Source organism: Lycorma delicatula, chromosome 6, assembly GCF_047948215.1.
Source record: "Lycorma delicatula isolate Av1 chromosome 6, ASM4794821v1, whole genome shotgun sequence".
In the NCBI taxonomy this organism is placed as follows: Eukaryota; Metazoa; Arthropoda; class Insecta; order Hemiptera; family Fulgoridae; genus Lycorma; species Lycorma delicatula.
In genome coordinates this window covers 51,705,151-52,281,866 of record NC_134460.1, presented here as the reverse complement: position 1 = coordinate 52,281,866, position 576,716 = coordinate 51,705,151, and the positions used below count along the sequence as shown (strand labels likewise).

Here is a 576,716-nt window from a genome sequence, read left to right as displayed (position 1 = left end):
CAATTTTATCAATCCCATACAAAATACACTATCTGAAGCTCTATTAATCAGAATTCAACCCATAATTGAGAAATAAAATAAGGTGAATATCAAGGTGGATATAGACAATAAAAAAAAGCTGCGTGAAACAAATATTTAACCGAAAAGTAGTTTTACAAAATCCAAAAACCAAGATTCAGAACTGATAACAATTTTGTAATTTAAAAAAATATATATAATTCAATATACATAGAATCCTTTTTTAAAAATATTAGAATTTAAAGTTTTCAATAAAACATTAAATATTATTATTAAGTTTCAAAAGTTACATTTTTTAGAGGAAATATTAAAACTTTTCAAAATTAAAACAGGTGTAAGAAAGGAGATGATCTATCAACAATACTTTTTAATTGTGCCTTAAAAAACGTTATTAGAAAACGGAATAAATAATTTAAAAAGATTTAATAAAAATGTAATAATTTAATAAGAATTGATGTAAACATCAAAATAGGAAGGGAAACTTAATATTCTGCATGTAAACATATTACTTTCGCAGAGTATTTAGTTACCCTAGCTAAAGATACAGATGAAACGAAAATCACAATCAAAATATATATATATATATATATATATATATATATATATATACAGATTGTTTCCAAAATGGTGGGCTGGCTATACTTTTTCGGATTCTACTTGTAAAACTAAACAAAAAATACACTTAGGAAAAATTGCGATTTTTCCTTCGTTCTCCCGCTGTCCGCCATTTTGTTATTTTTATATAAAAATTTATATCTCAAGTTTGGATAGACGAATCAGATTAATATTTGGTAAGCGTCTTGGCAATAAAGTTTTAAAATTATAAAAAAAAATCAGGACTTAATATCTTTGCAAATTACAAAATGGCGGCCATGTTTATTTTTGAATCCATTATATCTATGGATTTTCATTGTATAACGATTAATATAGCTCGAAGCCCAATTCTGATTAAATCTAACAGAATTAGTTGGCAAAGGTAACGTTAAAAATAGAAACACTAATCAATTATTCAGCCTAAACTCCCGGTAATAATTCCTTAATCTTCCACATTCATTTTCTTAGATTTTATCAAGACTCCATCTGGTTGCTCGCCTTTTGTGTTTCTTATAAACAACTTTTGATTATACGAAAATTTTTTGTAGGCTTACCCATGTTTTAAAATAAAATATGCTTAAAAAGAAACTTCAAAAACGCACTAAAAAGTAAAAAAAAAAAAACTCGAAACCAAATTAAGGATGGTTAATTAATTCGTAGTTTTCTTTTTTATTCAGCTTTACTACAAAAACTGGATATTCAGAATTGAATGTAACTATTTTTTCTTGTTTTTGGGTTTTTTTAAGTATATTTTATTTATTCTTTTTAAATTTCGTTACTTTCAGAACAGCACATTTAATTTTTTTTTAATATTAATTTAAAAAGATCGTTAAACAGCGATTCTTGACAGATTAGTTCATTCTAATTCTATGAAGCAAATTTCAATTCTGATGCTACATCTAATCTGGCCGATGAAGTAATTAGTACAATTGTTGCACTAAAATGAAGTTTAGTTTGAATACTTCTGGTGATTGTGTTTGTCAAAGCGTGTTTAGTGAACTATTCGATCTGACATTGTGCATTTTGTTTCTTGTTTTGAAAACGATAAGAAAAAAACTTTCTTTCGTAAATTAGTGTAAAATTAAATAAAATTAATACAAATCGCTCAATAAACACGTCACTTACCGAGCGCTATGACATGGTGATTCTCGCTCTTAGAATGTGAACAGTTCCTCGCTACAAGTTTTTGTTTTTCTTTTCATGAACAACCTTTTTTTTTTGTTTGTTTAACCTCCGGGTCCGCAGTCAACCAATTGTTTCCGCAGAGGATGAGATAAGTGTGTTATAGCGTGTGTGAAAAATGCCATGCCTGACCGGGACTCGAACCCAGGATCTCCGGGTGAAAGGGCGAGTGGCTACCACTCGCGCCACGGAGCCCGACAATTGAACAACCTGGTTAAAAAATTGTGTCAATTTTAAGGAAAATGTGTGAAAAAAATGTGTACGATTCAGTTCCATATTTAAAATAGATTAGGGTTTTACAGTATAACGTCGAAAATTTTTAATTAATTTATTCACATTTCTTATTTGTAAAAATATTTAATTATATCAGCTTTAATTTAACCTCAATTACACTTTTATACTTAATTTTTAAGTAATTTAAAAAATGTTTTTTAAAAATTAAAAAAAAAAAATAGAAAAATGGATGGCATTTTTATTTACACTTTTTAATAGTTTTTTAGGTTAAAAAAATGATACTAAAAATTACCAAGATGTATTTGTTGTATTAAAGTTTAAAGTATGTCGAAACACGTTTTTTACATATAGTTATTTATGGTCGCATCTACAATTAAAGTCATTAGCGACTCATCAATATCTGTGTGAATACACCGGTAAACGTAAGTCTTGAACACACACAGACCGACCAATCCTGAAACGTGTGGTTAATTGAAACCCAACAACTAAAGAACGCCGATATTCACGATCTAGTATTCTAAAATAGATTTTTCTTCAATATTATTATTTTCCACTAACATATCCGGCAAAGCTTTCTATTGCTAGATTTGAGTATATATATAAAGTTCATTAAAAAGCTGTTATTTTCTTGATATGTAGAGGAAAGTTTACTTTTTTACTCAATATATTATTGATAAATAATATATTGTTTTCTTAAGATCATAAAATATAACCTTCTACTTAAGTTTTTATTTTATTATTGGACGATAAACGTAACTGAAAGGTAATCTTTTATTGCGTCAAGTTTTGTATAGAAAATGAAGGTTTATTTTTTTAAATTTGCTATGAAAATATTGTTCATACGAATTATTTATTAAAATGATTCAAAGAAGTTTTAAGTTCAATACGTAAGCTTTTAAATTGTTACAAATAGCTTAATTATTAAACTGAAACAATCAGTCTTCAAAATAATTATTTGAATTAGTCTATATTATATATATATATATATATATATTTATAAAATGAATGTTTGCTTGCTTGTCCCGTATGCGTTCCTATACGATTAATCCGACTGCGATGAAACTTTGGTGAGTATGCGAACCCCGCGAAGGTTTCTGAATTAGTTTGGACCCGATAGGTGGCGCTGGGGTCGATATATTTCGAAAATTCGTATTTATGGTCCCCAATTTGGTTCATATTCAGAATATGTGTACTTACATGGAAAGAAATACTTCTGCAAAAAATGAACCCGCTGGGTGGCGCTGGGGTTGAGTTATTTAGAAAATTTTATTTATGGACCGATTTGGATCATGTTCAGAATATATATTAGTTACGTGAAAAAGAAAGTTTTTGCAAAACTATACCCACTAGGTGGCGCCGGTATCGACATATTTACGAAACAAACAAACAAATATATAAACAGACTTTCTTCTTCTATATATATATATATATATATACAAAAGGCAATGTTCGTATGTGTGTCCGCTATAGATTAAAAAACTACTGAACTTACGCGCGGGTTTTTGCGGGTTTTGGTAAAGTGAAAGATTAAATTTTGTGAAGTTCCGTAATGTTCAGTTTTCTAATGTTTTATCAAACTTTCAATTGTTTTCATTTAATCTATATGTATATATATAGAGCCAGATTTTTAATGCAACTTTTTAGATTCGGACCTCGAAGTCAACTGAGTTGCTGTTTTTGTAATATTAATTATATGCTTGTAGCTTGTTTCATCTGTGGATTGCCACGCCTTCTTTTTTCCTGTTTAGCCTCCGGTAACTACCGTTCAGATAATACTTCAGAGGATGATATGTACGAGTGTAAATGAAGTTCGACCATTCCTGAGATGTGTGGTTAATTGAAACCCAACCACCAAAGAACGGGAACTGGCGAAAAAGATTCGTTTGCCAGGGGGCGAATTGTGGACACGTGCAGGACCAGGGAGGCAGCCTCTTTGCTGAGGGCGTTCGGGTTCAGCAGATGGCACGATCAGGACGTTCTGATGACGCATTGAGGACTGTCGAGGTTTGTGATGTGGGCGCGCGATTCAGGGGGGTTGTGCGTGGGGTGCATACCCGGACCCAGACTAGGTGATAGGGATGGGAAGGGTAGCCCCCTTGGGGAGTCACCATGGGAACCGGGAGGGATGTCGTGATGTCTTAATGATCCAAGAGGGACCCCTACGGGAGATAAGCTTCAAGCTGCACTAAGGGGGGGGGGCTAGTCTTCAGTTACGTCACTTGGGACGGACCGAAGTAACGTCTTCTAAGCGGTTACCGTTTGCTTATAAAAAAAAAAATATTTTTTTAAAAATCCACCAAAGAACACCGGTATCCACGCTCTAGTATTCAAATCCGTATAAAATAACTTTGCTAGGACTTGAACGCTGGAACTCTCAACTTCCAAATAAGCTGATTTAGAAAGACGCGTTCACCACTGTACTAAACCAGTAGGTTGGATCTCCACACCTGGATGTCTTATTAATTAGAATCGAAAAACAGAAGTATAGGTGAAGAAAGTATCTAGAAGACAGTATTTTTTTAGTGTTAAAAAATATCTTATTCGGACGTATATTACGAATGTATTACTAATCTCCAACACGGCAGGATAGCGCTTTAAGCCTCTGGGTAATGTATCCAAAAGTAATACTTTAAATATCATTTAAAATTAAAATTTATTTTTAGTATTACAATATTTACGTAAAAAATTAAACAGTATAATATAAGGTAAAGTAAATACGAAAAAATGTTCTTTTCTTTTTTCAAATAAATATGTTTGAAGGCATTATAATAATAATAATTAATAATAATAAAATTAAAAAAAGAACAATCAATCATATTAATGCACTAATAATAATCTGTCTTAAACCCATAGATAAATGAATAGAAATTACATAGAACATCACGAATTTTCATATATAATACCAATGGATGATTGTCATACGTGTATCTCTGTACAGATAGGGGTTTAAGGACTTGTCATCATTTTGACCTAATAAGCGACACAAATATAATGGCTCTGTTGATATTTATCTCGTAGGGATGTGGTTGTAAGCAATGAACGTTGAACATTATCATGTCATCATGTCATTAAATTATTATTGTTATTATTATCAGTGTCGTTACTATAACATATTTAAATTTACCTATTCATATCACTTTAGTAATTGGATAATCATCGCAACAAAATAGACAATATTATCATAATTCATGTCAAATAATATAATTTCAGTTAATAAAACAGTGTAAATTAAATAATATTTAAAACATTATTTGTTTTTAATTGAACGTTTCCTATTATAAGAGTTATTATCAGCAATAACATTTCAATGCAATGAAAACTCACATATCAAATTTCCCATTCCATAATTTTATTTAAATTATGTTTTTAATTTTATCAATTATTTTGAAGTGAATTTGCTATTTTCACAATTATTCGTCTACGAGGGTCGTTCGGAAAGTTTTCGGCCTGACAATGAAAACACAAGCTTTTGCAGAAATTTTTTTTTATTTTTCATTATAACGATATTTCAATTCGGCACAATTAAACCGACGACTTTCTAAATTTTAAATACCTTCAGTATAATACAATTTGTCCAACTCTGCAAAATAATCTATTGTCTCCGGTTTGAATGTTTATTGTATTTGATTTACTATTTATCTGTTTGGCTGTTGATCATTTGAAGTTTATCTTCGTTCAGCGAGCTATTTCTTCAATCTTCGGAAACGTAAGTAATTTCTGAGAGCCAAATCAGGCGAATATAGCACATGTGGAAGCACTTCAATCAGGGAGTTTTGCAGCAACAACCCGAGACGTGCTTGCAGACGGATATTAGAAGCGAAATGCGTTTCCTTATCAGCCAGATGTGGACGTTTATCCTGAATGGCACACTTCAATTGATCCAGTAGTGATGCGTAATTTTTTCCCGGTGATGGTCTTGCCTTTTTCCAGGTAGTCTATAAGAATTACACCACGAAAATCCCCCAAAAAACTGTCGCCATGACTTTTCCGGTAGGTGGAACCGTTTTCGCTTTCTTTAATGCACTATCCATATTTCCTTCCAATTTCCTTCCAGAGATCGACTGACGTTCGATCTCTGACGTGTAATGGTAAATCCGATTTTTATATACTGTCATAAAACGTCGAAAACCTCATTGGGATTGCTTTAAATAACTATAAACAACCTTGATAAGTGTTCAGTTGATCGATTGCTAAGAAAAGCATCATTCATCGAGCGCGAAACATTTTAATTGCAAAAAATTCATGTAAAATATAATGGACACTGTTTATCGAGATGTTTCGGATGTCAATTATATATAACGACATTACAACAAAATTACAAAAAATTCAATATATTCTGAAAGAAAACTGTTTGCCATTTATTTTTGCATACCTTTATTAATTTTTAAAAATTATGTCGTTCATATGCCGACCTTACTATCTACACAGGTCTTAACCTCTCCCTGAAATTCCGCATTACTTTTGTTCTTTTTTCAAATCGTATTGCAGTGATTTGTTGATGGATAGCAGCTTTTCAACGATCAAGGATCCTTGGCTTCTGTTTTCAAAGATTTCAGCCTTTAGATATCCCCAGAGAAAAAAAATCACGTGCTGTAAGATCGGGTGACCGTACAGGCCATGGAATGTCTCCTCGCTGTGAAATAAGACACCCGGGAAACATTTCTCTGAGGAAATTCATCGATTGTCTTGCTGCGTGAGCAGTGGCCCAGTCTTCTTGAAACAATAAATTTTCATCTTGATTTCCGAGTTCATTAAGTCTTGCTAACAAGAAGTTGCCTAAGATTTTTATATAACACGCGGAAGTTACTATAACTGACTGCCTATTTTCCTCAAACATTTATGGCCCTATTATTCCAAATTCAGAAACCGCGTACCAAACTGTACTACGCTCAAAGTTCATAGAGGGCGCTCATGAAGTTGTAAGGGATTATTTTTTGGGCAGGATCGAAAGTTTTGTTTGTTAACTCAACCGGTAAATGAAAATGGGCTTTTTCACTTGACAGCACAATCGCGTTCTCTGGAAAGTTTACCAGAAACGTCTGGCAAGAACCAGTACGGCTAATCCAGTCACGTTAATTTAGCTGCTGCACGACCATCTTTTTGTAAGGATGAAACTGTAAAGTAGGCGTGTAGAACTGTCCTCACAGTCCGATTACAGATCTGTAATGCAGCAGCGCGATTAAGAGCTGAGCGACGTGGAGATTGTGTAACTACTTGTCTCACTAATTCAATATTTTCGGGTATTCGAACGCTTCGTGGACTATCTGGTTGTTTCTTCTTCAAAGCTAAACCGGTAACTCCAAAATTGGACACCCATAACTAAATTTTCTTATTGGGTATCACGGCGTGTCAACCTAGCCGAAAGTGTGAACGAACTAATCCCTGGATGTTGATAACAAAATCACCATTTTAAAAATACGTTTCATTAACGAAAACGCGATGATCACCAATCCACGTCATGTGGTAACTGCATGGCAAGACATCCCGCTACAAAATGGTGTGGCGATACCACGCCCTGTACTATTAGCACTCCACCAGCAGTGGTGGGAAATTGGGGAGTTATTTCTGCCCTACTGTATAATTTGAACTGGTTAATTGATTAAAAAAAACTTATATGGACGGTAGGAGGAAACGATCGAAGTAATTTTTGAACCAAAAATAATCGACTGCAAAGTAATACCGTAATTCTATCTTCGTTAATATTATCTAACAAAATATCTTTTTTTCTGAATAATAACTCATTAGGAATAATGTTCCTACCTGCTGCCTGATTTAACGACAAAAATATTATAAAACAATTAAGGCCTGCATATAATGTAAATTGATTTTAAAATATTATTATTATTTATTATTTTTTTAATATACTGTAACAGGACCTACCAATTTATTGTTTTTACATCCATTATAATAATTGTTTTAATACCACAAAGGGTGCCGCCCTCTATTAATTTTTTTTTGTTTTTTATTTATTTTTTTTTTTTTTAATTTAAGATGCTAAAGTTGGTATAAAACAAAAATAAATCTATAATAAAAAATTAAAATTAGGCTACTTTATTCATTTTGTTAAGACAAAAGGCTGATATTATGTAGCTACGTAGCTCAAATAATCAGTTTCGTATAATTGAACAAGCGGCGTCGACTGCGCCAACTTTCTCGCTCTCTTATAATCTTTCTTTATCTTTTACTCCTCTCATTTTCCTTTCATCACCATCTTCTTTTATGTATCCCTCCTGAACTATCCATCTCTATAGAACTTTCTTACTCTGCACATTAAAATAACACAGGTCGTTTCTCGGAAAGCCTTCTTTATAAACTATTATATTGCAACACTTAATTAACATTATAGACTATAGTAACTTTTAGATAAGCATCGTGATTAATAAATTGTTTTCATAATTACAATTTACATTCAATAGCCGATATGTAACTTATTTAGCGGGTAGCCTGAATAATTTTAATTTGGCAGAAGTTTTCATGTTAATAAACATTAATATAAATAAATATATTAATTTGGTTTTTTTTGTTGCTGTAGTTAAAAAGCTTCACTGAATAAAACATGTAATTAATTATGTACAACTATTTTTCATCAAGATGATTACAACCATTATATATTTTTCTATTTTCCAAAAATCTTGATGATAAATTAAATTTTATAAATAAACTAGCCGGGCCGTCTAGCCAGAATCTGGATCCTCGGGGCTCAGGTTAGCCTAGGAAAATCCCGCAGCCAACTCAGGGGCTCCTGGGGTCCTCCCGGGGCCAAGGAGTCGTCTACTCCAAGGCCGAAGAGCTCGCTTCTCCAGGGAGACCGGCGCCTGAACATCAGAACAGCTTCGGCCGCCATTCCCATCTATCCAAAGGGCTCCAACCCCTGAACCTCCGCACTGTACGTTATCCTCATGGTTGTGAGAATAACATTGATAAATAATAATTACAATATTCAGGTTTTATAGAAAACTGAAAAAGAAATTAAATTACAAAAGATAGAATAATAGTAACTATGATTACGTAAGTACACACATCTTTGACGACGAAAAGTTTATAACTTATTTCTTTGCCATGATGGTAGAAATATAAGAATGAAGTAAAAGGATTAATCTATTTTTTCCTCAATGAATATCTTTAACTCATAAATTCATCCTTCTTTGGGGACGAATAAATAATGAATATTTTTAATATCTTAATCTTTAAGGAATCTAGAACCTTGGTCGACGGCTTAAAACCTTCCCTGGGATAACACAAATGTATTCTGCAAATTTTAAAGTAACGGTGGATCGGTTTTCGCATGATGCGATAAAAAACTAACAGAGAAACTGTATAAATTAAGTTTCCAGTTACCAACAATTTATCAGTATAACAAAAATTTTATCACTAATAAAATCGATTTAGATATTTATAGAAAGCCAACAAAACAGAATACTATAATACGTTATAAATCTTTCCATTCTTGGCATTCAAAAAATGGCAACCTTTAATTCATTAATTTATAGCGAGTTGAAATACTTAAAATATGATAACATATAATTGAATAATGAAATAAATAATGTTAAATATATAGCTTTAAATAATGGATATGATACTAAATTAATAAATAAATTATACATCAGAATAAAAAATAAAATACACATAAAAGACAAAATAAATCTAACGAACAGTAATATAATAAATGAATACGCTAAAATTGAATATAATACAAATTATAATAAATTTAATAAAATATTTAAAACTTTTAAATTAAAAACAGCGTATACATCAAGTAATAAAATATATAAACAATGAAGACCCTTCTAAAGAAAAAAAAAATCGTTGTAGGTCTAAACTTAATTTATACAATTGTATTAATACCAACGGTGACAAATGTGCTTAGTAAATTAAATCTAAACAGAGAAACTTTAAATATAATCACATTTCCGAATAACCATGATCTGTTACATCGAGAGTGCACCTCATGCATGCAAAAGTTAGCTTTCAACAAATACCCTTTTGTATTTTGAAAATTGGACGCTTGTTTGCAGAGATATTGTAACAGCACCCCATTGCACTTACCAAAACAGCGCCCCAGAGGTATCCCGTTTATTACCGGTTGATGGTGACGATTGGTCTAGCCTCCTACAAGGTTCTCGCATACCTACCGCTCCAGCCTTACACGCAGTCCCGACAGGAAAGCCCATTATTGTTAAACAGAATTTAAAAAAAAAAATTATTTATTATTATTTTATTTAACGTAAATTTAATTCTACTATTTCTGTAATATTATTCATTCGATTGATTCGAATTATTCAGTTCAAACCCAGCTCACACAGTGATAGAGACTCACAGTTCACAGTTCATTAATTCATGTCATTAAAGTTTATGCTTTAACAGGCAAATCTACTACTACATATATATTTTTTTTTTCGAGATGAATTGTATCTGAAAACCTTCTTAGTTATCCCAGGAAACATCGGTAAAAATTTAGTTGCGATTGATCGAGTACTTTTTCTGTTTATCCCGAACAAGAAACCTCTTCTCCTTTATGTAATAGTATAGATCCATGTAATTTTATGGTGATTATTTTATTTATTATATGATGATTTAGTTGCAATTACTCTAATTAGTACCACGTTTTTTGATAGTTTCTAATAGATTAATTGAAAACAAAATTTATTCATTGATGAGATATGAACCCATTAGCTTTACCTAGCTTATTTTTTGTGATGAAAATTGTATGATACATAAAGAATTATGATTAAGTTTCAGTTTAAATCTGAACTTCACAACAGCAGAATGAAATTTTAATTTTTAATTTTTTTACTACATCAAAGTAATCTGTTAATCAGATCGGCCATCTCACTTAAATAATATTTTTTTTTTTTTTTTGTATTACCTTCCAGTGCTTGATTGATTGATTAAAAAATGATGATTATGTATTTCGTCTTTGTTTTTAAAATTGAAAATGATATTAACTGAAAGTTTATTTTTTTTTTATTAAAGCTAAAAAGGGCTTAATGAATTCCTAATTTAAAACATCAATCAGATAAAATTAAAGTAAAAAATGAACTTTAATGATATCATAAATAATTGAAATTAAATGTTTATTAAATCAGTTATTAATTTGCTGATTAATCAACAAGATTGTCTAACAAGTAAAGTTTAATTTTTTTTAATATATATAATAAATTTATTAATTATAATTTATGATTTTTTTTATCGGCGAACGATGATTCCGAGAAGACGTCGTTCGCCGATGATCCCCTGGGGACGTCGCTCTGACCATTCTAATTCGGGGACAACAGCGCCCGGGTGATTGCGCAGGGGCTGTGTACATACCATGTGGATTAGGTCTGGCCCCTGTGTGACTAGAGGGGAAGGTTTTTTAGCGGGTGATAGCCCCGCACTTGTCATCAGAATGTGTCTGGCGGCGGCTGGCAGAGCTTTTTCCTCACCAACGGAAAAAAAAGGTTTAAATTAGAAGTCCTATTTAGCTGTAATAATTGAACGAATATTCAGTTGGATTGAGATAAATAGATATTATAAAAATCAAATTTCAAATTTAAACCCAATCTTCATGGCGGAGTGGTAGCGTCTCGGTCTTTCATCCGGAGATCCCAGGTACGAATCCAGCTGGAATTTTTTATACGCGCTATAAATTTCCATCTCATATTTCTGTGTACAAGCTTTGAGCTTATGTGGTGAATAATCGTAAAAAAAAAATCTAACAGCAAATAAAAATACATATTTTCTAATCTAAAATAAAATTAAATAAGAAAGTCATTGGGATTAAAGACTGTTTAAATAACAAGAAAATTATTGTTACACGACAATAAAAGTGTTAGTATTTGTAATAATAATAATTTGCAAAATTATAATGATTTTTAATCCAATCTCTGATGTAGAAAAAATGTTTCAGTATATAAAATTTTACGCTTTGTAATATTACAAAGATTATAATCTATATATCTCTCTTTCTCTTTCCCACACAATAGATAAATAAATATGTTATAGCAATTCTATTTGCAGCTTTACGTTACATAATCATTATAAAAGATTGCTATCATAATACTGTCATAATATCATAATCATATTTATGTATCGCTATTTGCAAATGCATATAAAATAGAATTACGCTTATAGTATTATGTACTACAACCACAATTTACATATTTTTAAAGTGCAGTACAATAAAATTATTATATCACAGAAATAAGAAAAGAGCTACGCTATCGATTCATGAAACAGATTGTAAAAATAAGAGTACGCTCAAGAAATGTTTTACAAAAGGTTTTTACTTAAATCTAAAATTACGAGTACATACTGTGTTTTTGTTTGAAAACGCAACCCAAGAAAAATACTTTAAAGAAAAGTTAATACAATAATTTCGGATGAAGATGTTGGCAGTACTGCCTATTGTTGTTTTGTAATCAGATTATATAATCTTCTGTTTCTTTTTGCGTTAGTTATTTTTGGTAACCTGTATTTTTTTACGAATATTAAGAAGAAATGGTTTTAAACACGGAAGAAAAAAATTTTATTGTGGAAAATTACTTAACAACTGAATCTTTTGTTTTGTGCCAAGAAGCTTTTCAATTGCAGTTCCCGGGTAATAATGTATCAAATAAATTTTCGATTCATCGTTTGACAAAGAAATATATAGAAGTTTGATAAATAAATATACTGATTCTGTTTGCGATCAGATACTTCGCCGGAAACATTCGGTACTTAATGACGAAACACTGGAAGATGTTATGGTTAGCTTTTTAAACTCGCCTAAAAAATCATTACCAAAACTTGCTCAACAAAGAGGAATATCCCTGTAAAATAAAAGGAATGTCTCTGCCTATAAAGCTACCCGGCTACTTAACATAAAGCCATTCCGAATTCATATACCAGATGAATTACATCCGGTTGACTATGCTGCTAGGCTCAACTACTATCAATAGTTTAATCAGTTCGAGAGTGCATTAAGGTGTTGGATAATGTGTTTTTTACAGATGAGGCCTGGTTTCATTTGAGTGGTTACGTTAATAGTCGGAATGATCGCTACAGTAGCTCCAAAAATCTTCACACCCACAGAAAATTTGTTTGTGGTGTGCAATTTCCAGGCAAAGAATTGGCCCCATATTCTTTGAAAACGCTCTGTTAATGTACATCTCTACCAAGATACTGCAAAGAAATTTATTGAAAATTTAAAATTAAATAAGAAAGATTCGTGTTTTTAACAAGACGAGGCCGGATGCGACACGGTAAAAGCAACAATGGACCTTTCAAGAAATTATTTGGTGAAAGACTAATATCGACTGGCTTATGACCAGCTAGGTCACCTGATCTTTCTCATGCAGATTTTTTTTTTCCTGAAGATATCTAAACGGTTGGTATTCAAAAATAATCCACACACACACACACACACACACAGACACAACTGAAGAACTGAAAGCCGAATAGTACAAGCGAAATGAGCTTTCAGTCAGAAATATAATTTGTTTACATCAAAAATTAATTTAAACGTCATGAAAATATTTTTGAAAGTATATGTTTGGAGCGTAGCTTTATATGGAAGTGAAACTTGGACGATAGGAGTATCTGAGAAGAAAAGATTAGAAGCTTTTGAAATGTGGCGCTATAGGAGAATGTTAAAAATCAGATGGGTGGATAAAGTGAAAAATGAAGAGGTGTTGCGGCAAATCGATGAAGAAAGAAGCATTTGGAAAAGTATAGTTAAAAGAAGAGACAGACTTATAGGCCACATATTAAAGCATCTTGGAATAGTCGCTTTAATATTAGAGGGTCAGGTAGAAGGAAAAAATTGTGTAGGCAGGCAACGTTTGGAATAAGTAAAACAAATTGTTAGGGATGTAGGATGTAGGGGGTATACCGAAATGAAACGACTAGCACTAGATAGGGAATCTTGGAATCAAACCAGTCATATGACTGACAACAAAAGAAAACAATTTTTCTTTAAATTGGGTTGCTTTTCTTTGGTTGCGGTTTAAAACAAACATCCTGAATATAAAAGATTGATTAGTTAATTTTTTTTTTTTAATTAAGAAACATAAATAATAATTTTAGCATAAACAATATTTAACGAAACATTATTACACGAATATCTGTGACAGTGTTTATAAATGTAAACTATACGAATAACCTTTAGATCATCCCAATCGAAAGAGTAAATTTTGTTTAGAAACACCTTTTTTTCCCTGTCAGCTTCCGGGAATCACCGTCTAAATCACTGAAACCTATAACTCAGATTGCTCACCACAACCTAATACTCGCAACTTTAATGTAAAATCAATAAGATGTTTAATCTCAAGAAAGAAAGAAGAGGTAGCATAAACCTTTAAACAAATTAAAAGACATTCTCTTCCACGAGTAAAGATTTTGAGTAAAGACTTTCAGCAACAGTCTGTTTTGCGATTTCTGTTTTTCCAAATTTATATACATCAGGATTAAAATTTACAAAATTATTTTATTAATTTAATTCATTAGATTTTTTTTGAAAATGATTTTAAAACCCTTTTTGAAATGTTGTCAATAAAGAATAAATTTAGAAATAATTTAAATTAGGAATTTATCTAAAATAACTTCCATGTTTTACAAGAAATAACAGAAAGAATTAAATAAAAAATAAAAAAATAATACTAATAAAACAGTAAGGACGGATTATATAAAATCTTTCATACTAACTTAAAATAATAGTTTTTTATATAATATAATCTGACATTGTTTAAAAACTTTTCTGTTAGGTTTTTCTAATAAAATTAAGAACTAGGTAACTAAAGCGGTAAGTCTGGCAGTATTATTATTATTATGATTATTATTATTATTTGGTTAAATCCAATTGTATAGAATTTTTAATAATGACAATTAAATCAGATTGTCGAAAATGTAGAATCCCGACTGTACGAACAGATGAAGTTCTGCACTGATTCTTAAATAATTAAAATCATAAGTTGATGTTTTATTTGAAAATACTTTTGTATGTAGAAATTGAATCTTTAATATATTTTAAATTAATTATTTATATATTATTAAATGTTTATTACAATTGAATTATAAACCGGAACTGTTACTGATTGAGATTGTACAAGAATAATGCGATTACCATTTGTAGGCGACTGGCTGGAACTAAAACTAAAAAAGAGTGACGACTGAAGAATGAATAATGAATGACGACAAGAATGACGTTGGACTTACTTAAATAATGTTGCTGGAACCGCTGCTTCGTCAGAAGTCGAGTGTATCCGAAAGACGTCGTGTGAACTCTCAACCCCGTAGGGGAAGACACCCGCCTACTGATGTTCCGGTCGCCACCTCAACCCCCACCCGTTCATAGCACTGTTGGGCTTTAACGGGAGTCGTCTATCGCCCTCTAACCTTTTTACATCTCTTAGTAATAAGCCTGGTCTCGTTGGAATGCCACCGATGTAAATGCCTCGGTAGACATTTGCATCGATGATTTATTAATCCGGCTTTTTCCTTCGCTGTAGGCCTCGTCCGGACATCTTGAATGTCCTACATCGTATCCCTCTGAACTAGCTAACCGATTTTGCGGAAGCACGAAACCCGCGCCTAGTTCTACTTATATTGAGCCAATTTCGTGAATGTCTCGATTTTCGAGGTAAATTAAACACAACATACCAGCAAAAATGTTGATCGCAACAGCGTAGAAACATGGCTGAAAACACAGGCGGCTTCGTTCTATGACGAGAGTATTGGAACGTTGGTACCACGGTAACACAAATGTCTAAATCAAAGTGGCGACTATGTAGAGAAATAGCGTAACTATGTAACTACTTGTACAAATAAAAAATTTTTATTTTCATTGTAGTTTTAATTTTGTGACCAATCGAACCTTGAAAAAAATAACCCTCTTTCCCTCACCTTATGATGGTTAAAAAACAAAGAATACGATTGGGTGGAATTTTGTGTCGGATAATGATAAGAATTACTCACACCTTATGATTGGGTAAAACACAAAGAATACGATTGGTTGGAATTTTTTGTCCGATAATGATAAGAATTACTTCCACCTTATGATTAGTTAAAAAACAAATAATACGATTGGGTTGAATTTTGTGTCTGATAATGATAAGAATTACTCTCCCCTTATGATTGGGTAAAACACAAAGAATACGATTGGTTGGAATTTTTTGTCCGATAATGATAAGAATTACTTCCACCTTATGATTAGTTAAAAAACAAATAATACGATTGGGTTGAATTTTGTGTCTGATAATGATAAGAATTACTCTCCCCTTATGATTGGGTAAAAAACAATGAATATGATTGGTAGGAATTTTGTTCGCGATAAGAATTACTCTCACCTTATGATTGGGTAAAAACAAAGAATACAATTGGTTGGAATTTTGGGACCGATAATGATAAGAATTACTCACTCTTTATGATTAGTTAAATAACAAATAATATGATTGGCTTAAATTTTGTGTCTGATAATGATAATAATTACTCTAATCTTACGATTGTTTAAAAAACAAAGAATACGATTGGGTGGAATTTTGTGTCGGATAATGATAAGAATTACTCACACCTTATGACTGTATAAAATACAACGAATACGATTGGTTGGAATTTTGTGTCTGATAATGATAAGAATTACTCACACCTTATGACTGGTTAAAAAACAAAGAATACGATTGGCTGGAATTTTGTGTCTGATAATGATAAGAATTACTCACACCTTATGATTGGGTAAAAAACAATGAATACCATTATCAGACACAAAATTCCACCCAATCGTATTATAAGAATTACTCACACCTTATGATTGGTTAAAAAACAAGGAATACGATTGGTTGGAATTTTGTGCCCAATTGCGGGCTGTATGGTGGGTGAATAAGAATAAGTGGAGAGGAATGTTTTGATCAGGCATTGTCTTTCTCCATGACAATCGTCGGCTGCACACTGCAGCTGTTACAAAGAAGCTTTTGCAGCGTTTTCGTTGATAACTGTTTGATCACCCACCATACAGCCCGGAGTTGGCTTCCAACCAAATTGGTTGGAATTTCAAATTGGTTGGAATTTTGTGCCCGATAATGATAACAATGTTATCATTATGTTTGTTATAATTATCATATTGTTATCATTATCAGGCACAAAATTCCAACCAATCGTATTCTTTGTTTTTTACCCAATCATAAGGTGAGAGTAATTCTTATCATTATCGGGCACAAAATTCCACCCAATCGTATTCTTTTTTTTTTTAACCAATCATAAGGTGAGAGTACGTAATTATCTGAGGATGATCGACGAGTGGTTGCTTCCAGAATTAAATATAAAAGGGATCGCTGACATCATTACATTTCATAAGGATAGTGCTCCAGCGCATTTGCTTTGAATGTCCGCAGACGCCTCAATGAAAATTTTCCAAAACGCTGGATCGGACGTGGATCAGAAGAGTTACTGGCTTTATGACCACCAAGAAGCCGTGACCTCACCACACCTAACAATGCACTCTGGGGTTTTGCAAAAGAAGAGTCCCGAAAACGTAGCTACTTCAACAATAAGCAACTCAAGACGCTGTTTGGTTAGCATTTGAAATGATCACCTGTGGTATGCTGTTGCGGATGAACACCGGTCATGGAGACGCATACGGCTGTGCTATGAACATGGTGGAACTCACAAAGACGTTTTAGATTTTAAGTTGCATCTAACCTAATAATCTTATAAGTGCCGTAAACAGACTTTCCGCCCATTCCATCCATAATGTTCTCATCTCATTGGGCCGTGGGTGGGGGTTGCTCATTGTTCAGTGGTTGAACAAAATGCAACGTATACATTAGGAAAAAAATAATTATGTAAAATACAATTAAACGATTTTTCTTTGACCGAAAGTATATTACTGTAGATGGATTTTTAAATAAAAAAATGAAAAAGAACATAATTTATCTGCATTCCGTTCAATGTTTACATAAATATATGCTCAAAATAATTTTCAATAGTGGCTGCTATGTTGTGAATCATTTTACAGCAATTTTTTATGTTTAAAATATTACTTTCCCGTCTACATAGCAGCTACTGCGAAGCTATAGCTACATAGAAGGTAAAGTATGGTGATCGGACAAAATTGGGCATACTGAATCTTGGGTTTTCACCGAATCTTGAGAACTGACCCCTAAGAACCCCAGAAAACCGAAAAACGGCATCAAAATTTCCGCGACAAAATGTGCGTACATATGTATATATGTAAGCTGGCGTATAAATCACCTTATATCTCCACAACTACTAGATTGATTTTCACCAAACTTAGCTATATTTTTATACGAGGGACATTAATGATATTAAATTTTCAGTTAAAAAGGTGAGAGGATGGGAGATACAGGGGGGGAAAACGAAATCGTCTCCAGATTTTGAATAATTAGGGTTATATATATATATATATATATATTTGTATAATTTTGTGAATATAAATAAACAACCTGTGTAAAAAAAATGTTTTTGCTAATTTCACCCGGACCACTAAAAATGGTTTTCGGTTTTGGTCTATAAATCACCTTATATCTCCAGAACTACTTGACCGATTTTGACCAAACTTGATCATATTACTTCTATATATGGTATATTGATGCTACTAAATCTTCAATTTAAATGATCAGTGGGTGGGGGTTACAGGGAAAAACGAAATCGTTTCCAGATTTTGCATAATTAAGGTTACATATATATATATATATATATATATATATATATATATATATATTATAATTTTGTGAAATTAATAGAGTAAACAATTTTTTTGGAAAAAGGTTTTTGTTAAATTTCACCCTCATTCCTAAAAATGGTTTTAATTTTGAAGAGTTATAAAAGGCAGTACAAGGGATGATTTTTGTTGTATTTTTTAAAAATATTTTTGTAAACAATTATTAAAAAATACATCTTTTGTGTAAAAAAATTTTGCTAAATTGCACCCCCATTCTGAAAAATAGTAATAATTTCGAAACGTTGTAGACGACAGTTCAGTAGATCTTTTTCGTTGCATTTTTTCTGTAGCATCTCGTTGAATCCAAACATTTGTTCCCCATTAAAGTGGAGTCTTAACCTAGCCACCCCCCCCCCCTTACAAACCCCAGATTCCACTTAAGCGGGTCGAACTATTGTTGTAGCCGCCTGCTATGTTGTGACGTCACAAGTGAACGGTAGAATTAAATAAACGAATAGTATTTAATGTCTAAAAATTTATTTAAAGTGGCCGCTAGTACCGCCACACCCGCAGGAATGAAATACGGTATACGCGCGCGCTTTAATTAGAATCACTGAATTGACAACAAAAAATATTGTATTTAAATAAAATGATAAATATTAAGTAGTGTGTGTAAGCCGTGCATCAGAAAAAAGCCGCGTGATGGGAAAGTCCTACAACTGTGTTGTCAGGTTTTTCACCTTAACATTAAATGTAATTTTATTTAAATAAATAATATGAATTTTAAACACCTCTTTTTTACCTTATAATTTGTTTTTACATTTGTAATTTAACTTATATTGACGTAATCTATATAATATTTATTATGTACCGACAGAATAAGTTTATTATTTCTTCACTGATTATATATTTTGTAAATGCTTCATTAATTTAAAGAACCACCACTACGAAATTGCAGCTAAAGCAAATAATTTAATTAAATAAAGGCAGGAAAAGATCTTGTTAAAATTTAATATGTCAATTTAAATTAAAAAAATAAAAATCAATTATGGTCATTGTCTCGTAATGAGTAAATCGATATTTTTACAGTATGAACACAAAATATCTTAGCATTTCACCGATGACGTTCGTTGGGCTCCATTAATCCACGCATAAATTCAAAAAGTCAGACTACCTAATAATAACAATGCACGCAAGATAATATTGGCGGATAGTATATCATTTTTACCTTTTTTACTATGTTGGTATAGGATGAAGGAATTTTTTCTACGTTACCCAGTAGTACACAGAGTGATTCAAAAATTTAAAAGAGTATAAAAATTTATTTACATAACTTACAGATTCAGCTGAGCCCACATTTCATTAAAAAAACATATCATATTTTTACTCACGTAGTTCATTAGTACCGAATTCGGCCACCAGCGCTATCACTAGTGTCCCCTTAAGAATAGATTCATTATCTGGTGCTCGCTGTGTGTTTTGTTTCACGATTTGCAGTCAGCAAATGCAGTTCAACGTAATTTTCCTAGAGAGTCCGGAAGGGAGCCTGTTAATAGGCATACAATTTACTCTTGGCACCAAACCTTTGTAGAGACAGGTTGTCCTGTTAAACATTCAAACTCACGAGGACTTGAAACACCTGTGGCACATCTCAGAAGAAACATGCTCGTAGTCCAAAGAAATCAACTGGACGTGCATCACGTCAGACTGGAATTCCACAAACGTAAAAGATTGCACTTGAAGCCGTACAAACCAACCGTGATTCAACACATTACAGATGACCACAAAGTTGCTAGGCTGCAGTTTCGGATGGGAATGATGGAATTGCAGACATCGATACATTTTCAGACAATGTAATTATTAGTGATAAGTCAACATTTTACATCAGCGGCAAGGTGAACACCCTTAACTGCCGAATATGGGGTAGCGAAAACCCTTATGAAACTTTGAAGCGTATTCGTGATACCCTTAGAGTCAATGTTTTTTGTGCACTAAGCAAAAAAAACTATTCTTCTTCCAGGATTCAACCGTAAATGGTATCGTTAACTGGATACGCTTCAAAATTTTCTAATTCCTCAGTTAGATGATGGTGATCAAAATGGACGCCATTACTATCATCAGCAAAGACGGTGCACCACCACCTCACTACCGTCTATGTCCGAGGTTTATTTGATACTCGATTCCCAGGTCGATGGATCGGTCGTGAAGGTCCAATTGCATGACCACCTCGCTCCCCAAATTTGACCCCGGTAAATTTTTTTCTTGTGGGTTTTCATTAAAGTTCGGGTTTATGGCCTTTGCCTGCTAAGGCCGTGTTGAGCTAAGACATCGAATTAACGCCGCACCTGCAGAGGTAACGCCCGACATGCTGGCTACAGTCTGGAATGAAATCAACTTCAGGTAGGATGTATGTCACATTACAAATGGAAGCCAGATCTAACCAAAGTGAATGTTGAGTGACAATTTGACGTGTTTTTCTATGAATTGAGATCTCAACCGAATCTGTAAGTTATTTCTCAATAAATTTTTATATGCTTTTAAATTTGTAAAGTCCTTTTTGAATCGCTCTGTATTTAAATAAATACATTCGTATTTTTACGACGATATTTACGTTTGTATTATATTTGTATGTTTACGCCGATACAAATGATCGAAAAATAAGATTAAATAATTTAATGAAGAAAGAAGAATTTGTATACATTTTTCAAAAGTTAAATATTAAACAACTTTTAACGTTTTATTAAAATTCCAAAAACCTTAATAACAAATTTACATAAAAAGAAAAAACAATAAATTAAAAAAAAATAATAAATTCTTATCATTTTTTTGCTGATGTTACGAGAGATTATATTTTTACCGAACGTTAGTAATCTGTATCACGTTACCTGGAATTCCAAATATATATAGCGCAGACATAATAGAAATATTTTTTAACATTACCGAAAGCAAACCACTTTAACAATATTCATAGAAACATTATATAAAAATATATATTTATATTCAAATAGATATTAAAATAATCATAATAAAATATATCTTAGACTACGTATATGTAATTTTACCAAAACATCTAAAAGATATACAGAACTTCTTTAAAATGAAGATTATAACTGTTCTGCATAATACGACGTAACTTAAGGTAAACTTCAATAAGAACGCAAAATATGAATATTATTCCAGTACTTAAGTTGTTTGAATTAATTCTATGAAATTTAAAACCAGAAAATACAACAACAAAAAAATAATAAAACGATAAAACCAAGGGGAAATGTTAAACAGAATATACATTTAGTAAGATTTCAATAGTTTAGATGGTATTTGTAAAGTACAGTATCTTAGATTAATAAAAGGACATAAATAACAATAAAAAAACTCATTTACATTTACTGTTTTTCAACATGTTCAGTCCATTTAATGAGACCAGTATTGCAGTAACTTAAAATGTACTAAAAATACTAAATACAATACAAATATTTTCGGAATAAGCGAGTTAATATATAAAAACCAAGATTAAAAAAATACACACACATACTGTATTTACACATCTCATCAACCTACGCCTGTAACTCTTCATGTTTCTTAAGAGTGGGTGTACTTGATACAGACGGTCATTTGTAATGTAATTTTTTTAACTTTTTTAAGTTTTAGTTTTTTTTGACGGTACATAATTGGTCGACCAATTAAATTGCTAACAAACGTCGAAGAAAAATAAATGTTGGCTAATTTAACTGATCTTCATATTATTTTATTCAATTAAAACCGTTTTATTGAAAATAAATAAATGATAATACTGTACATGATAATACCGTAATAGTCGTTATAATTTATATGTAATCAAATGCTGTTTATAACTCTAGTGTTTTGCAGTAAAAGAATCCGGTCTATACAACACCCGACGGAAAATAACTTGATAACAGATCTAAGGAGATAGATCCACAGTGAAGCCAACGAATCTACTTCACCTAGGTCAGTTCAAATTTCTGTAAACATTTATAAAAATACTGGCAGAAGTACCTGTTCTTTAAAAAGATAAATGCTGAATTTTTAAGATCTTTTTTTTTGTTTGTTTTGGTCCTTTTGATCTCATGAAAAGACTTGCACTTGCAAATCAGTATGAATTTTATAGTAAAGTCGGTTTTAAATTCCAACTGCAAATGTAATGAATGAAATATAAACTGATGTCAATATTTTGTTCTTTACGTGATATTTTTCGTTAATTTCTTCATTACTTTTAGAGTATAAACTGGAAATATTGGAAATGGATTTTGGAATGTTAACAAAACTGCTTTTGGATTCGGAGCAGGAAAATGAAAAATAAGAGTAAATTGTTTACCTTTAGCAGATGATTTGGCTTTACTGCGAATTCAGAAAAATTGGCAATTTCTCAAGTTGAGGATTTCAAAACAATTGCCGAAAAAACTGGTTTACTAATCTCCTTTTCTAAAACAGAAATAATGACAAATTCTATAGAAACCAAATAACTAGGCGAAACCTCAAATTGTTCGGGTAAGAAAGCGTTTGAAAGCAGAAAAATAATATTTTTTTAAATTGATATTTTTAACTAAAAATATGTGCAACAAGAAAAATTTATCCGTATAACCGAAATTGAGACACTAGAATACAGTATAGAAACCAGTAACCCTCTATGGGACAGAAACCTTCAGTATAATAAATCTAGAATCACTTTTAGAAACTAAAAGGAAACTTTTAAGTACAGTCCATGCCCCAAGAAAAACGAAAGACGGAATCAGAATGAAGTCAAATAAAGAAGTTTATAAAATTAAAGGAAAAAAATAATAAAAAAATGGTAAAACTTTTAAAAATTTAGAAACCACATTCCAAAAAAGAAGACTAAATTTTGTGGGACATATGATTCGTGAATGGATTCAGATAGACTGGAGAAAAAACTTTTCGATAAATTTTGGGAATATAAAATTCCGCCTCTATACATAAAACAAACAAAGGAAGACCTAAAATGTAAAATTAAAAGATTGTCAAGATTGAAAAAAATTTTTTAAAAAATCCGCAGAATAGTGGTTCTTGTGAATGCAAAAAAGATGCGCATGTGCTGAACAGAACAACGGAAAACACAGCATAGTGACGAAATGAAGGAATTGTGGAGGAGAAAGAGGGAAAATAGAATAGAAGGAATCGAAATATTTGCGTGGTCTTCTGCAGGTCTGTTCGGGGATAAAACTGGAAATATTAAACTTTTTATCCGGTTTTGTAAGATTTAAAGGGAAATCACAAATAAGTTTTCACAGAATTTCATCGTTAAGATTCTATGCAAAATAAATGAATTTATAATAAATGATTTTTTCTCATAAAATAATTTCCCTTATTATTTATTTGCAAAGTTGTAGGCTAATTTCGCGACCCTGTGGGCGTTTCGACTCCTACGATGAGAAACGCTATAATAGAAGATCTGGAAGTTATGGTGGAAGGAAAGAAAGAAAGAGGAAGGAGAATGTTTCAAATAATAATTGATAACATCATGGTGTAAAATAAGTTCAAGAAGACAAAAAGGTCGGCGTACATTTACGATACATAAGGTGGCTAATCCACAAAAAAACAACTTAAGAGTGTTAGACCAAATACTAATTGAAATCGGTAGAATTTTGCAAGACAATCTTAAGCGATGGCAACGTTTCATAAATAAGGAGTAAGCATACTTGAGCAGTGGTCTTAATTAAAACAATTATATAACTGTTGGACAGACACCAGAGTGATACAATAAGATTTAATTGATGCGCGATGCAGATCAACTTAAGAATGTATCTATCAGGCTTGTTAGATGGTTAAAATTTTCAACCAAATTGTATCTTCAGTGCACAAATCCCTAGAAATTAAAATTTACAAATACATTTTTTTTCTCTTTTAAAAAAGCTTCAAAATAGAATTAAATAATAAACTAAAAACATTTTTTTTTCTAAGTCTTTGAATTAAGATGTTTTATATCCATGCATTAAATTATATACACTCAATCTCAGGGAAAAAAAAAGACATTAACGAGTATCTTTTATTTATTTATTAAAATGAAAAAAAGATAAACTTTTCAATTTATTAAATTATAATTTTATAAAAAAAGCTATAATGACAACAGTTTCTAGTAGTACTAATTTATTGCTAAGTATGTAATTACAAACGTGGTCAGTAAATTCCACAAAACTCAAAATGGGACATTTTTATCATAATACACTCATCTTAATTACAAAATACTATAAAGATTTTTTTCTATAAATTGACATTAACTAGTATTACTATAAATATTTCGTGATTAATGTTAGTAATTCGATTAAAACTCATGTGTTATTGCATTAAATTTACTATTTAAATAAACTTAGTAACAAAGATGAAAAATGAGCGCGGTTAACTGTTAACAACTCTACACATCTAACCCTTGATCTTTGACATCTCAATTCTTGGCTTTCTCTAATTAGGTCGACTAATCGTGGAATAGAAATGAAGGAGGTATCATCACTGTGAGAATATCAGAATTGTACCGCCGGTATGTAATAAACGATCATTTGAGTCTGATTCTATCACATTTAAAAACATTTGCCTGTTATAAGATTTTTCCTGAATCAAGATGATACTTCGTGTATAAAATAATATAAAAACTCGGTTTGAACTAGTTTATGAATCGTATTCCATTCCGCTTAGTAAACGACCTAGCAGGTAATACAGCTATCAGCAGAATGGATTTTCCATAAAACAACAATCTCGTTAGAATAACACAATTATTCTAATGCCTCCTGGTAGTAACATATTTAAAATAATATTCTAGAAAACCCGAAACTTCTAATAAAGGGATCGATCAGAATAATTTTTTTTTTAAGGTTGGATCGGGTTTAACCGATAGGCTTTATTTATTCTGTCGATTAGCCACTCCCAAGATAGCATTGATTCCATAAATACACACAAGTAGGTGAAGATCCTCAAATGCCACAGGAAGAATTACAGAATCCAAACAGAGAAAAAAGGATCAAGAGTAAGGAAAAATGGTAAGTATATAAAAAAAAAATTCTACTAACAAAATAATGGCGAAACAATATTATCCTAACAGTTACAACAAAACTGTCCTTCCAAATAGTGAGTGTCCTCCAACTTATTATTATTATTATTCCCTTTCACAATATTATTACTTCATACACGCACGATAAATATAATCATTACTACTGATTGAAGTGCTATAGCAGATAAAAATATTATGAAGATTATTATATCTTATTCCAAGTAGTGTACTGTCTAGAAATTTAAGAAAGGACTGAGGCAAAATAATTAACTGTCCTAACTAAACTGTTCTAAATTAACTCTCTCTCTCTCTCTCTCTCTCTCTCTCTCTCTCTCTCTTTTTCCTGTTTAGCCTCCGGTAACTACCGTTTAGATAATACTTCAGAGGATGTATGAGGATGATGTGTATGAGTATAAATGAGTGCAGTCTTGTACATTCTCAGTTCGACCATTTCTGAGATGTGTGGTTAATTGAAACCCAACCACCAAAGAACACCGGTATCCACGATCTAGAATTCAAATCCGTGTAAAAATAACTGGCTTTACTATGTCCTAAATTAACTATCCTAAAATTAACTGGTCCTAACTGTTTTTAAATTTATACAAAAAAAAATTAAGAGTATATTAAACATACACAGACAGATGAAATAAATATATTGGAATTCCCTGATGACACTATTCTGCAGGCAAAAAGAAGAAATGAGTTAAAATGATTAAAATGAGATAAAATTCATTACTTAGAGAGAAATCGAGTTTGAAAATGAAATGTAGTAAAATATGACAGAAAAGAGAATAATGAGGAATGAAATATTACGATAGGGATAAAATATTACATCGGATGTTATAAGATTTTGCTTAGAGAATAAAATAACGAAGGACGGATAAAGTAAAGTAGAAATCAAGGAAAAGGGTACAAGCAAAAACCTGGTACAAGCAAAAGGGCCTTCATGCAAAAAAAGGAATTATGCTATTATCAAATATAAATATAAATCTTGGAAGGAAACTTTATCAAAAATTTTCTTCAATTTTTAAGAACTTTGGCGGTTTAAGGAACTTCAAATTAACTTTAGGAAAAAAGAAAAAGGAATAGGAGATCTCTGAAGTACGGAGTTAGAAGATGTTCGAAGTATGCTTGATGAAATGTGAAAAAAAGAAACCTTAAGAAGAGGGAAAAAGTAGCGTTATATTCTTGTTAAGAGGTGATTTGTCGTGTATTATAGGCTTGTTTAAAATAGCAGTTAACAAAAAGAAGAATTTACTGTATTCTAATATTGCCGGTATGGAAATACAGAAGCAGTTACTTAAAACATATGTCTGGAACAAAGCTCTGTACGGGAGTGAAATTGGGACGGTTGGAACCCACGAAAGTAAGAACCTAGATCCGTTTGAAATGCGATATTTCAGGCGATTGTTAAAAATAAGATGGACAGACGAAGCAATTAATGAGGAGGTGTTTGAACGAATAAACGAAAATGGATCCCTATGAGAATCATTTAAGAAGAAACGATGTATTAATTTGAGATCTTCTGAGACTCGAGGGGATCCTGAAGACCGTTATTGAGGGTACGATTGAGGGAAGAAACCATCGAGGAAGAAGATACAAATACCAGGATACAGATACATATATCAGGTAGATCATGAATGACATGAACTGTCAAAGCTCAAACAACTCAAGAGGAAGGCACAGGACAGAAAACTTTGGGAAGCTAGCTGCAAACCAATCTACGGATTGATGACAACGGAGAGAGAATTTGGTAATACAGAAATGTTTAAGGTAAAAAATATTGAGTAAGTCAAAGATTGGGGTATATATAACTTCATCCTCAACGACGAAGTTAAAATGTTAGTCTAAAATGCAAAGTAATGAAAAGGGTCAAACAATTCAGGCATGATGACTTAAAAAAACCTGTTGATCGAATAAATACTATAATAATACCACCAATAGCCAGCACTGGTTCTAATATCTCTTTACTGCTGTAAAGGTTAATTACTTTTTCTCACAAGAGATACTTTTAAAAAACGGCAAAGTTGCTATTAAATTCTATTATAAAACATAATGATCGAACAAATAAAACATCCATACGAAATTTTTTATATGCAGTAGTCATAAAGTGACAAAACCTCGGTAGGCGTCGTTAATAAAATTATCAGTTTCTAAAAAAAGTAATCATATAGCAGTTTTAAATAATTCCAACTTTATCAACCAGTACTAAATGTAATATGACTATATTTCTACTCCATTTCAGCGAATGTTTACTAAATGTTATCCATATATATTAGATACCAAATGACAAAATCTCGGTAGACATACTTATAAAAAAAAACCTCTTGAATGAAAGTAAAAATGCAAAATTTATCAAAGTAGCATCATAAATAATCTCAATTTTATCAATTAAATTATAAAAAGTGATTAAGTTATGAGTTATGACCCAATATGAATAAATAAAATCAGAAGCTAGTGTTGTATAATAAACACTTACCTGAACAGACAGAAGTAGGCGTGGTTTGTAAAAAAAAAAAAACTAAGTGTTTCTGTAAAAACATGAAAGTTTAAAAAAAAATAATGATAAAAGTAAACTTTTAGTATTATTGGAATTAATAAAATCGATAGAAAATTTTTTAGTTACGGTAGATATCACATGACCAAACCTTCGTTGGCGTGGTTTATATTTTCTTATAAATAAGCTCATATTTGTGTAAAACTGGAATAACTAAAAATGTAGCACTATGAATAACCTAAAATTCATCATTTATTAATTAAAATATAAAATTTTGGGGTATTCAAATATTATTTGCCTTTCAACTTAATCTTATTATGTTAAATACGATAAGTGACAAACTCTCGATAGGTGTAATTATTATAAATTCTCGTACTACCTTAAAAAATTATAAATCAACAATAATAGATGCAAAAAATACAAGGATGTTCTCTAACTTCAAAGGTTAAATTAAATTTAACATTTTATTTTAAGCGTGCAAAGATAAAACTACAATAAGAGAGAGAGAGTGTGTGTGTGTGAGGGTGATTTGGAGTGGGGAAATCGGCTTCCATCATTTCCTTAGATCCACCAGTGCCTTTGCTGAAGGGGTTGTCCTGTCGACGAAGAATAACGACCTACATTTAAATGTTTCCAACACAATTTATTCTACACATTCGTTAAAGAATCATTGTTATAAATTAAATAAAAGAAGGGATCGTTTCTTTCGATTATCTCTTACTAAATACGTTTAACGTTGAAATATTTAACTGCATCGATCTTTGGCAGCACAGGCTGTTAAATTTTGCTGCCAGATGGCGATGCGATAAAGGAATACTTTAATTTGTTTTAAATCTTCCTCTTAAAAATGAAAAAAAAAAAAAATTATTTAGGTTAATAAAAATAGATAGGTAAGCAGTTTTTTAAGCTCACTCCCACAAAACGTTAATATATTAATCTCCCTGCTATATCATAACCGCAATTGTCATACGCGATATGAAATACGACAAACTATAGCGTAACCGTTTCTCTAGATCTAGAATAATATTAGGCATACGAGCGCGCAATTTAAGGAGTGAAGTGATTTATCATCTCTTCATTGACCTAATATATTACAGCACATTAGAACGTCAAGTTCAATGAAATGCAGCTAATATTCAGCCTTACAAATTATATCTTAAAATCTGTTCACGACAAGGATTGTGGTGGAGATTATATAATGAATCATAAATCTCAGAGAAATGATTGCTCGTGCACTGTTGATGGATCGTATGCATGAGTAATTAGAGACTGGGACATATTAATAACAGCAAATTAATACAACCCTTTTTCATGGAATAGTGCCTTACAAAATGATAATTAAATATATATGTGTTTGTGTGTGTGTGTGTATATATATATATATATACACATATTACATTATTATTACACACACACATACATATATATATATATATATATATATATATATATATATATATATGCTAAATTAAATCTAATGTTTTATTTTAAGCGTGCCAAGACAAAACTACAATACTCTCTCTCTCTGTATGTGTATGTCCGTGTGTGCGTGTGCGTGCGTGTGTGTGTGTGTGTTTGTGTGTGTGCGCGCGCGTATAAACAAAGAGCAAATAAACTGATAACTCAATATCCCTCTCAAAACACTATAAAACGATTATTTTTTGCTAGGATTTTAGGATAATAATAACAAATAAATATAAAAAATAGAAATAAGATTTGTCATTCTAGGCAATCCCAACAGAAAGCATAAATTTAGTTTAAAAATATCTAAACCTTTAATCCAGACTGCCCACCAAGAATTAGCTCACGCCTTTTTTATAAGTTGATAAGATAGAACTAATCTAGGTAAAGATAAAAACAACAATAAACCTTTAACCAATCAAAGTGATATCTTCGGCCATGAGCAAAATTTTAAGGGTAGGTTTAACAGTTTAATTTTGTTGTGACTTTCACAAAAGGATCTTTAACAAAATCAAAAAAGCTACTGGATATCGGTGTCCTTTCATTATTCAACTTTGGCGTTTTCACTTTACTAAAGTAAGTTTTCCAACTATTTGAGCCGTTCAGAAAGTTCTCGACCCGACGAAGAAAATATAAGATTTTTCAGAATTTTTTTTAATTTGTCAACGTAGTTACCTTGTGATTCGTTACATTCAGACTAACGACCTTCCAACTTTTATAAACTCTTCTTTCTTTTCCTGTTTAGCTTCCGGTAACTACCGTTTTTAGATAATTCTTCAGAGGATGATATATGTATGAGTGTAAATGAAGTGTAGTCTTGTACATTCTCAGTTCGACCATTCCTGAGATGTGGGGTTAATAAACTCTATAATTCGATTTGTTCACGCTACAAAATAAGCGTGGACAAATGACTTCTTCATTTGAAGTGAATCTTCGTCTATTGAGCCATTTCTTTATATTTGGAAAGAAAAAGTAATTTTTGGAAATCAAATGACGCTTGCGGAAGCACTTCGAATGTAGGTCATGGAGAATTGGAGCAACAACCAGAAACTTGTAAGCAGACACATTTTCGTAGTGAAAGACGCTTTCTTTTTTGCCAGATGTAAATGTTTAACCTAAATAGAACTCTTCAATCGGTCCACTAGTGAAACGAAATACTCTACGGCAGTGATTTCCAAACTTTTCCGAGTCGCGGCGCCCTTTTTCAATTAAAATTTTCCATGGCGTCTTACTCTAAGTAAAAGTCTGACTACTCGTAAGCAAGAGAAAAAAATAAACAAAATTCGTGTATCATCATTATTTTTTTACTTTATTAACATTAAATTAATAATTATAAATGTCTTGGTTCTATTAATTATGAAGCTTTTACAATATTTCGCGGCGCCCCTGTGAAGAAGCCGCTCCCGGAGTTGCTGCAGCGCACAGTTTGGGAATCACTGCTCTACGGTGATGATCCTGCCTTTTCCAGATAGTCTATGGGTACCGCACCAAGAAAATCCTAAAAGACCGAATTCACTGCAGATAAGCGACCTTTCCTGCAGATGAAACCGCTTTACCTTTCTTTGGTGTATTTTCACCTACTCCCAGCCACTGTTTGGTTTCTACGTTGTAATAGTGAATCCATGTTCCATCAAATATTATAAAACGTCACAGGAACTCATCAGATGCATTACAATAAGTCTAAATATCCTTGAAAAGTATTCAGTTGAATATGTTTTTGATAGTGTTAACTTCTGAACGGAAAGTTTTTTCATACCAAAACATAGTCTAAAATGTAGTAGACTATCAAGATGTTTGCGATGTCAGCAAGTTCGCGTACCTTCAGTCAGTGATCACTGAATACGACATTCTGGATTTTTGTGAAAATTTCTTTTGAAGTAGCGGTTTTTGGATGTCTCGAGCGTTCATCATTTTGAATGGACATACGACCACATTTAAATTCAGAAGCCCACTTTTTTGCCGTCAAAAACAAAGGAAAAGAAACTTTTAAAGTGGAATATAACTCTTTTTTATGCCCGTCGGCGATAAACCTTTTAAAACAAAGAATTTTATAAATACTCGAATTAAAATTTTCATCAATTTTTCAAAAACTTGCACTTTACTCGTTTGCCAAACAAGCAGCTAAACTTATGCGTCTGAAAATCGAATTATACCATCTAAAGGTAGGAGAGAAGATCCGATAAGTGTGACCCATCATTGGACGGGCCGTACTTATCGGATTTTTTTATTACATGTAAAATGTTTCAATAAGCCTGCGCTCACGAATCCGCATCGTATCTAACTGAGGTCGGCAATGCGGATGGGTATTTCTGAGGGGTATTCAATCCGATTATGCCGAACAGAGCGTATGACGTCTTCGGCGTTTCCCAAAAGATGTGCGCACTCACCTCTCAAGCCATCAGTAGTTAGTTCGCCTTTATCGAGTTGCTAGGTCGTTCGTGATGGAAACAGAGAAATTGATTAGCATCCTGCAGTAATGCGAAGAATTATTCGATTTTAGTTGGGTTTTTTTTTTTTTTTTTTTTTTTTTTTTTTTTTTTTTTTTTTTTTTTTGATTTTTTTGTTTCTATTAATACAAATTAATTTTACTAAACGGGTTACACTCTTAACTGAGTCATAAATACCGATGGTCAAAAAAAGGGGTATCTTCCTTGTCGAATTTGGTGATTGCCGAACTACGTGAATACGTATTGTAAGACGTTAAAAAATTTAGATGAGCTATAAAAACATAAACGACGTGGGATGCTATACTGCGGGTTTTGATTTTGCATGATAAGACAAATCCGCACAAGACAAATTACACAATGAGGCGATCGGAAAATTTTTGTAAAAAAATCTGGATTATCCATCCTATAACTCTGTCTTAGCTCCCAGTGGTTTTTTCCTTCACCTTAAACAACGGCTTGTATCACAAAGGTTTGACGATGAATTGAATAATGGAGTACTGCGTGGTTTAAGTCCTTTTCAGCGGAATTTCTTGAAGAGAGAATGAAGAAGCTAAAAAAAACGCTAAGAAAAATGTGTTGAAATTGAAGGCAGTTATCCAGAAAAGTAGTAAATAATTGTAATTTATATTAGGAAGTAGTAAAGTTTGTTCGTATTCTATTTATTTTGTTTTTATCTCAAAATGGACCTTACTCTAAAAGAACGCTTCGTAAACGATTACAGAAATCGGCTGAAGCCCAGCATTAATGGGTGAAAATTTATAAGTAAAATATTTTTGTAATCATTTTTTGCAGTTTAATCTTGTTTTCTAATTTACGAGTATTAAAACAATTAAGATATTCTCCACACATCTATCTAATCCAACAGCAAATATAAGCTGACTGGGGCTCGTTGCCAAAACGCTATCTTGGCGAAGTAAGCACCCAGGCGGGTCCCTAGCCAACCAGGACGCTATTCTTTCTATACATTTATAACAGCATCAGACTCCCTCAGCCATCCTCCGCAAAGCTAAGAATCTAAGGAAGCCAGCAACTATGTTCCGTTCCCTTTCGTTTTTCCAATTAACTTGTAGAACAAAACCACAATTGATCCTCGCAAGCTCTCTGGCTGCTTTGAGAATCTGTTTCTCTATTTTTAAGCAAATCAAGAAGACATTGAGTAAATTGAATTGTAGAAAAAAATTGTGTTGTTACGATCAACAGTTATTTTGTTGGTACGAGGATAGTATTTCTGGTGTTTAAAGACTTAATCTAGTAATGATTTGAGTGCATACTCTAATCGAAGTTAGATGTAGGAAGAGGTTTTGTTTGAAATCTTCGATGTTAGAGGAAGGCGCAGGAATCGCGTTTCCCCGAATCAGTTAATTTGATAGTTGAGGGTTGTACGTTATGGAAAGTGTTCGTGATTGGAAGGCCATACGAAGGCAGTAGTAGGTTGTGTAAATACACTGATGGAAATGTCTGCCGAGTTACTTGCATGCATGGCATTCTAACAGAGGCCAAAGAGATGATTGTGTTGTGTTATCAAGTTTAGAGGGTCTAAAAGACGACCTTTACTAAAGGAGGGGATGGTGTGGCGACCGGAATCGTTACAAGCCGGTTGTCTTCCTGTACGGAAGATATACGGTCAGGATGTAGGATGTGAACATTATTATTTCTGCATAAGATTCATTTAAATGAATGATGCTGCTATTGTTACGGTCACAAAATATAAATATATAACTTTTTATTGTAATACACATGTAGTACCATGAATTTTTGTGAATACATTAAATATTTTTACCAGAAATTTCTTATTTTACACAGAATGTATTGAAGATTGTAGATTCGGAGGGGCCTGCTGGCTTTTAATAACGCTACTCGTATTTCGACAAGTTCTAGTAGGATGACTATCAACTTCATTTCGGTGAGCTTAGTTCAGTATAATTCGCCTCAGGAGTGAAGATAACCGAAAACAGCTTTAACTCATTTTCAATATTAGCATGAGATTTTTTTTATTCTTCAGAATGGATAAGCCATTTTTCACCAGAAACGATCACGATTTTGTCAGTCAATAAACAAAACGTCGTCAAAATTAATATACTATCTAAATGTGCAAGTCAGAAAACCCATCAAGCATGGATTTCTTCTTCTAACAAATTTCTTCTTCTAAAAAAAAAATTTATTTTATTTTGGAGAATATATATATTATATTCTGATTAACCTTCAACTTGTTTCTAAAATATAACTTAAACGACAGTAATGATATGCAATATTAACCATATTAAATTTAATATGGCCTTCATTGCACCGCAATAAAATTGCATAACATGTAGGCTATAACGTGGTTTAATGTTGTTTATACAATTATAAACCTCTATGTTATTTTATAATGTATAAAATTATCTTAGAAAATGTTGTTTTTAACACTCAAATAAATTATTATCGATATAATTCAATTAAATAACATTGTAGGTCAATAATAATACTTAATGATTACGATTTTCCTATCTTTAAAAATAACTTTTTTAGCTATTTCAATTTTTTATTAATAAGATGTGAGATAATTTAATGCAATTCTCGTGTAAGTAATTAAATCTAATATATATTTCATATTCTGATTTTATAATGGATATTACTGCCATGTGTTTGCTTAATTAAAATAATAATACAATAAATTTAACCAACTGCTTCATACGCAACTAAATAAAAATAAATAAAACATATATAAGCAACATAAATGTAAAATATCTATTCATTCATCACTGTACTTCCAAACCCGGTTTCCTATGAAATTAAAATATTGTACGGTAGTCCATTAATATCTTATAAAGCTACCACGAAATCTAATTAAAAAATGTAAAACCTGAAAGCTAAAAGTAGGGGTTGATTTATCTAATAATGTTAATTATGCAGTTTCTTAGATAAGAAGAGAATAAAATGATTTTGATTCATTTACATGTATTGTTAAAAATTTTGATTTATTAACTAGTTATTTGAAAGATAGAATCTTTTTAATGATTATCTTTAGGTGAGACGAGAGGATTCTAACGAAACGGTTTGTATTTAAACAAATACTTGTAGCCCATTCCTGGAATCTCAACCAGTCCTGGAATGGATGAAATATTCCTTTTAGAAATCCTTTACTTATACTCAGCTTTTTAATTGTTTAAGATAAAGCAATCATTATTGCAGCATATAATTAATTTGGTCGATACAAAATCAATTGATTAGAACGTGCTGTTCCCATAAAAATTCCCTGACTCCCGAAGAATTATGGATGAGATGGATGTAGGATATCTGGAAGGGATTTTTTTCGTGGGTAGATAAGTATTTTCTCAACTTCAACTCGTATTACGTATTATCTGTTGTTTCTCATTTTGGATTGTGTGGGTGTAGATTCTGGTAGGACCTTGTTTAGGATTTCCGGGAAACGTAGAGGCAGTGTACCGGTAGGAAGGAATTGCCCGCCTGTAAACCTATCAGTGACTCTCTTTGTTTGCCTCACTACTTCCGGCTTTCGAATGTTATTTCCATATACTGCTCACTAAACATGAACGAACATTTTGGGCTACATTCCCACAGCTTTTTATCATTGAGACTCAGACTTTCCTCTAATGTAGTGATTCTCAACCATTTTAGCTCCACCCCCCCCCCCACAACTGTAACCCAATAAAATTTAGTTGAAACTATTTAATTGCGACTGTTTGCTAAACTATGCAATGAAATGAGCGAAAAGAAAAACATTTCTTTTTTACGTACAGAAATTAGATGGTTATAGCGGGGGAAAATGTTATAACCCGGGCGATTTGAAATGATTCAAATGTTTTGCGATTCTCAATGTTTTTACAGAATAATGAGTATATGTAGCTGTTGGCTTGCTTAGCTGATTTTCGCATTTAAACGACTTAAATGTCAATTTACAAGGCCCGGTCAATTATGACGGGCTCCGTGACGTAATAAAAACATTTTATTAATGACAAACAATGCTTTCATTAAGTTCAAGCTCTAATTAAGAAGCTTGATATCTGGATTATTCGCCTTCAAAGCAAAACTTTTGATATGTTTCCACTCACTTCCGATTATAATGAGAAAATTTTGGATAAAGAAAACACTATTATTTACCACAGTTTGGATAACATGAAGATGCATTTGAGTGAACCAAAAATTCAGTTTGAGGAGTGTTTTCCGAAAGATAAAAGATGATTTCTCGAAGAGACTTGTACTGAATCCATTTAGTGAAAATGTTGTTGCAGCTGCTAAGTTACCAATTGAGACTCACGACCAGCTCATCGAAATGCCTGCCGATAAAACGTTACAACTTACAATTCACATCTGAAGATTTAGATACGGTTTGCTCGTCGAAGTGAATATGGAAATTTAGTCAAAGAAGAACTGAAAATATTAATCCCTTTCGCCATCTTGCCTTTGTGAAAAGGATTTTTCTACTATGATTGCGCTAAAAACTAAATATAGGAATTTCTTTAATCACTTAAACAATTTTCTTTTGTGTGTTTCTAACGTAGATCCAAGTATGAAGAAACTTTTAAATGAAAAACACAAGCAATCATCTCATTAATTTACTTACTTTACGTGTGAACTTATAAATTTAAGTAAAATGTTTATAATATTTTTTTTTTATCGTAAAATGTTTCATTACTGTTTACGTGTAAAGTTATAGACTAATTTCGCGACCCCTCTTTCATATCACCCCGACCCCCAAGTTGAGAAACGCTACTCTAATGTTTTAATTTGTTATTCTGATCCTTCTTATCTCCTACATTTTTATCGTTCTTCTCTGTATTTTTCTAATCGAGCATGTATGAAAACCATGTCAGCCTGGCTACAGCTTTGTACAATCTTCTTTTCACTTTTTCAACTTGTTTAAAAGAAAATATTTTTCTTTCCTTTTCTTTATACAGAAAAACGAAGCGATAAATACTTTCGTATCACACAAAACGCTTATCTTCCTTCTACTAATTCTATCCACATTAAGTTCAATCGGAAAAACCGATTCAAATTATATATTTATAGAATTTTAGCACATAATTAGCCCTAAATCGGTAAAACTTGATTTAGAGGCTGAAGACTGATCCCTGATAGAACTTGACTTACATGAAAACTCTCTATCATAACTACGTTACTTTTGATCTTAGTTATCCTCCCGATATACAGAAAAAAAATCCCTTTCGGCACTCCTGAAGACAGAGATAGATTTCACCGGTGCTAAGTAGGAGATAAAAAAGATTTCCATCTTAAAGTTAAGAAAAACTTCAAATTTACTCAATACGACAATAGTTGCATATGAAAACAGTTTCACACGTTTAGTATACGACAAGCCTCATCTTCTTACAATTCTAGCAACATTTTGGTCATCCCTTGCCGTAAGGGTTGATCAAAATTGTTTCAGAAAAATGTTTTAGGTAATGTTTAGAGAACTAACGACCACTTTAAACTGATTTGATACTGTGCCTATTAAGGGAGGTATGAATTTTTTGTCTTCAAAATCCCATTTTTTCAACCCGGGCCAATGGTTGGGTGATATAAAAAAATTTACTTATATAAGTTTTAGGTCCTTATCCAAAGAATAGTAGGAACTTTAACGAATTCGATATGTCACTTAAGAAGTTATAGCGAAATTTTGTTTTTTTTTCAAAAAGCCCCCCATTTCCACCCCCATGATCTGATTTTTGCCGTTTACGAACCTTATCGAGATTTTGGGTCGAGTTTTTTTAGGAAAAAATTTGAAAGTGATTAGCACAAAATTACGGCAGTTACCTGAAGAAAAAAATAAATGTGTATATAAACTTTTGAGCTGACGGTGGTTTTGTGGTCTGGAGGATTTGAAACCGCGAGGATATGTCGAAATTTCCCGAAAGTCTAATCATGGTACTCATTACAATAGGTAGCTTTCTTATGAAATCTGCACAAAAGTGAAAAGACTTTTAGATTGCCAATAGACTAAACAGTCATATGGTTACAAGTACAAACGGGTTGGAAGCGTCTATTACAGCCGTTCATTTATTGTGTATTAAGCAATGATATTTTACTTTATTGTTACTAGTAAATATAACAAATTATTATTATTATTATTTTACAATTTTTATTCTGTAAGGATATTAATATTTAATTCTGCATTATTTATTAACTGAATTTTCAGCTAACATTAAATTTAGTCTTCTAGTTATTTTGTTATTTCATCGTCTACCTCATTATCTTTTTGGTTATTTATTTTGCAATGGTAAAACAAGTAAAAGTCCGCAAATGTAAGAAACCAGTGTATTCATAGCAAAAGTATGAATATGATTAGCTATATTATTAAATTCTTCTGTGAAGAAAAAAAATAGATATATTATTTCATCTACTTCAATTGTAAGCTGTTAGTTCACATTTTTCTCGCATGTAAAATTAACCTAAATCGGTTGCGCTATAGATTGGTGTTGATCACAGTCCTGTACCGATTTAATGTTAATTTGGTCGTGCGGTATAGTCCCTGCATAATACCTTATGTATATCCTTTAATATAAATCTCTACACCACTTGCCTTACCATTCTTTATCATATGATTTCTCAAGGTACATTTCTGAATCTATTTAAGTATTAATAGTTCAGCATTTAATATTAAGGATCTACATTTAAAAAAAAAATACGGTTCATTTACGTCAACTAAATACAATAACTGTAATAATGTGTAGTAAATGTGTTTATGCGCAACATAGAGGAAATTAAGTTTATTAACGTAGGAAATGCATAATATTCAGGAAAAGTTTAACATTAAAATATAAAATATCAAAAAAAATTTTTTAATGACATTTAAAACAACATATTTAAATATAACTTATTTAAACCGGCAAATAAATTTAAATAAAATAAAGAGAAAATATTTAATAGAGATGTGAGAATTAAGCAAGGATGCGTGAAGTACGCGTCCGTAACAGAAGGTTGTAATAATTTAAATGTTCTTCCTGTATAATCTCGAGAGGGACATCTTTCATTCTGGTATAATTAATCCCAGTTCAGTACTAGTAAATTCTCTGCAGTATGCTTATGTACTGCAGGATTTATTCGTCTACCGATAACGTACAGTTTTTGCGATGATTTTTTTTACACTAAAATGTTAATAAATATGTTTTTTAATCAAAAATAATTTTTTTAAATTTCTTTCACAAAGTATATAATTCGCTGACATTAATTAAATTATACAAATTATTCCCCACATTTATCTTTGAACATAATACTAAAATTAAAATTTGGATCAGAATATTATTTTACAAATAATTAATAATCTCCTTACATTAACGTAGCATATAAGGTTTTAATTTTATTGGATAACTCGATTTTTTCAAATTTTTCATTATTCCTACTATTACATTTTGATAAACTACATTACATATTAGCAATCAAAATTTTAAATCATTACTTTTTTTGTGTACATTGAAATTTTACATATGCTGTAATTCGGTTTAGCAAATAAATAATCTCTCGTTTGGTATCCAATTCGAAAGAACAGTAGTAGCTCGTAGTTCTAAATCCATTATTATCCGACATAGACCTCACTTTCTTATTGGGTACCAAGAGGTCTAACTACAATTAATATCTCTGAAATTTTAAAACCGTAAAAATGTTAAATTAATACATCTGTTATTTTTTTACCTCTGGGAACACCGTTACGTATTGCTTTAGGGGATAAGATGAATGATTTGTAGCGTATGAGAATGCCATGCCTGACCGGGATTCAAACCCGAGACCCGTATCCATTAAAATACGTTTTCTTTTCCCACGCGCACAACGAAGTATCGTCATCAGCGCCCGGACATGATATTTATATTGTAAACATATAAAATAAACAATTAAAAACTAAACAACAATAATACAGAAACACAGCATAGGTGGAAAAAGCCCATGACGTACGTTAAAAAAGAAATAAAATCACAGTGAATACAACATTAAAGAATCTCACGTGGACACCAAATGACTTCCTTGTACGCCTATTAAATTGCACGTACACATTTTTTAAAATGGAAAGTACATAAAATTTTCTTTTGTTAATAACTTCTCATATTTTTTCATATTGTTCTTTTTATTTTTACGAGTATTATTGAATTATTATTTATTGTAAAAATTTTGTTACAATCAGAAGTTAATAATTATTAATAAATCAATATATTTAAATTAAAAAAAGAAGGAAAATGAAGACGAATTCGAACCGATGTGCCTTCCCCTTGTATGAACCAAATATTTCATTAATTAAAGTGTTTTTTGGCTATAACTCTGGAACCAATGAAAATAACTACCACTTAAAATATATCGTTGAAGCGCTCTCAATGAAGACTTATTACTGCAGTTAAGAAAAAATCAAAAATCCAAATTTTTGAATTCTGGACTTTTTTGTACGCTTTTAGTTCAGTCGATTGCAATCAAAAGGGGAGGTAAGTAAGGGAGGCAGAATGTTACAACAGTCCTACGTCAAAAATTTAAATATCCTACGGCTAATCGTTTTTGAATTATGCGAGATAAATAAATACAGACGTTACGCCAAAACTAGTCAAAATAGATTCAGGGATGGTCTCAAAATGGATATTTCCATTGAAACCTGAAAACCAAAATTTTTTCGCGATCACAATAGTTCCTTTACTTCGTACAAGGAAGTAAAAAGTAACTTAAAGGAACAAAATTAACATCCGACATACGCCAAATGGTATACGCAGACGATAAGGACCGTATGAATAATCAAAATTTTGAATCAAGATGCACGGCCTTTATAAATCAGAAGACATTCGATTGTTCTCCAACATATTTCGTATGTCAGTCTCTAGTTTAAACTTGCGACGCAGTGCCGCATAAGATTCAATCTACAAGGGTGTAGTGAACAGTTGACAGTCGCACTAAGCAAAACGGGTGCATCCGTTTGAATCATCAGGTATCCATGAGTGAGCCTAGTGTGCCCTACTTGCAAACGGAAAATAATAACCTCCTCACAACGGTTATTCCTGTAAGAAGAGCTCCAGGGTGACATGGTGCCCTTAACTGGACAAAGTTTATTATTGATGGTAGCATTCCATTCACTTTACCATTCATCACAAACCCTACTCTTCGGAAAACAGACAAGATCATTCGAAGCAACGCGATTAGTGAGAGGAAGCAGCAAACAAGCTCCTTTTGTCGTAGGGTCAGCGCGCTCATGCTTGAAATTCCAATATGGCTGGGGATCCAGCAGACGCTCATACTTGTATTACGTTGAGTCATTTCACAAATGATAAACTGTATATCACCGACAACAGGGTATTTGAGGTATATATCATTAATAACTTGCAAAGCACTCATGGAATTTGAAAACAAGTACGTGACGAAATGTTGGGCTAAGTATATTTAAGACCTGGTTAATCTCAAACAGCTCCGCGACGAAAATACTGGTGATTTCGGGAAGGCCAAACATGAATGTTTTACTGCCAATCACAAAAGCACAAGCAACAGAATTATCGTGTCTACAGCCGTCTATATAGACTACAGCATCTGGATTCAAGCTATTTAAATCTGTTTTCTCCATACATTATCGTGCGGAACTTCTCATCAGATTTAGCCTATAATTTTGAAAAACATCTACAAAATTTATTTTAAATAAAGCTTCTTTTATTTTGCCGATATAAAAAGTAATATACAGTTTCGAAATATAATAGAAAAGGCCCATATGTCTGTTAACCAAATTAACAAATGTAATTATAGTACGAGGGATATCTCTAAAGTAAAGACCGCTGATAAATTTCTCTCCTTATGGTTGGCGAACCTGTGTTGTTCACGCCACACTAGTAATGTGCACATTGCATTGTTGTCTGCAAGTTGCCGCGTAGTAGTATCTTTGATTACGTGTGAGTTATTACGTTATAAAATGCATAGGAAAATCGATGTTTCCGCCCACTGTGAAATACGTGGAGTCATGCGTTTTTTAAACCATCAAAACTTTAAGCCGGCTGAAATTCATAGGCAGTTGGTTGCACTGTACGGAGATAATGTAATGAATGAAAGAAAGTTCAAAATTGGTGTGAAAGGTTTAGAAATAACAGACTTAATGTGCACAATGAAAAATGTTCGGGGAGGCCCTCGATAATCACCGAGGACTTGTTGAAAGGCGTCGATGATGAAATCAGAAAAGATCGTCGCTCAGCGATTTCTAACTTGGCCCTTATTTTTCCTGATGTTTCAAAAGCTGTTATTGGTCACTATATGACCATTTAGGCGTCAGTAAGGTTTGTGCACATCGGATGCCACACGACTTAACGGAACGTCACATAAAAATCCCAATGAGATCTGTTTAAAATTTTTGATGCGCTACACAGAAAAAGGTGATGAGTTCCTTAATTCAATTGTTACCGGCGATGAAACATGGATTTCGTATTACACGTCAGAGAGAAAGCGGCAGTGAAGTGAATAGCGTCATCCTCAATCACCAACCAGATCGATAAAGGTCAAGCCATAGACATTTGGATGCAAACTGATGGCTGCAGTTTTTTTGAATCGGTTTGGCATACTGTTGTTAGATTTCATGCCATGGAACAACTTTAGAAGCCTACTGAGAAACTCTACGTAAGTTACGGTGTGCCATTCAAAATCGACGGCGTGGACAGCTGACCGACGGCGTCGTCCTGGTGCACGATAATGCACTCCACATGTTGCGGGTCCGACACGTGATTTACAGAGAAAATTTGGATGGGAAATTTACGATCACCCACCATATAGTCCGGATTTAGCTCCTTCTGATTACCTCTTGTTTGGAAAATTGAAAGAATTTTTGAACGGTAAGCAATTCGCGAGTGGCGATGAACTTAAAAATGCTGTTAATCAGTGGCTACATGGACTGGCGGCAGAAGAATATGACAAGGGTATATTGAAGCTGGTTTATCGCTACGATAAAACTCTTAATTCATGTGGCGATTATATAGAGAAGTATTATAAGGTATCTATGTACTTTAATAGAAATAAAAATTATTTATAAAGTTTTAAAAATAAATTTTTTTTGCAATGAAACGGTGTTTACTTTAGAGATAATCTCTCGTACATGTAGACGTTGCAAAATAACCAACCTTCCAAATATTCAGTGTAAATATAATTATTAATGCTTAATATTCTCATAAAATTCATTGGTACGTAGAATAATGAAATTCCATCATGCTAAGCGAATACAAAATCTGCTGCCTTTGACATAATCGCCATAATCAATACTACATTCTAATGTGTTAGTAGAAGAGATTCAGAATTAAATATTTATTTCTAACTAGCAGACCCGGTAATGCTTCGCTATTGTTAGATTTTAGTATATATATATATATATAAAATGAACACAATTGAAGGTTTGATAAAACATTAACAAAATGAACATTGCGGAACTTCACAAAATTAAACCTTTCACTTTTACCCTTTCTCCCTTTTCCTTTTCTTTTCCTCCTTTTTCTTCTTCTCATTTCCCCTTTTCTTTTTTCATTTTCATTTTTACCATATTCACTTCCCCCGTTTTCCCTTTTCCTACCCCTTTCCCTTTACTTCCCCTATTTTTCTTTCCCTTATTCTCATTCCCGCCTTCCTATTTCCTTCTTTCTACTTTTCGTTTTATCCTCCCCCCTTTATTTTTCCTTTTCCCTGTTTTCCCCTTTTTACCATTTCCCCTTCTTCCCTTTTTCTCTTTTCCCCGCGCGTAAATCGGTCCAGTAGTTTTTTAGACTATAGCGAACACACATATCGGGTACACTGAAATGGAATCGTAAAATATTTAGTATAGCGTGTGTTGCTTTTACGTCCAACAGATAACGCTGTTTTTCAAACAAAAGCATGTTTTTATCTGTCAGGTGTGACATCTTAGGTATATAAAAACACGCACGTATTCAGATGCAACGTTGTGTCTAAATTTCAAAGCAATCGGTGAAGAACTTTCGGAGATTTAAGATTTTGAACAAATGAACATTTACATTTTTATTTATATAGATAAATACTTCTCCGTTTTTAACCGTAATTTTACCGTGAAATTATTTATTTTACTTTAATTCATTATTCGAAAGAAACCTTCTATCTGCTAAATGAATGTAGAAGTTGGTAAACGACATCCTAAATCTCAAGTTATAAAGTTGTCCAACTACCCAGGAATTTCCCTGAAAATAATAAATTTTATACTTCAAATACATAACAACAAACCAACACTTTAATCTTTAAAATTTGTATTTAAAACTATTAAATGATACTGAACTTAGCACAGTTAGCTTTTAACCGACTCTAATAAACGTTTAAATGGAAACTAATCCAGACACAACCTTCCACTTATACAACTTTATGAGTAAACATATGAAAAAAAAATTCAAATAGAAAATATCCAGTGAATTTACTTTATATTCAGACTTAATTAATTTATAATCTGTTGTATATCTGATATCTCTGTATAATCTGCAGAATGAACTATCAAGTCAGTTCATCTTTTGTAGATCGAATATTTCATAAAACTTATCTAAATAGATAATTAAGTACCATTACGAACCCCGAACCCAAAAATATTCGATTATCAAGTATCATCGATCAAGGGATTTACAGTACGAGCGAATCGTATTTCGTGTTTGTAGTTATAGATTTGTGGACGAATCCTTTTTAAGTACTTAAGGATCGCTAAAAACAAACTACATAAGTAGAAACTCTAAGTACCTCTGATAAAACCTACCTTTTAGCATTAAACAAATTAAAATGTTAGAAGTTTGTAAATTTTTATGTAGAGGGATTCAATACATTTTAAATTCCTAAAATCCACATCATTAAACAATTTTCCAAAATAACTGAAATAAATAAAATCCATAAATCATTGAGGGAATGGATTGTCTGATAAAATTTTATTTATCCTTTCACGCTTTCATAACCGAATTTTCCCTTTCATAACAGTATTTTTTTAAAATGATTTATCAGCGGGTGACTTCGATCTAAGTTTAGCCGGTCAGAAATGTTTGTTTCCCAGAAAAACGAGTTATTCCGATAAATGAGTAAGTGATACTTCTGTTTTATAAATATATTGTACATAAAATTAAATTATTTACTTATAAGATAATTTTTTTCATCCCTAATACCTTTAAGCGATCTGTTTTCATCTCTCTCTTTTTCTGTTTAGCCTCCTGAACCACCGTAAGGTATTACTTCAGAGGATGATATGTATGAATGTAAAACAAGTGTAGTCTTGTACAGTCTCAGGTCGACCGTTCCTGAGATGTGTAGTTAATTGAAACCCAACCACCTAAGAACACCGGTACTCACGATATAGTATTCAAATCTGTATAAAAATGACTGCCTTTACTAGGATTTGAACCTTAGAACTCTCGACTTCGAAATTATTTTATCTGCGATGATGAGTTAACCAATACATCAGCCCGGTGGGCTGAAACAAAGTTTTCATCTGAATCACAGCGTCTAAACCCTAGTAACAACGTACATTCATACATCGAACATAATTGTATTATTTTTAATGGGAACTGAACCAAGCCAATCAAAGAAATTTTATCCGACTCATGAAATTCTGATAAAAAAATTCTGGTTGACAAAATTATATCCACTTATTTCAGTGGGTAATTCTCGTAACTGATAAGTTCTGTCCTCTTTAGTTCATTATAAACTTAATTAAAAAAATAGATTAACTGAAAATTATTAAACATAAATTCTATGCATTAAACTAATTTGCATAATTAAAAAAAAACTTTTTGAACTAGTTTAAGTGGCGAAAGTATCAATATTTTTCATATGATTTGATCATAGGTCACACACACACATACACACACACATACACACACACACACACACACACACACACACACACACACACACACACACACACACATATATATATATATATATATATATATATATATATATATATATACACAAACCTATATAAAATCAAGAGAGAAACAGAAAGATAAGGAAGGAAAGAACCGAACTCCGTAGAAAAGGAATAGGTCCGCATGATATTTAAGCTGTCTTTAGTTGCAGACACTCGGACAAACATAAGGGACATATAGACAGAGAGACAGACAGACAAGTCAGTCAGTCAGTAAAGCATATAGTTTTGATGTTTATTTGGTTGTAAAAGGGAATGAGTAAAGATGCGTGGTTGATGTTACCGTGGTATGTGTATATATCGTATATATATATATATTATGGTAGTAGCAGACGGCGCATTATACAAACAAACTAAGGTTGTCATATTCGACGCCGTGTTTATTCTAACGCTACTGCTGCTATATACTCGTAACTCTCTTCCCATACAGAATTCAAGTCGATCCTCTTTACTCCACAAACCTACGAGTAATCCTCTGCTAAAATCTTTCCCCAAAATTCATCATCTATCGGTATTTATTGAAACGTTTGCTTTATTTTCATAATATGTTTATTAAATATATCATTTATAAAAAAAAAAATTTAATTATTTTGTTTTAATGGATAAAGCCAAAATTTTGTCTGTTTGTTTGTTATTGCACTACGCGAGGTTCTAGCCTCCTACGCAAGGGTGAAGTTGTGAATTAAAGATATTCATTAAAAAAAAAAGATTTAACTTCATTATTATATTTTTATCATACCGTGGCAACAGAAATAAGTTATGAATTTTTTTTCGTCAAAGGTGCGTGTACTTTAGTTACGATTATTCTGTATTTTGTAATTTAATTTCTTTTTCAGTTTTCTATAAAGCCTGAATACTTTAACTGTTACTTATCAATGTTATTCTCGCAACCACAAGAGTAACTAATACTTCGGGGGTCCAGAGGGCGAAGCACTCTGATTAGACATGAATGGCGAGCACTGCGGTCCTGGGGTAGGCTCCGGAGTTCGCTAGGGCCGACTTAGGCCCCTAGTTAGACGGTCCGGCGAGCAAAGCTAGCCTCAACCAGCTATTATTTATATAATATTGTACTATACTTTATTAATACATACGTTTATTAAAAATTATAATTTTTATAAAACCCTAGAAGGAAAAAAAACAAACATATCAATTACCAGATGGTTTTTTCTTTCTAAAAATTAGAAATGGAAAATTTACCGATTAGTAAAAAGATTATATAAGGCAGAATATAATGAATAATATGTCTTGAACAGTCATGTTATTTAAAAATAAATAAGGATAAAAAACACTAGCCGTGAAATGTGAAAAAAGATACGGATGTAAATTCAGAATAAGGGAAGGAAATCTAAATAATTTTCCTAACGAGGCAAAAAAATTACAAATGATAGACGGAATTGCCTGAGGAAGATATTAAAGCACATTATCACAAACAAACAAAACTTTTTATGAAAAAAAAGAAATATAAAGTACTTCTTTAGAAGTAAAAAATTAGTATTAAATTTAGGAATCAGAATGACAATTTTTAAATATTCTTTTCAAGAATCCCTTACATTAATGAAATTTTGGCTATAGGAAATATACAAAAATTGATATCGTTTGTCATTTGTACGATGCTGATGCAGAATAATTTTTAAAATAAGAGGGTCAATAAAAATTAAACAATTTTTAAGGTTAACCGGAAAAAATAACCGTTTGAGAAAGTTTTATTAGATAAGGAAGAATTAAAGTGGATTGACCCTCCGACCCATTACCGATACATTACAGAAAATTCCGAGACCATATCATTTTTTGCCCTCCTCCCTTAAGATATTAAAATGGCTTTTTGAGATCGCGATCTCAATTTGAAAAACAATAACCGGAGACCGACCAGAAAAAAATATCCTAATTCTCTCGTCAATCATTAAAGCATCTAGGTTTGATAAAAAAAAGTCACGGGTTCAATTCCACGCAAAGAAATAATAATTTTTATGATATTTTTTTCGTTGTTATTTATAAAAATATAAAAATCAATTATTAAAACAAAAAATTTGAGGCAGTAGAGTTTGTCCTATACCATTTTATTCGGAAGAAGCCTCTTAAAATTAATTAAGAGGTACATTTAACATTATCTATGGCGTTACACAGGCCTCCTGACCCATATAATGCATTCAAGAACTGTCAAAATAAATAGAATTTAATGAAATATCCTCACGTTTTCTCCCTCGACTTCAATGTATGTGTATTTGTGTTAAGTGATATAGAATAGCAAATATATAGTCAGAGCGTGTGCATCTTAAAAGCTATGACAGATGCATCTTGCTCACGACCTCATTTTATCCATAGTCTAGAAAGGGGGCTTTGATGCACGAGGGTAGAAGGTTCGTTGCACAAACATTAAAACATCAGCACGCGTCAGACGACGCGCCAGTCCAAAGTAAACATTGAAATGATGACGTCATATGTCGTTTTTACATGAAGGAAAAACTTTTATATAATAGTAGGCTAAACCCGCTTTTCAACAGAGAGGAGAAGTCTTCTTCGCACATTTCATTAAATTCACATTTTAAATAACTTTTACATATTTTAAAGGATTGATATTAAAATATAATCCGTTCGATCGGGACAATAGCATTGAATAAATAAAATTTGACTAACGGAACATCACATCGACGATGACATAAACTTATTCTCTTATTAAACTGATTAAATGAAATTTTTTAATGACAAATAGATATATAAAATAAAGAAAAAATAAACCCGAATAAACATTGACCAATTATTTATTAATATTTGTGATTACAACTATAAAAATAACCTAGTAGGTTGTTTTACCAGTATCAAATTCAACAAATCTCGATAAAAGTTTTTCTGATTAACGAATATCACAAAAAGCAATAAGTAGAATATGTTTTTAAATAATTTTACAAAAAGGTTAGGTTGTTCTGTTTTAAAAAAAGTTTAATATAATTTATATCACGGAGTTCGTTAGAACTTCGTCGGTAAGAGGCGATGAATTCAACGAACTACGTTTACAATTCTAAACATGACCTAACCTAACAAAGAAATGAAAATGGGGAAAAAATAAACGTGAAAACATTACATTCAGTTCAATTAAATTTGTAATAAAGAATACTTTCAAAAAAATACCTCGAATTTTGTTAGACAACGTTTTTTTATTTCCGTTTGATGAACCGCGGGACTCGAATACGTAATTTTAATGTACCTTTACGATTCGCGCCGTTAGATAGCAGTACTTGATAGTACTAGGTAGCGCACAAAAACTTGATAATGTACTTGAAATAATAAAATTTAAAATAAAATATACTACAGGTTGTATTAATAGTAAATGCTCATATGTAAATGAAACTACTGAAGATGAAACAATTTTTTTTTAATTCCCATCACGTCTTTAAAAAAATGATTAGTTTACATGAGATTATACTAGTTTTATTAAAAAACGAATAAATAAATCAGAAATAAATTCGATTGGTAAAATCGAATTTAACAATAAAAATAAAGAGTTACACTTACAAAGTAATAAGTGCAATATTATATTACGGATTTTCGATTCGTGCAAGTCATTATACTAGTTTTATTAAAAAAGGAAAAATATGGTATGAATTTCACGGCCAAAAAAAATGGTCCGTGAAATTCAATTTGTTTGTTCTAAAGCAATAAATTTTAATAGTAAATCCATAAGATCGTAATTCATAAAAAAAAGTAAAAGAATAATGTAACAAAATGCAGTGATATCAAACAAATTACAATGAGATTGTAAACCGTATGGTAAGAGTATCGCAGATATCATACTTTCCGCAAAAAAAAAAAAACAAAAGTTTCTGTAATATACATTAATAAAACTGTTTTTTAAAAACTATACCGATATAAAAGAATGTAAGACACCACATTTCTATTATCAAATTCTGTTATAAATTTAGAATTTTCTTTAAAAAAATACATATTAAATATACGTAATAGACAGTAGATATGCAATAATAATAGATAATAAACAATGTTTAAGCGTTCCATATAATAACCAAAAAAAAGAAAATTTGTTACAAAACTCTTACCGGCTCAATTTCATTTAGATGTAATACATATAATATTTACAGAAATAATACAATTCTTATGATTATTCGTTGTTTAATAAATGAAATCGGGCCAGTAAGAATTTTGTAACAAATTTTTATTTTTTTCTTATTATATGGAACGCTTAAACATTTTTTATTATCTATTATTGTATATCTATTGTCTATTACATATATTTAACATGTAATTTTTTTTTAAGAAAATTCTAAATTCATAACAGATTTTGATAATAGAAATGTAGTGTCCTACCTTTTCCGATACCAGTATCGTTTTGTTGAAAACAGCTTCATTTATATTACACAAATTTTTGTTTTTTGAGCGGAAGAAATGATATCTGGGAGACTCTTACCGTACGATTTACAATTTCATTGTAATATTTTTGGATTACAACTATTACAATATTTGTTATTATAAGGAATATTGAAAAGAATAGACAATAAACTTGGTAAAACTATTCTGGAAAAAAAAATTTTTAATTATTTAAAAAAAAATCGAAATGAAAAGCAAAAATATAAATAACGTATACCATTTATTTACTCTTTAACGAAATAAAATATCTGTCGCAAAAATGTTGATTAATTTTCCTGCCATTTTCATAGAGCTTACAATAAAACTTCTCCTAATGACAAAACGCTAAAATATTATTATTCCACTAAAACTAAAAATAATAAAAAACATTTTATAAATTTCTGTTAAATCGCTAAAATTTCGTAAAGCCATCAATAGATTAATAAATCCATAAACCGTAAAAAATTCACAGCATAAACCACAGTTAATACTTCAAATGTTTGAGATATAAAAAAAAACATTTCCTGATATGTCCTATATCTCTGTATCTTTATCTAATTTTATAGATTAAAATTTTTTCCGAGTACATCTCATTTAAAAAAAAAAAAATATTTAAAAAAGATTACAATCTCTTACGGACTGAAAAATTAAAAGTTAGAAAAAGCTATCAAAAATAATTTTTTTTTTGGAGTCGGAAAATTTTATGAAATATTTTTTCAAAAACTTTTCAGCGGTTTATTTTTATCAATAGTTCTGCTATTATTTTTAAATAAACTAAAATATAGTTTAAGTGCAAATAAAACTTTTAGCTAGTCCAACTAACCCCCTTTCATTTATAGCATTATCTTCATTCGATTAATTTAAAAAATTAGAAAAATGTATCTTCTTCATACATAAGCTATCTTACAAAATTATAAAATTTCAAGTACCTTTCCTGAGACATTAAACCATACCAGATCATAATACATGCACACAAATACATTTTTACGCAGCATCTTTTAACTTACATTTTATAGTATAGTAAATGAAAGGATTCTCAGTTACAGATTCGCATAAATAAAAATCCTTATTTTAACATTATGTTAAATATACATTTTTCACACTATTTTTTTTCGAAGTAATTGAGATTTGAAATTAAAGATATAAAAAGTAAACGTGTTTACTCCGATTCTTTGCAAATTTAAATAACGCGTTTCTTTTTTTTTAAAGAAAAACAGTTCTGCACAAAATAATGTAAAATAGTATAGGCTTTCATTTAATACGTAATGTTTTTTTTTCTGTTTCTTTGAAAGTTATAGGCGCCTCTATTTTTAGTCAAACTTTTTGAACTCGAGAACCTCCATATATGAGTAATTCATAAATATAGAAGAAGCCATATTACTGGTGAAGTAATATCTGATAGATATAAGATTTTTTTTGACCCACCGGGTTGGTCTAGTAGTGAACGTGTCTTCGTAAATCAGCTGATTTCGAAGTCGAGAATTTCAACATTCAAATCCTAGTTAAGGCACTTTTATACGGATTTGAAAAACTAGATCGTGGATACCGGTGTTCTTTGGTGGTTGGGTTTCAATTAACCACACATCTCAGAAACGGTCGTATGTACACTCATACATACCATCCTCTGTAGTAACACCTGACGGTGATTCCCGGAGGCTAAACAGGGAAAAAATAGAAAAAGTATAAGAATTTTACTAAATAAAATTTTTCTATAAATGATTTATTCACCGTAAAATTGATTTGTAAAATAATTGATTTTGGTTTTTATTGAACGAATTCGCAATTATATGTGCCAATTAAAAATTAATTGAAGATTAAAAAAGATAACATTTAAGTAAAATAAACAATAAAAAAAATTATTCATTTTTTTTTTACTGCGGATGTAAAAATAAAACAATACAGGACATATTGGCGCCGAGAATATTGAAAAAATAAGATAATGTTGTGTATGAAAAAACTACCGCTGATAAGAAATGGCCAATCATTTTTCTTTAAAATTCGAGAACGGAATCATTCATTTTGTAGTAACGACAGATCGTTCGAGCGTATAGAAAAATGATACAACCATACCAACCAAACAACATTAAAATATTCTAAAAAAAAAAAAAATAAATAAAAAGATAATGGAAACAAATATTTCTAATGGAAGAGCTAGTGAATTAATCAAACTTAAAACGGAATAAAGAAACCAAAATTTATAAAACCTAATCTTAATTTTTATTACTAAAAAATATCTTTATTTTTGAGAATAATAAACATTATTTTTTAAGAAAAACATAATTTTTCATACAATAACGTTCAACAACCAAAGGAGATTTATCAGATTTTACCTTATCTAGTTGTACTCATCTATAGTCTCTTGCCTTCTCATAGACCAGTAAATATTTCATAAAAACTGGACGTAAAAACATACTTTTGTTTATTAATAACAAAAATGAAATAACAATAAATCAGGGTGAAAATTTAATTTTAAAATAGTTTTAAAAATTATAAATACTGTTGCGTGTTTGCGATTAGACAAGGACATTGAGAGGGAGTACAGCAAAGATGTCTTATAAATACAATTTATTACTCTTAGATAATTTACAGGATACAAAATAGGTCAATTATAAATAGCAAAATACAATTTCGATTTATTAAAAAAATTATAATAAACTAATAATGAATTAAGAGTAAGATAACAACAGAAAAATCTACAAATTCATACAATACGCTGTTTATGTAATTATTATCCATTTTTACATTTTCTTTTTTTTAATTAATAAACTGAACTAAAAAAATCGTAGTAAATCGAACTAAAAAAAAAAAGAAAACAAAGTATGGAAATAAAGGACTAATCATCGTCATGCAGTATTAATTAAATAAAATAATGGGTGACCGATCAGATTCCAGACAATTTTATTTGTTTAAATGTATTTTTAACACTAGAATTAACAGGCATTTCAGGTTGTCTAATGGTTAAGTCCCCACAAGGTCTTACATCGATAAGAAAACTCTGTCCTTCAACGAAAAAGTTTAAATGCAGTCGGAGGGATATGAATAGTAATTATTCTATATTCAAGAGACTCCCCGACTACATTTAAACATTTTCGTTGAAGGACAAAATTTTCTTATCGATGTAACACTTTGTGAGAACTTAATCATTAGACCGGGCCGAGAACTCGCCGGGCCAAGGTAGTCTCGGCATTGCGTAGGCCCTCGTTTTTTTCTGAGTTTATCAGTTAATTTTGTGCCGGTTTGGTTCCACTGTGATTTTGTACTATATTGACAAATACCCTGTTTGAATTTTGAAAATCGGACGATTTTTTGTGAAGATATAATAAGATCACCCCATTGTACCTCCAAAAACAACGCCCCAGGAGCAACCTGTTTGTTACCAGTTGATGGTGATAATTGGTCTAGCCTCGCACGAGGTGCTCGCATCACCTCACCGTTCTAGTCTCACACGCAGTCCCCTACGGGAAACCCATTATCATTAAACATAACCTTTATTAAAAAGAAACTTTTTTAAAATTTATTTAATATTATTTTATTTTATTTCATTCAAATTTAATTCTATTATTTTTATAACATTATTCATTCGACTGATTTGAATCATTCAGTTCAAACGGAGATAACACAGTGATAGATGCTTACAGTTCATAGTTCAAACTTTAATGAACTGTTCATTAAAGTTTGTACTTCAACCGGCAAATCTCCATTACTACATATAATTTGTATATGTATATATATATACATATACACCCTATGAGACTCCCGGTAACACTCCCAAAACATACATACCCCCTATGTACATTACACTCCTTTTTTGGCCAAATCCTCTCCCACACTTGATCGCATTTATCTCAAATAGTTTTCGTGTTTATCGCACACTGAACTCGTCTTCTAGAACGGAAAGTACTTAGTTTCCGTATAGTGGGAGGTCTAAATCCCACTACTCATCACAGAACCTGGACAGTAGTCCCTTGCCATTGGGTCGTCTTTCTTATCGGGTGGTATTTGTTAAGTTGATGTCGCTGGGTGTCCCACGAAGAAATTTTCAAAATATGTTCTGATGAAATAATGAAAAAACTTTATATAAACAAAGATCTGGAAACGCTTTATTTGCGAGTTACGGCTATCGAAAGATTTCACCCGGATTTCAGATCTTCTAATAATGAAGCAAGCCCTACTGTAACTTTTTTGGATCCATTTAAGGAGCAAAGTTGGTAGGTTCTTATGTAATTTGAGCTGAGAAATAGAAAAACAGGTCCCAGAACTGTATTTCAGTCATTTTCAAGACATCCGACGTAAAACACAAAATTCTATGTTGAAAAACAAGTTTTTCTAGGTTTATAGTATAATAGATTTCTTAAATGACTAATAAATGCAGGAGATTTAGTAAAAAAAAAATGTATGGATTTTAATTCTGAGAAAATTAATGTAAATACAGTCAATAAAAAGTCAATAAAGACTTTTAAAATTTGATTTTTTATTCAAACAAAACAGACGAAAAATAGACAGAAAATCTTTTACCAACTTAGAGATCAAAAAAAACATTCATCATTCAGATGTATAATCTGAATGCTGCATGATAAATGTTTTGATTTTTTTTTTTTATTTACATGAGTTTTTTTTTGAAAATACAAATCTGTATAAATTACTCGCTTCCTAAATTTGTTATATTGAAATATCTTTCCCAGAGATCGTTAGGGCCATGTTTTCAACTATGCCTTTGTTAGTGGTGTTGCGGAAGGCAATGTTACTGACAAAATCCATGTAGAAGAGTTTTTAAAAAATTTCTGTTGTTTTTGCACACAGTAATCACAGTACCATAAATTACATTTTACCAAAATGAGCAAAAATTATTAACAATAAAATCATTTATGAAAGCTGTAGAGTTTCAGGTTTCATTTAATCCAAAACCTAAGAAGGATTCACTGAATATTAAAGAATAACTGTATGGTTTTACAATAACCACCAAAGGTAGAATAAAGACGATTCCATACATTCTGCTGAACGTGACAAGTTTTTCATTTAGACAGATTGTATAAATTCTCAATAAATTCTCATAAATGAGGTAAACAATTTTAAATCAGTTCTCAGTGATGCCGTTAAAACTATAGTAAATAAAAAATTAATATCATTATTTCCAGTAATTTGGCTTATTTGCATATCTAAAACATGTAATGAAAGAACCTGAATTCAACAGGTTTTGTTTGAAGGTTAAATGAAATCTTATCTGAATAGGTAAATGGTGGAAAATAGTGGTTACACATGTTATTGTTGTACACATATGTTATTACATGTTAAATTGGTTAATAAATTTAATTTTGAATTACCACCTAGTTTATTTTCCTATCATCCTTTTTTTTCTTTTTTCCTGTTTAGCCTCTGGGAATTACCGTTCAGGTATTACTTCAGAGGATGATATGTATGAGTATAAATGAAGAGTAATCTTGTACAGTCTCAGTTTGTACAGTCTCAAAGAACACTGGTCTACACAATCTAGTATTCAAATCCGTATAAAAGTAACTGCCTTTACTAGGATTTGAACGCTGGAACTCTCGACTTACAAATCAGTTGATTTGGGAAGACGTGTTCACCAGTAGACCAACCCGGTGGGTTAAATATGTCTAACCTGCTCAAATAAATTTTCACTTCAAGACAGTTTTCTTTAATGAATTCTAGAAAGCAAAAGAGCCTATCCCAAAAAAAATTAGACCTACGTAATGGCTAGCAAACCCACTGGGATCTATAACTACGTATAATTTTCTGTATAATATATTATACAGAAAAAAGAGAGAAATTATAAAAAATGAAGAGGGATGTTTAGGAACAATAAAAATGAAGGGTGTTCTGTTAAAAACGATTACAAAATAGATTCCACAAAAGAAGAACAAGAGGAAAGCATAGTCAACGTTTGGGGGAATGCCCAAAAGTTTTTTGGTTAATTATCACCTGATATTCTTTCACCTCAATTTCTTCAACATTAACTGGATCAAAAATAAACCTTGTAAAAGTGATAAATATGAAGTGGTAGCAGTAGTAGTAATACTTTTATATAGAAAGCATTAGAATTAATATTTTTAAAACCTGTTATTTTAATACAATTCACTAACACTTCATGTTAACTTTTTAAACACTGGTAATCTGAATAGTTCCAAATCCATCACACCTAGTTGCATGTGCAGGCTAGTTCCCTAACTACTTCATATTTACCATCAAATTTAGTTGTAATCTGTTAACCTCAATTAAGGTTTTTAATTTATAACTTTTTTTTAAGTGTTTGAAAATTTTCAAAATCATATTTTAATTATTGTAGCTACATTAAGCATGTTCAACAATTTAAGATTGTAAAGTTCTATCTGCATAAAATCCAAGTTTACTGAATGTTAATAGTTTCTGTTACCATTCACATCAACAAAATAAAATAAAAAATTCTTATAAAAACATATTTTGAAATGTTATAAATTTTTATAACGTAAATGAACATTTTTGTGGTTGTTTAAACAACTTTTTTTCTTTTTTTTTGTTTGAACCAGATTTAAATTAAAAAAGCAAATTAAGCATTCTTTAATCAGAATTAACTTTTAATAAATTTAATAAAAACACAATTAATATAAGTATTTTATATATTTTTAATCATTAGGTATAATTAAACAACAGCTTTTGCAGAAATTATGTTAATGGATATGCAAACCTTCCTTTGCTTAGAACAGAAACTGTCCTAAGACCAGCTTGTATACCATCTATAATGAACTACATACACCATATGTACTTAGTTCTATGTAGAGCTAATAATTTCATTGTCTCTCTGCAATACAATACTATCATTGTCTCTTCCAATCATACACTTCAGAGTGCATTACCTCAGAGTTCTCTCAGAGTTTACTTATTTATCTTAATTGATTTCATTAAAATCTTGTACTATTGATTCTGTCTTCAAGTTCATTGTCATTTAACATACAATATTCAGTTTCCTAAATCATTACATAGTCATAAATTTTATCGTGATTTTTTTTTACAGTTATAAATCAATTCTATAATATATTGTCTCCATTTGTATGTATTATTTAAAATTGTCATGATTATTACTGGAATGTCTGTATCAATAATTGTCTTGTAAAAATATTAGGTACTTATGTATTAATGCCACCGCAGCTACAGCTTTATTTAAAAACAAAGTAGTCAATCGGATTTCAGTGCAAAATGGGCCGATATATTGTTTAACATAGATTCAAAACAGTCTCTTCATTAATTTTAATAAATGGGTTATTCATATTTATTTATTTTATAAATAAATATGAATAAATAAATATTATAAATATTTATAAATAAATATTTTAACCAAACTTAACCTATGCTCGCTTCGCTCACTAACCTTGACTAATTAACAGGAGTGTTTTGATTATTTAAATAATAAATAATTGTAATAATTACTGAATTTATTAAATAAATACTCAAAAAATTACGGTGTTAATTAGTCAAGGTTAGCGAGCGAAGCGAGCGTAGGTTAAGTTTGGTTAAATTATATTTATAAAATAGATAAATATAAATAACCATTTATTAAAATTAATAAAGAGACTGTTCATTTTCCACTGAAATCCAATTGACTACTTTGTTTTTAAATAAAGCTGTAGCTGCAGTGGCGTTAATACGTAAGTACCAAATATTATATTGCTGTTGCTAGGGTTGAGACAATTTCAAACACTAAGTATACTACTTAATTGCATAAAGATTTCTAAAATATAATTAAGTGACCTGAACTGAAAATATATTGCAGATAATGATAGTCCAAGTAAGGTTGTAACATTTGTTGAACAGCATAATGAAAAATTATACTACAAAATTACCAAAAAATAAAAAAACAACTTGCTTTTTAATAAATGGAAATTATTCTTCCAAAGAGCCTTTTGGACCTAACAACAATTCAACACAGTTAAGTGGTACGTCTTAAATAAGTTAAGAAACACATTTGTTACATTTATTATATGTTTAAAATACTAAATAAACAAAGCATACATCAAATGCAATGTTTGATTATGTATTGCAGAGATTTCCTAATCTTTTTAAAACCTTTGTCTTAAAAATCATTATCTTTTTAAGATACTTGTCTTGTAATTTCTTTTATTAATAAAAGATATTTGCTTATAGTTCTAATACAATTTTACAGCAAAATAACTGCTTCAATTTTTAAAGTCAACGATTAAAATAACTTAATTAATGGAAATTGTATTTCCATTAATTAATTGTATTTTCAAACAATGGTTTTCAGCAAATTAGCAGCATTTTCTTCTATGAAATTACTAGTAACTACTAATTACTGGTAACATTAGAAAAATGTTCCTTTAAAACATCACTTTAAAGTCTCCAAACAGCATTTGTAGAATAATTTCTATTACTCAGATTGAGTAAAAATATAATTTTTAACTTAAAAAACTGAAGTAGTTATTTTATTATAAAATTAAATTAGTACTATTGCAAAATTAATTTGCATTAATAAAACTCCAATAATTTTTCACACAGGTGAAGAAGAAATTGATTGTATTTCCTATATGAAAAAAAACAATATAGCCACCATGCTCATGAATTACTGCCGATTTAAAAAATATAACATAAGTAAACTTAACTGTACTTTATTTAATATACTACATTAATAAAAATCTAATTCATAATAATACATATATTCCATCAGCTAAATTACAAGGGTGTTTTTATATGAAATAAATTTTTATATAAGAGGGGAAAAAACAATGATTGGTTTTTGATGGCAGCATCTACCTTTATCAAATGTCTTGTGGTTTTAAACAAAATGTCAGAACATACTCAAAAGATCACCATACTTAAATACCTTACTAGTAATGATACTGCTGTTTCTTTTTTTATTTTTGTTATTATTACTATTTTTATCTATATCTTGACTTAAATCTAAAATATTTCAATAATGAAAACTACCCGATTTAATATTTGAAGATTTTAAATATATTAGAAAATATTATATAAAAAATAAGAGATTATTATTTTTTTTGAAAAAAAAAAATCTTCAATAGCTAAAATATTCTAGATTTCAAATTCAATAGTTCAATGATTTAGTTAGATTTAAATCATTTAATTATTAATTAGACGAAAATTCCATATCCATTTTATTAATGAAAAAGATTATACAAAAACACTTCTACTGTAAATGATACAAGTAGACTGACTAGTTGGTGAGGGCTAACAAATTCATGCAAAAGTAAAAATGTCTGCAGCAAGACATTACTTGTGTGTGTCAGTTAAAACTTCGGCACCCATCTGGTACACAATTTTTTAATTAACTTCATAAATCAAAGATCCTGAAATATCAAAGACGATTGTTACACGATGAAGCGTCTGATTTCTCGAATTTTTTTGGACAACTTTTCAGTTATATAATCGGTTATCACCGACGGCCGGCGGCCACTACCTTCATCGTGATTGTTCGAACGCCCTTCTCGAAATGAACGGCACCACCGTCTGTCTTAATTTGGCGTCACTCATAACATTACGCTCGTAAAGTTACAAAATTTGCCTGTAAAATTCACCCTCTGAATTGCTTTTTGCCATCAAAAATCGGATTACTCCTAGTACTTCACACTTGGCGGGATCACGAATTGTAGCCCTCACTTTAAATGGATGAGTATAAACTGATAACAAAATGACCTCCAACTATTATTGCTAACAGCTGACTATTGATTGAAATAATTAAGCTACGCAAGCGCCATCTGTTTATATCGCGTATATAAGCGGCAAATTCAAAACTGACTTTATTTTAAAAACACGCCTAGTGAAATAGAATACTATATATATATTAATTGACATTACTCATGACAACTTATAAAAGTAAAAAAAAATATATATATATATATATAAATATAATTATAATATATATAATTTATATAAATAATTAGAAATAAATATGAAATGTAATATTAACAAAAATAATTTAATAAATCAATAAATATGTAAATTATTAATGAATAATTTAAGGTTAAACTGAATCACTGGGCAGTTCAAAATCGGTAATCGCCTATTATCCTAACCATGTGAAAATTATAAATGACAAAACAAAACTAAAACTGAACACATAACTATTTTCATTGTATTCTTAGGATAAATATGTAATTTGTTTGAAGAATAAAATTAGTTTGTTATTTTTTTTAATTTTTATTAATTTTTTCTTTGACTGCGACAAACATTTAACTTAATTCGTTTAACAGCATTAAAAAATATACAATTATACTTGATTCACCTTCAAATTACATGTTAAAAATTTCTTCCATAAAATTTGTTTTCCCTGGACACACAACGAAGTGTCGTTATCAGCGCCCAGAAACAATATCTATTCCGTATTCTGAAAGCAACATAAATGATATAAGTAGCTTAAACATACTATAGTAAAAATCAAATATTTGAATATAAACGTACGGCTCTAAAAAATCGTAAAAAATTCGATAATGTCTTCTTATTGTTTCCTGACATATTTCGGAAGTTAAACCCTAGTTTAAACTTCCGACGCAATGCCGCATAGCAGACACAATTCACAACAAGGATGTGGTGTACAGTTAATTGGCAGTCGCAGCGAATACAAACGGGTGCATATCCATGAATTAGCCTAGTGTGCACTATACGCAGACGGCAAATAAAGACTTCCTCTCGACAGTTATTCCTGCACGAGAAGCTCCACGGTAATACAGTATTCTTGACAGGATGAAGTTTATTGTTGGTGGTAGCATTCCAATCAGCGCGCTCATAGCCCGAAATTCCAATATGGCTGTGGATCCAACAGAAGCTCATAGTTCTGTTACACTGAGTCATTTCAGAGGTAACAGACTATATGTCACAGACGACAGGGTGTCTGATGTAAATGCCTCTAATCGCCTGTAAGGCACCATAAATCTGAAACTAGAAAGCATTTAATCTGAACAAACAAGTACGTGTCGAAACAGGCAAATTATATTTAAGGCCTTATTAATACCATACAGCTGACAAAACACTGACAATACTGGGAAAGCCAAACATGGTATATTCTCTTCCCAACCACAAAAGTACAACAGAATAACGTTTTTAGAGCCGTCCGTATAAACTATAGCATCAGGATTCACGCTATTTATATTATAAATTTTTTCTCGTAATATAACTGAATTTGTGTTCTTCTTATGATACCGACAAAGACTAAAGCAGTAATTAACGACAGAGGGAGATAATTACATGGCGCAACAGTAAGAACTGGAGGTAATTGTATATTTAGAGCTAAATATACAAAAGGTGCTGAGCTCTGATGCCTAGCGGAACAGTAGATCTCGGCTTTTCCTGGTATCGATTTAGATGAACACCGGTTTAAAGCAGATCATTTGGTTTCGTCTATTCCCAAGGTATGACTTACCCACTTTCCACCAGTAGACTTGCCACAGAGCTTGAACGAAATGCCCCTGTAGCAAGACGTATAAATGAATGATGAACTGCCTTGAGCGTTCTAAGAGCAGTGGACCGAACAGACGCAGGCCGAAGTCACATAGCCATAGTCTAAGTGGGAACGGACCAGAGCTCGGTAGAAGCGCAACATGCATACTCGATCAGCTTCTCAAAGAGTATAAGATAAAATTATCAGCATATTTAACAGTTTTAAACAATTTACCTTTACCTCCTTTTAATGTGTTACCCACGTTAGTTGTTGTTTAAACCGCATTCCTAAAAATCTAATTCGTGTGCACGGTTCAACTAGTTCACCGTGTAAAAACAGTTGAGGATCAACATCTTCCCTCAAGCGTGAAAAGCAGATGCATTTTGTTTTCTCCGGATAAAATAAGAATCCAGTCGTTTTATATCGAATTCTAAACAGGTTATTATATTTTAGAGCAGCCTCTCACTAGTAGCAAAAGTTTTAGGTGCTACGTAAATTGAAAAATCATCAACAAATGAAGAATACATTACAGGTTTTTGCACGCATTTTGTTATACTATTTATGGCTATAGCAAATAAGGTTACACTTTGAACACTTCCCTTTGATATTCCGTTTTCTAGTTTGATACTTTCGGATATCGTAATTCCAACTAGTACTAGAACTCGAAAGGACCGACTACTGAGAAATCCACTGATAAATGCAAGGATATTTCCTTGTATTCCCATTCATGCAGTGTATTTAGGGCTCCTCTGCTCCAAGACGTGTCATACAACTTTTGCATATCAAAAAATAAAGCAACCAGTCGTTGGCGAAGTAGGAAGGCATTTTGAATAACAGATTCCAGAGCAACTACATTATTGATAGCCTACAAGTTGAAAAAATTATTAAATCAATCGATGGCCCTGAATGTGTGATTTGTACTGATAAGGATGGGTATACTGTTCATCCGGTTGCTGAACCTGAACCTACTGTTGATCTTGAAATTAATAGGATAATCGAGGGAGATAGAAGTCAAAATATTATATTATTTATTCGTGGGAAGGTTATGTATGGTGCTCCAATTATTATTGGAAAAATGTTTCCGGCTACCTTGGCGGAAACCGCATTGTTCGAGAGAAATTAGGGTGTTTCTCTCAAGGTACCACACTAGATGAGAGTTTATCATTCATTCCAACTACTTGCACAGGGTGCTGGTCAAGGATATATACAGGTTGATTCAGGAGGATAAGGCAATACTTTGACATCTCATTCTAGAGGCTAAAAATAAGAAAAACGTTCATATAAACATAGGTCCGAAAACGCTTCGTTAGCGGGTTATACAGAGTAAAAGATTTCGCCCGAGTTTCAGTTCCTCCGGGTAAATTAAGGCTTTCTGAAATTCTGGGAAGGTCAATTAAGGAGAAAATTTAATTGTTTCTTATGGTTTTTGAGCTGGAAATCGAAAAAAAATAGGTCCCATAACTGTATCTCTCTTAGTTTCTAAGTTATCCCATGTAAAACGCCAAAAATAGGGTCAGAAAACATATTTTTTTTACGTTTGACGTACAATAACGTTGTTAAATTGGCAATAAATCATACGTTTTTTAAACATAAATTGTTTATAATAATCTGTTGACACTATTTACATCAATCTTCTTATAATTAAATTCTCTACAATTTATGTTTAAAAAACGTATGATTTATTGCCAATTTAACAACGTTATTGTACGTCAAACGTAAAAAAAATATGTTTTCTGACCCTATTTTTGACGTTTTACATGGGATAACTTAGAAACTAAGAGAGATACAGTTATGGGACCTATTTTTTTCGATTTCCAGCTCAAAAACCATAAGAAACAATTGAATTTTCTCCTTAATTGACCTTCCCAGAATTTCAGAAAGCCTTAATTTACCCGGAGGAACTGAAACTCGGGCGAAATCTTTCACTCTGTATAACTCGCTAACGAAGCGTTTTCGGACCTATGTTTATATGAACTTTTTTCTTATTTTTAGCCTCTAGAATAAGTTGTCAAAGTATTGCACTGAATCACCCTATATATAGGATGATAATTTGTGGAGCATGATTTATCTTTACCATATTTATGTGGCAAATTCGGACCGAAGGTCCAAGATTTCTTGTTGGCAACTCCTGAAAAGGACTGTTGGGTATATCTAGCGACATGGCCTGCAGTTTGTAATATTGTAGGCTTGTGTCTGCGTGGTCAGGATAACCTATCTTCTTGGTTTGTCTGACTGCCAGTATCTGCTACACATTTAGCGTTACCCAGGGTGCACCACGTGGAGGTGAACTAGCTTTACACCCCATATATTAGTTTGTTAAATCTTTGTTTGTAATTTTGACTGTAATTGGTGTTGTGTTTTGGTGGCGTACGCTGAATAAATAAATATTTTTACCAGGTTTCGGTACGGGAACCATCAATGCTTCTGACCAAGAATCTGGAAATACCAGGTCAGAGAATATTTTAGAGTCAATAGACAAGAGATGTCATAATGCAGTATCCGGGAGGTGAGATAACATATTGAACATGATATTATCATTTCCAGAGGATATGTCACGGGAATTATTCGAGGCTACCTTAGTTCATCAAAAGAAAAAGGATACGTTTCGCGAATCTTCGATAATAAAAGGTACACTTTCTATCTGCAACTTATAACTCATAAACTGAGGACAGTAGGATGATTTAAGTGAAACCGATCTAAAAGAGTAACCAAACGTGTTCGCCGCATCAATTGGCATAGTAACGAGGATGCCATTGCTTTCTAGTCCAATCGGCGGTGGTGATTTTCCTGATCCTCATATGGGCCGTACTTTTCTCGAAATAATCGATGATGGAGTTGTCCGAGAAAAGATATTGACATAGTTTGGCCATGATTTTCGCCTAGCACATCTTGACCCTGAAGGGATACATCCACCATGTGACGAATCCAATCGTCACCCCCACCACCTCCGTACCGAGCCCTTAGGAGCTTTACCGGAGGTCATCTTCAAAGCCTCAAGACATATTGCAGTCAAGATGCCACCGATAACAATCTCCTGTAAACGCCTAATGGATCCTATAATACCAAACCCTAAAAAAATATAACCTTAAACAAGACTACATCGATCGAGCTGAAATCATCACGGACTAACCCTAAAGGTTTAACCCAACTCACAACACCAACGGAAATGGAACTAAATATAAAGAAGAACTAAAAAAAACATAACAATAGCATTAATAAAAAACAAACAACAAAATGGCCAAGATAACAACAAAATTAAATTTTTTTAGCCTCGGGTTTAGAGGATGAGGTGAAATAACTTTGTAGCTTGAGAAAATGGCATGCCTCACCGGGATTTAATCTCTAGTGTACAAGATAGTATTTGCTATGTGGATATACTTCATACTGTTAACTTATTTATACTTGGGTCATTTTTTTAACTAATTTTTATTAAATAACATCAATTTTAAAATGTACATTTATTTTATATACGGATTTAGTCCTTTAAATCATACCCAAGAAAGCATTAAATTCATCCAAAATAAGTTAAATACACTCTTGATGTAATTGGAATAATCATTCTTGTACGTTTTTCGGATTATAGTGATTCTTTGGTATTTTAAAAAACTATTACATTTAATTAGCTACTAGCTTAATCTGTAAAATTATTTGTTTACCTTGCGTTTATTTTAGGTAGTCCGACTCTTGTTCCATTTTTTACGACAGGCAATTTTCCCTGAACATGCTTAATTCAGCAAATTAAACTATTTTCTTGAAAACTAACCCCTAACTTTACATGTAAAATTAGTTCAGTTAATAACCTTCAAAATTTCCCTCCATAATATCTAAGTGTTATGTATGTACATAATATGTAGCAGTTAAAGATGCGACTATAAAACTAGAAAATGAGTAAATTTTTTTACTCATAAAAATTAATTATTGTGATTTAATTAAAATATTAGCTGAAATTGTAAAAGATATTCAGCATTACTGAGTTTCACAACTAACCATTAGTATGTTGGTATTACTGTTAGCTGTCATTAATGTCAGCTGGAAACTGAAAGATGACTAAAAGAAAATTGATGTTGCAAAGTTAGGTTAAAATCGAAAGGTTATGTCTTAGAAAGGTTATGTTTTAAATCTCTAAAAACTATATAATGTCCTGAATAAATGAAAGATTCAGTTTACTCGTATATTTTTTAAAAATAATTAATACTGCCGTTTTATATTTTAGACAATTTAGTTCTACCTCTCAAGGTTGTTTACTTTATTCCCCGTTAGTCGTAGTATAACTGTGAAATGCTGAGAGCAGTTCCACGACTCGTTAACCGACCAACTGCAGTAGAAATGGCAGTCAGCAATTTTTCAACGTCTGGAGTACGAAAAACTCGAAAACTAGAAGGAAAAGTAGCAGTGGTAACTGCTTCTACAGATGGGTGAGTAAATAACCGCTTACATGAAGTTTTATATTTTTTAATATTAATTTTTCGTGTCAGGATTTATAATTTTACTCTGCAACAGTAAAAAAGGTTGAAATGTTAATAGGTAAATGCACTATTTTTTGTAGTAAAGTATTTTGTTTGCTTTAAAAGAGTACACTTTTAAAAAATCTTGGATTTTTTGTTTTAATAGGTTATTAAGTTCTAATTTTTTTAATGTTATTAAACTACATTTAAAATTTTAGAACAAATACCAGCACTTGTGTATTTTAGAATTGTGTGCAAGAAAGGTACAGAAAACAGAAAAAAAAAATATATATATATATATATCCCTATTCCTTTTGAAAAACAGTTACATGTGTTTTTTTTTATATAGGAATGTACAATAAAACGCATCTTATTGTTTAAAATATTATTACCTTAACAGCTTTCTGTTGTTTCTTACTCACAGTCCTAAAATTAAAATGCTGGTATTTATTCTAAGCTTTTATATAAAGTGTAAGTAATAGCAGTTTGTGATGAAAGTCTGGTAAATTCATTTAATACCTTTTTTCATAAAAATCCTGTTTTTCTTAAAAATGTAAAAAAAAATACTATGTTTTTGCACAGAATTATTTATCTTTTATTACGGTTTGAGTAGCACATTATCATTATCTCTAGCATGTTATCAGTATTATAATGTATATAATAATAATCTATGTAATGTAGTATCTACCATATTACATGTATTTTTAAATATTTCCTAAATACTGTAATATTTTTTGATTAGATAATACAAATAATTTAATATGATTTTTTTAGAATTGGACTGGCAATAGCAGAAAGACTTGGGGCTGATGGAGCTAGTGTAATGATCAGTAGCCGAAAAGAAAAGAACGTATTAGAAGCTGTGAAAAAATTACAAAGTCAGGGTTATAAAGTTGCTGGAACTGTTTGCCATGTATCTAAAGCATCAGACAGAGAACAAATGTTGAAAGAGGTTGTTTATCATTTTATACTATTTTTATAAAATTGTTTCATTTCTTAACATCTTTGATTATTATTACTACTGTATTTTATATTGTTTTTGTTTCTGTAGGCAGTCAACAAATTTGGCGGCATTGATATTCTTGTCTCCAATGCAGCAGTAAATCCTGCAGTTGGATCAGTGTTTGATGTAAGTTAAAATTATTTTTGTTGAAAATATCTTAAGAAATAGTTCTCTCTTGCATATTAAAAATACTATATATAATTGTAAATTATAATTAATTGTGATAGTAGTAATTCTATATTTTATTTTAACTCCTTTTAATTTGAATTTAAAACAATATTTTAATATGCGAGATGTATACGACTACTTACAACTTGACTGATTGCTCAGTTTTTGGCAAAATTTTATTGAAACTTTTTCTTGTGTGTTTGCTTGGACATCATGTATTTTAATTTTTTAAACAGAAAAGTGAGCTATAAGGTGTTGATAAAAAAATTATACTTGTGTAACTACACAAAAAATACAGTGTAGGAAGATAAAAAAAAGTACTGTATAGGAAGAACATTACTGTAAGTACTGGTAACTGATAACAATATCTGTTGTTATAAATATTTATGTATTATAATAATCTAATAATATCCAATCACCTTAAATTCTACTTTAAAAAATATTAGGTAACTACCAAATGAGAACAGCATTTACATTTATCCAAGAAAAGATTACTTGCAAATATAAAGTAAAATTTATTTTTAATTATATAAATACATGTCTAAATAAAAACAAATTTATTATATAACCAAATCACAATTTTGTAATACCAAAAAATCATGATGAGAAACTCAACATGCAGTAAAACTTAAAAAAAATTGATTTTTTTTTCTTCAGATTGGAATGACTATTTCATTAAGTAACTATGAAATAAAATTATCTTTTCTGTTACATCGACAACTGCTAATTTCTGCACATTAGTGTTGTGATTATTTTTATACAGTTGGTTGCCCTCTTCTTCACCTTTCAAATTATTTTGTAATTTTCCTGAACCAAATAAAATAACAGCCTGCTTGTTCTTTTTGAACAAAATTTCATTCATAGTACCTTCCCTTTAATACTTTCTAACAGCTTTAAAATACAGTATATTTTTCAAAATGTTTCATAAAAATGTATACTGTAAACAGGATTGCATTGATTTTGGAAAACAAATCAAAACATATCATATATTGCATAAGGTACCAGTTAAATTATGCTACTATCAGTAGTTCATTTTTTGAATTTAAGCTGATTTTTGGATTCACAAAAAAAAATAGTTGAGCCATGAAGGCTTCATCATGGGATGAGAATAAAAATTGTCAGTAATATTATTGAAATAGTAGTGTAAAATCTGTTCCAATTGATGAATATTTTAATGTGTAGGTTATTAAGGCCTGGATTAAAGCATATATAATATGTGAATAATAATCAGCACTTATTGTCCTAAGATGGTAAAATTATTGGCAAAAGTACAACTTTTATTTTTCATTTGTAAATAAATTATAATTACAGATCACCGTGGAGGTCAGTTAACCTCCATAGAATGATAATAGGAAAGGAAAGGGGTGCCTTTAATATGAAAGGATTGAGGTTTGAAACAGGCCTGGCATTTTTTCACACCATATAAAACTTCTGTCTCATACATCCATGACAAGCTTCCAATCATTTATACAAAAAAGTAAACAAATAAATAAAAAGTATTGCTTAATATTTTATCATATTATGACAATTTATAACAGCTATAGTGGCAGTAAGGAATATAGCTTATTCAGTTTGTAATCAGTCGTAGACCTCCCAAACTGATTCATTATTCAACCTCTTTACATGATCTTACTAAAATCAAGTGTAGCAATGGAATTCTATAAAAGTTATTTTATTTTTATTTTGGTATATTTATTTTTACATTTATAAACATTTTAATGAAATATTTAGTCATTTATTACTAAACATAAAGTCAGTAGAATTTCTCATTTTGAAATATATAAATACAAGAATATTTTGTAAACATGCAGTGTACATTAAGCAGGAGTCTGTTTAAAAAATAATAGCTGTCAGAGTGAAGTTGTGGGATCAACAACCATACATTTTACCAGTTGTTAAATTTATAAGTTATTAAGCATATACATTTTTTGTTTTAAGCAGCAAAATTAGACTGTTATTTGGTGTAAATAAATGTTGCATAGACTTTCAGAAATCATATTTTTTAGATTAAAATCAGTAGTAAAGTTATGTGTAGTAAAAGTTTTTTTATGGATATAAAATAGTAAAGCAGTGCAAACATTTATATATACTTTATTTAATATAATGTAAACCTGATTGATTCAAAAGACTACACATCCAGGGTAATTTATATAATTGTAATTAATTATAAATTAATATAATAATGAAATAATTTATATAATGAATTTTTTTTTCTTTCAGTGTCCTGAAGACGCTTGGGATAAAATATTTGAAGTAAATGTTAAAGCCGCTTTTCTTTTATCAAAAGAAGTTTTACCATACATTAGAAAGAGAGGTGGTGGTTCTATAGTTTATATATCTTCTATTTCTGGATATCAGCCTATTAATGCAAGTTTTTTTTTTATTATTAAATGAACTAATTTATAATAATTGTATGTAAACAAAGCAGTATAGTTTTTGAACCTGTTTAGAGTAAATTGATAGTCTTGGTACCTAGTTTAAAAAAACGAATAACCATATACTGCAGTTTAGTAATGTTTTGTTTTATGTAAATTTCTGTAAGGTTATATTTTTTTCAGAACAAATTCTGAAGTTGTAATTCCTCACTCTATCTTCAGTTAAATGTATAGTTTGAATCTTTGTAAAGCTGTTCAGTTATATTTTGCTGCAAAGATTCCCTACTTTGTCAAAAACTGTAGATATTGTTTATTTTTATAAATTTTTGTTTGTTAGAAAAGTTTCTAAGTATATTTGCTATGAGAGTTTTTCTGTTTGTTTAAGCCATCACCCTAGAGAAGTCAAAGTAAGAGATAGATAAATTTTTATTAAAAATAAAAACTTACAAAATAATTTTAGAAAAAAAATGGAAAACCATAAATCAACTTTTATATAAATAAGTCTGAAAAATAAATATAAAATATTCTCAAAATGTATGAAATTAAAAAAAAAAAAATAAACTAAAAATCCTGTAGAAAAAACATTTGCAAAATTTAAAGTAGACATTTGTACATTGTAATTAGGACTCTTTAAGGCAATAAACAAGAATGTACCCAGCAAATTCCCTTAGCCACTATTTGAACCAAATGTCTGCATATCGCACAAATTTTTATAATCTGGCTCAAAAACTAATATTGCTGTCATGTGGATCTGGAAGAACCTTTAATGAATATTTATTAAATATTTTTTATTACATTGCCTCACGACAACAAACATAATATAACATGGCATGTAAAAATGATGATTATGAATAACTAGAAGTTAACAGGATAATGACCATTGTATCAAATTCACATCATATGATCTCAGGTTCTATCAATGAATAGCAAAACAATTCTTTCATGCCTTCATGAAGCAATAAAGTTAATCAGTTGTTTTGTAAGTATTAGAAAGGTAATAGATTTAAAAATTTAATTAAATTGTAAAGCATTTAATTTTTTTTTTTTTTTTCAGTTGCTTGGAGCTTATTCTGTTAGTAAAACTGCTCTTTTTGGATTAACAAAAGCAGGTGCTAATGCTCTTGTAACTGAGAACATCAGAGTAAATTGTGTAGCTCCTGGTCTTATTAAAACAAAGTTTTCTGGTGCGGTAAGTATTTAAATTTTTTGTTTATAATATTTATTAATGAAATATTCTATTTAATTTTTCAAAAAATTTAAACCTTTTACCTGATCATCACATTTTATAAGTATCTTAGAAATATGATTAAACCTTTTAAGAATATTTAAAAGTAAACTAGTTTTTTGGAATACTTTATGGATATATTCTTCATATCCATAAAGATTCAGTCAGATTAAAACTGGACCTATAATTAAACTTCTCTAAATGAAGATGAGTGGGCTGACACAGAGGGATATTGATAATAGAGATGTGGGGAGGGGGATGGACACTCCAGCTGACTTAGTATTTATGAGTCTGGTTAATAGCATAATGTTAGACAAGAGGTTTCATTGTCAGTTCCATAAAATATTTTTGTGCAGTTTGTGTATATGCCACTGTCATGTATCCAACTTTATAATTGGGTCAGCAAATTCAAAGAAAGACATGAAACTGTAGAAAATGAGTCACAATAGGTGTTCAAGGACAAATGTGACCTTGTTGAAGGTGATAGGCATCGTACAGTTGATAAAATTGCTCCGGGTATTATAAGTGGGTATCAGTTGTGGAAGTGCCCATTACTTTATCTCATACCATCTTGGGTTCTGCAAAAATCTGTGCAAAGTGGGTTCCAAGACTTTTGGGCAAAATCTGAAACAGGAAATTTTTCTAAGGTTTCTGAATTAATTTTGATATGAAGGTAATGATTTTTGCATCAGATAGTGATGAGACATGGACGTATCACAACACCCCTAGTTGAAATGAGTACTCACTCATTTCATACTCACTGCATACTCATGCAGTACTCACTGCATACTCATGCAGTGGCATGTCCATCAGCTGGAAAAATCCTGGCAACCATATTTTGGGACTGAAAAAGTGTATTCCTCGTTAATTTTTTCCACATTGTGAATGCTGTGAACTACTCCCAGCTCTTATACAGTGAAAGCTGCCTACAGTAACAAACAATATGTTGCATTACAAATTGCTTTTATATTATACAGCCAGTTACTTTTATATTGGCCATCTGCAGAATGTGATTCTACTTCACAACACCAGGTCTAACAAAGCTGTTAGCATTTGGGATAATTTAAAGGAAAAACCTAAAACATCCCCTACATAGCCCAGATTTTTTTCAGAAATTTCTGTTTCTTGAGCACTGATAGGTCATCAGTTCCAGAGCATTCCAACTCCGTAAGGGAAGACACTTTGTGAGGTTACTGGTCGCCACACAACCCCTCCATTCCAAGCTCTGAGGGGCTTTACTGGAGGTTGTCTTTACCCTGTAACTGATTACATCTCACAGTCATCAGCTAGGCCCCAATCGGGATGCCACCAATGTAAATGCCTCGGCAGACATTTGCACCTGTAAAATACAAATCAAATTTTGCCTTCACGTAGGCTTCAAATGGACATCTTCATATCCAATCAAACGTGATTCCCTCAAACTAACTAACCGAAACCGCAGAAGCACATGCCTAGTCTAAATTTGACAGCACCGTTCATGACTGCAAATGCCTCAGAAAACGAACGAGTTGTAAGTTAAAATCAGTGCTACATTCAGACCAATCAGAATTATGTTTTATGCAACATAGAAATTCAGACCTATACTCAATAAGTCAACCAAATTAGGTCACCTAACAAGTGAAACGTAACCTCACTCTGGTCTGCACAGGAGCCAGGAACAAACCCCACACTCCCATCCAGTTCCATCATGGAGTCCCGTGCTGCATTACCAAGTCACAGTCAGGGACTGCCACTGGTGACATGAAGCCATGCCTCCAGTTGCACAGGCTACCATACCCTGGCAGCATGGCCACCCCCAAAACGAATCACGCACGATATCAATATAACCGTGGCATGATGCCAATGCGCATACTTCCAACCAATCCAATGCCTAGGCTGGAACCCTAGCCAGCCACGATCAGATACCTCGATTAAACTCTATCTGCAGATCTACATACCACAAGGGCATGAAGAAAACCAAACCACTGTGACCACTCCTCTTGGATCATCCAGTTAATATGGAGATCCAGAAAGGAATGTATTCTCTCAAGTTCCGCAATGTTCGACCTCATATTGGGGACCTTATAGAGGACAGGGTCCACTATGTTCGTCTGACAATCTGGATATTGACTTAACTCGCCTGAAAGGCACCATGCTCAGAGAGAAACTGTGTTATATACTGATTGGGAGAAACCCATCTAATCGCACCTAAATCAGACACTATAGGAAATATACCATGCATGTAGCAACCTGTGGGGGGTTTGTTTGTCCCCACCTGACCTGCCAAGACACAAGGCCCCGGTCTTCAATCTCCTGCTTTTGTTCTGATGTCAATAGGTTATTTACCTTGGAAATGTAGCATTGCTTATGCTCATTAGCCAAGATATCTATTGGTTTGACTCCGGCTATAATACAGACTGCCTCTTGCAAGACTGTTCTATGATCGTCTATAACAACCAGCAAGAGGAGTCGCTGGGCACGCAGCAAAATCTCCCCGTAATACCTAAAAGCCAAGCAGTGAGCTCAGACAGGTGCAGCATATAGCCTCACTGACACCTTTCTAAAGGATACGCATGGTATGGTAATTCAACCCCCAATCAGGATGAATGACTACGGATTCCATAAAAAATATCAGTGCTTGTGTTTTACCAATTTCAAGCTGAGTATTTTGCAGATTTTAACAGTTACCTTTTTTTGGCCTTTTTTGCCACATACTGTAGAAGTTCCTTTAACCAAACATTCTCATCAAGGATAACACCAGGTACTTTTGAGCTGCAGTGTAATGAATGGGGAGACCAGCCATCCGCACCCAGATTTGTCAGGAAGCAGCTAATCGGCACTTAAGCAACATCATTGTGGTTTTCTTTGGGTTGAAAGTCATTTTATGTTGGAGACTCCACAGCCGAGTGTCCCACAAGCATGAGCAGCTCGGAACTCTACTTTATTACGCAAATCCCCTTCAATCAGCAGCAGTGCGTCATCAGCATAAGCAATGACATGACAACCTCAAACAGGCAGCATGGAATCGAATTCTGTAATCCAAAGAAGGGGACTCAGAATACTGCCCTGAGGGCATCCGTTAGTTAGGGTCTTATGAACCTCCGAGCTGCTATCACACAGGGAAACAGTCCAGTGGCTGAAATAACTTGAGAACACTTATAATTCATTTCATGTATATTTATATTTCTGCATTTGAAACAGGGTAGAGGCCCACCATAAGTTATTAAATGCCCCGGATACGTCCAGAAAACTCCCCAATACATACTTGCATGAACTAGAAGCTTTAGTGTGGCATCCTCAGTGCTTTTGCCTGGTCGGAAACCATACTGGTTGACCATTTGCAAATGATCAGTGAGCAAACTAACATTAATACGCAAATATAGGACCTTCTCAAAAGCCTTACCAATCACAGGCAAGAGCATTAGTGGACGGTAAGAAGAACTAACATAAGGATCTTTGTCACCACCTTTGAACAACAATATCAAGTCACCGGGCTTCCAACACGCCAGAAAGTGGCTGGCGAAGAGCAACGTATTATAAATTCTATTTAGAGGACCAAGAAGTACTGGAAGCATTCAGACGGGGAGCTCCACTGCGATACAATCATATCTGGGGGCCTCGTGCCATAGCATACTGCATATCACTTGACACACCTCTGCCTCAGTGATCTCAGAAGATTGTATCTTGAAAGCCATAACTTCCCGTCTGACATGCCGGTGTTATGATACCTCACCCATCATAGAGTTATCCGGGAGCAAATCATTCAGCAAAATATTAAGGACATGGTCCTTATCAATTACCACACCCTCACGGGTCAACAAAGCTGAGAAGAGAACATCTTTGCTGCCCTTATACCCAAGGGCTCTATATACAACGTCCCAATGATCTCTATTCACTTGTTCCTGAACAAAGGAAGCAAGGAATTGTGCATCAGTTCCAGAGCATCCCAATCCCATAGGGGAAAACACTCACTTTATGACGCATCTGGTCACCACATCCCAACCCCTTAGGAAGACACCTGCCTAGTGACGTTTTGGTCGTCACAACCCCCCCCCCCCTGCCTATCTTAGTCCTGTTGGGCTTTAATGGGAAATTCGGTCATCACACCACTCTCCCCTCATTCCTAGCCCTGATGGGCTTTAATAGGAGTTGCCTTTCGCCCACTAATGTTTTACATCTCATTGTAATAAGCCAAGTTGGGATGCCACTGATGTGTATGTCTCGGTAGACATTTACATCAGTGTTTTATAAACTCAGCTTTTGCCTTCACTGCAGGCCTCATCCAAACATCTTGAATGTCCTACATCGTTGCCTTCTGAATTAGCTAACCGAGTTCGCAGAAGCACAAATTCCGCACCTAGTTCTAAATTTTATACAGCCATTCATGTGTAAATGTCTCATAAAATTTGAGGCTAAGAATAACAACATACCACCAAAAATGTTGTTCACAACAACAAAATTTGTTCCTAATTCCCTTAGGTAACTAAAGTTCAGTCATACCCCTGATTTTGTCAAGTTTCAGAGCAACAGTGCAGTAGAAGAGGAGTTAGTGTATAATTTTCTCATGATGTTCCAAAAATTTCCCGTTTTCAGCAGTGTAGTTAATGCACAGCCGACTGAGTGAGCCCAATCAGTTTGGTGATACCTGAAAGTGCCTAACCATAACAACACTACTTCATTAATTACATGAGTTAAATTAACTTCATGTGTTTCAATTATTTCTACCTTATTATTAATACATACTAAACCATTCACATGACATGTCCTAATACCTTTTATGAACGGATCCGCTAGCCTCTCCGTTGGGAAAAATGTGTAGAACTTAAGTAGAAATAAATGTTTTGTATTTTCATTCTGTACAAGTAAATGTAAAAAAAAAAATGTCCAGAGTCTCTTAATTGAACAAAAACATAACTATTTATTTATTTAAGTAATTTTCAAATATTATATAGCCTAACAATACCTCTACTCCTACTATTAGATTTTCTGAAGATCAGGTGTTGTAAACAATTTTATACCTTTATGTTGTTTGAATTAAAAGGGTGTTGTCCCAAAAAATTAATCAAATCAATTTTAATTAATTAATGTAATGAAGTTAGTTTTTATCAAATTTTTTATTAGTTTAATCTTTTTTTTAAATTATTTCCAGTTCTTATTAAGTAAAATGTAAATATGATAACTTTTTTATAAGTTAATGAATTTTAATTCACCTGAGTAAATTTTAATCTAAATCCATTGAAATATTACCTTCTGTATTTTTTTTTAACAATGGAGCACTCAGTAATTAATCTTTTCTAAATTTAAACTTGTTTAAATATTTTTGGTAATTGGTTTTTCAGTGCTTCCATAAAAGTGTGTACGTTTTTTAGTATTTACCATCTAAAGTAGTAAAAATTTTAAAACTATTTTTTTTATGTATAGAAATCATATATAGAATTTTTTTTAGAACAGAAAAATCTTCAGTTTCTGTTGGCTCGAAATGATCCACCACATAATTAAGCTCTTATGTAGACATTCTTCACTAAATGAAGTTAACTGAATATTCTTGACTCTCTTAATTAATGGACTTAATTAAATACTCTAGACTCAAGCTTAATTAAAAATCAATCACTAAAAAAAGATCAATTAATGCTAGCATAAGTTTCATAGAATTAAACAAGAAATTATTCGTAACAAAGTAATAAACTTAATGACACATAAATATCATAAAACCTACTTACATAGGTCTGTTCAAAAAATATTGTAAATATCATGAATCCAGATGCGACATAATAATTCAATTGGTTGTGCTTTTGTGGTTACTAATAGAACATACATATTTGGCCTTCCCAGCATCGCCAGTGTTTTTGTTGCAGAGTTGTATATTATTAACAAGGTCTTAAAATATACTTAGCCCAACATTTCTACATGTACTTGTCTGTTCAGATTCCATGAGTGCTTCAGTCTGTTATCTCTGAAATGATTAAGCATAACACAACTGTGAACTTTAGCTGGATCCCTAGTCATATTGGAATTTCAGGCAATGAGCGAGCTGATTGTGCGGCAAAAGAGCCCTGTTTGCAGCCTTCTTTCACTAATTGTGTTGTTCTGAACGATCTTATTTGTTTTCTGAAGAGGGTGGTTCATGATCAGTGGCAAAGTGAATGGAATGCTACCGTTAACAATAAACTTTTTCCAGTTAAGAACACTGTGTCATTGTGGAGCTCTTCAAGTAGGAATAACCGCAGTTTGCAAATTGGGCACACTGAGCTCACTCATAGATATCTAATGACTCAGACACCCATTTGTATTTGCTGTGACTGCCAACGGTGCATCATATCCTTGTGGACTGTGTCTGTGATGCGGCATTTCATCGGAAGTTTAAACTTACAAAATATCTTATGCAAGAATGTATCGATGTTGTCTAATATCATGTTTCTGTCTTTTGGCGTTCAACAATTTCATTGTTTTGTGTTAGATTTTTAATATCGTTTTTATTTTGAATTTAGCAGTCATATAAGTGTTTAAAATGATGTAAAACATCTTTTTTTTTTTGACATAAATTTTCATTGTTAATTTTTAATTGTTTACTATTTATCAAAGTCTTAAACAAGTTAGGATCACAGATTGCACACTCTAGCATCCAAAATAATCTATCGATCCCAAACGAATATATCAATGTGAGCCCACCAGTTTTCCATTATCAAGTGCACACATTATTAATGATGTTGGATTTCTGTTTATTCGTGGCCTACTGTATGTTGTCACTCCTCATTGAAGTTATCTTTGGTCCCAAAAGTCTGCTTAATCTTAAGTTATTTTTAGTTGTCACCAAGCTTTTGGCAGAACTTGATATGGTGGACACATTTTGTCATGCATAAAATAAAAATGTGACAAGCACCTGTTAACTAACTAATACACACAAAAACTACTGGACAACTGATATATTCTATGGGACTACAAAAATTATATGCACATTAAGTGCTAGTGCTGTGCTCTACCAAGATTCATCACTCGCATTCAAATATTTCAGGAAAAAATATGGTTGAATACTTTTTGAACAGATCTTGTATGACAACCTTTCAGGCATACTAACTCACATATGGTAATTACCTCCTAGTTTGTACATATACCAAACTAGCAGGACATGTTTCATGTTCTGAATAGAAAATAGAAACTTGGCAAATGTCTGACGACCTGTTATAATATGAATGTACAATCTAACTTTCAGATGACAAAACACACAATTTATTTCTACAAAGACTTGGAACAGTTACAATACCATTCATTCATTCACATTATTACTAAAACATAATTCCAACTAAACATGTTACTACTATTACTACTCCATGCAAATACTGCAATCATTAGTAACTGCAAATTACATTATTGTTTATGATGCAAACTGCATGAGATAAAAAGGGAAAATGTGTTGTACAATCCAAGGAATTAACTCGTTAACTGCTAAAAAAAATTCATTTTACTGTGCTGTTGGATCCAAATTTTATATATCAATTTCTTCATGTTAAAATGAATTGATAAAAAAAATATATACAGAGTGCTCCACTGTGTCCAAGAAAAGCTGTAATGTTATTTATTAACAATTTTTTTTTGTAATAGGTCTCATCTGTTATTGAACATGGTCTTCTCTACTGGTCACCATTGATGGACACCATAGATACTGATTTGGCAGTACATAATGTAATTTGAATATTAAACTCGTTTAAAATGTGAATGAATAATTATTGAAATAGACAGCGTTGAATAAACTAAAGGCAGTAAATTTAAAGAGAAATTAAAATTAATGTAACTTTGTACTGTAGAAATATAAACTCTGTAACATGAAGACTATCAAGAATTACAGAAATTAATTACATGATTTCAAATAAAAAAATACTATGCTTACAAACTTGAAAAAGTCTGGTGAAAATGCTTAAGAGATGGTAAAAATAGGTAATTATCATGCATGAAAATGTGGCGTAAAAAAATTGTTTTTTTAAAGACAAGTGTAAATAAAAGGATTTATTGCACATTTAAAAGAAAAATTTTCAGATATAAATGATAAATCGAGAGTAATTTACAGAAATTATGTACATTAGTTGTTTTATTTCATTCAGTTTCTCCTAGATTAGTATAGATATTGGAATATTTTATAACCAGCTGTTCTTTATAATTCATTTAATATATTCTTGATCTATTGTTCAAAGAACAGATAAAATAGCAAGAGATGAATTAATTGTTCTTCATAGGATGCAAGTTGTCATACATGTTTATTATACAATAAAAATTATTTCTGATATTGGTTTTAACTTCAGCAATCTGTGGTAAATCTTTAATAATCTGTGATTATGCTGTTTGAGATGTTTTAGTTTAAACATTTAGAATTTGTTGGCGATACAAGTGCGTGCACTGGGAATAGAAAACTTATCATTTAAGCATTAACATGACTGAACCTATTACATTAAAGATATACCTAATTTTCAATTATATTAATTTCTTAATGTCATTCTATCAGTTTATATTCCAATTGTTGTAATATAACATTTTATACAACCAGCTGTCAATAATTCTAAAACTGCATTTTGTATTTTATTGTCTTATATGATAAATTTAATCATGTATATATATATATATATAAAATATATTTTTTTTTTTATTTTTTTTTTTTAGTTACATGAAACAGAAGTGGCTCGAGAAGCTTCACTGAGTTTGATTCCAATGAAAAGGTCTAGTAAATCAGTAATTTAAGGGTTTTTAATTTAAGTTATAAGTTCTTATTAGGTAAAGTATAATGGTTTGGAATTTTTAATATCTTTATGAAAGCTGTTTCATTACATAACTTACAAATTTAATTGAGTTATTTATCACCCACCTTATGGTAAACTGTTATATAGTACCCAGTTAAGTGACAAATATTGTTCGTAGAAAACAAATAAAATAGAGATACAAATATGACCAAATATAATTTTTATGACTTTTATTATTTGAAAATAATAAATGGGGACTACCCCCTTGCACAAAAAAAAAAAATTCAAATAGTACTCTAACATATAATGAACCAATTTCAACAGGCAACATAGCTCTAACACTCAATTCCATAAAGTGTTTATTGGCTCCCAAGAAACAAAAAAGCCCTTGAAAATATTTTTTGCTTTTAAATTAAGGTAGGCTTAAGATCCAACTGGAGTGCAGCGAAGGGATGAGTGCATGTATTATTCTGGAAACACTGATAAATTGAATAAATATGAAGTTGCTATCACGGTTGATAAGAATGTAGACAGGTGTATATCCAAATTTGTTCCTTACTCAGATAGATTCATGTTGATACAGATGCTCTTTCATAAAAGGAATATCAAATTTACACACCTGCAACGGATAAGCCCGATAGAGAAATTGAACAGTTCTACTAAGACTTATGCATTGTTCTGGAAGGCACCAAGGAGTAGGATATTACTATAATCATGAGAGATTTTAATGCGAAAGTGGGGGAGGGTAAAGTGGATGATACTGTTGGAGGCTGTGGACTGGGGGAAGAGGAATTATAAAGGCAACAAGCTTGTAGAATTCTGTCAGACAGGGAGATTCATAGTTGCTAATAAGTACTATAAATTACCCAAGAGAATAATATGGACGTGGAGATCCTCTCAAGACACTGAAGATAGTATAATAAAGAACCGGATTGATTACCTACTTATCAAGAGATGATTCAGACAGAAATAGCATAACATTAGTAAAAACTTACCCAGGAGCTGACATCAGATCAGACCATAACTCTGTAGTTGCTAAAGTACATACCAAGTTTAAAAAGTTAAAATATAAAAGTAAGGAAAATATGATAGCGACTGAGAAACTAAGGGACAAAGGCATCAGAGAGCAAGTGCAGAGAGAGTTAAATATTAAAATTGATTCGGTACAGTACGGGTGATGAATTTGGACACGGAGCATAAATAGAATAACATAAGGGCGGCATTGATTGATGGAAGCAGGGACAGATTGACACCGAATAAGAGGAGGCTGAAACAGAAATGAATGACCCTGAGATAATGCTTCTTATGGAAGAAAGAAGTAAGAACAATGCAAATAAATATAAAGAATTACAAGTGAAGATAGCAAGCAAAGATTAGGGAAGCAAAGGAGAGATGGATTTTGGAAAAGTATGAACACATAGAGGAGCTACAAATGAAATATGACAACCACAATTTGCAAAAGGAAATTAAAGAGCTAACGGTAACAACCAGAAAAAGACAACCCGCTGTTATTAAAGATAAAAGAGGCAAAATCTTGATTGAACCAGCGCAGAAAATTCTACAGTAGAAGGAAAAAACTATTTCAAGATATGAGAATACATGAAAACACCATAAAGGGGCCAAACATCATGAAATAAGTTCTTTGTGTTATAAAAACATTGACAAGCAGTCGGGCCAGATGAAATTCTATGTAAACTCCTGAAACTTATAGATAAAGAACAGCTCGACGTTTTTGTAAACCTTTTTAATGAGGTGTACAGAACTGGAATAATAGCAATGGATAAAATCAACTTTTATAATGTTACCAAAGAAACCAATTGCGAGATAATGCAGTGAATACCGAACTGTTAGCTTGATGAGTCATATACTAAAGGCATTCTTGAAAGTCATCCACAAAAGAATATACAATAAACTGAAGAAGATATTAGTAACACCCAGTTTGGATTTAGGAATGGTTTCGGTACGAGAGAAGCACTATTTGGTTTTATTGTATTAGCTCAGAGGTGCCTAGGTGTGAACCAGGATATGCATATCTGTTTCATAGATTATGAGAAGACTTTTGATAAAGTTCGTCATGATACTCTAATAAGCTTACTTAGACAGCAGAACATCGACTCGTGAGATACAGATTATTGAATTGTTATCCTGGTATCAAATAACTACTATTCAAATAGATAATGATGTTAGAGGAAATACCGATACAAAGAGGAATAAGGCAAGGATGCATTTTGTCTCCCATGCTATTTAATCTCTATTCCAAAGCGATATTCAACGGTCGGCCATTGTCGTCATAACTCAGACATTGAGTGATCTACAGAGAGCAGTTCAAAAGATTTAAGGTGTTAGTATACAGTACAGCCTTAGAATGAACCATAAGATGAAGTACATGGTGATAACTAGATCAGAAATGCCAGGCCCATCTTGGTACTTGGATAACCAACAACATGGACCAAACACTGGAAATTGAAACCCGGATAGAAATAGCCAGAAGCGCATTTCTCAAAATGCATGCTTTCTTGTGTGATGGGCAGGTCAGATTATGTCTGTGGACTAGAATGGTAAAATGTTATGTTTCCTATGCTGCTATATGCTATGGAGGCTAATGTGGTGCTATAGACGCATGCTAAGGATAAGGTGCCAAACATCAAGGTACTAGAGAGTGAGAATAAACAACTTGAGATTACGTCTACAGTACAAGCAGGGAAATTACAGTATGTAGGTCACATAAAAAGGGGAGAGAAGTTCAAGTTGCTCAAGTTCATCATGCTGGGGAAGATAGTGGACAGATTGGGGGGAAGATAGTGGACATTGGGGGGCGTATAATTTAATGGTTGTGTAAAGAAAAATGGTTGCGTTGAGAGAAACATTTGTTAATTCTCTTGTCTATGTGATTTTAAATTTTTTATAAAGTAATTATGCAGATATTAATTATGGTGATGTTAATGCCTGGGAAATATCATTAATATCAATAGAAGTGTTAAATAAAAAAGAAGAAAATCAAAGTTACAAAATACTAGAGAATTTTTTTTCTCATTGCAATAAAGAACCGTGAAAGTGTGTCACAGTTAGTAGTTATTTCCCACAAACAATTGAATATAATAGATGTTTTAAATATAATACTCATAATGAAATGTGAATGCTTCCTTTTTCCCACTGAAATAAAGGTTGCTGTATGGTTAGGAATTATTTTCCGCTAATAAGTAGATTTAATAATGTTGAACATTGGATTGACAAACAAAAATTTTTTTAATTTAATATTCATGTACATTAATTTGAGGTTTTGCCAAGCAAAGATGATTAAATAAAAATGTTTTTCATTTTTGTCATAATTGTCTGTATTTTTGCAGTAAAACATTTACTTCAAGAAAAAAATTAAGCGTGATAAACAATAAACAGTTATCCTAACAAGTGACAGTTTTAAGATTTCAGAGCAGTTCTGTAGATTTAAGAATTAAAATATTTATTCAGTTAAACATGTCATTACATTGGAGAAAGTACAGTGATGAAAAGAATTTTAAATATATGGGACTGACAATCCTTTTCATCAACCCAATATTTGATTAATGAAAATTCAATTAAAAGTTTCTATGAAACTTCATAATGTATTCAGCGAGACAGATCTATAAACATGGAGTCAAAGACATTGAGAGAAACATTAAATATTGAATCTGTACAAATTTGTAAAATATATAAAAGTTCTTCAATAGTATATATATTTTTATATTAATCAAATGACTAGTGGTTAAAAATTTAGCTGTGATTTTATTATACAGGCAATATATATGTATATATATTGGTAATTACTATATTACCAATATAAGTATATTGGCAATACAAATAGTATAGCACTATATTACAATAAAATAGTCTGATTGAGAGTATTAAATATAAATAATTTACACATTCTGTTTTTCAGGTTTGGTGAGCCTAAAGAAATAGCTAGTGTTGTATCTTTTCTTGTATCGGATGATGCATCATATGTAACAGGTGAAACAATAGTTGCTGCTGGTTGTATGCCTTCCAGATTATAAAAATGAACGAATATGTATATTGTAAAAAATTTCTTTGTAGGGCCATTTTTTATTGATTATATTTTTATATGGTACTGGTATATTAATTTTTAGATTCAAATAAATAAGATCTATTATGGTTTTTTTATATATGTAAAGGCCGTTCGGGTTAATTTTTTTCTCATTTTCCTGCTCATATTTTTTTATTTATGGTACAACAAATTTATTTAAAAAGAGTATAGTGGTCCAACAAATTTAATTTTAAGATATGATCTTAAGAAGTACCTTCTTGTAGACCCAACCTCCAAAAAATCAAACAAAATTATTTTTATCTAAAAAAAATATAGCATTACTTTTATATTCCACGTAAGTCATGCACTTCATGAAAAGTGATATCTGTATAAACAGAGAGTCAAGAGAACATATTGTATAAATCTGAAAAATTACCGTACATATAAATATACACAAAAAAGCACTGAATAAAAATTGAACTGGTTTGGCAAAGTTGTACAAGCGAAGCCTAGTGAATAACATTCAGTTTTTAAAAAGTGGAATTATGTGCAAAAATAAAAAGTGCAAAGAAACATCTAAAATAATAAAACAAGCACATGGTGATAAAGCTGTCTTGTTCAAGTGGTTTATTCATCATTATCCAACTTTTGGAGACGATAGATGAAGAAAAAATTAGGTTCTCAGAGAGAGAGACAGACACCATTAACCAGCTGTGTGCCAAGATTGGACTGAATTTATTGCATGCAACTGCCTTTTATAAAGCCAAGAATTGTTTCCTGCTTCACAAAAATCAACCAGCCCGCACAGTGAGATCCATGTATGGCAGCAGCTTTTGGCCAAACAATAGGTGACTGCTGAACCATCCTCCATACTTGCTAGATTAATCCCAATGAAGAGGATAATAAAATTATAACCAAATGTGTAGTAGGTTAAATACAAATAAATGTTTGTGATTTTTTTTTAATATTCTTCGTCCTGTAACTTTGTTTAGACTGTGAGTCCAGAAATGCTTATATTACGATTATTTGCCATTTTGTATACTATTAGGGTACCTAAAGGTTTACTTTTATAAAAATAATGAACATGATCTGTCAGTCCCATTTCAAAATGGCAGCCATGTAAACTTTTTAATTGTTAATATTTTTGCAATCGTTGGTTTATTTATACATTATGTTATTACAAACACAATGGTTAAATGTTTTATGACAAAGAAAATAATACCTTATTTATTCAAATCTTCCCAAATAAAATTAATTACCAATGTAAATTGGAATAATTTTATTAATGTTATTACATAATTAGTGATATTGGAAAAATAATTTGCATTACACGGTTTTTTTTTTTAATGAACAGACCCTGGTTATTAAATAAACTATTTTTTTTTTCAATTATAATTTATTTAACAACAATAAATAAAACATTGGCCTCATATGCAAAAAGTAAACATGACTGTGATCGGGAGACCTTGCAGGCCATGCTACTGGGTGGGCCTCCTCAACAATTCCATTTGCTTGGGTTGCTTTTTTTTGGTAATCTCAAACTTGTAATCTTAACATTCAGCATGAATCAAATTTTGTTGCATGCACTTAGTGAAGTGGAATATCAGCTGTCCAGAAATGTAAAACACCTTTCACAATTGACAGCTTCTGGAAAAATAGAAAAGTGTTCACCCAAAATAAAACTCATATGTTTACAGAAAACTGATATTGGTGACAGTTCTCTGAAATGGCAAGAGGGTTTTCAGTTGACAGCATGTGTGTGTATACCTGATATAATTTTCTTGCCTTAAATACGATTCACACTACCTACCTACCATAGTGAATAAGAGAATGATAAAAAACCTAACTCGCAGCGCAGATCAATGTATTCACTTTGTATTCAATGTGTTCACTTGGTCATAGCAAAAGACAAACTGGGTATTATTTTTTGTCACAAATGCAATTATTTTTCAATACTTATAATATTTTCAAGATTATAACTTATTACAGGATAGCATTAATAAAATTATTCTAATTGAGACTGTGTATTTATTCAGGAGGAAATGAAAACTGGTTTTTTATCTAGTGACTTCAAGAATTTTTGACTTTGTTATTATTTATGAATGGATTTTAATAAATAAATTAAATTAAATTTTTTGTAATACTATATTTTCAACAGACCAGCGGTTGCAAAGATATTAACAAGTTTACATGGCTGCCATTTTGAAATGGAGTGAGATTACATTCATTATTTTTATACAAGTCAACCTCTAGGTACCCTAGCAGCATACAAAATTTCAGTTCAATATAATTAATCATTCCTGAGAAATAAATTTTTATGTTAAAAATGCAAAATGGCAGATATCTAGATAAAGTTTTTTCTTCATTTCAATAAAAAACGAAACATTAATTCAGGGGATTGGGGACCCATCACCTTGTACATATTATATATATATATATTAAAAATACTAATATAAAACATCCACTTGAAGTATGTTTTTTACATTATTCTAACAAACAAGTATGAAAAAGTACTTTCATGATAAAATTGAGATACGGTTGTCTTATCAATATTTTGTACTAGGTGGTTTATATTAATAGAATTTAAATAATTTAACAGTATTATATGCTATGTATCAAACTATAAAACGTAATAAAAAAAAATAATTTAAAAAACTACTATTTATTTATTTAAATAATTAAATACAGTTTTTTTAAGCAACATTATGATCTGTAAATAAAATTACAATTAAAGTCAATCATATATATAACATAAATAATTCTGTTATAATCCGCAATGGACTTCGAAGAGCTGTTCTTACCCATAAAATACAAGATTAAACAGCACGAACACATGTGATGAATACATTTATATGAATATACGTATGCATAACCTTTTTCTTTAAATTAACTGAATGAACAGAAAAACTATAAATATAAAACTTTAATAAGTGTCATCAATATAAACAGAGATAACTTTTCAATACCTCACAATTAAAAAAAATTCATTAATATTTACACCATAAATAAAAGTAGGCAAGCACATGTGGCTTAATATATTTTAAAACATCATGAAAACATTTTAATACGGTTTATTTTAAGTTGTTTATTACATGATAAATGTAAAACCGTTAACAATAAAATTGTTTATTAAAAGCATAACATATATATATTATAAATGTAATCAAAACAAGATAGGTTTCTGAAATATAATGGAACAATAATTTATCAAAAATTTCAGTGCATATTGTTGCTTCATATAAATATATAATAAACAATCAATCAATTAATTAGTAAATATTCCCAATTAAGGAAAGTGCTTCCATAAATACTCTACTTCATTAGTCTTTAACTGTCAGTTAATCATGGAGTACAGAACTGCACACGGGCAAAATGATATACAAATGCAGCCTTTAACCCGTTCCCAGTTTTTGTTGTAATATTAAATGGTCATGATGTTCACTTTATTTAACCATTATTAGTGCTAGCATTCACTTTCAAAAACTAGTCTTAGCTTCATAGCAACAAGGATACGAATAGTTTTGTTTACCTTTGTATGATATAGCACGTGAATAGTTTTACCGTAGTGTTTGTTTTCAATCTAGTGATTATTTTTTAATTTTATTGTTTGATATTTTTATTAGTGTATGTGAATTATTTTATTATTGGTAAATGATGACTTACAGTTATATTTTATCCATTTTGATTTTAGTAAAATCTTTAAAAAATTTTTTTTTTTAGCTAACCTAAAATTTGTTCATCTGTCAAAATAACAAAGAATAACACTTCATCAATTAGTAATAGTGGAATAATGAATTTCTAAATTCTTACTAATTGTTTTACTAATAATTTTCTAGTGAAACTATTTATTCTGAATTCGATTGTAATTGTATGAAAGATTTTATTATTGTGAAGAGTAGATTGGTGAGTGTGCGATTGTGTTTCATTTATAAAAATTCTTACAATAATGTCTGCAACAGCTGAGAACAATATAAATAGTGTTTGAGGATTTACACAGTACGAGAGTGAATACAATGATAGAGATATTTTTGATGATCATTTTCATTTACTTCTATCTAAGGAAGAGGTGAAGACCACAGTGTAAATGCTGGTGATGGTGTATGTGTACCTAATGCTAGCAGTATTGAGTGGGTAAGTTACCCTGCTCCCTCTTGAGACCTTGCCAATGGTGAGGGGGCATAAGTGCTCAGTGATACAGAGTAGCTGGACCGAAGATGCAACCATGTCGGAGAGATATCTGTTGAGCGCCAGACTAATGAATGATTTCTGAAAGAGGGCAGCAGCTCTTTCAGTAGTTGTTAAGGGCGTAGGTCAGGACGACTTAAACAGCCATATCAACATCTCTCAATCCTCTTGAGTACTGCATAGCTGAAAGCAATGGAAAACTACAGCTGCTTTTTTTCCAAAAAAATGTAGCTCTCTGCATTTTCATATAAGATGAGGTACCTTTCTTGGTAAAATATTCTGGAGGTAAAGTAGTCACCCTGTTTAATCTCCGGGTGGGGACTACTAAGAAGGGGTCACCAGAAAATTAAAAACGAGTTGGAACATGGAATGTTAGAAGTCTAAAAAAGGTTGGTAGGTTAGAAAATTTAGAGGGAAATGGATAGGATAAATGTAGATGTAGTAGGAATTAGCGAGGTTCAGTGAGGAAATTACTTTTGGTTAGGTGATTTTAGAATAATTAAAACAAATTGTTAGGGATGTAAGATATAGAGGGTATATAGAAATGAAACAACTAGCACTAGATAGGGAATCTTGGAGAGCTGCATCAACCAGTCAAATGATTGAAGACAAAAAAAAAGTTACCCTGAGTCCAACATCAATTATAAACCCAGTAATTTTACTGGACATACCCCAGGTGTGAATATTGCAATTTTCAAATTATTTATAACTGATTGATGAAACTGTTCAACAAACTAATGTGTATACTGAAAAATTTCTGTCCAATAAATACCTAAAGCAGTTTTCAAGGTTTCTTAGTAGGAAACCTATTGACAAAAGTGAAATGTTTTTTGATTGCTGTTTACATTATTACGCATGGGATGATTTGGGAACCTGAAATTGAGAGGTACTTTATAAGTAAACCTCTTTTCTCTACACCTGATTTCTCCAGTATCATGCCCCATGAACACCTAAAGTTGTATAAAGTTTTTTATATTTTACTAATAATGAAAATATACCAAAAATAACAAAGAAAACTCCATAAAATAAAATTCATTTTAGATTATGTAAATAATAGATTTCGCACTGTTTACACCCCAGATAGAGAAGTGGGTGTTCCTAAAGGAAAGGGGGTTAAAAAGGAAAACACATCAAGATGTGCTGTCTGCTTCTAAAATAAATTATGCAGGGTTCAAGATTTCAGTGCACAGAGTGTGACGTACATCTTTCTGCAGCAGCACCTTTCAAAATTTTTCACACTAAAAAACGTTAATTTTGAGTAAATAAAAATAAAACTGTAAATAAATGTAAGATTAAAATATTTATTACTTCAAGCAAAGATTGGTGAACTAAAAGAGTGAAAAGACTAATTTTATTTTAATATTGTGTAAAAAGGTAAGTTAGGTTTATTTTTTAAATTACAATGTGTTTTTCATGCATATTTGTGTTTTTTACAATTATTTGGCCATAACAATTCAAAATATTAATATTCAAGGTAAAAAAAAATCCAAATAACATCAAAACATGTAAAAAAATAAAACCAGCAAGGGTTTAATAGACTTTTCTTCATCTCCCTTTGAAACACTTGAAAAGTTACTGGGTGAATCATGTTAGCTGGCACCTTCTATTGGAATAACTCATCTACCAATTATGGGACTCAAGACTTTACTTTCTGAAGGTTCAACAAAAAAGCTGAGTTGCTAAATTGTCAATCAAGCAAATCTAAATCCATTTACACCAACCAAAATTTGTTCCTACAAGGCAAAATATTTACAAATTTTAAATGGTATCTCGTTGATTAATTATATTTAACTGAATGGATTACTGTAAATCACTGACTCTAATACAAATCACTCTAAAGGTGAATGTTGTTAGTATGCATTTCATACCAGTTTTTTGTCATTATTTTAAATAAATACATTTTCTGCTCTAACAGGAAGATAAGAGCATTATAGACTACATACAATTCTATTTGTAAAATTGAACTTTTTCTTAATTTTGTGATGTTGAACAGCAATATTTAACAATGTTCGAGTTAAAAATACATAATTGTATAGTATAATAGTACAGACCTGTACTAGGGACACAAACCAAGGCTCCTACTGTATTCATATCTATTCAGATTAAATTGAGAACATTGTTTAACTGGCTATGAATACAATTGAGAAAAACTGACTGTGGATTAAAAAAATAATTTCAGTTACATGCATGTATGTTTTATTTTATATGAAATTATTTTTCTTTCTGATAAATTGTTTCATTCTTATCACAAATAAGAATATATAAACAGAATATATTTTTACAACATATATTGTATTCGACTACATAATAATAACATATATATTCCTATATTCAAAAAGGTTAACATACTCTATTCAAACATAGGTTTCTCTTTTACAAAGACAAACGTGCCCCGTAACAGATGGATTTAAAAAAATATATCTTTGTTACTAGAAAAGAACAATTTAATTTTACACATACAGATAGTAATTACTTAATCTTATTATAAGGCAATTACTTTATTTAAAATATACTTAAGAATATAAATAAACTGTAATAACAATATAACGGTACTTACATACTTAAAAATTAAAAATATAAATTACACAACAAAAACATAAGCATAGATATATGACTTACAGAGATGGCCAAATTATTAAACTAGTCACAAAATTAATAATTTATAAAATAACCATTATCTATGTTCATTTTATTATACACCTTATTTAACATTAAACAAATTTATTAACTCTTTACAACAGCTGTGTTTCTGTTTTCATGCTGTTTGTATTGAAAATAATATGCGTTAATGTTTCATCGATTAGTGTATCAATTATTAATAATTTCATTTAAGTTTACACAATGTAGTGAATATTTTTTACTTACAATTCAGTATTTTTTTTTGTCTCAAATGATTAAAATTTTTTCTTCCCCATAAACTCAAAGTTGTTCAATAGCAACTTATTGCCAATAAAAATTGGTATTGTTAAGGCTCTGTTAGAAGAGAAATGTACTCAGGCAGATATTGCTAAAAAAATGAATATATTTCATAAAAAATTATGAGTACGATTAAACAAAGTATTGATTTGTAAACCTAAATAAACAAAATTGTGTCTAAATGTGAAAGAAGAAAATTTTCTGACAAAATCTAAGAAATTGAAAAATGTGGTTTTAAACAATAGAAAATCAACAGCAAGGATTTGGGCATAAAAAGACATGGATAAGTTATGTAACTACTAGCAGTCTCTGTAGGGCACTTTTCAATGATCTCAGAGCTTGTTGGTCACTGAAGATAGCCAAGGTCACACCATCAACGGCAAAAAAACGATTGGAGTGGGCAAAGTCTCAGACGCTGGACTGCATTGGCAAAAGGAAAATATCAATTTGAACATTCTAATTACACAAACTTTTTTCCCTCAATATTGCAGTTCTTAATCAATTAAATCTACAGATAAGGTGTTAATTGTTATGACAAATTTGAAGATAGTGTTTTAAGACAAATATATTTTCACAGTTTGCAAAGAAACCTCCCAATATGTACGATGAAGAATAGGAGAATTCTTCTATTCAGAGATGCTTCACTGTTAGCAAGTAAGCAGTGAAGCATCATACAGGGAGTCATGTCATGCATAGTCCAATCATTTTATTTAGTTGAGGGTACCCTAGGGCAAGATCAGTATATACATATCTTGAAATATGAACTTTTGCCTCAGACAAACAAGTGGTTTGGAGATAGGGACTTTGTTTTCATGCATGATGGGTTCCATACCACAAAGCAGAGTCAAAGAATTTTTGAGAGAAAATGACATTAGTACTTCCCTGGCCAGGTAATATAGCCCGTGAATCCTAGTGAAAGCTTATGGGCCATACTGAAAAAGGGATATGACAAAAGAAGGTTACTGCTGATATGGCAACTGATTGAAGTGTGGTATAAGGATGTGCATTAAATCTAGTACAAAATATGCCAGAGAGACTAAAAATGTTAATTAATAAAAAGGGAATGCACATAAAGTTTTAAAATATGAATAATATATTTCTGTATTAAATAAATTAAATTTAGAGGAAAAATATCACTTTCTATTAACTTGGCCACCTCTGTAATTAAACAAACAGCACAAAGCTGATAGCTGTTTGCAGAAACTACTTCGCTGGCAAACAGAAAGTCCAATAATACCTTAAACAGACTTAAAAAAAATTTGAATATTAAGAAATAAACAAACCTAAAATTAATTATACATCACAAAACAGTATTATATTCAGAGCTATAGTTTAAGATATCAGTAATACCGCCCAGATTGTAATCAATACATTCCTAAAAAATTGGTAGGACACAAACAAGTATAACATTATGAAATTTGAATAATCTGTTTACCAAATTAATTGATACATTATACAGAAAAGGAATCACCAAAGGAAAGGAACATATATAAAAACTAAGTAAAAGTATTTTGGTGTGAAAATATATCATGATGCCTTCTAAATTTGCTGGTCTCTAGTTCCATTCCTGGCAAGGAACAGATTAAACACCAGAGTTGAATAATTAATAATAAATTATTTCTACAGCCAAAGAGTTGAATCAGAACCAGTTTAAGACTTTGCAAATCTTATTAACTTCAAAGTACGAAAGACACATTTTTCCAATGAGACATGGTTTTAATTTTAATTTTTTCAAGACGAAAAGAAAAAATCTATATACATAATTTTACAAGAAAGATCTACATTTTTCTCAAGTATAACTGATGTAGCGTGATACAAATCCCTTTGATGTATAAACCAGTGACCCACTTTTGTTTTTGTTTACTATTTGTACTATTTTTTTTGTTTTTTTATACTATTGTGTGTTTAATGTTAACTAGTATATAATTTTTTTTTTAAATTAATGTTTCTCATGCAAATGAAACAATGAAATTAAAAAAACAAACTTTTTGCTTTTATGGTGATCTGATACACTTTCGTGAATAAATAAATATTTATTCACTGTATTTATTCAAATAGCAAATAGCTTGACAGAAAGTAACAATAAGACATCCCTCTTAAATAACTAATCAATCTCCATTTCCATGTTCAAATAATGTACTATATAACTAAAACTTAACAATTATACATTCAACAAATTAATAACTACTGCTGTGGCTTTTTTTTAATAACTTGAAACTGTACAATTACAAAGTCTGATGTACAGATAATAAACATTTACTAAAATGTTTGTAAAAGACAAGTTACAGATGTAATTAAGGAATAAAAACTAAAAGCAAACAAAATATAATAAATAATATTTGATCATGAAGAATGAATATTTTTACTGCATTTTCCTCCTGTGATTCTTAACAGTGGAATATACCAGCTGTCAAGTAAGTTCAACTAGACTTCATGAACAAAAAACAAAATAAATCTGTATTTAAAGTTATAAACTAAAATAAAAAATTACAAAATGTTTTTTTTTAAACGAATAAGAATTTCTTTGGCTAGAGATATTTTCATCCAAGTTAAAAACAAAAGGTTTACTGATCTGCCAATATTCTGATAAATGTTTGTCTATTAAAAAAAAAAAAAATACTTTAAAGTTATATAGTTTTTTAAAAACAGAATTGTGCAGTAAGGAACTAAAATATGAAAAAAAGAAAATTAATTGTACATATCTGTAAAATAGTATACATGATATTAATAAATTAAAAATTTATTAGCTGCCTTTCATCAGATAACCTATGTTTATTATATTGATTATATTGCTGATAAATATATTTAGTTATTTTTAAGTTGACATCCATTAACTTATTTAAAATCTTGACTATTGAGAAGAAAGGCAAACGCTTCATAATATTTTATTTTAATGGAAAATTATTGCACATCATTAAATGGCAAGATACAAACAACTAGAAATAAAGTTAATTAATTTAGAAAATAAATTTAAATTACAAAAATGTTTTATCTATATTGAAAAAATAAAATTACTTAAAAATATTAAATCTTACCATCAAAGAAGAGTAAAATCTCTCATTCACATAAACATTATGTGTAACAGTAAATAGAAATATATTAAAACAACAGTATTATTATGTAAAAAGAAAAGTACTGCAATGTAAAACTTCAACACACTATAACAACAGTATTGTATAAAAAGAGAAGTACTGCACTGTAAAACTTCAAATTATTGCTGTATTTATAAAATAATAGCTACAACACAATGTGGCATTCAAAATAAGAAAATTAATTTTAATCTAGTAATACTTAAAATAAATAATAAAAATGTACAGTCTTGTTTTAAAAACTGTAGACCATATTTGCTATCAAGAGTATAAAAAGATATTACTCAAGTGATAATTAAATTGCATACAAATTAATTCAAAAATATATAAAATGATAATTTACTACAACTGATACTGATCAATAGTTCTAAACTGATTACAATCTTCTCCTATACATGTGAAACCTGGAAAACAAAGATAAAGATAATTAACAAACAGTACATTTAACATATCATTAAGAATTTGTGAAATCAGATTTAAACTAAAAAAAGTTTTTACAAGGAATAAATTTCTACATAATAACTATTGTTTTCATATGGAAAATAATTTTTTTTTAATTCCAGATATTTTTTTGTAAAGAGTTAAAGAGATAATCACTGAATTAAATCAGTATTAATAGCAGATGTGGTTCATCAAGATAGTAAAATTCTGCATCCTTACAACTGACGTTTCTGAAACAAATGTAGAAGTAAAATTTGGAAATTCAAAGATTTGATTGACATGATAAGAGTCTTTCATGATATTCAGATGTCTTCATTTATCTTTAGAGTGTTACACTAAAGATAAATGAAAACATCTGAATATCATGTCAATCAAATCTTTGATTGACATCAAAAATTTACACTCTGCTTTGATTTAGCACTCCTGATACACAGACTGCAAGCAGTAATGTCCCTTTTTCATGTACTTGTTACATCTTTGGTTCACTTTTTTGATTAAAAGTGAACATTAAAATATAAAAAATTATTACTATTTTTTATATTTTAATGTTTGCACCTTGTTTGGTGCAAACAAATGTAAAAACTATTATTAATTTTAAACATATATGTCATGAAGAATACCAAAATTCAAACTAATTAAATGGAACTAGCCCGGCTGGGCCATGTTGTCTACCTACTGTATGGGAAGGCTACTGCTGCTAATCTTTTGCACCACTCTTGATATACAATTTGATGAGTATGAAAGTAAGGAGGAAATGTCAACAGGAAAAGTCACATTTAATAAACTGGTTTCCAATGAGCATTAAAAGTGGTCTTACAGCAGTTACCAATCACACCTTTCAAAAAGAATAAATGTACCGTTGTATAATTTCACAGTGAAATAACTGAACAAGACAAGTGCAAAAATCATTTCAGCACATGATAAAGGTTATAATTTTTTTTCTTTATATTACACTTTTTTTGTTTAACTTCCAGGACCACCATTAGGTATTGCTTCAAAGGATGAGATGAATGACAAGAGCGTGAAAAAATGATATGCCTGACCTGGGTTCAAGCCCGGGACCTCCAAATGAAAGGCCGAGATACTACCACCTGCACCACAGAAGCTGGCTCAAACAACAGCTATTTAGTATTTGCATGCTTATGTAAAGTAACTGAATACTCTACATTCTTTCCTAACAGTTGCTGTAAGTTCCTACCATTCAAATGGAAATCCTTCTGTCCTACACAACCATTTATAATCATCCCATTGTTAAATGATGTTATAAAATTAAATAAGGTCATCATTCGGTGTCAAATCAGCAAGTTGGATAGCCAATCACAACCTGACCTCAACTGGAATTTTCTTGAAATTTGATATGAATTAACTATTGGTAGTTATGAGAAAATACTGAATTTCTGATCTCTATCATAAACAGTTTTGTTTTTAGAGCCCTTCAAATTTTCTGGAAAATGGCAAATTTTGTCATGCGGCAATAGTGTTAGGTTAACATAACTTTGTTATTTATTAAGATAGAACGCTAAACATAGACTTATTTTAAAGCTTACATTATGCTCTCTCATATAATATACAACAAGCATATGTTTATATAAATCTTTATTTCAAGCTTGTGGCTTTAGAACTTAAATTTTAGAAAAAACTGCATTGGGATCAAGAGAAAAAAAACAAAATGTGTATAGATGTTTTAAGAAAAAAATCTTTTTTGTGGGATTTTGAGGTGGTAAATACTTAATAAAATGCAGGCAAAAATTAACTAAAAATAATGAGGTAATATGATGCTCATTTGTTTTGTCTAGTAATAAGAAATAGTATATCTCAACTCAATCAAATGACCAATGATGATATAATGCGTTGACTCAGTGTAATTAACACAAATTGAAAGACAAAATGCATTGAAGCTATAAAGCATGAGCACTGTATAAATTAAATATGATTGCTAAGTATTATTCATTATTGAATGCTAAGTGTTGGTGTAGTTACTTACAGTTTTTTTTTTAAAGTTACTATCTTTTTGAAGTATGGCAACTTTATACAATAACAAATGTTGTAATCCATTTCAAGAAGTGGATCATAATAATGTTATTAAGAATTTAAGAAAAATGTTACCACGGATGACAAAAAAATGCAAGTTTAGAAAGTGATTGGAAGATTTGTGATAAGCGTCAGAAAAACATGCCTCAATTAGTAATAAGCTTCAGAAGAAGAAGAAACAGATAATGGTGAAGAAGCCCTTAATGATGAAACAAATTATGCATTAGACATTTTAGATTCAATAATTGTTGAAAATTCTGTGGACAAAATAACTTTTAAGCAATAGATATCAACTGACTGTTCAAGTTTAGAAACAGTAGAGCAGAACACAGAAGATTTTATTGACACGTTTACTGAAAAATTACCAATTCTTATTCGCCATTCATTTGTTGCTTCTCAGTAGTCAAACTTCTAAAAAAAATTTAAAATCTGTAATTAAACCCAGAATCTATCACATTATGTGACTTTGCTGAAAATTATTCATTTGTGCTACAAGATGAAGCCCAAAGGGTTTCACTGGAACAATCAACAGACTTCTTATCCTTTCACTATTTATTTTAAAACACGAATTTGCAGACACTTTAAACAATAATTTAGTAATGTCTGACTGCTTAAGCATGACACAATATCAGTTTACCTTTTTCAGAAAAAACTAATTCAATCTTTAAAAGATAAGTATTGGAATAAACTAATTTACTTCTCAGATGGCTCAGCAGCACAATATAAAAATCGTAAAAAGTTTGTGAATTTAACATATCGAAAGGATAACTTTGGTGCCGAGACAGAATGGCACTTCTTTGTCAAATCACATGGCAGAATGCATGCGATTGTCTTGGTGGCACTCTTTAAAGATTAACATCAAAAGCAAGTTTACAACACCCATACCAAGATCAAATAACAACAGTCACTCAGCTTTATGACTGAGCTCTGTCAAATATTAAAAATATGAATTTCATATTTGTTTCAAATGAAGAATATCAGAAAGAAGAAAAGTATTTAGCACCTTGTTCAGCAAAATCAATGGCAATCCCAGGTTCTCAAAAGTTGTATGTTTTTTTACTAGTCAGGAAAAGATATCTAAAAAACAAAAATTATTTCTGAAAATGAAGAAGTTACATTAAGTTTTGCACGATACAGAAGTCAGTTTTCCTGAAATTTCTGATATAAAAGGTTTTATCACGTGCATTTATAAAAGTGCTTTGTGGTTGGCTTGTGTATTATCTAAAATGAATTGATACAAGTGGATGTAAGTTTTCTTTACCCTCGGGGTCCATTTCCTTCTTATGTTTTTCCAGCATGCAGTGCTATTCTAATATTACCTCAACAGGAAGTACTAACAAAATTTAATCCAAAACCTGCTACTGGACGTAAATATACATTATTTGAAAAGGAAACTACTCAGACAAATGGAAAACTGACAGTGAAACAATCAGGTATTTCAAATAAACACTATTTTAAAATTTAACTTATGTTATTGGTGTAATTTTTAAGGAGCAGTAATTGAAAGCCAATGAAAATATCAGATTACATTCGTTAAAAATCATTATTAAAACAATTATTTTTATTAAGAAACATTACTTTGAAAAATTAATCAGTAAATTAGCATTATTAATCAATACTTAAGTACTATTGCTGTATTTTATTAACTGTTATTAAAATTAATACAAATTAAAATATTTATTTAAAATAACAACTATTGAAATTAAACAGTTAATTTAAAAATATATAAAACATTAATTTGAAATTTTTATTGATTTGCCTTACTTTTTGTGTATTGGGTAAGATTTTAAGGCTGTCAAAATGTCCAAATAATAAACTCTATAACTGTAATTATTTAAAGACATGCATACTATATTTTAATTATTAGACGTACAACTATTATTAATATTCTTGTAGCTTCTTGTTTAAGGGGAAGTGAATCTTGAGAATTATATTTTATACATAATTATGTTTTACACTTCAGTTTTTTTTAGAACGTTTAAAAATGTATGATATTTATTGTTTTAAAATTATTAACTTAAATCCACTTTTACGCATAAAGTGTAATGATTTTCATTTTGACTTCATATGCATTGCAATCTTGTTAAAAAACTAATTACAAACTTTTAAAAAAGTAAATTTTGCTAAAACATTGCTACACATTTTATTTTTTATCTCCTGATCTCAAAGCAGTCCCAATTTCAAACTTTCTCAACTACTTGAGTATAATGATGAATAATACATATTTTTTATTAAAAAATTGAAGACCTGTTTTTTCTAAAATTCAAGTTCAAATGTGGAAACCTTAAAATCAACATTTATGTAAATATAGGCTTGTATATTATATGAAGGAGCATCAAACAAACTAAAATGAGACCAATTTTATCATTCTACCTTAATAAATAACAAAGTTATGTTGACCTAAATACTACTGCCACAAGTCAAAATTTACCATTTTCCAACAAATTTGAAGGGCTCTAAAAACAAAACAGTTTTTGACAGACTTGAAATTCAGTATTTTCTCATAACTGTATTAACAGTTAACTTATACCAAATTTCATGAAAATCCCAGATTGGTCAGGTTGTGGGTTATTTTTTAAATAGCCACCATATTGAAACTGACAATCAGTAAATTTTCAAAGAATATTTTAATAGATAAGTTTTGTACTCAAATATACTTAAAACGCTCATTTTTCACACAACATATCAATAAAATTATGGAACACCTACAATACACTACCACCAAATCAAGATATAAAAAATAAGGCATATTTTACATTAATTCCTACAGGTTATCTTCAAATTTATACTGTATTAATAAGAAATTATCATGAATAATATAGAAGAGTATTGTTTAATGCAGTGTAAAACCCGATCTTTTTAAACTACTTACATACAAACTTTTCTTTTATGATATATAGTTTTTTTTATACATTCCCTATTATTATTAAAAAATTACGGTTCGCAGATGTTATTTCTTAAAATCCAAACTCTAGACCATTTTTGTGCAGAATAATAATAACAGAGGCCTAAGGAGATAGCAGTTACAACCAATACATTTAAAAAACGTTTAACACCTACAAAACTAACATGTACTTAGAAGATCTGTAACTTGGTTCTATTTATATTAAAGAAAATTAAGTAACAAACAATTAATTCTACTATTGATTTTATCTAAAATATAATCTTGAATTACTTTGAAATATCATTTTACCTTTCATAACATCGTTCATTTTCTAACCAATCTTGATATTTATACCACCACTCTTCCCATTTAATATAATCTTGTAAAGTTAAATCACGAAGATAACCTCTTTCCTTATAATAAGTGTAACGAACACGAACATCATCCCAAGAGCCATCCGGAAGTGACGAAAGGCTTCTGAAATGTAAAAATAAATTCAAAATATAGAATATTTAATGAAATACGATGTTCGTAATATACCTCTAAATTATATTACGAAATTTAAGTTTCTCGTTTAAAATCATACTTTTTCTAATTTTGAAAAAAATAGCTTCTTTATACGAGGGTTATTTTTTTTCAAGGTCTGATCAGTCGCGAAATAAACACCCGCGCAAAAATTGGATGAATCTTTGCGCATGTGTTGCGCAGCATCTCTAGTATGGCCTTCAATCACACCGCGTCACTTCATTTAGTTCTGAACACGCAGCTAACACGTAAACATGTCTACAACAGTAGCATCTCCCGCCAAGTGTGAAGTGCGTGTGGTAATTCGATTTCTTCAGGCTGAGGGGTGTAATGCAGCTGAAATTCATCAACGAATAAGTAATGTGTACGGTGAAACTTCAATGAGAGACAGCAAAGTGCGACAATAGTGCAGGAACTTTAAAGCAGGACGTACAGAGATGTTCATGATGCAGGTGGTCAGGGAAGGAAGCGAGTGTCAACCGATGATCTCATTGAGCGAGTGGATGAGGCAATTTAAGAAAATTGTCAGTTCATAATTTCTGTATTGAGTGATTCGTTTCCTGAAATTTGACGGTCAGCTCTCTATACCATTGTGAGTGAGAGACTTCATTACTGCAAACTGTGTGCGAGATAGGTTCCCAAGATGCTGTCATCATCACCATCATCGTCACCATCATAAAACAATGAGAATGGACGCCTCCCTAACATTTCTCTAGTGCTTGTACCACAATGAAGAAGATTTTGTGATCAAAATTGGAACAGGGGATGAGACATGGGTCAATTTCGAAACTGAAGAAACAAAAGAACAATCCAAACAGTGGATGCATTCTCATTCTCTCAGTAAACCAAAGAAGTTCAAGCGGACCGTCTCCAACAGAAAGTGTATGGCTACTGTCTTCTGAAAGTGGAATGGAGTTCTTTTGGTGTAATTCATGGAACGTGGCACAACCACCACTGCAGCCTCATACTGCATGACTCTTCAACGTCTACGAAAGGTAATTAAGAATAAGCGAAGAGGAATGTTGTCATCAGGCATTGTTTTTCTCCATGACAATGCTCGGCCGCACACTGCAGCTGTAACGAAGAAACTCCTGCAGCGTTTTCGTTGGGAAGTGTTTGATCACCCACCATACAGCCCGGACTTCAATCCATCTGATTTTCACCTCTTTGCTCACATGATATGCTGGCTACGAGAACAACATTTTGGCACAGAAATCGAGCTGCAGACCAGTGTAGAAACATGGCTGAAAACACAAGCGGCTCCATTCTATGATGAGGGTATTGGGAAGTTGGTACCACGCTACAACAAAGTCTAAATCAGAGAGGCGACTATGTAGAGAAATGGCGTAACTATGTAAGTACTTGTTACACAAATAATAAAATTTTTATTTTCACTGTGGTTTTAATTTCGTGACCGATCAGGCCTTGAAAAAAAAATAACCCGCGTAATCAATCATATATTAACATCTTAAAAAAAAAAAAAAAAAAAATATTTTAGAAATTTAGATTCGGAGTAACAGTACAAGGTGAGAAGATAAAGATGCTACGATTTGCTGATGATATAGTAATTCTAGCTGAGAGTAAAACAGATTTAGAAGAAACAATGAATGGCATGGAGGAAGTCCTACGCAAGAAATATAGCATGAAAATAAACAAAAGTAATGAAATGTAGTAGAAATAACAAAGATGGACCACTGAATGTGAAAATAGGAGGAGAAAAGATTATGGAGGTAGAAGAATTTTGTTATTTGGGAAGTAGAATTACTAAAGATGGACAAAACAGGAGCGATATAAAATGCCAAATAGCACAGGCAAAACGAGCCTTCAGTCAGAAATATTTATTTGTTTACATCAAAAATTAATTTAAATGTCAGGAAAAGATTTTTGAAAGTATATGTTTGGAGTGTCGCTTTATACGGATGTGAAACTTGGACGATCGAAGTATCTGAGAAGAAAAGATTAGAAGCTTTTGAAATGCGGTGCTATAGGAGAATGTTAAAAATCAGATGGGTGGATAAAGTGCCAAATGAAGAGGTGTTGCGGCAAATAGATGAAGAAAAAAGCATTTAGAAAAATATAGCTAAACGAAGAGACAGACTTATAGGCCACATATTAAGGCATCCTGGAATAGTCGCTTTAATATTGGAAGGACAGGTAGAAGGAAAAAATTGTGTAGGCAGGCCACATTTGCAATATGTAAAACAAATTGTTAGGAATGTAGGATGCAAGGGGTATACCGAAATGAAACGACTAGCACTAGATAGGGAATCTTGGAGAGCTGCATCAAACCAGTCAAATGACTGACAAAAAAAAGAAACTAAGAAAGTGATCCATAGTTGTGGTAGCTTTGTCAGGAATGTAATACAGTACTTAGTAGGATAATAAAGTTTTGGAGGATAATTACCTGAAGGGTGAATAAATAGGATAGGGTACATATAGATAAATAAGTGAACAAATATGTAATATATATATATATATTGTGTTTGTGTGCGTGCATATGCTCATATATTCTTGAGTAAAGTTTTGTGATATGGGATCCACAGTGATCGTATCTTCTCATCCCCTTGACCGATTGTAATTAAAATTATATGGCTTCAATGAAACATTATAAATCACAAAAAAATTTTATAAAAATCAACTGATCCAATCTGAAGACATTAAACAAAATGACAACTGATAAAAAAAAGTGAAATAAAATTCCCCAAATACATTACTAGAATGACATAATGTATTAATGCAACTCTAACTAGTACAAGAATGTGACTGACAAAAGAGAAACACGGATTTTTTATCCCCCCCTCTTGTAGATGTTTGAATAAGATCAAGCACCATTAAAAATTATCTTTGCTACCTAAGAGGAATATAATATAATGAAAAGAATTATATAAACCACAACTAAAATTTTGAGATACTGAACCCGTAAGGTCTGTGTCTCCATGCTTCCTTAAGCAATTCTGATCAAAATTGGAAAGTGTAAACCCCCATATACAGAAATCATCATGCCAAATTTCATCTTAATCAGTCCATCTAGTCTGGAAACAAAAAGCAAAAACAAAGGCAAAAAAACAAAAATATATATGTACAACCTCCCAAAATTTTAATCCTAAAATTGTTTTAGGGTTAGTGATCATGAAACATAAAGATCTGTAAAAATAAATCCTATATGCAAAATATGACCCGATCAGAATACTTCTCCCTTCTATAGTAACATAACACAACCAGAAAAATAAAAAGATAATATTAATTATCAGACAACCAATGATTAATAATAAAACAATAATCACTCTTTTTGTATAGTATTAGGTGTGTTAGTCATTAGCTACTAACAAATACAGACAGAGTTTCATAGAAACAGCATATACTGCTGTTTAACTATGGTGATCAATCAAAAGCAGTCTCTTACAAACTATATCAAGGCATTTTATCATTAATTCAGACCCTTCAATTCCAGGACAATACTGCCAAAGACATTACATGTTTTAAAACCATGCAGATTGCAAGGATGCAGTTTACAGTCTTATTAAGGACCATACCATATTTTTAATCACATCTTCACATCTAATTATAAATAAGAATTTAATATGCTAGTTAAAAAAGTGAAAGGATTATAAAATAATAATTTTTAGTTATTATAAAAAAGCAACACTAACCCAGCATAAGGCGGAGATGGAGGGCTATCCATTTCAACAGTAAGCTGATCTCCAGTGGTAATTCTCAAATTCCTATGATGTTCCAAATCTCTATCAACAGACCATTGTGCCATCTTTCCAAATCTTTCTGATAATGTTAAACGTGGTCCAGGAGATGGAGAACTTGAACGCTCCGATTCAGATTCAACTTTAATAACAGGACGTCTTCTGCGAGATGTCTATAAAAATTATAATAAAAAAAAATATTATAATTAAATAATAAATTTCTAACTATCTTAAAATTAGTAATTTCAGAACTACCAATTATAAGTTAGTACAAAACTTAATTTTACATTTAATTTCCAAAATCATTTTATTTCAAAATGTATAAATAAAGGGACATTAATAATCTATGGGCATTTTAAAAAGCCCATAGATTATTAAACACTATAACATGAAAATTTTCATAAATAAAAAAAAGTAAGGCTTTTTAGATAAAGATCTAGTTTAATTGAAAATACTTTTGAAAGTTAGATATAAGAAAAGTTTCACATTTAAATATTTGGGTTGTGATATCACATATGAGGAAGAAGTAGATATTACAAGAGGGGTGAGTAAATTGGATAGTGAAAGGGAGAGAGAGAGGAAGAGAAAGGGAGGAAGGGAGAGAGTGATGGAGGGAGTGGTGAGAGAAGGAGGGAGGGGGAGAGAGGGAGGGAGGGGGAGAGATAGAGGGAGGGGGAGGGGGAGTGTGTGTGTGTGTGTGCACGCATGTGTGTGGAAGATTTTGACAGTATGCCTTATTAGGACCTTTAAGAAAAGGATAAAGAAAGTTACACAGCTCTGAATATATAACACCAATACACTTACTACTATATGAAGGTGAGTTATAGGTACTACGGAAATCACAATTAAAGAAACACTGGAAATGAAATTTTTAAGGTTTATTGCACTTGAAGAGATCAAATTTTAAGTAATGACATCCAAAATAAGCAAGGAAAAAGAATATTCTTCAAAAAATGTATATATACAGATATATAAAGATTTATATATAAAGATGGGTTCAACATGTCGAGAGAATGTTAGGAGACAGGATTCCTTTAAATAATTAACATCACTAAGCAGGTTAGAGGAGTTTTGGGAAGCCTAGTAAGGGATAATGTGAAACTAGAATAGGCATGATGTCTGTTCAATCAATAAACTATTGATGAGAGAGAATACACTTCTGAAGTCATAATCAAACATAAAATGTATTTTAAAATTTGGTTATCAACAAAGAGGTTTTATAAACCTGTATTTGTTGAGTGACAAAAATTACGATTACTCCAAAAATGCTTAAATGTTGCTGGTGAGACATATAGAACAAAAACAATTTTTTGGCATTTTGCTACCATGATAAATAAAAAAGAAATTATTCTGATGCTGTGGTTGCCGCTCCATAGACTAATGGAATATTTAATAATATATTTCTAGCTTATAGTAAAAATAAGTAGGTTAATGTAAGGAATACATTACATATTAGCACTACAACAGTCCAAAATTATTCATGAGTAGTTGAAGTTAAATAATGTAATCAACTAGTATGAGTACAAACACACATTATGAATAAAATGTCACATAGATAATAATGACCACAAAAAATTCACAGTATAACAATATGATTTAAATTTCTACAACACCAGGTAATTTACATGAAAAAGCAATGATATAACCGTATTGTGAATTTTTTTTTTTAAATAAGAGTCAATTACAGTGCAGCACAGCAGGTGGTTGAATTTTACTATTAATTAATTGGGAGCAAGCAATTGATAGAACAGTTTTCTAGCCAGTACAGTCAGATTTACCTTACAGCCAAACAATATAGTCAGTTTCATAAAGATGCATTGTTCACTGCAACACGTACTGGTTCTTGGTGGAATACCACCAAGTAGCAGGATGGCATAATGTTTGTTAACATTAAACAATGTTAGTGAAGGATTAAACAATGTTAGTGAAATAAAACAACTTTCACAATAAACCCATAGAACCAATTCTAGGTAATCAGTTGCAGATAGAGATAAAGAGAAGAATTTACATCATTATGATAAGAGAATTGCTTATCCTTTCCATTCGAGACATTTAATCTTTAGACAGCACTACTATATTGATAAAAGAGATAAATAAGGTACTTAAAAAAAATAATCAGTGGCGTTGGCATTCGATAAAAGTACCTTTATATTAATAAAGTCTCTGTAAATAACAAAAAATAAATAAAATACATATAAATAACAATTAAATTAATAATGATTAAAGATATTGAAGTATATTAAGGTTTTACCATATCAGTACATGCGAAGCATTATATACATTAAATCCTGATCATATAGACTCATAAATGAACTTAATATTGCAGCTGGCATCGATGTATAAAATTAACTAGAATCTACTAACTTTATTAAAAAGCAAGCTAACTTATGTAGCTGTTAACCAATTAAATTATCTATTTAAACATAAGGCACAATGCTATTTTAACAAACTACTTTAAGAACTTTTTAATTAACAATATATTATCTAAATAATCTCAATGTGGCTTATGTCTGTGTATAGAAATGGGTTCCACTAATAACACGACTTATTAAGATGTTTACAATATATTTGAGATATTAAACAAAAAGAAAATATAATTTTGTTAGAAACAAAAAGAAGCAAGGAACATAAAAACACTATACTAATAAATAAGCTTCTGTACAACTAATAAAAGAAGACAACATAGTGCACAAAACCTTTTCATTTTCACTAATTCCTAAGAACATATTAATGTCATTAAATCCTCTCCTGAACCTTTACATGTCCAAAAATCAAACATTCTTTGCAAGTTTACAGTACACGCCTATTCTTAGAACTCCTTTTTGTCTAATTTTGATTAAGTACTGGTAGCATATTCATCATGTAAAAGTACAATTTTTTTATACACGTTCACTCTTAAGAACCTGTATCCCTACATTTTTGGTATACCTTGAAGAGTACCTATGTTCAATTATCTTGGAATAAATTTCTATCAGTATTATCTACCTGCTCACACAGTCAAGCTTACCTAACGGTCAATGTAACTGTTCAAACCTATAAAATCTGCCTGAAAAACTATGGAACAAAAAACCATTAGTCTTTGTATGAAAGCAGAAATTACAAGCCTTCACAAGTAAGCCGCGTTTTCGAAAAAAAATTATTGGAAGCATTTGCTGTTTCAACAAGTGTTAACATAAAACTAAACTTTCTTCACTGCTACTTTTAATTCATTACTAATTTTTGTCTTATTAACCTCACCTTAGAGGACTTTTCTTTATCACGTTTACGTTTTGTCTTCCTTCTAGGTTTCTCTATAGTTGCTGGTTTTGATCTTGGCACAGAAAAGGATCGTGATCTAAAAAAAAAATCTTAATTTAAAAAATTGAAATAACTGATCCAACTACCTTAAATTCCTAGTGTAAACAGAGAAACAACTGTATCATTGATTAATTAAAACACAATTTAAAAATTTAATTAATATATCAAATAAAAAATACATATTAATAATAAATTGCATTTTGAACACTAACAGTGTTAAATTTGAAAAAATAACATTTTCATTGATTTTATTGAATTAAAGATAACAGGGAGGCAGACTGGATTATAAGCTACTTTTTTTTTGAAGATATAGACTGAAAGAATAAAACTGATAAAAGAACAGGCGATACAAAAAGTTACAAAGTTTAGGACAACAGGATACAAAAATAAACAAGAGATGAGCATCGGAAAGGGTTGTTGAGTGCAAAAAATTAACATTAAAGGTTTAAAAAGTACAAGATATGGTGTTGCGAAAACTGAAAAAAAAACCACTACAAATCATAAAATAAAGTATTCCATGCCCAGAATGAATTGGGAATTAAAGATCATTAAAAATAACTGAGGTGTGATTGAGAGTTTAAATGAAAGAATACAATGTTAACATAAATGAAGGAAAGTAGTATGCTTCTTAGTCAATTAAAACAGTAAAGAAGTTATTGCAAACAAGGGTATTCCATTTTAATTCAACAACTGATCAGTGAATCTATTTTTGATTTTGATGATAGTTGGTATATGATAACTACCCACCTTGTAGTAGCCAAAAAAATATTTTTTTAACAATTTTTTTCTTGTGTAATAGACTATCTTCTAACTCTCCTAAAAGTAAAAATCGCCATTTTTGTCACTTTTTCCAAGAGCTGTAGCATTTTTAATTTACATCATACAGAGGTCAAAATGGGCTTTTTTTGTACTTCTTAGTGTACTCAAAATTCATTTTGTTACATAACCAAATCTTGTAATGTTTATTCAAATTACATTTACAAATAGTTTTTTTTTTTTAATTTTGGGCCCAAAATAAATAATGAAGGGCTCAGGGTAACATACCTGCTTTTTACCTTTTAACTCTTAGGTACTAGTAGTACTTATAAAAAAAAATTGGAATGTTACCTAGTATCCTTCATTAAAAAAAAAAAGGCTGCCAAATCGTAAGATTTTAAAATTGTCTCATTTTTGCAGTCCAAAAACCACATGTAGGACAAGTGGCAAAAATCTGAAATTTTTACAGCAGTAAGTACTTTTAAACCATATAAAATTTATTTTGTTACTCCAAAGGGGTTGACAAGTAATGAAGCCATCAAAACCACCAGAGGAGCCATCAGAAAAATAAAAAACATTGTTTAACTTGTAAGAGTTTATACTTTATTTATAACTTGCTTTTGGAAGAAGAAGGACGATGTAGTATTGTGCTTCAAGTACTCACTAATCACACAGTAGCTTTGATTTTGTAATTTTCCTTCTTTTTTAATATATGAGAAATGGATGTACTGTGGCATAAGTTTTTGACTAGTGATATAACTGTACTTCATCCTGTATCACAAAAGGAGAATTTTGTGAGATGTCCATTACAATACATTCACCCTCCAGCAAGTTTTCCTTTTTAATGTTGAGGAAATTATTTTCCTTTTGAAACTTGTGATTAATTTTTAATTCCGCTAAAGGTGCTACCAATGACTAGTACGGTAGTTCAGTGATGGAGCTGCCTTCTTAAAGCCTCTGAACTTGCTGTGAGATTAAAATTCGGAGTCCCACCTCCTAGGCTTTTCAACCTTCCCCACAGTTGGGAATTTCTCCCCAACCACTATCAAAGCCGTTGATCATTGGAAACCTATTTCAAAAGAGTAAGAAGGAAGATTGGAAAAAGATGTAGGAAACCTGTTCACCACACAAGTGTGGTGGGAGTACTACCCAGGTTGATGGGTGGGAACGCCCATCTACTCCCTTAAAATCTACCCAGGGTAGGACTGTCCCAGGCAGGGGCAGTTTTTGTTTCATGATGACTATTTTATTTCGCCAGTAACCAAATAGCATCCCTGAGCCAGTGAGCATCCCTGATTCCCACAGGATGTGCCTGATAGAGGTAACTGCCAACTTTCTGCACGGAGAGTTGGCAGTTTATTGATAATATAGTCATATAAAGACATATATATATAACATATAGCACTGATTATGTCATCGCCAATAAGAAATAAAATAGCTCCACAGGTATGTGACACTAGGGTGGATGTATAGAGGAAGTGATATTAATAGTGATCATTACCTGGTTGTTTCTGAGATAGAACTATTTGGCAAGGTGGAGGAGAAAATTAGCAGCGAGAAGAACTATGCCAGAGGAGATCTTGAAGTGTATTTGCTACAGGAAGAAAGTATTTGTTTTGTGTATTAGCAAAAGTTGACACAACTGTTGCAGAAATCCCAACATTGGATGAATGTTGCCTATGAAACAGTATGGAAAACCAAAAAATATAGACGTAGGAAGAGTGTGAAGTTGTGGGACGACAAGATACAAGAGGCAATAGGAGATAAAAGGAAGGCATATAAAGCTATGACACAGAATCCTTCAGACAGCACACAAGAACAGTATAGAATTAAAAGGAATTATGCTAAAATCATAGTGAGAAGAGCTCATCAGAAATCGTAGGACAGGTTTACATCTATGGTGGAGAAGGATGTACATGGAAGACAAAACAATTGGCTATAAATTCATGAAACATCCAAATAGCTCAGAGAAAGATACAGCGACACTGGATACTGTAAGTAAGGAAGAATGGATAAAACATTACAAAGACTTGTGGTACGAGGGATCTATAATAGAAAACTCAGAACCTACTGAAAAAAGATTTGATATTGATTTGATAGAACTTTCAAATGCTTTGAAAACAACAAAAAAAGGAGAAAGGCAATAGGAGTAGATGGTATTAACTCTGAGCTCTTGAAGTGTGGAGGCACATTATTTAAGTTGCACCTCTTACACTTACTTAATATGTGATGTATCAATTCAAAAATCTCTAAGAAGTGGAAGATAGACAAAGTGATATCCCTTTTTAAGAGAGGGGATAGAAGTTTGGTGAAGAATTACAGAGGCATAAGTTTGTTATGCACCTGCTTTAATTTATATAGCAGTATTGTTAATCGTAGACTGCAAAGTATTTTGGAGGTAGTTGTAATGGAGGGCCAGGTGGGTTTTCAGAGAGGTCGATCATGCATGGATGGTGTTTATCTCTTCAACAGATCATTGCAAAAAGAGTAGAGTTTAATTTAGACACATCTCTGTTTTGTAGACCATGAGAAGGCCTTCGATAGGGTACTCAGAGGGAAATTATGGTACAGCATGATGAAAAGAGGATTCCACATTTAATAAATGTGATTAAAAGTATGTATGCAAAGACATAAATAGTAATTGTCTGTGATGGGAGGATGACTGAGGAGGTTGTGATAAATAGAGGTGTATAGCAGGGTTGTCCTCTTTCTCCCTCTCTGTTTAATATATATATATATATAGATGAAATGTATAGGGAATGGAAGAGTACAATAAGCCAAAGGATAAAAAATAAGCCCTGATGTATCCTCAACAACATCTTATTTGCGGATGATCAGGTAATCCTTCAAAGAACGGAAAATGATTTGCAGAGGACTGTGTTTATCTGAATGGTTTAAGCTCACCATATAACATATAATATGAAGATATCCCTGACAAAGACAAAAGTCATGGCATTTCTGGGAAAGTTTCCTGTTAGATAAAAATCATTCTAGGAGCTAAGATTCTTGAACAGGCATCTCATTTTAATTACCTAGGCTGTGGTGTTTCTTACGAGAACAACAGAGACTGCGATAAGAAAATCTCTAAATTTCTAGCCTTTGTGGAACAGTAAGGACAACACTGCACAGGAAGGTGCTGAATGAGGCTCAAATGAAGTTTTACAAAGTGATGACTGTTCCCATTCTGTTGTATGGCTCTGAGGGTTGGGTCTTATCAGTCAGCTCAGTAAAATTCAAGCACGAAAATGAGATTCCTTCATTTGGTAAAGGAGTCACTAGATAAGATCATTTTAGGAATTAGGATATTAGAAGTGTTCTAGCCTTGTGCAACACAATAGTAGTGAACAGGGAGAGATGGAAGGACCCCCAACGAAATAATATGCTGTTGACTGAAGGGCAAAAGAAGTATGGGACGGCCAAGCCAAGAAAGCGCTGGTAATCCTTTGAAACTGGAACAGGTAAATCGCCTATACCGTGATGGAAGATGTTGAGGAAATTAGCTTGTTACTTTGCAACAAAAATGTTCCCTTTTTAGATTATTTAAATTTTCAGTAAGTTTATCTACGTTCTCTTGAAATGGAAGAATTTGAGTAGTTAGTTCACAACAGTCAACAGAAACCACTGTTTGAAGATAATTTCAGAATCAAAATCACCCAGCTCTCTTGCAGTAATCTAAGCATTTCATCAGTGCCAGGATATTTTTCACACAGACAGCATGCACATTTCATTTTCTTTATCACATACCATGGTTGAAAGAAGTATCTTATATTCAAATTTCATTTTTAGAGCAGATAACAAGAGTTTTACATTTTGGTGGGTGACACCCACACAAACAGTGAGTACCTGACCCACCAGCCAGAACACAAAATTCAGGTCTAAATCAGCAGATTTTGAAAAACCAATTTTTAAATTATGTTTTTCTTTGAAGGCTGTGTACAATTATTTTAAGTTACATAGGATAAGTCTTTGTTGAACATTAATTTTCTTCCCATCAGTTTGTCTTACAGACACAATTTGTCTTGCCTGGCATCATTCTGGTAAAAATCTTGGACACATTTAATAAAATTTTGATCAATTATGTGATTGTTTCTTTCTGCCGATTTATGGCAAAATTCCACTTATTTTAAATAATTATTTGGATTGATTGGCTAAATACTGACTAACACTAAACTCATTTTGGATTTTTTTAATGCTCCTTTGGTAATAAAATTAAAACATTAATTTTTTCCTGGGTTGATGTAACTGTTTTCATTTTATCCTTTAATTTAATGATTAATTCTTCATATTCCCTACCTAAATCAGCATAATTTTGTGGTATTAAACTGGTTTCTTCTGTAGGCTATTTTATAAACTGGCTATTTTTATAACTTAATTTTTGAACCTTAATGGGGGAAATGCCAAGTGTTGAACAAGCTTTATTCACAGACTCGACTATAACACATTGAGGCTCAAATATATCTTGACATTCCAGTTCACTTTCTCCATCATCTTGTGGTTTTTGTATTTCTTTTAAGCATTTTGTACAGTGCTCTGCCAGGAATTAATTTTAAATTTGGATTGCTTGTTGAAAGTGTCAAAGATATTTCTTGAAGAGATTTCTTAACCAGTTCAGTGTGACAGCAAAATGTGTCAGAACAACTTTTCCCATTAATATGAAAATATTTATCTAAATATTCGGTTTTATTAAAAGTAGAGATATTTTTTTTGTTTCAGTACATTAACTTCTTAAAGATATCAATGTTATTTTCTGTTCAGTAAACTCTAAAATATTGTGCAATACTGAAGATCTATTGTAAGTCAATTTGTGACATACTGTTTCAATGTGAGTGACAATTGAACACTCCATAATATGTTTTTATAAAATGCAAGGGTTCTTACAATAACAATACAGTTAGCATAAAACTACCAATTGCAATTCACTTTGTCTTATTCCAGTTTATCTACAGCAAAAATAAAGATTTCAATAATTAATAAAATTAAAAATAAAAGATATCACATAAAAGAGAAGTTCACTGCTAATAAAATTACTTTATAAATAAGTTTACATTGCACAGTATTAACACTAGCAACAATATAACATACCACATTGAAATCAAAAGAGTAACTAAGCCTTCTACAATGTTTACATTCAGGTTTACGTAAAACATTCATGTCCATGCAAGTCTATTCACTTCCATGTTTAAACACGAGTTTGTGTGTAAGAGTCATACTTTAAGTAACAAACTATCTAGAATATAAAACCATCTAATTATAGACATATCTAAATATTTTGTATAGTAAGCCTACATTATTATCTGAAAAAATACATGCTGTGAATTTTTTGGATATATTGTTCCCAGTTAGAAGGAACAGTGTTTTTAGCGGTTTTGATAGCTTCATTACTCATCAACTCCTTTGAGTAACAAAATAAATTTTATATGGTTTTAAAATATATAAAAATTACTTACTGCTGTAAAAATTTAAGATTTTTGCCACCTGTGGTTTTTGGGCCTCAAAAATAAGACAATTTTAAAATCTTATGATTTGGCGGCCATTTTTTTTTAATGAAGGACACTCAGTAACAGTCTACTTTTTTTTTATAAATACTACTAACACCTAAGAGTTAAAAAAGTAAAATACAGACCTGTTACCTTAAGGTCTTCATTATTTATTTTGGACCCAAAATTAAAAAAAAAAAAACAATTTGTAAATGTAATTTTTGTAAACATTACAAGATTTGGTTATATAACAAAATTAATTTTGAGTACACTAAGATGAAGATCCACCTTTTACTCTTTTCAAAAAGCACTTTTTGACCTCTGTATGATGTAAAATAAGAATGCTACAGAGTTCTTGGAAAAGTGACAAAAATGGCTGTTTTTACCTGTTGGCGAGTTAAAAAATATTCATTACTCAAGAAAAACCTTTTTTAAAAATATAAAAAAATATTTTTTGGCTACTACAAGATGGGTTATTATATACCAATCATGTAAATAAAAAAATAGTGGTACAATAAAATGCTTGAAAATCTTTTGACAAAATTGAATACTCCTACAGAAAATTCAGTATGAACCTACAAATAAAGCAAAGTATTTTCCCATAAAACTTAATCAACATCTTGACATTTTAGTTCCTGTTATAAATAAAAAAAAAGGTTAAATTTGTTTATTCTTATAGTTGTATTATTTTCATTTCTATACAGTTTAATTTTTTTATTATGATTTAAATATTAAAAAAAAGAATTTTGATCATTTTTTATTTTAAATTTGTTGAATTCTTTCTTTTCCTAATTAAAATGATTAAATTAACACTTTTTATTTGGCTTAGGCTTTTTTTTTGGGGGGGGGGGTGGAATGTAATAAATACATCAAGTGTGCCAAATATTCTCTTGCATTGAGGTTCTAAGCAAGGTAATGCTGTAAAATGAAAATTTCAGCGAAAAATTCCTTCACTCCACAAGTGATTTATATAAGATAGTACCAACAACAAATAACATACTTATATACCAAAAGTGTAATAAATATTGTATAGAAAATAATTACAATATTGTATGTAATAAATGATCTAATACATTACATCATTAAAATTAATTAAAATCATTACCATCAAAGGGACCTATGTTAGTATGAATTTTCAATTAGATGTCTTAATTTTTAAACATGAACTATTAAAATAACAGAATAGAACATTACAAGTGCTTGTGGAAAATAAATAAATTACTGCTACTTAGTTGAAGTGTATACACAACACATTATTTCATTACAGGAGGTACATCAGTGTTGCTCTACACCAGTGTCCCAGTCATTCTTAAGGCTGTGACGTACGTAAGCTGCACGATACAAGAGATACCAGTTAAGAGTTGCTTTCTCTGAAAATAACAATGTTCATTACATACCCAGTCCCTATGGTAAACAGAATGAAGGTAACACTAAACATTACATTACCTGAACTTTGGTTGGATTGGCATGTTTAGCGTATTGAAGAATAAAATGGTAAACCACTCATCCTGAGCGACTTGTAACTCAGGCTCAAGTATGTACAACCATACATCTACAACCTTAGATTACGACACTTAATATATGCACATAGAGCAGTATGTTGGATATACTTATGTATTTTTATTATATAGGAAAACCTTGCAACTTAGCATTATAACTTGAATATAATTAATTTGTACAAAAATATTTAACACTCGTACTGTACAGTAAGCCTTTTAATGAAAAGCTATTTAAATACAGTAGGGCCTCCCCCTTAACCAAGATTTCTCTTAACCGTGATTACTGGCCACTGTAGTAGAGTAGCGTCTCGGCCTTTCCACTGGTTGTCGGTTTGAATCCTACTCAGACATGACACCTTTTCATTACTGCTACAAATCATTTATTAAATCCATAATTAGCCTCAGTTACAAAAAGTATGAAGTACAGTAAAGTCTGTAGCAAGTAAAAATTAACTGAAATGTAGTTTACTCCATGTATGAATTTTATTATAGCCTATTACTGAAGATTACTCACTGTACATAATTACTAATGTGTATTTACAGTACATGGCAGTAAAGCAGAACAATAAATTCTCTATAATTTCTATAATCTGTATATGTAAAGATCAGTCTATATTTTGTAAGTATGTATCTGTTGTACTATAATACAATGCAGTGGCTGTAGTGTGTTGTGTTGTTTACTTGTATATACTGAATTGTGGTTATTGTTATAATGGCTAATTGTAGCACAGATATTACTAATACAAAACGTAAATAGGTGGTAATGTAAATGGATAAAAAATTAGAAGCAATTAAAAGATTAAATGCCAGAGAATTGATTAAAAAAATTCCTTATGAGTTAGGTGTCAGAATCTGAACAAAAAATAAATTAAAGATTATGTTCAAAAGTTTTTAAAAAACTGATTTACACTAAAAGGCCTCTCCAGGATACTTTAGATGATGCCACTTCCTTGTGGTTTAGGCAACAGAGAACTTTTGCGGTACCAGTATTTGGCCCTACTTTGCAAGAAAAGGCTATTCAACTTAACAAAAAATTGAATTGTCCAGATATATTTTCTGCCAGTATTCAGAAATAGTAGAATTTAGAAACTGTCATGGCATAAGGCAATTAGCCATCTTAAGAGGGAAAATTATCTGCCAATACCAACAATGCTGCTAAATTTTACCGTAATCAGTCAGAATATCTGCAGCCAGAACAAGTATATAACACAGTTGAGAAAGGATTAGATTTTAGAATGCTGCCATCAAAAAAATTAGCATCAAAGGAAGAATCTTCTGCACTCTGCTTTAAAATTAGTAAAGAGAAAAACTGTTCCTGTCTGCAGCAATGTTAATGGTGACGACAAAGTAAAAAATGGTGACGACAAAGTTTGTGGGATCAGAAAGCTGCTAAACCTAGGGAATTAAAAGATTTAAAATTAGATTCACTGCCTATTACGTATGCTAACCAAAAATCGGCGTGAATCAGTGCAAACATATTTGAGAATTGATTTAACCACAATTTTGTCCTGAATGTGAAAAACTATCTACAAATAAAGAGATTACTGGAAAGAGCAGTTCTGTTGTTGGACAATGCGCCCTGTTCATCTCTCTTAAAATGTTCTAATTTCAGGGAACATAAGACAATATTTTTTCTATCAAATGCGACACCCATTTGTCAACCTATAGATCAGGATATCATGCAACAATAAAAATACACTATAAGTGAAAAATGTCACCTCATATTCTAGCATCAGTGCTTCAAGTTACGCCTACATCAAAGACATTCAACCATGAAACATGCAATTAACATGTTGGCAGAATCATGGAATTCAATAGATCAAACAACAATCAATAAATCACTTACAAAAATATACCCAGAAATTCGACAAATTCAAACATTTTGTATATTATGCCATAGAATGAAGAGTTTTATGCTTTATTACAAAATATACTAGGATGTGAAAATGTAAAAAAAAAATGAAGAACAAGACTGGTTACAATCGTATTCAAGGAAACCAACATTTGTGATGATGACGAGATTGTGAAAGTTGTGGCAGAAGAGGTTAATAAAATATCCAGCGACAGATGAACCAATTGATGAAAATAAAAATATTAGCCACTATGAAGGGACTGTGTATTTCTCCAAAAAACACTCCAATATTTAGAACAAATGAAACAATGTTCCTTTCTTTAACTTAATGGCAGTATGAAACTGGTATGATCATGCTGCTATGGACAATGTTACTCAGTTAAGACAAAAGAAGGTGACAGACTTTTACATTAAAAAATCAAACTTACTTTATGTGAGTCAATGCGAGAGTGATTAGTGACTTGATTTTATTATAATAAATGCAGTAAAATAAAATAATATTGTTTTTTTCTAATTCGTGTCTTATTCTGCTAACAATTTGATATAATATGGTTTGTAGCCCAAATTCAAGATCGAAACTTAAGGTCTCTCTCTTAACCAAGAATTCCATTATTCAAGCTTTAAACGCCATATTTTAACATATTATGCTGTGATATCTCTTACTTCTTTAAGCTTTTTTTTTTAAATGAATTGTATATTAGATGTAGTTCAAATTGATGCTCATATCAAATTAGCAAAATTTCTAATGTTGTGACCTTCAATATAAGTATGCCCACAGTCAATTAACCCAAGTTTGTTTTTCAGATTAAATTTTATGCTCCTTTACAAGCAGGAATAAATTAATTCGTAGTAAATTAATTACACAATACAGCTCAACATTGATAGAAGAATCTTGATAATTTAAAAAAAAAAAACAAAAAAAAACACTAATCTGAAGTCAACCATTTTTTTCCAGATTACTGGGTCTGGAGTGCATATATAAAAGAAAAACTCTGTAATGTAAATAATTTACATAATACACTACCTAGAACGAAACGCATGCCTTGGTGATTCAATAACCTTAGGTCGTTCTCGTTCTTTCTCTTTTGGTGGAGGAGGTGGTCGTCTTTTAGTTTTTGGTGAACAAACTGAACACGATTCATCCGAACAGCTGCTAACAGAACCTGAAGTGAGACTCTCTGAACGAGCCTGCAAATATATGAAAAATAATGTGATGGTTATTACAACCAACAATAAAAAAAATATACAACTTTTTAACAATTGTTGTTAATCACAGTAACAACAGAGAAAATACCAGATTGATAATACAAAGTAAATATTTCAAGATTAAAAAAAAATACCATGAACCTATTACCAGAACCGAAAAAAATTATCTCAGAATTAGCACAATCCAAAATAAAAAAGTTCCATTTGAAAAATTAAGTAGGTAACAAATATAATTAATTTTCATTGTTTACTTGATAGTACGAGGGTCATTCAAACATAAACCATAATTTTGCCACACAAACTGAGGAAGAGTAGTGAATGTGGGGGGCACTGTGAGTAGCTAGTTGGATATGTATGAAGGGAAGCAATCGGTCAGCCAAACCCACAGGTTATGATACCATGTCAGTAGCAGAGGCTTTTTGGACCGTACTGTGACCTGCATCAAAAACAGAGATCCATCACTACACCCCAGAAAGCAAGTGAACAAGTATGGAATGGGGAAAAGTGAAGAGTGGGCACCAATTAAGGACAAGAAACGGTTATCAAATAGAAAAGTTCTGGCAACTGTGTTTTGGAACTCAAAAGGTGTGCTGCTGATTAATTTCCTGCACGAACAAAGGACGGCAAATGTGACATACTACTCCCAGTTGTTGGATGATGTCATGACTGCTTATTGCAACAAACGACACTGACAACTGATTTGCAAGATCCTCCTTCACAATGCGTAGCTGCATACAACAGCTCAGATTCACAATAAACTCGCTAAAATTCTTTGGACACCTCTTGAACTCCCAACATACAGTCCAGACTTGTCACAGTGTGATTTGTGTATGTTAGGTTTGCTAAAACAAGCTTTAGGAGAGGAAAGATTTGAAGACAATGCCACAGTTGAGCATTATGCATACAATTGGTTGTTGGGGCAGTCATCTTATTTTAATTGATGAGAGAAAGGACCTATTCTGGTGGTATACCTATCTGGTGGAGAAAATGTATTTCTGTTGAAGGAAACTGTATAGAAATATAAGATGATCTATTTATAATTTTATCCAATAAGAAATTTCAGTTTATACTTGAATGATCCTCATAATTCAATTTAAACTAAATTGTATAATTAATTACATAATAAAATAGAGATAAATAATTAAAAAAATATATATATAAAATTGAAAATCTAATAAAAATCACATTAACATATCCTTCTTATAATTAAATCAATAGTGACCTGAATATATGTTGTATCCATTACATAAAAGCATCTTTTAGTGATTGTGATGTGGAAAATTTGAAATCATGCTTATTTACATGATCACCAATTCCAATATCTTTTTATTGGTTATTTCAATTAGTTCTTAACACTAGCATTTTTTTAATGAATTTCAAATTGATCGGATAATAGATAACACAAAAAAAAAATTGAATGATGTATCCACCAGTTACTAAAATCTAGTTTCAACAGGTCATAGTACACTTCTTTACAGCATCTATTATATAGCAATCTGATTTGGTAGATCAGTTCTAAATAGGTTAGAAAACTCTTCTAATTATGAAATTTAGCATACAACTCCATTATTATACCAAGTCAATTTTACCTTTTACATTATGAAGTGACTAGCTGCTAAAAAAATTAATTTAAAAAAAATCCTATCAATGAAATTTAGTTTAAAAACAGTAAACCTAAATGTCACAATAAATATTTCAATTTGTTTTAAAATTTCAATAGCTTACATTTAAAATTCACACATAGTCATACTGATTAAGTTTGAATTATAATAATGGTAAATGACTCCATTTTTGTTACTCGTGTTTGCCACTGAAATTTCATACGAGTCTTTGAATAACCATTAAACTAATAGAAATTAAAAATGTTAAAAAGGCAGTTTTTGAAAAGGTTAAATCATTACAGTTTCAGAAGAAAAGCTATATTTCACTAGGGACAGTTATAGAACCAATTTTTTTTTCAACAAATTTTTTTCACATTGTGGAATTTGTTGAAACTATGAACACCAATCTACGTTAACTCATAACAACCAGGAGTACAAAAAAAAAACTAGGGTTTTAATTTGTTGTAATATCTCTTGGATCAGATTTACAATAATGATTTAAGGGTAGAATCAAAGAGCAAAAAGACATGTAATTGCATGCATAACTGTAGATAGATTCCTTATCTTTTTGCTTGAAAGTGCCATTACCAAAGATGGTAACTTCTGAACAGAAAGCAGCCTTTTGTGTTTTGCAGTTTGCTAAATTTGAATCTGTAGTTTTAGTTCAATGTCCATTCTGTAGAAAGTTTTACTGTAATCATCTGAGTGACAATAACCTTCTTTAATGGTAAAATCAGTTTGAAAAGATTGGATACCTATGTAACGGAAGGATGTCTGAAGAAAATGTTGAATGTGTCAAGGAATCCTTCCTACACACACTCCCAAATCTGTTAGACTGGCTGCGAACTAATAATGCCAATGATGAAAGTGTGAAATAAGTTAGCATGGAACCGATAACAGAGCTTGTTTGTGGTAGCCTCTCAAGTCCCCCCCCCCCCCCCCCCGAACTGAACTGATCAGATCTGATGTGCCCCTGATTTGATTTTTTTCTTTTGGGGTTTTATAAAGGATTTTATGTATGTGCCTCTGCTATCTACAGATCTACCCGATTTGAGGCAGGATTGAAGCAGCTGTTGCTTCCATTACTCTAGACATGCTGGTTATAGTATAGGACAAACTCTCCTCTCAATTGGATGTGGTGCCAATGACAAAAAGGTGCTCACATTGAAAAATTGTGAAATCATTTTCATTTTATTTATCATTTATTAATAAGTAAAATTTAAGAGATACTAAATATCTTAAAACCCTTTTTTTTTCTTTTTTTTTGGCTTGTCTTACCAAAAGTTGACTTGTCTTTTTTGGTCACCCATCCTGACTTGTTTGATGCACTTCTCTGTTCCCTCAGTTCTGAACTGATCTCTTAATTTTAAACAAATTGTTACATGTTACAGTTTCAGTTACTTTGCTTTATTGCAATTTTTATTTTACTGCACTATTTTATAAGTTAAAAACATTTTTTAAATGTATTACACATTTATAATATAATGTTAATTTTAGATGTATGATATACAATGTTTATCAATTGTATTTAATACATCTCTTACTTTCTTTGTCACATTCTATTGCTTTTATTATTATATTTAAAAATGTATATACTCTCAGATTTGTTTCTAGAGTTTCTAGAAGAAAATAAATTTTTGTAGTAGAATATATTTAATTTGGTCAAGGCAAAGCATTGATTTGTGCTGTTCCTTACCTGAGTAAAAAGGCTCTGTTTCCAAATACTGTAGGTGAAATGAGCTGTATGAACTGAAAGGGACTCAATGAGCCTTTCCTTGATCTATTTCCAAATACAGATTCTTGAGGTACAGTGATCACAGTTTACTATATCCATGCTAACAATGATAGCTCCTCCAGAGCCTAGAGACAATGCATTTTTAGTATGATTTAGAAGAGTGAACTTATTCAGTGATACGATTGTCTATCTGGCAAATACATAAAGAGCTGAATGGCTTTAATGCCTTTTAAATCAAGTCTTAGATAAGTCAAGATAATGGAAGTGTGTAACTAATGTGAGTGGAGTCAAATATAATATCCAAAGTTAATTAAATATAGTGTTTTATAATTCAAAAATTATTTTTTATATAAAACAAAAAAAAAAAATTCAAGATAAGTTTCAATACTCACTTTTGTAACCGGAGTTGTGGGTCGACGGGATTTACCAGTACCTTTTGATCTAGGTGGTGGTGACTTTGGCCGCGATCTAGGAGATTTAGGTGACCGTGGTCGAGAAGATTTTGTCTTTCTGTTGGGTGAAGGAGGCCTAGGAGGAGGGGATTTAGGGCGAGGTGGAGGTGACCGAGGTCTCAAACTACGTGAACGATCCCTGGATCTGCTTCTGGTGCGACTACGACTACGGGTACGACTGCGGCTGTTGCTATTACTATTTTTGCGTTCGGAACCACCTCCGTATAATTCTTTAAAACCACTATGCCTCCATCTGCAATAATTTTTAAAAAGTAAGAAATAATTCTATGACATTCTGTAAATTAAACAGTAATTCTCAACTTCATATAGAATATATATTTCCAAGACTGGTTGAATTTTATTAAACATGTGTGATCTACTTACGCTACAAGTTGAAGCACTGTACATTATATATTATTTGATAATAACAAAGGTTACATTAATTTATTTTCCCATGCCCTTCTTTTGGAAGAGATGCATGAAAAGGACCTGAGATATCAAGAGGTACCAAATAAGAACTAATTTCTCTGAGAATAATAATGTTCACTGCACATCCAGTCTCTGGTCTCTCTGGGGATGAATATTACCCTTACAGTCGTGAATATCACTTGCATTTCAACTGTCTTGGCACACTGGCATGTGACCATATATTTCAGGTCAGTGAAGAAAGCAATGAGAAACCAATTCCCTAGTAAGTCAGGCATGGGATGCTGGTTATTCATGTTACCAGTATGCCTAGATTCTTCTTGGGAGTGACTTGCAGCAAGTACATATTTGGTATAGAAGATTATTACATCTTTTTGATGTAGATAAATAAAAAAAGGCTTATAAAAAATTTTAGATGTTCTCCTGTTCCTATGACAAATGCTACTTTAATTCTTACCTTATAAAAATAAATTTATATTTAATTAACTTTTCATGGTACACTACTTGTAATACAGAATATATATGGACTCTATTCTGTACGTGCACTTATATACAAATACACCTAAACAAAAACACTAGTAAGGAAATTATAATGAAATTATGATTAAATAGTATTTTAAGAATGAGATGCAGAATGCTGTACCTTCCACAGCGCTTCCATTATGTACAACATACAAAAATTACAATTTTTATTATATATAATTTATAAATTTTTCACAACTTCAATCATGTTAATTTGGTTTTAAAAAATTAGTTATGGTTTCAGAAAATTCATCAATAAGTGATTTACCTGTTAGGATCTCTTTCTTCAACTTCCAGTAATTTTTTATTCCAGTAACTACTCTTATCAGGACCTTCTTTCCGTGCTTTCTTCATAACGTTATCCAATTCACGTCGTCGAGGTGGAGAGATAGCTATATAAGAAAAATATGCATAAAATTAATTATCAGCACTTCGGATAAAACCGTTAATTATATTACACATCACTTAAGCACACATTATATTACTGGACTGAACCTTAGGCATTACATATTTCTTTTATTAAACTGCTGGACACAAAAACAATGTTTTTATCAAACATGATAATTTTACACCTAATTAAAAGTAAATTATACAGTGTAAATATAACATAATTAAACATAATATAAACATACAAATCAATTATCAAACTAAACTTAACTGTATATTGTGGAATGTAGTAACAAATAGATAAAACGGCAGTAAATTAATTTTGCAGAAGTTGTCTTCTCTTTCAGATACTTCACACCATTCATCTTTGCAAAGACTCCACTGATTCTTCCTCCACTAAATCTTTATACTATACATCTCAAGATTCCCTTTATCTTCCTTAATTTGGTAATTCTATCTGTCCTGCATTTTTCATAACGGTCAGTTTATTGGCTCCAGTAAAACAGTAGTCTATTTAACCCTGTTATAACCCTAACCATTTAATTTCTCACACTTACCTACTTTTCAAAATCCTGCAATCTTGTATCTTTCCCTCTTACATTACTCATTCAAACAATCTGTCCTCATTTACCCAATATAATGTACAGAAGCTACATCTCTGTAGCCTCTTGCATTATATACGTTCTTCTTTGTACAGATACTCAAACTCAATTGGAAATCCAGTGAATTATGCATTTCTAAATAAACTTTCATTGTATTTTTCTTTAATATCTTCCTATTTCTTATCATAGCACTAACAAATCAATAGAATTTTTTATTAGATAATTGATGGGTGAAGTCTTTACTTTGTGAAAATCCATAATAACAAATTGGAAAATGGCAAAATATGTTTTTTTGATTTTCACATAAAAATGACATTTGTTTCGATACACTGTACCTTCCTCAGGTGTTACTTAAAGCATACTAAAGCTTAAAAGTTAGATACAAAGAACAAAAGTAAATACATAAAACTGGTAAAGATAAAAAGTATATAAAGAGCAAAGAGAGTACACATATATCAGCAATATATAAATTTATCAGTAAATGCAGTGGTCAAGTCAGAAAATTAGCAGTATTTAAAAATAGATATGAAACTTATCTACACATTTATAAGCGCAATAACACATATAAGCACACATATCACATTTATAAGTGCAGTAACTTTTAAAGTAAACATTTACAAGTATTTAATCAGTAAAATTTTATTTACTAAAAAATGTACTTACAGTTTTATGTATTTAACTTGTTGTTCTTTGTATCTAACTTTTAAGCTTTAGTATTCTGTATGTAACATCTGAGGAATAAGATGTTATTGCCATTGAAACAGCTATCATTTTTAAATAAATCTTGTGAAAATCGGAAAAAGGTTTTTTCATTTTCCAATTTGAAATTTTTTATTCTTTCATTTATTTTAAAGTCATCTTTTTTTCAGATTTTACTGATTAAAAGTTAGGCTGACTATTTTTCCTCATTTCTTATCGGGCAAGCAAAAAAGGAGAGTAGGCAAGTGTAAATTGAAAGAGGCTTGTAGATATCAGACGGAGAATAAAAACCAAATGTAATTTTTTTTTAAATTTACAATTTTTAATAATTTTTTTAAATAATGTAATTTTTAAATAATTTTTTCTCAAATTAGTTTCCCATTTTTTCGTACATTCCCCTATCCACAAACAGATTTTATAACAGTATTTTCCACGATATGTCTTACCATTTTCCATTTTAATAGAACAGAACTTATTTTAATAATTTTTTGCAATAGACTACAGAAAAAATTTTATTTTGGAAGCTTGTAGCTAAGTATAATTCACTAATATGTGAGAAGATGAAGTAGGTTAGAAAACACTTTTTTTCCATTAAATCTTATTTAAATAAGCTAAATAAAAATTCTATTAATATGATAAGAGATTCTATAATTTAATTTTGATTCATAATCTCTTTCTTGAAATAACTACCAAAGAATTGGTACATGCACTAATCAACTACCAAAATTCCTTTGTGAAACAAAACTGCTTTCTTATGGTAATTTGCTCATGATTTACATTAAAAAAAAAACTAAATAGCTATAAAATTATAAATAGCTATAAAAATTTTAATTCATTTTGATTGTTAGCAAAAAAAATTCAGTTATCAAATGATTTTACATGCTATCTTTACTAGTATAAATTCTTATTAAAATAAGCCACACAAACATTATAATTTTTTTTAATGATTCAATGTTTTATTACATTTTATTAATTTTTACTTTTTTTTTTCAGTATTCCGATAAAATGGGGCAAAAACAAGACTAAAAATACAAATTAAATTTGAGGGCTCATAATCAAAACGTTGTTAGTTCTGCTGAAAACAAACAATCAAAATTAAAATCCTCTTATAAAATTCAACACTAAATAAAGTTTCCTATTAATCAGCTATTTCCAAAACTATTTTAAAAATAAACATTTCAAAATAAAATATATGAAATAAAATTACTTACGCCTAGATCTTCCCCATGATCTTCCAGAGGATGAGTAGCTATCCATTCGTAAACGCGATTTTTCAGCACTATGTCTACGCAATGAAGATGACATGATTCTGTAAATATATATTTTTTATATCAAAACTTTAATTATTCTTAACTGTTTTGTTCACTGAATAAGACTACATTACAAATTAGTATACTACAATAAAATTCACAAAATATTGAAAAATGAAATATTAAAATTGTAATTTAATTAAAATATTTAAAAAAATATCTAAGATACATCTTTGAATAAAACAGTTTTTAAAAGTTTATATTTAAGTTGAATTTTTACAATAAAGTTTTTAAACAATTTTTGGTAAATTTTAGATTTTATTAATAAAATATTATAATTTTAAATTACAAATATAAAAAAGAAAGTTTAAACCGATTAAAAATCCTACACCTTCTTTTAAAAGTCCAGCACATATTTTAAAACTAACTTTACATATAAATAAATTAAAAATTAACATAACTTTACAATGATATAACATAAAATAAAATAAACAATTATAAAAAACATTACTTATATGTTTGGAAGTAGTAAAAATTTACTTTGTTAAAAATAATACAGTTCTTTCTATTTTTACTTTTATACATGTATACTCTATCAAACAAGTAATAGGTACAGTATAGAAGAAACATTAAAGTATGTCTTTGCTCTAAAAGCTTTAAACATTAAAGTTATTTATTAACAGTTCCAGTGGAAATTTTCCTACAGGAAAGGTGCTGTGCATAGATTGAACAAAGCATCCTATCACATGACCAACCAACGCTAATGAACATTAACTTTTTTTTTGTGAAACGTATGTCACACTTGGAATACCAACATAGCAAATAAAATATACTATCCATTAAATAAATTGAAGAACTAACTAAATGGAAGAACTAATAAACTAATAAATGGAAGATTATCAACATACTAAACTAACTAAATATTTTTATCATAAACGGAATTGTAGTTCATTTTATGAAATTAGTTGTTATAGTCTTTAGCCATAAGTGCCAACTACCCATCCAAAGGAAAACTAGACTGACATTTTTAATTTTTTGAAATATCATCAATAACATTTTATTAATAACATTTAAACTAAATGGACTCAAAACTGTTTACAGAAACACTACTGAAAAGAATGATAATTAGAAATTGTGATCCAAATAGTTCAAAACAATCACCATTATACAGAGAGGATTATCATTTTTTAGGGATCTACAGACTCAATGACAGCAATTCTATAATGAAAATGTTATGTAGGTCCATCAAATGTACTAGAAAAAATTAACTGGATAAGCACTCCCTCACCACAACCAAGTTGCCTCATAACTGGGTCTGTAATAGCAAAAGATGAATAAATAAGCAATAATCAAATGTTATTGTGTAAAAGAAATTTAGAAATCTACTTTTATGCCATCTGATTTTTCACCATTTTCTGCAATTCATAAATTAACAAAAACACCTATTCAGTTGAAGAAATGTTAAAAAGTTAATGGAAATTATTTAGACAAAATAACACTACGTTTTTAGAGAAATATTACAAATAAATAAATAAAATCTTACTTTATTTTGGTATTTATTTAAAAATTACTAAAATTCAGTTGTGTGGGGTTAATTTTCCTATCCTTCTCCTTCTTGGCTCCATGCATTGCAGCACAATGACATTTTGTAATAGTCATCAAAGCATCTGGTCCTTTATTGGACTCGGGTCGGCTGGCAAAACTTCAGGAAAGGCTTGCACCAAAAAATCAAAATAATGGTGAAGATTGGGAAGCCAGGTTTTATATTCCTACCCACCGGCTTGGTTTAGTGGTGAATGCGTCTTCCCAAATCAGCTGATTTGGAAGTTGAGAGTTCCAGTGCTCAAGTTCTAGTAAAGTCAGTTATTTTACATGGATCTAAATACTAGATCGTGAATACCGGTGTTCTTTGGTGGTTGGGTTTTAATTAACCAAACATCTCAAGAATGGTCGAACTGTAACCACTCACGTCTGGAATGGTCAAACTGAGACTGTAAAAGCCTAAACTTCATTTACACTCATACATATCATCTTCATTCATCCTCTGAAGTATTATCTCAAATGTAATTACTGGAGGCTAAACAGAAAAAAGAAGTTTCCTATTCCTCAATAGATCTAATTATAATCTAGCAAATGTAGCAAAGAACAATTATGTGTTGACTGGATTCATGTCAATGAGGAAATGATTACAAGTCTAATTAATCAGAAAGAGACAGCACAAAAGATTCGTTGCAGTAGAAATCAAGAGCAGGGCACAATAATAATTCAACAAAATAAAATAATCCCAAGCAATTTTGCTAACCTAAAAAAGTATAATAAAAGATTTAAAATCTTACACCAAAATATTATAAATCTGGATATGGTCCTATACTAAAAAATTAATGGCAGTGATGGAGAAGAGTGGAGGGCTTATTGAATACTGACAACACATACTGACCAACTGATACATGTAAACTTAAATCAATTTTTTAAATTTTCAAAAATATTGTATAGTTTTGTAGCCCTCTAGAAGATCTATATTTTTCATCTTGTATGTAACCAAATCTAGACAAAACTCATATCAGTAAATCCTCCTCTACATATCATCAGGAGGTGTTCAAAGGAAAAAAGAATTTCAGTTCAGCAAAACCAGGATAGACTTATAAAAAATGGAAGATAATCTGTGATATGAATTACAGCAATCTAATTTTATATGTTCTTATTTTTCCAAGATAAATCCAAATGCTATCGTCCAAATTCCATACTTCAAAGGGATTTTCAAAGTTGCTAATGATAATGAACAGCACCTCCATAAATGATTTGTGATAATTTACGCATTTTCTTTTTTTCTATGTAATTTTATATGATGAAAATGTTTTTATATGACTAAAATGACAATATGTTACATTAAAAATTACAATAAAAATTATAAATATGCTGTTTACTTTTACAAAATTACATATGATAAAATGTTTAATAATCAGTTCAAACAAAAAATCCCCACCTAAATAATCTATTTTTCTTCCAGTATTAAATCCCAAATAATAATTAGGATGAAGCTAATCATTATATACCTAATGATTTTTTTTTTATAATTAAAAAAACAAAACTTCTGATGTCCAATATTTTTTCTGACGAAATAATTTATACATCTATATAAAACAATAATCATAATTAAATTATTAAAAAGAAAACATAATAAACAAAAAATAAAATTAGACATAAAACAGACAGACAAATATTAAACAATACAATTTGTTAGAATGTGTTTTTTTATTATTTCCTCACCTTTTTATTTGTTTTTGATTGAAATATGTTACTTATTTACTAAACTATTGAAGTAGAAAAACTATATAAAATGTTGAAAAGTAAAATAATATTTTTACGCATGTTATTGTTCTCTTTTGGTACAATAATGTAGGATGTCTTGAACTTTAATTGTATGTCATTATCTAATTTTATGAGTAACAAATAAAAAGCTATATTTTAAGCATACAGTCAAACCATCCTAAATTGGAAAATGACTATGTACTGATCACTTCACAATGTATGTAGGCCCTTAATAAAGTTTTTTTTTTTTTTTAATGTTTACCTTTCTTGGAGTAGAAATGAAAGAAAATATTTTACCATATTTAATTACACTGGTTTCAATGAAGAAAATATATTTGTTATACTGACAGGAGGATAAAACAATAATTCGAGCTTATGTGGTGTGCTGTCTTGAGAGGAAATATTTAGGTAGAATTCTTTAAAAACCCAAGATAAATGATATTGCACCTGATTAAATAATAATGTTCATCTTGAGCTGTACTGTTAGTAATACAGTTTTGAGTTACTCTGACTAAAAAATGAATGCTATTTGTTACTTTATTATACTATACTTTACTACTTACTCAAATATCTGACTCCTTGCAATCTGTAAGTTGATAAATTTATTGGCATCCACAAAAAACTAAAATTTACTTTTTTTCTCTTAAAATAATTTTTCTGATTTAGTTTTATTTTTGGGTTTTGTTTTCTATAAAATCATATTTGACTTAAAAATTTAATTTTAGTAAAAAAAAGGCACAATGTAATAAAAATTAAGATGCAGTAACTAAATGACTGTACAGTAAAACAGGGCTAAGTAAAAGAGCAATTTTCAATAATGATGAAGTTAAGTTCATTTGGGAGTGACAAAAATTTATCTATGTTAGGTCTAACAAACAAAATTCAAGCTTTGCAATTAGCAAAGACGTTGGGGAAAATTAATTTAAAGCATTAAACAGCAGGTTGGGTGCTTCAAAAAACTGCACATAACATTGAATCAAATTTGCAGTGTGAAGCTATTGATTTTAATAGAATTGATGGGTAAACTATTATCATCCATCAAAGATAATATACAAAGAATGTACACAATAGCAATCAAACTGGCTTATTTTTCATTACTGCCATCAAAATCTTTGACTGAACAGTCAAATAAATATAAATAATATAAACATAAATATATTGGATAATTTGTTACAAATGTTAATAACAGATTATCCAACAATAAAATTTATATTATGCTTAAAATAACAATAATTATATTTAGATAACAAAGGTGTTGTTTATTTATCAATTTCAATCTGCAGGGCAAACAATCAACTGCCTACATAGGAATAATCAGGTGAATCTGTGAAAATGGGAGAAAAAAAGACCTGAAATTTGTCATGACAACTTCTAGTCCTTTCATCATGACAATGCACCAGCCCACACATCTCTGCTAATTTACTATTTATTTTAAAATTAGCTCATTATCATCCCTCACCCATGGTACTTAACCAAAGTCAAGACTTCTATTATTTCCCAAATTAAAATAATCATTAAAAGTACTATACAGAGCTGCTTCTCTAAGTGGAAGACATTGGGAAAACTATACATAATAAGAGAGAAAGAATTTTGAAGGAGATTTAATCATATACTGCAGTAAATACTCAATCACTTCTTTTTTTTTAGTAAAACCATTTTTTAATATACTTGTTTTATGATAAAACTGAAGAAATCTTTACCCAATATTTAATTCAAAGAAACAATCCAAAAAGATGTCCACAGCTAATTCAGAGTCTGCAATTAATAAATTAAACTGGTAAGATACAAGAATAGAGATTCAATATTATTTGATGGATTGAGCAATAGGCATGTGTAAAATAGCAATCTAGAAAAAATATATGAAAAATGTAAAAATTTACATATTGTGCACACAATATAATCAGTCAAATACAGTATCAATAATAGAATTATGTCCTATATTAAACAATAAGCAACAGTGACACTATCTGTTGGGCATGATGAAGGTAATGGGAAAAGAATGATTAAGTCATAGAGTTAATAATATTGCTGTTGGCAGTATTCTAAGTGTTTTGTATCATGCTGTACGTACTTAAAAATAGTGTCAACAACACTTTTTTATTATTAAACATCAACTTTTATGAAAGGTAACAACAAAATTTGTGCATAAGTTAACACAACAGTTAATTTATGTACAATCATTAGCACAGAAATTGTTGCCTTCGATCACCAAATCTGACACTACCAAATTAATTTCTGTGGGGTACAGCAAAGCAAACAAGATTATGCACGATTGAGAACAGAAAATCTCACAAAATTAACTGGTAAAATGTTTCAGAACTAAAACATATTTAATACTGCACAAACATGAAAAGTCTTTTATAAGCTTTTGAAGGGAAATTGTACTCTCTAATTTGTAATAAATCTAGTAATTTTTTAACATATCTATTACCTGCAAATGTAAGGATGTTACTTTCAATTCTTAACAAGGTTATAATATAATTTTATAATGTATATTCTGAGCAGTTTATGACTAATATAAGAAATGTTTAACATACTTTACGAACATGTTATGACACTTACAAATAAGAAATGCTTTAAGTGTGAAGAAAATAAAAACTGAATGATTGCACTACTTCATATTACTTTCTCTACTTTTCTAACAATTTCTATGGTACTTTTTATAGTTTAGAATTTATAAAATATAATATTTCAATTCAAAAACAGTAGCAATAAGAAAATGAGAAGTAATTCAAAACACAGTACAACTCAAATAAAAAAAATATATAATTCAAGATTTTTTAACTTATTTTGATTAAAAAGTAAATAGACAAGCATTGTGACATAAGGAAAAGAAAAATTTACCTATTAACAATGCACAATACATCACATGGTGGAACAGGAGAATATACATATCACAAGATAAAAAACCCGTATTGTACCATAAAGACCACTTTTAAAAAGTTAGTTTAATAAGGTATAAAGTCAATCCATTTGAATTGTCCCAAAAAAAACATAAGCCGATTGCTTGACCAATTCAAAAAAAAATTGAAACTTATCCACTTGTTTCTTACATGTTTCAGAACCATAAAACCACTTTTTTAAATTTTATTTAAGCAGTTTATTTGTGGCAGCCACTTTTGTTATGGTGCACACACCTGTTTTTCGGAAAGGGTTTACAGTAAAAATCATAACTAAAAAACTATTGGCTCTGGAAGGATGAAACAGAAAGCAATTTAATCATAAGTTCTCAAGGTAAAAGTGGTTTATTTACCTATCTCCCTTTTTTTTCTATGAGAAAATTACCAATAAAGTTAAACATGAAAAACTATGAAATTTCACTTTCGGTAATTTTTTTCAAGAGTCAGGAATGTCATGTCATGCAGTTTCAATTTTTTTTTATATATAGGTATATATTAGTAGTTTTACCATAAATAATATTCATGAAGATATACTTACCCTTAAATTTTTATGAATTTTTGAAAACTAATGTTTTTTTTTAATTTTTTATTTTAGCTTGAAGTAATTCTGATGGGGCCGGTGATAAAAATCTCAAATTTGCACAACTTACAGTGTTTTTGTAGATGTTTATGGCAAATAAAAAAGTTTCTTGTGTACAGTACTAACAAAAAAGTTATAACCTCTTAAAAACCATGAAAAGTTGTTAAAAGTGATACCATTTTGACTCGCTAAATAAGTGCTCCAAAGGAGTTTCTTGTTTTCTTTGCACTTTATATTTTTATTTAGCCCCTGTGTTGTTGAAGCTGACGTTTTCAGTATTTTTAAAATAACCTTTTTTAAATTATTAATGATAGATCAAAATTTAATGATAACTTAGCCAATGCTAGTAACCTAATACAATTTTGATTCAAAAATGCTTGTAAAACTTACCCAAACTGAGATTTCAATGAGCAACCTACATCTTTTTTCAAGAATTCATTTTTATTTTTATAAACACTATCGATGAAAAAATAAATTGTAGCTAAATTTTAATTATTCTTCAATGAAATACCCTATTTTTATAGCAATGAAAGTTTTAGTATGGTTAACCAACAACTGTGATATCTCTTCTGATAATTCTCTTGAAATTGTGTGAGAACGACCAGTCACTGCAGTTAGCTTAAGTGATATGAACTTTCTCAGGACTTTGCAGATCGGTACCCACACTTTTGTCTTGTTGAAATTTTTGAAATGATGAATAAAAATGAATATATTTCATCAATGTTTAGTATCTGAATGTTTAATGGCCTTTGCAATCTCTTGTTTTGTTGTTCCTCCCACACCATTACAAGCGTTTTCCCATGGGATGATCCAAAGAAGTTCCATTCGGCTTCAAGGTCAAAGTATTTTTTGCGACTGCACAAATTAGCAAAATCCTTTTTATTTTTATACTGATGAAGCACCATCAGTAAAATAGATGAGTAAAATGTTCTGATGTACTTCCTTAATATGGTCTGTTAAAAGTTTTTTGAAGGTTTTCATCAGTAAATTCACAAATTTTAATGAGTTCTTTTGGCACTGTACCATACACTGTTTTATGACGACACTCTTCATTCACATAAATCCATATGGAACATTGTTCTTCCATTGTTTTATGTGAAATTACTTGAAAATAATGTAAAAATTTAACTGATTTTAAAATGTGCTAATATAATATTATTACGTAAAACTTATTTATTTAAAAAACACTTCCAAGCACAGAATTTTGGGCACTTGTAAAGATGTGAACAGGTCACTGACTAATGTCAGACTGACCAGTCTGTAACTGCAAAGCTAAATTATGCAACAGGCGTTAATGAGAATGTTACAACATGAATTTTCCTGACGACTGGAAATGAGTTCCAAGTGCCTGTTATAATACAAACACTGCAGCTGAATGGTTCAAACAAGTCTATTTCAACTACAGTAATAAGTATAAAAATATTAAAGGGCCAAGAAGACAAGCAAACCCCTTAAGACATTTATACAGAGTTAAAATGGTATTGCTTTGAACAGGTTTGTCATGATTTTTTAGAGGTTATAACTTTTTTATTAGTACAATACACAAGAAAATTTTTTATTTGCCATAACATCTACAAAAACACTGTAAGTTGTGCAAATTTGAGATTTTTATCACCAGCCCCATCACAATTATTTTAAGCTAAAATTTGAAATTTAAAAAACTAGTTTTCAAAAATTCATAAAAATTTAGGGGTAAATATATAGCCATTAATATTATTTATGGTAAAACTACTAACATATACCTACATATAAAAAAATAATTCAAACTGTGTATGCCATCCCTGCCTCTTGAAAAAAATTACCAAAAGTGAAATTTCACAGTTTTTCATGTTCAACTTTACTGGTAATCTTCTCACAGAAAGAAAAGAGAAATAGGAAAATACATCACTGGACCAATATTTTACCTTAAGAACATCTGATTTAACTGCTTTCTCTTTCATCATTCCAGAGCCAATATTTTTTAGTTATGATTTTTTCTGTAATCCCTTAGACAGAAAAATTGGTGTGCACACCATAACAAAAATGGCTGCCACAGGTAAATTGCTTAAATAAAAAATTTAAAAAGTGGTTTTATGATCCTGAAACATGTAGGAAACAAGTGGGCAAGTTTCAATATTTTTTTGATTTGATCAAGCAATCACCCGTGGATCACTTCAAATGGATTGACCATATTAAGTAATTGAATAAAAGTAAAAAATTTCTGAAATAATTTAAAACATAATGGACAAAATAAAACATTCACATTATTTCCTGTAATAACAAAATAACAATAGAAGTAACTTTTATAATCATACTTTTAAATTATGCTTGGCAGACTAATATAATGACTTTAAATACTGTTTTAAACAGCTTTTCAAATTGCTGTTAAAAAATAGAAACAAAATATTATGCCCTTACAATACTATTAAATTAACTTATATTAAAATTGATCCAATTCACACATGAAATTATTTAATCTATACATTAAATAATGTTCATGTTACATTAAATAATACAAAATACACTACTACAACTGTACAAAATAATTAGCATGCCAAACATTACAAAATTACATTAGTCATAGAATTATACTTGTATTCTTTTACATCACTATAAAAAAAATTTATGTTACTGCCTTACCATTACCTCATAGAAGTGTCCAAACACGTGAAACGAAATGAACGAACATACGAAACATGCAGCGAATTTCGATTTAAAAACGACACGGGTAACGCAAAGCGGACAACGTTACAACGCAATCAGAGAAGAATTAAACGAAGTAACATACAAAACGAATATAACGATGTTATCACGACAGAAAAAAAAACGGCTACTACTGACGAATAATCGACCAATACGACATAGCATTCAAGAACGACGCCAGCGACCAAATTAAAGCGGCGGCAACGACAACGGTAAGATTCGATGACGAACAGTTCGAAATAGAACGTACATACCGGCATGAAGCACATAGTCCATTCGAAAGAGAAATCCAATCTGCACTAGTTCTACTCATTAATTAGAAAAAAAATTTGCCAGTTTTTCAAACTGCTGATCTGTTGGAAATTTTGTCTCCATTTGTAGATATTCATGAATCTTCTTATTTAATTATTCACAAATAGAATCAGCCATGTTTTTATCTCACATTATTCTCATAACTTCAAAAAATAAGCGTTACAGATGATCAAATCCAAAACACCATTCATTAAAAGATGGTTTTCATTCATTAACACCTTTTAAAGGTCTAATAACTCAAAGAAAGATAGTTATGTTTTGGATAAAAATTCCAATAAATATATATAGTGTAATTCTAAAAATTCATTCATCCAATCCAAGTACTTCTTCAGCTTGTACTTCACGTTATGGATTATCATCTTGTAAAAAGTATTTATAAAAAATAATAAAGGCTGAGGGCACTTTTCTTCAAGATGTAAATAAATACAAAAATGTTCATGGCAAATGTGGAACACAAAAGCACCATCTAAAATATTAACACACTGTAATACATTCTTACTATTTTATAATTATTATCTTAACTACAGATAAATCAAGCCAACCATAATAAATTAGTAATTATTAAAACTGAACGTGTTTTATGCAACTCTTGGTCAACTATATGTACTGAATATAATCTTTGAGTATTGTTAAAAATGCTTTAACTTGTCAGATAATTATACAGTCGACTTCTATCATATTATGAAATTTTTACTTATATAATTAGAGATTAAAATGCTTAAATATAGATACAGATTAAAATCTCTACAAAGAGTAAAATGGATAAATAAATATTTTCCTAATATATAAACTTCAGAAAAACCAATAACTAATTACATAACCTCCTTCTTCATCTTCTATTAAATAAATATTCTAATATTTAAAATCATAAAATCCCATACATTAAATATTAAAAAAGAAATATAACTTTCTTCCTTGAATGGATGGAAACTTTATCCATTAACTAATTCTAAAAAGTAATTCTTAATTTTGTTTAAATACATTTTTGGCTGTCAGTTTTGACATTAAAATATAAACTTCCAAATTCTACTTTGTTTAACGTGTAGTTATCTTTCTCTTTGCTGTAATTAATTCATTAATTTTCATACAGAAATGCTTAAAGATTTGATTTTTTGATGAAATATCACAGAATAGAAATTTATATCACTGATTACTTATAATTTTTACCATAATTTATAAAAAAACAAAATGAAGACACAACCATTGTTTGTGAGAAAAATGTTATTCAAAGGATTAAGTAAGGTATTGCAAAATTTTTTGCAGCAATCTGTTATGTAAACTGAAAAGACTAATGAAACATTATGATCAACAGAAATGAAATAGTAAGTTATCAACTTGAACAAGATCAATCTAATTTTAAATAACTAATTACAACTTTGGTTCTACAAACCACACTACACACAAAAACACCTCCAAAACAGAAAGTTGACTGTAAAAAGTCGACTGTAAATTTTAATGAATACAAAATCTTATGAAACTAGTTATATACAATGACAATTGAATGGTTAAAAACTTATGTTATAGCTACAAGCTAATAATTAAATAGGATATAGAAAAAACCAAAATGAATAAGTTTAACACCTAAAACAGTATGAAATATATTATGTTCATCTAAACATAAAATATACCTCACTCAAAGGAAACCCACTTTTTATTATGCCCTGATATTTTAAATAAATTATCTTAATTCTATTTCAGTTCTGACAAACTGAATTCCAATTAGAATTTTTATTTGTAGTTTTCAAATTAAAATTCCAAATATAATTTTTTTTTTAAATACACAAAGGCCTATATGTTAGACATAGCCTAACTGAAGGCTCTCACAAAATATTAGCAGGTAAAAAATGGGTCATAAAAAGTGCTGAATGCACAGATAAAAATAGCCACCCAGTAGCCTAAGTAAACGTTAAGTAAAAAGAATTCTTTTCCCGTTAATGGCATTATGTACTAGTTATGAAATTAGAAACATACTCAAGATGAGCTACTAAACTTTTAATTTAATTATTACAAGATGATACCAAAATAATAAATAAGATCTAGGCCATTTATCAAATTACTTTCTGGTAAATCGTTTAAAGGTCATCAACCTATTGGAACAGAATTCATTATTAAAATAAAATACGACCAGTATTAGCAGAAATAAATCCCACTATCAAGCAAAATACTTCATACAAACTCACATATTTATATATATATTTTTTTAATTATGATAATATATATTAGCTTAATATTATAAAAACAATAAAGAACTGAAAAGTTAAACTGAAGAATTCACTATTGACAAATTAACGACTACGCTAAACATCATCGATATCGGCAACCTACAAATTTTCACGGCGACACAGTTTTCTCGAACTCTCGCAATCTCCAAATGATCACTGTTATGACAATTTCAAACTATTTAACAGTTAAAAAGCTACAAATCGCCAGCATTAACAGAAATCAATAATTCCATACGGCAGACATATTACACTTGCAACGTAACCAATCCAACTCGAATGGCGCTTGGAATTCTTAGACGTAAATTAGATTTTATTAATTTAAATTCATAAAAAATATTTTAATAAATCGCATAGAAAAATTATATGATGAATCTTAGGGTTATATTACATATATTATAGCCGCATAAAAAGATAGAGATCAACATTGACGTAGGTTTTAAGTATCATGGTTTGTTCTACGTGTATGTTGGTACTACGTAAGGATTTAAAAGCGCGCAACTTGATGTCAACTTTATTCTTATTCAACTTCTTACAGAATATCACCAACTTTATAAAATAAATCTGATACGGACATCACGTGACTTCCTTGTACGCCTATTAAATTACATATACACATTTTTTGCTGCACTTCATTTAAACTTATTTCATTTGAAAGTGAGATATGACCCTCCAATTCTTTAATAAAGTGGACAGTTACACAATTGCTGAAACTAGGGATTGTGTACAAAAATTAAGATCAGAAGAATTATATCAAACCAAAGAGTTCGATCATTTAATAGCTCTTTGGAAGGCAATAAAAACAAATAAACGAAATGATGAACAATTCTGACTTAGGGAGAACATTGTCCTACAATATCAGAGGACTAATGAACTAAAATACAAGAATTTTTTGTAATTTATTAAAGATCTGATATGAATGCCTCAGTATATACGTTGTTCTTGTGAGGGTCTACTTTTCAGTCACTCTGTAGTTAACTTTAATGTTGATAAAATTAAACAGAAATCCCAAAATAATTAAATAAAATTAAAGAGAAACTAAACCAGAAAATCCAAAAATAATATGATTCTAAATTATAATTTTCATTTAATATTAGATAATCAGACATTTCACCAAATCTATTACATATACACATATATAATAATGCCTGTTAAATTACATATACACATTTTTAAAAGTACATAAAATTTTATTTCACTAGTAACTTCTGATTTTTTCATATTTTTTTTTCATTATTGATTAATTATTTATTGTAATTTTTTTTTATAATCACAAGGTAATAATTATTAATAAATCAATATATTTACTTTAAAAAAAAATGTTAAAAAAAATAAAAAAGATGACATCCAATTCAGACCGATGTACCTTTCCCTTATAGATCCAAATATTTCACTAATTAAATTTCATTTGACTATAACTCTGGAACCAATGAAAATAAGTTCAACTTATGATAAATTGTTGAAAAGCTCTCAATGAGAGCTTATTATTGATGTTAAAAAAGTCCAAAATCAAAATCTTTTTGGATTTTGGACTTTTTTGGTTATCAATTGCAATCAAAAGGAGGGGAGGTCCACAACTAGATATTATAGCAGTCCTAAATCCAAAATTTAACATTCTATGGCTAATCATTTTTGACTAATAAGAGATACATACATTCAGATGTCATACCGAAACTAGTCAAAATGGATTCAGGGATGGTCAAAATGGATATTTTCATTGAAATCTGAAAACCTAAATTTTTCGTGATCACAATACTTCCTTTACTTCATACAAGGAAGTAAAAATTACACTATTCTCATTAAGAAAGGCTTGTGCAGTTAGTGTAGTATTTGACTATTATGTTAATAATAATACATACTGTAAGTAATGCGAGTATAATGCATATTGATACTATGTATTATATTCTTTATTAGAATCATATTTAACATCACAAAACTAAATATTGTATTTACAGAATAATACTGTAAATATTGATCCCAAATTTACAGATCCCTTACTTAAACAGAAAATAAATGATTGATAGATTACATGAAAAAGGGATATTTATTGTTGAGTGTCCTTGTAAAACGTGCCATTTTAGTCAAATATTTCAGTTGCCAAACACTTTGATGTTGTGTTGCATAGTTGCAGTTATTATTTTTTTGTTTTTGTTGCTTTATACTGATTATAAATATTAATTTTCCTATAATAATTTACTGGTATGATTAGCATAAATAATAAATCTTAATTTATTATTATAAATAAAGGCATACAACTTTTTATTAATACAGATTAACAAAAAAAAATCAATGACTTCTTACAAAAATTCAGTGAATGTTATTACGTGGGAAAAAATACAAAATTTGAAAACAGGGAATCAGGTGTGAAAGTTAAATAAAGTACCTAAACTGTAAATTATCATACTTACCTAAAAATAAGATTATAAAACACAAGAACAAATAATCTAAATTTAGTAAGCAGTGCTACACTGATGCTAAAGAAAAAAAATAATTTGTGAAATTCTCTTAGAAAATTTTTTTTCAGAACTATCGCCACATGTAATCAGCTCAAACATCACTTAATCAATCAGACAATTATTTCTGCAAAGCATCCCAATATTACAAATATTAAAGCAGTAATGACATGACACTGAATCATTAAAAGGTGGTCTGATAAATTTAGATGAATTGGATTAATAAACATTAAAGTATTACATGAAGCTACAAGCACGATGTTTCATCTTTACTTGTTAGCTAAGTAGAGGAAGAAAGTAAATATATATAAAAGTTGTTTGATGTTCAATGTTTATGAAGTAGGTCTTTATTCAAAATATATTTCTCAATTGTATAAATCAAAGTAAAAGGCAGCAAGTTTTAAGACGGTGACAAATCCCATGATTGTGTTTTTACACAACATATATTAATACAGAATCAGATTGTTTGATATGTTGTGCAAAAATAAATGAGACAATTTTTCATGAAAAAATCTTTTTATTTTTCAAAATAATCTCCTTTCAAATCCATACACATAGTCTAATGACACTCAAGTTTATTAATCTTATCCTTATAGAATGATCTATCCAAATTTTTAAAATAGACAAACGTTTCGGCAATGACTTCCATCATTTGCATAAATTTACCTTCAGCAAGCCACTTCTTCAAATTTGTAGAAAAATATAATAGTCCATAGGTGCTAAGTCTGGTGAGTAGAGGATCAGAAGAATTTCATAGCATAATTTGAACAATTTTGCTGTTGCAATCACAGAAGAGTGAGCTGGTATGTTGCCTTGGCAAAAAAGAGAGTTCTTCTTCATCAAATTTAGTCTTTTTATTTATTTCTTCAATTAGCTGATCCAGTAAAGATGAATAATATTGCCCAATTATTGTTTTACCCTTCTCCAGAAATTAAAGATTTGCCACAAGCATCCCAATAGATCACTTTTCTCAGAATGGAATGGTTTTCACCTTCTTTGGAACAAGTTTCTAGACTGCAACCCATTGTTTTGGCTATTACTAGGTTTCAGGTTATTAGTGATGTATTCAAGTCTCATCAACTGTTATGAAACAGCACAAACATTTCTCTCAGTTACATAAAAACAGCTGTATTTAGAAATATTTACTCGTTCATGCTTTTAATCAATTGTAAACAAATCAAGCACCCACCTTATGGGCAGTTTTTACATATTTTACAACATTTTTTTCATATTCATATTTACATATAATTATATTATTTTCCTATTATTTAATTATTCGCATAATTATTTACAAATAATGTAGATGTTGATTTGAGATGCATTTTCTTAGTAATCTCACAACTTTCAATCTTCTATCCTTCACATCACTATATCATGAATTTTTTTCAATATTCTCTACAGTTGTAATCTCAATAGGTTGTCCATAATATCTAGCATTGGTTTATATGACCACTCTGAAAATAACCAAACTGTTTGTAAACTATTCTAATTAATGGAGCTGACTCATCATAAAATTTATCCAGTTTGCCTTTAGGATCAATTTCAATCATTACACAAAATCACAAATTTCATACATTTCTCACAAATTAGAATACTTGATTGATTCAAATGACTGCCAGCATAAAAGTTATGAATGTATCTGACTGAAACTTGGTCTATTCTCTAGCAGAGATGCAGGAAGCTAAGAATAATCTCAAAATTGTACAATTAACACTACTTCTTTATTCTACACAGACTTATCAAACATCCTAGTTCTGTAACTTAATTTTACAAAAAATAGACAGCAAATAAACCTGTAACAAGTGAAGCTAAGGACTCTACTAAAAACCACTAACCAGGAACCAATTAGATCATTATAGCAAGATCAAATAGTGTATACATAATCTAGTTGTCACAATATTTAAATACGCATCATATCAACATTATCAAACAATTTTTATGAAAGCATTACTTTTGTTCATTAATTCTCTAATAGATGTTAGTGTACATATAATCAAATGAGTATTGGGGTTAATATTTCATCATTAGGAAATATTTTATAAGATATTCATAAAACATAAATTTTATGAAGTTAATAATTTTGTACTGCATTACATGCTGTACTGCTTTTTTCCATTGAAGGAGTGGGAAGCTCTTCCAGCTGCTGCCTGTCCACACAAATGGTAGTGTAGGGCTCTCACTGACTACAATCCCTCCCACTGGTACAATGTGCTTTAATACCTGCCTTTTGATATTACTCAAGGGCATGCAGTACTTACTGCAAGGCTTCAATGAGTGGTTCAGAGTCCTGGCACCTCAATAGTAGTGGCAATCCTTAGGAGCTCCCGGCTACCTACTCGCTCAAGCTCTCTCATCCTCACCCAATCCAGTAGCAATCATTGTTGACCGCTAGCTCTCTTCTGCTATTTTTACTTGAAGAATGCCCCAGCTCATGGTAGAAATTACACTCCAATAGATTTCACCACCAAGAAGTTTCCAGGAGGATTGCAGGACAAAGCCTTCCAGTGCATTGTAATCTTTCTTCGGATCAACTGGAGCACTCACTCAAAGGTGAGGCCAACTGAGTCATTTAGTCCACAGTAGGCACACCCTGCATTCTTTCTTCTCCTGTTAGGAGAAGGTAGGCGTTGAATGCACAATGACCAGTCAGGAGTTGGATTAGCCAAAAATTAACCTCCCTGTGGCTCAGAAAGATCACTTTTCCACACTAGAGATGACCTTGTGCATCTAATTAACGGCAGCATCCCATCTCTCTTGCCACTTCTCTACTAGTGAGGTCTAAGTCTGTTCGTTCGTTTTTCTCACTCGCCTAACAACGCATATATTAATCTTGAGGTCCAGATACATCCCAGATACCACAGACACTGCCTCAGTTGAGATACTCCCACATGCAGAAGTGATTCTGAGCGGATTCCTACATCTCTCATATTGCAAGGCTCTGACCAATCTGGCTATGAAGTGACAGACCCCACAACTATGGCCAACAGCCTCCTTATGGATGCTCGTGGACCTCCTGTATTCCTCAAATGTATGGAGAGCACTATTGCCACTTTTTCCACCTTGGCCATTTTGTAGACAAGCATTGAGGACTTCATATTTCTGTCCAGCCGTACACCCAAATATTTTACAGATGTAACTGGGTGTATAACTGACTCCTCACTTGGATAGTTATTTGGGGGAGAATAAGGACTTTCATCTTGTCCGTGGTCAGCCTTAACCCTTTATCCTCCAGCGATATCCTTACAATTTCAACGCTTGGTTGGCCTTAATCATGAAGCATTAGGTTTCTTATCTACTACCAGGGCTAAATTGTCAGTGAACCCAACCAGGTCGATGCCCTCCAGCCAATTCCTCCTAAGGAGTCCATCAAAGATAATGTTCCATGGCAGAAATCCCATCAGTGATCCTTGTGGCATTCCCCACTCCATATGCTACGTTTAGTTTAATAAACATGGCTTCAGCCACTTTATCTTTCACCATCTTTAAGTTCCAGAATACTACTTCCAGGGAAATTCTGGTTATTGAGGAACTATCAGATTATAATACTTGCAGTTTATTACTCTAATTACGACCTATAATATGTATTGTTCTCACTAAATGTTATTTTACAAAGTGACTTAATGCATGTTGAAACACATTTAATAGGAAGTAGATAATAAATTATTTTTTTAGATGAAGGGACAAAATGACAATTTTTTTCAGCTAGAAAAGTAAAAAGATTCTCAGAAGTATGACATTTGGCTATCTGAAAAGAATCTGGAAACACTTACTGTACAAAATCTTATCATGTAATAATAAATATTAAAAATTCTAATAAAAAATTTATTCATCATTACTTCACTTTAAATTTACGATACTGAATTACTAAAAATAGCTCAAAGCCAATGCAACATTACATATATCTATAATTGGTAGTTGCATACATAAAAAAAATTTACAAAGTATCAAGTAGTAACTCAAGATTAGCAGATCTATTTAAAATAGCATGACAAATGATGTTTCAATATTTGAAACAGTCTAGTTATGGATTTTATGAAATAATCACCCTAAGTAAGGCCTTTTAGAGGTCTAAAAAAGACTCCTTTTGGATTCACCTACATTAAACTTTTTCAAGAATTTCAGAAAAATTATTAGATACAATCAACAAGTAGTAAACTCAACAAAGTATATAAGTGTATATTTGAAGAAAATCAGTCTATTCAAAGATCTTCGCCCTTAAACTTGATCCCACTTAATATGTAATTAAAAAAAATTCATAATTAGAGAGAAAATAAATTCTTTAAAAATTTTTTAATTTTTTGGGGATATTAATAATTACACTTTTTTTAATATAAAAAATATGTATCAATAATTTTACTAACTATTGCAACATGACATTAACATTGAAGTTATACATTAAATGAATATAAGAACTCATTGTATGGAACTATTTGAACTGACTTCCAGCTTGATTTTTAAAAAAATCTATATTACTTCATATATTTGACTGCCAGCTGCTGGTTAAAAAAAGATTCTACATTACTATGCGTATTTGTCAATCATATGCAGCTGCTTATTTATTACACCAGAAAACAATTTTTTTTTGTCTAATTAAAGAACTTCATTGGCAACTTATCCAGCCAAAGCACATCAACTTGCTGAAAAGATGGTAATAACTTAATGGAAAATCCAGGCTGCAGAAGGATGATTAAAAATTTCCCACTTAAACAACACAAGTAAAACCTTTGTTATAACCTTTACAAGGGTTTATAAATTGTCAAGAAAAAGAGTAACACTCTTTGATTTAGACATCTCCAAAGCTTCTTTAGTTTCTATCAAAACCTTCCTGGTGTTAATGTGGTTCCAAGTTGCAAAAGCTTGTCATCAAAATTTCCTTGTAATCTCAGAATATTAATAATTTTTTTGAGTTGTAACACAAACAAGCATGCACTGTTTCCTGGAAATCAACACATTATTACTTGTGGCTCCTGGTGGCCCTGTGTCTTTCCATTTATAAACACATAATCACACCAACCTCCTCACAGTTAATCTGAGAGATGATAATGACTGGAATCTAACTTTGGAAAAGTTCACATATTAATATTACAACAATAATTAATAATAAAGCAACAGTGGCATGAATTACCACCAAATATTTATTAGAACAAACTAGTCGTAAACTACATCACATAGTCATAGTTTTGGGTATTGTTTTAAACAGAAAGAAATACAGATTCAGCTTTAAAAAGTTAAAACCTGCATACCTTGATTATGACAACAGTGTAAAATGAAATTGGGATCCTAGAATAACAGTAAACTACCCTGGTAGGCGACTATCTTATTTCATTACCCAGTCCTTGATTTCATTTTATCCTACATCAGTTCTGTAGGTGCAGGTTTGATGAATGTGATAGATTATCCATGCTGAGATCTGAAGATCCAGCACCTCTCTGATATTTGGTGGCTTGCCTACAGACCAACTCAGGGAATCTGTTTTCTGACAGTAACTGTGCATTAAGCATAATGATGAGTGATCATCAGGTAAAGTGAGATTTTTTCTGAAATACAAAATCTAAATCTAACCACTAACATTAAAGCCTAATCATTCAGGCTTATCTGTTAGGCACCTCGGCTACTAGTCTGATCTTTATACAATCCTTATATAGAAAACCAACTTGAGAGACACAGAGTTGGCATTTATTTGAACCTCAATAAAATGTCTACCTTCCTGGCTATCATGTGCCAGCACTGTTTACACTTCATCAAGGAGAGTTGCCAACACAATTCCTAATGATGCATACCCCAAGACAGAAAAAATTAAGAATATTAAAGAGAAGAAACATCAATAAACCTAAAATAGCCTAAAAATCGAACTGTCTCTGACTAAGAGTTTATCATCTTGGTCGCTATGAAATTCAATACTAATACTAGTTTAATAACAACAATTATTAATAATAAAAAGTATATATTTAACCATAATTACAAGCAAATTATATATTACTATTTATAAACTGAACAAACAGTTGAGCAATTTTATCAGAAGATGAATTTGCAGGAGGAGGGTTCAGTTTTGTATACTGTAAAAATTGACGTCGCATTCTAGCAAGTTGTGCTGGTGTTTGATGGGACTGAAAGTGGTCTAATGTAATGTCACTAAAACCAGATAATTTTACTCCATCACCTTCAAAACCAAGTTTCCTTGCTGCAAAAACACTCTGAAACAAAAAATTAAAAAAAATATGTAACTTATTACTTCATACTTCAGTCTTTCTTTCTAATTACAAACCTTACTTACATACACATGTGAATGCATTTGAAAATATTTCTAGGCTGACAGCAGGGTTAGGTAAGGAAATTATTGTAATGCTGTTGGTAAAATTGAATATTTTTTTAGTAAAACAGAACACCAAACTATTATTTTACGAGATATTTGCTATTTAGCTAAATAGAAATGTAAAATGAGTTTTACACTAATTTTAGAAAATAAATCAACAAAAGAAGTATTAGTAGGCATACAATAAAAAAAAAAAAATACCTTGAAACACTGAAAGAAATAAACTGGTATTTGAGTGTGTCATTTCACAAAAGAAAATTACTGGTCAAACTTTTTCAACAATAATTTAAATAAAGTTAATCAATATTACAACTTATTTTATTCCTTTTGGAGAAATTAAATATATTATACTCACAAATCAAATATACTCAAGGTGATAAAACAGCATGTACAAGAGGGCAGTAACACTATTAATTTTTTGATGAATGCATAATTTCAGAAGCAATATGGCCTCCTGGTCTCTTGCAATCATATCACCTCTGATTTTGTTTCTCCAAGAAGTTTTGAAAAATATTGTATAATTCCCATTACAATGAAGAACTAAAAATTAATGTAAAAAATTAAATTAAAAAAATTTCTGGAGCTTCATTATGAAAGTTATTCATAATTATAAATAAAATAGTGAAAGGTTGTGTACAGCTAGGTATTGGACATTTTCATCAATTATTACAGAACTGTAATCAAAGAATTAAAAACAATCTTTAAAAAATTACACATATGTACAGGATAAGACAGGGGAACCTGATGATTTTTAAAGCAAAATAAGTTGGCAACTCTGATGTGTAGGCAGGGAACGAAATTGCTGTGACCTTGCATACCAGATGCCATTTCAGTAACAATGGAACAATGAACTGCTGTAAACCATGAACAAAACCCTAATTGTTTAATCCCCTAATTGCAATTAGACCCAAATCTCATCATCTGAATCCTAGATCCTTCCACCTCCTATTCCTGGTTTTTGTCTAATCCCTTAATTGGTTTCTTTTTGTTCATAATAGAAACATATTTTTAAAATAGTAATTCGGTTGTGATTACACAGCAACTGTTCTGTCGATATTTCAATACTCCACTTCAGGGTGCTGTTTCTAGCTGGAATATGATAAAGTTGTGGATAATAAATTTCCAAATGGCTACTTTTGCAACATAAAACAAGTCCTGTGCTCTCTGTGAGAATTCCTCCAATCACTGACAAAGTAATTGATTGTACACTAACATGATGACTGTACCCATTTAGTCTGTACATTAACATACACTATGTTTTGAAACTACTCTCAAATTTCTATAAAAATATTAATTTTATTATAAAATAAAATCCAGCATACTACAAGAAAGCAGCATTAGATAAATATGAAAACTAACAAATCGTTTATTTAACATTTTGCACTTCCGAACTATAGGTGAGAATAACTTAGAAGCAACAGAATAGTGATGGAAGGTGTACTAGATACACAACCCCGTTTTTTAAAGAAAAGCTTGGTTCATGAGAAGTAATTTTACAACTAGAATAATTTTAAGACATAGACTGAAGAAAAGTGAAGAAATCTACAAGGATTCATAGCACTTGGAAAAGCAAATTGATAATATAGAATAGAATAAGTTGTTAAAAATTTAAGAAAAGTAGGATTGAAATAAGGAAAACAGAAGAGTTATTTTTATACAGTTAATATAAGAATCAGATAAGAATCTATAAGTGGCAGACATGAGAACCAATCTCTAATCAGAAAAGGACACAATCCAGACAGTTCTATTACTTTTCAACTTGTGTACAGAAGATGAAGTGCAGACATGTCTCTTATGTCTGAGAATAAAATGAAATTCTACAGAATTTGTTAATGATTTTATTTTAAATGATACTAGGAATAAAACAGAAACAATGGTTGGATTTAATGCTGGGGGAGAAATCAAATTATAAAGAAAGAGTAAAACAAAGGTTAATAATATGGTAGAAAGAGGTAAAAATATATGTAATTTGTTAAATGAAATTCTGAAATTAAGAAGCATGAATAAGAGGATTTTAATGAATGGATGTGATCTAAGATTTCAATGTTTGAAGAAGTGAACCAGGAGCAAGCAGTAACTCAAATTAAGATAATGAAGCATTGTAATAAATGGAAGAAAACAGTGACTGAAGTACTCCAATCCCTTCAATTGGTAATATAGTGGGAGAATTAAAAAAGACTTCAAACTAGTTTAGCAGATTAATTTATGTATAAATGAAGGTAGGAATAATTCATAAAATGTCTATCACAGAGAATAAATCCTGTCTTGTAGTATAAAATGAAACATGGTAGCCCTACTAGATTCTACTGGAAACTATGCTTAATTCAAGCTGAATTTCGGCTTGATTTTTCTAACTTCAGACTTCAGAACTGCTAAAAGATGTTATACTGATAATGGTAAAAAATATTTAAAAAATTTAACTCACCGAAATTAAATCTTTTGTTACTTTATCAAGATCGTAAACAAAAGTAGTACTAGAAGCAGGCAACTGAAAAAAAAAAAAAAAAATCAAAATTGTCAAGGAACACTTAGCATAATTTCCTCATTATAACACATTACACAGCAACCTCACTCAACATATTAACAAAAACAATGTGACTAAACTCAAATCTGATCCTATACTGAAATAGTTAACTAAAATAAAACATATAATTGACAGCGGAAACATACGAAATCTCAAATAATCTTATCACTTACACTAAAAACACAATTCATGATCTAAAAGCAATACTTACCTTAGAATCCATCATTACCTGCACTCCTAAACACAAATTAGTGACAAATATTATACTGATAAAGGTAACAAATATCAACTAAAAATTACAGAAAATTACCAACATTTAAGGAAAGTTACATCTTTTATGATTTTACAATCAACACCACAAAAAATATACATCATACAACCAACAAATCACACACTGACAAATACATCTACAATATAAATTACACTGCAATGACTACATGAATGCTACATTTGCAGTCTAGACATACTCATCAACACATACAAAAAACATGTAGAAACACCACAAACAACAAAAAATCTGACACACTATTGTCAATGATTGTGGAACATATAACCCCAGGATCCACAATAATGTCTGAGAAGTGAGTGGCTTACAATGGTGTATGTAAACAAAAGTTACGTCATAGTGCATTCAATCATTCTCAAAATTTCATTGATTCTCTACCAGGAGCAAATACACAAACAGTCGAAAGAATGTGGGGATTAGCGAAGAACAAAATGAAGTGTCAATGTGGTACAACTAAGAAGTTTACATGACGGCAACTTCTGTGAATTCATGTGGTGGTAATAGATCCACGAAGATGATAAAGATTAATTTCAAGCAATACTGGAAGACATTGCTGCTTTTTGGCCACTGTAATAAGTTATAGTTTTATTTAGTTTCACTGTAATATTTTGTTAGTTTTCAACAGGCAACTATATAAGGTAACATAAATATAGTTTGCATTTTCCTTCCATACTTCCAGTAATTTTATTTAATCTAATCAAACCAGTCTGCAATACATCATATATCACATTAAAATGTTGGTGTAAGTTTAATAAATCAAAATTACAAGCTACATTGGTGGTGGGGGGGGGGCAATAATAGAAATGAGAAGGTTGGGGGGGAAGATATCAGAAAAGAACGCATAAGATTAGTCCTAAAAAAATTTCATGGCAGAAGAAGAATAATCTACATACAATTTAAAGGGACTCGCAAGAATTTGTTTAATATGTTTAAATGTATTTACATTTATCATACAAATAAATAAACTTTTGTAACAATTAATTATGGATTTAAAAAACAGAAAAAGTTAGAACTGTTTAACATATAATGAAAATAATGCAAGAGTATAAGTTTTCCTATACAATTTTAAATTAGACTAGCCAGTCAGGGCTCATTTTGCTCACCTGACCATCTAGCCAGAAAACTCTGGACCCTCGACACATTTGTATCCTCATGTTTGTGAGAATATTAAGTATTTTACTGAAATATTTTAAGAAAATAAATATTAGTATTTTGCTGCGATGAACTTATTGTAATGACGTTTTAGCTATCTATCCATCTAGCTGCTCAGCCTGGCTTCACAGCCACGCATCGTTTGCTCTGCACTTTGAGACGTAAAAGGAGATTCAGTTTTTGAAAACTGATTTATTTATCGTAATCATGTAAAAATACATAATTTTAACTTTATTTATAAAAGCCACTAAAATTTTTACAAAATAATTATAAATGTTTTCAACACAACCCATGACGTACAGCCAAATGTGCATTTTTTTATAGTCTTGATGTTTTTCAAGACACAATTCATTTTTCATGTCTCGCATTAACTGCGAATTACGAAAAATTATTGTAATTAAAAGATTTTTACTATTTGTTGTTCCGGTACTTTGATTATTCATTTTGATTTCTTATTTCTATTTCATAATTTTAACGTTAGCCCTTGCACTGCTAGAAAATACGCTGTTTGAATTTTTAAAATTGGTTGTACTGTTCTAGAGATTTAACTGAATTTCAGAATAAGAACATGACTGGATAACTGGACAATTGGATAATCAAGAGTATAAAAAAAAAACCATAAAAACCACCCTTGCAATAAATAAAGACATTTTGCCGAATTAGATTTTTGTTGTATACTCATGGATCCTTAATCTTGCATTTCAAGGAAATCAACTCCTTTTTTATATGTATATATATGTTACTAGTTTCTTAAAAACGTTAAACCATATTATTTTGTAAAATGTAAATTTACAAATAACAAAAAATACAGATTTTAATGTCACAATTTACAATTATTTTGGTACACTATATTTTTTTTTTGTCTTCAGTCATTTGACTGGTTTGATGCAGCTCTCCAAGATTCCCTATCTAGTGCTAGTCGTTTCATTTCAGTATACCCTCTACATCCTACATCCCCCACAATTTGTTTTACATACTCCAAACGTGGCCTGCCTACACAATTTTTCCCTTCTATCTGTCCTTCCAATATTAAAGCGACTATTCCAGGATGCCTTAATATGTGGCCTATAAGTCTGTCTCTTCTTTTAACTATATTTTTCCAAATGCTACTTTCTTCATCTATTTGCCGCAATACCTCTTCATTTGTCACTTTATCCACCCATCTGATTTTTAACATTCTCCTATAGCACCACATTTCAAAAGCTTCTAATCTTTTCTTCTCAGATACTCCGATTGTCCAAGTTTCACTTCCATATAAAGCGACACTCCAAACATACACCTTCAAAAATCTTTTCCTGACATTTAAATTCATTTTTGATGTAAACAAATTATATTTCTTACTGAAGGCTCGTTTAGCTTGTGCTATTCGGCATTTTATATCGCTCCTGCTTCGTCCATCTTTAGTAATTTTACATCCCAAATAACAAAATTCTTCTACCTCCATAATCTTTTCTCCTCCTATTTTCACATTCAGTGGTCCATCTTTGTTATTTCTACTACATTTCATTACTTTTGTTTTGTTCTTGTTTATTTTCATGCGATAGTTTTTGCGTAGGACTTCATCTATGCCGTTCATTGTTTCTTCTAAATCCTTTTTACTCTCGGCTAGAATCACTATATCATCAGCAAATCGTAGCATCTTTATCTTTTCACCTTGTACTGTTACTCCGAATCTAAATTGTTCTTTAACATCATTAACTGCTAGTTCCATGTAAAGATTAAAAAGTAACGGCGATAGGGAACATCCTTGTCGGACTCCCTTTCTTATTAGGGCTTCTTTCTTATGTTCTTCAATTGTTATTGTTGCTGTTTGGTTCCTGTACATGTTAGCAATTGTTCTTCTATCTCTGTATTTGAACCCTAATTTTTTTAAAATGCTGATCATTTTATTCCAGTCTACGTTATCGAAATTCTTTTCTAGGTCTATAAACGCCAAGTATGTTGGTTTGTTTTTCTTTAATCTTCCTTCTACTATTAATCTGAGGCCTAAAATTGCTTCCCTTGTCCCTATACTTTTCCTGAAACCAAATTGGTCTTCTCCTAACACTTCTTCCACTCTCCTCTCAATTCTTCTGTATAAAATTCTAGTTAAGATTTTTGATGCATGACTAGTTAAACTAATTGTTCTGTATTCTTCACATTTATCTGCTCCTGCTTTCTTTGGTATCATAACTATAACACTTTTTTTGAAGTCTGATGGAAATTCCCCATTTTCATAAATATTACACACCAGTTTGTATAATCTATCAATCGCTTCCTCACCTGCACTGCGCAGTAATTCTACAGGTATTCCGTCTATTCCAGGAGCCTTTCTGCCATTTAAATCTTTTAATGCTCTCTTAAATTCAGATCTCAGTATTGTTTCTCCCATTTCATCCTCCTCAACTTCCTCTTCTTCCTCTATAACACCATTTTCTAATTCATTTCCTCTGTATAACTCTTCAATATATTCCACCCATCTATCGACTTTACCTTTGGTATTATATATTGGTGTACCATCTTTGTTTAACACATTATTAGATTTTAATTTATGTACCCCAAAATTTTCCTTAACTTTCCTGTATGCTCCGTCTATTTTACCAATGTTCATTTCTCTTTCCACTTCTGAACACTTTTCTTTAATCCACTCTTCTTTCGCCAGTTTGCACTTCCTGTTTATAGCATTTCTTAATTGCCGATAGTTCCTTTTACTTTCTTCATCACTAGCATTCTTATATTTTCTACGTTCATCCATCAGCTGCAATATATCGTCTGAAACCCAAGGTTTTCTACCAGTTCTCTTTATTCCGCCTAAGTTTGCTTCTGCTGATTTAAGAATTTCCTTTTTAACATTCTCCCATTCTTCTTCTACATTTTCTACCTTATCTTTTTTACTCAGACCTCTTGCAATGTCCTCCTCAAAAATCTTCTTTACCTCCTCTTCCTCAAGCTTCTCTAAATTCTCTAAATTTTACACTATATTGAGTACATGAATTGCCATGTCATTATGTCATAGATATGTGAAAATATTAGAACTTGAACACATAGTTACACTTTTCTTTTTGGAAAAAAGCAAAGTAAAATAAAATAAAATGAGTTTTGACAGGTCCATAAACTTCAAAAGACTTCAAATCAGCTGCAAAAATTAGATTAAAAATATTAAACATATATATTGTTTACATTGTTATATTACTCATATAACAAGGGGCAGCTGAAATATGTAATGCACACTGGAACACAACAGGAAAACAAAATGACATATAAAGCAACAGGTGCTGCCAACTTGTAATTTAATTCCTTTACTTCTAACATTTCAAAACTCACTGACCGATTTTTGACCCCCTGCCATTTTCTGTCAGTTACCACCATTCATTATTAAGGAGTTATATTAAGGAGTCTGCTATGTCAATGAATAAAAACAATGTACATAACTGAATTTTTAAGCAGAGAAAATTAATTCTAGTGATATTCATTGTCATCTATAAGCTCTTTCAGTGGTGAAAAATGCACAGCATGAAATACCAGCATTGTGGATTGGCACAATCAAAACAAAACCCTCTGCAAAAAAATTCTCTTGACAATATTCTGGAATTCTAAACACATGTACGTGACTGACTACCAGGAAGCTGGGTTAATTAAAAATTCTGTGATACAGAAGTTAAAACATCTTAGGAGATGTATGTGTCATGATCGACAATCCACAGAGCCGATATTTCTGCAACACAATAATGCTCAACCAACTTATTGTGGGCAACTGCTGAGGCTTTTTTGAAGTTGAAATTTGAACCTGTTCCAAACCCTTCATACTCATCAGATTTGGCATCCTGCAACTTTCATTTCTTTTTGCACTAAAGAGAGATATTAAGGGTATTTACTTCACCACTGATAATGAACGGAAGGATACAGTGAGATCGAGGGGCAAAGACGGACCTCATTGCCAGCAGTCTTCATTGGTATAACAAATCTGGTTCTCACTATTGGGAAAAATGTGTACATATAATTGGCAAATACGTGGAAAAATTAATGTAAGTTTTTATAAAAGATGAAATGTTCTTTTATATTTATTCCATTTGACTAGGTTCCATTTTCATTTGCAAGTTATGAAACAATATATTTCAGCTGCCCTTCTGTATCATGGAATTTTAATAGTAAAATTGGGCCCTGAATCAAAAAAGCTGTAAGATATCTAGAGTCTTCAAGAATATCATACAAATCAATCAAAAGTTAAGGTCAGGAAGAAATCTCTAGAACAAATGGGCAGATATCTTTAGATATATACATGGAATGAATAAAATAATTCACAAAATTTTAAAAAAGGTTCTTTTCCATATAATTTAATAGTGCAAGCAATTGTAGAACTGTGACAATGAAGAAAAAATTACAGAACAAAGTAGAATCCTGAAAGGCATTCACTTTAAACTGAAGTGACTAAGATAAAACTAAGTAACTAAAATAAAAATAAAAGGGACACCTTCACACATAATACAGATTAATAACACTATATAATCAAAATTATAAACCACAATTTTGATATTTACAGGAATGAAACTACTACTAAATACAATAATTGCCAAAGAATGAAAACAATTACACTTGATAATAAATCACTATTCTGTCTAAAATAACTTAATAAAAAATAAAATTCAAAAGAAATTACAAACACTTACACTTTGAGTTGACATATTTGGAGGCGGGGGTTTTCTTTCATATAATAATGTACTGATTTTTTCAACAGGACAGACATCAGTTGGCAATAACGTGACTAATGGGAAATCCCATCGGTTTTGACTGTTAGGTGTTTCATATCTCATCACCAATGCATCAAATATTTCTTTTGAATAACAGTCTTCTTCACTTCTTGTTTCATTCCATGACCACGCTTCATTTTCATTAATACAACATTCTACTGTCACTTGAGTTGTTTGTATTCCTTTGGTAGCACAATATAATTCATATCTGTAACCTGAAAATGTATTGGTCTTTGTAACAGAGATAAAATAACAAATAAAGATAAAACATCAATAATTTACTACAAATCTAGCCAGTAAAATTTTTCTTTTCATATAACTGGGAAACCCCCAAACCAAATTATAGCCAGTTTAAAAATGAAACCAAACAGCACTAGCAACAAAAAAAAACTGGGTTAAAATATTTGAAAAAATAATAAACTCTATATTATTATTTCGGCTTAATAAAAACTCGATTAAACCAGCCAAGAAAAACAGGTATAAAACATGTTATGTATATTTGTTCTTATTCTACAAAAAGAAGGTATTATTTTTGCCTAATTTGTTAAAAATTAAATCTTTATATACTTATATATAGAGAATTGGAAAAGTATGAAATATATTTTTTACATTAGCTTCCAACTGTTATAGGAAGATGTTTGAGATGCTGCAATAAAGCTCTTTGCTATAGCTATACTTAGGTATGCTAAAAATGCACTACAAACATAGAATGTTCTGCAAATTAACAAAATGCATCATTATTTATTCTTTTTAAAATTGTAAATATACCACATTATTTTTTTTATTCAAATAGGATAACAATAATGTTTTTGAATATAATAATTATTTTTATTTTTATTTTAATTATAAACTGTCTTATTAGGAGTTTTTTAATTAATGATGTAATTGAATCATTTTGTCTCATCAAACAAACTTATATAATTATAGTCAGTCAGAAAATTTTATAAACTCTAAATTTGAAAAAAAAATTGTTAATTGGGTACAAGCTTATATAACCATTAAAAGAATATAAATAAAATAATCAATTTAACAAACATTAAGAAAATATTTAAAAATTCACTACAAACGTATAATTGAGTGAATTTCAAAATAGAGTTTTACGGAAATAAAGCTTAATTGTCTCTAATAACAATATCAAACACAACTTACTGGGCAGTTTACAGTCAAATAAAATGTGGGGTAGAAGATGACAACCAGTCTGGTTTCAGAAAAAAAGCAGGAGTACAAGGGAGGGAGGTCATTCTGTCCTTCTGATTAATTTCAGAAAGCATGCTTAAAAAGAGAATAAACCAATCAGATTTTACTTGAAGATCTAGAGAAAGTATTTGGTGATGCAGAATGTAAAAAAGATTTCACGAAAATTTGGACTTGCCGCATTTACTCACATAATTCACACACTTTTTTGACCATTCTTTACCGAAAAGTAGGTGCATGGTTTATGAGAGGAAATAATTTTATATACATTAATAATGAAACTAAAATGTGACAATCAGTGAGAAAATGATATTTATTTGACTGAATATTTTATTTTTGAATAAAAAAAAATATTGTTTAAAACTTTAATGCTTGAATTATGTGAATAAATGTGGAAAATATAGGAAAGAATTATCTATAGTTGGTATAAGATTCATTTGGGCTAAAGAGCAGAAAATGAAGAAAAGCTAGCACTGATTTAGAAAGAGTGAGAATCAAGGTTGTCTCCCTATGTTGTTTTTCAATTTGCATACCGAATTAGCAATATGGGGAGTAAAGGAAAAATTTGAGAGAGAAGTAACTACTCTTGGAGGAAAAATAAAGATGTTCACACATGGTGATGCCATTCTGGCAGAGACAAAAAATAAATTAAAAAAATATTGAATGTTATGAATCTATTAAGAGGGAAATTTGCTCTGAAAATTAATAAGACTAAAACACAGATAAGAAATTATGCAAGTAAGGATGATATTGAGGAATTAAATATTAATATAGGGGAACAGAAGAGGCAGAATTTGTTATCTAGGAAGTAAAATTCTGCACGATGGTTGAAGTAATAGAAATGTAAGAACCAGACTGACGCAAGCAAATAGAACTTTCTTGGAATAAAAATGTCTACTATTAACAAGTAAAATGCTAAGAATTAAAAAGAAATTATTGAAATTATTTTTATAGATAATGTTTTGATAGTAAACACAGACAATAGAAAAAGCATGAAGAAGAATACAGCTTTGAAATGTAGGGATACGGGAGGATGTTGAAAATTAGATAGGTCGTTAAAAATATGAAATGAAGTCTTAAGACAACCAGAAGAGGAGAGAAATTTGTGCTACAATCTTATAAAAAATTAACTAGGTTGGTGAACCATGAATTGAGGCATCTAGATTTAGCTAATAAAATAATATAGGGATGCAGAGATAAAACCGGATGAGATACAGAGAAGAAATTAATGGAGAATTTCATCAGATCAGTTAGTTGACCGATGATATACAAAAAAAGAAATTACTAGAGAAGATCCAGTCCAGAGGCTATTTCTCAAAGCACAAAAAAATACGAGCATGTTGTAATAACTAATTCCTCTCCAAGCAGTAAACAATCACACAAAACAACATACCCCTATGTTTTTACTTTCAGTAAATGTGATAATCATAACAGTAGTTAAAAAATCTGATAGGTAATTAGCCTAATATAATGTAGGGCATGGAGAGGGAGATGGACTTTGCATTAAAAAACCTTGCATTATAGAACCTTGAAGATGGCAGGGATGGGGTGGCACTGAAAGAGAGGGGGAGTGAAAGAGAAAAGGAGAGACATGGCTATTTCATTGATTAATTGAATTAGTTTTACTTAAAAATTTATTTATGACAATATTTTTCTTAAATTAAATTTTTTTTAATTTTATCTTAAACACATCAGTGAGGAGACCCTTTAGATAGATCAGTAATTCATTAAAAATGGCAAACACAAGCATAAGCAAATGGAAAACATACAAAAAAGGATGAAATGCATACAGGCTCTGCTTTTCCGGTTAACATTTAAATCTCAAATAGACCAAATATAACCTAGCTGCCTTACTACCTCTAATCATCTAAACATACCTCTAATTGTCATTATACCAAAGACAGACACATAAAACATGAAAGGTATCATATAATATGCCACACCATGGATTCTTTTGTTTAATAATGCACCGGCACATCAATCCTTGCTTGTCAAATAATATCAGACACAACACAATGTAATAACTCTGGAACATCTACCATACATACTCTTCCGACTCATCACCAGCTGATTTTTAACTTTGTTTCTTCACTTAAAAAACTCTAAAGGAAAAAGATACAAAAATTCCGAAGTTCTGATGGTTAATGCAATAAAACAATTGAGAATAATATCTCAAAATAGTTCCAGAAAATTTTCCAACAACTTCATAGATATTGACAAAAGTGTACAGCTGGTAAAGTAAATGTATTGTAAAACATTTTCATATAAGCAGTTTTTGAAAAATAAACCAATTCTGGAAAATTTTTTAACTATACATCTTTAATTTTTTTAAAAATAAATAAATGCAGCGCACAAGGCACACTGTAATATTAAACAAAATGACATTTATTTTTATACTAAAATATACAAGTTTAAATGAATAAACATAATTGATTTACATTTATAAGAATAAATAAAATAACTAAAATATAAGGTCTAGTAATAATATATTAATACACATTCAAACTAAAAAGATACATCTAATCTATTAAAGTTTTAAAAGTAATATTAATTTACTGCAAACCTTTAATATAATTTCCAGCATCAAGAATCACAGTGCTTCCTGAGCCAAGCAACCTTGATAAAAAAAATAAAAATGGGCAAGATTAATAAATAATTAAGTGGTAAACAATGTAAGCTTTTAAAATTAATACAAAATAAGTGATGTTTCAAACACTAAAAAAATTTTAAGTTTTTGATATTCAGTTGTTTTTTATTTATTTATTCCTTCTACAGTACATACAGAGACGGATTATAAACCAATTATGGCTCTAGTTTGCCTTTGTTTTAATAACAACAAATAAATACTACACAGATTGAAAACATGTTAAGTCTGACTGGGATTCAAACCTAAAACCTTTTAAATAAAAGACAAAAGATGCTACAACTCCACCATGGAGGTCAGCAGTACTGCTCTGGTAAGAGCAATTTCAGTGTTCTACACCAGTGAATGTCAATACCAGTTCAAAACATGTCAGTTCATCATCTCACAGTTGACATTAAATTTTTTTTATTAATTTTGGTAATAAACTTTACAAATAAAAAGGTATCACAAAACATAGATCTCTAGTTCTGATGTAAAAAAACATTATAGCACGACAAACAAGCTGGCAGGCAAATAAACATTTTTAATATAAAGTTAACCATCTCTATAGAAGATGTAAAATGGAACCTATAAACATGTAAAAAATCTCAATGCACAGAAAAAAAAATGTTTCATTCTATCAAAAAGAGGTAAATTCTTAAATTTAAAAGTAAGGTAATTCTGAACAATTACCCAATCAACTTCAATCTTGTTTGTACTTTAATATACCTTAACAGATATATTTAGGATCAGAAAAACACAGAATCTAATTTTTGGAAAATAGGTTAAGACAGCAGGTGACCTGGAAAAGCCCAAAATCAGCGTCGCGTTATCAGTACTGTAGTCAATTAGCAATCAGTTTTGTGAATTATGGCATTCTGTTCAAATGCTAATCTGTTCAAGAGTCAGATGTTGAAGATGACTGATGATGCTCTTTGTAAGGTGATTATTCGTCATACACATGATTACTACAGAGAGAGATTACTCTCTCTCTGTCTATATTTTGTTTAAACATAAATTAAACTAAGTTTTCTATGAGATGGCATTAAGTACTGTCATATGTTGATAATTTATACCAGACCTCTCCACAAAATAACTAACCACAACCCTAACTTCTCTCCACAGAATGGATCAGCATCTGAACATGTTTTAATAACTCACAAAACTGATAGCTAATTGACTAGAGTACTGATAACGCAGTGCGGGCTTTGCATGGCTCATCCGTGTCCAAAGCTGCTTTCCAACATTTAGATCGTGTTTTTTCTGATCCTAAGCATATCTATTACAGTATATTAAAGTATGAAAAAAATTCAAGTTGATCAAGTAATTACCAAAAATATGATAATCTGAAAATTTGCCACTATGAAACACAAAACTAAAAGAGAAAATTTATTTATTAATTAATGCAACTGAATTCATCTTAACTCTCTCATTGGAGACTAAATAGTAGTACTAAGAAAGGCAACTTGTAAAGTGATATAAACATACAAAAAACATACACAGTTTACATAAAAGACTATAATAGCTAATTTATATTGTTTAACTACATAATAGTTTTCAACTCTTTCAACATTTTTCTTATAGACAGTTTTAAAAATCTTAAAGATAATTTAATATGTTTACTTACTTATTTTAAAAAATAAATAAATAAATACAATAAATTACGGATTCAAAACTCAAAGATACCAAAAATAAGATAATCTTAACATTTTCCACATCAAACACAAAACTAAAAATTCCTGCTCAACCTACATGTTAACATATTGGAACTCAAATTCACCATGTATTATAAAATTCATATCATCTAATTTACCTTAACGCCTCGGATTTAAGTATTCCTCGAATTTCTTTTTCTTTCTGGGAATCTGAAAAATATAACCATAGATAATACGATACGACTACATTATTATTTATTAAGAATTTTATCATTATTAATTTTATTAATTAAAGATCTACGTTAAACACTGATTGAAATAAAATAACAGTTAAAAATTACTTACTGGAATATATAATGTTCTTATGAACCCCAGAAGATTTTATTACTTCATTTTCGGAAACGATATGTACTTCTGTTTCATTGTCTTTTTTTAAACCCAAACGGAGCTCTTCTGCTCTTTTCGATTTTCCACTGCAAGGAATACCAGTTATTATAATAAATGGCATATTTAAAATAAGTAAATATAACCTTAAAATAATCTCGAGGAGAGACAAAAAATTATACCAAAAACTAGAATGGGATGAGTCGTGAACGAGTCGAATGAAAAAATCGAGAATCGGTTTGCAGGAGATACCGATGTTTTTTTACGATTCTTAACAATGAATTGGATATGCGACAAGAAACCAAATCTTTCTCGATTTCGATTCGATTCATAGCAATCTTTCTAATGCTTAGCTTGTGGTGGGGGATCCTCCTACCATACCAAATTCTAGCCTGCGTTTGTTTTCTTTACACCCACACGTGACGCATAACTTATATCACCATCACTTTATTCTTTTTTCCTGTTTAGCCTCCGGGAAAAACTGTCAGGTGTTACTTCAGAGGATAAATGAGTCAGTGTCAATGTAAGTGAAGTGTAGTCTTGTACAGTCTCAGTTCGACCATTCCTGAGATGTGTGGTTAGTTGAAACCCAACCACCAAAGAACACCGGTATTAACGATCTAGTATTCAAATCTGTATAAAAATAACAGACTTTACTAGGACTTGAACGCTGGAACTCTCGACTTCCAAATCAGCTGATTTAGGAAGACGCGTTTACCATTATACCAACCCGGTAGATCAACATCACCATCATTAATGTCATTGAACATTCGACATATTACTTCTGATAAAAAAATATTTCCATTAACTGTGCTATTTAACTGAGTTAATCTTAAACAATTCAATTTTATCTGTAAGCCCCATAACATATTTTTTATGTTTTATCACCAACTACAGCGCAATGAGAGACATTTTTTTTTAAATTTCAACTCATTAAAAGTATTTATAACTTTTTTCCGTTTAACCTCCGGAAGCATGGTCAAGAATTACTTGAGAGAGTGAATAAGGGTGGTATGTGTGAGTGTAAATGAAGTGTAGTCTTGTACAGTCTCAGGTAGATCAGTTCTGAGATGTGTGGTTAATTGAAACCCAACCACCAAAGAACACCGGTATCCACGATCTAGTATTGAAATCCGTATAAAAGTAACTGCCTTTACTAGGACTTGAACCTTAGAACTCTCAACTTCCAAATCAGCTGATTTGCGAAAACGCGTTCACCACTAGACCAACCCGGTCTAGAGAACCGGGGTAAAAGTATTTATAACTAGAAAATTTATTAACTAATTTCTCTACAGTTATAAATAACAACATGAATAATTATTATATACGACATAAATAATTAAGCTGACATCAGTGTCAAATTGTAGAGGACAAAATCAATAATTTAAAATAATATATCTTGTACCGTACGTTATTTTTGAGCGAGCCATTCATTCCGTCTTTGTTTTCTTTTGTCACATCGATGTTATGATTTATATTTACTTTGATGTTTTTACTAATACGCGCACAATTACTTACACAGACACACACAAACATTTTGTTTTTTTTTTAATTTTTGGTTCTAATATCACAAAAAAATAATGAAAGTAATAATAAAAATTAAGCAAAATAAATAATTAGTTTATACTTTTCAAATAAACTTTACAGTATTTTTCATATTTACATGTAGAAATATAATTGTTTCGAAATTCTTTGATGTAAATCTATTTCTCCTTTCAGTTATTAATTATCGCAGTTTTGAAAAAATTCGTTCACAGGGAAAAGAGTTTACAGGAATGCAAAGTCTAGTTTGCATTATTTCGAAAAATCTTGGATAAAGATTTCGTGTTCTTCAGATGAGCGGTTCATTTATATATATTTTTTTTTCCTGTTCGGCCTCCGGTAACTACCGTTTAGATAATTCTTCAGAGGATATATGTATGAGTGAATGAAGTGTAGTAAATCTTGTACATTCTCAGTTCGACCATTCCTGAGATGTGTGGTTAATTGAAACCCAACCACCAAAGAACACCGGTGGTATCTACGATCTAGTATTCAAATCCGTGTAAAAATAACTGGCTTTACTAGGACTTGAACGCTGTAACTCTCGACTTTCCAAATCAGCTGATTTGGGAAGACGCGTTAACCACTAGACCAACCCGGTGGGTTCTCATTTATATATTTATCTAGCTCTAAAATTCCTGCTACTGTTGGATTTGAATTGGTTAAAACTGGCGTTACTTTTTTATCAAAATCTTCCCATGCAGTTGAAATGCAAGGTTCAATAATTTCTTGTTTGGTTTCAAATCTATCGCCTTGTTCGATCTGAATACTTCGAACTTTCTGTAAAAATTTTATGTAAGCATTTTGGTTAGATGTTTCATCTTTAAAGCGAGCATGTAATAACATGCTTTCAAGCAAAATATTATTTGCAACATCCTTAAATCTATGTTGCAGTTGGTTTAACATCTTGTTACATACTTTAACGATTTCAGAATTTTAAGTAGAAGATTTAATCTTATGTACATGTCTTGTCATCGCTCGCGCCAGTAAACAGATTTTTGAAATAGTGACAGTTTTTTGAGAATTTACTTTAATAGTTATCTCTTCAAACATTTTCAATATTTGCACATTTCAGCTATAACTGTCCACTCATCAAATGTAACATTAACAGGAGTGATTCCATAGCGTAGGCACTTCCTGTTTTAATTTTAATTATTTAAAATTCATTTGTCGCTGCATGTTTTGTAGTTTGGAGACAGCATGAGAACTTTGTTTAAAAAATTTGACAATTGCCTTCGATTTCACCACAACTGTTTTTATTTCTGACACTGCTACTTGGACAATTAAATTAATTGTATGCACTAAGCAAGGAATATGGCGTAGCTGACAATTGCGAATAGCAGCTTTTAAATTTGCTGCATTGTCACTAACAACTGCTCCTGTTTTGTCAGTAATAGTCCATTTATTGAATTTACCTTGAAATTCAATGGCAATGTTTTCAGCCGTATTTTGACTACAGATTTCCATACAAGTAAGTAATTGGTTTTTAAAATACAATCATGATCAATGTTATGGATAGTTATGACCATATAATTATTATTTGAAACTGATGTCCAACTGTCAGTGGTTATTGCGCATGCTTCAATATTATATAATGACTTACGAATCTCACAAGAAATTCTATCATATAATTGTGGAATTAAAGTAGTTGTAATTGTTTTCCGACAAGGAAGCGAATATCCAGGTTTTAACATGTGAACAAACTTCTTGAATTCTTAATCATCAACGAGTGAAATCGATTTATATTCTTTAGTTATTAACCTAATTAATTGAATATCTAATGCTCGGCTTTTACTTTGAGGGACAGGTTTTGTAACAAAGGAAGTAAGGGACAACTGTTGTGTTGTTTTTTTAGGACAAAGATGTTATTGGATCCACAGAAGAAGGATTAGACGAATCAACAAGGATTGTTAATTTAAGGGGTAATTGCTGTGATTCATTTGGTTCAATCGCAATAGACGTAGTAGGATTTAAATTTCAATGCATTTCTGAAACATGATAATCAGGACAAGGAATTTTTGTCTCGAAATATCATCTCCTGAGTGTTTAACTTGAATATGACGAGATAGATTACTAGTCGTCCAACCAGCATAGGATACTGAACTACGGTAAAGATAACACAAGGCTTTTCCAGGGCTTGCTTCAAAAAAGCAAGTCCAAATGCGACTTCTTTTTCTGGAGCTCAGGTTTGTAATTTTAAAAACAAATTATTTATAGAAGTGCTTATAAAATATCTACTTATGTAAAAACTAATGATTTAAAAAAATGATACCAATAAACATTTAGAAAAAAATCGTCTTCTGATTATGTCAAGTAAAAAATCTTACGAAATTGTGTAGGCCCAAACAAAAAAAAAACATAACTATAAATAGAACACGCAAAGATTATGCACCATGAAAACGGAATCGACTATCGTCTTTTATCCGTCTACTAAGAATAATTGTACAATATATCTTGAACATGACAGCATGTACTAACAGAACAACAGTAATTAATATTGTGCAACATAGCTTCCCGCCCGAATGAATTTAAAAGAAAAAAGAATAATGATGTCATATAGATTGTGTACGTAACTGTTTAAATTTTCCCTTCTCTGTTTAGTGATGAGGTTTGTTGATATAAGCTTGTTTCGTTAATGAATCTAATAAGAGATGAAATAAGAAGAATGGTTGGGTAGATGAAGGGAATAGAGCATGCGTATTTGAGTGATAGGCTACTAAGTTTCCTAAAAATCGTATTCAACCGAAAAAGAATCAGATGTTTACTTAAGGAGTCGAATAAGAGTTGAAAAGAGAAGAATCGAAGACATTCAGATATATGCATAAACTGATTCGAACAGAAGTATGAAGAGATGAACCACTAAACTTGGCTGAAGAAGAGAAAGAAAGCATAAGCATTAGAGTTTACAGTACTGGTAGTGGAGGGAAGGAAAAAAATCATTGACTCGGATGAACTTTTTTTTTTTTACCAATCTTTTCTGAGAATCGATTCCTGAAAAAGAATCGTTATCCCACCACTACCTAAATCATCAACTTACTATCACTAGTAATTATATCTCGAACAGGCATGGCATTTTTACACGATATAAAATTATCATTTCATCTCATCTTCTGAAGCAATACCTAACGGTGGTCCTTGAGGCTAAAAAAAAGTTATTTATAACCAAATCTAATGATTAGTGTACATAAAAAAGGTAGAATTATTAAAAACCAATAATAATAAACGATTCATGGTCTATATAGTTTAATTTTTTTTCTGGGCGGAAAACGCTTCGACGTTATTATCGCACGAATACAATATATGAGTAAAAAAAAAATTAAATGTTAAAAATTAATTAAAAATAAAAGATCTTCAAAAACAATTAAAATACATCTTAAAATTAAAACACTTGTAGTGTATGTTAAGATCAAAATAAAACCACAAAGATATATCATACTACATATCTGATAAAATAATAAATTACCATCTGCTTTACGGCAAATGGTATAAATAACTGAAACATGGTAATTCAAGTATTTGAATATAAACGGATGGCCTTAAGAAATCGTAAAACATAAGATAACTTTGTTTCATTATCCCCTAGAATAGCTCGCATGTTAGTCCCTAGTTTAAATTTTAGACGCAATGCCACATAACAGATACAATCCACAAGGATGTAGTGCATTGTTAGTTGGCAGTCACAGTGAGCACAAACTGGTGCATCTGTCCGAGTCATCAGATATCCATGAGTGAGCCTAATGTACCCCATTCAAAAATGGTAGATAATAATCTCCTCTCAACAGTTATTTCTGCATGAGTAGCTCCATGATGAAGCATTGTTCTTAATTGGGTGAAGTTTATTGTTCATAATAGCATCCCACACACTTTGCCACTCATCATAAACTACCCTCTTCAAGAAACAGACAAGATTGTTAGAAGTAATGCAACTGGTAAAAGGTGGTTAAAAACAAGCGTCTTTTGCTGCACTGCATGCTCATTGCCTAAAATTCCTGCATGGCTGGAGATTCAGCAGAAGCTCACCGTTGTATTACATCTAGTCATTTGAGAAATGACACTCTGAACCTCACAAATAACACTATGTCTGGAATATATATCAGTAATTGCCTGTAAGGCACTCATGGAATCTGAGCAAACAAAAACATGTCGAAATTTTGGGCTACCAAATGTAAGGCCTTATTAATGGCATACAGTTCCACAATGAAAATGTTGGTAGTACTGAGAAGGCCAAATATGTATGTTCTGTTGCCAAACACATAACCACAACCAACAGAATTAATATTTCTAGAGCCATCTGTATAAAATATAATATCAGGATTCATGTTATTTATAATACCATAAAATTTGTTTTGCATGATAACTGGATTTGTGTTTTTTTTATTGTACTGACAAAGATCAAAGAAGTAATTAACAAGAAAAGGCTGCCAAGGAAGGTAATAATATGAAACAACTGTAAGGACTGGAAGTAATTATATATTTAGAGCTGAGAAAAGGCGTTGAGCTCTGATGCCTAGCGTAGCAGTAGATCACGGCTGTCCCTGGTTTGAGAATACCACATTAAAGTTTGGACAAGTTGGTTGTGCTTTAATGCAAACCATGTAGGAGCATATCATTTTCTTCCATCTATTACAAATAGATGGCTCACCACTGTCCACCAGCAACTTACCATGGGGCTAGAGCGAAAAGCACCCAATCCCATAGAGGGAAGACACCCACCTTGTGAAAAGCACCTGTGGCAAGACAGATGAATGAATGAATGATGGACTGCATCAAGCATTTTTAGTGTGGTGGCCCACATCAATGAATAAGCCATGCTGTCTTAGTATAATCGGAAATGAACTAGAGCTCAGTAGAAGTGCAACATGCATAGACGATCAGCTCCCCAACAGGTATTGATAGAACCCTCAGCATATCTAAGTTTTAGACATTTTACCTTTAGCTCCTTCAAATATGTTACCCATGTTAGTTGTTGATCTAACTTCATTCCTTAACTGGTTCACCATGTAAATGCAGTTGAGGGTCAATCTGTCCTCTCCGGAAAAAACAAATGCACTTCGTTTTTCGGGGAAAACATGAATACAGTAGATTTACACCACGATTCTAAGTGGGTTATTGTTTTGAAGCAGCCTCTTACCAGTAGCTAACATTCTACAGTCTACGTAAATAGAAAAATCATCTACAAATAAAGAACACAGATCTGCTTTTTGCACGCACTTTTTTATACTATTTCTGGCTAACAAAGTAACATTTGGAACACTTCCATGAGGTACTCAGTTTTCTGGTGAAATTTTCCGACAGTTTGCCCTGGTGGAAACCTGATTGTTCTGAGGTAATCAGGGAATTTCTCTCAAAGTACTACACTAGACAATGGTTCACCATTCGTTCAATCACCTTGTACAGGGTACTGATCAAGGAGATAGGACGATAACTTGTCAGGCATGATTTATCCTTACCAGGTTTCAGTATGGGGATAGCCAGTGCCTCTGACCAAGAATCTGGAAACACCTGGTCAGAGAAAATTTTGTTATATATAGACAAAAGATCTGGGAGGTGTGATAACACACTGAATCTGATATCATTTCCAGAGGAAGTGTCACGAGAATTATTCAGGGTATACCTTATTTCATTATAAGAAAAGTGTGTGAGTTACTCATGTTGTGAGTCTCCAGTCACCAACAAGATATTTTCTACCTGCAAATCTCACAAACTCAGGGCAGTACGATAATGTAAATGAAACTCCCCTAAATGACCTTCCAACCAAAATGACCTAAACGATCTTTTGTGATTGCTATATCAACTGGCAGTAACAAGGTTATCATCACTTTGCAATCCAACCGCAGTGGTGACTCTGTACTGATCCACACATGGGTCGAACCATTCTCCATACAAATGATGGTGTTGTTTGAGAAGTTGATTTGACGTAATTCAACCAAGAATTCCATTCAGCACACCTAAACACTTCATCCCACGCTCAGTCTGCTCTCTGAACTACCCATCTACATGGCAGACTTTGAGGCAAATCACAATTAACGACTTGGCAACTAAGATTACAATCGGTCTCTGATCGCTTCTAAATAAGTTTTTGGAAATGCACCAGGTAAGACGTGCGAGTAACGTTGCTGAACATAAGGAAGATCAATGCATTGAAAATGTACCTGATGAAGATCACATAACTGTGAATGATCCATTGTTCAACAAGCAGAGGTTTAAGTTCTGCTTCAATTGATCAACTATATTGCCTCGGTAAGAACGAGATGATGAGCACCAAGAATAGTGATGGCATTGAAATTGCCAGTTATTAGGCAGGGTGTAAGAATTTGGGAAAACAGACTGGATACATCATCTTCACTGATATCTGAATTTGGAGGAAGATATAAGTTGCAGATATTCATTTGGAATTGCGCCAATATTTTTGCTGATTCCAGGGAGGTTTGTCACAAGTGGGTTATGGGTAGCTGTAAAGATTTACCTCAGGAAAACAACCATACATTCTCATCCTCTGCCCTCACTCTGATAATTGTATCTTTCACAAATGTATTCACAAACAGACACATCATTTTGGGGACAGAAGTAAGTTTCCTGCAGACAAATACTAAAGGATTTTGTTAGCTCTTAATGGTTTCAAGCAAGGCCACCTGATAAATCTTTTTCAATTTACTGCAGGATCCACACTGTGTATTACCAGCATTTGTATGGGTTTCCTTTGATGTAGCGGCTGCAAAAGTTTTTACCAGGTTCCAGGAGGTTTCCAGCTGCTCAGAAAGAGCAGCTGGAAAAGAAAGCTTTTGCTCACTACAAGTTTTTAGTATTGACCTTTCTTCTTTAAAAGTTTGATCATGAAGTTGTAGAATGACCATACCTTTGACACTGTAAACATCGTCTAGGGTTGGGAATGAGTGGTCGCACTCTAATAAACATGTAACCTATTCTTATTTTCTCTGGTGGTACGGGAAGGGTATGTAAATACAACTGGGTTTGCTCAGTTGCCCAGAGAACATCGTTTGAGACTCACTACATAGAGCCATCCACTCATTAATTATTATCATGATAGTTTCTACCTTGGGTTGTGGTTGCATTTCATAAGGTGTTGCAATACCACAAAGTGCAAGTGAAAGAAGAGTGTTGGATGTTGTTGTGTAGTGGTATAAGGGTATATGTTTTAAATTGTGTAGTGTTCTTGGTGTAGTGTATGTGTATATTATTAAGTGTTCTGCAGCTCAGTGTGTAGTGGAAAGAAAAGCTGCAGAGGCTAGACCCATAGGTACGCCAACCCCCAAAATCTTAAAGAATAACTTTCCATCAGGTACCCTACTTCTTCCACAAAGCATTTTCAGTTGGCTAGTTGTAAATCCACAAATTTATTTAATAAATCAATGAACTCAATGTCATTTCTTTGTCTTGTGTTTATTGTTAGCTCGCAAAATGAAAAGTGATGCCACAAATTTATTGCTGCTTTAGTTTCACACTAAGGAGATTGAACAAAATACCAATGGCATTCAACTGGAAAGAGCTGCATTATATCACCAAAAAGGGGCACATCATCTCCACCAAATTACTTATTGTTATTAATCAGACACAGAAAGTTATGAAATAGTTGTTAAAAAAAAATTAAAACATCATATACATGTGATATGTAATAATGATTATACAGATACTAATATGCTATACCATTTCTTAACTACTCTCATCTTAACAAGATACATAAAGTGATAAATCCAAGATATGGAATGATCTGCATTTCTCTATTTATTTTGAGTGTCATTATTTTTGAAATCTATTTTTATAGAATGCCGGTCTTAATGTCAGATAATTTATTTTTCATGATTGAAATGTTTCATAAATTGTGAAATCAGTAGTAGCAGATAATGAATTCTTTGTACCCAAGGTCTGATATTCATGACCACATTTTCAATTAATCCTAATGCAATCCATAATTGAAATAAATTCATAATGCAGATTCAGAAAGTAAAGCTTCTAGAGATGTTATTTGTATTAAATTATAGGTAGAATCAATCATTTTTTCTCACCTACTCAAGATAGTTTTTAATAATGAATGCAAAACTCCTTTTAATAAAAATTGCCAAAATAGTGAAGTGCTTTTTTTGTTTCTTAAGGGCAATTTTCCCTGAATTTTTTTTTTAAAAAGTATTAGGCAGGATTGATGAACAATTTTTTTTCAACCATTTGTTCTTGCTTATGCCAACCTGCTTCATGAATCCATTCCTGGCCTAATTATATTAGGCTAGACACAAAAACATTTACAAAACAATAAGAATACAAATAAGCTTTAATTACAACTTATTACAAAAATAATGCTACAAATTAATTTGAGGTATAATTTACCAAATGCCGTTCTAATATGTTGACAGCGAGGCTACCAACTTTCTTATGTTTAAGTTTTGACTAATAACGATGTTATGCGTTTATAATGAAAGCTATTTTTTTAATAAAATTAAAAAGTTAATGTAAATTGTTAGATATTAAATTAATTTTACTTCTACCTACATTATAGATGAGATAACGGTAACCGCCCATTGTTCTTATTATGTTAATACCGGGTTGTGAGAATACAAGAAACCGGTGTTTACATTTTCGGTTGAGGTTATGTTAGGTGTTAGTGGTGGCTGTTAGTAAGCTGTTGTTTTTCACTTTCAGGAAATGGATGAAGTGTTAAGTTACAGTTATTCGTCTACCCGTAATGTTTTTAAAAATAATCCCGTGAATATGAAACAAATGATTAATAAAGAAGTGGAAGTGAAGTATGATTCTAAAAAGATTGTAGGAACAGTTTATACGATAGATCCAGTTTCTAATATGTAAGTTTTGGTAAAGTTAAATGACATCTTAGAAAAGTGATTTGTTGATCAAAAGATGAAGTATGGTTAATTGGAAAAAATACCCACTTTCATAAACGTGTGTTGTAACATCGTTAAGGTGTATATGTTTGAAACGTACGATTCCCTCCATTGAAAGTAAAAGCAACCTCAAAACCATCTCAAAAGTCAATGGGATGTTAAATCAATTTTTGTGCACATCGTTTAGTTCTTCATAAGCTAAATTATTATGTTTGTAGTATGTTTTGTTTTAGTTGTGATTGTTTTGATTTTGTATAATACTATGTTAAACTATTATTACAGATGGTATATTGTTAAGCAGTTTGTCTTTTTAAACATTTAATTACATTCAATCGGCCCTTTCATAAAATTTTGAAGGTAGCCCTTTACATTACCACCTTCATTTTTCATTAATATAAATGAATTTATTGTTTTATATATTTTATGACTACTTCTTAATAAATCTTATGTTTATCATTTATGAATATTTTACATCCATCTGTTTGAATTTATTCTGTGTATGGAAGGTCCCTGGTAACTACATTTTTTTTTGTTTACATTTTTTCATTATTATGTTGCTGCTTTAAAAATTCTTTGTTAGTGTGATTAGATGTCTTATTTCCCAAAATTACTTAAATTTTAATTATGCAATTGGCAGCCTTGCTTCTTTTTTTTCTTGAATGATAACCTCATAGGTTGTTTATCAATAAAAATTTTATTTTATTTTGCTTGATTGCATCCATTTATTGATATTTACTGTGAAAGTGCATAGGTATGAAATCTTTGAAGAAAATAATGTAATTATGATTATTATTAATGTAATAAATAATGATCATGAGGCATATTAATAGTTGTGCCGAGAAACAGCAGCAGTAAATACCATATTAGGAATGGATAGATCGTTATAAAAAATTGTGCTATGGAGATACTTTCCTAGAGGAAATTCTCAGACAGAAGCGAGAAGTTGATTTTATAGGTATTGAAGAACTGGGTAATGTTCTCTTAAGAATCAAAAAGTACATAGAATTGGTGGAATTAATGCAAACGTTTTTAAGTTTTTGACTCATATTTATCATGTGCTTTTTTTTTATTAGCCATAGAATTTTTTTTATTTGCCATAAAAACATTTACAAAAACTCTGCAAGTTCTGCAAATTTGAGATTTTTATCAACAGCCCCATCAGAGTTATTTGAAGCCGAAATTTGAATTTTTAGAAAAAAATAAGTTTTCAAAAATTCATAAAAATGTAGGGGTAAGTATATATCCATTAATATTATTTATAGTAAAACTGCTAATCCATACCTACATATAAAAAGAATAATTCAAACTGTGCAAGTCATTTCTACCTTTAAAAAAAAAATGACCAAAAGTGAAATTTCAGAATTTTTCATGTTGAACTTTATTGGTAATTTTCTCACAGAAAGAAGAGAGATAGGTAAATAAACTACTGGACCAATTTTTTACCTTGAGAAAATTTGAATAAATTCCTTTTTGTTTCAAAAAGCAATTTATTTCCTTATTTTTTTCCTTCTAGGACCAATAGTTTTTTAGTTATGATTTTTTCCATAAACCCTTACAATCACAAAAATAGTGTGTGCACTATAGTAGAATGGCTGCCACATGTAAAGTGCTTAAATAAGAAATTAAAAAAAAAAAATTTTAAGGCCCTGAAACATGCAGGAAACTAGTGTGCGAGTTTCAATTTTTTTTAACTAGTCAAGCAACCAGCTTATATTTTTTTGCGCTTCAAGTTGATTGAGCCAGATATATTTGCCTTTGAAAGATTTATTTAAATTAAGAGTTAGATTATGAAGATGCCCAGATATCTTTTTTGTGGAACATTTTATTAGAAACAGAACAATGATGTTGCAAGGTAGATTTAAAACATTGAGGTATTTATACTAGTATATTTTTTAAAACTGAAATTTCAGCTGTTTGGTAAATGCAAGAGTTAGTCATACAAAGGACACCAGCAAAGTTTTGTAATATGACTATATTTTATAGTTTTTGAAAATAACCTCCACCACACATATACATCGTTTTTTGAAACCAGTTTTCAAAGAAACCGTGCTATGTTTTGTTGAAGATCTGGGCACACTCATCATGCCAAGATCTTAGGAGGACATAATCAGTTGTAAAATGCCACCCTTTTAATCTGTTTTTCTCCTGGGAGAACAGTGAGAAGTCACATGAATTGAGATCAGAGCTGTAGTGAGGGTGATCTAATAGTTTCATTCCAGTGCTGGCCAAATACTAGGAGCAAACTTTGAAGCATTAACATGGTGAAGAAACTATCCATCTTTGAGTTTGGGTGAAGCTTTGACAACTTTTGACAGGAATTCCTTTGTATACCACTTTCCTATAATTATTTTCTGAGTTTCCAACCCAATCGCTGTAAAACTCTTCTCCCACTAAAAAATATGGCCACCATTTTCTTCTTCACTGATCTGGATTTTCGAACAACCATGGGGATTTCCTAATCTTCACACCACAATCTTAAGCCCACACTTTGTTCTGACCTTGGTTGGGACATCATAATTGTACAGCCAAGTTTCATCACCTGTCACAGTACTTTTCACATGGGAGATTTCCCATTTTCAGCATTTCACGGCACCCAAAGGATACCAAGCTTTTTGACTTGAAGGAGATCTCGCAAAATAGCACAAACTGCTGTTGGTGCATTAATGCCCAAGTGGTGGCAGGTCACACTTTTCATACTGCAGCAGTGAGTAGTATGAAGAAAGTCTCTCTGACCTTGGAGCATTCTGAAGGCTAAAAATTCCTCTTTCAAACTCTTAATACCACTTAAACATTGTTGTATGATGAGGACAATCCTCTCCAAGCACTGTAGTAATTTCCTCTAAATACCTATTGACACTTAACCCACATGCAAAGTTGAAGCTCAAAATTGCCCGATCTTCAGTTTTTGATCATGACGACATCCCTATCGCTTTTCTCTAACATTTAAAATGCAAATGACAGAGACAGTGAGTGACTAGAGCAGCTACAGTGTAGGTTGGTACCAATCTAAACATAAGCTAACTTGTAACCACCTGGGATCTATTCCATCATACTACAAAACTTTCCTCATGCCCTTTGTAATTGTGCCAGGAAAGATTTTCTCATTTGTATGAATTAACTGTGGCTGATATTTTTACAGGGTTGCATTGATGATTAAGAATAAAAATAATAACATAGATATGCATTTAATACTGGGACCACATATTGAATCATTGAAGTTGATTGGACCATCAGAATTTATAATGGAAGATATATTTAAAGATAAAAATGTGATTGAATTAGCAGATGAAGAAAAATCATGTCGTCGTAAAAAATTAAAATTGTGGTTACAGTCAAATATGATTCCAATTATTGAAGAAGGTGATATTTTAAAATTGAAAGATGTTTTAACTATACAGCCACCATATGGTTTTAATGACTGTGTTAGTGAAAATGAAATAATCTTAGAAAAAATTCAGAACTTAATTGTGGCTATGAATAAACAAAAATGATTTGTGATTATTTTTATACTGCATTAATTGTTTTATTTAATGTAAAAAAATATATTTTTATTTCTGTATATAAGTTCTTATTATTCAATTTTTGTTTTACTGATAGTGAAATTTGAGAAGAAAATTCTATTGGAATTTGTTGAGATAAACATTTGATTTGTTGACCTCACTATTGCTGAGTGAGGGGAATCACTCAGTGATGGTGATGTAAGTGATGAGAAAAAACAAATTCCTTATTATTCCATTACCCTTGTATTTCCATTACCTGATTCTGTGTGAATTATTTTTTATCCTTTTAACCAAAAACTAATATTTTTCCTGTCTTGCCTCGCTAATTCCAATTACATGTAACTTGAAAACCTACCCGTTCCTTGTTTTAAAAGTATCATGCATAAAATTCTTTTATAAACTTTTGATATTCCACACTTCAATCCAAGAATTTCACAGTTTATATATATTTTTATGGCCTTTTGATTAGTCCTTAGCTGGAGATCTAATTGAGGGAATTTTTAAATTCTGGAATGTTTAATCCAAGAGGACACCAACTTTATTAAAAAAAGGAAGAGGAAATAAGAAAATAGAGGTCTGTTTTTAGAAAATCCTTTTTAATTATTTTAGATCATTTTTAATTACATGTCAACGGAGATATTTAGTGACGTGCAGTTGGCAGTATTGCATTCCACATAACCTCCTCTTTAACCACATGTTATTTGATTGTTGATATCTCAGTTAGTTTTTGTGTTATTGTTATTTGGGTGTTTAAGTGTTAGTAGTAATTTTTAAATTGCGATTTTCAGGAGTAACGATACAATGTACAATTTTGCATGAAACTGGGGAAAACTTTCACAGAAACGTTTCAACTTTTGAAACAAGCTTACAGAGATAATGCTGCGTGTTGTACACAATGTTACAAAGGGTTTTTGTGATTTAAAAGTGGTCATCAGTCAATTGAAGGTGACCCTCGACCAGGAAGACTTTCAACTTCAATTGATGACCTCATATTCAGAGAATCAATGATCTGGTGCATGCAAATTGCCATTTGACTGTCGGAGAACTTTCAGAAGAGGTTAGCATCTCAGTTGGATCATGCCATAATATTTTGACTGAAAAGTTGAACATGCATTGAGTTGCAATAAAGTTTGTTCTCGTTTGATGACCAAACAGTAGAAAGAAAATTGAGTGAACATTAGTTGGCGCCAATGATGATGAAAAATTCTTTTAAAGGATCATAATGGCAGAGGAAAACCGGGTTTACTGCTATGACATCGAGACAAAAGTTCAATTATTACAATGGATCGGCAAAAGATCTCCTCGCTTCAAGAAAGCATGTGTCTCGATCTAATGTCGAGACCAGAATTGTGGTGAGACAACTCATGGTTCCTATGAAAATGCGCCCACACACTCAGCCTAGTCAATTCATCAGTTTTGTGCCAAAAATAAGATGACTGAATTAAAATCACTGATGAAAGGATGCCGTTTTGAGACTGTTGATGATATTAAAGCAAATTCGTCATGAAGCTTCGTCATTTCAAATGAAGCTATGGACTCCTTTGTTAAGTGGAAATACCACTGGAAAAAGTGTGTGAATAGAGGATAGGAGTACTTTGAAGGGGACAAGGACCAATAATCTTTAAAATTAATAATAAAGATTAAAAAAATAAAGTTAAGTTATTTTCTGTACAGACCTTATACTGTATTTGGGAAGGTTGCTTTCAACCACATAATTTTCAAAGCCTGGTAAGCTTTACAATTTTTTTCTAGGTTGTACTCAAGAACATTTACGTGTAAAGGAAAAATTATTTTGGCAGTCTCAAAACTACTGAAAGAGTCCTGCTTCATTTCTAGAATTCTGAAAGGGATATCCCGTCTGTCCTAACACTTTCAGATACCTACTTTTTGATAGAGTATGCATTTAATAGCCATAAGTAAAGTGTTCATTGTATGGAAATCTTCATACAATACATGTTTATTAAGATAAGAGTACTGTGATAGTTATTACTAATATAATTTGTGATGTTGCCATTTGATTTTCAGCTGGTTTTTTGGGAAAAGTTTTTTTTGCAGTTAATGAATGCCCTTATTTGAGATGGTTGTTACCCTCAACGTAGAATGTACCCTCCAATCACATTTATTATATTATTCCTACATGAAGTAAATTATAAAAATAATGAATGCCAAAATAAAAAATTCATCAGACTGATTTAAATAGAACATTTAAAAAACCAGCTTACAATAAAGAAGTTATTGTTATCTTTAGAGAAATTAACAAAATAAACTGTCCCATAAGAAATGAAATTGTTAAACAAAATTTAGTGGTCATAGAGTAATTAAATTATGTAAAATTCAACATTGTGTATACAAATTATTGCTACGGATAGGTAAATTGAACACATAGAAGGATAGTAACATAGAGTTGTCGTTCACCAACCCCCTCATAGAAATATAAAACATTAACACAGTAATATTAGCAATGTGATAATATTGCTAATATTATTGTAATAATAGATAGATATTCTGTAGTATGAATTACCATATACCTCCTGGTTGATAAATGATCAATCATCAGTGATCAGCTTTCATTAAAACTGTTCGTTCAGTGATGGAACCTGACTGAAGTTTATTCAAAGGTATACTTTTAACTGGATTTGAATACTGGATTAAGGGGTATTTTGTGTGTCATTTGAGTTAAATTAATGCAGCTCTCATTTTTTGTAATCAACCTAACGTTGAATGAAGAACTGAAATTCTTAGTAGAAAAATAATAAAATTACACAAACACATGATCTACAGAAGTATAGATAAAGTACAAATTGATAAAAAATTTCATAATATGTTACTTTCTAAGCCTACAAAACTATTAGCAATAACATTAGTGTAATATGTGGTTATCTAATGAAACATTGATCTAAAAGAGCTGGTATTTTGTTTCTTGAAACTCATATTTTGTAAATGAAGTAAACTGGATAAACTTTGCTTGATTTCTTATATTATAACGAAATATAGATATAAAAGACATTTTTTGTATAGCTATACAGTATACTATGTAAGCAAAAGTATCTAATCAGGACAAATTTTGCATGTCTGGGGTTTTTGCAAATTAAAATGTTTCATGACCTTTTAAACAAATACATATTTTTAGCTTTGAAAGATTCTGGAAATGTACATCTGTTTTTTTATATACGTAGGTCAAAATAGATTTGGATAAAATTTGGCACAATGATTTCTGTAAATGGGGCATTGATGCCATTTAATTTTGTTTACAATCAGAAGGGGGCAGTGAGATATAGACCTATAAGTCCCATATCTCAAAATTTTATTCAAAGTACAGGTTAATTTTTTCATATAGTTTATCATCCTCTAGGTAGCTAAGATACTTTCCTGATGGTATTTAGTTTAAGTCAAACCTCCATAAAAGAGTGGGCAATCTTTTTTACTTTTTGTTATTTTTGAAATCAGTGGCATTCCTTTTTAACTAGATGATTCCAAAATACATTAATATGTCACTTTGGTTATTTATCTGGGTAATTCCATTTAGTAGTGAGACATAGTAAGCCTAACTTTTTGCTTTTTTGTCAGTTATTGTTTTGCTTGTTATTTTAAAACTGGATTAACTGAATTTTACAAAATTTTATATGATGACGTTTGACTTCTGAATATGGGTCATTGATTTGGTCAAATTGGGTTCACCACAAACCTCAAAATTTTACTCTGAGAATAAAATAATTTTTCTATATAACTCTTTACTTGAGTACTTACATACTTTAAAGATTCTAATTAATTTTTCTTCTAAACAGTAGTCTATCAAGGCTGAAGCAATCGGCTTTTTTTAAAGGTTTATTTTTTCTGTACAGTTTTAATAGGATATATGAGGATTAAGATTCAGAAAATTTTGTATGACATTTTAGTATATTGTTTTCCACAAACTACATACAAATGAAAACCCAAGAATATCAACTGATCGTGAAACTGAAGTTATATAGAGCGAGTATAATATATTTTATTAAATTAGGAAAAATGCGATCCCCAATTATTATTACCCACGTCAATTATGGAAGTTATAAAACTTATACTCATCGATTTATCAAGTGATGAACTGTCAGAGGAAAACAAAACAATAATGATTATTATACTAAAACTATGTATGTGAGTTTGAAGAAATTAAAAAATAGGTGTAAGTGAAACAGTTATCACTTTTAATGAAGATGCAACAGATAAAGGCAAAATACTACATGAAATGAGGGTATCACTGCAATATTATGCTATTAAAGGGTTAAAAAAATATTGATGATATATAAATAAAAGAAGCTGATAAAGGAATTTTACTTTCTACAAAAGTGTAAAAAATAAAAAAGGGATAATTGAAAAAGATCAAAGAGATATCCTAATATGTTGCAGCAGGATTTTAAATACTGCAAGGTACTTTTTTCAAACTTCAAATACAATTATCCAGACATTGTCTTTTATTATATTTAGGTAGATTTTTCTTAGCATCTTAATAATATATGATTAAAAAATGTTCTCCTTGTTCAGTGTAATGTCCTTGACTATTGAACTAGATTGCAGATACACATACACATGCCATACAAAAATTAAATTTGTCATAATTTTGGTTCTTGGGAAGTAAAAAGATTAAAAAAAGGGTAATTTTAGATGGTTAGTTAAACATACATTCATTAGAAAAGGATACCTGAAGTGAAGCTATCTTTACATGTGATACAAAGAGTTTTGGCAGAGAAGTTCCCTTAAAACATTAAAAAAAATTGAATGTATATGATGCTCTCTTTATTTTAGCTAAAATGAATGGTGTCTATGTTGACAACTGCAGGAAGAAATATTGACAACAGGCATACTGCCATTTATTCAGCACTTCCTCCCCTTCAACTATAGAAATATTGTCATTAATTTAACCTCAACAGCCCATACATATAAGATGTTCAGATACAGTTAAAATTAACTTTACTCTGTAAGTAATGAAAGGAATAATGCAGTAATCTTAAAAATTATTGTTTTCTATGAACAATTTTAATATTTTTCAGACAGTATTTTATTTCTTATGGTTATAACAATTTTCTGAAAATAACAACATTAAATTTCAATTGAATAGATTTCCTTAAATTATTTCATAATACAGATTAGTTAACAAGTTCATAGAAATATGACAAATAGATTTTTTCTTCTAGACATTATTTTACATTACTGACTAAATTTATGTACTTAATTATAAGAACAAAATATGTATAAATTTATTTAGCAAAAATATTTATTAATCTATTCTCTTTGGATTATGTAGAAGAGAATTTATTTTTATTTAAAGAACACATATTTCAGTCCAACGAGTTTTACTGATGAATTTATTTCAACAATAAGTAATTAGCTTTATTTTATGGAAATTCATTCTATTTTTAATACATAATTTAAGTAATTTATACATAATTTAAGTTTTCAAGTAACAATTTTTTTTCAATTAGATTAAGTTTTATCATGTTTCGTTAGTTTATTATGTGTAAAATAAAGATCATTATGAAAAGGGCATTAGTAAAAGCATAAATATGTTTTATATATATAAAACTGATGAATAATTTTGAACTTAAAAATTCTAAACCTTTTATAAAGTAAATTTTTGCTTTACCATATTTAATTTTTTTGAAGGTACCTGATTAATACTTCCAAATTCTATTTGACCAAAAATATATAATTAATTGACCAACAATATTCAATAATTATTGATTTATTATTATAAATTTATATATTTTCTAGAGTAAATAGATTGTTTTTTGTTCATTATTTGGGCAACATTCTTTATTTTTATTAATTGAAAGTTCTAGTTTTATTTTCACTTGCATTGCACGTATTTTATTCTAAAAGTCACATACAAGGGTTACAAAAGTTATAGAAATATAACTTTTGTTATATTAACTGAATTTTTTCATACAGGTGGAGTGTTCAAATTCATTGGTATATGCAAAGGTATATATAATTTGTTATGTAATAAAAAGAATTAGCTAAATATTACAAACAGCAGCAATGAGCTGAATCCAAACCAAGCTGTTGTCACCAGTACCTCATCTTTAGATAAAATCTTTATTACGAATATTTCATGCAAAGAATCATTTGTTTACTCTTTTGATAGGTATATAATTTAAGACTAATTTTAATTTGTATAAACAATATATTTCCACTTACCAACAATTTTTTTTAATGTATTACGGAAGCGCTTTCAGAGTCATTTCTCCATCATCAAGGATTATTTAAAACTATGAACTTGTAACTGTTCATGAACTGCACCTCCAGGAACCGTGTTCATGCTTAATTGGGGGTCTGGTTCTGGGAGGCAGGGAAAAAAATAACCAGTTAGGTAGTATCGGAACAGCTGCATTACTAGAATTAATATGAGTACAGAGTAACTGCTATGAGTCATACCAAAAGTGTGTTACAAGGTAATTTACAAGCTGTTGATGATTGTTACACACAGTTAAGACACAGGCTGTCAATTATGACATCTGAAATGAACAAATTATCAAACAAAAAATTATGTAATAATGAAACTAAATGTATATTTTCATTATTATCTTAATAAATGGCATTATTTCCTTTTGCTATAATTACTTTTAAAACATATTAAGTTGAAATTGATACAACATTAAATTAATAATACATTTTCATAAAAAAAATAATAAAATATACTAATATAACATTACACTAAAGTAAGAAAGTTACCAATTTAGAGAGTTCTTAACAAATGTTATAAAATATCTGCACCATTTTACAAAGCAGTAGCAAAATTATATTTCACTTTTTTCCTTGCTTTATTTCTTTTTCCATCATAAGCTTCATAATCATTGCTTCAAGTTCTGTGATCTCAGACTGTTGTTGTACAATCTCGTTATCTTTATCACAGACATATTTTTCCAGATCTTTAATGAGAGCTTCTTGTTTTAGTTTCTTTTCTCTGTTTTGAATGACCTATAATAAAGAGCAAAGCCTTGAAGCATCTCAGTCTGCTGTTACCAGCTTACAACAGAATCTCGTTTCAGTGGAATCATTATTACAAGCCACGTAGAACAAATATTTCCAGGTAACTGACGATTTAAAAGTTGGTAAAAATGTTGTTGAAGAACTGTTAAAAGTACTTAATAACATTAAACAGAATCTTAGAGGATCATAACAGCAGCATGTACAATTAAAGGAATGATACAAGAAATTGGAAATAATCATCAACTTGACTTGAAAAGTAAGAAGAACTGAAGCGGATCATTTTAAATGTGAAAAAGGGATTACAGGCTAATGAAGAAATTATGAGACAGGTGTAAAAAATTGAAAGATATGGTTTGGTTATTCAAAACAGCACGTTTTAAGGCGAACCTCTTGTTGATTGTTTAGATTATGTAGGGGACACCACAAGCAGGTGATCAACTTTACCCATGAATGTAAACACTCCCGGGGTCAAACAAAGAAATTCAAATCTTTTTGAACTTCAAGGCTTACTGATCTCAAAAAATATGAGACTAAAGCTGCCATAACGCAGAAAGAACCAAGGCCAGTGAAGACTACAACCCTCAGAAGAGACTAAATAAGACGACAGAAAGAAATAATAAGTGCCAAGCATTCTGCTTTTAGGAGCTTCATATCCACACTAGACTATCCACAAGAGACAGAATAAAATGCATCAGTATATGTCATGTATAAATAATGATAATATTCTGACAGTACAACAACCATTACAATGTAGCATGAAATCCAACAGCGATCCCAGAGATGCTGCTAATGCTTTATGTAAGCATTACACAAATATTAGCATATGCCTATTCAAATGGATTAAGTCTTTTCTTTGCCAAAAATTAATCTCAGTGTGCTACAACCACAGTACTTCCAGATTCCACATTCAAAAGGAAGGCCTAGCACAGGGTGATGTTCTGAGTTGTACTATTCAACATTGTGAACAATGATATCTTAAATACAATTAAAGAAGTACAAGGAGTTGAAGCCCTCCTGGTACAGGACTTACTACTGGTATAGGAGCCGTGTACTACTGCTGTCACTTCCAGAGGCATCTTGCAGTTGGTGCTCCACAAAGTAATTATGACAGAGAGATTGCTGCAATTCAAGCAGCCGTCATCCAACTTGAAATCCTTTCCACATGGAAGGCAGTTTTCTTTGTCATTTCGCAAGTAGCCATCTGGAACTAGTCATGTAACACTATAATTGACTGCACAAGAACTTTGGAGTGCAGGAAGACCTTAAACGAACTGGCAGTTGAAATTCCAACGGGTTCCCAACCATGTTAACATGTATGGTAATGAAATGGTTGACAAATTGGCAAAAGCTGGGAGGGAACCTCTTTGCCTCAGCCATCCAGCACTTCTCTTGATCAGCCAAAGCACAAATAAAATCTGCAGTCAATAAATGGATTGGCAGAAACCGCAAATAATCAACGGCAGGCAAGAAGTGGGAGAGCCTTTTTACACATGGCCCTATAAACTAAAGCCTCCCTCAAGCAATCAGCGTTGTTGCATTTAGATTAAAAACCAGTGATGACTATCTGGACTCGCATCTATATTGCATACAAGTTATGACTTCTCCAGCATGCCAAATCTGTAGCCACAAAACTATTGATACATATAATCTGAGAACCTCCAGAATTCTGAATCATTCGCAGAAGGATAATGAAGGACCCGTTTACACAGAAGCCCATCTACACTGGTCAGCGCGTCACAGAATGGCTCAACAGCCAAGAGTGAGCGTTGGCTAGTAAGTAAGTCATTCAAAACGAAGAAAAGAAAACAGAACTACACGAAACTCTCATTAAAGGTCTGGAAAAATCTGTCTGTGATAAAGATAACAAGATTGTACAATAACAGGCTGAGATCGCAGAACTTTAAGCAATGAGAGATGTTATTATGAAGCTAACAATGGAAAAAGAAAAAAGCAAGGAAAGAAAAAGTGAAATATGATATTGCTACTAATTTGTGAAATGTTTCAGGTTATTTTATAACATTTGTTAAGAACTTGCAAAATTAGTAAATTTTTTACTTTAGTATAATGTTACATTAGTCATATTAGCATATTAAGTTGAATTTATTTTCATTTATTACTAAATTGCATTGATTGATGTGGTGAATAACTCATTGTATATCTACAAGGGGCATTCAGATCAATCTGAAACTGTTAATTTTTAACAAATGTAGAACACACATAAGATAGTAAAAAATATTTTTATTTCTCGATGTAAAACTACTGCTAAATTTATTCCAGCGTTTCACTAGTGCCTGGATACGTGCAATGTAGAAAGATTTATTGCTATGTTGAAACCAAGGTAGGACTGACTGTTGTGCAGTGGACTGTGTGTGGATGTGTCCTGCAAAAACAGAACAACTTTAGTGTTTGCACCAAGCATTGTACACATCTTAAAGAATTTTGCAGTAGTACTCTCTGTTAATATTGACTCCATGGGGTAGAAAGTAAATGTGAATGATGCCATTCTTATCCCAAAAAAGTTAGGCCATCACTTTGGTGCCTCCAAACTACCTTGACTAGGATCATCACTCACCGATGTATTGCCTTCTTTAAAACGTTTGCACCTCTCAAATGTTTTACTGCAACTAAGTCTCATCACCATACTATGCAAGGAATCGTAAATAAATTCATGGTTTTATGCCTTCATTCATGAGAAATTTCATTATAATGTGCCAGTCCACATATCCATTCACCACACTGGACGCCATGTTCTTTACAACTGACTCTTGTTGTTGTTTAATGTTCTTCATGCCAGTACACCCTGCGGTAATAGCTGACACTTGTAGCTTATGTGTACAACTAACAGAATGCACAGGAATCTACATTTACACTCTAACAAAGGTCCTGGATTGACGTGAATGTCCCTCACATAAAAGATTCTATACCTATGCATATATATTAACAATGGTTTGTTTCAGTGTTATAACATCTGCAAAGAATAGTACTGACATTTTTTAATAACTGATTTATGTAAAAAATAGATCTGATGATGTTGTATTGATAGTACTCAAGTTAATTTCGAACAAATTGGAACTCATAATTTTTTTTTACTATTTTATCGACTATACATTGTTTTTGCCTATTTATAACATTTGATTTAAATTAAGTCATTGACTAGACCTGTATACTGTTCTAATTTTATTCCCAAAATAGGATTGTAAAAATAATTCTCATTTATATTGCATTTATATATCTGATTATCCATATGTATTACCCATATAATGAACAGACATAAAAATATATATTTTAAATTACCATAATCTTATGTTTAATAGCTGGTGAGAATCTTTCTACAGTAGTGTGAATGAGCTGATGTAATCAAACTAACATTAAGCACATACATGTAATGTTTGTTTCATATGCATTCTGAGTTAAGTTATTGGTTGCACCATAAGCCAGTGATGGAGATCAATTAGCATGATTTATAACAAAAAGATTTTGATTTTGATTTGAATGATTTTCATATCATTCAAGGAGAAATAATCTACATAGAAGTGCCATTGTTTACTTCACTGATATGAAGTAGCCATATAATTAATTCCAATAAAAAAAGTACAATTTTCTAAATTTATTTTAAAAATGTTTTCCATATATAAAAAGAGTTAACATTAAAAAAAATTCATTAACACTATTGTAAACACTTAGATACCATACACGAGTTGCACATAGAACCAGTATAAACAAATTGTTTATACTGGTTTATGTTAAAAATGTAATTATGTTAAAAATATATTTTTTGTAATTTTTTTAATAGTTTAATAAAAGCAACACATCTAAAGCACCATTCAAAACATAATGGTATAATCAATCACTACAAATTATAACCATGAGAAAAAATACAAAACCTTATTTATAAATCAAACAAAAAGAAATTGACTATTTGTCAAAAATAAATATTTTATGACTATTAAATATATAAGCAACAATTACACCGTATTGTTCAAAATCTACAAATGCAGCATTCAATAATAAATATACTATCTAATAGAACTGCAGATTTAAATCGTGCACTGATGAAATGAGCTACTTATGTCAGTATTTATACCGCCATAAGAGTAGTATTTAGTATAGGTTTTTTTATATTTAATTAGTTTGACGCTATTCTACATTCTTTTATGCGTTTTTAAATTTATTTAACATAGGGCTATTATCCTTTAAAAGCTATCTAGTAATCATACAACTATAAACTGTTAGAACACCAGACGATGCTGAAATAACTGTACGTTACGACTATGTAATTAATAATATACATGAAACATTACCGAGAGTTCACACATTTTGAAACTGAGATAATTATAATAAAGTAGATAGTATAATAATCGTACATCTGAAAAAAAAAATTTAATTGTCTACAACAAAAAAAAAAAAATTACATTAATTAAACTATATGAGTATCATCCAATAAAATCTAATAATCATATAATAAGTATAATGTATTAGAATATATGATGGTGATGAAAAAACTGTACGTTACCACATTGTAATCACTACTGTACATGATTCAACAAGTGCATCAAAAAATGAGTTACACCTTGGCTGTCTTTTAAACTGAAAGGAATACATTAATGTGTTCTGATGCAGCACTGAATTTGTTTTTGTTTTCACCGTCTCCTAGCAGCAGTTCTGTACATCATTCAGTATATATGCATTATCGTGTTCAACATGGCGTTTCCTCTAGAGGTTTCGTCGATTACAGAACTGCGTTCGGTAGTCCGATTTTTGTAAGCAAATAATTACTCTTGCTGTGAAATTCCTCAGCAAATTTTTGAGTTATACGATGAGAATGAATATCATACCCCCACGATCATAAAACCTGCAAAATGTTCAGAAACTGGACAAGAAATGTGAGTGACGAGCTGGTTGATAGGCGTACATAAATTTTTTTTTTTTTAATGATTGCCTCCTCTCACCCCTCATATCCATTCCAAACTTCCATGAATATTTTTAGCATCCACAAGGAGAGTGTTCTTTGTGTTTTAGGATGACACTGTCACCTTGAAGTGCTATGAATAAAGTCTTTGCCCACCCTTTCTTGCTCCTATCTAAGGAGCTTATCCGTCTGGATCCCACCCGCTAAATTGAAAAACGCCGACCTCCTTTTCCACACTACCAGCGTGTTAATCTGATGAAGGTTTAACCTTCCCGGGGACACCCTATAACATCCAGACTCGCTTAGCACGTGTCCTTCCCGCACTCCCCACAGGTTCATGTAATGTCATGGGGGACAACTGCCATTATCAGGAAACCCTGATTCCCCACTGATGCGTGTGGGTGGAGAGAACAAAATATCCATAGGGTGAACCCCCTACGACTTACATTGTGCCAACTTTTATCCCAAGCTCACTTTTTTTAGGATCAGTTAACCGAAAACATGATGGGTTAATCGGAAACCGCGAATGAAATGATAATGAGTAACCGGCGCAGTAAAATTGGAGAAATTGCAAGTGAAGATGACGTCTGTGAAAGTATTGTGTATGCGATTTCATTCACGATCAGCTTGGTTACCCCAACATTTCTGCACAAATTGTGCCACATCTGTTGACCAACAACTACGAACGTCAACTTTTTGCAACAGCTCTTTTATTTTCATCAACATTATTCCATGACTGGTCCACATGTTTTGAAAAATCCACATACCGCTACATTAGACTATTTTAACTGAAAGAGCAACACACAAATGGAGACACAAAAATACAGGCAGTCAAAAAATATATATGAACTTGTCTTATCTTTGTTTCAGAGACTGGGTGTAACTTACTTTCTGATCGTCCGTCGTATTTTACTCACTGTCAAGCAGTCTTGAAAGCATCCATTTTTAAAATGAGTAGGGTGTTAAATGATATCAATTACATCTGAAACAACAAAAAAAATAATAATTTTCAAAGTATTTTAATATTCTTAAACAAAAATGTATGATTTTATTATTAATCTATGTGCTAATTATCCAATAAAATCTAATAATCGTATAATAAGTAAAAACTGTTAGTTAATATGAAAATGCTAACAAAACTGTACATTACCTCTATTTAAATTATACTGAGCAGGATATATTAATCAGCTCAAAAGTCTTGAAAGTGGCATAATTTTAAAATAAGTACAGTACTTAAATGACAACTCCTACATCTGAAACAGTAATAAACATTTTTTAAATCTCAAACAATAATCAATTATAATATTAATTAACTACATGGATGTTTTCCAATAAAATCTTTAAATTATATATCAAAATGTATAAACCAACTAAAAATATAGCACTAAGTTACTGAGAAAAATGTTTACTAATGTTACGGAATTAATACTGAACATCATATATTAGTCACACCGTTCAGATCTTTGAAATAGGATAAATTTCACATTAAGCAAAAATTTTTATATATAACACATACCTGAAAACAAAAAAAAAAATCATTCGTCAAAAAAATAATCTTGATGATATTAATGAAACAATAGTTATATTGTCTAATAATAATCATAAAAAAATTATTATTACCTGTTAGGAAATATTGTGATGGTTTTGAATAATTATCACAAACATTTTCTTGAATTTTAGGATCTGCATTAGAATCAGGCTGTACTTTTGAAGAGCTGATCATATATTTGTATCCTAGCAACGTTCTTTTTACAACGCACACTTTTCTAGGCATTTCAACTAAACACACACAGAACATGCCCAATACATATGTAAAAAACAAACAACTCCACAACTCACTCTACTAAAAACAACAAAACCAAGGCAATACAGTAAGATAAACATTTATTAATGAATAGTTCTACAAGCAGTTAAAAATAGCAAATATGATATTACAAAAATATCAGAATTTAAGAAAATCCCCCTAAAACTTATTTAATGCGAGAAGTAAATTGTATGATCCGGAATTGAAATTTTTCTAAAAACATGCATAAAAAATTTTTTATCATCACTTCTTTTCAAGATATAGTAATGTTTTACATACCTTTTGTACAGCTAACCCTACAATATAATAATCAATAAAAAAATTAAAATCCAGTTTCTAATAACTTTTACCAAATTGTACTGCATGGAATACGAATACGACTTCAAACTATAAAACAAAATCGAAGGATTTAAATGCATACAAAACCTGAAAAAACACACATGTATAAAAAGCTATAAATAAAAAATAAACACAACATACTGATGGACTTACATGGGCGACACGATATTTTTCTTAAAATACCATGCATATATTATTATCCAAATATTCACATATTTACAAAAGAAATATAAACAAGTTTGTTGATGAAACAGTAAAATAATTAGTTTAACATACTGGAAAATGACCACCTGCTACAAAATAAATATTCCTCCTTCCAGTCGTTAGTATTACATTAAGAAAGATAAATATTTAAGTAAAGTTAAAGCTGTTCAAATAATCCACAGTCTTTAACCTATGAAATAAATTACCTGTATCGTACCTGTAACAATAGAACAAAAGAATTATGTTAAAAAAATATTTTTTGTAATTGTTTTAATAGTTAAATAAAAACAACACATCTAAAGCACCATTCAAAACATAATGGTATATTTAATCACTACAAATTATAACCTAGGGAAAAAATACAAAACCTTATTTATTAATCAAATAAAAAGAAATTGACTATTTGTCAAAAATAAATATTTTATAACTATTAAATATATATAAGCAACAATTACACCGTATTGTTCAAAATCTACAAATGCAGCATTCAATTATAAATATACTATCTAATAGAACTGCAGATTTAAATCGTGCACTGATGAAATGAGCTACTTATGTCAGTATTTATACCGCCATAAGAGAAGTATTTAGTATAGGTTTTTTTATATTTAATTAGTTTGACGCTATTCTACATTCTTTTATGCGTTTTTAAATTTACTTAACATAGGGTTATTATCCTTTAAAATCTATCTAGTAATCATACAACTATACTCTGTTAGAATACCAGACGATGCTGAAATAATTGTACGTTACGACTATGAAATTAATAATATACATGAAACATTACCAAGAGTTCACACATTTTGAAACTGAGATAATTATACAAAAGTAGATAGTATAAATGATAACTCGTACATCTGAAAAAAAAAAATTATAATTGTCTAGAACAAAAAATAATAAATTACATTAATTAAACTATATGGGTATCATCCAATAAAATCTAATAATCATATAATAAGTATAATGTGTTAGAATATATGATGATGCTGAAAAAACTGTACGTTACCACATTGTAATCACTACTGTACATGATTCAACAAGTGCATCAAAAAATGAGTTACCCCTTGGCTGTCTTTTAAACTGAAAGGAATACATTAATGTGTTCTGATGCAGCACTGACTTTGTTTTTGTTTTCACCGACCCCCAGCAGCAGTTCTGTACATCATTCAGTATACATGCATTATCGTGTTCAACATGGCGTTTCTTCTAGAGGTTTCGTCGATTACAGAACTGCGTTCGGTAGTCCGATTTTTGTATGCAAATAATTACTGTTGCTGTGAAATTCCTCAGCAAATTTTTGAGTTATACGATGAGAATGAATATCATACCCCACGATAATAAAACCTGCAAAATGTTCGGAAACTGGAGAACAAATGTGAGTGACGAGCTGGTTGATAGGCATACATAATTTTTTTTTAATGATGGCCTCCTCTCACCCCTTATAGCCATTCCCAACCTCCATGAATATTTTTACCATCCACAAGGAGAGTGTTCTTTGTGTTTTAGGATAACACTGTCCCCTTGAAGTGCTATGAATAAAGTCTTTGCCCACCTATTCTTGCTCCAATCTAAGGAGCTTATCCGTCTGGATCCCACCCGCTACATTGAAAAACGCCGACCTCCTTTTCCACACTACCAGCGTGTTAATCTGATGAAGGTTTAACCTTCCCGGGGACACCCTATAACATCCAGACTCGCTTAGCACGTGTCCTTCCCGCACTCCCCACAGGTTCATGTAATGTCATGGGGGACCACTGCCATTATCAGGAAGCCCTGATTCCCCACTGATGCGTGTGGGTGGAGAGAACAAAATATCCATAAGATGAACCCCCCACGACTTTCATTGTGCCAACTTTTATCCCAAGCTCACTTTTTTTAGGAACCCTTAACTGAAAACACGATGGGTTAATCGGAAACCGTGAATGAAATGATAATGAGTAACCGGCGCAGTAAAATTGGAGAAATTGTAAGTGAAGATGACGTCTGTGAAAGTATTGTGTATCCGATTTCATTCACGATCAGCTTGGTTACCCCAACATTTCTGCACAAATTGTGCCACATCTGTTGACCAACAACTACGAACGTCAACTTTTTGCAACAGCTCTTTTATTTTCATCAACATTATTCCATGACTGGTCCACATGTTTTGAAAAATCCACATACCGCTACATTAGACTATTTTAACTGAAAGAGCAACACACAAATGGAGACACAAAAATACAGGCAGTCAAAAAATATATATGAACTTGTCTTATCTTTGTTTCAGAGACTGGGTGTAACTTACTTTCTGATCGTCCCTCGTATTTTACTCACTGTCAAGCAGTCTTAAAAGCATCCATTATTAAGATGAGTAGGGTGTTAAATGATAACAATTACATCTGAAACAACAAAAAAAATAATAATTTTCAAAGTATTTTAATATTCTTAAACAAAAATGTATGATTTTATTATTAATCTATGTGCCTATTATCCAATAAAATCTAATAATCGTATAATAAGTAAAAACTGTTAGTTAATATGAAAATGCTAACAAAACTGTACATTACCTCTATTTAAATTATACTGAACAGGATATATTAATCAGCTCAAAAGTCTTGAAAGTGGCATAATTTTAAAATAAGTATAGTACTTAAATGACAACTCCTACCTCTGAAACACTAATAAACATTTTTTAAATCTCAAACAATAATCAATTATAATATTAATTAACTACATGGATGTTTTCCAATAAAATCTTTAAGTTATATATCAAAATCTATAAACCAACTAAAAATATAGCACTAAGTTACTGAGAAAAATGTTTACTAATGTTAAGGAATTAATACTGAAAATCATATATTAGTCACACCGTTCAGATCTTTGAAATAGGATAAATTTCACATTAAGCAAACATTTTTATATATAACACATATACCTGAAAACAAAAAAAAAATCATTCGTCAAAAAAATAATCATGATGATATTAATGAAACAATAGTTATATTATCTAATAATAATCATAAAATTAATGAACATGCATTTATATTTAATCTAGACATAATAAAAATATTAAAATATATAATAAAATTAATGTTACTTCTGTAGAATGGATATTATAATTAATGCTTATAGATTTAAGGCAATAATAACAGAATTATTTGTACTACCACTTTTAAAATTACATATTCTTTTATAGTATGCAATACTCAAACAGTTCTTAATGCTACTGAAAAACAAATTCAATATGACAGTGATCTCCTATTTTGTTGGACCAACCAAAATTTGATTTAGTGTTTAAAAAGCATCTCACCTAAACCAAATTGTATGATCAAAATGAAGATTTTAGATCGACTTAATTAGTATAGTGTATTCCATTTTACAGCTGCAGCAGATAAACAATAAAGTCCTATCTTTGTCATTCATATGTAATCTCCAGTTACTATTAAAATAATAAAAAAATTCCCATGCCTTACTGACCAACAAATTCCAGCCCATAAGGAACAGAATCCCCTCTCCAAAAAGACAATCTTGATTTAATATCCTATAAGGAAGGCCTCTTATTTATATGAAAAAATAAAAGATTATTTCATCATATAATCTCCTATTAAAAGTAAAACAAGGTAATGTTTTACTTTAATTTACTCAAAATCCTTTGTGCTAATTCATACATTGAACTCTTTCTTGTCAATTTTCCTTTACTTAAAATTTTGCTATGCTCACTTTACTTTTTAATATAAAATGTATTGCTAGTGTGTTGAAAATTACCTGACATATATATTTTCTGACTAAGAGGACGATGGAATATTAAGGTCAACCAAAAAAACAGTTAAATGTGCAGGCCTTTATTTTCCTAAATATCTTCTTAAACAGGGGTTGACATACCGATTTAACATTTGAAAAAATTATTTCTACACGCAGCATATTGATGACATCAAATTAAGAAAAAAAAAAAAATATATATATATATACATATGTAGGGAATGGTGATTCACAGATAGGAAGTGCCTTAACTCAATAAATGTTGTAGGATTTTTTTTCACCAATTGCCCTTCCCCAAAAATTTAAAGTATATAAAGTTCAACCAATGTCGATTTTCATTCTTTGTGTTTTACTAGTTAATTATTCATTAATTATCAATATGTAATATACTTAAGTAAGGAAAAATATGTGAAGTTGTGCAACTTATTTATTTGATTTTTTACAGAATTTTGTTCAAGACAATTAATTATGGGTGTATGTAAATTAGATGAATAAATGCAATGTCATGTTTCATGGTAAAAAAAAAATCAGCTTCTTGTAAATGTTTTTTTTGTATCAAATATTAGGCACTTTTTTCACAAATGTGTGACAAATAGCCATATCTAAGAAATAACAATTGAAACAAGTAAAATTGAAACACCAAAAAAATACAGAATAACTTCTAGACAAGTATAAATTATAATAAAAATTAATAATTTTTCAATACATGAAAAACAATGTAACAGTGACATCAGATTTTTTTAAATCTGATTCTATCAAACAAGAACTAATAAATATATTATTTTACATGAACATTGACTAACAAAGAAACTTTCCATGCTTACAATCGTAATATTTTGAGTTAAAAAAAAATTGGCCAAAACTCATTAGGAAAGTTACACAGGCTATATAGTAGGCAGTACAAAGGGAATCTGTTTGTTCTGGGAACTATCAAACAGAAATTAATCAGATTAGTTAACTGTTTTGTCAAACATCAGTTTAAAATCAAACATCAAAATGTTCCCATGAGTCAAGGTTTTTATAGTTTGTTAAATAAAGAAAGATTGAAAGAGATTACTCAATGTTTATACATAAATAAAAATTTCCTTCACTGCATCCTGAACTCTAGTCACCTTTATCCCAATTGTTATCCTCTAATTTATTTTCAATTTAATTTCCTATGACCTCTCTTTTATTTAGTTAAATTGAAACTCCTGTGAACCCCAAAAATTTGAAATTAGAATCTTTCTCAGGCTGTAGACCTAAAACTATTATGTTATTTTTTTATGTTTCACTAAATTTCTAAAATTACACAAATAACTTCAGTAATTAACAAAAGTGATTTACATTGGTTATGATGAGTAATCCAAGAAAGTGAAACTTCTCTTTTATCAGACCGTTATTGCTGCATCCTTCAGATGGAAAACACAGTAAATACAAGAGTTGCTATTTATGTACATATATAAAAACAGTTGCATGTGATAAAGCCTCACATTTGAAGTGAAACGTCATGTCATTTGTTTATGGTTTTACTTTATGTAATAATTGTAATAGTGTAAAATTCTATAATGGTTGGTTTACCTGAAGATTTCTGTAAATAGAATATTTTTGATCTAAGTATTTTATCTGCATATTTGTATTTATTTTCATCATCTATGTAGCGATTTATTATTGATCTGAAAATTTTGTGTCCCTGATTTTATTATAATATCCAACTGAGAAATATTCATTCATTCAAGGCTGTATATATATATATATATATATATATATATATATATATATATATATATATATATATATATATATCAACAATATTATCAAGGAATTCTGTAGTTCCTTAAAATTGATAATTATACTGATAGAGATCAGTATAATTATACAGATCTGTATAATCTGTAATTATACAGATCTGTATAATTATATAGATCTGTATAATTATACAGATGGAGATCACTGCATTACAGGAAGGTATTGTTTTTAACATGTTTTATTAAAAAAAAGAAACAATTACCAAGAAATTAATATTAACCTTTTGTTACTATTCAGAAAACAAGGCTTAATATAATTATAAATATACTCTTGTAAACGTATGTACAATAAAGTGCAATATACAAAATCACATTAGGATACCAAAGTTAACAGTCTGTGATATGGTATATCCTTTATTTTGTAGAAAAAAAGTTTGTAAAAAATAAATTACCAGATTTTATTAATAAATAACATATTGTTATTATTTAATGAAAACGAAATAAAAAAAATATTCTAAAATTTAACAATTATTTTTATAGTGTGTAATTAAATGGATATAAAGCTCATCATGTTGATAAGGATATAAAAGAATCTTGATTGAATCAAATATGTACACTTGTACATATTTTAATCTTACACATATTTTAATCAGTAAGTGTGAATTACTGCATTTTAAATACTTTTTTATTGATGATTAGTAACTGTTTATAACACATTGCTTTTCACATTTTATAGAGAAGAGATAATAAAAAGGATTTAAATTAGAAATTTAGCATTGTAACCATAAATAAAGAATTTAATATTCAAACAATGATAATCAATTTCTGGCTGAAACCACGTTAAAAATTACTAGAAAACAATGAAGTATAATTAGTTGCGACATACGGGTAGGTAATGGTGAATTAAATACAAGTTGGGGAAAATAATGTAATAGAAAAATGAAACACTTTATTATATGAGTAAATTTTATTATTAATTATGTAAATTATAAAGATATTGGGAAAAATAAAATATTAAATGTAGCTAACATAAACACGGTCTGCTAACATGTTTATGGCAAAAAAAACAAAGAAATCTTGTTTTATAAAACTGTATTTGCCTTCAATTTACAAGTATTTTAAGTTCAACAGGATTGAGAACACAAAAAATGAGAAGCAGCCTGGAATTAAATTCATTTGCTTTCTATGAAAATGATATAATTGTTGGAAAATATTTAGTTGGAAATGGACGCTGATCTGTCTGTGTGAGCCAAAGTTAAAAATTCCAAATATTAACCAAAAAATGCTGCAAAGCAAAAACCATCTATTAAAATTAGAAAATTGGCACAAAAGTTTCATTTAAATAAGGAAAAAATAGTTTGGATTCCTAAATATCTTAAAGAAAAATGAAGTCCCAGCCAAACTAATAACTTCATTACGTCATTACTTAATGAACAACTTCTATACTGATGCTGATTAAAAATATTAGGACCTCCACTTACTCTAGTCAGTTCAAATCTACCAAATTATGATTTAACAGGAAATGATTATAAAGTTGATAAAAAAAGGAGAAAACGAAAAAAGATGATTATAACGATATAATGTTAAAAATATTACTTCTTATTATTTTAACAATTTCATGGCAAATATTGCCATATTTTTCCTTAAAAAAAGAGAAAAAATGGTAATATAATTAATAAAATAAAAATTTGAAATATAATTAAAAAACATTTTAATAGCACACAATAATATCACAGATTTTCTTCATTGTATAGAAAATAACATATTTAATTTGTATATAATTTTATTTAATAATTATATATAAAACAACATATTTATTCATAATAAAATAAATTTATTTTAGTAACTTTATTTATAAATTTCATTTAAACAATCAAACAAAAAATTAACACAGTATTAAATGTATAATAATCGTAAATATGGATATGTAATTCATAAAATATAATACAGTAAAAACCTGGTGTAGTATAGAAATAGACAAAATGAAGGCTGATTGTTCTATGTTAGATAAAATAAAAATGTAGTTCTTCTAAAATGAAAAAAATTATAACAAAAAAAGGATATATGAATGAATTTCCCAGGTAATTCAAAATATAAACCTATATTCCAAAAGTTTATAAATAGTTATGTAATGTTCATGAATTAGCCAATCAATAACAATTTTTATAGTAATTTCTACTTAAATACAAAAATTTTTACCAAAAATTTTTTAAGTAAATGGTTTTACAAATAAAAATAAATTTAACCTGTTTTACCATTTGACCATTCTAAAGTTCAGTTATTTATTCATTCAGTTAAGTTTAATATTTTTGTTGAGAATAATGTACAAATATTGAAATTTTGATGTCAAAGATTAGGAGAATAGTTAATAATTAATAAGTTAACTATTAGAAAAATAATTAGCTATTAAGAAAAGGTATATGTTTAATTAATTTAAATTTATTATATATATCTTCATCTTTAAAGAATCATCAAAGAATGCATTTCTTCAATATAATCTATAATTTCAATCAATATTTTCCTCTATCATTTTTATTATGACCTTCCCTTTCCACATATTTTAATTATGAAGATAAAATTAAAAAAAAAAAAATCATGAAAAAAAGCCAAACCATTGCCAGTAATTGAACCCGAGCCCAGCTGATTACATAACTGATCATCATATAAATGATTAAACCAAACGCAACTATTCATGTATTCATGATAATCTCAGCCCACATATACATCAATCCATTTATGAATTCCTGTTATGACTTCATAAAATGTGTTTAAATATAAATGTGCTTTATTTATTGCTTTTATAAAATGTGTTAAAACATTTAAAATTTGTGTAAATCAGTATTTAAATATTAGGGTGTTAACAGTTAAAGATGTTTTTACTGTACTTATTACTAGTAGCCACTAATATAATAATTCATAACAATAAAAAAAATAATAAATTTAATATTATTTAATATACAAACAAGTACACCATAATAAATTTAAGATTATTTTAATGAGTTTAAGAAAAAATACGTAAATGTATAAATATTAAGTAAAAATTAAACAAAATTGTTTGTAGTGTGTAATTAAGCATATAAAAAGCAAAAAAATCATTTCACGTATAGCAGTCAACTAAAGATACTTGTGATTTTTGATATTATAACTTTGATCAGACTAAAATGAGTAGTTTCAGCAAATAAAAAAATAAACTAAACTAATATCCTACTATTAACAATAAGTGCTTAAATTCAATCTATCATGAATAAACATGCAAAGGTAAGATACAATGTTTGTAAAAGAAAACTGTTACACTCCTTAAAACTACTGTAACACAACGTTTCTATGTAAAAGATATTTTTTAAGCATTTATAGTTCTTAACAATATTGGAAAATTTCAAGAGATAGCATTTCAAGAACCTTCAGTTTAGCAGACAGTATTATTGATCAAGTCATTAAGGTTAAACGTAATGGAATACGAAAATACTACAAATTTGTATTTATGAACAATTAATTATTTTCTTATTCTCTAAAACTTTCATTTTTTACTTTTGGTTTGATAATAAAAATAAAAGAAAAACTTAAATTGACTTACATGTCATATTGCCCATTTAAGCTTTATTTAAACTTAGTTCCTAGTTTACTTTTAACTCAAAAATGTTATTATTAAGGGGACTATTCAAGTATTATGTAGGCATAATAAGGGGGAGGAAAAGCTTTTTATTTTAGAGTTGAGGGGCTACTCAAATGATTATGTAATTTAAGAGAACCAAAAATAGGCAATGCATACTGTCAAAAAAACATTTGATACATATCTAAATGGCATAAATATTAAAACTATTCTTGAAATGTTCTAAGAAAATTCCAGGAACAATGTAGTAGTATAAAGTATAATAAGGTAGAACATATGTATTTGTGCACACATGCATGTAAGTCAATATGAACTGCCTTTAATAATTTGAGTATTATAAACTCATAAGATAGTAATCATATTAATGATCAAATTTTAACTTATAATTAAAATTAAATAATCTTATATAAGCAAAGACAGATCAGGCAGGCATTTGCTTACAAAATGGATGGAAGGTATCTTAATTCATTAAAAAAGTGCTTATGTAACATTTATATTTATGCTTACGGCTCCTTATGTTCTAAAACTGATAATAAAATCTCATTTTTTCAATAGTATATTAAGTAAATTCATGAACTGAAGATATAAAATAATAAGGGATATCATCAACTTAAATTCGTTGCTAATATAAATAATTCACAATTATTATCAAGAAAGGTCTGGTTCTGTACAGCTTGTACACTAATCATATGATTAAGTTTACATGATAACAGCTTGATTAGGTCGCTTGTAAATGTAATAAGCACTATATTCATAAACTGAAAAATATTACATCTAAACAGATATTAATAAAGTAAATCCTGCCTTCTACAAAGTTCAACCTGTAATGTTATCTCTTTTTCTTAAAAGCATTATTTTTTTGTGCAATAAAGGTCTATACGATTTGCACTTGTTTAATATTGACAAAGTTGGACAATATTTCAAAGAAATAATGAACTAAACCAATTGTTTCACTAGTATAAATACGAGGGCTGTCTGAAAAGTTTTAAGCCTCAACATGAAGATGACAGCACTCATCAACAAAAGTTAGTAAATGTATTTGCACATGAGTTGAAAGGTACTCACTAAAATTTCAGTTTTTGCATGCTCAGTTATTGTTTGAGTAAGTCATTGTGAGTGTTTTTGTGAAAATGGAAAAAACTGAATATCATACTGTGATTAAATACTTGTATTTGAAAGGGAATACTACTACACAAATTAAAAACAGTTGGACACTGTTTACAGGGACTCTGTCCTATCATTTGCCACCATGAAAAGATGGGCAGCTGAATTTAAAAACTGTCATACCAGCGTGGTTGATAATGAACGTTCAGGAAGGCCAAAAACTGCAACCACCAAATTTACCAAATGAAAAAATTTACCAAATGGTACTGGATAACCGATGAATTAAGGTTAGAAAGATAGCAGAGGCTATGGGGATATCGAAAGAATGTGTTTCTCATATATTCACTGAAGAATTGGATATGCGTAAGCTATCCGCACGTTGGGTGCCGCGTTTGCTCACTTTGGACCAAAAACGCATTTGAATGAACATTTCCAAGGCCCTGCTGGAGCAGTTTAAGCAAAACAAGTCAGATTTTTTGCATCAATTCATAACTGTTGATTAATTGTGGATCCACCACTACACTTCTTAGATGAAACATTGGACTGTTAAATGGTGAACCTGCTCTGAAAAGGTGAAGATGATTCCATCGGCTGGGACGGTGATGCGACTATTTTTTTGGGAAAGTAATGGAATTTACTTTATTGTTTATCTTCAAAAAGGTAAAACAATAACAGGACAGTATTATGTATCATTACTTAACAAGCTGGAGGTAGAAATTGAAAAAAAACAACTATATTTGAAGAACAAAGTGCTTTTCCATCAGGACAATGCGCCAGCTCACACTTCGATGGTCGCCATGATTAAAATTCACAAATTACTTTGAATTGGTTGACCACTTATTGTATTCACCAGATCTGGCCCCAAGCGACGTTTTGTTGTTCGTAACCTTAAAGTTAAAATTAAGGGTTAAAAAGAATAGAGCATCGCTGGAAAAAGAGTATTAACTTCAAAGGAGACTGTTGAAAAATAAAACTATATTTGACGGAAAAAATATATTATCTTTTTATGTTATGCTCAAACCTTTTCAGACAATCCTCATAAATTAAAATGTCTAAATTAATTAAAATTTAATTTTGTAAATTAGTTACAGAAGGTTTCAGTGCCATAAAATCATTAAAAATACTTGTCATGATGCTGTTTGACAAGTGGCTATGCAATATAAATTATATTATTAACAATAATAATCATTCCTGTTATATGTTTCATGGTCACTTACATATTTAAAATTTTTATAAATATGTTGATAAAATACTACACAAAAAGTTTAAAATGATCTAGAGTAGTAGAATTTTATCAAAAGAATAACATCATCATCTACATTCACACATCAAGGTTTAGTTTATCTGGTATGTGTTAATTCCAACACATACATACACACACACACACACACACACACACACACACACACATACATATATATATATATATATATATATGTTATTGAAATTAAAAAAAATTTTCTGTAGTCTTGTTTTATTGCTATTATTTACATAAATATGCAAAATGTTGTGAGAAACATTTCTTTATCAATAAACAATAAATAATTCTATACATATTTTTATAAATATAGTGGATATAAACTAAACCAGGAAATACAGACTATATTTTACAGATACACTTATAAAACTATATAAGTATTCAGTATCGGTTACTATGAGTGAAAAACCAAATATGTCAAGTAATAAAGGGAACAATCAATTATAACAACTGATGCTATTAAAATACTTTAAAACTAGTCGGATTGTCCACTATCACATTAAGAATTTATTTTTTTGACCTAATATTTTACATTTGAACTTTTATTTAAGCATACTTATTCAGTCAGTCACCTTATTTTACACAGTGCGGTTCAGAGACGTGTACTTTGTGAATTTCTTTTGTCTTGAACTATTTTTATTTAAATTGATATTTGGTGTGCTTAGTTATTAATTGGAATAATTAATTTCCTGTTTACAATATGGTTTTATTAGTATTATTTGATTTTTTTACAACTCTGTAAAGAAAAGCAAAAAAACAAATCTTGATTGAAGAAAAAATTAACAATCTTTCATCTAGAAACAGGAAAAGCGGAAAATAAATAAATGTAATGAAATTAAAAAAGTTGCTAGGCTATTAGTACAATTTGGAAAAAAAATGGCATGTGAACATCAAGTTATTGAAGATAGGTGCTTTAAAAGCCTGATTTAAACAAAAAGTTTCCTAAAACATTTCCTTAAGCCTACCATTTTAGAAGGAGCTGGTAGAAAGGTGGGAGTGGCATATCTACCAGTCATTTAGTAATCATGGACCGGTGGGTCGGTACAATGTGTATTTGCCAGGGATGTACAATGTGTATTTGCCTTTTTCAAGAATGGTGACAGTGTGACTGCTGAGGAACGTTAATTCTGACGTCATTACAATTTAGGATGTCATGGTCGCATTCCATCTTGTCATGATATGGGTTGAGAATTTTGAGACGGATTCAACTCTAAAGAAGAAACCACCAGGAGTTCAACGAACCCCACAAAACATTGAAGCAGTTCAGCCCTCAAATGGAAGGAGCCCATAACAATCAGCAAGAAAACATGCAGAAGCATTGTAGAAGTACATTTGTAGAAGAACAACTTCAAAACTTTCCTGATCTTCATAATACATGGTTTCAGCAAGATGTTGCCACAGCCCATACTGCCAGAGCATCAATGACAGCCATTTGACAGCTCTTTGGTAACTACATAATCTCACAATCTCACTGTGTGACGACATTCATTGACCCCCAAGATCACCAAATTTGTGGTGTGATTTTTTCTTCTGCGGCCACCTCAAAAGTAAAGTGTACATTACTCGCCCAATAGCAATCGCTAAGTTGAAAACGAGGATTCAAGAAGAAATTGCTGCAATTCCCATGGAAGTGTTTCAAAGTGCCTTGCAAAATCTCACATTCACTTCCGGGAATGCATACGTCCAAATGGCCATCATCTTATGGACAATGTTTTTAGAAATTAATATTTTTTGTGTTGTGAAACTTAATGGCAAGTAATTTACTTTTTGTTTTCAGCAATAAAACTTGTAAATTAATTTTTTTTACTTATGTAGTTACTTCAAAATTTCCTGTTTCCTTGTGCCATACTGTATCTAATTACATTTGAGGACCATTAGCTCGTATATCTAATATACGTATAGAAATATCTACTTGGCCAGAAGCATTGAAAAAAGGTAAAGTTATCCTTATTTACAAAGCTTATGACAGACTGCGCATCTAAATATAGACCTTATCATTAATATCAAATAGTGGAAACACTTTAAAGGATAATTTATAATAAAAAAGAAATATTAACTTTAAAAAATTTGGTTTAGATGCTTAAGTTACATTTCTAATAAGATATATGAGAAACTAGATAAATATAAAAAAGCAACATTATTGGGTTTAGCAAAAGTAAAATTTAGTTATTAAATAACTGTTAATAACACATCAACAAATGATCATTTTTTCATATGCTACAAAATTTCATATATCATTAAGTAAATATAATTGGATGTCAACTTACCTATTGTTATTGGAGTAAATAAATTAATAAGGGTAAAAAATATAACAAGACTTATTAATACTCAAGTTCTAATTTACTCTGACTTATTCAATGCACCTGCTGTTTGAACACAATGAAGTATTAGATAGTACAAGCCTCATTCAGTTTCAGCTGAAGATACAATAATTATGTTATCTCAGTTCTTAAGTTCTCTTACTGAAGCAAGAAACTGATTTTTTAATTATTTTACCTGTTTTCATTGTTATTTTTTTTAATGAAATGATAAAGTATTTTATAATTACCAGCATTTTACATAGACCAGCCCAGTCTAGTGGTAAAACTCATCACAAATCAGTTATTTGACAGCTGATTTTTGAAGTATAGGGTTCTCAGGTTCTAATCCTAGTAAAACTTTGCTTTTATACGCATTTGAAAACTACACAGTGAATACCGATATACTGTGGTGGTTGGGGTTTAATTAATCACAAACCTCGGGAACAAAGACTACACTTCATTTACTTGTACATATATTCCTCTCTCATTTGGCAACGGGTGGAGGCGGGGGGGGGGGGGGGGGGGGTTGCTTATTGTTCACTAGTTGAACAGATTGAAATCTACACATTAGGAATATGAAATTAAGTACACATAAACAAAATAAAATTACAGAAAGAATAATAAAAAGTATACATTTTTTAAACATACAAATTTTTCATCACAGGATTTCTTTTTCTAAACTTTTTTACCTAGCTTTCTAAACAAACTTTGAACTAGGATTATAAAATGGGAAAGCAATTATGTGGAATGCAATTATATTATAACACAGTGGCAAAGGTAATACAAAATATATATATATATATATATATGTATAGAATAATCAGAGCATACAAATTTTTTACGTAATAATTTTGATTGCAAATTAACATATGTAATCTTTATTACCATTGTTTAATAACTTTTATTAACATGCAGTGTTTACAAATAATACTGTTTAAGAGGAAGAAGAACAATCAACTATAAAGTTGTAACACATAATTTAAAAAGTATAATAATAAAAATCAAAATATTTAACAAATAAATATGATACAATACAAAAGACTGAATTAAATTTATTATGTAAAAAAATAAATACATAATTTTTTATAATGTAAATATATCAGGTTAAAACAAATATCAGCAGAGGAACAACAGAAAAATAATCCTTTTATATCAGTACGTACATATAAATATATAAAAAATTAACTTTGGAAAAAAACAGATAAAATAAATAAAAATGTCATGATTCATTTTATAGCTAATTTGTATAAATTTTAAAATATTTAAATACAAATACTAATAAAATATTTTTAAATAAAAAAATACATATCACCAACATTAGAATTTAAAAAAGTGTTTATTTTATATAAATTTTTTTTTGCAAAATATTTATTACTCTTTTTATTTTTAAAGCAGAATAAATAATAGAACATCAAAATAAATATATTCTGACACTGAAACTTAAATAAAATTTTAAAGCTTTCAAAATATATTTTTATTTAAACTATACATAATAAACATTCTAATTCAAACATATAGATAAATAGACACTGTGCGATGCAAAGCAATCAAAACTATCAACACCTTTTTTCACTTAACTTAATCTTTAGATAATGACATATGCATTTTTAGAGAGCCTGATTGAGAATTTCTTAAGTCGACACTAGCAATATTTGACAATCTAGGTGTACGTTTACCAAAATGTTTTTCAACCCATTTAAGCAATGTTAAAACGGAATCAGTATCTGGTAAACGACGTTCTGCAGCTGTTTTCACGATACTTGATGTCGCCACACGAAATGTAGCTGCCATACCTTTTAATGCCTGAAAAAAAATCAAGTTAATAATCAATGTAAGTACAGTATAAATTTTTCTGTTTCCCTGGATTGCTATGTGAAACAGGAAATTTTGAAAATTGAATATTCTTATGAAAAAATTATTTATTTAAAATTACATTACATTTATTTTCATTTTAATAACAAAAAAAGGATTCCATTTATGAATACATAGGGGAAACTGGGGCATGTTGATAAGCAGGGTAAGATAACATACTACTATGTTATACCACCTAGGATATCACTAGGGCTCCACACTGTTAAGGCACTAAAAACATGCACATTGAAGCCACTCCATTGCTGCCATTTTGTTTCTTGTTAATAATGATAATGTTTGTATATTTTGACTGACGTGTTGTAATTTTTAAGACCTTCAGGTATGATTTTGTGGACTAACATGTAAGATATTTGGTTATTCTTTGATATACACAACTACCTTAGACAAAATGCTTTTCACAATCACAATTTATTTTTATCTTATCTTTTTAAATTCTACCACAAAAAGCAAAGACTTTTAACACTGATGATCAACACAAGTTAACGTCATCTTATCCAAAAGTGTTTTTTGCTGTATTCTTTTGGTTGTTTATACGTATTTTTTATTTATTTTATGTGATTTTCTTACGTTACATGATCCATAAATTGTTCCATTATATCTTAAAAGGCATATAAAGTTATAGAAAATAATTAAAAATTACAATTTTCTTAAAATAAAATTTAAAATAATTTAAATCTAATAGCGCCTTTTCTGCTACTTTATTTATTTCTGGCACACTGTGTTTCAGGTTATATCACCCACAGGGACTAGAGTTTTCAAAGTCGTATCAGCAGTGGGAGGGAGAAATGTTACTATCATTTGTTGCATTAATGCAACTGGATATTATCTGCCTCCAATTTCGGTTTTTACAATAAAACAGAAGTGACCTGAACTTCTGGGAAGAACTCCACTAAGAACTGTTGGGCATTGCAGTGATAATTCCAGTGAATGGGTGGAGCAATGGAGTAATAATTATTGTTTTTGAAATGTTTCAATTTTCATTACAACCTACCAGTGAAAGCAACAGTAATTTTGTTTCTTAAATGCAAGTATGTTTGAAAAATTCCCTAGGCTTTCCTAATTAACAGATTTAAATTTTTCAAAATCATTTGAAAGTTCTTTTATATCTGATTAATTCAAGTATCTAGAGACTTTATTTCAGGCTCTACACAATTTGGAAAAATCTCTTTTTTTAATCTGGATTGCAAACTTATTATGCAAAGACTGTCAAACTGATTTTGTTGAAATTTGGCGTGTTGCTTTATCATATCAAAAAGTTCTTTGAGGCAAAATCTGAAGGTCTTATGTACAATATAAGTACTCAAAAAAATTCCCAAAAAAAGTTTTTTTAATTTTTAATGTTTTTGACAATTACTGCTGCTATTTCTGCATCAATAATGTATTTTTAGATTTGCAACCAATGATACTGTGTGTAAAAGTTAATAAAAAAACTTTTTTTTCTTTCAATATTTTCTATAAAATGAACAGTTATCGTGTTTATCTAGGGAAATAGGAGAAAAAATGGATATTTTGCAATTTTTTACATTTTGTTTAATAAAAATTTAAGCACATCTTTTTTTAACGGGTGCATAACAAAATAATCATTTCCGATGATATTCTGGAGGCAAAGCAAGAATTAGCGATCATATAGAAAAAGTCCATTTTACAACAAATACTGCTTGGACTGCATCACAATCACTAAATTTAATTTTATACATTACATATAGATTTAATTTTTTTATTATTAGTTTTGTTTCTTAAATATTTTATTATGTGGTTAATAAGTTTGTATGCCGGTTAAAATCTTTTTTTATTGGAAGGCTTATAACATTTTCAATATTGTTAGTATATAAATACTTTATGTTTGTTTTCACTTTTGTGTATTTTATTATGTATGGTTGTAAAGTAGTTATTTTGTTATTGTATTTTGACAGCTGTTTTTTTAAATATTGTTAATTAAAGTAGTATCATATCCATTTTCAAATGCAATATGCTTTTTTATATCTATTTCATTATTTAACTTCTTTGTTAATATCTGTACTTGATTGCTCTATTAATCATATTTGTATAAGTGTTAATTTTATGAACCAAGGGCAATTTAATTTTTTTATGAATTCTTATGTTACTACATGTAGGTTTTCTATACACTGAAGTTTCAATTTGGTTGTACTGTTTATTTCAATATTGACTTCTAAATAATTTAACATTCAATTTTCTATTTTAAATGTGAATTTGAAATTTTTATTTTAAGGGTTTAATTTGATTAATAATATTAGATGTTCATTATTTACTACCGGGTTATATATAATGAGAATATCATCAACATATCAAACTTTATGTGTATGAGGAAATCCCACAGGTAAGGTATTCTTTTATTCACTCTCTTATTCATCTTGGATGAAATATATTTCTTAAAATAGTGATGATACCTTTAATAAAATTTGGATCTTCTTGGTTACTTTTAATTTATTATTTCACTATATGAAGTAAAGGAGGTATTGTGATCGCAAAAAGTTTTGGTTTTCAGATTTCAACAGAAATATCCATTTTCACTAGTGTTGGCGTGATGTTTGTACGTATGTATCTTGCATAACTCAAAAATGATTAGCTGTAGGATGTTGAAACTACTGAAAGAGGGCAGCAGCTCTTTCAGTAGTTGTTAGGGGCGTGAGTCAGAATGACTTAAACGGCCATATCAACATCACTCAGTCCTCTGAGTACTGCGCAGCTGAAAGCAATGGAAAACTACAGCTGCTTTTTTTCCAAGAAAATGTGGCTCTCTGCATTTTCATATAACAATGATGGAGGCGTCTTCCTTGGTAAAATATTCTGGAAGTAAACTAGTCCCCCGTTCGGATCTCCGGGTGGGGACTGCTAAGGAAAGGGTCACCAGAAAATTAAAAAATAACATTCTACGAGTCGGAGCGTGGAATGTTAGAAGTTTAAAAAAGGTTGGTAGGCTAGAAAATCTAAAAAGGGAAATGGATAGGATAAATGTAGATGTAGTGGGAATTAGTGAGGTTCGGTGGGAAGAGGAAGGCGACTTTTGGTCAGGTGATTTTAGATTAATTAACTCTGCTTCAAATAATGGGCAGGCAGGAGTAGGTTTCATAATGAACAAGAAGATAGGGAAGAGAGTAGAGTATTTCAAAACGCATAGCGATAGAATCATTGTAATAAGGATAAAATCAAAACCTAAACCGACAATGATTGTTAACGTCTATATGCCTACAACCGCCCATGATGATGATGAGGTAGAGTGTGTATACGAAGAGATTGATGAAGCAATTAAACACGTAAAAGGATATGAAAATTTAATAATAGTTGGAGATTGGAATGCAAGCATTGGAAAAGGCAAGGAAGGAAATATAGTGGGTGAATACGGGCTGGGCAAAAGGAATGAAAGAGGGGACCGACTTATAGAGTTTTGCATGAAATATAATTTAGTAATTGCAAACACCCATGATTTTTTAAATTTTATGACTTTTTTATGATTTTTTTAATTTAAACATCATAATAGAAGAATATACACTTGGAAAAAGCCAGGCAATACTGCAAAATATCAGATAGATTATATCATGGTTAAGCAAAGATTTAGAAATCTACTCGTTGACTGCAAAACTTACCCTGGAGCAGACATTGATAGCGACCATAATTTGGTGATAATGAAATGTAGATTGGGGTTTAAAAACCTGAAGAAAAGGTGTCAGATGAATCGGTGGAATTTAGAGAAGCTTGAGGAAGAGGAGGTAAAGAAGATTTTTGAGGAGGACATCGCAAGAGGTCTGAGTAAAAAAGATAAGGTAGAAAATGTAGAAGAAGAATGGGAGAATGTTAAAAAGGAAATTCTTAAATCAGCAGAAGCAAACTTAGGCGGAATAAAGAGAACTAGTAGAAAACCTTGGGTTTCAGACGATATATTGCAGCTGATGGATGAACGTAGAAAATATAAGAATGCTAGTGATGAAGAAAGTAAAAGGAACTATCGGCAATTAAGAAATGCTATAAACAGGATGTGCAAACTGGCGAAAGAAAAGTGGATTAAAGAAAAGTGTTCAGAAGTGGAAAGAGAAATGAACATTGGTAAAATAGACGGAGCATACAGGAAAGTTAAGGAAAATTTTGGGGGTACATAAATTAAAATCTAATAATGTGTTAAACAAAGATGGTACACCAATATATAATACGAAAGGTAAAGTCGATAGATGGGTGGAATATATTGAAGAGTTATACGGAGGAAATGAATTAGAAAATGGTGTTATAGAGGAAGAAGAGGAAGTTGAGGAGGATGAAATGGGAGAAACAATACTGAGATCTGAATTTAAGAGAGCATTAAAAGATTTAAATGGCAGAAAGGCTCCTGGAATAGACGGAATACCTGTAGAATTACTGCGCAGTGCAGGTGAGGAAGCGATTGATAGATTATACAAACTGGTGTGTAATATTTATGAAAAAGGGGAATTTCCGTCAGGCTTCAAAGAAAGTGTTATAGTAATGATACCAAAGAAAGCAGGAGCAGATAAACGTGAAGAATACAGAACAATTAGTTTAACTAGTCATGCATCAAAAATCTTAACTAGAATTCTATGCAGAAGAATTGAGAGGAGAGTGGAGGAAGTGTTAGGAGAAGACCAATTTGGTTCAGGAAAAGTATAGGGACAAGGGAAGCAATTTTAGGCCTCAGATTAATAGTAGAAGGAAGATTACAGAAAAACAAAACCAACATACTTGGCGTTTATAGACCTAGAAAAGGCATTCGATAACGTAGACTGGAATAAAATGTTCAGCATTTTAAAAAAATTAGGGTTCAAATACAGAGATAGAAGAACAATTGCTAACATGTACAGGAACCAAACAGCAACAGTAGCAATTGAAGAACATAAGAAAGAAGCCATAATAAGAAAGGGAGTCCGACAAGGATGTTCTCTATCTCCGTTACTTTTTAATCTTTACATGGAACTAGCAGTTAATGATGTTAAAGAACAATTTAGATTCGGAGTAACAGTACAAGGTGAAAAGATAGATGGGTGGAATATATTGAAGAGTTATACAGAGGAAATGAATTAGAAAATGGTGTTATAGAGGAAGAAGAGGAAGTTGAGGAGGATGAAATGGGAGAAACAATACTGAGATCTGAATTTAAGAGAGCATTAAAAGATTTAAATGGCAGAAAGGCTCCTGGAATAGACGGAATACCGGTAGAATTACTGCACAGTGCAGGTGAGGAAGCGATTGATAGATTATACAAACTGGTGTGTAATATTTATGAAAAAGGGGAATTTCCGTCAGACTTAAAAAAAAGTGTTATAGTCATGATACCAAAGAAAGCAGGGGCAGATAAATGTGAAGAATACAGAACAATTAGTTTAACTAGTCATGCATCAAAAATCTTAACTAGAATTCTATACAGAAGAATTGAGAGGAGAGTGGAAGAATGGACCACTGAATGTGAAAATAGGAGGAGAAAAGATTATGGAGGTAGAAGAATTCTGTTATTTGGGAAGTAGAATTACTAAAGATGGACGAAGCAGGAGCGATATAAAATGCCGAATAGCACAAGCGAAACGAGCCTTCAGTAAGAAATATAATTTGTTTACATCAAAAATTAATTTAAATGTCAGGAAAAGATTTTTGAAAGTATATGTTTGGAGTGTTGCTTTATATGGAAGTGAAACTTGGACAATCGGAGTATCTGAGAAGAAAAGATTAGAAGCTTTTGAAATGTAGTGCTATAGGAGAATGTTAAAAATCAGATGGGTGGATAAAGTGACAAATGAAGAGGTATTGCGACAAATAGATGAAGAAAGAAGCATTTGGAAAAATATAGTTAAAAGAAGAGACAGACTTATAGGCCACATACTAAGGCATCCTGGAATAGTCGCTTTAATATTGGAAGGACAGGTAGAAGGAAAAAATTGTGTAGGCAGGCCACGTTTGGAATATGTAAAACAAATTGTTAGGGATGTAGGATGTAGAGGGTATACTGAAATGAAACTTATTTTCAATGGTTCCAGAGTTATAGCGAAATTAAATTTTAATTAAAGAAATATTTGGATCTTCGAAGGGGAAGGCACGTTGGTTCAAATCAGACTTCATCTCCTTTTTTTTTAAATTTAAATGTAATGATTTGTTAATAATTATTAAACTCTGATTGTAAAAAAATTTTTACAATAAATAATTCAATAACAATAATAATAAAAAAAATAATAAAATATCAGAAGTTATTAATGAAATAAAATTTTATGTACTTTCCATTTAAAAAAAAAAAAATGTGTATATATAATTTAATAGGTGAACAAGGAAGTTTGGTGCCCACATCAGATTTAAAAAAAAATATTTTTATAGTATTGTCTATAGGTATGCTAGGATACATATTATTTATGTCATAATTAAATAATTCATCATGACTGAGGATGGAGGATCCCATAAAGTATTTTAATGATTAAATTAAGGTAAGATCTCTTTTATCAATATTCTGTTTTAGGTGGTTTATATTAATACGAGGGCTATTTAAGTAAGGTCCATTTTTTAATACAAAAAAAAAAACCAGTAAAGATATTGTCAAAAAGGTTTTTTATTTCACTCTTTTTACACTTTTTTCTGCACAGTTACCTTGTTTGTTTAAACATTTATCATAGCATTTTACTAAATTTTTTATGCCCACATCATAGAATTGCCTGTGAAGACAACCATTGTTTTTACTTCTTTGTTGGTGTCAAACCAATGACCACGGAGAAACTCCTTCAGATAGCAAAACAGGTGGTAATTGCTCGGTGCAAAGTCCAGAGTGTACGGTGGGTGGTCCATTTCCTCCCACCAAAAAGATATGATTAATTCTAGAGTCTGAGCAGCAGAATGAGGTTGTGGATTGTCATGCAGCAACAGAACTCCAGATGACAATAGACCACATTGCTTGTTCTGTATGGCATGCCAAAGCTTTGTCAAAGTCTTGCAGTATGCAGCTTACACTCCTACTGTGTCTCTGTATACAGCTTAAACTCTGCGCAGGACACAGAGTTTATTGTTTTTTCCTTTGGGCATAAAACTGAATAAAAGGACACCATGTCTATTCCAAAACATGGTTGCCATAATTTTGCATGTTGACATTGTCTGTTTGGCTGTTTCACTTTGACTGGAAATATTGTGTTGCCATTCCATTGACTGTCGCTTTGATGCTGGAGTGATGTAAGAAATCCAAGTCCCCAGTGACAGTGCGGTACAAAAGTTCATGTCTTTTCTCACTGTATCAGTATACTTTCTCACTGTACAATTTTGTATAGTACTAACCTTGAAACTTGGGGGGATATTAGAGACAAAGTGGAAATCGTGAACTGCCGGTCTTCACAAATGTTTACATAAACTTAGCACACCAAATCATCTGTGATTACAGAAGGTTGGCGCAATTGTGGTTCATCAAGGACATTGTCTGGTCCATCCTTGAACAGTCTTACCCGTTTGTGCACTTTGTTGTCACTCATGAATTAGGCCCATAAACCTCACATATCTGGCGATGAATGTTCGCTACTGACACATTCCTTGTGGTCAAAAATCAAATCACAAACCACATTTCACAATCGGTGAGCCATTCAATTATTTGAAAGAACAATATAAACTGTATATAGTGACGCTACAACTGCAAATGACATCTGCATTTATGTAAGGCATGCTGGGAGCCAGGAATGCATGCACATTAAGACAGTATTTATTTGAATTCGTTCATAAATAATAAAATTATGGCAAAAGTTCTTGAAGTGAGTAGATTAAAAAGTATATATATATATATATATATATATATATATATATATATATATATATATATATATATATTATAAAATAATTCTTGAGATTAATATTTAAATTTAAATCTGTATCCATCGGCTCTTTTATAAACAGGGCTTGGCTGATAAATTTTGCACATATATGCACTGCATGGAAATGAAAAGAGATATTGGAATGAAATAAAAGTACAATACGTTAGCTTCAAAATGCCATTTTTCAATATAATCCCCAATTACACTGATACACTTATCCAAAGTTTTTACATTCCATCAATGAAAAATTTTGGCGGTCTTTCTTGGAGCCAAGTGGCCACAGCTTCCTTCAACCTCATCATTGGTGGGGTAATGATTACCTTCGAAATCCCTCTTTGGATGAGAGAAGAAGTGGAAATCGCACAGACCCAAATCTGGTGAGTATGGCGGATTGTGACAGTAGCACAGATTTTACAGTAACCCAATTGCTCAATAGATAATATGGTCTACTCTTTCTTTTGATATGCCTAACTGAATAGTGATGCATTGCTGGGTGATTCGTCAGTCAACTTGAAACAAATCATCCACCTCCTTTCGATGTTTCTTGTCAGTAACAGAAAATGGTTGTCCACTGCAAGGTGTGTCCTCAATTGACTCTATTTACCAGTTTCATATTTGCGAAATTTCAATGCCCACCTATTCACAGTACTCCTGTCAACGGTTTCACTACCGTAAACTGCTTTTAAACGATGCAAAATATTCGTAGGGTTCATATTTTCTGCTGTTAAAAATTTGATCACTGCATGCTGTAAGCGTGTTGACATCTTGACAGTACTTGACCTATTTTAACTGCTACTGAAAACAAACCGGTAAATGGATTTCAATGCATTATTGTAGGTTTGTAGAGGGGGATTTTAGCTATCATGTACTGCTATGCCCAACTCAATAGTACCTTTTGCCTCTGTGTAGCACGCTAGTGTGCTAGTGTGCAAAAACCAGGCCTCGTAAATTATTTTATGATGAAATAACAACAGTAAATGTGGTTACCGATAAAAAAATACCAATTTATAAATAAAAATTTTACTAATTATCTTGTCTACATCTTACACATGGTTAGAATAGTAGATGAAATGCAAAGGTTATTGGGAAGCAGTGAGGTAAAGTACACAATATAAAGGTATATATAAGTAACTATATAACATAGTGTGTTAACAACTGAGGTAACTACAAGACTAAAATGCCAAATGGCTAAACAATCTACCATTACATTAAGTAATGTAATGAATTTTTATACATAATATTACTAAGTAATCATTCTTTTTATTAAAATAACTTTTTACATATAAAAATATTTTACTTACTGTCATAGCATCTTCATCAGTGTTATCATCTCCAACATAAATAATACGTATACGTTCAGTCCAGTCAAGACCAAATGCTGTACGAAGAATATGTATAGAAGCACGACCCTTATTCCACTGCACAGGAGGTTTAGCTTCAATAGCACAATGTGCCTCTCCTGCTTTAAATCCAAAGCTTTCAATCAATTCCTTAGCTTGCTTTACCATTTCTGGTCGAAGATCCAATGGAGTTTCACGGTAATGGAATGTTAAAAGAGCCCCTTTATTCTCTACCCATGCACCTTCTTTACACACCTGAGAGTTAAAATCACATCTAATGCATAATCTATTAATTAATAAACAAAGCATTAGAAATCTTAAAACTTGAAATTGTTCATAACATAAAAACAGGAAATACTAATTTAGGGTGGTTATTGTTTATTATTACCTTACACAACATTATTAGGGAGAACTCAGCATATTAAGACCTCAGTTAAAAGTACAGTATAAGAATACAGCACTGCAACAAGAGTAATGAGGACTGAAAAATGTTTCCATTTTAGACAAAAATTTATAGACAAGAACAAGGAATTTGATCTAAAAGTTTTTAGTGGAATAACTAAAAAACAGTAGTAGTCAACAATTGTTTGCTTAAAACATGCTATATGTGTATTTTATTTTACGCCAAAGGTTATTTTGGCCTAAATTGAGTTAAATTTCTCAAACAAAAAAAATTAAGAATCTAATCAAAGTAAAAAATCTCAACTTGGAAATCAAATTTTTGGTAATTTTTTTTAGAGGAGAAGGCTTTGTACAAGATTACATCTTGAAAGTCTGATTGTGAGTTATAACCTTCCTTTTTTAGAAGCCTCAATATGTAATTTAAAATTGGCCATATTTAATGTAAAATAACTTTCTTTAAAAGAACATGTAAAAAAATCTCACATTTGAAAAACAAAAAATCAACTTTAAATATGCACAGTAATAAGTTATTAAAATTTGATTACAGAAAGTTAACTGTAAAAGTAGCATAAGTTCAAAGTATATTGAAATCATATTTAGCCTGTTCAGCTACAATTTTACTATTAAATCACACCAAATAAGTTAAGATCAAACAACTATTCTTTAAAATATATTTTTAAAACATAAATGCATTATATAAACTCAATCTATGATATTTGCTAAAATTTTATTGTTTACATACACAAAAAAATCAACTTTTTTAAATAAACACAAATTTTTTACAAGGAAAAAAATTTTAATTTTTAAAAGTAAAAAGATTTACCTGGCTGTTTTTATTTTAAACGTTTAATGAAAATAAAGTTAACATTTTTATATTAGTAATTTTTATGATAGTTATTACAAATCAGTGTTCAATTCTTCGTAATAAACAAACAATTATCTTTGTATTAAATATATTATCTTGGTAAACAAATTTAACAAACAATATCAAAGTTTAATAGGAATAAATTAAAACATTAGTTAAAAAAATATTTTATCTAGAAATGATCAATTCATTCTTTAAAGAGTTTATAAATTCATATAATACATACATACATACATAGAGTTTATTAATTCATACAATACCAAATGAGGACTGTTCAGTAAGTTCACAGCCTGACAAAGAAAACAAGATTTTTCAGAATTTTTGTTTTATTTTTCTAAGCAGTCACTTTGCAATCTGATCTATCTGGACCAATGACTTTCTAACTTTTTAATACACTTAGTTTTAATTGGAGCTTTTTCTCCAATTTCGTGACATAAGTAAGTGTTTCAGTTTTGACTTATTTATTTGAAATTAATTTTCCAAGCAATTTTTTCAGGTTTGGGAAGAGGAAGTGTAATCACTACGAGACAAACATAGTGAATGTGGAAGCACTTTGAAGTTTAGGTCAAGGAGTTTGTAGCAACCTGAGAAATGAGTGTAGGCACATTATCTAAATGAAAGAAAACTTTCTTTTTGGTCAGGTGTGGACATTTCAACAGAAGAACACTCTTCAATTGGTCCAATAGTGAAGCATAATACTTACCCGTGATGGTCTAGCCTTTCTCCAGGTAATTTATGAAGATTACACCATGAGAATACAAAAAAAACTGTAAATATGACTCTTCCTACAAATGGAATACACACATTTTGGTTTCTGATGCGTAATGATGAATCTGTTTCATCTATGGTTATAAAATATCAAAGAAACTCAGCAGAACTGTGTTAAATAAGTCTAAACATGGGAAGTAAGTGTTCAAACAAATGCATTTTTGGTTGACTGCTAAGAAAAATGGCACCCACTGACTGGAAAGCTTTTCCAAACTCAAAACATCATGTAAAATTTAGTGAACACAGTCTATCAAAATGTTTGCAATGGCAGCAATCTCACATATCTTCAGTTTGCAATCATTTAATACAGCATTGTGGATTTTTGTGACAATTTCATCGGTCCTAATGGTTTTTGGGCCTCCTGAACATTCATTATTTTGGTTGGATGTACAATCACGTTTCAATTCAGCATTCCATTATTTTACCATAAAAAATCATGGGAAAGAATCCTTTACAGCAAAATCTTTTTTACGTCCACTGGGGTTAAACATTTTAAAAAGAATTTTAATAACAACTATTTTAGAAAATGTCAAAACTTCTTTCTTTTACTCAATTTTTTATACCAGAAACCAAACATCTAAAACTTTGCAGCATGCCATCTAAATGATTACACCTAACAAATATCACAGTCTGGTCATTTTTACATCATCTCTGTATAAGACCGAGAACTTTCTGAACAAACCTGATATTACAGAGTTAAAAATTTATTTTGTTTGTTATCCAGATAATAAAATATTTAAAATAATTTCCTTCAAAAAAGTTTTTAAATAAAATTTTAAAAAATCAACTTATAGCCATACCTGTTCCTGAAGTAGTTTTAATAAGGCACTACATTTATCTTCAAATTCAGTTGGCATAGGATGTGTAAATACAGTACCATCTGGGTGAATAATTTCTAAACCATGATTACCAGCATATGTCAAATAAGGAATACCAACCTAAAAAAAAACACAACATAAATAAATATAAAACAAAGTACATTACGAATAATAAAGGGTGTAAGAAGCAGATCTGAGATTAGTTAATACTTGAGTCTTCATTATCATTTATTTATTTATTTTTCTGGATTATTATGGGTGTTGACTGCTACAGTCATTAGCTTTGCCTCAATAAAAAAAATACATCTTTTCACTCCAATAATAAAGATTAGCAATCTAATATCAAAATACTAGTTTTATTAGACAAATCATCCAGAAATGGGCTTGTCATAGGACATTAACCTCAAAAAAACACAAGATGACAAGGGTGTATAAGTCTAACCACTTAAAAACATACATCCATTTCTAAAGAAATGTTGTCATATCTATCAAAATGGGGGCAATCTTAAGAACTCTACTTTAATGAAGATTTATCTATAAACTTATAAAACTAACTAAATCCATATTATCTATGGCCTAAGTATACTATTAGGCCATCTTTTTTGCTTCTTTTCTTATTCCTCCGACAGCCTCCTTTGATTCCAGGGTGTATAAGGCCTCAGCGATGGAATCTTCCGATCCTTTGCAATAAATCAAGGAGAATGTTTTGTTGCTTCTGCATCAGTTTTGGGCTACTTTCTCTGGATACCTGACTTCAATTTCCCATTGATGATACCTGTGTACAAGACACAATCTTTGGCGTTCTGCCAAGCACACCTTTTCTAGCTTCAAAGTAGCTGACTTTTTGCAGTCTTTAACAGCTTTTTGTATGGTCTCTTGAACAGATAATTTTTTCTCATAAATAGGACAATGCCTAGCTCTCGCAGAGTGATGCCCATGACAATTGACACAGACAGGTGGATTCCTGCATGGATCATCACGATGCAATGCATCGCCACAAACACAGATTCTTTCCTTGTACAATGTGGTCGCAGTGTGTCCAAATCTTTGATACAAACTGTCAAAAAGAATTGAGAAAAACAGATCTACATCCAATCTGTGACACCCAGCCTTTATTTATTTTGAACAATGGCTTTTTGAAAGTCAGCACATGTAATGCAGAGGGTAGAACTTCTCCGTTGCATCTTGTGTTTAATTGACAACACACAAGTCCTTGTTCATGAAATTCCCCTACAATTTCCTCTTCTGTTCAGTTCAATAAATCCCTGGACACGACTACACCCTTTGAGGCATTCAGTGTACTATGAGATGCAATCGCAATATCCAAGATTCCAATCTTCTTGGGTTTAAGTAACCATGATGATTAAACATCATTGACAGTTTCCACAAACAATCCAACAACAGTTTTTCTAATCTCCTTAACCAGTCCTCCAGCAGCTTCCCTGATACCTTGAGCTATCATCGATGGACTCATCTTGCCAATATTATCTTCTTCTTTCCTTTTTATAACAAAATATTTGATATTGCTAAACTGTTTTTCGGTCAAAACTTGGTTCAATCCATCTTTTTCTACATTTGTAGACAACATTTTTCCTTCACTTTATTTACAAAGACAAAGGTTTTCCAACTCTAGGGTTGTGAACCCTCTGCCACAGAAAAAATTTGTAATTAGAAATTTCCATAAAAAAGTAATGCCAGTCAATATGTCATATAGTGGAGAGATGATGGTAGGGCATGTTACAGAACATTGATCCAGTCTGGGTTCTTCCAGTTAGCCACCTCTCACAGGTTTAACCCAGGCCAAGGAGTCAGGCATCGCCTGACCTGCTGTACCAACATCCTAGGGCTTGCACACAATGCAAGGTGACATCAGCTCCCCTCAACCTGGTTTCCACTACCAGGAGGAGGGATAAGCACTGCCTACCCACACCCAATGTCAGCAAAAACAGATCATATTCATACCTCCTGACCCTGCTACAAGCAGCAAAACCGAAAAGCATAACTGCAACCAGCTCAGGTAGCTTGGGTCTGCCAATCCCATATTCCGCAGTGGAGCTCCTGCACGTTGCCTCATTAGCTGACATAAGTGAAAATACTAAAATACCATGTCGTTGCCCATCTTGGACATATGCCTAGGTGTAACTGCACGGATAAGAGGTTGGATTTTGTTTGAGATTTTATTATTACTATTATTAAAAAAAAATTCCAGAAACTATCAGTAGTAGTTTAAGTACTGCCAACTATCTATGATCCACAAAAACCATCAAGACAGGAAAGATCATCACGTATATCAATGACAATAAACGACTGATCCAAAAATCAATTTTAGTGATTAATTAATGAAATCATACATAAAAATACTCATAGAAATGTTTAAAAACAAAGTGAAATTTAAATAAAATAAACAAATTTTTCACCTCCATTTTTAAAATACAATAAAAAAAAATCTGGGAAAATTTGGGGCAAACGTGAGAAAGTATTTTTACAGTATTATATTTTGGGATATACTAACAATACCTTTAATAAATATTTTTTATTTCTACAGTTCCTGTGTTTCATTTTTAACAACTTTAAGAACTTACAATGCATATTATTGTCCTTGGGAATTAGAATTAACTTCTTGTCGATTCTAATATTATAGAAATTCCTGCTCATTCTTTCCATACAATTGCGTAACAACTTAAATTTCACTGTCATCATGAAACGTTTTTCTATCAGATCGTCTCTAAAGTTTATAAATAAGTGATGCTTGGTCGGTATGATGTCTAACCTACACATATGATTTCTAGCCTGTGAAGGATGGGTCAAAACTTCCCACTTGAAGGTCTGCCACAACTATGACTGTACAACAATCATAGGCATCAATCATAACAGGCATACAAGGAAGTCATGAGGTGTCACATCAGAATATTTTTTTATGTATTACTGATGGAGCTGTAATGTATCTAACTCAGCTTCATAAGATGTAGCTTTATGGTGCACATAATACTCCTATTATTGTGTAGTTAAGTCTTTTAATTATTTATGTTGCTGTAAAATTATGATAAGCATGTTTTTAGTAACACGTTATATGATATATAACACCATATTGTGTTATTCACAGTATTATTATTATTTAATATTTTTTAACAAAGACATACTTCCAGATTTTTAATACAAAAAATAATAATAATATTATACCATCTGCTTGACATTTTGAACGCTTCTCCCAGAAATAATGGCGATAAAGATTTCAGGCATGTTAGAAAGTCGTTCAAGCACCCGCTTTGTTTCAGTAGGAATAACAGCCATATCTGGATGAGGAGCAAGTGGAGCAAGTGTTCCATCATAATCCAACAGAAGTGCTAATTTATTTGTAGTTCCAATATATCTGTAAATGAAAGATAAAGAATAATTTATCATATGAGGAAAAAATAATAATTTCTCAGAGAACCCACTTCAAAATTTCAATTTTTATATTATAAAAAATGTATTATATATTATAAATATGAATCATTTAAATATTATTAAAATTCATAAAATTTCAATTTTACTTAGCTGAAGAGATGGATCACAACAGTGGGAAAGGACCATCAACAATAGAAGATGCATAATTATTTGGCATTTATACAAATAAATTATTCATTAAGTATTAGCAAAATCAAAACTATCTAAAATCAAACATAAACCATATTTAAAATCAAAATCTTTGAGTAAAAGTTATACTTTTTAACTGAAGTTAGAATAATACAATTCTCAAATTGAAAAACTGTATTTCTATTATTAACAACTATTGATATCAATAAAAATGAAAGCAACCTGATTACTGAAGTTCCTGAAATTGAATCATTAAAAATTCTGAATTCAGAAAACGACCATCTTTCCTTAAAAAATAATCAACAATTGTTTAAGGGGATAAAACGTATTACTTATTAGAAATGCAAACTCATTTTAGCAGCCAGGAAAGTAGATTATTTTATGATGACTTTTTGTAAGAAAAAGTGTTAATATTAAATATTGTTAGATTGAAAATTTTCCACGAAACATGAAGTTAAGAGTGATTAATTTTTAATTAATAAAAGTTACTTTGTTTCACCCTTTACAATAACTAAAAAGATTTAACTAACTTGTTTTATCATGGAGGATAATCCAATTTGGCATATCAATAAAATACTGCTTAACAAAACTAAGCAAAAGATGTGTAACTTTAACCCAGGTGCAAAAAATGAATAGTTTTAATATTTTATTTAATATAAATTATGTAAATTAATGAAGAAATTGCCTAAGAAAAAATATTCATTAGTGAAGCTATTTATCAAGTAAGTTACTGCAGAAATTTGCAAGAGTAGGTGTCAACAAGCTAGGACTATCTTTAGGAAATTAAATTACCAACTTGTCAAACATTACACAATAAACTGTCATAAAACTCTTATATATAATTCATTTTATTAAGTACTACATGAAAGGAAACAGACAAACCTAATTAACATATTAATTAAAAATAGGACAGTCTTAACACCATATATATTTATCATGTCTACAATGTCTGTTTAAACATATTAGCTCTTGGAGATCCTTCAAAAGATCAGAAAGAGTTTTTAAGAGACAAAAATGGGCTGTTGGTTCTCATGTCGGGATTCATAAATATTAATCATGTAGATTGATATTCAGTAAACTAATTTTTTTTTTTTTGCTAAAAAGCAGTTATTTATTTATAAAACATAAAATACCCATATCTCTCAAATAGAAAAAAAAACTATTTTTGTACAACACAGCACAATCCTTCGAACATAAGAAAGACCTCATTCATACAACTATTATTGTTTTTAAATAATATAAAAAACTATTTATTTTTTGTAATTTCAAAAATGTATATAGATAATTTTATATTAACATCTTCTATACTGTTATTTGTATGTTTTTATTTACATGGACTCAACAATCTCTAATTTTTTATTTTCTTGAACTAATTCTTAACACTGAGCTGTTTAGGATTTTGCTATTATTTCCTTTCTCTGTTCAAGCATGTCCTTTTTTCTACACCAATTAGCACACCTAACTATCCCTGTATGATAAGTAATTATGCATCGATCTGAATAAATATTCACTTACTTATGTAAAGTCTATTGGAACGTGAAGAGAGTAAAGAAAATAATCTACTTCTTTTAGAAAATTCTACAGGAAGTGTAAATAAGTGTAAAATGATCATCAGCAGAAAAATATTTACATGCATCGGGAAGTCTAATGTTTCATATGAACAAACATAATAAAAATAAATAAACATCATTTTATATTATTTTTAACTAGGAAGGTTAGATAGGAAATAACAAAACAGAAGCGTAATCTCCAAATGTTATAAGGTCAGATTTCACGGTAATACTGTTTATAGAAAATTATGTTAATGACACCAATGAGAAATTACATTTTTCATTTTCACAAAAAAATAACTCACAGTTCACCATTTGTTTGATCACAACAAGTCCCATGGTCGCCCAGGAATCTGTCAAACGAAAATTCAAAACATTATGTTCAAAGAATTCTTTTTTTTTTGCTAAAATTAGCTTACTTGACAATTTCTTTGCAATTCCACAACAAAATGTAATATATTTATTATCAAATTATCTTTTGAACGAAAATATTTAATCTCTAGAATAAATCCAGTTGGTAACCAAATTACACATATACACTGATTTCACTAAACTAAATGACGTTGTTTACTTTATATTTAAAAAGTAGATTGGGACCTATAAAATACATAATAATTGTGAAAGAATGTAGAACAGAATTTAAAAAGTGATAATTATAATAATAAACAACCAAAAAACCAACAACAATGATTTGAGTCAAAGATTAAGAAGTAGTTCCAGACATTTTATTAAGTACATCGTAAGAACCAAGAAGGAAAACTAAGAAACATGAAAAACTAAGTTGTTCTAAGATGTTCTGAAAAACTAAGAATCATGATATTAGAAATATTAATTATAAATAAAACAAAGAACTCAATAAGCGATTCATAAGAATTAGAATAAAAGAGTACGAAGATGTTAAATTTCTGTAAGCTAATATATATTGCTAATAATATTGATGATAAAAGCACTTTTTAATAGTTCTAACAGAATAAATGTTTGTGTGCGAGTGCATTTTATGGGGTGAGCTAAAAACTTGAAATAACAGCCAATTTATTATAAAATTGACTATTATAATAAACGTACTATTACTACTGCTAATTGCATAATTTATATATACAGGACAACTCCACTGAATAAAAGTCACCTGAATTAAAGTGAAAAACATCTTCCTTCATGATCAAATATCCACAGAACTAATTCTAAATCAAGCAATGTTATATGAGGTGTCTATAAGTACCTGAAATTTTATTACGACAACAGAATGCCAATTACAAAACTCATAATATGTTTATGTATATATGTATGTGCTACATATAATCTTTTGAATTTAATCTTTTTAAGATTCATAATATTCCTCTGACTGTTAAATTATATTTAAATTCTATTACATAAATCACCTACCTACAGAATATTGAGATAAGAAATATCTTACCTTAATATTTCATGAAAGTACTATCAAAAATAGAATGTTTGTTGTTTATTAGATGATTTGCCAAATTAGATAAACCTAATTTAATATTTCTATAATAATAAAATAATCTGTGAGGAATTTATAAAATTGAATGTAATGATGTGATGGTATTTATATAGGAAAAACAAATATATTCTTTAAAACTAGATTTCTTAAATATTATAGATATTAGAAAAACATTAATTGAAGTTAAATGCAGAATAATAAAATGTAGTAATGCTCATACTTTAAAACAGCCTATTTTCAAAGCACGACCACTATTAGTAGATGTTTAGGCAATACAGTGTAAGCAGTGTACCTGAAATTATAACATTTTGTCTTTCTATGCTTAACTACTGAAAAATTACTTAAGGGCTACCATAGTTTGTAACCATCATATTATGTATATTTATATATCTAACAGATCAACCCAAGCAAAGAATAATTGTAATAGGATGACTTATCTTATTTCATTACATAAGCAGAAGTGCTTTCACGAACTTAATTCGCATCATCAGCTGCATTATATTTATATTATATATATATATATATATATATTTAAAAAAACATCATAAACTTGCAATGCATATCACTTATTCATTTACATTTAATTACTATTTATACATTTATACATTTAAAAATAGTATTTAATAAAAAAAAAATAAAATATATATATATATATATATATATATATATATATATATATATATATATATATATATAAAATTAAAAGTATTTATCCATTTTTTTTTCATTCTTGACTGAACAAATATTTGTTCTAGATATTTTAAATGTTTTAAAGATTTTTTAAATCTATTTTTATTTTAAATGTACAATTTTTATAAAATTTAAAAAGCTAATAGTTTGTAACTATTAGTATTAATTACTTAACTATTAGTAAACTAATTGTGTAAATTATAAGCAGTTTAAGAATTTATAAAAGATATCACCGAGGATGGGCTTAGACCCGAAAACGTTTTGATGAAGTAACAAAATTAAAGGCAAGCGTGTTTTTCTAATTCTGTGCTTTGTGAAGGCTGAAAGATTATTATATTTATGAAGAGGAAAAAATGGACTATAAAAAATTTAATTACTATCTAAATAAATTAATATATATATTTTTTTTAAAAATAAATTCTTTTAAGAATCACACTCCTCTCTCCTATATAAAAATATATTTATTTTATTAGATCAACCAAAGTACAGAATAAATAAAGTAGGGTGACTTAACTTATTCCACTATACATGCAAGAGCGCTTTTGCAATTCAGTCGGATTATCAACTGCATTCATTATATATTCATCTCAAATTACATTACAAACTTCATAAAATATAACATTTCACATTTATTTATTTTGTTTAAAATTTAAAACTTATAAAAATTATATATATTATTTTTTTTTTTAAATCAATCCTTTCAAGACCCATATCATCTCTGTACAAATAAATATATAATGTAAATCAACCTGATTCACCCAAGTACAGAATTAAGAAATATCTTACCTTATTTTGTTGTTTTTCTACAAGAGAACTTTTGCAGGATCCCACATCATCAGTTGTATGTAAAAAATGTTTTGTAAAATTACATATTAAACATAAAAAAGACTAAAAATGTTAAGATTAAAATTAAAAATTTATAAGACTAAAAAGTTAAAAGATAAAAGATTAAAATACAAACATATGCAAAGCATATGGAGTCAATTTGGTAATATGCCAGCCAAATACAATGATTTTTAATCTTTTACTATTTTTTATATTTAATATGTAATTATACAAAAAGTTTTTTACATACAACTGATGATGCAGGATCCCGCGAAAGTATTCTTGTAGAAAAACAACAAAATCAGGTAAGAAATGTGTAATGTTCATAAGATCGGACTGTACGGGGGGAATGGCTAAAGGTCGAAGTCCTTGTTTATATAAATCAGTATAATGTGCTGTCTCAAATTCGATTCAGGAAATATGGTCACCATGATTTTAGTGAGTTTGGCATATAAATATGCAACAGCATATTAGTTAAGTGAACAATGTAAAGAAAACCACTTTACTGCTAACTCTTTTTCTTAAATCTAGAATGAGATGGCTGTTACTCTTAGAAGTGGCTATGTCATTTTTTGGAATGAATTTATCTCTTGTAAGATCACCTATACCTATTATGTTAATGGCACCTAACGCACACAACACCTAATATACACAAGTTAAGTATAGGTATTTTATCTTACTTTGAAAGATATTCATCAAAATCTGATGTTGTAACTGGCTGCATTTTTGTAGGTAAAGAATCTTCACCTTCTTCTGTTATAAGTGTACCCATGGCCTTTAGGAAGCAACGCATCCAGTAATTAACATCATGAAGCCTTTCTCTTTTGCGTAAACAATTCATACGCAATGTCCTTTCATCTTCTGGCATTGTAAGTGCTCTTAAAGAAAAAAAAAAATCATAAGAAATAAACTGAAAGCAATAATAAACTGTTCAATATACCAAAAACTGAAAATTACAATACAGCATTTCAAGATATAAATAAGTTCCTTAAAATCTGTTGGAATATAGGTAAATTAATTGTCATATGTGGCACTTCTGGTACGACAAATCTTTAACATAAGTGACAATTTTACGCTAGTGAGTTATGTTATATGATAGAATAAAAACAGAATGTAGTTAAACTAGGATAAAATTAGATAATAAAATAAATACCATCATTTACTAAAAAAAATAAGACTGCAGAAAATAAGTAGAATAATAAACTAAAATTTGAAACAATGAATCTAAAAAAAATTAAATCTGGTAATTAGTTTAAGATGAAGTCACAATGAAAGTAGATTAAAATTATAATAAATTTAGTATTGTGTAATTAAATAAAACAGTAATTTAATATAGTATTAAATACATGAATTAAATATTACAATTATAATGTTTAAAAATAAATTGAGTTCATTGCTGGATTTATTTTGAATTCTTCATGTTAAATGAGTTTTATATTTTTAAAATTGCTTATCATTTTAAAAGTTGTTTGATAAAATATATATTATGTGGAAGTGAATTAATATCAATCTGTATACATGAATTTACAGTAAACCCTTATTAATCTTGGAATCCCTACAAAACAATTAATGATACCCAAAATCAGCTGTAGTTATTAGTCCAGTGAAATTATACATGCTATCTTACAAAAGGTCGAGTATTTGTACTTTATGGATATGATCTTAGGACCAAAAAGAAGAGTAAAACACCAAGTATGATTTTCCAAAAAAACAAGTTCTTTGACTTTTGATACATACAATACTTTCTGAGCTACAAAGCTTTGAAGGTGGGATAATTTCTGTTAAATGAATAAAAACATTTTTCTGAATTACTGATGCATTTATTACTTTTGAGCATTCCTTTCATTACTTTACAAATACACGTACTGTTGTTATAAAACTAACATTATATTGTGAAAGTGTACATACATATATTGTTATTCATTTGTTTAAGCAGTTTTTAAAACCTGATTTGCTTCGAAGGACCAGGTGTTGCATAATCCTCTTCACTACTCGTTGAATTGGCTGCTGAAGGAATGTGGAGAGGGTCAGTGGCAAGCTCCTCATGCAGGAAAGAGCATCGAGGACCTCATCTTCTTCCTGGTCATTCTCTTCCAAAGCAATAGTAGGAGTATTCTGACATACTGGCATAGACAACAAGGGCACATGTTTGATCATTTTAGGCCAGCTTTCTGACAGCTGTAAGCCCCATAGTACTGTTTCTTGCAGTGACAAGATGTAAACTTTAATAAGTTTGAGGAGCAGGATCTCGAGTACCTTGAATTGGTGCGAGCCCTTTTCTTTGTGCATCCAACCTGTCGGTTGGTGGCATTTCAAACTCCAACCACTTCTGGATTGTGTGGTATGTCCAGTAGGAATGGTATCCAGTAGTGTCTCGTGTTAGGGGCAGCCGTGCAAGATTTAATTTGGTGGTTTTCGCAGCAGCCTTGATAAAGGACTAGTAATGAAGGCTATCCAAATTTTGTAGGTTCATGTCCCCTCCATATAAAGACAATAAACAAGAAACTTCTCTCTTGCAGAGGGAATATCTACAGTACATGTCTTGTTCTGAGAAAATAGAAAGTAGTGCGTTTAATTCAGGCTTTTTGTGGAGAATGGTATATACATTTGGTTTTGCCTTGCCCAAAAATAGCAGATGTTGTGTCACATTCACTGACAGCACACTGGAAAAAAATGATGCCTGGAGAAGTGTACTTGAAGGAGGAACAGCCCAAGTACATAAGATATCAAACAGAAGTTTTAAAAATGCACCTACATTATTTAATCTTGACTATTCAATATTTATAACTTTCACTAGACCAAGATAAAGATAAATTACAAAAGAAACAAATTTAGGGTGCTGTGTGGAATAATTAAATATAATCTGAAATAAAAGACAAGAATTGAGAGTCAGCTAAAACTGTATAACACATGACAGTACCAAATCTTTTTTATGGAAGCAAAGCTTGGGTATTGAAACCAAGATAAAGTTACGTTTAGGTAATCAAGAGTTGTTTTTCAAGAAGCTTGAAGGGATTAACATGATGAAAGAGGGAGGAATGAAGGTATCAGAAAGGGTTTAAATATTTTTTATATCATGACAAAATAGATTTATATCTATTTTTAACTTTTTTATAAAGAATGGATTACATACAGGCTCCAAAACAAATTCTATTTTACAAAACCTTATGGAAAGAGATGCAAGGTTTGGTCAGTGACCTAATCTAAAAATAACTGAAGATAAAGACCATCATTTTACTTGGCCAAGCACCATCTCATCCAATGTTGAAAAGCTGTGTGAAATTTATGAAAAGATTATGTGTAATTACCTGCCATCTGTCACATTTTTGATTCAGCCAACAGATCGACTCGTCATTTACAAGACTAAAGTAATAGGAAAAAGAGTACATTTGAAGTTTCGGAGGATGAGGAATCAGATGTTGTAAAGAAGAATTAAATTGTTCATGTTTAACATGAAGTAATTATAGGTAATATGGTGAGAGCTGATATAAGGGAAGAAGAACCACGTGGTAATTGTCATCCACACCAAATCTTAGTTAAGTTAAAAAAACTCAATTCTATTAATAATTTTGTGGAGAAAATCAAAAATAAAAACATATATGATGCATGCTATAAACATTTAAGACATTTACATGAACTATTAGTGACATAAATGATTTCTAATGGAAAAGAAAAGATTATGCATTTTTTCAAAATAGTTGATCAAGGTGATGTGAATCAACCAAAGGACCTTTATGATTAAAACAATCTGATTAAAATGTTGAACTTTATGATTATTTCTATGCACAATTATTAAGTAACTCTCTTTTTTATTTTCTATTTGCTTATTTGTGATTTGTACTACTTTAAAAATAAAATACATTATGTTCTAACGTTTAAGTGATTTTAGCATATCTCGTGCATTATTTCGCATATTATTTATATCTAAACAACTAAGGATCAATTCACATGATACGGTTTCAGTTTGGTTTTTTGAAATATTGTTGATTTTGGGAAATGGAATGGTGTGTTCTCACATGATCGTTTTTCCTTCATGCATTTTTCATCAGAAAAATCAAGATTGTTTTCCTTCATGCATTTATCACTTAAGGTTTTAAGATCATGGAAGACGGATGTTAATAAAAATATGTTTCTTCTTTTGTATTGCTATCATCGCTGCAAAAAAGGTTAAGAAATAAAAATAAATTTTGAAGGAAAGGTACAGTTTTGGCGATTTCTGAACATTAGTAGTGTGTAGACTTAGAAATGATGAGTCAGAATTTTTTAACTATTTCCAAATGTCTCAGGTTTCATTTGATTACCTGTTAAGTAGAGTGGGAAGGGTTTAATGAGAAAGGATACAACTATGAGAGGGAGCATATCTGCAGAAGATTGTTAATACGCTTAAGGTAAGATTGTTTTATTAATCTCTTAATCAATACAAATCTTATTTCTCTTTATCTGTTTGATAACTGAAATGTAACAACTCTATGATAAGAAAAAACAAAATTAATTTAAATTAAAAAATAAAGATAAATGTAATCATTTAGATAAATTGGCAAATGTAAATTTGACAACCATATGAAAAAAATTACAATGCAGATAAACCAATATCAGTATAATTAGTGTCTTAACTTGTGTGCTAAACATTGGTAATGGCATTGACAGCGATTTATGACTATCGACCATTGCTGTATTTGGCTGAGTAAAACACTGGGCACTTGGCTGAGTAAGACAACCTGCATTTTGCCAACCGTAATAGTTCATATTTTATTGTGTAGAAGATTGTGGTGGTAATTAAGGGTGGGGTTATGTAAAAGCTTGTGGTGTAAAAATGTTTGATTGTGACATTGCATTTCTCTTAATTCTTTGTAACAAATTTATAACACCTGACTGAAATTCCCAGGTCTGGTCATCAGTAAGAGACAACAAGAAAGGTAAAAGGCTTGAAAAAAATGATAAATAGCAATCATTTTGCATATTAATTATAGTTTTGGTTGAAAGATTCATTTGATGTTCCATGAATTTTATCACTTCAGAATCCAATTCATAGTTCAGCATCGTCCTCTGTTTCTTTGTTACATCGGATGGAACAGTTTTCAAAATTTCTGATTGCTGGTCAGTTTCATGGTTTTTTTCGTTTACAGGATATTCGTTCACTTCACTACTTTCTTTTTATTGTCTGTAATTTTATGGGTGTCTGCTGTAATCGTAATAATTTTTTTCAAAAAATTCATTTGTTCACGATATAAATACAGTCGTAAGGGTTTTGAAGCAGAACCTGTTATTTGTTCATTTTGTTTTTTCATGGATTTCATCCAAGAATTTCTTGTTTGTGTCCACTTTTTTGATAATTAGCTTACCTGCAACATATAGGTTAAAATATGTGTAGTCAAAACAATATTAAGGTGTTTTAGTTTGGGGTAATACAATTTTGAACATATTATATGCAGTTCGATAGTTTTATTTGTTGCAGATATTTAGCGTCTGGATGTTCATTTAGAGATTTTTATTATTATTATAATGAGTCAGAGTATCAGACACATCTGACTTATGGGAGAAAATATCAAATGGCTTTTGGACAAAAGCAAGTTTTTCTCATTGTTTTGGTGCCATTGACGAGAAATATATCAGGATTAAAAAACCACCGTTCAGTGGCTCAATGTACTTTAATTACAAAAAAAATCTCTCAATTATATTGTCAGCGGTTGTAGATTTAGAATATAATTTTATACATACAAATGTCAAAGCGTATGGCACAGTCTGTGATTCTTAAATCTTTAAAACGACTCCTAGGACTTTGAGTGAACATTCAAAAAGTGATGTTCCTTATGTGCTTGTTGGAGATGAGGGTTTTGTATTATAAAAATATTTACTGGAACCTTATGGTGGAACACATTTAGACGAGAAAAAAAAGGGTGTTCAATTTTACTGCCTTACAAGAGCAAGAATGCACAATCGGAATCTTAGCCAATTATCGGAATATATTTCATAGGCTTTGAGACGTGGATGTTGAAACAGCTGTTTGGAATGTTAAAGCTTGCACAGTATTGCATAACTTTGAGAAAAATATGGTTTTGATTCAAATAGCTCCTCCTCTCCAAAACTAGAGAAAAATCATCTTGCTAATTTACCAATCGCAGAAACTAGATGGGAAGACAAAGATGCTAATTCACTAAAGGCAATATTTTCTGACTATTTTATTTCTGAGGCTGAGTCACTTCCACGAGAATATGAAGCTGTCTGTCACTAATATTATTTGTAATAATCACAAGAGTTTGATATAATTATATTTACTATATAGTTTACATGTATAAATAAAACACTATAGTCACTACTTTACATGTAACTTCAACTATTTCTTGTAGAAAAATTAATTTAATACTATAAATACTTCTGTAAAACAGTTATAGTTTAATAAAAAATATAAAAATTTTAACTTACAATATTGTTATCTTTGTTGTTGCTCTAGAACGTGGAATCTTTCATTTGACACAGATTGTTTAATATGTTTGTTCTTTATAGGATTCTAAAGATTTCCCACATTGTGGGTCGTACCAGATCAATCAAAAGTTCTGTTTTCATATTATTAATATCTGCCATAGCATATAACGGATTTTATTCAAAACTGCATTCAAGCAACAATTTGAACAGGAGTGATCAATACTGAATCAATGCAATGCAGAACACCGACTGGTCTGTGCAGTACAAAAACTGTGAATCGTCTGAATGGTACCACTACAATACAAGGGCTACTAACAACTGTTTCAGTTATTTCACTGAATTGTTGAATAGTTTTTGTTGGCAAAACCGAATATTGATTTCACCGTACATGTTGATTTTGCCATATATAGTTAACAGCTGGACTGTGTGAATGTGCATATGCTAAATACATGTGCCAGTGCTAAAGAAAAATCTATACATTAAAACTACTGAAACTGTATGACCAAAAGTGTGAACTGACCTGAAGATCACTAATTAGTTTGGAATAATAAGATTATGCTGAATATATGTTGACTTTCTATATGATTATATTAACAATTCTATTGAAAGATAAAAGAAAAAAAATTCTGAATATCTCCACTGAAAATATCATCCTTGCTTTATCTAAAATGAAATAATAAACGCAAATAACAGAATGCTGCAGTAAATTTTCCAAGAAATACAAATAACATTATAATGTCAGTTTGTGTGAATAATATAATGAATCCATGTGGTTTGTTGAAACACTCCAGTCACAGATACAACAGGTAAGACATAGAAATGCTTTAGAACAAGTTTGCTATTCTGGAAGTAAAAAACTGCTGTCAACTAGATAGTTAAAAATGAGTTCAACAGAACCACATTAGTTTTTATAGTTACCATAGAATCATTTTTGTTTTAACTAAAAGAGACCCCATCACTCAATTTAAAAGAGGCCCCAAAACTAGGTAGTATCTACTAAATGCATGTACTGGTGTGAGAGGGTAAAATAATGTGGAAAATGTTGGTATGACTGGAACTGGAGTGAGGAGGACTGTATATTGCCTGCACATTTGAGTATTGCCAGTCTGTGTCAAGCACTGGCTTTTGAACAAGATTGCATAATCATGTGTTGTTTATTAAAATGCTGTCAACTGTTAAAGAATTGAATTCATGATGGAAACTTACTTAAAGATAAAATCTCATGTTGCGTGTAAAGTTCAGGGAGAAGTCTGAAAAGGAAGCACCAGTGAAAAGTTAGTTAAAAAATTTTGTGAATAGGTTTGGTGTTAGACCAGAAACGTGTCCAAGTCAGGTCAGTTTTAATGACACAGGCCATACAGGATATTAAAGTGACAGTTACAAGATCTCATCATAAATCTTTGCGGAGGACTAAGCAGGGAAAAGAACATGTAACTAGGTTCCACCCACATAGCAGTGAAGAGAATGCTGAAATGTTATCTGCATTGAATTCAGGTTTTGTATGAGATAACTAATGCTGATTATGCTAAAAGGGTTCAATACTGTCAACGGTTCATCAAAAGAACTTCATTAGAAGCAACATTGGCATTTTAGATTAAGTGTTTTTACAGATGAAGCGTAATTTCACCTTGCATGTTAATAGTCAGAAATGCCAGGGACCTGAGGTAATGAAAACCTGCACATTTTTTTTTAATCTACCCTACATACACAAAAAATAGGCGTATGGTGTGCGGTTTCAAGGCGACAAACAGCAAGATCCTTGTTATTTGAAATAAACTGTGGATGCTGCCGTCTACCAAGGAATTATCCAACAGTTCATAGCCTTACTGAAAGAGGATGAGCACGACTGCTGGTTGCAATAGGACAGCACCACTTGCCATAGAGCTTGCCCTACCATGGAGATGTTACAAAATTTTTCTTTTGGTGGAAGAGTCATTTCTAAAGGATTGTGGCTACCAAGATTCCCTGATCTGACTAGCCCAGACTTCTTCCTGTGGGGTTACTTAAAAGAAATTGTTTATAGGAGTGATTCACACATCCTGCAGTAATTGAAGACAAACATTACCAATACCATTCAGGAAATAGACACGGTGGAGTAACCAGGAACATGATCAAATGTGTTAAGTGCATAGAAGTGGATGGACATCATTTTCAACATCTTAAATTATTATTTAAGGGTTGCCAATAAACTATTATTGATAAACTAAACTAAGTGATAAGGCCTCTTTTAAGTTGAACATCCTGTCCTGTATTTATATTAATAAGAAGATGCATTAATTAAGAAGGTAAATTTCAAACAATTTATTTTATTACAAGTAAACAAGTAAAGGCAAGTACAAGTAAATATATCAACAATAAAAAGCCCAGAAGAACATACTTCAGGTAAATTATACATGCTTACTAGAATGCAATATGATTTATACATATGCAATAATTAATTACACTGTGACAGATTTTGTGAGACCAAGATGCAAAGTTTGTATAAAAAAGAAACCAACTCGCTTGGATTTCATTATATTATGACTGAAAAATATAGCTGAACCAAATACAGTATTAATAATCAGTTAGTTACCTGTGAAGTATATCTGCAGTATCTTTTATTTCATATGGATTACATAAGAGAGCTTCATGCATCATTTCACCAGCACCAGCAAATGGAGAAACAATCAAAACTCCAGGTGGAGTTTTAATTTGACAGGCAACAAATTCTTTAGCAACCAGATTCATACCTGTCAAAAAAAATTCAATAAGATGAGTTATTACTGTAAATATAAAATACCCAATTATAAAAATTCTATGAAACTGGTTAAGGTTCAAATCAATTTACTAAACACAACACAAAGGTTTAGTACAACACAACACACAGTAATTCTAGTTTATACAACAATGCACATGACTTATGCATTAAACATAGAGAAGAAAATTCATAAATTTTTTAACAGTATAATTAATTACATTGTTAACTACAGATATGTAAACTGTGGCAATAATTTACAAAACTTAACTAAAATAAAATTTTTATAAAAACAATGAAGGACAGTTTCTATATATATAAGGTAAAATTTTCAAATAAGAGGCTTGGCTGATAAATTTTGCACACTAGCACGCTACATGAAGACAAAGGTACAATCGAGTTGGGCGTGGCAGAACATGATAGCTAAAATCCCCCTCTACAAACCTGCAATAGTGTGTTGAAATCCATTTCCCAGTTTGTTTCCGGTAGCAGTAAAAATGGAGTTGATTACAGCCAATATCTCAACACAGTTAAAACAGTGCGCAGTGATCAAATTTTTAACAGCAGAAAATGCGAATACTATGAACATTTTTATCATTTAAAAGCAGTTTACGATAGCGAAACTGTTGAAAGGGTACTGTGAATAGGTGGCCATTGAAATTTCACAAATATGAAGCTGTTAAAGCGACAATTCAGGACACACCTCGCAGCAGATGACCAGTTTCTGTGACTGACGAGAAACAATGAAAGGAGATGGATGATTTGCTTCAAAGTGACTGACAAATCACCCAGCAATGCACTGCTATTCAGTTAGGCATATCTAAAGAACAAGTAGGTCATATTATTGAGCAATTGGGTTACCGTAAAATCTGTGCTTAATGGATACCATGCAAACTCTCTGATGGCTCTTTGCAAGCTGAAGTTTAAGCCTATTCCATATCTGCCGTACTCGCTGGATTTGGCTCTGTGCGACTTCCACTTCTTCCCTCATCTCAAGAACAATTTCAAAGGTAATCATTACACCACCAACAACGAGGAGAAGCTGTGGCCACCTGGATCCGAGAAAGACTGCCAGAATTTTTCAGTGACCAATTGCAAAAGCTTGTCACACGTTGGGAAAGATGTATCAGTGTAAACAGAGATCATACTGAAAAATAAATACTGCATTTTATAGCTTTTGTACTTTTATTCATTTTTTATTTCATTCCAATATCTCTTTTCATTCACATGCTATGCATATATGTGCAAAATTTATCAGCCGAGCCTCATATAAGTAAAGGAAAAATGAAAGAAGGGATATTCATCAGTTGACAAATGGGTAACTGGGCAAAGAGAACTGGGTAACTGAGTATTGAGAATGGGTAACTGGGCAATGGAGAACTGGGTCAAGTCCAACTACATGATAAAAGAAACTGTTGTTAGGACATTTTTGTCACATGTGACATTTTTTTTGTCAATAAATCAAAAATTATCAAGATAATATGGATAACTTACTAATTCATACACAGCATTGGTATAATACTTTAACACATAAAGAAAATTCCAGAAGAGAGAGAAAATCTTTTTCTTAAAGACTAGAATAAAGGACAAAGGAATTCTTTCTAGAAAAAATTTATAGAAGCATAGAAGGTCCAGACAACAGAAATCATTACGCTTGAACAAACAGAAGAGTGAGTCGGATACTATGGTACTACAGATCAGTAAAGGCAGTTATTTTTACATGAATTTGAATACTAGAACACGGATACAGGTGTTCTTAGGTGGTTGGGTTTCAATTAACTATACACCTCAGGAACTGAGACTGTACAAGACTACACTTCATTTACGTTCATACACATCATCCTCTAAAGTTATACCTTACAGTAGTTCTGGAGGCTAAACAGAAAAAGAAGAAGGTCAGGCTCTAAGCCTGGAGATATAAATGCAGCTGAGACCAGTGGAGTTTCAGTTTCCATTGAGTATATGATAAATGCGACCACAATGTGAGAGCATTCAGAGTGAGTGTGCAGTAACAAACGAGTGAAGAGTGCATCACAAGTAACTTTAGACAGTGATTAAGTTCAAGAAGCCATTCGGTGAGTTTTCATGAACAGGGGTCAAAATGACAATATTCATTTATAGAAGTATCAGCTAGTTATTTTCGTAAACATTAAAAGTAAATAATTCTTGTATAAATGAACTTCTGATTTTGAGATTGTTATAATTTCTTGTTAATTCAGTATTAATTACTGTTAACTATTGTAAGGTGTAAGTTAATCAGAATTGTAGTTTGCTATTTATAACTGACCTATTTTGTACATTGAGTTATTTAAGTGTAATTGTATTTGTAAGAATTCTTACGTATGCTATCTCTTAATATCCATATCAAACTGTGAACACACTACAATATACTGCAAAAAGTTCATTTCCTGCTTTCACTCTTCTAATTTCTTCCATCAAACAGCAAGTGATGAATATAACTAGCATTTCCAACAACATTTTTTAGTAATGAAAAAACAAAGACATTACAAAGAAAAATATACAAGGGATGTTTCATACTTAATGAGAAAGAATGATGTAGAGAAAAAACGGTTCATTAAATGACAATGAAACTTTTTGTGGTCAAGTTGGCAACCTTGGGAACAAATTTAATCAGCTGTTCAATCCAAATTAATAAAACATAACCACTTTTGTTGATTTCAGAATATCTGTTCCGTTTGAAACATGTATACTGGAACAGTAACGTTCAGTGAAAGATTTTTGCTATCAGAAGGTAAGAAACTGACGGAAATTTACTCAAAAATGAGGAAACAGTATGGTGAAAAGTGTTTAAACTGTAGTAATGTGTATAAGTGGGGGGAACAGTTTAATTTGATCAGAGTAAGTGTGAATGATCTCCATCACTGTGGAAGACCAGTTGAAGTTTCGAATATCATGCTGCAAAATTGCAAAAATGATCTTACTCGTGAAGACAACAAATAAAAATTTCCCAAATTGCTAGTTTGTTAAATATTAGTGTTAGAACTACACATTGAATTATTGCAAAACGTGTTTGAGATGGGTTCCAAGACAGTTGACTCAAGCCCATAGACACCTGAATTTACATTTGTTCTGAGCTCAAAGAACAGTTTGAAGTGGAAGGTGACTTTCTAGATTGTATAATAACCTGTGATGAAATGTGGATACACTATTTTGAGCTCGAATCCAAATGGCAAAGTCTTGAGTGGAAACACCTGATTTCACCCACCAAAAAAAATAAAAAACTCATGAGTCAGCCGGTAAAGTGATGTTGATGGCCTTCTGGGACTTGCAAGGCCTAATTTTAGTCACTGTTTAGAATAACAATGTACTGTGAACAGTGAGTACTAACATAACATGCTCCAACAGAAAGTGAGACCAATGGTAAGGTGAAAACATCAAGGTGTTCTCTCAAAAGATGTTATTCTCTTGCATGATAATGCATACCCCCACATTGCTCAGAGAATGGGAGTAACACTTGAGAAGTTTGGTGGGAAGTGTCATCAAATCCTTCTTACAGCCCAGATCCTTTGCTGTGTCTCATTTTCATTTGTTCGGCCCACTTAACGGCTTTTTACATGGTAAGAAGTTTGACGACAACGAAGCAGTCAAAAAGCGGTACATGAATGGTTCAAACAGCAAGATAAAGTCTTCTGTGCTGCAGGAATCAGAAAGCTCATAGAACGGTAAGGCAAATGTTTAAATGTTGCCAGAGGCTATGTTGAAAAGTAGTGAAAGTCTCATTGTCATTGAACAAATCATATTTTTTCTAAATCAATTCTTGTATGTTCTTTCCAATGTCCAAACAGATTAATGCAGGAAATTAATTTGGGATGTAAATAAGAAGGGAATCAATTAAAAAGTTTTAATGTAAGTAAATGATTCCATAAATTTACATATGTGGTGTAAATGAAACTTTAATATGAAATAAATATTTTAAACAGATGTTTAGTGTTTCATTTCTTTTAAACTAAGGTAACAAACCTGTACAGAAAAAACATTACAAAAATGTTTAAAGATGTTTAAAAACTTGCTTTATACTTTTTGAAAGCAATTGGATAATACATTGAAAACATTGTTGGTAAGTGGAAATATATTGTTTATACAAATTTATACTTTTTAGTCATATATTGTATATGTTTTATTAATAGGTTAATTTCGATTTAAAACCCTGCACAGCTGTTTTGCAGCTTTTGCAATTTTTACACTTGCACCCTTAATTTACCCCTGCACAGGGTGTTTGCAAAAGTAGTGGTAGAATATTGTATTGCCACTTGACTTTAGTAACTGTGCAAAATTTCATCAACAGGCAATGTCAGGAAGTATATTAAATTATTACACCTGCACCCTTAATTTACCCCCATACGGGAGGATGTTTGCAAAAATAATGGTGGAATATTGCATTGTCACCTGACCTTAGTAACTGTGCAAAATTTCATCAATAGGCAATGTCAGGAAGTATGTTAAATTAAGGATGCAAGATTTGAGGATAAACATGAAAAGAAAATTGAAAAAACATTGCAAGTTAAAATAAAGCAAGTAAAAAGACCACAAATAAAAGAATATAAAAAAAACCTATTTCGTATATCGGTGACAATTGAACAATACTGAATTCGGCAGTGGCTACAGTATACATGGCAATGCAACACTGCTCATGTTTATACTTTATTACTAATTTTATATGAAAAGAAAATTTGCTACTACTACGGTCAAGAAGAAAGAGTAAATAGTGCCACTTCCCATTTTTACTGCATTCAGCTAAGTTACATCACAACAATCTCCAAATTATTGATCATAGTTAATCTACCTTTTTTTAATTTAATAAATATAATTTAGCAAATGTAATAAAATTAACTTATTTCATTTTCTTTTTAATGCAAATGAAAAATTATATTTTAGAAGTTATATTAAACCGCTTTATTTCCTTTCATATACCTAAAACACTCCTGATACCTGGTGTTCATAACTTTAAATGATACACATAAATGTGCAATTAAATATTACAAAGTGATAGTTAAAAATCACTGAATAGAAACTGACATTTTGGTTTCTGAACATCATAATTACATACAATAATATAAGATTTATACATAGTAAATGGTTTTATATGGTCATTATTAAAAAAAGAAAACCTTAAAATCCTTTATTTTTTTTATTGAAGCTTTTAATTACTTATTTTTTTTTGTGTTGTAGTAATCATCATCACCATAAAAACACGTTTTTGTTTGATGCAGTATTCTTTTACTGTTCAAGATTTAACATTTTTTTAAAGATAATAAAATTTCATTCTTGGTTAATCTGGAATCTCATATAATCATGACATCATTGTACTTTTATTCTCAATACAAGGAAAAAATACTAACCGTCACGAAGAGGTGTGACTAGAGCAACTGCAGCATCTCTATAAAAAGCAGCTAATTCATCTTGACTAACACAGCCATATATATATCTAATAGGAGACCAATTTGGAGTAGTAAATCTTCCATTTATACGACCGACTAACTGGTCGATTTCTTCTTTCAGATCCTGATACTCTTTTACATCAGTTCGTGACGGCACAGCTATCTGCATTAATATAACCTGTTTATCCCAAAAAGGTAAATACAAATATTACATGTCTGAAAAGAAAATACTGCATAAACAAAAAGTTAATAAAGTAACTGAACTAAAGCGACTTAAAACTAAAACTTTTGTTAACTACTGCATATAAATTAAACAGCCATATGTATCGTTTTAGGTAAGACCCTTTATCTCCCAAGATGTAGCAGCCCTTGGGAGCTTGATCATCATTCCTTTCCTCAACACTACCTTTTTCTGAAAAGGTTGTTTTTATCTCTTTTCTCAGATCATGGAATCGGGTCAGCACCCACAGTGTTTCTATGTATATGGGCATACCAGGTAATATAGGTGCTTTCCAAGCGGCTGTACCAGTAATCAGTGATCACCCACCATACAGTCTGGACTTAGCTCCTTCTAATTACCATTTGTTTGGGAAATTCAAGGAATTTTTGAGTGGTAAGCGATTCACGGGTTATGATGAACTTTTAAAAATGCTGTTAATCAGTAGTTAACTGGATTGGTGGCAGAAGAATACGAGGGTATATTGAAGCTGGTGTATTGCTATGATAAATTCTTAATTCACGTGGCGATTATATAAAAGTAGTGTAAGATATGTAGTTTAAGAGAAATAAAAAATATTTATAAAGTTTTCAGAATAAATGTTATTACAATTAAACAGTCTTTACTTTAAATCTGACTGCATCAATTTCAATGAATTGTGTTCTATGAGTAAGTTAACGATAAAAACAATCTTTACATCGGTGGAAAATCAATGTAAACAGGGAGACACCACAAAGCAAGATTACTCACATAAATTAAATTACATGGATCATTTAACACCAAAATTATAAAAGATACATCAGTTCTGCGAATGCTGATGACATTTAATAATGCCAAAAAATTGAGTAATAGACTGATACCAAAAAAGTTTAAAAGAGCATTCCACAGAATAAGAATACTAATTCCATTCTTCCACGGTGGATCTGCTAAACTTTTAGCTATTTTAAAATTCAAATCATCTGGGCCATTCATTACCATCTCAAACCTCTTGGATACAACGCATAAATATGCAAATACTGTGGGAAGCAGAACACATCATTTCAGAATGTCCAAATGCCTCTTACAAGTAATCTATACCTTGGGAAGGTGAATTTAGCTCCTGCTGCAGTTAAAGAATTTGAAGCCAGGTTGTTGGTGAGACTCAGTAGAAGCAAATATCTAAGTCTGATGATTACTTAAGTGTATGACAAGGTGCTTGATATCTAAGCTCATTTTGCTGTGAAAAAAAAATCTGGATGTACAAAAAATCTGAGGCCATTTATAATGTAATTACATCATCAAAAAGTAATTTTGCAAATAAAAACTTAAATTATTTAAAAAAATAGATATTAGAAATAATTGCTATACCTTTTCCCTATGTTCTGGATGACATTCAAGAAGAATTTCAAATGCCCTGAGCCTTTGCACAATACCTTTTGTATAATCAAGTCTATCTACCCCAAGAACAACTTTATAATTTTGAGTCAAATTCATCACAGGGGAAGCAGTTTCTGCCAAGTGAACAAATCTATCGTATGGTATACCGATAGGTAATGGTCTAACTCTAACAGTCCGTCCACCGTGTTCAACTAGCAAATATTTACGATCAACACGACAACCAAGGCGTCTTTGACAACAATCCACAAAGTTAAGGCAATAATCTTCTATGTGGAATCCAATCATATCACATGCTGAAAAAAAATATATTTGATTAACATTAAAAATAAATAAAAAATTATATACATTTCTAAATAAATTTTTAAAAAGTGATTAGTTATTTTGATTAACGGTTTCATTTTGCTTATTTTTCATCATTAAGCCTACACTGAAAGTTATCTTATTCTCCAGTAGCAGAATTTTCCAGAAATTTTTAATTTTCTATTGAACTTAAGTCATTGCTTTCAGATCAACAGAACTCAAAATCTCACAAAAGTTGACTTTTAAACTTTTTAAAGTAAACTTTTATACAATAATATATTTGAATGATTTCCCTGTTTATATTACTTAATAAAGTTAATTACATATTCTAATATCCGAGAGCTACAGTAAAATTTCATATTTTTATAAAATGTTGAGGATTAACAAGAATTTTAGATAGTTGTAAAGAAATACATCTGGCAGGCAAATCAATGAGCTCGATACAACTAAAAAAACACATAAACTATTTTTCTCAGAAGTTTAGGCTCTTAATTGATTGTGTTAATGCTTTTGAAAGGGCTGCTACCCCCTTTTAAGAATTATTTCTCAGTATTACTGCAAATCTTTTTATCAACTACGCTTCTACAAGAAAGCATGTAAGCTCTTACCAACTGTAAGTTTTCAAAGTGTTTAGCAGAAGAGCTATTTGTTAGTCTATTATTAACAACCAAACAACCATACAGATTTTTAATATTTAATAAACTGAATTTAAACAAAAAAAAATTACAATACAGACAACTGAGTTACAAGTAACAATGATTAAGAAGTAGTTTCTCTAAGAGCAATGACTTACATCATACATACAGTCTTACAGTCATGTATACCAGTCTTTACCTCCATACAGTCAAAGTTGAGGTATTGTTTGTAGTGTTATATCACTTGATGTAAGGTGAAAATTACCCAAATTTTGGTGGGCTTGGCATGCTGTTATGTAACAAAATACTTAGCTAGGTAAAAAAGGCAAAAGAGAAAACAAATCACTCTTCAATTTTCTGTAATAACCTTGAATTAGGATGACTTATATTTTAAATGAAGTGACTAGTGTCTCAAATTGCCAGCAATATCTACAATAATATATACATTTAAACAAACATACAATATAAAAAGTAAATAATTTTTATCTTTTCCACTTTATTAGGAAAATGTTATACTTTACATTACTATCAGACTGAATTGATTTCAAACATTAACTTGGTTCTGAATATGTACCATAACAAGTCACCTCCATAAACCAGTTAAAAAAAAGTAATATTTTATTTTCACCAGTTTATCAAAATTTCTAACAGCAGAACTTTAAAATTTTTCAAATACAAAATGTTGGTGAACTTTTTAATAAGAAAAGAATATGAATACAATAATAACAGAGAAAAATTGTGGTAAGTGCAAAATTTAATATGGCATTAATACAATTTTGATATCTATGTCAGCATATAAGATAAAAATTCTCAATATTTTTTAGCTTATTCTTAATTATTGACTGGCATTAAAAATAATAACATACCACGATTAGTCAGAACTGTTTAAAATAGAATCATATTTACCTAACATTCCTTGCAGAACTTCATCATCCCACGGGAATAAACGAAAGATATCCCATGGTGGAAACGGTATATGCAAGAAGAATCCCAATTTATACTTAAATTTTTTTGCATCAGCATTCTGAAAAAATTAAAGGTGACAAATAATTATTATCAGTAAATTACAAAATAGAGTCAATAATTTTTAACAAAGTAGTTATTTCTATACCATTCTTGTAACCAAAATGAGATTTATGCATGAATTCATACATTCATGTCACAATTACGAGTATAATCAATTTTTTAAATAACAAATATATTATTAGTTTATATGATCCACTGATTTATGGTCTTGAATAAGAGAAATTTTACTGGCTAATAATAAAAAAAAATTAATGTTTGTTTATATTTTACTATTTACAATGTTGTAATAATGATTTCATTATTACTGGGTAATTTTATTATTTACTGGGTAAAGTATACTTTTATACTGAAGTATTCAATTTAAAGGTTATCATTCTGCAAAAAAAATAATGTTTAAATAAAAATATATTATATATATATATATATATATATATATATATATATACACTAATAATAATAGCAGTTTTTCAACTCTACTGCTAAAATCAATCACGAGTTTCTTTATTTCTCAGTGCAAATGGTAGTTCAGGTACCAGGCCATTGATGCTGACACTTTATATCTTTATATGGGCAGAAAACAAATTACTGAACAATATAAAGTAGTAATTTAATTACAAAACACACTCATAAAAAAAGAAGACAACCAACTTCCTTTTCCAAGACAATCGCTTCCTTTTCTTTGTTTTATGTATGTATATAAACATGTTATAAAGGACAACAATGTAATGGTTAGTAAATGAATTTTGTTTTGGGCAAAAAATGTGGTCGGTATTTTAAATCAATCTCATTATATATAAAAAAAATGAATCGTTATAGTACATGTATGAGGCATGAAAAAATAAATAACAAGAATTTTTTAATTTTTAATGTAATGTCTTTTTGACAGAGTTTGCCTTTTCTCACACAATGGCAGGACCATCTATAATGTATATCAATGTTTTCAGTCATATTAGATTATTAGAGCAGAGTAATTAGGATGTATTTTATAAAGAGTGGCAATTTATTTTGGTTGAAAATGACAGAACAAAGGATTTGCATTAAATTTAATGTTAAAAATGGAGTAAAGTGCAGTGAAATGGTGAAGATATTATGACAACACCAAGAGTTTATTAGTTCTAAGTATCTAGATGGTTGTGAAGATGATAATAAAATGGTTGAACATCATTAACACAATAACTGAAGAAAATATCAACAAAAAACCAGACATTATGATAAATAATTGTCGAATCACTCTAAGCAAAGTTCCTGAAGGTATGAAAATCTCTACAAAAATAGAATAAATAATATTAATTTTATTAGAACACTTAATTACAACATTTCTTAAAGAGACTCCAATCTCTTCAAGAGATATAAAGCAGGTTTTAAAGCCTTTAAAAATGTGGCTCATGTAAAACAATTTTCACTGACATTTTGGGTGTGAAACTAGTAGCAGCAAAATTTGCTCCAAACTGTTGAATTTTTGACAAAAGTAACATCATGCAAAAATTGTTACCTAACATCGCTGATGACTTAGTATTGTTTAAAAATGTTATAACAGGTGACAAAACATGGGTATATGATTAGGATATTGAAAAGAAGGTCCAATCAATCCGATGTAAACTTTCTGAAGAACCAAGACAGAAAAAAATGCATAGTTTGGTTGAATGTTAAGACTTTCCTAACCATTTTTTTTTTTTCTAATACAATGGTGCTGATTCTTACTACAAGGTTGTACAATCAATGAACAGTGTTACTTAGCAGTTTTATGCCATTTACATAAGACAATCCAAAGAAAACAATCACAAACGTGGGCAAACAATTCTTAGATTTTACACCAAGATAACACTCTCGCTAACAATTCACTAGTCGTTCATATTATTCAGCCAAAAATATCACAATACTAATACCACAATCTCTGGATTTGGCACTATGTGATTGCTCTTGTTCCCACTTATTAACAAAACATTAAAAGAACAACAATTTTCGATGATAGATAATATAAAGAAACAATTGCCAAGTGACTAACTTAAAACCTATATCAAAAATACTTTTTATAAATGTTTTGAGGACTGGAAGAAACAGGTGAATTAGTGGGTCACAACTCAGAGACACTAATTTCAAGGGGCCAAATCAAAATAGAATAGGTAAATTATTTTAGGAAAAAAAATATTTTCATATTTTGATCCACCTCTTATATAACAGAAAGAAATTTAATGTAATCTTTTTTTAAATCCAATCTTAAACTTTACTTACTTTTATTTTATTCTTTTTATCTTACTCAGAGTGACCTACATTCCCTTTTTTAATTGTAATAGAACACACATAAATAACTTGTTTTATTTATATATTCAGTAAATCCAGATTTAAAGTAAATGTTGGTACGATTTATTAATTTTAATAAATTAAACAAGATCATCTTTTTGTTCAATTTTTACTTCTCTATTAAGTCCCAAACTCCTCATTATGTAACTCCATTGGATTCGGTAATCAGTGACAAATAAAAATCTAAAAAAACTGTAACAGCTTGCATAAACACAAAGGTAGCAATGTAATTCATAATATCAATAATAACAAAATAGTAAATTAATAAATTTTCTCAATACATACAACAAAATTTCTATAAGCGATAAGTAGTTAATTATTTTAATAAGTAAATACAATGATAATAATGTACTCACAGTACGAATACTATTAGCTGCTATCATTAGATGGTAATCATGTAGCCAAATTATTGGTGGTCCATCATCTGAATCTTCTTTCTCAACAGAAAGTTTTTGCAATGCTTCAACTGCACTTTCTGCAAAAATCTGGTTGATTGTACAATATGACTAAAAAAAAATATTTATTTTTAAAAACCAGTATTAAAATACATTTTTGTGATATTCATAACAACAAAATTAAAATCTTAAATCAATCTGTAAATTTGATCTCCTCTCCAGAACAAATATATATTTAGCTCTTTACACATTTTTTACATCTTACAATTTGACAAATACAGAATTAAAAAGTTAAAAATTCCTTACATAAAATGACATGACACACAGGTATGTGGAATAAAATTACAAAATGCTTCACATAGAAATACAATACCTAAATTATACATTCAAGTAGTTGTTTTATAACAAAATTATTTACTATTCAGCAGTACAGGCTACAAAAACTGAGTGTTCAAAAATCTGTTCTGATCTTAAACTGCTAACAGCTACATAAATGTACAACTTGGAACATCATGTGCAATTTTTATGAAAGGGAGAAAAAAAATTATTTTTTTATTGTTCTATCCAATTTCATATCATTTAACAAAATTACAGTTTTCAAGGCTTTACAGTTTTAGAATTTTTAAGATAATATTTAAAAGTGTTGTATTAGACATGGTTTACAGAAAAGAACACTGGTATTTTAAAGCTATTTAATATCTCTCAACAGTAATGAACCATAATAGAATGAAAAGTAACTCTTAAAATTTTCCCTACAAATGTTCAATGTAAGCACCTTTTGTCACATGGCACACATGCAACCCCTAAGAGTTCATTTTTTAACACCATAACTGGAATAATGGAATTAACAGCCATTTCAATCTTTTGTCTCAAATCGGATAGATCAGTAGGTAGCAAAGGCGCACACATGCAGACTCACACGCATATACACAAGATCCTTTATAAAATCCCAACTTAAAAAATAACATGAGGTCAGATCAGGTGATTTTGGAAGCCAATGCAAATAAGTTGTCATCAGGCTTATGCTAACCAGTGGTTGGGGAAAATGTCACTCAACTGATCTCATAAAGAGTTATGCCAGTGGGTAGGCACTGGCATATAAATAAACTTTTCTGGTCCATCTTGCAGTTTAGGAAAGAGCGACGTAACAGCATATCCAAATAAGTAATTCCTGTTGCCTTTGGTTCAGAGAAAAATAACGGCCCTGAAACTTGATATCACAGAAAAAACAATTAATTTTGGGAAGCCCTTTCAGATTATAAGAGTTCATAGGAATTTTTTCACCCCCCCCCCCCGCATATATGGACATTATATGCATTAACTTTTCCAATAAGAAGAAATGCCCTCATTATTAAAAACAATACTATAAAAAAAGTCATCATCTTCATGCTGCAACATTATAATTGTAAAGCAGCACACACAGCATAGTCTGTAGACTTCAAAGCCTGTAATAGCTGTAAATGGTAAGGATGTGCAAATTAAAGTGTATACATTTAAGTACTTCCTTAAAACATTCCATGCATCATTATTGGCATTGCTAGTTTGTGGCCGGCATTTCTAACGGTTTTTTTAGGACTATGCAAGAGAAACTCCCTGACACATTTAACCGACTCTCTTGATCAACCATATTTTTCCATTTACAAAGATATTGTCAGTCATGCCATCAAGAAATGTTATTGTTTCTTGAAGGATCACAATTAAACTTTAACTTTCTACAGAACACACGTTGAACTGTAACAACAGATTCACATTTAGTAAACTGCAAAACACGGAACGGAATACTTTCTATTTATGTGTGGTTCCAAGTTTGTGCGCGGTAGCCAAATCTGATATCTTGCTGCCGTACTAACTTATGTATTGATTTTGATGAACCTTCAGCCATAGCAACTGAAATATTAAGCTGCTTCTGTTTGTGTATTTTAGGTGGTCTTCCACTTCGATCAGCAATGCGTGCCTCTACCAAAAGAACCTTTACATTTCTTGCAAATATTGATTCAACAAAACAGCAGGAAACAAAACTAAGTACATTCAATCATATCTCAACAACTGACGTCTTTGGTTTATTACGAGCAATGCCCAATGAACCCCCTGGGCAACCAATCTAATGCTGAAAGAATAGAATGTACCACATAATTCTAAAGCATATTGCACAGCGACTTTCCGAATAAACTAGTTTTTATGCCTTGTCATTCTATTCCTTAGTTTTTTAAGGCTTAATTGAGGTTTATTACAATATAAAAACAATTTTTCATCAAATGCCAGTTCATTATATTAAAAACTCAATACAGTAAGCTTCTTGATCAGTTCAATATGTATGAGATAATTATTCACAGTCATATACAGAAATTACTCTAAAGAAACAGATAACTAAAATTTTATTCTACAAATCATAAATAATTGTTTTTCTATCATCTTTCATAATTTCTCAATGATATAATTGATTACTTGACTACATATGCCCTGCTTCAAGGCCAAAAGTCATATCATACACTTTGATTATGTTATTAATGAGCATAAAGAAATAAATATTAAAGGAATTTTTATTATAATGGTTATAAAACATACATTAGATTTGTTTACTCATTAACAATCAGTAAATGTGATAGGTCATAAATTTCAATACATTATCAGTAAATAGAACTTATCGCTGCACATTATAATTAATTTCTGTGTTGCAATACAATTTCTGAAACAACCTATCACATAAACATTGCTTGGTTTTGAAACACTCTACATTGCTACACATTAAATTATGTTTAATCAGATACTACACTGTGATAATGAATGATTTAACTGACTATATTAAACACCTAATTGATATTTAAGAAATCTTATTACTCCCTGGTTAAAATGTCTATCACACGTTCAAAAAATACAAGAAACTCTTCTACCATTCATTTTATCATTTCATTTTTTATTTTCATTAGAATGTTATATGCTATTTCCATATTCTCATTTTACTTCAGTCCTTTCATTCTTTGATAAGAAGTATATCTTCATCATGATAAGATTAAAAATAAATGCCACTTCAGTGATGATCTCTTGTTAATTTTTTCTTTAAATTAATTTTAACTTAAAGAAACCACTTTCACACCAACACTAGATATGCAATCATCCTGTTGTCATTTCTAAATCTAATCAACGATCTGATCTTTGGTAATGATCTGTGCCTAATTATATAGCTGTTTACATATAGATTAGAATGTTTTTGTGTAAGTCAGCTTGTACTGATTTTCAGTTAAGAACCACTAAGCCAAACAAAATGCCAATATTTTTAATTAAATTTTAGAATAATTTTGAGCAAAAACTAACAGGTGAGCAGTAAAGCTTAAATAAATTAAAATTTCTAAATTAAGAAAAAGTATTTATTACAAAGTCTCCATGCCAGAAAGTGGCTGGCAAAGAGCAACCTATTATATATTCTAGTTAGAGGACTAAGAACCACTGGAAGCGCTCGGATGAGGAGCTCCACTGTGATACAATCATATCCCATATCCAGGGGCCTTGTGTGGTGCCATGCTACAGATCACTTGACGCACTTCCGCCTCAGTGATCTCAGAAAATTGTATGTCAGTCTCGAAAATCGCGACTTCCTGCCTGACATGCCAGTGATATGAAACTTCATCCACCGTAGAGTCATCTGGGAGCAAATCATTCAGTAAAATATTAAGGACACGGTCCTTATCAATTACCACACCCTCATAAGTCGACAAAGTTGACAGGAGGACTCTTTCCTGCACTTATGTTCAAGGGTTCTATACACAACGCCCCAAGGGTCTCTATTCCCTTGCTCCTGAATGGAGCGCCAGGAATTACGCTTGGAGGGCCTAATGCTATGAAAGTACCTAGTAATAGTCACTATGATGGGTAATAATGAATTTGTAGGATTTGAAAAATGCCACATCTGATCAAGACTCAAACCCAGAAATCCAGATGAAAGGGAGAGATGCTACCACTCTGTCATTGATATTGGCAGTTTTTTTTGTTTTTTTTTTTATAATAAAGCAAATAACTGAATAGCAGTATATGCAACAGGAGATTATACATAAAATAAGAATTTTTATTAATTTCTTTATCATTACCATGGGTCAGGTAATAGATCAAAACCGCTTGACCTAATTTTTGATATTCTATTCAAATTAATTCCAAATCTAAAGAAAATAAAGACATATAGATATACTTACTTGCCAGTGTTTTGCTTCAAAATTTGCTCGATCAGGCATTGAGTGAAAAAGAGGCCAAAACATTCCATTACAGCAACCATTGTAATAGCTATCAAAAATTTCTGGATCAGTGTGAACTGCGATCACCTGAAACGCAATGATAATAAATTACACAACACAGTAATAAAACATATATATAATTATATATATCCATTTATTTTCTTTTTTTTTAAAGTTGTTCATTTTTTTGGAGGAGGGAGATGTAACAGATTTTTTACAAGTAAGTTACACATTCAAGGTTAGCAGCTAATTTTAATAACACTATGGTTGGTAATTGTTCAGCTGGAAAAAATAGAAATTTACATTTCTATTTTTTGGTTTATTTTATACCATTGGTTTACACCAATGTAACAAAAATAAAAAAATTTTTCATTTCTTGTTTTGAACCAGCATCAAAATCTACCAACAGTTTATTAATTCTTAATACGGACTTTACTACAAAAAGTAACAAATTAAAGATGAATTGAAAAGTATTGTTTTTGTAAATTAATTTTGTATTTTTTATTGTTATTACCCATATGAAAAATATTCATTTACACTTTCCAGAAAAACAAACATGATAAACCTGCTTCTGATACAAATACAAAATGGAATATAGTAAACCAAAAATATAGATTGCTATTGAACATGAGAGAGGGGTCTTTAGAATACGGGAATGCAAATTATTATTATTTATTATTAAATTATTATTTAATCTTTCTGTTTTTTTTAATTTTCATGTGAAAATTCTTAGGACATTAGAAAGTATTACACTACTATATAACATTACGGTACAACAATCCAACAACATTGTCAAGAAATGAAAGTTATCTATTAATCAGCTATGTAGGCAATGGCATCATCTAAAGAATGTCATCTTAAATTATCTCTAGAAAAACCATGTTATCCAAGTTATCTAATTAAAAAGAATAGAATTGACAATTTCCTCCATTTAATGAAATCTGTTAAAAATAAACATTTAAAATCAAGTATATCTAATTTATAATTACATAATTATGTAACTTTAACTTAAGAGCACTTAATGGTATGTAAGTATGCATGTAAAGAATAGTATAAAAAATTCTATTCTAAGTAAAATTTAGAAATGGGATCGATGGGGATCACATCTCTCCCAATTGCAACCAAAATTAAATGCATCAATTTTCAGAAGTCATCATACAAAATTTCATAAAAATTGGTTAATCCTGTCTGAAGATATCAAGAAAAATGATAGCTAACAAAAAGTTAGGCTTACAATCACTTATCCATAGTGACATATTAATAAGAATATGACTTTTGAAAACCAGAAATGAAAAATACGAGTTTTTTGTGGAACTAAATATAACTTACACAAAGAGAAAGTATCGTAACTACCTACAGGCCATTAAATTATGTAAAAAATTTACCTACCCTTTAAATAAAATTTTGAGATATGGGACCCCATAATGTCTGTACTTCCTGCTCTTTTGACCAACTGTGGTCAAAATTGAATGACAATAAATGCCCATACAAGCTCTGTTCAGAAAATAACCAAACCTCAGTTTTTTAATTCTTATTATTAATTTTACAGATTATTGGTCCTTTTCTCCTTTAAAGTACTCCTCTACTCTATTCAACATTTTTCCCAATGGTATTTCCACTTCACAAAGCAGTCCCGAGAAGCTTCATCTGAAATGGCCTTTAAATCCGTGACAAATTTGCTTTCATGTCAACAATAACCTCAAAACAGTGATTTTGAATAATCTCAAAACATTCATCACTGATTTTAATTTCAGAAATAAGAAAAAATCACAAGGAGCCAGGTATGATGAGTCGGAAAGAGAGGACAATCATCTGATTTTTGACATAAAACAGACAAATTGAAAAGCTGAGTAATTGAAAAGCACGGTAAGGAACCATGAGTTGTTTTGCCACAACTCTGGTCTCTTTTTGTAGATTTTTTCACGTAACCATTGTAAAATGCCTTGATAGTATGCACGGTTCACTGTTTCACCATGAGGCAAGAATTCAAAAGGCACAATTCCATTAAAATCAAAAAAATAGAGTGCATCACTTTGATGTTGGATCGAGACTGACATGCTTTCTTGGGGTGTGGAGATTCTTTCCCAATCAAATGTGATGATTAAACTTTTGTTTCAATGTCATAGCCGTAAACCCAGCTTTCATCTCCCGTTATGATACTTTGCTTGAATATTTCATCAACAGCTTGTTCAAGAAGTTGTCAACAAACGTCTACTCGATATAGTAAGTTACTTGATACTTACTTTTCGGTTATCAAAGGCGGAACAAACTTTACTGTAACTAGGTGCATGTTCAATTTTTCAGTCTAAATATCACAGCATGATCCAATTGAGATGCTAAGTTCTTTTGCAAGTTCTCTGACAGTCAATCAGTGATTTGCACGCACCAGATTGTTCATTTTCTAAACACAGGTGTCATCAGTTGAAGTTGAAGGCCTTCCGCGTCATCTTCAATAGACTGACGACCACTTTTAAATCATGAAAACCACTCGTAATATTGTATATGATCCAGAGCATCAACTCCGTAAGCTTGTTTCAAAAGTTCAAATGTTTCTGTGAAAGTTTTCCCTAGTTTCACGCAAAATTTTATATTATATCGTTGCTCCCGAACATCAAACATTACAAAAATCATTACAAACGGCACTTAAAATACGTTGTACTCAATAATAGTAACACAAATACTAAAAAAGATATCAACAATCCAAGAACATGTGGTTACAGAGAAGGTTACGCAAAACACATACTACCAAATGGACATCACTAGACATATCCGTTGGCGCACAATTAAAAATGTTTGGTTATTTTTGAACAGACCTCATATACACAAATCATCATGCAAAATTTCATCCAACTCTGCCCACTCAGACTACAGATATCAAGCAAAATAACAGCCCAACATATGTACATACATCTAGAAGTTTTCAATGCTAAAATTGTGTTTTTTGGTTTCCAAAAGTCATGAAATGTCAAGATCTGAAAAAATTGACCCAATTGGCATACTTCCCTTATATAATATAACTACCTTAAATATACTGTATGGCTATGTAGAAGTACTGCAAATAAAAAAAAAAATTTTTTAAAGCCAGTAAATGTAATTTTTAATTTCAAAATATAAAAACCATTGATTATGAGTACAAAGATAATAAAAAAACATGTTCTCTATAAACTTAACAAAATAGTATTATTTTAAATAATAATCAAAATGAAGATGGGATACATTAGGTCGTGGTTAAGATGTAATATATAAATCTAATTAACTACTACTGACATAATAACTTTAAAACATATACACATAAATCTTTAAATAATATCAGCTAATTAATTAATCAGCATTTTTCATGGACTGTTATATATTTTTCCATTAGTCATTATGTTTTATTAACAATCAATAACTATGTAGAGATAATATTTAAAGGAAGAAATAATTAAGATTACATTATTATAATAGGTCAAAGACAAGATTTATTTCTATGTTTTTATTATCTAATAACATACATATATACACAGGCACATGCAAGTAGAGAGAGTGGAATATTACAGTTATGTATTACTATATACTTTGATTTGAACTCTTTATTCTCTTATATAAACAGTACATCTGTAACAACAATAAGTCTTTCATAACAGAATAATAGTTGGGGTAAAGTAAATCAAAGATTTTTTTAAAAATCCAAACAATGCATATGTGGTAGTCTTATTAAAAAATTTAACTTTACATTAATTACAGAACTTGCAGTCAGATAAAAAATTTATTTAAATTAAAGTTAACTTATTCTCTTAATCTCTGAACAATTTTGTTTCAACAATTAGCTTACGTACACTGGTTTACACTTTTCTTAATTTTAAATAGCATCACTGTTACATATTCACCCATTTAAAGGGAAATTCAATACAGAGCTGTTTAACAAAGTGGAGGTCAGGAGCGATCAAGCCCTAAATGTCTCAGTTTGAAAGGTTTTTTGGACAGTTCTATTCTTCAGATACTTTTAGCTCAGTTCAACATCTTTAAATTGTGCACTGTCATGTGAAAGCAAATTAGAAACTAGTTATTAATCTGTCAAAATTAAATTTTCTCAATTTTAAAGATTTCACATTCCAGGAGCAAGTGCCTAATGGTCTAGTTGAATTTTTAGATACATTACTTGAAAAAGTAATTTAATTGGTTTTTTAATATAAAATAACCGTAGCTTTAAACAATTCTTGAGTAAACCAAGTTCAGTCAGGAATAATTTGCGAAAATTTTCCCATGCACTCAAAGAAGAGATAAAGCGAAAACATAACTAACTGGGTTCTTCAACTTAGAAACAGTAATTTGGCATCTTTGCCTTATATAACATTCTTTTATTTTCTAAGATGCTACACTCATTTAAGATGTTGTAGAACTAACAATGGGTAATGAAATGTACTTTACAATCTTGGATGTTTCTAGCCAAGTTCCCAAAAGCCTGTGACTTGACCTTTTCAGTCTGGTTGGTGACTGAGGATGACGCCATTCACTTGACTGCCGTTTTCTCTCTGGCGTGTAATACGAAATCCATGTTTCATCGCCGGAATCAACTGAATTAAGGAATCACATTTTTTGCGTAGTGCATCAAAAATTTCAAAGCAGATCCCATTCGGATTTTGTTTTACGTTCCGTTAAGACGTGCGGCACCCAACGTGCACAAACCTTCTGCAGCCTAAATGGTCATTAACAATGCGACCAACAGTACAGCTCTTGAAATGTCAGGAAAAATAAGGGCCATCCGAGCGACGATCTTTTCTGATTTCATCATCCACGTGTTTCAACAAGTCCTCGGTGATTACTGAGGGCCTCACCGAACGTTCTTCATCGAGCATATTAATTGTTATTTCTGAAATTTTCACACCATTTTTTGGACGTTTCTTTCATTCATTACATTATCACCGTACACAGCAACCAACTGCCTATGAATTTCAGCCGGCTTAACGTTTTGATGGTTTAAAAATCGTATGACTCCACGTATTTCACAGGGCGGCAACATCGATTTTCCTATTCATTTTATAACGTAAAAACTCACACGTAATTAAAGATACTACAACGCGGTAACTTACAGACAACAATGCAGTGTGTACATTACTAGTATGGCCTTGAACGACACAGGCTCGCTAACCTTAAGAGAATTTCCCATCGGTCTTTAGAGATATCCCTCGTATATTAGGCTTTAAAGGACAGACAAAAATAACAATTTAACAAATTACAGAAGTGAATACCTTGCTGGAAAGAAGACCTGCGGTCGGTGTTTTATCATTTGGATCAGATTCTGGTATCTGTACATTTTTGTCAGAAAGATGAAGACCAGGCCATCCAATCCAGATTCCTTGTCCTTGGACAACCACTGGAGCAACAGCCGTAACGAGACCACCAGCACTGTAGTACAATAAAAAAAATGTGTAAAGTTCTTAAAAGAAAATAATTGTAGTGCAGAATTAATCTACACTAAATCTATGTTTTTGTAAAAAAGAAAACATTTTCAAATATCTATATACATAAAATGCTTTTCTGTATAAGGTAATCAAATATTAAAACTCTACAGTACAACTAACACAAAAATCAAAATGGAAGTTTAACAATCAAATCCTTTCCTGCCTTTGATAATGCTGAACAGCCTATGAATGCAAAAATAATGCACAATAAACATGATTCACAATCCTCTATGGTTACGCTATTGTTAAACTCATGAGCTCATAACAATACAGAAGTGTAAACAAACAATTTCGTTTAATTCAAGTATCTGTCACTTTTAGTTACATTTCAAACTGACAATTAATTATTGGATTAGGTGTCCTATGATTAATCCATGAATTGCCATGGGCAATGGATATTACTTTTCAAACAAACAAACAATTACATCTTTTTATCAATTAACCAAAATCTGAAAGACAGTTTCTAGTTGCAATAAAAAATGTACCAATAGAAGCCATTTTCATGTTGAACAAGCTATGTTATATATATAAGTTGATATTACAACTTATACAATTTGATATTGAGTTGTGTTGCTCAAGTTTTATAGTTATTAGGGTTATGTTTTCTAAATGTTTAGTTTTTATTTGATGCAATTTTGGAATTCTGTACCGACTGATGATACGAGATCCCGCGAAAGTCGACTTTTGGTATTAATTTTTTAGGTTCTGACAGTATGTTTGGTGGTTATTTGAGGTTATATGGCACAGGTCAGTATGTTGCATAAATTATGTATTCATAATCAGTTATGAATTATTTGAATTTTCATAGAGTTTTACTTTATATATATATATATATACTCGTTTATTTATTTTTCTACTTTTTACTAAAATCACATACATAATTTAAATTTTTCTAAAGTTAATTGCTTTGAGGAATCATATTCCTCTGTATTATCTGATCACCTAAGTAATTAATAAATAAAATAAAGTAGGATGAGATTTACCTTATTCCATTATGCATACAAGAGCGCTTTCACGAATTACTCGCATCATCAGTTGCTCCACAAAACATTTTACAAATATACATATCAAATTACATATAAAATCACAATTAAAAATCAGGATCATTTTCATAATTCCCCCCTCCCAAAAACACTTAATTTTTTAACCAATCGGCCAAAAATTGATGAATTTTTAATATCTAATAAGAATTAGGTGGGAATATACATGTTTCAAAATAGCAGGAAATACTGATATTAACAACAACCCGGTTGGAGAAATAACCCGGTAACACACTAACATACTCTTTGATACCGGTCATTTTAAACATTCTCCATATTAACAAGTTTTACATATTAAAAGCTAACCAAACTTAACCTACGCTCGCTAACTTCGTCTAATTAACAGTAATGTTTTGATTATTTAAATAATAAATAATTACTGAATTTATTATTTAAATATTCTAAACATTACTGTTAATTAGCCGAATTACTGTTAATTAGCTGTAATTAACATTACTGTTAGCGAGCGAAGGTTGAGTTTTGTTAGATTATATATATAAAATTAAATATAAATGGTTATAAAGATGGTAATATATTTGTATCTAGTTATTGGGTTATTTCTCTAATCTGGTTACTGTTAATATCAATATTTCTTGCTATTCTCAGTTATCTTCAGGTGAAAAACTTGCAAACTCTTGGGGGGAGAGAAACGAAAAAATATCAATTTTATTTTGAAACATGCATATTCTCACCTAATTCTTATTGGATATTAGAAATATGTCGATTTTTGGCAGATTGGTTAAAAAATTAATTGTTTTTTTTGGGGGGGAAAATTCCGAAAAAGATCCAAAGTTTAAAAATTCTTAAAATTACTTCTTCCAAATTGAAATTAAAATCAAAAATGTTTTTTTTTTTAAATTAAAAATAGCATATATAGAAATATGAAGTTATTTACTGAAATTAAATAAATAATATAACAAAATAGAAATCCATGTGGACTAGCTAGCCAAAATTATATGACTATGATTATGTGTATATGATGATGTATTTATAGTAATCTGTACAAAGTTGAAGAATTATAAATTATCAATGTCTTAAGACGTGCTGCTATCTCACACTGTATGAGAAGTGTCATCCGCATACTATGTATGTAGGTTAATCAAATCTAATTTACTTTTACATTTATATATATACACGAGGTGCTACCCAAAAGTTCGTGGAATTTGAATTTCGCGCGCGAACAATTGCTGGTACGACTTGATGCCGCTAGATGGCTAACGGTACTCTTTGTGGATCAGTGAATTTGTCCAACAGCTGTGACGGTGAGAGGCTGCATTATTGACTTTCGTGCGGCTGTGTAACATTGTTTTACAGCTTCGCCGAAATTCTAAATGGCAGATTTTAAAGAGCAAAGAACCTGCATCAAATTTTGCTTCATGCTTAAATAAACTGGTGCAGAAACCCATCGTGTGCTTGTGGAAACATTTAGTGACAATGCTATTAGTAAAAGTAAAACTTTTTTGTGGTACAAACGATTCAAAGATGGACGAACGACAGTCGATGACGATGAGCGTTCAGGAATACCATCAACAAGCGCAACACCGGAAAACATCGCGAAAGTGAGAGAGGCTATTGTTGCAGATCGTAGACAAACAATCCATGATGTTTGTGCAATCGTACAAATGGCATATGGGCCCATGCAACGCATCTTGTCGGACAATTTGAACATGAGACGCATTACTGCAAAATTCGTACAGAGACTGTTCAACAGCGACCAGAAACAAAATCGCGTAGCTGTCTGTAGTGAATTGAAAAATTCAGCAAGAGATGACCCTAACTTCATCTCCAACACCATAACCGGTGATGAGACATGGGTGTACGGGTATGACCCTCTCTTTTCCTGTTTAGCATCCGGTAACTACCGTTAAGATAATTCTTCAGAGGATGAATGAGGATATGTAATGAGTGTAAATGAAGTGTAGACTTGTACATTCTCAGTTCAACCATTCCTGAGATGTGTGGTTAATTGAAACCCAACCACCAAAGAACACCGGTATCCACGATCTAGTTACGGGTATGACCCTGTAACTAAGCAGCAGTCGTCGCAGTGGAAGTCGCCAAGTTCGCAGCAACGTGAAGTCCACGATGATTGTTTTTTTCGACATCAAAGGCATTATCCATAAGGAATTTGTTCCTCTTGGTCAAACTGTCAATGGGATGTTCTATTGTGAAGTTTTGAAGCGGTTACGTGAAAGCATTAGGCGCAAACGTTCAGATCTGTGGGGTAACGCAACAGATGGTTCTGCACCATGACAACGCGCCCGCGTACACATCGCTAGCCGTTCGGAATTTCTTGACGTCCAAAAAGACGGTAGTGATTCCCCACCCACCCTATTCGCCTGACTTTGTCCCGTGCGACTTTGTTCTCTTTCCGAAAATAAAATTTCAATTGAAAGACCATCGTTTTAACACAATTGAGGAGATTCAGGAAGAAACGCAGAACGTGCTTCGAACACTTACACCTGCAGACAAACGCCGGGATCACTGTATCAATGCCCAAGGGGATTACTTTGAAGGAGACGGTGGAAATTATTAGTTATGGTAAAATTTCCCGAACGTTTGGGTAGCACCTCGTATATATATAATCTTTCTAAAATATCTAAACCCTTATAATTTGTATTTCTTAATTTCCAGTATTTCTAAATTTTTGTGAATATCAGATACTAAATATGTATTATTAATAAGATGATCAGAAACAGAGAAACCCAATTTTCTACTTTTATGTTATAGTGTTTATTGAAACTAATTTTAAAAGACCTAGTAGTTTTACCTACATAAATATGGTCACATTCATTGCATTTTATTTTATAAATACTACACAAATTGTACAAACCATATGAATCAGTACGAGTATTATTTTTTAAATGTTTTATTAATGGTTATTTGTCTGGTATGCAGGTTTAAATAAATTTTTATTAGAAACCCTTGTATTTTCAACAACGTTATCAGTATGTACATATTTTAAATATACATTGTCAATTTTTTGTGTATTATTTATTGGTATTAAATATGTATTATTAATTTTTGACATTTCTTTTTTGTATATATTATCTACTAAAAATTCATTTTAACGATTATAGTTATTTGTTTTATAATATCTATTTCTTTATTTAATTTATTATTATTTCCATTATACTTTGTGTAATCAATTGCTCTTATAACCATGTTTGTATATGTATTATCTTTGTGTGACCACGGATGATTTAAATATCTAAGTATGGTGGTTTTGTTGGTTGTGGGTTTCCTATATATTGAAGTTATGAATCGATTATTTTTATTCCTATTATCTATTTTGATACCAACATCTAAGTAATTTATTCTTTTTTTTTATCAATTTCAAAAGTAAATTTCAATTCATTACGTTAAGAATTTAACTTGTTCAAAATTATTAGATGTTCATTATATGTAACAGGATTATAGACCACAAATCAACAAACCTAGTCCAAAGTAAAATATCATGAATGTGAGTAATGCTATAAACAATTTTTTTTCAGAATTTTATAAATAAATCTCACATGATGGCTGAAAATGGAAAACCCATCGGTAAGGTAGTTCCTTGAGTATAAAATTTATCATCAAACTTAAATAATTCTGATGGCAATTATTTCAAATAACAACAACAATATTATCAATGAATAAAGGGTCTCTGTGACCGAGTATTAATTTATTTTTTATTATGTTGATTGTTTCATCTATGGGTGTACTAGGGTGCGTATTACTAATATCATAATTAACTATCCTGGAGTTAACCCCAATTTTTAAGTCTTTTAATTTATTTACAAGTTTGTATTTATTCTTTATATTGTATTTGTAATCTGCATTCATTTTAATCCTAAGTATTTTATCTTTTATTCTGGATATGATGTACGAAGGAGTGGTAGTGAAATTAATTGGTCGCATAGGTATACCAGTATTATGTATTTTTGGAAGTCCAGTTAATACAAGTGCACTTAGTTCAAAAGGATACAATCTAGAGTGATATGTTAAATTATTATAAAATCAAAAATATTTGGGTATTTTATTGTTATACTTTTACTACAATTTTGAAGAAGTAATTTTAAGAATTTTTAAATTTTAAATCTTAAATATAATATAAAATGATTCTTAATTTCAATTTTAGCTGTGATTTTAATATGTAATTTGATACATATATTTGTAAAACATTATGTGGAGCAACTGATGATGCGAGTAATTTGTGAAAGTGCTCTTGCATGCATAATGGAATAAGGTAAAAGTCATTCTACTTTATTTAATTTATTAATTCTGTACTTAGGTTGATCAGATATAATAATTTTAATTGTTGTCTTACCATATATTTATCATAGGAATGTCCTACATGTTTAGCTTCATCAATGTTAATTAAAATTATATGTGTTTTTAATAAAAAAATAAAATATATATATATATATATATATATATCTATACCACATGATAAAAAATGTTGTTAAAAAAGTTAATATAAATAAATATATATATGTATTTATTTATTTATCATAAAATGAAAGAGAGATAATTTTTCTTGTTAATCAAATTTTGTACTAAAGAAAAGAGAAGTAACAAAAAGAGTGAAATAACCGAAGATAAAAAGAGAGTATATGTGAAATGAATGCATCATTAATAAAATGTATAATATAGTACACTAATGCTGTAAAAATGCCATATTATGGAATTATACTTACATATTTATACTTATATGGAAAGTTATTCAACTTTATGATTTTTTTTATCTATGGCAATTTTTTTTCTTAACAAACCATTTTCTATTTTTCACTCGACCTTCAATATCATATTTTCAACAAATCAATTTACTCATAACTTATCAATGTGTTAAAAAACATTACTTTCCAAGTTAGTATCAAAATATTGACAAATTCATAAGCGGCAGAAGGAAATTGTAAATTTTTGCTATTGTTATTTTCAGTATTGAGTTAGCTTACACTAACAACCACTTCACAAAACTTATTAATTTTGATTTTAGATCATACCAAGGATGCACTGGTACTATACGTTCTAGTACCATTACCCTAGTTCTAGCACGCCAATTCTAAAATGGGAAAGAAGGAACCGATAAACAAAATAGGATTGGATGGTAAGAAAGGACAATTTATTCAAATAGGAAATAGAATTCAAAACAAATAATCTTGACCCGGAAAAAGCTTAAACCAACATATTGTTTTATGTTATGGTTTCTGATGGATGATACAATGTTAAACTTGTCCAAAAAAAACAAGAGTGAAAAAAGGTATGCTATACCTGCAACAGAAATTAAATTACAATAACTTCACAACAGTTGTTCTAGAAATTTAAATATCAAGATGAAACTTATTACTTTTTCCTGTTAATTTCATTTGGCATCAACTGAATAGTTGAAACTATAAATCAGTATTATTTATTGTAAATATGCTTATGGCCAATCAGTAACTGTTTAAAATTCATTCTCTCTCTCTCTCTCTCTCACTCTCTCTGATAATTAGCCTATGCTCAGCTACAGTTAACATATTCCTTTTTTGTGTGGATTATAGGAATATTTTTTATAGTATGTAAAAAAAATGCCATGCCTGAACAGCATTTGGAGCAGAAATGCTACAACTACCCCACAGAGGTCATTTGTCAGTATATGATGGTAATAAACTAACATATCACTCCTTATTCGTAAACATAATGAATAAAGATACTTACGAGAAAAACTAACACAAACATACAACTGACACGTAAAGCTAACACTTCTTTCATCACTGCTCAGACCTTGTTTAATAGTTAATTCTGATTGTGCACCGGTAAGGATGAGTCAAACTAACTTTCAGGAAAAAATAAAGATCATACATCACCCATTAAAAAAGAAATGTCATTAAATGTTGTTGCTTAATTCTGGTGATCTATGGGAATTAGTTTACAATGTAAATTTAACTATAGCAATTTAATCCTTAATTATTTTTCAAAATAACACTCCTTAACACATTCTGGCTTTGGAGAAACTAGGAGATTCTAAGGGATGTAATACACAAATTATACATTATCTTTATTATCATCCCAAGCATTAAATATATTTTACAAAAAACAATTACTCACACACGGGTCTGTAAATAAAGTAATGAGACTAGTTTTTTTTTGGCAGTCAAAGTGGCAACACTGTAAAGTTACCAGTAAACATATGGTTATATGAACAGCTGATTTATATTAGGTATTAATATTTTTGGTCTATTGTTGCTACAAACTTTTCATGGAACGAGTTTTTGTTGTGCGTTACAAAAATGAGTGGTACTAATTATGAGCAAGGGTTGTATAGGGTGATTTTTTTTAGAGTGATAGAACTTTGAATTTAAATAAAACATATAAGAAGGTAAGTTTGAAGCCAATTGATTTTACCTCAAAGATAACTTTCTGACATTTAATTTTTGAAAATAATTTCCGGCATATGTTCACCATGACTAGCTTTGATGAATCAGATTCGATCAGTCCAATTTTGTACCACATTTTCTAGTAATTGGGGAAGTATTTCGTTAATAACACGAGTTATGCTTGCTTCCAAAGCGTCAATTGTAGCTGATTTATCAGCATAAACCAGAGACTTCACATATCTCTAAAGAAAGTAATCCACTGGCGTTAGGTCACATGATCTTGGAGGCCAATTCACCGGACCTTTTCATGAAATAATTTTGTCACTAAATTGTTATTTCAATAAACTGATTGTTTAGGTAGCAGTATGAGGTGTATTACCATCCTGTTGTAACCAAAACTGTTACAGGTTGATGTCATTCAAATTTGGAAAGAAATAATCAGTGATCATTGATTTGTAACGATCTCCATTGACAGTAACATGTGCTTTGGCCTCATTTTTAAAGAAATAAGGACCAACGATGCCTCCAGCATGTAATCCACACCATAAAGTGCATTTTTCAGGATGCAATGGAGATTCATAAATTTCCTGAGGATTGGTCTTACGCAATATACGGTAATTGTGCTTGTTCACATAACAATTTAATCAGAAATGAGCTTCATCACTAAACAAAATTTTTTGATAATAAAGTGTTTCAGTTTCCAATTGAATTAGGCACAATTCACCAAACAAACAATGTTTATTAAAATCAAGTTGTGGGCTTCAGTTCTTGCACTAATTGCATCTTGTATGGGTGTAGACCAAGATCTTTACATACAAATTTCTATGTAGTGGATGGATAAAGTTCAAGTTGTTGAGAATGATGATAAATAGACACATTCAGATCTTCTTCAACGCTATCACTGACAGCACCGATATTTTCGTCTGTATCTTTGTCTTGTTATTGGCTTTTCACTGAATAGAGTAGATGTTTTTTGAAATTGTATCTATAGTTCAATGAATAAGTTGTTCTGACGAATGATTATGAGCACCATAAAAATTACTAAGTGCTCTATACATTTGGCAAACAGAACGTTGATTGGAAATATATTTCAACAATATGTAGATGTTGTTGCGGCGCCACTTTTACCATGATCATTTGCCAATGCTCACTGATGTGTAATGACAAAACAAAATGTCATCAAAACAAAACAAATGACACCTACATCTATCAAAGGTTCTCACTCTAAAAAAAATATTCATTACAATCAAGTTTTGTGTTTCTTACAATCAACTTTGTAAGAATGCTATTGAAACTTTTTCAAAATTGAAAAAGGGCGTATGGAGATGATGCTCTGTCACAAGCCCAAGCTTTTAGGTAATTTAAAACATTTTCAGATGGCCAGGAAACAGTTGCGGATGATCCACGCTCCAGAAGACTGTTAACGTCAAAACGTGACAACAATGTTGAGTGAATCATAAACTTAATACAGTATGACTGGCGATTAACTGTCAAGATGATTGCAGAACAATTTCATATGAAGTTTGTGCAAAATTGGTCCCAAAAAACTTCACTGTTGAACAAAAAAATAACAGGGTGGAAGTGTGCCGTGATCTAGGGCGAATTGAAACTGATCCTGATTTTCTAAAAAATGTTGTTACTAGTGATGAATCTTGGATATTTGAGTATGACCCAGAAACAAAATGCCAGAGCAAGGAGGGCACACTTCAAACTCACCACTACCCAAAAATGCAAAAATGAACAAATCAAAACCATGCTAATTTGTTTCTTCGATAGTAATGGCATTGTTCATAAGGAGTTTTTTCCTACAGGACAGACTGTAAAACAATATGTTTACCAAGAAATTCTTGAAAGACTGCGGAAATGAGTTGTCTGCATGAGACCAGCCATAAAAAAAAACTGGATGCTGCATCATGACAATGCATCTGGTCATAATGCACTCTCAGTAAGTTTTTGGCAAAAAAAAAAACATTCCTGTAGTTCCTCAACAAACTTATTCATCTGATTTGAGTCCCTGCGACTTTTTCCTGTTCCCGACTTTAAAAAAACACCTCAAAGGACACCATTTTGTAACAGTAGAAAACATTTTTAAAAATGTAACGATCATCAGAAGGATATTCCGATTTCTGAGTTCCAAAACTAGAATGAAGAGTGGGAAAACCATTTGAAGCGTTGCATGGCTTCCCAAGGGAACTATTTTGAAGGTGATAGAGTCCATGTATAATTGGATTGCAAATAAAAAGTTTTTGTGAACCAGTCTCACTACTTTATTTACAGACCTTGTTTATGTACACACATACACACACATATACATACAGCTGTTAAATATGAAGATAAAACTTATTACTTTTCCTGTTAATTTCATTTGGCATCAGCTGAATAGTTAAAAGTCACTATAAATCAGTATTATCTATTATATATACACTTATGTAACTAATTATTAAACTTATGTATCTAATTATGTAATTGAATTTATTCCTCTTTCTCTCTTCACACTCACAAAAAAAACTCACAACACAAACATTTTCAGCACTAGAAAGGGCACAAAGATCGAATGTATGAAAAAGTACTGGGAGGACTGCAATGTCCAAACAGTCCCATCAAAGAGACCTGGATAATGGACTGACTAAAGTGATCGATCCTTTGTGATCAACTCTGATATCTCTTGTTAACTCCAGTTCATTACAGGTATCCTTAAGAATCCGTACAACTGTCCATACAAATGTATTTATGCACTTGTGTATATATTAAATGTACAAGCACAAATTATTTTACTTATATATATATATATATATATATATATATATATATATATATATATTATCTTAAAAAGAAAAAAATTTAACAATTTAGTGAAATGCCCACAAACACAGACTGCATACAATTAAAACAATTTATAATTAATGACTATAATTAGCACAAAGATAATGAAAAGTAATTTTATGTTCATATTATTTTCTTAACTAATTACATTGATTGCAACATACATTTTAATTAAACAGGTAAAAATAATATTTATATGATAAAATACATCTTTTAAATATGAATTCGCATAATTTGAAAGATAGTTTTTAAATATGAATTTATATAATTTAAAATGAATACTAGGCAAAAACTATGAATCTCATTACTAAAAACAAACTGACATTGTCTTTTAAACATAATTTAAATAATTAAGGATTATAAATAAAATTATCTGAGGAAGATAAAAATTACTGAATAACAAAAATAAATAAATCCATACGAATATTTATGACTCTGTATAACAAATTTTACGTAATTCTTTAAACAGATGTCATAAAACATAGCTTTACGTTGTAACAATGAACACAGAAATTTCAACTTTCTTATAATAAACAACAAAATTTTTGTTGGATATATTCAATTAATTCTGCAATCCACATCTAGACAAACTATAATATTATCAAAACTATCATCCGACAAAAATTATAATGTTTTAAAAACTGATAAATTGTAATTGAAGATGCTTTTTTAATCAGGTAAGTTCATGTATAATCTTATATACTGTGTATATATTTTGGTAATAAGTTAAATTAATAAGTATCCATAACGTAGACAAAAAAAATAAAAATATTTGGCCACTGAAATTATAAAAAAAATAATAAATAACAAAACTTATAAACATGAATATGAGAATATTAATCACAATCACAATTCAAGAGCAAATGAACAACATTGTATGCCAAATTGTGTGCAATTAATACACAACAATTAATGCCATTAATTGTTAACAAGAAAAGATTTTACTAAAATTATCACACAAGGTCTTGTTCCAGTATCCAAACCTACTCAAACTTTAAAAGTAATTTTTTTTTCACATCACAGTTATTTACAATATATTATACAATTTCAATATATTATAGCAACGGAGCTTTACATTAATATTACCACAAAACAACAATTTAAGAATTTAACATAATATTGTAAGAAACGTAATAGGTAAATCAATAAATGTAAGATACCTTATAGCAGATTAGATTTTTTAAATATCAATGCAATCTGATCACATTCTGAAAATACTAATTACATTTCTGATAATATATTCTGATTACAGTACTCAGACAATATTCTGAAAATATTAATTATATTCTATTTCCAGATCAAAATATAATAATACATTATATATTTTGCTCCAGTAGTCTTTTAATTTTCTTTTTTTTAAATTTAATTTTAAATAAATTGGTCAGATTCTTAAGTAAAATAATAAAAATGGCAGAAGAAGTATAATAAATCACTTTTTTACAGATCAAATTAATATGTTGACAACATATAAATAATTTTGTTGTCTGGTAAAATAAAAGAGAGTATTTTTATTTTTTTTACAAAGTTGAATGACTAATTTTTTTATAAAGGTATCAAAATCAAATATAAATGAAATAAAAGGCTCAAGTCACACAAAAATGTCATAATCATGCTTGCAAACAATACCCTTCTCATGCCTGGCTTATAATAAAAATTCAAAAGTTACATGGTTTCCCATCGCATTCTTCTACGAATCCAATATAATACTGTCAGAATCACAAGCTGACCATAACATTCACCTCAATTGCTAGATAACAGCAATTGTTTAGAAAGTAAAACCTTGTACATCAATCTAAAATACCAAGTTACTTAGTTGTACAACTATACATCTAATATCATTAATGTTAGAAAGCGCAAGTGATCAGCTGCATTTTAAATGCATCAACAAATCTATTACAAAACAATAACAATGTAATTTACATTACTTACATCTCTAAAAGCAGAGGAATTTTAATACTTTCTTTTGCTTTACAAGTAATGGTGATGTAATGAATAAAAAAAAATTGCTACTATGTTAAGAACTTATCAAATATTAGATATACAATTAAGTTACGATAGAAACCATTTCTTTTAAGTTCTATTTGAAGTAGACAAAATTTCTGATTTTTTGGTACAAATAAATCAGTTTTTTTTTTTTTTTTTTTACTAACTATTCAAATCAAAGCTAAAGTTCCCAATTAAAGCACTAATGAGTATCTGTGCATTACTATTCTCTATCTTTTCTGTTTAGCCTCTGGAATCACCATAGATATTACTTCAGAGGATAAATGAGGATGATATATATGAATGTAAATGAAGTATCATCTTGTACAGTCTCATGCCAACCATTCCTGAGAAGTGTAGTTAATTGAAACCCAACCACAAAAGAACACCAGTATCCATGATGTAATATTCAAATCCATATAAAAGCAACTATTACTATTCTAGATTATAAATAACTGCCAGAAAAAAATAATATAATCCATCTTGCTTACTGGCAATTATCTTTATAAGAAATTCTCTATTAAAAAAAAGATGTGTTAAGATTCATGACTAGAGATACAGATATTCTATACTAATAAAATAACAGCATAAGTCATGTAAGACAACTGAAGAAAAATTTATAGAAAGAAAGCACTTTTTCTCACAAAAAACTTACATCACAGCAATGAAATCTATCGCAAAAATGGCAATATCATTTCATGAACCAAAACATCTAATACAGGATTACAAGGGAGAATGAGAGATAACAGTGGTTTTTGTCTGACTGCCTTCTTCACTGAATTGAATACATTGTTACACATTAGTATCCTAAGCCCATTGACACAGGAGTGATATTTGGCGCTGCCAGTGGCACCTTCACAAAATGTATCAAAGGAACTGGATATATAATAAATAGCATTACTTATATGGAAAGCAACTCTAACTGATGTTTCTTGAAACTTCAGTTCAGTACATGTATCCTTAAGAATCAGTACAATTAACATATAAATGTACTTATGCACACGTGTTTATATTAAATACAGACACAAACAATAATAAATACAATAAAATAAACTTTAAATATCAAACGCATAGATAAACCTAATGTACACAACAATAATGAATTTATATCAGTAATAATGAACTCATTCACAGCATTAATTAGTGGATATTAAGTAATTACAACTGATAAGAGACAACAGACTATTAATGAAAAACGTTTAAAAAAAATTAAATAAAGAAACTGTCTAAAGATAACAATAGAATTATGTTATATAGTACAAGACACATTAAAAAAAATAATAAAATTATATTGTAATTATATAGAAAAAAAATCTATATTAATAAGTACTATATCACAATTTTCAGTTTTAAGTGATCTAATTAATGTAAAGTGACACTTAACCTAAGCGTTAAAAATTATTTTTTTAACACAAAAATTCCACAATAACTTATCTAAAGTAAAGAAAGTTTTGTAAACAGTTTTAGATAGACAATGTTTTTCACCAAATGCTGTAGATTAGAAACAATTATGTAAAAAAAATAAAATAATAATAATAATAAATAACTGAACCTTAAAATTGAAGGGCATCTACTTTAATAAATATTTTATACAAATTTCTATGTACAACATTCCATTTGGTTAACCAAATCCAAGATGAATTGTTTACTATTTTTACCAATAACAAAATCAAATTATAAAACAAAGATTATGACTATGTTTTAGACAAGACTCCTTGAAATTTTATTAATCAAACCAATTCACAAAGTAAACAATATGAAAAGTTTAACTTTACAAAGATCAAATAGTTATTGCCAAAATAAAAGAAATTGTTAAATACATATATATGATTTTTTTAGATTGCAAATTTTTATTTTAGATGTACTGAAATCAGGAAAGAGAATTTTTTTTGTTCTTTCAATGCCTATTTTTCCCAATTTTCTGGTATTAGACAAATGAAATTTTAAAAACCTTTTATAAGAGGGTTATTTTTTTTCAAGGTCCGATCGGTCACGAAATTAAAACCACAGTGAAAATAAAACATTTTTTATTTGTAACAAGTACTTACATAGTTACGCTATTTCTATACATAGTCCCCACTCCGATTTAGAAATTTGTCGTAGCGTGGTACCAACCTTCCAATACCCTCGTCATAGAACGGAGCCGCCTGTGTTTTCAGCCATGTTTCTGCACTAGTCTGCAGCTCGATATCTGTGCCAAATGTTGTCCTCCTAGCCAGCGTTTCATGTGAGTAAAGAGGTGAAAATCGGATGGAGCCAAGTCCGGGCTGTATGGTGGGTAATCAAACACTTCCCAACGAAAACGCTGCAGGAGCTTCTTTGTTATAGCGGCAGTGTGCGGCCTAGCATTGTCATGGAGAAAGACAATGCCTGATGACAACATTCCTCTCCGCTTATTCTGAATTGCCCTTCGTAGACGTTGAAGAGTCACGCAGTATGAGGCTGCAGTGATGGTTGTGCCACGTTCCATGAATTCCACCAAGAGAACTCCATTCCGGTCCCAGAGCGTAGTAGCCATACACTTTCTGTTGGAGAAGGTTCGCTTGAACTTCTTTGGTTTACTGGGAGAATGAGAATGCATCCACTGTTTGGATTGTTCTTTTGTTTCTTCAGTTTATAAATGGACCCATGTCTCGTCACCTGTGACAATCTTTTTCAAAAAATCTTCTCCTTCACTGTGGTAGCGCTGGAGAAACGTTGGGGAGGCGTCCATTCTCATTGTTTTGTGATGGTCGGACAGCATCTTGGGAACCCATCTCGCACACAGTTTGCGGTACTGAAGTCTCTCACTCACAATGGTGTAGAGAGCTGACCTTGAAATTTCAGGAAACGAATCACTCAATACAGAAATTGTGAACCGACGATTTTCTCGAATTGCCTCATCCACTCGCTCATCGGTTGACACTCGCTTCCTTCCCTGACCGCCTGCATCATGAACATCTGTAGTAGTTCCTGCACCATTGTCGCACTTTGCTGTAACTAATTGAAGTTTCACCGTACACATTACTTATTCGTCGATGAATTTCAGCTGCATTACATCCCTCAGCCTGAAGAAATCGAATTACCGCACGCACTTGACACTTGGCGGGAGATGCTATTGTTGTAGACATATTTACGTGCTAGCTGCGTGTTCAGAACTAAACGAAGTGACGCGGCGTGATTGAAGGCCATACTAGACACTGCGCAACACATATGCGCAAAGGTTCATCCGATTTTTGCGCGGGTTTTTATTTTGCGACCGATCGGATCTTCAAAAAAAGAACCCTCGTAATTGGATGCCCTTCCTGACAGTTACCAACATGAGTTAATGTGGTATAAAAATCTGCTGCATATAGAAAAATACCATGCCTATCTGGGATTCAAACTCATAGCCTCTAAGTAAAAACAAAGACACTTCCACTCAATTGTAGAGGTTGACAAATTGGAAAAGAGAATTATTTTTCCACAATCACAATACTTTATCTCATTTATCTTCATACATGAGAAAGTAAGAAATTTTAAGCAATAAGGAGATTAATTCTAATGCAGTTTATCATTTTTAATTTCCACCAGTTTCTTTCACATGGATGTATTTACAAACAAACACACACAGATAATTTATTTATTCACACAAATAACTGAATTTAAAAAAAAATGTGTCTCGTTCTACAATGGTTTGGAAAAACGAGGTAAAGATTCAAAAAGAACAACTTAAAGATTCAAGTTCAACTTAATTATTTTACATTTTATATTCAATATATAAATTATTACGCCCCTTTTTATATTAGAGTTAGACAGGTTCCAGAAAACAAGTTATTCAAACCAGGTTTATCAATTATAAAACAATCATACTTTGTCAGCTAAGTACTTTATAATCAAGTTAATTAACAAATTGCTTAATAGAAGATTAAAAAAATTAAGTAGCTAATTAAATGAAATGCATTGTTTTTGAAATTTATTCTTCATTATGATACATCAATTACACAAAGAACCTATTAAAAATGTTTATTAGGATGTGATTGTTTTTACTTCTTGTACAAAGTTAAGGAAGTATTGTGATCGCAAAAAATTTCAGTTTTCAGATTTCAACGGAAATATCCATTCCCTGAATCCATTTTGACTAGTTTTAGTGTGACATTTATATGTACATACGTATGTATCTCCCATGATTCAAAAATGATTAGCCATAGGATGTTGAAATTTTGGATTTAGGTGTGTTCTAACATCTAGTGCACCTCCCCTTTTGATTGCAATCGACTGAATCAAAAGTGTCCAAAAAAGCCCAAAATCCAAAACAATTGGATTTTGGACTTTTTCTTAACTGCAGTAATAAGGCCTTATTGAGAGGTTTTTAACGATATATCATAAGTGGTACTTATTTTCATTGGTTCTAGAGTTATAACCAAATAAAATTTTAATTAATGAAATATTTCGATGTAACAAGGGGACAGCAAAACTGTTTGAATCAGACTTCATCTCCTTTTTTTTTAAATTTAAATACCTTGATTTATTAATAATTATTAACCTTTGATTGTAAAGAAGTTTTTACAATAATAACAATATAAAATACTACCAGAAGTTATTAATGAAATAAAATTTTAAGTACTTTTCATTTTAAAAAAATGTGTACATGTATGTAATTTAATAGGCCTACAAGGAAGTCATGTGGTGTGCACATCAGATTTTTTAAGTAATTGTGGTGTTGGGATATTTCTTAACTTTTTCTCTACAAGTACACAGCCACATCTTAAGCACTCTCTGAACACCTTTTCTAGTTTATACTTTCACCATCAATTAGAATTTTTTGATAAAATACTCAATGCTTCATCAGCAAAGTGAAAAGCTGTGCACATACTTTTTTTAAACATTTTTTCAAGTGGCTCTTTCAGTTTCATCTTCCTTAAGATAAATTTATTAGCTCTAGGAAGTCCTGAATTTTTTTATTCTGTGATATGTAAGGCTAGAATTTCTTCAATAACTTACAGTAAATCTACAAAACCACCTGTAGACCTGTGTTAATGTCTCCTTAATTATGCTAAGTATAGTATTTTTTTAAAAGTTCATGTCAACACATACAACATAATATCAAAATAGAAGAAATTTTAATTGGAGCATGGCATCAAATTTCAATAAAATGTAATAAAAGAGCAATTTTAGGTGATTATAAGTGTTAATAATAAATCGAATAGAAATAAAATAAAGTTAAGTTTATTATCAGAAAATTTAAGTACTAAAAAAAAAAAATTAAATTCTTAACCTCTTCATTAGTAGCATTTATTTAATAACATGACAGATCTTGTCAAACATATTTTACATAAAACACTTCAAATTAAAGAAAGCTGAAGGTCAAGTACACAAACTTTATAAATAAATACTTACACGATTTTATTTAATAAGAGGAATTCCTAAGTGGTATATAAAAATCTGATTTAACTCAATCTTACACACTAACATTAACTCAACAACATTTTTCTTTTAGTCAATAATTTATTATTTTACAATTAATTAACTTGCAATTATTACAAATTGTTGCTACAAAACCTATTAGAAAACTGATGTGATAAAAATGTAACTTTCCTTAAAAATAAAGACTATTGAATGTTTATTCTAAAAACAATAAAGAGTTAGTTTATTTGAAATAAGGGAAATTTATTTTTTTTAAGTTGTATTTGGAACTGAAAAGCACATTAAACAATTTTTAATAAAAACATAGATTGTTTTTTTTTTAAATACATAAAAAATTTGATATTATATTCTATTACTGAGTTAAGTTATTACATATAGTTTATTATGTAAGGTCAGAAAGGTGTATTAATTTATTGTTTATAAAATCTGTCCTCATCTTTGTTATGGCTTTCATATAGACAAAGCGTATGAGGAACAAGAGACATCAATCAGAGATGTTTTTTTCAAAATTTATGTATCAGTATACAGCTATTTCTTGAGATAAATAGAATGAAGGTATTGTTTGTAGTGCTTGAAATGCCCTTGAAATGCAGTATCACTGCATTTCAAGGGCTTGACATGCTGATGTGCAGCATATATAATTCAGTTTAGTGAAGAAAGCAACAGAAAACCACTTTATTCCTTACTTTTACCGACTAAGGCTTGTATGGGATATTTTTTGTTCTTGAGAACTGCTGTATTGTGTTTAACTGAAGACTGCATACAACCTTTATGATTATGGAAACCTAACAAACAATCAAATGTAATAAAATAGAGGTTTGTATGCTAATTTCCCTGAAGGCTGAATCTAATTAAATAAAAAATTGAATCATATTTACCATTAACGTAGCTTTAAACTGAAACTCAAAATTCTAGCTTTATCAGTAATATGTAATGTTATTATAGTCTTGATCTAGCAAACCCCTTTTAATCCTTTTTTTTTGTGTGGTCTAAAAACATATTTTATTAATATTATTGTAAAAATAAAAAATTCAAAAAATGAATCACTTTCACTAATGCTGGTGAAGGTAGATTATTATACGAAATAAATTATTACATGATGAAATTAACAAAAATCAATAAACATAAAAAAAATTCAAGAAATTGATACAAAATAATATAGTGTTCAAAAGATATAGAGAGTGTAATAAAAAAGTCTTCTTGGCTGTTTGGATTACATATATCAAAATGAACTAAAGATATCATTGAAAAAAAAAATAGCACTTTCCAACCGTCCGCCACTTTATTTTCAAAAGAAAAACGTATATCTCTTAAATGGTTTGATAAATAATTATAATTTTGTATATATGTTTGTATAAAATTTTTCTAATAAGTAAAAAATTAGTGTAAGCATACACAAATTTCAAAATGGCAGCAATGCCAATTTTTTAATATTTTATAACTCTGTAATTGTTAGTTTTATTAAAACAAATTTGAATAGCTAAATTTTAAGCCTTTCATTGTAAATAAAATGACACCATATTTATTAAAAATCTGTCAACAAATAACAGAGTTATTGCAGCAAATGGATGACATAATTGTCAACTGAATTTTATCTCCACCAATAATAAAAAATTATTTGAAGTAAAATAAATAAAATTATGAGTAATAGATTTAAATAATTAAATATTAATGATAGTAATTTGTTATTAATAAATTTAATTAATAAAAAAATTTTAATTAAATTTAGCAACAACAGTAATACAGTTGTCAAACTGAATATCTTATAGCAGTATTATTAGTAATAAAAATTAGTTTTTTTCCTAGTAATCTGTTTCATTTTTATTTTGATTATCAATTTTTTTTTTTTTTGGAAATTATTATTAAAATTGTTTTATTAACAATTTTTCTTGAGTATGTTTGACACTTTGAAAATAAAATTTTAGTTTAAAACTGAAATGGCAGACATTCATTTTATGATCATATTGTACTGCAATTGAGCAGGAGCTTTGCTTTTTTGTACAGAAGGTTTTTTGTAATTATGAAAAAATTTAAGAGAAATTTTTACTTTTCTCAAAGAGCTCATAATCAAGAAAGACAATCATCAAAGAATACAAGAATGAAGAACAGATATTAAGATACAGAGAAAATCCAGTGGTTATTACAAGAAAGAATGCATTACATGAACAAGTTAAACATATTACTCTTGGCTCAATCCATTTGAGGTGTTGGTTGTTCGACCAATTCAAAAAAAATTGAAACTTACCCATTTGTTTCCTACATGTCTCACGACCTTAAAACTAACTTTTAAAAATATTTTATTTTAGCTTGTTGGCAGCTGCCATTTTTGTTATGTGTGCACACCTATTTTTGTGATTTCAATGGTTTATGGAAAAAATCATAACTAAAAAATTATTGGTCCTGGAAGAATGAAACAAAAACCAATTTATTCATATTTTCTCAAGGTAAAAGACTGGTTCAGTGGTTTACTTACCTACCTCTCTTCTTTCTATGAGAAAATTACCAATAAATTTGAATATGAAAAACAGTGAAATTTCACTTTTGGTAATTTTTTTAGGAGGCAGGGATAGTATACACAGTTTGAATTATTTTTTATGTGTAGGTATATGTTACTAGTTTTACCATACATGATAATGGTGATGAACTTACCCCTAAAATTTTATGAATTTTTGAAAACTAATTATTTTTTTTAAATTCAAATTTTGGCTTCAAATAACTTTGATGGGGCTAGTAATAAAAATCGCAAATATTCACAACATAAATCATCTACAAATCATTGAAATGATTTGTAGGTGTTTATGGCAAATAAAAATATTTCTTGTGTATTGTACTACTAAAAAGTTATAACCTCTCAAAAATCATGAAAAACCATTAAAAGTGATACCATTTTGACTCACTAATTAAGTGCCCCATAGAAGTTTCTAGTCTAATTAGCACTTTAATACTTTTGTACTTATTACTGCAGTTGAAATAGACTTGTTTGAACCATTCAACTGCAGTGTTCATGTTATAACAGGCTTGAAGAATCATTTCCAGTCATCAGGAAAATTCATGCTCATTTATGCTTGTTACATCATTTAGCTTCGCAGTTACAGACTGGTCAACTGACATTAGTCAGTGTTTTTTAAATAAATAAGTTTTACTTAATAATATTATACTTACAAATATTAAAATCAGTTAAATGGAAGAACAATGTTCAATAGGAATTTATGTGAATGAAGAGTGTCGTAAAACAGTGTATGGTACAGTGCCAAAAGAACTCATTAAAATTTTTGAATTTAGTGATGAAAACCAACAACCTTTTTTTTACATGTTAATTCAGATGTCACTAGTGTTTGTAAATATCATGAAAAATGTTTTTGTCAGAATTCAGTCACTTGTATGGACAGTTCTGTTGTGACCCTTTGAGAACTCACAAAAAACACAGTTATGAAAAACTTACAACAAATAACATTAGATCAAACTCTTAAAGAACACATTTTTCCAAATTTAAATTTAGTTCCTGAAAGATCTCTTTGTGTTAACTATTTCAAAAGTATTTTTTCTCCATCAAAATTGAAAAAAATGAAGCATGGATCAAAGACCATCGCTTGAACTAACTATAGTGACAGGTCGTTCTAACACAATTTCAAGAGAATTATCAGAAGAGATATCACAGCAGTTGGTTAACCAAACTAAATAATAAAATTTCATTGCTACAAAAACAAGCTATTTCATTGAATAATTAAAATTTTGCTACAATTTATTTTTTGCTCGATAGTGTTGACAAAAATAGACCAATATAAAAGTAAATATGAATTCTTGAAAAAAGATGTAGGCTACTCATTGAAATTTCAGTTTGTGTAAGTTTTACAAGCATTTTTGAATCAAAATTGTATTAGGTTAGTGGTATTGGTTAAGTTATCATTAAATTACGACCTACCATAAATAATTTAAAAAACTATTCTAAAAATATTGAAAACCTCAACTTCAACAACATAGGGGTAAATATAAAAAATATAAAGTGCAAAAAAGACAAGAAACTCTCTTGGAGCAATTATTTAATGAGCCAAAATGGTATTGTAAGAGGTTTTTCATGATTTTTGAGAGGTTACAATGTTTTTATTAGTACAATACATAAGAAACGTTTTTATTTGCCATAAACATCTACAAAAACAGTGTAAGTTGTGAAAATTTGAGATTTTTATCACTAGCCCCATCAAAGATACTTGAAGCCAAAATATGAATTAAAAAAAAAATAGTTTTAAAAATTCATAAAAATTTAGGGGTAAGTATATCGCCATTAATATTATTTATGGTAAAACTACTAACATATACCTACATAAAAAAAAAATTCAAATTGTGTATGCCATCCCTGCCTCTTGAAAAAAATTATCAAAAGTGAAATTTCATGGTTTTTCATGTTCAAATTTATTGGTAGTTTTCTTATAGAAAAGAGATAGGTAAATAAACTATGGACCAATCTTTTACCTTCAGAAAATACGATTAAACTGCTTTTTGTTTCATCCTTCTAGGACCAGCAGTTTTTTATTTATGATTTTTTTCCATAAATCCTTACAGTCACAAGAATAGGTGTGCGCATCATAACAAAAATGACCACCACAAGTAAACTGCTTAAATAAAAAATTGTTTTACGGTCTAAAGCATGTAGGAAACAAGTGATAAGTTTCAATTTTTTTTTTGAATAGGTCAAGCAACCAGTTTTTTTGGGACACTACAAATGGATTGACCCTCTTGGAAAATTTCTGCAAAGCCAACAGATCTATCTATATCATGTTCAAAGAGTGCAAGTTAATAATAAAAATGATAATTTGACAAAATGATCATTTTGTGAGGATTTTACAATAACTGTCAACCATCAACTCACATCAAAATTATAATCGCTGATGAAGAGCTGGATTCAACCAAAATGAAATTACCAATTTTCATTATGTTGGGCAACAAGAAATCCATATTTCATTATGCAATTAAAATTTAAACAATCTTTTCAATAAATATTTGGGCTTTATTTTAATCTCTGTGACCACCATAACGGTGGTCACAGAGTACTGCTTCACAGAATGAAATGAATGTAACATGTGAAAATTCTATGCCTGACTGGGATTTGAACCCAAGACCTTGGATTGAAGACCGAGATGCTACCACTCGCCATGGAGGCTAGCTTGTATCACAGAGGCAATGTTTGGGCTTGAATCATTGGATATTCACTGATCAGCTCATACTTCCTGCCAGCATGATTGAATGAGAATTATTACCCCTTCCTAGAAAACCTCCTACTGAACTATTTGGGTAAAATTCCTATGGTAACTAGGAATAACACACAATTCATGTATAATAGTGTCCCATTAAACTTCAATATAAATATCTACCAGTACTTGGACCATTACTTCCCTGAAAACTAGATTGGTCATGCTGGACCAACAGCTTGGCCCGCTAGATTGTCTGATCTGAACCGAAAAGATTTCTTGCTTTGCAGATATCTAAAGAATAAGAGGAATTCTGAAATAAGTTGTTGCACGTAACAACAATAAGTTGCCTTGTCATTGTTTGTTTACAGTATAAACAAATCAAGCATTGAAAATTTTCATGAAAGTATTAAAGAAAGTTTTCATCGTATCGAAACTACATCAGAGATTCTTTTGAGAATTTTAAAGGAGAAAATCATTAAATAACAAACAGGCTTGTACAGACTATTACCACTGATGGAGGTCACTATAGATATTTGCTCAAGGAAAATTGAAAGTTAAACTGGTATGTAATTATTTATGTATATTTAATGTTTGTATTGTTTAAATACTATTCAAATTTAAATTAATCTGCTGCTTATTTTCATTATGTAGAATATATTAAATCTTACTATTTTCTTAAAATGATAAATAATCTTCATTCAGTCACAATTAAGAGCAACGTGGGGATAAAATGGCAGAAAACTATTTTATTAATAAATAATGTTTAAATTTAATCAAATAAATAAAAAGGCTGACAATTTGCAAATGTAAAAAATATTTCAAAATCAGTTTATTTACTCTCAGTTTAATAAGCCATTATTTAGCATCAAAAGTATAAAAACGATTTAAGCTTACCACACACACAAATATATATATATATTTAGTATTAGGTGTATTTATTAATACAAAATTTAAAAATACTTATATTTATAGTTTAATTCCCTTTAATAAATTCCTTCTTAACCTACAAATAACTAGGGCTCCGTTAGGCGCCCTCCTACTAGCCCATAGGTGCTGGTACCGAAAGGACTTCAGCGGATGGACTGAAGGGGAATCACGCCGGGAATACTAGGCTCAAAAGCTTAGTCTCTCACGGTCAGAACCAATAAATAAATTTCACGATGGTCCATACGGATAGGAACGCAAATTACCAAATCTGTCCATAAATAAAACTTAAAATTTATAACCGCCACTAAATAACCCATGAAATCCGCCCGATAATAGAACAAGGGACATTGTCCAGGCTCTGCGAACTGTAGGAATAAATATTGAAATTCCCGCCATTCTTGCGTTCCGTTCCGTTAACTGGTTACCCGTACGAAGTAGGGTTAAAATGTATTTTGTCCGGTTCTTAGTGTTACCCGACCAACACCACTAGGATGTCATCGTACTTCGTTTGCCTTTTGTTTTTAATTTTTTAATCACTTTTATGTTTTTTAGTCAAATAACCGGTGGTGGGGCAGCCAGTCACGTCGTATATACAGAAACAGTGACAGTGTTGGTTGAACCAACGTCGCATCCCTTACAAAATCGAAAATTCAAAAAAACCCGAAAATGTTTTTACGAGAGGTTATCTCTAAAGTAAAGATCGTTTCATTGTAAAAAAATTATTCTGAAAACTTTATAAAATATTTTTTCTCTTTAACTACATAACTTATACTACTTCTCTATAAAATCGTCACACGAATTAAGACATTTATCGTAGCGATACACCAACTTCAATATACCCTCGTCGTACTCTTCTGCCGCCGCTCCATTTGGCCACTGATTAACAGCATTTTTTAGTAGATCGTCACCCGCGCGAATCGCTTACCACTCAAAAATTCTTTCAACTTCCCAAACAAATAAGGCAATCAGAAGGAGCTAGTCCGGGCTATATACTGGGTGATCGATTCCCATTTGGATGGGAAATTTACGATCATGTAGACGTGCATTATCGTGCAGCAGGTTGACGCCGTCCGTCAGCCGCCCACGTCGCGAATTTTGAATGCCGCGCCGTAACTTACGTACAGTTTCGCAGTAGGCTTTGCATTTATAGTAGTTCCACCGCGGCGTGAAATCAATCGGCAGCATGAAAAACCGATCCCGAAAGACTGGCCATCAATTTGCGTCCAAATGATTGTGGCTTGACGTCTGTAGGTTTAGTTTGTGATTGAGGATGACGCCATTCATTTGACTGCAGTTTTCTCTCTGGCGTGTAATAAAAAATACATTTCATCGCCGGTAACAATCAAATTAAGGAACTCATCACCTTTTTTCGTGTAGCGCATCAAAAATTCCAAAGCAGATCCCATTCGTTTTTTTTATGACGTTCCGTTAAGATGTGCGGCACCCGACGTACACAAACCTTTCTGATGCCTAAATTGTCATGAACAATGCGACCGATAACAGCTCTTGAAACATCAGCTAAAAGGGTCAGGTCGAAAATCGTTGAGCGACGATCTTTTATGATTTCATCATTGAGCAAGTCCTCGGTGTTTATCGAGGGCCTCCCCGAACTTTCTTCATCGAGCATATTAATTATTTCTAAAACTTTCACACCATTTTCGGACACTTCTTTCAATCAAGCTGTTGGTTACACAGCAACGAACTGCCTATGAATTTCAGCCGGCTTAACGTTTTGATGATTTAAAAAACGTATGACTCCACGTATTTCAGCGGCAACATCTACTTTTCCTATACATTTTATAACGTAATAACTCACACGTAATCAAAGATACTACAACGCGGCAACTTCCAGACAACAATGCAGCGTGTACATTACTAGTGTGGCCATGAACACAGGTTCGCCAACCTTAAGGAAAGAAATTTTCCAGCGGTCTTTACTTTAGAGATATCCCTCGTAGATATTTATCTGAGGAGTATTTGCAAGCCCCAATCCAGTGAATATCTCGTTTAGTATGGTCTGAAATATGGAAAATTTGCAATCAGTGTTCAAATTTTTTAACCTTTCTTCACCCCTTTTAAGGTAGAATTTCGAGAAATTTAGACATTGGTTTTAAGATAAGCATTAAAATTACACACACCAAAAATCAAGTTGATGTCTTGATTTGTACGGAGAAATTAAAAAAAAATAACTGGGTTTAAAAAAATATTCAAAATCCATTTTCTCTTTAAATAGGAATTACAAAAAACCCTTTCTTAATGTGAACTTACACTGTAAGAACACGTATACAAATTTTCATCAATTTATCTCAAGTAGTTTTTGCTGGGCATTGATGAAGTCAGTCAGTCAGGACAGGTTGTTTTGTAGGTACAGTTTACATATATGGAAAGTTTTGTAAAAGTTTATAACACACTTCCTGAATCCCATGGATGAAAACAAGTACATATAACCTGCATTTCATAAATGCAAAATACATGCTAACCTACTTTTTAATTTGTTTTTGTAAAATAAAAACTTCAATGTAGGAAAAAACTGTTTCTTTACTTTTTCTATACCTTAACAACTATCTAAAAATAATACTAATTTAATATTAAGGAAGGAAGTGAGATTATTTTTAACACTTCCTATTTTGGAAAAATGCCAAATTCATAAGACATTAAAACTGCTGGCAACAGACCAAAAATTCAGCACGTAAACAATATATACACCTTAATGTTCTTTCCAGGTCATTCTATCAATAAGAACAAACCAATTTATTTTAAAACACATGAGAATAAAAATGAATCTCAAAATAATAAATAAAGCATTTACAATAATAACATGTTCTCAAAATAATACTGTAACAGTGATAAAAATAAACAAAAGGTTATTAAATCATATAATGGCACAATAAATATAAAATTAGTTATACCATCAATTCAAATAAAAAATAAAAAACCTAAAAATATTGGGAAATTTTAATAAAATATACTCCTGTAAATAAAGAAAATATGTTTTGTCCATCTTGAAAAGATAAAGATAAATAAAAATACAGAGTTAAAATATAATTATTATCTTGCTGACAATATAACCTTAAAATGGATTTATTGTAAAATAATATTTATAATACAATAAAATTAAACAGTAATAAATCAAAATGGTTACTCTACCAATCAATACATAACCTCTACACATTTTTTCTAACTATATTTTAATGAATGATAGTATGCTATATACAATTCTGTTTACGCAAATATTAAATGATATCAGCACTAAAATAAATATTAATTAATATGAAATAACCTATATTTTTATAAAATTTACTTAGCAGCATTATTGGAAGTAAATATTACTGAATATGTTTAGTATAACTAAAAAATTATTATAAAATAAAATGTTATTTTACAGACACATTCACAGCTTAATTAAATTAATTTTTTCACACAATATTTCTAACAGCGCATAACTGCACAATATTTCATATTACAGATTATATTTTGATACCAGCAAGATTTTTAATACAAATTAATTGTTGAGTTAGAAGCAGGTTACATAATACAAATACCATAACAGCGCAGTGGACTGAATATAAAAATAAGTAAAAAACACATGAAGTTGGAAGGAACCAGTAAAAGAGTAATACAGAAAAAAAAGCATAGAAAGGAAAATGGGAATGAACATATATGAACCTGAAATCTTGTAGAATAATACTATTATAATGAACTAAACTGATCTTTTTTTAAAATTGTAAAAATTCAAAACTGAAGAAGAGGAAAGAAATTGAAAAAGGGGTGAAAATAGTTTTCAAACTTTTTTCAAAATAATATATTCTTAATAAAATGTTACAAAAAACTATCAAATATGCTTATGGTGTTGATAACTCAATAAAAACAATTATTTACACAATAACTATTATTAGCAAGAGATATAGCTTTTCTTTTTTTTTTCTGTAGTCTCCAGAACCATCGTAAGGTATTACTTCAGAGGATGAATGAGGATTTGTATAAATAGGCTTAGCGTACATCTGGAATTAGCCCTAACAGTCCTGATTTTTTGGTGTTGTCCGGGGTTTGAGAATTTTATGATTGGTGAGGACACTCTTAATTTTTCTTAATTTATTAGACATCACGTTTTTTAACATTTTCTTATGGCCGTGCTCTCAGCCGACCTTGGAGCATGTGCTGACGTCGTTTTAATAGACATGGCTACCGATCTTGCCACAAATTTTTACTTAGCCATTTGGCAACATAACGGAAGCAATGTGCTTAAGTTGTTTTTGTGTGTGAAGTAACTTGTATTCATGTTTTTGATCATTTTATCTCTATTCATTTTTTGTCTCATCGTTTAGCAATGGGCAAAAGAAAATGTGTGTTTAATGTTAACCTGCAACAGGAAAATTTTTGAAAATGTGTAATGACAGTAACAATGAACACGTTTATTGCACACTATGTACAGGAGAATTTTCTGTTGCACATAAAGGAAAGACCACGTGAAAACTGCTAAGCATAAGAGTGCTATTAATGCTATTGCTTCAACAAACGTATGAGACTTTTTTTAAAACCAAAGATAGGAATAGCAATAACAGTGATCTGCAGTGTGCTGCTAATGAAGCTATATTTTCATACCACGCTGCTAGACACTCGGTTTCAAAACATCAGACTGCACATCTAAACTGATTAAAAAATTATATGACCCAAAATTTTCATCTGCTAGAACCAAAACCGAGGCAATTATTGCTAACATTATTTTGCCATTTATATTCGAGTTCTTTGGAAAACATTAATTATGTAACAGTAACGATGGATAGCTCAAACAGAAGTGAAGTAAAACTTGTTCCGATCGTTGTAAGATATTTCAGTTTGGAAGAGGGAATTCAAGTTAAACTTTTAAATTTCGATGAAGTATCAGGTGAAACTGCTCAAATTTTGACTCAGTATCTATTGCAGTGTGTGAAAAAATACAAACTTGAAGAAAAAATGGTTTGTCATTCTGCTGATAGCACGTAACAGTAATTCTGGTGGTGTAAAGGGAAAGGGGAATGAAATTATGTTAAGAAAAGTTCAAAGTGATTTAGGTAGACCTGTTTTAGGAATTGGTTGTTCTGCCTACATTGTACACAATTCAGTATAAACAGCAGTGATTCTCTACCCGTGGACGTAGAAGTTATTGTTATAAATATTTTCACATATATTCAGTAAGAGTAACAAAACTTAAAAGAGTTCTGTGAATTTTTGGAAACAGATTAAAAAAAGGATTATCTCATAGCAGCACAAGGTTCCTTACTTTGTTACCTGCAACAGAAAGAATTTTTTCCATTTTTGATGGCCTAATATCATATTCTTATCTTGACAAATGCCCAAAATTATTATTTGATTTTTTTGAAAATCTAGAAAGTGAAATGTTTTTTTAATTTTTATATAGCACTCTACAATAATTTAATAATGTACTTCAGAAATTCGAAGCTAATTCTAACACAGCAACAGTACTGATACTATCCTTAAGAGTTGTGGAGAAACAGTTCTGATAACGTCAGTAAGTTTCAGTGGATAAATTTATGAACTGAAATTGCTTGGTCTGATTTAGAAGCGAGTGCACAAGTTATTAATGAAATTATAAAGGATTCCATAAATACTGATGACCTATTGTTGAACCAGGTATTGTTTGAACATTGTTGAACCAGGTAATTCAAAACCAGAGGGTAAGTTGTGGTTCAAGTTCTGAAAAATTACCAGATACTATTGAAAGAGAAGTGAAAAGCAATTTTTAAGGTGTTTCAAAAGACCAATATTTCATGTTGCAATAATTCTAAAGTGGTTGAGTTTATGATATATTTGCCTGGAACATCTGTTTCAGTTGAGTTTTTTTCAATTACAGGGAACATTTGGTATTCTGAACAGGCCTTTCAGTATCTACTGTTAAACATCTGTTAAATGTTAAAATTAATTCAAAACTTTCTTGTTGTAAATTTTATGATGTAATTAAAGCAAACAAACCATTTCGGAAAAAAGTCTTGTCTAGTGAAAAATACATCTGAATAAAGTTTAATGTTTCAGTAAACTGTTAAGACTTTTAAGTAATTTCTAAAATATCCTGGGTTGGATACAAAAAAATATGGTAAGCCTATGTATCAATGTAGTAGTCTTATACAGTCTCAGGTCAACCATTGCTGAAATGTGTGGTTAATTGAAACTTAACCACCAAAGAACACACCAGTATCCACAATCTAGTATTCAAATCCGTATAAAAGTAACTGCCTTTATTAGGATTTCAACCTTATAACTCTCGACTTGCAGAATAACTATAACTCATCATTGCAGATCAGCTATTTCAGAGTTCACCACTAAACCAACTCAATGAATTAAGGGGTACAGCTGAGAATAGATAAATTGTTTTAAGAAAAAGTATAAGGTAAAGCACACAGGCCGACACTTAAGTTTAGTCAGAATGAGGTAAACTGGTTTAGGACTAGACTTTACATAAGCTTAAATTGTTCATTTGTTACCACAATTACTCAATACATTATGTTCGAGGGTGCTAAATTAGATCTGAGCTCCAAATATTTAGATTCCCAGTTTGAATTACTTAATATTCATAAGGTAGCAACAAATAAATGGTTGTTAGTATTTCTACAAATGTCCATTCATAACTATAATTATAAGTTTCAGACTTTATATTACAGAAAAATCTAATGTACAACTCATTAATATTCATAATAATATATTATTTGTCATAAATGAATTGAGATGTGAATCAAAAAAATTAAATGACTGATAGTAACAATAACTTGGTCATTCAATAGAACACAATAATTAATAGTAGAATCTTTGAGGGGCATCCTTTTTAAAGAAAATAAATAAATTTAAAATTAGGAATAGTACATAATGCAAATGACAAGGAAGAATATAACAAAGCTACACGACACAAGTTAGTTGATTAAAAAACAACCTTAAATCTAACGATTATTATTAAAAATCACAGAGATCAGTATAAAAATGAATGGCTAAACTCACATTTTGTGTGGGTCAATGAGAAGCACTATAAAACAAGAAAATGATTATACATGCTCTTTAAAATCATATTTAGACAATCAAATAAAAATAATTTGTAAACTTGTAAGATAAAACTGTAGTTGAAAAGAAAAAAGTAAATAAAGAGGTGGTTGCACTCCTGCTACCAGCTATTTTAGTAGTTTCCTGCACAGATTATTTATTAGAGAACACAATACTGTTCGAACGCAATAATAAACAGTGAATGGCTGAGGTATTCTTCGACTAAGATATTAGAAATTTAGACTAATGCCTTAATTGTACAATTTGTATTAACACAGGAAGGGGTTCAATGAGAGAATATAAAGAGTTGAAATAACATTATAATAGTTGATTTAAAGCTTAAGGGAATAATCAAGAAGAGCAACCAAAATGGTTACAACCACTCTGGCTGTTTACCAATTATGGTATATGCAGCCAAAGAAGGATTTTTTCCTGTACATATCTCTGGTTGTATCTAGATTTTTTTATTATTTTACTATTAACAAAAACAAATTCATGCTAAATAAAACGGCTATAAAACCAACCCTTCTTAGGGGTGGATCTTGACTTGCTTAAAAAAAAAAAATTTACTTCACTTTGTTATATTAATTCAAATTCTAAGGAAAATAATGCTTATAATAATAAAATAAATGAATCTGTAAATATTTAGATTACAAAAAAATATCAAGGGATAATAATGATAAAATAAATGTATTAGTAAGCATCTATTCATTACAAATATCTAATAACTTTTGACAAAATAAATTAATATCACTTTATTATTGAACAAAAAAATAGAAAATTGCATAAGCGAATGCAAACAGGTGCTTAAATATTATTTACCATAATCAAAATGCTTCTTACAAAGAAATCTATTTGGTATTTCGGTACTTTACGTATTAGCCCGTTAAACATAACCCGTAACTTTGAAATCATTAACATATTATACATACTAAAGTATAAGCATTATTGCTTAAAATTATATTTTTAGATTACAAATATAATCTAACTTAACCTACGCTCGCTAGCGATCGAAGCGTGCGTAGCTTACGTTTGGTTAAATTATATTTATAAAATAAAAAATATAAATGGTTAAAAAATGGTAATATAATGGTTATATCGGGTGATATAACAATAACCCAAAATTTTGCAGTTTATTGATCGACGGGCTAATACGTAAGTAACGGTATTTCTTCACACGTTTTTCGTCGGCATTTAAAAATTAAGATAAGTACTAATGAATGGCCAGTATAAAAATAAATAGATAAAGGCTCAAAAATAAAATACAATCTATTATATTTTATAAATATATCAAAAACAAATTATACACTTAATTACTGTTAATAAAAGAAAAAAAAATCATCGTTTCTTGCTTTAATCAGTAAAATGATACAGAGAACAAATGATACACATGAAATTAAATAAGGAAACCTATCATGAAACCATACATGTATCACAATCAGAACAGAAGCAGCTGAAAAGCTAACCACAAGATTACCTTCAAAACGTTTTTCAATAGTTTTTATTTTTTATTACAAAAAAAAAATTTCAAAAATTAAATGTATAATTTTATGACTGATGAGTTAAATAGTCAGTAATTTACTAATAAAAATAATCTTTATTGTACAAGATAAAGAAAACAATAAAAACAGAATGTTTAATTTTTGTAAATTTTTATGTATAATGATTATATGTAAATTTCATTTTTGTAATAAAAAAAAAAAAATGGTTATAATATTTAGTGCAATTAAATATAATCTATTCCCTATTATGAAAGTGAAAGTTAAAAATAAACACAATAATAATTATACTGAATCTACTGTTTTAAATCAGTGAACCATATTTAAAAACCAATCATCTTATTTTATAGCAAATTTACAGAGCTACACAAAACTTTTCTTTAAGCTAAAGCATTAAGTTCAATATTTATCACAAATATAACAGTTTAAATTAAATAATTCCATCAATAATTATCTTTTACACAGATTTTTCACTATTTAACAAAGACCATTTATTACTTACGGAAGTTTTTTTTAATTTGAAAAAATTCTTCAAGGATAACAAATTATAATACAGCATTTCAAATAAATGAAGGGTATTTAATTCTCAATTTCACAAATACCTAATAAATTAGATTCAAAGTAACAACAGCTAGTTTTTAATCTATTGTAAAGGCCAACAATTTCACTTAATATCAAATTAACCACTTTCTTTTACAGTAGCTACACAATTCCCTTGGAATAGGTTTTTCATTGAATAATTAATTAATTGACTCCAGACAGAAAAAAGTAGACCAAGGTCGGATAGCAGCATTTCATAAAAATAATTATTCAGTCCAATATATTGAACATAGGGAAGAAAAAATCAAATTTTATAATATATAAAACCAATTTGATACAACATACAAATGAATAAAGAAGTACCTTGTACACATCAGATTGATTTACTATTAATCAAATTATACTTTTATACATTACCAACAAAAACTTACAACCAAACAATGTGTACATTTATATTTCAGAACGTTTAATCCAGTTTTATACATTACTTATACTTCAAAATGTCAGTTTTTGAAAAATAAAGAATACTTAAAGATTTGTAATTGTGGTTAACTGCTAATATCTCAATTTATTTGTAATATTCAATTTTTCAGTAGGAAATTGCTATTTAAGTATAGCTGATGTCTTACCATGGGAAATTTTTCTACTGCTATCAGTTTTTGTTCATGTTATTAATTTTTCAAAGCACTTATAAACAAAACCAGAATTTTAAAAAATTCAGTTTTATAAATAATCTCTTTTTGTAAAATTATAAATTACAAAAACATGTAATTAAAAACTAACATTTAAATATAGAAATAACTTCAGAAATTTACATGCAATTAGTTTAAATTAAAAAATATAATTACAAATGGCCATTTACAATGAGACCTGTGCATTTACAGAAAAATGGTATCATTCTTTGTTCAATCACAATTTCTGAAAATCGCAAATCATTGATATGGATTGATTTATCTATTAGAAACTGCACCTTAGGTTACAGTGTCTTAACCACAGCAACTGTAGATATAAAAAAATTGGTCTGTCATTAAACAGTTTTGTAAAAAATAAATAAATATGTTGCAAGGGTCTCAAATTCAAATTGGTGTCAAAACCAACAACCTAAATCTACATAAAACCATACAGATAAAAAACACTTGTTTATTTCTAGTATTACAACTTAAGAAACAATTTTATAATTCTCTTACCTGGCAATTCTCACCAGTTTTCCTTCGGCGTTTTTTTTAAGTACAAAAGGTAAACGATTAGAAACAACAATAAGTTTACCAGCAGCATCTAAGGTAAAACTTCTATTGCTTAGCGATTGATTAGAAGTCTGAGTAGACTGAGTGTGAGATTCAGGTCTGTCCGTCATTTTGAAGCTATTAAAATAATAAACAGAATAGTGGCAATTCAACTGAAGTTAGTACATGACACTTAACTAATTATGTCATTAATAAAGCTCCCGAATGATTTACTCGAAATAATGTAGATTCAACGATTACTACCAGTGCTTGTAAATAAAACCGGTTAAGTGACGCAAATGAACTTTGTTATCAAAAAGTGCAATTCTTGATAAATTTTATAGGTTAAGGTTCAAATAATGTATAAATGATTAATAAAATTGAATTAAATGGTATTTCCTTTAATATAATCTAATAATGAATCGCATTAAAAGAACAAATTAAAATTGCAACGAAAACGACCGCAAATTAATCTCTAAAATACAACACCAGACTAAAACCACGCTACACCGGTTACAGCTGAAGATCAACTGACCTTGTCTGACCACACAGGCGCAATCGCGACCTACCATAACATACAGTCGGTTTACGAAAAACTACGTTATTGATACTGAACAAAGGAAGAATAGAGTTCCCGGAAACTTCTAAAATACGAACACTTAATTTTTATAAGATGTATTTTTAATAAAAATAGATGGAAAGTAAATCTTTTTCACAGAAAAAACAATACTATCGCGCAAGGCTAAAAACTACAAAAATGGTTACGTGGAAAAAATGTTAAAACTTATTTTTGAAATCCATGCAGTGAAGCTCGCAACGACTGTACAGTCAATCACGTGTTTTATCTGTGACTAGGATGTGATATCACTATTGATGTAAAACAACGTTTCTACTATTATTACTTAATTGCTGCCAATCAACGTTTTCTTTTAAGATAATCGATATTTTTCACTTTACCGAGTGGTGTTTTAACTGTGTATTTATACATTATTGATTTTTTTTGGTCTACTGTCATTCGCAGTGATAATTTTAAAAGAATGCAAAACGGATATATTTCATTTTAACTGTACTGTCAGCTGCAACTACCAAATTAATATCTAGGAATATGCGAATTTTTTTAATACTTATGTATTTCCCCTATACTTTTGTTTACTTTTAAGTAAAGCATCCATTTGTTTCATAGTATTAAAATATATTTTCATAGTATTGTGATGCTTATTTCTAATAAAAAAATTTATTCAGATCAGTGCATATAAATTAAATCACGTCACTGACTGTACCTTATTATTCAAAATTAAAAAAAAGAAGGATCTGTTCAAGCATGTCTTTAATGAACATGAAAATCCTTAATCAGCACATCATAAACATAAAGTTAATGAAAATAATGAGAAGAGTAGTTATGATCCATAAAATTACATAAACAATACATATGAAGTAAGATGAAACTATGTAGAAATAAAATGATTATCCATTAAATTAAGGTGTATCTAAATAATATTATTTAATCATTCATCATCAAAGTAATATTGGTTCTGTAAAACAAGATCTTTTAATTCAATCTCAAATATACTAGTATATATATATTTTTATGTAGAGATTTTATTAAAAAAAGGCCTTAGTAGGTCTATTCTCATAGACTGAAGCATTATGACATGAGAATGATTCTGTTAGCTAGTGTGGTTTTTCTTCCTTAGTAAAAAAGTAGCATACATATTGGAATTATTAGAATTTATAAATTTTCAAAGTCAATCAACACAACAATTATTATCTAGCTTCACCAAATAAAAAAAGACACCCCATGTTTTATCATAGTTTGTCTAGCCTTTGAAATTGGTCTAAAGATGTAATATGTTCTAGAAAGTAGTATTGGCAGAATATTTTTTGTTGCCTTATACCATCTGCCTCATCTGTCTTATAAATTATTATATAGCAACCTCTGTGGCAAACAAAATAAAAGTGTGACTTGTAGGGTTGACTTACATTTTGGTGGGTTCAGTATGCTGATGTGCAATACTTGTCAATTCAGTGAAGAAAGCAATATGAAACCACTTTGTTACTCATATTCCTTAAAGCATGGCATGGGATGGTTTTTTTTTTAAATTTTTGACAATGGCTATGTTGTTTTGGAAGTGAACTCACCACAGTATGGTTTTAAGCCTCAAGTTAATACATTAACTGAGTTTGCTTTAATAAAATACACTGAAAATATGGCAAGTGAATTGCACAGCAGTGACAAAAGCTATTAAATTCATTTTTAATTCAGGAAAAATATTATTAAAAAATTATAACATGAGTTAATAGCATTTATTCAAAGTTATGTATCGAACTGCAAACATAGCGTCATAAGAAACATTTGCATAAAATCAAATGTGTTTAGTTCTACAATCAATGGATGGAGATTTTTTTTTTGGTTAAGAGTACTGTAATCAATACTTGATTTAATTTTATTCTTATTATTTTATGGATACTACCCATAATGTAATTTCAGGAGTTCTATTTGCTGATTATATAAACCTTATTACACTCTCTAAATGTGCATGCCAATATTTTGAGATCAATACATTTCTCCCTTTAAATAAAAATTTTACTCAAATAAAATCATTGAATACATTAGGAAATAATTCTGTCAAGATTGTACAAGATGTAAGCAAAACATCAACTTGTTTCTGAGGTAATGCAAATAACAAATGTAATGTCCTGATTACAGTAATCAGAATAAAAGTTGGAAGGAATATATGAATGGTACAGGCAGTAGTGTAACATGTGTTTCATCTCTGATTTAACATTGACCCTCCAACAAGAAATAACATATGTTGCTGGTTTCACCAGTTTGTATAAATAGGGTGGTCTGTAATGGCAAGAGCATGGCCTGACTGCATGTGGCAGAGAGGAACATGAGATGAATTGGATAAAGTTTTGTACGAAGCTTATTTACTAATTAGTAGAGCAAGCAGAGAACTTGGAATACCTCAACTAACTGTCCGGCATGTTTTGAGGTACCATTTACTTTTCAAACTATAACACCTACAACTTTTAAAGGCTCTTCATGAAGGTGACAAACCAAAGCATGTTGAATTTTGTGATCAAATGCTTGAAAACACAAAGGATGACACTTTTCCTCCACGTTTAATTTTTAACAATGAAGCGATGTTTCACCTCAGTGGAAAAATGAATAAACACAATGTTCACATACTGGGTCTATAAAATTTCCATGACTCACTGCAACATGAGAGAGACCCCCTTCCACCCCCCAAGGTTTATGTGTTTAGCATACTATCGCAAACAAAGGTTTGTGACTATTCTTTTTTATCCCAATAACACTGTTATTGGGATAATGTATCAGGACATGCTGGAAAACTTTTTCCCCACAATAACTGAACAATACTTCATTTTTCAACAAGACGCAGCTCCACCCCATTGGCACCTAGATGTTTGATGCTAGCTGAATGAATTTCTACTTCAACAATGGATAGAATGCATTGATAATGAATAGCTCTTTAGTTTTAGCCTTCAAGATTACCTGATCTCAAGTGATGTGAATTTTTCTTGTGGGAGTTTGCCTAAGATACAGTTTATGTACTACCGCTAGAAACAAATCTAGCTGATCTGTGGAAACATAAGCTGTGGTGAACTTAGTAACACAAAATAGAGTTCCTTGCACGCAGGATGAGTTCAGTTACCACTTAGATGTGAACGGCAACATTGAAATTTTAAAATTTTGTCTGTAAACTTTACTGTGAGTATTATCAGATGTAATTTACTTTTTACATTTGTCATTAGTTCTTAATTTGAAAAACAATTATGAAACTGAGTTAATAAAACCATTTTGAATTATTTCATAGTATGCAAAATAATTAATTTATGATCAGTCATAACATAAGATTGTTTTTATGTAAGATGATGTTAATGTAATTAAAACTAAATTGTGGACATCATAGTGAAGTATAATGTAGTTTGTGGTTCCATGATTTTTCAGTATAGGAGAGAAAGTTTAAATTGTTGTATGTTTAAAAATTTGTTTAATATTGGTCCAATAAGTCTGAAATATTTTAGCCACATTAAAATTAGTATTACAGTTGCTTCATAAATGTGGGGGAAAACTAATATCAGAAGTAGAATTGCCCATTACCACTTTTTATTACTCATTAAATTTATGTAATAAATAACCACTTCAGCTGTTTCTGCACAGGAGGCTATTATTATATATATCTACAACTAAAAAGTATTTTACAGTTATGTATGAATGAACTGAATTGATATACTATTGTACTGTATTTTCTTAAGTTGGTTTGTTGTTCTTAAGTTATTACTCTCAAAACAACTTCCATCTACTGGAAGGCAGATACAAATCAAGTGCTTCTGATGTTTTGGGACGTAGGTAAAAATTTATAATTTTATAAAAATATTGTTTTGTCAGAGAGAGTCAAGTTGGTATGGGCATTCTTTTAAAACTGTTTTCTCAGGTGTATCTGTAGTTATCACAGTCAAATTTTTGTGGTACTATATGCAAAATGATACAAATGTATTTTAAGTTTTTCCAGAACATTCATTTACATTAATGATTAATTTAGATTTATTTTAATTATTATTAAATGAGTGCACCATAAAGAGAACTGTACAATTTAATGAATTGTAAAAATAAATTGCTCAAAGGCAGCTTTTTAGTTGCTTTTTTCCCAACTTTTTTAATAACATTTTTGTTTTAATTAGTACTAAAAAGAATGTAGGGATAAATATCAGTGATATTAATAATTACCAAATACGCTATTCAAATTAATCCTGATGACATCGTTCCAAAGTGGTGTTGAATGAAAGATTTATCTTTTTTATAAATGGACGATATGTTTAATATACTGACAAAAAGTTACAGACTACAGATATTTTATCTATGTAACATTAGTTACATATTATAATTTTATGATACACGTGAAAACTATCATAATTGTTAAGTGACGTGATAAGAGTCACAAAACTCTTGAAAATGAAATAGCCACTTTAAAAAATAACAAATTGCCATAACAGGCTGAGAAAACATGAGAAATGAAAGGATTTCCCTTTGTCTTCTTTACAGAGATTAATATAAGATATTTTATTTGGCCTGTCAAGTCCATGGAAATGCAGGCAATACTCAGACAAACAAGTGAGACACCTTTACAATGTTCAGCACAGAAATGAACTAAACATCATTCCTTTAACATAAGGCAATTCTAGTTGATGTTCTTTGTACCTCTGGAAACCAAAAGAAATACTGGAGCAAATAGTGTAAAATAATAAATTAATGATATTTTCTGTTGTGAAATAATGCTTACATATACTACTTCTTCAGTATAAGTTGAATATTTCAAAATTAATAACATCTATATATCGTGTTTTCTATATTTTGCAGCGCTACATATAAAATCATGTGTTGATGAATTCTTGCTTTTTCTTTATCATATTTAATAAAAGTTTTAATTAAGAAATTCCAAAACGTTTAGTGCATATGTAAACTGCTGTAATTATTAAAATAAACTACAATCATCTAGTATTTACCAAAATACTTACTTCATCACCAAAACAGAATTCTATTAAAATAAACTTAAAATATGGAATTTACCCTTTATTCTATTTACACCTTTATTTAAATTTTCTACAATAATTTTTTCTAAAATTAAAAAAAATTAAAAATATGATATATAATTTCAAAGCCAGACTCTCCTCTTTGAAGTGGTATTTCCTTTGTTTCTGTAAATAAATCTTGTAAAGCAATTACGCTACATTAAATATAATATTATCTACAAAAATCTAAATTTTTTATTCTTAGTTTAGCTTTTTTAGGGAATTCATCTTATCTAACTGCAGGTTAGTAAAATAACTGCTGCACTTACAGAAACAATAAAAAATATATTTTTTTTTTTTTTGTAAAAACTGTCCTTTTCTGTTTTACAATGTCAGCTTTTATATTTAGACAATTCATGAAAAAAGCAAAAATATAAATCTGTTGCCTTTATTTTAAAGCTACTATGAGAATAAATGTAAATTTTTTTTAAACATTATTAATGAATAAGATACTAGTTTTATATATATATATATTCAGCTAGTTTTATTATACTTCCATACAGATGCACACATAAAATAAAATATACATTATCAGACAAAAATTTACATAATAATCAAACAACAAATTTGATTTACCTTTGAGATAAAAACTTGACTTCCCACATATTTAGTTCTAGATAAGGCAAACAGGATGCAAATCTACACACTTATATGAAGAACATAAAAAGTAATTTATTACACCACTGAGATAAAACGTCTCATTGAAACAAGTCTCAGAAACCAACCTCAATGAGATATTGTGAATTTCTCAATACAATGTTATGAATATTATAAAGTTTTCTACAGAACTTCATGAACTGTTTTTGCCCACAGCATTAATATTGTAAGAGGTTCCAGTGAGTATAGCTGCTGCCAACTCTGACACATCAGGATACTTGTTGACATCATTCAAGTAACAAATTTTATTTTTTATAACTTTAACCCTGTATTACCTAATGCAAGATACATTTACCAAAACTTTCTTCTTCACATTTTTTAAGTGTAGTAATTTAATTATTAATTACTTGCTATCTGTCATTACTTATTTGATGATCACCAATCATAATCGCTCATTCATCTATGTCATATTGACAGAATAAGTAAAATATTTTAGAACTAAACACCTAAATGGTACAGTATATAAGTAAATAAAGTTAATATTATGCTGTTATTTTATAAATGGTTAATAAATTAATAAAAAAAACTTGAATTTGTATAATTACAATAAAATTGCACTATTTCAGACTCAATTTAAAATTTTTATTACTTCTGGACAAAATTCTTTATCCTCTCACTTTAACTTCTTAATTTGGTCTGGAGTTTGAATTAGTGAAACATTTGATATTAAGATTAACAGAAATGTAAAAATTTCACTGTTTTCTTCATATAAAAAAAGACCTAATTTTAATTACTGGGATTTCTTTAATCATAGGCTAAAAACCTTTAGGATAATTTATTTCAATACTCCTCCAGAGTAAAATACTACTGATAAATAAACAGTAATAAATACCTAAACATTTTTCACAAAACTTTCTATAAATTACATAATCATACCTACAATTAAGTCATACCTGAAATATTCTTTTGTACAGTAACTGTAATAAAAATAGAATTCATTATATAATACTTTTTTACTGGTTTAAATGAATGGTATGTTGTGCCTTTCTGCCATGCTTTGTTCAAGTGTCTTGGAATCTTAATGAAATTATAGATTCATTTCATTCTAACATTCATAAAATACTGTAAAATAATAATGAAAATGAACGTATTGTGGTAAATCAGTTGAGTAACAATTTCCTGTAACATTTGAGGAAAACTCGAAAGGAATTTTACAGTTTAATCAGACGAGGAAATCATACTTGCTCTGCTTAACATGTTAATAGTGCCAGTTATTCTTTTATGTTTTGGATGAAATTGGTCCAAAAATTTGTAAGTTTCATTGATTCGTAATGGTACTTCTCCATAATGGTACAAATTAATAAGATTTAAATTAAAGTTTTAATAATATGGGTGGAACATTTTTTATAAAGCTGTTGACTGAAATTATTAACTTTATCATTTTGTTTTCATAATTAAAAAAATAATAATGAAAGTTAAAAATAAAGAATTAATATTTAATAACTTGACAATAATATCTCTATAACATTTTAATCAATCTGTGTTCAAATACTATTAATATGAGTTTACTATATATATATTTTCTAACTTTTTAAAAATAAAACAACAAATTTTTTACTTTTATCAGAGAAAAATCAACCTTGTCATTCAAGAAATTATTTTACTGTTAAAAAAACTAATCATAAGTACAAAAAAACTGAATTTCTCTACAATTTACTTAAAAAAATATTTATTGCATTATTTTATCAAAAGTAAAAAAGTGAATAACTAAAAAAATTAATTGTTATGAGAAAGTTACAAAAGTCCATAAAATAAAAACAATACAGAATAAAAAAATCTTTTGGTTTTAAAATAAAAAAAATGAGAAAAGTGGAATTGATTGTAAATGACGAGTGTTTTAAATATCTTCTTTTATCACTAGCTGCTTCAGAGAATTAATTTCTTCAATTACTTCTTTATTATCCAACCCAAACTACAAAAATATATATATATATATACATTAATAAAATAATAATAATCTTAATTAAACTTAATTTAAGAAAATTAATGTTTATGACTTTGATATTAAGTGTATGGAACATTTTATTTTCCCTCACTTTTTTTTTGATTTTAATTAAGTTTTTGTTTGTTAAACAAATTAGATTCCTTTTATTCAAAGTACCATAATTTCAACAAAAAAAAAAACCAGTGACAACAGTGGAAAAAACTAATTAATAAAATAAATTGAAACTCTGAGGTTGGCACCCCTGACATAGAAAATACCAGCTGTTAGAAAAGAATTTTTATTATTACAACCACTTTTGTTTATTTAAAAATGTTGGCTCTGCTTAAAATGTGTACCGTAGAAAAACAGAACTGTGATAAGATTTTCTGAAGATATAAAACATACATTACAGAAAACAAACACTGTAGAATTCCCTTGAAGATTTTAAAACATTTGAATATTGAATTGTAGAACAGAACTGTTGTTGTGATCAACACTAGTTTTGTTGGTATGAGAATAGTATTTTAAAGACTCAATCAAGTAATGATATGAGTGCATAGTCAAATTGAAGTTAGAGATATAAGAAGAGTTTTTGTGTTTAACCTTCGGTGTTAGAGGAAGGTGCAGGGATCTCGCTTCCGTAAATTGATTAATTTATTAGTTGATGGTTGTAAGTTATGGTAGGTGGTCATGGTTGAAAGAGGTTGTATGAAGGCGATAGGTTGTGTAAATACACTGATGGAAATTATTTTCTTTATTTTTTGGGCAAAAAACACTTCCACGTTATCATCGTCCGACTGATGAAATGTGTGCTGAGGCATTGCATTAGTGGTATTCTTACAAATGCCAAACTGATGACGTGATGTGTTATCAAGTTTGGAGGGTCTAAAAGATGACCTCAGGTAAAGCCCATCAGGGCTAGAAACAAAGGGAGTGGTGTGATGATTGGGACTGTCACAAGGCAGGTGCTTCCCCTGCAGGGGTCAGGATGTAAAAACAATGTGGTAATAAATGTACTGTGTGCAAATTTTTCTCAGTGGAATATAGAGTAAAAAACTTAGTGAGGAAAATTAGAACTTGTTAATTAACAAATCAGCTTGATTCGCAGAATGAATCAAGGCTTACTATGAGCAAGGTTAATGCCCATAGTGGAAAAACCTCCAATATCATTTTTGATTTTGTGCTGGTTTAATTATTTACAAAAAGCATTTTTATAATTGAAACAAAAATATTAATAATTATTTATTAATAGTTATATGTTTACTTACACGTACTGCTTGATAGTAACAATCTAAATAAAAGTTGGGTCTGTTCAACTTCAAATTTACCAAGGCGAGATAAGCCCATATCATTTCCAACTCGCAGTCCAGTATATTTGCTTCATTTAAAGCACTCTCTGCATCTTCATAATTTTCCAACTAATTTAACAATAGATATGAAATATAAATTATTATTATTATTATAGTTACAATTTAATCCTTTGTAATGATACAAAAAATCAAATTGTTTAATAAAGATAGTTCGAGTTGTGCATCTGACGCGGACGGACGTAGTTAATCTCTTCACGTGACATATCAGTTTTACTGTTTATTCACTCATTTTGTTATTGTTACTGATTTTGTGTTATTTTGTTTTCCATTTTGTTATGCTCTTTATCATTTCGTTGAATTTTCTATTTTAAATTATCTTAGTTCTCCGTTGCTAGGGCCTATTATGGTTGTTTTTAAACATAAAAACGACCATAGCAATGGTGCGCTGAGGACAATTTTTCGTGTATAGCATTATATAGTGGATTTTTGACATTTTTGGGTCCGTTAACATTTACCTGGATTGAGTTCGGCTTCGTTTCCGGACTTTGAAATTTTGTTTGTTTACATTTCGACTGAAATTTTTGTACCTGAACTGTTATGATGTCTGATCTTGAGAACATTGAATCTGATAGGGGTTGTCATTTGGCCCTTGTGAGTGGCGAGGGGCCGGCCGGTAGGAGATGAATCGTCCCATGATTTTCCACTCAGCGCCGATGAATCTGGGCAGCCTGTGCGAGGCACTGGTTTACCCAAGTCGAAGACCCGTAGTTCGTATCTCGCAGCGGCCGTTGATGTGGAATCCGGTCGAGTCATTCATCCGTCGCCGGTAGTGAGTGGACGCGAGTCTGCACAGAGCAATATACTTGAAAGTAACCGACAGGCGTCGTCTGCAGTTGAATCCCCGAGGTCATGCAGTTCTTCTGAGGATGAGAGCATGCAACTAGGTTACTAAGTGAATATGGGTGAGGGCGGTACCGTATCGGCACCTAGGCCCAAACTTAAGAGGCGGAAGCCTTTATCACCACAAAATCAGGAGTCTACGAAGAGGTCCTGCGCGAGTAGCATTCCCGGATTTTAAGAGAGGGTTCGAACGTGGACTCACCAGATGTCAATTATGAAAAGAGCACCGTGTACGGAGATAACGGTACTGGACGAGCGACTTATTTGGACTTTGGATCGGTTTCCAGCTTATGGTTTCACCGATTTCGACGTTACAGTCGCTGGTGACGAGCAGTCGAAACATCATCGAGAGATTAAGTAGTGCCGATATCTTGACTAAGTTAGCAGGACAGGTGGCGGGAGTAGTCCGCCCTGCACTACTTGTACAACCATGTCGTTGGAGCAAGCAGAGGTGTCAAAGAAGACTTTGAGAAGAGGTCGCGACTTAAAAGCGATACTGCCCCAGACGTTGACAGGATGAACTGATTGAGACGGCGACAGTGAACTGGCCGACCGAGGTTATGATCAAAGTACGCCGTATAACGGATCTGTCATCTGTTTCGACTGACTTATGCCGTTTTACTGACTTGTCGGTCCTCCAAGAATCTGTCGCTGTTAAAGAAAGGGATCCGGGGCCCGGTGATGTTATCAAGGATACCTCGAAGATTCTATGGCGAGACGATGAGTCACCAGCGAGGCGGACGTTTTGCATATACTTCGATTCGGCTGCTGAGAAGCAGGCCTCGCTAAGAATTATTCTGCGGTCCCTGCGGAATATTCAAAGGGAGTCGTCGGCTCCCGTGTTTTAACTGCCGGAGGATAAAGTAGGACACTGCATTGAACAGCTGGTCTTGTACGTCTTTGGAAGAGCAGGGGACCCGGTCAGCATTCTTCTCCCTCCCCAACAGAGTGCTGCTGCTGCTTCAGACGTTAAGGTCCTGGGGATCAAGAACCCTGGTAGTAACTGAGAGCCGCACGATAGTAGTTAAGGCCGCCGGTAAGACACGCTGAACTGCTGAAAACAATGAAGGAGACCATATCGAAGGGGGAGGCCGGTGAGGTTCTCTCAATCCGGAAGGGGACTATGGAAGAGCTCTGCATCCGGATTAAAGGGTTGAAGAAAGCAGAGGAGTTGAAAGAGACTGTGTAGTAAGGCGGCTGATCTTCATGTTACTTACAAATCGAGGGGTGGTAGAAGGTCGGTCGTACATATTCAGGACATAGAACACGACTCCTCTGAACAGGAGGTACGGTATGCGGTGTAGCAAGTAATTGGAGACTCAGAGGAGTTCAAGATAACTTTAACTTCAGGTCGGCATACGGACACACAAAAAACGCCACGGCCATTATTAACTAACATGCGGCTACTAAGCTGATCTTGATAACGCATCAAGATCGGCTGGGTCCACTGTCGTGTGTACATCAGGGAGGGGGAAGACTGGTGTTTTCGGTGCTGGGGGGATGGGGCATGTCGCGTCTCGTTGCTCGAGCCGGGATAGAACTGATTTGTGCTTCACCTGTGGGAAACCGGGTCACTGTCAGGAGCGATGCACGGAAGTGGCATGTTGTGTGCTGGGTGGTGTGGAGGGCCACCGAGCCAGAGGATGTCCGACAACGAAATGAGGTTCCTCCAATTCAATGTAAACAGGCGATGGACTTGTGCTAGGAGGTGGCTCGGCGAGAAGCAGTAGACATGATCCTGGTATCTGAGCCGAACAAGGCGATAGTAAGGGGACCTTGGTGGATGGTGGATCAGGCTTCCGGAACGGCTATTGGGCTCCCATCGGCTAGTGTGCCAGTGGTCGGCTGGGGATCAGAGAGAGGCTTTGTATGGACTGACCTTGCTGGCTTGGTGGTGTACAGCTGCTACCACTCGCCCAACACCGACATAGAGGATTTCCTTACATTCTTGGACGATTTGAATGAAGAAGTCACCAGGAATAGGAGCAGGAGTACACTGGTGGTGGGGGACTTTAAAGAACAAGTGCCCCCAAAGTTGCTGGTCGAGTAACGTCGATTAGGGGCCATTCACCTGAGTGAATGGGATCATAGGTGAGATCATACGCTCATCATGTTTGTTTCGCTGACAAGTCACAGAATTGACCCAAGTCACAGAATGATTACCTCCAAGGTAGGCTGCATCGAGTTCTCCCGGAGGATTGGAGGCCGCCTGATCGGAGTCGAGTCTCCTGAGAAGTTTACAGAGGTAGTAGAGGACAGTGTAGACTTTCTCGAGTGACCGACCGAGGCGACGGCACGTTTATTGGTGGAGTGTGGAAATTGACAGGTTGCACAAGCGTTCATGGGCCAAGAAGAGGGCCGTTCTCTATTACCAGCGTAATAGAGGACAGGACCTTGAACGCTCCGAGGATTTATGACGACAGTACTTAATGGCCAGGGCTGCTCTCAGATATGCCATACAGGCGACATACATATTAAACAGGCGAAGAGCAGGTGTTGGAGGAAACTGTGGGACAGCGTTGACGGAGACCCGTGGGGCCGGGGATACCGGGTTGCGACTGGGAGGTTTGGCTAATCGCTGCCGGTTATGACAGAGGAGCAGGTGCGGGCCAGTGTGACAGCGCTGTTGCCTAATGGTGAAGATCTCCTGCGGAAAGAGATAGTGGTTGATGACATTCCGCCCTTTCGGGTCGAGGAGCTAGTCAGGGCCAGTAGACGAAAGAGACTATATAAGAGTCCTGGCCCGGATGGCATACGGTCGAAGTAGTCCGCACCTTAGTGAAGGAGAATCGGCGGGGGTCCTCCGAGTATTTAATACTATGCTGCGCGGTGGTTCGTTTCCGGAAGATTGGAAGTGGTCAAGGTTAGTCCTGGTAAAGAAACCTGCTACGGTGGAGGCGCCCACTTCGTACAGGCCCATCTGCCTTATTAATAATCTTACGAAGCATTTCGAGAGGATGCTCGATGCCAGGCTCCGTGAGGAGATTATGGTAAACGGAGGGCTGCACTTGAGGCAACATGGCTTTCGAACAGGACGGTCGACGGTCGATGCAGTTGCCGCAGTGGTGAAGATTGTGGATGCAGCAGCGGCTGGCACTCGGAGGACACGCAGGATTCCGGTGGTGATACTTCTCGACGTCCGAAATGCCTTTAACTCCCTCAGACTCCATCTTCCGGGCGCTGAAGGGGTGGGGTGTGAGCCGATATCTTAGGAGGATGTTGGAAGATTATCTTAACGATAGGAAGCTGGTATACAAGCTTGTTGACGCTGATCTCTGGTTCCGGTGCCAATAGTTCCGTTTTGAGTCCTCTATGGAATATCGTACGATGAAGTCGTTGCACCCCACGGGTTGCAATACCCGTGGGGTGTCACCCCGATCGCCTACGCTGATGATTTAGCTCTGGTGGTGTTGGCTAAGACCGAAGAGTAGGTGACACGTCCCGCGAATGCCGCTATCGCGATGGTCAGTGAGTGGATGGCCGAGGTGGGACTCCATCTGTCCTGCGATAAATCTCTATTTGTCCCAATGGGGGGAAGGCGGCGACTGATGCCTTTCCCGATTTCGATGGAGGGAGCGATGATCCAATCACGAGAGGCCGCCAAGTGTCTTGGAGTGTGGTTGGACCATAGGCGGTCATTCACTCGTCACGTGCAGGCGGTGAGTGAGAAATCTGGGCAGACTGTCAAGAACTTAGTTAAGTTATTATCGAACGTTGGAGGGCCTCGTACGCCGAAGAGTAGGCTGTACGCGCATGTGGCGAACTCAATTCTTCTTTACGGCGCGCCAGTGTGGAAGAGCCATGGCGGTAGGGCGTAACAGAACACTGTTGAGGGAGTACAGCGCCGTATGGCTCTTAAGGAATAGGCCTCTGTCTCGACTGAGGCGGTGCTGATGGTGACTGGGATGCCGCCACTTGTGCTCAAATTTATCAGGGTGTATCTAAGAACGATGCCAACAGAACTACCTACAGGGATTGGCAAAGCCAGGTGGCATGCGTCCACGAAAGGGAGGTGGACGCATCGTTTGATCGCGCTCATTGAGCCGTGGCCCGAGGAAGTTTGGCGAACTGGAATTCTGGCTGACAATTCCTGACCGGCCATGGGATCTTTCATTCATACCTGTCTGGACGAAGAAGAGCTGAAGACCCCCTTCTGCCCCTACTGTCAGGAGTTAGACACGCCGGAACATGTGATATTCCGGTGTCCGCGTTGGGACGAGGAACGCCACTACTGTACTGCCGTATCTGGGCAACTCGAGGTGGGGATCATCGTTTGAACGATATTACGAAGTTCGGTGCACTTAGATACTGTGGCGAGGTTAGTGTCGGGAATACTACAACTAAAATATCGGGTACCAAGGGGATGAAGGACAGCTCCGTACGGTGCTGCCGTTCGGACGTGCTTTACGGCACCTTCACGGCTATGATAAGTGCGGGGTCTCTCGAGCTCCTGAGCTAAAATAGGGCCGTCAAGATGCTTAAGTCAAACTCCATGTCATTACATAAAAACTGTGTTTTTCCATTAAATGCTTCTTTATTCATTGTTATTCTAATTTTTATTTCCGTTTCATTTTTCCAATTTCTGTTATTATGCTTTCTAAGTGCTTTTATTATTTTAATAGTATAATTCTTATATCTTACATTTTAATATGCAATAGCTTGTTTTTATCTTCATTAGTTTGGTTTTTATAATATTCATTTGCACACTAATTCTGTCATAACATCTAATTTTGAAATCATTTGTTAAACGTCCTGCACTTCAAATCATAAAAAGACCATTTCATCTGTGAATGTTGTATAATTTTTGGAACTAATAACAAAGTAAATTAATAATTCAATAAATTTAACTCAACAGAAAAATAATTAACTTACTTTGTAACAAGCAATTCCCAAATTAAGCCATGTTAAAGGGGTAGGAAAATATTTGCAGGCTAAAATAAGTATATCTTTGGCTTCTTTGTAAACACCTTTATTTATATTAATGATAGCCCCTCTGAAAATTCACAAAAATAAGAATTTAAGTGCACAAGCAAAAAAATATTAGCAATAACATTTTATAAACAAAGAAACTGCCATTTCACTATTTTCCCAGTTCATGATTTTTATTGAACAATTTTTGCTACACTTACCTTTTAATAAATGGATAATAATGTATATTTAATAACAGATGATCCAGATTAATGAATAGCAATATAATATTGTATATGGAGAAAAACTGTAATAGCATAAAAACAATTTTATTAACTTTCCAGAATAAACAGTACATTTTTTCTGATAGTTAAGTGCTGAAATAGAAACTAAATTGTTGCATCAATTGGAGTAAAATGTATACAACTAGTATGAAAAGTATAATAACACAAAAGTGGATAAAATAATGAATTTGAAAATTCAATGAAAGCCACAATTACACCTGTGTACTTTGGAATAACTTTATTAATTCTAGAGTATTTCTTCAACAAAATTGTGAGGAAACTAAATCTACTCTTTATCAATTTCTATAGGAGAGTTTTGGAACTAATACTTTTCAAATTAAAAGATAAAGTTTATTAGAAAATAGTAGAAGTCCACGGATAACAAAAACTTAACTCACCTTAAGTATGTTAAATGTACATCTATCTGTACATTTTCTGAATGAATTACTATATTTAATGATTCTAAAGAAGAGTCAAATTCAAACAATTTATAATAACAATATCCCTTTAAACAATGCAGTTGTGGTATCTGTAATGAAAATAAGATTCTGTTAAAAAATAATAATATTCATATTAATTCAAGTTACTTAACATTTATCTGTACGTCTAAATTTATAAAAGTTGAACTGGAGGACAGACTTTTTTTTAAAATCATATTGCTCATTTATATGAAATGTCAAAAATTTTAAATAAAAATAGCATGCACATTCCATGTATTCTGCCTTATGTAGCGATGTGGGTGGGAATTAAAAATTTTTTAATTTCTTGCTCTTCTACTTTTGTCTCTTAATGACATATGTTTTGGGAAAAAAATCCCCCAGGTTCATTAATTACTCCATAATTTTGAAGTGCAGTTTTGAATATCTAAATAGTACTAAAAAATACAGAAATAAATTTTACCCAAAATACACTTTAAAAATATTGGTTGTATGAGGTGATTGTAACAAAACAAACCTATTGTGAGTAATATTCTGGTAATTGATACACTACTTAATAATAAAATAAATGGATACAATGCTTTCTAATTTATTAATTTTAAATTTTATTTTGCTTCTGAAAAAAGTAATGTTTATTTATTATTTATTTAAGTACATATCTTTTTTTTAAATAGTATTAATTGCTATGCTTATTAATCATTAAAACTTGCTTACTCGTAGAAAACCTGCATCTAGAATCCAATATCAGTGAGCTATGGAGAGTCAATTTATTATTAAAAGTAACTCTTAAGATCTTTTTTATTTTTTTTTGTTTAGCCTCTGGTGTAATTACCATTCAGATATTACTTCAGAGGATGAATGAGGATGTATGAGTGCAAGTGAAGTGTAGTCTTGTACAGTCTCAGTTCGACCATTCCATTGAGATGTGCGATTAATTGAAACCCAACCACCAAAGAACACCAGTATCCATGATCTAGTATTCAAATCCGTGTAAAAATAACTTACTTTACTAGGACTTGAATGCTGGAACTCTCGACTTCCAAATCAGCTGATTTGAGAAGACTGTGTTCACCACTAGACCAATCCAGTGGGTAACTCTTAAGACTTGATTTATCCTTACTTCACTCTTTAAATTTTCAGAATGCTTTCTAAAATATTCAGGTGGAATAGAATTACTGGGTTTCAAGGGATGAAGTTTTATTCAAGACTCAATGAGATTTTTATTTCTTGGTATAAGATATAATTAATTTAAAATTACAGCTTTTGGCTTCCATACATCTGATAGCAATTTATCAGGGTAGCCATTGCGATTCTGGAGATCAGACCAACAGAATAAGGTTCAGTATTATATCATATCTAAATATTGTATAAACTTCACAGACAATAACTTTAGATAAAGTAATACTTGTTACTTAAGTTACTATCAATTGGAAGAAAGGGAATTCAATAATACAATTATAAAATTTGAATGCATCAAACTCAGAGTATACATTATAAGTCCCTAACATGTGTGATTATAACATTCATTATTATATAAACTTTTTCTAAAAACACTTCATAATCATACTAAAAGTATGCCTTTCAATTTCCTAAATTTTATTTTTTTAAGTGAGCACCAAATTATAAACAATCCAACAATCATCTATTGAACCTTAATTTGGCAGTCAGTTAAAAAAAAAAAAATATCAAAGAAGAACCATTACTTTTAATTTTTTTTTTTAGTTGTGCTTTTAAAGATTTTTCTATTTTAAACTTTTTCTTAATTTTTACTTTTATTTTTCTATAGCAGCATCTTTCTAAAAATAAAACCATGTTGCATACAAAAAAAAAAAAACATGTAGGTAAGAAACCTGTGTCTGAATAAAATTAAAGAAAATAATTTAGTACAAAGAATTAAGTTTTCTGTACATAAATGTGAAAAGACAGTAGTAGTACCAAGGAAGAGTAAAATATACCCTGTAAGACAGAATATTTAATACTTTTTCTTATTTTAATTTCATCTACAATTATGTTGTATTTTCAAATAAAAATGTTTTAAATATCAAATGACATCAGTTTATTATCATTGCATAAAAAAAAATTATCGCATCATTCTAGTGTAAATGATTAATTTATTACATTAGTAATGAGAATGCTTAAAAATATTTTAAATTGTCTATGCAGTCAATATAATTTTTCATTTCAAAAATATTCATTGTTTTTGGGTAAAATTTATAACAGGATCACTAGAAACAAAAGAAACTAACTCCTAAAAAAAAAAAAAAAACAAACTAATTATCAATGTAAGCTTACTTGGTAAAGATGAATAAGTCTTGAATACACATAAAAAACTTTGTTGATCTGTAAATGTACTCTTTTTGTGAGGTTTGTTAAAAAAACATATGTTGTCTACTGAACCTGATATTGTAATTTGTAAGTGATATTAATGAATTGTAATAATTATACCTGCCAATTAATATGTAGAGCATTATCTAAATGAGATATTGCTTGTTGAAACCGCTCTTGCTTATAGTCACAAACTGCCATGTAATACAAAATAGAAACTTCAGTTTGATTATTATTTTGATGATCTTTGCTTAATTCCAACTCCTTAGCAAAACACATTTCAGCAAACTGTAAATTAATAAAACTAAATGAAAGAAAAATAAATCACTTGATAAGAAAAAAAAACATTTTCTATACAAAACATATTTATGCAATCGTTCACATATAAATTCATAATTTTCAGGCATGTTAGTTTGACTGATTAAGAAAAAATAATTGCTGTAAATTTATTGGTAAGTATATCCAATTGTACAGTTTCAAGTAAATAAAATACTGTTTTTTTTATTAAATTTAAAAGCCAAAGCAGTTAAGATCTGAGGTAAAAGCCAAAGCAGCTAAGATAAAATACAAGTATGCTACAAGTATATGATCAGGATTACAGGTCAGAAGAATGGACATAAAGAAAGCTGGAGAGATTTATGTTGAAGTGTGGAACAAAAATATAAAAAGTTAAAATGGGTTGATTAAATTAATGAATGAGGGAGTTCTTAGTCAAAGAAGGAAAAATTTTGATTAAAAATATTATAGAAGAAAATATTGAATTTCATATCTTAGATGAGTAAATTATTTTTAGTATTTATTTAACTGAACTGAACGAATCATAATTCAATTCAATTATTTTTGTCTTAGCTACCTTATTCTTCATTACCTCTATTCCATGAAGTTCCTTAATTTGTTAAATTAACTGTAATCAGGATTTTCTGACTTTCTAATAGAATCAATGAACACAAATATCTTTTTCAGCAATTGTAGTGATATTTAATGAAAATTTAACAATCCTTTACTTATCTTACAAATATTTCTTTATATGTACCGATAGGAATAATGTTGTGAAGATATCTGCGGCTCACTGACAAACTAATTTCACAGGAGAAACTCCCCTTCTTTAGTGTGATTCCAGTGAACATTTAGTCAAAAGCCACAGAACATGATTAGGGACGAAGAAGTGACTGATGACAAAGCAATGCTCAACATGTATGGAGACTGTTAAAAAAGCAAAAAATCCTACTTATGGATGCTAACTATAGGCAATAGGCATTCATCAAGCTCAAAATCTTTTGGGAGATCAGTGTCTTTACCTAGCATAGGAACGGCATATTAGAGTTCATGTTATATTTTCCAGTTCAAGTATTAATACAACTAAGTAATTTTTTTCCTGATATTAAACAGCCATTTAAAAACGATTAAGGCTTTTTTAAGGACCTTGCCTGTTTTCAGAATTTTATGGTTAGTGGAAGTAGTCTAATGAACTATAAATCACCAGATAATCTCGCAGTAGTGAATGAAAAACCACAGCACAGAAATCAGCAGACTGATAAACAAGGAAGAATCAATTAAAAAAAAAAATAAATGTTATCTAAATTTATTCATTTTTTCATTACTTTATAAAATGTCCAAGAAAACACTTCACGTGTTCAGCAGGCATTAATTTGAGAAAAACACATTTTATGATTGGCAGATTTTGCTGTTAATCATATCATAATCCTTAAGATGAAGCCTTTTCCTGCTTTATGTAAGAAGTTTTACAGGTCATGGTTGCCATTCTAGTAAGAGTTAAGATGAAACAGGCTATTTCAATAAATTAACTTTTTTTTTCTTTTGTACAGGTTTTATTATCACTTTAAATACACAAGCAATATATTGATAAACTTTCTTCTTTCTTTCTGCTAGATTGTAGTTTATACAATATTTAGAGTTTTTGTTTTATACTTTATATGGAGGTATTTTTTGTATGTTTTTTGTTTTAATTTTTCTATCTAGATCTATATAATAACCAAGTTACTACTCCAGATAATCATGATGATAATGATCGTTAAATAATCAAAACATGACTTCAATTAGTTCTTCACAGTTAAGTTTGGCAAACAAATTTGTGTAACTTTTATTTATTAAGTTTTGTCTCCTAAGAGGGTGTATATAAACACTATATTCATTACCATTTATATTGGTGGTTTTCTCCACCACCTGTCAGTAGCATCTACTTGCCTTGCCGCCCCCCCCCTCCAGTACATTATGACAACTCTTCTACTCCATGTGACCGTGAAAACAGTGCTGTGCAGGGTACGTGTACGCTATGAACTATACAGAAATTACACAGTGAGCAAAACATTGCTTACAGTTTTAAACAGTCTGTGTGTGAGAGAGAATATATGTGTATGAACTGAGATCCTACACCGGGGACTGTATGCTGCATGCACATAACCCACAGATATTAATGGTAATGAGTATAATAGAATTTTACACTATAGGTATCTGAAAATAAACAATTATCAAAAATAAATTAAAATAAAAAATTATTTTTTACCATAAAACAGTTAAATCGTAATAATAAAACAGCAGTCATTAGGTACAGACTAGGGGATTGACTAATTACATCTGGACACCAAGACAAAAGTGATTTTTCCTGTTCATTTCCTGGCCACGAAGTAGGTCCATATTGTTCTCTTTTTTTAGCTAAAAAACAAAAATTTACAAGAAATTAGTTTAAATAAAATATATAGATAAGTAAAAAATTATATGAACTTGTTTCATTTGAAATATATTTTTCAATGCATAAAATTCACAAGATAGTAATTTTTCTTATAAAAGATTAACTACTACATTGTGGCATAGCTTCTTATCCTATTATGTAATTTAGGTTTTTTATATTATATATTATAAAGAATATAAATTACATAATACAACTCTCACACTTTAAAATATAAATTAAGTTATTATTCTGATATTACCAGCTTTACATTTCCTATTCTGACATGAATAAAACCACGACTGTGATATGTACATTTATGTAAGTGTACTGATATTATTTACTTTTAAGGACATTAAAAAAATTATCATATAGATATTTTTCATATTATGTTTTGTTTACTGATATATTTATTTTTTTTTATACAGCAGTATTAGTACTTTATAAGGTACAAGTGTTAGTTGAACAGAGATTATAATGGAGAATGTAATTATTTTGATAGCAGAATATATGCAAAAAAAAAATTAATACAATGGAATAAAATAATCTATGTACATCATTATTCAATTTTAACTTTGGTATCTGCTAAACAAAAACAAGAAAACAAATTTCACTATACATAAAAGAAAACGTAAAAACAAAAATTATCATGGGAAATTTTATCAGCAGCATTAGGTGTTAAGTAACACCTAAACCTTCTCTCAAATTTTCAAAACCAATGTATAACTGTAACAGTTACTGGAGCATATAAATAAGTTGAAATAAACAACAGTGCTAACATCAAATTTGAATTTAATGTGTTGCAATAATTTAAGTAGATATTTTTATAGCTATCACTGTTTTGATTGTCAAAAAACATATATTAACTAATAAAATATTATTATTATTATTTTTTTTTTTTTGAGGTTTTTAGGGGCATCGACTACTTTGGTCATTAGCCCCATCCCACTTCAAAAAAAAAAAAATAAATAAATAAAAAAAGGGTTCAATATTTCACAATTTCATGTGTCAAAAAAAATGATCAAAATTTTACTTTTCTTATAACTTCTGATCCAATAAAATTACTTTCTAGGCTTTCCTTTCGGCCATCCTTTTTTACGTTTCTCCATTCTTCTGACGGCCTCAACCTCTGATGACAGCGTATCTGAGGCCTCAGACATGGCATCGTCTTCCTCTATTTCGGATGCCAGTGACGTTCTTCGGCTGACGTCAGTTGATGAAACTTTTGCCGGCGCTGTTAGCATCTTTGCTAAAGAATCTAAATTAATGTGCGATGATGTCTCCGCGGCAGATGAGCCGGACTCTATCTCTACTGCAGTACTGGGTCCAGCTGAAATAGATGCTCTCACCGAAGCTGATCTTTGCGCTTTTGGAGGCTCTATTGGTACAGGTTTTATTTCATCTGCGCCTGGTGCTTTTTCTATAACAACTTGCACCTCCATTTCCGCAGATTCAGGTTTTCTTGTCACAATTTCTTTAGATTTGTGACTACACGACGGAGCGATCTGTTTCTCTTTGTCAGATAAATCAAGATTTTTAATTCTTACACAAGTTGGTGACTTTACAATCGCAGATTTAGCTGGTTTTTTAAACGGCGCTGGTGTGTCTCTCATGTCAACGGCGTCAGTTGGGGGATGAGCCTTCTCATCTTTACTTTGTTTTCTCTGATGAGTCGACTCAATCTTTGAATCAATGGTTCTTTCAATCATCGTCGTAAGACTTGGTGCCATCGTGTTAAGCAACTGCTCCACATTAATTTTAGATGTGGAAGGGGCAGCCGCTGCTTCTGCATAAGAAGTCGATGGTCGTGGTGTACGCTTATTAACAATCTTCTATGCTTCAGGATAGCTTACCTTCTGAAGCGTTTTAACTTCCTGAATTGCTGTTTCTAATTTATATGTAGGGCAGTTTCTTGAATGACAATTGTGATGCCCTTTACAGTTAACGCAGGTTGGAGGGTCTTTACATGGGTAACCCTCATGTGTTTTCTCTCCACATATACATATTTCCTGCGCTTCACATCTTGCTGCTGTGTGTCCGAATCGTTGACACTTAAAACATCTCATCGGCTGCAGGATGAAAGCTTGTACATCAAGCCGATGGATGCCAGCTCGTACCTTTTCAGGAAGATTCGGCCTATTAAATGTCAAAACATGCGAGGCCGAAGGAAGAATCTCACCATTTCTTCTCATAGTAAGTCTGCGACATTGAGTTACTCCCTGACTCGACATTTCTTGTACAATTTCTTCTTCTGTACAATTAAGAAGATCGCGACAAACAATAACTCCTCTGGATGAGTTCAGTGTGCTATGCGGTTGGACAGAAACCGCAAATTCACAGATCTTCAACGCAAAAACTTTCTGGCTTTGCATGTCGTTGATGGTTTCGACATGCAATCCATTAAAAGTTTTACGAATTTCCTTGACAGGACCACCAGCACAATTTGTAATTTCTCTTGCGATAAGAAATGGACTAACTTTTTGAAAGTTTCCATTCTCCCTTGTAATAATTAAAAATCTTGGCTTAGGTGCGCTATAGCCAAATAGACTTTTCTTTAATTCTTTACTGATTCTATCAGCATCTTTCTTTATCCTATCAGATTCTTTACTTTTTTCCTCTTCACTTGAGACGAATCGGAGGTTTCTAAACGAGGATGTTTCCCTCTGCCACGTTTGATTCATGAACAGTGAATATTCATGAACAGTGGATCCCTTCTGTAGCAAGGCTAGCCGCCGGGGTACACCCCCACTTTAGAGCTACTAACCTTGGAGGTCCGATCCGGTACTCCGGTGGAACCGTCATATGTTCTGGCAGAGAGCGGATGCGCAGTCTCTGCACTGACTCCAGGCTCCTACTCACCGAAGCTTTCAGAGCTCCCATGCACCGACATACATGGGCACCATTGCTACATGCTTGCCATCGCAGGGGGCATGTGGACAACGGAAGGGTCTCCGTTACACCTGCAATAACATTGACCCTGGCCGCCACATCGCCAGCTCTAAGAGTGGTATGAATCCATTTCCAAAATCGTTTGTTATTCCATTTCCTGCAGGTAGCCAAAAATCCAGTCCGTTTAGTGACCTGAAGTTGGAACCAGGTCAAACTTAACAAAGCATAACCGAGGAATTTACTCGGAACCCCGTTAGCCAGCTATATGTAATGTACGAAGGTACAGCTGTTCCGCCCTGGACGTGGAACGTAGATGTTGTGTTCCGGACATGGGGATTACCTACCTCAGGGCAATATTATTATTAAATATATGTTTAAAAACAATTTTAATTACTTAATCTTACAAAAATACAATAAATACTTACTCAATAAAATAACTCATACTAACCCCTAATTTGAATAGCAGAAGGATAATATTAAGAAAATGCTTTAATTTTTTTCTGAGAAAGGATTGTTACTGAAGATAAAATAAATACATCAAATTAAATTAAAAATATGATAAACCATATTTTACTTCACAAGCTTTTAAAATACTTCTTAATAATGATGAAAAATTTAATTTAATTTAACAATTTAATCCAGCTGCTTTAAATAAACATTACATTAAATTTCACTAACAATGAAACAATTATTTTAAAAAAGCTGACTATGAATTTCCAAAGTTATGCAACTTTCCAATTTGTGCAACCACCGGTAAAATTAATTTTTAAGAAAATAATTCCAAACTGGGTGGTAATAAATTTAAAAAATAACTTTTTAATTTAAAAAAAAAAAAAAAAATACAAAGATGCACCCATATTCTAAATAAAGACATTTTCTAGGAGGGGTAAAAATTTTTGGCTAATTTATTTTTCAAGAAATACTAGAAAGTAAGGGCTATGAAAAAATTCAGATTTTTACATTTTAAATTTAATGAGTAACTTACAAGATCACAGACCATTGGAGCGACATGGGCAAAAAAATTCTTAGAGTGGTTTGAAGGCCTAGAAAAATATATAGTAATTTTTTAGGAGGGGGTTAATATTAAATTACAAGTTTTGGTAATTTGTGATCTTGATAAAACTTCAAATTTGGTAAGAAAACCTTTTGCTAAAGTCCCTCAGTGAAGATTTGAAATTTTATTTTGGTCAAAACATCCCCCCCCCCATTTTTCCAACATTTGCAATTTAATATATTCTTCTTCTTGAAGGTATTACTTGTCTTATCAAATTTGAAGAAAATCTGCCAACGGGTTCAGAGTTATATGACCAAATATACATATGCACAAATGTCAATCTGATAAAAATAGATTTTTTTTGTTTTTTTGGACATGGGAACATTGGAATAAAAACGTTTTTAACGATTATTTATGATCTATTTAAATATATTTAAAAAAAAATTTAAATGGTCTCCTTAAGCCCAAAATTAAAAAAAAAAAGACCAATTTAAAAATACTCGCTTTTTTTTACCAATTTATATATACTTTCCCATTATACCTAAAGCAGCATATATCACTGCAGCCAGGAAATTAAAAATAAAAATAAAATTAGGATTAACACATACTGCTGACTTTTTATTGTGCAACAGGTTGGTTATTAGGATAAAACTTTTCAAAATGTGTAATAGTGTACTCATTAACAGTATCATTAACATGATAGAACTGTCACATACAATAAATTACTACAATTCAGATCCTCTGGCAGACGGGTTGTGACTGTTGCCTACAGTGTTTATAAAAAAGTTACTGAGATCGTGTTTTTATTTTTGTAATTATTTTTAAAAAAATATCTGATTCAGGTCTGAAACAACTAATATCTTGAATGATGAATATTACCAAAATGTTCTAAGCGTTAAGGTGCATAAATTATACTAATCTATATGATTAATAATAATTAATTATTTTAACATTCATATGAGATAAATCTTAAAAATGAAAAAATACCTATCATATAGGTTGCATCAGAAGCTTCTGGTCTTTGGAGATGTACATAAAATAAATGAAAAGTTATCCAGCCTTCAATAAAATCAGGATAAAATGTGGTAACTGCATTAAAGAAAAGTTCTGCTTCAGTGTATTCTTCCTTCATAAATAAAAGAATTCCATACAACAACAACCTTAATGACAAAAATTAAATCAAATTTAATTGTAAAATAAAACTGGATTAATATTCTATAGATTAAGATAAAATAATCCGGAGTACTTAAATTACAATGAATAAATAATATAAACAAAATCTGTTCTTTGTTAATTAATTTACCCCAGCTTGTCTCTCGTTTCCAAAATGATAACTTCTTTAACATATTCAATGGAACTTGAAACATCTCCATTTCCCAACATAAAAATTGCCAGATCTAACCAAAATCCAGAATTTCCCTTATCAAAATTTAATCTCTGTAATATAAAGAATAAAAATAAAAATAATTATTATATGTTTTAAAACTATTTAAATATTATATAACAGAAATTTGAATGAGTAGACATCATAGAAATACGTAAATTACAAACAATTTACAATGTACTATTGAATAAAAAAAAAGTAATAAATAAAATTCTTATCAATTATGATTGAAATTCCCACAATCACAATGGTGTTTGAATGTAGAACTTTTTTGGGTATCTCACCAGATTAATTTTTATTAGACTCATTTAAATTTTATATGATTTAATTTTATTATATTTATAAAGGCTTGTTTGAATCTAATCACAGTTATTAGTTTGATTTCTATACAATAACTAAAAATCATTTAGTCTCATAATTCATTAAAAATATTAATATTTTGTAATTTCTTATTATTTTTTTTTTTTACATAGATGACATGACAAAAACTGAAATTAAGAAATTACAAATGTAACAGATAAAAAATTCTTATCATTACACTTATTTTTTTCTAATAATATTTTACAGTTGGATTACAATTAAAAATAGAAAAATATTTTCATATTTCAAAGATAGGGAAAAACCCTTTCAAAATGAAAATACTTCCACAACCTCCATGAAAGTATTTTTTGTTATTCACTATAAGCAATGAGCATGGTGAAATGTTTTCACCAGGATAAATCAAAGGTAGAAATACCAGAGAGAATGAATCCTGAATATGTTTGTCGATTACTGCGAGAGACTGAAAACAGACTTTCCAGAGGCTGAATACAGGAGAAAATACTAAGAAAAGCGGAATACTAAAAAAAAAACCTGACATTAGATAACATAATATGTTTAAAAGGATATTTAATTCTTCAAAAAAAACAAAAAAACGGATTTTCTTTGAATCTATGTTACTAAATAGCCCTGTCCTGCATTTAATTTTGGTTTTCAGTTTTTAAATCAGTAAAACATACCTTATTAAATGAATACAACAGAAAAATTTATTTGTAGACCGGGTGTAATCTGTGTGAATAAACCTTTTCTATAGAAGAATAATGAATGATACAATTAGTCAACTCTTTTGTGTCATTTCATTTCGTTTATAGTACATTGACAATTATTTTTACTGTGAGCTCATATACAGGGTCATTCACGGGAACTGGATGTTTTTGAAGTGGGTTGTACTCGGGCATTCGTGGTGGGAGGGGCACATGGCTGGTGTCTGACGTTTCCTTTGTTCATAGCATTTACATTTTAGTCGTTGAGATGGAGCTGTGGACGCTAGACCAACGTCTGTACGCGTATGACAGTTTTGTGCGAAATGACGAATCCGTAACTGCTGTTCAGCGAGATTTCCGCTGTCAGTTTAATATACATCGTAATGCAAGTGTCCCTTCTCGTAACACAATATTGCGACGGGTAAACAACCTTCGAACAAGCGGTTCAATATTGAAGAAAAAACCACCGGGTCCCCGACGAACTGCTAGCACTCTGGAGAACATCGAACGAGTAAGGGAAGCAATTGTCAGAAGCCCACACTGCTCTATTCAGAGGCATTCAGCAGCGCTTCAAATGAGCACAAGTACACTAAGACGAATTCTGCATATAGACCTGCATTTCCATCCTTACAAGATAGCTGTCGTGCAGCAGTTAAATGACCAAGATTTCATGCAGCGATTACAATTTTGTCGACAAATGCTTACCATTTTTGAAGAAAATGAAAATTTGTTATTGTTAATGAACGACGAAGCCAATTTTCATCTGAATGGCTTTGTCAACAAACAGAATTCCCACTATTGGGCAGAAAGAAACCCACATCAGCTTCACGAGAGACCACTTCATAGCCCAAAGGTGACTGTCTGGTGTGCAATAGGAAAGGTCGGTGTTATTGGACCATATTTTTTTGAAGAAAATGACGCTGCCGTAACTGTAACAGCTGATCGTTACATTGCGATGTTGAATACGTTTTTCATCCCTGAGTTACGAAACCGGGGAATCGATTTTCAAAATATGTCATTCCAGCAGGATGGAGCTACAGCGCACACAGCGAGGGCAACGATGGCTGTTCTCCGTAACTTGTTTCCGGGATGGATCGTTTCCAGATTCGGCGACATTCCTTGGCCCCCTCGGTCCCCCGACTTGAGTAGTTGTGATTTTTTTGTGTAGGGGTTTCTGAAATCGCGTGTGTACGTCAATAAACCGCGTACATTGGAGGACCTGAAGATCGCAATGTCATCACGTCACCCAGATTGATGTAGACATGCTGCAAAGAATTGAGGCCAGTTACCATGAAAGGCTACAACAATGTATTGCCCAAAATGGACATCACTTGCCGGACATAATTTTTTGTTCATGAGTAAGTAACAAATGCTTTGATTTAACAAGTGTTTCAGTACCAATAAAACTTTTTTAAAGTAAATATTAAATTTTTTATGATTATTTTAAAAACATCCAGTTCCTGTGAATGACCCTGTATAACATTTAGATATTATAAATTAAGTAAAATCAGGTATAATAATCACAATGTATAGTTTTAAACCTTTAGTAAATAAATTTTAGCTCTCTTAAAAAATCCTTCCTCAAGAGCTTCCAAAGCAAAATAATACAAATCAGTAGTTTTAACTTGAAGTGGTAAAGGATCCAATGAAGCTCTTTCAGCAGTAAGGTGTCCATCTGTTAAACTGTTAACTGTTTTATACATGTGTTCAACAATTTTGGTATAAGTATCACAAAGAAAGTTCTGGAATCAACAAGAAAGAAATTAATTTAATTATTACATGCTACTATAGCTATTAATATTTATTTTAACTATAAACTGTCTACATTAATCTATTAATGAATAAAATTTCAGCCCTAGGTTTTAAAACAATATTTATATTATTAGTTAATTTTTTTGTTTTTTATTCCTTTAATCACTAATCCTTTTTTAAACTGGATCACTGATGAGAAAAACATAGGCTTAACAGCAGACTAAAATATTTTAGCCAGTTCTATTGCGTATTTCTTGAATGTCATTCAAGTTCAAATTATGTATTCATCTGGACTACCAGGATCCAAAAGTAACAAACATTTCTTTGAAGGAACAAGTTATTTATTCATTTTTATTAATTCCACTCTCTTAGCAGATGACAACTGTATCTACATCTAAAGATAATTATTTCTAAGAACTTGAAAATGCTATATAAGGAGTACAAAAGATTAATTTACTGGATGGATTGTAACCATCTATGAGGGCAGCTAAATACTATGCAAACATTTTTATAACTTGAAAATGAAAAGATACAGTCAAATGAAACAAATATGACAAATGTTTGCTACAAAACTTACATTTATTTTTCCATGTAGTCATTTGCAGCTGTACATTTTTTCCAGCACTGAACTAGTTTTCTTATTCCATCATTGAAGAATGCTGGCAATCTTTCCTTGATCCATGATCTCATGTCTGTATTTCAGTTCATTATCCATGGTGAAATGAAAATCCTTTAATTGCAGAGCCCTCTTTAACTGCCCTCTCTTTAATAAGCCCTCTTTAATTGCAGAAAGAAGTGAAAATTGGAGCATGCCATAATTGCAAAATTTACTTACACTTTACACTTACTTACAATATTTCAATCACAGTTTCATTTCCTACATAGCTTTTACATAATGAATGAATGTCACTAGATTTTTCTTTTTCCGCTGTTCAAAATTCAGTCATTGTACATTGTTATAGGTGCTTTATTATAGTAAGTCCATAACAATGGTGACTTGACAGAAAAAGAGAGTGTGTGAGTTAATGAGTTTTTGGAGTAAGTGAATGAAACTACAAGATGGCAGTACCATCACTTAGTGAAACATTTTGTTCTACCACTACACTCCAGTGTGCGTTACATTTCAGCTAGCTCTCAAACTTAAATATGAATAAAACCATCATTGTATTTTGTTTCTCAGGCAAATGTAACATTGCTAATCACACAGATAGAATTCCCATTAATGATAAAATTTTTGTTGCTCATAAAAATGAAATCTTATTAGATGACAAATTGAGTTTGTTTACAGCTCAAAACAATACTGTTTTGCAGTTCATACTATTTTATGCAACCATTTTCACTATTACATAATCAATTAATTAATTTAGGTTTTTTCAGAATGTTTTATACCAGAATATCTGCTATTTTTAATGACTCACTTGATTTACATAATTTTTTTACTTTAATTCATAATAACTTTCTTAATCTGGCTTAGTAATTCTTTTGTTAACATATGAATTTACTTGCTTAGAAATTAATTTATACAATTTTTCTATTTTCTGTTAGTTTATTTGAGGTGGGAAAATGATTACAAGTAAACGAAACTATATAATTATTTTACTTATGGAAAACATTGTAAATTCCACTTTAAAAATAAAGATCCATAAATATCAAAAGAGGATAGTTCTAAAATGAAAAAAACTTCATAACCATAAAAATACAAAAAAAGTATGCTGGTTTTCATCTGCAGTTTAAATATTTTCCTGATAGAAAATATTTATTTTATTTTTATAAAAAGGTTGCTGCCAACCTTTTTGGCAGCACTGTCTCCACAGATTTTTTCTCACACATTTAGTCTTGGGTTAAGAACACACAGGAAACATGAAGCAGCACAGCTTTGGTGCATGAAAATAAAACAAACCCATTGGTAATAATGGATTTAAAACACAGTTTAAACATTGCAGAACGAAGCACAACTTTCAGTTAGTAAATTTATATTTTATTTCAAGTGTTGTAGGAGGCATGAAGTCTGAAGCTTGTGGTCAAGCAGCTAATATTGCTGTGTATCAATAATTCTTAATATTTCTCATATCAATGTTTACACAACGGAAAACTAAATCTATTCACGATTCAATCTCAATCATTTTACTATTTGCATTAAAAGTAAATCTTATTTAACAAAGAAATTGTTATCCTAAATCAATGTTAAGTGTAATTTACTTTATAATATTAATTACAATTAAAATAAAATTATTCTGAATTAATTCATTGTAGTTACCTAACTTGAAAATCTTGTAGATATTTCTAAATCTAAATTTTGATAATTTATTGCCCAGCGATTAAAGAATACAAATGATGCATATGTTGACAAAATTGATAAATGTAAAGTCAACACTTCATTTCAACACTTTTAAATGATTTTAAGTATCAGTTATTGTGATAAATAAATCATTCTAATAAGCTGACTAACAGTAAAGACATGGATCGATAGCAGGCATCATATACAAAATAAAAACAAGTATTACATTTATTCTATTTATAGGATACATTAAAGTTGAAAGCTTTGCATAACAATAATGTTCAGTCATTTTTGTTCATCTGTTAAGTGCATTTTGCCAGTGCCGCATTTTTGCTTTTCTTGATTTATAGTAGTGTGTATATAGTATAAGTTAAATTTTTATTTGAACTGTATTTTCAAGCAGAGTCAATGAACTTAATTCCGCTGTGACTCATAAAAAGTTAGTATGGCAAGCTCAGCAGTTAATCAATAATAATGTGTATGGATTCATAAAAGAAGAAGCAAGTAAATTTGAAAAGTAAGAAAATGATAAAAAAGTATATTATTCCAATTCAAAAGTGTGAAGAAAGAACAGCAGCTGTGTGTAAAATATAGATTGCATGTTCAAAGAGTAAGGAAATAGAAAAGGGAGTTATTAAAAAAGTTACAGGTAACCCATCAGAGGCTTCTACTTCTTTCAGTACACCAAGAAAATATAAAATCCATGACAAACCATTAACAGGCACAGATAATTTCACATATGCATAGTGAGAAGGATCGAAAATGAATTTCATCTCAAAGAAAAACAGTTGCCCACCATTTCAAAATTGCTGGTTTGAAAGATTCAATAGAATTCTCAAGAAGTAAAAGAAGCTTAAGGAGAGCACTACAACAATTGGGTTTCAAACGGGAAAAAACTGAAAGCAATAGCAAACTTGTTACTGAATATTAGAATTGAACAAATACAGGAAGTAAACGTGATCAAAAAATTGGTGGTTTGTATAACTTAATGAAACATACAGGTGATGATTACTACCCAATGTAAGTTGCATCATGCTTATGCTACTAAGAGATGACTAATCATGGTGTGCCAATTTTTCAGAGAACAATAGTACAGCAATGATGTGTGGGTTGATGATCCAAGCTTGCAGTTATGTGGCGGATAATGTATATTTTGTCAAATTATACCTCAGTGAAATCATAGAAGAATTTTTCAAGTGAAGGACTTCAAACTTTCATTTCTAAAGGCAGTAAATTGATTATTGTACATGTTGGGGTGAAATAGGATTTATTTTGGACACATTATTAACAGCAAAGCAAGTGCAACAGACGACTATCACAATTCTTTGAATGCAAATAATTACTTAAAAAGGCTGAAGAAAAATTAATGAAAAATCTTTCTGAAAATTCTGTAATAATTTTAGATAAGGATCTTATCAGAGAACATTGTAAGAAATATTATCCAAATCCAATACAAGAAATGCAGGACTGGTTTGCGTAGACTTATTTTTAAATTTGTGTAAAACATGCAGCAGCTTAGCGTTTTATTTTTCTAAAGATCTGTTCAACAATTTAAATAACTTTAGTTAATTGCATTTCATATAATTCATCACTGGATTAATTGAAACACACAATTTTTTTATTAGTTTAATTGTACATTATCAATTAAAAATAAATTAATAATATTATTAAATTTATTATTTAATTAAATAATAATAATAATAATTCTTCACATGATTAATATTAATATTAACATGAATGAAATAATAATTATAATAATACAAAATATTAGTAGTACTAGTTTTATGTAGTGTATAAACATACCAACGGTTCTGTAGCAAACTGTATGTTACACTAAACAGGTAATGGAACATTAGCTGGAGCAGGTCCAGTTGACACAGAGTATTGACACAGTGATACGCTTCAACATTCATGTCCTTTACTATAATATATTGTACAATGAACTGTATTCCTTGCACTGCTTGACTACATGCAAACCTTTATGCTACATGAATCCAACTGTATTGGAATTTAAATAAATCTTTCAATTGGTACATGAAAATACATTATATAGATCACATCAGGAATAGGGTAGATAAGGTACTCCAAAAAAAGGCACTGTCCCAGTAGCTGCCTGGATGGATCAAGGAAATTCATGATAAAACCTTGATCAGAAAGCAATAGTGAATCAGATACTTGGATGTCATTGAAAACCTGTGTTTCATTAATATAATCATTGTTACTGTATTATAATTAATAAAATTATCAGAATTTAATTACTAACCTGAAATGGTAAATGGTATTCAATTTTTTGAGGAAGACCAATTTTAAATTTGATGTAATTAACAACTTTATCTCGTAAAGTATTCATTATGGTAGTACCAATTCCTGAGTCTTCAATATAAGCTACAAAATCTTTTTTAATATTTTCTTGATTTTGGCAGTTGTATGTTTTACTAAACTCCTGAAATGTTTATAATATGTGTCACATTTTTCTCATTATAAAATAAGCAGGAAAAGTCATTTTACAACTTATTCTAAGAAATAGTTAAAAAAAGTAGTAATCAACTCATACTCATGTATTTAATGTATTTTATTTATAACATCTATTATTGACTGTCGATGATGTCATCATTAGTCAGGGATTCTCCAGCTATCAATCTCATTCTTTAAGTATCACTTTAAAGCTGAAGCTCACATCTGAGGCGTGGCTTTATATGAGATTAATGGCAAAATATTTCATATAAAGCAAGAAAATAAAGTAAATTTATGGATGAAACAGTTTATTTTTGTAGCACAATCAAGTAATCTTTTGCGCATGCACAGAACATATTAGTGATAAAATAAATATTATAAGATTTCAAGCAAAAAAAATATTAAGTAAACAATTTTAAATATTATATTGTTGTTGGTGTCGAAATGAAGAACTGCGTAAGTAATAAATGCGATTTCTTTGTTGTATGTTTTAATATCAGTACCATGTATGTGTTTAATGTTTGTAACAATCAGACTTGAACTAACAATATTTAGAAGCATATAATAAAATTAAAAAATCTTTCGAAAGGTTTAATCAAATGGGTAGTGGTTGGATGATGAATAAAATATTAGATTGGATCTTTCGGTGACCGAATTCGATCCGCTTTATAGTGGAAAAGGTTCATATTCACCGTTACCAAATGCTTTAAACAAGAAAAAGGTTGTAATCAATATAAAGAATGGTGATCATGATTGTTTCTTATGGTGCATTTTAGCCCACCTATTCGATAGCAGAAGGCATTATCGAGTTTCAGTTTATAAAAAATTTGAATATCATTTAAACTTGAGCATTAAAGATACTGATAAATTTGAAGCTCAAAACACCAACATCGTGTACTGTTGATGGCTATAGAAAATAGTTGATACTTAAATCACTTCCTTGAGGCACTCTATTCTCCAAGGTGGGTTTACCCAATAAGAAATCTCTAACTCGAACACGGAAAGTTCGGTCATTTACGAAACCCTTGATAAATGCAAGCATACAGTCCTTGACTCCCCATTCTTTAAGGGTGTTAAAATATTGGGCTAGTCCCAGACGTAAGTCTATTTATAGTGTATAACAAAAAAAATCAAGTTAAAAATAAATACTTATTTTGCTTGACTTCAGTAAAGTATTGATTTTTTTAACATTGCTCAATACTTAAATGTTACAAAACCGTATACCAGGAGTGTACGCAAGGGAGTGGGTTACTGGCTTTGAACTTCCCCTCTTTCTTTTTCTGTTTAGCCTCTGGGAATTACCGTTCAGATATTAATTCACAGGATGAATGAGGATGATATGTATGAGTGTAAATGAAGTGTAGTATTGTACAGTCTTAATTCAACCATTCCTGAGATGTGTGGTTAATTAAAACCCAACTATCAAAGAACACCAGTATCTACGATCTAGTATTCAAATCTGTATAAGAGTAACTGCCTTTACTAGGACTTGAACGCTGGAACTCTCAACTTCCAAATCAAATTGGGAAGACGCGTTCACCACTAGACCAACCAGGTGGGTTTGAACCCTCCTCTTGAAGTTTTAAGTACTTTTTAATATAAAGCCTATAAAAAATAAACAAACTATAAATTTACACATTATATTTGAATATTTTTTTAAAAATCTATTGTATTCTCTCCTCTAATTTCTCACTGTCAGAGTAACAAAATCTATCGACATAAGATCCAGTCTGCCATCCTTCCTTCTTCAATAATTTAATCCCCGTCCTCTGAGCTGTGGCACTTACAGTACATCAATCAACGTGCCACGCAGTAGCCGGTCATTCAGCATTCTGAGAAGGTGGCAGTGCTCTCACTGACGTGGTGGTGTCAAAGCCTATACCCCTCCTCTTCTAGGAGAGGAAAGACCATCAAAGCTGTGCCGGTTATTATTAAGAAGGTACGAACACTGTAATAAAATACTGAATAAATAATAAAATATTGTAATAAAATAAGGCCGACACCATATAAACTTACTTGTTGTGAAACATATCAGGACAGCTGTGCAGTGACAACAATGCATATGTGAGATATTGTACAATGTCGAGCAGTATTCACTCGTTAGTCTGAGTTCAGATTTTGTTGTGGAATGTATGTTTAACATTTTGTGCATTTCGTAGTTCATATTTTTAAATACAAATTTCACATTATCATTCTGTGTTCTGTATGTCTAAGCGACCTCAAAGTTCAATTTTACAATTTTTTAACAAAATTATGCATGCCAGTATTGATTCTTGTAACGTTAGTGAAAATTTCACATTGCTAAATATTCCTTCGCTGCCGCAACATGACGATACTGTCACAAATGTTGTTTCAACAACAACTTACTGAATGGACATCATTCAGTAATGTTGACATACTCGCTGAATCATTTAGAAGTGATAAGTATATTATTCTGGTTCCGGAAACTTCAACATTATGAAGCTTATGATATTGGTGTTTATGTAAGAAAAGACTTTCTAATGAAAAAAAACTGGATGTCTTGAACAATATGTGGGAACCAAATCCAGAGTTTGTTTTTCCAACAAAAGCAAAGAGAAATCTATGATTTCAGTTTAAATGGCTTTACTACTGGAAGTAGCTTTCACATTCTGAATTTAAGGGAGAGAGTTTTTGTAAATTTTGTGCACTTTTTGCTCCAAGAAATTGTGTTAGATCTTGCAAGCAACGCTTAGGCCAACTTTATAGTGAGAAATTTGACCACTGGAAGGATGCTGTCGAGTGATTTTCAGAACATGAGAAGTGTCTTTACCACAAAGAAAGTTTGGAGAGAGCCGGTACTTTGACTGAAATTTCATGTGGGAAGAAAAAGTCTATAGATGTACTAATAGATACTGCAACAACTCAAAAGAAACTGGAGAACACTGCACCCAAAGAATAACTTGTGAATGTTCAATGATTGATCATGCTTAACACACTAGATGGACTTCAATTCAGCAAAATCTTGTCAGTATTGTCACACTATTTCTGTTCCTGGAAAACTCACACAGAAATCTATTCATAAGTTTCCTGCTGGAATAATAATTCTCCATTTATAAGACCAACTAACTGATCAGTTTATTTTTTCAAGAAGGCATAGGCATTTACTTTAGAATAAACTTTCTGTGTTTTAGAGGGAGAAGATGGGAGAGATTGCAATAACAGGTATAAAAAAGTTAATTACTCTGTAAAAGATTTAGTTAATTATATATTTTAATACCTGGTACTAATAACTTGAAAAAGCTCGTTGAGAATAGAACATGGAAGCTAGTGACTGTGAACAAAATTACAGCAGTTAGCTCAGTTAAGAAAGTAAGCAAACAAAGCCAAATATGAGTAAAATCATCATAAATTCCAATCTACTTCAAAATATAGCTCCGTTTCATCCAATTTTTGTCAAAAATTTAATAAAATCAAATCTTAACACTCTCAATTTCAGAAGTCAATTTCATAAAGCCAAAAAAACCCTGACATACATAAACAAATTTTAATGTTTTTTTCTATTCAGGGACCTCCAAGACAAAAGCATCCATCGCCTAGGGCCACTCTAATTAATCAAGTCTTGATAAAATTACTCAAATTCAGTCTTGACCATATGATCTGGCATGTCAGTCAGTAACCCTTCATTTGAAATCCTATTTCTACAAGCTGTTAATCAACAACTGGCTGATTGATTTATAGATACATTTTTCCCTGTTACTTCTAACTTTTAAAGTGAACAGATTTCCTTACTGATAAATTATCTCATCAATTTTATATATCAATAATTTAAGTTACTGATTTACCATATGAAATATTATTTAATCAAATGTGCATATGTGTAGGCGTATGCGTGTGCACGTGCATGCACACACACACACACACAGATGTAATTATGTCTTTAGTTGCTTTACTTATTTCTAAAAACCAATGAGCTAATCTATTAAATTATTACACAGTGTTTTTACTTTTGAACAAATTGATCAACTCAACTTTTACATTAAAATTAAACTATCAAAAAATGTTATTAATTAAAATAATCTACATACATTACATTTCATTTAATAAAGCTGATGAAGCAAGCTAATTATTTTTAAAAGGACATATGTATGTGTTTACAAAAATAATCTTGTACATCAAGGAATTTGAAAGCATTTTCTTGCTGATGCACAGGTTGATTGAAATTTAAATGAAGAGTAAAATAAATTTTAAATTAAAGAATATACCTGGTAATTTCTATCAAGAAGAGATGATAATATTTCTAAGCAGTCAGTTAAATCTTTAACAGCTTTTTCAGAGTTAACTAGTGCTGTATTTGGTTCAGGTCTTTTGGGTATTAATTCTAGAATGCTGAAAAAAAATTATAAAATTTAAATAAAATATACATAGAGTAATACAATTCTGTTTGTCTAAAATAAATATCATGGTAAAACAAAAAGTACCAGAATAATTTCTGAAATTGAAATGTTTAAAAATCTTGATAATTTTATTTTGTACCAATTTTTGAGCAGTAAAAGGGTTATTTAATAACAACTAACACAATACACTTATAAAAACTTATAACTTTAGTTATTAATAACTAAAGTAATATGAAAACATACGATATATTCATTGGAAAATATGTGAAAAATTAAAAATAGTGACATGTTTACATTTATAAATAAAGAATAAAGATCAAAACCAGAAAATGTTTTTAGAGTATTTCATTTTGGGATCGATTTATATTTCATTTTTCAATATGGTCACCACAAACCTCAGTGAATTTGGAAAGGAAAAATTTCTTTCTCACCTATTCTAATGACATCATCACTATGGATTGAACCTCTCGTCATTGTCATGAAAAGCATTTCCAGCCATAAGTTCTTTCTACTTAGTAAACAAGCATAGCCAGTTTGTATAGATCTGGGCTTTGCAAAGGACTAGTCAGAACTTTCCATTTGGTCTGTAATACTGCATGAGAAGAGCAATATGTAGAATGATATTAATATGTGATAGAGAGAATTTTCATGTAAACATTCCACAAAATTTATTTTAAGTAATGCAATACAATTTTTTTCAGGTCTTTTTTACAGTAGGTATCAATGAATGCTGATAGACACTGATCCAGATGTGAGTTGCCATCATTTTTACACATCATTTCAGATTAGACAATTTATTATTATTATCATTTGATTTATTCATTATTTTTTAGGAATCAAATGAATGAATGGGCTACACTGGGTTAATTTACATTTTCCATGACTATTTTAAATTTATACTACTGGCACAATGACACGCCAACTAAAGTAAATAGCATTTTTAAAGATAAAATAATTAGGGTAATCCCATTTGATGATGGCATCAAGGACCTACATTACTGCAACACCAGAGTGGGGTGAAACACACATGTATGCTCATCTGATATATATATAGAGAGAGAGAGAGAGGGAGAGATTGTGCATTGTGTGTGTGCACGTGAGCATGTTCATGTGTTTTTCAGGAAGCAGCAGGGCCTGTTTCCGGACATGTGGCTTCTTATCTTTCTGAGATCACTTTAAGATTTTTTATTAGTTTAATTTTTTTACTCTATTTTTTAAAAATTCTATTTAATTATTCTTTTTTTTTGTATATTTCATTTTTATTTATTTATATAGATATTTCAAATATAGCTTACATGTATACTTGATTATTTACAATAACAATTATATATGTGAAACAATTAAAAAGTTAAATGTATAAATAAATTATTATAACAGATCAATCCCATCAGATCCCTCAATTTCACTCTCAGATTATTCAGATTCTTTATCATTACTGTCACAATCAATTGAAATTATTTTCTTTTGACTTGAGGAGGAGAAATGAGGTGAAGGAACCCCATTTACAATTGCCAAGACAGTGTTGGGCTCGCTAATAGGTTCCGCAAGATGTGCATAAGTGCATATGTGTACCTGCGCACTACCGACTAAACCTCCATCTCAGGCTAACCATCCCTCCTGGAAACCACTAAAGTGGCATTATTTCAGAAGGGGGTAAACGCCCATACCACACACACAATCAGACACCACTAACAATAAAGTAGCACCAAATATGCACACACCTGAAGAACAATGCATCGCAACACACAAGACAAACAAAGGCACAATGCCCACAAATAAGCACAACAAAACACGCACACCAGCTCCAACACCTCAAATCCAACACACAATGCAGCTCATCAAGAAGAACACAACATAACAACCCACCAGTCACAATAAACACTTACAGCAGACACAGCCAATCAGCACACACACACGCACACATTGCACAACTTACAGACAAGCACACCCAACGAAAACGACACAAAACAGTACTTACCAATATGGTTCTGATGTTCTTGAGCAAGCTATCAGGCAACAAAACGAAGTGCCCACAGCTTCACTACACCCAGGTCCATAGCCCTGTTCCGCCTCATAATATTTTTCAGTAAAATGTGATCACACAGCAGTTTTTACAAAATTCAGTATTCTGTTCTCTAAATTTCTGCCTGATCATTAATACCATTTGTTACATTGTTTGTAGGGATGTCAAGTTTTTTTTAGTTTTATACCCAAATTAATTCAATCAGGTTAGGCTCGAGGTGGTAGGGAGGCAATCTCAGTATTTTATGATCTTCTTATTTGTGTCAAAATGAAATAATATTTCTCTTCATATGATTTGCTTACTTTCACCAGTTCATAAAGTTCAGAGCATGAAATATTCCTTTCTCTTAATCATGTGGTGCTTTTTACTACTCAAATTTGGAGTAGGATGCAGGTTTTTTGTTTAATGAAATTGTTTTGTTTTAATGGCATCATCTGCCATCAAAATTGAATTTCCAGAAAAATTTCTGATCAATTGAATTTTTAATTAATTTTCCATGTTCATTTCATTACAGACCCCTGCTTTGTGACCTGATTTAAAAATCAATCCTTCCTCACTGTGAGCTTGGACTGTTGTTATTAACTTTGATTCTTTTGAAAGTTTTTTCTTGTAACTATCAGTAGATTTATCAGTCCACTTACTGCTCTTCACATGCATTGAATGAATTAAGGGCTCATCAGAAGTATGAAAATCTTTCAAATATGCAATTTGTTTAAAGTGTATCCACAAAAATCAGCAACAATCGACAAGCTGTGTGAAAAAATGTAGTGATGTGCTGCCATTACCACAGATACATTAACAGCAGTAGTTCGGTGCCATGGGCATTGAATATAAGCTGCTGATAAGCTCCAGAAATTGTCATATCAAGTCAAATTGTCACAAGATATGGACTAGCCAACAATGAGTACATTTTTGACATGAAACAACTAAGATCACACCAGGTACCAGAACAGAAATTTGTAGTGTAACGAAAATTTTATATCGTCCTGCCTTAATAACTCCCAAACTAAGGCTCAGAGACGTAAAAGCAGTGTCATTTAATACATTACATGGTCAGCTCGCCAACACAAATTTGAGTTTGCGTCACTGGTGAGTGGGTTGGCGGGGAGTGGGCACAACGCAGATCAGCCAGATCTGGCGCTTTCCCTCATTTCCATCCAGTGTAGCTCCCATCTTAAGATGTGACAGTGCAATGATTTGTGTGTTTGTGTTTAGAGTTTGTCGAGATACATCGATTTAAGTAGTAATAAGTGTATTTTGGACAATATTTGTGTAAAAAATTAAAGTAAACAAGAAAAGAGTATAAAAATTCAATGTCAGCCTCAGCCTGCGCAAAATCCAGCCGGAAATATAAATTACACATATCTTGGAAAGGGAGGTGGTTATGGGCCACGCACAGGTACCCCAATGTCCGGTGCCGAGCAAGCGAGACTGTTTCAGGAGCGTCTCAAACCTGGCATAGTGTGCTCAGTGAACGATGCCAACGGCAAAAGCACCTCTGCTAATTATGACTTTTTTCTCTTATTTCTCATATCACAGACCAATATTGAACAAAATTGTCATCGAATATTAGTCCAAATAAAGATCATGTACCATTTAGTGTCTGTTTTATGTTAAAATTAAATTTGGAAATTTGATATGCAGTCAATGTCTCATTTTTATTTCAATCCAAAACCAAAACTGACTCGCTGACATGCAGACCGACCAATTTATCTGTCGAGTTGGCCAAATGAAGGAACTAAAATTTTTCATTGGAGACTTTCAGTTTTGTTAAAAAAAATAATAATGGTGGGTATGCCATTTAATTTTACAGATATGTTGGTTGGTTTGTAGCTTGGAGGAACTTCATCCAAGGTCTGTAACATTTTACGTTAAACCAATGGCTGTGCGTCCAGACACAGCCCCACCCGATTTTGTTTTTGGACCCCTCTGTACGCATGTCGATTCCAGTTGAAGCATTTTGATTTGTTATTAAAAAATGCTGTTTTTTGTAGGTCGTTTTGAAGAGTGCTGTTTGTAGAAGTATTGAAAAATAACAAGTCCAGTCATAAGTGCAATAGATATGACACTGTCTATTGATGGAAAATTATTAAAGACTGAACATTGTCTTAAATAAGGAAGTATTGAGAACAATCAGAGAGAAGCAGCATTGATGATAAAAAAGAAAGAACATTTTAATTGGGGTAAGTCTTATGTAGAAATTGTCTTCAGTAAATCATATGAGGAGAAAATAGAAGGGAGTGAAAAAAGGTTATGATGCTTATAGATATTAGAAAGGGAAGAAACTTACAGGAAGGAAGGTGATCTCATGACTGAATAAAATTGAGCAGATTCAGTTAAAACCTGTTCAAAGACAGATTTATCAAAGAAGAATCTACAGAACAGGAATGCTTATAATGATGCAAATATATCACATATATAGTGAGCTTAAAAAAGAAGTAATGTGTCTATATGATTGTTTTAAAGGAAAACTAAAAACAAAGTTTAAGTACCACATTAACAGAGAGAAATAAATGAAGTTTGTCTATTTAAAAAAGTATTGTATATTGTTAGAAAATGCTCAATAATGTCCTTTACTCTTTCTTTGAAATATATTCAAAGTTTGGTATAGATTACTGGATCTGTAATCTATTTCTATGAGAACTGATTAATCCTGTCTGTACTTATTCTTTTTTTATGACTTATGTATGGGTGTATATTTACTTCAAGCGGCAACTTCTCTAGAGTAAAACTTTATTCAGTTTAGTCTGTATAGTTCTGGAATATAACATTTAGTGATTTTCTTTTTACTAAAAAAAAAAAGGAAAAAGTTGATCTGCTTTATTAATTCTTAACATTATTTTTTCCAAAACTATGATTATAAATAGTAATGTTTTTTTATCTTGGTCAATGAATATTTTTTAATTAAGAGCAGAAGTGAGCTAATGAACATGTTATTTGCACCTTTGTATGTTAAACATTTTTAAGCACTAAATTCATTAATTGAAAATTCTGTAACAGAGGTATTTTGATTAATTAGTCAATCATGGTTTTAAAAACTTAAAATGTGATTGTGGTTCATCAAACCTTTGACAATCATGGTTCATAGAAGGTGCTATGAGTAGTTGTGTTTGTCATTGTAGGTTTTTCGTAAACCTGTAAATTTTCAAGTGTAAAATTTTTTCCCAGTTGATTGTTTGTTGGAGATACTAACTAACAGCATGATTTAATATATTAAAGAAAAATTATTCAGGTTGAATTACATTTATTTTACATAAATCATTTATTTAATAAATACTTATTTTTTAATAAATAATTCTACTTTATAAGTTTAGAAACAATAGAAAAAAATCATCTTTTATATGATTTCTTTAAATGGTTAATCTAATTAAAATATATTTTAAAATACCTATTTTCTAAATAATCAGGAGTTCTTTTTTGGAAAAATGGTTTCATTACTTGTACTTGAACAGTAACAAAAACTGGTTCTCCATCTTCAGTAAAAATTGGCAAACTTATTTCATCTTCTATTTTTTCTTCAACATCACTCTAACATACCAACAGTAAAAAAAATAAAAAAATTATAAATTTCTTAAAACGAATAAATCCAACTATTATATTAAACTTAAAATTTTTTTTTGAAAACTCTCTATGCATTGCAACCTACCAACTGCATCAATATGCATTTATGTAGCAATCCAAATGTAAATAAAAAGATTACTTTTGGTAATATACTAGAATTCTGAGTAGTACAATAATCAGTTTTCATTTAGGCGACTGATGTAAGTCTTAACAGTTACAAGGGTGTCATTCAAATATAAACTGGGATTTTTCTGCGTTCCATCAACTAACACATCCATATATCCAAATAACTACCGCTGCGGGTAGTTAGTTGGATATATGTGGAGGGGAGCAACCAGCACCCTCATAGGTAACATTCCCACATTAGTAGCAGAATAGCTGAACAGGAGGTACTATCATCTGTTGTGCAACAAACTATAATCAGATTTCTCACCAATGAAAGTGTCAATTCCTCTAAAGTTTGACTTGACTACAGGCACAGTTCAGAGATGCTATCCTGTCAAAGATTCAATTTTTTTGGTTGGGCCAAAAATTTTTGAAGTGGGCATGATGCAGTAGAGAACAAAAGTCATGAACGTTGTCTGTGGACAAGCATCAATGATGACAATATTGAGGCCGTTTGTGACCTTTTGGAAATTTACCACCATATAATCGTCAATAAAATTCCATCAGAGATGGCATAAGTGTTGGGAATGTACATACATAAAATTTTATCACACACTCTTGGATACAGAAAAGTGTCGTGTCGGCAGGGTGTTTCCGTGTCTTCTCACTGAAGCACAGAAAAATGTCTGGAAAGACATCTGTCAGTGGCTTCTGATTTGCATTAAGGAAGAAAAGACATTTTTGGACCATATTGTGACCTGCAATGAAATGTAGGACCACCACTACACTCCGGAAAGCAAGAGAACATGTATGGAGGGGGAAGTGGAAAAATAGGGAGGGGCACCCATCAAGGCCAAAAAATACACTTGTCAGCTGGAAAACTCCCAGAAACTGTGTTTTGGGACTCTATAGGGAGGGGCACCCATCATGGTCAAGAAATACACTTGTCAGCTGAAAAACTCCCAGAAACTGTGTTTTGGGACTCTAAGGATGTGCTGCTGATTGATTTCCTGCATGAAAAAATGATGTTAAATGTGTCATATAAATGCCAGTGGGTGAATGAGGTCAGGGCTGCTTATACAACAGTGTTGGCACGATTTGCAACATTCCTCATGACAATGCATCATACAGCAGCTCAGACTCATGATAAACTTGCTAATTCTTGAACAGCCACTGCACAGTTCAGACTTGACACCATGTTCTTTAAAAAGGTTTGGTTTGCTGAAATAATTTTTAGACGGGGGGAAGTTTGAAGACTTGCCACAGTCTAGTATTATGTGTGCAACTGGTTGTTGGGGATACCATCTTGTGTTTTTTGATGAGGGCATCAGGAAGCTACCTATCCAGTGGAGAAAATGTATTTCTGTTTAAGAAAACTATGTAGAAAAATAAGATAATTTATTTTAATTTTGTCTAATTTAATAAAGCTATGTAAACAAATTCTGCTTTATATTTGAATTACCCTCCTATCAATGTGATTGGAACAATACAATAAATAAAAAAATTGAGGCTGATCTCTTCTCATCTAAAAAAGGGATAAAAATTCAAATGAGAATTATAAACCCATTAAGCTTTATTCCAATTTTCTCTAGATTAATTAAAAATTAGATTCAGAAAACAAATCTATAACAATGCATCAACAAACTTCATACAAAGCATTATCAAAAATTGATTAACAGAATTATATCAAACGACATTTAATGTAACAGTCACAATTTGCCTAAAATTAAATTAGTGCTGTAAAATAAATAAGTAGATTCTTAATTTAGATCACAATATGATTAATTTATACATAGTTATATAGATAACATTAGGAACAGTCAATTTTCTTTTGGAACTGTTCATTATAATATGTCGCACTCAATATTAGTCCTTAATTTACATTATATACAAGGTGCGACAATAAAGTAATGAGACTGATTTTTCTTTGCAAGATATGGCAACCCTGCAGCTTGCGTAGGCACACCATCTTTGACCTTGGTCTATAAGCTATTTCTAGTACAAGCAGCACATTGATGCAACTGCTCAGTCGTGAGTTGTGCTGTAATAAGTGAACACGTGTTTGTGTCTCTCGTCACAGAAATGAAAGTGCAAAATATTGTGCAACAGTATGCCATTTCTTTTTGCATTAAATTGGGTGAAAACGCGACAACATATGGTAAGCTTCAGAAGGCTTTTGGAGAGGAGGTTATGTCAAGAGCTCAAGTTTTTCGGTGGCATAAAATTTTTAGTGAAGGCAGAACGAATGTTGAAGATGAAGACCGCAGTGGACAGATGTCAACCTGACCAGGGTGCGTGAAATCATAAGATCTGATCAAAGATTATCCGTGAAAATGATTGCAGAAGAACTCAACATCAATCGAGAAACGGTTCGTCTAATATTAACAGAAGATCTTGGTATGAGAAAGATTTGTGCAAAAATGGTTCCCAAAAATCTCACACAACAACAGCGAGAAACATGGAAAAATGTGGCAGCCGATCTGTTAGAGCAAACGGAAATCAATCCAGATTTGTTGAGCGGTGTTGTCACTGGTGATGAAGGTTGGTTTTTTCAATACGATCCAGAGATAAAACGCCAAAGTTGGCAATGGTGCTCAAAGGGATCACCCAGACCAAAAAAAGCTCGCATTTCAAAGTCAAAAGTGAAATGCACGCTTGTGTGCTTCTTCGATTCCAAGGGAATCGTTCATAAAGAGTGGGTGCCTCCTGGACAAACAGTTAACCAATATTTCTACAAAGAAATTTTAGAAAGACTTCGTAAACGAGTTCTTCGTGTCCGTGCCAACATTGCTGATAATTGGATTCTGCATCACGATAATGTGCCATCCCATACTGCTCTGTCAGTACAGCAATTTTTAACCTCAAAACAAATTTCAGTACTTCCACAGCCACCTTTTATTCACCAGATATCGCTCCGTGCGCCTTTTTTCTATTTCCAAGAGTCAAAATGGCAGTCAAGGAACACCATTTTCAAACAAGACAAGATGTCCAAAAAGCTGTGATGAGGGTCTTGGAGGATATTACAGAAGATGAGTTCCAGAAATGTTACCATCAATGGCAGAAGCGCTGGAATAAGTGTGTGCAATCAGAGGGGAACTACTTTGAAGGAGACAACACTAAACATGACTAAAACGGTAAGCAACATTTTTTTTCACATCAGTCTCATTACTTTATTGTCGCACCTCGTATGTTACTGATGAAAATTAAAAAGTAAAGGAAAATAATAAATTAAGCTGAGACACAATTATCATTATTATGTATCATCTTTGATGGAAGCATCTATGATGACCAACATAATTTGGAATCCCATTACAAATTTTAATAATAGTGTATTTTTAATTTTATTAATACATTATTTGGCAACATTTATTAAACATTAATTTTTAATCGATCAAAAATGATGAATATTTACAAAGACCTGGAAGGTCATAAGCAACTAATCTTGAAGAAAATGCTATATAATTTGAAAGTTTTCAAAAATTAAAGTGAAAGTAAAATTAAATTAATTTTTTTAATAAATGTACATTCAAGAAAGCTACAGAGAATATTGAAAGTATTCAATCCTTATCACAGAAAATAAATTTATCAAATGATTCATTTGCAGCATAATCACCTGTTTGTAATCATATAAACATATAATACAATCATATAATCAAAGCATAATCACCTGTTTATGTCTTTTCAGAGTCTGTGATAAATAGGTAAAAAACAAAAGTTTTCTAACAAGTGACAGATGCAATCAATCACATCTTCAAAGCAAATCCCAGTACCTTTAAACCAATTCATAATTTACTTGGATTTTTCTACTTTATGTATAACATTTTTCTATTCTATATTCAAATACAAAATTAGGTAAGAAAAAACAGGCAGTAAAATAAATGAGTATTAATTCTGAATTCAGGAGTAGGAACAAAGAAGTGAATTGCAAAAAGTTACCTTAGGTTTTTTTTTTGTAGGGACTTTGGAGGGCTTTGGTGGTTTTGCTGCAACTGGAGCAGTTGCAGTTGCAGGTGTTTCATCAGGAACAGGTTCAGAGGTATCAAACACAGACTTCTCCTGTCCAGAAGTAGTAATCATATCTTTTTTAACGTATGTGTATAATTGACTGGTAACATGAACTTCTTCCACTGAGCAAAAAAAAAAAAAAATCATTGAATTCTAAAAACTATTAAAAATCATATTTTTATAAGCAATTTTCCTGAGAGCTTGATTCATTCATAAAATATATATTTCTTTGTCTTCAATTATTACCTTGTTTGATGCAGCTCTCCAAGATTCTCTATCTAGTGTCAATTGTTTTATTTCAGTATACCCCCTCCTAACATCCTACATCCCTAACAATTTGTTTTACATATTCCAAACCTTCCTACACAATTTTTCCCATCTAACTGACCCTTCAAAGTGACTATTCCAGGATGCCTTAAGATGTGGCCTATAAGTCTCTCTCTTCTTTTAGCTATATTAATCCGAATGCTTCTTTCTTCATCAATTTACCACAACACCTCTTCATTTATCTACCCATCTGATTTTTAACATTCTCCAATAGCGCCATATTTCAAAAGCTTCTAATCGTTTCTTCTCAAGTACTGTGATCGTCCAAGTTTCACTTCCATATAAAGCTACGATCCAAACAAATACTTTCAAAAATGCTTTCCTGATGTTTAAATTAATTCTTGATATAAGTAAATTATATTTCTGACTGAAAGCTTGTTTTGCCTGTGCTATTAGGAATTTTATATCACTCCTGCTTTGTCCATCTTAAGTAATTCTACTTCCCAAATAACAAAATTCTTCTACCTCCATAATGTTTTTTTGTACTACTGTGTTTAGTGGTTCATCTGCTTTATTTCTGCTACATTTCATTACTTTTGATTTTTTCTTGGTTATTTTCATGTAGTAAGTAGTTCTTTTATAGGACTTCATCCATGCCATTCATTGTTTCTTCTAAATCTTTTTTATTCTCATCTTGAATTAATATATCATCAGCAAATCATAACATCTTTATCTTTTCACTTTGCACTGTTACTCCTATCTAAACTGTTCTTTAACATCATTAACTGCTAGTTCTATGTAAAGTGTAAAGATTAAAACGTAACAGGGATAGCGAACATTCTTGTCTGACTTCGTTTTTTATTACTGCTTCTTTCTTGTGCTCTTTGATTATTACTGTTGCAATTTGATTCCTGTAAATTTTAACAATTGCTCTTTGCTAACCCTTTTTTAGGGTTCTATACTTGAACCATAGATTTTTTAAATACAGAAAATTTTATTCCAGTTTACGTTATCAAATAGGCATATGGACAATGGAGACGGTTTTTGTACATAAAAACAGTTAAAAAAAATTAATTTATGAAGTAAGGGCCAGATGTACCAAAAAAAAAATAAAAAATAAAATTTCAGCAACTTTTTCAATCGGGGAATCATAGCAACAGACTTTTTTGGTGTAGAAAAGAACTTCTGTAAATTTATCTCTTGAAATGTAGCATGTCAGTCGATTCAGAAGTGTACTGCAAGATGTTAAGAAGGTTCAGAAGGGCCAGTCAGAACAAATATCCCTGCGTACTGCTAAGCATATTTGAACTTTGTTTTGAAATAAGTATTTGATCAGCCTGGATAGATTCCAAAACTAGGTAGGCACCACAACTAGGAAGTTATTACCATCTCTTGATGAACACAAATGACTTACATTTCAGTCACTTTGATAACAAGAAAATTTGGTATTATAGAAAAAAAATTTAAAAATCAAGTTAGTTAAAATTAAAAATGCAGTTTTAACATGGATAAAAAAAGAAACTAGTGACCATTTCTTATTTGAAGAACTAATTATTTTTCGTCACACTTAGAAAATAAATTTATTTATTTTTAAAATAAACATTCTAAAATAAAAATAAAAATTGAAAGTGTATTTTTTTAGACACATTTTTTATTTTTATAAATGGCAAAATGGCGGTTGTTATCTACCATGAAAAGTTGTATAAAATTGATCAACCATAAAATTGAAATATTAAAGAAAGTTATGCGCTATTTACTTATTAAAATAAAGAGTTTTGTATATTGTTTAGTTTTATCACTAATTGCAATTAATGTACTCAGCCACAGATGAGAAAACATGAGGTGATTTCTGAGAATCATGTTAATATATAACATGACAAAAATTATTTACCATCAAAGAAAATTAATGTAAATTTAATGAAATTTAAAAAAAAAGAAAAAAAAAAGAGTACAGATGTTATAAAAAAATTGTATTTATTTAAATAATTATTATGAATAGACAAAGATCTATTCTAATTGGTAAACTGGAAACAAAAACATTCTCAAAACCATTTAGATCAAAAACTAGACAGCAATTTCAAATTATTAAAGAATCAGAAAACAATGAGGAAAATATAATAAATATATAGATGAACAGAAGAATACAATGTAAAAAAATTAGTAAATAAAAAGGTTTAATAATAAAAATATTTAACTGTCAAAAAAATTATAAAATAAGCATTTTTAGAAGAGTACACATTTTTTTTTACTGGTGATTTTTGGTAATCCAAACATTGGGGGTTTACAAAAATGCAACAGTAGTCTAAATTTTTTACAATTATAGTAAAACCAGTGCTAAAAGTTCTTCTATTATGATTTTCTAAATACTGTATCAATTAATATTTTTATTATTTCCTTATTTTTTCAATTTACTTATTTTCTTATAAACTTTTCTTAGTGTTCACTGATTATATTTAACAATCAAAATGGTTTTTTAGTGTAATCTTACTTTTATTAATAGTAAATGGTATGAATAAACAATAAACAATTTAAAAATTACACAGCAATATTTAAAAATTAATATTAAAAATGAGCTAAGTAATCACTGTAACCAACCACATTGCATAATTTAAAATTATTATGTTAACATATATTACCTCCTCTATGAATCATGAGACCTTGCCGTTGGTGAGGGGGCTTGAGTGCTCAGGGATACAGAGTAGCTGGACCGAAGGTGCAACCATATCGGAGAGGTATCTGTTGAGAGCCAGACTAAGGAATGATTCCTGAAAGAGGGCAGCAGCTCTTTCAGTAGTTGTTAGGGGCGTGAGTCACAATGACTTAAACAGCCGTATCAACATCACTCAATCCTCTGAGTACTGCGCAGCTGAAAGCAATGGAAAACTACAGCTCCTTTTTTTCCAAGAAAATGTGGCTCTCTGCATTTTCACATAGCAATAATGGAGGCGCCTTCCTTGGTAAAATATTCCGGAGGTAAAATAGTCCCCCGTTCGGATCTCCGGGTGGGGACTACTAAGGAAGGGGTCACCAGAAAATTAAAAAATAACATTCTACGAGTCGGTGCATGGAATGTTAGAAGCTTAAAAAAGGTTGGTAGGCTAGAAAATTTAAAAAGGGAAATGGATAGGGTGAATGTGGATATAGTAGGAATTAGTGAGGTTCGGTGGGAAGAGGAAGGCGACTTTTGGTCAGGGGATTTTACAGTAATTAACTCAGCGTCAAATAATGGGCAGGCAGGAGTAGGTTTCGTGATGAACAAGAAGATAGGGAGGAGAGTGGAGTATTTCAAAACGCATAGCGATAGAATCATTGTAATAAGGATAAAATCAAAACCTAAACCGACAACGATTGTTAACGTTTATATGCCTACAAGCGCCCATGATGATGATGAGGTAGAGTGTGTATACGAACAGATTGATGAAGCAATTAAACACGGAAAAGGAGATGAAAATTTAATAATAGTTGGAGATTGGAATGCAAGCATTGGAAAAGGCAAGGAAGGAAATATAGTGGGTGAATACGGGCTGGGCAAAAGGAATGAAAGAGGGGACCGACTTATAGAGTTTTGCACGAAGTATAAGTTAGTGCCAACACCCAATTTAAAAATCATAATAGAAGAATATACACTTGGAAAAAGCCAGGCGATACTGCAAGGTATCAGATAGATTATATCATGGTTAAGCAAAGATTTAGAAATCAACTCGTTGACTGCAAAACTTACCCTGGAGCAGACATTGATAGCGACCATAATTTGGTGATAATGAAATGTAGATTGGGGTTTAAAAACCTGAAGAAAAGTTGTCAGATGAATCGGTGGAATTTAGAGAAGCTTGAGGAAGAGGAGGTAAAGAAGATTTTTGAGGAGGACATCGCAAGAGGTCTGAGTAAAAAAGATAAGGTAGAAAATGTAGAAGAAGAATGGGAGAATGTTAAAAAGGAAATTCTTAGATCAGCAGAAGCAAACTTAGGCGGAATAAAGAGAACTGGTAGAAAACCTTGGGTTTCAGACGATATATTGCAGCTGATGGATGAACGTAGAAAATATAAGAATGCTAATGATGAAGAAAGTAAAAGGAACTATCGGCAATTAAGAAATGCTATAAATAGGAAGTGCAAACTGGCGAAAGAAGAGTGGATTAAAGAAAAGTGTTCAGAAGTGGAAAGAGAAATGAACATTGGTAAAATAGACGGAGCATACAGGAAAGTTAATGAAAATTTTGGGGTACATAAATTAAAATCTAATAATGTGTTAAACAAAGATGGTACACCAATATATAATACGAAAGGTAAAGTCGATAGATGGGTGGAATATATTGAAGAGTTATACGGAGGAAATGAATTAGAAAATGGTGTTCTAGAGGAAGTTGAGGAGGATGAAATGGGAGAAACAATACTGAGATCTGAATTTAAGAGAGCATTAAAAGATTTAAATGGCAGAAAGGCTCCTGGAATAGACGGAATACCTGTAGAATTACTGCGCAGTGCAGGTGAGGAAGCGATTGATAGATTATACAAACTGGTGTGTAATATTTATGAAAAAGGGGAATTTCCGTCAGACTTCAAAAAAAGTGTTATAGTTATGATACCAAAGAAAGCAGGGGCAGATAAATGTGAAGAATATAGAACAATTAGTTTAACTAGTCATGCATCAAAAATCTTAACTAGAATTTTATACAGAAGAATTGAGAGGAGAGTGGAAGAAGTGTTAGGAGAAGACCAATTTGGTTTCAGGAAAAGTATAGGGACAAGGGAAGGAATTTTAGGCCTCAGATTAATAGTAGAAGAAAGATTAAAGAAAAACAAACCAACATACTTGGCGTTTATAGACCTAGAAAAGGCTTTCGATAACGTAGATTGGAATAAAATGTTCAGCATTTTAAAAAAATTAGGGTTCAAATACAGAGATAGAAGAACAATTGCTAGCATGTACAGGAACCAAACAGCAAACAATAACAATTGAAGAACATAAGAAAGAAGCCCTAATAAGAAAGGGAGTCCGACAAGGATGTTCCCTATCTCCGTTACTTTTTAATCTTTACATGGAACTAGCAGTTAATGATGTTAAAGAACAATTTAGATTCGGAGTAACAGTACAAGGTGAAAAGATAAAGATGCTACGATTTGCTGATGATATAGTAATTCTAGCCGAAAGTAAAAAGGATTTAGAAGAAACAATGAACGGCATAGATGAAGTCCTACGCAAGAACTATCGCATGAAAATAAACAAGAACAAAACAAAAGTAATGAAATGTAGTAGAAATAACAAAGATGGACCACTGAATGTGAAAATAGGAGGAGAAAAGATTATGGAGGTAGAAGAATTTTGTTATTTGGGAAGTAAAATTACTAAAGATGGACGAAGCAGGAGCGATATAAAATGCCGAATAGCACAAGCTAAACGAGCCTTCAGTAAGAAATATAATTTGTTTACATCAAAAATTAATTTAAATCTCAGGAAAAGATTTTTGAAAGTGTATGTTGTGAGTGTCGCTTTATATGGAAGTGAAACTTGGACAATCGGAGTATCTGAGAAGAAAAGATTAGAAGCTTTTGAAATGTGGTGCTATAGGAGAATGTTAAAAATCAGATGGGTGGATAAAGTGACAAATGAAGAGGTATTGCGGAAAATAGATGAAGAAAGAAGCATTTGGAAAAATATAGTTAAAAGAAGAGACAGACTTATAGGCCACATACTAAGGCATCCTGGAATAGTCGCTTTAATATTGGAAGGACAGGTAGAAGGGAAAAATTGTGTAGGCAGGCCACGTTTGGAGTATGTAAAACAAATTGTTGGGGATGTAGGATGTAGAGGGTATACTGAAATGAAACGACTAGCACTAGATAGGGAATCTTGGAGAGCTGCATCAAACCAGTCAAATGACTGAAGACATTATTATTATTACATGGCATAAGTTTAAATTGAGGGGAACTGTTTTACTACAAAGCATTAATTCTAATATGCTAAAACATTTTCTAGGGACTCTACATTGTTCTAAGTTTTAATTATGATATTTGATGTAATAAGAAAATTATATAAAAACCATTCTGTAAAAAATTTCTAAGTAAAAAAAAAAAAAAAAATCAGAAAAAATTGTCATAAAAATTCATAACTACAAACTTCTCTGAGAATTTAAATCTATGACTGGCAGAAGCAGAAAACAAGCTACAATTGTAAATACAATTAATTTTTTAATTACCTCCAGGATATAGTAACTTTGTTAAATTAAGATATGCCACAAAATGAACCTTAGACATAGTTATATTAGCATCTTTTACATTCTTCTCTTTAGTTTTAGAAATTTTACCAACATCTTCATTAATATATAATTCTAAAGGCCAGCATCTATACCTATTAAAAAAAATGTGTGTAGAAAAGTGAAATTTATAAAAAGTAAAATGTTAAATAGTGATTAAACAGTATACAAGAGGGTTTTAAAAGTTTTTTATAATCTCTGAAACAATTCACTTAAAGAATGAGGAAAAATTAAATTAGAATCTTAACAAATGTTTTCACTAATATTGTATATTAATAAAATACAGAAGTAATTCAGATAAGACCAACCTTACACTTTCTCAGAAACTATTGCATGCAAATGGTACGTATTCATTTATGTTAAAAATGACCCATTGTGCAAGTGGTATTTCTTGACGTTTTACATTCAGTAGTATTGAAATTTTGATTAAAAAACCCTAAATGTATATGAATAGATGTGTGAATTTGCAATGGACCTTATTTATAACAAAAGAATTGTCTAACCTACCTTTAAAAGCTTTAAGCTTTTAAATAAATTTCTCCCAGAGTAAAATTTTTGACTAGTTAAAGTAATAATTTTAGTAGATATCAGCTTTAATCTAACTTGGTTAAGTATATTTATTTTATTAAAAATATAGAAATAATCATAGGGTTTTTCTAAACGAATTCTTTTTAATATACTGGGTGTTTGGAAAAAAACTACAAGGTTTCAAGAACTAATATACTTTTACTTTCTAGCACTCAATAGTATTTTATGCGTAATCTTGAGGCTACAATAATAAAGTTTTAGTTTACACATTCTCCATTAGACTGTTGTACTGAATAGGATGCTATCAGCCTGGGCTGCAGTACCATGGTGTCACCACAACTGAAAGCAGTGCTTGTACTGGTTCGCAAAAACAAAATCTGTGACTTTCGTACAAAGAAATTATACAAGAGTCTTTCATAGAAATTCTCTTAGCGACAAAAACATTCATTAAGAGGTGTGAACAGTTTTTGGAAACCAAAAGAATTCTGAAAGGAACTCTCCAGATGGGCCTAAAAAAAAAGTGCTGAAATGCAAAAAGAATTCAACTGCCTTTCCAATGAAGTACAAAACTTTCAGTTCGTAGTGATAGGAGTTAACTAAACATTCCTAAAAATACTGTCCATAATGTTGTTCATAAGCAATTGAAACTTCAAGCTTATAAACTGTAGCTTCTCTATGAAATGAAATCATACAATAAGTCACAAAGAGTTCAATTTGTAAACTACGTTAAATTTAATTTCTGCTGAAGCAACATTTCATGCTCACGGATTCATGAATCACAATTGTTAAGTAAGGGCTTAAAAAATCCACACGCATCAGTAGGATTCATCCATAACTGTCCAAAAGTGAACGTCTGGTTTGGTATCATGGATAACAAAATTTTTGGCCATTTTTTCTGTGAGCAGACTATAATGGGCATAATGTACTCTCACATGTTAGAGAACTTTGTATTTCTACAGAATAAAAAGATGGAGAGCCTAATTTTCCAATAAGATGGAACCTCTCCCCATCATGCAGAAGTTTTATGAATTGTGCTCAATGATAATTTCCAGACAACCAGAATAACAGCAGCTGTGGAACCAATTCCTGCAGACATGCTTATCAGAGTGTAGAATAAGGTTTATTGGTTTGATGTCTGAGGGATTGTAAATGCTCATATTGATATACACAGATAAATTTTATATTTCATTTAATAAAACACATACGTATATGTTACTAATTGTAATAAATTAAATTTAATTTAAAATCACTGATTATTTTTGGATACTCGACATTATTAACAGAAAATTCTTACTTGAATAATGTAAAAATCATGAAAGAAAATTCTTTTAATATTCGAGAAATTAACTTTTAACATGATTAATCTTTAATATTAAACTTAAACATTTTAGATTTGGCATTGAAACTATAACTTTCTTTAACTTTACTTATGCAGGTAAATTACTGTATAAGGTGGTAGTTTACTGTAAAACTTAAAACTTTAAGTTGTGCAACTTCACAAATATAACTCAGATTTGACAGTCAATGATTAAAATGCAATAAAATGATTTTTAAAATTACATTTAACCCAAAATAGCCTTTTTCTTCAACAATAGTTATTTTAAGCGAGGAACAAACAATACAATTAAAAAATTTAATTGTTTACAAAAATATAATATTGTCTGTTTTGCAGCCACTACTAATTTACCCTGTAAAATTTATACATGGCTTATAAGATTGTTTAATTAGCTGTAGAAGGTAAAATGAAAAAAATTACAGACAATGATACTTCACCCACCAGAAGCGACTTCTACAGATTACGTCATCACATATATGTACTCAGGACAAACACACATTAATCATATCAAGCAAATTTACAGTCATAAAAACAAAACATATTAAAAAAGATGAAATTAACAGCTGTATTGAATCTGACAAATGTACATATTAAATAAACACACATCATACATCATAGAGCAAGTACATAATTTGAATGTATTCCAAACAACTATTTTAACATTCTTAAAAAGAGCATCATTAACAATACCATTGGTAAATCCACTGATGGAGGAACTACATGATTAGCTCTGAAAGGTCCTTTGGAAGAGCAATTTCCATAAATCTACAATTTTTAATCATTTTAATGTGTTATATAAATAATATTTTACACAATAATTTAAAGCGGATCTAAGCCAAAAGGAATTTTTGTAAACATGGTTGTTAATTGTGACAGTTAATGTGACCTTATAACAGATCATACATTTAAGTAAGATCATCCAGTTGTTTTCATAACTACTTATGAAATAAATTATATAAACAATAAATAACATTATTCAGTGTATTATTTTTTTTTATATAATGCAATTATGTTGTTTTAAAATTATTACTAACTCTCCACTGTCAACTTTTTGTATTTCAATCGGTTCAGCATACTGTTGTACCAGAGATGGGTAAGACTGTTCCTCCAAAAAAAACAGAAGCATGTTCTTAGGTTTTCTGCTCTTTATTTAAAAAAAAAGCACATGAGAACAAGAATGCTTCCTTTAGATATAAAATAAAGAACCATATAATATTGATCGAAAATTATTTTTCTGTGGAACCAGCTATACAAATATAATTTTCTATCAATATGCTTATCCCATTTTTGGGGTTCTAAATTCATTATAATTCCTGTGCAAGTGGATGGTCATTTTATGCCTAAAAGAAGGATTTCTTGTTCTCATTTTCTCTATATGGATTCTTTGGATGGTAGGATTTGTCTTATATTAGTACCATCCAAAAGATTAATTGTTCTCTTTCATAAATTATTTCTTATTCTTCTTGATCCTGTCTTTGTTGGATAATTACAAGAATCTCTCAGGCTGTACAATAAACCTAATTACTAGTTGGGATATTCTTTATCTCATAAATTAAGATCTTCTACACATAAATTTATGCTACCATAGATTTTCTTCTTGCTATAGTAGCATACACTACTTTATAATACAACGGTCATTCAAATATAAATTGGAATTTTGCTGAGCAGACTGAGGAAGAATAGTCAATGTGGTGGGGTGCTGCAGGTAGTTAAATATGTATGGAAGGAAGTAATTGGCCAACCTCATTCATAGGTTAGTTCCCATTTCAGTAACAAAATGTCTGAGGAGGAGGTACCATTATCTGTTCCGCAAAAAATTATATGAGTATTCTGATTTTTTGCCAACAAAGGTGTCAAATCCTCTAAAATTTTACTTGACTCCAGGCACAGTTCAGAGATGCTAACCAGTCAAAAACTCAAGTGTTTGATTGAGCCAAAAACCTTTGAAGTGACCATGGTACAGTGGAGAAAAAGTTCCTAACATTGTCTGCGAACCAACGTCAATGATGAGAACATTCAGGCCGTTTGTGATCTTGTGGAAGGTGACGCTGCACAACCATCACTGAAATTACATCAGAGGTGGGTATAAGTGTTGGGAGTGTGCATATAATGTTTTTGGACAATCTTCAATACAGTAAAGTGTTGATGAGGTGGGTTCCATATCTTCTCACTGGACATAGAGAAATGTTCAAAAAGACAACAGTCACAGGCTTCTGAATCACTTTGAGAAATAAGTAGAGGCATTTTTTGTCTGTATTGTGACCTTGATGAAATGAGGATCCATGACTACACCCCAGAAAGAAAGAGAAGTATGGTGCTGAGGAAAGTTGGGAGAGGACACCGATCAAGGTCAAGAAACACTTGTCAACTGGAAAACTTCTAGCAATTGTGTTTTGGGATTTAAGTGACTGCTGATTGAATTCCTGCTTGAGGATGATAAATGTAGAATACTGCTGATAGTTGTTGGATGATGTCAGGGCTACTTATCACAACAAACAACGCTGATTTGCAACAACCTCCTTCTCCATGACACAAGGTCGTACACAGCAGCTTAGACTTGTGATAAACTTGCTAAAATTCACTACACAGCTCTTGAACACCTACTGTACAGTCCACACTTGTCACCATGTGATTTCCAAGTGCTTAGTTTGCTGAAAAAAGCTTTAGGAGAGGAAAGATTCGAAGACGATGCCGCAGTTGAGCATTTGAACATGACAACTGCTCAAATGCTGGCTGCTGGGAATACCATGTTATTTTATGATGAGAAGATCAGGAAGCTACCTATCCAGTGGAGAAAATGAGTTTCAGCCAAAGGAAACAGGTGTAAAAATATAAGGTAATTTATTTGTAATTTTATCTAATATTAATAAAGCTATGTAAACAAATTGCAGTTTATATCTGAACGACCCTCATATCAATAAAAGAATAAGTAATCTATTTTAATATTTAAAAAATAAAATAATGATTACATACTTTGTTAGCCTTTCAATAATCATCTCTTGACTAGATTGTAGCATCCAGCACCTATGGATAGCATTCCATTCTAGTCTTGGATAATTTGACAAATTGTTTAATAGTTGTTTGTCTACTTTTGCTTCATTAAGTATCTCAACAGAATTATCACTTAACCTGACAAAAATAATATTATTCTCAATCCAGATGCAACCAATTCAATTCATGATATAGAAATTAATAAAGAAAATCAATTAAAAACTTACAACTTATTGTTTTCTTCTTTTTATTTTTCTTATCCTATTAAATACTTTTGCAAAGACCTCTACTTTTTTAGAATGGATTTTATTTTTTAAAATCATACATTAACAAAAAAAAATCAGTAAAAAATGCAATCAAGAAAAATTTTCAATCGTATAACCTTTGTTTCAATATCATACCGAAAATCTATGTTTCGTTTCCTGTTATGATACATTCCCAGTCATTAGTGATGTCAGCTAACGATTGTTCTGCGAGATTGGTGTTGTTGAAAATTCAATAGTTTTGGAACAAACTTTGCACCTGTTTGTTTCATATCCAAAATTTAATTTAAAACTGTTTCACATAAACTATAAGAGGGTCTTACCTCTTTACAAACTTTTCTAATAATGATTTGATGTGATTATTTGTAACAATGTCCTTTATTTTTTCCAATATTTTCATCAATTGATGATGTATTAGTGTAACTAATCTTTTTGTCGTCTTCAATGTCTTTTATGGCTTTCTTAAAACCATTTGTATTATTCATAAACCATTGGTATCAACATAATAAACTTGCCAAAACCTTCTGTAACATTTTCACCCATTCACTGTACTTTATTTTATTTTTAACACAAAATTTAATGCAAATTCTTTATTCTGTTTTTTCCAAACAAAATAAAAAATACTTTCTAATTACTCGGCTGTCAAATCTGAAAACCTTTGCTGCCACACTTGCATCTAATGTGGCTGAAAATACTGATTTGCATTACAGAAAGTGTGGAAAATCATCATGTGGAAAAACAAACTCTGTCAAAAAGACATAGCTTGCAAAATTAAAAAAAATCCTCTTTTTATCACACTTAGTAATTAATAATTTGAATAAATTATATATGATTTAATTTAAATTATACAGAATCAATAATTTACATTTAAATAATGTATGATAATTATAATAGCAATAGAATAATTCACTTTATTTCAAGGAATAAAATATTAAACAGTTAAACAATACATAAAATATTTTTATTACTCTATCATATTAAAGAATAATCTACTCTGAAGAAGCAGAAATCACTACAAAAATACTTAATGGGGACAAAAAAGAAAAAAATAGTAAGCAATTACTTTTTAATTAATTTTAATAAAGATTAGAATATTCTAATGCTAAAATGAATTTGTTAAACTAAGGAAATTATCAGCTTTCAACCCTAATTAAATAATTATTACTATTGTTTACACATATTATTATTGCATGGGATCACAACAGTTTTATGGGATTACTCAAAACTTAATGAGGCTGCATTTGTTTGAGATCAATTAAAGTTTGGAATCATCAGAAAATATATTTATGTCCCAGTTTTTATTAACAGTTATAATAATCAATCTTCAAACTATCTTGGTTTCTTGACTGGCTATTTAAACAAAATTTAAAATAGAAATTAAATTTATTTATTCTTAATCCACATTAAACTGGTCTCAAGGGCAGTAGAGCAGCATTATTTATATAGAAATACACAATGTTATTTTTTCATAAAATGCATTTTACACTCTCGGGTATCACGTCACATTGTGTAAAAACACTGGTGTTTCATTGTTTAATGAGTAAATAAAAGAATTGCTATACCTATTTCTTACTGTGTTCAAAAAATTATTACGAATTTCCTATGACCTGTTCAGACGAATTCAGCAAACATAAAATCCACACCTGAATCCCATATAAATTAATGTTTTATATCACTCTCCAAAAAAAAAAACGTTGGTGAGTAGGGTTTGTTTCTTGTTTATGTGGTCACTTTTTTATTTTAGCTGCTATTGGCAAAGAGTGGTGGTGCGCCGGCCGGCTGTGTGCAGCACATGAACTATTCACTCATTCAAACGCTCATTGTTCGAATGATTATACTTCTTGATATGAACGATTTATGTAAAATTATATCTGTATTTTGGGTATAAAAAAGGAAACCATTGAGGTTACAGCTGTTAAAAAATCACAAAAGAGTTAAAAATGTTATGAATTTTTAAACTTTCATTGTTGTATGCTAAACTCAAGAACGTTATTTAGTTACAATTGGCATTTAATAAAATCATGTGTAATGTAACATTTCCGGAGTGGGCTCTAGACCTCTTTACTAGACGCCTTTTTACATCCTTGTACGAAGTAAAGGAAGTATTATGATCGCAAAAAATTTGGTTTACAGATTTCAATGAAAATATCCATTTTGACCATCCTTGAACCCGTTTTGACTAGTTTTGGTGTGATTTCTGTACGTACGTACAATGTACGTATATATCTCACATAACTCAAAAATGATTAGCCGTAGGATGTTGAGATTTTGGATTTAGAACGCCAGAGCAAGGAGTGGCACCTCTTCAAACTCACCATGTCTCAAAAAAAGCAAAAATGAGGAAATCAAAACCATGCTAACTTGTTTCTTCAATAGTAATGGCATTGTCCATACGGAGTCTTTTCCTGCACGACAGACTGTAAATCAAAAGAGTTTCTCGCATGAGACCAGCCATTAAAGACAACTTGATGCTGCATCATGACAATGCACCTTGTCACACTGCATTCTCAATTAACAAACATTCCTGTAGTTCCTCAACCACGTTATTCACCTGACTTGAGTTCCTGCGACTTTTTCCTGTTCTGGATTTTAAAAAACACCTCAAAGGACACTGCTGTTTTGGAACAGCAGAAACATAAAAAAAAAATGTAACCGACCATCTGAAGAATATTCTGGTTTCTGAGTTCCAACACTGCTATGAAGAGTGGGAAAACCATTTGAATTATTGCATGGCTTCCCAAAGTAACTATTTCAAAAATAATAAGAGTCAATGTATAATTCAATTGTAAATAAAAGTTTTTTTCTGAACCAGTCTCATTACTTAATTTACAGACCAAAACAGCATACCAAACCAACCAAGAGGCAATTTTTCGGTCACTGTGTCCGATGCCACTAAATGATACTTACTGTATTTTACTATTAAACAATACATTTTCCAAAATATCAGATGTGGCAGCAGATGAAACAATCTGTATATTACAAATATACCACACATATAATGAATGACTTTTTTCAGTTTTACGGGCGCTGAAGTCAGATAAATGTAAAAAATTTATCTTTCCTAAATTTCTAAAATAATTCTTCTTGTTTCTTGAAACTGTAACTAACTGTAGTAAAACAAATCCCACTGCAAGTCTTATAGAATAGATAATATTGCATTCATTTTACAACATCTACCAGACCAGTTTTCTTAATTTTTTATCTCTTTTCCCACAATTGTAAGTGGATTTTAATTACATATCCATTGGATCTAAGCTAAAGTTGTGGCGGAATTCTTTTGAGTTGCTGTGCACTTGGCACTTTTTATTTGTTAAATGTTTAAGAGCAAACTTAAAAAAATCTTTATTAAAAATGCTTGAGATTTGTAAACTTTGTATAAAATTATATTACTTTGGAATAATCTTTGCTTGTCTAACTTACATATAACTAGACAGTGCTGAGCGACCAGTAATTTTTGATAATGTTGCCCATCTCTTCTTCTGATCACCATAAGGAGTTTCTTTGAACTGACAATCTTCAAATCTGATTGTTTCATAATTCTTTAAGAAAAAATTTATGATTAAATTAAAACTATAATAAAAAATTTTTTTTATTCTTTAATTTTAATGTAAGTTCTCAATTACAAAAGATAGAGGTTTAAGGTACAAACTATGAAGTAGGGAAGATGTGTTACAACCTACCTAAGTTTACACAAGACTCACATAGGCGTTGAGGAGAATTTTGCAGTAATTTATTTATTTACATGTTAAACTGCAATAATTGCAATAAATTCTTCAATGGTCCTATAGAGAGATTATAGCTGATTAGCTATAACTATAGGGTTATTATGCTTTCAGTCATAATCACCCTATAGGTATGAAGAATACATACAGATGCATTAAAAAAAATAAAATAATAATAATAGACTCAATCAAATTACATCATAGGAACAGGGCATGCTTATATATAACCACAATATTTTTTATATAAGATGTGTTTAATAAAAACTTAAATAAAACGTATTTACTATCAATTCCGACAAAAAAAAATGCAGCTATTAAAAATAAAATAGATCATATATTTATTAGATTACATAGGTAAGCTTTCTAATCCTATAAAGATGGATGCCATTTACAAACTGCTATCAGAAGCTTCATTTAGAAGATAACTAATTTTGCAAAATTTTTGAAAAAATAAGTTTTATGAATTTGAAAGTGAGTAGCTTATAAATTAAATAAATAAAACAAAAACCATAATTTTATAAAAATTATTAATTTTATAAAGCTCACCTCGTTTTCAAAAAGAGGAAACATAAGTGCGACAGAAAGATTAGTAACTGATGCTGGAAAATTGTATAAAGATTCCAATGTAATATAAAGCACATTAAATGGTCTAGCTTCATCTTTCATCAAAATATCACCCACTACAGCAGCAGATACACATAATGATGGAAGATTAGGCCACGATATGACATGAGATCCCTCAACAAATTCATCTTTTTCTAGCAGTAATCTGAACTTAATCTCCGCGTTACCTGTGGATCAAGACATCTGCCCAATCTAGTTAATCAACTATAAATATCTTAATATTTTTCAAACATAAGCTAAGTTTATGAATCTAAGAGTAGCATGCAATCCAATAAAGTATAACATTATCTTCTTAATTTTTCCTAAAGGAAAATGTGTAAATTTTTTGTTTTGTTTTTCTACTTCTCTAAACAATAAATCAAATTTCTACAGTGTAGTCTCAAATTTTCTCAAATGACTCAGTCATTTCTTACATTTATAAGTATCACTTATCCACATATTTTGGTTTAATCAACTAATATTCAACATTAATTTTAAAAAAAATTGTGTGTATGTATATATATTTAGATATTAGATACCTACCAAGAAGAATTGGAAAAATATCAAGTGTAGCAGAACCTAACAAGACTTCACCATTTTTAATTTTTCCTTTGGATGCGGCTGTACCTTTAGATTTTTCACTACCTTTCTTGCTAGCAACTGTAGATGTTGACATATTTAATACAATTACAGTAACTAAAAACAATTAATAATTTCAATTAAATACATAGAAAACTAATTAATTATACAAACCAATATTATTTTATTTATTAATTAGTTACATTAATCTTAAATCTAATTCCATTATTTTTTTTTTTTTAATAATTATGTTTATAATGAAAATATATGATAAAAATGGTACAAAAATGGTACCCTAACATAATCCCAATTTAATACAAAAAAAAAACAGTGGTTCATAATAGATGAAAATAAACTTAAAAAATTTAATGGAAAATATCTGATTTTAATTTAAAAGATGCCATTACTATAATAATAAATTTGTTTTTAAGAAACCAAATATAAATACTTAAATAAAGCATATATAATTATCTTATTAAACTGAAACTTAAAATAAAAGTTAAACCATGAGGTTTTTTTTTCTTTTTAATAATTATGAATTTTTAAATATACTTATCCTTGTTAGCTTCCTAGCTAACTAAATAAATGATTTAGTTGTAGTCAGCATGGTGATCAATATACTAACTAACCACATATTTAGTGATAAATTTTATTTTTAAACAATACAAAATTAAAATGAAATGATAAACTTGTACAAACACCATGAAATGCTATTATAAATAAACCTTTTAATCTGATTGGTGCAGAATAATGTCATGTAGATCATGTCACAAATGTGTGACATTACTCTACAGGTAAGAAAGTGAATTCCTCCAATATTTGCCTGAATGGATATAATATGATAAAATCTATGGGGAGAAACCATGACAAAATCTTGATCAGACCAGTATCACAAAATATACAATTAATTACAATATAAAAAATAAACAGATTAAAATCTAAATTAATTATTTAAAATATAAATAGGTGAAATAATGTTAATAATGTAAATCATGTTAATATAAAAAATAACTACAAAATAATTCTCAATTCAGAAGGTGACAATGAAAGTTACTTGAGGATATATTTATGTACAAGTTGAATAGGATAAAGGAAATTAAGGATTTCCCCCAATTTTTAAATAGTATTATAAAAAAATCTATAGCAGAGTAATGTAAAAGAATATCTTCTAACTGTACTTTAAATAATGGTGGAACTGTTGTAAGTTATTAAAAACTGAAATAAAGAGCAACTGAAAGCATTTTGATGTAAATAAAAAAGTCCATTGAAATGTACATTTTAATTATCAAGGAAAGAGTTAGTAATTTTTTTATATAAAATTAATAAACTACCAAAAAATTACTTATTTATAAATAACTGCTCAACTGATAGAATTGAATTAACATAATTACTTACAGAAAAATGGATTGTTCAGTAACTTCTGATATAATACAAAACTAGTTAGTTCAGTTCCATAAATAAATTTAGAATCTAGTATAATATCATTTTCATTTTCTACTTTGAATAAATCTGTTTCACCAACAAGTTCCCCAGCAAACATAAGCTTAATCTTTACATCAAATGGAAACTCAATAACTTTCTGAAATAAAACATAATTTTACAGTAGAACTTAATTGATGTTATTATAATTAGGTTTAATAAATTTGAATTCAATTGGTCTAGTTCAGTCTTTGATTTTGTCCTGATCGAACATAAATTTTATTGAAGAAAATGATGTCAACTACAATGGCAAAAAAAAAGAAATTAAACATACTTAATAAAGGGTATATAAAAACATCTCAGCAACATCTAATGTACAATGAGAAGTTAAATAACATCTTTTTTAAGTTGAATTATATACGTATCAATGAAATACTCTGCTACTGGTATGGTAAACAAAATATTTTTCCATAAAAAATAAATATTTGTGGTAAATACTTACGCTATGTAGGAGAACATATTACATTCTCTGTAATAATTCATTCACATTTTCATAATCATTATTCTCTAACTATTTTTAATTATTGTTAGTTGTCCTACCCATCTTGATATCAAAGTTATATAGATAAGTACTGGTTATAAGAAGTTAACAGTTACAAGTTTTTTTCTTAATACCATGTATTTCGTGAGGTGGAAAAATAATGGAGATCATGAAATCAATAAATTATTAATCTCAAGGTTTGTAAAGCATGACAATTTTCTCGAAACAATGGGAAATTTAAATCCGATCTAGTATAGTTTTTTTACTCTGCGATGGCGGCAAGTATTTTAAACATAATAGTAATATTCAGGGGTAAAAAATACGATTGTTGCCCAAAAATATTTAATAAAGAGTTCATTTTTAAAACAAAATATTTTCAAAAATTATTCGAGAAGTAGTAAATTATGTACATGTCAAGAAAGTATTAATACTTCACAATCATTATGCTTATTTCTAATGTGTCCACCGCATAAACATGCAAACATAACCTAGACTGAACATTTTGGTTAACAAACTGATAGTCGATAGACTAATTCAACGATTAAATAGATCAAATAAGATCGATATTAAACATGATTATAAATGAGTTAATGAATTCTAAGTTGCGTTAGTTAAGTGGATTGATTACATTGTTCTCCACAAAACAGGAGTTTTCTGTAAAAATTGTGGGTCAATAACAGGTAAGCGAAATGGCAATTAATAGAATAAGCAAAGAAATTAACCATTTACACCTTATATGGAAAATTCATCAGACAGTGTTTTGGATTTTTTTTTTTTACAGGTTACGCATTCCTGTGTAACGAGAAAAGTGAAGTTACATAGATCATAGATACGGTGTTAGAAGTGATCTTTATTTTTTTTTTAACGTATTTTTTTAAACGTATGAATAGCTTGTTTTTCGTTTGTGGTTAATACCACATAGTGGAACAATGAAGGGTTCAGTAAAAACTGTGGGAAATTTGTTTAATAAAGGATTTGTTACAATTACTGATTTGTGGAGTGATCTTGCGTTTGGCATCGATGTGTCACTGTTGCATGTGAAACATTTATCGCTTCGTGCCGTCATTCACTAACGATTCTATTAGCGGTTTTATCGTTGGATTATTAACGGTGGCGTTCAAGAAGATTTTTTTCTTATGGGTGGTGAGAGATATTTCTGTCTGTACCAAATCCAATTAGGTTTTATTCCACTAGATTAGAGAGATATTTTTTCAGGTAAACTTGGTTATTCTGTGATCTGTATAATAAAGACAGGTGCATTTAATTAATAGTTCTGCACTTTTAGCCTAATGTTTTAACGGTAAATTTAAATTTTGTCAAAAATTTATCTCTGTTTCCCCCTCGGGTACCTAATGTCTTTTTGCGAAATTGTGAATGAATTCAACTAATTTCATGACAAATGAATGGGATAATTCCCGTTGTACTACAGGACCTGATTGAAAGTTGGTATTGCCACGAACACAGGCGACTTTGTACAAAACGACTCCCTGTTTTGAATTAATTTTTTTCTGATCGTTTAATCAGATATTATCTTAAAGTAAATATTCTTTTTTTTTTAAATTTATTATTTTTAAATCTGACAAAAATCCTAACCTCAATTAAAATAACAAAACGGATGGTTTAAAATATATTTAGTAGAAATACATCATACTTTATTATCGAGAATTAAAATAATACTGTAAAGTATTATATTTTCTAAATATAAATAATTTTGAAAAAAAGATGGGAAGAATTACAAAGAGAAAGTTGTTAGAATCAATAAAGACCTCTACCTAAGTAACATGAAATATTACACAAGAAAGGGAAAGTTGAAGAATACACCTCAAAAGTTAACTAAAAATAAACAGTAAACTCCGAAGTAGATTCATGGGAAATAACGTAGATTAAGAAAAGAATCTTTTAATCTTCGATAGTACACGGCTTTCATGATTAGACGTTTCAGACTAATTGGGTTGAAGTTATAGATTTTACGAATATGGGGGTAGGCATTTGTTTTGTAAAGAATACTTTATGATAAAACGTTTTAAGTTTTTTTTTTTTTTTAATTAATTGATCAGAATGACATTATATAGTTTACTTTTTTTAAAACAATTTAAAAATCTACTCAAGTTTTGAAATTTTAGTCATGCATGTACTGTATGTTTTCGTTTCTATTACCGTAGTTTTTCATACATTTTTTTATATTTTAACAGATCTACCAAAAAGTTTCATTAACATTTTAATTAGTAAATAAAAATTACGATTTTATTGTACGTGTCAGTTGGCGATGAAAATTCGGCCAACATAAAATTATTATTATTTTCAAGAAAAATATGATTTTTAAGCCATGCTTAAACACCGTATTCGATTTAACCGAATAAATAATAAAATGTCAATACAGATAATATTTTTTAGTATTATTAGATAATAACTTAATATATTCGCTTGAAAGCACTCTAATAATGCTTAATTTAAATTTCTATGTGCACAGAAACAAATACATAATTAGTTTTTATTAATTAACTTCTCTTTCGCCCTTCCAGCGTGTTTTTGGAGAGATTTGGCAATCAAACAGCCCTCCCTTTCCGCCATATTCTGATCACTACTGAAAAAACAACTAAACCACTTTTTCATATTCCTTCCACCGATTAAACTAAAAAAGGGAGCGAACAAGGAACGTTTCGTACGAAACGCGTAGTAAAAAAAATTACCTTCCACCAGGGTTGGCACTGCGGGAGCGACAGTGTTCTTTCTCCCTCGCAGCCTCGCGTGCAGCTTCCTATGTGCGCATGCGTACAACAGCCAAACACCACGCCGCAGGAACTGTGAAGCGGACAGTTCCATACAAAGATTTTTGCATCTTTTTCATAAACTGGAGGATGGTTATTGGCATTAATCTTAAGGATTATGTATTGTACAAGTATAAAGTAACAATTAAAGAAAAAAGGACTCATATTAAATGTTATCGGTAATATCAAGTGGAAGTAGGTGGTGCTGCAGTTCCACAGTGCCTATACGCGAGCCACCACTGCTGATTATATAATCAATCAGTGAATTTGTTTCAAACACTTGAATCGTTTCTTAATCCAGATGTACATTATAAAATGTTGTACGTTAGATTTTGTTCAAATTGATCATTTGATTTTATTATCTTAACCCTGGTTTTTCGAAATACTGATGAGATTTTTTATCCAGTTTTTAAACTGTTTTTACCTCTCTTTTCAGTTCACTTATTTCCAAAATTTCTATACTGCTTAGTCCAATGTGCAAATCTTTTTTTCAATCTTTCTTCAGGCTAAGTGTTCATGCGGTATGATTTTTTTTCTATTAACGTTAGGTTTATCCTTCTGTTTTGTAAAATGCCATCACAATTTTTGTTATGTCTTTGTGTAATTTTTCTTAAAATATTTTAAGTTCTGTAAAATAAACTTACAATATGCATGCATAATTTCTTACTTTTATAAAGTAGAATTTAAAAAATGAAAATAGGCTATGAATTAATAAAACTAAAAAATAATAAGATTAATATCCTTAAAGTCCACGGGGTTTACTTGTCCTGAAATCCTCCTTTAGGAGACAAGTGTAAAAAGAACCATCATAAAGCTAAAATTTAATGATTTTCATAAATATTAACTTGAATAATATTTATCTTTTATTACACTTAATTTGGATAAATAAAACAGAATTGTGGTTGCACTTGAAATTGCTCTTTGAAAGGTATAATTGAATTCGTTATTAAAAATAAAGTGAACAGTCGGTCATAAAAATAAAACCTAACAAAAATATATTATTGATTGAATTTTTTGTACAACTATTAAAGAAACTAGACGTTAAAAATATTGTTTTTGTGCATTTCTCTCCCAGAAACTTTATTGTTTAAGTTTAATTTTCTACTTTTTTGAAAATCCATTCCAAAATTCTACTCGTATTTTTATAATGTAGCGTTTAAAAATAACATTAAAAATCTACTGTTCAATTTGCTTTCTAGATCTATATACGAACTTAAAAAAATGATTTATTCTTTCTTTTTTATTTTAATCTCCAACTCATGTATCTATACCATTATATAAAGAGGAAGAAGTTTTTTTTTTGGTTGGGGTAAACGAAAAAACTAGCCGATCTATCGCTAATAAATTTTTACCCATGTTTGTTTGCGTAATTTTTTTTGGTGAAAAAAAATTTTATGTTATCATCGCCCGGAAAAGAAAATATGAAATATAAATACAAAGTATAAAATGTAATGGAATAACAAAGATTAAAACAAAATAAAAATTTAAAGTAAAAATTTAAAAACAAAATCAAAATCTAAAATATTAAAAACAAAGTTTAAACTAAAATGTTACACACAAAAACATATAATTAATCTAAAAAAATATATAAAAACTATTAAAAGGTGTGTAAAACATTAGCACCTCGGAGAAACTAAAAAACCTGATCCAAAACTTCTTTATTGTTGCCCAGGATTTGACGAAAATTCCTGGGCAATTTAAATTTACGAAGCAAGGCCGCATAAAGTATACATTCCACAAGAATGTGGTGCACAATCAAGCGTTTACTGCTGATATCAGATACCCGTGAGTAGCTTTCGTATGTCCTGTCCGCAATCGACAGAGGACCACTTCCGCACGACTAATTTTCCTGTATGAGGAGTCCAACGGCAACACAGAACCTTTAATGTGCCGAGTTTGTTTTGTTATCTATTGTATCTGTCCGGTCATCTTGCCACTTTGTGCAAAGAGTAAGTTTCATATAGTTAATAAAGTCGGATCTAGTAATACGAGTTATTAAGCATGATTGATTACATGCTCTTTAGCGCAGAATCTGCACGTTTATTCTTGGCGGCATAACTGAGAAGGTTTTTGGATATATTTCATCTCGAAAAAAATATGTAGTAGAGGAGGTTTGCCGGTTGAAACAAAAACTGTAATGAATTGAATTAATAAACTGAATGATTCGAAACAATCGAATGAATAATATTACATAACAATATCATTAAATTTACATTAAATAAAGTAATCTATCTGTATTATTATATAAAGAAGAAGAGGGATTTTTTTTGTTCGTGATGAACAAAAAACTACCCGTCTATCGCTACTAAATTTTTACCCATGTTTCTTGGCATAACTGAAAAGGTTTTTGGATGTATCTTCTCGAAAAATATCTGAAATATATATTATATATAGTTTTAAAATGGTGGGCTGGTTATACTTTTTCGGATTCTACTTGTAAAACTAAACAAAATATATCCTTAGGAAAAATTTCTCCTTCGTTCTTCCGCTGTTCGCCATTTTGTTATTTTTATACAGGGCCATTCACGGGAACCGGATATTTTTAAAATAATCATAAAAAATTGAATATTTACTTTAAAAAAGTTTTATTGGTACTGAAACACTTGTTAAATCAAAGCATTTGTTACTTATTCATGAACGAAAAATTATGTCCGGCAAGTGATGTCCATTTTGGGCAATACATTGTTGTAGCCTTTCACGGTAACTGGCCTCAATTCTTTGCAGCATGTCTACATCAATCTGGCGTGACGTGATGACGAATTGCGATCTTCAGGTCCTCCAATGTACGCGGTTTATTGACGTACACACGCAATTTCAGAAATCCCTACACAAAAAAATCACAACTACTCAAGTCGGGGGACCGAGGGGGCCAAGGAATGTCGCCGAATCTGGAAACGATCCGTCCCGGAAACAAGTTACGGTGAACAGCCATCGTTGCCCTCGCTGTATGCGCTGTAGCTCCATCCTGCTGGAATAACACATTTTGAAAATCGATTCCCCGGTTTCGTAACTCAGGGATGAAAAACGTATTCAACATCGCAATGTAACCATCAGCTGTTACAGTTACGGCAGCGTCATTTTCTTCAAAAAAATATGGTCCAATAACACCGACCTTTCCTATTGCACACCAGACAGTCACCTTTGGGCTATGAAGTGGTCGCTCGTGAAGCCGATGTGGGTTTCTTTCTGCCCGATACCGGCAATTCTGTTTGTTGCTGTTTGTCACTCATTAACGATAACAAATTTTCATTTTCTTCAAAAACGGTAAGCATTTGTCGACAAAATTGTAATTGCTGCGTAAAATCTTGCTCGATTAACTGCTGCACGACGGCTATCTTGTAAGGATGGAAATGCAGGTCTGTATGCAGAATTCGTCTTACCGTACTTGTGCTCATTTGAAGCGCTGCTGAATGCCTCTGAATAGAGCGGCGTGGGCTTCTGACAATGGCTTCCCTTTCTCGTTCGATGTTCTCCGGAGTGCTACAGTTCGTCGGGGACCCGATGGTTTATTCTTCAATATTGAACCGCTTGTTTGAAGGTTGTTTACCCATCGCAATATTGTGTTACGAGAAGGGACACTTGCATTACGATGGATATTAAACTGACGGCGGAAATCACGCCGAACAGCAGTTACGGATTCGTCATTTCGCACAAAACTGTCGTACGTGTACAGGCGTTGATCTACCGTCCACGGCTCCATCTCAACGACTAAAATGTAAATGTTATGAACAAAGGAAACGTCAGACACCAGCCACGTGCCCCTCCTACCACGAACGCCCGAGTACAACCCACTTCAAAAACATCCGGTTCCCGTGAATGACTCTGTATAACAATTTACATTTCAAGTTCGGATAGACGAATCAAATTAATATTTGGTAAGCGTCATGGTAATAAAGGTTTAAAAATAGCAAAAAATCAGGACTTAAATACCTTCGCAATTTACAAAATGGCAACCATTTTTATTTTTCAATCCGTTATATCTCCATAAATACAAGTTTTATCAAAATGTATGTTGCTAAAACATTAAGCCTTTTATTTTTAACAAAATGAAATTTTATTTTTTGAAATTGGTTAACAAATAGCCGAATTGTGGCAGAAAATTGATGTTTTAATTCTGTGTCTGTTTTTATGTCCTTCACTTTACATTCAATTCGATTAAATATTAATTGTTTTTATTTACTGTTAATTCTAGTATTGTAAATTATTATCAAATTAAGTAATAATTTTCTCACAATAATAAACCTAATAATTATGATACAAAATTACAACATCAATTTTCTCCCGTAACTCGACTATTTGTTAACCGATTTTAAGAAATAAAATGTCATTATGTTCAAAATAAAAGCCTTAATATTTTAGCAAATCCATAAATTTTGATAAAACTAATATTTATGGAGATATAAAGGATTGAAAAATAAATATGGCCGCCATTTTGTAATTTGTGAAGGTATTTAAAGTTCTGATTTTTTTCATAATTTGAAAACTTCGTTACCAAGAGCTTACCAAATATTAATGTAATTTGTCGATCCGAACTTGAGATATAAATTATTATATAAAAATAACAAAATTGAGAACAGTGGGAGAACGAAGAAGAAATTTCCAATTTTCCTACGATATTTTTTTTTTAGTTTTACAAGTAGAATCCGAAAAAGTATAGCCAGGCCACTATTTTAGAAACACTCTGTATATATCTAAATAATAGAGATTTGCCGGTTGAAGCGCAAACTTTAATGATTTGTGAACTGAGTGTTTCAGTTTCATTCCGAGTTTCTAGGGGTAAAATTGATTTTTGAATTTTTTTTTGAAACCCTTTTATTTTATTAATTGCTCGGTATCAAATGAAGAAATCAATTTCATTCTTGTTGAATGTAATCTTCATGTCACTAAACAACTAGATTTTTGAAATTCGGCCTTGAAAGGGGATGAATAAAGGTAAAATATTTTTTAAATAACGATTGTAAATTTTCCCAACCCCGACTGTAGTAAACAAGATATTCAGTAGAGTTGGGCTTGTAAATAATATTAGGTAAATATTAAAATATTTATAAAAAAGATGTAAATATTTAATATAAAAAATAATATTAATATTAAATATTTATAGGTAAATATTTAAAAACCATTTTTGGGTTTTTTAAAGGATGCGAAGGTATTCGGCGCTGTGGCTCAACTACCACAGCCAGTGCCACCGTTATTGTTTGTGTGATTTGCTGAATCTGCCTCCGGTTACTTGACTAATAAAACATAAAATAAAAAGATTGACCGCTACGGCAAAACAAGTAGCATATAGGGCTAGCGAAGCTGCGACGGGATGCTAGTTTGCTATAAATAACATTAAAGTATAGTTATTATTTTATTCGATTTTGCTAGCTTATTCGATTAAACGCTTCGCTTTATCAAGTAATTCAAGTTATTTGTATAGTATATATAATTTTCACTTACACCAGCGTTTAGGCTATGTACAGAAAGACGAATTATATCATTTATTTCCTTTGGTGTTGTTTCTTCAATCGGTGTCTCTTTTGATTTACTTCCACCTTTTCCTTTTGGTGATTTTTTCATGACTAAAATCAATGCCTGTAAATAGTTATGATGGTTAAGTAGATTATTTCTATTTTAAGTATAAAATAAATTTAGAATAAAAAAAAAATATTAAAAATATAATTAAAAAAAAAAAACGTGTGGAATTTTTCATTTTAAAACTCATTAATAATTAAAAGATTTTTTTTAATTTTTGTAAAATCTTTCAGTTAGGTATAACAATTTTGGGGTCATAATTTATCAACATAAATAAAAAAAAAAATTATTAAGCTTAACGTTTGCTTATGTAGTTATATTTTAATAAAACTTCGAAACGTCGTCCTGTTGTTTGTCACGTTTGACTATTCTGTGTTAATTTCCGAATTCTAAATCACCGGTATTTTGGGGGTTATTATGATAAACAATACTTTTTAAGTGGCTCAATAGAAAGTAATCCAGTGGTGACAAGTCGGGTGATCTCGCTGGCCATTCTGTTTGACTCCTTCGGTCAATCCATCTTCCAGGAAAAAATGCATTTAAAATTCCGCGTAGATGAAGTCTGAAATGAGGAGTCTTGTTGAAACCAAATGTTTTGGAAGTTGGGACCAACAACGCGTTTTGGATGTTTAGAATTATACGGCCGAGAAGCAAAACCTTATATTTCACTGTGTTTAGGTTCCCATCAATAAATATAGGCTCTGTCAATTGTCCACCAACAATACCTTTTTTCTGTTTAGTTTCCAGAACCACCGTAAGGTATTACTTCAGAGAATGAATGAGGATGATATGTGTGAATATAAATGAAGTGTAGTCTTTTACAGCCTTAGGTCGACCATTCTCTTCAATTTAATTAATCAATTAATTTATTACTTGATCTTAACTAATTATAGTAATTTTCAAAATAAAAAAATTATTCCGCCGTCGTTTTGGGTACAGACATCGTACCAAATTTTTATTTATACCATTTTTATTGTCTTAAGAGACCTTTTTAATATTTTAGTTACAACCCCGGAGACACCCTCATAGAAGGAGTTGAAAATCTATTTCTCGTCAAAAGGTAAAGTAATTGACCGATGTCTTATCCTGAAGATTACCGTATTCTAACTGGAACGATTTTAAAGTTGTTGAAGGTTTCCATACTTTTGACTCTCTTTGCACAGTTACAAACACACCTTGTGATCTTGATGAAATATGTAATATATCTTATTTAGAACCTAAGTTATTCGTTAAAATTGAAATTATTCGCCGCAAACGCCTTTCACTCCTATGTACCTCGTAAGTTACACAATACCTGCGCCCAAAATTTTTGTTATTTTTCACTGCACACGTTTTCTGACTAAATAATTTGGTTAAAAATAAAGTTAAATTTGCTGAAGGTTAAGTTGAGCAGAAATTTTAAATTGATAATTCATCAGATAAATGACAGTAAGTTTCTGTCAAATTTATAAGTTTCTTATAAACCAAACTAACTTTAACCTTGATCTAAACCTAACTAAACTCAAATTTCACGTAAATCAAGGTATTCACTTTGTAAATAAAGTATATTGCACATTTCCACACGTTTATCGTAAACATTTCCACATGTTTATTGCAAAACCCACACCTTAAGGTTAACTTAATTTAGTCTTAAGGGAATTTAATTCATTCTTAACTTTATTTCATTGAAACCAAATTATTTAGTTTGAAATTTATATCTATTAGATTACGAAATTTTCTGTGAGGGTTCTGTGTAACTTACGAGAGATTTAACTCGGGTGAAAGGCATTTTCGTCGTATAATTTAATTTGTAATTAATAACGACAAATAAAGTATGTTCTAGATACTACATTAAGTATGTAATACTTAATTAGGCTCTAAATAAAGTATGTTCCAAATTTCATAAAAATCAGGAGAGTCTTTAAATGTTCACAATTACCCGTAATGTATACAGCGCACTGAATTATAAAAAAGGGATTATTTTACGGCCTTTAACTTCTGTTACTTAATGAGACAAATATTAATAATTTTAATTAAATATCGATTCAAATATACTCTACGAGGTCTGTTGAGAAAATAATCGAACTTTATTTTTTTAATCTTTACTGTTAATTTTACGTATTATTAATCCTTGTCACCTTCAAAGTACTTCCCTCCCCTATTCACACACCGCTGGGTAGCTTCACCTGGACAGCTTAATTTGAAATGGCCTTTAAGGTCCGTGACGGATTTGCTTTAATGTCATAAATAGTTTCAAAACTGTGTCCTTTCATCAATGATTTTAATTTCGTAAATAAGAAAATATCGCAAAGAGCCAGTTCTGGCGAGTAGGGAGGACAGTCATTGGTTTTTTTGCACAAAACTGACGAATTGACAAAGCTGAGTGTGCGAGCGCATTGTCTTTGTGAAGGAACCATGAGGTGTGTCGCAACAACTTTGATCTTTTTTTTGCGGATTATTTCACGTAACCGTTGTAAAACGCCTTGATAGTACACAGTATCACTTTGAGGTAAGAATTCAAAATGCAGAATTTCATTAAAATCGAAAAAAACAAAGAGAATCACTTTGATGTTGGATCGAGACTGTCGTGCTTTCTTGGGACGTTGAGATCCTTTCCGATCCATTGTGATGATTGAACTTTTGTCTCGATATCGTGTCCGTAAACCCAGATTTAATCTCCCGTTATGATCCTTTGCGTAAATGTTTCATTGTCATTAGCTTGTTCAAGAAGTTGCCGACAAACGTCCATTCGATGTTTTTTCTGCTGTTCGGCCATCGACGAGGAACAAACTTTACTGCAACTCGATGCATATCCAATTTTTCAGTCAAAATGTCATGGAATGATCCAATCGAGATGCTAGCCAGTCCTGCAAGTTTTCTGACAGTCAATCGGCGATTAGCACGCACCAGATCGCTTTTCTGAACGCGGGTGTCATCAGTAAGTCGAAGGGCTTTCTGGTTGAGAATCATCTTCAGTCGACTGAGGACCACTTTTAAATCGTGAAAAACCATTCTTAATATTGCGTCCGACCAGAGAATCATCTCCGTAAGCTTTTTTCAAAAGTTGAAAAGTTTCTGTGAAAGTTTTCCCCAGTTTCACGCAAAATTTGACGTTGTATTTTTGGTCCCGAATATCGCATATTACAAAAATCGCTATTAACACAAACATATTGCTCTCAAATAACAATAACCCGAAGACTAAACGAGATACCAACAATTCAAGAACATGTGGTTTTAGAGAAGGTTATGCGGATCACAATGCTCGCCAACATCTCTATCTGTATCAATATCTTATCTATTGGCGCGTAATTAAAAATGTTCGGTTATTTTCTGAACAGACCTCATCATTTTTATTACACTATTTACATTCACTTGTTAATTAGCAACTAACACAAACATGTTATTAGCAAACTAATATAATTTTTTATTCATATTCTGACTTTCATCCGAATAAGAATAAAGAATAAGTAAATAAAGTAATAATGTAGTATTTTTTGAGCATTACTACTATTGATTTTCACTTATACACGCGGTTTCGAGCCGGGCCAGTACCGGAGCGGAACGGTGATCGCAATGCACGGGATCTAATTTCGTTCAGTTGCCCATCTCCCGCCTGCGTAAGAGGCTGGAGAGCCTCGCGATGCTAGCATGGCAGCTGGAACGGGACACCACGACTAAGAGAAAATCCTTGTGTAAGTTTATACAGGATCTGGCGGGACGGTATGCCTCGATTTCATTTTTAAGGGCCACGGGTGCCTGGGTGCTCACCAACCACGTTAATTTAAACCAATATCTGTTTCGGTTCCGCCTGGCAGCTGATGAGCTGTACGTCTGCGGGGAGGTCCAGTCAAATTAACACCTGATGTTTGACTGCCCTGCTCAACGGGGGACTAGAGACCGGACCACCCTGAAACTTAGAGGTCAAGAGGAAAAATGAGCCACTCAAAAGCGATAAGTCAATGTGGCGAGAGCCGCATTATCGGACCGTGTGGGAGTTCCTTGATGAGATTGCTATGTTCAACCGTGATCAGTAGTTTACCTAAGGGAAAAGACTCCTACCGCACTGCTGTGTAAAGCTAACCTAGAGATATATGTGGCTGACCACCGGCCAATTAAGGCTCCAAACGCTTTAATATGGTGGACAGGTACTTGCTGGCATTCAGCGACCTAGGCGTGGCAGCGAATTGCTGTCTCGACGAAGTAAATTTTAATTTATGGGTGTCATATATATTTTTAGTAGTTGACGGAATGCGCCTACCAATTTTAGTAAATATATGACAAGTGAGCGGTTGGGACACGTAGGCCGATGGTGTTTGGCACCGCGCTTAGTGCGTTCACGCTGTAAGGTAAGCTCTAGGAACTATTTAGTACACTGGTCGCTAAACTGTTTCGAGACTCAGTAGCCGTTTGTGGCACAGACATTCGGTCTTATGCTTTAAGGCGACCGAATGGGGTGGTGGCGGGAGAAATGCCAAGCAAACCAACATATTCACTTATACAAAAATTATTATTATTTACGGTTAAAGTGTGAAAGGTTTTTTAAAAATTTTCTCAAGTGAAAAATTAAAACAGTTTGATAAAGTTCGTAATAAAATTTTTTACAGAAATATAAATTGTGTGTGTTACCCATTAAAAATATATTTAAAAAAACAATAAATAAAGAAATCAAAATATCCTATAACTATTTTTTTGTCAGAAAGGTTAATAGATTAATAAATAGTTGATGTGGTATTACAAAAAACCCAAGTGGGTTATTTTTTAAGAAATAAAAATACTACTTAAATTATTTATTTTACGTTAAAATAATATATATGTATAATTAATACTATTTACGTACCTGTTTATTATTACTTTAATAACAAAAATTAACATCTATTATCTTACTAACGTTAAATGGTAAACAATTCTGTCAATATTTTTAAAAGAAGAACACAGAACACATGTTGATTCTTTGTATAAAAAAAAATAGTGAATGATTGTCGTGAGGTGTTGAATTCCGGTGCGAAAAATCTAAAAAAGTATTTTTTAAATATGTTTTAATATATGTATGTACTTATTACGATAAGGATTCGTTTTTAAAAGAATACAGTTTAAAATATTTTAACTTTGAATCGCTTCCCAATATTAATCTTTTAATAAATTATGTAAATTGTTTTCAGTTGTACATTTTTTTTTTTTTTTGAGGTGAAATGTGTTTATGATATATAAACAATTTAAAAATTTAACTTCCGGATTAACTAAATGATTAAAGCAAAATTATATTTGATAAGAAAAAATGAATAATTCTAATAATTTAATAATATAAGGTCGCATAAATTCTGCTTTGCTTATGTTTTTGATAATGAAACTTGCACTGGTAGTAGGACTGAGTAGTAAGGGCGCTCACGATCCGTAAAATATACAAGTTCCTTGTTTTTTTCGTAACTTTATTAATTTACATACTGGTTAGTCGAGTGTTAAATTATGCAATAAATGACTAACTAATTTTTATTTTACACTGAAAAAAACCACACTCGTCTGTTATGTACGAACAAAGAATGGCTTTTAATAAAGGGAAAACTAAGAATAACATAATAGTGTAATTTTCGAAATAAGAATAGTTCTATTATAAAATTATAACAATTTATTATAATTGAAAATATTTATTATTTTTTTTATTTAAACATTTCTAAATAATGTCATCAAAGTAATTTTGAGACCGGTCGACGAGCTTAACTATCTTATCATTGAAAAATTCTACCGTCTGTTCCTTAAAACGATCGGTGGCAGTTAACCCAAGTGAGTTATTTTTTAAGAAATTAAAATACTACTTCAATTATTTATTACGCCCAAAACTTACTTTAATTTCGGGAATGCATGACAGTAGATCGCTCTAAATCCGCATTTGTTTGGAGGATGGTTCAGCAGTATCTTTTTCATCTGTTCTGCTCTGGTTTTAGCAACATAAAAAAGCACATTATCGTGAAGTAAACGCTAATGAACTTACTTTTTCTTTGGTTTCGCAGCAAGTCTCTGCGGTGATGGTTTCTACTAGAGTTATATAATTGCCTTTTTGGTAGTAAAAAATATTGATGATGACAGATGAATGTACAGATCTTGCTTTTATTATCTTCGTTTATTCTTTCTTTGTTAAATAACGGAAACGTTTCTTTATATTTTCTTTATTATCTATACGTTCTACACGTACTACAAACAGCATAATTTCAGCCGGAGAAATTTCTTTTCGTTTAAAAATCAAATCGCTGATCGCAGCTAACAATTGACGATCGATTTGATAAATGAAATGCTACTGAAAAATAGTGTCTAAGCCACTGAAAAGTTAGGAATTAAATGAAAGCAATACAGCCAATTTTAAACATGTTCCCGATGTGTTTGCATTTTTAAGCGTCCACTTGTTTGATCCGAACAATCCGAACGATAATTACGAGGTTACTTGAATAATTAAACAAATAAATATTATTTATTTAATGCCAATGAATCTAACCGTTCTTTTCGATATAATTGCCTGGCTGCATTTAATCACTTCTTACATCTGTGAGCTTTTATATTCCAATAGTAAAGATTTCACTTCTGTGTTCGGACCATTCTTTTACCTCATCCTTGACGCGCTCACAGTAGCCGAACTGTGTTACGTAAAAACTCTTTGAGAAGACAAAAAAAGAAAAAGAATTTGGTGCGAAATCGAGACTGTAAAGTGGATGCACCTCACGATCTGACTTTTCAATAACTTACCGTGTCGTTTAAGCGGTATTACAACTAAAGTTATCATACCGAAGTATTACATTTTGTGAGAGAAAACCAAAATGTTTCCTCCTTACTGCGGGTTTCCTTTTATTTTCCAGCATGCCACAATAGTATTCGTTGTTGATTGTACGTTATTCTTCTAAATAATTGCAATAAATTGGGCATTTATAGCCTCCAAACATCATTAGCATCAATTTACGGCCGACGCGTAGGTTTTTAATTTTTTCCTGGCGGGCGAATTTGGACGTTACCATTCCATACCCGGAAGTTTGGATTGGATCAAAATTATGAATCCGAGTTTCATCACAAACTATTATGCGATCCAAAAAAAAATCATTACATTTCGCTAAAAACCGTCATAAAAGTTCCGTACAAATGTGAATTAGGATGCCTTTGTAATTTTGAGTCGACCGTTTCGGAACCCACCTCGAATATGTTTTTTGGTAATTCAGCTTATCGTTAATGATAGAGTAGACTGTACCGACACTCACACTACAACTTTCAGCGATTTTCTAAATTTTTATACATATGTCCTTGCGCGCAAGATCATTAATGCGATTATGCAAAAGTGAATGGCAACAGCTCTTGTCTTTCGCTGATACTTGTTCTGCTCGATTTAAACTGTTCGATCCAGTTATACTAATTTTCAAGGTTAATACATTTTTTATCGTACTTTTTTAACATCGGCGAGTGAATTTCGGCCGATTTGACACCTTCAAAAATCTTATCGCAGTACGGTGTTCTTTCTCAGTACACGTTTCAAGCTGAGCCGACATTTTGAAATAAACGAAGAAGGTTGTAGTGATGTAAATTCTCTTTGAACAGCTGATATTTTCTACGTCAGGGGTGTCAACTTCAATGTCAGACAGTTTCAGTTTATTCTGTTAAAGTTTTTCCTGTGTTGGCATTTGTTTCTTCAATTATTTAACGGACCTCGTACATTACAAATTATTTTCGTATTTATTTATATATAATAAATGTAATAAAACTTTACCATTAAAGAACCGGAAATACTAATATGTATTAGGTGATACAACCAAAAGATCTTTAAGCGATTTCACATGAAATAGAAGTTTCTCCTGAAATCGGCACAGCTATTTTTGAATCAACAAGGATTCCAATTTTAGCTTATCAAGGATAATGAAAATGAAATAGTTTTCCATCGCCTTTTTCACGAGTTTTTGTGTTAGAAGAAGGCGCGTGGATCACGCTTCCGCGAATCGCTTGATTTGATAGTTGAGGACTGAAGTTACAGTAGTGGTGTAGTGGTGGTGGTTGGAAGAGGCCATCCGAAGGCGATAGTAGGTAGTGTAAATAAACTGATAGAAACGTCTGTCGAGGCATTTGCATAGTTGGTTTCCTGACAGAGGCCAAATTGATGACTGTGTTGTGTTATCAAGTTTATAAGGGTCTAAAAGAAGCCCATCAGGGGTAGAAACGGAGGGGATGGTGTGGTGACCGGGATCGTCACAAGGCGGGTGTCTTCCCCTACGGGAGTCAGGATGATTTAAATATAGAATCGTTGCACATCAAAATGCCGACCCCCCTGAAATGCGGTAGATCTTAAGCCCAAAAGTAACACCTTTACTGTTCATCTCAGAGACTGGGTGTGCGATAAAAATTATCACTATCAAAGAAAGCGACTCTAACTAGATCGTCTCTTATACTTTAGTGTGATTTATACGAGTCACAGCCATAGTAAAGACTTGGACGAATAGTGTAAAACAGCCGGCCTCCGTGGCGCGAGTGGTAACGTCTCGGACTTTCATCCGGAGGTACCGGGTTTGAATCCCGGTTAGGTATGGCGTTTTCACACGCTACAAAAATTGTCATTCATCTCATCCTTTGAAGCAATACCTAACGGTGGTCCCGGAGGTTAAAGAAAAAAAAAGGATAGTATAAAACAACAAATTAAGATACCCCATCCGTCAAGAATCGATGCGTTTATATTCTCTAGTAAGAAAGAGATCGGGATCTAAACGTTTAGACTTTCAATAAAGGAGTCGCTAAAAATTACATTTAAATAAGATATAACAAACTAGAACGTCAGTAGCTTAGCTGTTTTAATAAAAACGATTCCCTTAGAATGATTCCATCCTTCCATCCTTAACTTGAATTCCATCCAAGTTAAGAAGTATCGGGAATGATTAATAAATGAATGGTGTCCATCGATTTGCAAAATGAACTGCTCTGCTAAAACATTCTCTAATAGATGGATGGAAAAAAAGAAATCCGGTTATAAAACTTTCCTAAAAACCCACAAAAGTCTGAGAAAAACGGAAGTAAATGTTAAAAAAAAATTAAAGTAACAAATCAGAAATTAAAAATCTCTATTAATAGCTACTGATTAAATTATTGAAATGAAAAAATTGTGAACGGACGAGAATTCCAGATTACCAGACAAATTCCAGACATGCTATTAAATTGAACATAGGCGTTAATAATTTCGTGATAATACTTCTCTCCGATGCCGGCTGTTCCATTATCGGTTCTTTCCTTTTTTCATTCTTTTTGTTTTCCTGTTTAACCTCCGGGACCACCGTTAGGTATTGCTTCAGAGGATGAGATGAACGATTTGTAGTGTGGGTGAAAATGCCATACATGACCGGGATTCGAACACGGGACCTCCGGACGAAAGGCCGAGACACGATCACTCGCGCCGCGGAGGGGGCATCCTTTTTTCAGTCTATTAAAACTTAAAAAGAGGCTCAAGTCCCACCTTCAATTAACTGTACCCTTAATTTATTAGGTCTATCGCATCAAATTTAAATAACAGGGTGTCATGGGTTATACGACCACCACTATATGTGTAAAGTAAAATAAAAATATATAGATTTGTGTAACAAATTAAAATATTAATTTCACAAAATTACCTTATTTTATAAACAACGTTATACACTGTTTATAACAGTTTCATTGTTTATAATGATAAATTATTATTTTTAAGTAGAAGTAATAATATTTTACCTTATCTCTGTTGATTTACTTTCATAGCTTAAACATGTTGTTGATTCACAGCTTAAACATGTCTTTTCTTCTACTAGTATGCGAGATTAAGGATAAAGAAGCTGTAGTGCAATTCCTTCAAGAACATAACTTACCGCATAATCATCGTTATTGTGCGAACAACCACGAAATGGTTTTAAAACTATCGGGCACGCATGATCGTTGACGTTGAGAGAATAGTAATCGCAGAGAATGCAGGTCATCAATCGGTTGCCGAAAAAATACACGTTTAGAGGACAGAAAATTTCCATTTGATAAAATTATTTGTTTTCATTTACGCTTGGTCAAAGGAATTTTCTTCGAACAGATTTTGCATTGATGAGATCGGAATTGCGAACAGTGCGCTCACAGACTGGCGAAATTATTTGCGTGAGGTATTCGCATTTAACTTGTTAGTTAATCCGGTCAAAATTGGAGGTCTTGCGACTACAGTAGAAATAGACAAGTCATGTTTTTCTCGCCAAAAATATAACGTCGGGAGAGTCTATTCGACACAGTGGGTTTTCGGAGGTGTCGAAACAAACCAATATTTCATGAAAACGGTGCCTAACCGGGCAGTTGAATATTTGCTTGCCGATCTCCAAGAGCACGTACTACAGGGTGTCCCATATAAAACGCAACCCAACCCTATATTAGTAGGTATTAAAATAATAAAAAGGCATGTGTAAATGTAATTTTTATTATTACCATCCACTACCTTACATTTAGAGCAAATGTTGGAAGTGGCTGCCATCTTCTTGAATACAAGCTTCAATTCTTTTTACAGCGTTTCTTGCAACTTTTTTCAAAGTTTGTGGCTGGATATTTAATAAAGTTTGTTCAATATTGACTTTCAATTGTTCGTGGTTTGTTGCTGTAGGCTTTTTCTTTGAGGTAACCCCGTAGAAAAAAATCCGCCGCAGTCAAATCTGGAGATCGTGGTGGCCACAAGCCTTGAACGATAACACGATTACCAAAGAATTCCTCGACGAAATCAGACGTTGAACCTGCGTAGCGCGATGTCGCACCGTCATGTTGTAGCCAGCAGTGTCTGTCTTCCTCTTCCAAGAGTGCAGTGAACTGAAATAAAACATCCTGATATCGTTCTGCATTAATGGTGTACTCAGAAAAAATAGGACCGATTATTTTCTTCCGCGATATCGCGCACCTCACGCCCAACTTCTGCGGGTGTAATTGTTTTTCGTGATAAACGTGGGGATTTTCAGCACTCCAAATTCTACTGTTTTGGCTGTTTACGTAGCCATCCAAATGAAACCGTGCTTCATCTGTGAAAAATAACGAATCCATAACATTAATTCCCTCAAGCAGAAATCGACGGAACCGTTGACAATATTGTAGCCGTTTTTCTTTGTCGGGCTGAAGTCGATGAACCGCTTGAATGCGATAAGGTCGTAATTGTAATTGTTTGGTCGCCCGATGAACGGTCGATTTAGACAAATTAATTTCAGCAGACAAACGTCTGATCGATTTATTTGGCGAGGCGAGTAATCGGTCTTTGATTTCAGTGACTGTATCTGTATTCAACACTGACGCAGATCTTTTGTGTTCCTTGTTATTAACAGAACCGGTCTCTCTAAATTTTGCAACTAACCTGAATACTGATGTTTTGTTAGGAGCTGGTTTATCTGGGTACTTATGGCGAAACAAATCTTGCACTGCAACCACTGATTTCGTACTGAAGTAAGACTCCACAATGAAAACACCTTCATCTAGCGAAAACACCATCTTGTCTCAAGCAATACGCTGAACGTTATGATTGCATTGTTGTTACTATCGGTAGTGTTCTACTGCGTCGCCGCGATGTTCAGATGTTGGACGAATCCATTTCAGTAACGAGTAGGGGAGTAAGCTTGACTATTGAAATTTCATGGATGACTGATTGATGGGTTGCGTTTTATATGGAACATTCTGTATCAGGGACGACTATAGTTTCTGATTGTTGGCTAGCATATGACGGAATACCGCAAATCGAAAGTATAAATTACAGACATTTGCAGCTAAACCATTCGCAAAATTTCCTTGACCCACAAAGTGGGGCACACACACACACACACACACACTCATACACAGCGGATTGAATCGCTCACGGCTGCTACTAGCGAAGAAACAAGAAGGAATGTGTAACAGATAACCTTCTAGAGTCTTATCTGTTTGAGTTTTTGTAGCGCCAAAAGTACACAAGGGAGAAGATTTATTTTCGCAGATTTTTCAGGAATAAATTTTCATGTAATCGTCGTACCTTTGCTTTGTATATATGTTCGTTTTTGTAATAAATTATACTATTTGATAAAATAAATAAAAAATAAGAAATTTAAAAGTTGTACGATTTTTAAAAATAACTAAAAAATAATACCTAAAAAAAAATGAAAAAAGTGATTATGAGAAGAAACATGCTATTAAAAAAAAAACCTGTAAATGAATTGAAAAGCGTGTATTGCAAGTGGTGGCCGTATAACCCGTAAGACCCAAAATTACATTTACGCCTGCTAATAAATTCAATAATGTTAATAAAATTCTATATTTTGCTTTAAACTACCTTTTAAATAAAATTCTTAATCCGACCTCAGTGCCTTCTTTGACATCAGAACCTAAGGTATTATTAACCTTTGCTACTTATAATTCTTTAATTTGACTTCGCTATTCTCTTTTATTCCGTTTTTCTCATACTTTTTTCGCACGAAAGCCGACTTTCGGTATTAAAATGATTATTTTTAAGGACGAATCGATCCAACTTTTTAAATATATTGGAGGTTTTATAATCACTTCAAATCATTCTTCAGATATGCACGGGTAACCTTCACGAGTGACAGGAGATGTTTCTTTGAAATTACAGCGGAAGTTATTGTTAGCGGTTTTATACTGATTATACGAAGGAATACATTTTAAGTGTAGTCGAAATTATGTGATTTATATTTCTATTCGATTATTGTAATAAAGCTGTTAGTTTTTTAAGTGTTTGTTCAAGTATATTTTGTAATTTTAAAAGCTGTAATGTGTTTGTTTATAAAATGATTGGTCGATTTGCAGTCAATTTTATGTATTTTTTTGGATTCTTTTATAATTTTTTTCTTAAATTAAATTTTTGTTAAGCTTCGTTCTGTTTGCCCATTTTATAACTTTGTACTTGTTTTATATTATTTAAAGTTATGTTGTTTGATTTATGATTGATGGTTTTTTGTTCTTTTTTCTTAGTTGAAGAGGTTACCTTACTAATAATTCAAAATTTGAACGATATTAATTCCAAGCGGTATATCTTATTTAGTGGATTAAAAAGAAGAAAAAAAATATATATAGGCTATATATATTTTATTTATCCAGTGCCGTTGATTGCACAGTGTTGATCATACAGATGTAAATTATTTAAAAAATAACATTACACAAATTTTAATGATGGGGAAAAAAGTTTTTACACATGTAAAAGTAAAAGTCAAGAAGAATGTAACAATAATTAATCTAAAAAAAATTAAATTAAAATTAAGTCATTCACTAGATGGATTCTAACTACGTAACTTTAAATCTATACTATTATATAAAGAGGAAAAGGGTTTTTGTTTGTTTGGGATAAACAAAAAACTACTCGATCAATCGCAAACAAATTTTTACCAATGTTTTTTTTTGGCATAACTGAGAAAGTTTTTTCGTATATTTCATCAGGAATACATATTATTAGAGACCGGATTATTTGCATTTGCATATTAAGCCCATTCTCACCGGCTATTGAATCTTTTCCTTAAAATCTGGTGATTGTGCATATTTTCACTATTTTTATAATATATTTCAGTGGGATACCAAGTTAATAAATGAAATTTTTCCGTTGTAGCTGGCCAAACATATTATATGCACGGCTCTTAAAGCGCACTTAGCAGCAGCGCGTTTTTTTTTTTTGTAGGATAATATTATTATGAGGCCAAGTAAAATTCAGACTCACGCGAGACAAGGACGGACGATAATTTACTGCGTCGTACACGCCTAATGCAGCACTATTTCCAATTGACAAATAAGTTACGCATGTTATTGTTGACGCGTTCATTGCATCAGTTAAGTTTTTTTATTTATTTGTGCAAAGTTTAATATGTACCATGCCTCCCGAAAAAAAGAGTGTCTTCGTTGATGTATGACTATCCTGCAATATTTACATACGACGGAAATGTTTTTTATTGTCGAGTTTGCGAGAAAAATATTTCGTGCACAAAAAAGTTTCAAATATACCACCATGTCAAGACAAGTTTTCATATCGAAGGACTGTTAAAGAAAGGCTAAACATCGGCAAGTATCGGCGATTTCACTTCCAAAGGTAAACAAAAAAAATTTTGTATGGCTTTATGTGAAGCATTGCTTACAAGTAATTTTCCTTCTCACAGACTAAAAAATCCTACGTTCAAAGATTTTCTGCAAAAATATTGTTTGAATAAAAATATACCACATGAATCAACGTTGCGTAAAAATTACATACCAACAATTTACCTACATGTTCTGGAAGAAATACGTAACCTGAACTCAAGGATAGCACTATTTGGATTTCAGCTGGCGAAACTACCGACAGGTGTAGCCGTTATATTGCGAATTTAATTGTCGGTGCATTAAAATATCAGCCTTCTTCTTCCTATTTGGTGATCTGCAAAGACCTTGAAATGACAAATCATTCTACGATCGTCAGATTTGTGAATGAGAGTATTAAAAAAATATTTCCTGAAACTTCTAGATGAAAGAGTGTTTATATTTTCCTATGATGCTGCTCCCTGCATGATCAAGGCAGCCAAAGCTCTCCAAGCATTTTATCCCAATCTGATTCATGTGACCTGCTTTGCTCATGGAGTACATCGACTCGCTGAAGAAATACCATCCACGTTTGGGAATGTAAGTAAACTGATTTCATCGACAAAGAAAATGTTTCTCAGGCACCTGCTTACAATAAGGCTTATAAATAAAAACTGTTAAATGTGCCTTTTCCTCCAGAATCAGTGGTAACTTGATGGGGAACGTGGATTTAAGCAGTACTGTTTTACAATGAACTTTTCGAGGCCATCAAAGATGTAGTAACGACTTTGATAGTGCAGAGGCTATGGTAGTTTGTCAGTCCAAGGAAGAATTTAACGATTCTAGTAAAAAAAAAAAAAAACATAACTGTGATTAGCTCTCATTTTTCCCACAACGTACGAGTATTAAAAAGCTTGAAACTCAAGGTTTGGCGTTAACTGAATCTATTCAGTTAATGAGTAACAAATGAACTCCGCATTACCAGAATTATTTCCGTTTAAACTTATAGAAAAACATTTTGAACAATAATCCAAACTTTGAACCTTAGTATCAAGTTGATAGATTTATTATTGGGACGGGTGAACTTTCGCCAAAAACAATAAATGCTAATATAATATCCAGATTCAAATATGCTCAGTTACCTCAGTGGATGTTGAACGATTCTTTTCCACTTATAAAAATATTTTGAGTGATCGAAGACACAACCATACTACCGAACATTTGGAACAATACCTGATTGTTTACGCTTACAAAAGTAACAAAATGTTAAATAATTGCTAATTATCGAATTTATCGATACTTTATTCAACTATTTACTAATTGTATGCTGATTTTAAAATAAAAAAAAACTAAAGATTACTTTTTTAATTATTTAAAGTTATATATTTTGACAGTTTTCGTGGATATTTTAAACATTTTTCTCTCATATTTCAAGCTTTTTATGTTGCATATAACATTTCTACTATACGTATAATTTGCCGATTGAAACACAAACTTTAATGAATTGAATTAATGAACTGTAACTGTGAGTCTAATCACTGTGTTAGTTGGGTTTGAACTTAATGATTCAAATCAATCGAATGAATAATATTACTAAAGTAAAAGAATTAAATTTACGTTAAATAAAATAAATTAGTGTTAAATAATTTTTTTTAACTTCTATTTAACAATAATGGGCTTCCCTTTGGGACTTTTGAGAGGTACAATGGGGGTGCTCTTATAATATCTGTACAAACAATCGTCTGATTTTCAAAATTCAAACGGGGTATTTGTGTTAGTAGGTTGAAGGCTAACTTTTGTGTGCATGAGGAACACTCTCCATCTAACAGATCACGGTTATTCGTAAATATTATTTCTTCGCAACCCCGATTTTCAAAATTCAAACGGGGCATTTGTATGTATATATACGAGTATATAAAGTTTATCTGTTCGTTTTCACACCACGCGAGAATCGACTGACCGATTTCTTTCAAGTCTGCAAGATACATTCGTGTTATCCGCGGGAAGGTTTTAAGCGGTAGACCGAGGCCTTAGCTCCCTTAAAAGTTAACTAATTAAAAATATTCATTATTTCATCCCCAACGAGAATGAAGTTGTGAAAAAAGATATTCATTAAGGAAATAAAGATTAATCTTTTTACTTCATTATCATATTTATGCCACTATGACAAAGAAATAAGTTATGAATTTTTCGTCGTTAAAGGTGTTTGTACTTCAGTTGCCATAGTTAATATTATTGTGTATTTTGTAATTTAGTTTCTTTTTCAAGTTTCTATAAAGCTTGAATACTTTAGTTGTTATTTATCAGTATTATTCTCTCAACCATGAGGATAACGATCGGGGGTCCAAGGGGCGGAGCCCTCTTGGTGGATGGGAATAACGACCGAAGCGAGCGTGTCCAGGGCACCAGTTCCCCTGGCAACACGGAATGGCTAGTGAAGCGAGCTCTCCGGCCCTGGGGTAGGCCCTCGCGTGTCCAGGTTTTGGCTTGATTGCTGGGCCGGCTAGTTTGGAATAAAACAGCTGTAATTTGTTTCTCTGGTAGACGCATATTTAATAATTATGTTGAAAGAATTCTCATTAAAAATAAATAATACTGTTTCTGTTGCTTATATAGTAACATTTTCAGGGTTATTTGTAGATCATAAATTTTCATTGATAATTAAATTGATTTAATTTGCAACAAGATCAAACTTTACTGTTTCATTTGAAGTGTCTTGAACAATCTGTAAGCTTGGCGTCGTAGATAAATAATACTATTCCCGTCTAATGTACGAATATAACATTGCATTTTAAGCCTACTTTTAAAAGTTAACGTGTTTTCAGGGTATAATAATAAGTTGTCAAATTTTTGTTGCCTTTAATTCGTGTAAACCAGTTTTTAATAAATTAATAATTCTAACATTTCCTAGTGTTTATATTTACAAATGGCATCGTATTCTAAAAAAAAATATCTGATGTGGACACCGCATGACTTCCTTGTACGCCTATTAAATTACGTATACGGATTTGGTAATTGTGAGCCTGAACATACTCAACCTTAATCTTTTTCAGATTGAAGTATGTTGAAAAATATGTTACAGGGCGTTTTATAATGTTCTTAGGAGTTACAAAAATTCAGTACAAAAAAAGTATTTCACTTACCTAAATGAAAGTTGTACGAGATGATGCAGGGACTCAAACAGTTTTTATTAAAATCTATAAATGTTCAATATGTGCTCCTCTGGTGACACGGCACACATCAACACGAAAGTCTAGCTCTTGCCAAACTCGTTCTAACATGTCATTTTCGATAGAGTTGATCGCATTGATTATGGGATCCTTTAGCTTAGCGATATCGTGCGGCATCGGTGGGATAAACATCTTATCTTTCACGTAACCCCAGAGAAAGAAATCACATGGCGTGAGGTCTGGTGATCTTGGTGGCCACAGCATAATGTGTTGGTCTTCTTCAGACGCACGTCGTATCCAGCGCCGAGGTAATGTTGTGTTAAGGTACTGTCGAACCTCGTTATGAAAACGGGCAGGACAACCATCTTGCGGGAAAATGAAGTCGTTGAGTAGCTGAGGCATAAGCCATAATTGTAACATATCCAGGTATATCATGCCAGTTACTGTCGTTTCCATAAAAATAACGGCCCATACACTGCCTCACGAGAGATCGCACAAAAAACGTTTACTTTCGGAGAATCCCGAATGTGTTCCACATAAGCGTGTGGGTTTTCAGTTCCCCAAACCCGCACGTTATGACGGTTTACTTTGCCGTTAATATGGAAAGTAGCTTCATCGCTGATAATTATCTTGTTTAGAAAACCTTCATCTAACAACATCTTTTCCTGTAACCGTAAACAAAAATCGAGCCTACGTGTTTTATCTCCATCAGAAAGACGCTGGATTAATTGAAGATGGTACGGTTTGCATAATAAACGTTTACGGAGAACTCTCCACACTGTTTTTTTCGGAATTCCTAATTCTGCCTGCAGCCGCAGTCAATTTTGACGGGCTGCGAATGAAACTTGCACGCACACGTTCGATATTGACTTCTGAGGTTGATGGACAACTAGTTGATTTTCGCTTGCACAAGCAACCAGTTTCACTGAATTGTTTATATCATGCACGAATTGAATTGTCAGTTGGTGGCTCCTTATGAAATTTCAACCGAAACCCACGTTGCATAGAAATTACTGACTGACAAGTGAAATTCTAACACACAAAACGACTTCTCGCTTCCTGTGGCAGCCATTTTCTCTACTGTCGATGCCTAGCGAGCAAATGGTTTACTAACTGCCTAGTATACGTGGAAAAAACTATTCGAAGTACTCTTTCGTGCAGTACTTGTTTTATTCTTAATGAATTTTCGAAAATCCGAAGAACATTATGAAACGCTCTGTATAATAAATAAAAATACAAGTTTCAAAAGTCGGAAGAGTGAAATTACCTCTGATGAATTCCCCTGAGGAAGATTCTTCCTCAGAATCTGTGATGGCAGTAGCCTTGTTATCAGCTGTTTTGGGCAACATCATCATATAGTCAGGATACAGTGAAGCAAGACTGGACCATAAATGATATACCCGGATCTTGTAGTCCCTGTATTTTCTTTTGAAAAAAACTCTGCGAGATGCCAGTGCAAGTGGTGCTTACAATTTCCTACTGAGGAACATTTGAACGACAGCTGTTGTAGCTAATTCTACAAGGTATTATATTGTTAAAAGTAAAAATTGTTAAAATTGATTTGGGAAAAAAGATCTGATACAGTAATTTGGATTTACAGGGCGTACAAATAAAGGATATCGGTATTTATCGGTTTTACGGGACCCCTACTGAAATCCAGTTGTTTGCGTATATAAAAATAAAATCACCCATACTATGTATAATTTATTGTGTATAATTTTTATTTTTAACGTTAATCAGATGCGGTTAGTGAGCGAAGCGAGCGTAGAATATGCTTGATTAGATTATGTTGATTCCGTGTAATGACGTATCGCGCACTATATCAATATAACCTAACCAAACATTACCTACGCTCGCTTCGCTCGCTAACTTCGTCTACTGAACGTTAAATACACAAATTATATATATATATGCCAGTAGACAACTTCATTGTATCCTGACTATATGATGGAGTTGCCCAAAACAGCTGATTAACAACGCTACTTCCATTACAGATTCTGAGGAAGAATAATGAGGTAATTTCATTCTTCCGTCTTGAAACTTGTATTTTATTAATTATATAACATTTTTCAACATACTTCAGTTTTAAAAAGATTAAGGTTGAGGACGTTCAGGCTTACGATTACCACAACTTCTGATATTGATTCTTTTTTTTATTATTGTTATTGAATTATTTATCGTAAATTTTTTTTTTTACAATCGGAGGTTAATAATTATTTATAAATCAATATATTTAAATTAAAAAAAAGTTAAAAAAAAAGAGATGAAGTCTGATCCGAACCGATGTGCTTTCCCCTTTAAGATCCAGTGTTGTCCACATCAGATTTAAAAAAAAAAAAAATATTTTTATTATTTTCTTAATATTTTTTATGTTCTAAAACTATGTAAAATTCTTTTTTTATCTGATTCAAATTTAAAATTTGTTCAATTAATTCGCATCGACCTAATCGGTAGTAAGTTTTTAACAACGTCAGTTAATAAAATAGTGAAAATATTTTACACTTTTTACTGAAAGATCAGTAAAATAAGATCATGCCGGTTGGAGTCATCAAACGGCAGTCTGTCCTCTAATTTTAATATATCCCCTATACAAGAAAAGTTAAAACTTTTTAATAATTGAAATTGATCGATTAGAAATTAAATTAACAACTGAATTATTTTTAAAAAGTTATATGTAGTTGTAATTACAACTTCTCTTTATAAATTTACGGTTCCCATCATCGAACCTCTTTACTGTCTCTGGTTTAAACATAAAAGAAACGATTTTAAATAATGTATTCGCTTTTGTATGAGACTCTATCTATTAATGCATTTCCTAGAATATCACTTATATATATATATATATATATATATTTTATATTAAAAAAAAATAATAACCGGTTAATATGAACAGTTTTAACCGGTTGTTGAAGAAGTAAAAGGAAGAGTGCTAATGAAGAATAATAATGAAAGTGGGGATAATTTTCATTCATCGTTCAACCTGTGACGCGAATGAAGCGATTTTTTCTTTTTCCTTGACCCGCGCTCCTTCAGCCGCTGGAAGAAAGTGGCTGTAGCTTGGCTGGAACCAGTTGTCTCGTCAGTCTGTGTAAAGAGAACCAAGAGAGAAGTTCCCGCTATGTACACACGTAAAACTAATACGAATATTCATTACGTTTGATTAACGTCGTCCTTCGTCGTTTTAGGATAGGACAAAAAAAACAACATACACCGTAGTAGTTTTGATTAAAGAGTGACGCCGCCGTAGAATGTCTAGTGAAAACTACCGTAGCATCTTTAAGTTTTTCTTCCTCGTCACTTATTTCTTTGTATTAGGTGAGTACTTAAAAATTAAGAAGCATATGGAAACCAGATTCGTTTCCGTATTATGGCCTAAATATTAAATAATTGGTTTTTTTATGTTTTTTCTTTTAATAATGATTAAAAAATAATTATTTGGTTTTTAACTCGATAAATCAACTGTTAAAAAATCAGTTATAATAATTTAGGTAAAGACAAAATTTTAAATGTGCGCTTTTGTACGAGTAATTTAGCTCCCATGTCGTCGGTAGTCACTACACGTAATACATTTATCAGTACAGAAATCTTTTCATTATTTTTCCCAATAAAATTTTCATACGTTTTCTCTTATTTAATGTATTTATAAATATAACATGATTATAACATCAGAACGATCCTTTTTCTTTAAATTTTGGATTTTTCGATAAAAAATATCGAAGCACTTTTGATCATTTTCTTCTAACAAATTTCTATTACGAAAATTAATTATTAACTTTGTTTTTAATTAATTTATTTATTTTCAATTTAATGATATTTAACTGTATATATTTACGTTTATACTTGATTTAGTTTGAGATTAACTTTATACAGTATATCACATTTCTAGAGAAAGCTTAATTTTTTTATTTTCGTGTCCTAACATTGTTATAAATTTTATTCAAAATCATAATAATTTTTTAATTATATTCTGTACAAAATTATTAAATTCGAATAATTTCATGTATAATTATAATTCTTGCGATTTTCATCTTATTTATTAATTTAGCAACACGCTCTGGTATGACATCAAAATAAAGGAGGTGATTCTCAATTCGACCAGGATTTTATATATATATTTCTTAATTACGAGCAATGGGTCGATTTCAGTGAGCTTTTTTATTTTGTGGGGGAAGCCCCTCTCTAGCGGTCTCGTAAATATTTTTTCTAGGTAATTTAAGAGAAACATTTTTTAAAATGAACAATTATCTCCTAAGTACAGAATTAGAAGAAGATATTTTTTATTTATTTACCTAAGATGGGTTGTTATTACGTAATAATTTATAATTTAGTCTGATGTTAAAAGTATTTTTATGTGATTTTTAAAAAAAAATTAGGTGAAAAAACTAAAATAAAAAATAGTACTCATTACAGCCATAACTTACGCTGCGTAGTAATTTAATTCTATTTCTCTGCGTTCGGTTCTTAGTTTCGCCTTTTTTTTTTCTTATCAGCAAATTTTTTTCATGCGGTCGGCATTTTTTTTAATTTCCATAATTTAATAAAAAAATAAGTAAATTGAAAATATTTTTTTTTTTAAACCTGTAAAAAACTATTCAATTCTTCTACACATTTCGACTTTTTAGAATTTGATGCCAAATTAATGTTTAGGAAATAAATAGTTTATTTTTAATTTGTCATCGACTTCTAAAAGTTGAAGATAAAAAAAATTCACTATTATTGTTATTATTATTTTACTTTTTACTGGGTTTCTTTTAGAACCCAGCTTTTTATTTTAAAAAAATAATAAATAATTTTAACGTATGAGATACTGCAATTCGTATTTGCAATAACGGGATGTAACTGCTACGTATGAAGTAAACTCGGATTATTCCACCTTACTTTAAGCATATTTACTTTATACAACAGTTTTTTAGGTTTGTAATTATCTGTTGTAGAATCTCTTAATTTTTATTTTTGAAATAATTAAATTCGCATCAAATAAAGACGAAATTTTAAAGCAGCCAAAGTTTATCTTACAATTTAATTGAAGACAGCCTATTTTTCATAACGACTTTTACTTTTAGTAATACTCGTAAACACCGTGGCATTCAAACACGGTGTATGAATGTATGCGCCCGCACACGTATGGTGTAATCTCTTAATAAAAAAATATGAGGCCGAGCGCGCGCGCGCGCGCAAACACACACACATACCGTGTTAGTCCTTACGTATTACATTAATTTGAAACCTATTCTCTGACGTTCTAATTATGTTATCAAATGATTTAAAAATCCTAATGAAAATAAACAAAGATATTAATTAACGGTTATAGAAAAGAGGCTAGTTCCAATTCAGAAAAGCGTATATTTTGTACCACTGATTAGTGCATTAGTCATATAAATAGTATATAATTACAGAATATACTAATTTAGATTACATTAATTAGTAATTAATATAATGAATATCCGGAATAACAGTTCCTTTAACATACTAAATGATAATTTCCAGCGAATTTGCTTAAATGTTTGGTGGGAATCTTAATATATATATATATATATATACATATATACACTCGAATATACTTGGCTAACTAACTTCGTCTTGGGATACTGGCTGAAAGGTTTATATTTCAGTTGAACTTTTCCACTCTACATAGTTCTGGAGATGAGCAAGGAACTGAAGTTTGAACTCAAACTTTAATAAGTTTGAGCTCAACTTTTAAATCTAACCTTTTAAGCTCAGTTGTCACCACAATTATTAGTGAAAATGCAGTTTATTTTGCATCATATATCTAGGATTGATAACGGAAAAACGTGAAATAGTAATTTGCTTCGGCTATCCTGGGAAACGGTACACTAATTTCCAAGGCATTTACGGGTAGAAAGGCGGCCACTTTGTACAAGTGACTGAATAAAGTTCCGTTTGAATAACCCACCGGATTGGTCTAGTGATGAACGCGTCGTTGCAAATCTGCTGATTTCGAAGTCGAGAGTTCCAATGTTCAAGGCCTAGTAAAGGCAGTTACTTTTATATGGATTAATAGATCGTGGAACCGGTGTTCTTTGGTGGTTGAGTTTCAATTAACCACACATATCAGAAATAGTCGACCTGAGACTGTACGAGACTACACTTCACTTACACTCATACACATCATCCTTATTCATCCTCTGAAGTAATACCTGACGGTAATTCCCGGAGGCTAAACAGGAAGAAAAAAAAATTCCGTTTGGATGCAGTTGCCAGTTTCATCCTGTGGTTTATTTGTGAGTTGATCCTTTGTTTCAGTCCTTCCCTTTACTGTATCATTTATCCTTTTTTCCCTAAATTATGTTGTTTAGGATTCCAACAAATTATTAATATCGTATATTAATTACATTTTTGCTGATAATGCGAGGAACTGTAGTCAGAATCACTGCAGCTTTGGTTTATTTTCTGTTTAGCGGGAATCGGAGTCCTCATTAACAAAAAAGTGAGATTTTCCTTTAAATTACGTTGGAATTTTTTTCTCTTATCACTTGAAATAAGTCATCCACTCGATGTATTTAGAACAGCAACGATCCAACGTTTATTGCTTGTATACACAAAATAATTCTGATGATTGAAGTGTCATATAAAAGGTGAATCTCCTCATTATGTATAAATATAAATAAAATAGAATTGTCCAATATGATGATTGCATACCACTGTTAATCGTTTGATTATACTGCATACTTTTCATTTTTTGGGAGGTGGGAGGTGGAGGAATAAAATTATTATCTATACTAACTGTATTACGTATTTCCCTTAATGAACATAATTTATGCCAGTTAACTCACATGAAACCCATCGGGTTGGTCTAGTGGTGAATGCGTTTTCGCAAATCAGCTGATTTCGAAGTCGAGAGTTCCAATGTTCAAAGGCCTAGTAAAGGCAGTTATTTTTATATGGATTTGAGTAATAGATCGCGGATACCGGTGTTCTTTAGTGGTTGGGTTTCAGTTAACCATACATGTCAGAAATGGTCGACCTGAGACTGAACAAGACTACACTTCACGTACACTCATATATATCATCCTCATTCATCCTGTGAAGTAATATCCGACGATGATTCCCGCAGGCTAAACAGAAAAAAAAGAAAATTCACAATAAAAGTAGTGATAAACTTTACTCGTGTGTGGTCGGCCTGTATTGTAATTGAAACTGCAATACTAATTAATAGTTCTTTAATAAAATGGCAACACAGTTTTATAGGATTTACCTGTCAGCTGTTTTTGGAAACTCTGAAATAACGTACCGGTTTAGATGGAGAACAGAACTGGTAGATGTATTTTTATACATCTATCAAACCCGGGGTTTTCTTTAAAACGATTTTAAACATTAAATATGTATTATTTTTGGATTTGAATTAAATTATATATGAAACTTTAATTTTGCGAATCGAGTCTATTAGGTTTTGCAAACGGTATAATTAATATATATATATATATATATATATATATATATATATATATATATATATATATATATGTGTGTGTGTGTGTGTGTGTGTGTGTGTGTGTGCTTAAATGAGTAGAATTATAGAGTTTATGAAATTAATCATAAGGTTCTTGCTTCTACAAACTATAATTAACATTTTGCAATGAATAATTAGGATTAGGTACTAAGCGCATTGCACTCAGTATAATTACATTATTCTTATATTGTATTGTTATAATATTAAACAAGTATTATTACATAATTGAGAGTAAATAGTTATTCCAAGTATTTTTTAAACTATCGCCTTCATGAAACTTTAAGGAATGCGTGAAGGATTGGTTAAACGGCTCTATCCAGAATTAAAACTAGTACATCGACACTCCTTCTTTCGTAAACTGCTATCTCTTAATACCTAGAAGGGAACTCTTAATAAGATGTTTCCTGAAAAAATTTGTTAAAACTTTATTTATTTTAATTTTTGTAATATCAGAAATCTTTTGCTAAATTTACCACCAACAATTAAATATTAGAAATACACATTGCTTCCATAGAATGAAAAAAAATTCATGTGAAAATTATTTAATTTTCATTCCTTTAAATATTTCTTAATAATGGCCCTGAAGTTATAAATAAATTTATTATGTTTTTTACTTCCTTGTACGAAGTAAAGGAAGTATTGTAATCGCGAAAAATTTCCGTTTTCAGATTTCAACGGAAGTATCTATCTTGACATCCTTGAATCCATTTTGACTAGTTTCGGCGTGATGTCTTTACGTACGTACGTACGTACGTATGTATGTATGTACGTACGTATCTTGCATAACTAGAAAACGATTAGCCGTAGGATGTTGAAATTTTAGATTCAGGACTGTTGTAACATCTAGTTGTGTACCTCCCCTTTTGATTGCAATCGACTGAATTAAAAGTGTACAAAAAAGCCCAAAATTCCAAAAAAAATTGAGCTCTCATTGAGAGCTTTTCAACGATATATTACAAGTGGTACGTATTTTCATTGGTTCCAGAATTATAGCCAAATAAAATTTTAATTAATGAAAATTTGGATCTTACAAGGGGAAGGCACATCGGTTCGAGCCTGATTTTATCTCCTTTTTTTTAATTTAAATATATTGATTTATTAATAATTATTAGCATCTCATTGTAAAAAAGATTACAGTAAATAATAATACAATATTAACAGAAAAAAATAATTTTGAAAAAATATCAGAAGTTTTTAATGAAATAAAATTTTGTTCTTTTCATTTTAAAGAAATGTGTAAATGTAATTTAACAGGCGTACAAGGAAGTCATGTGTTGTCCACATCAGATCTTTTCATCCTTATAATATTTTTCCATATTACATTCTTGAGGGATTTAATTAAAAAAAGATAATCTAGTGAAATGGGATTCACGTCATCATTAAATAATACAAGTTTCTCCTTTACATTGAAAGTTTCTTCTATTTATCACTTGGAACAGTCATCAATTTGATGTATTTAGAATAGCAAGGTACAAATCCAGCGTTCATAAATTTGCTTTTACATTATTAATTTTGATTAAAGATTTGTAAACCATTGAGAATAATGGATAAAGCCGTTTCTTGATGAAAATCCATCATAATAAATGAAAATATATAATCTAATAATATATTTTGTTTAATTTCGTTTGTTGAGAATAATTGGTTTCTAGAGTTGGATTTATGAGTTGGCATATGTCTGAATGAATACTGATGATAATGTTATAAGTATAACGTCAGTTGTTGGAATTGCTAAGAAAACTGTTACTTGTTGATTTATCCAATTTTCTTCTATTTCTTTTACAGATTTTTTTATTCGGTTGGTTTTAATATTATTATTAGTGTCGGGATACTCTGAGTATCAGAAATTTAGTATTATTTCTTATCAAACCTAGACAGCCTGAGAGACTGTTAAAGGTAGATTTGAACCTTACATTTAATGCATAAATATATCTAACGGGCTATGTTGTTTGATGGTGAGTTTATACTTAACGGATTACCACTTCTGACAAACAATCGTAACTATTCGGTAATCTTTTATTAAATATTCTGTTTCTGCCAGAATTTTATAGTTTGTTGTTTGTTTGTTGTATAGTCGCATCAACAATTAAAGTCATTGGCAGCTGGAGTGTAACTAAATGCACCGATAAACGTGTAGTCATGAACAGACTCAGACTAACTATCCTGAGACGTGTGGTTAATTGAACCCCAACCACCAAAGAAAACCGGTTTCCACGAAATAATATTCAAATCCGAATAAAAGCAACTACTTTTACGAAGTTTTAAACCCAAGAACTCTCGACTTTGAAATCAGCTGATTTACGATTACGAGTTTTAACACTAGACCGACCTGTTGGAAATTTTCTTTTATTATTTTAATTTTAGTTTTATATAAAACATTGCATTTTTTGCATTTGGACTGTCCTGTGATTTTTGGTTAATCGTCTCGGGCTTGTTTCATGGCTTTTTCCGTACACCGTGACAATGCCGAATGCATTTGACTGAGGGATGATTATTTCCATTTTTTTTTCTTCTTGTCACCTCTCCTTAAAAATTTTTTTTATTTTTCGTGTTTGGTTTTTTATTTTATTCTTGTCTGTTATTTCTTTGTCTATTACTTTCTCAAGTTTTGTTTAAATTATTGCTGCAATTCTATACATTTGAGAGATATTTTCTTTTCTTTTTTTTTTAGTTCAGATTACATTCTTTGTTTTTGAAAATATTTTGTTGTACTCTTGGCTCTCTTCTAAATAGATACCCTTTCTGTCCTCGAGTCAAGCTTAGTAAATCTTTACTAAGAAAACGCCCAAAAAATGTCCTGGCAATGAAGAAATTATTATTATTAGTATTATGAATTGAAATCAAAATGGAGGATAAATAACTTAGAACTTAAGTTGTACATTTTCTAAATAGACACAAAACTACAATTTTCAAACTTTAGATTAAGATAAGTTCATCGTTTACATTTTGTTGAAATCGGATCTGTTTTTTTTTTTATGCAAGGACACGTACGAATGGAAACATAAAATAATGGACTCTTTTTATACGAAGCCCAAAGATATTATGGAATAAATTTATCCTGAATAAACCATTGATAAAAATTTAATTTTGATATTATGTAAAATATATTGATGTAAAGGATGGGAGGATACTCCTTCCACTTTGGCATTCAGATGCATTCGGGTGTAACACACTCCCATACAGTTGGCTGTACTTATAAAAGAACCAAATTACTACAGGATTAATTACTTAATGTAAGTTACTTAAACTAATTAAGAAATTCCGACAAATAACCGTGTAACTGCATTATTAAAAACTAAATAAAAAAAAGAACTTCATTTTATAGTAATAATATAATGTATTACGTAACAAACAGGTTACTTTCAAATTCTTTTTACTAAAAAAAAAAAAGAAAAGTTAAACTTTGTAGAATTTTACTTCATTATTTCCAGCTCATAAAGGTTTACATATAAGAAAAGAAAAATAATAATGAAATAAAATTTTCATATATTGATTGTAATAATAACAATTCTTAAAAACAATTGTCACGTTATAAAATTGAATGTATTACTTGTTGATGTAGTATTTATATTTATATTTTTCATATGAATAGACAATAGATGCTGTTAAATATGAATAATGAACGAAGTTAATTTCAGTAATTTTATGAACTAGTTAAGCTAAATTTCAATGAACAAGTACTGAAATCCGGTTTTTTTCTTTATATATATATATATATATTTTGTTGTGTAATATGTATATGTAAAGTGAAACCAGTTATTTTTGTATAGAAAAATTGCTAACAGTTTTATCAGCACACTAACATTCCGATAACGTTTTGTAATTTACGGTTTAAAAAATTGAAACTTTTTCTACTTTACTAAAATTTAATAGTTGGTTAATGTTAAAGTGTATGAATAATATTTGGTATTATTATATAACGTTAAACCATAAAAACAGTTCGGATTTATTTATTATTTATCAAAAGATGTGCTCTATAGAAAAAAATAATTATCCGATTAGACATTTATTAAACTAAGCAACGTTTCTAGGTTAACTTGATTCTCTTTATATTTCCTGTTCTTGGTGTGTTTGTTTATCCTTCTACAACTTTGTTATAAATTAATATTCTACTTATTTTAATAAGGAAGGTAAAATAATGACACAAAAGATGAAATAAAACTAGATCCTTGCCGAAAATCTTTCTAAAAACCGGTATGTTAATTATTTTACCGATTGACAGAATGTTGTTCCGTCTATATATTAAAAATTATTCGGATGGCAGATTTCACCGAAATATCGGATAGAAATCATATGAACATGTTCAAACACGAGTCCGTAGGCAGGCCCGTTAGCACCGGGTTGGTCTAGTGGTGAACGCGTCTTCCCAAATCAGCTGATTTGGAAGTCGAGAGTTCCAGCGTTCAAATCCTAGTAAAGCCAGCTATTTTTACACGGATTTGAATACTAGATTGTGGATACCGGTGTTCTTTGGTGGTTGGGTTTCAATTAACCACACATCTCAGGTATGGTCGAACTGAGAATGTACAAGACTACACTTCATTCACACTCATACACATGATCCTCATTCATCCTCTGAAGTACTATCTAAACGGTAGTTACCGGAGGCTAAACAGGAAAAAGAAAGAAAGAAGGTAGGCCCGTTAGGAAGAGCCGATCCTACCAAATCGCATTTAATGGTCTTCAGATTCTTAGAACGGATTCAACGAACGTCTAACAAAACTCGTAGATAATTACCTGGAAATAATAGATCAGTTATAAAAGAAAAAGAGTGAATTGTGAAAAATTATGTCCTTTCTGTTCCTATCCTTTAAAAGGTAGCGAAATAAAATAAACAGATCAAAAAAGTGCTTCAAGCCTCTTTTGAAGGAGACCTTTCAAGACAAATGTACTAATAGGAATTCTTCCCACTCACAAATCCTCGGGTGATCAGGTTATCTTTACACAAAATGGGAGTAGCATGTTTTTTAACAACGATTATTCTTCTGATCAGCTCAGATATATATTCCAAAAAATTATTTTTCAACCAGATAAATATCCATCAACAAATATGTTTAAACTTCGTTAATAAAAGCCCTAATCCATCTTTGGACGATGCATTGACCTGACTAAATCACAAACCGTTTAATGAGTTCTTTCATCGATTATATGTTATACGTTTAAACATCTAACTTCACTTCGGCAGTTTTTGTCCGGTCACAGATCAACTAATCCTGAAGCCTGACATTTGATAAACCTAACGGTCAACATTTTAAGAAAGTTGACCTTTCAGGTAATAATGAATGTACGACTTTATAAACTTTATTGAATATCCTCTTATCTAAAAGTTAGTAGATAAACAAATGTACTTAATATCTGTAACAGGTAGATCAATAAATATCTAATTAAGTTTCTGTAGAATTAACTCTTGAAATTTTTGAAGAAAACCGATTTCACCAGGATAAAAGACTGATCATTTTAAAAATGATCAGGTTGTTCCACAATTAATGCTCGATTGTCTGATATACTTTGTAATATTTTCGTATTTCTTTACTTTTCTACGATATATTTATACTGCTATTAAGTTATTTTCGATCAAAAGCTTTCATAGCGAAAGTTTTGATAAATTTCCAGATAAAATATCTATGTATAATATTTTTACTTTCTGACATCAATAGGATCTAGAGCTATGCTGTAAAAAGGAAAGTTTGGTAATCAGTCAGAAAATAGGATATGGTTTTTTTTCATTTCTCGATGTTTCATGAATCAGGGACCTCAAACATTTCTGGGAAAAAATGTTCGTACGTACGTCTATACGTGCGAATGTTGGCTTGTTTGAAACTTAATAACTTTTGACTGGATAAACCAATTTTGAAGAAAGTTTGTACATAGGCTCATGTATATTGGGAAATTTGTTGATAAAATTTTGGGGAAAATTTTTTAAAATTTTGCAAACATAACATCATTTTATATTCTCAGTACATGCGTGTATGCTTATATTAACATTTTTAAAACAATTTTTACCCCAAAATTCTCTCCTCATGCCCCAGAAAAAAAATACTTTAGGGGAAATATTGGAGGGGGGAGCCAATCGAAGTCTTAAAAATATCGATTTTTTAATGTTTTAAGACATTTTTTGTATAATTATTTTTCTACTATATAAGAGTAAACAACCAGTGGCTAGAAAGTATTAAAACTTAGTTATCAGCTTTTCATTTTAACAAACATAAATTCTGGTAATTCGAAAGGTTTTTTTTTTATTGAATATGATCGTTTTGTAATTGTTTTAGTGGATTTATTTTTTTTTTTTTTTGTGAATATTGAAATAAACAACTCAACTGCTATTAATTCATTGATGTACGCTTCTCTTAATATAAGTAACTGTACGCTACTTCTATTGATTACTAAACTATCTGGGCACACTTTTTTTTCTTAGAGAAGCGGTTTTTTATGTTAATTTATTAAAATGTGTATATATATATTTATATATGTATGTAAAAATGCATATATATATATATATATAATCCAGATCCCCTGAAGCGGTTGCATATATATATATATACAACCGCTCTCAAGGAGTCCATAAACGAGGTTGTTTCTAATTGTTTGAAAGTGTATATCTAATTATATAGCGCTATTAAGTAATTTCATAAGAAAGCTACCTATTGTAATGGGTACCATGATTCGACTTCCGGAAAATTTCGACATATCTTCGCGTTTCACATCCCGCAGACCCAAAAAAAACCACTGTCGGCTCAAAAATTACATACATATATATATTTAACTTTCTTGTGGACACGATAACTGCTGTAATTTTGCGCCAATCACTTTCAAATTGTTCCTTAAAAATAACTGGTCTGAAAATCTCGGTCGAGTTCATTAACGGCCAAAAATCGGACCATGGGGGGCTTTTTTGAAAAAACAAAAACAAAATATCGCTATAGCTTTCTTATTAAGTAAAACATCGAATTCGTTTAAAGGAACTTTAAACGAATTCGTGTAAATTCCTTTGAACGAGTTTCGTTTAAATTCTTTAGATAAGGGCCTAAAACTTTTGTAAGTAAATTTTTTTATATCACTAACCATTGGCCCAGGTGGTTGAAAAAATGGAGTTACGAAAACAAAAAAGAATCCTATCTCCCTTAATAGGCACAGTATCTAATCGGTTTAAAGTGGTCGTTAGTCCTCTAAACATTACCTAAAACTTTTGTCTGAAACAAGTTTTGATATGACCAAACCTTACGATAAGGGATGATCAAATTTTTTCTGGAATTGTAAGAAGATGGGGCATGTCGTATGCTAAACATGTGAAACTTTTTTGATACGCAACCATTGTCGTATTGAGTAAATTTGAAGTTTTTCTTAACTTTAAGATGGAAATCTTTTTTATCTCCTATTAAGCACCGATGAAATCTGCCTCCGCCTTCCGGCGTGCAGAAAGGGATTTTTTTTTTTTTTAAACTGATTTTGATTTACTCATTTTACATGGCGGTACCAAAAAAATATTGACAATAATTGATAAATACTAGATCATCATGAAGTCCAATATTACTAAAATAATTTTTATTTTATTAATATTATTAATTTTTTTTATTTTATAATCTTACGTAATATAATATAATGGCTGTAACAATATTTGAAGATATTTATTATTCGATATATCAATGAATTATAAAAAAATTAATTACGAAGTATTAAAACAATGGACTATATAGATTATATATGATTGATTATATAGTTTGAATAGTTTATTAATTTTGTAGAAATTTATCAATTTTAAGAAAAACTAATTTTTTCAATAATCTTGTTAAAAGATCTTTAATTTCTAAAAACACAGTGTAATAGGCCTAGTAAGTACATTGGGATTTTACAAAGATCCTACGAAGATTTCTAAAAATTCTTCTTTAAGTCTTTGCAAAATAATTTTGTTTATATTCCTGTAATCGACTTAGGCTGACACTTATGTACAATTATTAATTTTGTACCTTTATTTAATCTACGACAATTACGATATTATTATCCCGATTTGTTATATAGTTGCCTATTATTGAATTTTCAATAATAAATTTGGTTTGTAAATTATCTAGGCCAAGGCTCACAATTTAATTATACGTATTTAATGTAAATGAACCAAAGTGCGATAAATGTATATAGTTTATATTAATACTCTCCTTTTTCTACAAACGGTTACACAAATTAATAAATTGAACGATACAGAAGGTCAGTTAGATGAAATTAGAAAAAATTTAGGAAAATTAATTTTTAAAAATGTTATGTGATTTTTTTTTAGAAAAACAATAATTTATTATTTGTTTTTAGATAATTAGAAAAATCAGTTTTAAATTAAGAAATTAAATAAGTTAAATGAAACCAAATTAATTAGTTATTGCATAGAAACCTCTACTCATCTATGTATTTTAATCTTTCTTGTGCTGTTCAAGTTAGAATAACATATTTACGAGTTTACTTTAAATACACGTTGCGAATAATATCTGTTTTTTATGTAATTTTATATAAACATATTTTTTCTTGTTGTTAGTCATTATTTTAAATTCATTGTTAGATCTGTCCCGTTATAAATACGAGAGGTAATTTCTAAAGTAAAGACCGTTTCGTTGCAAAAAAAAATTTATTCTGAAAACTTTAGAAATATTTCTTATTTCTCTTAAACTATACATTATACTACTTCTCTATATAATTACCACATGAACTAAGACATTAAAGTAGCGATACACCAGCTTCAGTCCTATACCCTCGTCCTATTTTTCTGCCGCCAGTCCATTTAGTCACTGATTAACAGCATTTTTAAGTTCATCGTCACCCGCGAATTCCTTACCACTCAAAAATCCTTTCCATCTCCCAAACAAATCGTAATCAGAAGGAGGTAAGTCGGGACTATACGGTAGGTGATCGTAAATGTTTTCATCCAAATGTTCTCAGTAAATCACGTCTCGGACCCGCAACATGTAGACGTGCATTATCGTACAGCAGGTCGACGCCGTCGGTCAGCTGCCCACGTCGCCGATTTTGAAAGGGGCACCGTAACTTACGTAGACTATCTCAGTAGGCTTCTGCATTCCGCGTAGCATGAAATCAATCAGCAGAATGCCAAACCGATCCCAAAAGACTGTGGCCATCGGTTTGCGTCGAAATGGCTGTGGCTTCTTGACCTTTGTCGGTCTGGTTGTTGATTGAGGATGGCGCCATTCACTTGACTGCCGTATTCTATCTGGCGTGTAAAACGAAATCCGTGTTTCATCGCCGGTAACAAATAAATTAAGGTACTTATCTCCTCTTTCTGTTTAGAGCATCAAAAATTGCAAAGCAGATCTCATTCGGATTTTTTTTGTGACGTTCCGTTAAGACGTGTAGCTCCCAACGTGCACAAACGTTTCTGAAGCCTAAATAGTCATGAACAATGCGACCATTAACAGCTCTTGAAACATCACGAAAAAAAAGACCAAGTCAAAAATCGTTGGCTCGAAAAATATAGTTGATCTTGTTTGATTTCATCATCGACGCGTTTCAACAAGTCCTCGGTGATTATCGATGGCCTCCCAGAACATTCTTCATCATGCACGTTAATTTTGTTATTTTTAAACCTTTTCACACCATTCTCAGACGTTTCATTCATTCATTACATTATCACCGTATACAGCAACCAACTGCATATGAATTTCAGCCGTTAAAGTTTTGATAGATTAAAAACCGTACGACGCCACGTATTTCATAGTCGGTGGCAACATCGATTTTCCTATTCATTTTATAACGTAATAACTAACACTTAATCAAAGATACTACAACGCGACAACTTAGAGACAACAATGCAGTGCGTACATTACAAGCGTGGTCATGAACGATACAGGTTCGCCAACGTTAAGGAGAGAAATTTCCCAGCGATCTTTATTTTAAAGATATACCTCGTATATTAATTTACCATTTACATTAACTCATATATTAACGGGTTTTCTGATTACTTAGCTCACTGACGTAGTTAATTTATATATGTATGTACTCCTCGTTACACCTTTAGTTTTTATAGATGGAATAATTTAAGTTGGCCGGTGGAGGTTACATCACATACGAAAATTAATCTCCGTAGTTTTAGAATACTTTTCCACAAAGTTGTAAATTTCATACTTATAGCATCGGGTAACTAATGATACAGAAGATTATATTGATTGAATGTAAAATACATTATGTAATTTTCATCGGCCTGATATTTACCATATTATTTTTATATGTTGCGCTAGAGTTGTAGTAGCTTGTCAGTAGTTTATAACGGTCACACCCGGCCAACCTACGAAGATCGTTCAACAATTAAGAGATAAATGACAACAGTAAAAAACCTATTTACTAGAATAAACCGAAATTGTCCGACGTTCAAGTTGGCATCCCTGACATAGAAAATATCAGTTTTTGACAAGAATTCCATTATTATAAATTCTTCTATCGATTTATTGTCGGCCCCGCTTGAAATGTATACCGTGAAGAACAGCGTACTGTGATATTTTTTCCTGAACGTATAAAACCGACCGAACTTCACTTGCGGACATTAAAATAGTATGGCAAAAGGTGTTTTAATCATGAAATTAAGTGAATTGAACAGTTTAAGTAGGACAGAACAAGTTACCGATTTTCTTCTTTTGAAAAACCGGCCGACTGACGCTTTCCAAGATCGCATTTATGATCTTACTCGCAAGAACAGACGAGAAAAATTTTGGAAAATCGCTAAAGTTTGTTGTGCGAATATAGGCATTGTTCATTCCATTATCTATGATAAGCTGAATAACTGCAAAACGTGTTCGACTTGGGTTCCGATACAGTTGACTGAAAATCACAAAACACCCTAATTCATATACAACTTAAATGACTATTTTTAGCGGAAGGTAACGCTTTTTTTTTGGTAGATTTGATAAGAAAGCTACCTACTGTATTGAGTACTATGATTCGACTTCCGGAAAATTTCGACATATCTTCGCGTTTCACATCCTCCAAACCCCAAAACCAACGTCCATTTCAAAAGTTTATATATATATTTCACTTTGTTCTGGAGACGATAACTGCCGTAATTTAGCGCCAATCACTTTCAATTTGATACATAAAATACAGGGTTATCATAAAAAAATGGTGCGGTTTTGAACATGGTTTAAATTAAAACAGAATTACTTACAGTTTAAGTTTTTTTTTTTCAAATTTGTCGTCTCAAACATTTTTTTTACATAATTAATCAATTTCAATATGTCGCTTAGTCGCTCGACAAATGTCGAAACGATACTCAACTTCGACGGGGGATGGACTTCCCAGGACTTCTAATTGCCGATTGTCTAATTAGTTCAACCGTTTCGTCTGGTACACTTGGTCTGCCGGTTGATTTCTGTTTCTTAACCGATCCAGTTTCTTCGAATCGTTTGAACCGACGTGTTATTTTATTTTCGTGTGGTGGGTCTCTTCCGAATTCACGTCGAAACGCACGTTGAACTAAAATTACGGATTTTAATTCAGCCATCAATAAAACACACTTTGCTTTGTCTTTATCCGAGAACATAGTAACTCACTAAACTCACCGCAACAACAATACAAGAACTGACGTTGTGGTTACAACTACTGATAAACAAACTTTTGGGTTGGAGGCTTTCAGGGATACCAATATAACATCTAGAAATTTCCTTACAATCTTTCTATGAATTACTGAAACCGCACCATTCTTTTATGATAACTCTGTATAACGACCCAAAATCTCGGTCGAGTTCGTTAATGAGCAAAATCAAACCATAGTGGTAGAAATGGAGGGTTTTTTTTGTGACGTTCCGTTAAGACGTGTAGCACCCAACGTGCATAGATGTTTCTGAAGCCTACGACAATTTGTACGAAAAAACAAAATATCGCTATAACTTTCTTATTTTAATATAAAAATAATATTATATAATATAATAAATATCTTAAATATAATTTATATATAAATAAAATATATATATATTTATAAAAGTTTGAACTGAGGTGGTTTTGGGGTCTGGGGAATGTGAAACGCGAAGATATGTTCAAATTTTCTGGAAGTCGAATCATGGTACCCATTACAATAGGTAGAGCTTTCTTATGAAATCTACGTAATATATATATTTTTAAATACCAGTTTAATTTTTAAGCGTGATAAATAATTACGATAATCTCTAAGTATAGTATCGCTAACTTAATACAAATTTTATTAAGTTATGGAAAACAAAATATTGAAATATTTTATCCTATTCTTTTTAGAAAAAATTTCTACGTAGCCTATAAACAACGCCCTCGGGCGTTGTTTTAAGTGTGTTGTCGTGAATAATGAGACAGTTCCATAATGTGTTTTTCATTGTCTTGTTCTTTAACCGACATTTAAGGAAATGTGAAAGTTTTCTTTTTATATAACAATATCAATGGAGAATATTACACTAGAAAAGATCGGCTGCAACAATGTAGCTACTGACTATTGTTATATATACTGTAAAATATATTGGCTCATGTTACGAACAAGCTTTATTATACACCTGCTTATTATAGTTTTTATAACATTTTAAATCGTTTTTTTGATTAATATCTGTTTATAATACCGTTTCGATTTTGTTCTCTGAAATAAACTAATCGTTATCGTATGTTATTTTTGTATAAATGTGTGTTAATTTAATTTTTTTTCGAATGAAGTCGAAAATATTATTCAATATGGATATTAATGGTTGACTTCAGTTTACATGATTTTATTAACTTTTAATTGAAACCATGTAACTTTTACAGTCGATAAACTTAATAAAAGTAGATTAAGGATACTTATTTAAAATTTGTCTATTAAATGATTATAAGAATTTTTTAAACCAGAGTTTTACGCGAGTGTATTTCATCATTCTTAATCCGAAAATGTAGAATAAAAATGTACTAAAAAAAAAAAAATCTTTCTTACTTAAATTTTGACTTTCGGAATTCAAATTAATTAATGCGTAAAATTCAAATTTTTTTTTTTGTAAACAGATTATTTTACATTTTAAAAATGTTGTTTTTAATATAAATAGAAAATGCTGAATGTATAAAAAAAATCTTGTACGAAAAAGTGGGAAAACGTGTAAAAAAAAGGAATGTCTAAAATGACGTTAGATTTTTTTTTTAGTATGAGGTAAAGCTTTCTGTAATGTAAAATATATTATAAAATATATATATATATCGTAAGTTTTCCATTTTTTATTTTTTTTTATTTTCGCGTAAAAATATTTATAATTAAAAAAGTGTATTAAAAAATGAAAATCTACCTTACCAGCAAATTAAATGTGACTCTACATCTTTCAGTTCTTAGACCATCGACAGGAGAATAAAATATTATAAAATAAAATCAAAAAATTAAAAGGAGATTAATTAGTCATTACTACTAGTTATCAGTATACTGAATTTAAATGTAAAGTGTAATCTGGTAGAATAAAATGAAATTAACCGGAACCATGTTGTAAGAATGATATTTTATTTATTTAAATTATTATTTTTTTATATTTATATTCCGGGCTTTTTTAAACAATTTATTATCTTTAAAAAATGTTTGCTCATTAATTAGATTTTTATTATTACTGTAAATGTGATATTTTTTTAAAATTTGATGTATTATAATCCCGGTCAGGCATGGCATTTTCACACACGCTACAAATCATTCATCTCATCCTCTGAAGCAATACCTAACGGTGGACACGGTTAAAAAAACACAAAAAGATGTATATAATATAAGAAGTGTCTAAAATTAAAAAAAAAAAAATATTTGGATTGTATATATGACCATTATCCAATACATGTTTAGTAAAGTTAGAATTTTCTGGTTTATTGTTTTTAATACTATCCATGAGTTCTTTTGCACGTATAGAGAATTTTCGTGGTCACATTTAATTTGCTGGTAAGGTGGATTTTTATTTTTTAATAATTTATTAGTTATATCAGCGGTAACCGTGTTTAATAAATTTATACTTATAATATTGTTATGATATCACAAGTTTTGTAAATATTTATTAAACAGTAAAAATTTCTTGCCGCCAATTTTATTGATGGTAATTTGAAATTATCTTCAAATCGTTTGTATAAAAATGTAGATCTATTCTTTAAGAAAAAAAAAACAATCTTCTATTTAAGTTATTCTGGCATAAATTAAAAAGAGACAATTTTCTATGGAAAACAGATTATTGAAACTGTTCATAGTAAGGAATAATGTTAGAACATACATAAAAATATTAGGGTCGAATTAACATATCTTCTAAAAAAGTAGGATCTTCCCTTTTTTGAAGTTGATCAAATAAGTTTTAAATCGTATTTTTAGAAAAAAATTCCAAAATATTTTTGTTATAATCGTTGGTTTGTTAGAATTCCATAAAAATGAAGCACCAGATTGATCTCTTTAATTTAAATTCTCAGTTCGGTAACAAGATATTTAAAGAAAAATCCAACGGATGTAACGTGTAAATTATAAACCTTTGTTGTTTATATGTTAGTTGGACACTTCCATCTAAATATTAATCGTTCGTCTCGGGTAAAAAAGATTCTTTCAAAAAAGGTATATTTATACTGTTTTACACAAAATCATTGTTCACTAATTTGTTGTTCCCATTCTTTCTTTCTTTTTCCTGTTTAGCCTCCTGTAACTACCGTTTAGATAATACTTCAGAGGATGAATGAGGATGATATGTATGAATGTAAATGAAGTGTAGTCTTGTAGTACAGTCTCAGTTCGACCATTCCTGAGATGTGTGGTTAATTGAAACCCAACCACCAAAGAACACCGGTATCCACGATCTAGTATTCAAGTCCGTGTAAAAATAGCTGGCTTTACTAGGACTTGAATGCTGGAACTCTCGACTTCCAAATCAGCTGATTTGGGAAGACGCGTTCACCACTAGACCAACCCGGTGGGTGTTGTTCCCATCCTGGGTAAAGGACCTCAAACGGTCGATGTATTTTTGGTGGCTTGTTTCGTTTCACAGTCCCTCTGTGGGTGAATAATTTCTTTATCGTCATTCAACTTTTTCCCTCATCATTAATTCTATTTTTCTTAGTTGTTTTATATGATATTTTCAATTTAATGTTAGTTAAGGATGTGGGGACCTCAGAGTTATTTACAGCGTATTTGGGGTTTGGTATCTTTTGTAGTTTTATGGGGATGGTCTATAGACCCTGTCGGAGATACAGATTTTATTCGTTGATAGTAGAAAACCCAAAACTGGGGTTGAGTCGCTTATCGGATAAAGCTGATTTTCCTAAGATTTCTGATACAGTATCATTATTGCTGACCTTTGCTCTGTAAATTCTATGAAAACATTAATTTGCTTGTTTTTATAATTTCATTGAAGCTTTTCCCAAAAAAAAAAAAATAATTAACAAATTAGTGGAACCTTTGTGAAGGTCGTGGATAAAGTTTTCTGTAAAATAAAAGAACCGAAAAAATGAATCAGAATAGCGGGAAGCAGGATAATTATCTAATTCTACACTTTTTCACATTCAAGAATATGATACACGGTTTTTAAGGACATCGTGCTTATAAACCGTATTCGTTTTAACCGAATAAATATCAATAATAAAATGTCAATACAGATAATATTTTTTACTATTATTAGATAACTTAATAAAATGTCCGCTTAAAAACACTTTAGTCCAACGATATTTAATTCAAATTTCTATGTACACGGAAACAAATACTCGATTAGTTTTTCTTAATTACCTTCTCTTTCGTCCTTCCAGCGTGTTTTTGGAAAGATTTGACAATCGAAGAACCCTTGCTTTCCGTCATCTTCTGATCACTACCGAAAAAACAACTAAACCGTTTTCATATTACTTTCACCGATTTCATCATATTATTCTTATTTCTTCATAAGTGAACGCGGAACATTTTAGGTATCTAAAAATATGTTCGGTCACTGAAAATGTACACAGAAACCACACATCGTCTCACTTTTGTACGTATGTTTTTGGTTTACCTTCTTAATGTTAAACGTCTAATCTTGTTTTTGAACATTTTTTCAATCATTTTCGTATTTGATTTGTAGCTCTTGTCACGTATCTTATGATCGCTGCATTTGGTACCGACAAAGTACCTTATGGCATCTAATAATGTTATTTATTATTTACTCTCTTTTTTAAAAAAATATATTATTTACAAGTAACTTTGAAAGAATAAAAATTTTATTAATTGTTTATGTAATTTATGTCTGTTTCTATATATTAAGACATAATGTTTCATATACTAGACAAATTTAATCTTTGTGGCCTTAATATAATATTCTTCCCTTTTATTCAAGAACTGTAATCTATCTTCCAGCCCTTTTTAATCAGTGCTTTTGTGCTTAATTTGGTTTGGTGTCGTTACAAAAAATTTAAAATTCGGCAGCCGTTCGTCATGACCATCCTTTTCTTTCTTTTTCCTGTATAGCCTCTGGGAATTACCGTTCAAGTATTACTTCAGAGGATGAATGAGGATCATATGTTTGAGTGTAAATGAAGTGTTGTCTTGTACAGTCTCAATTCAACCATTCCTGAGAAGTATGGTTAATTGAAACCCAGCCACCAAAGAACACCGGTATCCACGATTTAGTACTCAAATTCATCTAAAGGTATCCCTCATCCATATAAAGGTGGATGGGGGATACATCACCTTTTATAGGACTTGAACGTTGGAACTCTCGACTTCCAAATCAGCTGATTTGGGAAGACGCGTTCACCGCTAGACCAACCCGGATTATGACCATCCTTTAGTAGAGCACTAAAAACAATGGTGTTCATTTAATTTAATCAGGAAAAAAACAACATGTATAATATAGGAAATTAAATCTAATTAAAAGCGAGTTTTATCCTTACCTAAAAAAAATCTAAATTGCCATTTTACCTTATCAGTAAATCCGGTACATCACTTTTACTAATCACTTCATGAATAATCAGTTCGTAATTTCTTATCTTTTTCATCATTAGAGAAACTAGCGTTTGTTAAACAAATAATTTATTTTTTTAATGTAATTTCTGCATTCGCTACTGTATAATGTTTGTATCATTTCAAATATTAGTGCGAAATTGGCGGTGCGTTGTGTATTGCGACGGGCCACGGTACCTGGCATTCATGATAGAAGAAGGATATATAATATTAATATTCTTGCTTAATTTTCATTGAACATTAGGGAATATATACCGTAATGGATAAAAAAACGGAACTTTTTTGGTTGTTTTGACAGAGGACACGCGCACTTCTTCCGTTTTGCTGGATTGCCCTTGTGTGTTAAGTGATGCCAACTGTCGACATAAGATTGCGTTGTGTAACCGAAGTCACGTTCAGTCTTCATTTCTTTATTATATTGAGAAAAAAAATTCTGCTTTTATCAAGTAGAAATTTATCTTGTTAATATATGTTTCTTCAGGCTGTGATTTGGTCGAACAAAAATGTTCTCTGCTTTAAATATATACTGATATATTTTGCTTACACGGTAAATTAATTTTTCCGACAAAAGAAAGGGAACTGTATTGAAGTATGTTTTACAGTACATTTATTATGTGTGAACGTGTAATTTTTCCCAGGTTTGGTTAACACGCTGTCGGTATGCTACGTGTATGTGTTACAGAATTATAGTTCGGTCATACTATTGCGCATAGTTTTACAAAATACTATTCTATCAGTCAGTCGTTGGACGGGGTGTGGCTTGTGGGTGCAGCTAGGGTTCAGTCTGTAATATACGAATGGAAACTCAGCTGAATAATAACTGAACGGCTTGCGGTATCTCTGTTAAGATATTTCTTTTGTATTTCTTAATATCTATTCATTTTAATTCGCAGTAACGTCACGTCGCCTTTATAATTTCTATTCACTGTTAAAAGTCTCCTGCTGATTTTATTCTCTTTTTAATGGTTAAACTATGGCTGTAAAAGCAATTTACAAAAATTAAAACCGTTTAATGTACGGATTAATATATATATATATATATATATATATATATATATATATTTTTTTTTTTTTTTTAAATTATGTTTGTGTTAGATCTTGAGAAAATAAAACTCTTAGTACGGTGATGATGTGATAAAATCTGAATTTTGTAACATTTATGAAAAATATGTGGCTTCTATTTATTATGGAAAAATAGAGAAAAATCTGATGTGGGCATCACATGACTTCCTTGTACGCCTATTAAATTATATATACACATTTATTTTTAAATGAAAAGTACATAAGATTTTTATTTCATTAATAACTTGTGATATTTTTTCATATTCTTTTTGAATTTCTATTTATCGTAATTTTTTTTCATCAGTAAATTTAAATTAAAAAAAAGAAGATGAAGTCTGATCTGAATCGATGTGCCTTACTCTTTTAAGATCCAAATATTTCATTATTTAAAATTTCATTTGGCTATAACTCTGGAACCAATGAAAATAAGTACCACTTATGGTACACGGCTGAAAAGCTTAATGAGGGCGTATTATTGCAGTTAAGAAAAAGTCCAAAATCCAAATTTGTTTTGATTTTGGGTTTTTTTGGACACTTTTGGTTCAGTCGATTGCAATCAAAAGGAGAGGTGCACAACTAGGTGTTACAACAGTCCTAAATCCAAAATTTCAATATGCTACGGTTAATCGTTTTTGTGTTATGCGAAAATACATACGTATGTACAGACATCACGCCGAAACTGGTAAAAATGGATATTTCCGTTGTAATCTGAAAACCGAAATTTTTCGCGATGAAATAACGCGATCACAATACTTCCTTTACTTCATTCAAGTAAAAAGAAAAACCAGGAAAATTTGAATAAACTTGCCTAAATCTTATTAGTTGATACCGCATCAAAAAATACACACACGTGAAGACAATTAAATTTAACTGGATGTATCCATTTTCATTTTCCAATATTTTATTATAAGTACTTTTTTCTTTTATTAATCTCCGGGACTACCGTTAGGCATTGCTTCAGAGAATGAAATTTTTGTAGCGAGTGGAAATGTCATGCCTTACCGGGATTCAAACCCGGAACCTCCGGATGAAAGGCCGAGACGCTACCACTCGCGCCACGGAGGCCGGCTATTACGACAAGTATTGAATGTATTTAACAGTCATGTATAACTAATTTATAACAACCTTTCATATATAAAGGATACGTTTGAATATTATAATAAAGATCAAAAATGTGGAATAATTTACCGCCTTGGTTTGATTCTTCGGTTGGGTTAAAATTATTGTAAATATTATTTTATTTTTGGTTCAGTGAAATAAATAAAAGTCTTTGTTTCATTTATAATATAATTATTTTTATTATAATTGAACTTGTAACTCATATATATATATATATATATATATATATATCATTGTTGTATCGACTAATTATACATTCGTAACAAACACATGTTGATTCTGAAGGATGGAAAAAGACTGATTATTTTAGTAGGAGCCAGCGTAAAGTAAAGCTTTGCTTTTAGCGTGGATGGAGCCAAGTGAGCCGCCAGCGGCTGTGTGAGACGTATGAGCTGTGAGCAGCAGTCCGAAGGATTTAAAAAAATTAAAAATCCTTTAAATAAAATTTAAAGTACATTATTTAAATAACCTTGCGTCTTAACATTGAAAACTGTACGTATATTATAAAACTCGTGTTTATATACTGTATATGTACATTATTATGAATAGTTGAGGTATAGTTCATGGATGTAATTCGTAACTTCTTTTGAATTGACACAGTCAGTATTTAAAAAATAAATAAATAAACAGCTGTTATTTTACAAAAAATGCTGCATGTTGGTTTTTTTTGGTTACTCTGAGTACCACATCGGGTACATGTTGCAAGTTTAATCGATTTATACGGTACCGATTTTTTGGTTTCTTAAATGAATATAATTTAAAACGTATTAGGCAGTCGTCGACGAAGAAAATCTTAATATCATATTAACATGAATATAGATTTCGTAATTTTTATTATGAGTTAAACTACACCGCTTTCTTCTGTTGCATTTGACATATTTCCTGCCTAAAAATTCAAATATATTAACTAGGATGGAAATTACGTAATACCGTGACTGTTAATAATATCGTGATCTAACACATAATTAAGTGATTGCATGAGTCTGTTATTTTTAACCAGAGACAAGTGTTTTTCTTTAAAAAAATAGTAAAGTTTAATTAATATTATTCTGAGCTTAAAAATAATTTGTTATTTAGTTTAATTTTTATTTTTTCATCATATTTATGGATTTTACCTTAATTTTTATGTATTTATATTAGTATCTTAATAATTTCTAATAATTGAAATGCGAATCGAAATAATTTTAATTTTTTAAACATTACTTTTTTGTTTACAACTACACAAAATAAAAATAAAAATTCAAAAAATAGTAGCAGATTTGATTTAATGTTTTTTATAACTGTTTGTAATAGCTTATAATTAAACTATATACAAAGTGTTAACAAAGTATGGCAACCCTTAAATAACTATTCATCAGTTAAATTAGAAAAATTAATTTTTTTTTTAAATTTATTATTTTTTTTTGTTTGTGGGCGAAAAACGCCTGGGCGTTATCATCGCCCGGTAGTTATTATTAAAAGGGTAAAATAACTCCAAAATAATAAACCATACAAGGTGTAAACGTAATATTAACCATATAATAAAAATTTACTAAAACTAGCCAAGAAGGCAAAATAAAACCCAAAATTAATACCACCGACAAAGTTGATAAAATATAAAAGCTAAAATAATATAATAAAGAAAGTATAAAAACTTACCTAACTCCGATGGGTTGTGCAAAAATCCCCTCCCCGGATGGTAAAATTAAACACATAGAACCAAAAAATAAAATTGAAAACAAAGGTTAAAATTATTAAAAATACTCTCGGAGTATATTAGGGAGTATATTAAGGAGTATATTAAATCCTTTGCAGTAACCCAGTACTATGCAAAAAGAGAAACATCCGTTCCAAAATCCCGCCATCATTGCACAAGATATCACGAATGCTGCTGGGTATACTAAACTGACGACGCAACGCCGCATAACATATGCAGCCCACGAGAATGTGGTGTACAGTCATGCGGCAGTTGCATCGCGTGCACAGGGGTGGGTCTTCTCCTGACATTAGATATTCGTGCGTGATCCTCGTATGCTCCAACCGTAACCGGCAGAGGACCACCTCCTCACGACGAGAGTTCCTGCAAGAGGAGCCCCACGGCAACACTGAATCTTTAATCCGTCGAAGTTTATTATCGACGGCAGCCGTCCAGGCACTTTGCCACCTTGCTCGCAGTGATTGTTTTATATGATTGATAAAATCAAAGGTAGTAACTCGGGTGGTGAAAGGAGGCTGAATACACGCTTCTTTCGCAGCAGAATCTGCCCTCTCGTTACCTAGAATTCCAACGTGGCTAGGGATCCAGCAAAAACCTACCCCCCTGTTTCGTTTATCTAACTCAGCGATTTTATCATAAATGCTAACGACGACAGGATGTTCGGAATAAAGGTTTTCCAACGCCTGGAGAGCACTGTACGAGACATTGCAAATAAGAATGCTCCTATATTTAGGGCCAACGATGCTTAGAGCCCTATCCACAGCGAGTAGTTCCGCGGTGAACACACTCGTAACACCGGGTAGGCCAAACATATAAGTATGTTCATCGAAAACAAAAGCCAAACCAACGTTACCGTCATGTTTCGACCCATCAGTGTATACCATCACGTCTGGGTTCGACTGGGTGAGGAGAAACTGAAACATCTGCTGGAAAACAATAGGTGGCGTTGATCATTTATCATACATTGTAAGATCAAACGTAAAATTTGCATTAAATAATCCTACCTCGAAAATATCTATTTTTTAACCAGACACCATCACACTCTAAGGATTCATTCTTAACTCAAACATCTTAAGTGAAAATATAGGGTTGTGACAACTCTTTTTAAAGGGCATTGAAAAACAGAATATTTGACATAAAGAATTTTGGGTTACGGCGACTCTAATCAAAATTATGGCTATTTAACCCTTTTATACCGATAGTTCCAATATTATTCTACAGTATATCTTAAATAACTATTTAATCGTGAAACACTTGAGATATATAATTTAGAAAATACTCCTAATTCAAAACGATCATTTTTGGATATTAGATTCACTTTGGGGGTGAATTACCCATCAAAATTATTTGTGAAAAATATTAAATGTCCGCCATTTTAGTTCGAATTGTTATAGCCGGAAGTTTTACCCCTCAATTTTTTTTTTCAATCTTATATATATATATATATATATATAATATTCATTTACATATATATATATGTAAATGAATGTTTGTTTGTCCCGTATGCGTTTATATACCATTCATCCAATTGCGATGAAACTTTGGTGAGTTGTTTAAAGGTTTCTGAATTACTTCGGACCCGCTAGGTGGCGCTGAGGTCGAGTTATTTCAAAAAATTGTACTTATGGTCCGATTTGGATCATATTCAGAATATATTTTAGTTACATAAAAAGAAATATTTTTAGAAAAAATGGACCCGCTAGGTGGCGCTGGGGTCGAGATATTTTAGAACACATATTAGTTACTTGAAAAGAAATATTTTTGCGCTAAAGGGAAGAAGGGAAAAACGAATGAGTGGAAGGGGTTAAGAATGGAAGAGGGAAAAAAGGAAAGGTTAAATTTTGTGATGTACCGTAATGTTAAATGTTTTATCAAACTTTCATTTGTATTCGTTTTATATATATATATACTCAAATCTAGCAATAGTGAAGCACTGCCGGGTCAGCTATTATGTACATAAAAATGAATGTTTGCTTGTTTGTCTCGTATGCGTTTCTCTACCATTCATCCGATTGCGGTGAAACTTTTGTGACTTGTGCGCACGCATGCGAAGATTTCTAAATTAGTTTGGACCCGCCGGGTGGCGCTGGGGTTCATTGCCTGTTATAGAACTTGAGGTCTTTCTTTGGCTGCGCGGTTGTTTATTGTCTGCTTACAGTTTTCCGAGACTAGATCTTATTTTTTCACCAGTCAATCCTTTTTCTTTCATGTCTGATTTTTTTCTTATTTATTTCTGATTTTCTACATGTAGATTCGTTTTGATGATACGGGTTTCCGAGGATTCGGGAAGAAAATGATATTAATGAATTGTGCTGGGGACTCTTCTTGTTTTCTTATACTGACTTCATAGAAAGCTTATTGGCTGAAGAGTCTATCGGTTATTGATAGTCCTTGTAATATACTCCTATTAAAGTTTATATGTATACACACAAACACACGCGCGCGCGCGTGCACACACACAATTATTTAAAGGATTAGTAACACTGAAATATTTGCTCATATATAGTAAATCAACAAAGAATTAAAAATATTTTCTTTCGGGTTTTTCGCAATAGTGTAAGTATGAATTTGTAAATTATTAATATTCATATGTTATTTAAGCGTATTTTTATATGATGTTAACATTACTTTTATCCATTCTGTAATATCTACATCATTATAAAGGTAGGTTTCAAATAACATCAAGGTCTTTGGAAAAGTGTCAAGGCTTCGGAAACAAACTCCTGAGTTAATTGGTATTACTGATTATAATAATAATAGCTGTTAATTTTATTATCGTATAATTATAACTTAAAATAATAAATAGTAATTATTTTAAAAAAAATAATTTTTGTATCAGTTCATTGAAAATAAGTTTTTTTTTATATATATATATTATACTCACCGATCAATTTATTTTTTACTCCATTTAATCAACCGTTAATTATTTTATAAAAATAACGTAATATTTATGAATAATGATATGTGAAGTAGTTACTGTAAACTTCAATCAATTTTTTTATCATTAGTATTCGTTACGAATAGTAAAAAAAATCTGATGTGGACAACACATAACTTCCATGTTTGCCTATTAAATTACATATACACAGTTTTTTAAATGAAAAGTACATAAAATTTTATTTCATTAATAACTTCTGACATTTTTTCATATATTTTTTAATTGTTATTGATTATTATTTGTTGTAATTTTTTTTTCAATCAAAGGTTAATAATTGTTAATAAATCAATATATTTAAATTAAAGCAAAAAAAAAAAAGTTAAAAAATAGGAGATGAAGTCGGATTTGAACCGATATGCCTTCCTCTTGTAAGATCCAAATATTTCATTAATTAAAATTTTATGTGACTGTAACTCTGGAATCAATGAAAATAAGTACCACTTAATGATATACCGTTGAAAAACTCTCAATGAGGGCGTATTACTGCAGTTAAGAAAAAGTCAAAAATCCAATTTTTTTTGGTTTTGGGCGTTTTTGGTCCAGTCGATTGCAATCAAAAGAGGTGCAAATATAGATGTTACAAAAGTCCTTAATCCAGAATATCAACATCCTACGACTAATCGTTTTCGAGTTAAGCGAGATACATAAGTACATACATACTACGTACTTACAGATGTCGCACCGAAACTAGTAAAAATGGATTCAGGGATGGTCAAAATGGATATTTCCGTTGAAATATGAAAACCGAGATTTTTCGCGATCACAATACTTGCTTTACTTCGTACATGGAAGTAAAAATAGCCTCACAAAGAATTAAAAAAAAACAAAGTAATTACAAATGTAGGTCTACCGTCATGTTTAATTCTGATTTTACTTTTATTCATGTTAATAAAATATTAATTATAATAGCGATAATTTATTTATTATTAAAAAGAAAGCTGGCAAGGTACTGCATGACTTCCCAAGCTATTAATAAAGATTAAAATAATTAGACACAAATAACAAAAAACAGGATATATTTTTTATAGGTGGGGAATAAATTATAAGAAAACTTTTTCTAAAAATATTCATATTTAGGTTAAGTTTAACAAATTCTTTTTATCTACTCTTAATCTAACCCTTTTTCAATAAAGGCTAAAATAACTAAAATCATATTTTCAGAAAAAAAATTCTGCATTTTAGATCCGGGGTATATAATAAAAACAAAGAAAAAATTGTAAACATTTCTTGATAGCTCTATTTAAGTATAAATTTTCAATAAATTTTGAAAAATATTTAAACCGAAGGGAGATAGAGGAAAATAACAAAAACCATATATTTCAATTTTAAAAGGTGGAGGGGTTTGGTTTCTTTATTATTTTGGGGGTTATTTATGTGTGTAATGTAGATAACAAATATACCAAAGTAAATTTTTTTCTGAAGTCCCATTGATAAAAATCGAGATCTTTTTCGCGATATTCCACCAACTCTCTAAATGAATTTTGAAAAAATTTAATATTATCATTGCTCATACATAGAAATATTTGAGCTAAATTTGAATAAAATCGGTTTGGTCAATCCTGAGATATAAGGCCAAAAGCAATGCGACACGTACGTACGCACATACATTCACAAATATGTTTTTTCCTTCCTTTTACAAAGTAAAGGAATATTGTGATCACGAAAAATTTCGGTTTTCAGATTTTAACGGAAATATCCATTTTGACTAGTTTCGGCGTGACGTCTGTAGGTATGTATGTATCTCGCATAACTCAAAAATGATAAGCCGTAGCATGTTGAACTTTTTAATTTAGGATTATTGTAATATCTCTTTGTGCACCTCCTCTTTTAATTGCAGTCGACTGAACCAAAAGTGTCCAAAAAAGCCCAAAATCCAAAAAGTTTGGATTTCGGACTTTTTCTTACGTGCTGTAGCACTGCCCTCATTGATAGCTTTTCAACGACATTTCATAAGTGGTACTTGTTTTCATTGGTTCCAGAGTTATAGCAAAACAAAATTTTAATTAATTAATTCTTAATTAATTAATTTAATTAATTCTTTTTTTTTTTATTTAATTTATTCTATTTAATTACATCCTAATTTTATTTAATTATTCTGGAATTTCTGTTTAATTTTATCAACATTAGTTAACAACAGAGTGGGTGAAAAATAGAACCTCACAAGAACAACCTATACACTAAGACATAAATGCCCGATCTTTAATAAATTGCAAAAAAGTCTTATCTTTTAGTTCATTACTTCTCTGATATTGTCGGAAAGTATTCTTCCTAAGTCGGAATCATCATTTCGTTTATTTGTTTTTTGTTCCCAATCATTTAATCGCTATTTGGTTTGTTAATTCTTCTGATGTTAATTTGTGTATACGTTCTCTAGTTTTAAAATTTTCTCTCTTTATATTCATCATCCTCTCTTAATCTTTTTAATCTTCCCTTGTTCTTAACATTTTCTTCCTCTTCATTTTTATCTTCTTGTCGTTTTTTGAGATATATTTCTTTATGTAATCTTTCTTTTTCCTGTATGATTTTTTCTTTTTCATTTTTATTATTTACCAAGTAATTCAATAATAAAAACTGAATATTTTACACCGTAAGGTCAAATTTAACATTTGGAACCAGTATACAGGAGTTCATTATACAAAATAGTTTAATTATTATTAAATTTTGTTTATACGACACACCAGAAATCTAAAACATTTGTTAATCAGCAACTCAAGAAGATACGAATAAGCTAATAATATGAGTAAAAAAGGGACTTTTACTCTATCCTAATATTTCGTGTAACGTCAAATAATTGTATAAATATTTGATGTTAATAAAACTAATATTTTAGCAATTGTGTAACTGTCCACTTTATTAAAGTATTGGAGGATTGTATCTCTTTTTCAAATAAAATAAGTTTAAATGAATTGTAGCAGAAAATGTATATAAGTAATTTAATAGGCGTACAAGGAGACATAAAGTGTCCACATCAGATTTTTTGGTCTAGATGACCTAATTTGGCCCTAAAACGTAAAGATCTGTAAATCTCGATACTACATTTTTGACCACCACAGTCACCACACCTTCTTTTTAAATATAGCTATTCTAGGTGGTATTTTAGCCGGTAAAGTAAAAATTGATGTTAACTACCCTAAATGTAATTATTTTTAAATTAAAATTATACCAACAAGCGAAATGAAATTGAATAATGTTTTCACAGAGAACGAAATGTTAGTATGTATTTTAAAACGATCAGTTTAATTTTGATATCTGATAAATAATTACGGTAACCTATAAATATAAAAATTTTATTTATTTATCAATTAACAGTTGTATTTATACATATAAAATTTATTATTAAAGTACGTACAACGAGAGCAAAATGTCACTTTTATATTAAAATAAATAATTAGTAGAAATAAATATTGTAAATTTATGTAATTATTATGAATAGGCAGTTACTAAATAATTAATTAAAGAACTGCTAATTTTGTAATTTTTTTTTTTTTTTTAAGATTTTTATCTAATTAAAATCCTTCTAAGATATTTACGACTTGGAATTACATTCCAACGCTACACAAATACGGATCAGTTTTTCTGTAAGGAACAATTATACCAAAATAATCAACGGTTATTTTGATAAAATAACCTAACTGTTACAGAACTAAACAAACAATAATGAAAAGACCTAAGGGTATTCATAAAGTTTAATCGATAATACAAAAATATTAACAAATGAATTATTAGGTATCGAATCTGTAATTAATATTTTCGAACATTAACATTTCTTTTCGCATCCCATAGCATTTTCCTTATAGTAATTTTGGCAAAAGATGATTTTACTACTGATTTTGTTTAAAGATTTTTAAGTAATCGATGGTATTTAGATGGGCAATTGTGATGGAATTAATTTAATTAAGGTCGGTCAGTATTTTGACATGTAACGCAAACTAAATTCTTTAGTTTTGGATGATTTTTTTAATTTGCACAAAGGTGAAACTTCTTTCCGAGTACAACAGCCACTGAACTTCAATCTAGAATAGCTTTGACTGAACGAATTAATAAGATGATACGTCATTTCATTTGGTCTGAAGTGTGTCGGTTTATTTTCATTTAGCACAAACGTTATTATGACAGGAGTTCGTCAGCAGTATTTAACGGTCACGAGTGGCCAAACTATACTATGTCTGTTATACATGATGACTCGTTGTTTCTTTTGTGAAGCTTCTAATTTTAATACTATTGTAAAGAAAACGAGTCGTGATTTTATTTTTAAATCCATTAGGGAATGAAAAAAGTTTTTAATCAAATTCGATTTAAAAAAGTACTTTAAAAAAGTTTAATTTTATGGTTAGTCTCGCTGGAAAAATTACTTTACTGTTTTACGTAGAAAATTTTTAAAACGCATCTAATCACCCTTTGTTGTTTAATTAATACAAATAATACTATACAGTGAATTCATTTTTTAAGTGAGTATTTAATTTTTGATTTGAATTTTAATTATATTTATATATGAAATTTATTTAATACACTATTTTCGGTTTTTTTTTTAATGATTTAATTTTGTTTTATTACTTGTATATAGCAGGTATGATTTTTTTTTTAACAATCGGTTTATCAGGTATATTATATTAATCCGTGAATTCCAATTATTTTTAAAAATCCGTATGCAACACTAGTTCATTCTCACCATACCCTGCGCTGATTTTGAAAGTGTCAATTTTGTTGACGTGGTCTCCAAGTGGCGACAACGCTGGAGTGAACGTCCACCCAATAATGCTCACCTGTTTCAAGATCCAACAAAAAAGGTTGAGGGATTCCAACTACCGTTCCAATCCTGATCGAGGCTGAACTGCATTAGGACGGGTCAAGGGAGGCGTAGTTACACCTTGAAGAGGCGGGGTTTCCTCCCGTCTACTGATTGCGACTGCTGAGCGGAGGCGCAGACAATAGAACATATTGTTACGGAGTGCCCACTTCGAGGGTTTGACGGTGATTCTACATCAGGTGACTCCGAGCGCTCTGGACTGGTTATCAAATTTGGACATTTCCATCTGATTGTGGATACTTTCGTGTATTTGTAAAACCATACGATATATATAGTACATTTATACGTATTTTTCAATCGTATTTGTTCAATATTGTTTAGCACATTTGCTTAACACTTCACTTAACGTTTTTAACACACTTTAATCTCGTAGGTGCTCAAATTGGTCTCCTTCAACATTGCAACGTGTTTCAAACGTTTCCAAAACAGTATGACACATAATACGATACAAAACCTTATTTACACCAATTTCAATAAATGCTTCTGAGAAGTATTCTTTTTAATCTCTCCACTGTGTGGGGATTTCTGCCGTAAACCTTGATCTTTATGACACCTTAAAAAAAAATCCATTGGTATTAGATCAAGTGAAAGCGGGGGCCATTCGATTGTTTTCCCGTCTAGCGCTATAGCTTTAGAAGGGAAAGTATTGTAATCGGTTCAATTTGGGCATATGAGGTTTTCATCGAATCTTGACGTTTTGACACCTAAGAAACTCAAAAAAACCGCATGGAAATTTTCCGGATGTTCGTATATTTGTGTGTATTCGGTCTTATACACCTTATATCTCCAGAACTACTGGACCAATTTTGACCAAAGTTGGTCAGATTACTTCTATATATGGGGCATTGACGCCATTAAGTTTTCAACTTAAAAGATAAAAGGGATGAGGCTGTACGCAAGGTCATCCTCAGTATCTCGAGATGTCGCCTAATAAAGCGAATTATTCTTGGACGCATTTGTTAATTAAAATATAGTATTTGAAAAAAAAATATTTTGCAAAATCGCATCCCTACCCCAAAAAAAAAAGATCTAAATAAACTAGCGGCTAAGTGGGTATTCTGCGTCAATAGTACTCCCTCTCACCACAAGGAGCGCTAGTGTAGCACTGATGTACAGCTGGTGTAGTTGTCTGCTCTGTTGTGATGTCACTGGTGAACGGTAGAATTAAATAAACGAATAATGTTTAAAGTGTAAAAAAGTATTTAAAATGAGCGGTAATGCACAACCGCGTGGACACACCCGCGCGAATGAAATACGCTATGCGCGCGCGCTTTAGTTAGAATCATTGAATTAAATAAAAAATATATTTAAATAAAATGATGAATATCTTAAATTAAGCTGTGAGTGTATGTGTGTGTGTAAGCCGTGTAGAAAAAAGCCGCGGTCGGGAAAGTTCTACAACTGTGTTGTCAGCTTTTTTCTACTCTTGTAGAACTGAATTTCTTCCGTAGCGGAAACCGTATGATTTATATCCTTTTCTAATTTATTCCCATTTCCAGTTGTTATATATTATCAAGAAACACTAAAATTTAATTTTGAAAAATACTCAGTCCTAAAATTAAAAGGAGATTATTGGGTTGAGGGGAAGATAGTCGAGTTAATTTTTTTAAAAGGGCAATGATATACTCGTATTTATATCTAGGGTAATTATATTTATTATAGGAGGTTACGCGAGCGAGTAAGATTAAGTATTAAAACAGATAGGTGACGCATTGGCCTCTAGAAGTGGTGGGGATGAGATGTAATCATTGTTCCTCTCCTCTTCTAGTCGATTCATTTATGGATTGTATAATATTCAAAATCTCTCGAATTTAAAGTATTTTAAACGATAAATATTTGTTATGACGTCTGTTTTGTTGCTTTACCGATGAACACTGTTTGAAATACAGTGTTGCCTTAGCCTCCTTCTTAGAACCGTAAAGAAAGATAAAAAATTATTGAGCGTTGAAGGTCAGCCAGTTTTTTTTTTATAGATATTTCTGTCTACTAACGTTTGGCAACAGCGAAACCATGTTACTATGACAACTGCCCCTACATGACCACTGTGTACTATGTACGCGTTACTATTAGCTGCTACTACTTGTCCTCTTCAGAAGTCCTTTTATTGATAAAATAGTTTAGTCGTTTTGTCTTTTAAAATATGTTTCTCGATATACTATTAACCTACAATATAGAAATACACGAAGAAAGGTAATGAAATGAAAGTGGGATAGCACGTCTTCCTGAGGGCAGATCTGTATGGTTGTCGGCATATTTTTATTTTTTTTATATCCAGTTGTAATACATCTCATTAATTTGTATACTCTTTTTATTATTTAAACGTTTTTATTTAATTAATAATTTACTTTTGGAGTAACAGGTTAATCTTTAACATTTTGTCTTTTTTTATCACCTACATTTATGTAATTTTATTTGTACGCCTTTTTAATACGAAGGTTAATATATCCATTGTATTTTTCATTTAACTTGTTTGCAATATTTTACAACTGCTTATTTGTCATAATTAAAATTGTGCACCCTTAAATATCTATAATATAAAATTGCCATTATTAATAATATATATTATATTAAAATTAAGAACAAGCGTTCTAAATATTTGACCTCGGTATACAACTCTAACGGTTCGAGGTCTTCTAGAAGGTTAATATCTGGAGTATGGAAAAGAAATTACATTCTATCTTTTTTTTGCTTTTAGCGTTTGGGATTTATTAGTTATGAAAAAATAAAATACACATATTTCTTCACAAAACTAATCTATTTTTTTATTTAATAACTGTTTATTAAAATTTATTCACTGGAGTGTGGTAGATTAAAGAAATACAATTAAAATAAAAAGATATTTAAATTAAATGGAACATCTTATCTTATAAATTATATTTAAATAAAATTAACAACGAAAAAACAATATTCTTGACTTAAAAATCCATGGTGACTTATAGTATGAAAGTGGGATTTGAAACGACCCAGGGAAATTGTACTTTGCGTCTAATATTTGCTTGTGTTTAGTAAAATACAATAGAAGTTTATTTCAATTTTTTGTTTACTATATTGTGTAAAGAGGAATGCCAATAAAAAAAAAAAATTTGTATTCCCATTTCTCCAAAAAATATTTTTATTGTAATAAAAATTGGAGAAGCACTTTCAAGGCAAATATTTCTTTAATTTTTTTTTTTTTTTTTGTTTAATTTTCGGTAGGGACCACCAAAATGCAAGTGACACCCATCGAAGGTTGAGATTATTCAGAGGATGAGATGAATGATTTGTAGCATGTGTGAAAATGCCATTTTTTCATTGATGTGAAAAAATATTACAACTAAAAAATATTCACTTGCCGAATTGATGTTTTTCGTTTGACACCATTACTTAATATTTTGTTGTTATATTATTAGGATATTTATCCAAAATCATTCTGAAATTCAAAACGTATTTTGTAGCGAAATTTCAACAATGCCTATTTATGTTTTCTACAAACCGCTGGCTTATATAATGTCGATTGAATAAACAGCTGATAGGGGTCTGTATTTAGAAAGATTTAAATGAAATCATTATTTTAATTAGAAATGATTTTATTTTATTTAATTGAATGTGTTATGTCTTTTACATTTTTTTTTATAGATTTCACCTATAAATATATTTTTTTTAAAATTTTACTTAGTAATCAGAAAAATATAAAGAGTGCAAAAAAGATTGAGTCTTCAAAACACGGTGTAAAACACGTTAAGTTGGCGGAATACTGCATCGCTCGCCAAAGCAGCTTTATAAATAATATATTTATTAACCTGATAAAATATATTAAAAGATGCATTTATCAAAGATCTCATAAAATCATAAAAAATAAATTAATGTTATTGGGAATCGAATTATGCTAAATTTAAGACCATAGTGTTAATGTAATTTAAACAGTTTGATATCTATAAATATATATACCCGATGCTGTGCACGGATAGGTATGTGCATTCTTGTAGACTCCCAGTGCAATGACATTGCGGTAGATGAACGACACGCAACACATACAGCTAGGGGGTCTACCGTAATACGTGTGCCCGATTCATCATGACTGCAACACAGTCGTCATCTGCATTCCTTCCAGTGCAATCGATCATTCGCGCTCTCCAGTGGAACGAAACGTTGTGTATGCGGCGTCATCTATCATCTTTTTTTTCCATACGCTGTCCTCTTGCTAACTATATCTCACCGTGTCATGAAATAAGATTTAGTGTTCATCCGATGGGATTCTCAGTCGCCGATCGAAGTGCAATGTGTCGTCAGAAAAACTTACGATTAAGTTCTGCTTGTTTTAGGTAGAGTACGACACTGAAAACCACGGAATGTTGTCTGAGACGGACATAATTTAGGGCCACAGTGACTTCGGACACAGATAGACACTGCCCCGATGCAGTCATCCGATACCAGTCGACTCACCCAGGGAGGCGGAACGGTTCTATCTGTAAGCGACCTATCGTAGAGACCTGGCCCGGCAAGGATACTCCCTTGAGGTGTGTTTTCCAAGTCTATCTTCTAGAGGCGCAAGAAAAAGTGCCACCTTCGCAAAGTCGCGAAGAGTACGTCCCGAGCTTGAATGTCCCACCTTCCTTCTTACCCTATGTGATTCTTATCATTTCAAATGACCGTTAAAATGCTTTCCGGTGCCACCATTACCCGACATCACAGTCGGCTGACATATTGAACGCTTTGATGTTATTTTGTTATTTACACATAATGGAGTCTAACAACTGTCTGTAGTACTAGAAATTGATCATTTTTCGTGGACAGGATGGCACCGCGGCAATCCAAGTAATATACGGAAAAAAAATCAAACCTATGGTACCTTTTCATTTCATCAGAAAAAAATTTCCCAATTAAAAAAAGACCGCAATAACTTTAGCTGGAATCATTGCAATAATTATGCCAATTTCCAGAGATAAAGGTAACTTGTTTTATTTTTGGATGTGTTTTATAAAAATGTAGAATTTTTTTTATTTTACTAAGTGATTTTAAATCTCGAAAGAAAAAAGAAAAGTAAGCACATCTGATTCCGACCAGAATGTATTTCTTTAACATGTATTAAATAAATCCTACATGTCATCAATGCACTGATTTCCATGATTCTTTTTTTACTTTCCCGTGTAGATAGCGCTGTAGCAGAACTATTTCTCTAGAAGGGAAAGTATTGTATTGGGCATATACATTTTTCACCGGATCTTGACGTTTTGACACCTGAGGAACCCAAAAACCGGATGGAAATTTTCAGGATGTTAATGTTCTTATCTACGTGTGTTTGGTGTTTGCCTCTAAATTACTTTATATCTCCAAAACTACTAATTCGATTTTGAACAAACGTTTGTCAGATTACTTCTGTATATGGGGCATTGATGAATTAAAGTTTCAACTTAAAATGTCAAGGTGGTGAGGCTGTAGAGCAAAATCATCTTCAGTATCTCGAGATTTCGACTAATTAAGGCCATATTTTTTTAAGGCGCGTTTGTTAACAATTAAAAAAATAACAATATTTGCAAACAAAAAACTTTATAAAACGCACCCTCATCCCAAAAAATGCTCTAAACTACTGCTATGTTGTGATGTCACTGGTGAGCAGTAGAATTAAATAAATGAGTAATATTTAAAATTATTAAAAATGAAAATCCATCTTACCAACAAGTTAAGTGTAACCCAAGATCTTTTGGTTTATTACAAAACCATCATCAGGAGATAAAATATACTAATATGCCGTATACTAATAGTATACTGTTAGAATGCAAACAGTTATGACTGTACAAGTATTTTAACCTTTGACATTATTTTAATTGTTTAGCTTAATTATAATATTTTATCTCCTGATGATGGTTTGAAATAAACCGAAAGATCTCTTTCTTTCTTTTTCCTATTTAGCCTCCGGTAATTACCTTTCAAATAATATTTCAGAGGATGAGTGAGGACGATATGTATGAGTGTAAATGAAGTGTAGTCTTGTACAGTCAGGGTGACCGTTCTTGAGATGTGTGGTTAATTGAAAAACCCAACACCACCAAAGAACGCCGGTATCCATGATCTAGTATTCAAATCCGTGTAAAAATAACTGACTTTACTAGGACTTGAACGCGGGAACTTTCGACTTCCAAATCAGCTGATTTGGGAAGACGCTTTCACCACTAGACCAACCCGATGAGTTAAACCGAAAAATCTCTAGTCACACTTAAAGTTGCTAGTAAGGTGGATTTTCATTTTTTATAACTTTTTAAATATATAAGCGGTAACCACGTTTGAGAAAATATTTAAGTTTAAAAAAGTCATTCGTTCTGGCTGGGTCTCGAACTCGATCGCTCGGTTTACTCGATACTCGGTGCGTTAAGCCTCGCGTCTTCACCAGCCTGCCAATCGTACTAGCGAAATTTGTTCTATGTAAGTTGTGAAATTACATTAGTTTGGTTAGTGCCGACCGTCGCTGATAGTACCGCCACACCCGCGCGAACTAAATACGGTATGCGCGCGCGCTTTAATTAGAATTTTAAAACCTTTTCTTAACTGCAGTAATACACTCTCATTGAGAGCTTTTCAACGATATATCATAAGTGGTACTTATTATCATTGGTTCCAGAGTTATAGTCAAATAAAATTTTAATTAATTAAATATTTGGGAAGACATATCGGTTCGAATCAGACTTCATTTCCTTTTTTTTTAACTTTTTTTTAATTTAAATATATTGTTTTATTAATAATTATTAACCTCTGATTGTAAAAAAGTTTTACAATAAATAATAATTCAATAATAACAATAAAAAATTATGAAAAAGTATCAGAAGTTATTAATGAAAAAAAGGTTTATGTACTTTTCATTTAAAAAAGATGTGTGTATGGAATTTAATAGGCGTACAAGTAAGTCATGTGGACTCCACATCAGATTTTTTCATGTAGGTGTTCTACATTGCAAACGCGACCTGTAATTTTTACCATTGTTCTGTTCTATTCCTTCTTGAGTATTTAGGAAATCTCTTCAAATAAACATAACCGATTTTTTTCCCCTACCTTATATCATCGGATATGAAAACAATCGATGAAAATAACTGTGAAAATTTTAACGGTATTAAAAAGTAGATTTAAAACAATTTTAAAAAAATTATTCTTGTTTTGTAGTGAATATATTCATTTATAAAATTAATCTAGATTTATACTCGTACATATTCTCTCTTTTCACAGAGCCTTAGTTCTCAATCCTGTAGTAGTCTACGTGATTTCACTAGTCATTTTTATATTTTTTATCAAGATTCAGTTTTATTACCTTTTTGCGTTAGTTACTAGGTTTTTTTTTTTTTTTAATAACAAACAGTGGTTTTTTACGTCCGCATATATTTTAAGTAGAATTTAAAAATTATAAATTTGAAAAAAAAATCTCGTATTCGACATATTAATGAAAGGACAGTAAAAAATAGAAATGAAAATTATATTTTTTATTCCCATTTTACTTCCTTGTACGAAGTAAAGAAAGGAAGAATTGTGACCGCGAAAAATTTCTGTTTCCAGATTTCAACGGAATTATCCATTTTGATTAATTTCGGCGTGACGTCTGTAGTACGTAACTTGCATAACTCTAAAACGATTAGCCGTAAGATGTTGAAATTTTGGATTCAGAACTTTTGTAACATCTAGTTGTGCACCTCCCTTTTTGATTGCAACTGACTGAACAAAAGTGCCCAAAAAAGCCCAAAATCCAAAACAATCTAGATTTAGGACTCTTTCTTAACTGCACTAATAAGCCCTCATTGAGAGTTTTTCAACTATATATAAAGTGGTACTTATTATCACTGGTTCCAGAGTTACAGCCAAATGAAATTTTAATTAATGAGGTACTTGAATCTTAGAAGGGGAAGGACATCGGTTCGAATCAGACTTCATCTCGTTTTTTTTAACATTTTTTTTTCTTAATTTAAATATGTTGATTTATTAATAATTATTAACCTTTAATTGTCAAAACATTTTTACTATAAATAATAATTCAATAATAATAATAATAATAAAAAAGAATGTGAAAAAATATCAGATATTATTAATGAAATAAAATTACGTACTTTCCATTTTTAAAAAAAGGTGTATATGTAATTTTACAGGCTTACAAGGAAGTCATGTGGGCGCACATCAGGTTTTTTACATTTCAATATTTTAAAGTTGACGCGTGCATAATTAAGCGTTTTTACTATATTAAGATAGTTTGTTTTTACCAAATTAACAAGGCGCTGCTATTTCAAGAATTGCGGATTTATTGAAGCCGTTTTTATTTATTTAAAAAAATGTTAAAACGTAAATTAAATTAGCATAAACTTACACTAGTAATATATTTCAAACAATATTTCATTTTTTAATTTTTTGAATATCTTTTGATTTGTTAAAACTATTTTAAAAATTTATTTTTGCACTACAAATTAGGTTTAATTGATATAATATGTTGAAATAATTATAATAAGTTAGAAAAAATGCACATAAGCGCGTTTAATGAACCTTATAGGCTATTTATTTATATTGGTTGAATAGATATACTCGTAAAATATTACTGCCGTACAATTTTATTATATTCGTGATTAAAAAACATAATTTATCTAAGATAGTCATACTTTCTTATTTAATAAATTCATATAATATTTCTTTAATTAATTCACTAATTCAGACAGTATTTCTTTAATTATTTATTAATCAAGAAAGAAGTGAAAATTTAAAAAAAAATTATTTTCATAAAACTATAAATCTTAATACATACTAAAAAGTTCAAGTTTAAATATCGTCTTTTTTTTAAACGTATATTTGTTTGTATGATTTTGTAACTTTTAACTCTTTAGTATTTATAAATTGAAGTGAAATTTTACAACGGTGTATGAAATATCTACGTGAGACAGACAACAACGTGTTAGAATTTCCATGTACGGAAATAAAGAAACTTCTGCATAAATTAATCCGTATACAAAAAGAAAGCTCTTACCGACAACGATTTATGACTAATTTGTACGAGAATTGTTAAACATTTATTTTGAATGGATATTTTTTTTACGTCTTAATGTAAAACGTGAATTTTTTTCTTTAGCTGATCCTTTATCACCTCTTTCCCTTTCGCTCTTTCTCTTATTCTTTAAATTTTTATTTGATATTTTCTAATAATAATGTGCTCAGGCTTCAGCTAGTAACATATTTTGGTAATTTTTTCTTTATATCTCTTTTTATAAATAAAATAATTTATCGGAGATTACTTTAGGTGAAAATATTAAAAATGTGTTTCAGGAAATTATGTATTGTGTTTGATTTTAAATAAATTTCATAGTTTATTTGAAATAAATATGAAACAAATCTATTAACAATTTTTATCCGAGTACGGCTTTTAAAAAAAGTTATGTTTCATTCTTTGTTCTCTTTTAGAGTGACTATGCGTGCGATAATTGCGTATACATTAAGTTCGGCACACAAGTTGTGGAAGAGTTCTGACCTGGTTCCATCCGAATATGGTCTTAATTTAAAACAAATATATTATTATTTTGTAAATAAAAACTATGTAAACATATTGTATATTAAAAATAAAGCTCTTTAAATTCTAATCAAAAAACCTATCTACGAAGTACTGGTTGGACTTAATAGATAGATAATTATTCATTTTTCCGGAGTCGAGTTCCGGGAAAACCGACGAATTCATAAAAAAACCCACTAATTTTTTATGATTTTTTTTAGAACACTTTTTTGGAGATTTATTTTTAGGAAAACATTCCTCTAGTGTTCCTGTACTGAATTTTTTTAATCCAGTTTTGTTAACAAATGTTGTTTTCGTGACCTTGTAATTTTTCGTTAAAAAAATCATCTACAGAGTGTACAAGAAGTGACGCAACCCTTCGGGAAAATGAGTAAGTTACAATAGTTGTTGAAAATAGCCTCCATTATGCGATTCCCATAAATGAATATGATGTTACACATGTAACGTTTGTTGAGGAATTGCTGCGACACATCGTTCAATTTCGCTCTGAAATTCGGGGACGGTGTGAGTATGAGTTTTGTAAGCAGCATTCTTAAGGTATCCCCACAAGAAAAAGTCAGGAGGGAATAAATCAGGAGATCCAGGAAGCTGCAACCCCTTCAAAATCACTTGTCTATGAAAACACTGATCCAAGAAAGTCACATTGTTGTTGGCTATATGAATCGTTGCATTGTCCTGCGGAAACCACGTGCACTCTATTCGGTCTGCAGTTATAGTGTTTACAAATTATTGCACCATGTGTATGTAGTGCTCACTGTTCACTATGCGTTGAAAAAATGTCATGAAGATTCGCCTACATGAAATTGCACGCCAAACACCCACTTTTTATTCGTGCAGAGGAGACTCGTACAGTTGATATGGATTTCCGTATACCAAATGCTTGAATTCTGTGCATTCATTTATCCATTAAGGTGGAACATGCCTCGTCATAACTAAACCAATTGTCGAATTCTTCCCCTTCTGGCGTTACAGATGACATAAACCACTGACAGAAAGGTGCACGTTTTCCAGTGTCTGCAGGTAACAACTCGTGAACATCACGAATTCTTTACGGATGTATCTTTAAACACTTGTGCAATGCGGGTGGGCACTATCAACGGAGAGACCAGATCGGCTAGATAGGCGTCGCACAGATTTCTTGGGACTAAGAGAATATGCAGCTTGCACGTCGATCAACTTTTCTGGTGTTAGCACTTTCGGTAGACCACGTTTGACTGCATCTGCCACATTCCCTTGAAGTTCTTGAAACTTGTCGTACTGCCGTTTGATGGAGGACTTGTTTGATGCATTCACATCATAATTTGAAGTGATTCTGGGTCTGGGCGTAATTGGCACATCTAATTTATTGGAAGACAATGAATATTCTCTGTATTGTGAACCCATTTTTCTTCAATTAAACCAGAAATAATAGAAGGAAACATTCTTCTGCAAAGTTGCATCACTTTTTGAACACTGTATTAGTTTTCCCGGAAGAGACTATTAAAATAAAAATAATGAGTATAATAAAAATGAATGTTGCTAAGTATAGAATAAAAAATTGATCAAGAACTAACATGTAATTTTCAAAAAGAAATAAAAACGTATCCTGTAATTATTTCTGTGTTCGCTCAAACAAAAACTATTGTTATTAAAATTGCCACCCAATAAAAATATATTGCTTATTGTATTTAGAATGTGTGTGCAGAAATGGATTACCTTGTTTTTATTATATATTTTTAGTAACACGAACCGTACCGATGGTTGTATCTCCAGAAGGACAAGGGGTTTAGGAAGCAGTGCACATGCTCATACCGGCGCTCTTAGCACTTCAATTGACCAATATTATTATTATTTATTTATTTCAAAATTAAAATTGCTGATAACACTGAGCAATATTATTGAATTTTAAGTATAAATTAATAATATAGAAAATAAAATTCAAAACCAAAGATATATAACATCAAAAATAAATAAAATACAACTCGACGCAAGTTATTTCATCACTAACAAAATTACCATACAGTTATAATATATGATATTAATATTTGATTGAGCATTGTTCATTAATAATTAAAATCACTACAATAGAATGTCAAGATGTTGCAGCAACTTAAGCTTTAACTGCTGATTCTACCTTATTTGACATTTCTAATGCATAATTATAAATGCAACTCATTGTGTTAATGAAAATAATTAATCTTACAACGTTGGATGCAAAACTAAACCGTTTGACTCAATAAAATAACTGGGTACTAAAAAATGTCTTATGTTTAACAAACATGTCATGAATTTTATCTGTAATTATATGATGTTGAAAATTATTGCGTTTCAATTCTAAGGATTTTATTTTGTATATATGTTTCATAATGGATCGTATATGAAACGAAGTTTTCATCGTACGTATAGTTTAATTTAAAGACAAATATCTCAAAAATCTTTCAAGAGTTGAAACCTATAATTGAATAGAATTTCACATTATTAAACCCAATTCCATTGACGCCATAAATTACATATATAAGAATTTATAAAACGAAATTTATTAAAGTAAAATTTAAAAAATAAAAAAAAAGATTAGTAAATAAATATTCAGCTTTCTTTTAATTAAAAAGTTAATAACTTTATAAAAGTTTATTTTATTATTATATTATGAATTGCAATGCAACCACTTATTACTATTTTTTTTAAATTATTTAATTAAAATAAGATTTGAAAAATAATAGTCTGCATATTCTTAAGTAAAGTACTTTCAACATTCACTTTTTATTGTCTTGACATAACTGTACATTTATTTTTATTTAAAAATGTATGTATATATTAAGTACAGTAATATAATAAAATTATGTCCTTGCTATTAGGTAGATTTTATAAGAAAGCTACCAATTATAATGGGTACCATGATTCGACTTCCGGAAAATTTCGACATATGTTGGCGTTTCACATCCCCCAGACCCCAAAACCACCGTCAGCTCAAAAGTTTACATATATATATTTTACTTTCTTGTGGATACGATAACTGTCGTAATTTTGCGCCAATCACTTTCAAATTATTCCTTAAAAATAACTCGTCCCAAAATTTCGGTCGAGTTCGTTAATGCGCAAAATCGCACCATGGGGGTGGAAATGGGAGGGCTTTATCGAAAAACCAAAATATTGCTATAACTTTCCTGTTAAGTAAAATATCGAATTCGTTTAAAGTTCCTGCTATTCTTTGGATAAGGGTCTAAAACTTATCTAAGTAAATTTTTTTTGATATCACCAACCATTGCCCCAGGGTTGAAAAAAATGGGGTTTCGAAAACAAAAAAATCATACCCTGCCTTAATAGGCACAGTATCGAATCTTTTAAAGTAGTCATTAGTTCTCTAAACATTATCTAAAACGTTTGTCTGAAATAATTTTTGATATGACCAATCCTTACGATAAGGAATGACCAAACTGTTGCTGGAATTGTAACAAGATGGGGCTTGTCGTATGCTAAACATGTGAAACTTTTTTTTACATGCAACCATTGTCGTATTGAGTAAAATATTTGAAGTTTTTCTTAACTTTAGGGTGAAAATCTTTTTTATCCCCTACTTAGCACTGGTGAAATCTTCCTCCGCCTTTCGACGTATCGAAATGGGGTTTTATATTATGCCGCGAGTACCGGCGTATCGAAAGAGATTTTTTTTTTATTATGCTGTGAATATGATTTTAATTTACATCAACGTTAAATCTGAAACTTTAATTATTTATATGATAATGAAAATTATTTTTGCTACTGTTTATTTATATTTTTAAGTTAACAAGCTTCCATAAAAAAAAAAACAATTATTACTTTCATAAAAAAATTCATAAAAATTTTATTACTTTGTAGTTTTATATTTTCATCCTAAATTTCCGTAATATTACAAACATTACACGTAATTCATTGTTTCTCGATAGAGGTAGTCGATTCTTTCTTTGTAAAGTAACTAAGATACGAGAGTTACTTGTCAGAATTACTTTCTCTAAGAATCATGTTGTCTACTTATTCTAAAGAAATTCGAATGACTATGACTACTTACGTTAAATTTTAATGTACGGCATTATTGAAACGAGTTAGATACTGATTATATATAATATCGACCTTTAGGTTTGATTTATACATTTACTGGTCAATGACAGTTTCGTTATAAGACATTCCTGAAGTCAATATTACAATCCTGTTTTTATAGGCAGTTTATACAATGTATTCGGAAAGTTGATGTGCATTGAAATTATGGAAGTGTAATGACGAAACTTTCTTAATTATTACTTTGTATTTTTATTTCATTATTTTATATAAACGGTCATTACAATAACTTGAATAGTTTACTGAAAATGACCTCCACCAACATAAATACAACACCGCAGACGTTTTAGTTTGTTTTCAAACACTTAACTCTCTGATGTACTGGAATGTTTCATACGTATGCCATTATTGAGATTTTTAGTTCGTAAATCGTGATCTGTTGTTATACACTGTTTGTTTCGCTGCTCCCCTCACAGAAAGTAATCTGGGGGAGTCAGAGCGGGCAATCGTGCGGACCACTAACCTGTCGAAATGATTCGTTCACCACACATTTCGTAAACAAGTCATTGACTTGTTAGCTGTGTGAGATGTGCCACCATCTTGTTGGAACCAACCATGATGAGTTCAATTAACTCACTGATGAAGTTTGTTATAATAACAATAACGATCACTATTGACTGTATTTTCAACAAAAATTTGGACCCACAATGCGCGTTCTACTCACACCGACCCAGACTTCAATTTTCGCTTCGTGTAAACGTTTTTCGTTTAATTGATACGTATTAGTTGTCGACACAGTCATGTATTTTGTGAATAAATATATCCCCCCAAATGAAACCAGGCTTCAGTTGTAAAAAAACTGTCGAGAATATGTACGGAATTTTGGTCAATAAAACGTTTAAATTATTGACGATAATGAGTTTTAATTCTTTTCTTACAGCCTAATGTGCGGTCCCAAGCGTGTTCAGTAGCCTAGCTCGATATCGTACTGCTAACTTACGCATTGACTTTGATTGATTTTCGGTCATAGCATAGATGTCAAGCAGCTTCTGGTTATTTAGTTTCGTTGGTCTTCCACTTCGATCAGCGTCTTCAGCAGAGTCTGTTGCTCAAAAGTTTTGATAAGAGTTCGAACTGCATTGCGGTAAGCAACAAGAGCACTTGAAATTTTTTTAAAAACTTGTGCTTCACTAAATCAGTATAGTGTACTTATCACCTTCATGAAAGACATGTTCAACGATAAAAATGCGTTAACCACTAGACCAACCCGATGGGTTTGAACTCAATGACCCATCGGTAGTTAACTGAACGGACCCATATATATATAAACTCAAGTCGGTCATCAGTCAGTAGGCAATTGTATTTATTGCACAAGCACTGTTATTTTCTGAAGTTGTAAAAAACGTGTTTTTCGGTTTTTTCACCGGAAAAAATTGTTTTTCGTCTGTATTGCATTTGAAAAAGTTGTTAATCTCAAAAAACAGACAACTTTTATTTATACAATTTTCTTGTACGACTTACCGTTTTGGATCTGTAGCTTGTGAAAGTGTGAAAATGTTGTGAATTGGGCACGTGTTCGAAACCGGTCTAGTCGTTTATAATGTTTTTTTACAATTTCAGCGACACCTAGTATTTCAATTTCAAATTATACGGCATAACTTCAAAGACATTAATTGTACAGGAGAATGTCCTCTACATTTTTTGCTTGAAAAACGTTTCTCTAAAATGCATAGATTCAGAGAAAAACGCATTTCAAAAACTTTTTGGTTTTTCAAAAATCTACGGGAGGGGGATGTTAAAAATCTGGAGTTAAGCTTCCCTCATCACCCCTAACGCATGGACAAAAGATCAATCGGTAGGTAAAGATTTTCAATTACAGCCTATTTTGATGACAAATTGCCTGTACTAAATGCTTTATTTTTACGTTTATGGTAAAGCCTTTTTTTTTGTTGTACTTTAGTTTTTAAGTACTCTTTCTTCATTTTTCCGATTCTTTCATGGATCGCCATTTTTCTTAGTCGTATTGTTTGATCGTTTCTCTTATATATTTCAAATTTTCGACTCTATATTTTTCAAACGAATTTGGTGCATTTTGATTACTTTTTAGCTCGTTTCTAAAATTATGCGATGGTTTTCTAATTGTAATTGAAGATTCCAAAGTTTAATATATTTTTTTCTTAAACCGTGTTGAAAAGATAGTACAACCTGTCTCCTTGCCTGATTCCAGTTTGATCAGAATGGAAATTATTTTCTTCTTTTGTTTTTCTTAGTCATTTTTATCATTCTATTTGCTTTCAGGTATTGATTTCATAAGAAAACTACCTATTGTAATGGATACCATGGTTCGACTTCCGGAAAATTTCGACATATCTTCGTGTACAAAATAAAATCATACCTCCCTTAATAAAACACTTAATAAGCACAATATCGAATCAGTTGAAAGTGTGGCCGTTCGTCCTCTAAACATTACCTAAAACATTTGTCTGAAACAATTTTTAATATAACCAACCCTTACGGCAAGGGATGACTAAAATATTGCTGGAATTGTAAGAAGATGGGGCTTGTCATATGCTAAACATGTGAAATTTTTTTCACGTGCAACCATTGTCGTATTGAGTAAGAAATTTGAATTTTTTCTTAACTTTAAGGTGGATATTTTTTTTATCTCCTACTTAGCACCGATGAAATTTACCTCCGTCTTCCGACGTGCCGAAAGGAATTTTTATAATTTATATAACAAGGATAGAAAGTTTTTATCTATTGGAACTCTTTCTGTTGCGTGTTTTTGAAGTAAGACTTCATTTTTATTTAATTTTTTATTTGAAAAGTTAATATAATTTTTATTATTTTAAATTGGTTAAAATTCTATAAATAGCAGCGTTTCATGGCTATCACAGGCGTATTGGGCAAAATTACCTAATGTAAAAAATAAATCGGCAGTTCATATGTTAAATAGAATCAAGATATCACTTTTAGAGTAGAACTTTTTTTTTAAATTTCAATGGGCTTGGGACGAAGATATGCAACAGAATGTTTGGCTCAGTGAAGTTGACAGGAAACCACTTCACTCCTCATTTTACTTAATAAACTTGCCGGAGAACGATTACTTATAACAATAACAATTTCAGGGGTGATATTTATCTCGTGTCAGACGCGTAAATCTAAAGGGATGTTTGAAGTCTTCCAAATTTGTTTTATTTACTGTACCTAATATACAAACATGCATTTTAAAAATTGGCGCATCATTTTTATCATTACTGCCACATAGGAATTATCTAGAATATATGATCTATTAAACTTTAAAGTATAGATTTTTTAACAAAACTATCTGTAAAACATTTGTAGGTCTTGCAAAAGCATTTGATTATGTAAAATTGTAAATAAAATATATATTGAAATACAAAAAAATGAGTTAAATCATAATTAGTATAAATTCGAAAATCGATTTGTTCCACGAAAATCGATTTCCTGGAAGTTGATCATTCAATTTTCAAAAAGTATGGATTTTGAAAGATAAAAAATTTTACATTCAGATATTTGCTGTAATCGAATAACTGCTCGCATTTCTACATTATCTGTATGTATCACGATAGAATAAGTTTGACTTTAGAAAATTATTTTGTGAAACGCTCGTTGGAAAATTATTTTGTGAAACGCTCGTTGGAATAAACCTGAATTTTATAATACCGTGTTAATGCTTATTATATTCTGTGTTATTCTTGTCATTTTTATGTATTTTAAGAAAACCTATACTAGTGTTTGCTTCAAAAATGTTACTTCTCTGTGCTACAGAAGGTTGAAATTAGCAAATGTTTCCCTTTATTTGGCTGATTGTAACAAAAAACTTAAGGGTTTTTAATAAAGGGCTAAATATTCAGTTCAGTAGAACTAAACATTTATTTTAAATTGATTCTTTATCAATTGTTTCAGAAATTTTTTTTAATCAAGTGTACAGAAATTAAAATTTTATTTTAAGAATAATATTTTTATCTTTTAAAATAATATTTTTTAAATAAAAAAGTTTAACTAAGATCGAAATTTTTACTATGTGATTAAATCCTTTCGTTTTATTTTTTTAAGGCTAATTTTTGTAAAGAAACTAATGCTGTATAAATCTTCTTACTTTAATACTTAGATTTTTACATTTTAATTTTTTTTTTAATTGTTTTATTCTTTTTTCTTTTTTTTTAAATGTTTGACCAAAGTAACATAAGCTTTTATTTAGATCTGATTTAAAAATTTAGTTAAAAATTGTTATAGCATTTATGAAAAAATAGTAATAAGATGGACAGTATAAGATGTTTTTTTTTGTTATCTATGACATTTATCCTTTTTTTTATTAGATTATTAATTTTTTTTAATATCTAACGACATAAATTTCTCGTTTTCATCTCGTTGATTCTTAACGGACAAAAATGATCAAATAAATCGCACGCAACCATTTTTTTAAATTACTTCTTACTACTGTTGCTGCTTAGTCTCCTGAATCGTTGTTATAATTAATAATTAACAAATAATTTACTTGAACATTTTTTTTATTTTAAGAAAAAATGTTTCAAAATTTGTCTATATGTCAAGTTATGAAAACAGGCATGAACTGAAAAAATAATTAGGCTGTATAAAAATTTACAGAATGTATATCCTTTTTTTAAGATTTAATTTTTTTCCAAAATGCTGATATTTTTTATGTGTTTTCATAATAAATCATACCATTTATTAATTTTATTTGCAACATATATTTTGATTCGTTCATGGTCATCAGAAAACACGGCATATATATTTACATTTAATATATTTTAATTTACAATTTAAAACATAATATCATTTTTTACATTGGGTTTTTTTATAGTAATAATATTAATAGCTACTTAAAGATGTATTTGTAGTAGTTTTTATTTAATTTAAAACGGTAATTTAAGATTAAATCAAAATGTCCTTCATCAGACTAAGTTTCAAGTAAATTAAATAATTTTTTTTTGGCTACGTACCAAGAACGTTTGTTTATTTTAAACGATATTCTATATGACGTGCATGAGATTTATTTCCTTATTGAATTTTACACATATTTATACTTTATCAAATCCAGCCAATTTAATTTTTAAAAAACCTCGTGTATACTTATGTACACACGTAAGACGTTATACTTGTTTGGCGTGAATTAAAAAGAAAATTTTTTACGCATTCATGCAAATTTGAACCGAGTCAAACGATTGATAGACGACATTAAATATCATGAATAAAAGTTTGAATAAATAAAACTTAAACTACATAATATTTATTTTATACAGTTTAAAAAGTATTAAAGATTTTGTTGTCTTGTAAAACAAAGTTCGTCGAATATATTTCGATTAGTTTAGTTCCATTAATTCTTCGGATGACGGTTGAATAAGCACGACGGTTATCAGCGGCCTATGATATGAAAAATATATACAAATAGTTTTATTGCATATTAGTGTATTTTATCAAAATGTTTGTTTGTGGTAAGTTTAAAATTATTTATGCAAAATCAAGAATTTATCTGATGTGTGCTATTTTCTGTGTCATTAGAAAATATAAGTTTACTCATAAAAAATAATACTTACGTAAATATAACCTCAAATCTTGAACCACAATTTTCAAAAAAATAAATATACGCTGCAATATAAATAAAGTTTTATGAATATGAACAACAACAGTTTAAAATATCCGTCTTCAGAAATCCATGTATATAAATATATTTATTCATCTAGCGTATGGCACCAAAACACAACACCAATTACAGTTAAAAATTACAAACTAAGATTTAACAAATTAATAAAAGCTACTGATTCTGGAGTCATCGGGAAATCTTCAGGATTGTTTATTTTAAAAGATAAATAAATTTATATATTGAGTCGTAATAAATATATGAATATATATTTATTACGACTCGATATCTGTGATGTTTACAACACATGCTAATCACTTAATTGTATTGAACGACTGACTGAATTAGACACTACATGCATGTTCGTGCATACTGATCCACTTGGGCCTGCAAATCTTCATGGTGTGTTACATCGCCGCACGCAATTTCCGTAACTTGCTGAAAATACACTCTGATCGGTTTCTCCTAACGCGCCAAAAGAAATATAACTTCAAATTTTTTTTTTTTTAAATGTTAAAAAGGAATTTATCTGTGGAATTTTATATTTACATATTTCTTGATTTACAAATTTTAATCTATAATGTAATTTAAAAAAAAATGTTTTTTGCAGTTTCACGTATAAGTTTCTAAATTTAATTATTTCTTTTATAAATGTACAAGTAAGATTATATACATAATGATTCCGAAAAATTTCGAAAATTAAATATTCTTACGAAAGAATTTCATTAAATAACTTTATTTACAACTTTTAAATAGAAAAAAACCATACCATTTATGAATCGATACATAAAATCTATTTTTTATTGATTCATATCTTGCAGATGAGTTCCATCTCTGCGTAAACATTCCTGCAGTTTAGTAGTGAAACTATATGGTTCGACGCAATATTTCAACAGGAATTTCAACAACTGATATTCCGATCTTAAAATTATCAAACGATTACCAAGCAATTGGCGTACATCCCTCAGTATTTGTAATATCAAACCATCTTGTTGAAATCGAGCATTTTCAAAATAATTTGTGAAAATATCAGTAGTTTTTGCGCTACAAAGCTATTTAGCACGACGACGTTTCTATCTCTGACTATAGTCGTGAAGCCATCCTCGTTTAAAAAAAAAAACGCCTATTTTGTCATACGATGACACAGATTACCACAGTTCGGTAACCATGATGCTCTGTAGCGGGCGCTGGCGTAGCTGTGTAGATTTCTCTTATCCCCAAAAACGAAATTTTTGTTTATTAACAAATACGTTAACGTAGAAACAGGGTCGTCTGACATCCACAATTTATTAACAAAGTCATTGCTCTCGTTTATCTTTACTCGATCACAGAATTGATAGCGCATTATATGATTGTTTGGTTTCAGTTTCCGTATGATCTACAACATATACAAATGGTACAGTAAGTCCTGCAACTGGATACTTCAAACACTTGAACCATGTGACTGTAGAGACACTGCATGACGATGAATTTAACGGTATAGATTTCGTATGACGGAAATATCGAACAGTTTCAATATTGTCTGGCATATGAACAGAAAGCAAATAATAAAATTACATTTTGTTATTTGCTGATAACCGGGTGGTGATGGCCGGTGATGAAAATGTCTACATGCTGCGTAAGATGATCATTTGGAAAGTTAAGAATTGAAAATCAATTTGGAATATACAGAATATTTATAGATGGGAGAGCCTTTGATGGATCTGGATATTAATGGTGAAGTCGTAATATTTCGGCATGAATGTAAGTCCTGTGCGCTCATTATTACGAATGATGAACGATCTAACAGAGAAATTCAGCAGAGAGTAGCATTGATCAAAAATGCAATTGGAGGGCTGAATGGGCTGTTATTGTCTATTAACGTCAAACGCAGTAATAAGTTGTTGTACATGACGGTAGTGGAATCGGTAACGACCTATGGATCCGAATGTCAGAAAATTAATCGGAGCAGTAAGAGGAAGTCGGAACCTCAAAGATGTATTATTGAAACGCGTTGCTCTTGTTTTAAAGTTACAGCATGACTAGAAAAAGACTGTGTAGAAAATAATTGAGGGCTCAGATGTTCGTAGAATGGAAATGCGCCAATTAATATGCTTTAGTCATATTAGAAGGATGGGAGAGACCAGGAGGCCAAAAAAAGGTTTGGACTAAAAGGTTATTACAGAAAGATACCGAAGAAGAGGGCGTCCTAGGAAGACATGGATACCCATCGCGTTCGTCTAGTGGTGAACTCGTCATCCCAAATCAGCGGATTTCGAAGTCGAGAGTTCTAAGGTTCAAATCCTAGTAAAGGCAGTTACTATTATACGGATTTGAATACTAGATCGTGGATACCGGTGTTCTTTGGTGGTTGGGTTTTAATTAACCACATCTCGGGAATGGTCGAACTGAGACTGTATAAGACTTACACTTCATTTACACTCGTACATGATGATATGTACGAGAGTATTCATCCTCTGAAGTAATACCTTATGGTAGTTCCGAAGCTAAACAGAAAAAAAGAGAGGAAGACATGGATGGAGTGTGTGATACCGGGTCGGGAATTAGCGAATTGCGATTGGGACGGTAGGAGACTCTGGCGTTCGTGATGTAGGATGGGGAGAAGTAATCCGCTGGATCCCATTAAAGTAAAATAAGGTTTTGTTCAGAAACACTATTATGTAATAAAACAAATAATTCAATCTATTATTTTTTTCTAGAGTAAAAATTAGAAGCATCACTTTTCATTAGTATATTTTTTATATGTTTCTGTTACATATAACGTTTATTATTATTATTTTTACGAAAAAATAAACATTTTATCTATTATCAATGAAGTAAAATAAAAAATTATGTCACAATAGCATACAGATCGCTTTTACATGACAAGTAAAGGTTTTATTTTGAAATAATGTTGGTGGTCAGTGGTGTATAATAACAGTTAAGACAATATAATCGTATACATGCATTTAAAACGACTGTGCCACTCTATATAAAGCTATCTTTCTCGAGGTTAATGTAAATAGAACCAATGTTGTTGCGCCATCTTATTCACAAATATTTTACTTTCTTCGATAGTACTGTACGTAATTCATACTTGTAAAATCGCCTCGCTGAGTAGTATAATTTTTTTTTCATATAAGATTGATGACCAGTTAGTTATTAATAATGCCATAAGATTGTAAAAATTATATAACAATTCATATGTTAAAACTAATTTTATTGTCCAAAAAAAAAGTGATTATAACGTGTCACTTGTTACAGGAGTTTTGTTCCGTAAGGAATGTAATTTACCTGCGATTTGTGTAAATAAATGTAGTAATTTAAACCTTAAAGATAATTTATGTTATACGTTAAACATAAATACTCTCCACTGTTCTGTTCGTAATAGCAATTAAAAAAACTGAATTTAAACCGGATATGATGCAGTCATTTAAAAACATTTATCTTGAACTGAAAAATAAATCGGTAAAATTATATTCTTAGAAAAAAATATCTTTAACTTAAGTGTATATCTTTTAACGCGATGTCTTTTTTTATTGTACAGTAAAAGTTAAATATGTAAACGGAAATTATCACTTTCACTAAATAAAAAGATAGGTTTCAAGTTGTTATTACCTCATCACTGGTTACTTTAGGAAAAAGAATGTGTTATTATTTATACCTATAATGTTTAATTAAATTAATTAATTATTTCCTTTTTCAATAAGAGATATTAAATTCTTGCAATTTGATTATCTAGTGGCTATTTATTTATTTAGTATAACCAATTTCTGTACTTAATATAACTTGTATTTGTAAATCGCAGATTTATGAAAAAAATCCAAAAATTGGAAGCAAAAATTTAGATAATTTTTTCTTAAATGCATAAAAGAAGTTTATAAAACATTTAGAAATCAAAAAGCCGGAAAGGAGTTGAAAGTTATGCAACTCAAGGGTCCACCCTCGAGAAACTACTGTGTAGGAGCCAAATTAAGGGGAACATTCAAATGTGTAATTATGCTAGTAAAACATTATGTAAACAAATTATTCTACTCTTTTAGTAAACTTCTGTGATACGGGATTCATGATGACTGTATGACTGTATCCCCCCACTTCCTTGATTGATTTTAACCAAAATTAATTGGTTTCAGTGATCCGTATTCAGAAGTCATCGTGCAAATTTTCATAAAAATCGGTCAGTCCGGTTTGAAAGTATCGAGTATAATTGACGAAAAGTAATAGACTTATCTCCTAGCTCTGATTCCTAAACACATGATGTAATGTGATATGTAATGGAGTCATCTAATTAGCATAAGAATCTGACTGAATCCGGAAATAAAAAAAATATGAACAGGGTTTTTGCTCCCCTTTCTTTGTGTAGGTTTAAATTAGACAAAACATTGCAGAAAATATCTGTCAAAACACATTAAATTATGTGAAAGAATTTACCTAACCTTTGAGTAAAATTTTGAGGAACGGGACTCATAAGATCCGTATCTCCCTGGCCCCTTGACCGATTGCGACAAAAATTAAATGACATCAAATGACATTAAATGTTCATGTACAGAAATAATCGTGCCATCGAAATAAGTCTATCCAATATGGAGGTGTAAGAAAAAACAGGCCGTACGAACGATACAATAAATATGATCGTCTCGCGCTTGCAGGAGATTGGGATTCAGCTTTCACCTGAGAAGATTCAAGAGTTAGTGAAGCTGCCGTCGGTCGGATAATAACGAACATCTCGTGGGTTCCGCACATCAAAGCGAAGGGTCTGGTGTTGCTCTCGAAAATATTGTACTGAACATCACTCTGGTTTATCGCGCTGGAAAGAGGGACAGCCCGTGCAATTCTTAGCCAGGTGCATAAGGCTGTCTCCCTTCGAGTACGCAGCGGTTACAGGACCATCACGGGCAATGTCACCGGTGTAGTTGGAGACTTGTAACATCTGCTCGTTTGGAAGAGGGAGGAGATGTTACAGGGCACAAGTAAGGCGGATTCGGAGGCATCGCTTGTTCGCAGTTGTCACGGTTACTTTAAAGCATACCCGTGCGCGCGAGTGAACCTGTATCTCCGCCGAGTGCGATTATTGCGGAAGCTGGAAAACTCAGAACACACGGTTCTTGCAACACAGGGAAGAGAATTAAACCCACCGAGTTGGTGTAGTAGTGAATGCGTCTTCACAAATCAGCTGATTTCGAACTCGAGAGTTCCAACGTTTAAATTCTGGCAAAGGCAATTACTTTTACACGAATTTGAATACTAGATCGTGGATATCGGTGTTCTTTGGTGGTTGGGTTTCAATTAACCACACATCTCAGAAATGATCGACCTGAGACTGTACAAGACTACACTTCATTTACACTCATAATATCATCCTCTGAAGTAAGTGAAGTCATGGGATATTTGCTATTCTGGGAAATGAGTATGTTATTTTTAATAGTGATTTTGTCTGATGTTAGATCGCCTACAAGGTTTTTCATCTAACTCATACACACACACACACACACACACACACAGAGTGTTTCTAAAATGGTGGACCGGCTATACTTTCTCGGATTCTACTTGTAAAACTAAGCAAAAAATATCTTTGGGAGAAATTTTTCCCGTAAGGTTTTTTCTGTTTAGTTTTACAAGTAGAATCCAGAAAAGTATAACCAGCCCCACTATCTTAAAAATATTCTGTATGTATGTACTCGTAAATTTTTTTTTTGAATTTCAATATAATGAAGATGTCTAAATAATCGAAACGCGCGAATTTTTATATAATTAAATTAAATAACCATTTAACTCACTTGTCTATACTATTTCAAAATGAAATATCTTTTCTGTACATCTCTGTTTTTTTATGCAAGTTCGCTTTTCACATCTTCCTTATTTAATCCATCGGTTTTGAGTTTTAATATTTAAATAACTAAAATTCTTAACAAAAATTTTTTTTATCTTATGATAAAATGTTATAAAAGTTACTGTAAGATATTTTTGTATGTGGTGTGTATGTATATAAATTGATTTTTTAAGAGGTTTTTTAACATAATAGTGCATTCGAAATAGTACTTTTTTTTTTTATTTGTTACGGTAAATGATTTGTCGTGATCATGTTTTTCACCGCCAAATTAATTTTGATACGAATGAAGGATTGAATATTATTATTATTATTATTTCATATTATTATATGGGAGAAAGAGAGAAATAAACACTTTCGTTAGAAATAGAGAGGTCCATAAGAGATGACTATCCACGATCCACCACAAGATTTCTCTCAAGGTCTGACTATAATGCAGCTTTCCATTCGACCTTTCCCTGTCCGGCTACTTACTTACATATAAACATACGTACGACCACGAACTCCTAAAGAATCCGCCTTTACTTACCGACTTGGCTTTCTAGTTCTAGTCGGCTACTACATCCTATTCTATGTTGATTACGATTACCGGCTGTAACATAGTTATGTTATTGCTGCTATTATTACATGTTTTCTGGAATTCCTTTATGATATGTTATTTACGTTTGATTAGTTAAGTCAGAGAAAGTGGTCAAATAACCCTTTATTTTAAATATATATGTTTAATTTAATTCTTAAGAAAACAATTTATTGTATTTAGTTTTGTTGTCTCGTTAACAAATAGTTCTTGTAATTTATTAATAGATATTGTATTTTATATCGTTTCAAAAATTTATTTGTTCAACTAACTTTTTAATACTTATAAAATAATGAGATAATTTAAACGTGATGTTACATAACACTTTTAAGTTTAAGAATTTGGTTAAAATTTAATATTTTTAAACTCGCAAGACTTCCTGCTATCACACTTGTCTGCATAAGACTTCACGTCTCTATTATATTTTAATGTATACGTATATTCTTCAAAACTCATTTGTTACGAAAAATTATTACACATAAATATAATACATAATTATAAATTATTATCTACATTTAATAAAAAATTCGTTATCAGTGGGTACCTAGTTACTTTGGCGGTTGGGGTTCAATTAATCACACGTATCAGGGCGGTCGGCTTACAAGACTACACCGCATTTACATGTCATACATACATATCATCCTCATCTCATTGCATCATGGGGGGTGTCTGTTCACTAATTGAGCAGATTGCAACGTACATATTAGGAAAATAAAATAAAAATAATATATATACGAGGTCTGTTCAGAAAATAACCGAACATTTTTAATTACGCGCCAACGGAGATATTTAGTGACGTGCGGTTGGCAGCAATGTGTTCCGCATAACCTCCTCTGTAACCATATGTTCTTAGATTGTTGATATCTGGTTTAGTTTTCTTGTTATTTTTATTTGAATGCAACGAGTTTAAGTGTTAGTAACGATTTTTGCAATGTGCGATTTTTTTATGATTGAACTTTTGGATCGATGTCGTAGTCGTAAACCCAGCTTTTCTATTCCGTTACGATCCTTTGCATGAATGTTTCATCGTGGTTGACTTCTTCAAAAAGTTACCGACAAACGTCCACGCTACGTTTTTCTGTTGTTCGGTCATCAAACGAGGTCAAACTTTGCTGCAACTCGATTCATGTTCAATTTTTTAGTCAAAATGTCATGGCATGATCCTATCGACATGCTAACTTCTTCTGTAAGTTCTCTGACAGTCAATCAACTATTAATACGCACCAGATCGTTGATTTTCTGAGCGTTGGTGTCATCACTTGAAGTCGAAGGCCTTCCTTGTCGAGGGTCATCTTCAATTTCCTCACAAACTTTTAAAACGTGAAAATCATTCGTAACATTGCGTACGATCCAGAGCATCATCTACGTAAGCATGTTTAAAAAAATTAAACGTTTCTGTGAAAGTTTTTCCCAATTTTACGCAAAATTTTACATTGTATCGTTCCCGAAATCACACATTACAAAAATCTCTAGTAACAAATAAACAAATTGCACTAAAATAACAATAATACGAAAATAAAATGAGATATCAACAATCCAAGAACATGTGGTTACAGAGGAGGTTATACGAAGCATAATACTTCCAACTGCACGTTACTAAATTTCTCCGTTATCGTGTAATTAGAAATGTTCGGTTATTTTCTGAATAGCCTCGTATGTAACAGAATTATCAAAAATTAAAATTTTCAAGTTTCATTTTAAAAAAAAAAACTAAATACTTTTACCTACTATAGAGGTTCTTTTGGAAATTCCAGGTATTCTTGGGAAGAGAGTCTCTATGTTGGTGGGTTGTTGACTGTGGTATAACAAATTCGACATCGGATCAACATTATGAAATTAATTTTTTCCGTAAGCCATTAATCGTGTACAAATTTTACTTCTTCATTAATCATTTTCTTTAAAACTAATTTTATTTAAATTTCTGAAATAGTAAACATCTATCTGCACAGCTTGAAAATTTTAATTACTGTATAAGTATGTTTTGTTTTTTTTTAAATTTACTTTTCATACAAAAAATTCTTTCTATAGAAGCAGAAATCTCTGTGTTTTTTGGAATAGAAAGTAATCGCTGGGAACCAGATCCGTTGAATACTACGCGTTTACAAACACTTCGAAGGATAGGTCATGGAGTTTTGCATCAACAACCTGAGGCGCATTATCGAGGTGATTGATTTGCTTGGCATTTCTCCCGCCGCCGCCCCATTCGGTCGCCCTAACGCATAACACCAAATGTCCTTGCCACAAACGGCTATTGAGCCACGAAACAGTTTAGCGACCAGTGTCCTAGATAGCTCCTAGAGCTTACTTAACAGCGTGAGCGGACTAAGGGCGGTGCCATACACCACCGGTTTACGTGTCCCAACCGCTCCCTGTCATATATTTACTTTTTTCCTGTTTAAACTCCGGTAATTACCGTTCAGTTAATACTTCACAGGATGATATGTATGAGTGTAAATGAAATGTAGTCTTGAACAGTCTCAGTTCGACCATTCCTGAGGTGTGTCGTTAATTGAAACCCAACCAACAAAGAACACCGGTATCCACAGTCTAGTATTCAAATCCGTGTAAAAACAACTGACTTTACTAGGACTTGAACGCTGGAACTCTCGACTTTCAAATCAGCTGATTTGGGAAGACGCGTTCACCACTAAACCAACCCGGTGGGTTGTCACATATTTACTAAAATGAGTAGGCGCACCCCGTCAACTACTAAAAATATATATGACATCCATAAATTAAAATTAATTTCGTTTAGACAGCAATTCGCTGTCACGCCTAGGTCACTGAATGTCAGAAAGTACCTGTCCACCATATTAAAGCTTATATGGCTGACCACCAGCCAATCTTAATTGGCTGGTGGTCAGCCATATATCTTTAGGTTAGCTTCCAACAACAGTGCGGTAGAATGGTCGAATTTTCAGCACTAAATCGATTGGAAAAGCTTTTCTCAATTCGGTAGCCTCGCAGGAGGTTGTTTAAAAACACCAGTGCATATAATTCAGGCTCTGCGCTGGGCACTCCTTAAATTTTGAACAAGTCCTGTATTCATATCCAACCTATGCGCCCAAAAGAGCGATCATACTTTCGAAGACACCTCGGTACAACATGTACATATGACAGCCAGACAACCCGTAGTCCTTCCAAGCAATCCTCCTGAGTTTGTGCATCACTGAGACGGCGTCCACCGCTACTTGCCTAATGTGGTTGCTAAACAGCAACTTCTCATCAAACAAAACATCTAGGTACTTATGAACTCTCACTCGGCTGATTACACAGCCTTTATACTTAATGTGGAGGTTTCAACTGTACGATAATTTATCTGCATCCTTGAGAAGCATAAACTTCGTCTTGGGCACAGAAATCTTTAAATTATTGCGGTATCTTTAAATTATCACAGAAATCTTTAAACATTATCGCGATGAAAGAGCACTTCCTTTTTGGCCAGATATGGATGTTTAACCTGAAGAGCACCCTTCAATTACTCCAGTAGTGGAGTGGTAATACTCCGCAGTGACTTCCTAATAGTCTATGAGCAATGCACCACGAGAATTTCAAAAACCGTAGCCATGACTTTTAAAATAAATTGAATCTTTTTCGCTTTCTTTGGCGCACTTTAACCTTTCTCCCATAAGCTTTTTGGTCTGCTCTTTAGGGTGTAGGGTGTAGGCTTTCAGTGCTTTTGACATAATTTCTTAAAATACTTTTTGATCTGTGTGATTGAACCTCACCTTTCTGTTATGATGACTGAATATTTTACTTTCATAAAAATCTATTGAATTGTTTTCAGTACTGAAGAATGAAATTTTCTTTTGTATAACAGTAACAGCTTTTTAATTTTAAAGTGCTTTTTATACTTCATTTAAAAAAAAAAAAACAAATATTTTTCATTTTAATAAATAATCATGAACTAATTTAAATGAAACTGAGTATGAATTTATTCTTAATTCTGATTTCACTGTCATAATATATTCCAAAAATAATTTTTATTAATTACAGTTATTACTAACATATACATACAAAACAAAAACATAGGATTTTTGAGGTCACTATGGTCATATTTTACAATAAAAAAATTTTATTTAATAAAATTTGAAGAAAAAGTAGTTTTTATTGTAATTTTGAAGACGATTTCCCACTCCTTGTCAAATTTGAAAAATAAAATATTTATTTAGTAACAGAAATTAAAATAAATGAAATTCTCAATAAACTTTATGAAACATTTAAAAAATCTCAAATAAAGGAACTCGTCTTCAAATCAAATCAATTTTTCTTTTCAACTTAGTTATCAAAGCGGGAAGGTTCTTCTAGGGAGACAGTGTATAGAAGTGGTGACAATGTTTAGAACGCAATGTTTATGAATGGAAAAGACTGTATTATCAGAAAAGAGTCTACTTTTTGTTGCTTTATAACAAATTAATTGCCTAAGTGTCTGTTCCAGTTTTAACATTATCTTATATCAATGTGATGCATATAAATCATTTAAGATATGAGTGACACTTGTCTGAGTCACTTTCTTTGTGAGGAATAATATTCATTGTGGTATCCCTATAGTAAACTGAGTTAAGATGTCGCTTGTATTGCTGAATTTTACCTATATTTCGGTGAGCTTGCTGTGCCAATATGCAACAATATATCAATACTTGTGAAAAAGGTAATGGGAAACCTACTTCATTCAACATAATCCCTAGAACACTGGCAAGAAATTGCTTATTATTCTTGGATTTCAGTGTGGATTTTTTTTGTGAGTGATTTGTGTTTTGTATAAAATCAAATTATATTATCTTTGTTGAGTTATGATACCCATTCGTCATATACTCAGGATGCTCACCTGAGGAAAAGATTTCAAGAGAAAAGAAGAACCTAATAAAATTTGAAAATACGTTCAAATTACTTTTGAATTGAATTTATCATTATTTTCCTCATAGTAATAATTTATCAGATATTATTTTCAGAGGTAGTAAGAGTGACATCTGAAGAATTAATTTTTTTTTTTTATAAGAAAAATAATTATTATTTAGATTTTGTATTAGATGGGCTTATGAATCATATGATTACACAGGATTATTTTACTATAACCTTCCTAACTTAATTATATTAAAAAAAAATGTTTACTTATAACTGTAATTTTTAAATATGTATTTAAAAATATTTAATTTTTAAATATGTAATATCTTTATTACTTTTGCATTATATATATATATATATGTGTGTGTGTGTGTGTGTGTGTGTGTGTGTAATATACTCCCATACATATAATGAATAAACATTATTTGTGGTGTAATTAATGGAATGAATTTTTAAACAAAATTTTAGAAGATTTTTTTATTTATTGTTTTATTATTATTACTACTGTATGTATTTAAAAGTAAAATAATGCATTGAATAAATATTCCTTACTGTATACTTTACCTTTACAAAGGAAATTAATGTTTTCTTCTATATGTATATATTGTTATTTACATTGTATTGTAAGGCAATCAATAAAAAATTAATTACCTATTATTTTTACTTTGAGCAATGACTTTATCAAGGATTAAATGTAAAATGCTATACCAACTAAGGAATGGAAGGTTTTTTATTCATAACAATAATTTTTAAATATGTACACATCTTTATTACTTTTGCAATATGCGGTCTGTAAATAAAGTAATGAGACTGGTTTAGAAAAACTTTTTATTTACAATCCAGTTATACATGGACTCACCTTTGAAATAGTTCCCTTGGGTAGCCTTGCAACGCTTCAAATGGTTTTGCTACTCTTAATAGCAGTGTTGGAACTCAGAAACCAAAATATCCTTCAGATGGTCGGTTACATTTTTTAAAATGTTTTCTGGTGTTCCAAAATGGTGTCCTTTGAGATTTTTTTAAAGTTGGCAACAGGAAAATGTCGCAAGGACTCAAGTCAGGTGATTAAGGTGGTTGAGGAACTACAGGAATGTTTTTCTTTGCCAAGACCTCATTAATTGAGAGTGCAGTGTGACAAGGTGCAATGTCATGATTCAGCATCCAGTTATCTTAGATGATTGGTCTCGCGCGGGTCTCCGCAGTCTTTCAAGAATTTCTTGGTAAAAATATTGATTTACAGTCTGTCCTGTAGACAAAAACTCCTTATGGACAATGCCATATATTTTTAAAACTATGATGTTGGCTTTATCTTTTTTAGACCAAACATGTGATTTACACTCCTGAGAGTTATTCAAAGCTAAAAAGTTAAAAGAAGTAGTATATGAAATGACAGTGTAAGAATTATTTTAAAATGTTTTGCAAGGGTTTTTTCTCTGATCACAGTAAAGAATCAAGTGTTTGTTCTCAATTTCAGAATGTCTAGTGATGAAAAAAGGCAAACAATTTTTTATTTAATGTAAATTCATGCTATTTCAGTAATAACTACTTATTTACTTACTTTTTATGTTTTGAAAAATATAAGATTTCTTTGAATAAAAAATCATACTGATGTGATCAACAATATGATATTACATGTTGTCTTGTGTTAAGTTGAATTAATTATCTGTAAATCTGTGGCTCGGTGTTCAAGTAGTGAAGGTTGTGTTCACAGCGAGGTCATCCAGTAGTTTATATTGAGAAGAGAGACACTCACTCCTCTCTCACTTTCTGTCTCTCTTAGTTCTCTGATCTATTGTCTATTTAATCTTGTGTGCATCTATGTCTGGCTTTTATGTGGATGTGCGTACATGAGTTACCACTGTATAACCTTATCAGGTCTAACAAAAATCTCTATTAAATTTAATTTAATTTTGAAGAGAAATTATTTGTATTTTATTAAACAAATAATTCATTTTATTGGTAAATTGATTGTTGATGACAGATATGATTGTACAAGCCCATGGATTGTTAATCATTAAATTATTTAAATGTTACCCTTCTACTAATTAATACTCCTTTATTCTACTATTATTATTATTAGCATAAGAATAGTGTTTATGTGTACTAGATAGGTAATTTTCTAACTAATATGTAATTATTATTCATAGCTAGATTATATTATTTGAAGGGAATATTATTATGAGCATATCTGCCAGTGCTAGACTATGAATATGTAGAAAACTTGACAGGGATGATTCTGAATTTTTGCAGTATTTGTACAAGAGTTAAAACTTAATTAGGCCCTTTGATAAAAATTGTTTTTATTAATATATCTTATTCTTTTCATATCCAAACAAAATTAGTAAAAAAAATTCTACATTAACTTCTTAATTCAGTAAAATTGATAAATATTAACATAAATTAAATCCTGTATTATTTTTTTTTATTTTAGAGTAATTTCTACAATGATATTACTTTTTGATTATCTAAAATCTTCTCCCACAGAATGGAGACAATGTATTATTTTCCACAGAAAGGATTACATTAATTTCTTATCAGTGTTTCTTATGACTATGACATGTGTGAAACATCTAAACACTAACATAATTATTTTTTTTGAGATTTAATAAAAAATGTTTGAAATTGAGTAACCTTCTGTATTTATTAGAAGCATTAACTTATTGTTTTCATAAATGCTTAATATATCTAGAAAACTGAGTATCTTTATTCCCTACAACTGTTCTTATTCATGATTAATATCTTATATGCATTTCGTCTCTACATGATATAAAAATTTCATCTTGAACTGTGATGGTTTGTATTATCTGATTATATTTTGATTTTTTTTAGCTACGAGTGGTTATCTCTAAAGTAAAGACCGTTCATTGTAAAAAAATTTATTCTGAAAACTTGTAAATATTTTTTTATTTCTCTTCTACGTACACCTATACTAACTAAATACATTTTTCTAACTACATAACTATATTACTTCTCTATATAATTGCCACATGAATTAAGAATTTATATACCAGCATCAATATACCATCGTCGTATTCTTCTGCCGCCAGTCCATTTAGCCACCGATTAACAGTATTTTTTAAGTTCATCGTCACCCGCGAATTACTTACTGTTGAAAAATTCTTTCAATTTCCCAAACAAATGGTAATTTGGTTGGCAGAAGAAGCTAAGTCCGGAATATATGGTGGGGGTGATCGTAAATTTTCCATCCAATTATTCTCAGTTAAATCATGTGTTGGACCCACAACATATGGACGTGGAATTATTGTGCAGCAGGACGACGCCGTCGGTCAGCCGCCCACGTCGCCATAATTTACGAAGAGTTTAGCAGTAGGGTTCTGCATTTATAGTTGTTCCAAGTGGCATGAAATCAACTAGCAGTACGCCAAACCGATCCCAAAAGACTATGGCCATCAGTTTGCGTCCAAACGGCTATGGCTTGACCTTTGTTGGTCTGGTTGGTGATTGAGGATGACGCCATTCACTTGACTGCCATTTTCTGTCCAGCGTGTAATACGAAGTCCATGTTTCATCGCCGGTAACAATTGAATTAAGGAACTCATCACCTTTTTCTGTATAGTGCATTAAAAAGCAGATCCCATTCGAATTTTTTGTGACATTCCGTTAAGACGTGCGGCTCCTAACGTGCACAAACCTTTCTGAAGTCTAAATGGTCGTGAACAATGGGACCAATAGCAGCTCTTGAAACATCAGGAAAAAGAAGAGCCAGGTTAAAAATCGTTGAGCGACGATCTTTTCTGATTTCATCATCGACGCGTTTCAATAAGTCTTCGGTGATTATCAACGGCCTCTCCGAACGTTCTTCATCATGCACAGTTATTTCTAAACCTTTCACACCATTTTCGGACGTTTCTTTTATTCATCATGGTTTAAAAAACGTATGACTCCACGTATTTCACAGTCGGCAGGAACATCGATTTTCGTATTCATTTTATAACGTAATAACTCGCACGTAATCAAAGATACTACAACCGCGACAACTTACTGACAACAATGCAGTTGGTACATTACTAGAGTGGCCATGAACGACACAGGTTCGCCAACCTTAAGGAGTGAAATTTCCTTGCGTTCTTTACTTTAGCGATATCCCTCGTTTATTCAGTTAATCGTGTTCCAACGTTAATTATCTGGATCATTTTTTACGGCAAAAACTCAGATATTAGCTTTTTTCATAAATCTGTTTTGTGATGTTACTTACTTTTTTACCTTATGGATTTCCTACAGCTCTTACTGTTTATCTGATTCCTGTTTACTTTGTCTTTTTGTATGGCAGTTTTCTACCAATAAATTTCATGTTATTCTGCCTAGATTATTTAGGTATATCCCTTTCTTCTACTTTGTAGTAGTTTCCAAATACTCTACTACAAGTCAATAATATTCCCAAATCGTACCAACCACTTTTCATTATTATGCAAGCTGTCATTTCTCTTATTTTGCTTTCCTTATCTTATCATCGCTTATTATTTGTACACATTGCCTTAAAAAATGCTTTTGTCACTTACATTTGATCTTTATTTCTTTTCTTGTAATTCCTTACTTCCGTACTCCATACTGCATTGTACTTGAATTGAGTGACTCATGTATTCTCCTCTTGGTATCTCTTGTCGTTCCTCTTTCTCATAACAATAGTTGCATATTTTAAACACATTCCTTTATTAATTCTTTCTGGTACCTCATCCTTACTGTGGCATAACTTGTTGAACCTTATCATTAAATATATTGTAATCTCTACTCAACTATTATCTTTTTACGAAGAAATCATCTATTCTCTGTTTCCTACTGATGAGATGCATTTACTCAAGTTTTTTATAATATTAACACTGTATTCATCTCTAAAACGTTTTTGTTTTGTGTCAGAATATACTGCCTCATAACTGGTTGCAAGCCAAAATACAGTTTTACGGTTGGTGTATCTAGTCTCATGCCAACCGCTCTTTAAAGATTACCATTAATTAAACTCAAATTACCAAAGAACAGTTTAAATCCATTAAAAATTAATAGCTACAATTTTAATTTAAATCAGGGTACTTCAGAAGTTACTATTGAAAATGAAAAACATTTCTACTCCATCTATTGAAAAATGAGTGAAAATAAATATATATGTGTGTTGTTACTACATTGGTATTATAAAGCTGTTTAAAGTAAAATACATTACATCTATGTAAATTGTAGAATTAATAAAATACAATACATAATAAAACCTGTTTAACGAGACCATTCCTTGCATCCATTAAATTTATTACTGTGCTATTTCATTATTTTCTCTAACATGATCAGATTATTCATCAGATTAAATATTTTTCTTTATGCAATCCGGCCTTTTTAAGATCATATAAATGAACAAAAGAATTTTCCAACTACATTTATTCTTTGTAATTTTCTTCCAATTCTTGAGATTTAGTAGGTTTAGATCACTTTTATTTATCCAACATTATAATATACTGTCTCTTGCCCTTTTACTCAAGGTGTGGTGATGAAGACTGGTTTAGTTAATTCCAGAATGCTATTTTATCATTCATTCTGGAACAAAGTCTTCCGACCATTACAATCTTTTACACCTAAAACAGCAAGTCATTGTTTCATCAGTAGGAAGTTCATTGTTCATACTGTTTCTTCATTCTTCAATTATCTTAATTAAAATCATATATCTTTTTTCACTAATACCTTTCCCTACTTAAAATTTCATATTCTTTTGTCATCCATGTTTTTCATTCCTACAGATGTTTATAATAATGGTATAGTTATAAACTGTCCAAGACTGAAGGATAGGTCCATTTTTATTTTTACTCTGAAACGTGAGTGTAATCACATTTCATTATGATTGAATGCTGTTTTTTTCTAACAAATCGATGATTCAAGTTGTCAGTCTGTTTAACAACAAAGCAGTCTCTTAGTTCTGAAAATTTTCTATTATTTTATTAATTTAAAATTACTGCTTTTATAAGAAATAATTGTTGAAATAAAGAGAATGGTAATTTTCAGTTGACCACTAGAAGAGGTGGCTATTTAATAAAACAGGGTTTTTTTTATTTATCGTATGGAAATAAAACCAAGACTATGAAAGTTGGTATTATGTCACGTTTTACTCTAAATATTTTGCTTAAAAGAAAGAAACATAAATAATTATGCTCTATTAAACAGTAATGTAAGTTTTGCACAATAAGTGGTCATCACTGCATTCATTGAAGTGAAAAAACTTACATGTTTAAATTTAATTGAATTCAATATGAACATTTTATTTAATATATCTTATAAAGTAGTAGTAATGTTATATAATGTGACCAACTTCAGATGTACAGGTGAAGTGAGTGTTGGTTACGCTTTCTAGTCGTAGAAGCCAGCAGGAAGCTTCTCTTTTATTCTTTATTCAATGTCCCTTTTGTTTTCAACAGATGATTATATCTTAAATTAATTAAATTCTCAGCTAATTTTATTTTTTTATTATTACTATTATTTGCCTGAAGCTACTTTATTAAAAGGTTGCATATTCCATTTGTTAGAACAAATTTAAAGCTTATTATTTTTCTTTTAGTTTGAAAATACAAAAGTTATTTTCTTGAACACATAAATATTATTATATTATTATTTTAATATATTATTATTTCTTATCCAAAAGAGTTATAATAATAAAATGAATAACTGCAGTTTAAAATTTTAATTACAGGTTTCAGCTGTTAGTGGATAATTAAAAAAAAAAACATACATAATTAGTAGTTCTCAAAGATTTCATTTCATTATTAGTAATTATTTTTCTGTACGTTGAACAATTATATTAGTTAAAGTTCATGATTAATTTTACTGCTAAAGATATTTATTTCGCTTTTATTATTTGAAATAATAAAAGCATTAAAAAGATTAAAAAAAGATTAAATATATTCAGTGAATATATTTAATCTGAATTTTGTATGTTGTGATGAATATTAAAAAAAAATCTGCTTTTCCAGTTTTTCATCTCCTAGTTTAGCTCTACTATTAACTCACCTCATAAGCTTGAAGTTTGTGCCATGAGAATATGAAATGGAATTTTTGTAGCGCATGAAAAATGCTGTGCCTGAATTGGACTCAAACTGGGAACTCTGGATGAAAGGTCGAGATGCTACCACTCCACTACTCAGATTGACATTCTTTTTCTTTGTTTTTTTAATTCTTAGTTTCACTAACTATTATTCTACTTAAGATTATCAGCTGTAGATCTCTTGCAACTTAAGCAACATTTATATCAGTTTTTCCAATTTCCCTTTTTTTGTTCATGACTTTTCTCATATTATTCATCTAGTTTGCAGTATTTCTTCCAATTCTTTTCTTCTAGATATCTTTATTTTTTGGAATATTAGGTGAGTTATCTTATCAAGTCTACTATAATAATATACACAAATTATCCCAAAAATATTTACCTTGTAGAATGAACAAGTAATTGTTTTGATTAAATTTACATGAATGAAGCAATATTTTATGTTTGTAGGTTTGGTATCGCTGATAAATAATCATAGCAAAAATGTTGACCTTATAATTATTTGTTGTATTTTGTGAGTGGTAAACATGAATCATAAACTAATTATAGCATAGCATTTGCTTATTTTACGGTATTGGTGAAAAAAAAATAAAAAATTAAAAAGTGTTTCATTTATTTCAAGAGAAATTCCATTTTATTTTTTGTTTTATTAATAATTAGTTTTAATAACTATTATTCCACTTTAGGTTATAAGCTGTAGATCGCTTGCAACTTAATCATTGTTAAGCAACAGCTCTTCCATGTTTCATCTAGTTTTCCTTTTTGGTTTTATTCATGGCTTTTCTTATATTTCCAGAAAAATTCCCTAACACTTGAGGCAAGACTAAATAAAAGATTATACCTTAATCGATAAAAAGGTTACATCAGCCCTAAAAAATCTGATAAAATGAATTTTATTGATTTTGATATTCTGTGTCATAGTTCATTGCATCGAATGTGGACGCTTTTCATTCTCATCTGCTATAAAATCATACATATGACTGATGGATGTTTAGAATTTTGAGAGCGGTTGTATAACTTGTTGCTAAGCAGTACTAGATTTTCCTAAACCCATTGTTTGGACAAATGATGTTAGTTACAAACCTAATTGCCATATTAATTGTAATAACAGTGTTTTCTGGTGTAGCTAGTAAATAATAAAATAAGAATTAATTTTTCCTGTGCTTTAAATGTGTAGGCAAGTATAGATTGATGGCATCATGGGTCCAAAGTTTTTCAGCAGGATTGTAACTAAGTTTTAAAATAAATAATTAATTGCAATAATTTGTCGTTAATTTACAATTAGAAATGGCATTATACGTCAATATTAATTTCTCTTCTTTTCTTTTAAATTCTCTTAGTTTATCTGTTTTTACTCAATAAAGCAGCTTTTGGAACTTCTTGTAGTACAGTGTGTAATATAGCATTGTCACATAATATATTGTATTCTCATTTATTTACATTTCATTCATCATGAAATGTATTAATGAAAGAATAGATTCAGTTTTTTAACAGTTAAAATAAATGTTAGCCTCTGAATTTAGTGAGGATGTGAAGTAATTTTGGTGAAGAGAATTAATTTAATTCACTCTTTTTACTTCATAAACAATTTACATATAAATTATTTATGATATATATTGTTTTTAATGGTAAATGTAACAATATTTTATTTTTATTTTCAGTTCAAGCACAAAGAAGGGATTCTGGAGGTGGTGGGGGAGGAGGAGGAGGAGATAAAAAAGAAGAAGCTGAATTTGTATGTCCTGAAGGAGCTGGAAATGGAAATTATGCTGATCCAGCTACTTGCCGACGCTTTTACCAAGTAAACATTTTCTGTTTCATTTCAATCTTTCTAAATTCAATTACAATATTACAGTATTAATGAAACCATAATTAAAGTGTGTAATATGCTATGTGACAGTATAATGTGTTTAAAGTAACAAAATTAATTATAATTTAAATTAGTAAGGTTTTTGAAATTATATTTTACTTTCTATTTCAATGTCTTAAATGAGAAATATACTTTATTTTAGAATCCTGTAGTGTATTTATATTTGTGGTAACTTTCTTTCATTAAATATAATGGAAAACTAATTGTTTATGAAATTTTTTAATATAAACATTCAATTTACATTAAATTTTTTTAAAGTATTGTGATTTGTTGTAAATTTTTTTGGCGTTCATTTTTTATGAAATATTCAAATTTTGTTTACTAAGAATTGAAAATTATTCTAAAAAAAAGGTTTATAAATCTGTTTAGAATTAAAAAAAAAAATCTGTTACTTACTGCTTTTGTGTCGTAGTTTTTTGAAAATAGTGATCGTTTGTTAAGATTATAAATAACATAACATTACCAAAAAATTTCAGTCTGTTTTTAGAGATGTTTAAGCCTGTTACTGCGTGGACCCAGTTGAATATTGTACCTAGGAAATACCTAGTTGTTATTACCTAGGAAATAAAAAGCTGTTTATATCTGCATTTTCTAAAAGAAAAAATATCAAATATTGTTCTTTTTTTATTTTTTACAAATTTATTTTTTTCCTGACTGAAGTTTTAGTATTATTTTTACCAATAGCATGGTTCCTTGAGGCAGGTTTTAAAAAAATAGAACTATGTATATGGGATTCTTAAGATTGTTGAAGACTTTTAAAAACGTGTAATGGAATAAAATGATTACAATTTTAATGAAAATATAAAAAAGTTTTTCTCACTTAGAAAGGAGTTTAACAAGCAACTATTTTATCCCCGTACCTTTTAAATTTGTGTATAGGAGATACAATACAGGAATTGAAGGATAAATTTATGGATAGAGTAACTATTTAAGAACAAGAGACTTGTGATTTAAAATTAATAAGAGTAAAATAAAGGATAATGAAATGTGACAAAAAGGATAGTGAGAAATTATGAAGAACAGGATCGTAATTTAAGGTTCTAGAATTTTCTTATTCAGGTAGTATTATTACAAAGGATAGATAAAGTAAAATAGAGATAAAAACAGACTACCATAACAAGGAGTTCAATGTATAAGAGAAGTCTGATAGTACCAAATATGGATATAAATATTGAAAAACATCTGTAGGTCACAAAATGTTGACAGTAAGAAAAGCAGAAAGAAGAAGGCTTATGAAATGCTATTTTAACAGGAAAATAATTAACTGGATTAGTAATGTACAAAGTGAGTAAGTAGGAGAAGAGAAAAATTTGTGGCCAAATGTTGTAAAGAGATAAACTAGGTATCAGCTATATATTTCTTTAAGTCTTTAAGACTTAATTAATTTTGTAATAGAGGATAAAAACTGTAATGAAAGACAAATATTGGGTATATTTGTTTGCTTGACATTTCTCCTGCCACCACCCTATTCGGTCGCCCTAAAGCATAAGACTGAATGTCTGTGCCACAAATGGCTACTGAGCCACGAAACAGTTTAGCAACCAGTGTCCTTACTAGCCCCTAGAGCTAACCTAAAAACCTGAGCGGAATAAGCGTGGTACCATACACCACTCGCTTGCGTATACCCACTGCCCACTTGTCATATATCACTAAAATAGGTAGGCACACCCCATCAACTACTAAAGCATATATGACTATCAATATCTTGTCAAAGACCTCAATTCGCGCCACACCTAGGCCGCTGAATGCCAGCAAGTACCTGTCCACCATTAAAGTGCTTGGAGCCTTAATCTGGCTGGTAGCCAGCCATATCTCTCGATTAGCTTCCTACAGCAGCGTGGTAGGAGTCTTTTCCCTTAGGTAAACTACTGATGTCGATTGAACAAAGCAACCGCATCAAGGAACTCCCACATGGTCCGACAATGGGCTCTTGCCACATTGACTCGCCACTTGTGATTGGCCAAATTTCCCCTTGACCTCTAAGTTCCAGTGTGGCCTGAGTTCTGGCTGCCCCCAAGAGCTGAGTAATCAAACATCATGTGTTCATTTGATTGGACCTCCCCGCAGACGCACAGCTCATCAGCTGCCAGGTGGAACCGAAACAAATATTGGTTTAAATTTACATGGTTGGAGAGCAATCGGGTACCTGTTGCCCTTAAAAATGAAGGAGAGGCATACCATCCCCCGATCCTGTATAAATCTATACAAGGGCCTTCCCTTAGTCGTGGCGTGCCATTCTTGCTGCCATGCTTCCATCGCAAGGTTGTAAAGCCTCCTCCACAGGCAGGAGATGGACAACTGTTCGAAATTTAGAACCGGTGCGTTGAGATCACTGTTCCACTCTGGTACAGGCCCGGCTCAAAACCGCATACTAAATACCTCGGCCTCCCTGCCTCTTCTCAATTTCCACATGGCCGCCTGAACTTTTACCACTAAATCGATTGGGAGAGCTTTTCCCAATGCAATAGTTGCCTCGTAGGAGATTGTTTTAAAAATACCAATGCATACAATTTAGGCTCTGCTCTAGGGACTCCTTAAATTTTGAATAAGTGCTCGATTTCTTTCCAACCTGTGTGCCCAAATGGACGCTACGTAAGAGGTCATAATTTCAAAGACACCTTGGTACACCATGTACAAATGATGGCCCAGTAGTCTGTAATCCTTTTGAACAATCCTCCTAAGCTTGTGCATCACAGAGACAGCGTCCGCCGCTACTTGCCTAATGTAGTTGCTAAACAACAACTTCTCATTAAACAAAACACTTAGGTACTAATGAATTCGAACTCGACTGATTACACAGCCTTTATACTTAATACAGGGGTTACGACTGTATGATAATTTGTCTGCACCTTGAGAAGCATAAACTTTGTCTTGGGCACAGAAATCCTTAAATTTTGAATGTCGATCCAGCCCTCTGCGGTTGACAAAGCCGCCTGCGCTCGATCTTCTAGTTGCGGTCATGAATTACCATGAACAAACAGGAGACAGACTTTTGTCTCGCCAAAAGTCTGGGCCACGACTCCTTCCAAGAATGTCAGTCCCAAAAACCCGTCGAATACCAGGTTCACAGCCAAATATTGGGTATATACTCGTTTAAAACAGAGGATTTAGGATGTGGATATAATGTTGAAGTTAAAAATTTTAATTTATACACAGCAGAATGAAGTGAAGACTAACATCCAATGAATTGATTGACTGATTCATTAAACATTTGTCCATACATCCAGCTAGTTTATTTACTTATAATATAAAAATAAAATAAAAATCAACCTTACCAACAATTTATATTATGTCTCTAGTACTTTTGATCATTCAACCATCCTCAGGAGAGAAATTTTCTTCCAATTTAAAAAATTAAAATTAAAATCGTATATTAAAAAATTATAAAATGTTAAAATCATAACAACTGGTCGTCATTGTATAAAATTACATCCGTTATGTAAGAGTCTCTCAATTGTTAGTTGTTATAACAACTGAGACACTCTTATTGTAAATACTTATTATATTTGTTAGTTAAGTAGTACTGACTGTACTTCTTATTCTTACTTTAAATTGGAAAAGAATTTCTCTCCTGAGGATGGTCAATTGACCAAAAGTACTAAACATAATATAAATTGTTGGTAAGGTTGATTTTTATATATTATTAATTTCATATACCAACGGTGCTATGTTTGAAAAAATTAGTTTACTTACACCAAGTAATATAATTTGAAATGAATATATTTTTATTTTCTAAAATGAATGAAACTGTAATATTGTAAATATGTATTAAACATAAAAGGAGATGAAAATTTAATAATAGTTGGAGATTGGAATGCAAGCATTGGAAAAGGCAAGGAAGGAAATATAGTGGATGAATACGGGCTGGGCAAAAGGAATGAAAGAGGGGACCGACTTATAGAGTTTTGCACGAAGTATAATTTAGTAATTGCCAACACCCAATTTAAAAATCACAATAGAAGTATATACACTTGGAAAAAGCCAGGCGATACTGCAAGGTATCAGATAGATTATATCATGGTTAAGCAAAGATTTAGAAATCAACTCGTTGACTGCAAAACTTACCCTGGAGCAGACATTGATAGCGACCATAATTTGGTGATAATGAAATGTAGATTGGGGTTTAAAAACCTGAAGAAAAGGTGTCAGATGAATCGGTGGAATTTGGAGAAGCTTGAGGAAGAGGAGGTAAAGAAGATTTTTGAGGAGGACATCGCAAGAGGTCTGAGTAAAAAAGATAAGGTACAAAATGTTGAAGAAGAATGGGAGAATGTTAAAAAGGAAATTCTTAAATCAGCAGAAGCAAACTTAGGCGGAATAAAGAGAACTGGTAGAAAACCTTGGGTTCCAGACGATATATTGCAGCTGATGGATGAACGTAGAAAATATAAGAATGCTAGTGATGAAGAAAGTAAAAGGAACTATCGGCAATTAAGAAATGGTATAAACAGGAAGTGCAAACTGGCGAAAGAAGAGTGGATTAAAGAAAAGTGTTCAGAAGTGGAAAGAGAAATGAACATTGGTAAAATAGAGAGAGCATACAGGAAAGTTAATGAAAATTTTGGGGTACATAAATTAAAATCTAATAATGTGTTAAACAAAGATGGTACACCAATATACAACACGAAAGGTAAAGTCCATAGATGGGTGGAATATATTGAAGAGTTATACGGAGGAAATGAATTAGAAAATGGTGTTATAGAGGAAGAAGAGGAAGTTGAGGAGGATGAAATGGGAGAAACAATACTGAGATCTGAATTTAAGAGAGCATTAAACGATTTAAATGGCAGAAAGGCTCCTGGAATAGACGGAATACCTGTAGAATTACTGCGCAGTGCAGGTGAGGAAGCGATTGATAGATTATACAAATTGGTGTGTAATATTTATGAAAAAGGGGAATTTCCGTCAGACTTCAAAAAAAGTGTTATAGTAATGATTCCAAAGAAAGCAGGGGCAGATAAATGTGAAGAATACAGAACAATTAATTTTAATAGTCATGCATCAAAAATCTTAACTAGAATTCTATACAGAAGAATTGAGAGGAGAGTGGAGGAAGTGTTAGGAGAAGACCAATTTGGTTTCAGGAAAAGTATAGGGACAAGGAAAGCAATTTTAGGCCTCAGATTAACAGTAGAAGGAAGATTAAAGAAAAACAAACCAACATACTTGGCGTTTATAGACCTAGAAAAGGCATTCGATAACCTAAACTGGAATAAAATGTTCAGCATTTTAAAAAAATTAGGGTTCAAATACAGAGATAGAAGAACAATTGCTAACATGTACAGGAACCAAACAGCAACAGTAACAATTGAAGAACATAAGAAAGAAGCCGTAATAAGAAAGGGAGTCCGACAAGGATGTTCCCTATCTCCGCTACTTTTTAATCTTTACATGGAACTAGCAGTTAATGATGATAAAGAACAATTTAGATTCGGAGTAACAGTACAAGGTGAAAAGATAAAGATGCTTAGATTTGCTGATGATATAGTAATTCTAGCCGAGAGTAAAAAGGATTTAGAAGAAACAATGAACGGCATAGATGAAGTCCTACGCAAGAACTATCACATAAAAATAAACAAGAACAAAACAAAAGTAATGAAATGTAGTAGAAATAACAAAGATGGACCACTGAATGTGAAAATAGGAGGAGAAAAGATTATGAAGGTAGAAGAATTTTGTTATTTGTGAAGTAGAATTACTAAAGATGGACGAAGCAGAAGCGATATAGAATGCCGAATAGCACAAGCTAAACGAGCCTTCAGTAAGAAATATAATTTGTTTACATCAAAAATTAATTTAAATGTCAGGAAAAGATTTGTGAAAGTGTATGTTTGGAGTGTCGCTTTATATGGAAGTGAAACTTGGACAATCGGAGTATCTGAGAAGAAAAGAAAAGATTAGAAGCTTTTGAAATGTGGTGCTATAGGAGAATGTTAAAAATCAGATGGGTGGATAAAGTGACAAATGAAGAGGTATTGTGGCAAATAGATGAAGAAAGAAGCATTTGGAAAAATATAGTTAAAAGAAGAGAAGACTTATAGGCCACATACTAAGGCATCCTGGAATAGTCGCTTTAATATTGGAAGGACAGGTAGAAGGAAACAATTGTGCAGGCAGGCCACGTTTGGAATATGTAAAACAAATTGTTAGGGATGTAGGATGTAGAGGGTATACTGAAATGAAACGACTAGCACTAGATAGGGAATCTTGGAGAGCTGCATCAAACCAGTCAAATGACTGAAGACAAAAAAAAAAAGTATTAATCATCACCTTTTGTCTCTTGTTATTGTTTAGGATAAATACCATTCATAAATTTTATGACACAGTAATGTTTTTGAAGTTATCCTTCATTATTGTAGTTATTAAAGGCAAAAACATATAAAATAAGATTAAAATGTGATTGATTTTAATGCATCCAATTGAGTGCTGTTAAAAATATATTAGATTTATTAAAGCATATTATGGTAGAATTCAGCAGTTGTTCGAAATACTTATTAATTAATCTCTGAAATCCTGTTGTTCATTTATTATATTTTTCTTAAATTTGAATTTGTGAGAGTATGCATTTTAAAAACTTTTCCATTGGTTTTTTTTATATCCAAAGTTCTACTTTCTTTACAAGAAGTACATATATAGGTTTATCGTGTTTTCTCTTCCAGATGATTCCCTTTTGAAATAAATAGTTGAATATAATTTAAATGTAAAATTTATTTATAGGTTCTCAAATATTGTTCAATTTTTTTTAATAATCTATTATAATCATGCCAATATAAAATATTGTAAATATTTATTTATTAGAAAAACAAAACACTTTCTAAATATATTGAAATGAGCTTCCAGATCTTTTTAGTACTGTTATGCAATTACTTCATTATTAGTTGCTACAGGTACCATTTTGGTGATTAGATTGATCTTCAAATAGTTTTAAAAGTGCTTTAATATGTGGTTATATAGTTCTTCTATTTTCTGTTCTGGATTTTAATTTGATATGATATTAACAAATTCAGTCATAAATTTTACATTTTTTCAGTATTGAGTTCATTGCTTTTATGTTTTGCATATAAAATTAATGTAATTAATGTATTTCTATATCCAGTGTGTCCAGTTTGAATGAAACAACAGTTTATGAAGGTTGACTTGGATATAAGTTATTCATCACGCTTGTGTATGTGTATATATATATATCTGTAGGCTAATTAGTGTGGTCTGCCTAATGTAGTACCCTTTCTTTTTCTGTTTAGTCTCCAGAATCACCATAAGGTTTTGATTCAGAGGATGAATGAGGATGATATGTATGAATTTAGGTGAAGTGTAGTCTTGTATAGTCTCAGGTCAACCATTCCTGAGGTGTGTGATTAATTGAAACCCAACCACCAAAGAACACTGGTATCCATGATCTAGTATTCAAATGCATATGCGTAATCAAATCAAATCAAATCCCTAATGTAGTACCTACTGTGCTACTGATGAAGAAGTTGCAGAATAACTCCTGAAAGTTCTACTGGAGGCAGATTTCCTATGTATTTAGAAAGTGAACATCTTTTAAATTTAGGCTTTGAAATAAAACAATTAATCACATTTTGTTGTGTGGTTTAGTATCTATTTATTTTTATTAATAAAATATATATGGTAAATGTACTGGTTATAAAAATATTAATTCGATAAATTCAAGTTTTAAAAAAAATATTATAAAATAAACCTCTCCGAACATAACTCCAGAGCGTAAATAATAATTTTAAAAAGTTATATAGCAAACTAAAACAATACATTGCAAAATATAATATTCTTAATAAAAATAAAAAATAATCATATGGAAATACATATTACAAATGTCAGTGTTATCTGCAATTATTACAGTGCACAACAGATTTAGTAAATTTAACTTATTGCCTTTAATTTAATTATTATTGATGTAGAAAGGAAAAAATATGATTTTACTTTTAAAAAGCAGATTGGTTTAGTCAAACACTAAAAGTATGAAAATATTTTAGGAAATGCTATAATGAAAATACTTAATCGCATATCTGCAGTGCCAGCAGAGATTGTTGTACAGTATATGTGTTATAATTTGGCTGATGCATGTATTCTTCTACTTTAGTTACTAAAAACTAAACCCTAAATCTTTTAAAAGCTAATTTTTTTCAAATAATGCTAATCTAAAATGAATTATTGTTCTTGGATATTTAGTAATTTCTCTCGGTTTAATTTTTATAAATTTGTAATCTAATCTTAATCTATTTTTATGCTTATTTATTAATTTATTTTTTAAAATATAAATTATGTAAGTGAATTACACGAATATGTGAATTTAGGGTTAATGTTATGTTTTTTGTTGTTTTTTTTGTAAATGATGGGCAGTAGTGAAAATTACAAAAAAGTTTTAATCTTTTATGTTAAATTTGCTAAAACATATATTTTTTTTTTATTTCCAGTGTGTGGATAACTATCCCTACTTGAACAGATGTCCTTCAGGACTTTACTTTGATGATGTTAATAAGCTCTGTACATTTAAAGTTGAAGCAAGATGTGGTCCTATACCAACAAGTAAGTATTTTTGTAGTTATCTATCATAATTATATTTAATCTGAAATTTAAACTCTTATAATAAACCAAACCAAATTGTAAATAAAATATTTTTAATAGATTTACTTAAAAATATTTTCAGTTATTTTCAGTTCTTTTTACATTGACATCAGCAAAAGTTATTCTTAAGGAAGGTCCTTTTAGTTATTATTACAGGCTATTCCAGAGGCACCTGCCTCAAGGATAAAGTTATCATGATAAAGTGTCTTGGAGGTCGGTTCTTCTCTTTCAGGGACATTAATGTTAAATTTGTTATCAGTTCCTGTGGTCTGACGCGTTTCTCCATTTCTTTTTCCTCTTATTGTATTTTATCTTAATATACTCATTATATTTCCTATGTCAGATAACCACTTTGCTTATTCTAACCATTTTATTTCCTGACTAAGCCTGATATATATATATATATATATATATATACCTTTTTATTATCCTGAATATATATATGATTTTATATATCTTACTTCTTATTGCTGTTTGTATAAAATAGTTTTATACTGATTAATACTAGTCATTTTTACTTTCCCAGCTAAAGTTCTTTTGCTGCACAGCTTCAAAAGGAAAGAACAACAATTGATCAAAATTTTGAGTACCAGGGTTATTTCAGATGTCACTGTTTCAAGACCCTCTTATTCCAAAAAACAGAAAAAAGTTATAGAAAATATGTGTGTATCTAGACTGGTTTAGTATAAATTCTTTGAAAATGACTCAAAAGATGTTGATATATATAGAGCACTAATTATATTACATTTTGGACAAAAAGGAGATGGATATAGTTATTGAATTTTTGTGTAGTGGTCATAAAAATTGACGTGTAGTACAATAAAAGTATTTATAACGATATTCAAAATTCCAAAGTTTTAAGTCAGTTGAATTGCGAGGGGGGGGGGATTTTCAACATTATACAGAAATTATAAATGTTCTTTATTGAAAGAAAATTAATTTCACTTTACTGAAAGTAAAATTATATAGATTTGTTTAATAGATAATATAGATTAATTAATATAGATTTGTTTTAAAAACAAAAAACCCTTTCAAGGAACGTTTTAGGTTCATGTCATCTGGTTGGAAAGGTAACGATGAATCACAAACAAAGGACTGTGGAAAATAATATTGAAATTTTTGGTATGGAGTTCAGCAATGAACAAGTTAGATAGATGTTAAGAAAAAGTGATGAAATAAGATTGTTAGCGCTTGAAATGTGGTCATGTAAGAGGTTAGGAAAAAACATTTGTCTACATATGTTTAACTACTGTTAAATTTTATCCTCGATTCAACAAGGGAGTATTGCAGTACCCAAAAAATAATTATTTTAAGATTTTGCTTAATATTTCTGAATGGTTAAACTATTAACCACTACATTAAGCCAAAGTATTTTTCTCATATTAATCATATTAATTTTTAGGCTGCCACAGACAAGTGGGTAAAGTGGTACCTGATCTCACATTTTATTAGTTTTCTTTTGATGTTATTAAATATATTTTACATTAAGGCATGAAATTTAACTTAAATATTTCCTTTTTAGGGAATTAAACTACGGAATATTAATTTTAAGGATTTTAGAGTTCAAAAAGGGGCAAAAGAGATAAAACAGGACCCTTCATTTTCCCTTCTAATGATTAGTAATCAGTTTCCAAAATTGATTTCTACAGGCTGTTTTAAGTCAAATTTCACTACATAGTTGAGAGTATTTAGTTTGTCAATGCTAAGGTTTATCTCATATATTATAATTTTTTTATTTGTAAAAAAATAGATTGCTTGCATAATAGATAGATAATATATATATATATAGATAGTTAAAACTAGCAAAATAAATTTTTTTTTATTTAAAATTATGAAAATTGATTTAAAAAAAAAAAATGATTATATAATATTCCTTTATTTTACTTGAGAACTACTATTATATATTACTATAACAAAATTTATTATATGTATTTCTCTGAGAGGTAAAAGTATAAAAATTCACCAAAATATCAAAAAAATAAATTCAAGATAGTTGAAGTATTAGTTAAAATTTATTTGCAAGATTTGATTTTTTTTTTAATTTTTGCAAATTTACAATTATATGTAATTTTATTTTATAATTCTGGCTGGACATGCAAAATCATCCATCAGGAAAACCCATGCGCTCAAGGTCAAACTCACGATTACACCTAAAATACAGTTGTGTCCTTTATATTATGATGGCAAAAAAAGCTTAATTTAATTTCATTTTGTTGTTTCTGAGATATTATCATTCATAAAAAATTACATGAGTTACATTGCTACATTTAGCAACTTCTAGTATTTACTGAAATATTGCCAGAACCTTTATAAATACTCTTTAAAATTTGATTTCTGAAGTTACATTTAAAATAATTTACAAGATAGATTCATTATCTAAAATTGATTCCTGAAATTGTTTCCATTTTCTATATTCTCAATGATTTGATCGATTATAAAGACATTAATATTTAAAAACCCATGTATGTATTTGAAATAAAAATCTGTGAAGGACGAAACCACGAAAATTATACAGCCCTTCACCAAATCACTGGTTGGAATATATTGTTAATATTAACAGCATGTTACAGTACAATTACATATACAAAAAAAGCTACAGTATGAAAGAGCTATTTTCGTGTAGTAATCAATTTTCTTTCTGCCTTAGGCAAGTCTCATCATAACAATTTATTATAAAAATTTCAAGAAATAGAAAACAGCTAAACTTTTTTTATTTATAACTTTCAACCAATTTTCTAATGCCAAATTAAAAGATTTTGGTGAATAACATGATAAAAAACTTGTCAACATTTGAAAATTATGAATAACTCATATTTGCAATATACAGAGATTGTTCTAGCTAGAGGATTATTCAGACCAATTACACAGTTTTTTTTTGCAAATGAAACAATTTCCTTGTAATTTGAAAGTGACTTTGTTACCACAGCGTTTTTAATAATATTTACTAAAATAATATTAATCTGTTAATAAATTCTTAAATTTTAATTTAATAAATCTAATATTTAATACTTTCTCATTTTACACATTTATTACTAGATTTTTTTCACCTAATACCTTACATATTATTTATTCAATGTTCATTTCATTTATTAACTTTATGTATTTAAATCACCGTTATTTTATTTAATTATTAAGTTTTTTTATTGATGTGAACTGTAAACTCGTCTCTTTTTTATATATCAGATTTGTAATTGTGATCCTGTTGTGATGGTATTTTCTTACTTTTTCTTGATTCTTCCTGAAAAATGATAGATGCAGCTTCTTTATTTTTTACTCATGGAGTAGCTGGTAGTAAATAATTATTATATAAATAATCCAAGGTGAAATCATGTAACATCTGAAATATTTTACACGTGATGTGAAGTGATATAAATAAATTATCGATACCATTTTTAGTGCCAATCTTTTCCTTTATTTATCTGGCAGATTTCCAAAAAACTTCTTACCATATCACATCAAATAAAAGAAAAATGCTTGTTTTATTCTAATTCCAAGAACTAAGTAACATATTACTTTATTTTGTACGCATTTCATGTTTAAGTTGTATTGTGTAGAATAGCTATATAACATAAATTCAATGAATTTTAAAGTTAATAAAGCAGTTCACATTGAATCTAGTTTTATTTAATATCAGTTTTATTTGATCTTTAAAAATAATATAGAAATTTACATAATGTTTGTTTATTAATTATGACTACCATACAATAGTTTTTTATTGTACTTCTAAGCAGGTTGTATTAAATTAAGAATATTCTTATGTTCTGAAGAATATAACAGTATAATTCTTTCGGTTTACTCAGGCTGATTGTTAGAAAAATGGATTATCTCATCTTATTATATTTTCAAAATTAGAGTATATTTAATGAAAACACGATTCATTTTGCCAGTTCTTGCAGTCGGAAGTATAATTAATTTATTTCATAATTTTTAAGTTTAAGACTCATTATCAAAGATGAATGAATATCATATAAAAAAGATGTTCCGTAGATTTTTCTGTTGTTCAGAGTTTAGCAAGTATGGGACTTTAATGTCAAGAAATAATAATATAATTCATCTAAATAATTTCATATGAATTTTTTAAATTAGTAGTTTAGTTCATAGTCATTGAATTTATATTAGATTTTAATGTTTTAATGCAGCAACAGCACCGAGCACAGAACCACCTGTGGACTTAGCTGTAAAGTGTGACACAGCAGCATGCCAGCTTCCATATTGTTTTTGTTCTCGTGACGGAACAATTATTCCTGGTGGTCTTGACCCGGATGAGGTAAGAATAATTATGATCGATAAATTTTTATATAAAATATTTTTTCTTTTACTTCGCATTCAGTTTCTACACAGTAAACAATACAATGTATTAAATCTATTGTCTTTTATCTAAAATAAAGTTTTAAATCAGATCTACTTTCCCTAATAGTTTTGTATAAATAAGGGACTAAGTGAAATCAGTCAATGAATATAATTATCCTAGATTCCAACTAAGTAATTTTTAGACTAACTTTTTTTTGTTATTTGAGTAGCACAAACAATCCTTTTTGTTTCAAATCTCTTTCTACATGGCTATTAGCTGACCATTATAATTTATTATTAAGTTTTGTGACAGAGTTACTATCAACCAGTGAAAGTATGAGATCAAGACTAACTGTAAGCTAAGCTTATTTTATATTCAGCCAAGATCTCTCAGTTCTTAAGTTGAAAATTTTTAAAAATTGATATAATATATGTCTTTTTATGGTATACCCATGATTTTGGAATGGTGTAAGTCCTCTTATTTTTCTTAGATGTGCAGTATATTTTACGCACAGTTTGGGAGCATAATTTCAAATATAAAGAAACAAATAAAATTTCTATAATATTACAAGCTTCACAAAAAGTAAGATTAAAATGTGTGGATTTTGATTGATATTTCATCTTTTGGATGATTAGATGATATAGAAATGAGCATTCTGATTGATGCAGTTGTTCATGATTTTGATTTCTACTAAGGATCTGAAATTGTTTTATTTCTTGTCATTACCATAAAATAAAGGGCTGTTGGAATCAGTCTGCTGATTCTATATAAAGTAGTATAATATATTCTATACACTGCCATAAACAAAAATTAAAACAATTACTGTAATTGAAATGGAAAATTACATTATCAACCTACAAGTTTCTGAAAAAACCTACCAAGTTATCAATCTACAAGTTTATTGAAAAAAAAGAAACCTAGCTTTACAGCCAATAACGAAATCTGTACAGTTTGTAGGTCTAAAGATAAATAAGTAATATTTAAATGGGAGACAACAAGATCACTCATGATTATTTCTCAGTTTTTAATTAAAGTTTAAAAGTCAATTTTTTAAAATTTTCTATTTTCTATCAGTGTTATACTTTTGTTTTTTGCCTCTCACTGATCTAAAAAAGATAATAAATTCTGCTCTGTTTGAATGCATTGTTTTGGACCAAGCAGGTTTATTTTCAAGAAGAGTGAACAACTGTCTAAGATTTCAAAGGAGAAGAACTTTTCAGGAAAAATGTTCTCATGTAATTTTTTTTACAGAATATCTTTATCTAAAGCCAACAAATAAAATATGTCACAAAAAGGTATAATAATTATAACAAATAGAAATTGTATATTATGATGCACTCTTATCTGATAGAAATGGGCTCATTAATATGTTGCTTTATATTTTTTTTCCAGTCTTTAATATAGATATGATGCTTCTAAAATACCAATGTTTGAAGAGGCAGCAGTGAAAGTTGTTTTCTTTGAGAGTAATGTTATGACTAGTCTGTGTTGATTAGTTATGGTATTTAGAGAATGAATATTACATGTTTCAGGGGCTTGGTATGTCGATGTACAACAGTACATCAACTCAGTGTTAAAAATAAAAAACCACTTAACTTCTCAATTTACCTAGTACTCTTGACATGGGATGCTTTTTTATTTTTAAAGAGTGACTTTTGCTACATGTCAAATACAACTATTCGTTTATGATATATAAAAGCCCATAAACCATTATGGTTATATACCATATTATTTATAGTTTATATAACAGTAACAGTTGAAAGTATGGTAATTAGAAAAACAATAATTTTACTAAAAATACGTAGCTATTTTTTTAATATTTCTGTGTAGCAGCTTCATGTTACTAATATGAATTATAACGTGTAATATACTTTAAAGGTTATATGCTACTGAATTTTGCATCTGAGAACGACATCCTATTTCATTCAGCTTAGTGTAATGAATGTTTTATTGAACATCAACATTCAAAATGTTGACCTAATAATTTTACTAATTCCTTTACTAAATATTACATAAAAGTATTGTTTCTTCATACTTAATTCTTGCTTAGTACTTTTTGTCTCAATCTGGTTTAGATCTGTAGTGTATATAAAGCATCTAAAGTACCAAAGGCACTGATCACAGTTGTTTCCTCTTATAATAATTATGTCCATTACATAGCTAGTTAGTTAGCATTGTAAATAGAGTGAAAATGTTAGTTGCAAAGTTGGATATCGCCTATGGCTTGGTGTGCTTATATGCAGCAGTAAGTTCAGCTAAGTAAAGAATCAACAAGAAACTACTTCACTCCTCACATTTATTTTTAATCTTGGCATGGATGCTCTTTATTTTAAAAATGGCTACATCATTTTCAGGAGTGACACATCCTTTGTCAGGTGACCTACAAAAATTAAATTATAGCACCCAACGTATACAATTTTACTGTATTATATAAGTTTACTTATTTTTTTCAGGCACCACAAATGATACTTCTCACATTTGATGGAGCAGTAAATTTAAATAATTTTGAGCATTATAAAAAAGTATTTTCACCAGAGAGAAGGAATCCTAACGGTTGTGAAATAAAAGGTACTTTCTTTGCGTCTCATGAATACTGCGATTATAATATGATTCAGGAATTGGCGCATAATGGTCATGAGATTGGAACTGAAACAATATCGTATGTGAAAATTAATTTAATTCTTATTTATTGTTTTAGATATTAATATAAGTGTTATATAAAAATCTGTTACATTGATGAATTCATCTGTTATTTAAATTACATATTTTTTTAATAACAATTCTAGCCAGCTGATTTAAATGATTCTTGCAATAGTAGAAAATAATCACATATAAATATATTTGTTAAGAAGAAGAAAAGGTTAAATTGCTGTGTCTCTTTTTCACTTTATCCTTCACTCACTTAATTTCTATCAGGTTAATTGGTTCCTGATTAACAAAATGTTAGCATTATTTATTTACTCCCAGCACAGTTAATACAATATTATGCACAAAACAATGATATTAATTTGGCACAAAAAAAAAAAATCATTCCATGTTCTGACCATCATCTAGAAATATGGTTTCTGAATTAATAATGTGATGGTACAAAAAATTAAATTATCTTTTAATTAGGAACTACTGGGGAATACCAGTCTACACCTTGGCTTAACTTATATCTATTTTTGTTACAATTAATAATAATAATTAATAATAGTTTGTCACCAGAAGTCCATACTGTCAATAAATCTTCAGTCTGAAGGTTCTACGTTGTCTTTGTGAAGCAGTTTAAGCATTAGAGGTGCAGAAATCATGATAACGCACCCATCCATTTAATTTATCTAATCCAGCATTTCTTGATCAAGCATGGAATTCCCCTGCTTTGTCCAGTTTCTCACTCATTGGACATAGCTCCTTGTGATTTCTGGTTAGTCCTCAAGTTGAAGATGCTCCCAAAGGATCCCATTTTGACAATGAAGAGGACATAATGATGAATGTGATAGCACAGCTGGCAGCTGTATCTGTATCATATAAAAGATATTTTCAGGAATGGAAGGACAGCCGGGTTAAGTGTATGATGTCACAAGGGGACTACTTCAAAAGGAACCTTGGGTAGAAACTTACTAGATAACCTTTTTTTTTTACATGTATGATAGGATTTTTTTTAACAGACCTTGTATTTTAAAAGAACAACCTTCATTCTTTTAATGCTTCTCCCATTGTCATTAATTTTTTTGATGGTGTAAATTCTTTTATTCATTAAAAGAAAAAAATAGCATTTCTCAGGTTGACTACCTTTATAAATACCTTTAATTTTTTAGGGGTTCTCTTAATTCAATTTTCAGGATTTTGTAATTTTTTTTTGTTGTCATTTTTATACTGAAAAAATGCAGGGATCTGGTTCTCTATGAGATTTCTTTTTTCACAAAGAAATAATGTGACACAATGTACAAAAGAAAAAAAAAATAAGGAGGTACAGAAAACTTGTTAACAATAAAAAGAGAAGGAAATTTACAATTAAATGTATGCTATAAGAGTATATTAACATAAACATTAAATTAAAATTATTTGTCAATCGGTTTTGTAAATGATTTGTACTTCATAGAACTTTGGTCTGTTGTAGAACTCACTAACATTATATATAATACTTAGCCATATTGAGTATTTTTCTGTCCATCATCCTTAGATAGATTATAATATTTCAGTATATGATGCAGTTTGTTAGGAAATTAGTTGATACATTTTTTATTCTCGTATGATGATAGTTGAAAAAAACTAATTACTACTCTTGAACTTGAAACGATGTATGTAAACTGTTATTCTTAGAGATTATATAATAAAAACCATGGTAATACTATTATTTCTTAAAACTGTAACTTCAAATGATGACTGAATATATATCTGTTCTATTAAATAAGTCTAATGTATGGTTATTCAGAGTTTATTTTCCTCTAATTAAATAACAAAATATCTTAATATATTGTAAACCAGTTATTAAGGTTTAAATAAAACATTTTATTGTGTTATTCTACACATTTTTTCTAGTTATATATTTCTTAGAAGATTTGCTGCTGGTATCTAATCCTTGACCTTTGTTTGTAGAAGTAGCTCTTATATGTCGTTTTTAAAGGTTACCAGAATAACTACAATTTTGCATAATTTTAAAACCATGACATTGAAAAGAATACTTCATTGATTAGAGAATTATATCATTTTCTATTAAAAGTATATTATCTTATTTTTATTCTGGTGTAAAAGTTGTTCATTACACATTATATTTTTTAGTTTATTTTTAGTTGAATATGATCATACATTAAATTATTAACTTTCATTTATTTACTGTGAAATAAAAGTATTCTCTTTTGATAAAATTTTGTAAATAGGTGTAGAATTCCTGTTGTAAACACAAATGTCATTTATATATAGTAAGTAGACTTTCTTTTTTTTTGTAGGATTGAAAAGTAAAGTTTATATCTGAACCATTTATATTTATTTTATTTCACTCAGAATAATTCTCATCTGAATATCAGTTACAAACAAATTATAATACAATTGAAAAAGTTCATCTGTCATGATGTTAACTTATAAAATTGTTGATACATCACTAAACACAGTATAACTTCGAGTTTCATTTCCGCCTAACACCACTAGTTCCCGACGTTACTCATTCTTGCAGCAGCATGTGCAAATGAGTAATTCCATCAGTCATTATGGAGTCATATACCGGTGCAGAGCATTCACAGTGTTGTTTATGGTTTCATGAATCCAAATCAGCTACTATGGTTCAGAGACAATTCATGACTAAATATTGCAAGCAACCAACTCAAAGACAGTCTGTTATTGCATGATACAATCGTTTCATTGAAACAGATTGTGTATCACATAGGACATCAGCAGGTCAGGGTAGACATCAGTTTCTGAAGCAGCAATCAAACAAGTGTGGTAGACATTCATTTGTAATCCAGGTAAACCAATAGGACGCAAGGATTATAATTGAATAATCTTAGGGTTACAGTATGGAGGGTACTGTGTAATTGACTGTCATTTAAACCGTACAAATTACAACCAATACAAGCTTTTAGTAAAGTTGATAAAGAAAAACAAGATGAATTTTGTGTAAAACAAAATTGAGTGTGAAGATAATTATCTTAATAAAATTGCGTTCATTGATGAAGCAACCTTCCATGCCAGTGATAAAGTGAATCGACATATTGTTTGATGAGTATGGGGTGAGCGGAATTCACATCACACAACCAAGTATGTACGGGACTCACCTAAGATAAATGTTTTTGTACTGTAAGCTGACAAAATTTACGGTCCTTTCTTTTTTGCCAAGTCAACTGTAAGTGGCTTATCATACCTGAACATGCTTGAAGATTATCTAATGCCGCAATTACAACAGGATATGGGTACAGAATTCATTTTCTAGCAAGATGGTGCACCACTACAATATCATCGTGCAGTTGTTGTGTATCTCAATGGCAAAATGTCTACTTGAGTTAGACATGGTGAACAATTTCCTGGCCACCATGATCGCCTGATTTATCTCTAATGGACTTCTCTGTATGGGGTTGCATTAAAGACAGAGTGTTTGTTCCTCTGCTTCCAGAAAATGTTGATGAGCTATAGCACTAGATAACAAAAACAGTTGCCATCACAGATCAAGACATACTTCATAGGATTTGGTGGGAAATTGGTTACAGATGGGTCTTCTGCTGTGTTACAAAATGTAGCCATATTGAACATTTGTAAATGATACTTGAAGATACTGTATTAGTATTGTATCAAATATTTTTGTAAGTTATTTAATTTTTTTTATTATTAAAGATTACTTTTGTGTAACTAATTTAGAAATACCCTATTTTTGTGTGAAAGGACATTTTCAATTAAAGTAAAATTTTAACTGAAGATACAATATTTAAGCATTTCCAGTTTAATATTTTTTTAGATTATACAAATTAGATTTGTGTATTTTTATGGTTGTATTTAGAACTGTAAGAAAGATATTGCGGGATAAAAATAAAAAGCTCACATTTTTTAAATGTCTTGGAATTGAACACAAATTCTATAAATTCTGATATAATTATTAATTATTTTATACATCATGAAGGAATGGATAAGTGTGCTACTTGATGAGATGTGATAAATAATTAAATTTATTGATGCCTTCCTTCTTACTCAATACTTCTCTTACATTTTAAAAAATATATATTATTTAATAATAATTGTTATTAAAGATTCAATAGATAAATATTATGAATTCCTATTTGACTGACTTTGTACATCATAAAATAATGTTTTTTTTAACAAATTATGCATTACAGTATATACAAGTAGCAGATCTTTTATATTTTTAAACATAGATAATGTTACAGAACAGTATTCTGTTACTGAACAGAATATTAAGCTATATTAGAATGTAATCAAAATTTTATTGATAGCATTTTTTTTGGATTAGATAATTTATATATATTTATAAGCAAATTTATCGTACTTTGAAAATATATTTTAAAATAATTTCTTGTGGTAATAGGTTACAACAAGGATTGCAAGATAAAGGATATGAAGAATGGGTAGGAGAAATGATTGGTATGAGAGAAATTTTACGTCATTTTGCAAATATATCAAGAAGTGATATTGTAGGAATGAGAGCTCCTTTCTTAAAACCTGGACGTAATACTCAATATGAAGTTAGTTTAATTAAATTAAAACAGTAAAATAACTTATGATTATGTATCCTTAGAATTATAAATGTAATAGTTTTGGAATTAAGAAAGCTGTTTACTTCTTAAATTAAAGAAAAATTATGCAGGAAGAATAATTATTCTTCCTGCATAATTTCATCTTATAAATAATTATAAAAACACTATCGTGTGGGTAAAACACTGTCTTACTACACATGGTAACACCTGAGGGCTAACAGTTATGAAAAATATTGAAATTTGGGTTCTTAGGAAAAACATTTGAGGATACTAAATGAATAGCTATGCTATAGAGGTAAATTTAAACTAATCATAGACAAAATTAAACAAAAGAGGTAAAATTATCATCTTTAAATTTGTAATTGGTATGATATTTCATGGGGTTGTAAACCAGTTTCAGTGCAATTGCTTTTAAAAAACTGGTTGTTATATGATTTTTAAGATACAATCTTATGTTTTGGATCTGTTATATAGTTAAAACTGGCATTTGTAGTAGATATTACTTTATTATTATTTTTAACTTATTTACTTACAGTTAAAAGAATCATTTACGTAAAAAAAAAATAATAATTTTTCTTGGTTTTTTTTCTATTATTGATCATGGAATGAAGATATACAGAAAGAAAACAACACAGTGAATACATATGTTAGTTATGAACATAATTTCAAATAACCTTCTCTTGTGATTGAAGTATTAAAACAAAAAAAAAAAACACTAATGAAACTTATGGAATAGGAATTTATTGTTGATGGAATGTATGGCACATTTCCTCAAATTGTATGTCTTAAAATGAGATAATTGGTGAATATCTTCATCATCATATGGTTATCTGCCTTGACACTAGACTTTCACACCATGTCTGATTTCATTCTCCTCTACTTTGGCTAAACCGTTAAATTCTTGATGGTTTCCACTTACTTTCTTCTTTACACTATTTTAAATCAGATTACTTACAGGCTAGTTTTCCTACTTTGAATTGTTCTGATTAAGTTTCTGTTATTATTTCTTCCAATACTAACTCATTTTTCTTTACATTTATGTATCCAATTTTCTCCACGCCCTCACTTTAAATGGTTCTGATCTTTCTTTTTCTTATTGTCTTAGTGTGTTTCACATACAGAAATGTGCTTTAAACAGAGCTTCACAAGACTCTTGTCGTTGTCTAATACCATCTTACTAAAATAATAAATTTCTTTTTATTAATTTCTTCTTTACAGATATCCTTGTCATCATCTTATGTATATAAAATTTTGTGCAGTTTGAATTCTTTGACTACTCCTAAAGAAAACAAGAAAATGTAATAAGTGGCCTTGCATTTCTCATTTTATGTGATTAGAGGGGAATGAATTTCCTAATTATTGTGTTATTATGAAACATGAATTTGTCATAAAATTACTGAAAGTAATCCAGTTGTTTACAACTCCTTCAAAAACTGAAGAAACTCAAGGCCTAGTAGTTAATATGTGGAACTACACATTATAGCCTGAAGAGGAAAGTCTCTAAGAAACAGAGTTAAAATTTTATAAGACAGTGTCTGTTCATCTTTTGACTTAAAGTGATGAGGCCTGATCAAGTTCAAACTGAGCTCATTGATGAGTGATGGTTAAATTATTGTTAAATTATTAACCAGGTCTGTTGTCCGATACAAAACAAATGATATGGCTTATTATCAAGTATCATTGTCTTGTTTCACAGTAACATTTTAGATGCACTTGGTAGCAATTTTTAATCACTGGTTCAAGAATTTTGTTATAGAATATTTGAAGACTCATACAGCACCAACCTTACCCAGAATGATTTTCATTTGTTTCCTAATGTAAAAGAATTATTTACGGCATGAATTTTGGAAATGATGAGGTTAAACCAAATAATTTTGATTTATAAACCAAATAAATCATTTTTAATTATTTCTTGTTTTAAATATATTACAATGAAATGTACTTTACTTTTTGTATGATCTTTGTATTTATAATTAGAAGAATTCTACTAATTTTTAATGAAATGATTTCAGGTAATAGAAGATTTTGGATTTATCTATGATAGTTCAATAGGAATTCCACCTTTAAAATTCCCTATTTGGCCATATACCCTTGACTACAAAATTCCACACGAATGTAAATCTGGAACTTGCCCTACTAAATCATTCCCAGGTGAGTATTGTTTATAATATTAAAAAATAAGTGAAGTTAAAATTTATTCTCTGAATTAAAAGCTCTACTCCATCAAGAGATGTAATGCTGGAGACAGTTAGGGATTTCTTATTTTGTAATGATAATATACAAAGAGACAATGCAATGTGATAAGCATTATGTCATACCAGCTTTAATTTCACTCATTAGTAAAGGAAATTAAGTATACCTAGTTCAGATAAAGACAGATCAGCCAATGACAGTTCAGAAGAGGAAAGAGTAAATGTAAAATGAGGCTTTTTGTAAATATATCAAATACTTTAGATTTTACAAAAACATTTTCTGATTTTTAAAGTTTACATAATTCCCTCCAATTTAGTTTTTGTTTTAACTGTCCAATAAAAAAAATAACCGAGTCATAACATTTTAAGGTTTTACATTTTTTGATCCCTTCCATGTGAAAATTTAAGAAAAAATATTTTAAACAAAAGTTTTGGAGAAATTATTTGGCTATAATTTGCATTTTCTTACTTTACTGTACCATTAAAATTGGCCAAGTAATAAACAAAATAAGCAAGAAAACAATCCTTAAAAATTTTTTATCTGAAATAACTCAGTCTATAGTGAGGCCATTAAAAAAATAATCTGTGGTGCATTCATTTTTTAAATTTTATATTAAATTTAATTATTTTCTTTCATATGTGTCATTTTGGCAGTAGTTATAATAATATATTTTAATGTAAATATAAACATTTTTTACCATTAAATACTTATACTGATCAGTTAAAAAAATAACAATTTGTTAACACGACTGAATTACAATAACTTAGAGGTATTTATCCTGCTAAAAGTATCAAAATCTATTAAAAACTGACATTTTTTTCTGTTTTTGTTTTTAGGAATTTGGGAAGTACCTTTGAATGCTCATTACGTTGAAACATATGAAGGAGGTCATTGCCCCTATTTAGATCAATGTGTACTTCACAATCATGATCCTGAAGAAGTTTTTGAGTGGTTACAAGAAGATTTTAACCGATACTATAAACAAAACAGAGCTCCATACATGATGCCATTCCACACTAATTGGTTTCAAATAAAGGAACTTGAAAGAGGTCTTCATAAATTTATTGACTGGGTTGGCAAACAGTAAGTAATTAGTTCATTCATTTAGTTTATAGTTTATAGTTTATTCATTTTCCTTCAATAAGAAGAAAAATAAATAAGATTTATGGTAATAAAGTAAAATGTTTAAGTGTAAATAAAATAAATTAAACTAAAACTAAGTCACAGATGATTTTGATAGACATGTCAAATATTTATTATCACAATGACTGTTGGTTCAGTAATGTTAATTTAGTTTGTTAATTTTCAATTATTCATTCATTCATTATAATGTTCATTTTCTGTTATAAGTTATTATTTATCTCACGTCATTGATTACCTGTCACTCATCTAACTTTCCTTGATAAATATGTATTTAAGAACATGTTTGAAGTTATAAAGTAAATAAATAAAGAGTATAATGAACAGAATTTTAATTTTCTTATTGTAAACTGTGGAGATGTAGTGAAAAATAAAAATGTTCAATTTTTTGATCTATTCTTTGATTTATGCTTGTCACTGAAATTATTATTTTTTTATAAAATTGCTAAGTGTAATAATGATAATAATAATCATTGCTGCTAACTAGAGATTAAGTTAAATAAAGTTTAGAAAAATGTGTTCCAAAAGTAATTATTGCTACTATTTCAAACAATTTGAATAAACTACTTGTTTGAATTAATTAATTGTGTGATTCATTGCCAGAATACTGAATTTTTTATTAGAACAGTTAAGAAACCAATTAACAGAACCTTCTCTACAAAAGGAATATATGGTATTTGGTCCTCATTTTACATTCAAAGAGCATATTGACTATTTGGTTTGCAAAACTAGTATAAAATTTGGGTTTTATCTTGAGATTGTGCTCTTTGTTTCATGATAGGAGGATGTGGTTTACTTACAAAATTCCATGTCCTGAAGTATCTAGGAGTATGCTGAACCTTTACTTCCATGAATTAATTCTTTCTTTTGTAATGTTACTCACCTGTAATATTATACAGAAGCTGAATGACAGTTTTACCAACCATGCAGAAAAAAGAAGTGATAAACTTTCTTAAAGCACCCTGAGGCAGTAGCACTACCACATCCGTCACTCAGGTTCAACATTGTGTGTAGCACTACACCCATTATACAGTAGAGCTTATTAGTTCCAAATTTGTTTTATCAGTTTATCATACTTAGGCAAATTATTTACACACAGAATATGTTAATTAAGATTTTAGTGTCATATTAAAGTCTTTTGAGAGTGTTTATGGACAGTTAGGAATTTCAGAATTCTTCAAAATTTTCCACTACTTATTTCTTCAGATGGAATCAGTCTTTAGTGTAGTCTACTAACCTGTATACATCTAGGTTATACTGAGGTCGTTCAGAAAGTACTCAACCTGATACAGAGATGGTTCAAGTACGACTAAATGACTATGACAAAGTTTCATACAATGTGTTTAGTTACTTGTTTGTGGTAATCAGGTAAATCAAACAAGTTTTGACATTTTCTGAAAAATGGATAAAATTAAAATTCAAGCTGTTGTAAACTACTTTATTATAAAAGGTTTAATCCTGATGTACAATAAAAAATAGATTATACTTTAAAGGAATCATCCTCTGTATTTTCATGGTGTAAAGCAGGCAGCTGAATTTAAATGGTGGTCATATAATTCATTCACTACTGGACCAATTGAAGGTGTTATTCAGGCTAAATGCCCTTATCTGGACAAAAATAAATTGCTTTTTCATCACAATAATGAATGTGCACAAATCTTTTTCCCCAAAACTCTATGACCTATACTTTGAAGTGCTTCCACATGCACTGTACTTGCTCCCAGCAATTACTTCCTCGTCCAACCTGAAGAATGACTTGCTTGGCAAAGATTAATTCAGTTATTTATAAATTTCAAAATTTTAAATAAATATTTAAGGAATATAAACTATTTAACAGAATTACAAATAATTAATTGAGTGGCTATTGATGAATAATTAATTCAAATAATAATTAAACATTGATAATACTAATAATGTATATGTTTCTGAGAATACTATTATAGTGGTAATAAACAGGCTAATCTTTTAAGCTTGTCAATATTGGCATCGAGTATACTTTATATTAGTAATTAAGTAACCTAATTTCTTCTTTCGGCACATTTTAGTTTTTTTTTATTTTAATTAATTTATTGTTTTTATTTTCTCTTTCTCTTTCTGTAATTTGTGTTTCATAATTTGTGTTAAGTAAGCAAAGTTTGATGAAATCCTTCTGCTTTCATTTATAATAAAAAAAATCTTGTGGAAGAAAAAGATTTCAGTATTTTGAAAGAGAGTTGTTTAAATATTAAATAATTTTATAATGTCTTATCACAGTTCATATTGTGTTATTTAATGAAATGTTCATAAAACAGAAAATTTAAACAAATTTTATTCCATACATTTATATAATTTTTGTGTTATTGTAATTATGTAATTATATTTGCTATTAGTTATTTATTTTCAGGGATGATGTATGGTTTGTAACGGTAACACAGGCATTGACATGGATGACAGATCCTCGTCCCAATAAAGATCTTAAAGCTTATGAGCCATGGAAATGTGAGAAGAAAGATAATTTTCCACCAGCACCTTGTAATTTACCAAATAAATGTGCTCTTTCATTTAAACCTCCAGAAGCAAATTTTAGCACAACAAGGTAATTGTTATTTTATTAATTCTTTAGAATTTTTTTAAAAAATTATACCATAAATTAATCATGGCACTTTTGTTATTACATTTAATTATTACATCATTTTGAAAACTAATTGTATGAAAACATATTTTTTTTAAAATAATTCGGTTAGTCCTTTTATCAGCATTTAACCGAGTTAACTCTTCCTTCCTTGGAGTATTCAGAATGTCATTTTAAACTTCAATCTCAAACTATTTCTCCTGATTTTGTTTCTATTGAGAATTAGTAATAATGTTATATACTAGTTTTAACATTTTCTGAAAAGATTTTTTAAAGTAAATAAATAAACAGCATTAAAATTTTTATTGTTACAAAATTCTATTATGTTTGTAAGACATTCATTTCTGGAAATTATGTGGCTTCTAAGAAGTCTTACAGCAAACATTCTTTTCAGTGTGAGTGTACAACTTTAATGTGCAATGATAGTTTAGGAAAACATTTTTTTTCTGTGAAGTTTTCACTTTATCATAATAAAAACAATATTAAAGAGGTACAGCATGTAAAACAGTGTACCAAAACAGTAAAAAATAGTATAAAACAGTACAAAAGACCAAAACTTTGTGCTACACAGAGGTGAGGCTCATTTACGTTTTAAATACATGGATACTCTCATATATGGCACATAATATATATATAATGTGCCATTATATATAAATGGCCAGCACATGACTAGCAATACTTTTTATATATAGCCAAATAGTTTACTACATTTTACATTTTTGTGAATTGCTGTACTGGGCTTAGACAAATTTATCATCTCCACAATACTTTGGTTACATTCTACAGATGTTGACTGCACTGTATGTAATGAATCTTTTCTTTTGTAGATGAAGTGTAGGAGAAAAGAAAATAAACTGTATAAGTTTGGAAGATAGTATGGTATTTTTGGGAGAGAGAAGCACATTAAACAAATAATACAGCATGCATACTTAGGTACTGTATTAACAGAAGATTGCAAAAGCAAAAATGAGTTAAAACAAGAATCACAATGTCAAAGCATTCAATAGAAAGAAATAGTTCTCTCGAGAAGTATTTATATATATACGCACTATATATGAAACACACACATTAAGGAAAAAGTAAAAAGAAAGCTGGAAAGTAAAAGTACTTTCCAGTACGGAAAGTAAAATAAAGAAAGCTGGAGGTTCTTGAAAGTTATTTGTGGAGAAGGTAGAAGATTGAATAGACAGTAAAAAATTAACTTGTAATTAGAAGAATAAATCAGAATAGAAGCAATTCACTGTAGGAAAACTGACTGACAGTGACATATGAAGAAAGGAAAAGTGTGGATTAAAATAATGTTAAGGGTTTAGAAGAAATTAAAAAAAAGAGCAGCCAGACAACAATAAAGAATACTGGCAATCTAAAAGAGAGGAAATAAGAGCTGTAAGGATTGAAAGGTTCAGTTGGAAATATTGATAAAGATGGACATGGTGCAAGGGACTTGCCTCAGGACAAAATCTTTATAATGATGATTGTGGTAATGAATGAAATTTCATACAAATTCATTTATTATGATTGTTTTGTAAATTAAATCTATTACAATTCATCTTACTGAGGCACAGAGAATTCTTTTTCATGTGTATGAGTTTTAGACAAACTGGTCTTTAATAATAAAAAACAAGATCTCAGTAACCTTATGTTTCTTTTTTGCTTTGTCTCTATGCTTCCACACTTAATGGAAAATTCACTACTGTTGCTATTCAAAAAAACTAAAAATAATCTAGAACCAAGTATGAAATGTCAATATAATATAAATAAACTGGATGTCTAAACATAGTGTAATTTTATAAACCAACATATATTTGAACAGAGAGGGGGCCAAATCAACTATTAAAAATATAATAATCACAATTTCATAAAAGTTATTTATAAATGTTAAAAATTTTAAATAAATAAAATATTTATTTTAATATTTTAAATTACTTGTATTCAAGAGAATTAGAAACTACTTACATAAATTATTAATTTAGCGAATGTTGATAAATAATTAATTACTCAAATAATAATTAACCATTAATAGTGATAATGTAATTGTTTCCGAGAAGACTTTGATGCTGATAAATAATAAGCATTTATATTGTAATAAACTTGTGAATTGTTGGTGCATGTTGTTGGTGTATCATAAAATCGAAATGAATTTAATTTAATTAAATAATTCAGTCATGACTGAGGATGTGGGATCCTGTGAAAGTACTTTCATGATAAAATTAATGTAAGATATGTCTTATCTCAATAATTTGTACTAGGTAGTTTATATTATAAAATTAAAAATATTATTTAACAATACAGAAAGGAATAATATGAATTTTTAAAAGATTAATTCCAGTTTTATAAATTATTTAAATTCTATTAAATAAACTACCTTTTACAGAATATTGAGATAAGATATATATTACCTTAATTTTAAATAAAAGTACTTTTGCAGGATCCCGCATCCTCAGTCGTGATTGAAATAATTCCATTATTGCATAATAAAAATCTAAATATTGAAATAATGAAAATTGTGCACTAATTTAAATGAGTATTGCTATCTGTTACAGTTTTTATAAGACTGTCTCCCTTAAACATTGTGTGATGGTTTATCAAATTGAAATTTTGTTTGTATTTATATTTATAATATTTTTTAATAGATTTCATTTTTTGTCATCTTTATTAATTTCTGATATTTATAAATAAGAATTTTTTTTTTAAATGTAGACATATTAGAAATTAATAAATGTGACATAAAATTTAATATATTAGAAAAATATCATGCATATAAATGCTAACAAAATTTCAATATGTATACTTGTGAGTGTGTATATACTTATATTGCACAGGGAAAAAGGGCATAATTGTTTTCCTGTAGGTGTTTGACTCATTCATCAATTTTTTTAAATATGTATTTTAATAGAGAAATAAAAAAATGGATAGTTGTCTTTCCAAGAAAATAATCCAGTATATGCCAGCAGGTTGTAGAAATGTAGGAAGGCCTAAGAAAAATGGCTAGAATTACCGGCTCTTTACATTTAAGCTCACAACAGGTGATAAAGCTTTGAGAAGAAAAAGTGTTTTTTTTTTGTTTTTTATATTGTGTAATGTTTTTTGTATTGTTTGTTTATACTACTGTATAGTAAGGAGGGTGCACGTAATCACCATTATTGCCAACTGACTATAAGCTACTGTGATATCTATAAAGCATAATATTTGCACCAAAATTATGTTATCACTTGTTTTCCTCAACGTAGTTTTCATAATACAAGTAATATTTCATTTAATGCAGAATGTAATATTATTTCTAGTAATCATTGCTGTTCACTTATATGTAGATCACAACTGAAGGACTTTGTAAGATTTCAGAAAAGTTTTGGATGCATTAACAGATAATTTGCATCTCTTGATGACCATTAGTTAGAGACACAAATAGTCAAAATTAACTATACATTTTTTCTCTAACATAGAGAGAAGATTTACCAGTAACTACAGAAGAAAGAACATACAATTCTTAATTAATCTATTTATTCAAAAACGTAAAACAAACCTAATTAGTTTGTTTCCTTCAATACAATTTACTAAACTAAAGTGTACAGTCATAAAAATTTGACTGTTTATTTAAATATTATATGACACAACTCATGTACTTGTGTTTAAAAGTTAATATTTTTTGTTTGATGTTTTAGGTATTTGACAACGTGTAGGGAGTGTCCAAATAGATATCCATGGTTAGGAGATTCAGAAGGAACAGGAATTCCTGGAAAAGATGTTTATAATCCAGAAAATAAAAAATAAGGATTCTAACTAAGTTAGATTTATATTATTTAGAAAATAATAAAAATCTCTGAGCTTGTATTTTCTTTTCCAAATTTTGTTTACAGTTGGTTCCTAATTTTATCTTTCTTGAACCATAGCTAATATTCTTGTACTTACCTGTGAATATATAATAACACACAAACACACATGTGCACATGTGTATGTGTGTGTGTATGTGTGTGTTTATGTTGTTAATTATTCATTTAATTAATGAAGTACATGATTTTACATACAACTTACTAAAGTGGCATTTTTTCACTTGCTTTCACTTAAAAGCATAACGAGTGGATTTATATTTTACTTGTTCAGTAAATACCTTTTTTATTTTAACTTGATAAAGAAGAAAAATTATGAGAATACGGTTTACAAAGAGTTCATAGAATTCTGCAAGTGTAAGACTACAGTATTCCAGTATAAAGCTACAAGTGTATTAAGAAATGAAAAATTGTCTTATTTGTAGGAACCAATATAATTTTTATTAATTTAATCAGTGATTCGTAAAATAAAAAAAAAGAAATTGTATAGGATGTTATTTATTTCTTAAATATAAAATCATAATATTCAACTAAGATAAATAATCTTTTAAATATTTAGTAATAAATTGCATATTTAAAAAAATAATTTAGGTCTATTAAAATAAGTGTAATTAATATGTTGCAGTTTTTCTTCCGAGACAGTGTTTTAATATGGAAGAAAAAAAAATTAATTCTTGTGAAGTAAAATTATATGTATAAGAAATAAAGTATTATCCATTTTAAACATTTATGTATATTTTTCTTTTTTTATTTCCATAGATTTGTTTTGGATAACAAAATTTCACAAAAGAATCATAGTAATAATAATATTTTTTACAGTTATTATTTAATGATACAATAATTTTATTTAAAAAGTAATATTTAGATGTAATACATTACATTTCCTCTTAATAGTCAAAAATGAGAATGGGGCTGTTGCCACATTAGTTAAAATGTTATTTAAACTATACTAGTACGTACTAGAATATTATGTTTGATATACCATTATTAAATTTTAATTTCATGTAGATAAACTAACCCTGCAAGCAACAATTGTCAGTTTTTTTTTGTATGAAATCAACTGTCAAGAATTTGTCAAATTTTTATTTTCTATATTTCATAAGTTACCAAGAATATCTGTAAATGTCATGGCATATTGTTTATTATTTTTAGTTTCAGTTGAATGCAGCAATATATCTGTAGTTTTATGCATGTATCAATGTTTTAAAAATGTTGCTGTAACTGTACAAAATTGTCCTTTATTTGTGTAGTATTAAATTAAGTTGTTTTTTTACTACATATTTGTGACAAATTTAGCATATTTGTGATGAAAATGTGTAAGTGAGACAATTCATTTAAAGAAATCGTCAGTATGTTATTTATGTTACATGACTTTATTAACAGTGAAAGTTACATTTCAGTTTTTTCAGAAATCATGAAAACTGAATCAACTGATTAGAGTAGCTGGACAATCAGTGTAGTAGCTAGCACACTAACTTCTGTGTCAGTTGTTTAGATCTGCAGCAAGGATCTGGAATTTTTTTTTTTTTTTACTTACAATTTCATCCATCTCATCATCATCTTGTTAAAACACGTGTAAAAAAGAAGTTAAAACAAATTTGACATGTAATAATAATAATTTATATTTACATTCAAAATAACCAAAACTGCTTAAAAAACTTCTGAAAAATTCAATAAATAGGCCTAATCTTATTTACTGTTCTCACTTTTCTTGGGTTTATCGTTTGAATTTAGGCATCACTGAGCCTAAATGTTCGAGATCTTGATTAAAGAAAAATAAACATTTCCAAAATTTAATTTTGTGAAAAAATATGATTAAAGGAATTAACAAGAGAGAAATTTGTAATTATTTTAATTAGGAAATAAAAATGGATTATTGTTCAGTAAGTAGAAAGAAGAATAGAGTTACATGATCTAATTACATTTCAAAGGGTTTTCATCTTACAGAAAGGTTGTTCTTAAAATATAAATTCAAATACTTGTCTGAAGTTAGCACTAGAAAAAAAGTTAGAAATTATGTAAGTAATAATCAGTTACTGCATCTTTCTATTTAAAATGTAGACTATAACAGAAAGAAGAAAAATGTGTTAAAGAAAGTAAAGAGGAAGACAAAACTATTTATTTTCAAAAAAAATAAAATTTATTTCTGATGAATACTTTTTTATTTGTTAAGAAACATGAACAGATTTAAATCATTTTTAATAATATTTACTTATAATGTTTTCAATTGCTCTGTGACCTTTTTTTTATCAAATACAGTTAGTCATTCAGTGCTTTCATCTATGTCAGCTCTGTGACCTTTAGAGATGTTCTTTTGTACTGATTTCAGTTAAAATTAAAATTATTACTGGTAGTTTATTGAGTTTTCAAGACCATATTATGGAACCTTTGATAAGAGTACTGTATGTTGCCATAACAGATACCAAATTGTAGGCAAGGAAGAAAAGAATGGAGAGTGCAGGGGGATAAAAGTGAAATGAACAGAAGTGATGACTAAAATGAGTACAACTAACTAGTTACAAGTTCATTTAACTACAAACAGATGCTTCTCAGCATTAGCTGGACCTCCCATTTGAAAAAAATAGAAGATGAAATAGTTTAAAATATTGCTGAAGGAATGAAGTTAGAGAAAGACAAGATACAACTGAGTATGGACATTTTCAACCTAAAAGTATGGAAAGTTCTTTTCCTCAATTTTAAATCCCCTTTGTCTGTATGACTGTAGATCAGATTCTCGGATTATTCAATAAAGCTATAAAATTAGCTCTATTCATCCCAAAATAATAAAAAGCATGAGCATAGTAATAAATATGCTAGGTGCTAAGATAGTGTCCGGGTGTTTGGGTCAGATACAACTGCACATATTTAATTACGGTGCTAGATGTATATATAGTACCTGCAGGATTAAGATATACCTGCAGGATAATTTTAAGAAATAAATGTTTTAAATATATTAATGTTTATATCACTCATTTTGTAGGGTTCAGAATACCCTGATGCCCACCCTTTGACCAAATCATTCAAAGCAAGTCACTAACCCGTGAAATCTATTATTTCTGTTTCTATAATATATTTTTTTATTCTAAGAAAAGAATGTCATGAAAACAAATCAACTCATTTTACTTATTACTATGAGAAATGCTTCTTTCATATTAAATAATTACAATGGTAATAAATAAGTTATAATGTTCAAATATACATTTGTCTTCCTACTAGAGTTTTTATGTTTTAAACTGCATTCCATTTATAAACTAATTAACTTTAGGTACTGAATAAGTGACGTATCAATTTTATTTCTTACAATAAATACTTCACACATATTCCTTTTATCAGTTTCTCGTAAAACTTATTTCTAAATTTGTTAAACAACTTTGTAACATTCTTCTGTAAAAGTGTATATGAAAAGCTTAGCTTTTATTCTTTGCTATTTCAGCTTTCCTAATGTCCATGTTTTCCTGTTATAAGATGCTATTTTCCGTACAAATATTAAAAAAAGTCTTTCTAATTATATTACTAAAACTATATGGCACCAACAAATTCTATTTCTGAACAAAGATTTCCTTTTTCACGCAAACCCACATTTAACAACTTCCTTACACTATTCATTCTTTGGAATTTTTACTATCCAATTTTTACCATCCTTTGGAATTTTACTGACTAAATTACAAAACTCCTCAATTTATGGAATATAAAATTCTCCTATCATACTCACCATCTTTTAATGTTAGATTGTAACATTAAAATAATTTTCAGAAAATGCTTGTGACCTCTGCTATTATTTGCTTTAAAATACTGATCATAATACTCCATGCTCTATTAAATTCCTTTTCCAAAATTTCTGCAAGAACATTTTGGATACATAGTTATTTGAAAAACTTTTGCTTTAATAAATTGCCACCACTTTTTTTCAATTTTAACTTTTCATTCACTCATATTTTAAAATGTCATCCAAATAATTGGGATTTCTTGTAGAAAATTGAATATATTCATTAAATGCTTCTTTAAAGCCGATAACATCAGGTGTATTCATGTCAATTCTATACACTGAAGGGTCAATCCTGAAAGAAAAACAGTTAAATATCAACACATTTATAATGATAAAATATTCAAATGAAATATTAATTACATATATTACATTTAATTTTTTACTCTAAAACCTTACAAAAACAATCTTTCTGACATGTTAACTGAATTAGCTAACCACTTTTTATTTAAAATAGGGTTAATGAATGTATTTTATTCAGTAACCAGAATCTTATTTTGATGAATGAAGAGACGACGTTCATTCAAACCATAGATTAAAATATTATTTTATAAAAACAGTAATAGATTGTTATTCTGTTATTGTAATTCATTTTAAATTTAATTCATCTTTATCCAATTAGAAAATACATTATATTATATTTCATTATACTATTTTATTCTTGTAATTGTTAAATACCAGATAATTTTTTATGTTACCTAAAAACACAGCTGATGATAAAAATAGAAATCAATGAAGGTATTTAAAATAATTTATAAGACACTAATTAATTATCTTTTAGAAGTTTTTCATATTGTATAATATATATAATTATATATCCTAAAGGTTCATACGCTTAAAAAGGAATATAGTATATTACTAAACAGCATTATTTCATAAGTATATTTAAATTCTTTAAAATAAATAATTGATGGTTTATCAAATTGAAATTTTGTTTATATTTAATATTTTTCTAATATATTTAATTCTGTCATCTTTATTGATTTCTAAATTTGTGTTAACATCAGAAATAGAATGTTTATTGCTTATTAAATGGTTTGTCATATTAGATAAACCTAATCTATTATTTTTGTAATTTCTATAATGTTCAAGAAATCTAGTTTTAAAGGATATATTTGTCTTTCCTATATAAATAACATCGTAATCATTACATTAATTTTATAAATTCCACACAGATTGTTGATCTTATTATTTTTTTGTTTTTTTAAATACTTTATTATGTAGTTATTAGGTTTGTATGCTAGTTTAAATATTTCTTTGTTATAAGTTTTAGTAATGTTTTCAGTGATATTATAAATGTATAAATACTGTTTATTGGAATGGACTTGTCCAACAAGTGAATATCACATCGACGCAGTAGACTGCTGCTGATAGCCATAACCAAACAATCATAATGCTCAGTTAGAGAGCAAATGTTGCTCTCTAACAACATGTTAGAGGAAATGGTGTTTTTATAAAACCAACATGTTTTTATTCATTAGGTGTAATTTAGCACACAATCAGTGGTACAGTGCAAGAATCTTTGCCATAAGTATTGTGATAAACCAGCACCTAAAGACTTCAGTTTTGAGGTTAGTGGGTAAATTTAGAGGGACAGGTTCTGTTAATAACAAAGAACACAAAAGATCAATGACAATGTTGAATGCAGACATAGTTTCTGAAATCAAAATCAATTAATTGCCTCTTCAAAAAAGTCAATTAGATGCTTGTCAGCTGAAATTAATGTACCAAAATCAACCGTTCATCAGGCGTCAAAAAAATTAAATTTACAACTATATCGAATTCAAACAATTCATCTACTTGTTCCAGACAAAGAAAAATGGCTAGAATACTATCATTCGTTTTGTCAATTTACACATGAAGGTATTCATGTTACGGACTCGATTTTTTCACAGACGAGATGTGTTTCATCTTAATAGCTACGTAACAGCCATAAAAGTAGAATTTGGAGTGTTGAAAATCCCTATGCATATCATGAAAAACAGTTGCACCTACAGAAGATGGGCATATGGTGTGCAATATTATAAAAAAAAATTATTTGTTCTCTTTTCTTCGAGTATACCATTACTGCAGAATGATATCAGAATATTTTATTGCTCTCTTGCAAGAGGAAGATCGATACTGCTGCAACATCACACTATGCGCATTCAACTTCTGATTTCATTAATAAATTCTTTGGTGATCACATTATTGGTTGTAGCTTATGGTCATCATGATCTCCAGGTTTGACTGCACCGATTTTGTTTTTTTGGGGGTTATCTCAAAGAAAAAGCCTACAGCAATAAACCATAAACACTTAAACAACTGAAGGTCAATATCAAGTTGTTTTAAATATCAACCCACAAACTCTGAAAACAGTTATAAGAAACAGTGAAAAGGGTGGAAGTGTGTATTTATAAAGATGTAGGCCACTTAATTTTTCTCTAGAATTTAACGTATTGGTAAATTTGGAAATAAAATATTTAATTTAATAACTTACAAATGCCTTTTTTATTTAAATATACCTATTGACATAGATGGGTTGGATTCTATATGGGACACTCTGTATATGATTAATAGAGCAATCAAATACACTCATAATTACAAAGAAAAGTTAAATGATGAAATAAACATCATAAAACATATTATGAATAAATATGGATATGATAATACTTTAATTAATAATGCTTACAAAAAACAACTATCAAAACACAACAACCAGATAACCTTATAAAAGGTACATAATAAGACAGCAAAAGAGTGAAAAAATACACATTAAGTATTTATATGCAAATAATATCATTAAAAACATTAGTAAAATTTACAATAAAGAAATATTTAAACCAGAATACAAACCTAATAACCATATAATAAAATATTTAAAAAAAAATATTTTATTATATTTAAATACAGATTAATAAATAATCTGTTTGAGATTTATAAAATAAAATGTAATGATTGTGATGCTATTTATATAGGAAAGACAAATAGATCATTTAAAACTGGATTTCTTGAACATTATAGAAATTACAAAAATAATTAATTAGGTTTATCTAATATGGCAAACCATTTAATAAACAATAAACATTCTATTTCTGGTATTAACACAAATTTAGAAATTAATAAAGATGACAAAATTAAATATATTAGATAAATATTAAGTATATAAATACAAACAAAAGTTCAAATTGACAAACCATCAGACAATATTTGAGGGATACGTTCTTATAAAAACTGCAATAGATAGCAGCACTCTTGTAAATAATATACAATTATCATTATTTAAATATTTTTATTATTAGTATTTTTATTTTGTTTATTTTATGGAATTATTTCAATCATGACTGAGGCAAAAGTACTTCACGAAAAATTAATGTAAGGTATAATTAAGGTAATTGTGTACTGAACAAACCAAATGCTTAATTTAATACTGAATAGTTTCAGTGAAACCTAAATAATAATTAATTGCAATTAATAATTAATGATTAATTGTAATTAATTAATATTGCTCTGAGTAATAATTGATTATAACTGGATTTAAAAAAAAAATTAAACAATTTTATTCTAATTAAATTTAAAAATAAAATGATCAGTCAATGTAAATTGCATTCAAATCAAAAATTTTTACAGAAACTTTTCAGGTTCTTATGTTTATTATTTACCTGTGTAAAGACAATAACAGAAGTTCTAAGTGAACTGGTAAAATGTAGCGCATTTTTAAAGTATCTAAGTAAATTAGATTCTGATCATCCGTCTGACTGCTTAAACTGTGAACAAAAAGGCAGGTAACAAAAGTGTGGTAAATTTAGACTGATAGAGAATGCATTACATAATTTCAATACTGATTATAATAGTAATCCCACAATTTTATTTTGATGCGTGACCAAAAGCGATGAAATTTTAAAAATATTATCCAATGTTAAAATTTATCAATTCAACACAAAAAATATAAATGATAAAATGTTAAATATTATAGCCTATTTACCATGAGATGTTTTAGTTTTTATTTTACTGCTGAGTAACATATATCCTTTTATAACAGCATTACATTTAGAGTATTAACATCAACAATGAAACAGGGACAGTGTTGCTGCAGAGTACGGTCTATAGGTTTTTTATTTTATTTTTCTATTATATTGCATTGTACAGCTAGATATGATGTTTCCTACATTCAAAATTCCAGAGCCTCCTCTCCTGTCATCGATGAAGTTCCTTTTTCCTCATTACATCATTATAGGAAGTCTGGCCCATCATTTCCTCAACAAACTCCACCTCCACACTCTCCTAGGCTTATCTTCCAACTGATGTATATATCTGTACTAGAAGCCTTTTTGATTCAATGACATCTTAACTGGGACAGTTATTCTTATTCTTCTAGTATTTTTCATTTGAAATATGCTCCAACCAAGAAACTTCACCATAGAAAATCCATCTTAACTGCCGTAATTTGTTGCTTATTGTCTTGTCATTTCCTAAGTTTCTGTTCTATATATCATTATTGTTCTATTCAGCACATTACCCCTCCAATTCTTCACTTAATATTTTTTCTTGTATTTTTTCAACACAGTAGTTAATTCAATTACCCAATAACATATTTTCCTTGAATTATGTGATTTGTTATCCCTCATAGACTATCACCCACATCACTCAATATTACTCCCAAATATTTAAATTCCTCTCATACATTTATTTTTTTCTTTGCTTTAATTTGTAGATACTGCCCTTTTTTGTCTTTACAACAAACTTAATCTTGTTAAAATTTGTTTTTAATTCCCACTATCTGCCTTTCCAATAATTCTTTGATCACATATTTGTCATCTCTCTCTATTGCCTAAAACTAGTTGGTCATCTGCAAATAGGAGTGAGAGTAAGAAATCATCAATTTCTACACCCTTCCAAGCCCACTCAACACTCCACTAAGATAAACATTGAATAGGAAAGGAGATAAACAGCAAACCTGCTGCTATCCCTTTGAGACTGAGAACACTGATTTTCCACTTTAATTGTAAGTTTTAAAGATTTTCTATAACTCTTAGGTAATCTTTAGTCAATGATATTTAAGTATCTCAAAAAGCTTTTGCAGGGGTATCGTACCACAGGCTTCTAAAAATTAAATAATATGAAATGAGTTTCTCAATTCATTGCTAACCATTTCTCAATTATCTGTTTAAAAACAAATATATAATCCACAAATGAACTCCAAGTAATAAATGCTGTAATGCTAAATTGTTGCTATAATGATAAATCCCCCAATAATTACTGCCTTTATATCATTCCTCTTTTTTTAAATAAAATGAAGTGTGCGGTAACTTCCACTTGTCTGAGTCCTCTTTTCCTTTAACCAAAGCATTATTAAAGATACGGTACTTCTTAATATCCATATTGCACAATATTATATACATGCTGAGATATTCTACATTTTCATGCAAAATTAAACTGAACAAATTTCTACAACAGAAGTATTAGATTGCACATTCACTGGACTTAGTATACTAGTGATTATTATATATTAATACCTTTATAAATCTTTTACACATGTGAAATAAATATTTCTGTTATCAAGGTGTACTAGACATGCCACAACCTAGAAGTGCCGAACAAAGGTATCCCAGAAATTCAAAATGATGAAATGAGCTCTGAGTTTTGATGCATTTGACCATGTCTTCCATAAGGCTACCTGTTCAGTACTCCACATTATTGCTTAATTATTATGCCAACAAAAATATATCTATTTACTCTTTGTGTAAAGCCAACTTCATATGTAGCCTGCATGTTAAAGGTATTTAAACACTGAATAAGTATATAAAACATCATACAGTCATCCAGTATGGTAAAAAAAAAATTCTATGTCTGACCTGTTTATTTGTTGTAATATTTTAATTTTGTAATTTGATTTATCCTTTTATCCATTTAATTATTTATGGTTTAATAACTGCATTATCAAGCTTTTTTTTTAATGAACATGTATTTGTTAACATTATATAACAATGTTCATACTAATAACTTTAATAATTTACTAAATTAAAATAATTTTTTTATAATTAACTTTATAATAACTTTTTTTTTTATAATAACTTTTATTAAAAGGGAATAGTATAGTCCCTTTATAGAAGTAAACAAATAAATGCTTTATTCTGATCATAATTTAACTATACATTATACAGATCACATCAGGTGTGATAGGTTTGCTTATCCAAGGATAACTAAATGGAACTGCTTCAATGTTTGATTGGTAGGATCAAGAGAAATCATAGCTAAATTTTAACATTGTTACTAGAATAGTAACAGTATTCAAATTAATGAATAAAGAAAGAAATTCACAGATACATTTTATTTTACAGTCCATTATTAAAAAAAAAAAAAAAAAAAATTAAAATGAAATAATTTGATTAAAATGAGTAAAATAGTACAGAATAAAAATTTTGAAAGCATCAGTTACTAATTTCAGTATACAAGAGTATATTTTTGTTCGTATTAAATTGAGTTTGTGAAACTTCTGGTTCATCTAATGAATATAATTTAAAAACTCATCAAGAGTGTAATACTGTTTCTGGGAAAGGAAATATTTTATTTAATTTAAAAAAAATTAATTGGAAGAAGTTTTAAATTGTTATGTAATTTATTAAATAAATAAACTGAAAAAGGTTGTTTCTTATTATAGGTTCAAAATACCTATCATGATGTAAGATTTCTATTGCCTGATTAGAAAAAAAATATATATTTCTTTCATTAAAATGGAACAAATATTATTCTATTAATTCTTTAAAAATGAAATATAGTTCACTTTATTTTAAGATAAACATTATCAAGTACTTTATAACTTCCATTTTAAAATAAACTGCACTGTAATAAATTTTAATACTGTGCATAACGGATACCAAAATTCAGACTTATGAGGCTAAGGGCTCTATTAAATTTGAGTTTAGGATATTTGAAAATTTTCTCAGAATATGAATTTAATTTCCTTTACAACAAAGACACTGGGATTTTTAAACATTTTACTGAAATAATGATGTCAAAAGAAAAAAGTGAATCACAATCAGAGATAAAATTTCCAATTGACATTTTTGTCAGAATTATAAATAAATATTTGCTTGAAATTTATTCAAAAAGTAAAATTTACCTAGATTATGGATAGCAGTTGCATAATGAAAATGTTAAAAGGAGATTAGTTATATATTGTGTAATCAGTTGCAATCCTACAAAAATTCAAATCCTGTAATTAAAAAAAAAAATTTTTCTATAGAAAGATTTTGAGAACATAAATGTTTATGATGTGATTTAAAGCACTGATGCATTAATTAAGTATTTTCCAGATAGTGAAACAACATATTTCCATGTTTTGTAATCTGTACCAAAAACAAACTTCATCTGCAATAACAATTATTTTGTTACTGTAAATATGATGTAATGCACTTTTCCTGTTCGCAGGTTAAAAAAAAAACATAATTTGTAGGGGGACATTGGAGACATGAGTGCCCAATTTTGAAAAATTGTTTCCACTTGTTCTGTTTTATCACAAAATCAAACATAACTAATTATGTTTGTTTATGTTTATTACATAAACATAATTTATTGATTTAGTTCAATAAATGGACTAAATCAAAATTATAATAATGTATAAGGTATTATTATTATCTATAATTGTATTATGCATAATTACTTGTATTATCTACATGTTAACAGTATTTCTACAACTCGCAAGATTTCATATAGATTTAAGTTATATTACCTGACAATGAACATGCTCTGGTTTTGATAATCGAATAGTCTGTGATCAAGACATCTTAAACCAAATACAAATAAGTTATCGAATTCTTCTGGAGGATAATACCAAATTTGTCTACTTTCTTGCCGATTTCTTTGTAGCTGTCTTGAACAATCACTTTTTATTATTATTACTTGAATATTTTTGTCTCTTATCTTACTATGTAACCATGATTGTGGATCTTGAATAACATCGTTGTACTGATTAACATCCCAATAATCAAACACCTAACAGAGCCATTAAAAATGAAAGTATTATTATTTGTTCAGTGATTTTTATTTTTAGGTTATTTTTAGAATTTATTTTGTTAACTTAATTACAAACTACTCATCTCTGACAAAGACTTTTTTATAAATTACCTCTAATCAGTAACTAATGTAAGGTACTGTTTTATATGGAAAGGAAATTGAAAAAAAAAAAATTATATTTCTTTACGTACTACTCTATAATGTTTAATTTAGTCATGCAAATTAAAAAGTTTAAATTGACAAAAGCAAATACAGTTGTAGCTCTTGATGATTACAACATTTTTATAGCAAGAGTTATTTTTGAAAAAAAATTGTTTTTTATTTCATTGGATAATTTATTTCCTCCTTAATAAGAAGTAGTTACGATAGTTATAAGTTAAGAATTTAAATTTAAGTTAAACTTCTGAATCATTCTGCCCCCAGTACTAGATCATTAAAGTATTAAAAGAATAAAGATAATAATAGTAGTCAGGTTAAACAATGAGCATTCTTTGGTTTAATTCAGCTAAAATATAAATGGGATGTATTGATGATTGGAAGAGAAGTATGAATGACAGTTGTGCAACATTTGTTATATTATGCATGTAGTTTTATTTTTTTATACAGGAGCTTAATGGAAATTGTACATGAACAAACATCTATCCATAGCTTTACTATTTGCCACAATTCTTGCCTATTAATCCTCATGTTTGTAGGCAAAATAGAATATAAATTCATTCTACACATAACAAATTTTCACTCATATCAACTATTTCAACCACTGTCTAGATGACATCTTGTTTAATGGAAACAAACATAAAGTAGTCTTTTACCCCCATACACATTTAAACAAATACATTCATTTCCACTGCAGTTCTTACGAGCAACAACAAATACAACTTCAAAATTTACTGAAAGGTCATTACCACTAATGTTGTCATACATAACTTATCAAACCATCCCGCACAATACTCTTGTAACTCTCCACTTTCAATTTTTTACTATATTACCATCCATTCAACTGCTGTTGTCTTCTAAAATGAACTCAACTCAGTAAAACACAAAAATAGGTTAAAATATAATGATCCTGGAAAGATTCATTTTCCTCAAATTCCCAAACAGTAAAAAGAACATACACCAGTCAATAGCAAAAAAGAATTAATTACTCATCATATTTACATGATATAACCCAGAATCGCAACACATTGCCCCTTATTCTAGAGAATGAAAATAAATAAAATAGAATAAATATAAAATAAAATAAATAAATAGAATGAATAAAATAGCACATAAAACATAAACAAAAATTACTGTTAGTTGTTATGTTTTGTTGTGCTGGTTGAATTTCTATTATGATATTAGATCTGAATATATATTATTATCTGAGTATATATTGTTACTTATATTTTTCTGTAAATAATTCAATTTTTTTTATCAATTACATCTAAACTGACCTTGCATTTGGCTCTTTTTAGTATATTTTGAAATTGAATCATAACATTCATAAATAATCCATGATCACGAGGGTATAATAAAAGTACTTGGATTTCATTAATGTCATCTAATGATTTTATTATTAAAGAATCTTTTGGATCTGAAGGTCTAATGTCGTTAAGTTTGTAATTTAAACTTTCCTTTTTAATTTTCTTCCACTTATGTAAAATCACAAACACTAACACTATCATCACTGTTGTAAACACTATTAACAAAACGTAAACCCATACTAAGATCAATGGAGATGAAGGATTCTTTGGTTCTTTTTGTACTTGAGATGTTTCTGAAACAAATTAAAATAGATTAATTAGATAGCACTGTCCAAATATTTAAAAATTATTAATAAATTAAGTTTAAATATATGATTTTATCTATTATGTAGTATATATTATATATATATATATATATATATATATATATATATATATATATATACATATGTATTTTTTTATGATTATTGGTGGGGAAAATTATTTATAAACTTTTTCAACAACAGATCAAACCAAATTTAAAAAAAAAAGTAATATTTTCCAAGTGCTTTCAGTTACCCTTGCAGCCATCTTCAGATAGGTTATTGAAGATACCCATAAGAATGATTGAAAATATTATTATACAGTTTTACAAGATATTATGTTTATAAACTATTTCCCGTTGTCAATTGATGAAGGCAGCTACAAAAACAAAATAAATATAGTTTGGTTTTCATTAAAAATCAACTGATTATGTTATCTCCCACAATCAATAAAAATTCACCAGAAAAGTTAATAACATTTTGATTTTCTGAAATTATAAGGAATATAAATATATAGATTATTTGTTAGCTTCAAAATAATCTTTCTGAACATTTTTAGTGAATTGTTTGATTTTTAAAAATAAAGTAAAAAGTATAGCTTAACTAAATAAGCATTTACAATAATTTAAAATCCATCCGGTGAAAATAATTTATATACAATTTAAATAAAATTAAATTATGTCTGATAAGACATTGTTTTTGAAAGACTATTTTTAAATTAATTATTTTTACCGAGACATTTTGCGTGTTGATTCTGATTCAAATTTAGACTATATATGTGATTTTAAAAATATAACAGAAGTATACTTCCCTCATTTTGATTAGAAACATGGCTTTTTTAATTTCTTGCTTCTCATTTTAGTAAAACATCATGAAGAATAAAATTAATTTATAAAATATTTAACAATCTTTTCTAATACAATTTCTCAACGTTTCAAGATTTGTTCTTGTATTATTCTGTGCATGGTAAAAGGGTATACTTTATCATAAAGTCTTCACCAAAATACACGATACCTGCCGGACATCAACATATTTATAGAAATAATAATTTTTGTGAAAGAAGAGAAAGCAGAAGTCATGATTTCTTAAAATAAGATTCTGTAGAGTGATATTAGAAATAAAAAGCTTCATGAACACTAAATAATATTCATTACAATATTTTTTTTTTTAATCGGCATATATCCAGCCAGTATAGTTTGTGGGATGAACAGAAATAATTTTTTTAAATTTTATATTCATGAAAATTAAAAATTTGAAATTTTTTTTACTAAGATATATTTATCACCAGTTGTTTTACTGTTTAATGTGTACATTTTAAAAGCACATGGTCTTTTACTTTTTTCTCATTGCTGTTTCAGAGTAATTTTTTCTTCTTAATTTTTAATGATTAAATAAAATTTCCCTAACAGTACAGCCAAGTTTGCTTGTTCATCCCATGTCCTCTGAAAGAAGAGATGCATTTTTATCAAATTTTTCTAATAAAATTTACAAGAATTTAAAGTTTCATAATAATACACTTTCTTAACAAGTTTAATAAAAATGAAAATGATGTTTGTTCATGAAGTCAGAATATGATGAGTAACAGAGAGAAGCTGATTGACAGATTATTATTTATAATAAATAAAAAACAAAAAAACACTATTAAGTTTAATTAGTTTAAGGATGCTGTTTTTTCCTTGTTAAAACTGGCTTTCTTTCTATAGCTTTTCTATGTCTAATATACTCATATTTCTTCCAATAAGGTAAGAGATTAATCTTGCAATTTATGTTTCCAAAAACCACTGGGAAATTTTTAATTATCACTCAAAATTAGTGTTTAATAATGTATACATACTCGTATGAAAAACTGTATATTAGCTTACCTAGTTTATACTCGGTCATTTTATGTATTAGTTGACTGTATTTGCATATTTTTTGAGCTGATATATTTTTTATCCAAACTGTATCGTCAAAAGTATTACATCTTATGTCTACATATTGAAATTTAACAGTGTAATTCCCCTCCTTTGCCTCTTTAAGAATCCATTGAATACGTGTTTGATTCATTCCATTTTTATCCTATTAACAAGAAAAATAATGTTTATATTTATACTTTTGTGTTAGAGAAAATTAGAAGGCTCAGCTTTCATAGGCAGGTCAAATATCAGAATTAGATACAACTTAGATAATAAAACCAAGTTTGTGAGTAAGCCTCTTTCATTACATTTTATAGGTATTCTGACTTCTCATATCCTCATATCTCATTTAGGCCCAGGAGAAGATCTTTAGAACTTAATTGAAAAAAAAAAAAAAAAACGGAAAATAAGGTTGTAAAAAAATGGAGGAAGTTAAGAAAGGATAGTTGATCCATCACAAGGGCTCTCACCTCAAGGCGAACAAAAAGATTCTTTCATGGAAAGACAAAAATGATCCTTTCCCATGGGTGCACAGAACGTAAGCAATCACTTGTGAATGAGAATACTACTTAAAGAAACATCCTTGCCATCCTCAGAGCTATGTGGTTGTAGAAATATGCATTTTAACTATGAACTGTTCAATTAGACAATCCATTTTTAGGTAAGTTGTGAGGAACATTTTAGTAAGGAAGCTGTACTAAATTTAATGACGAAATATAAAAATCAGCTAACTTTTAGCTTTAATATTGTGGGTAGAAGGGCCTAAACACTGGAACAATTCCAGAGTACCTTTATTGTAATTAACCTCTGATTCTATAAATAGACACTGCTGAATTTAAAATTAAATTAAAAAAATACCATTAGAAAATAGCATTAAATTCATAATTGATGCTTCTCAGAAACAAATAGTATAACATCAACAAACATTTATTCACTACACCGCTTTTTTACACATCCTAATACTATTTAATATTTACTTTGTTGATTACAATTAGACCATGAAATATTTCTGATGATTAATTTAAATACAATTTCTGATGGTTAAACTAGTATTTCTAGTTCAAATAATGTTATTAAATCATTATTTTAATTGTTTCTCTATTGCTTTTACTATTTTCTTAAAGGAATAAAAAAAGTGATTGCAGTAATGCAACTGTTCAAAACTTTACCGGCAATGTAATGAAGCTAGCCTCTTTAACTATATCTGATTTTCCGCACCCAATTTTACCTCCAGTGATCTGAAAAACAAAATTATTATTAAGTAATTTAATGTTTTTATAATTACGTAGATTTTTAAAAATAGTACAGTAACTAGATGTAAGAGAAAATATAGTGTAGCTTTATTTTTTTGTTTTGTATTATAATTTTTGTCACTAGACTAAAATCTTATAATGTAAGTTTTTTTACTTATATTATCTTTTTAAACATTAATATTAAATTAGACAACATGTTAAAGAACATTATGTTCACTATAGACCATTTCATTTTTAAATGGATAATTATTATTTTCTTAGATGGCATAACAAAATGATTGTCATTGGCAACTCGACATGATATCCCGGTAGTTAAGAGTGATGTGGATTACTCCCAAAATGGCATAGCCATTTTCAAGAACAAAAACCTGTTTATTGTTATGTCAAATTGCTGAACTGATAGAAATTCGGATGACATTCTGTCGTATAAGTGTTATCTTCACTCTATTGTCACAAGGTCACAGTAATTATCATTACTGTCAGAGAAAACAACACTTACTGGAGCCTCTAGAATTTTAATTCTTTTCATATAGAATAATAATAAGAAAGTTTGGGACAGGTAGTGTAAAAGAGCAACTCAATGTATTCCTTTCTGTCAAAAAACAATGTAATATATATAAAAATTAACTAGTATTAATTCATGTTCATTGTGTAGTGCAACTGATTAAGTAAATAAAATTTAACAGATTGTTTAACCAAGAAGTTGGCACAGCCCAATTCAAAATTTCAAAAATTGTTTCTGACAAATATTTTAAAATTGCAAAACATTTTGTCCTTCTGTTAAACTGTCATATAGAGCTATTTAATGAAATGAAGAAAAATTAAATTATTATGTATTTATTAATTTGTACTTTCAATGTGTCAGTTTTGATATAAAATAAAAGTTTGATCTTTAAATTAAAAAAAAAAAGATTTAACTTACGTTACATGCAATACACATGCTATAACTGCCATTTACTTCATTAAGAAGTTTAATTTGTGAAAATTGTGATTTAAGAAGACCACCGAGCTTTGTTACAGTCAAGGAAACAATTCTGAAAAAAGGATTATAAAAATAAACATTTTTCTCATAATTTTTTTTTGTTCATATTATTTTAATAGATTCGTGATAATGCATTTTCTGTTAATTCAGCACTCTATATTCTGATGTTCATTACTTTTTGATTCTGAGTATTGTGTCCCTGATTTAGGTTTAAATGTAGTCACTTCTTCAATCTGTTTCTGTATAAAGTTTTCATAACTACTAATTCAGAAAACGGTCATTCACTTAAATATGTGGTTGCAATTGTCATTAAATAATTCATCGTTAGATTACATAAATGTTGATATTTTTAGAAACAGTTTTTCTATAATTTAAAAAAAACATTTGAACCAGATTTTATTCAATTTCTCATTGCTCAAATAACTTTCTCTAGGACCCACTACTTTTAACCATAAAACTCAACTTCAGCAGACTTCATGAAATTATTTATTATTATTTTTTTTTTTTTATTACAATGCTTCAGTGAATATATTTTTCTTGAATTTCATAAAATTGTTATATTATTAATCATTTATAAGTTATTGTATAATTTTATTAAATTTTCATCAAAACACATTAACCAAGTGTAATTATAACTAATTAAAAACAACTAAATTACAACTATTAATTAATAGTTTTTAAAAAAATTAGTTTTTATAATTAATCATATTTATAAAAATGCATGTAATTAGAATTTCAAATATTGTGTAGCATCTTTTAAAAATGACAATGAACAATTTTCACGACTTCATAAAATCCTCATGATTGTAAAAAAATGAAATCTTTAGAAAAATATTGTATAATAATCAGAAAGTTTACTGATATAATTAATTAATGATATTTTTTTAAATAGTTATTTTGTATACTAATATTAAATAAAACTCCTTCTCAGTTAAATTTTATTTTAAATTTATTAATGACTTGATTTCAAATTACTCAGAAAATATTCTTCAAAGTCGGTACTGAACCTAAATTAGCAGCATTTCTGAATAGTAATCCATTCACTGCTGTCCATTGGGTGAATACGCACACAAATAATAAAACTCATACAAAGGTATTACCCAAAACATGAAAATTTTATATGCAGCACATAGAAACCAAGATTTCAGCACACTTTAACAGTGCAAAATTTATGTATGAAAAACAAGTTTTTTTTTAACAAAACATAGACTGAGTTCATTATATTCAGTAACATACAAATGAGCCAATCTCTTTTAAGCTGAATTCTATTGATAACAATAATACAAGTATTACCACTAATGACAGATCGCATAATTAGCTCTAAAAGGTTTTCTGGAAGAACAATTTCCATGTAATTTTAAAGTTTTATTATATTTTTTCATCTTTGATAAAGTTTATTTGTCAGTCATCCAGTTTTTATGAGTGATGTGGTTTATCACTTGAATTTCAATAACTTGTTATGAATTTCAGTGTTAATGAAAGTCTTTATTAATCAGATAAGGTTATCTCTCTCTCTCTCTCTGTGTGTGTGTGTGTGTGTGTGTGTTTTCTTTTACATGTGCGCATTTATATGCAAGTTTTGGTGGTATTGAGATCATTTAATCAAATTGTAAAATCTGTGAATAATTAAAAATAATTTATATATTTAAAATAATAGTATAATGTGATAATTTAGCCATTCCTAGAGAGAGACCAACTTAAATTGGTTATTTTGCAATGTTTTCATATCCCTCGCAGAGTATGCTTTTATGCATGATAGTTAAAATGAATAATAGAGCAAGTAGGTTCTGATGTAATTACATGTCGTAAATGATACTTTTTACTAAAAAAAAAAAACACACAGTGAACTTATTTCTATGAAAGAAAACCAAATGCTTCAGTTTCAGTGCCAGTTAATTACCTCTTCTCAATTTCTACTAGGAAACTCATAAAATATTGGCCTCTTTTTGTTTCAGTTACAGCAGTTAGAACTTTGTCTAATAGCTAATTACTCACATAATTTTGAGACACAATGTACCAGATATATAAAAATATGTGTCCAAATGTGGCTCCTATTTCTTCCAAATTGATCATAAAATGATGAGCAAATATTTTTGTTTTACTATTGCGTGTATGTTGAATATTGTAACTTAATGGTTTTAGGTGACCTGGCATGTGATCAAACTGCTCATGAAAATGGCATAGTCATTCCCAAAAATAAACAAGCACTCTATGCCAAGCTTACTAGGGAATGTAAGATTTAAAATGGTTTTCCACTGCCTTTATTATTGAGCCGCATATCAGCCAGCCACTCTCTCTGAAATACAGGTGACATTCAGCCCTATTAACTATACATCACAGCAATATGCTGCATAATGAATAGCATTTGTATAATGAATTATCAGGGAAAGAAACTTATTTTTGTTTATATCTTCAAGGCTTACATACTTATATTGACTGTCCTAGCCTTTCCTTGGCTGTGACTATCAATGTAAAGTAACAAATAATGCAATTCTTTCTGTGGAAATCAATATGATCACTAACTGAAATAGTCGGGAAAGTTTATTTTGTTACAATGATTTGGTGTAAGGTATTATATAAATGAAAATAAATGCCCAAATTTTTTAGAGATATAAAATGAGAAAGTATTGAAAAGGATAGGAGAGGACAGAATTTTAAGAAAATGACAATAAAGTAAACAACTTTATTTCTATATCCTATTTAGAGATTGTCTTCAGCAATAAACAAAGAGGATAATAGTGTAATGAAGTAGTGATAGAAGAAGATGAAGGATGTTTACCAGACACTAGGAACAGAAGAAGCTACAACAAAGTGAAGAAACATACTCAGAATTGAAAAAAGCTCATTCAGCTGAAATCTGTCAAAAGATAGATTTACCAAAGAAAGGAATCAAAATATACAGTGTGAACATCTGTTATGAGTTTCTAAAGAAACTCACATACTTCTCTCTACTTCTAGAGTTGTATGGATATTTGAAATTTATATTTGATAAAATAAAAAAAAATTATCTCCTTTCTCTATTTATTTGTTCTAAGCAGTTTCATTCATACCAAATTAAAGATTTTTTTATTGATATTAATTCTACGTAACATTTGTTCAAATGATTATTATTGTAAATATATCACATTAATTTAGATTATGATCTAAATATTTATTACAATTTAGAAAGTCTTGATCCAATTCCTGGTAACAGTAAGTAATTTTTTACATATTTTCTATCCATTACAGATTCATCATTAAAATACACATAAAGCACATCCAAGAACATTATATTACAAATTAGTGTTGTTATAATTAAGTAAAAATTACCCGCCTTCCAATACAAATTCAGGAGCAATTCTAGGAGCATTACTTTCACCAATAAGAGTTGCCTTTTCATAATTTGTTTCCATCATTCTCCTGCATGAATAAATGTTTTCAATGACTTCTTTATCATTAATGAAGAAACCTCCTCTAAATAGAATGGAATAACATCCAGAAAAGATGTAGTCAAATATCACAGAGACATTCTGAAAACAGTTTTAAAAAAAATAATCAAATAAAATTACAAAACTCTAATCATTTTTCCTTGTACAATATTGTGAGTCTAGGGTTTTTTAAACCTCCATGATCATTGTTAGGTATTGCTTCAGAGGATGATATGAATGATTTGTACATGTAAAAATGCCATGCCTGACCAGGATTCAAACCCAGGACCTCCAGATGAAAGGCCAAGACGCTACCACTTGCACCTCAGAGGCCGGCGTGAGTCTAGGATTAGGAACACATAGGGATTTAAAATCTACTTTAAATAATAGACATAAATTCTTAGGACTTTTAGTTAAGCATTGATTAATCAACCAATATGTTTTTTGTCTTAATTATATTTATTATTATTATTAATTAAAAGCTAAAATGTCTTTTTATTGACATAACTTATAAAACATTTATGTATATATTATGAGAGCAGTTCACCTATTTATGAAAAATAAATTTCAGTGTATATATAGACAACTGCTTCCATAAAAAAAACATGACAGTTTACTATAAAAAATTACATTATTTTTATAAAATATAGTTTTTAGTAATAAAGGTAATAAAATACATACATATATATATATATATATATATACCTTTATAAAAACTAAGATACAGTAAGTAGTAACTGAGACATAAACTATCTAATTCGGTTTATGATAATTACATCAATAAATTGAATATCCATTAACCTATATATTAAGAAGAACAAGATTTGTATAAATAATATTAGGATGGCCCATTGCTAATTAATATAAAACTAAGGAGACATTACTGATAAATAAACAAAATAAAAATTGATCTACTTATAACACAGAATATAATAATATAATATAATTGATCTAGCAATATTATAACACAGAAAGAAATAATTTATTGCATTTATTATTATATTTATTTTTTAAGGAGATGGTCAAATAAGTCTAGATTACCTGCAAACAACATTAAAATTTTCATAATTGTTAAAATCTTGATTGATAATGAAATAGGTATTACAGTAAATATAAAAACAATCTAAATATAACATTTTAGCAGAAATCACGAAAACCTAACTTAGTGAAATCTAAAAATTGTAACCATGTAACAGATTAGGGAATCTATTTTGTTACTGTATTATGTAATATTAAGAGCCTCGTAACATTTTTTCTCTGTCAAAAATAACACCTTAAGAGTCTCCTTAATTGATTAATGCAGATATCTGTTGTAGAACTGTCTTCTAAAGAATTTGTAGCAAATTAGTGGACATCATGAATAATTCTCACATTGATATGGGTTCCAAATCCTGCTGCCATACTCCATTACAATATACACTATTCACTTGTTCAAATAAATAATGTATCATCAATTATGTATTTGTGTAGTGTGGTTGTATGTATGTCTCTTGCAAATGATAATGAAAGAGGAAAACATTCTCCTAAAAAATCCCAGTGATCTGTAAGTTCTATTGACAATATTTTCAGCATATATCCAGGGCTGGCCCCAGGTAGTAGGCAAGGTAGGCAATTGCCTACAGCAAGAAAATTTACGAGCGGCAAAACCACCAGAACTAGAGTGTAAAAAAAATAAATAGCCCACAAAAATATGTTTTGATTACTTGAATCTAGAAAATAATAGTATTTACTATTTATTAGTACAATAATATTATTATTGTACTAGTTTTGTTTACTGTTTTAAAAGTATATTTAAATTATCTCTGAAAATAGTAGGTACCAGTTTTAGTTTGTAAACTAAAACTGTTTGTTTTTATCGTTAGCTTGTTAAAAATGTAAATTCCATTTTTCAATAAAAAATTTTCCGTAAATCTGTATTACTATTATTGTCTTAATTCAATTATTTGTAATTTTTCTGGTTAACATGGTTTTTTTATAACACTATGTTTTTTTGAAAAATTGTAAGTTTTTTGAAGCTTGGGGAGCGACATTTTTTGGGTTTGGCTACAACAGCAAAAAACACTAGGGCTGGCCCTGCATGTATCATGAAATTTGATTGGTTACCATAATAAATTCCTAAGTCTATTGAATATGTGCGTGAGTAAGAGAAATGAAATTCAAAGTATAATTATGGCCCTGAGAATTCCTCTGATAAAGAAGGGTCTGGAAGAATATTGCCCTTATTGATATTAATTTCTAAACCATTAGATATTTACCGATCAGATATCTTGCAATTTCAGTAAGTCATTCAGTTGGAAAACTTCCTTTACACACTCATTTTTAAAATTTTTCATTTCTTTTTGAATTTTGGAAATGCCTGTGCCTAATATCTAAGTATCTAAGTATAGTGTTAAAGAATGGAAAAACACTACCAATCTCTTTCAGTATGTCTTTAAAATATGTATGCAGCTGTTTCTAAAAATCCCCTCAATCTATTTTTATGAACCAAAAATTGATAGATTGGGTTTTAACAATAAATAAATCTCTTTCCCTTAAATTTTCTTAAGATTACATTTAATGATGTTTCTAAACTGAGCGGTTGTGGACTTACTATTCATGTATAAGCCTTTGCAGCTCCTCTGTTCACAATTTGAAAAAAATACTATGTTTAAATTTATTCTTGATGTTAAAATTAAAAATTTTCTCATCAAAAAAAGAGAAAAGTAATTTTTTGTTAAAAAGAAACTGTAATTTAATTTTATATAATAATGGTTGATCAACAGGTTTTGAATTCATCTGTTTTGTTATCGCTTTTTAATTATTGAGCATTATGAATCATGATTATACCACAAAACTGAACTCATTTTTTATTAAATAAAATTTTATTTTAATTGAAAAATGTAATACCTGTTCAATTTGTAAATTCCTAGTAGCTAGTAATAATAATAATAATATGTTTTTTTTTAACCTCCAGGACTATCATTAGGTATTGCTTCAGAGGATGATGCCATGCCGGACCAGGATTCGAATCCGGGACCTTCGAATGAAAGGCTGAGATACTACCACTTGCGCCACGGAGGCCAATCTAATAATGTATCCTAAATTACACTATGTACACCTTTATTATTAATTAGTTCGGATACATGTTTTGAAATTCAACAAGCTTACAACACATTTATTTAACCCTTTTATCATCGGAATTATGATTCAGTTTTGCATTACAGTTAATTTTTTTTAAATTTTTTAAATATTGTCTACAGATTCTCAGTTGGGTTAATCGCAGAGAAGTTGACTGGCCAGTGGAGTACATAAGTGGCATAGTGATATAAGGCCAAATTGTTTTACAAAAACATTTTTTTAAGAGAAGTTTTTACTTTTCTTTGCCTTCAGAATTTTTTCATTCATTTTTTTTTATTTACCATTCACTAGTGCTGAACTAACCTTCAAATGGAAAACAACCTCAATGTATTTTCTGCAGAATCTTTAGTTGATTTTCAAGAACAAGCTGGGTTGGTAATGTTTTTTTTCTTTTGTTGCCCTTCTAACACGTACAACTCTTTGCCTGTGAATGTAAAAGAATGACACATTCATAAAACAAAGAACTTCTTTTTTCTGATCCAGTTTGCATGTGCATTGGTCCATATCAACCTTTTTTTTGTACTTTACTAAAATTAAGTATTGCTTTGTAGCCTGTTGATGAGCTTTACACTTGGCAACAAGCAGTTTGTGTTGAACAGTTTGATACATGTACGTCTTTTCTATTTATACTAATTCTGAATTTAATTTATTTCCATTCAGGAAAAGGTTATGCAAAACATCATGATCTTGAAAAAATTTGATGTGCAGGTTTCAAATATGATGTTCTTGTTTCCTTTTAATACTTTCAACTGTTTCAACTAAGTGAATGGAATTCATGTGAACAACTCACCAGTTAACATAACAAAACTATCAACAATTCAAAACCAAGCCATGAGCTTGATACAAGCCATAAGCTTGTATCTTCTACGTGATCCAAGTTACATAAACAGGTTGATTATAATTATTTTCTTCCTGTTTTTAGTTTAATTTAATTATTTACATTATTTCATTCATATTTTTACTCAAAAATGGGTATTTGATAATTTTTCATTCAGTTCATTTGATTTAATCACTTCAATCTGTGGAATAACTTATGCAGACAGATATACGAAAAGATCCAAAATATCTGCTGTTTAAAAAAACATTGCAGAGATTCCTCTTCTCAGTGCTAAGCATGGATGATCATCAAACACAAGGTTTTTTTATATCTCAGAAATAATACCTCGTAGCATTCAAGGAATAAATCGACCATTATATTTTTGTTGAAAATATAAGGCCCCAACACTCCTTTTTTTGTGATCCCAATCAAACATGAACTCTAGATATATTTAAGTTCTTTCTCCATAATAAATCAAGATGAGCATCTTAGCAATAAACACAATAAATTATGAAACTTGACCATTCAATTTTAAACATCCTTCATTAGACCACACCACTAAGCTAGAGAAATGAAAATCTGCTTCACAATGAATAATAAATTCCTCGCATATTTAACTCTTCTGTCAAAAAATCCTCTTCAGAAAGTGTATGAAGCAATCTTGGATAATACAAAACTTCAATTCCTTTAGAATCTTTCGTAAATTTATCCTCAATGTTTTCATCCTAAAAGAAACCTTACTGGTCGACTTTGAGAGCTTTTTATTATTATTTTTGCAAGAAGTTTATATTCTGAAGGCCACTAAGGTTTAACTGATTGTAAACCATCTTTGTACCTCTTTCATGTTAGTCCATCTTATCGAAATATTAACAGGTTGATAGTACAAAGTTAGAAAATCTTATATGGATAGCAGCAGTACCTGTATTATTTTTCCACCACAGTGAAGCAAAAAACTCATCTATGTATTTAAAAGCAATTATTCTTAAAACAGAAACAAAATTTACTGAACAACTGAATAATAGTTATCAATTAATTACAACCAAATGCAAAACCATAATTTTTCACCAGCTACAGATTTAAATTTGCATACAAGGGAAACTGACTTTTAGCTGTCATGTATATCAAAAGAGATATATAATGAAATCAATTACAATGTAATTGATTAAATTCTTCCTTACATTATAAATTCTTCCTTATATAACAAAAATAGACAATGGGTACCAAGTTCTCAGTCAAAGTAATTATTTACATATGAACTGTAATTAACAATGAATAAACTGACTTAAATGACCAACCAGCAGTCTTAATAATTAAGCTTTAAATTCAGAACATTCAAAAGAAAACAACCAAAATAATAAAAAAATTTCTAATTGGAAAAAAGTAAATAAAATATAAATGTAGATATTTCACAGTTTTTTTTTTTAAACAAATGCAACAATTTTTTTATACTTACACTCTGGCAGTTATTTATTGGATAATTTTGTGAATTATTCTGCCATGTTAAATAGATGTATTTTTTGGAATGTATTTTGAAACCTGTGCTACCATCTTCTGATACATGGTTTTGAAAACAGTTTTCTTCATTATCAGCATTCTCATTTACAAATAAAGTAACATATAAAGCAGAATAATTTGATTTGTGTAGATTGTATGTAAATTTTAATCTTCCATTTTGTTTATCAATAATTTCTGTTGTTAATGGATCTCTGTATTCACTTCTACCGCATATATATAGATGTTCACCTACTGGATAATCTGTAAAATAATATTTTTAGTGTTTAATTACTTATATAAATATATTTAAACATAAGTGAAGGAATAGAGTTTGATTTTTAGTAGGAATAGACATGGGATTTTTAGATTCTAAGTATATTTTACAGTTTCATATAAGCATTTTAATAATAAAACTTAGATATTATTTTTATTATTACAATAATACACTATCTCTTTGATAAATATCTTTCTACTTAATAATAGTTACATACTACTAGTGATGGAGTGATAGTATCTTTACCTTTCATCTGAAAAGTTCTGGGTTTGATTCCTGATAAGGCTTGGCATTTTTTCTCAAACTAAAAAACTCATTTCTTATAATCTAAAAAAAAAATGAATACGGTAATTGTAAGCCAATGTAGGCCTGCAGTTAATGGTGAGAGAATAAAATAAATATAAAAAGAATAGTTTTAAATAAAAATGCTTTAAAACCAGAGTGGTTATATTTCCCATTAGAAAGGATATAGCAGTGTATTGTTTTTTAATTTGGTGGAATTTACCGAGGTCAACTAGTCTATATTTTTTTTTATAGTAACCTATATATTTTTCCTTGATATTATTCCTCACAAAAAACTTATTAATTTTATTTATTCCAACAGTTTTAAAGATAATAAGCAGTGTCTTATAACACTATTAACAGGTAATATTTTAAGATAATAACTCGAAAAATATTCCCTGAAATTTTTTAAAATATCAAATTTCAAATAGATGTTTTATTTGTTTGTTTTATTTTATTTATTTGTTTCTTGTAGAAAAAGAATCAAATAAAATGTTTTTTATTTTAAGAAAAAGGTGATTGTTAAATAATATTAAATTAAATTAAAGATCCCTAATATGTAACTTATATTATTTACACTCATGTTTTGTAGTTTCCATTTTTACTGCTAAATCTTTGGAATAAAATGCCTCAAAATTTTCCTGAATATCTTTAAAACTTCATTCTAACTTTGAAAATGCCCAGCAAATCAAAAATTATATTAAAGTTCACATTTTACTGAAGTTAAGGTTGGTGATTACTAATTGTTGTTGATCGCAATGAATCAGTTCTATTGACGTTAAACTAATATCACGATCTCTCTTCACTCTTATTTAGGTGAAATTTTCACAAAAAATGAACTTTCATCATGGGAGGGTAATGAGATGCAGCTTCTAATATTTATGCACTTCCAATCGTTATTACAACTATACAAAAAATCTGATGTGGACACCACATGACTATCTTTGTACACCTATTAAATTAGATATACACATTTTTAAAAGTTTATAAAATCTTATTTCACTAATAACTTCTGATTGTTTCATATTCTTTTTTTATTGTTATTATTGAATTATTATTTTATTGTAAAAGTTTTTTTACAATCACAGGTTAATAATTATTAATAAATCAATATATTTAAATTAAAAAAAGAAAAGTTAAAAAGAAGAAGGAAACAAAGTAAAATTCAAACTCATGTGCCTTCCTCTTGCAAGATCAAAATATTTCATTAATTAAAATTTTATTTGGCTATAACTCTGGAACCAATGAAAATAAGTACCACTTATGACATCGTTGAAAAGTTCTCAGTGATGGCTTATTACTGCAGTTAGAAAAAAATCCAAAATCCAAATTTCTTTAATTTTGAGCTTTTTTGGACACTTTTGGTTCAGTCAATTACAATCAAAAGGGGAGGTGCACAACTAGATGTTACAGCAGTTCTAAATCCAGAATTTCAACATTCTACGGCAACTTGTTTTTGAGATATGTGAGATACATACATACATATATACAGACGTCATACTGAAACTAGTGAAAATGGATTCAGAGATGGTCAAAATGAATATTTCCATTGAAATCTGAAAACCAACATTTTTCATGGTTACAATACTTCCTTTACTTCGTATAAGGAAATAAAAACCAATATGACTGTAGGCCAAATAAATTGACAAAATTCTACCTTTCAATCTTTGATGACATGTCGGTAACTTATTTACATATTTTTAACTACTTCATTTATTTCAGTAGGCTATAATGTATGTTTTTTGAGTTTCTGTATCAGTGTATACATTTAAAATTTATTACTCTATTTACTTTGTTAATTTTAATATAAAGAGTTACTGATAATTTTAAAAATGATAAAAAAAAATATAATTTACCTACATTTTAATATGTAAATAGAGATAATATAATGTCATTTTTTAGCGTAATTTCATTTTTTAAATGACATATCAGACAAATGATCTCCCTTTTTTCTATTTACTGTAGTTTGTCCTGCAGATTTTGCATTGCTGCTTGCACCATGTTGTCTGAGATTGCTCCAATCTCTTCTTGTAGTCTTTGAGTTTATTAATTTTATTAGGTCTACCAATGAACACTGTATACTGTAGACTGTATTCCCAGAGAAATATTTGCGTACTTACAGGGCTGAAGAAAATGTCAGCCATGCAACACCACATCCTTTGAAAATCACATAGCCTGAAAACATCTTCCAAACCACCGCTATGGTTGCTTTGGTAGTACGGGATCTTGGTCCATCCTGCTGGAACTACACTGGATTCATTAGATCCCGTGACCAAGGAGTTCAGGAGCAAGGATTGTAACATTGTTGTGTACCAGTAAGCATGCTGTTTGACTGTTACAAGATGTCCTTCTTCTTCAAAAAAATAAGGGCGTATGATTACAAAATTTACTAGAACACACCAGATAGTTAAATGTGAAGATGAAACAAATAAAGCTGCTTAGAAATTATATCAGACCAGTAACAAAGATTTTATTTGTTCACTGCATTTGATAAATGAAAATTTGCATCATCACTCATCAGCAGGACCATTTCATCAGTAAACAAGTTAATAAAATTTCAATAAAATGTTAATCGCTTTGATTTGTCATGCTTATTTAGATCTTTCGCCACCATCATTTTATAGGGATGAAATTTCAAATCGTTGGATAGAATCTTCTGACACTGTTGTGTTTTCTGGTTGAGCGTTGAGAGCATATCATTGCCTGTCTGATTCTGTCAATGTTTGGAGAAGTTTTCATGAAGTGCACTTGTGTTTCATTACAGAAGCAGTAATTCGGAAATTTTTTATCCACAACTTTATTGTATTGCGGCTAGGTGCGACAGTATCACTTGAAATATTGAAATGCCAGTGGAACAATCACTGCATTACAACTGAATCACATTTTAAAATACATTTCCATTAGGAACCCATGGTGGACAACAATCTACTGCTTCACTGAAATAGCATCTGGTATGCTAGGTCACATCCATTTCCATTTCCATCAGGTTACCGACCTGTTTTCCTTTAAAAATCATCAGGTGTCCAAAAGTCATCCTGTATTTGTTTTCTAATGTGAAGTAATGTTTATTTTATAAATTAGAATGAAAAATAAGTACAACTGGTTAATAAATTAACGCTAATAATTTTAACTAACACACTTCTGAAGTCAAATAATGCAATTATAATAATTTAACTGCATGTAATGGCCAAATATGTTACATATGATGTGATTGGTTAGCATAGGGTACAATAATAATATGAAACAGCTTGACCGCACATAATTCATTAGTTCCCGATCACAACTGTAGTTAATATAAAATTTTACATTGCTCTTTTCCCTCTTGAATAAAATTTCTCCAAGAAATAGTTATTCTAAAATATATATAAAATTTATTTATAAATATAAATATGTATATTAGTACCTAATAAATAATTAAGTATCCTTTTAATCAATCTCAACATGCATTATGGTCATATAGAGGTACATATATTAGTGATCTATAAATAGACAAAAGCATGTACTTCAATGAAAAAAAAAGAAAAACCAGGAACATATATAACAGCTAGAATTGTGTAAAAAAAATTGCTTTCAAATTCAAAGAATTTATCTTCTGTTAAAATTTAATACTGAATTATCAGTAACATAGTCAAATCACTTATAAGAGTTTTTGGTTTCAGACACAATTTAAGTGGAAACCTTGTTTATCAAATCATGTTAACAAATTGGGCGTATTTTAAAAGATTTATATCATTTATAGCATAAAGTAAAAAAAATAAGTCATATTAATGTGGGGTGTGGGTATATTTTATTTTTCAGTTTGGCTAGTAAAACGTTTTTCAAACTTATGCTCTTTGTGTAAGATAGAATGACTATATCTCTTTGGATATGTAATCAAGAAAAATGAACATTACCTTTTAGTATATATAACTATAATGTTTTATATTTATAACTTACCTTTAGTATATAGTAAGTATAATATAACTTAAAGAATTCAAAACAAAGAAGTCCCGTGGATTCTTATTTACTATACTTCAAATTACACCTAAAGTTGAAATGTTTGTAGATTCCTTTATCTACCTTAAATTTTGAAAGAAGATTTCAGAAAAATCTTTCATGAGCTGACTAACAGGAAACAAAGTGGAGATGTGGAATCACGAGGGGATAACATTAATTGTAATTATTGTTTTTGCTATTGTTTATTAGCAAAATTATTATTTTATCTGTATTATAAATTGCATTGTACATGAGTGATAACTTATTTAGAAACCGATGATTTAAAAAATGCAGTAAATGATTTTGCACTTCAACTTACCAGTATTTGGACAAACAAAAACTTCCTGAAATAAGAAAAAATAAATTAGTTCTATAAAATATAAGAAAAAAATTTACACATTAAAAAACCAGCCTAGGCTGAAAGCAAAATTTAGTAATTTTAGATAACATGCATGTTTGCTACATTATAAAATTTATAGTTAAATTTCATAAAACCAATAAAAGTAATTTTTATAAAATCGTAATGTACTTTTGGCATACCATCACCTATAAGGAATGTTTTCAGATTGAAAAAAAAGAACTATTTTTATATATATTTTAATAACCAGAGATCCAATGGTTTGAAAAAATAGGATGTGGACTGCATTAAAAAAATTAAATTAACATGTTCAGAGTTATGAAAAAATAAAAAAAGTTTGAAAGATGAAATCAAAAGGAAGACGATCCAGAAAATCCTACATACATGATGTAACAAACAATATTAATTCACAGTAACTTTCAAACTCATTTTCCTGAAATGTAAGTTTTGCAGCTTTAGGTACAATTTTCTCACCTGCTACAAAAGACAGAAACATAAATCTAGCCTCCTACATTCATTCTGATAACTTCGAAAAACTGGAGTGTTTGCAATTAAATAATATATAGAAAAAAAAATCGGTGAAATTTTTCAGTTAAAAATGAATGTTGAAAAATAAAATTGTCATAATTTGGCTTTTTATATAAAAACAAAATTTTGTTAGTTCAACACAGAGACCGTAGGCAGATCTTTGAAAAAAAAACCATTTCATTTCTATATTTTGTAACTATTGGTAAAAACGAATCGATGTTAAAATTATGTAAGATAGAATGTTACACTCCACTTAATAAAATAAAAAGGAAAATTATTTTGAATTTATCATTGCATTTTCCATGGACTCCCCATTACTTAGCTTCACATTTAAAATATTTTCACAAAACATAGTTCATTAAATAATTAACATAATTAGTTCATTTAATAATTCATAATTTTAATCGTTAAAAAAACTTTAACAAATGTATTAAAAACTTATTAATACACTAGATAAGTATGTTTTCTAATTTCTTAATGAAAATAAAAAAAAAAATAGAGACATTTAAAATAATAACAAAATTTACAAATAAAAAGGAAAAAATGGTAAAATTTTTTTTTGATTAATCATAAAATAAATAACAAATTGGAATTCAAAATTCTTATAAAATAAAAGATAGGAATGCAGTTTTTAAATAAATTTAAAAATACAACTTTTCAGAATAAAAAATGATAATTTCACAAATAGAATTAGGAAACAATTATTGTATAAAAATTGGAAAAAATATATTTTCAAATTAGCGGCAATTTTAAAATGGAAAAACAAAAAAACAGAAAATTACGAAAGCATTGCTCTTTAAATTACATATATTGTTTTTAAGAATATAGAAAAAAGTAAAAAAGTTTGGAAAATATAGAATACAGATTGCACACAAAAATAACTAAAACAATTATTAATGAAATAAAAAAGTATTATAAATATAATATTAAAAACAGCTTACCAATATATTACTTGATATCCTCAAACGTTTTCGGCTATTCTGCCATCTTCAGCAGGAATTTATAGTAATTAAGAATTAAAATATAAAAAATATAAAATTCACAAGATAAAATTAGAGACAATTGATCATCATAAGATAAAAATTGTGTAGATGTTAAAGTCATAAGTTAAATTAAAATAATTATTTCCGTTTTGTGTCACAATTGTTAACTAATTTTCTTATACTGTTATTTATCTATCTTATAACAATTGTGACACTTACAAAATAGTCGTAATTATTTTAATTTAACTTATGACATTTACAAGAATTTTAACATTTACAAAAATTTTTATGTTTTGACGATCAGTTGTTATGCCTAATTTTATCTTGTGAATTTTATATATTTTAATTCTAAATTATTATAAATTCCTCCTGAAGATGGCAGAATAGCCGAAAACGTTTGAGGAAATCAAATAATATACTGGTAAGCTGTTTTTAATATTATATTTATAATAATTATATTTTAACAACGGCGCCATGTTTGAAAAACTTAAATAAAAAGTTATCAATCATAATGGTTACTAGAAATAATAATTATGCTTATAAAATAAATTTCTCATATCATGGTTTATTAAAAAAAAAAAGATTACATCAAATTTCCTTTGCATACAAGTTACAAATAACATAAAGGTGTTTTTTTAAAAGGTACACGAGTGTATAGTATGTTTGGAAAGTCATTCTGCACGTGACCTTTAGATTGATAAACATTTATGATTTTATGTTTATTACAAGTTTTACATTTTTATAAGAGCTTTGTGAAAGACAGTGGAAATAGATTCTTATAGATGGGCGACACTTATAATAACTTCTTTTTTGTTAAATTCACCAATTTCAAAAATATTACAATTTTAGAGATCCTAGATGATAAGAACTTTTTTTACACACTGATTATGATTATCCCAAAAAGTTGAAAATTAGATTTATTTATGAATATACGTGTGAGCGTACATGTATGCGTCAATGAATTATAAAATTTGAAAAGAATTAAGTGTTTGTTTCAAATAAATGATCGATTAATAATATTCTTATTTTATTATTTGTTGCGAAGGTCATTCAATAATTGAAGAGACAAATGGTAAAAGTGAAATAACTACATTACGGAATAAATTGAAATCGTGTGACTTTCAAGTCGGAAATCTGACATAGAAAATATCAACTGTTTCAAAAGAATTGCCATTATTATAACATCTTTTGTTTATTTAAAAATGTCGGCTCCGCTTGAAACATATACCGCAGAATAACAGTTTGCTGTGTTAAGATTTTTATTTTCTGAAGGCGTAAAGTCGGTTGAAATTCACTAAAACAATATGTAAAAATTTTCATTAATAGTGAAAAGTTTTATAAGTGGATCGAACAGTACAAGTGTTACCGATTTTCATCGTAGCGGAAGACCAGGGGAAATTTCGATTGACGCTTTCGAATATCGCATTAATTGTCTTACCTGCGGAGGCGTGCCTATGGCAAGCCTCTGCAGCTAGGCCCTCCGGGCGGGTTGCCCTGGCGGGCATCGTCTCGGAATGGAATTATTAGGCGTCCAAAATTGATTACCTCTTGTGTAAAAATTCTTTTTTTGATGATGAAAATTGATATAACGAAAGTTAAATTAGAAATTTTACTCTAGAAATTGATATTAACAAATCGGGATTCTCCGCTAGTGATCTGTACATTCCGGTACCTACATTCTGGTTATAGTTGATTATTTTATGAATAAAAGCAATCACGTTAAAAAATAAAAAATGTAAAAAGTTTTTTAAACACCACTCTTAAATTAAACGCACTAAAAGGTAAAAAATAACTTTAGGACGGTATCTCAGAATGGATTTGACAACAAGGTTTGTTTGATGGTGATATGTAAGATTATGTGAAAATCATAGCTTCAAATTAAACATTTTTTGTTTTTGCCAATCTTTTCTTATGCGTTACTGCACCCCACTCTTTAGGCCATTCATCACGCACAAGAAAAAACTGGCAAAAATATCAAATTTTTAATTTTAAGCTATGACTTTCACATAATATTACATATCACCATCAAAGCTTGTTGTCAAATCCATTCTGATATCATCCTAAAATTATTTTTTACATTTTAGTGCGTTTAATTTAAGAGTGGTGTTTTAAATATTTTTTTAATATATTTTTTATTTTCTACTTTTTAGTCTTCATAAGTTTATACTTTACAGCTGCGCTAGCGCACAGGTTTGAACGTATCTAGCGAAAGATAGGATTTGTACGTATTACGGTGGGTGAGTACAATCAAAACATAGGGCTAAACGATTTAATTTCCGGGTAACCAAGATCCGGTAGATCAAGAGTGTACCCAATGCGTTAAACAGTCAGCGCTCGACGTGTTGATACTTACGCGTTTGAATCTTGAAGGTCGGATGAGCGGTCCGATCTTCATTTACGGATATATTTATTTACGGAGATAATTACGGTGGCACTCCATAGCACCCGCTCCCCAATTTCCGAACGTCGCCCCGGGGGTAGTTGAAAATATTATCATCCGATGAGTACCACTGGGGACGGATGAGGTTATTGAATTGAGGTTGCGGGGAGGGGTCGAAACAACTTTTCAGACCGCTAGGACCGACCGTTTTCGAGATATTTGCGGTTTTCGTCCGAAAATTCGAATCCGTTAGAAAATACTAAATTTTCCCAAAACTTCGATACATATTTCGCATATATACACACATATATATATACATATACGGTATATCGATATATAATACCTGACCACTACGAGACATGTACTAACGAATCGGGATTTTCCGCTAGTGATCGGTACATTCTGGTGCTAAGGGGGGCGCACACAGAGACACATAAAAATGCCGTTTAGTAGGGTAGGATGATAACTTGTGGTGAAACATGGATTTATTATTTTGAGTCAAAATCCAAACGTCGGAATATGGAATGAAAACTTTTGAGTCTAACCATCAGGAAAAATGTAAAACCTACGTGTAAAGTGATACTAACGGTATTTTGACTCTAAAAAGGTCCAATTTGTCGCGATTATTTGGAAGAATAATATACAGTCAATAGCGAATACCATTATGACAAGCTATAAAATAAAGTGAAAACCGCAATAGGAACGAAATATCCTGGTTCTCTTTCAAACGATGTAATTTTACCATCTGCAACATAATGGCCGAACGCATAAGACACAGGAAGCTATTTAAAAATCTGATCGGGAGGTGTTGCCGCATCCACCTTACAGTCCCGATCTCGCACTTTTGTTTGATCCTCTCAAAGAGTTTTTACGTGGAACCAAGTTCAAGTTTAGCAATAATGAGAAAGTCAAAAATACAGTATAAGAATAGTACAACAACAAGATGAATAATATTTTACTTCTGGAATAAGAGAGCACATAGAAGAAGTAGTACGTAAATGTATTTAGGAATTATGTTGAAAAGTAGTGTTAGTTTCATTGTCATTGAATAAAGAATATTTTTTTCTACAGTTATTTATCTCTTTAATTATTAAACGACTCTCGTATTACTGTGTTTGAATTATTATTATAATGATAACTTTAAAAATATATTGCGTTTTATGTATTACTACACGATAAAATTTGATAAATTGAACTTGAAAAGCGACTAAGTAAACATCACACCATAGAATACGTATACAATGGTACGTTTAATGAACAGTATGATAAAACATTTCAAAATTATTAAAACTTATAAACGATTCTATTGGACATTAACAGAACTTATTCCTCAGATATTTTTTTATAAATTGTCAAAATGTTTAATCGGTGTGGAAAAATGTGTGGAATTCCCATGAATCATTGATATATTTATTTTTTTCCGATTATTTGTTGTAATATTTTAACCAAAAATTTTGATAGCTTGTACATCGGATAAGACTTATAGTAAGTAAACTGTATACGACGTAAAAGTTATCCAAATTTTTGGTTAAAATATTACAACAAATAATCGGAAAAATAAATACAACATCAAAGATTCATGAGAATTCCACACATTTATTAATCAGCAAATAACACCCACACACCACAAATTAATTTTGTTGGATGTAATCCAACGAAATTCGGGGGATCTATTACAACAAGGGTGGGGATAAAATATTGTTATCTAGGATGGGTAGACCAATTAAATTTCCTAATATGTAGGAGAATTTATATGATGTGTGTATGAATGTGTATTGTCACCTGAGGAAGCTTAGAGAATTCTAAGTGAAACGTTGTGTATATAATTTATAAGCTTGTTAATGGGTTGACTGGTTAGCCCAAGAAATTAATAAAGGTAATATTTTAAAGTAAAATGTATATATATATACTAGGGTAAGTCAATTATTATCCGCAATTTAGTTATATTTTTGTTTATGTTGGTAGTAATGTCGTGTTGCATAGATGACGCATGCGTGGTTTAATGGTTATATCTATACAGGTTTGATCCTGCTAGGTTAGATCCATTATCGCTGCCCTGCCGTTAACCATGGCTGCTCCGCTTTCTGTTTGCACCAAAGAAGAACAACGTTCAGCGATCCGTTTTTTGTGGTCGGATGGTGTATCAGGGGCCGAAATTCATCGAAGACTTTCGATACAGTACGGGAACAGAGTGTTGCTGCAACGGAGTGTCTACGAATGGATTGATAAATTCAAAAACGGTCGCACAAGTGTTACGCAGGACGAAGGAGTCGGACAAATGAGGAAATCATTGAGCGTGCACGTAACAAGGTTTTCTAGTCGAGTAACTATCGATGAAGTGGCACATCGTCTGCAAATTAGTCACGGTCTGCCTACGAAATCATCCACAACAGACTTGGGTTTCATAAAGTCTATGCAAGATGGGTGCCAAAACAACTCACACAGTCGCATAAACAAACGCGCTTGGACATCTGCCAAAAGCACTTGGATCGTTATGGTAACGATCGGGACATCTTCTCAGACAGAATCAGCACTGGTGACGAAATACGGATCCATCATTACGAGCCGGAGAGTAAACGGCAGAGTATGGAATGGAAACATCCAAATTCGCCCTGCAAAACAATGTTCAAGACCCAACCGTCCGCAGGAAAACTGATGCTTACGGTTTTTTGGGACTCACAAGGTCCAGTACTGGAACATTATGAGGAAAGGGGCACGACAATAAACAGTGCGCGTTACAGTGAGATGCTTACTACCAAGCTGAAGCCTGCGATTCGAAGCAAATGCCGAGGACTTCTGTCGAAAGATGTGTTGTTGCACGACAATGCGGGGCCACGTACTGCTGCCCACACTGCTGAAAAGCTCCAGAAACTCAACTACCACTTGACTACCACTTGTTTGGTCCACTCAAAGAGGCATTAAGGGGCCGTCGATTTACCTCGGACGAAACACTGAAAGAAGCGGTGCATTCCTGGCTCGCAGCTCAACCAAAAACCTTCTTTTATGAGGGCATCAGGAAGCTTGTACAACGATGGACTAAGTGCGTTGAAATGCAAGGGGACTATGTTGAAAAATTATGTACATGTAAGTTTCCTATTTGTATTGCAATAAAATTTATAACTACATTGCGGATAATAATTGACTTACCCTCGTATATATATATATATATATATATATATATATAGATCTGTAAGTATAGAAGGAAAATTGTTATTAAAATAATAATTACTATTGCCTGTTCTGCTAAGTTCATTAGTTTCTATTTTGAATACTGTTTATCTTTCTTAGCTTCATTCTTTTATCACATGTTGACGCGTTACTGAACTCAACGAGTACAATAATAAGTTTTATTACTTACCCCTTTTAAAATAGGGAAAATCCCTACTATAAATGGGGATTTGTCACATGTTGAGGCGTTTCAGAAAACGCCTCAACATGTGACAAAAGAATGAAGTTAAGAAAGGTAAACAGTAATCATCATAGAAAGTATAGAGGAAACTTTTCAGAGAAATAATACGGCTGTCTAGCTTACCTGATCATCATTATATTCAGGCAACCATTCATCACTACATTCTTGACAAACCAGTGTTGACATCAGTGAAGTTAACATCAATATAAATATTAAGATTTCTGTTATCATTTTATTTCAGTTGCAATCTAATTCTTTTAATTTTTCCTTTATGTAAAATAACCTGAAACAAAATAGCATTTATTTAAAATGAGTTCAGTTAGATTATTAGCATAACATATTTTTATATAAGTCTGTTTTCAACAAGAATCAGGGTCACTTTAAAAAATGAAAGTGATTTGAAGATATGAGGATTTATCTGTTTGAGTCATTGCTTTTTTGGTGCTAAATGTTTCAATTTGGACAGATAGATCTGTTTATGAAACTATCCGATGGCTGATCTAAAAGAGATCAGTTGAGATGCCTATACGTGAATGTTATTTTGACTCCAAAATAATAATTTAAAGTCTAGTTTATTAAGCTGATAAACACAAATTAAATTATTAGCTCTACCCTTAAAATCTCATTATTTATATAAATAATATTTAATATACTACAACATACTCACATTACAAGTTTTGAACTTTTTTTTTAATATTAAATTTAAAACGTATACATATATTTATTATTGTCATCAAGATTTCGGTCGGACCGTTTGTAGGCCCAAAATAAAATAAAGAAGTTCATAGGCCCGCCGACCGAATGAAAAATGCTGTGCCAAGAAACCTGTATCTTGAAAAAATAAATCAGGTAAATGACGCTAGATAACTACTAGTAGGTGTTGTAAAGACTAGTAGGTCTATCAAGAGAATGAAAATATTTCTATCACTATGTTTAACACATAAAAAAAGTAGGAGATTCAGTTTAACCGTCTGTGTGTGTCATTTATAATGTGTGTGTGTGTGTGTGTGTGTGCCTTATGACATTATTTTTGGTCTTCAGTCATTTGACTGGTTTGATGCAGCTCTCCAAGATTCCCTATCTAGTACTAGTCGTTTCATTTCAGTATACCCCCTACAACCTACATCCCTAACAATTTGTTTTGGATATTCCAAACGTTGTCTGCCTGCACAATTGTTTCCTTCTACCTGTCCATCCAATATTAAAGCGACTATTCCAGGATGCCTTAATATGGGATCTGTAAGTTTGTCTCTTCTTTTAATTATATTTTCCAAATGCTTCTTTCTTCATCGATTTGCCGCAACACCTCTTCATTTGTCACTTTATCCATCCACCCATCAGATTTTTAACATTCTCCTATAGCACCACATTTCAAAAGCTTCTAATCTTTTCTTCTCAGATACTCCGATCGATTTATATGGAGTTTCACTTCCATATAAAGCTACGCTCCAAACATATACTTTCAAAAAACTTTTCCTGACGTTTAAATTAATTTTTGATGTAAACAAATTATATTTCTGACTGAAGGCTCGTTTCGCCTGTGATATTCGGCATTTTATATCACTCCTGCTTCGTCCATCTTTAGTAATTCTATTCCCAAATAGCAAAATTCTTCAACCTCCGTAATGATTTCTCTTCCTATTTTTATATTCAGTGGTCCATCTACATATATGCCGTTCATTGTTTCTTCTAAATCTGTAGGCTAGAATTACTATATCATCAGCAAATCGTAGCATCTTTATCTTTTCACCTTGTACTGTTACTCCAGATCTAAATTGTTTTTTAACATCATTAACTGCTAGTTCTATGTAAAGATTAAAAAGTAACGGGATAGGGAACATCCTTGTCAGATTCCCTTTTTTATTACGACTTCTTTCTTATGTTCTTCAGAACACAAAAAAATAATCCAAAATGTCCTTATGACATAATCAACCGATTTCATGTACATCTACTTTGAGAGAGTTATTATGATGATGCTCTGATAATTGTTTTTCTGGTAAACTAGAAACTTTCCCAAACTTTTGCAAGTTTTTCACCTGGAGATAATTGAAAATAGCAAGAAATATTGAGATTAACAATAACTAGGTTGGAAAAATAACCCAATAACCAGATATAACCATATTACCATTCTCATATCCATTTATATTTATTTACTTTATAAATATAATCTAACCAAACTTAACCTACGCTTGCTAACCTTGACTAATTAACAGTAATGTTTTGAATATGTAAATAAATTCAGTAATTATTGCTGCAATTATTTTTTTTTATATTTGAAAATGCCATAACCGACCGGGATTAAAACCCGGAACCTCCGGATGAAAGGCCAAGACGCTACCACTCGCGCCACGGAGGCCGGCAATTATTTATTATTTAAATAACCAAAACATGGTCGTTAATTATTCGAGGTTAGCAAGCGTAGGTTAAGTTTGGTTAGATTAATAAATTCAGTAATTATTCCATTATTTTTTATTTATTTATTTATTTTTGTTGTCGTTTAACCTCCGGGTCCACCGTTAGGCAATGTTCCAGAGGATGAGATGAATGATTTGTAGCGTGTGTGAAAATGCCATACCTGACCGGGATTCGAGCCCGGGACCTCCGGATGACAGGCCGAGACGCTGATTATTTATTTATTATTTAAATAATCAAAAAATTGCTGTTAATTAGTTGAGTTTAGCGATCGAAGCAAGGCGTAGGTTAAGTTTGATTGATTATATTTATTATTTATATCTATAATTATAAGTAACAATAGTTATATTTTTAATATGTAAAATATATTAATACTGAGAATGTTTAAAGTGACTGGTATAAAAGAACATATTAGTGTGTTATTGGGTTATTTCTCCAACCGGATTGTTTTTAATATCAATATTTCCTGTTATTTTGAGTTATTTCCTGCTATTTCGAAACATGCATATTCCCAGCTAATTCTTATTGGATATTAAAAATACATTGATTTTTGGCCCATTGATTAAACAATTACGTGTTTTTTTTGGAGGGGATTCTGAAAAAGATTCAATTCATTCAGTATTTCATTCAGTATGTTTTACTTAAAATTTTATAAGAAAATTACTTGGAAAATAGCATGTTTTGAAAATCAAGTACTTTCGATTGAATTGTACGAATTTGTTTATATTATATATTGTCGCGTGATCGTGGTTCGACAAAGATATTGAGAAACTAACAAACTTAAAAGTTCTTATAAATACAATTATCCCGACGGGGAGTCTTACTTTTTAAGACTTTGGGGGTTGGCGTCCCCACGGCCCTAGCCTCTGCAGCTTTTCTTCCCTCTACACGCAGAGCTGCTGAACACTTTACACATACACTACACCAAGAACGCTACATAAATTACAACATATACCCTTACACAATTACACAATATCTTACATTTTTTCTTCTTGCTCTTACTCTCTAGTGCGACCGTAACCCAAGGTGGAAACTATCGTGCCGATGGGTGGAATAGCTCTATGTAATGAGTCTTAAACGATGTCCTCGGGCACCTGGGTGAGCCCAGTTGTATTTAGCTCTAGCCCCAGTACGCGTGCGCTCTGGTGGAGTGGTCCGTTATATCGCCGGTACTTGTGCAAACCGTATAGCAGTTCAAAATAAAAATCTTTCGGTTTTTGTTTGTCCGCTTGAAAAAACCAACAAAAACGGGGGTTTGAAGAGATTTCGACCGACTTTATCGACCGAGGATTTAACTAGCGGTAAGAAAACTAAAAATGTTATGGAGATTGGAAAGGTTTCTTGTATACGGTTTCTTGTTTTGAGATACAACGATGAGGTAAATCCTTTGAAAAGATTTCACCCTTCATAATAAATAGGAGCATCGTAACAGTTTGTGTCTCCAAAATTTGCTAAAAAACTCAGGAGTGACGCCCTGCTTGTTCAAGTTAATAACGAAGAACAGTGCTGAAAACTGCTAACTCTTAAGTTTATAGGGACATACCGAGTGATACTGGAGCCCTATACGATGCTAAAATTTAGCAAAGGAGTGATCTTTTGCCGTGACTTGGCTGATGTAGAGTTACCAGTAAGAAGAGTCGTCATCGCAGTCAGTCACCTCTGTACAGTGGATTATTCGAAGAGAGAATGACATCGATGTACCAACATCATCGCCAGTTCTGACCTTTTCTAGTCCGACCGTTCCTGACAGAATAAAGGTTGGTTACCTTTCTGTTGGATGTGCGACCCATATGTGCCAAACCCATATGCTATTTCCAATTAAAATTTCTGAAGTTCCGTAATGTTCATTTTGTTAATGTTTTATCAAACTTTCAATTGTGTTCATTTAATCTATATATATATATATATATATATATATATATGGTATATATACTCAAATCTAGCAACAACGAAGCATTGCCGGATCTGCTAGTATTTTTATAAAATTCAATTTATTATAATTAATGATATGTGAAGTAAATAATTATAATGTATAACACATCATCGTTCCTGAGAATGGATTAATAATCCGAAAGCGCTCGAACATTACTATTAAAGATTTTTGGTAAGTGGAAAGTATTACATAAATAATTTATAAAATGATTGCCGTACTTTCCTCAAACATTTAAGCGAGTCGGTCTAGTTATTCTACAGATAGAAGAATACAGTTGCTTTCGGTGTTTTAATACTCTTGATAATTTGATCTGAATGTACTGCTATCGTGTTACTTTTTCATTTGATGAAATTGAGCATAAGTATCTTTGAAATTTTTCTTATATACATACTTTACGTTTCAATTAATTTGATTTAGTTTAGTCGGCATAAAATATAAATAGACACGGATAAGTGGTTTAATAGAACAACAGACAAAATAACATCAGTTAAAAAACTATGTACCATTGAGCTCTACTTGAGGATCAGAATTTCTACAAATTCATCATATTTTCTACAAAAAGTTGTAAGAAAATATGATCCTGAACACATTAATATTGGATTTACTATCACGGATGTAAACAATGAGCCACGATTTCAATCTATAATCTGCTTTGAAATTCTTTCAAACCAAAGCGTTAAACGGGATCATCCCATAAGCATCCCATGAAACGGGATTTTAGTTTTAAACATTCAACGTTCGAAAACAAGCCTAAGGATTACTTTATCAGAAAATTGTGAGAAATAAAAAGTACAAAGAAAATTATGTTTTCTTTGTAAGAAAAAATGCTTTTTGAGTAAAGTACTCAAAAAAGAGTTCAAGCATATTTTTTAGTGAATATCAGTGTGGAAAAGCTCATACAATCGGTGAAGAGCTGTTACTTGCTGCGAAAGATATGGTGGACTTGTATGTCGGGTGGATCTTCAACAGTTAGATACAATACCATTCTCAGATGATACCGTGTATCGCAAATTTAAATGACATTAAAACGTTAAAGAAAACGTAATAATATCTCAAGTCAAAAATATTATCATAAATAATCAATTATGATATTATTTAAGTTATGCTTTATTTTAACGTAATATATAATTATAATAGTGCGATAATGTGCCTTATTAAAGATATTCATTTCATAATAATCGATATACAATCATGTTTATAAATGCTATATCTGTGACATTTAGTTGTAACAAAATAAAAGAAATTTAATTAATACCATTTAAAAACAGCCATCACGTCTAGAATCTTATCATTAAAAAAAAATCAGTCTAACTTATATGTAGAATAACTAATTACTAAAAATAATAGTTGCATATTCATAATAATATTTTGAAAATAATTTTTTTTGTTTATACACACCTTTATAATATAAACATGATTTTATAAGTTCACGCATCACTCGAAGAAGTAAAGTTTAATATAGAACTGACTGAATCTTATCGAAGTATTATAACTAAATTTAGAATAAATTCCGTTAATGTTTTTTTAAGATTTACGAAATCACTCCGATTTCATTCTGTCCTTACACTATGTAAGTAAACAATTTACGTCAAATACTCTTATAAAATCTGATGATTGTTATTTATTGATAAATTCGGTTTTTTATTAATTTTATAATTTATTATTAAGAAGTTACTTTATCAGTATTGGTTAAAATCATTATACTGACCTTTGGTTATTAGAGTTCAATACATTTACGAGTATTATCATTCAAAATTAATTTTAATTTTTATTAATTCTTATTTATTTAAAAATTTCCTGTTTTCAATGAAAATCCAAAATTCCCCAACTTTTGGGGATATTTTCCTAGTATTAAATAATATTAAAAAGTAGATGATAAGAAGGGTTTATCAAGTAGGCATCCGAGTTATTAAGTACTCTGCCCACGAACGGTTTTTTCCTCACGGTTGTTCGCTTATGATTTGTAGTAAGGACATGAGTGTTGAAAACCGGCTGGTGCATTGTTTCAGTCGTCTTCCCTTTTTTGTCATAATCAAAATGGACTTCGTCGAAAAGATTGTTGTATGTGCTTTATAGTACTGCATGAAAGAAAGAAGGGTGGTTAAGTATGAGTTCATCCACAACCTTCGGCTATTTAATTGTACTTTAAATTATTAGTCTGATAACTTTGCTTAGACCCAAAGGAAAGCTTTTTTTAATGGATAATTTAGAATTTCAAAGAATTCATGTAAGTGATCACTTGCTGATATCACATACACCGATATTCATAAAACTCCTGTACGTTTGAGGTTAGATCAGCTATTATAGTCCAGGCCAGTGATTCCCAAACTGTGTGCCGAGGCGCCCTGGGGAGCCGCGGCCTCTTCAAAAGGGCGCCACGAAATATTGTAAAAGTTTCATAATTAATTGAACCAAGAAATTTATAATTATTAATTTAATATTAATAAAGTAAAAAAATAATGAAAAAATAAAGTAAAAAATAAAAATAAAGTAAAATAAAGTAAAAATAAATAAAACTCGTGTAAACCACAAGTTTTATTTATTTTTATCTCTTACTTACAAGTAATCATACTTTTACTTAGGGTAGGGCGCTATGGAAAAATTTTAATTGAAAAAGGGCGCCGCGACTCGAAAAGTTTGGTAACCACTGGTCCAGGCCGTATCTATTTTAAAATGGGCATATTTTGACTTTTTATATTAGCGCTAATTTTTGCTTTAACGCCTCTGGAATATCACTAGAAATGATTATTTCGTTATGCACCAATTGAAAAAGGTGTACTTTATTTTTATTTAAAAAATGTAAAAATATCATTTTTTTTCTCCTATTTCCCTAGATAACTCGATATCTGTTCAGTTTAGAGAAAAGATCGACGGGAAAATGTTTTATTATTAAATTTTACACACAATATCATCAGTTGAAAATCGAAAAATACGTTATTATTGATACAAAAATAGCAGTAACTGTCAAAAAAATGAAAAAAAAAAAACAAGATTTTTTGGGGAACTTTTTTCGAATGTTAACACATAGGACCTTCAGATTTTGTCTCAAAGAACGTTTTGATTAGAGAAATCAATACATCAAATTTCAACAAAATCAGTCTGACGGTTTTTGTACAACAATTTTCCAATCCAGATTTAAAAAAAAAATCCGATTTTTTCAAATTGTGTTGAACCTGAAATAAAGTCTCTAGATATTGGAAAATTTAATCACGTATAAAATAGCACTCAAACTTTCAAATGTATTTAAAAAAAATTAAATCGGTTAATTAGGAGAGTCTAGGGAATTTTTCAAATATACTTACAATTTTTTGCTTTCAAACAATTGAATATCTTCACAAATTTTTATCTAATTTTAAAAAGTACAGCTTAAAAGTACTCGAAAAGACGCGTCTTTAAAAAAAAATTCGATCTGTTATCTCCGGAGATATAACCGATAAAGTTGACCACCACATTGTACAACTTTTGGAATAAATTATTATCGATAAATTAATAGACCCATATTTAGCAATAATTCGCTTTGTCAGTATGATATTTGAACTTTTTAGCTTACAAGATATCGACTTAAAAAAAAACAATACTTTTTTTTAGTTTTTCGAACAAGGCACCATTTGGTATAATAACTATTATATATAATTTAAAAAAAAAACATGTTATCATTCCAGTTTAGTTTCCTCGAGCGCTTTCGGCTATTCTGCCATCTTCAAGAGGAATATATTTATGATTAAAATTATAATAATTGAATTATATATAAAAAAATTGATCGTCATTTTATTATTCGTCAAAAGTTAAAGTCTAAGTGACTACGTCCGTATTGTAATAGTTTCTCAATTGTTAACATAACAATTGTGTAAATAACTGTGTCAAATTCAATTATGGTAGTTTTATAATATTAATCATAACTATATTCCTCTTGAAGATGGCAGAATAGCCGAAAGCGCTCGAGGAAATAAACTAGAATTTGGTAAGATTTTTTTAAAATTATTATATAAATTTTGTTTGTTAAAATTGCAAGTATGTTTGAAAAATTCATTCTAACTTTTCACGGGGTTTATTTAGGAAAGCAGCCACCGCACCGTTTTCGAAATAGATATGTATTTTTTTGAAAACTGCCGCATCAAATCTATGCCCTAACTCGTATAAAATCGATTTATTAATATAAAAAAAAAACCGGTAAAAATCTAGTTGCTCTTAAGCGGATCAAAAACCGTTTACGCACGCGCTCACACACTGACGCACCTTGCTCGTCTTACAGTGATTGTACAATCCCTGGTTATTTCCGCTCCATTTCATCAATTCGAAGAAGCATTAATTCCCATGGATCCACCAAATCTCTAGCTTTGATTCACATTACCTTGACCTGTGGTAAAGTACGGGTGGTCGAGAAGGATGATCCAATCACAAAGAAAATGTGGCACGAGACCCTCCAACTAAAAGTTAGGTCATATGACCTCTCCAGTTACAAGACACCGATTTGTTCATAACCTTCGGAGAGAACAAGGAATTTTTATCCTGGGTAAGAGCATCATGTTACTGAGATATGAAGTTCTTTACTGAAAGCAGTATACTTCGGCATCTTATATAAAGAAATGCTATAAAGGGACTCGATTAATCAGATTAATTGCGGATATGAACATCCGGTTAAATGATCTGACCTTCTTGTTCATATTGTAAATGTTGTAAGCCCGGAAAGTTGCTGTGCACTGGAATTATGGAAGTGTAATGATAAAAATTTCTTAATTATTACTTTGTATTATTATTTCATAATTTTGTAGAAACGGATATTACAATAACTGTAATAGTTTATAAAATATGTTGAAAATTACCTCCTCTAACATCAATACAACACTGCATACGTTTTAATTTGTTTTCAAACACAAGCTGATGTAGTGCAGTGCCTCGTATGTATGCCGTTATTACGGTTTTTAGTTCGTCAATCGTACGTGATCTGTTGAGATGCACTGCTTGTTTCGCTGCCCTACATGAAATTTTTTTTTTTTTTTTTTTTTTTTTTTTTTAAAGAGATGGAGGAACCCCATTTACGGGCGCCTAGGCAATGTCGGGCTCCTTAACAGGTTCCGCAAAGTGTTATTAAGTGCATATGTATGTTATTATATTTAACAGGTTCCGCAAAGTGTTTAAGTGCATATGTATGTTATTATAACATACATATATATTATAACATATATATATATATATATATATATATATATATATATATATATATATATATATATATATATATATATATATATATATGTTATTAAGTGCACACTACCGACTAAACCTCCAAATAGTCTCGGCTAAACCTCCAAGTAATCTGGAGTAGTCAGATCGGGCAACCGTACAGGCTTAAATTTCTTGAAATAAATCGTTCACCAAAGACATTTCGTAAAAAAAGTCACTTACTTGTGTGTTGGAACCAACCGTGATTGATTTCCACTTCTATTAACTAACTAATGAAGTTAGTAAGGATCTCTATTCACTGTATTTTTAAAAAAAATTGAACCGACAATGCGTGTTCTACTCATACCGACCCAGATTCCAATTTTCGCTTCGTGAATTTCATAGGGTTAAATTGTCGACCAGCCTTGTATTTTATGAATTAATCCCAGATGAAACCGCGCTTTCTAAAAAAAAAAACGTAATGTCGAGGATACTTACGGAATTTTGACAATAAAAAATTTAAACCGTTGATAATAATTTAGTCTTTTGGCATGATCTATAGGTTTCAGTACATTATTTTGCAGGGGGAAAAGTTTCAGTTCTTTTCTTACAGCTTTATGTGCTGTCGCCAGTCCGATGTTTTGCTGTTGTGCTAAGTTACGCGTTGACTTTCGGCCAAAGCATCCAAAATATCAAATACCTTCTGTTCATTTCGTCTGGGTGATCTTCCACTTCAATCAGCGTCTTCAACAGAGTCTGTTGCCCGTAATTTTTCGATAAGATTTCGAACTGATTTGCGTTGAGGAACAAGAATATTTTGAAACTTTTCAGAAAACTTGTGCTTCACTAAATCAGTATACTTCTCACCTTTACGAAAGACGTGTTCAACGAGAAAAATGCGTTCCTCAACCGAAAGAACCATTAAATTTTTCGCAACTATTGATTCTGATAAACGAAACGAAGCACGTTCAATTAGAACTCAACAACTGATGTCTTGGTTTATTTATTACTGGGCAACGCCAAACGAATCTGTAGATCAACCAACCTAACGCTGAAATAGCAGAATGTACCACATAATTGTAAAGCATACTGTACAGCAACTTTTCGAACGTACTGTAAAATAATAGCTTATAATTTCCAACGTAAGATTTTTTTAATGATCCAGGCATTTTATTCTGTTTTGAAAACTAGCTAGAATTTTAAATTTTTTCTTCACCAGAAAATTAATTATTTTTTTAAATTTGTATTTTGTATTTGAGTTACAGTTTCATCGTCCGTTGCAAATTGAAAATCAAAACATTATTCATCGCAGTGTAGCCGATCGTTTCCGTCGTAATCCTAAAATTATAGATTAATTGTTAAAAATTTTTTAATCGGTTTACTAAATAAGAAGTGAAGAAGTATCAAGAAGACTGGTAGAAGGCAGAATTTGATAAAGATGATAAAAATCAAGGAAACATTTCTCGGTTCGGGACATACTCTACTTAGAGATTGTCTTCAATCAAGAATTATTAAGGATAAAAAATGAACGGAAGTAAACGAAGAGAAGGAAGAAGGAACTTCTGGCTATAAGGAACTGAAGGATGAGTATCTTTCTTCAACGACTAAAATATAAGACATTCAGTTAAAAACTCCCATCGAAAGAGAGGTTCATGGAAGAATGAATCTTTTTTCAACAACAAATTACAGTATTTCATTAAAAATTTCTTCGATAGCATTCCAATAACCGGTCATCCTTAATAATAAGTTTCAATTAATAATCGACCTCTTGCTGTATTTTAATTATTCATATTTGTTTGTGAATTCCATAAATTTAATTCCATTTTTACTAGATTTTTAAGAAATAATTGGGGTAAAACAACCAAAAAAACAAAAGGACATACATATCTATTTATAACTCACCTTCATTGGTGAATAGCTGGAATCTGTTATCTCATTCTATTATTTATGACTAAAGTAACTTCCTTAAAACTTTATCGCTATTTATTTTCCAACAGATTTTATTGTGCATTATTCTGATTGATAGACCGAGTAACGGAATTCGTTACAGATAAGCAATTAAATGTAATACCCTATATTGTTTAAATCATTTCAATTTTAATTTACTTGATAGAAATGAATTTGGAATATTTTTTTCTTAATTGTTTTCCAACAATCCCGAAAAAAATGATTTAATTTGATTATGATAGCACTAAGAATTAGAAGAGCAATATAAGACCTGAGATGTTTCACCGCGGTAGTACTACGAGTTAACACCAGCATATCAGAAATTACGTTGTAGTTTCTTTTTAAATGACAACTATATTATCAATTATTTAGACTTCCCTTTCAGATATTTACGCATGTTACACTCGTACACATTTACATTTTGTTTGGATCAAATCATAGTTTTCTTCTTTTTTTAATCGGAATATGGAAGTCACGTACGACATTTCCCGGAAACTTAATCGAAGATTATTATAAAACCAGTTAACAAATGACGACTCAAAAAATAAATTAAAAAAGAAACAAACAAAATAAGGACTAAACTTCAATTTGTAGTTTCATTGATCGAATCTTTGGTAATTAGTGAAAGAAAATGACTGTATTCACAAAATCTTATCAATTATTATTAGACAGATGCATTTCATGATATTTGCGGTCGTGAATAAATTTTATCCGTTCGCGCGTAAATAATATCCAAACAAACATAGATTAAATAAAATTAATAAAACTCAATCTTGTTAAAACTAGAGGGTATTATTTATAACGCTAACCCTGACCAGGATTCGAACCTATAAACTTCCCCATGAAGTCAACAGAGTCCTGCTTTCATCTAAAGAACCAAATTATTAGGAAAACGGGTCAAGAATAAGTAGAAAATCTTGAGAAAGGATGACCTTATTGATCGACGATTTTATATTCACAGGTTTAAATGTTTGCTGAAATAAAATTTCTTCTACAGATTAAAAAAAAGCACCCGAGATAAGCTTAGGTAGGAATCCTATAGAAATAGAAAAAACCTCATTCATCCGCAGAATTAAACGGAAAATTTAGGCATTTGTATATATGTAAGGTGACATATCCGTAAAGGTTTTAGGTTATATTACACGGTCCAAAATCACTCCCAAAAATGGTATGGCCATTTTTAAGAATAATAAGCACTGTATACCAGCCTTAATAAGAAGAGAAGGGGTTTCCATTACTTTCTTCATCGAGCCATATATACTGTTGAATATTAGCGCGCCAAGCCCATTTACGTGGTCGGCCTTCGTGTGTAAGTATAAGTCATAGTCATTGCCGGCCTCCGTGGTGTGAGTGGTAGCGCCTCGGCCTTTAATCCGGAGGTCTCGGGTTCGAATCCCGGTCAGGCATGGCATTTTTACACACGCTACAAATCATTCATCTTCATCCTCTGAAGAATGCCTAACGGCGGATCCGGAGGTTAAATAAAAGAAAAAGCCCATTTACGTGAAACGCAGATTCAGCCGTGCATGTGATACCTTCACTCTGTTCAACGCAGGAACTGACTGTAAAAAAAACATCATTAATATCAGAAAAAGAGACCCTGAGCAGTCCAATAAACTTTAGCTGATTCGTATGCGTCACATACATTGAGTAAAATGGAAAATGTTTTTCATAGTTTATTCAGTAAGTTACCTGTTAAATGTTTTCACGTATGTGTTTGAAATATTTACGATGAAATTTGACAGATTTACTAGATTTCTTTTTAGTTATCGATTACGTGACGATTTTGAGCAAAGACCATTGATTTCTGTTTTTTATCTTCAATGAGATTAACAAAATACAGAGATTAAGAAAAAATGTTGCACTTAAAATATTCCATTACAATTAAAATCAGTGAAGGGATATAGTCAGACACACAGAAGTGAAAATAAAACAATATTTATTTTTCTTTACGTAAATTCGAAGCTATGAGACCTTTTCATCAAGGTAATCTAAACGAATGAACACAATTTATTGTAGTCATTCCCAAATTTTTTTCAATTTTAGGCACCCTTGCTGAATCCAGATTTTCCCAAATAACTCTTTGTCAAATTCTAACAAGTACACTTGGCCAAATAACCAATTATATTTTGCAAGGGTAAGATGAAAATAAAACTCGTTTAAGATCACAAAAAAATTTAATTGAACAAATTCAACTGAGTATAATAATTAGTGGAATGGATTAGCATGTTGGTCATCACACATTTTTTCATCCTCATTTTCTTCTTCACATCGATTTTCGTGCGATAGGTAGATTTTATCATAGCACCTGCCAAAAATCCAGCTTCCAAATAAGAAGTCGCAAATGGAATTAAAGTTCTCTGTGCTTTATCATTTAGAGGTGAATATTCAATTTAAATGACATTCAAAATACAGTTAATTCCATGCTGTTAAATTTTGTTTTCAACGTATTGTCACATGTCTAGTAAACCAGATTCTCTTTCTCTGTAGCGGTAAATTCAGTTGAATCAGTACCATTAAATGAATTTTGAATCCATGTAAATTTATCGATATTATCATTTCAAAAATATTTTTCAACGTAGATGATAAGCTGCGATAAGCTTACTTCAAAAATAAATTTTAGAGAAATCAACTCCATTGAAGGTTAAAATTTGTTTGAATAAGGAGAAACATTTGTTGCTTCCGTCTTCATTCATTTTTATATTCCATAGCTTTAGTTTTTTTTTTTTTTTTGTTTTTTTTTTATAAAATCTAACATTTTACACACTCGACTTTAAATGGAGGATCATCTTGCTTCCCTGCAGGGAGAGATTTCAGAGCATAAAGCCTATCAAAAATTTCACATAAATATGCTAGTTTTACAACAAAAAAAACTTCATTCACAAAATGTTCGGTATACTTATGTTCCTCTTTTTTTTTAAGAAAAATGTAAATTTCTTATTGCAGTTCAAAAATATGAGAAAACACATTTCTACGAGAAAGCCATTACCAAGAGTTGTAGTACAAGAAAAACATATGTTTGGATCCCACATCTTCACACAGTTTTTTTTTTAAATCTTGCCTTTAACGACCGAATTTGTATAAAGTTTACTACGTAGACATGGTTCAAGGCAGGACTCAAATATTTTGATGCAAGTACTTCATTGTGAATAACGCTGTGGACACACAGTACTTTAGGGGGTTTACTTCGAATAAAAGCCTGGAATCCTCCACAAAGCCTGGTCAGAAAATGATTACTATCGTTACAGACACCATTGCACTTATTCCGCACCAAACTATTATAAAAGTATCAAAAGTATCAATCTAAATGCAATGATATTTTTACAAGAGAGGTTTTCTACAATGTATTGTCATCTATATATCGTGCATGGAAATGAGCATCACTGTTTTTATTTGTCGCTTCATCCAGCTGCAAGTCAAATTCCTTTCTATTTAATCTTTCAATTAATTGATCGTTGAGAATTATACGAGCTGTATAATCTTTGGCTGACGATGTGCTCTCTTTATTTTCTCTCTCACACCGCTTGTTGCTGTTTAGAGAAAATACGAGAAAAAGTACTTCAATAATTTCGCTTTATTTGATCACAACTTTCGGTTGATACAATCTCCAAAAACTAATTCAACGTTATAACCGGGCGAAACCAATCTTTATCACAAAAAAAATGTAACTTTTAAGATTTCTTTAACATATCTTAAATGGTCTTCTAAGATTAAAAAAAAATAATTGAACAAATTCGATTGTTATATTAATTGACATCCTCAATGATTTCCTTCTCCACATTAGTTTTCGTGCGATACATGTAGATTTTATCACAGCAACAGCCGAAATCTTAGTTTCCAAATAAGAGTCGCAATACGATTTTAATGATATTTATACGTTTCTCTCTTAAAATATAATAGATATTTCAAATGAAATTGTACACCAATGTTTATAAATTTTTGTTTCTTAAACATTTTTAACATCGAAACATGTTAAACATTATGAAATATTGTTCAACATGTTTCTTAATCAGAATTAACAATTCGTTTACGAATAATTATATGTTAACAACAGAGCAAATACGGAAAAAAAGTCGACAAGGATAACGTTGTAGTATGAGTAAACTCAAAATAAATTTAATAATTCAACGTTCACTGTTAAAAAAAATTAAAATTAAATTTGAAATAAGTCAACTACCAATAAAGGCCTTTCCTTACCCTAAATAAAAGCATTACCAATTTATTTTATGAAAAAATAACGTTATGATTTAATTGTTATTATTAAAGAACCAGACAAGAATTACCTTCGTTTTTAATACGAGTAATTGAGTTGAAAACTGAGGTCAAAAGTTATACAAAATGCTAATTCCTAGCTACATAGAGCGTTTTTTTGTCTTCAGTCATTTGATTGGTTGATACAGCTCTCCAAGATTCCCTATCTAGAACCAGTCGTTTCATTTCGGTATACTCCCTACATCCTACATTCCTAACAATCCGTTTTCCATATTACAAACGTTGCCTGCATGTACAATTTTTCCCATCTACCTGTTCATCCAATATCAAAGCGACTATTCCAGGATGCCTTAGATATGGCCGTAAGTTTGTCTGTTCTTTTAGCTATATTTTTCAAATACATTTTCCTCATCAATTTGCCGCAACATCTCTTCATTTGTCACTTTAAACACATATCTGATTTTTAACATTTTCCTATAGCACCACGTTTCAAAAACTTCTAATCTTTTCTTTCCAGTTATATAGCGTTACCGTACGTTAAAAAGTCTAAATAATACTATGTAAGTTTTAAATTATGTTCAGAATATACGACCGGTGTCTGGATAATTAAATACGAGTAAATCGTATTTAATTTGATTTTTTGGTAATTTGCTCTTATAAATTTTTTTTAAAACTGAAATTTATAGTTACAAAATGTAAGTATAAGTCATAGTCATTGCCGGCCTCCGTGGCGTGAGTGGTAGCGTCTCGGCCTTTCATCCGGAGGTCCCGGGTTCGAATCCCGGTCAAGAATGGCATTTTCAGACACGCTACAAATCATTCATCTCATCCTCTGAAGCAATACCTAAGGGTGGTCCCGGAGGTTAAATAAAAAAAAAAGAAGCAGTCACAGTCATTATTTATAATATTATTATCAAGATTCTCACTTATTTTAACAGATGTTACAAATTCACTTAACACAAGTTCCAAATGAAACTGTGCACCATTGTTTATAAAAATTTAATTTAATATGTTGAAATAACAATAACCCACCGAGCTGGTCTAGTAGTTAACTTGTAATAGCAAATCAATTGTTCAACAGCTGATTTTCCAAATTGAAGTTTCTAAGGTTCAAATCCTAGTAAAAGTTATTTTTATATCGCCTTGAATAGTACAGTTTTTTTTTACAAATAGAGGTTAACAATTATTAATAAATCAGTATATTTAAATTAAAAAAAAAAGTTAAAATAAAAGGAGATGAAGTGTGATTCGAACCGATGTGCCTTCCTCTTGTAAGATACAAATATTTCATTAATTAAAATTTTATTTAGCTATAATTCTGGAACCAATGAAAATAAGTATCACTTATGATATATCGTTGAAAAGCTCTCAATGAGGACTTATTACTGAAGTTAAGAAAAGGTTTTAAGATACTTTTGGTCCAGTCGATTGCAAACAAAAGGAGAGATGCAGAACTACATGCTACAACAGTCCTAAATCCAAAATTTCAACATCCTACAGCTATTCGTTTTTGAGTTATGGTCGAAATACATACGTACGTACAGACGTCACGCCGAAACTAGTAAAAATGGATTCAGGGATGGTCAAAATGGATATTTCCGTTGAAATCTGAAAATCGAAATTTTTCGCGATCACTATACTTCCTTTAATTCGTACAAGGAAGTAAAAAGTATTTTAAGTGGCCTCTGGTACCGCCATACCTGCGCGAATAAAATACGGTACGCGCGCGCGCTTTAGTTAAACTTATTGAATTAAATAAACAAAAATATTATATTTAAATAAAATGATAAATATTTTAAATTAAGATGTGTGTGTAAGCCGTGCATCAGAAAAAAGCCGCGTGGCTGGAAAGTCCAATAACTGTGTTGTCAGCTATTTTTTCTCCGGATATGCTTATCATCATTGTCCTTCAAACATAGTTTGAAAACTACTGCTTCAAGATTAAGATTTTTTTAAATGGTTATGTCAACAAAAAGTTCAAAAAATTTATTTCTAAAATACGTAAAATTTTAATGATAATTTTGTTTATTCGAATTAATCTATTATTTTTGTGGTGCTTTTCTCTTGATTTATTTTTTCTTCCTTCGGCTAACTATGGATGACATTTCAATACTCTTTCTTACCCTCTCTCTCTTTCTCTTTTTCCTTTAAATATAATACTTTTTAAGTCTCTCACTGGCATTTTTTTCAAAACTTCTTTTCTTGAACCTCATGTTCATAAAAACCCTTCCTTTCCGAGATTTCTTTTAATTGTTTCTTGATTAATTCCCGATTTTCTTAGTACGGAATTTCATTCCTGCTGTCAAGAAAGTCTTTCTTGACTTTATCACAATATACGCTTTCAGTTTTTCTTTTTAAATAAAAGAGAATGATTTCTTGCAAATTCCTTCATCTTTAAAATGTAGCCTATAAAAACCAATCTTCTCTTAATTACGGTTATTTCTTTAAATTTCTGGTATAGTATTTTGTGGATTCGGATTTTATATACAATAAATTGTGTCGTCCTTTATAGGAACAAATATTTTATTTAAAAAATTCCTTTATTTTTTTTTAAAGTTCCATGATTCATCACTGTCAAACCTTCTACAGCGTACAATGCTTCTGGATGAATCACTATATTCAAATGTCTTAATATTGTATTATCTCTAATTAGTTCAAACAGAATTTCTTTTTTTAACAACATACAGTCTTTTTTAAAAAAAAAAAATTTAATAAAATCGCCTTTACTGCATCTTTAAGAATAAATCATAAGTTTATTGTTATCATAGGTTAAAAAAAATCTGATATGGAAATCATATGACTTCATTTTACGCCTATTAAATTACATACAAAAATTTTTGCTGTACTTCATTTAAACTTATTTCATTTGAAAGTGAGATACGATCCTCCATTTCTTTAATAAAGTGGGCAGTAACACAATTACTGAAATATTAGTTTTTATTAACAACAAATATTTATACAATTATTAATTCAACAATCTTACATGACATATTAGGATAGAGTAAGTCCCTTTATTACTCGTATTATTAGATCAGTAATATTCGTATCTTTGTGAGTTGCTAATTAACAAACGTTTCAGATTTCTGGTGTGTCGTATAAATAAAAGTTAATAATAATTAAACTATTCTTTTTAGTAAACTCCTGTATACCGGTTTCAAATGTTAATTTCGACTTCACGGTGTAAAAAAATATTCAATTTTTATTATTAAATTATTTGGTGAATAATCAAAAATGAAAAAAGAAACAATCATACAGGAAGAAGAAAGATAACATGAAGAAATATTTATCAAAGGAAAGAATAAAAAGATTAAGAGAGGATGATGAATATAAAGAGAGAGAAAATTTGAAACTATAGAACGTGTACACAAATTAAGATCAGAAGAATTATATCAAACCAAAGAGCGATTAAATGATTGGCAACAAAAACCAAATAAACAAAATGATGATCAACTCCGACTTAGGAAGAATATTGTCCAACAATATCGAGGAATAATGAACTAAATGATAAGAAACTTTTGCAATTTATTAAAGATCGAGCATGTATGCCTCAGTGTATATGTTGTTCTAGTGAGGGTCTATTTTTCAGTCAGTTTTTAGTTAACTTTAATGTAGATAAAATTAACAGAAATTCCAGAATAATTAAATAAAATTAAACAGAAACTAAATTAGAAAATCCAAAAATAATACAATTCTAAATTATAATTTTCAATTAATATTAAATAATCAGATGTTTCACCAAATCTATTACATATACACATATGTATATATGAATTATTATTTATTTAATTTTTTTTTTACAATCACGGGTTACTATTTAATTAATCAATATATTTAAATTTAAAAATAAAAGTTAAAAAAAGGAAATGAAGCCGGATTCGAACTGATTTGCCTTCCCCTTGTAAGATCCAAATATTTCATTAACTAAAATTTTATTTGGCTATAATTCTGGAACCGATGAAAATAAGTACCACTTATGATAGATTGTTGAAAAGCTCTCAATTAGGGCTTATATCTGCAGTTAAGATAAAGTCTAAAATCCAATTGTTTTTGGATTTTGGGCTTTTTTGGGCACTTTTTGTTCAGTCGATTGCAATTAAAATGGCAAGTGCACAACTAAATGTTATAAGTCCTAAATCCAAAATTTCAACATCATCCTACGATGATCATCCGTAGGATGATTTCATCATCCTACGGCTGATCGTGTTTGAGTTATGCGAAATACATACGTACGTACAGACGTCACGTCGAAAGTAGTCAAAATGGATATTTCCGTTAAAATCTGAAAACCAAAATTTTTTGCGATCACGTTACTTGCTTTACTTCATACAAAGAAGTAAAAACGACTACAGTAAATAAAATCAATAATATTGACTAGTCAATAAAATCAATCAGTAAATAAAATCAAATCATATAAACTGGTGTATATGTTATAATACATGTGTATCACGTATACATTCTATGCAATATCTAGGTATTCGGTAAAATATCTAATTCTCTTTCTCCAAAAATTAAATAAAGAAGCAGTCTTCGTCTTCATTTTTTTCCAGTCTAGTTATTGTACATAATATCACATAACAATAATATCAATATATACATGTTTCGTATAAATATATTTACTGGTAAAAAAATTGAATCTTAAAATAAAATTATGAAATTTTATTTTAAGATTCAATTTTTTTTTATAAATATTTTTCTTATAAAGCTTGTAGTAATTAACGCGAAAAATTTAGAAAATTGAATATGTAAAAGAACAGTAACTTAGAAATAACAAAATATATATTAAAAGTTACGACCAAAAATGATAAAAATATTATGTAATATAATAAATTAACGTCAATAATAAAAAAAATCAAGATATATATATTAATTGTGGTTGACACAACAGTATTGCGCATACAATAGCTAAATAAAAAAATATGAAATTCTGTTATAATTATCTTTTCAACCTTGTTTAGTAATTAAAATGCAATACAATAAAAAAAGTTTTAAATACATTACTATTCGTTTAAAAAAAGTTTTTTATATCTTTCTGATTTCCTTAGTAATGAATAAAATCAAATTTTGCTTAGTAATGAATAATTACAATTACTACTATTATTAACAATTAGGCTTATTATAAAATAATTATATTTTTTTCTTAATGATTTGTGCGGGCATCGACTGCTATGATCATTTAGCCCGAATTGAAATTTGTAGCGTAAGAAAAATGTCATGCCTGACCGGGATTCGAGCCCAGGGACCTCCGGGTGAAAGTCTAAGATGCTACCACACGCTCCAGAGAGACCGGCATTAGAATTATTGTAGTAAATAATTATTATTTCTGTAATTATTATTGTAGTAATAATTGCAGCAATTATCTTCTATATTACATACATGAGTAAAATTTTAGAATGCAAAATTTTACAAACATTTTCTTTTAGAATGTAGCATTCTAAAAGAAAATGGCCTATTGTGAAAATAATTTTATTCTAAACTTAGGGTTATGTTTTATAAAATATTTTCTATAGAATTATGAATTAATCACTCGAACGGTAATATAATTACCGCTCGAATGAATATGTTAATTATATTAACATATACAATCATACAGAATTCTCTTCCATACTAAGAAATTAACTGATTGTCAGGTTATATATAATCAATATAATAATATAAATATATAATATAATAATTATATGATAATCTAGTTATATAATTAAGGGTTCGATATACAGAAAATAGCAATCAGGTTATATAAAGAGATACATAAAATTATCTAAGATAAGATGAATCAAGGGTGATTAGGGGGATCTATTGCAATACGGGTGGGGACAAAATATTGTTATATAGAATGGGTAGATCAGTTAATTTCTTAGTACGCAAGAAAATTCAGTATGATTGTATATGATTGTGTATTGTCACCTGAGGAAGCTTAGAGAATTCTAAGTAAAACGTAGTGAATGTAATTTATAAGTTTGTATAGTTGACTGGTTAGCCCAAGAGACTAATAAAGATAATATTTTTAAGTAAAATATGTCTTGTTATTATATTTAGTTACACCCAATCAAGAGGAAAATAAATTGCATTTATTTAATTTAATAAATAAATATATATATATATATATACTACATATCTTGTCAAAGTTTAAACATTTTTCTTTCTACTTAAGATATCTGAAGTAACATTGGCATCATTAACAGTACAATGGAGGTAGATATCGCGTCAGGACATTGTAGGTAGCAATAAGCAAGTCACCGGTCCAGCCATCCTTTTCCGCCCAGCGTGTTGTCTGTGCTATTTAAAGTTTGACGAGTAATATTACACTGACATTTTAATTTTCGCTTAATTGAAGAGATGATTAAATTAACTGTAATTTGCTGTATCATAAAAATAACTATAGTACATGTTTTAACTCGTTTTTAAAACAATAATAATAATAAAATGTCAAGATTAAGAAAATAAAGATCTAAAGGATCTTTATTAACTTACTTTGATGGTAGGGAAATATTTAGAAAAAAAAAATCTAAAAAATTTAAGGTATGCAAACTAAAATCAAACAATTATTAATTAAGATCCACTAAGCAAAATAGAAAGATCCAAATTAAGATCCACTAAGAAAGAAATAGCAAAGTGAAATGATGAATAAATATTAGAAAATAGACAAGAATCATTAGATTCAGTTAATATACTAAGGTGAAGAGCCTTACCATTCCGACATTTTTAAACAACAAAAAATTTAAAATTGCGTGGCATGAGTCGTAGCGTCTCGGTCTTTGATACAGAGGTCCTGGATTCGAATTCCGGTCAGGCAAGGCATTTTTCATAAGCTACATTTTCATATCCCACGCACACATTTCAAGCTTATGTGGCAATATCATCAAACAAAAAAAAAGAACCACATTTTTCACTATTTTGACTGTAGGTCGTTCTTGTCAAAAATATAGAGAGGAAAATCCTGCACAAAAATTCTATGGACACATTCCGATCAGAATATAAATAAACGAGCAAGCTCAATAAATTTTAGCGCTCTATATACCGCCTATGCGGAAAGGTGTGAAGTAGCCGGCGGCACCATTTCAACAAGCGCACGCGATAAACAAATACCTATAATTTTTACTTCATTGTAAGAAGTAAAAGAAGTATCAGTAAATAAGTGAAAGTATTTCATTAATTAAAATTCTTATTTGGCTATAACTCTAGAACCAATGAAAATAAGTACCACCTACAATATAGTTGAAGAACTCTCAACAAGGGCTTATTACTGCAGTTAAGAAAGTCCAGAATCCAAAGAATTTGGATTCTGGGCTTTTTTGAACATTTTTGGCCAAGTGGAGCGTACAAGGAAGTAAAAATGTTGTTACCAGAATACAGTTCTACCGGTTAGTTTCTATTTTATTATTAAATAGTAATATATTTATATGAATTAGTATTAATAAAAGAATAATATAACATAATTTCATTTTATTAATGAATAAAAATTATTATTTACCTATGAAAGAAATTAATGTAAATGAGTAAGAGAGAAATATGAATATTTGCATTCCTGCAAAAACAAAATGGTCTGAATATAGTGAGTGTGATTTAAGTATATTAATGTATAAAACGTAGAAGGTTTGTCGTTTGAATACTGAAACGAATACCACAATTTTCCTTATTGCTATTGACACTTAGTTATGTCGAGAAACTTACATAAGAGAGTCATTCGAAAAGTTCTCGACCTAACAAAGAAAACAAGATTTTTCAGAAATTTTGTTTTATTTTCCAACCTTGCAATTCGATACCTTTAAATTAAAAATTATCCAACTTTTTAATACCCTCAGTTTAATTCGATTTGTCCAACTCTTCCAAATAAACTGTTGTCTCAGATTTGACCTCATCATTTGAGGTATATCTTTGTCCAGGAGCTATTTCTCTATGTTTGTGAAAACGAAGTAATCACTGGTAGCAGAATCACACGGTAAGTACAGTACTTGTGGAACCATATGAAAACGTAGATCATGAAATTTTGAAGATTTTGTTTGATTATAGAAAACCTGAGACGTGTATACAGACATTATCGTAGTGAAAAATCCCTTTTCTCTTTAGTCAAATGTGGTAATTTAGTCTAAATAGCAACCACCCTTAATCGGTCCAGTAGTAAAGATTTATGTTCCCTGATAATGGTCCTGCCTTTTTTTCAGGTAGTCTATGACGTAATTGACTATAAGCAATATGCTTATAGTCAATATGCTCATTGACCATGAGCACCAATATGCTTCATACCACGAGAATTAAAGAAAAATGTAGCCATGACTTTTTGTAGATGGAACAGTACTCACTTTCTTTAGCGCATTTTATTTTCTCCCACCCACTGTTTGGTGATTCTGGCATGTAAGGGTGAACTCATGCTTTATTGCTGTTATATAATATTGAAATATTTCAGCGGACGCGTTACGGTATAAAAGCATCCTTGAAAAGTGTGTTTTGGTCGACCGTTAACAAATGCGGCACCTATCGAGTGAAAAGATTTTTTATATCTAAAGCATCGTGTAAAAGATGTAGTGAATAAGGTTTATCGAGATGTTTGCAATGTAGGCAAGCTCGTGTACTTTCAGTCGGCGATAATTTTTTGTGACGATTTCGTCGGTCGTAAAGAATTTTGGTTATCCCGAGCGTTTATTATCCTGAATGGATGTAAAATTACGTTTAAATGCACCAGCCCCCATTTTTTTACTTTGGAAAACGAAGGGAAAAATCGTTTAAAATGGAATTTAACTCTTTTTATATGTCCATCGGGGTTAAACCTTTTAAAATAAAACTACTTTGTTTTAAAATGGATAAAATGCTTGAGCTCCAATTTTATCCGTTTTTCAGAAAATCCAAAAACTATTTATTTTATTCTATCGCCACAAACAAGAGACTAAATGTAAGCGTCTTTGGAACATGTCATCTAAAGTATCATACTTATCAAATAACCTAAATAAATGTCATAATCACAAATATCATAGTCATTTGGTGACTATTTTCCCCATATCGGTGTCATTTCGAGAACTTTCCGAATAACCTCGGTATATTGTTTAATTTAATGTCTTCATCTGGAGGTCCCGGGTTCGAATCCCGGTCAGAGATAACATTTTCACACGCTACAAAAACTGTCATCCATCTCATCCTCTGAAGCAATAAATACCTAATGGTGGTCCTGCGGGTAAAAAAAAAAGAAAAAAAGTCTTTTGAATACTATGGGATGTTTTCTAACCCGACATCGTACTGAAACTGTATATATTTTTCAGTATTTAATCACTTAGAATGCATCTCATTTTTTACTTCCTCGTTTGAAGTGAAGGAAGTATTGTGATCGCGAAAAATTTCGGTTTTCAGATTTCAACGGAAATATCCATCTCTGACCATCCCTGAACCCATTGTAACATGAACACATTGACCCTGTTGTAACATCTAGTTGTGCACCTCCTCTTTTGATTGCTATCGACTGGACCAATTCATTTATATCGCTTCTAAACATAAGTAAAATGGATTACACAGCTTAGTCTCTTTCAGGAGAAATAATTTTCCTAACAATCCTTTAAAATTATTTTTTTTTCATTAGTACTTTCAGGATCGTATTCATAATATCTTTTATCAATTAATCATCGAAGATAATAAATATCACTTTTTAAATTGCCACATATCTTATCGCCAATTACTTTAATGTAAAATTATTAGACTGTCCACAAATTATTAGGCGTTATTAATTATTAGTTTTACCAAGATAAACCAGCAGATTAACGATGTTAGTAATTTGAAAAGAAATTCAGGCATTCCAGTATACATTTTCAGTATATGAACTGCAATTATAATAATCTAGTAGTTGAATGAATAGTAGACCTCACGCATTCTTTGTTGGATTTAAAAAATTGAATTTAATATAGTGAAATTTAAAATAAAATTACAGAACGGAATGATTTGGCCAGTGCCAGAAAAAAAAGGTGCCCCATATAAAACGCAACCCAACCTTATATTGGTAGGTATTGAAATAATAAAAAGGCATGTATAAATGTAAATGTAATTTTTTTATTACCATCCATTACCTTACATTTAGAGTAAATGTTGGAAGTGGCCGCCATCTTCTTGAATACAAGCTTCAATTCTTTTTACAGCGTTTCTTGCAACTTTTTTCAAAGTTTTGTGGCTGGATATTTAATACAGCTTGTTCAATATTGACTTTCAATCGTTCAAGTGGTCGTGGTTTGTCGCTGCAGGCTTTTTCTTTGAGGTAAACCCATAGAAAAAAATCCGCCGCAGTCAAATCTGGAGATCTTGGTGGCCACAAGCCTCGACCGATAACACGATTACCAAAGAATTCCTCAACGAAATCAGAAGTTGAACCTGCGCAGTGCGATGTCGCACCGTCATGTTGTAGCCAGCAGTGTCTGTCTTCCTCTTCCAAGAGTGCAATGAACTGAAATAAAATATCCTGATATCGTTCTGCATTAATGGTGTACTCGAAAAAAATAGGACCGATTATTTTCTTCCGCGATATCGCGCACCACACGCCCAACTTCTGCGGGTGTAATTGTTTTTCGTGATAAACGTGGGGATTTTCAGCACTCCAAATTCTACTGTTTTGGCTGTTTACGTAGCCATCCGAATGAAACCGTGCTTCATCTGTGAAAAATAACGAATCCATAACATTAATTGGCTCACGCAGAAATCGACGGAACCATTGAGAATATTGTAGCCGTTTTTCTTTGTCGGGCTCAAGAAGTCGATAAACCGTTTGAATGCGATAAGGTAGTAATTGTAATCGTTTGGTCGCCCGATGAACAGTTGATTTAGATAAATTAATTTCAGCAGACAAACGTCTGATCGATTTATTTGGCGAGGCGAGTAATCGATCTTTGATTTCAGTGACTGTATCTGTATTCAACTCTGACGCAGATTTTTTGTGTTCCTTGTTATTAACAGAACCGGTCTCTCTAAATTTTGCAACTAACCTTAATACTGTGATGTTTTGTTAGGAGCCGGTTTATCTGGATACTTATGGCGAAACAAATCTTGCACTGCAACCACTGATTTCGTACTGAAGTACGACTCGACAATGAAAACACGTTCATCTAGCGAAAACACCATCTTGTCTCTAGCAATACACTGAACGTTATGATTGCATTGACTATCGGTAGTGTTCTACTGCGTCGCCGCGATTTTCAGATGTTGGACGAGTCCATTTCAGTAACGAGTAGGTGAGTAAGCTTGACTTTTGAAATTTCATGGATGAGTGATTGATGGGTTGCGTTTTATATGGGACACCCTGTATATTTTTATATTTTAAGTAATATCGTACGGATTGTTTCCAGGCATAATGGATATCAGTGACTTATGATGTCTTTCGAGGAAGTACAATGTATTACCATGTTTTTTTGTATTAATAAAATACCCTAAGGAAAACGATAAAAAAAATTTTAATAGTGGAGCGAGCAGAAAACGTGCTGTACAGTAACAGTCAAACGATCTCGTATTAAAAATGGATTTTACTGTCTCGTATGTTACCCTTAAAAATGGATTAAAGAATAATTGGATAAAAGTGACTGTTATTATAAGGATTAGGTCGCATTAGAAAGAGAAGAAGGAACACGGATTGCTGGTGAAAATTTCTTCTCTAAATAATACTTTGTTACCCGTATAACATTTTGAAAAAAAATTTTATGAAAAATCCCCAATATATTTCCGCCTAATAAAGATCCTTCCGGCAAAATTAAAAAAAAAAAAAAAAAAAAAACACGGAAAATTTTAATTGCGCCAAAATTACACAAAAGATCCTTTGCAATGTACAAAGATCGAGTTAAAAAAGGAACCTCGCTACGCCGGGCCGAGGAGTATTATTAAACAATATGAGACATGTATTTAACATGAAAAAATCTGACGTGGACATCACATGACCTTGTACGCCCATTAAATTACACATACACTTTTCTTTTTTTAAATGAAAAGTACATAAAATTTTATTTCACTAATAACCTCTGATTTTTTTTATATATATATTTTTTTATTGTTATTGAATTATTATTTATTGTATTTTTTTTATAATCATAGGTTAATAATTATTAATAAATAATATTCTCTTGCCAAACTCGTTCTAACATGTCATTTTCGATAGAGTTGATTGCATTGATTATGCGATCCTTTAGCTCAGCGACATCGTGCGGCATTGGTGGGATAAACACCTTATCTTTCACGTAACCCCAGAGAAAGAAATCACATGGCGTGAGGTCAGGTGATCTTGGTGGCCACAGCATAATGTGTTGGTCTTCTTCAGACGCACGTCCTATCCAGCGCCGAGGTAATGTTATGTTAAGGTACTGTCGAACCTCGTTATGAAAACGGGCAGGACAACCATCTTGCTGGAAAATGAAGTCGTTGAGTAGCTGAGACATAAGCCATAATTGTAACATATCCAGGTATATCATACCGGTTACAATCGTTTCCATAAAAAAGAACGGCCCATACACTGCCTCACGAGAGATCGCACAAAAACGTTTACTTTCGGGGAATCCCTAATATGTTCTTCATAAGCGTGTGGGTTTTCGGTTCCCCAAACTCGCAGGTTATGACGCTTTACTTTGCCGCTAATTTGGAAAGTAGCTTCATCGCTGAAAATTATCTTGTTTAGAAAACCTTCCATCTAACATCTTTTCCTGTAACTGTAAACAAAAATCGAGCCTACGTGTTTTATCTCCATCAGAAAGACGCTGGATTAATTGAAGATGATACGGTTTGCATAATAAACGTTTACGGAGAACTCTCCACGCTGTTGTTTTCGGAATTCCTAATTCTCTGCCTGCAGACGCAGTTGATTTTGACGGGCTGCGAATGAAACTTGCACGCCCACGTTCGACATTGACTTCTGAGGTTGATGGACGACCGGTTGATTTTCGCTTACACAAGCAACCGGTTTCACTGAATTGTTTATACCGTGCACAAATTGAATTGTTACTTGGTGGCTCCTTACGAAATTTCAACCGAAACGCACGTTGCACAGAAATTACTGATTTTGACAAGTGAAATTCTAACCCACAAAACGACTTCTCGCTTCCCGTGGCAGCCATTTTCTCTACTGTTGACGCCTAGCGAGCAAATGGTTTACTAACTGCCTAGTATAGTTGGAGAAAACTATTTGAAGTACTCTTTCGTACAGTACTAGTTTTATTCTTATGAGTGAAATGGTTTTTTGTTAATGAATTTTCGAAATTCCGAAGAACATTATGAAACGCTCTGTATATATTTCACTTTGTTGTTGACACGATAACTGCCGTAATTTTGCGCCAATCACTTTTAAATTGTTCCCCAAAAATAACTCATCCCAAAATATCGATCGATTTCGTTAACGACCAAGATCGAACCATGGGGCTGGAAATGAGGGCCTAAAACTTATATAAGTAAAGTTTTTTGATATCACAAACCATTGGCCCAGGAGGTGGAAAAAATGGGGGATCGAAGACAAAAAAAAAAATCATACCTCCCTTAATAGGTACAGTATTGAATCGGTTTAAAGTGGTCGTTATTCCTCTAAGCATTACCTAAAACTTTTATATGAAACAATTTTTTATATGACCATCCTTTACGGAAAGGGATGATAAAAATGTTGCTGGAATTGTAAAAAGATGGGGCTTGTAGTATGCTAAATATGTGAAATTTTTTTCACATGCAGCCATTGTCGTATTGAGTAAATTAAAAATTTTTCTGCATTTTAAGGTGGAAATATTTTTATCCGGTGAACTCTACCTCCGCCTTCCGGCGTGTATTTTTTTCTAATAATAAGTCGGGTAGGAATTTATTGTATGTTAATTCATAACAGTTTTAAAATTTTGTATAATAAGTGATTTGTCAATTCTGAATGAATTCATATTTGATGGATCATTTACGTAATTTTATCTTTTTCAATTAATAAAAGGCTCTGTTTATCCTTTTTAGGGAAATATAGAATATGTTAAATTTCTGGAAAAGTTAGACACTTATGCTTATTAAAAAAATATATATATATAAATTAATGTTTAAAAAGAAACGGTATCTGTTTAATTTAACGTACATCTATTGGAGAATATTTAATTTTGTTGAAACTTTCCTTGAAAAAATAATAGTTATGGTTGCAGTTTAAATACCTCTAAATCGATTACAATTTCGAATATCAACTTTCAATTCAATTTCGAGTATCGATAATGTAGCGTAATAAAAATGTTTAATTACATCCAAATTTATAGAAAATATAGGTTTGATTATGTTAGATTGCAGTGCGCTTAGAAATTAATTTTTATTATAAATTATTTATTATTTATCTTCAGTTAAGATATCTCCTTTTTGCTGCAAAAGGAGATTTTTCAGAAACAAAATACAAGTAAACAAAAAGATTTTAATTCTATTAATGATGTTAGGTAGAAATATTAGGATAGAAGATTAGGAAATAGATAATGCCTCCCCAAGTACAGATTATAATATTATAGGTTGGAAGATTTTTTACGTTCTCCGTCAGGCTTTTCCAGTAACAGATATTATTCACCGCAAAATATTAAATTTTTTAATTATGATTTTAGGTGTAGAAATTTCAAGAAAAAAATATTTACGCAGTGATCTTTGAAAATTTATCAAAAGAGATCTTAGAAATATCGATAGAGTTCGTAGAATATATAGAAAAAAATTACTGTTCAGGAAACATCAGTAATGCCAATTGTATTGCAAGAGAAAAGGTAAATCCAAAGCAAATTAAAGTGTCGATGAAACGTGATTTAAATACTTTAAGAGACAAATAATAAACCTTTGAACCCTATGAAGGTCAGAACAGTTATATGTATCCCAATTGCCGATAATTGTCGACAGTTGCCTATAAGTAGCCAATATGTAGTCGATCTCCAAGGTAAAGTGACAGCGTCTTAATTTTCTCACCTTCGAAGTTCCTGGTTTGAATCCCGATTAACATGGTATTTTTCATTCGAAAAAATTTCCATTTTATATTCCTACATACAAACTAAAAGTTTACGAAATAATCATAGACAAAAAAAAAATGTATAAAGACCTAAATGTAACTGCACCTAATCGAAAACTACGATTTAACTTGATTTTTTATATTGTCACCGGTGAAACTATAAGCTGACTGTTCACAGCCGATTTCCTTGTTTCATTGTTGTCAATACCTTTTTGTTTTCGTAACCACTAAAACTTTTGTTTATCCAGCGTGTGATAATGGTTTTAATAATTGAAGCTCGCATTTTTTTTATTGAAAATGTGTTTCATTGTAGTGGTGAGTATATCAAAGGTTTTCCAGATGTCAATGCGAGTGGTAGCTCGGAGGTCCCGGGTTCGAATCCCGGTCAGGCATGGCACTTTCACATGCTACTTGTCATCCTCTGAAGCACTGAAGCATTATCTAACAGTGATCCCGGAGGTTAAAAAAAGAAAAGATATCAATGTTTAAGATCGCAGGGCTAAGTGAAACTTTATCAAAGTTTCCTCATGAAATCTTTGAAACTATAACATGACGAAAAAATTGAAGTTTACTGTTTATCAAATAAGCAAATAATCATTTAGTTTTACCACATCATAATGTGGTAAAGCTAATAAATTTCGTTACTAGAATGAAATTATTTATCCTTCATCGGTCAACTGAATGAGAAAGAAGTTGCCGGAGCGTACTTCCAACAAAAGATGGGACAACGGTTTCCAGCAAAAGTTTGGCTAAATTGCTGCTGAGATTTTCGGAGATCGGCTCATTTTAAAATACATTTGTTTACCAAGATCCCCAGTTCTTAAAACTGTAGATTTCTATTTATGGGAAGCAAGGATATGATCTCTTTACAAGAACAATCCTCATAACCTGGAATGAATTGAAAAATAACATAACTGAATTCATAAATATAATCGCTCCTTTAATACTTCATGTGTATTTTCAGACACGTTGAAACGTGTTAAGGTATGCTCAAATACTGGTTATATTGTCAAATAAAAATTCTAGTAGTAAGTATTATACCTGTGATGAAATCAAATGTAATGATAGAAATCATTACTATTTGAATATAATAAATTACATATTTATGAACATTGGTGCGCAGTTTCATTTGAGACATCCGTTGTACGTAATTCACTTAAATATATAAAATTGATCTCATTTAAAAAAAGGTTTAAATTTGAACCTTGGAAAATGCAGAATAAAGACAAGACATTGACTTACAATCAGGAATGGAAGTAAAATAATGTGTAAATTAAGCAAAATATTTCGGGCACTGTTTAATATAAGAGAGATCCTAATAATCACGAATAAAATAATTAATAGTAGACCAATTAGAGCCCTCAATTCCGTTTGAAGGATAAGAAAATAAGAAAGGAGATGAAAAAGTGATCTACCGAAATATAATCCAGAGGAATCACTTATTTTCACTTAATTTCTTCTACAGATGCTCAATGATCAACAGGAGCGGGCGGGGTTGATAAATGTAAATCTTTTATCTCTTCCAGAGTGAAAATCTTTTTGTCTGTTTTCATCTTTCTTTTACATGTAACTCATACCCTTTTATTCGTTATTTTACTTGTTATTATTATTATTATTACTAAATTTTGTTTGTTTACTTTTTTAAAAAGCCAAGCAAGCATATTTACATCATCTGTTTGTGATAATCGATATTTGTTTACGATATCGGTTGGATGGTCACTCGTTTTTTTTTTTTTCATCTTTCTGTGTATATATGTTTAATAATTAAGAAGGTTTTATTTTAATCTCAAAAAATATTCAGTTTAAAATGGGAGAGCAAAACTTCTTTAAAGTCAAAGTAGTAGAGAAATAATATTTACAGATTCATGAAAAATAAGGCAAACACAAAATAATGGCAATCATTTTATCGAAAATTCGCCAGAATAAATATTTATTTCTCAGTTGTCCGTCTAAAATAAAAATGAAATAATTTAATAGGATAAAATGATTTAACTGATAATTTAATGATGATTCGTAAAATATTGAAGTAAATGGTTTTTTATAAATAAGTCTTTAATTAATACTATTTAAATACTAGAAAATTTCTTATTTATTTTCTTGTATAAAAATAGTTAATAATTTAAAATTTACAGCTAGTTTTTAAATGGTCCTAACTTTTTCATTAAAATAACTTTAGACTATTAACCAAAAAAAATTGATGTGGACACCGCATGACTTCCTTATACGTATATTAAATTGCATATACACATTTTTTTAAATGAAAAGTACATAAAATTTTATTTCATTAACAACTTCTGATTTTTTTTTTTATTGTTATTATAGAATTATTATTTATTGTAAAAACGTTTTTACAATCAGAGATTAATAATTATTAATAAATCAATATATTTAAATTAAAAAAAAAGGAGACGAAGTCTGATTCAAACCGATGTGCCTTCCCCTTATAAGAGCCAAATATTTAATTAATTAAAATTTGATGTGGCTGTAACTCTGAAACCGATGAAAATAAGTACCTCTGATGATAAGTACTTCTGATGTATCCTTGAAATGCTCTCAATGAGGGATTATTACTCAGTTAAGAAAAAGTCCAAAATCCATTTTTTTTTTTGGATTTTGGGGTTTTTTGAGCACTTTTGGTCCAGTCAATTGCAATCAAAAAGGGAGGTGCACAACTAGATGTTACAACAGTCCTAAATCCAAAATTTCAACATCCTACGGCTAATCGTTTTTGTGTTATGCGAGATACATACGCACATACGTACGTATAGACGTCACGCCGAAACTAGTGAAAATGGATTCAGGGATGGTCAAAATGGATATTTCCGTTGAAATCTGAAAATCAAAATTTTTCGCGATCACAATACTTGCTTTACTTCATACAAGAAAGTAATACAAAGTTAAAAAATAAAATAAGAGTGAAATTAATTTGGTAGTATAAAAAATACAATTATTTAAAATTTGAATTTTTTGGTTTCATTATTTAAGATTTACTCTACAATCTTATTTCATTTATATGACAGTTAGCAATCCTCCGCGGAGGAATAGTATGCTCTGCATTTTATCCGGAGGATCTGATTCGAGCGTGGTCAGGTCATTTTTTTACGGACTCCATCACGTAGACAGCTGTTTGTTATAGGGTGTCCGCCAGAATGAACAGTTTTCATAGGCGTTAACTTCTGTTGGAAATTTCTCCTTCAAGGGAATTATTAACATTCATCAGATTTATTCATTGTTCTGAGGGAATAGATTGTACACATTTAAGATTGTAAACGTGAAAAATAAAAATAAAATAATAATAATAACTTAGTTAATTATTAATTTGTTTATTTCTTACAAAACAAAGTTAGGATGACAGCAAGTTAGGAGTTAGGATGACAGTTGTTCGTTATTGACCCACCGGGTTGGTCTAGTGGTGAACGCGTCTTCCCAAATCATGTGATTTGGAAGTCGAGAGTTCCAGCGTTCAAGTCCTAGTAAAGCCAGTTATTTTTACACGGATTTGAATACTAGATCGTGGATACCGGTGTTCTTTGGTGATTGGGTTTCAATTAACCACACTCAGGAATGATCGAACTGAGACTGTACAAGACTACACTTCATTCACACTCATACACATCATCCTCATTCATCCTCTGAAGTATTATCTAAACGGTAGTTACCGGAGGCTAAACAGGAAAAAGAAAGTTATTCGTTATTGAATTATTACAATCAAAATAATAACAGAGCGAAAGAAAACGTTGGCGTTAGCTGGTGTTTGTTTGTCTGCACCGGAAATGAGCTACGATACTTTTGTTCGGCTGTACCGACGAGTGTGCGCTTCCGTTGCTAATATAATAATATTCCTTCCTGTAATGGAGAGCTTTAAACAAAATTAATAATAATCGTTTAGAAATTGTTTAAAATGAGATATGTGGTGCTGGTGGAAGATTATCGAACAATCATCAATTTTACGCGATCAATTTTCATTGTGTTCATTTATAATGTTACAGTATAGTATGTTTATAATTCCTGCCGAAATCAGCATAGGTGTCAATTTTTTTACAATTTTATTATATTAACTTTGTATTATCTTTGGAAGCGTCGATATAAACTTTCAGCATACGTTTTTACTTAGAGTAGTACAATAATGTTGTCATTCACACTGTGTCTATAAATCACATTACTTCCAAATGCACAGAGTACTTAATCAAATATCATCCCTTTTTTTGGATTCGGATAAAGGACCGATGAAAAATGAATAGGTTTTCAATAAATTGCTATTATGTGTAGGCAGTTTCGGTAAGCTCGTGCCAAAAAATGAATCATAAAGAAATTCTGAAGAATAAAACTCGATAACATTGACAACGAGTTCTAAATACTCGTAGTAAATCATAAAAAAAAGAAATAGCTTATTTTATATCCTTTATTCTTTATTGTTTCAGTAGTGACATCATCGTGATTTAGAATTCAATATACATCAGAGCAACGTTTATTAATTGGGAAACTTTATTGGATAACAAATTCGTTCTTAGTGATGGAAAAGGTAAGCCAGGAATTTGCTGGACTTGGATTGCAAGCCGGAAACAACTGTTAATTTTTTGAAGATAAGTAAAATCGAAAAACATCTTCCTTTTAAACTGGCTAAGGTTATTGTAGATGTTCAGAGTAAGCTGCTGCGGTCACCCAGCAAATCATTAAGGCGACTGTCTCAGAAAAGCGATCTCCCATACTCGATATGTTAAAGTACTACGAAGAAAATTAAACTAAGGGCGTATAGGATGACAGCTGTTCAAGAATTACTGGAACCCGTTAAGGTTAAAAGTGATTCACAGATGATGCCTGATTCCACTGGTCTGGCTATGTCGATTAGCAGAACTCATGGCATTTGGTAGGTACAACAACCGCATGTCATTCATGAAGAGCCTACGCATCCATTGAAAGTCGGAGTTTGGTGTGTAGTATCAACAGAGAGAAGAGTAGATTAAATTTTTTTTCAGAGGAACTGGGAACATCTCAGAGTATTACTGCATATTCATGAATTTGTGAAACGACTGAATTGGTTTGCTTGGCATTTTTTCCGCCACCACCCCATTCGCTTGCCCTAAAGCAAAAGACGGAATGTCTGTGCTACAAACGGTAACTGAGCCTCGAACAGTTTAACGACCAGTATCCTAAATAGCTCCTAGAGCTTACCTAACATCATGAGCGGACTAAGCACGGTGCCATACACCAAAAAGGGTGCCTACCCTTTTTAGCAAATATATAGTAGTTGACTGGGTGTGCCTATACCCAGTCAACTACTAAAAACATATATGACATCCATAAATTAAAATTTATTTCTCTACAACAATTCGCTGCCGCGCCTAGATCTCTGATTGCCAGCAAGTACCTGTCCACCATATTAAACCGCTTGGAAGCGTAATTGGCTGGCGGTCAGCCATATATATCTCTAGGTTCTTCACACAGCAATGGGTAGAAGGCCTTCTCCCTTAGGTAAACTACTGATGTCGGTTGAACAAAGCAACTGAATGAAACCGAATTACTTTCAACAGGATGGAACCACATGCTATACGACGCAAGACCAAAGCTTTGATAGGACATTTTTTTGCCGACCGCATCATCTGTAGGAACTTATGACCATCGAGATCGACCCATTTAAACCCACCCAGATTTATTCTTTGGGATTATCTGCTAAACTTTGGGATTCATCTGAAGACAAGAATGTAAACTAAATTACTTCTGAGATTAGATGATTTAAAACAGAAAATTATACGCCAAATTAATGATACAGACAAGGTAACACTGTATAGAACAATCAGGGAACAAGGAACTACATGTTCAACTTTATCTTGAGATGGACGGAGACACTTTTAGCATTTGATGTAAAGGTAAAATAATCTCCTAAATATGCTTTATATTTCAAAACCAATTAAACGCTTGTTGCACCATCATTAAAAAAAAAAATAAAACAGGTAAAGGAAATTATGAGTTTTATATGAATCACCCGGATATAACAATTATAATGTAAGATAATTTAATAATCCTATAATAATAACTAATAATAGTATTAGTAATATTAATAATAATAATAGCTAATAGTAGGAATAAAACGAAAGTACAATTATTTTTACGTCTGCTGAAGGTAACTAACAAAGTTGAGCAGTTGAGCTTAAAAAATAAATGTTGTAAATAACTATAGTATAAAACTTAAGTAACGTAGCTAAATAATGTAGTAATTAAAGAAAGTAATCTACCACGAAATAGTTTAACAAAAATTATAATCATTTAACAACTTTACTTTTAAATATTACTACATTTAAATACTATTATTTATAATTACTACACTTTGATCTTAGCCAAGAGGTCGAGAAGCGATGAATATTTATAATTACAGATACTTAATTAACAGAAAAATTGTATAAATTTCATTCATATAAACAACTTTTTATTCATTAATGATAATAGCTGCTTGAGGTTATATTACTTATACTGAAAATAAAGCAAGGCTTACAATGTAAGATAAAATAAAATAAAAACTACCGAAGTATAATAATGCTGTATCCTATTAATTCAGCTTATATAAAGAATAAATATGCTATACAAATGTTGAAATAAAGTGGAAAATAAAAAACCCTGAAAAACTATATAAAAATTTTGCTTGAAATCTAAAAAAACTGGATGGGCATTTCAGTTAGTAAACTGTCAATAAATAATTAAAATATAAAATTCACTTACCAAAACTCTTTTAATGCGTCCTAACGCTTTCGGAAACGAATTCCATCTTCAGGAACTTAATTTTTCTTTTTTTTAATTAACCAAAACTTTGTTGTCATGAGTACAATTGTTATGTAATGTGTGTAAAATGTATAAAGGTAGTCGTCATGTGTTAAAATTGCGTCAACTTTTATAACGGTGGAGACATTAATTATGACAGGACGTTGTCGACGCTATTTTAACATATGACGACTTTTATACATTTTACACACTTTACATAGCAATTCTTCTCATGACGAGAAAGTTTTAGTAAATAAAAAAAAGTAAGTTCATGAAGATGGCATTCGTTTCCGATAGCGCTACATATTAAAAAAGATTGTTGGTAAGCGGGTTTTATATTTGAATTATTTATTGTATAATCACACCAACAGGTCATGTTTGATAAAATTATTATTAAACAGTCATCTTCAGTTGATATGAGGGAAATTTATATAGATAATAAAAAGAAACTAACAAATATAAAGAAGTAATAATAATTAAACAAATACATAATTTTTAGAAACAAACATTTTTTACAGTGTTTATAAAAGAAAACCTTTTTGGAAAGAAATTGGACCGACTCCAAAACGAAAAAAATTTAAATTTAAAAAAAAATATCGCATTGAAAAGGAAAACATTATTCTTCCACTACGCCCTGAATATAATCTTTGAAATTTATTTTTTGTAGTCGGCGCCAAATTTTAAATGAATTACGAAAATGCACGAGATACGGATTACGAAATCTATTTCAATTAATTTCTATAATTTGGCACTGGATTAAAAAAATAAGTTTCAAAGACTGTATTGAAAACGTAGTCAAAAAATTATTTTTTCCCTTTCAGTACAATTTAATTTCTTTTTTTTTGAGTCGGTTCAAAATTTTTCAAAAATTGTTTATTTTATTCTTTTTAGTTTTGTTTAGCATGGGGCTCTCGTTCAAAACGACTTAAAGATCCGAGAGAAAGGATGTGCAGGATTCAGAATCAAGGGTCTGTTATCCTATAGAGCAAATGCTTCCTAAAACGTGGGAATACATGAAATATAAGTGTAAAAGATTCCACTGGTCTGGCTATGTCGATTAGCAGAACTCATGGCATTTGGTAGGTACAACAACCGCATGTCATTCATGAAGAGCCTACGCATCCATTGAAAGTCGGAGTTTGGTGTGTAGTATCAACAGAGAGAAGAGTAGATTAAATTTTTTTTCAGAGGAACTGGGAACATCTCAGAGTATTACTGCATATTCATGAATTTGTGAAACGACTGAATTGGTTTGCTTGGCATTTTTTCCGCCACCACCCCATTCGCTTGCCCTAAAGCAAAAGACGGAATGTCTGTGCTACAAACGGTAACTGAGCCTCGAACAGTTTAACGACCAGTATCCTAAATAGCTCCTAGAGCTTACCTAACATCATGAGCGGACTAAGCACGGTGCCATACACCAAAAAGGGTGCCTACCCTTTTTAGCAAATATATAGTAGTTGACTGGGTGTGCCTATACCCAGTCAACTACTAAAAACATATATGACATCCATAAATTAAAATTTATTTCTCTACAACAATTCGCTGCCGCGCCTAGATCTCTGATTGCCAGCAAGTACCTGTCCACCATATTAAACCGCTTGGAAGCGTAATTGGCTGGCGGTCAGCCATATATATCTCTAGGTTCTTCACACAGCAATGGGTAGAAGGCCTTCTCCCTTAGGTAAACTACTGATGTCGGTTGAACAAAGCAACTGAATGAAACCGAATTACTTTCAACAGGATGGAACCACATGCTATACGACGCAAGACCAAAGCTTTGATAGGACATTTTTTTGCCGACCGCATCATCTGTAGGAACTTATGACCATCGAGATCGACCCATTTAAACCCACCCAGATTTATTCTTTGGGATTATCTGCTAAACTTTGGGATTCATCTGAAGACAAGAATGTAAACTAAATTACTTCTGAGATTAGATGATTTAAAACAGAAAATTATACGCCAAATTAATGATACAGACAAGGTAACACTGTATAGAACAATCAGGGAACAAGGAACTACATGTTCAACTTTATCTTGAGATGGACGGAGACACTTTTAGCATTTGATGTAAAGGTAAAATAATCTCCTAAATATGCTTTATATTTCAAAACCAATTAAACGCTTGTTGCACCATCATTAAAAAAAAAAATAAAACAGGTAAAGGAAATTATGAGTTTTATATGAATCACCCGGATATAACAATTATAATGTAAGATAATTTAATAATCCTATAATAATAACTAATAATAGTATTAGTAATATTAATAATAATAATAGCTAATAGTAGGAATAAAACGAAAGTACAATTATTTTTACGTCTGCTGAAGGTAACTAACAAAGTTGAGCAGTTGAGCTTAAAAAATAAATGTTGTAAATAACTATAGTATAAAACTTAAGTAACGTAGCTAAATAATGTAGTAATTAAAGAAAGTAATCTACCACGAAATAGTTTAACAAAAATTATAATCATTTAACAACTTTACTTTTAAATATTACTACATTTAAATACTATTATTTATAATTACTACACTTTGATCTTAGCCAAGAGGTCGAGAAGCGATGAATATTTATAATTACAGATACTTAATTAACAGAAAAATTGTATAAATTTCATTCATATAAACAACTTTTTATTCATTAATGATAATAGCTGCTTGAGGTTATATTACTTATACTGAAAATAAAGCAAGGCTTACAATGTAAGATAAAATAAAATAAAAACTACCGAAGTATAATAATGCTGTATCCTATTAATTCAGCTTATATAAAGAATAAATATGCTATACAAATGTTGAAATAAAGTGGAAAATAAAAAACCCTGAAAAACTATATAAAAATTTTGCTTGAAATCTAAAAAAACTGGATGGGCATTTCAGTTAGTAAACTGTCAATAAATAATTAAAATATAAAATTCACTTACCAAAACTCTTTTAATGCGTCCTAACGCTTTCGGAAACGAATTCCATCTTCAGGAACTTAATTTTTCTTTTTTTTAATTAACCAAAACTTTGTTGTCATGAGTACAATTGTTATGTAATGTGTGTAAAATGTATAAAGGTAGTCGTCATGTGTTAAAATTGCGTCAACTTTTATAACGGTGGAGACATTAATTATGACAGGACGTTGTCGACGCTATTTTAACATATGACGACTTTTATACATTTTACACACTTTACATAGCAATTCTTCTCATGACGAGAAAGTTTTAGTAAATAAAAAAAAGTAAGTTCATGAAGATGGCATTCGTTTCCGATAGCGCTACATATTAAAAAAGATTGTTGGTAAGCGGGTTTTATATTTGAATTATTTATTGTATAATCACACCAACAGGTCATGTTTGATAAAATTATTATTAAACAGTCATCTTCAGTTGATATGAGGGAAATTTATATAGATAATAAAAAGAAACTAACAAATATAAAGAAGTAATAATAATTAAACAAATACATAATTTTTAGAAACAAACATTTTTTACAGTGTTTATAAAAGAAAACCTTTTTGGAAAGAAATTGGACCGACTCCAAAACGAAAAAAATTTAAATTTAAAAAAAAATATCGCATTGAAAAGGAAAACATTATTCTTCCACTACGCCCTGAATATAATCTTTGAAATTTATTTTTTGTAGTCGGCGCCAAATTTTAAATGAATTACGAAAATGCACGAGATACGGATTACGAAATCTATTTCAATTAATTTCTATAATTTGGCACTGGATTAAAAAAATAAGTTTCAAAGACTGTATTGAAAACGTAGTCAAAAAATTATTTTTTCCCTTTCAGTACAATTTAATTTCTTTTTTTTTGAGTCGGTTCAAAATTTTTCAAAAATTGTTTATTTTATTCTTTTTAGTTTTGTTTAGCATGGGGCTCTCGTTCAAAACGACTTAAAGATCCGAGAGAAAGGATGTGCAGGATTCAGAATCAAGGGTCTGTTATCCTATAGAGCAAATGCTTCCTAAAACGTGGGAATACATGAAATATAAGTGTAAAAAAAATGCAATCAAAAAGGGAACGTCGACATGCTTTAATCTGCAAGGATCTTTCAGATGAAACTCAAGAACAAAGATCTCACTGTTTTTTTGTTGATTCATAAACTTATTTGTAATGAAACGCCTGAAGAACGCTCATATCAATTGACTGTCATAAGAGAGCGTTAACGAGAAGAATTATGAAAGAGCCGATGAAAGACATATTCATTTACAGAGAATGCGTCAGATATCGAGTAATCTAAGGCACGCATTCAATGCAGAAGCTTTCTGAAAAACGATCTTCTGCCTAGATCGCAGTTTTTCGCCAAATATTTTTTTTAATGGTCCATTATCAGTCGGTAATTGTATGAGACCAAAGTAGGATCATTCTGTAGGTTTAAAAAAAATCTGATATAGACACCACATGACTTCCTTGTATGCCTATTAATTACATATGCACATTTTTTCAGAATGAAAAGTACATAAAATTTTATTTCATTGATAGCTTCTGATATTTTTAATTTTTTTTTAATTTTTATTATTAGATTATTATTTATGGTAAATTTTTTTTACAAGCATAGGTTAATAATTATTACTAAAACAATATATTTAAATTTAAAAAAAAGTTAAAAAAAAAAGGAGATGAAGTCTGATTCGAACCGATGTGCCTTCCCTTGTAAGATCCAAATATTTCATTAATTAATGTTTTATTTGGCTATAACTCTGGAACCAATGATAATAAGTACCACTTATTATATATCGTTGAAAACTTCTCAATGAGGTCTATTACTGCAGTTAAGAAAAAGACAAAAATCCAATTTTTTTTTGGATTTTGGTCTTTTTTTGTAACTTTTGGTTCAGTTGATCTCAGTCAAAAGTGGAAGTGCACAACTAGATGTTACAACAGTCCAAAATTCATAATTTCAACATCCTACGTCTAATCGGTTTTGAGTTATGCGAGATACATACGTCACGCCAAAACTAGTCAAAATGGATTCAGGGATGGTCAAAATGGATATTACCGTTGAAATCTGAGAACCGAAATTTTTCGCTATCACATCACAATATTTTCTTTACTTTGTACAAGGAATTAAAAACAACTTTATTTTCCCGAAAAAAATAAATACAAATATATATATATATATAATTGTATAGTTCAAACTGAGAACTTCCTTCTTTTTGAATTCGGTTAAAAATACAAATGAAATAATAAAGCTAAAAGTAAAAATTGTTTTAGACAGTCGTAATATTATTAGTATTATAGTTCTCGGGCAAAAATATTATTATTAAAGCGGCTAGAATTTTCATCGTGTTTGCCAAATCAATATTTCTTAGTATTTGTTATTTTTTAACTTTAATCTTTTACTTTTATTCTATAAACGTTATTAGAAAATATATGTCTAAAAATTATTTTTAGACATATATTCTTTAGAAACATATATTTATATGTTTAAACATATATTCTTTAGACATATATTTTTAGAAAATAGTAATAATAATAATATTATTATTACTATTTTATTTATTAATTTTTATTGTTATCTTTCCTTTTATATATGCTCTTTCTTTATCATCTTTTCTTTCCTTCTTTCTTTTCATCTACTGATGATTTTTTAACAATCGAATGATCATATAATTTTAGATTTAGACAATTTAAAAAAATAGTTTTATTTATTTTACAATTTTTAGATTTTCATTAAAATGTATTAAACATATCCTTTTCTTTATTTTTAGTTACTAGTTATGAAAATAAAAATTAAAACAAAGTAACGCTTAAAATATAAGTAAAAAAAAAAAAGAGTGCAAAGCAAAGAAATCCTAATTATATTGTTCAACATTCCTGGAAGAATCATATTATTTGATTTTCAAACAAATCAATCGATTTACTCTCGCCCTAGATTGCTCCGTCTTACATATGAGTCGAGATATGAGATAAGTGGCAACGAAAGATCTGTTTCGTCGCCAATTATCACAAAACTTCAGTAAATATAAAGGATACGTTAACAGTTTGGGGAATTTAAAAAAACGATCCCGTAAAATGTCATGAAAGACGATTCTCCGGGAAAGTATTTTGTATTTGAGATTTCACGAGAGATAAAGATAAGTTTCCTTAAAATTTATGCGATAGTATTTTAATTGTTGCCGAAACAAACTTTCATTCGAATATGTAATCTTATACGACCTAGTTTCTTTCTAGAAGTTTTTCAATGTCAAAATATGGTTTCAAAATTTACATGTTATAAATAAATAGTTCTTTTTATAGACCAGCTGTTCTTATTGTTAGTATCATGTGTTTGAATCGCGGCTTTTTTTATACCCACGACGGAACGGAGACGGTATATGCGTTTGGTGTAAGAGGTTGTGTGTGTTTGTGTGAGTTACCATTTTTAATTTTTTCCTCAAAAACTAATGGACCGAGATATGTTTTACAGTTATAGGCCACCAGGGAGCGCTGCAGAAGATGTGTTTCTCTAAAACATCTGAGCTGATTTTGATGCGGTTTTTTGCATTACGTGGGTATCACCTAAGAGCAGGTTTTTAAATGTTTTTAAGGTTATAAGCCGCCAGAGGGCATTGCAGTAGATATGTTTCTTCAAAACTGCTTTTGAATGTTTTTAAGTCTTTATAATCAATATTTTAATATTTAATTGTCCAATTTAATTTCATCGCAGGTTTTTTTAGATTTTTAATTTGATTTACTTGTTAACAACCAGTTCGCCTAGTAAAACCCAATCGGCTCCACTCGTGTAAGAATTCCTCACTACGCTATCTACAGTTTTAGCCTGCTGCTGTTTGAACAGCTTCTATCCTTTACTATATAAAAAAATTTTCGTTATTTAAGTTAGTTTAAATAAAATTTATGATTATTTAAATATTTTTTTTTAAATTTAAAATATAAAACCTTTTGAATCAATATGAGTGAAAACATATTCACTCGATTTAAGAGACAATTTACAAAATAAAATCGTTTAAAAGATGTTTCTATGGAAAATGCTATCAAAAGATATTTTAGATAAAAATGTGGAAATGAAAACTATCATATTCGAATTGATGAGAGTGTTATGTAGATTTTAAAATAGCTAATTATTTACAGGCATGCAGTCCAAATTAGTATTACTTGTTATGCCTAACATTTTCAATAATAGTTCGATGAATGATGTGTTTCTAATCAGTATACGGAAACTGCGACACCTTTACCACGAGTTTTATTCTCAAAGAAGCAACTCTGATTGTTTAATTTATTTCACTACAAATAATTAACAACTAAAGCTAATATAGATAAGATTATAGAAAGCAGATTACTCGTTTTATGGTCTTTAAATGCTACTGTTGTATGATATAGAATGTAATTTGAGCGACTGAGTTTAGTGGGTTATTGCATGAGAAGAAAAATTGTAAAAAGAAATCTGTTTATATTTTAAAATCCATCATATGATTTGTTACATAAAATAACCTTTATTTATTTATTTATTGTCTTCGATTTATTTTTTACTGGGACAGAAAGAAAAGTCACGGTTTTTAGGAAACAGCTTTTGAAAACCATTAAATTTATTGTTAAAAAAATAAAAACGTCTAATATAAATAATGTAATTTTACACAGCTGTTTATTTAATTCGAAGTATGAAATCGATTAAATTAATTTTCAGACACCCGTAACGTTTTGGAATATGACATTTTTTCCCCCTTTAGTTAAATGTTGGAATCGTTAGAAAAAACTGACTTGAGATTGAAATATAATATATACATTTATACGTAAATATAAAACATGTCGTAAGTGATTTATAATCAACGATCAGCAACCCTCAATAAATTTGCATCAATTTATCTTCAGTATAAAAATTTGTATTCATGTTCTTATTACGGTGTAAATGCACACTAAGAAAGAATTTTTGGAAATTCCGAGTTTACAGTGATAAAATGAAGAAACAAATTTACTATTTTTTGAATTTCTCAGCAACAAATGGAGATATCAATTTTATTTTTGGTGTATGTGTAATCTTCATTTAAATATTTAAAAACTGATTTCTAAATTTTTGGAATTCCTTGTTTAAGGAGTTAAAATGAATTTTCGAATATTTTTTTTGAAATTCGACTATTTTTTGAATTTCTCGGTAACAAATAAATATATCAACTTGATTTTTGGTGTGTGTAATGTGAATATCTAAAAACTAACTTCTAATTTTTTGAAATTCGAACTTGAAAGTGGTAAAGAAAAATAAAAACACATTGAACAATGATTACAAATTTTCCCCATTTCCGACGATATTAAACTAGATATTCACTAGATTTGGGCTCGCAAATGCTCTTAAGATAAATATCTAAAAACCATTTTCTGGTTTTTTTGAGTTTCGATTTTTTCAGGAGTGTGCAGTGTGCGGCGCGGCGGCTCAACCAACCACTGTTACTGTATGTGCGACGCAATTGGCTGCATCAGCCTTTATTTGACTAAAAAACATAAAATAAAAAAACCAAAAATTTTTAAAAGAATGAGAAACGAGGTACGATCACCTCCTCCTAGTGGCGTTTGTCGGGTAACGCTAATTGCCGGGCAAAATACATTTTTACTAATTCGAAGGAGGGATAATCAGCTATAAATAATATTTTTAAAATGGAGACCGACTATTTTGAAAAATAAAACATTCTTCAGATCACTCAAAGTTTCGGGTCGTGTACTGAAAACTGATGTTGAAAAAATTAACTGATTTTTTAATAAATTTAAACAGGGTTTAATCTTTATTTATCGTTACTATTCTCACACGCATGAGTTTAATGAATAAAGGGGGTCCAGGGAGCGAAGCCCCCTGACTAAACGAAAAGGGATGCGAAGCGAGCCTTGACCTGCTAAATATCCCTTGACTTCGACGGGAAACGCAAGTAATCAGAGAGCGGGCGAAGCCGCGACAGGAATGCAGTATATAGATAAAAGTTTTAAATCAGTACAAAAATCATGTAATGTGTTAAAAAGACATTACTGTTTTTAACACAGTAACTTGTTTTTAACACGTCTGTTCAATGATAACCTCTGATAACACTAAAACAGTTAATTCTTAAAAGGAAAACAATTAAACATTCAATTTTTTGACTTGTAAACAAGATACGTGGTATTTAATTACAAATCTCCTGTACATAGATCGATGTAATATCAATTTCTTAACAAAAATTTATACATTTCTCTTTTAAATTTTCTACAATTCATTCATATTTTTTTAATTTCTTCGGAGGATTATCCGTAAAATTTAATCCTCAGTAAAATGGATTCTTTTTAAAAAAATTTCCATTTTACACGATGATTAAGCTGTGACATTTAATTCTGGTAATGTAATTACAATCCATTTTATTATATCTAGCCGGTCAGGGCTTCGCCCCCTGGACCTCGACGCATTCGTTATCCTCATAATTGTTAGAATATTAAATATATTATTGATATCCATTAAAGAAAAAAAAAATTAATCATTTTACTTCATTATATTTCTGTTACCATGATGACAGAAATATAATAATGAATTAAAAAGATAATTTTCTCTTTAATGAATGTCTTTAATTCACAAATTCACTTTCGAGAGGTTAGGACCTCTCGAAAGTGAATTTGTGAAACCTTCCTTTGGTTAACACAAATGTATCCTGAAAATTTGAAAGCAATCGGTTGGCTGGTTCTCGAGTCATGCTGTTGCAAACTTATATATAACCCCATTATATATATATACACACACCCCACAATATATACATATATATAACTTTACATAAATCGTTTGTACGTTCGTATCAAGAACTATAAATTGTTCGAACGAATGAAACTTTGTGCGCTTCATTCAAAATATAAATGAGAGCACATGCAACAAATCCATGCACCATGCTTTTAAGTACATCTCATAAGAAAGCTACCTATTGTAATGGGTACCGTGATTCGACTTCCGGAAAATTTCGACATATCTTCGCGTTTCGCATCCCCAGACCCCAACACCACCGTCAACTCAAAAGTTTATATATCCATTTATATATATATATATACACATATATATTTCACTTTCTTGTGGACACGATAACTGCCATAATTTTGCGCCAATCTCTTTCAAATTGTTTCTTAAACATAACTCGTCCCAAAATCTCAGTCGAGTTCAATAACAGCCAAAATCGAACCATGGGGATGGAAATGGTGGGGGGACTTTTTCGAAAAAACAAAATACCACTATAACTTCTTATTAAGTAAAATATCGAATTCGTTTAAGCTTCCTACTATTCTTTGGATAAGGGCCTAAAACTTATGTAAGTAAAGATTTTTGATATCCCCAACCATTGACCCAGGGGGTGGAAAAAATGGGGTTTTCAAGACAAAAAATCATACCTCCATTAATAGGTACATTATCGAATCGGTTTAAAGTAGTCGTTAGTTCTCTAAACATTACCTAAAACTTTTGTTTGAACCAATTATTGATATGACCAACCCTTACGGCAAGGGATGACCAAAATGTTGCTGGAACTGTATGAAGATGAGGCTTGTCGTATGCTAAACATGTGAAACTTTTTTCACATGCAACCATTATCGAATTGAGTAAATTTGAAGTTTTTCTTAACTTTAAGGTGGAAATCTTTTTTATCCCCTACTTAGCACCGATGAAATCTACCACCGCCTTCCGGCGTCCCGAAAGGGATTTTTTATTATCGGAGAGATTAATGTCAAACAAATACTTATCGTAAATGAAAAAATTATCGTAAGATTTTTAAGGTTTTAAAGATTCATCACAGCTGTTGCAGTAAGAAGCTCCAACAATTCTAAAAATAACATATTTTTTTTTTGCTTTCGAACAGCCATAGTTGTTAAAGCTGAACCCTAAAATTACTAATGAGAATTTGATAATTGAATATTCATATAAAAAAGTATACTGTACTACTTCGAACAAAGCAGATTGGACAATAATTTTATTAATTTATCTGCTGAATATGATGTTTCTAGCTCAAATTCTTGTTATTGAGAATACCCAGAAATTTATGAAAATTCATATCTTTCGTGAAAAAAGGTGTCGTTTGAATTCACTATTAACTTACTAATTATTTCATTATTATAATTACGAAACGAAAGCTCTGATATAGTTGATATCAGTTGAATTTTTATCAAAAAGTAGACCATTACTTCGAAACTAATCATTATTGGTAACAAAAATATCATTAATATTACTTTTAATAAGAACACTCATAATAAGGTATACGATATTATATAAGTAGGAAACTGCTTCGATAGATCACTACCCTATACCGAAAACAACAGAGGATCTAAAATGAAGCCGAGAATATCTAAATTTCTGACATCGAAAATATTCGTTATTGCGTACTGCCGTTGTTTGAGTAAGATAGCAAATATACGATTTATGGCGCTAATTGAAAAAGCGTCTTTGCCAACAATTCAAGATTAAACCAATCCTTGTTAGATGGTAGAAAATTTCCAGGGAAACAAAATAATCTACACAAGGCTTCCGACTCAAAACCCAAAAATTGCATAAATTTATTATTATTAAATCCTCTATTCGATTTTTTTCCAAAACCCATATCGGCCCTTATTAAGTAAATAGAACTAAATAAAAAATATAATCTTTTATGAAGTCCTCTCTAAAAAAAATGACTTAAACGTTGCTGAACACTAAATAAAATAATTGAATCGTTTGATTTAAGCAGGTTCATTAAGAAAACCCACCGGGTTGGTCTAGTGGTGAACGCGTCTTCCTAAATCAGCTGATTTGGAAGTCGAGATTTCCAGCGTTCAAGTCACAGTAAAGTCAATTATTTTTATACGGATTCGAATACTAGATCGTGGATACCGGTGTTCTTTGGTGGTTGGGTTTCAATTAACCACACATCTTAGAAATGGTCGAACTGAGATTGTACAAGACTTCATTTACACTCATACATATCATCCTGTGAAGTATTATCTGAATGGTAATTACCGGAGACTAAACAGTAAAAAGGAAACAGGAAAGTTTTAAAACTTCTGTTTTAAAAATTAAAAATAATTTCACTTATAAAAAGATTATTCTTTAAAACCGGCAACGAATGAAAATTTTAATATTATTATTTGTTAGTTTGTAATTTTTTTTTTTCATTACGAAAATATTAATTTAAAGGTTACGTAGATAACTGTTGTACAAGTACGTTCATTATATTTATAACTTTTCAATGTAATGAAATTTATCTACCAATGAAATTTTTTTTTAATACGTTCTGAAAATATTTTATCTCAGGATTACATAGATTTCTATAAATATATCTCGGGTATATAAATTTCAAAATTATGTTTCGTTCCATATTTTCAATATCTACCTATATTTTTTTATAAAACGTTTTTTAGTAAAATTCCAAACATTGTAAAACTTAAGCACAAAAGTTTTTTGTTATAACGTAAGAGATTGTGTTATAGATTAAAAAAAAACAGTCAAAAAAAGGGGAAAATTCAGGCCAGTAACCCCTATTTGTAATTATATGTTTGCTAAGTCTAAGGTCAATTTCTCTACTTCTGTAAATGTTCCTTTCTGTATTTTATCAATAATTTAAGAAAAAAAATGGATATAGAACACACTTAATAATACACTTATTATTTTATACATGTTTTTTTTTCATCTCAAAGCTGACGTGTTTAATTAAATTGCATTCTAACTCTGATAGAAGTTTATATGTTTATTTTAAAACTTCTGTTTTTAAAATTAAAAATAATTTCTCTTATAAAAAGTTTATTCTTTAATGAATAAAATTTTAATATTATTATTTGTTAATTTGTAATTTAAAAAAAAATACTTTTATTTATAGTCGCGTAAATAATTAAAGTCATTAGCGACTTACTATGTAATGTAATTGTACCGGTAAGTGTATAGTCTTGAACAAACCCAGGTCGAATACTGCTCAGACGTGTAATTGAAACCCAGCCACCAAAGAATATCGGTATCCACGATCTAGTATTCAAATCCCTTTATTAGGATTTAAACCTGAGAACTTCGACTACGAAATCAGCTGATTTACGACGACGAGTGTACGACTAGACCAACCCGGTGGGTTAGTTTGTAAAATTAATTGTATCGTTAAAATAAATATTTTCTCATTTGTTACAGAATAATTAAAAAACTATCAATAATCTAATTTAATTTTTAGGTTGATATAATAGCGATCGGAGATTAAAATAAGATCAACCTAAATTTTTTGTGACCATTATGAAGAGAATTATTAAGATTTAAACTCGTCGGCAAAAAATATAGCTTGTTAATTATTAATAGCTTGTTAATAATTCTTTGTTACCAAATAAACTGGAATAAATTTGAGTACATTATCTGTTTCTTAATGTTCTATGTTATTTTATGGATATAGAAAGTTATAAACCGCCTTGTACTTTTACAAATTTAAATTGGATACGAATTGAAATTCTTTAGTTTTATTTGTTGTAGCGAACGATAGACTATTATCAACGACTTTTAATGTGTTTAAAGTAAAAATTATCTTCACAAAAGAAAAATTTAATATAATAATCGGCTCTGTTTTTAAATACTCTTACAGAAGAAGCTTTACAGCTACTTATTCTACTTTACAGCTGCTTATTCCGTAAGTAAATTTTCCATGTATTTTGTTTTTTTTTTATATATATATATAATTACTTACAGTTTAACCAGTTTTTTTTAAGCCTATCAATGAAAAATAACTGTAATACTTAAATTAGGATTATTTTTGTAATTAAGTAAGTGTGTAACAATATCCAATATAGCCAAATAGAAGTAATGCAGAAAATTATAATTCTTCATAGCTTAGCGGTTAAAATTTAAAACACCTAAAAGGTAACTGAATGAGTTAATCATTTTAAACTGTAAAATACATTTAATAGTGTTTTATCATTTTTATTTGATTTTATTTTTTAAATCGTGAATTAGAAATAGTAAATATTATTTAGATTTAATTTTCTAAGCATTTGGCACCGTAAACATCTCATTTGATTATTCGTAAACATCTTACTGACATGCCGTTACAGTCTTAATGACGTATAAATAATTTTTTATTTCTTGACGACCGACTATTATGAATGCAACAATTTTAATTTAAATGTAGCTATATATATGACATATGAATTTTGAATTAACATCTTATAAGAAATCCTTGATGAAAGAGTAGCAACTCCGAAATTACTTGTAAATATATTTTAAAATCGTTAAGTGGAACTTTATTTTATATAATTTTAAAATATGTTTTTTCAAATTCTTTTGCGGCTAAAACGAAACATGCTGTCATTTATTTAAATACTGTTGAGTTCAAAAAAATATAAAAAATATTCTTAATTTAAATAAAATATGTATAAAGCTCATTCATAACATACAATAAATAAACAAAACCCCTTACTACTAATTAAATATGTAAAGAAATATATGAAAAAAAATTATTACTTAACAAAAAATAAAAGAAACAGACGATACATTATTTACCATAATCTGGCCATCCTTTAATGTTGGTTTTTACTTTTTTAATCACTTTATACATTGAAACAGCAATCAGATAAGCGGATAGCTACAGAAGTTTTTCTTTGCGACAAAGTAAAGTGCGAATAAATAACTATGACGCAATAAGCCGAGATGTCCTTCGTTATTGTTGAGTACTATAATAATAATAAAAACAAACTACGATGGATCAAGTATTAAAAATAAAAACTAAAAACATCACCAGACAAAATAATTATAACACAGCTGCGATGTCTTTCACTGGTAATGTAAAAGGAATTCCAGTATAAGTACACCGAACCAAACGTAAAAATGTACTGATTATGAAGTCAATTTATAATGTTGGTCGACTGGATCAGCGCTGCTGTCGATACTATGTTGTATTTTCACTCATTTAATAACGACTCGAGATCTCACTGACGTAAACACACCATCTGCGTGTTTTTCATTATTGATTACAATCACTAACGTTGTTTTTTTTTTAAAAAAAAGGAAGATGTTCTCACTATTGACTGATGTATTTTTTTTGTTTTTACGTATTTTCACCACTTACTTTTCACCAAATGGACTGATTTTTTTTTTTTTTTTTTTATTGAATAGAATAAATTCTGTTGTGAGTTTCTCACAGAGAAAAATATCTTAATAGAAAGAAATACTTTATCTACGTAGAAATTTTTTTATTTT

At 30.5% G+C, this 576,716-nt stretch overlaps 9 protein-coding genes across 19 annotated transcripts; 3 read left to right on the top strand and 6 right to left on the bottom strand.

The window, feature by feature from the left end:
• The first annotated feature begins 65,692 nt into the window (after positions 1–65,692).
• Positions 65,693–83,761, top strand: Dhrs4 (Dehydrogenase/reductase 4). Of its 4 annotated transcripts, none has more exons than XM_075369870.1 (8): positions 65,693–66,084; positions 66,889–67,066; positions 67,166–67,243; positions 69,506–69,652; positions 70,715–70,849; positions 78,464–78,544; positions 79,514–79,624; positions 83,507–83,761. In XM_075369870.1, exons 1-7 carry the CDS (start codon positions 65,948–65,950, stop codon positions 79,589–79,591), a joined length of 834 nt encoding a protein of 277 aa, XP_075225985.1. In that variant the 5' UTR covers positions 65,693–65,947; the 3' UTR covers positions 79,592–79,624; positions 83,507–83,761. The 4 variants fall into 4 exon arrangements, with proteins under 4 accessions (XP_075225985.1, XP_075225983.1, XP_075225986.1 ...); XM_075369868.1 differs by having other exon boundaries at positions 65,694–66,084; positions 79,514–79,569; XM_075369871.1 differs by lacking the exon at positions 78,464–78,544 and having other exon boundaries at positions 65,695–66,084.
• A 2,527-nt stretch (positions 83,762–86,288) lies between these two features.
• On the bottom strand, positions 86,289–137,407 carry LOC142327066 (uncharacterized). 4 transcript variants are annotated; one of them, XM_075369866.1, is made up of 10 exons: positions 137,247–137,407; positions 134,547–135,387; positions 125,100–125,197; positions 122,469–122,592; positions 121,193–121,505; positions 117,283–117,446; positions 106,615–106,711; positions 103,333–103,550; positions 99,467–99,634; positions 86,289–94,205 (listed from the first exon to the last, which is right to left on the bottom strand). In XM_075369866.1, exons 3-10 carry the CDS (start codon positions 125,191–125,193, stop codon positions 94,178–94,180), a joined length of 1,206 nt encoding a protein of 401 aa, XP_075225981.1. In that variant the 5' UTR covers positions 125,194–125,197; positions 134,547–135,387; positions 137,247–137,407; the 3' UTR covers positions 86,289–94,177. The 4 variants fall into 4 exon arrangements, with proteins under 4 accessions (XP_075225981.1, XP_075225979.1, XP_075225982.1 ...); XM_075369864.1 differs by having other exon boundaries at positions 134,553–135,387; XM_075369867.1 differs by lacking the exon at positions 99,467–99,634 and having other exon boundaries at positions 134,553–135,387.
• An 8,110-nt stretch (positions 137,408–145,517) lies between these two features.
• On the bottom strand, positions 145,518–160,784 carry LOC142326617 (protein KTI12 homolog). 2 transcript variants are annotated; one of them, XR_012756807.1, is made up of 7 exons: positions 160,413–160,784; positions 160,226–160,277; positions 158,353–158,405; positions 154,515–154,810; positions 148,332–148,394; positions 146,262–146,446; positions 145,650–145,787 (listed from the first exon to the last, which is right to left on the bottom strand). XR_012756807.1 is itself a non-coding variant. In XM_075369209.1 (6 exons), exons 1-6 carry the CDS (start codon positions 160,573–160,575, stop codon positions 145,563–145,565), a joined length of 852 nt encoding a protein of 283 aa, XP_075225324.1. In that variant the 5' UTR covers positions 160,576–160,781; the 3' UTR covers positions 145,518–145,562. The 2 variants fall into 2 exon arrangements, 1 of the variants encoding a protein (XP_075225324.1); XM_075369209.1 differs by lacking the exon at positions 146,262–146,446 and having other exon boundaries at positions 145,518–145,787; positions 160,413–160,781.
• Positions 160,785–170,430: 9,646 nt separating this feature from the next.
• LOC142327065 (gem-associated protein 6-like) lies at positions 170,431–174,403 on the top strand. The gene is made up of 2 exons (XM_075369863.1): positions 170,431–170,806; positions 173,985–174,403. Exons 1-2 carry the CDS (start codon positions 170,649–170,651, stop codon positions 174,334–174,336), a joined length of 510 nt encoding a protein of 169 aa, XP_075225978.1. The 5' UTR covers positions 170,431–170,648; the 3' UTR covers positions 174,337–174,403.
• A 28,923-nt stretch (positions 174,404–203,326) lies between these two features.
• On the bottom strand, positions 203,327–289,406 carry Tps1 (Trehalose-6-phosphate synthase 1). 2 transcript variants are annotated; one of them, XM_075369861.1, is made up of 14 exons: positions 288,671–289,406; positions 254,521–254,677; positions 249,251–249,376; positions 245,028–245,177; positions 242,251–242,368; positions 240,380–240,702; positions 238,777–238,993; positions 233,255–233,411; positions 224,940–225,137; positions 221,591–221,638; positions 219,340–219,529; positions 216,142–216,279; positions 213,268–213,561; positions 203,327–204,107 (listed from the first exon to the last, which is right to left on the bottom strand). In XM_075369861.1, the coding sequence occupies exons 1-14, from the start codon at positions 288,835–288,837 to the stop codon at positions 203,883–203,885; spliced, it is 2,508 nt and encodes an 835-aa protein (XP_075225976.1). In that variant the 5' UTR covers positions 288,838–289,406; the 3' UTR covers positions 203,327–203,882. The 2 variants fall into 2 exon arrangements, with proteins under 2 accessions (XP_075225976.1, XP_075225977.1); XM_075369862.1 differs by lacking the exon at positions 221,591–221,638 and having other exon boundaries at positions 288,671–289,352.
• A 7,330-nt stretch (positions 289,407–296,736) lies between these two features.
• LOC142327103 (uncharacterized) lies at positions 296,737–314,726 on the bottom strand. The gene is made up of 6 exons (XM_075369957.1): positions 314,606–314,726; positions 309,574–309,722; positions 307,170–307,337; positions 304,686–304,816; positions 298,154–298,303; positions 296,737–296,873 (listed from the first exon to the last, which is right to left on the bottom strand). The coding sequence occupies exons 1-5, from the start codon at positions 314,610–314,612 to the stop codon at positions 298,270–298,272; spliced, it is 489 nt and encodes a 162-aa protein (XP_075226072.1). The 5' UTR covers positions 314,613–314,726; the 3' UTR covers positions 296,737–296,873; positions 298,154–298,269.
• A 191-nt stretch (positions 314,727–314,917) lies between these two features.
• LOC142326859 (cilia- and flagella-associated protein 70-like) lies at positions 314,918–363,387 on the bottom strand. The gene is made up of 13 exons (XM_075369593.1): positions 363,268–363,387; positions 354,619–354,679; positions 353,065–353,217; positions 352,465–352,709; positions 351,617–351,735; positions 347,916–348,071; positions 343,022–343,173; positions 336,489–336,679; positions 332,275–332,414; positions 326,732–326,855; positions 322,318–322,497; positions 317,566–317,766; positions 314,918–315,055 (listed from the first exon to the last, which is right to left on the bottom strand). Exons 1-13 carry the CDS (start codon positions 363,385–363,387, stop codon positions 314,918–314,920), a joined length of 1,980 nt encoding a protein of 659 aa, XP_075225708.1.
• Positions 363,388–383,467: 20,080 nt separating this feature from the next.
• Cda4 (chitin deacetylase Cda4) lies at positions 383,468–486,057 on the top strand. The gene is made up of 10 exons (XM_075369857.1): positions 383,468–383,813; positions 455,541–455,680; positions 464,182–464,293; positions 468,472–468,599; positions 471,077–471,282; positions 475,636–475,792; positions 477,817–477,955; positions 478,834–479,080; positions 481,521–481,712; positions 485,411–486,057. Exons 1-10 carry the CDS (start codon positions 383,747–383,749, stop codon positions 485,517–485,519), a joined length of 1,497 nt encoding a protein of 498 aa, XP_075225972.1. The 5' UTR covers positions 383,468–383,746; the 3' UTR covers positions 485,520–486,057.
• Positions 486,058–486,292: 235 nt separating this feature from the next.
• On the bottom strand, positions 486,293–576,410 carry LOC142327060 (uncharacterized). Of its 3 annotated transcripts, none has more exons than XM_075369854.1 (12): positions 576,021–576,410; positions 524,376–524,535; positions 516,914–516,938; positions 512,023–512,324; positions 506,538–506,737; positions 503,169–503,280; positions 502,163–502,231; positions 500,961–501,156; positions 498,767–499,089; positions 497,050–497,312; positions 492,980–493,084; positions 486,293–489,633 (listed from the first exon to the last, which is right to left on the bottom strand). In XM_075369854.1, exons 2-12 carry the CDS (start codon positions 524,481–524,483, stop codon positions 489,501–489,503), a joined length of 1,836 nt encoding a protein of 611 aa, XP_075225969.1. In that variant the 5' UTR covers positions 524,484–524,535; positions 576,021–576,410; the 3' UTR covers positions 486,293–489,500. The 3 variants fall into 3 exon arrangements, with proteins under 3 accessions (XP_075225969.1, XP_075225971.1, XP_075225970.1); XM_075369856.1 differs by lacking the exon at positions 576,021–576,410 and adding an exon at positions 561,563–561,720; XM_075369855.1 differs by lacking the exon at positions 576,021–576,410 and adding an exon at positions 529,996–530,122.
• Between the last annotated feature and the right edge of the window lie 306 nt (positions 576,411–576,716).

Coding starts and splice junctions, on each gene's coding strand:
- Dhrs4 (XM_075369868.1), top strand. CDS start 65,948: ATGCTGAGAGCAGTTCCACGACTCGTTAACCGACCAACTGCAGTAGAA. Junction 67,067..67,165: donor GAGAACAAATGTTGAAAGAG/GTTGTTTATCAT, acceptor TTGTTTCTGTAG/GCAGTCAACAAATTTGGCGG. Junction 78,545..79,513: donor CTGATTTGGCAGTACATAAT/GTAATTTGAATA, acceptor TTTTTTTTTTAG/TTACATGAAACAGAAGTGGC.
- LOC142327066 (XM_075369864.1), bottom strand. Junction 121,506..122,468: donor GAAGAAAGAGATCCTAACAG/GTAAATCACTTA, acceptor AAATTATTGCAG/ATGGAGGCATAGTGGTTTTA. Junction 106,712..117,282: donor AGGCATGCGTTTCGTTCTAG/GTAGTGTATTAT, acceptor TTTTTTTTTTAG/ATCACGATCCTTTTCTGTGC.
- LOC142326617 (XM_075369209.1), bottom strand. CDS start 160,575: ATGCCATTTATTATAATAACTGGTATTCCTTGCAGTGGAAAATCGAAA. Junction 158,406..160,225: donor CTTAAATCCGAGGCGTTAAG/GTAAATTAGATG, acceptor TTTTTTATCAAG/GTTGCTTGGCTCAGGAAGCA. Junction 145,788..148,331: donor TAACAAAAGATTTAATTTCG/GTGAGTTAAATT, acceptor TTTTTGTTTCAG/AGTGTTTTTGCAGCAAGGAA.
- LOC142327065 (XM_075369863.1), top strand. CDS start 170,649: ATGGATGAAGTGTTAAGTTACAGTTATTCGTCTACCCGTAATGTTTTT. Junction 170,807..173,984: donor ATAGATCCAGTTTCTAATAT/GTAAGTTTTGGT, acceptor ATATTTTTACAG/GGTTGCATTGATGATTAAGA.
- Tps1 (XM_075369861.1), bottom strand. CDS start 288,837: ATGACGGACAGACCTGAATCTCACACTCAGTCTACTCAGACTTCTAAT. Junction 245,178..249,250: donor TTGAAGCAAAACACTGGCAA/GTAAGTATATCT, acceptor ATTTTTTTTTAG/TCATATTGTACAATCAACCA. Junction 216,280..219,339: donor TTCAAAATGTCAAGCAGATG/GTATAATATTAT, acceptor GTTTTTTTTTAG/GTTGGTATTCCTTATTTGAC.
- LOC142327103 (XM_075369957.1), bottom strand. Junction 307,338..309,573: donor TACGATTTAACTGTTTTATG/GTAAAAAATAAT, acceptor ATTAATTTACAG/TTTGCTGAAATGTGTTTTGC. Junction 304,817..307,169: donor CTCTACATATTAATTGGCAG/GTATAATTATTA, acceptor TTTTCATTACAG/ATACCACAACTGCATTGTTT.
- LOC142326859 (XM_075369593.1), bottom strand. CDS start 363,387: ATGAAAAAATCACCAAAAGGAAAAGGTGGAAGTAAATCAAAAGAGACA. Junction 343,174..347,915: donor ATTATTGAAAGGCTAACAAA/GTATGTAATCAT, acceptor TTTTTTTAATAG/GTATAGATGCTGGCCTTTAG. Junction 322,498..326,731: donor TTCTTGATAGAAATTACCAG/GTATATTCTTTA, acceptor TAAACATTTCAG/GAGTTTAGTAAAACATACAA.
- Cda4 (XM_075369857.1), top strand. CDS start 383,747: ATGTCTAGTGAAAACTACCGTAGCATCTTTAAGTTTTTCTTCCTCGTC. Junction 464,294..468,471: donor ATGTGGTCCTATACCAACAA/GTAAGTATTTTT, acceptor GTTTTAATGCAG/CAACAGCACCGAGCACAGAA. Junction 471,283..475,635: donor ATTGGAACTGAAACAATATC/GTATGTGAAAAT, acceptor TTGTGGTAATAG/GTTACAACAAGGATTGCAAG.
- LOC142327060 (XM_075369854.1), bottom strand. CDS start 524,483: ATGATAACAGAAATCTTAATATTTATATTGATGTTAACTTCACTGATG. Junction 506,738..512,022: donor CAATAAATAACTGCCAGAGT/GTAAGTATAAAA, acceptor AACTGTTTTCAG/AATGTCTCTGTGATATTTGA. Junction 499,090..500,960: donor AATGACCGAGTATAAACTAG/GTAAGCTAATAT, acceptor AATTTGTTTCAG/AAACATCTCAAGTACAAAAA.